Source organism: Pezoporus flaviventris, unplaced genomic scaffold (genome assembly GCF_033815535.1).
Source record: "Pezoporus flaviventris isolate CSIRO_AGI_PZ_B2104156 unplaced genomic scaffold, CSIRO_AGI_Pfla_v1 ptg000188l, whole genome shotgun sequence".
NCBI classification, from domain to species: Eukaryota; Metazoa; Chordata; class Aves; order Psittaciformes; family Psittacidae; genus Pezoporus; species Pezoporus flaviventris.
Window position 1 is genome coordinate 1,709,411 of NW_026892736.1, and position 567,421 is coordinate 2,276,831.

The following is a 567,421-nucleotide window of genomic DNA, read 5'->3' on the forward strand; positions in this document are numbered from 1 at the left end:
GTTTCAGTTTGAGCCCATCACCCCTTGTCTTGTCACTGCAGTTGCTGATGAAGAGGCGCTCTCCAGCATCCTTGTAGCCCCCTTCAGACACTGGAAGCTGCTCTGAGGTCTCCCACAGCTTCTCTTCTCCAGGCTGAACAGCCCCAGTGTTCTCAGCCTACCTCCATACACACATATATACACACACGACACATTTTAAAGTACAAGACCTACAGATCCTGTCAGGATCTAAAGTACACTTTTTCACCACCATCACAGTGCAGAAGGAACTGGCCTCAGCTGACCATCAGCTACAACGAGTGGTTCAGCTCCCTGTGCTCCAAGAATTGCTTGCACATTTATTTTCATCTCACATCCCTTATCCTGGCCCTACAGTCCCTGATGAAGAGCCCGTCTCCAGCATCCTTGTAGCCCTCTTCAGACACTGGAAGCTGCTCTGAGGTCTCCACACAGCTTCTCTTCTCCAGGCTGAACAGCCCCAATGTTCTCAGCCTGGCTCCATTTGATATGCAGATAGACTCCACACCATGTTGGAGTTATAAAGTAGGTATGCTTTATTCAGCGCTGAGGCGCATGGGGATTGCTCCTCCAAAAGCATGCGCCCCCTTCCTTTGCCACTCAGTTCGTTTATATTACACATAATGATTACCTAAACATGAGCTTGCTTCATGCCTAATACATATGCAAAACCTATTCCTGTCTAGTATTACAATTAGTTTTCTGGCATTCATACCATTGATGTGCTTGCGCAGTGCCTCCTGGTGGTGGTCGTTGGGGGGGGTCGTGAGGATGAAGGCCTGTAGTTCCTCTTCATCACAGTGACTAACCTCTTGTTTTCATGCAGACTCAATGGGGTTTCAGCTCCTATCCAAACCTCAGGTTGGGTACCAGCCAGTTTTATGTATCTTAAAGCAGAAACTTGTCAGGTTTGCAAATGTTGTTACTCTGGCTATCTTTTGTTCCTTTCCTTTTTATGGATACTGTTTAAACAAGAATGTCTTCGATGTTCATCACACAAGTTGGGAATCTTACCTACGACAGTTCTGCCTGGCGGCTGTAACTCCTACGGTTCTGCTTCAACATCCCAGCAACTTTGACTCCTATGGTTCTGCTTCACCAAGCGCAGCGACTGCTTAAGCAAGCAGGCACAATGTTAACCCTTTATTTCCCGGTATCACATCCAGGAGCCGCTCCAGCCCCTGAGCATCCTCGTGGCCTCCTCTGGACTTGTTCCAACAGCTCCATGTCCTTTTGATGTTGGGGACACCAGCACCGCAGCCCATCTCTGTTGAAGCCCCTGTGTATAGTTCACATGTTCTGTGTGTAAAGGTGTCTGTGGGCAAAGGTCCCTTACCCCCGGAGGTGTGATTTTAGTCTCACGATGACCCAAGTTCCCCTCAGGACTCAGTTACCTTGTGTTTCGCTGCGCTTTCCAAAGTCACTTCTGTGGTTTTGACCCTGGGTTTTGTTCCTAATCCTTCTGCACTTAGATTCACATTACATGTCAGGGCCTGCTTCCCTGTGAGGGTGCTGAGGCACAGGGTGCCCAGAGAAGCTGTGGCTGCCCCATCCCTGGCAGTGTTCAAGGCCAGGTTGGACACAGGGGCTTGGAGCAAGCTGCTCTAGTGGAAGGGGTCCCTGCCCGTGGCAGGGGTTGGAGCTGGAGGAGCTTTAAGGTCCCTTCATCCCTGTCCTGGGTTCAGCAGTAGCAGTCATTTTTCTCCTCCTTGGTAGCTGGTGCAGTGCAGTGTTTTGACTTTCGGCTCGGGAACAGAGCTGATAACAAGGATGTTTTGGTTTGGCCAAGGACTTTGTGAGCCTCATGCCCTGCCAGGGAGGAGGGGAAGCCGGGAGGAAGCAGAGACAGGACACCTGACCCAAACTGACCAAAGAGCTATTCCATACCACAGCACGTCATGCCCAGGATGGAACTGGGAGTTACCCAGGAGGGCTGGGAGGCTGCGGGGTTGGAGGAGGTATGGGTCAGTGCTTGGTCGGGCTTGGGGGGGGAGTTATCGGTCGGCTGGTGCTGAGGTGTTGTATTCTCTTCCCTTGTTATTTCCTTTATCATTGTTATCATTGGTGGCAGCAGTAGTGATTTGTGTTATACCTTAGTTACTAACCGGTTCTTATCTCAACCCGGGGGAGTTGCATTCTTTTCGATTCTCCTCTCCGTCCCTCCGGGAGCAGGGGGAGGGCAAGAAGTGGGGGGTGAGTGAACGAGTTACCTGACTGGGTTTAAACCACGACAAGCCCGAACCCTTCTGTCATGGCGGGCGCTGCTCCTCCTCCCGTGAGGAGACACCCCCCCCCCCACCCCGGGGCTCCCCTCACGGTCCCGCCGCGGACTCCATTTCCCATGCTGCCCCGCGCCCTCCCATTGGCTGTCCCAGCAGCCCCCCTCCAGCCCCTCCGCCCGGACTCCATTTCCCGTCGTGCCCCGCGGGAGCTGCGGTGGGTAGCAGCCAATCAGCGCGGCGCCGCCTCGAGGGGCGGGCCCGGCGGCGGGGGGAGGCCGTTTAAAGTGGCGCTTGCGGCGCGGGGAGGGGATGGCGGAGCCGGCCGATTATCCCCCGTTCCAGCTGGGCAAGCCGCGCTTCGAGCAGGTACCGCCGGCCTCGGAGGGAGCGGGGAAGGGCAGGGACCGGCGGCGGGAGGCGCTTCCCCGCAACCCCCGTGCGCGGCCTCGGGTCCCCGCACCCCCCATTCCCCCCCCCTCCCCTTCCCCCCCGGTGAGGGGAGACCCCCCGCTCCTCTGCCCCCGCCCTCCCCCGGGACTGTTTGCTGATTGGCTGATTCGCTCCCAGCCCCGCCTGCGATTGGGCCGCGTCGCTGTCACTCAGAGCCGCCGCCCCCCCTCCTCGCGGCGGCTCCCGCGGCGGGCGGTGATTGGCGCGTCCCGCCGTGCCCCTGTGGCGCTGAGGGAGTGGGGGGGTGAGCGTGGAGCGGTAGAGCCGCGGGTTCGAGCCCCGGGGCCGCCGCCAAGGGCAGCGGGGTTGGCGGGGTCCCGGGTACCAGCGCCCGGCGCGGCCTCATCCTTTCCCCCTACCCCGGAGCGGGGTGGCGAGCGCAAGGTTGCAGTGATGCGAGGAGCTGCCTACGGGTGGGAGCAGGGCTTCCAGCGCAGGGCCCTTTGGTAGGATAAAGCTAAGGGGTGAAGGAGCCAGCGCCGGTCTCGAGTTGTCCGTTTTGGCCGCCTTAGAACGGGCGGTGGGTGCCGAGGGTTCACCTGGCCCCCCCATGGGGTCTGTCCCATGGCGGGGCAGGAATGGCACCGCGTGGGGTGTTGGAGGTGAGGAGCGGTGGCTTGGGATGGCGTGTGAGGCTGGAGCATGGTGGGGAAGCTCTGTGGTTCACAGCGGCCGGGTGAGGAGATGCTGGTGCAGGGCTCAAAGGTGCTCGTCCCTGCTGCCACCTTCCACAGCCTCTTCATGAGCACTCTGAAGGGTTCCTGCCACCTGAGAGCTGACAAGGGCCACTCTTCATTCCCGTGGAAGCCATAGAGCATCCTTCTGCGGCTCCTGAGCTGGGCAGGATTCCTCAGGAGAGGAATGAGCCATTGGAACTGCAGGCTCAGGAGTGAGTCTGCTCATTAATATGTGTGTCTGTGACTACTGGGGCAGTCTCCAAGGAGACTCTTCCCACCATCCCGATGAAATCTGCACAGGACCACTCTTTGCCAACCATCTGACTCGCTAATTGCAGCTCTCCATTGACCAAAGCACCCATCTGGGTTGCTGGGAGTCCAGTTGCTGATCTCCCATAGGGGCCAGCTCTTTGCTCCTGCGTCTCCGTGCCTCTTTTCCCCCCTGCCTTCTCCCTGTATGGAAGGACACGGGACCTCCTTGGAGTGCCACAAGGAAGAGGTGACTCCCCCATGGCAAGAGCCTGCTCGGCTGCGTGAGCCGAGGGATGCTCAGGCTGGGGAGATGGAGCTTTTTAATAAGGAGATGAGGAGGAGGAGGAGACGCTACTCCCTTCTAGACACCACAGATGATTCGAGGCACACTTGGCAGCGAGTCAGGCACAGAATCGGTGCGTTCTGTTCATTAAGGAGCGACTGTCACTTGTAGCAACATTTAGAAGCCGTTTGGAGGGCTATGGCAGGATGTTAATGATGGGTTGTGTGTGTGTGTGAGAGAGAGAGAGCGAGCCCAGCCATCCCCTCCTCACTGCCACCCCTGGGAGATGAGCTCCGTGCGTTAACCCTCACCCTGCTGTGGAACCCATTGGCACAAGCACCCTTGGGACTGTCTCCTTTGGGAGTGCGCTGCCAGCGGTGTTGGGAATCATTCCCCTTCTCTTCTATAGTGGGTTTATTCCTTCCCTGTGCCACATCCCACTCTCATCACACAACCCAGCAGAGCTGAAGTTGTTCATCTCTAGGTCAGATGGTTATAGTTGTCCTGAGGTTGGTGAGGCACTGGAATAGGTTGGCCAAGGAAGTTGTGAATGCTCCATCCCTGGCAGTGTTCAAGGCCAGGTTGGACACAGGGGCTTGGAGCAAGCTGCTCTAGTGGAAGGGGTCCCTGCCAGTGGAAGGGGTCCCTGCCTGTGGCAGAGGTTGGAGCTGGAGGAGCTTTAAGGTCCCTTCAGCCCAAACCATTCCATGATTTCCCTCATCTTGACCTTACAGTTTGCCACCAAACTTCACTCCCCAGTTCTGGGGAGCAACGTGGGTGTGAGCCCAAGGCATCTGCAACCCTTGAACACCCTGATCCTTGTCTATCCATGCCTTTCCCGTTCTGTTCCATGGCTCATTGCAGCGGTTGATCTGTTTCTAGGATCTCACTGTTGGCTGATAAAGGATGCTTTGCTTGCCTTGGAAAGGATTAGCGACGCCGTTTAAATTCCAGCCATAGCCCCGTGTGATGCCAGCGCTTGTTTTCCGCTGGAGCCCTGGCTGGGAGCAGGTCTGGGGCTGTTTAAGGGGAGGTTGGACTGAAACTGGGGCTGGAAGTGATGCAGGGACCGAGTCCCTGCAGGGGGTAGGGGGGGGAAACAAGGAGAAGTTGTGTGCGAGGAACAAAACCCTTGGAGAGCAAACTGGGATCTGGTTCCGCGGAGCTCGGGGTCGTATCCTTCCCCTGGCACCACCTCGGGAGCGAGCTCATGAAATCCCCTTTTCCCTTCCCTTGTCTTGCAGTTGATTGGGGTTTTCTTGATCTCTGGGCAGTGAGTCCTGTCAAGTCACCTTGATTTGGGGTTTCTTTGCTGCAAAGAGCCTTTCTGGCAGTGGAAATAGGCTATTTTTAGGTGAAAGATGAAATGAGGGCTCTTAGGCTTCAGAATGTGTGAGAAGAGCTTAATTTCCTGATGAGTAGCTCTAATTTGTGAGCTCTACCTCGTTTGCCTTAAGGATTTCAGTGCTTCCTCTTCTGAAGCCGGAGCTCACTGTGTGTTCCCGGTGCTCTGGGGTCTTTGCCTGCAGCACAGGTATTTACCCTGGGTAAAATCGGTGCTTTTCTATCAGAGGAAACCTTAACAAGGCTCTAAATAAGCTGTGGGTGCTGCTGTTTGCTACCCAGGGGGGTTAAATGCCGGAGGGGGTTAAATTCTGATGCTTTTATTGGGGTCAGCCCTTTATAAAGTACTATGAGGTTGTCTTGGTTGGTGCAGGAGGGCTTCAAGCACAGATAAGAAGTGAGGTGACTCCTTCCCAGCTGAGGTTGAGGGTGTTCATCTCAACAAGCACAACTCATGGGCATGAAAAGGAGTCGCAGATCTTGGCTCCTTCACAGGAAGGATGTGGAAATAAAGGGGAATAAACCCAAACCAGCCCCCCCATAACCAGCTTCTCTCCATGCCCAGCTCAGTGAATGGTCCTGGAGGGCTCGGGAGGGTTCGTTCTGTTGGTCCCACACGCCGTTTCTCTCCCTGCATCATTAACAGTGTTGGTGGGGATGTGCTGCTTCAGGGCTTGACCTTGCAGAGGGTTTAAATGCTGGAACATCACACATGATCGTCTCAGAACTGGCTCACAAGGACCTTAGTGCTAACAGCTGTGATTCCCTGCTCTTCCTATGCTTTAATCTGGTGAGTTCAGAGCCCAGCCGAGGTTTGTTGCCCCTCTTCTCAAACCCACGCGTCCAAGATCACCCTTGCAGTAGCACACAGATAAAGATGTTGTTGATTAGATGCACCTCTCAGGAGCTTAATGCCTCGCAGCTTGCACACGGTGGTTGCTAAAAGCCCGGTTACAGGCAGCAGGAGGAACCAGAGCTGTGCTGCAATGGGAGCATAGACGTCTCTCCTCGTGCTGCTCGGTGTGAGGTTATGTTCCACTTTAAGGAAGGGAATGGAGCTCTTCTCTCCTAAAGAGGCATCACTGTCACAGAATCCCAGCCTGGTTTGGGTTGGAAGGGACCTTAAAGCTCCTCCAGCTCCAACCCCTGCCACGGGCAGGGACCCCTTCCACTAGAGCAGCTTGCTCCAAGCCCCTGTGTCCAACCTGGCCTTGAACACTGCCAGGGATGGGGCAGCCACAGCTTCTCTGGGCACCCTGGGCCAGCGCCTCAGCACCCTCCCAGGGAAGAGCTTCTGCCTAAGAGCTCATCTCAGTCTCCCCTCTGGCAGGTTCAAGCCATTCCCCTTGGCCTGTCCCTACATCCCTTGTCCCAAGCCCCTCTCCAGCTTTCCTGCAGCCCCTTTAGGCACTGGAGCTGCTCTCAGGTCTCCCCTTGAGGAGCCTTCTCTTGTCCAGGCTGCCCCAGCCCAGCTCTCTCAGCCTGGCTCCAGAGCAGAGCTGCTCCAGCCCTCGCAGCATCTCCATGGCCTCCTCTGGCCTCGCTCCAACAGCTTGGTTCACAAGTGCTCCAACTCTTGTCCATAGGCAGGTCCACCCCAGTCTGTACAAACACCTTGGGATGAGTTGCAATGTGCTAAGTGACATTTGCTCTCACCAGGCCCTGAGGATGTGCTGACCCTGTTTATCCCGCACGATCCATTGGATCCTGCAAGCGCATGCTTGGAGGTGAATTGCAGAGCAGGGGAGGGAATACAGACACCTTTGGGGCTGATGTTTATCTGCTAACTTCACAGAACCTGTCCCCAAAGCCATTCCTTTGCCTTCTTCCCTCTCTATCAGCCACCATGGGTTTCTAAACGGGGAGTTTGCCTCTTGTCCTACAGGATGCAAACCCCACCTAACACCAGTGAAAGGTTTCTGTGCCGCTTCCTGGCGCATTCCCCTTCATGCTCAGACCCGTCACTGCAGGTGCCTGAAGGTGCCGAGGTGCAGGAGCTGCTCCTGACTCCATGCTTTAAACATTCTTTGATGTTTAAAGTCAAGCTGAGAGCATCAAATGGAGTCCATGGCCTTAACCTAAGCTCGCCCTGGGCTGCAGCCTGTGTGCAGCTACACAGCTCTGCTGACTGGCCCAGTGCTCCACAGCTTGAATTCCCTTGCTTTGGGTTGGGTCAGCTTAAATCTCTTCCTAATTAATTTCAAGCTGACGTAAGCCTGAGGTTTTTAGCTAAAAAAGAAAAACCAACCCCAAATGTGCCTGCCTCTTGCTCCGGCTTTAATTAAATCCTGTTTGCAATCACACTGCAATTAAATTGGTGCAAGTTGTATCTCCTGTTCTTCCAGGGCCGCCCGCTGTTGAGGAATCGCACAGTTCCAGAGTGGTTTGGGTTGGAAGGGAGCTTAAAGCTCGTCCAGCTCCAACCCCTGCCACCACAGGGACCCCTTCCACTAGAGCAGCTTGCTCCAAGCCCCTGTGTCCAACCTGGCCTTGAACACTGCCAGGGATGGGGCAGCCACAGCTTCTCCATTCAACCCATTCCAGTGTCCCAGCACCCTCTCAGGGAAGAGCTTCCTGAGATCTCACCTGAATCTCCCCTCTTTAAAGTATCCTTTAGTTATCCTTTAAAGAGCCCTCACCCTCTTTAAGGTGCTTGCTAATGGTCACTTACCTGGCTCTCACTGCTCTTCTTTACACTTCTTGAGCCTTCAAGGAGTAGTTTCCTCCTAGTTGTTATCTGGGAATCAGCTGGATCTGGCATCTTTAATAGCTGGATCTGTGATGTGCAGCTCCCATCCTCACTCTGAGCTGCTGTGCCATGGAAGGGAATTGATATTCCCAGCCGCTTTGCAGGACTTCATCTTGCTGCAGGCTGGTGAGAAGTGGTCCCAAAATAGCTGCCATTAATCACAGGGAATTTGTGTTATTAGCTTTGCTCCCAGATAACTGTTTACTACAGCAGATGTTGCAGGGATCCAATGGTGGATAGTTGAGAGCTGAAGGTCAAACTTCTGGGTGTCTTGTAGGCTTCATCCCTGCATGAGGGTGATGGCGAGAGCTGGAAATGATCCTCTTGGAAAGGACCCATCCTGGAGCCTCACTTAAATCTGGGTCTGGGTGACTGCAGTGTGCTGCAGAGCTGCTGCTGTGCTGGTCACTGAATGGTGCCTGGCTCTTCCCGTGCCCCAGGGCTTGATCCTTTCATAGAATCTTGGAATCCCAGGTTGGAAGGGACCTCAGGGATCATCTGGTCCAAGATTTCCAGGCACAGCATGACCTAGACTGGATGTCCCAGCACCCTGTGCAGCCCAGTCTTAACAGCGTCCAACACTGGGGAGTCACCACTTCCCTGGGGAGATTATTCCGATGGTTGCTCTCAATGTGAAACATTTCCCTCTTGTGTCCAATGGGAATCTCCCCAGCAGTAACTTGTCCTTTCCATGGGACTCCTGGTCAAAAAGGGAGTCTCCATTGTCTTTGTAGCCACCCTTTAAATACTGGAACAATCTCATCCCATTCACTTGTCCCAACAACTGTTGGCTTGCTGGATGGATGCAGAGTTGGTGTGTCGAGTTCAAACCTTGTAGGGAGGTGGCAGTCCCTTGGTTTTCCCTTATTAAATGATAATGGGCATTGAATGATGGAGAAAGGATGGAGGATAAGGGTTGGATGGAGGATGAAGGGTTGGATGGAGGTATGGGAAAAGAAAGCAGTTCGTGCAAGATGTACAGCAGATAATCATCTAATCCCAGCCCGGTTTGTGTTGGAAGGGTCCTTAAAGCTCCTCCAGCTCCAACCCCTGCCACGGGCAGGGACCCCTTCCACTAGAGCAGCTTGCTCCAAGCCCCTGTGTCCAACCTGGCCTTGAGCACTGCCAGGGATGGGGCAGCCACAGCTTCTCTGGGCACCCTGTGCCAGCGCCTCAGCACCCTCCCAGGGAAGAGCTTCTGCCTAAGAGCTCATCTCAGTCTCCCCTCGGGCAGGTTCAAGCCATTCCCCTTGGCCTGGCCCTACAGGCCCTTAGCCAGAGTTGGACAAAGGAAAAACCATGGGTATCTTTGCTCCGGGGCTGGACAGTCATGGTAAATACTGCTACTTAGGTGGGCTGAGCAGTGAAATATGGGGTGATGCAGCCTAAAGAAGACAACCTTGCTCTTGATTTGAACTTGGTCTGATTTTAGGTGTCTTTTGGAGAGACCACAGCATAGGGAGCTGCTGTTGTGGAAAATGAGGTTCTCCCTCATCAGAGGTTAAAACACCCACAACAAATTGTATTTAAACTCTTACTCCTCTATTTTTAGGTCTGGTTTTTTATGGCACAGTGTATGGTACCATGAAAGGACTTTGAGATGTTGTAGATGTAGAGCTGGGGACTCCCACCATCCCACTCTGCCACTCACCTTGCCTCCATCTAGCTCTCCCTGTCCAGGACTGACCTCAGTTTGCCTCTTTTCCTCCGGCTTTTATGATCTCTGCCCGTGATGGGATGAAGCAGGATGGGGAAAATGCTTCTTTACCAATTAGAATGTTTTCTTCCCCAGTTGCTTCATTGACAAAGCTGCTCCCTTTAAAATCCAGGCCTGGACGTGGGATTGAAGGAGGTTCAATGCAGTGGCCTCGTTTGAAGAAACGTGGACTAACTTAATGCCTTGTCTTGTGCTGTCCCACAGTGGTGATGAGGGATGTTGAGCTGACCTGTGAGTGTGCTGAGGACACATGAAAGGTTAAATCACTGTTGTGGGACTGCAAACTCATCCTGTTTCTTGGAGTCTGGGACAGAGAGCAGGAAGATTCTGGCTTTGATCCCTGTGATGAAGATTGAGACTTAGGGTGACAACAGCTTTCTGTTGGAAGGGCTGGGATGTGGTTGAGCACCAGAATACCATTCATGGGAGGCTTTTAGAGGGGTTTTTCACTTCCAGGCAGCTCATCAGAGCAACAAGGAGAAGCACCTTTATGTGAGTGCATCTTAGAGAGCTCATGGTAGTGCAAAACCAAAGTGGAAACCAGAGGTGAGAAGCTGGGTCTTGTTGCCTGCTCTAGGGAAGGGAGGATGGGCTCAAACACAGGTCTCCCCACTCACACACTGCCCCGTTGTGCTGTGCTCTCCTTCAGACAGGCTGGAGAGGTGGGCAAGAGGAACCTTTAGAACAGCAAAGGCAAGTGCAGGGTCCTGCCCCTCTGGAGGAATAACCCCATGCACACACAGGCTAAGGGCTGACCTGCTGGGAAGCAGAGAGGGACCTGGTGGCCATGGAGTTGTCCATGGGCCAGCAGTGTGCCCAGGGTGGCCAACAGTGTCCTGGGCTGCGTGAGGAAGAGCATTGCATCAGGTTGAGGGAGATGATCCTCCCTCTCCTCAGCACTGGTGAACTGTGTCCACATCTGGGGTCCTCAGTACAGGGGAGACCTGGAGCTCCTGGAGCAAGTCCAGAGAAGGGCCTCTGGAATGATTCAGGGTCTGGAGCATCTCTCCTATGAGGAAAGGCTGAGGGAGCTGGGGCTGTTCAGGCTGGAGAAGGTTCAGTGGGAGCAATGTACAGAGGTATCTAAAGGGAGGATGGGGCCAGACTCTTCCTGGTGGTGGCAGGCAATAGGATGAGAGGTGGTGGAGGGGACCAGACTCTTCCTGGTGGTGCCAGGCGATAGGATGAGAGGTGATGGAGGGGACCAGACTCTTCCTGGTGGTGCCAGGTGATAGGATGAGAGGTGGTGGAGGGGACCAGACTCTTCCTGGTGGTGGCAGGCAATAGGATGAGAGGTGATGGAGGGGACCAGACTCTTCCTGGTGGTGCCAGGCGATAGGATGAGAGGTGATGGAATAAACTAAAACATAGGAAGTTCCACCTGAGCATGGGAAGAACTTCTTTACTGTGAGGATAAGTGACCATAGGAATAGGTTGCCCAGAGAGGTTTTGGAGTCTCCTTCCCTGGAGATGATCAAGAGTCATCTGGACACCATCCTGAGCAATGTGCTCTGGGTGGCCCTGCTGGAACAGGGATATTGAATGACCTTAAGGTCCTTTCCAACCCAAACACTTCTGTTGCCCTCAGTGCCATGGGTTAGAGGTGGACGTGGCAGTGCTGAGGTAATGGTTGGACTTGATGATCTTAAAGGTCTTTTCCAACCCACTTGATTCTATGATAGGACTCAGTGACCACCAATGGTCCCTTCCAGCCTCAACCCTTCTGTGTTCTCATTTAAGCCCCGTACTTAAACTGCTCTGAATTCCCTGTGCTGTTTGGCATTGAGCAAGCACAGAAGGATGGGCAGTGGGAGAGGGATGATGGAACGTGGGAGCTCGGGATAACGTGAGGAGGGCCCAAGTGACTCATGGCTTAGTCATGGCACTGCCTGCACCACTGGCAGCAGTCATGTGGAGGACAGTGGCATCTGCAGAGGGTTTTAGACTGAAAAGCAATGGAAGGCAGCAGAGCATCAAGCCCACAAAAGCTGGAAAGTACCAGAACTGGTGCTCATGAAACCGATGCTAATTAAAACCCACGGGGCTTCATTTCTGAAGCTGGTTTGTTCAACTGTGGGGTTTTCTTTGCTCTTTTTAGTGGAGAACATGGCAAAACAACAGCAGAGAGTTCTGTGAGGAGCTGAGCATGGGGTGTTGGAATGTGAGGTCCTGGGAGCTGCTGTTACAGAGGCAGTTCTGCCTGAAGAAGTAGGCAGCGTTATTGGTATTCCTCTTGATGGCTCAGTGGAGAAGAACCAGCATGTTTGATGAACTGATGCCAGGCTGTGATTAAATGCCATTCTCGCTGCTGTATGCATGTTCTGCTCCTTTATTTATAGCACATTTCTGCATTACGAACACAAAAGGGTTTGCTGCACGTGGCTGCAGAGCACCCAGGGCAAAGAGGGCTCAGTAGGAGAGAGTACGTGGAGGTCCATCCATGAGCAGTGTTCTTCCTGTATCCGCAATGGGCTGCAGGGGAGAAGCCATGGGAGGGATAGAGGAGCTGCTGGACCAGGCTGCCCTGGTCTGTTTGGCATTGCTGGTGTCCAGATGAGGGTTCAGGCTGTGGTGGGGCAGCGCTGGCACTTGGCCGACATCTGCGTCCAGGTGGAGGAATCCAGACTGGTGTCTGAGTGAGAGGTGGGATGGAGCAGCCCTGAGGAGGGCCTGGGGGTGTTGGTCAATGAGAAGCTCCCCATGACCCAGCTTCAGTGAGCGCTTGAGCCCAGAACCCTCCCGTGTGCTGGGTGCACCCCCAGAGCGTGAGCAGCAGCTCAGGGAGGGGATCCTGCCCCTCTGCTGTGCTCTGGGGAGACCCCCCCTGCAGTCCTGATCCAGCTCTGGGGCAGCAGCACAAGAGGGACGTGGAGCTGTTGGAGCGAGGCCAGAGGAGGCCATGGAGATGCTGCGAGGGCTGGAGCAGCTCTGCTCTGGAGCCAGGCTGAGAGAGCTGGGCTGGGGCAGCCTGGACAAGAGAAGGCTCCTGAAGGGGAGACCTGAGAGCAGCTCCAGTGCCTGAAGGGGCTGCAGGAAAGCTGGAGAGGGGCTTGGGACAAGGGATGTAGGGCCAGGCCAAGGGGAATGGCTTTAAACCATTTATTCCCTTGTTGGGACTTTAAGCTCTTCTTTTTAGGCCATTTGAAAATCTGATTTCAGAAACCTTTGTTCCAGTGGTGTACAGGTGGAGGGGTTTCTTCCCACCAGTCTTCCTCCCCCCAGATCAGGGACCCTGTGAGATGGGTGTTAGGGGGAATGAGGACAAGCAGCATGGGGACAGGCTTAAAGACATTGAAGGGTGGCAATCCTATTGACTTAGAGGTCTGGAGCTGTGCCTTGGGTTTTGTGGCCTCTGGCATCTCCCAAGAGCCCCATGGGGTAGCAGACAACATTGTATTTGGTGTGAAAAAGGAAAGGGTTTTAGCAGCTTGATAGTATCCCTTTATTATAATATCTATATTAGTACCCTGTTAGTAGCAACGCTGCTATTAGCAGGGTCCAAGGCATCATCTTTTCCTTTTTACTTCCTACCCCAAATTACAGCTGGGATGTACAGCTTCTATTGTACATCTTTTTCGTTGCTATTTAGGAGGAAATAAAACCTTTCTCTTCACTTGTTTCTAACTGAACACGTTTTGTTCTTTCCCTTGTTTTCCAGACTTCATTTTATGGCAGATTCAGGCACTTCTTGGACATCATCGATCCGCGCACCCTCTTTGTGACCGAGGTAATGTATATGCACCTTGTTGTCTGAAAGCCCTGTTTATTAGACAGGTTTAGATTGGAAACAATCTCTTCTGTGAAGAGCAGGAGTAATGAAGCCAGGTTTCCAGTGGATTTGTGTCTCACAGCTGATTGATTGCCCAACTGAGCTCTGTTCAATCCGTAGCCCAGACCTGCTTTAGATTAGACATCAGGGAATCCACACACCAGTCAGGCTCCCCTCTCCCTCCAGTAACCAGTGAGACCCTCCACTGGTTTCAGTCAGATTTGCCAGGGATTTAGTCTTCTTAGAAGGAAAATTCCTACAGTCTTTATGGAATAAAATGCAGGTGAGTAGATGAGGGAGTAAATAGTAATTCTCATGAAGGGAGAGGGTCCACACTGCAGTTTTTCTGTGCCTGTACTCAAGAAGACCTTATCTGAGTGAGGTGGTGTAGTTTTTCCTTAGTTATTACCCTGTTTGTAACAGGCTTTTGGGGTTTCTGGCCCATTTATGTTCTGTCCAGCTTTATTGCGTTTCCCTGCTCTCACAAAGCAGTTGTGGGGAATCCTTTAGAAGAAGTATTTCAACCGGTGATCTTCAGTTCTGCTGTTAGCCAGGAAACTCTGGATTTTGCTTCCAGTGAAGGGGAATTCCTTTTTCCTTTTCCTTTGCTGCATTTTATTTTGGTTCCTTTTGAGGTGGGGTTGTGTGAGATGAAAATAAATGTGCAAGCAATTCTTGGAGCACAGGGAGCTGAACCACTCGTTGTAGCTGATGGTCAGCTGAGGCCAGTTCCTTCTGCACTGTGATGGTGGTGAAAACGTGTACTTTAGATCCTGACAGGATCTGTAGGTCTTGTACTTTAAAATGTGTCGTGTGTGTATATATGTGTGTATGGAGACTGGCTGAGAACACTGGGGCTGTTCAGCCTGGAGAAGAGAAGCTGTGGGAGACCTCAGAGCAGCTTCCAGTGTCTGAAGGGGACTACAAGGGTGATGGGGATGGACTCTTCATTAGGGACTGTAGTGATAGGACAAGGGGTGATGGGTTCAAACTGAAACAGGGGAAGCTCGGGTTAGATGAAAGGCAGAAGCTCTTCCCTGTGAGGGTGCTGAGGCGCTGGCACAGGGTGCCCAGAGAAGCTGTGGCTGCCCCATCCCTGGCAGTGCTCAAGGCCAGGTTGGACACAGGGGCTTGGAGCAAGCTGCTCCAGTGGAAGGGGTCCCTGCCCATGGCAGGGGTTGGAACTGGAGGAGCTTTAAGGTCCCTTCCAACACAAACCCTTCCATGATAACTAAAAGCTGTTTGGTTTCCTTTGCTAATTGAGGTGGCAAATTAAAACTCCACGAAGGGTTTGATGAGGAAGCAGCAGTTTGTGGAGAGCTCCTTCCCTCTGACAGATGGCTGCATCTTCCAGGCCCGGGGTTCTCAGGGAACAAATAAATCACTGTTTGTCTTGGAGGAGCTCACTAGCAAATGGGGGAAAAAAAGCAAATAAATGAGTTTCTAATGAGAATGGAGGTTAATCCCATGCGTAATGTTATAATATGGGGGTTTTCTCCATCCTATTTTAATTGCTGTGTGTTACGTCATTACATCCTACTGGTGGCTGTATTTGGAGGAAGGATGAAGTGATCCCTCTGAGTGGGGGAAACCAGGCACAGTGATAGGGAGCATAACGAGCCTCAGTGACAGTCCTCTCTTAGTCATTCCTCTTTCAATAAGGCAAATCCTTAACACCATCAAAAACTTCCTTGTCTATTAAACGTTCTTGAGCATTAATATTCAAGGGCACATGTCCTTAGGGATACATCCTCATGTCCGTGACCATGGCAGGGGGTTGGAACTAGATGAGCTTTAAGGTCCTTTCCAACCCAAACCATTCCATGCTTACAGGGCAGAGGCAGTTGGAAGGCAGTTGCTCCAGTTTTATCTTTAGTGTAGGTATAATTATCTATATCAAGCTTACCTACTAATTTTACTTGCTTTCTGAGTGCATCTGATACTGAAAGAAGACATGGACCTCGTGTCATTGGTGCATGTCACCTCCGAAGAGGAGGTTTCCTCGTGTGCTAATTCATATCATAACTGGCTCCCGATGAAATCATCTTTGGCAGCAGCAAATGTGCAGCCTTCTCCCAATAAGCAGGAAAAGTGTCATCCCAGAGGACAAACCCAATGAGCCCTGTCACTGAGACCATGAGGAACCCCTCAGCGGATGTAATGCCTGTTTTCGAACAGCGTGAGCTTGAAATGATTGGGATAATGCTTTTAATTGCTCTGTAATTAAGATCCATTGGGAGAAGCAGTGTGGTCCAGCAGCTATTTTGATAAGCCTAATGTCTCCCATCTGACACGAGCCTGGCCAGACTGTTAATGCTCGTTGGGAAGCTCTTCATGGAGAAAGCTGTGGGGCTGCTAATAATTGAGAGCCAAAGTGGAATGAGGATTCAAGTGAGCTCAGAGGGGCCATGTGTTATCTGCTTCTGCTTCATCTCATTGTTCAAAGCCGAAGTCTGCAGAGCACGGAGCATCTTGCATTCCCATATTTGGGTTTAAAATGGAAGCAGGATTAGATGTATGTTATTTATATGAACGATACCTTCTTACTCAGCAGATTGTCTGTCTGTGTTTATTCAGTGTCACATCTGCTGGCTCTACTTGAACAAAAAGTTTCTGGCTCCTGTTGTCTGTCACTGTAGATCCAATACAATAGGGCCAGCTGGAGTCAAGTCTGCCGTATGTATCATCTATGGAGCAGCGAGACGAAATCAGGGATGGTTGAGTTGCTGATGGCAGAGCACAGCTGGATTTTGGTGCCCCACATTGCATTCGTGGTGCTGGTGGCCAGAAGACTCTTGCTTTGGTTCACATGCCAGTAAGTCATCATTGGTCTGAACCTGAAATCAGTGAAACTTGCAGTCGCAGAGTTGAGCATCACAGGGGTAACGCAGCCTTGCAACCCCAATACAAGCTCCATAAGAGCAGAGGGAGATGCCAACTGTCCCAGCGTGCCCTGTCCCATCAGTGGGTTTTCTCTTAAAAGCCTCGAGTGCAAAACTTGACTCTGTCTTTGTGTTGATTCTGTAACAGTAATGTTGTAGTGCTACTGGCATAATGACTGTTATTACGGTCTGTATGTGCACATATGGGTTTCTGGAGGCAGCTCGAAGCCATGTGTAGGCATCAGTTGGGATCCAAGAGAAGACAAGGCACAGATCTTTCAGACAGAAACAGTGTGCCCTTGAGCACGGAGGACAAGGTGGAAAATCAGTGCGAGAGTTCACGTGCTGGATGGAGGTGTCTGATGCTTGTACGTAGGGACAGTTGTCTGCAGTTGTCCTCCCGTCCCACCAGGGTGCCGGAGTGATGGCCGTGAGGGATTTGGGGTGGTGACAAAGGGTTCTTGGAGGTGGCCATCAGCTCGGTGTGATGTGGGGTAGGACAAGGGGGAGTGGCTTGAACCTGCCAGAGGAGAGGCTGGGATGAGCTCTTAGGCAGAAGCTCTTCCCTGGGAGGGTGCTGAGGCGCTGGCACAGGGTGCCCAGAGAAGCTGTGGCTGCCCCATCCCTGGCAGTGTTCAAGGCCAGGTTGGACCCAGGGGCTTGGAGCAAGGTGCTCTAGTGGAAGGGGTCCCTGCCCATGGCAGGGGTTGGAGCTGGAGGAGCTTTAAGGTCCCTTCCAACCCCAACAATTCCATGATTCTGTGATCTCTGGTCTTGTTCTTTATCCCCTTTCTTTGGCTGGCCAAACCAAACTCCTCTGAATACAATTCTTTAGCAACTCTTCCTACAAAGACTGAAATTCTCCATTCTGCTGACGTAGTCCCGCAAGCGTGCTCTAGGCAGTGACCTTCTGAGTCAATGCCTGGTGGCCCGGATGAGTGCAGAGCAGGTTACATCAGCTCTTTGAACTAAAACCTACAGGTTAGATCTAAGCTGCAGCATTCAAACTGAGTCAGGTGCTGTGTTTTGGCTGTAACCATAAAGCCCATGGTCATGGATCAGCGGTAGCCCTTTGCATGCTTCTCATGGGCTTAGTGAACTGAGCTGTGGTTCAAAAGCTGGGTGGTTTTGGGCCTACAATGGTACCAGAGAGGGACTTTTCATCAGGGACTATAGTGATAGAACAAGGGGTGATGTGTTCAAACTGAAACAGAGGGGATTTAGGTTTGATATAAGGTAGAAGTTCTCCCCTGTGAGGGTGCTGAGGTGCTGGAACAGGTTGCCCAAGGAAGTTGTGAATGCTCCATCCCTATCAGTGTTCAAGGCCAGGTTGGACAGAGCCTTGGGTGACATGGTCTAGTGTGAGCATCCCTGCCCATAGCAGGGGGTTGGAAGTGGATGAGCTTTAAGGTCCCTTCCAACCCAAACCATTCCATGATTCTGTATTTTCCAGCCGTGTTCAGCCCAAGGCAAGGATTGAACCCCTTTCCTAAGACCTGTTGTTGGTGGGTAGCATTTCCCAAGTGGACACGGCTTGAGCTGCTGTGGTGGAGCACCAAGGGTGGAAGTTTGTGCTTCTGAATCCCTGAGCATAGTAGATCCCTGGCACTGCTTCTGGGCTTAGGTTTGTAAGAACATCCTCCGGGTGCAGATGGTCTGTCTAGCACCCTATTATGAGAGCTGAGACCCCATCACCCACCACGAGAAGTGCTCTAGTTTTGATGAGAAGAGGGGTATGAAGGAAATGATATCTACGAGGGAAAGCTGTGGCTGCATCTTTTTTTTAGGTGATGCTGTAAAAACTCTGGTGACACTTCTTCCTACAGGCAGCAGGAGAGAAATCAAGCAGCAATAAATATTGAAACAGTAGCACAACCTTGCAGAGAGACATCTTTTCCCCTGTTAAAATGGAAATGAAGTGGAATCTTAGACATGAGCACTAGCGCAATAATGCCGCGTCGTGCTGAAAGCAAAGGAGGGGAGCTCTGGTTGGTGTTGGGAGCTGTAATTCCCTGTTCTTTTGGGCTTTTCCAGAAGGAAAACAAGGCACTTTTCCCTAAGGAATGTTGAGGCTGGGGGTTATCCACTAAAGCTACCTGCCTGCTTCCAAGCCATGTGAAAAGCATCTTCTTAATGCGATCCTTGCATTAACACTTTGCTTTCTGTGCCACTCTTTTGTCCACCTCGGGACCCATCGGCAGCGCTGGTTTAGGACTCCTTTCTTTGGGAAACTTCCCTTCTCTCCCCACGGAGCTGAAAGAGGAAATTCATGAAGACTGGGATTTTGAAAAGCAAAATCAGCCTTTTTTGTTTTCTGTTTGTTACCATACTCAACAAGATGGGATCTGGCCAGGGTTGTTATAGTAACTCCTAAGATTTCCTCAAGAGAAGGGGGAAAAAATAGAACACAGACCCATTCATCTCTTCCTTCCAGTTTTTCATTCAGAGCTACATGCTGTTCTGTGCAGATCATTTGCAAGGCACACAGTGGAGGTAATCTCAGTCACAAAACCACGAGGCCAGTAATGAGCACAAATGGCTCTCCAGAACGTTGGGCTGGCATTCCTGGCTTCTTTGCTAGCTTGGGAGGCAAGAAGGGATTGTCTTCCCTGGATCTGTTGTTCGGCCGTCCAGTTTTTCACCACAATATTATACCTGGTATGATATGTGTATATGATAGCCACACTATGTATGATATCCACAGTATCATACAATTATAGGTGTATATACATGTATCGTGCTGGGTAGTCCTAATAGGATGTTTTTAAGCAGCCACGAGGGCAAGGAGCTGCCAAGAGGAGCTTCAAGAGGCTCACGTCCTGTTGTGATCTTGTGTGATTGCTTTTTTGGCTGCACCTCGAATCCTGTGCTCAGCTCTGGGCCCCTCACTCCAAGAGAGACCTTGAGGTGCTGGAGCAGGGCCAGAGAAGGGCACTGGAGCTGGTGCAGGGCCTGGAGCCCAAGTGTGATGGGGAAGGGCTGAGGGAGCTGGGGGGTTCAGTGTGGAGAAGAGAAGGCTCAGGGGGGACCTGATGGCTCCCTACAAGTGCCTGAGAGGAGGATGGAGCCAGGAGGGGCTGGGCTCTGCTGCCAAGGAACAAGGGATGGGACAAGAGGAACCGGCCTCAAGCTGCCCCAGGGCAGGTTTAGATGGAGCTGAGGACCAATTCCTGCCCCAGAGGGTGCTCAGGCATTGGAACAGGCTGCCCAGGGCAGGGCTGCAGTCACCGTCCCTGCAAGTGCTCACACAGCGTGGAGCAGAGGCCTCAGTGCCATGGGTCAGTGGTGGCCTTGGCAGTGCTGGGAATGGTTGGACTGGGTGAGCTTAAAGGGCTTTTCCAGCCTGGGTGATTCTGTGATTCCTCACAGGTTGGGAATGCCCGAACCAGCCTAAAAATCCCCTTTGTTTCTCAGATCTGCAGTGCTTACAGCTTTCCAGTGATCAACTGGTCGTTCATGTAGCTGGTCATTGCAGCTACAGAGCCCTGAGGGTCTTGCCCAGAAGAGCATGGCCATGTGTCCGTGCCATTGGATTTCATCCCATGTGCCCATTTCTTAAGGTCAGCATTGCTTCTGTATGAGATCCTCAGCCCTTCTGGAGGAAACAGTGTGTCACCAGTGCTGCAGCACCATCCTCATTCATAACTCTTGCTTTTTGTCCAGTGTCAGGAAGACTTGGCTAAAGTAAGGACTCATTTCTCTGTCTGGGGTGTTTGATAGACGAGGAAAAGTATGGCCAGTGACTGGCCTTATCCATTGAAGTACTCAGAACAAGAATACTTGTGCTCCTAAACAGTGTAGGCTCCTTCCAGGAAACGATTCATGTATTCCCTCTATCACTTGCATATGATTTTTTATTAAGATAAGTTTAAATTTTAAGACAAATTTAGCATTTGTGTGCATAAGTGAAGGGGGCTTAGAGTTAAGACACTGATTTTTCTTGCCATGTAGATTCACAGAATGGTTTGGGATGGAAAGGACCTTCAAGCTCATGCAGCTCCAACCCCTGCCCCGGGCAGGGACCCCTTCCACTAGAGCAGCTTGCTCCAAGCTCCTGTGTCCAACCTGGCCTTGAACACTGCCAGGGATGGGGCAGCCACAGCTTCTCTGGGCACCCTGTGCCAGCGCCTCAGCACCCTCCCAGGGAAGAGCTTCTGCCTAAGAGCTCATCTCAGTCTCCCCTCGGCAGGTTCAAGCCATTCCCCTTGGGCTGTCCCTACATCCCTTGTCCCAAGCCCCTCTCCAGCTTTCCTGCAGCCCCTTCAGGCACTGGAGCTGCTCTCAGGTCTCCCCTTCAGGAGCCTTCTCTTGTCCAGGCTGCCCCAGCCCAGCTCTCTCAGCCTGGCTCCAGAGCAGAGCTGCTCCAGCCCTCGCAGCATCTCTGTGGTCTCCTCTGCACTCGTTCCAGCAGCTCCATGTTTTTACATTGGGGTCAGTGTACACGGGTCAGTCTGAGTCAAAGAGGGAGCAAGTTTCAGGCCAATACACCCAGAAACAGGGCAGAAACCAGAGCTATATCACTTGTTACGAGTGACATAGGATTGTGAGCTTTGGTTGGTACCGCTGACCTCAGCATCAGCACCCAACCCGAGCAAGCCCCATCTCTGAGCCCAGGCTGTGCCAAGACTGCAGTAGTTTGCAGGGGTCATTCCTATCTGCTGCTGAGCCCTGTGTGGTGGCTTTGTACAGACTCCACTTGTGCTCAGGAGGTGCTAATTGCTGCAAGAATAAAACCTATAAAATACCAGGGCTGGAAATAGCGTGGTGCTGCTGGTGTGAGCTGAGCCAGCGTCAAGGCAGTGGCTCCGCTCCCAACCCGCTCGCTCCGTGCAGGAATTGCCACTCTTCCATATGTCTGATGTGTTGAATGTTGTCAGGACAATAGTCATTCATTAATTGCTGCTTTCAGGTTGGCGTAAGTGCTGGCGCTTCCAAGGAAACAACAAAGTACTCTTTGATGTTGGCATGAAAGGCAGGGGGGAAAGTAGTTCCCCTGCCACCGATCCCATGGATGCGAGCTCCTAATGAGCTCGGGATGCTTTGCCTTGTATACAGGAGGGATGTGAGAGCAGAGCTGGCAGTGCCTCAACACGGTCACACTGCAAGCACAGGGTTTAGATGAGCCACCATCACGCTGGGGGTGATTTGAGACAAAATACTCTGTGTTTATGGGATGTCCTCCAGGATTAACACCAGCAAAGCTGCCACAACAGCAGAGCTAGTGCAGCGAATCAAACCAAAGCCGATGTTACTCATCTGGATGACAGATAACCCGCGGGAGGCTTTTGAACATGGTTAGCTGAGTGATTTGTTTGGCTTCAGATATTTGGGAGCCGTGATCTGGTGCTTCCTGCAGGCTTGGATAAGTGGATTTAACCCCCCTGAAGCTGCTGTTTGCATCCTGACTTCTTCCTCTTTATGTTAGGTTAATCTCTCTCTAATTTGTACCTCTCTACTTCTGCCCTGTGGTTTGTTTTAGTAATTTTTAATTGATTTCAAGAAATACATTTATCTCATGTAGAATGTATCATAGAATCAATAGAATCATAGAATAGTTAGGGTTGGAAAGGACCTTAAGATTATCCAGTTCCAACCCGCCTGCCATGGGCAGGGACACCTCACACTAAACCATGGCACCCAAGGCTCTGTCCAACCTGGACTTGAACAGCGCCAGGGATGGAGCATTCACAACCTCCCTGGGCAACCCATTCCAGTGCCTCACCACCCTCACAGGAAAGAATTTCCTCCTTAGATCCAATCTAAACCTCCCCTGTTTGTTTGAATCTGTTACCCCATGTCCTGTCACTGCAGTCCCTAATGAAGAGTCCCTCCCCAGCATCCCTATAGGCCCCCTTCAGATACTGGAAGGCTGCTATGAGGTCTCCACGACCTCACATGTGTGTATTTATGTGGCTTTAACCTGCCCGAGGGGAGACGGAGCTGAGCTCTTAGGCAGAAGCTCTTCCCTGTGAGGGTGCTGAGGCGCTGGCACAGGGTGCCCAGAGAAGCTGTGGCTGCCTCATCCCTGGCAGTGTTCGAGGCCAGGTTGGACACAGGGGCTTGGAGCAAGCTGCTCTAGTGGAAGGGGTCCCTGCCCATGGCAGGGGTTGGAGCTGGATGGGATTTAAGGTCCCTTCCAACACAAACCAGGCTGGGATTCTATAATATACACTCTATAGTATGTGTTATATATAATATAGTGTCTATCTACACACAATGTATGTATTGCTGGAAGTTATATCTAGTTCTTGAAAGCATTCTGCGTTCATAAGCTACTCTTCTACCCCAGAACACTTCTTTATGTTTCTATATATATGGATAACTGTTTTGGGAGTGCATTGATGATTTTGACAGGCTGGTAGCACGGCTCAATGCCCCTGTGATCCCTTGAACACATGGAATGCGTTCATTCTTCTATTTTATCACAATGTGAGGAAAATCTTGGTTTACTTGTGTATGTGTGCGACTTGGTGGTGCTAGCCCCATTCTAACTCTAACTGCAGCAACAACTGACGTTGGTGTTCTTAGAGAGGATGTCACCGGTTGTGAACCCCTGTCTGAATGAGTGAGGAACAGGCACTTTAAACAGTAAGACAGGTCAGTGGGACTCTGAGATCCATCTGAAGTGTGTGAAAATACCATGGGGCTTCAGATAAATTAACTTCAGTGTGCAGTTACAAAGGGTGCTGTTACACTGCCTTGCGAGCTGATGTATGGTAGCTCCAGTGGAGCTGCTCTTCATAGCATCCCAGACTGGTTTGGATTGGAAGGGACCTTAAAGCTCATCCAGTCCCAACCCGTGCCACGGGCAGGGACCCCTTCCACTAGAGCAGCTTGCTCCAAGCCCCTGGGTCCAACCTGGCCTTGAACACTGCCAGGGATGGGGCAGCCACAGCTTCTCTGGGCACCCTGTGCCAGCGCCTCAGCACCCTCCCAGGGAAGAATTATCTATTGCTCATCTTCATTGTTTTCTACCTTGAAGTGAGAACTTTCATCTCCAGGGTTTATCAGAGCTCTGGTACCACGCTGCAAACCCTCAGGTTTTTATGATGAGTTCCATAGATGCAATGCAAGGGGGAGGTTTTTCTCTTTTCTCTTTTATTTCTCCCTCTATAGCTCTCCTGCAGTTAGATACAGAACAGCAGGACTGTGCCAGCCAGCAAATCCACACATCCTTCTATATTTTATGGTTAAAAGGGCCCATCATAAGGTTTCCACTAAGGAACACCTAATTCTATGACTTAAATCCATTGCCCCAGTAAAACCATTCAGTGCAGGCCAGGCATTGCAGATGTGCTGCTCTTTCCTTTGCAGAGTCGCCTGAAGGAAGCTGTGCAGTTGTTGGAGGATTACAAACATGGGACTTTGCCCCCCGGAGTCACCAACAAGGAGGTAAGAGGAAAAAGCCTTTGTTAAACCCCTGCTTCTCTCTGTGCTGTAAAGCAGGGGAGGATGAGGTGACATTTCGGGCTGTGCCTGCATCACTGCAGGGCTTTTTGGATGCTTCTACTGGTAAAATCCCTTCTCTTCTATGCTTGGTCGATTGTTGACTTGTTCAGTGTTGCTTCTGGTCCCCTGCAGCTCAGCTGCCCATTTGTTATAGTGAATTTGGGTTGTTCTGAAGTTCCTGTGTTCTAAATGTTGCTGAGCAGCAGAGATAGCAAAGGGTTTCCCTACAGACCCACGGGTTTGCTCCTTTCAGCTGAAGGGAACCTTGCTGTCCTGCAGGTTCTGGTACCAGCAGCTGTGAGGCATCAGCCCCATCTCCTACTGTGTTCCCATTGGTTCTCGTTGCCATTTCTTGATGGAAATAAATGTTGTTTGGGCTGTGTATAACCCTCTGGAAGCCCTCGGGTTGTGGACTGTACCACTTGCAGTGGTACTTTTTGCTGCGTGGTGTTCCTGCCCTTGGGAAGCTGAAGGATGTTGTGGATACCCCACTGATGGGTAAAGTGTCACTTTTGGTAGCACTTGATTCTGCTTTGGGACAGAGGGGTGGGCTGGTGACATCTCCAAGGCCCTGTCAGTCCTGTTCCATGGACTTTTGTCTGGTATCTATCTATCTATGAACACAGAAAACTTGTGGAGGCAGAAATGACTGTTGCAGAGGCTGCTTTTTGAAACAAGGATCTTGACCTTCCTGTGGGCCTTACCTCAAACTCTACTCCTTATCTGACCACCTGACTTGATGGGGCTCTTTTGTGGTGTGTGGACATCCAAGAGACTTCAGTCCTGTCTTGTTTAATGTCATATAAAGAGCAGCCTGACTCGATTGTCAGGCTTGCCTCAGGAGATGAAAGAAGCAGCCGTGCCAAAGGACCAGTGTACCCCCTGCATAAGCAGTGATGGAGATGGTAGAGAGCTCTTCCCCCATGCCCTGTTGGTCAAAGAACCTCTTCTATTTTGTTCCACTGTTCAGGTGTGATAATTCCTTCTTAGGAAAGACAAGTAGAGCAGGTGAATGAACTGAAAGTGGCATTCAGTTCAGAAAGTGGCTGCTTGTGTGGTAGGTGCTGGGTTGGGCAAGAGGCATGGCTTCAACAAAGCATCAACATGAAATATCCCCTCCCTGCGTGGTGTGCAGTACGAGGCATTGCTCTCCCGGTCTTTTGATATCAGTGGATGCTTTCAACCCTAATCTGATGGTAAGCAAAAAGGAGCTGGGGTTGAGAGAAGAGCAGAGAATGCTGCAGCAGCAGTGACTCAGATCTCATCTGCCTCCAGGCAGATGTAACACAAGTCATTTGCTGTGGCAAACCACACAGACTTCTGACCTATATTTTGGGTTTGCATAGTGACACCCCCAGGATATAGCCAGAGTTCAGTCAGAGCTGCACTGAGAGAGCAAACCCAAGTGTTTTGTGCCTGGTTTCCCTTAGTCATGACCACGTGTGCAGGAGGTGAACTTTGTTATGCAAGCTGGAGGGTTCTGAGTGTGCAGGGAAGGTTTGGAGCAGAGGAGGGGAGAAGAAATAATAGAGTCAGACTGGTTTGTGTTGGAAGGGACCTTCAAGCTCCTCCAGCTCCAACCCCTGCCATGGGCAGGGACCCCTTCCACTAGAGCAGCTTGCTCCAAGCCCCTGTGTCCAACCTGGCCTTGAACACTGCCAGGGATGGGGCAGCCACAGCTTCTCTGGGCACCCTGTGCCAGCGCCTCAGCACCCTCCCAGGGAAGAGCTTCTGCCTAAGAGCTCATCTCAGTCTCCCCTCGGGCAGGTTCAAGCCATTCCCCTTGGCCTGTCCCTACAGGCCTGAACTTTCAGCTTTGCCAATGACCATTTCTACCCAAGAACTATAAAGTCCGGATGAGTTGCATGACAATGGGGTTTCATCTAATGCTAAGTCTGTGGTGACATCAGGCGTTGGGTACTTCTGGTGTTGATCAGCCAGATCCTCTCCTTTCCTTCCCCGAGAGGAAGACCTAACAGTAAATCTGATGGCAACAGGGCTGTGGTTGCTGTCTCTGCATGGGAAGCGTAGGGCTGGATCCTGCGCTCTGAGCATCCGTTGTTGCAGGAGCAGAGGGGAAGGCAGAGAATGTGGGGAGATCTGGGTACCTGGCAAGCTTGCCACTGCTGAATTAAATAGGAGTGTGCCAGATACATACAGCTCTAAGTGTCTCCTTAATCATTTTAAGAACATCCAATGTGCCAGCTGATGGCTTTGGGGAGGGGAGGCATCTCACTTGCATAGATGCCACCCCAAATTTCTACCGCTGAACCAAAGACACTTGGAGAACACAGTTTTTACTGTCCTCAAGCTAACTTTTACCATTTTAATGGCCCTTCCCTGCACCACTCTCTCCAGGATGGACTCTGCTACAAGGCATTGACAGTTTGCAGTTGTTCTAGTGCTAACTCAAGGAAGGGATTCACTGCAGCTCTGGAGAGGTGCCCACTTTGTGGCTCACGTGCATGGGTTGATGTTGGAATAAAAGGCTGAGGCGTCTGATGTTTGATGGAGCTGATAACTGAGTGTCACACACACCTCTGACGCACTGATGGAGATGCCACATGCTGGCAGGAGACCTGAGGATGAGAGGTAGTTTGATTTTTGACTGATCTTTTCCTTTCTTTTACCCCTCTTTGACTGTGAACAGAGTTAATCACCGCATGGCCACTGTGGGCAAGTGTCTGCTGGAGCAGTGCCTTGGCTCAGCTGATGTGGTGACACGATTGTATCTGAGAGAGGATAATTCGCTGCTCTTGCCCATCAGAAAGGCTGGGTAGAACTTGATGGGATTACTTAATGGCTTTGAGTGTTGGGATCTGCAGATCTGGCTGGCTCTGAAATCAAATGGGTCACAACAGGAAGCTAAAATGACCCAAAGAACTGATTTTGTAGTCACACAGTGGAATCCATGTTTCTTCTGGGTAGAATACAGTTCTGTAGAGAGGGGCTTTGGCCAAGGGCCTGTAGGGCCAGGCCAAGGGGAATGGCTTTAACCTGCCCGAGGGGAGACTGAGATGAGCTCTTAGGCAGAAGCTCTTCCCTGGGAGGGTGCTGAGGCGCTGGCCCAGGGTGCCCAGAGAAGCTGTGGCTGCCCCATCCCTGGCAGTGTTCAAGGGCAGGTTGGACACAGGGGCTTGGAGCAAGCTGCTCTAGTGGAAGGGGTCCCTGCCCGTGGCAGGCGTTGGAGCTGGAGGAGCTTTAAGCTCCCTTCCAACCCAAACCAGTCTGATTCTATAACGTTCAAGATAGAAGCACTCAACTTCATTGTCTTTGTTTCAAAGCAGATTCAGGTTTGGTTGCCAGAGCCACTTAGAGACGCAGTTGCTACCCATGTAACAGGTTCCTCAGGCACGGACTGGGTATGGCACGTGCGTAGAAGAGTTGCCTGAATGGTCTTTTAGGTTTCAGAATCCGACTCGAAACCACAAGCACCTTGGAAGCCTTTAAAACTAACAGTTTGGGTTAGAGTTTTAATGCATTAGCTTCCTAAGAACCCAACACTCCCCCCAGATATCAGCTTTGAGACAAGTTGTTTTGACAGAGTTGTTTCACTAATCTCCTGACTGATCCACTTTTGTGCCACAGCACATTTGACAGTGTTCAAACTCCCTTTCCCCCCCCCCTCCCTCATTCAGAAATTCATGGTTCTCCTGAAGGATGGCAGGCAGGAGCTGGAAGCATAACAGCAGCTCAGCACTATCCCTATCGCTTGCTGAAATGGCTTTGCCACATGAAAAATGGAAAATGTAAAAGCCTAAAGCTATGTAACGTCAAGTATCTCCTCCACACTTCTCTCTTTGACAGGGTTCTTGTTGAGCAAGTCTTTCTCTACTGCATTTTCCAAGCAGGTTTTACAGAATGAGCTGAGATGGGACAATTATGGACTATCTAAAGGAGTAAAAACAGAAGAGCCATCATCATCTCGAGAAAAACCACTCTGAAGAGCCCATAATTGTGCTTTGCTCCAGTTGCCTATGACCATCTCTAAGCCAGTTTCCAGAATAGACACTGCTTTGCTCTATTTCACTCTCTATGAGATGATTCATGGACACCAGTGCTGCCAACACCTACCTCTCTTCCAGGGCTCTCACACTCATCCAGTGGCTCTTGAACTGGAGTGATTTCACTGCTCAGGAAAATGTCCATTAACTCAAGGTGGTAAAAACCTATTTCTTGGGCATCATTAGCAAAAAGGAAGAATTGATCTCTTACCTGTCAATAGCAGCTAGACTGCTGATAGCTTTTGGTTGAGGGCAACAATAAGGTTTGTTCCTACATTAGAAAGATGCTTTAAAACCATGGGCTTTATCACAGATGTATTGTGTAGTCAGGAAACCAGAGGCCAAATAGCTGCTTGATGAGTATTTATCATATTAGAGCAAGCAAACATGCTCCAGTCTCCACTTCTTCCCCTTAGCTTATTTACCCACCTCTTCCTTTGAATATATAAGAGCCAGGCTTGGTTTTTATTAGCTCTGAAGTTGAGCGTTTCACATTCCCCTCATTAAAACCCCACCAACCAAAAACATTCTGTGGAGCAGCAATACCCCACAGTGTAATTAGGGCTCCTCTCTGACAGGCTCTTAGGATTTCATATTCTTTTCCTCTAAATAAGAAGATATTCTTGGTAATGCCACCAGTTGGGGTGTATTTCTGTTCTCCTGGTCGCTTGGGTTAGATAATTTGGCAGGATTAGAGAATATGATTGCAGAACAAACTCCTTGAAGGCCCTGGGGAGGTTTGGTCTCCTCAAGGAGTGTTTTAGACTCATAGAATCACAGAATGGTTTGGGTTGGAAGGGACCTTAAAGCGCATCCAGTTCCAACCTCTCCTGCCCTTCCAGTAGAGCAAGGTTGCTCCAAGCCCAGTCCAACCTGGCCTTGAACACTGCCAGGGATGGAGCATTCATCACTTCTTTTGGGTGGTTGTGCCTCTGTGCTAGGGGATTGAATTCCATAGAAATGTTGGATGGAAGAAACCGTGGTTTCTTTTAATGGTTTAGAAGTACAAAACGTTGCTGGGAAGGCTTCAAGAGAACGGGTGAGTTCAGTAAACTTCTGCTCTTTGGTTCTGTTTGGTGACCGCATCCATTGATGTCCTTCATTTGGCTCCCTCTGCAGAGGGTAAGAGCATCTGCACTGTGTCATCTGATGGGGTGTATCCCTGGTCCCAGAAAATAACAGGATCCTTGGAAGGGGAGGGAAGAAAAGGAGGTGTGTAGGATTCAGATTGATGGGAGAAACTCGTTCAGTTGTCATTTATGTTTTGGTGTTTAAAGGGTGGCTACAAAGAACATGGAGACTCCCTTTATGCAAGGAGTCCCATGGAAAAGATGAGGGGTGATGAGCACAAGTTGCTGCTGGGGAGATTCCCACTGGACACAAGAGGAAAAGGTTTCCCAATGAGAGCAACCACTGGAATAATCTCCCCAGGGAAGTGGTGACTCCCCCAACGCTGGACACTCTTAGGACTGGGCTGCACAGGGTGCTGGGCCATCCAGTGTAGGTCATGCTGTGCCTGGAAAGGCTGAACAAGATGATCCTTGAGGTCCCTTCCAACCTGGTGTTCTGGGATTTTAATGATTTATGTCTTGTGTTTTCCACCTCTGCAGCTCCTATTGTATTATTGCCTTCCTATAAGGATACCTTCATCTCCACAACACCTAAAGGGTACCTACCTAAAGCTGGAGAGGGGCTTTGGCCAAGGGCCTGTAGGGCCAGGCCAAGGGGAATGGCTTTAACCTGCCAGAGGGGAGACTGAGATGAGCTCTTAGGCAGAAGCTTTTCTGCTAGGGGCAGGGGGTTGGCAGTGGATGAGCTTTAAGGTCCCTTCCAACCCAAACCACTCTGGGATTCTTTGCACTTTGTGCTCCCCATTTAAGTGGTCTCTGGTTACATTTAAGCAACCTTTTCAGCTCACGTTCCTTACAGGTCACTCCATGGCAAGGGAGGGATGTGCCAACATGGCCACCTCTGCTCCAACCTGGTGGTTTCCACCGGTGGCTCCCAGGGTTGGCAGAATCCATCCCTTTACACGAAGCTCCGGTGGCTGGTGCGAGCTGCGAGTGGGTAGGTGAAAATGACACACACAAGTGCACTGGGAGCCAATTTGCAGCAGAAGGTATAGACTGTAACATATCCAATTCTAAACAGGGCAGGCAATTCCCCCAACTGCCTCCTGGAGGGAATCTCTGCTGGAGTAAAAAGGTTTCATTTGAGGGAATAGTTTCTCCTATAAAAACAAGGGCTGTAAAATATCAGCCTGATAAAGGAGGAAGAACCAGCTTGTTAAAAGCAGACGTTTCCCTTAGCTCAGGAGTGGCAGTGCTGAGGTTTAGCCTCAAACTAAAAGGCTGCACCAACTGCGGGGCATAATGATGTGGCTTTTGTCCTTTATCCTCAGGCTCCTTTCGCTAATTTGGAGGCTTACATCTGTGTCCTCTGTGTGTGTGAGTCCCTTTCCCAACCTGTCCAACAGACCAGCACAGATTGGAGGAACAGATTGATGCTGGCATGTCAGCAGTGGTAAAAGTTATGAGAAGCAGCACTCGGCGGCTATCAGCTACAGGGAGATTGAAAGCAATCCTGCTTTATGACACAGCTGCTTTCTACTGGGTGATTTTTGTGCTCAGTGCGGCAGAAAAGCCCTTTTAAAGGCTGGGGAACATGTGGACAACAGTGTTCATGCGCTAAGGATCTGCCTTGGAAGGACTGCAGCAAGGTAGCAGTTCTGGCATTGTTCCATTATGAACTTCAGGCTGCTCTTCCCTCCTAAATACCTTATTTCCTTTGCTAGAATTCCCTGCAGTACTGCCATACTTGAACTACACTGCTGGCATGCCCAGCAAAACATGCCCTGAATCATTTTAGCCTTGGAGATTGGGGTACAAATAGCTGCTGAGCTATCAGCTTAATATCACTGCCTAATACTGCTCCAAACATTGAACAGCAGTTGCCTGGGCTGATATTTGGTTCAATATTTGGAGCAATATCAGGCTGATGAGCAAGTTAGGATCTGCTCCTTGATTTGCCCCATATCTAGGTTCATATCAGTCTGTTCTAAAACCCTAGTGTCTGAAGCAGAAGTGGAATACAGTCTAAGGAATACAGTGATGAAGGTTTATTATCCTCTTCTCCCTCCCTTCTGTCCCTCGGTCCTCATCTCCGGCTGGCACCCCAGCTTCTCCGTATGGTCCTGCCAGCAGAGAGAGGTAAAGAGCCACAGAATAGCAGAAGTGTCTGAACAAGGACTCTGGAGAGTGAGTGATGCTTTTTCTGTGCAAGGTTTTTCATGAGCATGGGGCCAAGAAGAGGTTTAAAACCTCGGTTAAATAACTAAATGCAACCCTTGTACGTAAGCACCTACAGAGGTGACTCTGCCCTTCACTGTGCACCCACAAGGGAGATGGTACCTATTAAATTCATCATTCCCTGAACTTTATATATGAACTGGAACAAATTTGTTCTGTGCCCAGAATATTGCAAGGGGAAGTGTGATGCCATGGCAGCGTGAGCTGATCTGAGGCAGCACTGCCATGTCTCTGTCTCCTCTCCTCCCGGCCATGTGTTCCCACCTCCTTGCTGGCTTGCACTGGCACAGCTGGTTCAGAGAGCTGCTCTTAATAAAAACTGAGCCTCCCTTCCCCCCGCTCCCAAAATGCTCCAGTTTTGACTCAAACAGCTCCCTGGATTCCAAGCTATCTGCTCTATGTTGTCTGTACAACGTGGGGGATGGAGCGTGTGCTGAGGATGGGGATGCTGGGGCCATGAACGTACCCCAGCTTGAGCTGCTGAACAGGAGGTAAGTCAGTGATGGAGGTAGGAAATTAATCCAGGATTTGTAAAACTAATGCTAAACATCTTAATCTGTGGATTTTAAGGACACCAGGTATTTAGATCTTTGATCCATCCACCTTTGTCTACTGTAGGATCATTCAGGCAGGAGGGGACTTGAGGAGGTCATCTAGCCCCACACAGGTCCCTAGATGTACCCTTGGAAACCTGGCTGTTCATTTAGCTATATGTCTACTTATAGATGCATGTGAAGATGCATATATGATGCGTATAGATGAATATGTATTTATTAGGAAACAAGTAGGAGCAAGTCAGCTCTTTTACCTGGCTCTGTGCCCTTAGAAACTCCACCCTGAAAGCTTCCCCCTTTCATCATAAGGGGGTGGTTTGAGAAGGGGAAAAACCCCCTAAATTCCAAGTAAAGCCAAACGGAATGATCCATAGTGAGAGGGGAAAATGCAGCTTCTTGAAATTGTCCCTTGGAGACAGACATTTGCTATTCTCCAGCCAGCCCCTTCCTGCGAGCGTTGGCGGAGCATGAACCGCGGTGTGTCACTTGTGACTTCTCACTCTTCAGCCTTTCCAAATGCAGTTTTGGCAACTTGCTGTTTTGAAACTGTTTCATTTCTTCCCCATTAGTATCAGTGAAGTGAAAAGAGGCTCACCAGCTTAATGGGCATATATTTATTACTGTGTTCTTCCTTCAATCATGTTAGCAGCGGGAAGAGCCGCTCATGCTGTCCCAGACACAGCAGAGAACAATGACTCTATCAGAGTCTAAACAGCATCCCTTTTGGAGAATAATAGCTTTTCTTAACAGTGTTGATGAAGAGCGAAGAGGTCCATTTGCAGTAAACTGTAATTTTCCCCCCCCTCTGGTCTCTTGCAAGATGCGATAAAACGAAGGTATATCGGTTGTCCTGCTGCTTCCTTTCCTTGGCAAGAAAGTAGCTGCTCCAAGGGCTGAGCTTGGACCTTCTTTCTGCTGCTGAGATGGTCTAAGATGAGTTGAATGCTTTAGGTGTCATTTCCAGACTGTCAGAGGACAAAAGGCACCCAGGGAGCTAAGATAGGAGGTTAACACACCTTAAAGGAACCAGGTTAGATGGTACTGTTGATGCTCTTACTCAGTTACAAACTGGCTTTGCTTCATCCCATCATCTGAGGATTAAGAGTTTATCTAAGTCCCGTCTAGATTACAAATCAGATAAGATTTACAAGCTCTGGATGGCTAAAATAAGCTGGAACAAAGCTGGTCCTGAGCAACCTGGTTGGAGCAGCGAGCCTGGTTTCCTAAGGTGCTTTTAAACGATGCAATGGCATCTAAGTTCTTCACCTTTGATGCAAGTGATGCTTTTCAGCGAGTGCTTCTTATTCTGCTTAAGTCTTCCCAGTAGAGTGCTGTGAGGATTAATTAGTTAATGTTTATTGAGTGCTGCAAAGCTGCAAAGTGTTATTTAAGTGCAATCTTTTTTTATCAGTCGGGACTTGCTGCTGGTTCCACCTACACTTGGGTTCGTAGCTGTGCAAATCTGTGCATTGCACTGGAATGGCTTGTGCTTTACAATGCAGTTCCCAACGCCGAGGCACTTGTCTCACTGTGCTGCTGTGTGGGTATCTCAGCTGATGCTCTTCAACATGTGGATTTGTTTGAAGGTTTTATGGTCCTGCAGATGGGCAGCAGCTCGTGGTGCTCTGACTCAACAACGCTTAGGACCAGGAATGCGTTTTCCATTGGCATGCAGGGAAAGATGTGGCTTCTGGTGCCTCTTGTGCTGCCTTATTTCAGTGCTAGGTGCAGGGCAGAAAATGCGTGGAGACCCTTTGTGGTTTATCCCATGCGTTGGAGCATTTGAGCTTTATCACCTTAGAGTTGAAACCTTTTTAACATAAAGATTATTAGGAGTAGGGTTGTAAAAGGTTCATTGTTGGAGTTTCTGACTGAGGAGCAAGGGCAGACAATGGTTTGTGTGACCTTGTTGTCCATGTTTATTAGTAGAGCCAGACTCCATAGAATGAACCATAGAATGGCTTGGGTTAGAAGGGACCTTAAAGCTCATCCAGTTCCAACCCCCTGCCACAGGCAGGGCCACTTTCATTAGAGCAGGTTGCTCCAAGCCCCATCCACCACAGTCAGATTCCATATACATTAGCAGGTGGGATTAAGCACATCAGGCGACATTAAATGTGGAGTGGAAGGATTTGGGATTCCACCACTGTAGATCTCTAAACCTTGCTAAAAGCATTCAGCCCTAACCAAATGCTTTGGCTGGAGCTTGGGGTGTGCATTTGTCTCTATGTTAAGTATCACCTTTTGGGAAGCAGATCTGGGGACTGGAGCTGGAGAGAAGTGGGAGAAAGCCAAACAAAGCAGGAGTAATCACACTCCTGGTGGAGAGAGAAGCAGAACACATTGTAGCTCTGTTGGGCTGCACCTTGGCTTTGGCAATGGTGGTTACTGTTAGTGAAATACTAAGAATACTTCTTTGTTTTCGTGTGAGCTGCTGAGAGGTTCTGGGGTGGATCTTCATCCGTAACAGTGTAAACTTAACAACATTAAAGGATCTGAGAAGTGTAGTGAAATAACAGTGATGTAATATCAATGAGAAGCACTTCTTGTCTGGGATGGACCTCCTGTTTCAGTGGCGAGGCCATGGATGCCTGTTCTTCTCTAGCTGCTTTTGATGCAAACTCTTCTTTCTTGCCCAAAGTGCTGCAAGGAGCAGTTTCAGTGGGAAATGTCCCATGGTACTGCTGGGAAAAGGGATCATGTGAGTTTTCCAGTGTGTTTAACCTCATAATGGAGATGGATATGAGCTAACCCTGCTGATGGGATGTGGTGGAGCTGCTGCTCAGTGCTTCTGCTTCAAGCTGGTGGCCCTGAGGAAGGGCCAGATGTTTTCAGCTGGATTTGCAGAGCTGTTTGGAAGAGTTGTGATGCTTAAGTCTGGGATTCCTAAATGTTCTAACATAAAATCTTCAACCTTCATCAAATTCCTGTTGGAATCCAAAGAAACTGTATATTCGCAATCCGTGCCGAAAGCAGTGCGAGCTCTGGGTGCTTGATGCTTTGGGATGTTTTTACATCTTAACCCAAATCCAATTTGAGCCAAGGACAAGTGTCAGGTCTTGAACCTGGGAAAACACAATCCTGGAGTGCAGCAGAGAAGGACTTGGGGGTGTTGGTTGATGAGAAAATGAACATGAGCCGGCTGCAGTGTGCGCTCGCAGCCCAGAAAGCCAACTGTATCCTGGGCTGCATCCAAAGGAGCGTGACCAGCAGGTCGAAGGAGGTGATCCTGCCCCTCTGCTCTGCTCTTGTGAGACCTCACCTGGAGCATTGTGTGCAGTTCTGGGGTCCTCAACATAAAAAGGACATGGAACTGTTGGAACAAGTCCAGAGGAGGCCACGAGGATGCTCAGGGGCTGGAGCACCTCCTGTATGAAGACAGGCTGAGGAAGTTGGGGCTGTTCAGCCTGGAGAAGAGAAGGCTGCATGGAGACCTCAGAGCAGCCTTCCAGTATCTGAAGGGGGCCTATAGGGATGGTGGGGAGGGACTCTTCATTAGGGACTGTAGTGACAGGACAAGGGGTAACGGGTTCAAACTGAAACAGGGGAAGTTTAGATTGGATCTAAGGAGGAAATTCTTTCCTGTGAGGGTGGTGAGGCACTGGAATGGGTTGCCCAGGGAGGTTGTGAATGCTCCATCCCTGGTGGTGTTCAAGACCAGGTTGGATGATGCCTTGGGTGATATGATTTAGCGTAAGGTGTCCCTGCCCATAGCAGGGGGTTGGAACTGAATGATCTTAAGGTCCTTTCCAACCCCAACTATTCTATGATTCTATGGGATCTGCCGGGCTGGGAGCAGGTCTGTGGAAAGAGTCCTGGGGGACCAAGCTCAATGGAGTGAACAGTGTGCAGCTGCAGCAATGAAAACCAACAGGGTGTTGTGGAACATCAACAGGGGTGTCACCAACAGAGATAAAGATGTGGCTAAGGGAGCTAGACTGAAGTTAAAACTCACTCAGAATCGTCACTATCACTTGATGTGATGGGGGTTGGAACTGGATGATGTTAAGGTCCTTTCCAACCCTAACTATTCTATGATTCTATGATGCCAGATCCCTGCTGCTGCTCTGAAGTGCTCCTCAGTGAACTCTCCAAGCACAGTAAGTTACATCTTTGGAGTAAGGGCTGCTTTTTCCTTCCTGTTTTCCTCTGGTTTTGTATCATTTAAACAATTGGGGTTGTTGGAAAGTGCATCCGTTGGAGGCTCTCCCTCTGAATGGCCACAGACATGAAAACAGCTCTCGAGAATGAGCTTTGCTGCATCACACGTTCTGCTCCCAACACCCAATATTTGGAATTCAGCGTGGGATAGATAATCTGAGCTCTGCTTTAATAAACCTTGTGACTCCTGGGGTGTGAAACTACTGGCAGTTTCTGACAGGGTGCAAACTCCAGGCTGTTACCTTATTAAAAGCAAGGTTTTGCAGGTACAGGTAGAGTCTCAAAGGCTTAGAACCTCCCTGATGGGGTGGGAAGGGGAGGTGGAGATTTTAAGGTGCACCTCTGTCTATGCTTGACTGGATGGATGAAGTACTCATTCTTTGGAGTATTTCCTCTCCAGCATTGTCTATACAAGAGGAAACCTGCAAACTGTTGTGATGGTGCAAAGTCTGACACAGGTAGACCGCTTAGACTTTGCTAAAACTGGTGTGTTTTCTCTTATGCATAGAGCTTATATACTCTCCATTAGCTCTTTGGAACAGCTGTGTCTTGTCATTAATGTTTAATGTGTGGTTAATCAGGAAGGGATTTTCTCCATAGAGTTATTCCCTGACAGCGTTTAAGGCCAGGCTGGATGAGGCTTGGAGCAAGCTGCTCCAGTGGAAGGTGTCCCTGCCCGTGGCAGGGGTTGGAACTGGATGAGCTTTAAGGTCCCTTCCAACCGAAACCAGTCTGATTCTATGACTTAGTGACTCCTGACATGGCATATCCAGAGCACACCCCCATGGATTTAAGATCATTTCAGTGTCTACTACTATATTGTGTAAGAGACTCGGATCCTTTTGAATGTGCAGTTGAAGGAAGGATGCGTCAGAGCATCTACTTGAGATTCCCAGCATCAAATCTGCCTTTGTGTCCCCATTGACTGCAGGGAGGTGGTTGCTGGCAACACCTGGAAGTAGGTTGTGTGAATCTGTTGGTGCTCTCCTGACCATAAGCAGTGGAGGCCAGCTTAAGCAACGTATTAAATGCCCTGGATACAGCTAAGGCACTCATACAGGGGAGAGCTGGCCACGTGTTTTAGCAGCGTTGGAGCCTGCTATAAAAGAAGGGTGAGCAATTTGTTAACTTGGACTTCTAATCATGGTGAAACTTTGGGTAAAGGGGAAAAAATCCCACCTTTGATTCCACAAACCCAAAATCCTACTGTATTTAACAAGAGGGAGGTTATTGCTTTAAAGCTAACTGGTACCCTTTGTACTGTGTTTGCAGTGGCAGGTGTTAGCTAATGGATTGGGGCTGGGTAGATTCCTTAAATAAATACTTTTTTGGGAAAACTATCTCTAAGCTGCAATTCTGCTGCTAAATAAGGAGTGCTAATGAATGTCTTGTCAAGGAAAGATCCTATCTGTTCCCCCAAAGTTGCTCTAGTCTCCAGCTCTTTACTGCAGCTTTGGTTTGCTTTAGATGGTGGCGGTGTTTGATACCCTTGTTAAGTGTGGCATGGTTCTGTATATGAGTTCAGTTCCTGAGCCCAGGGTTTAGAAGCTCTCTGCTGGAGGTGGTGAATATCCCTTCCTTGAAAAATTGTAGGAAAAACCAGAATCCTGGGAAGGATGGATGGAAATCTCATTGGGGAGTGCAGCTTTCTGAAAGGATGGTGCTGGGAGCACTTGCAAATGGTCCTGGACCTGATTCCTCCATGACCAAAGGTAACAATCAGCCGTTGGAATAATCTCCTAGGGAAGGTGTGGATTCCCCAGCGCTGGACACTGTTAAGAATGGTCTGGACAGGGTGCTGGGCCATCTAGTCTAGGTCTTGCTTTGCCTGGACAGGTTGGAACAGATGATCCTTGAGGTCCAGTGCACTGGGATTCCAGGATTTATGGTATTTACTGTGAGGGTGCTGAGGTGCTGGCACAGGGTGCCCAGAGAAGCTGTGGCTGCCCCATCCCTGGCAGTGTTCAAGGCCAGGTTGGACACAGGGGCTTGGAGCAAGCTGCTCTAGTGGAAGGGGTCCCTGCCCGTGGCAGGGGTTGGAGCTAGATGAGATTTAAGGTCCTTTCCAACCCAAACCATTCAGTGATGACATCTCCATGAAGCAGGGCCCATTCTGTCCCAGTGAAAGGTTGCAATGGCTGCAGGCTGGAGAAACTTGTCCATTACTGCTTGCTAATGCTGCTGGGGGGATGGTGGAATGTGTTAACAGAGCTCCAATGCCCCTGTACTCTTGTCCTCTGGGATTCATTGGTGTAAATGCCTGTTTCTTGCACACAAATATGAATGGTGGCAAAAGCCCTTTGTAGCTCTGAGCCAGTAATCATAGGATCCCAGCCTGGTTTGGGTTGGAAGGGACCTTAAAGCTCCTGCAGCTCCAACCCCTGCCACGGGCAGGGACCCCTTCCACTAGAGCAGCTTGCTCCAAGCCCCTGTGTCCAACCTGGCCTTGAACACTGCCAGGGATGTGTATTATCCAGCAAAGCTGATGCAGAGGAAGATGATCTATTACAGGAGACCCACCCAGTACAGGCTCACTATATTTAGAGATCACAGACCTAAATCTACCATAAATCAGGCACGAATCTGGAGTCGTTCCATGTGCTCCAGTTGAAGATGCTTTGGATTCACTTGTGTGTAAATGGGATCAGCATCCAGCTGCTGCTCCAAGGTGGCCGGAGCGAGCGTGAATGAAATCCCCAGCAAAAGCAGAGCTTTGCTTTCAGAAGTGAGCCCCCCCAGCTGGCAAAGCCTCTCCAGAGCACTGGAGCTCCTGAGGGATGCTGCAGACAGAAAAGGAATTAGAGGATAAAGAAGTGAAAATGAGCTGGCAGGAGCGTTAGGTGACTCATCAGGTGCATCTTGCAAAGTCTCTTTCTGAGAAGTAATGAAATCCCATGTTCTAACAATATTTGCACTGCAGCAGGGAAATGCATAAATATTGGGCTCAATTAATGAAATGAGAGAATTTGACCAAAAAAAGCCATAGCGCTGGCTCAGAAACCAGCCCTCTTCCTATTTGCTGTACTGGGTCCTTGTAGCTGGAGAGGAAAAGCCTGTGTTTTCCTTTCCCATCCAAGATAGGCGAGACCTGGGCAGCCACATGGTTGCTTTGGGTAGTCACCTGCAGCTCCATGTCACCCCGTTGACTTCCATTGTCACCCCGTGGAAGTTCTTGAGCTGATGGGCAGTTGGATGCAGAAACCCCCTTGTAGGTATCTGCGCATGAGCCTCCGACCCTTTGGATTTCAGGACTGGGGAGGGTAGACACTTCTTTGCCAACCACAGACGTTGCACCTTTGTGTCCCCCAGTCCCTGGTTCTTAACTGTAGAATGGAGAATAATGGTTTTCCTTCAAAAGGAAGTTTTCCTTAGGGAAGAGCCCTGTGGATATGTGCATCAAGCCTGTGACATTTAGATACTCCAGTAATTGTACGTGGTGGAGTTCATCACAGAGCTTCAATTCTGGGGTGAGAGCTGGATTTGTGAGTGGAATACTGGGGTTGCTGTATCAGGGGGTGAATCAATGCCATTTATAGTAGAGCAATTACCGTATTCCAGCAGTATTTTAATGGGTTTATATTTGGGGAAGGTGCTAAACCTTGGGTGAGAAAGGCAGAACAGGGCTTAAATTATACCATAATGGTAATACCCTCAGCGAGTTTGCTGATGACACCAAGCTGTGTGGTGCAGTTGACGTGCTGGAGGAGAGGGATGGGATCCAGAGGTACCTGGACAGGCTGGAGAGGTGGGACCGTGTAAGCCTCATGGACTTCAACAGGGGCAAGTGCAAGGTCCTGCCCATAGGTTGGGGCGATCCCCAGCACAAACACAGGCTGGGGCGGAAGGGATGGAGCAGTTCTGGGGAGACCTTAGAGCAGCTCCAGTGCTTAAAGGGGCTGCAGGAAACCTGGAAGGGTGCTTGGGGCAAGGGCCTGTAGGGCCAGGCCAAGGGGAATGGCTTGAACCTGCCAGAGGGGAGGCTGAGATGAGCTCTTAGGCAGAAGCTTTTCCCTGTGAGGGTGCTGAGGCGCTGGCACAGGGTGCCCAGAGAAGCTGTGGCTGCCCCATCCCTGGCAGTGTTCAAGGCCAGGGTTGGACACAGGGGCTTGGAGCAAGCTGCTCTAGTGGAAGGGGTCCCTGCCCGTGGCAGGGGTTGGAATTGGATGAGCTTTAAGGTCCCTTCCAACCCAAACCACTCTGGGATTCTAATGATAACATCTTAAAGGTGGATGCCTGTGTTGCAGAGTATGCGCGTGGCACTGGTGTAGGGATTCTGGTGGGTAATCCTGAGCTCTCCAAGCAAAAAGAGCTATCGCTGCCTTTATCAGCAGCAAGAGCAGAACTCCCAGGTTACCCTACCCTTGCTTTGGCAGGGCTACAACTGTTGTTGGAATCATTTGTCTGGTTTCTGGCGTCCTCGATGCGAGAGGATGTTGACAAATTGGAAAGATGTTAAAGAGCCACGAGGGTGGTTTAGAGATTGGCAATGGTGCCTTGCCAGCAAACAGCCAGTCTCCTGGCTCGGGTGGATTCTGTACTTATTTTCCCTTCGATGCAGGTTAAAGGGTGGTTTTAACAGCTCCAAGTACCTGTGTGAGGAGCAAAAATAGATGGTGCTGGAGGCTGTCAGACAGAGGTGGAACACAAGCCGGTGCTGATGTTGAAGCCAGCTTTGAGCTGACGGAAAGGTTTTTCATAGCAAAAGCCATGATTTAGTGTGGTATTTCACAGGAGTCCTGGGGTTTCATCCGTCTCTGGAGTTTTAGATATCAAAATCAGGACTTTTATTTGTATTTTAGAGCTTATAATTTGCATTCGGGTGTAATTCATGGAGGAGAGCCCTCTGGCTTTATTAGGCAGGGGCAAACTATGGGTTTACATCTATGCCAAAGCACCTCCTGATGTTGTGCACCTCCTCATGAGTTCTACCTGCACCTCACATGGGATGTTGTTTCCTCCGTGCTCATAGATCTTCACTGCCTGAGCCAGATCTGGGGTGTTTTGATGCTGCCGAGTGGCACTCAGTAAATCACAGTAGGCGCTCATGAGAGTTTTAGCTGAGATTTTTCCTCTCGCCGAGCGCTTTGCTGTGCGTTTCCCTTGTGAAGCATGGAAACTCCTGGTGCTTTACTCTGAATCCAGGTTCGATGTGAAGAGACGCTCGTCGCCTTTCCCTGCAGGGCTTCCTTGCTCCACCTTTGTTCCCCAGCAAGCTTTGGTTTCCGCAGGAAGCTCGTCCAAGGAGAGGCTGTGCTAAATTTACCTTGAGAGCTCCGTGCGGCTGTTACCGAGATGATGCTCAGTTTGTAAAGCTCAGAGCAGGGCACGAAGTCTGTCTGCTACTCTTTATCACTCAATGTAAAAGGAACATGATCTCTGCCTGGCTGGTCAGACTGGCCAAACGCATGTGAAGGAGCTCAATGGGTCTCAAGGATCTTTAAGCGCATCCAGGAAGGATGCTGAAAACGGGTCTGTTTAAACGCAGTCATTCACTCACTACAACAGCTCAAAGATGAATATTTGGGGTTTCACTGCTTGGTTTTTATATGTAATACTCTCTTTTCTTTCCTTCTAGCTGTGGGGAGCTCAAAAAATCAAGCAGGTAATCCCCTTTTTATTCCTATCTGACAATTATTATCAACCCTTGCTGTTTTCTTTCCTCTTTGCTAAGCGTCGCTGTCCTCTTCTCCGCTATTGACTTTGCCAGTCGCTGTTTTGTCTTGCCACAGGAATGTAAATGCAGTGAACACTTGCCACCAAAGGCTCTGATTTTTTTCCCTCTTTGTATTTATATATTTTGATGTCTTCATTTTCTCCTTCCTGTCTAGTCAAGAGATTTCTTGTCTCCAGTCTTTTGAAAATAGTTTGACAGTTCCTTGGTAAGGTTTGGAACTGTGTCGTACCTCCCTCCTCTGCAATCCCAGATCACTTGGGGATGCTTTTTTTCCTCCCCAGCCACTTAGTGCCAGTGCAACCTCCTGTAAAATGAGGTGGAAAATGGTCCAAGTGACCTTGGTTGTCTGTTTGTTAGTAAAACATTTAGGATTTCCATGGATATTGGGCTGTCCACAGCCACCAGCGCTGCTTGAGGGGCTGTGGTCACACGTAAAGGTTAAGTTAACCAGGAAATACAAATCCTGTGGCACATGAGGGGGTTTTATTTGGGTGACCCTTATGGTGACACCCAGAGAGGACAGCACCTGTAGGGTTTTTATCCCACCTCTGATCCTGAAGCAGCATTTCAGCCTTCCTACAACGTACTCATGCAGATGCACCTGCAGATGGGGATGCTCCTCGGAGTGAATCCATCCATCACGGCAGAGCCACACCAGTCCTTATGGGGGTCTCCTGCACCTGTTTGCTTTCTGAGCATCATAAAGTGATTTACAACCAAGCAGGCAGCCCTGCCCTCCCCATCCTTCTGCCTCAGCGAGGGCTTTTCCTTTTGTAGAGCAGTGTTTTAGCCAGGACATTGAGCTGCACCTCAGTGGGGATGCTGAAAACAGGCAGGGGCAGGAAACAGGTTCCCCTTTTACCATCCTAAGTCTACATTTCTCCCCCTGGGGTTAAGGTGTAGCACTGGGGGACATTATGGTACCAAGAAAGAGCCATTTTCTGTATTTCAGGTTAAATGATGTTCTCTACATTATCAGCTTATACTCAGTCACTTGAGGAGCGGGACAAGCAGTGGTGGGAGGTTGGGTGGAGGCTCTTGAACAGTAACTCCCTTGGTTAAAAGCAAGGAGGGTGCTGAGTACTCGCTGGTGGAAGGTGCTGTTTGTAGAGGCCGAGCACTGCCTTTGCTGCTGTGCCTTCAGCCTGTCTCTCTGCTGTCTCTTTTCCAGGCCATCATCCATCCCGACACAAATGAGACCATCTTCATGCCTTTCCGAATGTCAGGTAGCGTATGTCCCAAACGGGCCAACATGGATATTACTGGGAATATGTACAAAATCCCTTCGTTTTTCCTCCTGTTTTTGAGTTACAGATGGTAAACGTTTAGATTAAGCTCAGAAAGGAATTCAAATGCCCCAATCCCTTTGCATCTGAGGAGAATTGGGATCCTAAATACCTATGGAAGATGTAGGGCTTCATATTTTCCTTTCCTTCAGAGGTTCTAATGTGAACTCAAGCATTTGGCATTTTTGAGGCATCCAACACTGTATTGGGCATGTTAATTCTGTAGTAAAGAGCAAAGCTTGATGCCCAATGACCAGTTTTTGGGTTTACTCTCCAGGAGAGAATGGGATGAGCCCTGTTTTACCATGTGCCAGTGGGAGCCAGGAAGTATCAGCTCCCCTGTGGCTTATTCCAGGTTGCTTAATGATGAAATCCTTGCCTGCTCCTTCCCACTTTGGGATGTCCCTTTGCCATGCACAGGTCCACAGCTACCCCTGCTGTGGCTTGAATAGCACCTCTCTTGAGGAGGAAGTTCAGCCTTGGCTTTTTCCCAAAGGATCTATTTAAATAAATAGGGCTTTTCCCATGTTTTTTGTGGGAGCATCTTCATCTGAATGCTGGGCATAGGAGGAATATAACAGGCTTGATGGGTTTTGCTCTCCAGTTCTTCGTGGAAGGGTGATGTTGAGGGTGAAGTGAAGGTGAGAAAAGCCAGGACCTGCAGTTTGCTGGTTCTGTATTTCTTTCTTTGTTTAATTATTCTTCCTCTCAGGTCTCTGCCCCTTTTCTGACTAAATTGGATCCATGAGGCTTAATTCAGGAATATCAAGACCTTCTAGTGGAAGTCATAGAGATGGATTATAATTAGCACAGAAATTGGCAGACTTAGCAGGGGAAAAATGTGAAGCATTTGATTTTTGTGGCACTCAATAGGATTTGGGGTAAAGGCTTATCTCTAATATAGAGCTTTAAGTTAGACCTGTGATTAAATAGTCCTTCTCTCTTCCACGATGCAACTACACTTTCTTCAGCTTACACCCTCTTGCTTCTTCTACTGACCTAGAAATAAATGAGCTCTCCTGGTACAAAATCACTCATGGAGAGATTGATAAAGCAGATGGTGAACGAGGAAGATCCCACCTCTGGTGGCATGGTCCTGCTCCTTAACTGGCATGGGCTCTGCAGCTTGTTAGGTGGCTTCATGAGCGGCTTTGGCATGCTGTAAGTGGTGGGACCAGGCTCAGCAAGAAGGGAAGGGGCATGGAAAGCTGGAGAGTGTTCTCCTGGGTTAGTGAGGGTAGGTTGTGGGAGGGTCTGATGAGCAACAGAGCTGGCACAAGGAAGGGAACAGATTGTGTGACTGAGCTTGGGAAGGGGGGCAGGATCTCCCCCTTCCCGTGGCAGCAAGCCACTAGGTCAGCTCAGATAGCAGCATCCAGCTCCTCCTGCTCCGGACCAGGAGCTCCTGGTCTGAGCTCTCATTCCTTTGCTTCTGATGATGTGGGGTTTTGCTGGCTGCTGAGCCCAGCTCAACAACAGGATGCCCTCTAAAGTGCCAATGCTGTGTACTGGAACAGACTGGGCTTACTGGAGTAAGCTTTAGGGTCTAGATGATACATGTTTCAGGGGAAGTCTTAGACCACAACCCAAGAGAAGCAGGTGGAGGATGGGAAGGAGATAAGGGAAAATCAGGAGTCTGCTCTAGGTGGTGCTTGGTGCATCAGTCCATGTCCCCATGGTGGTGAAGAGCTGGTGGAAGTGAATGCAGCCCATCATGCCAGGTTTGAATCATGGAATGGTTTGGGTTGGAAGGGACCTTAAAGCTTATCTAATTCCAACTCCCTGCCATGGGCAGGGACACCTTCCACTAGAGCAGCTTGCTCCAAGCCCCATCCAACCAGGCCTTGAGCACTGCCAGGGATGAGGCTTTGACTGCTACCCTGACCTGATCCGTGTCTTAGATAGGATGTTTTTCCATCCCAAAGCTATGTATTAAAATGAATGCATCTCTTTTTGTTTTTCATAGGTTACATTCCCTTTGGAACACCCATCGTAAGTATTATAACATCTCTCCCCATTTGGTTTGCAAGTACCAAGAAACACATCTTTTAGCACTCCACATGCCACCTACATGCTCCCACAAGGGTTTCCATTGCACGTTAGCAAGGTCTTCACCGTGTCAAACCTGCCCTATGCACATTGTGCTTGAGGTTACTCATCTCTTGAACGTCATTCACTCAGCCCCGTGCAGCATCTTCAGCTTCATCTTTCCCATCTGGGAAAAGGGAAGACCGAGATGAGCTCATTGCCTGCAAAATGCAACTTCTGCAACTCTCAGATTTCAGCTTTGGACACTTGTGTTTCTGTTTTGGGGTTTCATTTGCATGTTTTACGAGGCTCTTCCTGAACGTGATGAGCTGCAGCACGGCGAGGCCCGTGTCGTGCGCTCCCGTCTCGATTAATGACAACAGCCAGTGCTTTCCGTGGGGTTCCTGCTGAGGGTGCTTGGAGTTTGTACTTGTTCTTGTGGGATGTGTAAGCATTTGGGTGCTCTCGGTAGCGAGAGCCAGAAGGGAGATAATTCTGCCTGTCTGCTGAAACCTCAGCTCGTCTTCAGGAATGGGAATCATTAATTAATCCCTTTTATGAATGGGGAAACTGAGGCATGGAGTTTTGCCCTAAATCGCTCAAGGCTGGTGCCATGAAGTCCTCAGAGCCACCAGTTCTTGGCTCAGCTTCTTCAATCACGTGTATGAAGATGGTTGAAAGGAGCAAAAGGTGCTCAGTTTGACCTCCTGCACCCAGTGGGCTGTGGCACGGTCCTTGCTTAAAGGTGACAATCCCTGTGGACCGGCGATAGCGGGGTTGCCAGCATGTAAAAGCAGAACCTGTCACATCCATTACTCTGCTGTGGCAGGGAGAGGGCTTGGTGGGCACTTTGTATGGGGCATTTTCAAAGAAAAGGTTAAACAAAAATGAGTTAACGCTCAAGCTGACAATGAAATCGGCCCCAATCCAGAGCTGTCAGAGGAGCCGCGAGCTGTCAGATGAGCCCAATTTCACTCGCTCTAAAGGATAAACTGGAACCTCTTGTCATTTACAAAGAGGAGGAGAAAAAAAAAATCAAAAAAATCCCCATACCCAAACGTTTCAAATGTTAAAATTAAAATGTAACATTTATGCCAATCGATCTGTGAAATTTAGTGACAAAATTGGCAGCCTGCTCCAGCATAAAAACAGTTTGAGTCTTGCATTTCACATAGGGGGATGGGATTTCCTCAAGAGAGGCTCAACGTGCCTGCGGTGGGCTCTGCCTGTGTGAGCGTGGCTGTCCTCACCTCCGGTGTGACTGTCCCGGGGTTTGAGGGTCACTTAAACACTTGGCATAGATGGGATCAGAGAATGTATTACCAGGTTTACTGCCTCTCAGTCACTCCGTGATGCTGCCGATATACATCTTGGTCCGGGTTCTTTTCCTCCCCCTATAGCTAATGCAAACTAATTCAGTTTGGTTTAGCTCATTGTGAAAGAGATTAAGGTCTTGCTGGAGATAATTGTTTCTTTTCTGGCCAAAGCACCTACTCCCCTGACACATCAAATCTTGTGGCTGTTTCTCCTTCCCCCAAGTTGCAATCGTTTGCTTTTCGTTTTAGCTTCCATCCTTTCCATGCTCAAGCTCCTGGTTCGATCATGGGATCACTTGCAGAGTGAGGACAGCATGGGGGATAGGTCAGCGTAGGGAGATTCTGTGTTTGCCCACAGAGATTCCAGCCCAGGAGGGAGCAAATCTATCCGCTCCCATTATAGAACCAGAGACTGGTTTAGCTTAGAAGGGTCCTTTAAAGCACATCCAGTTCCACCCCCTTGCCACGAGCAGGGACCCCTTCCACTAGAGCAGCTTGCTCCAAGCCCCTGTGTCCAACCTGGCCTTGAGCACTGCCAGGGATCATCTCCCTTTGCTGTAGGGGTAAGATGTGCAAGGCAGCTGCTGGACTCTGGGTTTGTGTTTCATCCCAGGGATGGAAGGCTTTAAGGAAGAAGATTTATCTGCATGTAGGGAATTCAGCCTAAAATGAGCAGTGAAGATGGAACCAAAGCTGTGCTGGTGTTCCCAGCTGCCACCCACCTCTTTAAGCACCTTATTTTCCTCCATTATATATGGAGGGGTCTTGTTGAGGTTTCAAAGTCCATAGAGAAGACCTTGGTGTTAATATGGGGATGCAGACTTGGGCCTTGCAAGAGGAGACCCCATAACACAAACAGAGCCCACAGATGCCCAAGCAGTGGCTTTAGCCCCATCTTTGCTGCCACGAAAGCCCCTTCACACCTGATAGGCAATTAAACGTTATAGCTGGTACTTTTCTAAGTGTTTAAAAGCTTTTTGCCTATTTTGTTTTCCTTCTTAGTTATTTTTTCCCCCTGACAGTAATTAAAAGTGAAATTGTACATTTCTTGACAGACTCTTGCACATATGGAGAGTTTGCATTTAAACGTGCCTCTTTCAGTCATACACATTTTGGGTGCTCTTCTTTATTTATTTATTTTCCCTCTTCTATTTCCCTCGGCGCTCAGCTTCAGCTGACAATGCAAGTGCCTGCCTGGAGTCTTCCCTTTCTCCTCCAGAGCCTCATTAGCCTGGTGGCTTCAGGGCTAGAAGCCAGTCCTCGGGTGAGGAAGTGCGTCGCCTCTTGAATTCATTTGGCTAAGACCAGCGCTGGAGTAATTAATGGCAAGAGCCCCATATTGAATGGAAGTGGTAAATTAGTGTAACTTGCACAGGTTGGCGCTCAGCCAGTGTACAAAGTAGCTGTAACTTCACGAGAGGCTGGAGGAGGAAAAGCTGGAGGAGGAGGAGGAGAAGGGAACGAAGATGGAAATGAAAGCAGGCCTCCCAACCCTATTACCCTTTTGTTTGTTGTTATTTCTCTCTTCTGTCCTTAAGCGTAGAGGTTGCCTCCTCTTCAACTGATGCTGCTGCAGATGTGGGGAGATGGCGTTAGCTTATCCCTCCTTGCAGCAGGCTCTCAGTGCTCCAAGCAGGGATGCTTGTTCTCTTCTTAGCAATAAACTTCACGAAAATGGTACAAAGGACAGTCTGAGAGTGGGAATGAACTCACAGCCTTCTTGTCCAGATGCCTCGGGGGTGTTTTAGTTCACATCAGTGTCCTGACAATAAATGTGTTTGGAATTAGGAGTTAGTTGTTCAGCCTTTATACTCATAACAAAGAGCAGAGATGATTTTGCAACAAGAAGGATGTCTTCTTTGGAGACTCTTAGACATCCTGCTCATTGCAGCATGGTTGGACTAGGTGACCTTTGAAGGTCCCTTCCAACCCAAGCCACGCTATGAGTGAAGGTGCAGGAGGAGAGGACATGACAATGATGTTAGGAAGTATCTCACCTTACCCGTTTCTTGGGGTTGGACTAGATCACCTTCGAGGGTCTTTTCCAACCCAAACTATTCTGTGGCTCTTACCCAAGAGCTCATCTTCCTGTCTATGTTTTGGGGGTTTATTGTTGGGAGTCACCATGCTTCGCATCCTTTTCCTCTTGCTCAGTTTCTTCTGTTGAGTACAACACATCCATAATTCTCTCTCAAAACAAAATCCAGGCTCCCAAACAGGAGCACAAGTGCTTCCAGGTGTCACTCCTGCCTTCAGGTGTTCCAATCGGATTCCATTCTCGTGCTTGAAAGAGCAAATGTGGCAAAGGAAAATAAGAACGACCCCGCTTTTACTGCCAATAGCAACAACTTTGAGCTCTTGCATTCAAGCAGCGTTGATGTTCTCCTCCAGAAATACCTGGAATAAAGAAGTGATTATTTTAATTCATTTTAATGAATTTTAATGAATTAATCTTTGGGCATTCTCTGCTGCCAGACTCTTTCCAAGGTGGCTTGCAAGCAACAAATAGGAAGCAAAGCTTTCATGGGCAGCTCCATTGCCCAGTTTCACCACTGGAAAGCTGAGAGACAACAGGCAGAAGGGAAGTTCAATAACTATAATGCAGTAAAGCTATAAATGAAGGTCATTTAGTCAAGGCATCAGAAATAAGCTTGCTCTTTGCATGCCGAGAAAAGCATCAAGAGCAAACCAACAATGCATTTACTAATGACCCAATCTCTTCTCCTGCAGGTTGTTGGTCTCCTCTTGCCCAACCAGACGCTGGCATCCACTGTGTTTTGGCAGGTAATGTCCAAATGGATGGAGAATGGGATGGAATGGAAAGAAGCAGTTGAATTTTGTCTAGGTACATGTGGCTATTCTGCGGTGGCAGTGCTTTAGTTAATGCGGAGGTGATGTGGCTGGATATAATTAGGGAAAGGTTTGGTAGGTCTAGAAGAGACTATAAGCAAACTATTGGGTCTGCTTTCCAGTTTGTGCCATTGCAAAGGAGATGAAAAATACTCTGGGATCACAAAATCAGCTTTTTGGGCCCATTTTGTATAGGTGTAAATCACAGAATCCCAGACTAGTTTGGGTTGGAAGAGACCTTAAAGCTCCTCCAGCTCCAACCCCTGCCACAGGCAGGGACACCTCCCAGTAGAGCAGCTTGCTCCAAGCCCCATCCAGCCTGGCCTGGCTGTCTCTGTGTAGGGAGCTGTGGGTGTTGCTTCCCATTAAAATTCTGGGAATTAAGAGTAAGTGGGGGAAGCGTGCACGTGAATGAGTTCCATCCATAGTAAACATGCCAGTGAAGTATCATTTCAGCAGTAACTGAAATGCAAGAACAAGTTCTTTTCAGGCTTATTTTTAGTTGTGAATGTCTTTTTATTGTCTACAGTGTAAGTGATGATAGAGAATTATGCAGTTAAGAAATATCAAAGCAGAATGGGATCTGCTTAGTATGTTAGAAAGACTGCAGGACCAAGAATATGTTGGTACGTGCCAGTAACTTGTGGTTTGGTGTGTTTAGCTGTAACTTGTGCCATGTGGCATCACCTGCTGTGGGAGTAGGATGGTGGCTGGAGACATCTACGCTCATTCATGTTTGTGAAGGCAACTTGTCTCCTCTGCCTTTAGAATGACAAACCCAGACTGGTTTGGGTTGAAGGGAGCTTAAAGCTCATCCAGTTCCAACCCTTCCACTAGAGCAGCTTGCTCCAAGCCCCTGAGTCCAGCCTGGCCTTGAACACTGCCAGGGATGGGGCAGCCACAGCTTCTCTGGGCACCCTGTGCCAGCGCCTCAGCACCCTGAGAGGAGTGGAACTGATGAGCTTGAAGGTCCCTTCCATCCCAAACCAGTCTGAGTCTATGAATTGGCTGCCAGGCTTAATGCTACCTCTTAACAGCAGTATGGATTTGGTGCTGATGAAAACAAAGAGCAACTGAGATGTGTGGAGGTAGATTGGGCCAGGAGAAGAGCTGTTTGTCAAGCAAAGAGGGAAGCAAAGCTGCCCTCTGGTCTCTGGATGCCTTGGGCTTTCTGTCCCTCCCTTTGAGGGGCATTAAATCAGATGCAGGTTATACAGGAGCCTTTACAAAGAGGTGGCAAATTGTGAGCAGGCCCAAGAGGACAGTTTTCCATCGACATTCCCACCTTTAATAGATACTTTTCGCTTTACTGCTGTGAAGTTATGTTTATGCCTGTCTCCTGTTTCCTCCTCAGTGGTTGAATCAGAGCCACAATGCCTGCGTCAACTATGCAAACCGCAATGCGACCAAGGTGAGGAGCCCCAGCGTCTGTGGTGTGCATGGTGTGTTAGCTCTGGTTTAACACAGCAACAGAAGTCTTGTCCCTCCGCTGTTAATAGATGCTCTGGAGTTAACCCACTGATGGGTTTATAGATTGGCCATTCTCCTGTATAGGCTTCCATGTCAAACCTCAGCTGTAAATGGTATGAGGATCCCAAAATCACTCAAAGCGCATCAGTAACACTAAATGGCTTTGAGCTGAACCAGTATCTAGTTCTAACTGGTGTGAAGTGGCTGCATTTGATATGGAAATGAGCACAAAGCAAAGCTGTATCTGGGTTTTTTGGGTAGCAAAAGGCAGCTCCATGATCACCCTGGTGTCTCCTGAGGACTTTATGTGTGCCAGCAGCAGCGGTGCTGCGAAAGTGGTGGGGCTGTTCCTCCTCCCTCCCATTGCTTTATCATTCATTACAAGCTCAAGACAGGAAGCTGAGCTGGAAACCATCCAGCTCATTGAGATAACATTTCAACCACAGCTATTTCATGTGGAGAGTTTGGGGCTCATCACTAGTGTATAAGAATAACTCATTTTGTACCATTTGCTGAATTCCATTCACATCCTTCCTTTGAGCTCCAATTAATATTATCATTTTCTGATGCCAATTAATTTCCCAGTCCCTTTAACCTTGCTCACGAGGCTCCAATTTGCCTTTCTTTTGCCGCTGCTACATGACAGACCATGTGTCACAGAACAATATGACAGAGATGAAACCTGTCTCTGCTTCCAAACAAACACAATGAAAACAGCCCCCAAAAAGCAGAGCTGCAGTTTAATAACCAGGAGTTTGTTTAGTGACAATATGTTTTGTTTTCTCTTTCCAAAGCCTTCTCCGACGTCCAAGTTCATCCAGGGCTACTTGGGAGCTGTCGTAAGCGCTGTCTCGATAGCAGTGGGTAACGCTTTATATCTCTCTATTTCACTGCTAACTGCTCCTTTACAGTGGTTTTGAGAGGTTTGTTTGAATTGCCAAGCATGTTTGTCTTATAATTGACAGAATCTGGTCTATATAACCAGAAAATACTGGAACTGTGAGGTGGTTCCGTCCATGCATGCTCCAGCTTCCCAACAGAAGGAGATTTCCACTGGTGATGGCTTCCCACACTGTGGCTTTGATGCTGGGTGAACTCAGATCATCCACTAGTGCATTAACCAGGGGGGGGAATTAGCCTGGTCCAAGCTAAAAGAGGGACTTTAACATGCTGAACAAAGGCAGGCTTTGAGAGATGTTCTTCTGATGGGTCATCACCTTCCACTGAAAGAACCAAGGCACTCACAATGACCTGCGGATGGCCTTCAAGCTGGAAACAGTGTTTGGGTCATAGCTGAAGTCACCTCTAAGGGAGAAACTTTAAACAGTGCTAAACCCATGGTCTCGTGGGGCACTCAACAGGCTTCTAGTACTCAGGCTCCCCAGAAGCACGAGTTGGCATCTGTAGCAGGGTCAGTAATTCCCAAGGGGATGGGTACATTTCTCAGGAGCAACTTATGGAAGTTCTTTCCTACAGTGGGTTTTCAAATAAGCCTCTGAACTGTCTGGTTGTACCTTTCCTGCTGGGACATTAAAGATCCCACAGCATTTGTGGTTGTTTTCCTCTGGCTGAGACATTTTTCCTTTATCCCAAGCCACAGACATCCTTTTCCAGGTGTTTTTTCTGCAAACAGACTTTACTACGGGAAGAGGTCAGCCTTCAGGGGACTGACTCAGTGGACCATAGTGGTAGGACAAGGGGGAGTGGGTTCAAACTGAAACAGGGGAGATTTAGGTTGGATATGAAGAAGTTCTTCCCTGTGAGGGTGCTGAGGAGCTGGCACAGGGTGCCCAGAGAAGCTGTGGCTGCCCCATCCCTGGCAGTGTTCAAGGCCAGGTTGGACACAGGGGCTTGGAGCAAGCTGCTCTAGTGGAAGGGGTCCCTGCCCGTGGCAGGGGTTGGAGCTGGAGGAGCTTGCAGGTCCCTTCAACCCAAACCATTCTATGGTGGTTCTATGGTTCTCAGCCTGCTCACTGTGCTGTTTGTACCCAGGTTCCCCAATTCACATTCAGGAAGGTGCTACGTGGGCTTTACAAGGTAAAATGTCTGTCTAGAGCAGACTGGGGATCACTAAGGGAACTATGGAAGCGAGAGCTTCTGGCCGTGAGTGGTTTGACACACCATGGCCACAGTGGACAGCAGGGAGCCTGCAGAAGGCTTATCTCTGTTCTCGTGCAGGCAGCTTTGCAAAGGGCATGGAGTTGGAGAAGCACCCTGAGGTTTTGAGTGGAAGCTGTCCATTTATTGGATGCACATCTCCTTGACAGCGGTGCATCCCCTGGCTTGGCGCACTCACTGATTGCTGTGCTGCTCCCCTTTATCACTTGTATTACCCCTTCACTGCAGACCAAAGCAGCCTTGTGCTGGTGTGAGCTCCCACCCTTCATAACCCCATGAAGATGTGTTCACAACAGCTCCAGCTTCTGCAGCTAAAGTACAATGTGAGGCCCCATCTCACCCACATCAACCCTCTGTCCACTCTTCCTGGTGTAGCATGGGAAGGCCTTCTCAGTCCTTAGCTCAGGTATTTCCACCTTGTGAATCAGTAAAGCAAAGCTCGCCAGCTTGATGTGCTGCTGCTGCTCACAACCTGCCTTCCAACCCCCAGTGCAGCTGCAGCAAAGGGCTGATGTCTGGTTCCATGTTGTTGGCATGAATGCTCCTCTCCATTCTGGCAGCAGGGGCAGGTAGAGGGCAGGACACATGGAGAAGTGGTGTTGGGAGAGGTTTGTCACCCCGAGAAGCTGACAGGCTTTGGTAAGGAAACCACTTGGGCAGTGGGAGGTGATGTCCGTGTTGGGACAGTTGATGCAGGTGTTGGAAAGCTCTGGTTCCTCCTAGGCTGGCTGCAAAGGAGGTGAAGCAGAGATAAATTCATAGTGCAGAAGTGTCCCCATCAGTGGTACTGTGAGAACCATTCTCTGAAGCATGTGAAAAGCTACACCAAGGCACCTGGGCAACCTGATGTAGCTGAAGGTGTCCCTGCTCAGTGCAGGGGGTTGGATTAGGTGAGCTTTGAAGGTCGCTGTCAACCCAAACCATTCTATGACTTGTAGATCAAAGTAATTACAGCAAAGCAGCAGTGACCTGCTGTTACTGCAGGGTGGCTGTCACCACTGGTGGCTTTAGGTGGCTTACAGTCATCTGACAGCAGATCAGCCCTTTGTCCCATGATAGTTTATATCTCCATTAGTTGTACTGTCTCCTCCGTGGTGGTGAAGCAGGTGGTGGTCTGTACAGAACAATGAGCTTGGAGTAAGCACAGAAGTAAGGGATGCTGGGACTCATCTGTTCTCCTAATTTGTAGGTGCATCTCCAGCAGGAGCCCCAGGGCCTGGTTATCTTGCACACCTTGGCTGTCCATCACTGCAGAGCTTTTAAAACACTTCAAGGAAAGGTGTTCTGTACAACAGGATTCCAGGCTTGTGCAAGAGGAAACCTTCCTTCGGTGCTGTGGTTGCCAGAGGGGGTTTCTACCTTCCTATTAAAGTGCTACAATGGCCCCACCAGGCTGGGCTTCCACTGGGATGCCCTTGGCACGTAATAGCAGGGTTTTGTAGCTGAGGTTCTCTGAGGGTCAGAGTATTGTTAGGGGGAGGCAGGAGCTTTCCTTAGATCTATTGATGTAGTCGGGAGAGTGAGGAAGAGAAGCAGCCTTCATGGATTCTTCCTGCTTCCTGATATAGGAATGGAAGTCTTCTTCCAAGTGAAGCATGTAGGGTGTAAAAATGAGATGTGCAACTGATGTCCCTATACTGTGTCCCCACAGACAAGCTGCTGGGGACACAACTATGTGTGATACAGCTTTGTGTCCTGATAATCCATTGCAGCACTTCCTGCCTGCTCCATTCCCAATGCAGAACAGCCTGGAGAAAATCCTGCAGATCAGGGAGTGATTTCTAGATTGTAAATACCTGGATTCAGATCCAGCATCTCCTCGAGTGCTCTGTGCTTTGTATTTTAAATGATGATGACAAATAACACCGAAACAGCCCCTGGGTTCATTACCTTGGGTTGGAAGGTCTCAGCCCTCATTAAGTGATCTCTGCTGTCAGTTAGCAACAAATCACCTCCCAGTGTGAGCCTATTAGGACCAGATGACCTGAAAACAAGTGCCACTGCCTCCAGTGGTCTGCTGAGACCTGCTATTAATTAAACTGAGCCCCTTCCACCTTTGCAGTTGGCAATGATGCAGGTAGAAGGCTCATGACTGACACAGGGGTTGACTTGTGATAGTGTTTCCCATCGCCTTCACCCTCCGTGGCTTTATCTAACAGAGAGGGACAAACCAGTGACTTGCTCATGCGCAGAGAAGAGCAGATTTTGGCTTTGGGCTTCTTGCAGTTAAACTGAAAGTCTTGGAAAGCTTTGCAGGTAACTGGGTTCTTTTCCCATGGTAGAGAGACGGAGGAATCGCTGTCGGAGAGAGGTGATGCTTCTCTCTTAGCTCCAGTGCTGCACCTGGGATCCGGATTCACAGCCCTTCAGGATGAGGATTTGGAGGAATCAATGCTCTTTTTTTTCAATGGTTTTCAAGATTTCAATATTTTTCCCCAGTATTGTCCCTCACTCCAAGAGAGACCTTGAGGTGCTGGAGCGGGGCCAGAGAAGGGCACTGGAGCTGGTGCAGGGCCTGGAGCACAAGTGTGATGGGGAAGGGCTGAGGGACCTGGGGGGTTCAGTGTGGAGAAGAGAAGGCTCAGGGGGGACCTGATGGCTCCCTACAAGTGCCTGACAGGAGGATGGAGCCAGGAGGGGCTGGGCTCTGCTCCCAAGGAACAAGGGATGGGACAAGAGGAAACGGCCTCAAGCTGCCCCAGGGCAGGTTTAGATGGAGCTGAGGAACAATTCCTGCCCCAGAGGGTGCTCAAGCATTGGAACAGGCTGCCCAGGGCAGGGCTGCAGGCACCGGCCCTGCAAGTGTTCACACAGCGTGGAGCAGAGGCCTCAGTGCCATGGGGCAGTGGTGGCCTTGGCAGTGCTGGGAATGGTTGGACTGGGTGAGCTTAAAGGGCTTTACCAGCCTATTTGAGTCTATGACTCCCCCTACTCCCAACCCAACCCACAGCCTAGCTCCAGGCAAGGAAAGACATGGCAGGTCCAGAATTTTCTCTCTCCTCCTGTGCAGTACTTGGGTGTAGCCATCACTTGAAGTCAGGTTAGAAGAGACATCACAAAGGGATAATGGTGGGACTGGATGTGGGGAATGACCTGAAAAGATGGAGCTCTTCCATCTCTAACTTCTTACGCCAGGTTGGATGAGGCTTGGAGCAAGCTGCTCTAGTGGGGGTGTCCCTACCTGTGGCAGGGGCTGGAACTGGATGAGCTTTAAGGCCCCTTCCAACCCAAACCATTCTATGACTCTATGTCCTCCTTGTTGTGGCAGACAGTATGTTTAGAGGAGTCTGATTACCACTCAGTAACCTAGATTTCTCTTTCTCCTTCTGTGATTGTAGCTTATTTTTAGCATATTCTCCATCCACCAACCTCCTTCCTGTCTTTTCTTTGGATTCCTCTCATTTTACTGCTTTTCTGAGCAGTAATTGTTATTTTTTAACATTTTTTTTCATACAGTTGAGTGGATTCCTGGAACTGGGCTCTCTTTGCTGATACCTGGCTGCTGTGCATGATGATGGATGAAGTGTAGTTAATATCAGCTGATTTTCCTAAGTGAGGCAAACAAAGGCAGAGAGTGGTAAAAGGACATGAGAAAGATCAAGTGTCTGAAATGTTAGGGTTTGGGTTTTTTTCCCCAATATCCTAGCACCAAGAGTTATGTTGATTGGAGGGATTGGAAACCCTTTCCAGCAGATGCGCAAAGACACAAACGTTCTAATTTGATCATGCTTCTAAAAGGATAAGAAAGCAACATAACCAAGACCAATCTCATTGTTAATAACTGGTTTTACGTATGTTATAAACAGGTTTCTTAATGTCAGATCCCAACTCAATTTGCTCCTGTGCTGCTGATCCCTTTTGTTCTGAACCAGCTCTTTATAGAAGAAGTTTTGGGTTGGAAGGGACCTTAAAGCTCCTCCAGTCCCAATCCCTTCCATGGGCAGGGACCCCTTCCACTAGAGCAGCTTGCTCCAAGCCCCTGTGTCCAACCTGGCCTTGAACACTGCCAGGGATGGGGCAGCCCCAGCTTCTCTGGGCACCCTGTGCCAGCACCTCAGCATTGTCACAGAGAAGATACTATGTCAGTGCTATGGACTTAGACCATAACTTCAGTTTGAGAACAGAGAGGTTCTTGGGGCTGCAATTAAATGCATGCAAATGAAACCAGATCCAGACAAGGGCCGTGATCAGCTGCTGTCTGGTTTACGGGGGGTCACTGGTGCTGAGACCTGCAGGCTGGAGACTGCTGGAGCCCGTGGTGGCGAGTCGTTGGGTTTCTCCGTACATTCTCCTTGAAGCATCTCACAGCAGTGGTGTTACTGCCATTGCTTTCTGTAGTCCTTGCATCAGGGCTTTGTACAGCAGGTTTTTAATGCCCACCTGCGGTTCTGCCAAGCCCAGCTCCAAATCCTGCTCCTTGTGATCCCTGTGGAGACTCTCCAAGGGCTTCCTCTCTTCTGCCAGTATCATTTGGCCACGTTTGACATCTCCCAGTAAGCAGTGCATTGTCGCTCAGCTTGGTGCTCTGGTCATTAGCTCATTGTCCATCTGTTGACCACTGTGTGTACCTTGGAGGTGCCATATACATCGGTACTGCTGGCATTACCCTCTTCAGTTGGCAGGATGGGCTCTAATTAGAGCACAGCAAGCCTGGCAGGCATTCAGAGTGTGGTTTACATGTAGAGGTGCATGTAGCTTGCCCAGGAATCCTCTTATTGTGACCACCAAGGCACGATGGCACTGAGCTTCCCCCTTGTATTAGGCCTTTGATTCCCCTGATGGAAGGAGAAGCAAAACCACATGTGAGATCAAGTACCTCTGCAGTGGAGGGATGGTGTGGTGACGTTTACCCCAATTATAGAAGCTCTCTCCATCCCCTTGCCAATATACCAGGGTTTGGAACTTCTAACCAGGCTTTTATTAAGTGCAACTTCGGGATTGATGGTCTTGTCAGTACAGAGGCAAATAAATACGTTGTTCTCACTTAGCAACCTGAGCTAAATTCTGACAAAAGTAGGTGTTTTGTCTTCTTTTGTATAAGAGGGAGCTGTAATGACATGTAACCATGACTCCCAGCCACGCTCTGTGTTCGCTATCGACTTACACGCTTAAAATGCACCTGCTCAAGACTTGAATGTAACCTTGGGCTTAAAAAAATCAGGTGATTAATGCCATTAATAACTTTGGTGCTAGCAGCTACTAATGACTCACCCTGGAGCCACTGCTGCTCGAGGTGTGCAGGAGGGGGTTTGAAGCAGCTCTTGGACAGAGCTTTGGGTGAGATGGTTTAGTGTGGGGTGTCCCTGCCCATGGCAAGGGGGTTGGAACTGGATGAGCTTAAGGTGCTTTCCAACCCTGACTATTCTGTGATTCTATCATTCTGTGATTCACAGGCAGAGCCAGGCCTTTTCATTTTAAAGGTAGCCCCATGCTTCCTGGCCCTAAATCCTGACCCTGGACAAGGCAGTGGAGGAAGGGAGCTGATGCCAGTGTGATTTGCTGATGCTCTTTCTTTGCTGTGTGGAGTGTGCATGGTGCTTTCACAGACTGTGAAAATGTATGGAGTTAGACTGGAGTGTGTGTAAGCCCAAACCAGGTTAAAGCTTCCGAGAATCATAGAAACATAGAATAGAATGGTTTGGACTGGGAGGAGCCTTAAAGCTCCTCCAGCTCCAACCCCTGCCACAGGCAGGGACCCCTTCCACTGGAGCAGCTTGCTCCAAGCCCCTGTGTCCAACCTGGCCTTGAACACTGCCAGGGATGGGGCAGCCACAGCTTCTCTGGGCACCCTGTGCCAGCGCCTCAGCACCCTCCCAGGGAAGAGCTTCTGCCTAAGAGCTCATCTCAGTCTCCCCTCTGGCAGGTTAAAGCCATTCCCCTTGGCCTGTCCCTACATCCCTTGTCCCAAGCCCCTCTCCAGCTTTCCTGCAGCCCCTTCAGGCACTGGAGCTGCTCTCAGGTCTCCCCTTCAGGAGCCTTCTCTTGTCCAGGCTGCCCCAGCCCAGCTCTCTCAGCCTGGCTCCAGAGCAGCATCTTCAAATCACGCCTCTCTGATGCAGGTGTCAGTCATCCTGGGGCAACTTCCTTCTGCACAGAAGCCCTGGAGATGTTATTTCCAAGAACATGCAGCTTTCGGGGGAGCTCTGTGATTGCTGTAGGGCATCTGCAGAGCTTCTGAGCTCTGGAAGCGCTGTGATTTGTCTCAGAGGCGTTGGGCGGTGTTCCCGCAGGGTTCACAGATGATCGTTCGTGCAGGATCTCAGCTGGGGTTGGAGCTGCCTGAGCACAGAGGTTACACACAAGTCACAACTCCTCGACTTTATATTTAGCTGTATCGGAGAAAGGAAGTTGAGCGGGAGTCTCATCAGCAAAGCCCAGTGTGGGTCTGGGAGATCAGATCAAAGCTGAGGCTGCTCCTGGACAAACGCACATGGCATCAATGATGCTTTTAAGCCGGCTGGATTTCCCCCACCCCAAAAAGTTTCCATTTTGAGGAGTCAAAACGTGCCTTGTCTTGAAAATATCCCTTATAACCCAAACCACTCCCACAGCCACACAGGATTTCAGCAGAGAGATCTTATTGTTTGTCCCCTTCACCTGAGAGGTGAAGTCTGCTCAAGCCTAACGTTAGTGCTGTAAAACAGTGTTAGTGTTGTAAGGGTTGTGTTGCAGCTGGCTTTGGGAATCCCTGGCCTTGCATCCTGACAGCCAGAGCTCAGTGACCTGGATCGCTGATGCCACTGGGGACATGGAGCTGTTGGAGTGAGGCCAGAGGAGGCCATGGAGATGCTGCGAGGGCTGGAGCAGCTCTGCTCTGGAGCCAGGCTGAGAGAGCTGGGCTGGGGCAGCCTGGACAAGAGAAGGCTCCTGAAAGGGAGACCTGAGAGCAGCTCCAGTGCCTAAAGGGGCTGCAGGAAAGCTGGAGAGGGGCTTGGGACAAGGGATGTAGGGACAGGCCAAGGGGAATGGCTTTAACCTGCCAGAGGGGAGACTGAGATGAGCTCTTAGGCAGAAGCTCTTCCCTGTGAGGGTGCTGAGGCGCTGGCACAGGGTGCCCAGAGAAGCTGTGGCTGCCCCATCCCTGGCAGTGTTCAAGGCCAGGTTGGACACAGGGGCTTGGAGCAAGCTGCTCCAGTGGAAGGGGTCCTTGCCCGTGGCAGGGGTTGGAGCTGGATGGGATTTAAGTTCCCTTCCAACCCAAAACAGGCTGGGATTCTATGATTAAAAAAAGCTTGGGAGTATCCAACTGAAGCTGGGAGAATCTTAAGAGCTTCTTTTAGATAAATTAGAGTTGGACTGGCTCATTACACTTACAAAATTGATGTGTAATGAAACGCCAGGATCTTGATGTTTCCCCCGTTCCCTGTTCAGGAAGGACAGGAGCTCCTTGGACCAATTGTTCAGTCTCATCTGTGTGCAACCCGGGGCGGGGAGAGCATCCTCAGAGCAACCCACTCTGTTGGTACCACCAGCCAGGGGCTGTTGCTCCTTCCCTGCTCCTACTGCACACTCCCCTCACACACACACACACACACACACACCCCCACACACCATTTTTCACTCCCCTCTCTAGGTGGAGGTGCCCCTGTGGATTTCTCTAATCCCAGCTCCTTCTTCCTGATAATTGTTTGTGAGGCGTGTGGAGCCGCGGCATTGACAGCCTGTGAATGTGGTGTGATGCCTGTAATCAGGTTGTGAGGCAGCACAGGAGGCCACCCACTGCCCTCAGCACTGTCGGCCACTTAGGGCGGTCAAGAAACACTGAGAGGCTGGAGGCAGTCGGTGCAAAGTAGGGCGAGGGGTGGCAAGGGGATGGAGCAGGGCTGGGCCCTGCCTCGGAGGTGAGCTGTTGTAGGGAGACAGGAGGAGAACTGGAGGAGCTGGTGATAAACTTGTGTTTGGTGCTGGAAGGTTTTAAACGAGGTGGTGCCTGGCTCTAGGAGCTGTGCTTCCAGTATCCAGTGCTCCCAGTATCCCAAGGGAGCCGACAAGAATGCTGAGAGGGTCTCTTCGCTGGGGACTGTAGTGATACAAGGACAAGGAGTGATGGGTTTAAACTTAAATAGGGAAGATTTAGGTTGGATATAAGGAAAAAGCTCTTCCCTGGGAGGGTGCTGAGGCGCTGGCACAGGGTGCCCAGAGAAGCTGTGGCTGCCCCATCCCTGGCAGTGTTCAAGGCCAGGTTGGATGCAGGGGCTTGGAGCAAGCTGCTCTAGTGGAAGATGTCCCTGCCCGTGGTAGGGGTTGGAACTGGCTGAGCTTTAAGCTCCCTTCCAACCCAAACTATTCAGCATTAATTCTCTCTTTTCCTGCTCATACCTCTCCTGCAGTCTTGCTTCTTTTTCCACATGACACCATTTTCTTCCATTGAAGCATCCAACTGTGGGGCTGCTGTGGTCATCCCTTCTTCAGTCATCTCCGGGGTCACTCAGGTTTCCTCTTTTCCTTTCTCTTGCTCCTCTCTATCTTCCTTCTCCATTTGGATTGTTAATGCTTTCCCTTCCCTTATACTCCTCCATTCTGTTCTCCTTGACTTGGTAGAGCTCCAGTTGGTAATCAGCCCAGTTTTCCATCCCTCTGCCTCCATCTTCACCCCTCAGCCCTAATGAATTGATTTTTTTCCTTCCTTCTCCTAATGCTCTTTTCTACACTTCAGCTGGATGGGACTCATCAGATCCAATTAGTGCTCTAATTCAGCAATCTGGTGATTTGAGGGCTGAAGGAGAAGCTTCTTTGGAACCAGTCCCTACTTCCAAGTTGGCTTTCTAGGTCAGTTGGAGCAGCCAACTCCAACTGCAGCGGTCAGGGATTGTCCCGATGCTGATGGAAGCTGGGAAAGCTGAATCCCTTAAATCAGCGGAGGTCTTGCCAACACAGTTAATGAAGCCTAGAGAGCTGCTCAGCAATGTTTATGGGGTGTCATAGGATCCCAGCCTGGTTTGGGTTTGAAGGGAACTTTAAGCTCCTCCAGCTCCAACCCCTGCCCTGGGCAGGGACCCCTTCCACTAGAGCAGCTTGCTCCAAGCCCCTGTGTCCAACCTGGCCTTGAACACTGCCAGGGATGGGGCAGCCACAGCTTCTCTGGGCACCCTGTGCCAGCGCCTCAGCACCCTCCCAGGGAAGAGCTTCTGCCTAAGAGCTCATCTCAGTCTCCCCTCAGGCAGGTTCAAGCCATTCCCCTTGGCCTGTCCCTACATCCCTTGTCCCAAGCCCCTCTCCAGCTTTCCTGCAGCCCCTTCAGGCACTGGAGCTGCTCTCAGGTCTTCCCTTGAGGAGCCTTCTCTTGTCCAGGCTGCCCCAGCCCAGCTCTCTCAGCCTGGCTCCAGAGCAGAGCTGCTCCAGCCCTCGCAGCATCTCCATGGCCTCCTCAGCACTTGTTGCAGCCAACATTCCCCTTGCTTGCTGCACTCCAGATACTCCTTTATTTCATAAAAATTCCCTCTCCAAATTAATTGAAAGCGCTTCTTGAATTCCTGATGTATTTACTGCTCTAAAACTGGGTTAAGATGTGGAGGGATGAAGATGTAGATGGTAAAGGTAGACCTGGGTCATTCCCAGCTTCAGGCATTGAAAACCATTCAATTGGCTTCAAGATAATCAGAAAGGAAAAACAAAAATAAAGAGGGACTTATTTCAGAAATTCCTGTGATTTGATATTCCTGTCTTGGTGGATACTTTGAGTCAAGCAAGAAAAGAAGAGGACGCAGAAACCTGGGTTCAATATTACGCAGTTGCTCTTTTGACAGTGTCTGGTTTGGTTTCCACATCACAAACTCTCCTTTTGCTGAGATCATGTTGTTGATGCTGGAAACAAAACCAGGAGGAAAATATATAACAGGAATTCCTGGCATTTGCAGAAGAGGGATGGAGGAAGTGCTGCCAGAGGCGTAGTAGAGCCCTGAGTGAGGTTACTCTCCTGTTCTCAGTGTTCTGTCCCAGTTTCGTGTTGCGGGATGTTAGCAGCCCTTGTGGTGTGATGTCTCCTGGTGTCCAGCTTCCCCTGCCTTGTTGGGAAGCTCCATCAGCTGCATGGAGGGAGTACTCTGGAAGAAGAAACCTCAGATAAATAGGCAGTCTGGATTTGTCCCTTAGTCTGGATCTCAATACGGGAACGTCCCAAACCTGTACTGCGCTGAAACCGCTTGTCTTGGCTGCGTTGAGACATGACCAGTGTAGGTGTCTTCACCTGAGCTGCATCCCTGGACTGCTTTGATAGTCAGCAGGGATAAATGGGCACTTCTGGAGACGTTTTATGTGAGCACCCATAAGTGTCCATCTTGGAGAATAAAAACCCTCAAAAAAGCTCATTTCTCTGCACGGGGCCACAAAGGAAGTCTGTAGGATGAGAGGAAGCAGCCTTAAGTTCTGCCAGGGAATGTTTAGGTTAGATATGAGGAAAAACTTCCTCACAGAAAGGGTTGTCAGGCATTGGAGCAGGCTGCCCAGGGCAGTGGTGGAGTCACCATCCCTGCAGGTGTTTAGAAGATGGGTAGACGTGGTGCTTAGGGACATGGTTTAGTGGTGGCTTCGGCAGTCATGGGCTCAGTGATCACAATGGTCTTTTCCAAGCTAAACAATTCCATGATTCTGTGTTTCTACCACGTTGGGTGTGATGAATCCCACCTGCCTCTGTTACGTGTTTCTACCAGTGTGGTAGATCCCAGCTCTGTGACTCAGGCTGTAGGCAGGGTGATGATAATAATACTTCTGTGGTTGTTTTCTTAGGGATGATTTTGCCTCTATAATGAGCATGCATTGGCCAGCCTTTAGGAATGAAACTCATGAAGCTGTCCTTGGTGGCCCTTTTGCTTATGGTGCTCTGAAGTGGAGGAGAACCTGCTCGTTGTTGGATGCTCCCCTTGCCCTGTTTACCCTCATCCCGCTTTGTGACCTGCGGGAAAGAGTTCACAGATTGGTTCAAGCAATTTCCAAACTGTACAAAACAAACCCTCATTAGCTCCCTAAATCTGCTCCTGGTGTTGGGAATTTGGGAGATTGGATTGAAACCTGCAGCAACATTTAATTTCATATTCACAGCGGGGTGGTTGCTGTAAGTGGAGGAGCCAGTTCATCTGCAGCACCAAATTGAATCTGAAAGTAAAATGCTTTTATTACCACTCGTCTCACAGCAGGGTCTCTCCCAGCTTCATCTTTGCTGTTGCAGAAGCTGCTGCTCTTCCACTTCATGGTCAAATCCTTCCATTAAACCTTCAAGCCGAGGCTGCAAACCCAACAATATTTGTCATCTGCGCAGATGAATTCTATCCAGGCTATAAATACCCAAATCCATGGGGCAGTACCAGCAAAGCCAGGCTCATGATTGTCTTACCTTTAGTCTTAAAGTCACCATTTGAGAGCGCTTTGTACTTTCTGGAAGCATTCAGATTTTGCAGATATGCATCCCAGCACTTGGAAAATGTAAAAAGAAATACTAGAAATCAATCATTTTTGAGGGGGAAGAAGATTAAGACAAAGCCTTCATCTTTACCCAGCTTCAGAACCACCACTGTGCTTTCGTTTGGGCTCGCCCATACAGTCATAGTGGCCAAGGAGAGGAGGAAGGATCCTGCTTGGGGTCTTGGTGAAAGCCTCCTGGGGCTTTGGAAATGCTCCATGGGTTTTGCAAACCAGCGTTCTGCTTATGCAGGGCTTACCCAGCAGTTGTGCTTCTCAACATCATCCTCTCAGCCTCCAAAAAGACGAGATGCGCTGCGGCTGCATGTATAATGTAGCAGCCTGCAAAATATGTTCTCCCCTGCTTTCCTTTTCTTCTTTTTCCTTTCTTTTCCCTTTTTTTAAGACCCCAAATCACTGTTTGTTGGCAGGTTTTTGGCTTTGGCTGATTCTTTTTCTTATTTTTTTAAAATTTTTCTGCATTTTTGGCTGAAAACTGTCCCATTTTCAGCCTGAAATAATCCCCACTTGGGGGCTGTTGGGATTTTGTTTGCGCATTTGGATGAGGAAGAGAAAATATTGTGAGGGAGAGTAATTTGAAGACATTAAAGTCATTCCCTGTGAAGAGGTTTGTTTAGTTAATAACCCCAGCTCTGCCTGAAACCAGTTTTGCTGGGAATTCTCTGACTATCATTACTATCCAACCACGCTGAGGCTGACGAGGCAGCGACTCTCCTCTGTGCCGCTTCTATGAACATAACGCAATGACTTAAATCCCTGCAAAGCTGGGGAGAGCTCTGCATTATTCAAGTGGTGGAGGAGGCAACAAGAAATGATCCATGGCTATAATAAACTGCCTGCTGGCTCTTTGTCTCTAGTAATAGCTCTTTTAGAGCCCAAGTGTTTGCACTGGAGTGAGGTGGTGGGCTTTACACAGACCCTGGGAGGAGGAACGAGTTGTGTTGGGCAAGCCACCACCTTTGGCCTTTGGCCTAGCTTGATGAGGTCTTCCAACCCCAGATATTTTGTGGTGGATGGGGAAAATGCCAGTGAACTGGGTAAAAATGCAGCTAGGGGTATTTCCAGGGGGACTGAATGGGGTTACAGTGATTTCTAGCTCGTCTTTTAGCTGGAAGGGGTTTAAACCCAATGGTTGGGTTCAACCCTTTATTTAAGCCAAATGGCTGAATTCAACCCTTTATCTAAATCCAGCAGTTGGGTTAAACCCTTCATGTAATCCCAGTGGTTGGGTTGAACCTTTCCAATGGTTGAGTTCAACCCTTCATTTAAGCCCAACATTGGGTTCAACCCTTCTTTTAAATCCAATGGTTGAGTTCAACCCTTCATTTAAGCCCAGCATTGGGTTCAACCCTTCTTTTAAATCCAATGGTTGAGTTCAACCCTTCATTTAAGCCCAGCATTGGGTTCAACTCTTCATTTAAATCCAATGATTGAGTTCAACCCTTCATTTAAGCCGAGCATTGGGTTCAGCTCTTCATTTAAATCCAATGATTGAATTCAACCCTTCATTTAAGCCCAACAGTTGGGTTCAATCCTTCCGATGGTTGAGTTCAATCCTTCATTTAAGCACAACAGTTGGGTTCAACCCTTCATTAAGCCCAACAGTTGAGTTCTACCTTTCACTTAAGCCCAACAGTTGGGTTCAACCCAGCCCAGTTAAACCCTGCGGTGTGTGGAGGGTTTAGTTCTCACATGCTTCTGCATGGGGAGAGACCTCAATGTGTCCCCTTGAAGAGCTCTGCTGCTGTCTGCAAACTGTGGCATCTGGCCTGCTCCCTGTAGCTAAACGTTTCTGCTTCTCTGTTTTGTTTCTCTTCTGTTCAAAGGTGGGCCTTAATGTTCTGGTTCAGAGAGCAAACAAGTTTACCCCCGCCACTCGTCTCTTGATCCAGAGGTTTGTGCCATTCCCTGCTGTCGGTAAGAAATGACGCCTTTTCTCTATACTCAAAGTGTTGGCTGTAAACCTAGTGGTAGCTAAAGGACACCTAACTCCATCCTTCCTGCTTTATGCCACCATAAAGCTGAGGTCCCTGAGTTGGTGCAGACAGCAACAGGCTGGTGCAAAGCAGCGTTTTGGCAGGAGAATGATGCAAAGCTGCTGGTGGAGGCAGCTCATGAGGCTTTCTCAAGCTGCACTTTCCACTCGCAAGCAGTTTACAAACTGATCAGTGTTGACTGGTCCTCGATCATCCAAATTCAAGAGGATTTAATCTGCAAGAGCTGGTTTGAATCATGTCAAATCAAACCTTGAAACAAGCAGTAGCGTTAGGGGTTTTTACAATACAAATGCAATGAAATGCTCCTCCTCTGAATATACAGATTTCTAGGAGCTGCTGATCAAAAAAAGACTGAAGTGTGTGAAGAATTAAGGCTGCTGCTGCCTTATTGCAGCACAAAATAAACCCTTCTGTGTTTTAGCAGCAAACTGCTCCATGTTGGAGGGAGGGGACATGCTGGACTCATCCTTTGCTGAAGCCTGTAGTTAGAATGTTAGATTAGTTCAGGCTTGATATAAGGAAGAAGTTCTTTGCCTTGAGGCTGGTGGGACACTGGAACAGGTTGCCCAAAGGAGTGGTAAATGCTCCATCCCTGGCAGTGTTCAAGGCCAGGTTGGACAGAGCCTTGAGGGGCAAGGTCTATTGTGAGTTATTGTGGCTACGAAGAAATCACCAGTGGAGTTAGGGTGATTTTTTAATGTATTTGTTTATAAAGATGGTGCAAAAATGGTCCAAGCATGGAGGAAATCAGTGATCAGAGGGGTTTTGCTCCCTGTTGCAGGTCGCTTTTCAACTGTGTTAATGCAAAACTTCCCTTTAAGCTTTCTCCTTTGCAAGGGCCATATCCTCAGAGCTTTGCTTGAGGATGCTGAGCGTCTTCACCTACCTGCTGCTCTCAGTTTCACTGGTCTTTTTACTCCTTGTATTATGGAGAGCTGGTTGCTCTGACCCTCCAACCTTCAGTTCCTGCATTGCTGGGGTTTTTCCCCTTTTCTGCCTGAAAAACAGCCTCTTGCCCTGCCTGCAGAGGAGGAGGTGATGGGGATTGTGGTCAGTGATTGCGCTTGATCTTGTTTCTGAGCACGTTGCTTGCACATCTATGGATGTTATTATTGCTTTCCCAAAGCTTCCTTGGAATATCTCTTTAGAAGCTTTTGGCTTTCTTATGATTTCTATAACCAGAAGGGCACTAGAGGTGAGCACAAGACTGGGTTTGAGTCACAGGTGCATGTGGGAAGCCTTTGCCACAGGGTTGATCTACTTCCATCCCAAGGTGCAAGGAGAAAGAGGTTCTGCTTGTGGCGGCATTGATTGAGGACCCGTAATTAATTTGTTTAGCCTGTAATTAATTCTCTGGTGCTTATTTTATTTGTGTACTCTCATGCTTCATTATGTGCCAGGACATCAGGAATCCTCCCACTAATTGCTGCTGTGGGGTTTTGAAAGCTGCGAGTTACTGGTTTGCAGACCTGGACAAACTGTTTAATTAGGATGCATCTTCCCATTGCTTTTGACCCACCAGCTCCCTGCATAAGGGCAGAATCTCACTTTCTCTACTTGAAAAAGCTGGTGTAAAGCTCTCGCTCCACAACCATTAAGCCCTGGTTCCTCCTTGCATCCCTCTCACTGGGCTGAGCTCAGTGGATAGAAGCTGGAGAATTGGAGGAATGCATCAAAGCTTTGTGGTCTCCATCCAGCTGGGTCAAGACAGGCTGAGAACATTGGGGCTGTTCAGGCTGGAGAAGAGAAGCTGCGTGGGGACCTCAGAGCAGCTTCCAGCATCTGAAGGGTGCTGCAAGGATGCTGGAGAGGGACTCTTCATCAGGGACTGCAGTGATAGGACAAGGGGTGATGGGTTCAAACTGAAGCAGGGGAAGTTCAGGTTAGAGATAAGGCAGAAGCTCTTCCCTGTGAGGGTGCTGAGGCGCTGGCACAGGGTGCCCAGAGAAGCTGTGGCTGCCCCATCCCTGGCAGTGTTCAAGGCCAGGTTGGCCACAGGGGCTTGGAGCAAGCTGCTCTAGTGGAAGGGGTCCCTGCCCGTGGCAGGGGTTGGAGCTGGAGGAGCTTTAAGGTTGCTTCCACCACAAACTGGTCTGGGATTCTATAAACCCTAATCACATGCAGTGAGTTGGAGAAGCCTCCAGCTGTGGTAGAAGCAGCAGATCTGCACACCCCATCATGAGTCTCACGTGAGCCTTGTTCTGATGCATCCTGCCTCGGCCAGAGCATCTCTGCTGGCATGGTTTCATGTGTTCAGTCTTGACTGATAGCTAGAAGGATGCATCATGTGAGTGCTAAAGAAGAGAAATGAGAAAGGAGGGGGGCTAAACTCCCTTTAAATGAGCTGCCTGCTTGCTTTTGCATCCAGGATGAAGGAGCTGGAGGGTTGGTAACACAGATATTTTGATAGATGGGAAGAGTGGTCTGGTAGTTCGAATATTAAAGAGAGAGACAGAGTGTGCGTGTGTGTATGTTCCTCTTCTTCTCGAGTGTAAGGAGCATTTGTCACCACAAATCAGCCTTGATTGCCGCGAGCTGCGATGCTATAGGGCTCACCCACCCACCACCCTCAAAAAATTAGACATTTGTTATATGACATGAATTGAGATTAATTAGTGAATATTAACCCATCAAGCAGTGCAGAAGCACATTTTTGGAAGCCGTGGTACTTGCAGCAACAGTGGGTTTGTATTAGTTCTGGTTGGAAAGTTTGCAACAAAATGTGCTGGGGAGGGGAGGGGGGTGATGCAGGAAGATGCCAGTTTATCCAAACTTCAAGTTTTATAGGAATTAGCAGCTTTGCTATGGAAAAAGGAAGCAGTGCCTCAGGCCCGGAGAGGAGCTGAACCTGGGAAAGGTGTTTCACATCTCCAACTCATTTCTCAAGGAGGAGAATTTGGGATCATCTTGAGAAGGGTAGAGAAGCCACAGGCTGGGTGAGGAGGGGGGGGTGTCTCAGGAAGGGCCCAGCTCTGCTCGCACCTCTGCAGGGCTGAGATGTGGGAAATGCCACTTGGGAAGCAGATCCACCCCCCCCGGTTTGTGTTATAATTCAGATCAATATTGTTAAAGCAAAGAAACAGGTCTCCAAATTAAGCCCACAGAGGTATTTTTCCCCTAAAACATGAAATAAGGACAAATAGTCAGCAGGACCCTCACTAATGGGATATGTGTCCATGGAACCAACCCAACCGTGTCCTATTTGATTAAAACCCCTAAGTTTGTCCCTTGAAGAGCTCAGATCTAAGTTCACCTTCGTTGCTGAGTGGAATCCCTTGCAATGTATTTCCAGCATACCTGCTAAAACCCGTTATTTAAGGAGAGTTTATCTGCTGGCTTAGGATAGGGAGTTAAAACCAGCTTTGGGATGCACCATAAGACAAGGCAGCTGTCAACCAGCAGTCAACTGGCAGCCCAGGGCAAGGACCTGTTTGACTTAGTAGATTGATGTGATGGGTGAAGGATCCCTATGGAGGGTGGGAGCTTGTGCGAACACCAGCCTCTGGAACTGGTGTTTCTTCGCATCAATACATTTCTGACTGTGGCAGCGGACCCCTTTGCGAGGAAAAGGAAATGCTCTTGGTTATTATTCTCTTCTTGGGAATCACATCTTAGTCTTGGTGTAAAAGTGGCTCCTTGACTTGCAGAAACTCCTCGGCAGATTGAGGCAGGCGAAGCTGAAGGGCTGTCGCGGCGAGCAGAAGCCTGCCATTTGGTATTGACCAGGCCCGCGCTGCTAATCATCCTGCTTTTCTCATCCCCAGCGAGTGCCAATATCTGCAATGTTGTCCTGATGAGGCACACGGAGCTGGAAGAAGGAATTGATGTTTTGGACAGTAATGGAAACATTGTCGGGTCTTCCAGGATTGCTGCAAAACACGTATGTACCTGTGAGCTTCCTGGTGGGCGCTTGGGGGAGCACGGACACAACTGGCTTTCAGGCTTAACAAATCCCACAGCCATAGGAGCGGATGGCTTGGAAGAGCTGCAAATAGAAGAGATTTAGATGCTAGGAAAGGATTCTTCCCTGTGAGGGTGCTGAGGCGCTGGCACAGGGTGCCCAGAGGAGCTGTGGCTGCCCCATCCCTGGCAGTGTTCAAGGCCAGGTTGGACCCAGGGGCTTGGAGCAAGCTGCTCTAGTGGAAGGGGTCCCTGCCCGTGGCAGGGGTTGGAGCTGGAGGTGCTTCAAGGTCCCTTCAACCCAAAGCAGTCTGGGATGATATGATATGATATGATATGAGAACGACACATCAAAACTCAATGCCTGCATTGTACCCACACGTGCAGTTGTGTAGTTGCCAAACAGAGTGTGCCAGTGGACACAGGCTTATGTCAGGCTGGCAAATTCAGCTCACCCTGATGGTTTGGAAGGGTGCAGATTGACATCAGGAAGATCCTGTACTACCCCGCTGCTTTCACAGCCTTAGGATTTCTTTGTGGAAACATGTAAGCTGTTGATGTTGAATACGAAGTGAAGATAACTTACACCTTTTTCTAAATGAGGAAGACTTCATTTTGGAGCTGAGTAGCTTTTTAACCCTCGCCGTGTCAAAACTGCATGAACAAAGCTTTGGGAGGGTAGCCAGATGTTGTTATCCCCATCCTAACACCTGGTCTGGTTTCCCCTGTAACCCTCTACGCTGCCATCTGCCTGCAATCATCCCCTTTTCTTCCATCCTCACATAGTTTTGTCTTCTGAGCATCATCTGATTGTCTGAGACATGTTGTTTCCAAGTGGGCTTTAATCTGAAATGTAAAGCATGTACCAAAGCACACGCCCAGGCAGAGGAGTTAATAATATAATGCTTGGCATTTCTCTCGCTCCTTCTGTCCAAGGCTCTTAAGGCTCTTCATAGACAGCAATTAATGTACAGATTTACAGTCCTCGGCGAGAAATGGGAGATCTCTAATATCTCTCCATATTGTTGTTTAACAGGGAGATTAAAACAATCTGTTGAAGGGCTTGGAGATACTTACTTGAGCCAGTTTTCCCCACTTCCAGTAACTGGCTTCAGGACCCAAGCTTTCCCCTCTCCATCCTAATGGTTGAGAGGAAGAAAACAACATGGAAAAGAAGTAGTCAAAGTGCAGGTTCTATAAATGGGGTTTAGGTGGAGTTTAAACATCAAATATGGGACTTCTGAGAAGTTCTGCCCAGCTGCCATCTAATCCCAAAGCTTCTTCCTAAATAGCTTAGTATTGGGGTTTGTAATGTAAAATTTGGCCTCAGTGAATACATCTGTGCCTCTCTGAGACCTAATCCTAGACTGGAAGGACTGAGTGCTCCCAAGCCTGGCTGTACTGCATGATCTTCAGCATTTTCATCCAAAATCCACAGTGTCCTCTGCCTGGGTCTGCCAAAGCCCCGTGCGTGGTTGCAGAGCTTGGAGCATCCCAGTTGGGTGCTGGCAAAGGTGGTTGGAAGATGGAAATGAAGACACAGTGGTGGTCCTGCACCTTGCTAGAGTGACCATGATCTTCTCTCGGACTCATTTCAGGGTAACTTATATGTATCAGGCTGCTCTGTTTGCTGCTTCTTGGTGTATCTATCTCACTAGGAAGAAAGCACCGGTGGATGGACAACCATAGCTCCACAGCTGGGTGTCTTCTTGGGAGAAGAGAGGACTATGTGTTACAATGCTTCCTAATAAACCCCCAGTGATTAAAAAGCAGCAGCAAATCTTGGAGCAGAGAATAGGGTGCTGTGGTCCCCCAGCACGTCACTGAAATTAAATCTCAGTCGAGGGAGGAGCTGAATATCACACCTCACAGCATCTTCCAGGCAGCTGTTTTGCCTCTCCAGGCAGCACTAACATGGTTGTGTAGAAATATCATAGGATCCCAGCCTGGTTTGGGTTGAAGGCACCTTAAAGCTCATTCAGTTCCAACCCCTACCACAAGCAGGGACCCCTTCCACTGGAGCAGCTTGCTCCAAGCCCCTGTGTCCAACCTGGCCTTGAACACTGCCAGGGATGGGGCAGACACAGCTCCTCTGGGCACCCTGTGCCAGCGCCTCAGCACCCTCCCAGGGAAGAGCTTCTGCCTCAGAGCTCATCTCAGTCCCTCAGTTTAAAATCATTCTGTGGGATAAGATGGGATGTTTGAGCATTTTGGTCACATAAACTGAAATCAGGGAAGCTCTTGAGCGTCTGTTTATTCCACTGCATTTGTGGAATGGGCTCCAGCCTCTTGTTTCTATCAACAGAGCAAAAAGAGGTTGTATCCCAATAGCTGATAGCACCATTGAAAGCATGTGTTGGTGCATTCATTCACATCAACACAGGACATCCCAGCCAAAGCGTTTCTGTGTCCACGTCTTGCTTGCTCAGCCCAGGTACATCCTGAGATGGGTTTTAAGTGTCTTGGCTTTGTTTGTTTGTTTTCCTGTTTCAGGCACTGCTAGAAACAGCCCTGACCAGAGTGGTTCTGCCAATGCCTATACTGGTTCTACCTCCAATTATAATGTCCATACTGGAAAAGTAAGTGTGGGGTAATACAAAGAGGGGTTTTTTCAATGGGAAGGGAGAAAAGAGCCACAGTTGATGTTATGCATTGATATTTCTAAGCATCAAAGACTATATTTTGCTTATTAAAATGTTTGTGTTTCATCATTTTTGACCATTTTGGAAGTGTTATAGTGATGCTGTTATTTGAAAGCATCTTTCTGAGTCCCCATCAGCTTGCATAACCCTATTCCATAGGGTCAGGGTGAGCCAAAACTCCCTGAATTCAGTGGAAAAGTATCCCTAAGTTTTCAGTCCTCTCCTTAGCAAACATTAGAGCTGCCACATGGGGTGACACTAAAGGGTCTTGGCTTGTGTTCAGCCAGATAGGGAGTGTAGGGACTTGCTGACCGTGCACCACATCCAGACCCCCTTGGCCACCTTTGGACTTGCTTAGGCCTTATTTGAACTCCTGTGGCTCGGACTTCCTCAGAAGAATATATCATAGAATCACATATAACAACGTGGTTTGGGTTGGAAAAGACCTTAAGATAGATCACCCAGTTCCAACCCCCTGCCATGGGCAGGGGCACCTTCCGCTGGAGCAGGTTGCTCAGTACTAGGAGAGTGGACAGGAAAGGGCAGGGTTATTATTTCATATCCAGTTATCTCCTATCAGAGTTCTTAATAGGAAACCCCCCAAACTGCTCTGTCCATTGGCCAGTCTCCCACCTTCCTTTCCAGCACCACTTCTTTCTCCTCTGCCCAGAGATGCTCTGAGCCTCTTTGGATCTATTGGATGCCTGTGGCTCTTTTAGGACACCCATCAGCAGCTCAGTCGGCATGAATGATCCATGAGGTGGGGATCACCTTTGCCAGCCTCTGGAGACTGATTAGTGCATTGAAAGATGGGGATGCTAAAGGGCTTGCTACCTTTGTCCTGACAGCCAAGCTGGAAGCACCCTCTAAACAAAGCTGTTGGTAATGGCTGCTCTAAAGCACTCCACTGACAATGTAAATAGCAATTAGTAGGGTTAGGGATTGACCCATAACTTTTTTAGCCTTGTTTATCCTTGTAGAAACACCCCTGGGCAATTTTCTCTCCTGAAGGGAAGGGTTGGAGCTGCTTCTATAAAGTTGGGCACCGATTTTTAGCATCTGCATTTAAATATATAGATACAGTGTGGTATCCATCCAGCACCTAAGTGTCAGTTCCTCCCATGGCCTGGATGTGGGGAGAAACAGGGCATCAAACTCTGTCTTGGGAGCTCTAAAGTAAGTTCTTTCAGCTCTTTGGAGCTAAAACACACTGTTTTCCCTCTCTTTTCCAAAGGGACTGTGGTGGTTCCTTGCAGCAGGGCACAGTCTTGGTAACACCTTCTGCTGTCTGGAGATGGCTGCTGTTGACACACAAGGAGCAGGGATAGATTCCAACCTGGCCTTGAGCACTGCCAGGGATGGGGCAGCCACAGCTTCTCTGGGCACCCTGTGCCAGCACCTCAGCACCCTCCCAGGGAAGAGCTTCTGCCTAAGAGCTCATCTCAGTCTCCCCTCGGGCAGGTTCAAGCCATTCCCCTTGGCCTGTCCTTACAGGCCCTTGTCCCAAGCCCCTGTCCAGGTTTCCTGGAGCCCCTTTAGGCACTGGAGCTGCTCTAAGGTCTCCCTTTGGATTTCTGGAGGCCTGTGAGTGAGAAACAGCAGGGATAGGGAGTGGGGTGTAGTTTGGCCATGCAGCTGAAGCTGGTGGTACCGCTGTAGGACATGAAAGCATCCATCTGATGCGAAAAGCATCCCTTTCCATAGCTGAAGGATTCTCAGTCCGGGTCTCAACTCATGTATCTTTTAAAGTGGTTACTGGAGGGCACAGGCAGGGGTGAAACCTCATTTTGGGAGAAAAACTTGGAGCATTTGGTGAAAAGTTTAACTTTTTTTTTAGTTCAGTAGAATTCGAGTTAGCCCAGGGTGTTTTTCATGGGAGTCATAGCAAGGAATGCATTATCAACTTATTTATAGACATCCTTACAGTGTCTATAATGAGAAAGACGAGAGTGACGGCTTATTATTTGGAGATCTGGAATCAGAAGTGGCAATCTGGATCCTCTCCTAAGTCATTCCCACTTGGGGATGTGGGGAAGGAGGAGAGCGATTCTCCTGCCTTGCGCTGAGGCCGGGGTGGCTGTGGGTGCCAGCGCTGCACTCGGGGTGTGTGTGTGTGTGTGGGGAATTGCACTGCACCAGGAGCACCCTCCCTGCTCCCAGCAGCGGTTTTCCCACCCGTGGATAACTCCTTCCCTAGGGGAAAAGTTTATTTTAAGTGGCCAGTTCCTGGTCGCCGTCTTTCCACTTGGATCCAGGTCTTTCCTCGCTCTCAGCCATCTCTCCATCTGCATGTTTTAACTCCCCCAGCTGCCTCTCTCGTCTCTTGTGCCATTTTTTTTTCAGCTCTCTTGGCTTCCCTCGTCTCTTTGCCTGCTGTGTATTTTAACTCCCAGGGCCGCCTTCTCTGCTCTCCAAGGAATTCAATGTTACCTCCCACTGCTGAGCTCCATTCTTTCCCCATGTTTCATGCATTTCCTGCTGCTTGGACGCTCTGTTGAAGCAGCTAACATATAGAATCCATGTTTATTTTGAGCCCGCATATGCCATGCAGGGAACACGGTGTCAGTTATTTTGTGCAGATGTATTCTCATTGAGGTTTTATAAATAATATCCCTGTTGGCAACTTTAATATGGAGAAATATTGGTTTTGCATCGTCTATGAGACGAAGACGATGCCTCTATGGGATGTAGCTGACTTTGGAGCAGACAATGGAAACTTCATTAGTTTCTGCCATATCACAGGGATATGGGGATGGCTACATCCACTGCATGAAGACCTCAGCAACCTGGTCTAGTTGAAGATGTTCCTGCTCATTACAGGGGGGTTGGCCTAGATGAGCTTTGAAGGTCCCTTCCAACCCAAACCATTCTATGACTCTAAGTTGGACTTCTTGTCCCTCAGACTTTTGCCTTCATTTGGATGCTTCTGTGAATCCTTTTGTCTGGTGGTTATGGTGAAATCTGGGGTATGGGGCTGGTGTCTCCCAGCCATCATCCAAGATTTCTCCAGCAGTCTTTGTCCAGCTTCCAACTCCTTGCATCATTGAGCCCGTCTATGTGTCAGCCATCCAGGTCTATGTGTAAGTGTAATTTCAGGTTCCCCTGTAGGCTGAGCTCTGTGGTGGGAGAGCCCAAACCCAATGGTACTTGATCCATGTGGTCTGCATAAGTGATGGACAAGTAGTGATGAGCAGTATCTGCTGTGGGCACATTGAGCTAATGGCAGTGGAGACTGAAGAACATAAGCTCTTCTTATCTCCTCATCCTAAAGTTTCTTCTCTGCCTCCCAGTACGAGCAGCCTCAAGGGGTCTGAAGCACAGCAGAAGGTCTGATGATGGGCTCCAACAGCTCATGTATATCAGGCTAGATGAGGCCCTAGAGCTGACTGTGTGGTGCTATGGAGGACAGATAAACCTGGAACTATTGACAATGGGCAAGAAAGAAGAGGGGAGCAGAATAGTTGTGCCCAGAAAAGAGGAGTGTTTCTACTCTTTCTTCATGTCCGTAGCATCCTGGTCTTGTAGCAGAGCTGCCCCAGCATGTCAGCATCCTCATGCAGCAGTTGTTTTCGGGGCTGTTTTCCTGTAAAACTCATAAAATCGGGATGCTCCCAGGCTGGATCAACCATTACAGAGCTGCTCTGGCTTGGCTAAGTCAGTCTAACCATGACCAAAGGATAAACCAGCGCTCAGCCCGTGGCTTTGTGGTACTGGAAGGCTGTTTCCTTCCGCTTAAACCATGGTTTCCACTGCGGAAAGGGGCATAGGGAAGAGGCCCTCCTGGACCTCCTTTTCCTGGGGATATTTCCCTTCTCCAGAGCATTTCCCACAGGTGCTTCTCCCGCTTGGAAGCGCAAAGTGCCTCCGTCCGGCTGAAGCCTCGCTGAGGTTTGTTTAAACTCAAGCAGCTGCCAGCAGCGACACCTTAAACTGCTGTGGCTGTTTCCAGAGTAAACATTGAAACTGCTTCTTTAATGGTGTCAATCAAGCACTGAAATCCCCCCAACCACGCTCGCTTCGCAGCTGCTGTGTCCTCTGGAGGGGGCACTGGGGCTATAGCAAAGAGCGGGAGATGCTCCTTGGTGAGGACAAGCTGGCCGGGGCAGCAAACAGAGCTGCTGGTTGCTGGAAGAGCTCAGGATTCCCAAATTGACCCAAAATAAGTGGGAAAAGCTCAAAGAGACCCTCTGCAGAGAGCAGAGGGACCTGAGGGGCTCTCTGAAGAAGTGGGATATGGGGTGGGACAACCCCGAAGTTTGTTTGCACATCAGAGAGGGGTTTTGAAGGCACTGAGTTGCTCGGGATGCTTCGGGGCACCCCAAGCTTCATCTCCATCACTTTTCCTTACCCCGCCAGCATCGTCTTGCAATGTATGTATTAGCTTTGAACCTGTTTATAGCAAACACTACAGAAACCCCACAGAATCTGTCAGCTGGGAGACTTTGGTTAACTCCTGTCAGATTGAGTTTAGCATCTGACACCTCTTTCTAGACAAATACAGCTCTGGTTCACTGAACCCGATAACTCCTTTTGAGTGTGGCAACTGACTTCCATATGGAATAAATTACAGCACCTCTTGAAAAACGCCAGAGGCAGCTGCCAAATTATGCAAAATTGAAGCCACTAATGAACAATGTGATGAAAGTTGAATGAAGGTGTATTTACAAGCTCTACAACACACTGTCTCCGAGGAGCAGATGTACTGTCTGTACAAGTATGTGTTGTGTGGATATACCTACGTACATGCACACTCATGCATATGGAAATGTTATCCCGAAGGTCTAGCTGGTTTAGGTGTATCCCATAACAGGAAGTCTTCCATAGCATTAGTGAGCCACAGGCTTCCCAGTGTGTTGCTGCCTGTTTAATGTCTGTTAGGCACATTTTGTGAGGGTAAATTGCAGAAGGAATGGCCATAAAGGGGCTTTTGAAGGGGTAAAGAAACAAACCTTTAGGAAAAAGAGCTAAAAAGAGAGAGGAAGGAGAAAGCTGGGCCAGGCTGAGAGAGCTGGGCTGGGGCAGCCTGGACAAGAGAAGGCTCCTGAAGGGGAGACCTGAGAGCAGCTCCAGTGCCTGAAGGGGCTGCAGGAAAGCTGGAGAGGGGCTTGGGACAAGGGCCTGTAGGGACAGGCCAAGGGGAATGGCTTGAACCTGCCAGAGGGGAGACTGAGATGAGCTCTTAGGCAGAAGCTCTTCCCTGGGAGGGTGCTGAGGCGCTGGCACAGGGTGCCCAGAGAAGCTGTGGCTGCCCCATCCGTGGCAGTGTTCGAGGCCAGGTTGGACACAGGGGCTTGGAGCAAGCTGCTCTAGTGGAAGGGGTCCCTGCCCGTGGCAGGGGTTGGAGCTGGAGGAGCTTTAAGGTCCCTTCCAACACAAACAGGCTGGGATTAGATGAAGTATTGCAAAAATGCATGTTCTTTGCCATCCAAAGGCTGATGCATAAACATGGATCACTTACATGAGGAGACCACTAAGATCACTTACAGTAAGCAGACCACTGGTGCCAGAAATTTGGCTTCTAAAACTGGGAAGGATGAAACATCTGTATTATTGTCTTCCTGCAGATTCCCATTATGAGACCTTCTCTGGGTGCCAACTCTTCAGTCTTGTGTTGGTGCTTCAATCTGAGCACCAAGGTTTCATTCTCTAGGGCTTGGCCAGTCCTGTCCTGTGTACATGGGGACAGTCCGTAAGTTCATATGAGTCCATGTTCTCATATGAAAGTAGCTTCAAGTACTTCTGCAGAATTACTGGTAGGGGAAGATGGTGTTTGCTCTTGTGAATAAAGCTGTCTGGTTTAGATGCCAACAGCAAAGTTGGGCTGTTGGGGGGAATCTAAAGGTCCGGATCTCCACCTCCCTGGTCCAACCCTTTGTCAGAGCACCCAGGACAGCATTGTAGACTAATTCACTCTTCAGCAAATGGATATTAATGTTATTTATCTTTAATCTCCCAGAAAACTCTGCAATGAAACCCTTTGCAGACCTCTAATCATTCACTTCCAACGGGGGGCTTGATTGGGTTTTGATTGCAGCTGACAGCTAACAAAAGGCAGCATCCAATATTTAACGTCGTGTTCTTCTGCACAGGGAGAGCGAAGGCGCGAGGGCCAGAAGCAAACTGGACCTTTTGGCTAATTATGAATCATTTATTCTGAACCACACAAAATCCAGGCTCTGAAGCCCAATTAAGACATTACACCACATGTGTTAATTAATCCCCTCTCCTCTTTAAATCAAGCCATAACTCTTCTTAATTAAGAGCTTGGCCATTGTTATTTGAACTGGCCTGAGTCTGAAGCACTCCTGGAAATCACACCTGGGGGCTGAACCTGGGATCAGTTTAAATTGGTTGAGGTTTGCCTTGGGTGATTATAAGGTCCCCAACAGGGCGGTAATTAAAGAGGGTGCAGCTTCCAAATTAAGATGTCAGGGGTGGTATAAGCAGTGACACTTTGGTTCTAAACTGTGCTCTAGGGGTGGATGCTGGTCATAGGATTTGCCCAGCGAGGGCTCTCATGGCTCACAACAGCTTAAGCAGGGGAATAAATCAGTTCCGAGAGTTACCCGTCAGCATCCCAGGGGCTGGTGATCACAGCTTATTGATGGCAATTCCCAAATGTTGCGTTTGTTAAAGAGCACAGAGCAAGGTAACCTGCTTGCCTGACTCAGACAAAATCCTTGTGGACTTCTGCAGGAGGCTTTTGGGTTAGAACATGCTCTGTGCAAAGCAGCTGAATACTGGAGAACAGAAGCTTGGCTTTCACAGCACAAATGGGTAGGATCAACTCCGTCTTGAGAGCTTATTAATGAGGAGCTGGGGTATTGGAGGAGTTAAGGCTCTGGATCTTGTTTCCCTTCCCCACTTCCCCCAAAGCTTCTCAAGATGAAGACAGCTTTCAGCAAGCATTGCTAGCGAAGGGTGAGGAGTCTGAATGTTCAGACACACAGACACCGTGCAGCAGGGTAACAAGTTCCCACACATCAGCTGCTCCGTTAGAATCCATCAGGTGCATGTTTGTAGCCTGCAGTAAACGTGGAGTAGAAGGGGGCTGAGGTAATCTGGGGAGAGGTGCCTGCAGCACCACGTGTGCCAGAGCAGGCTGGTGGCTTGCCCTGGTGTGGGGAGGGCTCCTCGGCTTGGCTTTGGTGGGCACCTTGTGAAAGGTGCATGCTGCATTAGGAATGCGTTTCTGCATCCCTGGTGATGGTAACCACAGTGATGTTTAGCGGTTGGTGTAATCTGATTGTGTTTTCTGTGGGCCAAAAGGGAGCTCCTGTGCTACCATCCCAGTGGAAACTAGCAGATCTTGGCCCGTTTTTGATGGCAGGACACTGTGAAGTATCAGTATCCTTGAGATCGGAATCGTAGAATCCCAGCCTGGTTTGGGTTGGAAGGAGCTTAAAGCTCCTCCAGCTCCAACCCCTGCCACGGGCAGGGACCCCTTCCACTAGAGCAGCTTGCTCCAAGCCCCTGTGTCCAACCTGGCCTTGAACACTGCCAGGGATGGGGCAGCCACAGCTTCTCTGGGCACCCTGTGCCAGCGCCTCAGCACCCTCCCAGGGAAGAGCTTCTGCCTAAGAGCTCAGCTCAGTCTCCCCTCTGGCAGGTTCAAGCCATTCCCCTTGGCCTGCCCCTACATCCCTTGTCCCAAGCCCCTCTCCAGCTTTCCTGCAGCCCCTTCAGGCACTGGAGCTGCTCTCAGGTCTCCCCTTCAGGAGCCTTCTCTTGTCCAGGCTGCCCCAGCCCAGCTCTCTCAGCCTGGCTCCAGAGCAGAGCTGCTCCAGCCCTCGCAGCATCTCCATGGCCTCCTCTGGCCTCGCTCCAACAGCTCCACGTCCCTCTTGTGCTGCTGCCCCAGAGCTGGATCAGGACTGCAGGGGGGGTCTCCCCAGAGCACAGCAGAGGGGCAGGATCCCCTCCCTGAGCTGCTGCTCACGCTCTGGGGGTGCACCCAGCACACGGGGGGGTTCTGGGCTCAAGCGCTCACTGAAGCTGGGTCAGTGTTGGGCTTGGCACCCAACGTACCCAAGTGAGGATGGGGAGGGATGCACGCTGGGACTAAGGCCTTTGCTGATGACCCAGCACCAAGTCTGCTGGCTGTACATCACTAATATAAACTGAATATTCAAACCAAACTCACTATCAAGGTGTTGATTTCTGTTCCCAGCTGCTTCAGTTTGGTAGAGGAAAGTTGGCTGACGGGGTCCTTTTGGTGTAAACGGCTTCAGAACAAACCCATTACATGTTTCTCCTTAACTGTGGGAGGTTTTTTTATCCTGGGATATACTTAACATGCCACCTAAGTCAGCTAAATGTTGTCCCTGTCATTTGGTGTTAATGGCATCAGAAGGATCACTAATGGGTCATTATCAGAACCTAACCTTGCAGGTATCTGAAAGTGTTTGCTCTTAGCAACTCATAAATATCTCCTGGGGACAGCAGTGTTAAAACATCCTTATCACTGACTCCACAGAGCTTTGATTTTTAACAAATTAAGGTATTGTCAAGTTTGCTACCTTATTACCCCATTAACAGAGCTGTGTGCCTGTTCAGTACTGCTGCTGGTAGGGCCACAAAGTCCACATTATCTCTCCAGAACTTCATTTCCTTCTGTTCACTCAGTGTAGTCTCCAAAGCCTTAATGCAGGTGACACCTGCGTGTGGCAAGATCACCTTCTGTGCCATTTACTCGAGGTCGAGATGGTTTGAAATGGGGGAAGCGTGTGCGAAACGATCCTGATTTAATGTAGGTTGGCGTGGGCTGTGGAGCCCCAGCGGATTTAAAAGCTCCATATGCAGGACTCAGGATCTTTTGTGGGTGAACTCGTTGCTGACCTACTGAGAAGGAACCTAGACCAGTTAGAGAGAGTGACACCAGGGGGCCTGGTGACCACCGGTGTCCATTGATGATGGCATGCCCTCATCTGGTCTATGAAATGGTCTAATGCAGCCTTTCCTTTGCAGAACATCACTCCTGAGGTCCCGTCCCCGGATGATTCTCCCGGTCCAAAGCCTTGTGTGCCTCGCGGCCTTTGGCCTGGCCCTCCCCTTGGCCATCAGTCTCTTCCCACAGATGTCTGAGGTCAGTAGAGTCTGGTCACTGCAGTGGGATATCTCAGGGGGGCTCAGCAATGCCACTGTGTGTTTGCCTCCTTGGATAATAGTCCCATTCCTATCAGGACTCCTCTGTGTTTGGATGAAGTTGGTTGCTGTCTTCTTTGCTTGAACAAGCACGGATTCACTTGGCAAGTGATGGTTATGTTAGTCCCTCCTGTTAGCACATTATGTGGACTAATATCACACAGCTTTTCCATGCCTTTAACCAGCGTTTGGACCATGTGGTGGGATGTACCTTCCAAGCAAACAGAGGAGGAAGTGAACAGAGTTTGTTCCACCCAGCAAATACACCTTTCACAGACAAGGGATGGTCATGGGTGATTCTCTGATCCTTCTTCCTTCCATTGCATCCACTGTTCTCCCACAAGGGTGACCTGCTCCAGGCCTCTCCCACATGGAGAACAAATCAAAACACGAGGGATCGGGGAGCAAAGAGGTTGCAATAAGGTGGAGGCTTTAAACATATGAAGATCATGTCCTGCCTGCTTGATCGCCAGTGTAGCACAGTGGGTATCCTGTCCCCCTTTAGTGATGCCCAGGTCAGAGCTGATCAGATCACAAGTGAAGGGATGTTGTTTTTTCTGATGGGTGACTCTGAGTCTCCAGCTGGGTTCATCCTGTCTTGTCTGGGGACAGGAGCTCAGTCAGAGCTGAGCTCCATGGGAGAGAGCATGTTTCTGTTCACCCTCTCCCATCCCAGTGGCGTTTCCTCGGGGTTAACACAGTGAAAACAAGTCTTTGTCCATTAAGCAAAGAGCCTGGGATGTACATGTGATGTGGATGTGCTTTCCAGAGCTTCTTTTAGGGTTTCTGCCTTTTCCTCTACTAGCCTGGCTCTGGGAAGGCACAACCTGGGGGTGAACAGAGGCAACAGAAGGGAAATCTACCCAAGTTAGCTCAATACATTGCTAAGGGGCATTTGTTGTAAGCCATTCATTTTGACTGTTTGGAGCAGATAGATTTGCAGACTGTGTGTGTGTACCTTTACTGGGAGGGTCCCTATTATCAAGTGATAAAACCCCTATCAAACAGAGCAAAGGACTTTGCTGGAGTTCTGTCCGTGTCACCTCGAAGAGTTGATCAGTAATGGGTATGCCAGCCTCCACTGGGGAATTCATTTCACGGGTTTATCCATGACTTCTAGCCAGGGAATCTTGTTGTACACTTGTCTGCTAGACTGAAAAACCTGTTACAGATTTTCTGTTGTCCTTCTTAGCTATTTCCAGGCTGAGATAAAACTGTCCCTTCGTCTTCTCTTTAAGAGACGTAATATGTCTCAATCTTGGAGTCTCTTGCTAAAAGACGTGTTTTCTGAAGCTTTAATGATTCATATGGCTCTTCCTTAAACTTTTTCTAATTAGTCAACATCCTTTTTGGAGCCCTTCCATAAGAACCAGACACAGTATTCCAGTAAGAAGTTGCACAAGTACCAGTTGCAGGAGCAATGTGATTTGCCTGCTTGAATTCATACATCCACAGAAGCATGTTAGTCATTTTGGCGTGAGCTCAACCTTAGCTCCCTGTCCATCCGTGTTTTGCTGTGAGCCCAAGCTCTCCTCAAAGGTTTTAGTTATGAAAGACTGAGGAGTATTTGCAGGTCTCAAACCCGTTCAGGGTGCCTGGATTATGTCCAAAGTTTCTGTTGAAGGAGACCTGGGCATCGAGCATCGCTTGTAGAATGCTCTTATTCCAGGGAATGCTCCAGTTATTATGCTCCTATATCCAGGGAAAGGAGCTTCATTCAGCAGAAGGCTTTTCCTGGGAAATCTTCTTGCAAGATAATCAGGGAAGCAAGACCACGGGAGGTACAACCAACCTCATTTACCCCAGAGGGGCATTGCCACCATTCCCCCCCACATGGTGCCCCGTGCCATAAGCACACACACTCTTTGTGCCCAGAGGGAATTCTGTGTTTGACCATAATATGATGCTCATTAACTTCTGTTCCACAGCACCATGTGGTCCAGAGGTCTCAGTGACCTGGGCTCTTAATTCCTTACCACTTTCCCAGACTTGGTGTCATCTCAAGCCTTAAGCAGCCATCACTGGGTATTTTCTCCCTTCTTACTGCTGATGTGTTGAGCCAAACCAAACCATTCATTCAACATAGACAGGAAACTCACCCTGCAATTCTCTTTTGGAATTCAGCATTTTGTCCACTTCCAATGTTTTCTGTAGGCATCGCTTCTCTGAAATAGGAAGTGTGTGCTAAGGAAATCAGTGGGAATTATAGTTGTAGTACCAGAGTCTGAATTATTCAGAGTTCAGCACTTTGGGCTCTAGAAGAGTAGTAATTTGTTGCCTTAGTTTGTCTAAAACTGAAGCTCGCGAGGTCTTTTGGACTTTATATTTTAGCTTGATGGGTACCACGTAATTGATAATGTCTAGTATGTGATACCATAGCATGAAGAATTGTGTCGCTGCTAAGAGCTGAATGAATTCTAGCCCACGAGGAAAATGAAGGTCTGCCTTCCTTCAGAAGGATATTCAAATTGCAGGCATCAGGCACTGCTGAAACCACCCAGCATCACTTGAGAATGACCTTCTCCAGCAGATGAAATGCTATCTGCAGTGTAAACATGACTCAGTGCTGATTAGTAGATCAAACAGAATGAGGCTCCCTGCCCACGCCTCGTGTCAATGAAGAGAAACCAGTACAGCTGGTGGTGGAGCTCATAACCTACTGGGATCTCAGCTCTGCTCAACTGGAGGTAGCTCCACCTGCACAGCTGGACCTCACATCTGTCAATGCCAAGGACTCCAGAGCAGCCAGGTGTGAGCAGATTTCCAGTGGTTTTTGTGTTCATTACTTGCAGTATGTTTGCAAGGCCAGGTTGGACACAGGGGCTTGGAGCAAGCTGCTCTAGTGGAAGGGGTCCCTGCCCATGGCAGGGGTTGGAACTGGGTGAGCTTTAAGCTCCCTTCCAACCCAAACCAGGCTGGGATTCTGGGATAACTGTGTGAGTGTGTGCATAAAGAGCATAAAGAGATCCTGCAAAATCTCATTGCTGGTGACTGTGGAGATGCTGAAGTGAGCAGAGCAAGTGATTTCTCTGAAACAATCTCTCCAGAGCCATTTCTTCACATTCTTGGATAGGAAATCTGAGTTTCCTTGCAAAGAGCATTTCTCAAAATGTGTGACTTCTTGGTTGCTCATCACTGGTCCATGAATTTAGCTAAGTTCATAGACTAGAGGGGAGTTTTGAATTAGATCTAAGGCAGAAGCTCTTCCCCATGAGGGTGCTGAGGCGCTGGCACAGGGTGCCCAGAGAAGCTGTGGCTGCCCCATCCCTGGCAGTGCTCAAGGCCAGGTTGGACACAGGGGCTTGGAGCAAGCTGCTCTAGTGGAAGGGGTCCCTGCCCGTGGCAGGGGTTGGAGCTGGGTGAGCTTTAAGCTCCCTTCCAACCCAAACCACTCTGTGATTCTATGACTCTATGACCTGGAGCGTTGGAACATTGATCACTCTATGCACATACATGTGTATCTCTGCATGCATGTGTGTATTTGCTTTCTCTCATAAACACAGTATGTGAAGCAGCTATGAACATGACACGTCTAAGATGATGCTGTTATAATGAGCGCTACCCAGGGAGTAAATTATTAACAACAAGATGTAATAGGCGTGTTCTGTTCCAAAAATATGAGTATGGTCTGAGCAGCAGCCCTTTCAGGAATTGTAAATGAGCCAAATTCTGCCCTTAATCACACATTCACAGTCCTTTTTCTTTAGTCAGAGAGCAAACACAGAGAGCTGATGTGTTATTAAGCACTTGTTTTAGCATGGGAGCTTGACTGGCCGCCTTTGATCCACTCTTCTAAAGGGGCTTAAACTTACAATTAGTTTTCAAGCAGAACTGAAGCCCTGTGTGTTAGATAAATGCAGCCACCTTATCACATCAGCTGTAGCTGCTTCACACTTATACTTGGTTTAAAGTAATGCAAGAGAAACTGGAATTTGGCTCTGGTTCTATGTAGAAACACCAATTACAGGTAAATGAAAATTGTGGAGCTGGACAACCTTCATGTACTGGGAAGGTGAATGCATCCAGAGCTTCTCTTGGGTTGGTATTTAGTGTAGCTAAGACCTCGATGTTGTAAGGATGCAATCTGTACATTCTCTTCATCAAGGAGTGATGTAGGACAAAGAGTAATGGGTTCAAACTTAAACAGGGGAGATTTAGGTTCAGTCTTAGGCAGAAGCTCTTCCCTGTGAGGGTGCTGAGGCACTGGCACAGGGTGCCCAGAGAAGCTGTGGCTGCCCCATCCCTGGCAGTGTTCAAGGCCAGGTTGGACACAGGGGCTTGGAGCAAGCTGCTCCAGTGGAAGGGGCCCCTGCCTGTGGCAGGGGTTGGAGCTGGAGGAGCTTTAAGGTCCCTTCCAACCCAAACTGGTCTGGAATTCCATGAATCCATTTCGATAACTGCAACAGTGCAACAGTATTACAGCTTCTTGCTAGATGTTATGGTTTTGAAGATCACCTTATGGGAATAAAACCCTAGTGTCAGCCAGGAAGAGATGGGTCCTTGCAACTAAACACGCTTAAGATGCTGAGAAATACACTTTTAAGCCCAATATAGTGTTAACTCCAGTACCTAAATGCATCAATATGCATTAAGTCATTCACTGCTGTTAAGTTTAGGAGAAACATCTAGTTAATGCATTTAGCCCACAACCTCCAACTGCCTCCCATGCCCCCCGGGGAATCTCTTTTCTAACCGCCTATCCTACAGCATCCCCACTGACAACTCCTACTCAGCTATGCACTGCCAATAGAAACAGCTGTGACAGTTCCAAACTGAAAATGGGACTTGTGCAAATGAAATTCAGTGTAGCTGCAGAAGAAAGAACCATGGGGTTGCTCCACTCCTTTTTCCACCCTTTGGTCTCTGCTCATCCACATCATTCATCTCTTCAGCATCCAAAAGGATGCTCTTGGACTTCCAGGGTGCCACAAAGCCACTGGAACTTGCCTCATCCCATGCCCTATGTGCTGGTTGGGCTGATAAAGAAGGATAAACCCAGGTGAGAAATGGAGCTGAAGCAAGAGCTGATGGCAGAGAAACCCTTCCACTTGCTGTAATCCACATGCCCTCCCTATGGGTTAAGTTTAAAGGGCTTTGGTTGCTGGTTAGGGCAACCCAAGCCATCTTCCGGAATGAGGCTGGTTTCAGCTGAAAGCCTTTTCTTCCAAATAATCTTCCTTTTGGATCTCCAGGACAAGGGGAATAAACAGCCTAAAATCCAAGGCTGAGCTATTGTTTTCCAATCTGTTTTAGCCTTCATCTTGTTGGCAGGCTGCTTTAGAAAAGCAAAAGGTTAATGAGCCAATGTGCAGTGGGATTATTGCAGTAAAGATGACAGTGAACCAGTAATTACTAATTAGATGCAGTTTAACAGGAGGAACAAGTGAAATCTCCTCTTCACCAACTGTCAATAATTAGCAGATTTGGTGAGGTTGAAATGTGTCCACAGTTAAAAGGCTGATTTTTTAATGAAATGGCACTTGACAAAAGAGCTGTATGGAGGTCACAGCCATAGCCCTCGAGACGCTTCCCTATACCATACTTAGGAGGGAAATCAGATGCAAGACAGCAGGGGGTCCCCATGAAACCATTTCTCCCTTGGGATTGCATTGCACAAGGAAAGGGGGAGGGGAGCAGGAGGGATTCTCTGCAGTAATTTTGTCCAACTTGGATGAGAAGCAAAGGAAAGGATTCGCCAGCTGCCATGGGGAAAAATGTTTGGGAAGTGAGAAGTTGGGTGGTATTTCTTTGCTTCTGAGCAAGGGTTTCTTGAGCTGAGCCCGCTGGTCAAAGCCTACCCTTGGGATGGAGGTTGGTCCTGGAAGGAGTGGCACAAGGTCCTTAAGGACTGCAGGTGGTATGTGTCTCCCAAAGACGACAGTAGATTCAAGCTGTGCCCTGGAGGTTTGGTTTCACACTGACACGCAGGCAATGCTCCGTCGTTGACTAGCGAAGCATTTAGAGGTTCATCTGAGGTTCCTCTCCTATGTACTGCTCTAGTTTCTCTGCTAGCAAAGTAACTGATTGTAACTTGACATAAGCAAGAGTATCTTCATTTTCCACATCAACTTAAAAGGGAAAGGTGATGGGTGTGAGCTTCTTTAGGCCTGGTTGGATGGGGCTTGGAGCAACCTGGTCCAGTGGAAGGTATCCCTGCCCATGGCAGGGGGTTGGAACTGGATGAGCTTTAAGGTCCTTTCCAACCCAAACTACTCTGTGATTCTATGGTTCTTTAATGCCCATGAAACTTTTTACTTGAGCAGAAACCCCTGGGATTTACATGGTACTGAGTGGTTGGATGTTGCTGTGGTTCAGGTAGGGCTGGAGAGAAGACCTGGGGTATTTGGAAATGTGTTGAGCCCTATTCTGGCCTTCAGATGAAGGATGGTGCTTAGCAAGGTTTGTATCTGGTGTTCTTTGGTAAGGATGGACTCATTCCTGTCAGAGGCTGGAGGACAAATGAGTGGCTCCTTCCGGAGTATAGTCCTGCACCTGGAAGAGTAAAGTGATGGGAGAAGAGGTGATATTTGGGGAACAGAATGATAGTGCCATGACTACACACAGGCTGGATGTGGTTGTACAAAACTCGAATGTAAGTTGCTAATCCATGGTTTATAAGGAATAATAACCTAAGGAAATCATAAACCACATCTATACTTCTAAACCCAACAGGATGTGAGTACGAGCTGGGTCACTGGCCCATGGTGTTCATGCTGGTTGATTGTCTGCATCCTCCCTGGATCAGTTTTGGCTTCCCAGCTAATGCTGGTGGGACCCAGGGACTGCTTCCAATGAATAAAGCCTCCCTCTCTGGGGGAAGAGTTCGACCATATGGATGCAGGTTGTGCCATACCAGTTGTCCCTAAGCCCAAGACCGGATTCTGGCTCATGTTGTTACACACAGCAACAGCTCTGCCTCTACTCAGGGAGTTGTGGTGTGATAATTTTGGTCTGGGACCTCTCTATGTGAACTTGATTTATGATTTAGAGGTCTAATCTGAGCTGAGTTTTGACATCAGAGGCCCAATGTAATCTTGCATTACAGGAGAGTCAATGCATGGTAAATGCCCCGTCCGTGGCAGTGTTCAAAGCCAAACTGGACAGAGTCTTGGGCAACATGGTCTAGTATGAGCCCATGGCAGGGGGCTGGAAGTGGATGATCTCAAGGTCCTTTCCAACCCATCCCAATCTTTATCATCCTGCACCATGACAGGACCATGCCTCTACTGAGCAGTGGAGAGGCAAAGATCTCTTTAGCCTTTGCTTCAAGTGTCTGAGACTGTTGGACACAAAATGAAGGGTGAAGAGTACATCTGTCCTACATGGAGCCCACTCTTGCTGACATCCTGGGCCTGGACCTGAGGCCTGGAGACTGAAGTGTGTGTCACCAGCTCTTTTTGTGACAAATCCTTCCCTGCTCCAAATCAAACCACAGCCTTGGCCACGAATCTTCATGAAGCCACCAGAGCAGCTCAGAGCACAGTGGGACCAGTGCCTAGCGCTCAATTCTGCTGTCTCAGTAGCACAAGCAGAGAGATGGGACCTTTCTCATGCAGCGCAGCAGGAGTCCTCACCTGTACATCTCAAGATGGTGACCATGCAATGTGCTGAGCGGGGCAAGCTGGCCTGAGGCTGCTTGCTAAGGGATGAGCCATGAACTTGAACGTGACTCTGGGCTAAACAGCCCATTTTGGGACAGGTTTCCATCTCCCATGCCTTCAGACAGGAGTGCTTTCGCCATTTGCTTCCCTGGTGTCCCCCTTCCTTCCCTGCTCTCACCAGCACTCTCTGAGAGCATGGAGCAGAAGAGAAGATGAAGTGTTCAGGCTTAGCCCTCCCTTTGCAGGTTTTCCTTTACCTGCCCCAGCTGCCAGGGCAGGGTTTGCAGATCCTTGTTTTCCAAGGAGCCAGGTTCTTCTGGCTGGAGCAGCCTGCTCTAGTGGAAGGTGTCCCTGCTCATGGCAGGAGGCTGGAGCTGGATGAGCTTTCAGGTCCCTTCCAACCCAAACCAGTCTATCTTGCTATGATTTTGGGATGTTTTTTACCCATGTATGTCCCAGAATTGACTTGCTCCACAGTGGGCTGGGGTTGGGGCGTCTCAGTCACTTCTTCTGTGAACAAACATCCTTCTTTCCAAGAGGAAGAGGAAGGATCAGGTCTTCAGGAGCATCAGCTCCACCATCCCTCTTCACAAGCCCCCAGGCAACATTGGAGGGGGTGTAGGTTTACAACTGCTCAGCCTGTTTGCACCTCACGGTGTAATTATTAGGCTCAATGACATCTCGTCTGGGGCAGGTCACGAGTGAGCAGTGCTCTGATTGATTTGGAGCCCGGCTCTTTGTTCTCACCTTCCCTGTCCCAGAGGCTTTGATTTGTGACCCAGCTGCTGTTTGAAGTCAGCTCCTGAGAGTGGCCCTTTGTTTCCCAACCGGCGCTCACCAGAGAGCCAAAGGTGCTGAAAACCTCACAGGATCTGGCCCTAAAATCCTAACCTGGCCCAGCAGAGCTTGTTCTTGCTGGCACCAAACTGTTATTTGTGGTCATTCGTGGGGGGGTGGGAGAAAGGAACCCTTTGTGCTGCCCAGGGGCTTCAGCGCGGCGTCAGACAGGATCTGGTTTCATGTTTATATCTCTGTCCCTGGGATACAGGTTCAAGTATGTAAACTATCCATCCTGCAAGCACAGGCTCCTGCAGGTGTGTGGGTGCTGGTGGGCATAGAAAAACATTCCTGACACCATCTCTTTTGAGGAGGCTTCACCTTCCTGATGGCTATAAGCCATTAGGAGTCAAAAGAAAGAGCTGACATCCGACAACTCCGGATAAACAGCTAAACATTAACCCTTAAAGTGGCCCGAAAAACACACTTAAAAGGCACTTTGTGGAAAGAAGCCATTTTTTTTCCAGGCCTGTTAATTGCTGTCTTTCTTCAGGACACCTTTCAGCAGCACCTACTGTAAACAGAGCCGCTCATCCCAAAGCACTTCACCCAAGGATTCCTTCCCTGCTCCAGGAGATGGACATCCCCGTCTCCTCCTGCCCTGTGCAGTCCTCCTGTGGGCCCTTGGTTTTGCTGGTTTATACTTTATTCGATTCAGGACCTTTCCTCTCTTTCTGCCAGCCCACCCTAAAGACTCAGTGCTCTTTCTACCCCGAAAACTCAGTCCTCTTGGTCACCAACAGCCTCTTTATTTGGTGCACTTGGGTTCATCCCCAGATCTTCCATGGCTGTTGCCTGTCTTTGCCTATCTCTTGCTGCACAGGCTTGGATAGGTCCTTTCCTGTGTGTTTGGAGAGGGTTCTTTAAGCTCAGCTGAAGCAACGGTACCTCAGACTGCTCCAAGTGAGACATACAGGATACAAGCAAAGGAAGGTGGCCGGTTGTCCAGACTTGCCTGCCATAAGGATGCTTGCTTACTGCAGAGAATGCCTTATTAATCCCATTTCCCAAGCACAAGTATATATATAAACATCTGCAATTGCTTTTTAAATCATTTAGATCCAGCAGCCTGTTTCTAGTGAGGCTGTTGGTCCTTCACAGAAGGAAATGTGGTGGAGGTTGGGATCCTGAGGAACTTCCTTAGCTTCTTTAAAGCAACAAGGACACCCCTAAATCCCACAATACCAATGCAAAACCGTCATCCTCTTCCTTCTTAAGAGCAGGATGTTTGATGTTCTCACCAAACAGCAACAAATGCTCTCTTCCTCGACAGAACTGCTTGAGGGTTTCTTACCAGAATGGATCTAATGGCTCATTTTCATCAAGAGGGAAACTTGCCACATTCATGATGTTCACACTCAAGAGTAGCAGAGACAACTTCAAGTCTCTGTAAATGCTTTGCATCCCAATGAGGAGCAGTGAACCCAACTAAACTGTGCAAGTTTGGGGTTCTCAGTCATATTTTAAGTAGGCTGATGACTCCCACCCATCCATTGGCTTGAATGTTCCCCAAAGAATGTCTACACTATGTCCTGTGAGGCTTCTTTCAGTGTGCGCTCACAGCCCAGAAACCAACCGTATCCTGGGCTGCATCCAAAGGAGCGTGACCAGCAGGTCCAAGGAGGTGATCCTGCCCCTCTGCTCTGCTCTTCTGAGACCTCACCTGGAGCATTGTGTGCAGTTCTGGGGTCCTCAACATAAAAAGGACATGGAACTGTTGGAACAAGTCCAGAGGAGGCCACGAGGATGCTCAGGGGCTGGAGCACCTCCTGTATGAAGACAGGCTGAGGAAGTTGGGGCTGTTCAGCCTGGAGAAGGGAAGGCTGCGTGGAGACCTCAGAGCAGCTTCCAGTATCTGAAGGGGGTTAAAGGGATGCTGGAACTGGAAGGTTAGAGCTGGTATCTCACTGATGGACTGGTTTGGGGCAGTGAATGGATATGGGGGGCAGAGTACAGGAGCGAAACGTGGCTGTTGAGCTGCTCTGCTGCAAGACAGGCAGGAACACGCTGAGCAGCTGGAGCTACCTTGCAGCCTTGTTGTTATATATTGTTATCCCACCTCCTGACACTGTTGTCATCAGTCACTTCCAGAGCACTGGAAACAAATGTGCTGCTGGGCAAGGGGAGCTCATTGCCATGGGGCAGTTGTGCTCAGCTCCAGCCTGGTTGAACACTAGCGTATAATGCAGGATGAGCTCTTAGGCAGAAGCTCTTCCCTGTGAGGGTGCTGAGGCACTGGCATAGGGTGCCCAGAGAAGCTGTGGCTGCCCCATCCCTGGCAGTGTTCAAGGCCAGGTTGGACACAGGGGCTTGGAGCAAGCTGCTCTAGTGGAAGGGGTCCACTAGAAGGGGTTGGAGCTGGAGGAGCTTTAAGGTCCCTTCCAACACAAACCATTCTATGATTCTATGATCAGGTCCAACTGTTAATTTAGCGCTGCCAAGTCTTCCAGTGAAGTGGTGGACATGACTCTCCCATAAGTAACCCATAAATCCTACAAACTCTTCTGCTCTGCTTCAGGGCAGAGACAGTTGTTCCCATTTAAGGTGAGGGCAGTAACATCTTGAGCTTCGTAGCTATCTGTCTTAGAAGCACTTGCACATCTCCATCCAAACATCTGTTGAGCATGAGGAATATTCCTACGCGTCTCTATACAGAAGCCTGATGGCACCCAAGGTGCTGCTGACACTTCGCCTGTCGTGCTTTGCTAACAGCAGTGACGTGTTCAGGGGACGGTGCAGAGGTGTCAGCAGATGTGATAGAGTGAGAATAGCTTGTGGCACTAACAGTGTCACTGACATACTTTATATCTTACAGATGTCATAGCAGGGTACGTGTGGTGCCACCATCAGACCCTTTCCGGCCTGCTCTGAGAAGAACCTCTTGTTTTCTGCCCAGGCAGCTGAAGGTGGGTGCTGGTGGTCGGAGCATCCATGGCATGCAGACTCCAGGCTGTGTAGATGTGCTGTGTGGATGCACAACCTTCACGGTCCTCTTCTTGCAGCGTGCACAGGCTCTGCTCACCAGCTTCTTCAGCCCAGCCCCGGCTGGAAAAGCCCATCTGCTCTGCTCCTTGCAGTGTGATGCTGGGGGGAATCCCAGGCTCTTAGGGAATGGCAGTCCCTGGTGCAGTTGCATACCTTGGCGTGCCAGACAAAAGGAGGTGGTCAAAGCAGGATGGTGAGAAGGCCACCAGCAGGTGCACAGCTCTTTGATCCCTGCATTCCGGGGGGATCCATCCCTCCCTTCTTGAGCTGACCCCGAAGTTGGCATTTCTTTGGGAAGGTGGATGTGTGAAAACCATCAGTGGGCTTCCACCAAGCCATGGGGCTCTTGCATCCCAGGTAGGGCCAGATTCGGACATGGTGCCACCAGTGATGGGTGGAGGGACACCCGACTGCTGGGCTGTGAGTGGCTTCTTAGGCTCTGGTTATGTTTTGCTAACACCTTACTCAGCATCGGAGGTGGAAATGGAGTTGAATAACTCATTTCCATGCTCTTGAGAAAACATTTTGACTAGATATGATGTTTTTTCTTATGGAAACAGAACATTCATTTAAAAGAGGGGGTCTGTAAGACTTGAGGGAAACAGAAAATGAGGAGAAGTGGACAGGTCAACTCTAAAGCTCAATTTTTATTTAGTTTGAAGGGAAACCTAATCAAATTGAGGTTGATCTCAAAGTCATTTCCCCCCAGCTTTGTGATTTGGCCAGCAAACTGAGTATCAGTTATTTATGAAGTTATTTGTTACCATGTACGTTAGTCATGAGAGCATCTCTCAACCAGTGTGTCCAGTTTTGGGGTACATAGTTTTTTTAACTACATAGAAAAACTGGGAAGTGGTCAGAGAAGAGCTTTAACACCAATAGCTCAAACAGTAACCTACCTCGTAGAGAAGAAGCAGGAGTTCTGTCTGTATTGGAACAAGCTTCCCAGGGAAGTGATGGAATCCCTGGGAGTGTTCACACACCGTGTAGATGAGGCTCTCAGTGCCATGGGTTAGTGGTGGCCTTGGCAGTGCTGGGGAACGGTTGGACTCTATGGTCTTAAAGGTCTTTTCCAACCTGGTTGATTCTGTGATTCTATGAACTGTAACAAAGGAGATTTAAGAATCTTTGAAGCCTTTCATGGGACGAAACTTTCTGGCAGGAGCGAGCTCCTGATGCAGCAGGTCAATAAGTGCAAAGCTGTAAGTCTGAACTTAGACTAATGTGAGCCACGGAGGTGGCTGATGCCCTTTGAAGCAGGATACTGAGAGGTCTTGTGGCTCCACTCTTGCTTGGACTCTTTAAGCAGAGGCTGGGTATGTTGTGAAGAACGTCTCCTGTGATTTGGTTTGGGGTGACATGGGGCATTTCCTGTATTCTCTCACCTTCAGTTGGCCATAGGTCTGTAGCATTTCCACGAGACAATCCTTAGCCAGCACCATTTCCTCATCTCGTTCCTTAATGAGTGGATCCATGGAGAGCACTTGAAATTCTGATGTCTGGGAAAAGCTTTGGAAAGGGTTTATCTGAATGGAGGAGGAAAAAGCCCTTGATGTCTTTAGCTCATTCAGTTTATATTTCCCAGTTTTGGAAAACCTTATGAAACGAAGCACAGGTTCAGTCTGTGATTTTGGTCCCATCAGCATGGGTTTAGCTACTGTCAATTGAAAGAAGAAAGGAAGGTCTGAGATATCTGAAAGAACATTTAGGCAGTCTTACCATGGGACCAAGATCATTGAAAACCCAATCAAGATGGGGTTTGACCCCAAGAAAGTATCTTAAAATAGATTTAATGAGGTTCCTCTTCTTGGTAGAGTTGCATTGGGTGGCCACAGGTTGAAGGCAAAAGGAAGCCTCCATAGGACTGTATAGAGCTGCTTTCATGCCATGGTTGCATCAAGTTACAGGCAGAGGTGCCTGGTGACCATGGCATGGTTGATGAGCAGTAGCTCATCTATCCAAGGAAAACCGTGGTCTTTCTTCACTGAGGACACCGAGGACAGAGCAGAACCTGTTCATGGTGCTGGATGTGCCCATCTCCATCTATGTGTGCACAGTGGTCACCACCATAGAAGCAACAGCTGCTGGTCCTTCATGTCTTCTCTAACCAGGGATGTCCCAGTTGACTGGAAGTAGGTAAATGTGACAAGAAGGGCTGGAAGGAGGATGCAGGGAAGTACAGGCCTGTCAGCCAGACTTTGGGAAGGTTGTGGAGATCATCTTGAGTGCATGCAGCATGTATACAGGACACAAAAGTGGTCAAGCTCAGTCAGCATGGGTTTATGAAAGGCAAGTCCTGCTTAACTAACCCAATGTCCTTCTGGGATGAGGTGACCCATTTAGTGGCTGAGGGAAGGGCTGTGCATGTTGTCCACCTGGGCTTCTGTAAAGCCTTTGACACTGTTTCCCATAGCACTCTGTGGGACAAACTGGTTGCTCATGGCTTGGATGGGTATGCTCTTCACTGAGTAGAAAACTGGATGGCTGAGCCCAAAGAGTGATGGTGAATGGACCAGTTGGTGGCCTGTCCCAGCTGGTGCTCCCAGGGCTTAGTATTGGGGCCAGTTCTGTTTAATATCCTTATGATTGACCTGGATGAAGGGATTGAGAGCACCCTCAGTGAGTGTGCAGATGACACCAAGATGGGCAGGAGTATTGATCTGCTTTGAGGATAGGAAGGCTCTGCAGAGGGATCTGGACAGGCTGGATTGATGGGCCAAGGCCAGTGGTGTGAGGTTCAACAAGTCAAAGTGCTGGGTCCTGCATTGGGTCTATAACAACCCCCTGCAACATTCCAGGTTTGAGGAAGAGTGGCTGGAAACTGCTCATGGAAGAGGAGCTGGGGGTGCTGATTGATGGAGCTGAACGTGAGCAGCTCATGCCCAGGCAGCCAGGAAGCCCCCAGCATCCTGGCCTGGATCAGCACCAGTGCGGCAGCAGGGCCAGGGCAGGGATTGTGCCCCTGTACTGGGCACTGGTGAGGCTGCACCTCAAATCCTGTGCTCAGCTCTGGGCCCCTCACTACAGGAGAGACCTTGAGGTGCTGGAGCAGGGCCAGAGAAGGGAATGGAGCTGGTGCAGGGCCTGGAGCACAGGGGTGATGGGGAAGGGCTGAGGGACCTGGGGGGTTCAGTGTGGAGAAGAGAAGGCTCAGGGGGGACCTGATGGCTCCCTACAAGTGCCTGACAGGAGGATGGAGCCAGGAGGGGCTGGGCTCTGCTCCCAAGGAACAAGGGATGGGACAAGAGGAACCGGCCTCAAGCTGCCCCAGGGCAGGTTTAGATGGAGCTGAGGAACAATTCCTGCCCCAGAGGGTGCTCAAGCATTGGAACAGGCTGCCCAGGGCAGGGCTGCAGGCACCGTCCATAGAGATGTTTAAAAGACATGGCACTTAGAGATGTGGTTTAGTGTTGGATTTGTCACTTCTGGGTTAACGGTTGGACTTGATCATCTTGAAGGTCTTTTCCAACCTAAACGATTCCATGATTCTACAGTGCCGTTTATTAACCACAGTCCTTGTTACAGCTCACTGAGCTTCATCAGTGCTCCATTAGCTTGGCACTGCCCTCAGCCATTGCCCTGCTCTCGAATGGCCCAGGAGAAGATGCCAGAGGGCTGCTGGAAGGGCCGGGAGAGCTGAACCGGGGCCACCATCACATCCCCCTTGCTGGCACGGCCGAGGCAGCAGCAGAAGATGCGGTGACCAGCCTGGTCCTCCCTTCCCCCACCTCCCAGTACAGCATCCGTCAGTCCTCATGACCCTCCCCCTCCCAAAATTGGCTGCTTTCTCCCTTCTTCTCCCCCCCTCTCCCTTTTTTTGGCTGAGTGATGAGCTGTATGCCAAATCCATCTGCTCCTGTCTCCCCTAGCTGCCTTCCATATCGTTGCAGGATCCCTGGCAGCGTGCCTAGACCTATCTCTCTCCCTGCACTCTTCGGAGCACATTCCTTTCTACACCTTTTCCCGAGCTGGGATAGAAATGAGTATCAACCCCAAACAAAAAGCATCTGCTTTCTGCCTGCTTCTGCTTCACCGGACGCGCCTGTACGCTACACCCGTGTCAGCAGCGAATGCAAAACACACACACAGAGCCCCCCACCTCGTCACCCCGCATCCAACACGGGCTGACGGAACTTTGGGAGCCGGGAGCCTGCCTCACACCCTCTCCCTCTCCATCTCCGCAGCACCAGCTGTGACCACCGCACCATTTGTTCCTCCAGCCCACGCCAGCACTCGGAGCCAGTTCTTTATCACCCCAATTAGCCTTGTCTGTGCTGATGAGAGGAGAGAGGCTTCCACTGCAAGGCAGGGATGGGGGGAAGAGAGCTGGCGCGCGGTGGGCACGGCGAGAGGCGAGTCCCTTTGCGGTGGCTTTGTTCCCCAGGAGGGATAGATTTCACCGGGTCAGGATTGCCACTCAGGAGCCAGCGCTGTTGCCCTGCCTGCATCACCTGGGGGATGCTGGTTTATAAACAGTTGCTTCAGTAAGGTCAGGGGACACCGTTTCTTGCTTCAGGCACTTGGCTGGGTGCTAGAGGGAAGAGGAGCATCCTCAGCCCGTGTCGGCTCTCAGGTGTTGTGATGGGCTGGAGGAGTTTGGAGATGCACCTCGGCCTTGTCCCCAGTGAGGATCTCCCTGCATCTGTAGCAAAGCTTCTGGTAGCTTCACAGAGGGATGAAGTAATTCCCCCTACTCCCTCTGCCTCATTCTATCCTGACATCCATACATGCAGTTGTGTCAGGATACAGAGTGGTCATTACTGCTTGAAAGCCCGGGGTTCTTCCCCAAACAAGCCTCCAGCAGCACTCTCTTGGAGCAATACTTTTACACCTTGGTGTCCTCAGTGCTGTTGTGAGCTTGTGTCCCTCCTGGACTTCTCTGGATTCATTGCTGAAGGCCCTTTTCCAGTAGGCACTTCAGTGCTGTCATTCCAGAGCAAGGAGTGAGATCATCCTTTGCCCCAGTGCAGGTAGATCTACCTTACCAGGAGGAAGAGCATGGACACAATTCAAACCAAGTCCCATGGTGGGCAGTCAGTTTGAAAGGACAAAGTCATCCCATGTGGCATTCTACCCCAACAGGGTAGAACCTATTCCTCAGAGCACCCTCCACGGAAAGCATTCCCCGTTAGAGGGGTTCCAGCATGGCCATGACCAGGAAGGACCCTCCTGTGGGGTCTTCTTTGAAGCTGAGACACAAGAAACCGGACAAGAAACTCCAGATGTGTTTCACAGGGCCTCCAGATGTGCTTCACAGTGCCATGTCCAGTGGGCAAGCAGGTCCAGGATATTGGAGGGCCAGAATAGCAGCCTCCACCAAGACAGGTGGAATTACCCCTTCCAACAAAAAGCCCTGAGGGATCCAAAGGCTGAAGTGGTGCACAGTAAGGTTGTGTCTTAAAGTTGTCTTAATATCTGGAGCCCAGCACCCTAATGCTTCTCCTTGCTCTTCTGCACTTAATTTCCCAATGGGAAGAGTAAGTTACTTGTACCTCCGTCCTTGGTGCAATTGCACCCCTTGAAGCTCCTGTAGCTGAGGCTCTAGAGCAGGTTTTAATGTCTGTTTTATTCAAGTTAACCAGAAAGACATCTCCAGAGGTTGCTCCAGTGAAACCGGTCACATCCCAGCAAATAATGTTTCACATCATCCCAGGCTGCAGAAAGGGGCTTAGGTGAGTTCGGGGATATGCAGCTCCAGAGCAATGTCTATGACCAATGGTATCTTCTTTCAAGATCTTCAGAGGAGTCCCTGACCCTGTGTCCATCTTGCATTAGGCATTCATTCCCTTGACCTTCTGCTCAGACACCAGAATCTGTCTCTGAACTCACACCTCAATCCTGTCCCTCCTAAAGCCATCCCATCCAACAGCCTTGTGTGCAGCCTTGCTATGAATGAAGAGCGCTGCCATGCAGGGAAAGGAGGCTGTTTTCCTCCTGGACCCATGGGAGGAAGCTGGAAGGACTTACCAGCAGTTATCTCATCTGTCTCCTTCCATCAAGACAAGCTCAATTCTGCTTAAACTATTCTTGATGGGTTTCATCTAATCTGTGCTGAAAACTTCCCACCACAGAGACACCACACCTTCCCCAAGCATTTGGTTGCAATACTTTGCTCCTTCCCACTAGGATACTCTTCCTGCTGTTCAGCTTGGATCCTACTCGATGCTTTTTGAATGGTGTCCCAAGAGACCGTGAACGAAACAGTTCTCCTTTCTTCCGTGCTGTATCCTCTTGCACACACAAATACCACCACATCTCCCTTGGACTCCTCTCTTCTAGACTCAGCACATCCAAGTCCTCACTGTTACCCCGTGGATCTTGCTTTCGGACCATGAATGTGGGGTCCACCAGGGCAGATGTGACTTTCCTCCTTTGCCTTTGCAGCAACCACCTCTCCAGCCCCTGGTGGAGAGGGGTGGGCTGTGGTGGCTCTCCATTAGCTCCCTATGGAGGCTTCCCCGTAGTAGCTTGGGATTTGCCCTCTCCAAGCTGCCCCACGTCCCCAAGCCCTACCAGCACCACCATGGATGCTCAGGGTCAAATAACCCAATTCCAGGTCATTTTAAAGCACTTCCCACCTCGATATTCTCATGCCAATGGCGAAACCACCCCAGCCCCAACACCTCGGAGCTTTTCTTCCCATCCCTGGGAGAAAAAGAAGAAAACAATAGGAAGAAAAGCTGCGTCAGAGCCAGGCAGATCCGACTTAATCCTCCCTCAAAATGGATCCTGTCGGTGAGAAGAGCCTCTCCTGCACCTTCGCTGGGTGCTCTCCCCGGCACAATGCTTCACTTTGTGTTTCAGCACAGAAAGAAATGGTGAAGTTGCTAATAATGGCACGAAAAGAAAATATGCTACATCTGTTATGGATAGCAGTACAAAATTAGCTGATCACACCTCTGACACCCAAGATGTCTTCACTTAAAATACTCGTTGGCTTACTTTACATAATTTGCTGATTATATTTAAAAGAAATACAATTTTGCAATTACTGTTCTTTCTGGTGTGCTATCTATGCATCATTTTCTTTTTATGTTTATATATTTCTCCTTCATTAGTGCAGTCTGAAGGGTGATTAGATCCCTTCAAACATTTTACAGAGGTTAAACGTTGATTAAGATTTAATTATTACTGTAAATAGCTTGGAATGACATATGGTGCAAAAACCTGACATATGTGCATTTGAATAAATGAAGTGCTATTTCCCATGATGCTCCAGTAGCTGTTTAACAGCTTTGCTGAAGGGTTATGTTGCACCTCATGTTAAGATTGCTTTGATGTTATATTTTGTTGGGTTTTTGCAGCTGAAAGCTAAGAACAGTTTTTCCAGTTTTTAAAAACATTGAATATTTTAAATACCTAAATTGTTTTGCACAAATTTTTGCTAATTTGTCTAACTAGGTTAAACATTTTCAAAAGCATCTCGATTTTAACGTGGGTTCCTAGCATTGTGTCAGCGACAGCAGCAAGTCAACCTATAGGATTCCTCAAAGGCTGGTCTTGCAAGGTGCCCTGTCCCGCTTGGGAGCGGGATCTTTGCTTGCTGTGGGAAATGGGAGCATCCCGGATCGCTCGCGGGGATGCAGAGGTTTGGAGGGATTCAGAGCTTCTTGTGAAGCCAGCGAAAGGGAAAATACAGGAAAAGGCTGGAGATCTTATGGAGACAGAGGAAGAGGTGGGTGGATTTTAGCACTGATCCCTCCGTGTTGGAGGAAGTAGAGCCCTGGTCCAGGAGCTGGATGAGGGAGCGCTGTCCCCTTGTGCCACCACGCAGCCCTTGGCTGGTCCCTATGGATGCAAACAGCTTTGGGGACTGGGTTCCTTCTAGCACCATGCTGCGGGAAAGGAAGAGATATCTCCTGGAAAATGATGGGTGGGATATGTTTGATTTGCAGAGACACTCTATAATTCATGGAATATTATAGCAAGGCAGCGAGCGGGCATCATTTCATGTAATATAAGTCACTCCAAACAGGGTTGTGTTGAGACTTGAGCAGAGTGAAGCACATTAAAATGACACGGAAAAGGCATGATCGACATGGTATTATTTGCATATCATACCTCTCCACATGAATTTACTGATCCATTGAGCTCCTGCTGCAGCACAGCGATTCTGATCTTGTCTCCTCTTTGGTTTCACAGATCGAGACATCTCATCTGGAGCCAGAAATCGCAATGGCCACCACCAGTAAGACTGTAGTCTACAATAAAGGACTGTAAGTGGAAGCAGACCATCTCAGCCCAGAAGATACGGGGAGGGAAAGGGGGAAACTTGCGATCCCAACTGGGGCAAAGAAAGCACCAACAAGCTAAAACAAATCCTAGAGCTCAGCGATAGTAATGTCTTACTGCTCCCGGCCAACCGGGAGTAAATTAACACTTGCAGAGAGCTGACACCTCACACCAGTCTAAAAGGTTAATATTAAAAGTTTCACGTTAGCAACAGGAGCAGCAACAACAAAACTTCACAGTCAAACACTTTAGAGAAGTAGCTGAAGAAGACTCTCAGAACTCACTAGCACTGCACGGAGGGGTGTTTAACGGCGTGTTTACGTGGTTATACCTAACTACATGACTGCTACTAACTTCGCCCAGCAACTTTTGTGTTCTCCACACTAATGCTGCACAGAAATAGTTCCATAGACAGCAACGGGTGCAGGAATGTGAAGCTCTTGATAGGGTGCTCGATAAGGGTCCTGTATTGATTCCGTGCTGATCCTGCCCCTGTGATCATGAGCAAAAGTAATCTTCCATGGTTCAACGTGCAATGCTCCGTTAGCACAGCGAGGGTCACAGCTTGTGCGCCTTCCATCTCTCCATCTTCTGCAGGTGGTCCTGGTGGCATCCTGACTTTTATTGCGCTCCCAAGGCCTGGTGTCACAGTAGCCTAAAGCTGGGCATGTCCACAATGCCTTCTGTTTAGGCTCCAAGATACTGGAAAGCCAATGGGCCCATACATTGAGTAGGAGAGGATCTTATAGCCATAAATGTGATCAATCTGCTCTTTTCCTTTGCACAGATATGAAGGATGGGCTTGGTCCCACCTAACGTAGATCCTCTAAAGTAAGGCTTTTATTCTAAGCTAATTGGCTGAGCCACACTTGGCTAAGCTACTTGTCTGAGGACAGAATGTGCTTCTCCTTCTTCTCTTCTCTTCTCTTCTCTTCTCTTCTCTTCTCTTCTCTTCTCTTCTCTTCTCTTCTCTTCTCTTCTCTTCTTCTCTTCTCTTCTCCTCCTCTCCTCTCCTCTCCTCCCCTCCCCTCCCCTCTCCCCTCCTCTCCCCTCCTCTCCTCTCCTCTTCCTCTCCTCTTCCTCTCCTCTTCCCTTTACCCTTCTTCTTCCTCTTCATCTTCCCTTTACCCTTCCTCTTCCTCTTCATCTTCCCTTTACCCTTCCTCTTCCTCTTTCTCTTTTTGTTCCTCTTCCTCTCCTTTCTTCTCCCATAATTTGGCTTTCTGGTATCTTGCACCCAAGAGTAAACCCTGAGTGACTCCCTGAGGACCAGAGGAGTTAATGCAGATTTTGGACACCATCACCAGCAGAAGACCATACGAATAGTGAGATCTGCCTCTAGGACCATTGTAGAGATGGAGTCATGGGGATGATGGGCACGACCAACACACAGGCTGGTGGCATCCTTCAAATGCCAACTTATTGAGGGTTTGGGGGGGGTGGGGGGAGAAAGGGAAACCAAATCACGACTGACATGGAATGTATTAGAAGGATTTATTGCAATGCTTGGAATCAGGAGGCCTGAGCCCACTCCTGCTGGAGTCAGACCCATAGGAACCGGAGTCCCCAGTGGTGGGGTCAGCTCAGGAAGACTGATTCTGTCCCTGCCCTGGTGTGGATCAGAAATAATTGCACAAAACAAACCCGTATTTGAGGATTTACACACCAGCATGCAGGGGAGGAGAGGCCGTCCCCGGGCTCTCCATAGCTGCTGCTGCTGGGCCAGCTCCCGCTCCCTGACCCTGGTGGAAACACAGAATGGGCCCAGTTTCACTCAGGGGCTATTCTGAATTTACACGAGGGTAAGGAACAGCTGGATTTTGACCCATTAGAGTTCTAATGCACTAGATGAGATGAATGTATGCTCCGGAGGAAGCGAGGTCACTCCATCTGCTCCAGTTGGGATTTGGAGATGCTGCAGGGAGGTGGCATCTGTCCTAGGGACATTTCCATGGGCATCTGTCCTACAGGCAGCAGAGTGCAGTATCGGGGCCCTGGAAGCAGGGAAAAAGAGGAAGAAAAGCCTCCAACCCCAGAAAGGGGAGCAGGGATGCTGTCAATCCCCAAAGAGCAGCCTGCCAGTGGGATGGACAGCAGCAAGGCTTCGGAGATCTAGCTGGGATGAGCTGAGTGCCTGAAAAAGGGCTCTTTGCATTGCTGCAGGGTGTGGGAGGAGGTAAGGGCTGCTGTCGGATGCTGGGGGTGCAGGTACCCCATTGCACACACATCCACATGTGCGTGCCGCAGGGAAAACGCTACTCTGAGCCCGAAACTTCAGCTTCTGGTTCCCTGCGCCCGCACAAGTTGGGAGCCAAGCTGCATGGCATGGCACGGAGGCACAACTTGCCTTCTTCTTCCTCCTCCTGAATGGAAATGCGAGGCTGACAGAGAAACAGCCTCTTGTGTTGACAGGGAGATGCCTCCTGGCTCCGGTGTCTGTCTGGGTGGATCATTTCCCCTTCTCCGGTGTGTTTTGTCACTGCCTGAGCCATTCTGCTGCAAAGCTTGTTCATCCCAGGCTGGTTTTTTGGGGGGGAAGTGGTGGAAACTGTGCTTTGGAGAGGAGGAGCAAGGAGGGAAACAGGGATTTGGTTTTGCATTGTATCGTGGATCAGAGCTTTCAGAACGTGAGCTCCGGCTACCTGCGGGGCCCGCAGATGGAGAAGGGAATTTGCGGTGGAGGAAGCAAATCAGTGCTTTGCTTGCTGGATTTCTTTAGGAGGCACCCAAGGAAAAACATGGCTCGAGCAAGTTCTGCCGCAAGAAAGAGCCGATTCCTAATGTTCTCCATGATGGGAAGCGTGTATGGATGCGTTCCCTGCACGCACATCACCCACACAGGTTGTTAATTAGCAGGGGATGCTCATCATGTTAATTGAGTGATGCTCAGTGAGGACTGCGTTGCTTTGGGGGAGAACAGACTGAAGTCTTCTTGCTGTGGATCCTAAGGGCCTGATCCTGCTCCAGGGGGTGAGGACCAGCTTGAGGGATGTCAGAGGAACCAGGCTTGGCTCAAAAGCAGCTGCGCAGGCGAACGAGTGACAATCAAATGGGATAAATGAGTCTGGATTTATCCCCTGCCATCAAACTTGTTTCTGTTCACATGTCATGGAAATGGGTCTCAGTCAACTCAGTGGTTTGTATGGAGAAAGGAATAGCATCCCAGGTCCTGAGCCAGGCGCGTGCCGGTGTCTGCCCTGGGAGCTGGAACAGGCAGCCCATCCTGGCCTCTGGGAGCCTGGGGGCAACATTTGCTCTCAAATGTTGTCTAAATGTGCCTCCAAATGTGTGGCTCCTGCCCCAAACACTAGGAAAAGGGTCCTCCTTGGAGCTGGGAAGGGAGAGCCACCACCTCATGGGGTCCAGTTCCCTTGCCTAACCTCTTCTGAAAGCATCTGCAGGTCTTGTGTAGTGAGGTAGTGCTTGTATTAGTGATACTCGTGGGGATGGAGACCAAGAACATCTCCCAAACCCATGTGTGTCCCCTTCCTCTGGACATCCAGGGTGGTGCAGACCCATCTTTGCTGCCCTTTTCCTTGCTGTCCCCTGCCTTGATGGCAAGCAGGATATATTTGAGGAGTACGTTTTGGTGGCCCTATGGTCCCAAACTCTTGAGGAACACAAGGCTATAGTGTCCCCGTGCTGGGACACTGATGAGGTTCAGCCTTTGAGCCACCACCATCCCACCACATGCAGGTGGGATGTTTGAGATGCGTCTTCCTTTCAAAGCAACACAAAAGCACAAACCTGGCCCTTATGGATCTTAACAGATGTTTCACTCCCAAAGCAGCTTAAGGTTGGGCTCCCTCATGCAAAGGTCCCACCACCATCTCGGCACGCTTGCTGCCATCCATGGTAGGACCTCCAGCCAACCCCAAAATACCACGTTCCACTCTTCCTCCAGCATTGGGAACGAAATGCATGGAGCTGGGGAAGCGGCAGCACATTAATGCTGTTTATTAGGACAGCAAATTGTGCCAGAAAAGACTACACACAACAGCTAATGATAACATGATGCACATCCACTAATAGCTAATTAATCTCTTCGACTTGCCTAATGTACAAAGAGGAGCCTTCAGTTTGCGAGAACAACCCAGCCATTTGCATCTCTGATTCCCTATAATTGGGGAAGTGGAAGGAACGGGGAGCGAAAACCCCACCACACTCATCAAGTTGTTCACCTCGGCAGATAATAATAATGAGACGATCATCTCCTGTAGTATTTAATTAGAAATGTCGCCGTTAATTGATTTCTTGGATATGTTAATTAAGAAATAATGAGGACCAGGTTGCAGCTAAAGGTGCCAGCGAGAAGTTTTGAGGCCCTTCTGGAAGATGCTTCTGTTGGCTGCTCCCTGAGCTGGCCAGGGGACAACCCCAGGCTTGTGTCATATCCTCAACCCACCTTTCAGCTTGGGCACAGCTCAGCTCCTTCCAGTTCTGCTTGTTGCTCATCTCTCTGCTCTACATCCCTGTGCATGGCCAGGTCCTGGTGGGATGCCCAGCAGGTCACCTCGTGCCAGTGGTTCTATCCATTGGGATGACTCTTCCACCTTGGGACAAGCGATGCTGGTAGATCTCAAGGTTATACCAGTGCCATGTAGCCAAATGATGTTGATGTCCCCTCTGCTTCAATTGGCTCCTCTTGAAAGGCTGTGATGGAGATCTAGAGCCTGGGGTGTCCTTCAGAAGAGGGGGTGGGGACTCTGGAGTGCTGTGGTGAGATCCTGATAGCCTTTGAGCCAAGGCTTTTAGGGCATGGATAAGCTCATTGGGAAGCTGGCTTGGCTCTGCGAGCATTCCTGGTGTTGGGTGTGCAGGTGATGGAGGCTTGAAGTGGTCCTGCTGGTGGTAGATACCCCCAGCCCCAGGCATCACCCTGGGTCGCTTTAGGAAACATCCATCCACTTTTGGCTTTTCCCCCCCTTTTTTTATGGCTTATTTTGCACCCAGCATCCTCAGCTGCCCCTCCTCATGCAGACCCTGATCCGAACGCACCTTAGAACGGCGATAACGGCAAATCCCTTGGGATGCCAGCTCCGGCACGTCTTCCAGCGGTCCCTCCATGGGACCTCCATGGGTGGAGGCACCTCCGCCCCCACCCTGGGCACCCACTGGCTCTTTTTAACCTTCCCGATCGAGTCCCGACCGCCACACTTCGTGTAACACTCGGATCCGTCCGGAATAAACGCGTTTCAAGAGCCGGTGGTGGTGGTGGTGTCCCGTTGCGTCATGGGGAGGGTGTCGGGATTTGAAGGGGGTCATGAAGAGATGAGGGGTTTATGGGCTGGTTGGACGGGGGGGAAGCTGCTGGGGATGGGCTTTTCCTCGGAGCATGGGGAGGGGGCTTTCCCAACAGCAGGAATGACCACTTATTTGTGTGAGTGTATATGGGTACTATATAATATTATATATAATTATAGTCTATTATATATAATAAAATATATAATGTGAATATATACATATATAATGTGTATATGTAATATATATAATATACAATGCACATAAGATACATACTACAATCTAGAAGATGTAAATATATCTTACAATATGAACTTATATGTATTTCCATATAACAATATATAATTCTATATTACAAACTATAGCCTACATTATAAAATGCATTATAACTTTAGGAAATTCATTATATATACTATATTATATATAGTATAAATACATTATAAAATATAATATATACACACATTATATACACCTATATAAATGTATCTATTGTGTGCATGTATATATAAGTGTGTATACATAGTATATCCTATATAATTATTATATTTATATGTATATATTATTTATATTATATATGTATAGTTGCAGAGGTCCCTGCTCATTGCAGGGTGCTGGAATTAGATGGCATTTGAAGGTCCTTTCCAAACCAAACCGTTCTATGAACCTTTGATTCTGTAACACATATATATATGTTCTATAATGCATAGGATCTACAACACATATATATATGACTCTCTATATGATTCTCTATATGTATTTGATTCTATACCACATATGTACATAAACCCACAAATAATCATTATATATATTTTATATATTATATATAATATAATATATAATATGCATATATATAATAAATATATAACCATTATATGTATATAATCATATATATAATGATTGTAAGAGTCCTTTCCCTCAAACCCCAGCAACACATGGAAGGACACCCAACCTTCATCCCCCAAGCCCCCCCCCCCGACCCAAGTCCCTCATTGCTGGGGTCCTGGCGTGCCCGGAACTGAGGGGTCCTTTCAACCACCCTGGGGGTATCCCTGCCTGGGGTGGGATATTCCCGGCCAGCAGCGCTGTGTGGAACCTCTCCCGACATCCAATCCCCATTGCAGCTGTGAAGCTGCCGCATACCTCTCATACCTGCGGCCACCCGCAGTGGGACTCCTGAGGGAGACCCCCCCTGTCCTGCCACCCCCTTCATCCCTCCAGCATCCACCACCATGGGGCCACCACGGCTCCATCGCTCCTGTGGGACACCAGGCCAGGTTGGAGCAAGCTGCTCTAGTGGAAGGTGTCCCTGTCCATGGCGAGGGGTTGGAGCTGGATGAGCTTTGAGGTTCCTTCCAACCCAAACGATGCCATGAGTCTAATTCTATGACACATCCCTCCACAGTGACACCCGGTTGTGTCCCCCCAACAAGAAGGACACCAGCACCCCCATGGCTTTTCAGTGATGAGAGAGGGGGGACTTGTCCCCCACCTCCATCCACCAAGGCAACCAGACACGTTTCCAGCACGTTGCTCTTTATTACCACGCAGTAACACACACTACAGCTGCTGACTACCTACGACAGGGAACGCACGCACACAGGCACCGAAAGAAAAGAATAAATTAAACCAAAACTGTGTCAAATGAAATTAAAAAAAAAAAAAAAAAAAAAACAAAAAACAACGGGGGGGGGGGGGGGGGAAGGGGAGAGGGGAAGGAAATCAAAGTGAAAAAGGAAACTGAAACGGGTTCACATTGAGCATCTCGGTAGGACGTTTGGATTTGATCTCATGGCTGACGGACGCCTTCCAGCACGGAGGAGGATGCGCGGTCGCGTCCCGGGGCCGCGGTCCCTGCAGCCTCCTCTTCCTCCTCGGCTCGGCGGTGGGAGCTTCCCAAGAGGCACCTCCAAGGGATGCCCCGGGCAGCGGCACTGGGGGGGGGGGGGACGGGGACGGGGACGGGGACGGGGTGTGGGTCCCCGGCCGGGCCAGGGGTCCCCAAGGAAAGGCATCGGGTGGCGGCGGCGGTGGCTTCGGAGCACGACGTCCCTAGAGTCCGTTTGGTGATGCCACCCGTGTGCCCCCGTCCTCCCCCGGGTTCCTCTCCATGGTGGCTGCACCAGGAGCCTGTCCCTGCCTTAGTCGTTGGAGGTGACGTCGATGTCTTCTCCGCTCGACTGCTTGGTGGCGAGGCGCCATCGGTTGATGTGGTGGGAACCTTTCTTCTTCTGGTCCGAGTCCGGTCCTTCCTCCTCCAGCTTCTGCCGTTTGTATTTCGTCCGCCTGTTCTGGAACCACACTTTCACCTGGGGGACAAGGAGAGGGGCGCTTGTGGGGGTCTTGGCGACCAGGCAGCAAGGCCTCATCTCCTCGAGGACCAGCACAATGAAGGTGGCAACCCTGCCTTGCCTCAGTTTCCCCTCTGCCCATGGCAGGGTGGGATGGGGGGGGACGAACGTGTTGGGTTGCAGGATGCAGGATGCTGCCACATCCCAGCCTCAGAGGAACCCAAGGGAAGGTCGCTCAGTCGCACCTGAGCCATGGGGTCAGCAGATAAACAGGGCCCTTCTTACAGCTTAACCCTAACCCTAACCCTGTGCCCATCACCCTGGTGTCTGGGCTGCACCCTGATCAGCGCAAGCACAGTGGGAGCTGCTAAACCCATCCCCGTTGCTCTTGGTCACTGGTGTTGGCTGGCTACTGCTGCAATGAGGCCGTGGGACACACAAAGCCGTCCCCATGCCACCAGCCAGGAGCTGTGTCCCAGGGCAGGGTGGCTCCATTAGCCAGGGAGCTAATTACGGATAATGAATTATAATTACAATTAGAAGCAATCCATTTACTACATTTAGGTTTCAGGAAACCTTTTCCACCATGATGGTGGCTGGATGCTGTCCCTGGGGTCTCCATCCTTGGAGATAACACCCTCCTTCCCTGCCCAAGGCCCCAGCATCCCACTCCAATGGGATCTCTGGTGGAAGTATGGCCCACAGCGGGGGCTGGACATGTCAGCATGGACATGGTGATGAGTTTGGGATGCTGAAAGCACCCACGTGGTGGGTGGTGTGAGATGCTGCGGGCACCCATGTGGCTGGAAGTACAGGATGCTGTGGCCAGGGATGCAGGATGCTGCGGCCAGGGATGCGGGATGATGTGGCCAGGGATGCGGGATGATGTGGCCAGGGATGCGGGATGCTGCAGCCAGGGATGCGGGATGCTGCAGCCAGGGAGGCGGGATGATGCGGCCAGGCTGTGAGATGCTGCAGCGGGATGCCAGAGGTAGCAGTGAGGGATTCTGCAGCCAGGAATGAGGGATGCTGCGCCTGGGGATGTGGGATACTGCAGCCAGGGATTCAGGATGCTGCAGATGGGATGTGGGATGCTGCAGTAAGGGATGCAGGGATACCAGGGGTAGCAGTGTGGGATGCTGCAGGCAGGAATAAGTGATGCTACATGCAGTGGTGAAGGATAGTATAGCAAGGTATGGTGCAGGCAGGGATGCCGCAGATGGGATGCAGGATGCTGCAGGCAGCAGCCCTACCTGCTGCAGCCGGGAATGAGGGATGCTATATGCAGTGGTGCAGAATACTATAGCCAGGGATGCAGGATGCTGCAGACAACGCAGGTTGCCACAGGCAGGATGCTGCAGTAGTGGTGCAGGATGCTACCCAGCTCCTTGGTCCTGCAGGACATGAGGTGCAGGACACTGGATGTGGGATACTGGATTCAGGACATGGGATGCAGGACACAAAGTGCAGGAGATGGAGTATTAGACACAGGATGCAGGGGACGCAGGACATGGGACGCAGGACATGGGATGCAGGACACAAGGTGCAGGACACGGGATGCAGGACAGGGGATACAGGACATGTGGTGCAGGACATGGGATGCAGGACACACACGGGATGTAGAACATGGGATTCAGGACACGGGATGGGATTCAAGACACTGGGTGCAGGACACGGGATGCAGGACATGGGATGTAGAACATGGGATGCAGGACATGGGATGCAGGACATGGAATGGGATGCAGAACATGGGATGGGATGCAGGACACTGGATGCAGGACATGGGATGCAGGACACAGGATGCAGGACACAGAATGGGATGCAGGACATGGGATGGGATGCAGGACATGGGATGGGATGCAGGACACGGGATGAGATACGGCACACGGGATGGGATGCAGAACATGGGATACAGGACACAGGATGGAATGCAGGACACGGGATGGGATGCAGGACATAGAATGGGATGCAGAACACGGGATGGGATGCAGGACACGGGATGGGATGCAGGACACGGGATGGGTTACAGGACACGGGATGGGATGCAGGACACGGGATGGGTTACAGGACACGGGATGGGATGCAGGACACGGGATGGGATGCAGGACATGGGATGGGTTACAGGACATGGGATGGGATGCAGGACATGGGATGGGATGCAGGACATAGAATGGGATGCAAAACACGGGATGGGATGCAGGACACGGGGTGGGATGCAGGACACGGGATGGGTCACAGGACACGGGATGGGATGCAGGACATGGGATGGGATGCAGGACATGGGATGGGATGCAGGACACGGGATGGGATGCAGGACACGGGATGGGATGCAGAACATGGGATACAGGACACAGGATGGGATGCAGGACATGGGATGGGATACGGGACAGGGGACGGGATGCGGGACAGGGGACGGGATGCAGGACACGGGATGGGATGCAGGACACGGGACGGGATGCAGGACATGGGATGGGATGCAGGACACGGGACGGGATACAGGACACGGGATGGGATGCAGGACACAGGATGGGATGCAGAACACGGGATGGGATGCAGGACACGGGATGGGATGCAGGACACGGGATGGGATGCAGGACACGGGATGGGATACAGGACACGGGATGGGATGCAGAACACGGGATGGGATGCAGGACACGGGATGGGATGCAGGACGCGGGATGGGATGCAGGACGCGGGATGGGATGCAGGACACGGGATGGGATGCAGGACACGGGATGGGATGCAGGACACGGGATGGGATGCAGGACACGGGATGGGATGCAGGACACGGGATGGGATGCAGGACACGGGATGGGATGCAGGACACGGGATGGGATGCAGGACACTAGGTGCCGCTGCTCGGCCAGCGCTGCCAGCCCAGGCTGCAGCATTTAGCCCCTGGCAGGGGATGTGGCGCCCGCAGCTCCTCCAGCAGCGCTGCAGCCCCTCATCCCGCGGGAACATCACCGCTTTCCCCCTTCTCCTGCAGCATCACCCTCAGGCAAAGCTTCCCTCCTGCTCTGGAGCTGCTGGCAGCGAGGCTGAGGCCGGTATTCCCACCTCAGACCGCATCCCACCGGCACCACGCAGAGGAGCCCTGCACTTCCAGGCGTGCCCAGTCTATGGAAACAGCGGCTTTATGGCCCCGGCGTATGTTATAACCTGGACTCCAACCATTTGCTTTCCTTGCTTTGGGGCATTTCTGGAACAATGCTGAGCTGGTGCCTTTCATTCAGCAACCGCAAAGCACTTTGTAAACTTTAATTAAAGCTCGGAGCCCTCTGGGAGCAGGGAAGTTGCCTTATCCCTAAATTATAGAACGGGAAACTAAGGCATAAAGCAATTAAGATGCTTGAGTGAGGCTCTGTGGCAAGCAGGGGTGGAGGGGGGAAGCGGTTCAGCTTGGAGAACGCAGCCCGGTACGGCTGTATCCTGCAGGATGAGGCTCTCCTGTGATTCCCAGCTGCAGGAATGGGGATGTTCCCAGGCTGGACGGGCTCCCTGACCCCTTCAATGCCGCATCCCTCTCTCCAACAGGCCAGAAGCCACAATGAGAGAAGTGTGAGAACCTCACAGTGGGCAACATAGGGATAAGCTGCCCCCTACGATGCCTCATCCCAACTCCAAGAGTAATTGGTTTAAACCCCCATTCCTGGGGTTTTATCCCTTCCCAAACTCTTGCTGCATTAACCATTGTCATGCCGGGTGTTTGTGCATCCAGGCAGTGGGATGCTCCTGGGGTCCTGCCTCCAGGGTCGCTGCATCCCCATGCTCCTGCTTCAGGATGGGAACGGTCCCTGGCTGGCTCCTGCATCCCAGTCCTGCCCCTATACACGGCTCCCACCACGGGTTTGCTGCACATGAGCTGTGCTTCCACCCCTGAATCCACCCTTCAATCCACCGGGAAATGATGCTCTGCTTCAGGGACACGGACAGCACCCAGAGAATCGGCTCTGGCTAAAAGGTGCCATTGCCATCCCCAAGCTGGGGACAACAAAACCATGGTGGCTTCATGCACCCATACCCTAGATGATGGCCCAAACCCTGCCAAAGCCTGAGAGCATGGGTTTGAGCCTGGATGGTAACCGGAAGACATCAGCCTCACCATCACCTGCATCCAGACACGGTGACACCACTTGTGCTGTGCTGTCACCCGGATGTGCCATCACCTCCAAGGGCAGTGCTGCTCCTCAAGCTGAACCCTCAACACTGAACCCTCCCCAGCACCTGCAGCCCCAGCTGGGACTGTTCTAAAAGCACCCCATAACTTTTAAGAGCTTGGTTTTGGGGATGGTCCTTAATGGGGCACCACTGCCAGCCCCAGGCCTTGTCATGTGGGTGCTCTCTGGCTGTATCTGGGATGTGCATCTTTCTCCTCTGTGATTCCCAGGTATTCACTTAGTTAATTATTACTGCTGCAGCCAGGGCTGCTTCGCCTCCATCTCTGCACACACAGCGCTGGGAGGGAATATTGGGATCCACGGTGCCTCCAGAATAACCCCAAACCTCCCGCTGGCAGGACCCAAGGAGAGGCCTTAGCTTTGGGAAGGCAGATTTGAGACCCGGAGCAGGGTTTGCATCTTGTGCTGCCCGAGGATGGAGAGGTTCTGCTGGGAGATGTGGGCTGTGTCATGCACAATTAACTCAGGGAAGTCATTTCCCAGCCCAGCATGCTCCCAGGGGGAGGTGAAGTGACCTGATGCCACCAGCGATGGGCACAACGGTGCAACCACTCGTGCTGTCCAGCCTGGTACCCCCACATCCTCCCTGTTCGCCACCTACCCAGCACACGCATCCCGTTCCCGTCGCACCAGCCCTAGTGCATCCCTGAACCTCCTTGCACCACCCAGCTCACACATTCCATGTCCCACATTGCCATCCCATCACACCCATCTCCTCCCATGGCTGCTCTTGCAGAGGTCACCCCACATTCCTGGCCCTACACACGCTCCAGCCTCATCCCATTTTCTGTGTTTGCTTTGGGACCATGAGCTGCCGCTGCTTCCCCCCCCAGTGCCTTTATTTCTGTCATTCCATGGGCCTGTCTCAGCCCAGACTAATGCAGCTGCTTGGCAGGAGGAAGGATGGGAAGGGGTTAAACACCTCCACCCTTCCCCACCCTATATCCCAAGGCATTTCCTGATGCTGGGCAGGTACCTGTACCCTTTTCACCTTCCCCCTGGGCTGCTCCAGGTGTTGCTCCCCGGCTGGGGGACCTGGAGTGGGCAAAGCTCCCTTTTCCAGTGGGAAAAGCAGTTGGGAAATAGGACCAGGCCGAGCCATCACCGGCAGCTCCTTATGGAAGCAGCTAAATCCACTGAAAAACAACCCAAGGCACCCACCCGCGGGTTGGGATGTGGGGCTGAGCATCTGTATAGGGTGAAAGCACGCCTGTGTCACCAGTCATACAGGAGATGTGTGCCATGGAAAAGGGGCTGGTTTTTAATGGGAGCCTTGCGTGTGCATAGGATTCCTCACTGGATTCAGTGTAATAATAATACTGCTAATAATAATTAATAAGCATAGAATAGAATAGAATAATAGAATTATGGAATGGTTTGGGATGGAAAGGACCTTAAGATCCTGGGAAGGGACATCTTTCACTAGACCAGGTAGCTCAAAGTATAATAATAATAGTAATAATTGTTATAATGGCAATAATAATGGTAACAATAATAATAGTAGTAATAATAATAATAATAGTAATCATAATAATCCTGCTTTTGGAACAGTCACCAGCCAGGTTGACTCTTCCACTCTCCTGTGCTTTGATGCTCATCCTGTATCCCATCCCTTTGCACATTGGGGTTATTTCCCTCCAAATAATTAAAAGATTCATAAAAAAAGACTATTTTCCTAAAGCCCAAGGGGAAAATCTGGTCCCTGCCAGCCCACAGACCCCCCTGCAAACCGCTGCTGCCAATCCCAGCCCTTTCCCAGCTCGTTCTCTGCCTGGAGCCATGCGGAAAGGAAGGACGAACGACCCCACTCGCTCCCTGCCCTGCGCCCGGCGCCTGCAATGGGAACAGCATCCTAGAGAACCCCGCGCAGCGCAGCAAAACATCCATTCCATCTATATCTATAATGCCTCTTCCCATTGCCAGATCTCCGCGTGGATTTAGGGACGGATGCCTCCGCTTTTTCCCCTAATAAACTGCATTATCGCTCTGCGGCTCGGGGCAGCGCGGAGCTGAGCTCCCCTCCGGGCATCCCGCCGCTGCCCTTTCCGCCCAGACAAGTCTCTGTTTGTTCTTTGACCTCTGGGTTTTGTTGTTTGGGCTCTTTTTGTCCCTGCTTTTCACAGCGTTTTCAGCCCGGAGAGGTGACAGAAAGGAAAGGAGCGGAGCTGGAGGGTCCCTATGGACGCACCCTGCGAGCCGCGGGGCCGGGGGTCGGGATGCTCTGATTTTACTGCTTATTTCTATGAGGATACAAACAGCTTTGGGAGGATCCTGTGGGCTCAGGGCACCGTCCCTGCATCCATCCCTGCGCATTCCCACAGTTTCCTCCCGGGAACTTGGGAGGTTTTCGCTTGGCAGAGCCCGGTGAGGATGAGCCAGGCAGGGACCGGGAACACCCACAGCTCCGGCTTGGTTTTCCAATTAAAATAAAGGATAGAAACGAAATTAATTCGGGAATAGGCCCAACTTCCTAACGGGAATTTAGAGAAAACTTTCTCCATAGACTCAGATACTGAATATTACGGGAAACTGGACTCTCACCGGGAACATTTGGGAATAGCCGCTCACCAGGACACCGTGCTTGGACACACACAGAGATGCTCAGCCCCGGCTCCCCCGTTTTCCCCCAGCACCGTATGATCTCTATTTCCTTTTATCCCTACAATTTTCCCCGGTCTCATCCAATCTAAATCCCTGTGGAATGGCTTTTGTAAAAGCAGAGATAAAGGAAATATTATTTCCTTCGCCTTTCCTGACTTCCGCAGGGTTGAAGCTCAGAACCAAGGAGCATTTTTGCAGCTCCCCAGGGAAGGGGATCCCGGTGCGGCTCCTTTTTTAAACTCGGGTTTGAAAACCGGATCTTCCTCTCGAGGAAAACACCCCCAGCAAGCAAGAAATAGCCCTGGAAAACCGCTCCGGAGAGCGGCGTAACACGAGCCCGGCATTCCCAGCCGGGAACGACGGCAACAACCGAAGGAACGCTGCGCCACAAAGATAAAATCACCCAAATCGGCACGGATCAGCCACTGTTTCCTGGGTAAAAACAGGTGGAATTCTGTAGAGTACAGCCAGAGCCCTGAGCATGTTTAGTGCTGTATCTGCTGCCTAATGCTGAGCTGCTCCCGCAGGCAAATGGATGGATGGATGGATGGATGGATGGATGGATGGATGGATGGATGGATGGACAGTGGGGCTGATGGCTGTGGGTTGGTGGCTACCTGGGGTCCATGGGTCTGGAGGTATTTGGATCTGGGGTCACCGGGTTTGGGGATCCCCGAGTCTGGGAGTAAATAGGTTTTGGGGTACCTGGGTCTGGGGGTGGCTGAGTCTGGGGTTACTGGGTCTGGGGGTACCTGGGTCTGAGGGTACCTGGGTTTGGGGGTACCTGGGTCTCGGAGAGGCTGAGGCTGCTGGCCAGCTGCTTGCGTTCGGCACCCACCACGTAGTGGTTCTTCTCGAAGGCCCGTTCCAGCCGCAGGAGCTGCGACGGCGAGAAGGCGGTTCGGATGCGCTTGGGCTTCCGGGCGAAGGGGCCGTGGAGGAGCAGGCTCTCCTGGGACACTTCGCTCCCTGGGGATAGTGAGAGGAATCAGGGGCCTGCACTGGAAGCCCCAGCACACCCAGAGCCCCTTCCATGGGCCCGGGGCTTACAGGAAGGACAGACACGGGGTACCCAGGAGTGCAGCTTGGTCCCAGTGAGCACGGCGGTGCCTTGGCCATGCTGCTCTGGGTCCCATGGTGGGGCTGGACATGGGACAACGGGAGGAGAAGGGGAAAGGAGGGAAGGAAAGAGAGAAGGGCTGGGAAAAAGCAGGTAGAAAAAGAAGATAAATAAAGAGGAGAAAGATGGGCGATGAAAGTGGCAGGGGGAAAAAGGAGGCAGAAAGGAAGAAGTGAGAAAGAAAGAAAAAGAAAAGGAAGAAACTAAAATAAGGCAGAAAGACGAGGATGAAAACAAGGAGTGAAAGGGAGAAGGGAAGAAAGAGAGAAGGAAAGTGGGAAAGGAAGAACGAAAAGGAAACGAAAGAGAGAAAGAAGCGGAGAGAGAGATGGAGAGAAAAAAGAGAGAAAGAAACGAAGAGATAAAGAGGGAAGGAAAGAAAGTGTTAGAAAGAAAAGAAAGACGTCATAAATGAAGGGAAAGAGAGAAATAAATAAAAAAGGGAAATAGAAGAAGGCGAAATGAACGAAATAAAATAGATTAAAAAAAAATACCGAAAAGAGAGAAATGAACGGAAGGAAAGAGAAATAAACGAAGGGAAGGGAAACCCGCGAGAGGCCGGCAGCGGGGCTCGGCGGAGGGGCCGAGCTCAGCACCGGGGAGGCAGCGCCGGGAGCCGGGCCGGGATCGGGATCGTATCGGGCCGGTGCCCCGGGCTCTGCCGGCAGCGGCCGTGATCCCCGGCGGAGCCGCCGGAGCCCGGAGCGACGCGAGGGGTTGGTGCCGAGCAGATAACCCTGATCTGGGCTCCTCCGGGACAACCGGGACCTCCGGGCATCACGGCAGGGAGAGCGGGGACAGGAGGAAAGGGAAAGGGAAAGGGAAAGGGAAAGGGAAAGGAAAGGAAAGGAAAGGAAAGGAAAGGAAAGGAAAGGAAAGGAAAGGAAAGGAAAGGAAAGGAAAGGAAAATGGAACAAAATACAGACTGAGAAAGGGGAAAAAAAAGAATACAAGAAACGGAGAGGCAGAAAAGGAGAGGAAGAGAAGAAAGAGGAAGGCGATGGAGGGAGTCGGAGGAAAGAAAGAAGAAGAAAGAAGGAAAGAATCCGAAGGAGCAGCGAGCAACGCGTTAAAATCAAACGAAATCCCGCCGAGAATCCCGGAGCCGCCGCGATCCATCCCCTCCGTTCCCGAGCGGGAGAAGCCCCAACTCCCGGCTCCGCCAGCCTCGGGGCCGCGCAGGAGCCCGCAGCGCCGGTCCCGTCCCCGGGAACCCCGCGGGGCCTGGCCGGGACCTCGCTCCGAGCCCCGGCACCAGCGAGCAAAGGCATCGAGCACCGGGAGCGCAAAGGCATCGAGCACCGGTGTGCGAACCCCCGCAGCCCCGCACGGCCGCCGCAGCAACAGGTTCTGCCCCCGGTTCTCCCTCGCCCCGCCGTGAACGGGCCCCGCTGCGGTGCCCGCCGCTCACCTTGGAAGCGGTGCCCGAAGAAGCGGTTCCGCAGCACCCAGGGGTAGAAGTTGAGCGGGTCGCGGTGCTGCGGCCCGAAGAAGGAGTGAGGCGGCGGCAGCGCCGAGCCCCCGAGCTGGTGGGGCCCGACGGGCAGCGCCGGGTGCCCCACGGCCTCGGGGAAGACGAGTTCGGCGCTACCGTACAGGGCCCGGCCGGCGGCGGCGGCACCGGGGAAGCCGGGGGTGAAAGCGGCGGCGTCGGCAGCGGCGGGGCCGGGGTAGGCGAGGGCGGCGGGGCGCGGGGGGTCCCCGGGGCCGAGCGGGGTGTCCTTGCCCACCAGGGACTCGATGGTGAAGCAGCGCTTCGCGGACGGCTGGAACATGGTGTGAGCCGGGATGGGGCGGGAGGGGGGGGGTGTGGGATGGGGAAAGGGGAGGGGGGGCCGGAGCGGGGCTGTTCCTTCGGGTGTGTGTGTGTGTGTGTGTGTGTGTGTGTGTGTGTGCAAGAAACCTCCCCCCGGCCCTGCACACCCGCACACACACACCCGCACCCGCCCCGCGGGTTCCCACGCACCCGCAAGCCCCGGGCAGCCGCTACAAATACAGCCGGTACCTGGCGGGGCCCGGCGGAGGGGGCGGCCTCACCTGCCCGGACCGGGGCCGGGACCGGGGATGGAGATGGGGCCGGGCGGGGAGGGAAGGGGAGGGCAGGACAGGACAGGACGGGCAGGGGAGGGAAGGGGAGGGCAGGACGGGCAGGGGCAGGCAGCAGGAGGTAGGGGAGGGTAGGACAGGCAGGAGGAGGCAGGGGAGGGCAAGAGGAACGTAGGGGAGGGCAGGGGGACGTAGGGGAGGGCAGGACAGGCAGGGGAGGAAAGGGAGAGGCAGGACAGGCAGGGGAGGGCAGGAGGAGGCAGAGAGCGCCCGAAAAACTGGACTGGAGCCGCTCCCGCAGCCGTGCCGCGAAGTTGTGGAGAGGGGCTGCGGCTGCGGGGCGGCTCCTTCCTGCTTCTTGGAGGAATAATAAATATTTAAAATTGTAATAAATTTTAAAAAATCTTTTTTCTTTAAAAAAAAACACATCTTTTTCCGTTTTGTTTTTTTTTTTTCCCTTTTCCCCGTTGTTTTTTTTTTTTTTCGCTTTTTAAACCTAATAAAATAACCCCACACCCGGGGCGCCCGTTGGTAACCCCGCGGCTCGGAGCTGCCGGCAGGGGCACACAGACACACACAGCCAGACATTGCACACAACCCCCCCCCCCGCGCAAACTCCGCTCCCCTCCGCGTAACGCCAACCCCTCCCCAAAGGCAGGACCTTCTCCACCCCCCCCCCCCCGGACAAAATCCCTCTCTTCCCACGGGTCCGATCCTGGGAATAATGAATGGAATTGGTTTAACACCCCCCTCCCCCCAATAACCCCCGTTTTGGGGTGTTTCCTGGGCGGCGCGGGGGTTCCGCGGGGCGCGCAGCCCTGCGCGGGCCCGTCCCGAGTTCGCTCCGCAGTTTGGCGCTGCTCGGGGTCCCGCCAGCCCGCCCAAAGCGGGGGGAAAGTCGATTTTCCACTTGGCTGGATTGAAATACCCAGCGCGGAGCATTCCCCTCCCGCGGAGAGGGGAGCGCTGCTGCGAGGCCCGCGGGCTTTGCGCGGACTTTGCGCGGACTTTGCGCGGACCCGCTGCCCGCAGGAGGATGCGGGGAAAGAGCTGGGAAGGAGGGAGGAGAGAAAAATTGCATGAAACCCGCAGAAATTAAAGCCGAAACCGGGAGCGAGCGCCTCGGCAAAACGCGTTTATTTTGATAGCCCGAAAGGAGGAAAAACAGAAACCTGAATTTGAAATCTATTTTTCTATTCAAAAATGGAAATAAAGAAGCGGGGTTGGGTCAAGCTGCTTCTGGAGAGGGCAGAGCAAAGCGGAGCTCACCCGCGGAAGGATGGGGATAAGGAAGGAGAAGGGGAAAGGGAAAGGAAAGATGGGAAAGGGAAGGAAAGGGAAGGGAAGCGGAATGCGGGGAGAGCCCTCGGCTCGGACGCGGGAGCTGTGCCCGGCTCCGGACCATTGGTGTGATTTAATTGAAATCAATGTAATACAATTTCATCCCGCTCCATTCCCGGTCTGTTTCCCCTCCCGATGCGCAGGGCCCGCGGGTCGTTCCGTGCCGATCCCGCTGGATTTCAGCATCTCCTGCGGGGGGATAATGAAAGAGGCGGCCGGGGACCGGCTGCTCGGCATCTCCTCAGGAGCCTTATTTTTGGGGAAGCCGCTTTGGAGCGAGGGATAAATCTCCCTATTGGGAAAACTATAAACCTTTACGCTGGTTTTCCATTTTTTCCTATTCATCCCGGGGGATTTCAGCCCTGGCTCCATGTCCAGGCGAGCTCCATGGATGCTCTGAAAGGAGCTACACTGAAAACCGGCCGAGAAACCCAAATTTATCTCTACGTTTCTTCTCCCCCCCACCCCAGGCCTCCAGCACCATTCAGGCAGGATCTTTATCTCCCGTTGGAATAAAACACGGGCCCCCAAGTGGGTGCCTTGCTTCAGCCCCAGGATTATTAAGAGGAAAACTTTAGCTCCAGCATCGCTGGGAGGAGGTGATCCGGGAGCTGCTGCCTTCCCGCTGGATTTCTGGCCAGGAGGAGCTCTGGGTGGAGGAGAAAGGCATTTTCCTTTATAACGAAAGAGCGACTGAGCCTGCTGGAGCAGTGGAGGGACACAGGCAGCAGCAGCACTGGGCAGGCAGCACTGGCCTCAGGGGTGCTGCACCGGGATCAGGGGGTGCTGCTGGGGGAAAAAGGGAGATTTGCTGCCTGTGAACACACAGCAGTGAGGGCTTTCCCAGGAGAAAACGAAAGAGGGATGAAGGAGAGGGAGAGGGGGACAGGACAGGCACCAAAAACTGGCTTTGGGGATGGGGGTAGAGGGTCAGTGTGGGGATGTGTGGGGATGGGCAGAGGGACTGTGGGTGCAGCCCCATTCATCAGCATCCTAGTTGGGCTCAATTCAGTGTCTGAGCTCAAATCACTGCCTGGCCTCAAGTCACTGCCTGAGCTCAAATCACTGCCTGGACTCAAGATACCTGCCTGGACTTAAATCAATGCCTGGGCTCAAATCAATGCCTGGGCTCAAATCAATGTCTGGGCTCAAATCCCTGCCTAGGCTCAAACCTCTGCCTGGACTCAGATCCCTCCCTGCACCGGTCTCTCCTGCAGCAGGAGCAGGCAGGCTCTGATGGGGCTGGATCCTGCACACCACCGGCAGGTGCTGTCCGTCCTCCCTCTCGTTAATCTGTAACACATCAGCTTCCAGCATCAAAGGGCAGAATGTGGAAAATCAGGCCCTGGGCCTCGGAGCGTGGCCATGGGCGCAGCGAGCCGGGATGTTAAAAGTTGACCAGACTTCAAAGTGCTGGATCATTTCCTCCCAACCTCTCCCACCTGCTCTTCCCATGGGCACAGCTCCTTCCCCTGCTTGGATTTCTTCTCATCAACCTTCAAGTGTGGTCCCAAAGTGAATGGGGCTGTATTTTGGGTTAGGGGTCTAAGGTCTGGAGCCTGCCTGTCCTGGGCTGCTCCCCCTTTCCTGCTTCACTGGCTTTTGTTCTTTATTGTTTCACTGGGTTCAGGGATATTCTGGATTGGGATAAGCTGTCCCTGCACGTCCTGTGGGCTTCAGCAGGTTATTCATCCCACCTTCCTCAGCCACCCATCAGTGGGTGGATGGATGGATGGATGGATGGATGGATGGATGGATGGGAACAGTGGGGATGCTGGTAGATACGTACATCGACATGAATGGATGGCAGAAATCCACAGTCTATGGAGTCAGGCTGATACTGAGAAAGGACCCCACCACTGAGCCAGGGAACGGGAAGCTACCCAGATCCCATTGCAGTGGGCTGGAAGAGCACGGAAAGATGCTGCTGGCTCTCACCCACCTACTCAGTGGTCACACTGGCTTTTCCATGGGGGCCCTGCATAGACGAGGGCTCTGGTGTGGTGGGTCCTGGTGGGCTCCCAACATACTCAGAGGTGGGAGATCTTGCAGGCCATTCCATGTGGACACAGCTGTGGTTTCTGTGGTTGCAGGCATGTGTCGTTAGTTGAGAGTGATGTGCAGAGGTTGGGCACTTGGGGACCATTGCCCAGACCTTGTCCCTGACCCTGGGGACCCCATGTCCCCTGTTTGCCCACAGGTGAGTGGGGCAATGAAGTGGTTCACCCACACCAGGGCCCACGGAGAGCAGCATCATTGAAACACAGGGGGTTTGGGCAGCTTCTGCATCTCCTGCTTGTGACACGGCTGATGCCACAGGGACCGGCTCTATGGGTCCCATGGCCAGGAGCTCTGTGCTTTAGCACTGTGATTCCTGGGAATGCTTTTGAGGGTTTACACCACTGGGAGCCCTCAGTAGAGCTCAGTGGTGGTGGTTGGGTTGAGCCAGCTTTCCCCACTGCTTTTGGGGGTGAAGACTGGTCTCCCAGCTAATGTCCCACCACGTACCTCTCCCCAGCGCTGTCAGATGTCACCTTAGGAATGCTTTGCCGTGCCCAGCAGGGGCATCGCTGCAGCAAAGCCATCTTTCCAGGAGAGCTCGGGGTATTTCAACACAGGAAATTACACTTCCAGCCCCAGGAAGGGTTTGGGTGCTCCCTTGCATGGCACCAGAGCGTGACCCCACATCAGACCCCCCCCGGGGCTCACACTGGCTTTGCTCCAGCAGAGAGGAAATCAAGATCCCCCTGCAAGATTACAGTGTTTAGGGGCAAAGGAGCCATGGGGAGGGGTGCCATCCCCGCTCGGATGCTAAGAGTCCCCCCTAAGCCCTGTGGGGATCACCCTGCATTGTATTAGGGGAGATCAGCAGACTTGGCTCCCCCTCACCCCCACAACATACCATTAAATGGCACCGAGACAGTGTATGAGCCTCTTACATATGTTGCTTATAGACGCCAAACTTATTAACACAATAAAACTGCTGCTAAGAAGCTTTCCTGCCTCTTTTTTCCCGCGGGGAGAGCATCAGTGTTGGAAGCACCTAAACCGCCTCGTATGGAAACATCCGGGGTTGCTTTTCATATGGCACCCAGGAAAATAAATACATGACTCAGCAGGATCCCCCTTCCAGTGCTCCCTGGAGGGCAGGGAGATGGGGATACCCCAGAGAGGGGGGGTTAAAGCCAAGTCTTGGGGGGGAAGCATCGCATCCCATCCAATGCCTGGCTCCGAGGTGATGTGTGTTGGGGTGCTGCCGGGGCTTGTGGGGTGCTGGTGGTCTCCTCCAATGCACAACGTTCCGAATGGATGAATCCTCCTTCTGCTTCTCTTTGGAAGTGGTCGGAGGGGGGACCCTGCCTGAGTCATGTGCTTGTTTGCCTGGGTGCCATATGAAAGGCAACCCCGGGTGTTTCCATACGAAGCAGCTTAGGTGCTTCCAACACTGACATCCTCCCGGAGAAAAATAGGCAGGAAAGCTTCTTAGCAGCAGTTTTATTGTGTTAATAAGTTTGGCGTCTATAAGCAACATATGTAAATGACTGATATACTGTCTTGATGCCATTTAACATTATGTTGCGGAGGTGAGCGGGAGCCAAGTCTGCAGCATCAAGACTAATACGTGAGGAGCTGCCAATTCCGGTGGGATCCTTCCTTCTTTTATTCCCCCCTTTGTAATTCCATTTAAACAACCCAACAATCTCCCCGTGCCAAGATAATGACTCGGACCCTTCCATCTCCGTCGCTGCTTCGTGGGGAATGGGTAAATATTGTGTTCGTTCAGCTCGTTGACCTCAGTGCTGGGATGGAAAGCCCCAGCTTGGTTGGTATTCCTGTCCCTGTCGCTGTGGATAAGGAGAGGGGATAGGGAAAAGGGACGGCGAGGAAGGAGCAGAGCCGCTGCCAAACGCAGCCCCGGCTGTCGGTAGAGGAGGTGCCAGTGTCTCCACGGTTCCCCCTTCCCCAGTGAGGGGAAAAAACCCAGAAAACGAGGGGAAAAAAAAAAGAATTCCATCTAAAATCCGTGAGTTTCTGCCTCTTGCAAGTAATTTTCAGTTAATTTATGTTGAATCAATGGTTCCTTGCAGTCATATGGATGGCACGCTCCCAGCCATTATTAGTGTAAACAGATTTGTGAGCAGTATATTTAGCTGTTCCATATTGCTTTTAGGAAATGTGCACATTTCAATGGCGTATACTTAGAGAGGGCCATACCCTGCCACCGCTCTGCAGGTGGGGATGTGCTGTACGGAGGCTCCTGGCCTCCTCTTCCTCGCCCGAGAGGAAGCCTTCAGCTGGCACAAGGGCCTTCAGCTGCCCTTTGAGGCGGGGGGGGCTGTCAGCTCCTGCCTGCATTTCATCTGCTAAAAACCCCCTGGATAAATGGGGGCTGCTGGTGGGGATGGATGCCTGAGGCTATGCTCATCCCTGCAGGTCACAGAGCCCGTATCCAGCTCACGAGGATGGCGATGCAGGTGTTTGCAGCAGGGCAGGTCCCTTGGCATGGGTGCCCAGCATCGTTTTGATGCTTCAAGGCACCCACCTGTTCCCTGGAGCTCTGTGCAGCCTCATCAGCCTGCAAGTGGGATGAGCTGAGCCAGGGCTCGAGCATCATTGGGGTGAATCCCCATGGGATGGGCCTCCTGTGCTGTTTGGGATGGGCACCATCCAGGGACCCCACTGGCACATCTATTCATGGTCCACGCTGGGATGGAGGTGGCACATCCACCCATGGACCACACTGGGATGCAAGTGGCACATCCATTTATGGTCCATGCTGGGATGCATGTGGCACATCCACCCATTGACCATGTAGGGATGCAGGTGGCACATCCACCCATGGACCATGTAGGGATGCATGTGGCACATCCACCCATGGACCATGTAGGGATGCAGGTGGCACATCCACCCATGGACCACACTGGGATGCAGATGTCGCATCCAACAGCGGTGCCATGGTTACATGACACATCTCTGCCATGCTGGGATGGATCTGGACCGGTCCCCCCCAAGCCTGAGCAGTTGATTTAAGGGAAGTTGTGCTTCAGGGAAGTGCCAATCCCAAGAGTTCTGGGGCCAGGATGTAAAACAGGCTAAAAAAGCACTCCCCACATTTCAACAGAAGGGGTGCAAAAGCCCAGCCCAACCACGAAGCAGCCCTCCAAATCCTGCGGGCTGGATTCTGCCGCTCAGCATCCTTCTGCTCCTCCTATTCTCTATGCCATTGAGGAGGCTGCCCAGCAGCGAGCAGGATGAGTCCCTTCCCCATCTCCCCACCGGCTTCGCACCGCTCACACACCTCACCCAGCCCCAAAATAACCCCGAAGCACCAGATCCAGAACCCGCTGATGGTTCACACGTGCCGGGATGGCACGAAACGTGGGTGCAGCCCCTCTGCCAAAGGAACTGGGGCAGGAACGAGCCCTGGGGGGCTTTTGCTATTTTGATTTCCCTGCCGTATTGCCTGCGTGCCTGAAATAGCAGCCGGGAGCGGGCTGGCACGGGCGGCGCGGAGCATCGCCAGCATCCAGCGGGAAGGGATTTGGGCAACGTCTCACCATGGCTACCCGGGATAGGGAGAAGTATGTGGGCTCCAGGGGGGAGGGTGCCGGCCCCTTTCATGCAGGAGAAAGCCACGACATCAGGGCTCTGCTCTTGGATGTCACCGTCTCCCCCCCGCCAGCGTGAAAAATCAATTAGGAAGAATTAGCGACGTGTCAAGGGGGGTGAAGGGGGGGCCCCATCCTGCACGGAGCACCACGGGGTCACCCAGGGCAGGTGGCAGTGTCACCGCTCCCTTGGCCATCCCTACGATGCCCCGGCACCCAACCCCAATCCCAGGGGGGCTGATTTCCACACCAGGGGCTCGTTTGTGCTTCATTCCACCCCAGTGCTTCCTGCCTCAGTTTCCCCATCCCTGCCATGCGGCTTGCCTGGACCGCAGCCCCCAAGCCCTGCAGCATCGCTGGATGGACACCCCATCGGAGCCCATCCCCGTGGCTCCGAGACTGGAAGCAGCTCATTGAGAGCATAACTTGCCCCGTGTTGCTGCTTTTCCCACCTCTTTCTGCGTGTGTGTGTGTATATATAAATAAGAAGGGGAGGGGGGGGGGAGGAAAATCCCAAACTCTGATTAAAATCCCCTTTTTTTATTCACCTGCCCATCTTTCCTGTCTCCGTCTCCCATTCTATCCAAACTCATAATTAATCGCTCAAGGCAAAAGTAATGAATGTTAATTGGCCATCTGTACAAAGACTAATTAAAATCTACCATGCTGGGGATTAAAACATACCTATAGCAACTGCCTGAATTGAGAATTAGACAGAGGAGAGATTGAGAAAACAGCTGAAAGGCTTGTGCAAAACGCACTCGCGCTTAGGTGTGAGATGAGCTGCAGCTCGGAGATCTGAGATGCTTTATTATTAAATTAAGGAAGAAAAAGGGGGGGGAAAGAGAGAAGAAGAAGGGGGGGAGGAGAGGAAAAACTTGTGATGGGAGATGGTTTAATGGGAAGAAAGGCCGCCGGAGATTTCAAAGCGGAGTGACCCCCAACATTTGGGGTTTGGTTTAGATGAGGATAATGCCGCCCGCTCCCCTCCCCACTGCAGGAGATAGTCTGTGGCCTTTTCAGCTTTTTAAGGGGTTTGGATGTGAAGAAAACACGTCAGGAAGTGGGAAACTGCTGGTTGGAAGAGGGGAAAGAAGCATTGGAGCTGGATGGAGCAAGCTGCTCTAGTGGAAGGTGGCCCTGCCCGTGGCAGTGGGGTGGAACTGGAGGAGCCTTAAGGGCCCTTCCAGCCCAAACCATTCCATGATGATCCCCTGACTATGAAGAGCTGGGGATGGAACTCTTGGCACTGGGCATCACTGCCTGGATGGGTATCCAGTGGGATCTGCATCCCGCTCTGGCCCGGAGCTGCAGCGCGCCCTCGGCTGCCCCGCTCCCTTCTTTGTCCTAAATCCAAGGCTTTTCAGGCCGGCCGCCTCTTTGTTGTGGGGAGGGTTTAGAAATAGCACAACATGAATAAGCCAGTGCTAATTATTCCCGGGGCTGCTCCTCCTCCTCCTCACTGCGTCCCCAGCCCTCATCAAACACCTCCTGACCTTCCCTGTGCTGCACATGAGGAGCCAGCGTGGATCCTGGATCCATCCCACCCGGCTGAGGTGGCCCCTCCAGCACTGGAGGTGGCAGGAGGTGCCTGGGGACGGAGGGCACCCTGAGGGATGCTGGCTGGAGGGTGATGAGGAGGCTGGACCCTGCCTCCAAACAGGCTCCCCAGGCTCAGGGCAGCTCCGGCACACGTGGAAGTGTAAAATTACATCAATTTTTAATTCAAAAGCAAAGGGAAAAGGGGGTTTTCCTCCAGCCCAAGATTGGGGGGTGTGTGTGTGGGTGATCAATCAGGCATCCCCAACCTGCAGCTCCACCACCTTGTGTCCCCAAGAAGCTGCAGACCAGGACCGTCCCAGACTATAGAATCACAGACTGGTTTGGGTTGGAAGGGACCTTAAAGCTCATCCAGTTCCAACCCTTTGCCATGGGCAGGGACACCTCACACTAGACCGTGTCTCCCAAGGCTCTGTCCAACCTGGCCTTGAACACCACCAAGAATAAACTACCCCATGCACCACCTCTGACACCACCAACCAGCCCATTTTATCACCCCAGATCCCCCATGCTCCATTGCAGGACTGCATCCCTGTATCCTTGCGATGCCGGGGAGCACCAAATCCTCCGAGCATCCTTCCCCGGCGGGGGGGGTGGGTGGGTGGTGTTTGGGGTTCAAGGCAGGGATGCGGGGAGGAGGATGAGCATCCCCCCTCCCGGGAGCGTGCTGGTGCTTCGCAGCCTTGCTGGGAGCGCCCGGCTCTGCTCTTGTTTTCCCAGATCCCGCTGTGTTTACTCCCAACACGGGTGACCGCTGTGGCCCTATTACGGGAGCGGCTGACAGCTCGGCTGACAAGTGTGCTCGCAGCAGGAATGTGAATGCGGATCCCGGCCTCGCCGCGGTGCCTCGGCGGCAGCTTCGCCCGCACTGTGACATCCCTATGGAAGGAGATGCTCTGGGTTTCCCATAGGGTGCGGTGTGGCGAGCGGTGGGCGCAGCGTGGCTTGATCCTGGCCTAAACCGGCAAGAGCCTCCCAGCATCGTAATGGGAAGGACAGGGATCCGCTGGGATTGTTCAGTGCTTGGGAAGGGCTGAGCACTCAGCACGGGAGGGTTTCAGGGCTGGATGGAGGATGATGGGCTGCGACCACGGCACAGGATGGGCTGTGGAAGAGGAAGATGGATGCGCTGATCTGAACAGGATGAAGGAAAGGGAGCAGGGAAAGGCAGTGTTGGGACCCAAATCCCAAGGGAGACATGGAAGCAGCTCAGGCACAGCCTGGCTCCAGCTCACTGCTTGATATATGGGGAAGGTGGTTTGAGATGCACCCGGCTGCATCCCACATGGGCCGGCAGCAAGCATGACAAAGCCTGGTGCATAGGAAAACAGGGAAAACCTCCTCTTTCTGGGTGCTCTTTCCCATTGGAGTGGAGGTGGCTGCTGCTCTGCAGGGTCCAGTGCAATCACGGGTGAATTCAGTGGGTACAGGGCAGCATTAGAAGCAATGATGAAGCTGGGGACCCAGCCCATCCCAGTGATTCCAGCTCTGTCCTTGCTGGAGAACGATGGTTTAATTAATCCCAGATCATTTCTGCAGTGTCCCCCCATTAACCTCCATAGCAGCCTAAATAATAACTCATTAAAGGCATTTGAAGCTGGCAGGAACAGGACAGTTTACCAGCAAACCCTCTGCTCTTTGGCTCTAAACTGGGTTAATCTGTTATCTCTCCTTGCAGGGTCCCTCATTACTCATTAAATACCTGTTCCAGGCCAGCTTGGAGCTGTTCCTTCTCCTTTCCTAGTCCTAAAGCCACCAAAACCAGGGAACGATGTAGAGAGGAGATGAGCAAGAGTAGGTCAATGGGCTAAGAGTGGGGAATGCAGAGTTGCAGGCAGGAGGATCCCCATTCAGAGATGGGGAGAAGAACCATGCCAGCTCAGCAGAAAGACGTTTGCTGTTCTACCCCACTCAGGCTCCACGGACATCCACCAAATCCCAGCCATGGCCCTGAGAAGCGGCTGCAAAGCTCCTGACCTGTCTCATAGAGAAGCAGGAGGCTCCAGGGTGCCTGGTTGTGCGTCTAGGAGAGACGCACCAGGGTCAGGTTCATCTGCAGACCCAGGCACAGCTACAGGTTGGGCAGAGAAGTGACCCAGAGCAGCCTGAGGAGCAGAGCTTGGGGATGTTGGGAGAAGCTCCCCATGACCCAGCTTCAGTGAGCGCTTGAGCCCAGAACCCCCCCGTGTGCTGGGTGCACCCCCAGAGCGGGAGCAGCAGCTCAGGGAGGGGATCCTGCCCCTCGGCTGTGCTCTGGGGAGACCCCCCTGCAGTCCTGATCCAGCTCTGGGGCAGCAGCACAAGAGGGACGTGGAGCTGTTGGAGCGAGGCCAGAGGAGGCCATGGAGATGCTGCGAGGGCTGGAGCAGCTCTGCTCTGGAGCCAGGCTGAGAGAGCTGGGCTGGGGCAGCCTGGACAAGAGAAGGCTCCTGAAGGGGAGACCTGAGAGCAGCTCCAGTGCCTGAAGGGGCTGCAGGAAAGCTGGAGAGGGGCTTGGGACAAGGGATGTAGGGACAGGCCAAGGGGAATGGCTTGAACCTGCCAGAGGGGAGACTGAGATGAGCTCTTAGGCAGAAGCTCTTCCCTGGGAGGGTGCTGAGGCGCTGGCACAGGGTGCCCAGAGAAGCTGTGGCTGCCCCATCCCTGGCAGTGCTCAAGGCCAGGTTGGACACAGGGGCTTGGAGCAAGCTGCTCTAGTGGAAGGGGTCCCTGCCCGTGGCAGGGGTTGGAGCTGGAGGAGCTTTAAACTCCCTTCAACCCAAACCAGGCTGTGACTCCAGGATTCTATGTGCCTGTCTCTGGGTGTCTCCATGGGCACCTCGGGAGGCTCTGCACACAGGACGGGAGCAGCTCCGTCACCTTTGTCCTCACGGCCGGAGGCAGCAGCTTGTTTGCGAGCAAGGAGCTCGCTGGGCACTCGATGTCCTGGCCAAAAGGGCCGTGCTCAGCATTTCTGGCCCCTGGATGGGACAATAAAGGTCATCATCTCCCCTCTGCTCAGAAGCCTTTCATAAGGGGCAGAGCAACCTGGCTGCAGCCTCCTGCCCTGCTGAGCCGGGGGCAGCGCAGGGCAGGGGCTGAGATTTGGGAGGTCGTGGGGTGCACGATGCTTTTAATTTGGGAGGCTTTGGGGAGGATTTAGCCGGCTCATTCTCACCACGGTGACAAGGACCTGGTCACACACATGGAAACAGAACCCCAGCGCTGACTTCGGCTCCTTTCATAACTCCGTTCCCCATGGCACAAAGGGCACAGTGTTTCCCCAGGAATGAGGAATGGGTTAGAACTGGTCCCATAGGGACGTGGTGCTGGAGGTTGGGCCGTGTCACCCCTGAGCATCGCACTGGCACTTCTATTCCTGCCCCAAACTGCTACTGAGGCCATCACAGGGGTTTTCCTGGAGTGTTTTATAGGGATATCAAGCAGGGAGATGGTTTATAGGCACCTGCACGGCTCGTGCTCCAGCTTGGTGTCCCTATTTACCAGGAGACACCTGACCTCTCCAGCACCCATCCACTACAGAAAACTGCAAGGCAATGGATTTGCTTGTAAATATATGAGCTCGGAGCAAAAAGGTGGGCATAGAGGGATGGGATGTCCCATAGAGCCCTTGCAGCCCCACACTGGGAGAGTGGGGCTGAAGAGCCTTTCCTGGCGCTGTCACAAGCCCCAGGGCTTTGCTCCAGGGATGGGAATGGAAGGAAAAAGGAAATAGGGTGGAGAAGGGATAAAATGCCCTATGCAGCACCCTGTAGGAAGCAGGTGAGGGGCAGCCCCACTTGGAGGGACACCCCATGGCAGGCAGGATTTGGGGCTTCAGAAGCCCAACTTTACCCCCATCAGGGATAACGTGGGTGCTATGTGGGATGGAGGAGGTGATCGATCCTTTCGGGGTGATCCCTTTCTGCCACAGAGCTCCTCCTTAGCCCATGGGACAGCACTGCCCGAATACTGGGGCGCCCCATAGGGCCGGGTGTGTTGTTCCCATCGGATCCACTTTGGGGGGTGAGCTGGGAGCTCCTGACTGTAATGAGGAGAGCTCAAACCTTGGGTTTGAAATACTCCCATTCCCCCTTGCTGAGCCTCTGGCACGGTCCCAGCGGCTCCAGGACGTGGAGATTCAGCTAAAGCCAAGTGAGTGGCGGCAGGGACCTGGGATCAGACGGTGCAGAGGCAGGAGGGGAGCCCCAGCTTGTGCCCCGCTCCATCCCCACCGAGCGGTTCCAGAAGCTCCGATGCCCCCATCCTCAGGGCCCCGCGCACGGCCGGGCTCCGTTACCCGGTCTCGGTACGCCCTCAGCTGGTCACAGAAAGTGCTAGGAAAGGGAAGGAAAAGATTCCGCCTCGTTTTCCCCATTGCATCTCACAGCACCCATGGGTGCGCAGACGTTGGCTGGACCCACGGGGCATGGGAACTGGGCCAGCAACCTGGGTAGGAGGGTGCTGGTACCTAGGGGATGGTGGTTGCCAGGGATACCAGCATCCCCCGGGTACCAGGGGAGACAGAAAAGGGAGCGAAAAGTGGCCCAGTTCCAAACATGAGACGGACGTGGAGCTGCTGGGTCAGGTTCAGAGGAGGCCATGGAGATGCTGCGAGGGCTGGAGCAGCTCTGCTCTGGAGCCAGGCTGAGAGAGCTGGGCTGGGGCAGCCTGGACAAGAGAAGGCTCCTCAAGGGGAGACCTGAGAGCAGCTCCAGTGCCTGAAGGGGCTGCAGGAAAGCTGGAGAGGGGCTTGGGACAAGGGATGGAGGGACAGGCCAAGTCCCTTCCAACACAAACCATTCTATTAATCAATCCAGTGTTTCACTAATGGTTTTATTTCATTAACATTGTGTGCAGCCTGACCTAAACACCTCGCTGTTGAAAGTCAGCATTCCCTGCCTTCTAGCCTGTCTTGGGGGAGAGGTTTGGGTTGGAGAAGTACCTGGTTTCAAGTGGTAAGTCTGTAATACTACAACCCCTCATGCAGATGCTCCAAGGACACATGTGGTTGCTGATACATCACCCGCAGCTACTGGAGGGTGATGAGATCTCAAGCAAACCCCAAAATAATCCTTGTTACCTTCATTTCCATGTGTCTTACCCTGAAGAACCCACCTGCATCTCCCACCCAGCTGGCACCAAATGGTCCCCATGCCCTGCATCCCCCACCTCCTCCTGCAATACAGGGCTCCTACCTCCAGCCCAGCCTCATTGTCCAAGCTCCTACAAGGGCAGTACATGAGACCCCAGCTCTGAGCCCTGAGGTTATGCTTTTATCGAAAGCCAGATTCCCAAGACGGGATGGGACAAGGCCATAGGGATTCAGGGTGAGGAGATGGGGGAATTTAGGTCCACCCAGGTTACACAGGCCATAAGAAACACCACCAAGCATCAGACTGCAGAAGAACAACCCCATTGTCAGTGCTGGGAGCAGCAGAGGGGGCTTTGCTAATAATGAGTTTCACAAGCACAGAGGGAAGATGAAACCACTCAGACAAGCTGGAGAGCAGTGTTTGTTGAGCTTGACAGGATTAAGTTAACACAGCATTAATGAAAGAGCTCAGAGATGGAGGAACAGGACTCCAAGAGGGCACGCTGGGGCTTTGTCAGTGCTTAACCCAGGATCTCCCCTCCCATCCTCCCAAACCCCACTTTTAATGATACACAAGACCCACAACAGACACGAAACTTTTAATGACTGCAGATCCAGATGGATGAAATGGGAAACGCAGGGATGAGGCACTGCACTGGGGAGGAGGTTGTTGGCATTAAGTATAGAGGGATGCAGGGGATGCCACCGGGCTTCAGTGCAGCTCTCCTGCAGCAACACACACTGCAGATCTATGGGCAGAGCTATTTGCTTTCGATGGGCAAACCTCCCAAGTGCCTCCTGGAACCCCCTGGAAAATGATGGTGAAACTCCCCAAATAATCAAAAGAACAACCCAGGAGGGGCTGAAACCCAGATCCAGGCAAACAGGAGCATGGGATGAAGTCAGGGCTGTGCCTCAGGTGTACTCTAACCTGTACTGTGCTTGGGCACAGGTCTAGGGAAGCTGGTGACCCCACCAGCCCCCCCCAGATTCACATCTCATCCACAGGCAGCTCCCTCTCCTGGCCATCAACTGCCTTTGGGCACAACAACCCCCCAGGGACAGGCTTTGCTCCATGTCTTAAGGCACAGAACTCACCCAGAGACCATCCCAGGACTGCAGGAGGGTCTGGACAAGGCACTGCTGAGACAGGGAATGAAGTCAGGGCTCTGGGAATGGCTCTTTTGCTCTTTGGTGACTTGCTCAGCTGCTGAGCACACAGCTCTTGAGGGGCAACAGGGACAGACATGGGGACACTCAGCTCTAACCCTACTGTTGGCTTCTTTGAGACCACCTTGGTGGCTTTCTGACCTGGCCTCATGTGCCTTGGTACCTCCTTGGCTCGCACACACTCCTGTGCAGGAGAGCTTTAACCCTTGGAAAAAGCACCTCTGGTCTCCCATTCCCAGCAGTTGAGAACCCCCTCCTTCTGCTCGTGGGTACCCAGGAGGGCTCCACAGCTACAGCAAAGCAGTGACTGCTCCTCAATCCCACTGGGGCACTTGGGGTATTTTAGGGCACCAAGAGGTCTTCTCTTGAAAGCTGCAGAGCACCCAGGACTCAAACAAGGTCACCAAGGTGATCATGAACATGCAGATGCTGCAAGGGCTGGAGCAGCTCTGCTCTGGAGCCAGGCTGAGAGAGCTGGGCTGGGGCAGCCTGGACAAGAGAAGGCTCCTGAAGGGGAGACCTGAGAGCAGCTCCAGTGCCTGAAGGGGCTGCAGGAAAGCTGGAGGGGGGCTTGGGACAAGGGATGCAGGGACAAAACGCTCTGTGATTCTACAACCAAACACAAGGCTCATCAGAGAGCAAAGCAGGAAGCAAAGGCGGAGGTGAGAGGAACTCAGATGTCATAGAAATCCACATGGGCACCAGAGGGGAAGGTGTCCTCCTCCAGGAGAGTCACCAGCTTCTGGGCTGACACGGTGCAGTCTATCAGCTTCCTGCTCTCCTGCAGGCTTTGGAAATGCTGCCGCATCGCAGGGTCTCCAGTCTTAGTCCGGGCCAAGAGCTGCATGTCCGTGTCCAGGGGACCTGGGGAAAGAGCAACCAAAACCACATCCCAGGAGGAGAAAGCAAAACCTGGGGCTCATTTTTCCCTCTGTACCTGGCTTAGCTGCAGGAATCTTATCCACAAAGGCAGGAGCAAATGAATGACTGAGCACCCTCCTCACCTGGGGCATAGTTGAGCACACGGATATCCGGCTCCTCCAGTGCCAGCACTTGGAACATCATGTCCCGGGAAGCCTTCCCACTGCAGTACAGGGCCCAGCTCTTGAAGGGCTTCAGGGCACAGAGTGAGGAGATGTTCACCACGGTCCTGCTGGAGCCAGGCCTCTTCCCAAAGGCTTGCAGGGCATGGGAGGTGAGGCAAAGCGCCGAGGTGACGTTGAAGGCAAAGTAGCTGTTGATCTCACCCGGGTCAGTGAGATCCAGGAAGGATTTGGAGATGTCTCCCAGGGAGCCTAGGAAAGAAGGACACAGGAGTTAAGAGAAGCCTTCCAATATCTGAAGGGGGTCTAAAAGGATGCTGGAGAGGGACTCTTCATCAGGGACTGTTGTGATAGGACGAGGGGTGACGGGTGCAAACAAACAGGGGAAGCTCAGGTTAGAGATAAGGCAGAAGTTCTTTACTGTGAGGGTGGTGAGGCACTGGAATGGGTTGCCCAGGGAAGTGGTGAATGCTCCATCCTTGGCAGTGTTCAGGACCAGGCTGGACAGAGCCTTGGGCAATGTGGTGTAGGGTGAGGTACCCCTGCCCATGTCAAAGGGCTGGAACTGGATGATCTTAAGGTCCTTTCCAACCCAAGCCATTCTATGACTCTACAAGCAGCAAAGCACTGTGGTCCCGGCAACGAACCATCCCTGCTCGGCACCCCTAGCTCATTAATGTAACACAATAACGGGATCCAGGCAGGATGAAATCCCTCCTGCTCCTTCCCTTTTTTGCCTGCTCACCGGCACCCAAAGCACCGATCAAGCCTCGCTGTAGGACCGAGGGCGCGCCCGCCAGGGCTGAGCCCCGCTGCCGCGGGGAGGGGAGGGGAGGGGATGGCTGCCAACCCGGAAGGGAGGAAAGGGACGAGGGTTCCCGTCGTTACCGGCGTTGTTGATGAGGAGCAGGCGGCCGGGCGGCCCCGAGGGCAGCACCTCCCGCAGCGCGGCCGTCGCCTGCCGCAGCCCCTGCTCGCAGCCCAGGTCGGCGGCCACGCACTCCACCCGCAGCCCCGCGGCGCTGCCCCGCAGCTCGGCCGCCAGCTCGGCCAGCGGCGCCGCCGAGCGCGCCAGCAGCAGCAGCACCGAGCCCGAGCCCAAGCGCGGAGCCAGCAACCGCGCCAGGCTGCGGCCGAAGCCGCGGGAAGCGCCCGTCAGAACGCAGGAGACCGGGCCCCAGCGCCCGGGACCCGGACCCGGACCCGGACCCGGACCCGGACCCGGACCCGGACCCGATCCCGATCCCGATCCCGATCCCGATCCCGGACCCGGACCCGGACCCGATCCCGATCCCGATCCCGATCCCGATCCCGATCCCGATCCCGATCCCGATCCCGACCCCGGCTCCATCCCTGCCCAGGGCGGAGGAGGCGCGGCAAAACACCGCACCACGTGACCCGCCCCATTCATGCCCTCTGCTCACCCGCAGCTTTGTGATTGGGCTCTCCGACAGCGGCGGCACCGCCGCCAGCTCCGATTGGTCAGCGCTGTCGCCTGGGTCAGATGACGAACATACGATGGGTGGGCGTGGTCAGAGTGGCGCGTCGGTCAGCGGGTACCCGGAGGGGCAGCAGCGGATTGGGATGGGGATGGGGATCGGGATTGGGATCTGGATAGGGATGGGGATAGGGATCGGGATAGGGATGGGGATTGGGTTTGGGATAGGGATGGGGATAGGGATCAGGATCAGGATAGGGATGGGGATACGGATCAGGATTGGGATCAGGATAGGGATGGGGATAGGGATCGGGATAGGGATGGGGATAGGGATCAGGACTGGGATTGGGATTGGGATCGGGATAGGGATTGGGATAGGGATCAGGATTGCGATCAGGATAGGGATTGGGATCGGGATTGGGATCAGGATTGGGATGGGGATCGGGATAGGGATCAGGATTGGGATCAGGATAGGGATTGGGATCAGGATTGGGATGGGGATCGGGGTAGGGATCAGGATTGGGATGGGGATAGGGATCGGGATTGGGATCAGAATTGGGATCGGGATAGGGATTGGGATCAGGATCGGGATAGGGATTGGGATCAGGATGGGGATAGGGATCAGTATTGGGATCGGAACCAGGACACCAGGGAGAGCCGCACCCTCCCTGGCCAATGTGTGGCTGCACTAGGATTTCTCTCCAATATTTATTTTTTAATGCATTATTTTCACTAAAGCTGTGGCTGCCCCATCCCTGGCAGTGTTCAAGGCCAGGCTGGACACAGGGGCTTGGAGCAAGCTGCTCTAGTGGAAGGGGTCCCTGCCCGTGGCAGGGGTTGGGACTGGATGAGCTTTAAGGTCCCTTCCAACACAAACAATGCTGGGATTATAGAATATATTACATTATATAGAAAATTACTACATTTTTTCCCCCTCCACTTACAAGTGTCAAGTTTTGCCCCTGGATAAGCACAATCCTGGAGTGCAGCACAAGCTGGGATCTGCCTGGCTGGGAGCACCTCTGTGGAAAGGGACCTGCGGGTCCTGGGGGACACAAGCTCAATAAGAATGAACAGTGGGTGGCTGCAGCAATGAAAGCCAACAGGGTGCTGGGGAACATCAGCAAGGGCATCACCAGCAGAGATGAAGACGTCATTGTCCCGCTCTGCTCAGCACTGGTCAGGCCACACCTGGAATACCGGGTTCAGTTTTGGCCCCGCTGTACAAAAAGCTGTGGATGGGCTGGAGAGGGTCCAGAGAAGGGGCATGGAGATGATCCAAGGAATGGGAAGCGTGTGAGGAAAGGCTGAGAGAGCTGGGATTGTTCAACCTGGAGAGAAGGTGGCTCAGGGAGACCTTGTCACCATGGTCCAGTGTTTAAAGGGCGGCTGCAAAGAACATGGAGACTCCCTTTGGACAAGGAATCCCATAGAAAACACAAGGGGTGATGGGCACAAGTTACTGCTGGGGAGATTCCAGCTGGACAGAAGAGGAAAAGGTTTCCCAATGAGGGCAAGCAGCCATTGGAATAATCTCACCAGGGAGGTGGGGACTCCCCAGCGTTGGTCACTGTTAAGATTGGGCTGCACAGGGTGCTGGGCCATCCAGTCTAGGTCATGCTGTGCCTGGGGAGGTTGGACCAGATGATCTCGAGGTTCCTTCCAAGCTAGTTTTCCATGATTCTATGATTCTATGGAATCCCCATGTTCGCACCTCCCCAGCCCTGGCACTGTGCTGCCTGATGCCACTCCATCATTCCTCTTGGAGAAAGCTTTTGTGCAGCTTTTCCCTCTTCAATCAGTAGTTCTGACACTGAGCACTGCGTGTTTATCATGTAGCGGATGATCCATCTAATCCCAAAGACTCCTAAAAGCCTTTTTAAGTTACGAATACCTTTGTGCATCAAGACACACACAGCTTACAAAGAGGGTTTTGCCAAGGGATACCTGGTTTGTGTGGAATTAGCTTCCAGCTGGGCTTGGTTTCCCAGCTGTTAAATCCCCAGGACAGATGGTCCCTGCGGTGCCTAAGAGGTAACAAAGTGGAGCCTCGCTCCATTAAGCAGCTGTAGGCTGGGCTGAAACCCTCCAGCGCTCTAATAAAGCATTAAAAATTCATGGTATGGCAGCAACCCAAGAGTGATATTTGTTTTGCTAAAGCAAATCTTACACGTTCAGCAAAATGAAGATCATCAGCAAAAAAATAAGGCAGCAAATGCGTATTTTCTTCACAAGTAGCTTCTTGATGGCAGAACTTGCTTTAGTGACTGCCAGTTCCCCCTTTCCCATTCTGGCAGCTCCGGTTTCCTGCATCCATCATGGTCTTGCCCCAGTTCCCAGCCTGCCACCGCATCCTGTCCCATGTAGCTGTGCTCAACACAGAGCTGGGCTGGGGGGAAAAGGCCAACGTTTTGCAGGCCTTTCCTTCCTATAAACCATTGATTCCACCTGACCTGCTACCTGGCTTCACCAAAGGGTGCAGAAGATCATTATAGGATCCCAGACTGGTTTGGGTTGAAGGGACCTTAAAGCTCATCCAGTTCCAACCCCTGCCACAGGCAGGGACCCCTTCCACTAGAGCAGCTTGCTCCAAGCCCCTGTGTCCAACCTGGCCTTGAACACTGCCAGGGATGGGGCAGCCACAGCTTCTCTGGGCACCCTGTGCCAGCGCCTCAGCACCCTCCCAGGGAAGAGCTTCTGCCTAAGAGCTCATCTCAGTCTCCCCTCGGGCAGGTTCAAGCCATTCCCCTTGGCCTGTCCCTACATCCCTTGTCCCAAGCCCCTCTCCAGCTTTCCTGCAGCCCCTTCAGGCACTGGAGCTGCTCTCAGGTCTCCCCTTCAGGAGCCTTCTCTTGTCCGGGCTGCCCCAGCCCAGCTCTCTCAGCCTGGCTCCAGCCCCATCCCTGGCAGTGTTCAAGGCCAGGTTGGACACAGGGGCTTGGAGCAAGCTGCTCCAGTGGAAGCTGTCCCTGCCCATGGTAGGTTGGAGCTGGATGAACTTTAAGCTCCCTTCAACACAAACCAGTCTGGGATTCTATGATTTGGATTCATTACTTCTCTCACCACCAGTTCCTGGGGGATGTCCTGCTGCTGTAGTTGCTGTTCTGGCTCAGTCACATCATTTACCAATGCCAGACCCCGTGTTCTTTTGGTGTGGGTGGCTACCTCAACCTTGGGCCGGAAGACTTGTTATCTGTGACCTCTTCCTTTGCTTCATCAGCACCGGTAGCATCACTTCTTTCATCGCTGCACCCACGTATTTGCTTTGCTTTGCAGCAAAATCCCATCCCTGTCACTGATGAGGAACTTGCATCTTGGTGTAAATCTACTCCATTTTGTAAAGCCAGGTCGAGCTGCAGGGGCGGATGTGGAAGGGGGCAAAAGGAGCATAAGGACATCAGCATCCTCCATCCTGCCAGGGCAAATTCCACCCAATGGGTGCTGTAAAACTCCACAGCCACCCCCAACTGACCAAGAAGAGAGGCTGGGACACAAGCTACAAGAGCAAATATTTATTCATATGGGGACATGAGGTGTCCCAGCCAAATTGAAGCACCCTGGTGGGGTTTTACGTGGTGTTCTTGCACCCTTCCAGCATCCGGGTTCAACGTGATTTGACTCACCACTAATACACACGCACACCTTGGTTATTAAGCATAGTAAATACAAAACCACTACAGTTTTGCAGCGTTTTTCCTGCCTTTCTGGTGTTCCAGACGTGCCTGGAGTCAGTCTTGCTGCAGTTCCTCATCTACGACACCAGATGATGCTGGGAGGGTTTCAAAGCCGGGTCAGAGAGGCTGGGATGCTGCCTTATCTCATTGTCCTGGGTATCCTTTAGCCCTCATGGTCAGCTCGAAGCTTCCAAGAAGCAAAGTCCTTATTTCCAGGGCCAAGCTGTCCTTTGGTTTGTTTTACGTAAGCATGAACAATGCCAAAGTCTCCAGTAGAATTCCACTACCACACCAGAGTGTATAATGTGAGCTAATGCATATAGATAATGCAAGCTAATGCACTTTCGTGCTATAAAGACTGGTTGACATAACAGAGAAAAACGTTTGCATAACCCAGGTGAGCTGTGGAATATCCCCCTTAGATCAGCTCCTTTCAACCCCTGGGCTGCTTTTTAAGCCAGTCACTGTGAGGATGTGTTGAATGCCACTTTCTGCCACAAAGGGCATTATCTGTGTTGTTTGAGATTGTTAGTATTAATAGCATTGCTAAAACTGTATTGTCCAAGATGAATTCCTGCTGCCTGATGGACACAGTGTGTGGTGGAGACCCTCTGTAAGCAGCGTGGTGATGCTCAGGGTGATATCCAGAGCTCTCCCTATGTAGCTGTGGAAGTTAACCTGTGTTCTTTCACCAGATGCTCTCCATCTCCCATGACAGCCCCTTGCTTTTTTCCACTGGATTTCAACTCAATACAATCATGCTTGAGAGTGGCTATTTCACTTCTCTTGGAGAACACTCAATCCTAAGCATCACTCAGCAACTCCAAGGCTTGCTGCAGTCTCATGCTCTGTGTCTTCAGGGACAGAAAGGTACCAGCACCTTTGTTATCCTTCCTCCAAGCACCTTGAAGTGCTGCTGCCAGAGCACCTCAGGGAGAAAAGGAGATGGTTTGCCATAAGGGTAGGGAACGTAGCATCAGGAATAACAGCCAGATCCATAGGACTGCATGGGTAGTTCACATAGAGAAATTCTCCCTATAGAAGAAAGACTCGAGAAGTGGCAACTGCTAGCTGAGCAGAGAGGCTGTATTGGAACAGGGCAGGGAGCACAGTACAATTTAATGCAATCACTAGGAGCCAGTGCATTTTGGTTGGACTGCCCTGGAGCTCTCTCAAGAGGATATGTTTTAAAGCAGAAATGGTTGCTGTTGGCTGGGGATTTGAATAGTACATCAAGAGATACAGTATGAAAGCATCTAATGCACGGGAGAAGGAAGGGGAAGGGCTGTACATAGCAGAAAGGGCATCACTGCGTTTTCAGAAGTGATTTAATGTGGGCTGGGAAGGTGACAGAGCTTGGAAAGGCCTGGAAGGCGACCTGCTGTACAGATGTGACTGTGCTGCAAGAACACCTTCCCTAGCTCATAGGATCCCAAAGTGGTTTGGGTTGAAGGGAACTTAAAGCTCATCCAGCTCCAACCCCTGCCACGGGCAGGGACCCCTTCCACTAGAGCAGCTTGCTCCAAGCCCCTGGGTCCAACCTGGCCTTGAGCACTGCCAGGGATGGGGCAGCCACAGCTTCTCTGGGCACCCTGTGCCAGAGCCTCAGCACCCTCCCAGGGAAGAGCTTCTGCCTAAGAGCTCATCTCAGTCTCCCCTCGGGCAGGTTCAAGCCATTCCCCTTGGCCTGTCCCTACATCCCTTGTCCCAAGCCCCTCTCCAGCTTTCCTGCAGCCCCTTCAGGCACTGGAGCTGCTCTCAGGTCTCCCCTTCAGGAGCCTTCTCTTGTCCAGGCTGCCCCAGCCCAGCTCTCTCAGCCTGGCTCCAGAGCAGAGCTGCTCCAGCCCTCGCAGCATCTCCATGGCCTCCTCTGGCCTCGCTCCAACAGCTCCACGTCCCTCTTGTGCTGCTGCCCCAGAGCTGGATCAGCGCTGCAGGGGGGGTTGTCCTCAGAGTTAATAAAGGGCTTTGCCTGAGTGGCATTGGGTGAATGCAGGGGGAAGCCACGTGTGACTGCTGGAGCTGGTCCAGGGAGGATTTTTCCCTGAGGAATATGAGCATCACCTCATCCCTGGGTGAGCATGCATGGGAGGGAGGATGAGCAGCCTGGCACAGACCCTCCTGGGGCCGAAGGAGCTGCTCAGCCAGGGTCTTGGTGTGGACAACAAGGTGCAGGCACTTCTTCCATGCTGCAGGCAGCTCTTCACCTTCACCATGGGACTGGGGCTTCCCTCGCAGCTCAGGCTGCAGCTGGGAGTACCAGCACTAGGTGTCAGGGGCATTTAAACTCCGGAGGGAGCCGAGGTCAGACCCTGAGCCCCGGGACCCCGGAGGACAGCGTGGGGTCTGGGGGCTCGGCTCCATGAACCATCAGTGCTGCACGCCAGCAAAGAAGTGCCAGGGCAGAAACGTTTCTCTTGCTGGTGCTGATGTCAAACATCAACTGGTGTATTCCCAGAAGTGCCCAAGTTACCCATCATTTATGATGGCACGCACTGGGTTCATCTGGAGAAGTCACCCAAGCCACGCTGTCGCTCCGGCGTGGATGCTGTTGGCACCGTTTTATGGTGCATGTGTGTTTGCAATGCTCCCAGCACCTTCTGATGGGTATAACAGGAGCGCCACAAACCCAGAAGAAAGCAGGAGGGCTTCCAGAGGGGAAAACCCACCCCACACGCTGCAGGCATGGTGGGAATGCATGGAGCTGGTACTTTGGAGCAGCCCTAACGCTGCCAGGGCTCACACGTGTTGGAGAGGAAGTGCTAAATTCCCTCTGCATGGCCTGTTAACAATAGCTTTCAGGAAGAGCCCTGGGTATTTCTGCTTGCTCTTACCACCCAAGAAGGGCAGGGCTCGAAGTCACACAAGGTGGCCTTGGCTGGGGCTGTCATTGCTGTGAGTACCCACAGGCTGCTGGAAGGGATGCCTGTGTTTTCGCTCCTGAGCTCTGCTTGTTGTTTTGGCTGCCCCAAAGGCCACCCCAGCTGTGGGATTCATCATGTTCAGCAGCTAATGGTGTGACCTCCTGAGGACGAGATGCCTCGGGTGCCTGCAGATGTCTTGCTCCGTACAGTGGGGTTGCTATCCGGCCGGGGTCCATGGCAGCAAGGATAATGAGGATGGGCCGAGTGGCACAGTGGGGACCTCACTCCTGCTGCTATCCGCGATGAGAAGGGGAACACACAGAGAGGAAATTGCCCTTGATAGGGGTTAGGAGGGAGGCTCTCCTTGCTGTTCATAAATGATGATCCCATCTGCTCGCTGTCACCATGAGCCAGGCAGCACCGAGCTGTGGCAGAGAGAGCTTAGCGCTTGCAATGGTGCTAACCACTTCCTGATGTCTGTGGAATAGAAATATATCATGCCCCCTCCAGCTTAAGGGTGAATGTGTTTGCCCTTCTGCTTCTAAACAAAGAGAGGGAAACCAGCCCTTTCCTTCTCTGCCAGCATGAGCTTCCCAGGTTCAGCTGAACAGCCCAGAGCTAAGGAGCCGATGGGGATCCATCACTTTGGTCTTCACATCCTGTCTGGCTCCCCCGTGCCACGTGTGTTTTGGCATGACTTTGGATATCCCAGTAGAGCTCGCCTAAAGAGCTCCACACCAGAAATACCACCAGAGATTCCCCATCCCTGTATTTGGTTAAACCAGAAACTCGGCTCTGAAAATGCTCCACAAAGGCTGAAAGACGGATGAAATCCACCCGTTTCACTCTGTCCAAGCTACTAATTTCCTGTATTTAGACAAAAAAGGTATAATAAAATGCACGAGAAAACAAAGAGTCATGAGTAGAAGCATCGAGGTCTATCCCAAGCAGGTAACCTCAGATAAGCACAGAGTCTAGGGCTGGAAAACATGGATTTATCCATGTATCTATGTTGGGGAAGACGGGATTCCTTTGTGCTTACTGATATGTGCAGATGGGTGCACCTGGGGGCAATAAGCCACGCAGAGCCAGGTCTAGATGAGGGAACCTCCATGAGAGCAGCATGACCACAGCAGTGCTGCTGTATGGGGTCTCTGGCAAGCCAGGCCGGCTGCTGGGGCTGCTGTGGGTGGCATCAGAGTGTGTGGGATAGCAGCGGTCAGTGCAGAGGGAGCTGTGGCCCTGCTCAGAAGCAGCAACTGCTGACAGCACTTCTTCCACCCTCCATACAGCCAGGAGCAGCCAGCCCGGCCCCCCTGCAGCTCCTCACTTCCTCTGCATCTCCATCCCAGCTCCAGTCCTGCCCTTTATCCTGCACAAAGGGCAGCGAATTCCTGAGCTTTGCCCCCCTGGAACGGCCAAGATTGCGTTTCGTAGGCTTACAGGGGATGCTTTGAGTTGGCACCGCATGGAAAAATGGGGAAAGGGGCTGAGGGAGGAGGGATGAATGAAATGCAGGCACCTCTCTGGGCGATGGAGGTTGATTTATTCCCTTAGGGTTGAAGCGGAGGGTGCTAAAGGTCAGCCTTTAAGACGGAAAGCAGGCTGCTGCACACCCAGAGCAAACAGAAGCGGGTGATTTGTGTGCTTAGTCAGCACCCGGGGCGTTCTTGTTGCTTTAGAAATACCACGTTCCTCTCCTCGTCCAGCTTTAAGCTGTTGGGCAGGAGAAAGCAAATGCTGAGGCTGGGAGCGGGGTTATGGCTTAAGGAGTTTGGTGAAGGCAGAAGCGAGGAGCAGGAAGAGGCTGGGGATGAAGGAGGAGAATGTGGAAGCAACCACAGGGGCTCCAGTCCTTACCCCAGGAGGTTGCTTCAGATTCCCCCATGTCCCTGCAGGAGGTTGGTGTTCCAGGTCAGGAGCATCTGGCCTCGCTTGTTCCTTCCTTTCCACGTTTAATCCCTGGATCTGTGTGACAATGCCCTTGTTTCACTGGGAAATGTTGTCTGAATGACACCGCAGAGCCCAAATGTAAGAGCAGCGCTGGCAGCGCGCCTGCCTGCTGTTACTTGAGCATAGGTGCGGTCAGAGGAGTGTGGAGGCAACGGGAAGGGAAGAAGCAGCAGGGAGAAAAGAGTTCAGTAAAGTAAGGCCATGACATGAGGAAGCACAATGAGCACCATAGGAAAGAGCTTTTTGAGGAGAAAAGAAACTCTCTTCTCCAGGCTTGTTCAGAAGAGGAGAGAAGGCTCCTGAAGGGGAGACCTTAGAGCAGCTCCAGTGCCTGAAGGGGCTGCAGGAAAGCTGGAGAGGGGCTTGGGACAAGGGCCTGTAGGGCCAGGCCAAGGGGAATGGCTTTAAACTGACAGAGGGGAGACTGAGAAGAGCTCTTAGGCAGAAGCTCTTCCCTGTGAGGGTGCTGAGGCGCTGGCACAGGGTGCCCAGAGAAGCTGTGGCTGCCCCATCCCTGGCAGTGTTCAAGGCCAGGTTGGACACAGGGGCTTGGAGCAAGCTGCTCTAGTGGAAGGGGTCCCTGCCCGTGGCAGGGGTTGGAGCTGGAGGAGCTTTAAGCTCCCTTCCAACCCAAACCAGGCTGGGATCCCATAATCCTATGAAATTCTGATGGTATCGCTCCAGTGAAATGGCAGAATTACAATCATTCCTCAATTTGGGAAGATCCTGGGTGCCACAGTGATCTGTAGACAGTGATGACGACTTTTGGACCAGCAGCCTCAGGTAACCTGTGTAAGAGGCTGTGCAAAGGCTGCTCAAGGTTTCCAACCTGTTACAATGATCTCTTTAGGAAGTTTTAGAACACAAGGGAAGTTCTGGAGGACTGGAAAACACCCAAGGAGAGGTCAATAACGAAAAGGGAGAGTGTTTAAAGCTCCATCAGGCTTTTATCAGTCCCACAAAAACAATTCTATAGAACTTCATTAGCAGGACATTAAGGGAACATCAGAGTTAATGTCGCCAACGGTTTTCAGGGCAATAGACTCTGTCAGGCAAACTCAGTATGGTTTTTCAATGCGATTATGAGCTGGTAACAGACGTGTTTGACACATTTGTGTTGGCTCTGCATGATGATATGATTAATAAACGCCAACAATAGAAATCCAGCATGTTTATGTCAGTGACTGGCAAGAATAAATAAACTCCTTGAGGACAGGCTTGCAAATGGTACAAAGTTTGTGGGGCAGCAAACAATAAGGGCATGTCCCAGGCTGCTCTGCAAGCCAGACGCAAGCCATGAATATTCATGGGATGGTGAGCAAATGCCATGTGTCCAGGGACAAAGAATGTGCCTTTTCTTACAGAATGGAAAGGTTTATCCCAGGTGGCAGTGACCTGAAAGGAATTGAAGGTGATGGTGAGTAATTGGCTGAACATCAGCCTCAGCGTGACCCTGTGGCCAACAGCTAATGGTACCCGCGATGGCACCGACACAACGTTGAGGAGGAGCAGATGGATCATGCTCTCTTTGTGTTTCTGACAAGAGCCACCGCTCCATCCACTTCTGGCACCCACAGGTTAAGGAAAACCTTGAAATATGGTGATTTTTGCCCCCCAGAAAGCTTAAATGAGGAAATTACTGGGAAATGTGCCCTCGAGTGAAAGGCTGCAAGAGCTCAATGTGCTCATCTGGTCAAAGAAGAGGTTGGGTGATCCCAAAACACAGGACCAGATGAGAACACCAAAGACTTGATAACAGACTTTTAACTCTACCAGGCAAGGGTAAAAAGAGATCTACGGCTGGAACTGGGTGATCTTTAATGTCCTTTCCAACCCAAACCATTCTATGCTCTGTGCTTCATTCTGTCATTAAAACCATTACGGATTGGTACCAGCTGCTCACTCTTTGAATACTGTTGTTTAACCCTGCTTTTAAAGCTCAGTGAAAACCACACAGTAGTTGCTACCTACTTCAGGAGCACTGGCTCAGTCCCCAACAGCACAAACTCTAACTTGAACAAAACCATAATCTTAGCTGCTAACAGTGGTAGGCGGTGGTACCTATAGATTTTACACCAGAGCTGGGTATGTAACACGCACCAACCAGTACATTCTACATTCCCCATAGCCACAGGTAGCTCATCTCAATGGTCTGAGGCACAAAACATGTTTAAATCACTCCTTGCAGCACCCGGCAAAGGCAGGCACAAAATGCACAGTGCTTCCCCCCGATACAGCTCCGGCCCCATCCGAGCAAAGGCAGCATCAGGCTGCGGGGCTTGGAAACCACCCGGCTGTTTTATCCCCTTTCCTTCCACCACTGATGTGTCTCTTTGCTTCTCAGTCCTCCTAAAGCTTCTACCACGTCTCCATGGTGACTGCAGTGTCAACACGTCCGAAGTGACATCCATCGCACTGCACCCTGCTTGGCAACCGTAGGCTGATGTGCAAGAGCTGGTGTACTACACGTGAAGCTCCCACCAGGCTCTCCTTGCCCCTCCTGTGCTGTTCCAGTTGTGGTGCGTTTGGGGAATTCTTTTATCCCATTTAATTTAGTGATGATACAGGGGTATCCAGGCCAGCAGCATCCAACCTTAGCGAGAGAAGCCAGAGGTGCTCATAAAATAAGCGTAGTTTATTTATACCTCTGAAGATAAAACAACAAAGGCAAACGCAGGAGCCCTCAGTGGCCTGCATAGCCTGCCCTTGGTCCTGCTTTCCATCCCCACCGTGCCCCTGGCAGAGCATGGAATTCCTGTGCAAGGACGGCTCCGCTGCACCTGATAACGCGTGCCTGGGAACGGGATGCTTGCAGCGTCGCTCTCGCAACACAAAGTCATCGCAGTAACAAAGAGCTGCTTCCAAAGGAGGGAGCTGCAGCCTTAAACCTTGAGGAGACCTTGACATCCACGGAGGTTTCTGGGGGCTCCTGGTGTTTTCTGGAGGAAGCTCTGCTGTGTCCTGGGGTGAAGATGCCTCTTGGGTTGTGCAGCTTTTGGATGGGACGCTGCAGCTCAGGAGCTGGTGGGACGTTTCAGGATCAAGCTGGAAGGGGTTTGGTGTCAGCGGGGAGCTTTCTTTGGGACCACAGTCAATGGCAGCTTTTCAGGATGGGGGTGACATCCTTTATGGAGCTGAGGGACAGGATGGGGCAGGGGGAGCTGAGCTTCATCCCTCACAAGATAAGGGAACGCCTCTGCTCGAGGCTGTGATCCCTCAAAGGGGGTGTTGCTGCTATGGGGCTGTGTCCCTTCACGGGGCACATGAGGTCCTTGCCCCGGGGCTGCATCTCCTTAAAGGGGACACAGGGATGCTGCCATAGGGCTGTGCCCCAGAGGGAGGTGTCATGGACAAGGGGCTATCCCCCCTCCTGGCGGGTGCCACCGCCTTGGAGGCTGAGTCTCCCCATGGTCGGTTTCATGGCCATGGGGCTGCGCCCCTTCATAGGGGAGGACGCAGGATCCGGCCATGGGGCTGCGCCCCTTCATAGGGATGACGCAGGATCTGGCCATGGGGCTGTGCCCCTTCATAGGGATGACGCAGGATCTGGCCATGGGGCTGCGCCCCTTCATAGGGGAGGACGCAGGATCCGGCCATGGGGCTGCGCCCCTTCATAGGGGAGGACGCAGGATCCGGCCATGGGGCTGCGCCCCTTCATAGGGGAGGACGCAGGATCCGGCCATGGGGCTGCGCCCCTTCACAGGGGAGGATGACGGATACACGATCCGGCCATGGGGCTGCGCCCCTTCATAGGGGAGGACGCAGGATCCGGCCATGGGGCTGTGCCCCCCCCGGGAGTTACCAGAGGCATGGGGCTGTGCCCCCTCGGGAGGGACGCTGCTGCGTGACGGCTGCACCTCCCCACGGTGGATGTCACGGCCATGGCGCTCCGTCCCGTTACGGGACACACGCGGATCCTGCCCCGGGGCTGTGTCCGCTCAGAGGGGATGCTGCTGCCATGGTGTCTGCCTCTCCCCACGCTGCGCGGCGTGGCCATGGCTCTGCGTCCCTCAACGCGAGAAGGCCACAGAGGTCCCTGCCATGGGGCTGCGCCTCCCCATGATGGGTGCCACGGGCAGGGGGCTCTGCCCCTCACGGCTCACGCACGGCTCCGGCCATGGGGCCGCGTCCCCGCCTCGCCCCGCTCTGCCCCCTCCGCCTGCCCGGGGCCGCTGACACCGCCCCGGGCGGCCGCTCCCCGCCCCTCGGTGCGGGCTCTGGCAGCGCCGGCGCAGGCCGCGGCTCCCCCCCCCCGGCCCGGCCCGCACTACATTTCCCGGCGTGCCCGGCCCGCACGGAGCCGAGCGGAGCAGCGCGGGCGGCCCCGGCGCCGCCGCTGCCGCTGCCCGGGGCGGGAGAGGGCAGGTGTGGCCGGCACGGCGCAGCCCCATGGAGCGGGGGAAGATGGCGGAGCTGGAGAGCCTGGAGACGGCGGCGGAGCATGAGCGGATCCTGCGGGAGATCGAGAGCACCGACACGGCCTGCATCGGCCCCACGCTCAGGTGCGGGGAGGGGAGGGGAGGCTCGGGCAGAGCTCTCTTGCCGCTCCCCCATAGAACACGGAGGGGGAAATGAGGGCGGTTTAATGAGGGCTGTATTGAACACCCGTCCCTGCGGAGCGCCCGCAGCCCCCGGCCCGCCCCTGCCCGGCTCCCGGGGGCTGGAAGCTGCCGCCCTTGGCCTGGGTCGCTGCGGGGCCGGTTCGCGGTGCCCCTCGGTGCTGGTGCGGGAGGGGAAGGAGGGCGTTTTCCAGCCCTTAACGCTTCGTCTGGCCACGCTATCATTGCAGCCCATCGCCTGCCCCTCGGGGTCTTGTCAGTCTCGCAAATACCGGGGTTGGTTGTGAAGCTGCGGGTATGGGGACTGTTATCATCCTGACGCTGATCTGAGTTAATGCCTCTGTTTGCTTAATGGAGCCTTTGTTCTCCTATTAAGCGTCTATTTCCCAGTGGTTCGTGCAGTATCCTTCAGCTGGGAGAACCGGCTGCTTCATCAGTGTTAAGTGCCGAGCTTCTGCCCCAGAGCGCAGAGGGATGGAGCTGCTGCCCAAGAGCGCTGCCCCTTCCCTTTCCCTTCCCCTTCGGCTCCTTTCAGCGTGCCTGGGTTTGGTGTCTCAGCCTTTTTAGGTGTTTCTTTGTGATGCTGGTTAGGGTTTTGCTGCACACATCCACTTCAGGATGGCTTTCCTGCTGCTTCTGTGTAAGTGAAGCCTGTGCCTCATGAGCAGTCACCTCATTTCTTACCAAATGGGATGTTTTAGGTACGTTATGCACAGCTATCTACAAGCAGTGCTCATGCTTGAGCAACCTGCTCCAGTGGAAGGTGTCCCTGCCTGTGGCAGGGGTTGGAACTGGATGAGCTTTGAGGTCCCTTCCAACCCAAACCAGTCTGTGATTCTGATGCTGTGATCTAAGACATGGTCCTGCTAGCCAGACTCTGTGCTGTGCCTGTACAGCGATGCTACATAATGACTTTGGCAAAGTGAGACACCTCATCCCTCCTTGCCCCTCTTTAAAGTAAAGCAGAAGCTCTCCAAAGAGCTTTATATCAAAACCAGTGTGTGTTACTCTGGGTGCTGAGCACATGTGTGTATGTTATCCACTGGAAGGTTGCTGATAGAAATGGGTTGGGGATATTTACAGTTCATGGGAGCTAAATTTATTGGGCTGTGAGTGGGGAAAGGTGGAGTTGTGGTACTTGGCTTCAGAATCTAAATACCTGCATTATTGCAGGCTTAAAACCTGGTGCTAAGCTTTGTCACTCGGTCCTTTGGCAGTGCTGTTGCTTTCGCCTTCCTCTCTCAGCTGCTCTGCATCAGCCTAGGAGCTGCTCAACTGGAAATCTCAGTACCAGGTGGGATTGTTTCCCTATAAACAGCCCTGGAGAGCTCCATTCCCACCTCATCCGCTGCAGCCCTTTGGCTTCTTTTCAATAGCCAGGTTTTACAAAGTCATGGTTTGAAATGACTCGCATGGCTTTAAAAAGCAGTGTGTTGAAGCTGTTTGACTCACATGGATACTGCAGTGAAAGGGAAAGCTTTTCCTCTGTGGAACAACGGAGCACTGGATTTATCTTGCTATGGGGTTGCCCATTTCTTTAGGTTTTTTGACTTCTTGCAGTTTTCTTTCCGGAGTTCTCCTGTGAAAGCTTTAAAGGTAAATTGAATGAGAATGGGATTTATTAAAACTGAAACAACTGGTTCCAATGTCTGGGAACTGCCAGGATGAAGAGTGTGGGTGGTGTTTTTTCCATTTCATAGAACAGAGTGCAGTTGATCTTGTTCCTTAGTATTAAGGTTAAATGAGGAGCTTGACTTAATGTCTATCTGCATACCCACGTTAATGACAGTTTGAGGCTGAGAAAGGGTTGTGCTTGGCTATCGGTGAATGGCACATCATCAGGAGTGTTATTATTGATACAAGCATAAGCAATACCTGCTCCAAGCACTTTCAGAGTTGAAACTAGCCCAGCTCAGGGGAAACACGATGTGCTGGAAAAGAGGATGAAGGAAACTTCATAAAAGGGTGACTCACTTGTTATAGGCATCATGGAAGAAGTGTGTCTCCAGGAGCCAGGGGCTGGCTTCCCTTCGAGGAGCAGCAGTCCCAAAGCGTGGTTCACAAACAGGCAGGGCTGTGGGCCCCTGCTGCCAGCCCGGGTTTGTTCACAGAATCACACTTTTATCAGTTCCTGACCTGGCAGAGTGAGATATTCCAGCTCCGTGGTGCCCTGGTGCAGTGCTCAAGGCTGACTTAGCGCAGAGAAGCTGTGGCTGCCCCATTCCTGGCAGCGTTTAAGGCCAGGTTGGATGGGGCTTGGAGCAAGCTGCTCTAGTGGAAGGTGTCCCTGCCCATGGCAGGGTTGGAGCTGGAGGAGCTTTAAGGTCCCTTCCAACCTGACCCAGTCTGGGATTCTATGAATTGCTATTATCAGAGGGCGATGGAGGGGTTAAGATGTTAAACTTAAGGTCCAGCTCATTCATCTGTCTGGGTGGGTTTGTGTTCCACCCATCAGGGAGAGCGTTTTCTTCTAGACAAATAGCAAGTGTAGTAATTCTTGCCCTGGGGCAGGGGAAGGCCGAGATGCCTTCTTCAAGTCCCGATTTTCTTCTGCTCTGTTCTTGCTGTGATTCTGGGAGTCAGCAGCTGGGACTCCATTGTGCTGGGTGCTGAGCAGATGTGGGATGAAGCCTGGCCCTCCTCATGGAAAGGAATTTCATCCTAAATATAAAATAGGAGATGAGGGTGTGTGAGGAAGTGTTGCAACAGCCTCTATCGGTGTGATGAGCTGTGCTGGTCTCATGTCCTGCTATGCTTGTGGCTCCAGTGCCAGCCCAGTCTCTTATGTTCTCTGTTGTATCTACCGGGGAATGTCGCTGTGTTTGAAGGACACTGAACAAGTTAAGTGAGTCTTTGTGGGGATCCCCTTGAGTCTGCGATGCTCCTGGAATCAAAATAATCCACTTCAGGATGTCTTTCCTGCTATTCAGCCTCTCCTAATTATATCCATTGCTCCGAATTCCACTTCCTTCTGCTGTTCTAATTCCTCTTTTTCCTCTTGTGTTACACTGCTTGGTTTTGCAGAGTATTTTTGGCTCTCCTCTCTCTATCTAGGCTTCTAAGAATCGCTTAATTCTGCAGGATCAGGTAACGTCCTAGGGGAAGAGAAAACCTCTTTCTTGTGCAAAACCACCTCTTGGCTGAGCTGTGACACCCGAGTGCTCTGGTTTTTATTGCAGCTGGTTGACTGATCCAGTTTGTTGCTGTTTGAGGAACTTTCTGCCCACTTCAACTCCTCTTCAGTGATGGGAAGCTAGTGATACTCTAACGGTGGCCACTGTAAGTGAGGATGGATGGGTTAGAAACCGCAGAGGATGCATTCATCCTGTGCAGTCTCTGACCAAGGATACTCTTGGAGATAAGGGTGATCCCTCACCCAGCGTTTGCTGAGCACTGAAATAACATGAATATATGTCACTTTGGCTATGTAGAGATTGCTTTATTGCCTGGCTGAGGCTGGTTTACTTTCTTCTGTGATTCGCTTTTCTCCCTTTAACTTCTTCCCTAGCTCTCTGTATAGAATATCCCACGTTTTGTGCTCTACTCCTTGATAACCGATGATTGACTCAAAGTGGCGCAGAATAAAGGAGAAGCAGTGAGGTTATCTTGTGTGAAACCCCATCAATGTGGGCTGTATAACTACAGCCACTTCTCCCTGTGCTCAGCCTGTCATCGAAGGATGAATCTGTGTCATTACCCGAGTTGCTGTTCATTTAGAAGCAGTTCTTGCTTTTGGTTGGGGATGTTTTGCTGTCCTTTCCCATGCAGCATCCTTTAACACGGGGTGTCTTCTCGCCGTTAAAATACCAGCTTCTATTTTCAAGTCGCTTCTTAGTAATCCTGCTTTGGTTTTACAGCTCGAGGCCTGTCGCTCTTGAAAACCCTCTTCCTGCTCTCAAGCTGCATTTGCAGCCTTTTGAAGTCACTGAAGGGTTTTTAAGCAGCATTTGATAAGCTGAAAACTGTAACTCCATCAGTCTGGCCACACAGATGTAGTTACAGGATTCCTGTGCCTCCTCACCACTTCAGATGCAGATACAATTACGCTGATACTGGAGTAGTCTCCTGCTGCATGCTGAGATTGGAGAAGCTCTCATTCCCTCAGTGTTTTAATGGGAATTACTGCTTAATGCCGAGTTGTTTTCTCAGGAGCACTGCATCGTGCTCCCCGTTGCTGCATCTGTACCTTCGTGCCTGGCTCTCCTGTGGTGCGAGTTGCTGGGAAGCATCAAGGTTTCCAAGTGCTTGTTCTCTGTGGCTGCCTGGTTTCATGGTTGTCCTGCCAGCTTTTGTGTCATCTGTGCATTATATCATCAGGCTTTTTGGTTTTTCCTTCTCTTTCTTTGGTACCTATCTGCTTTCTGGATTGTTCCTTAGTCCCAACCAGTTATGCTGGGAATTACCTGTGCCCCTTTAGAAATGTGGTATCTCAGCAATTAATCACCCTGTGCTTTTATATGCAATTATATATTTAATAGGAGTTTAATATCTTCTAATTCTGTGTGTTCAGAGAGATTACAATGTTGTTTGACCCAAGAATGAAATTTAAGCCCATTTAATGGGGTAGGGTTTCTACTAAGCAGCTCTTGACCGAGATTAAAGCAGGACTTGTAATTAAGCTCTGTTCCCTAAATCCTTTATCAACTCTTCCATGGCTGTGTCTGGGATTAGTGTTGCTCTGGCTGACCTGGAACCCTTTACTGGCAGTGTGTCCTGCTCACCCCCTGCCCATAATGTCCCCCATGCCCAGGTTCATCTTGGACAGTGGAGCCAGAGGTCCTCAACTGCCTTTAGTTATGTTTTTAAGGATTCTTGGTCTTCTGGCTTAAATGCTTGCCAAACACTGTTCTCATTTGGGACTAATGGGTATAACTAAGCTCATCTCCCATAGGGACATCACCCTTCTTGGTACCTTTAGGCTCTGGCTGAAGGGATGTGTTTGGCTGATGGGGGTGGCATTGAGAGACCTGAGCTTGGATGTGTGGGAGCCAGAGGTGCCCTTGCTGCAGCCCAGCTTGCTGATATCACTGAGTGCTACCTCAAGTCCAGGCTGAAGCAGTGAGACAGTGCAAACAACAGCAGCTTGTCTGAGGTCCTGACTCCTGAACTGGTACTAATGACCTGGAAGGGGATGTTCTCTGGTTTGTTTTCTTCTATAGCTTCAAATGGAGCTGAGCTAAAACTGTTACAGCCCTGTTCCTGTGTCCTTCAGGTTTCTGGTGCTGAACAGGGAAAACAGGCTTTGCTTTTAGACATTTTAGACTTATGGATGGGGTCCAGCAAGTGCTGGGGCTCTTGTTTAGCCCCTCTGAGCTCCCCAGTGTCTCCTAGGCTGAAAGTTGTGGCATTGGTACAAGCCCTCCTGGCTGGAAAACAGATCTGGATGGAAAAATAAGACAGCTAGAGAATGTTTTGCTCTAATACAGCTCTGTTTCAATGTGTTTTGCTGTGTGGTGGCACAATTGCTGTTTCCATCCCAGAGGAGAGGCTGCGTGGGGATGGGAATGAGGCATTCAGTGGTGGCAGAAGTTAAGGTTGGATCTTGCAGGGTTTATAAAGGCTCAAAGAGGTTGTCCAAGCAGGCACTAACCTGCTCTGTGGTTCCTGGTCCATCGTCACAGGCACTGATATGGGCTTGGCCAGGCTGCCTGCAGTGACATGCACATTGCTGCTCATGGCTGGGGCTATGGGCTGTGTTTTGCTGGGCCAGAATTGGCTTAAGCAGTTTCCCATCTTCCATTTGCTCTTCCCAAGCGTTGGGGTGGCACAGCACTCATGTGGGTGCTGGAACACATCCCTCCCCTTTCCCACCTGGTTCGAGTTATGTTTTTGCACTGAATCATCTCACCCCAGCTTCATCCTGGGCTCATTTTGTGGCTTCCCAGTGTCTAGACTGGCACAAGGGATTTGGTGGCAGGATACTGGGTCTGGGGGCCAGCTGTGCTATTAGACATCTAACGTCCTTGAAGTCGGATGTGTCCTTCTGCCATGAGCTGCCTGCAGTTCCTTCACCTGGTAGAAGACTGTTTTACTGGGTTGGCGTGTGTAACTGGTTAATGGTGGGTCAGATGAGCATGGAAACCATGACCCAGTAAGGAGCAGGAGCAGCAGTTTGAGCCGTCTGGGTTGGGTGTGAAAAGCGAAGCCTGTCCAAGCTGGTCCTAATCTCTGTTCCAGCGGGTGAGATGAGGATAATGGTCTGTGTTACAGATGTGAAGCGAGGAGTAATGACAGGCATCTGGCTTCACATATTCCCTGTTTGTGTTTTGGAGTGGAGGAATGAAGGCGGCACGGTGTCCTCATCGCCCTAGGGACTGCCTTTACTGGTGTAGGGGGCCCTGACTGCTGTGGCTTGTCCTTCAGCTGAGCCTGCCTTGGGTGAGGAGAGGGGAAGGAGACCCTGAATGGGCTTTGGGATGAAGTGAGCCTTTTGTTGTACATGCTGGGCTGGTTAAGAAGTGCCTCCCCAAGGTCTTGGGCACAATAAGAATTGAAGAGCATATGAAAATCACACACAGTATCTGCAGATCCCCTGAGGCTGGGTATGGCGAGAACCTCATGTAACAGAGCTGAAACCACCCTGAGCTGTTCAGACTCTTCACCCTTCAGCCATGCCATGCATCACCGTGGCTCCACGAGTTCCATCTCTGCAAGCCCCATCCCTTGCTTTACATACAGCAATTCATGGGAAATGCCAATTGCCAGCAAAGCAACCCGGTGAAGAAGTAGCATAGAGTGTCTAGACACTAACTGTTGGCCACAGAGCTTGCTCAGGAAGCTGCTTGTAACAACTGTGAATTGTCTGCTCATAAAAGCCTCGCAGGATCTTTTGAAGCATCTTTCAGCCCATTCTCCTGCCACCCAGACAAGGAAATCTCCTGAAGATGAGCCTGGGTCTCTGTTCATATGTACATAATTAAGTGGCTTTTAAAAGCCAGTTCATTGCAGCGCTGCTTGAATTGGATTAACATTCCCTTCTGGTCGGGCTGATGCTGCTCAGCTCCAGGTTTTCTGCTGGGGAGGAGGAAGTATCAGCAGCTCCTGGGAAATAATCAGGTATTGGTGTTAATGGTGTGTCAGGAGATGGACTGCTCTGGTTTCACGTGCGGAGCATCAGGGATCTCTGCCTGAAGGTATGATGTACTGAATGAGCTCAGCTTTATGGATGCTTGCTTGTCTGCAGCACCTTAGCACTGCAGACAGCTTTGAGATGGTGAGTCCTTATCCTTGATACAAGCCTTCTTATTTCAGCCTGCACCTGAAGGGAGCAGCTTGCAAGACTGTACTGCTCAATTATTTATACCTCGGATGTGCTTGGTCTTTCTCGCAGAAGCACATTCCTTTCTGGAATTGAATGAATCACTGTGAAAGGACAGATGATCAAATGCCTCTTCCTGTTCTGTGGGATGTGGTCTCGTGTCTGGGCTCTCAGCAGCTCCCTGAATTTATATTCCTGCTTATCCTCCTGGCACCTCATCTGCGGTAGCGTTGAGGTAGTGAGTAAAAATGGGATATTTCCCTTGAATTTTAGGGAAAGGCTGCTCAGTTCCTCAGTCCTGGTGTCTTGCGGAGTGGTCACGCTGTATGAGTGAGCAGTATCTCATGTGGAGCTGCAGCTGAGCTCATCTTTAGAGCTCTTCTCTGCCCTGTCTGTGATGGGGTGCAGAAGAGTAGCAGCTTGGGAGTTTGGTTGATGACCCCTTTGTAGGCAGTCCTGTGGCATTGAAGTCTACCCAGACAGTCCTTTTGGTTCTGCTCTTTCTGATTCTGCTTTTATTGGTTTAAAGGGTTTTTCTGGTCCTTTTTCTAAAAAGGAATTAAAAATGGTTTAGTCATGGCTATGGAAGTGCAATAACACTGCTTGACTCTTCTTCCCAAAGGAGAGCAAACGCAACCTTTGAGAAGGGCCTGAAAGGACTGGGGTTGCTTAACCCAGAGAAGACAAGATGGGCACACAATTCATCTTCATGTGAAGAATAGACTGTTGAGAAGATGAAGAAAAGCTCTTCTTTCATGGCTCTGTGCAGGCTGGGATGTGGGCTACAATTGCAGCAGCAGGGATTCGGGATAGATGCGAGGGAGTGCTTTCTACCTAATAGCTGAGGAAATCATGGAAGCGTTTGTACTGGTCACATCAAAAGCTTCTCTTCTTCATCGTCCCATCTTTGACAGTAATGAGGAGTGGGTGCTTAGTAAGTGAGATCCAGAGCGAATAGAGACTGGAAGCACTTTGGAGACTTTCAGCACAGTTTATAGAGCTCTATTCAAGAGCTTCCCCTGGATCTTTTCTCCATGACTCTCCTGTCAACATTTTGCTGTGCTCTCACATTTTACAGTGATGAGTTCTGCTGTTTAGCTGCCCCTTGTGTATTCCTTTAAGGTTTCAAATTGGTTTTCTTTGTTAGGAGAAGGTCTGGGCTGTCACAAAGGATTACAAGAAATAGTTAAGTCCTGTTTTTTCTTGCCTTCCAAACGGAAGGTTCTTAATCAATTCATTCCTTTCTCCCGGTAAAGCTCTTTTGAATTGCTTATTATCCCCGTTGCTTTTCTTGGTATCTTTTCTCATGCAACTATCACCTTTCTGCGATGCTGCTGGAAAGATCAGAGCTGCGCATCGTGATTGAGATGCAGATTCACATCTTGAGGTGGGTGAAGCAGCGCAGTGATGTTCTCTGCTTTGCTTTCTCTTCCTTTTCTTGCAGCCTCTGTGGTCTGAGCCCACACTTGGGACACTTTAGCCACAATACTGCTGGTGTCTCTTCCTCGGTGGTGGTAGTTAATCTGGAGCCCTTTGGTGTGTTATAAAGGGCTTGTCCCTTGTTCCTCCCCTTGGAGTGTCCTGCTTGCGCTGCTGACACTGGGCTTTGTCATTTTGTCACCTGATACTCGGTGTTGTGAGATCCTTTGCAGCTTTTTGCTTTGGAGTTAAGCCAGGTGAATAGTTCTGTGTCCTCTGCAAAGTGTCATTGTGATGTTCAGCCCCTTCTGCAAGCACTGTGAAACACGCTGGCCTAGAGAAACATCACGTTTTTCCCTTTGAATTTTAATGATGCTGTTAACACTTGAGTGTCTGAGGCTGACCAGATCCCCCTTGTTACCAAGCGTGGCTCCTTCAAAGCATGCTAGTGAATCAGAAGTGTGAATGCCACCCAAGGAAGCTGTTGTCTCCTTTGCTGTGTTGTTTTACATGTTAGCTGACTGTTTCATAAGGAGGACTTCTGCTTTGCCCAGTCACGGTCAGTGTCCTGTAGCTTGCAGGATTCTTCATGTGCTGCAGAAGCCACTAGACAGTTGGATCATGTTTTCCATCTTCCACTTCAGTGTTAGTGATAAGTTATTGCTGACCTGTGGCCTGGCAGTTATATATGCCAGTTTTATTGTTCTGGAGTAAATACAGCGGGTCATTTCATTGACCTTCTCTAAGCATAGCATCCCAGCCTGGTTTGGGTTGGAAGGGAGCTTAAAGCTCCTCCAGCTCCAACCCCTGCCACGGGCAGGGACCCCTTCCACTAGAGCAGCTTGCTCCAAGCCCCTGTGTCCAGCCTGGCCTTGAACACTGCCAGGGATGGGGCAGCCACAGCTTCTCTGGGCACCCTGTGCCAGCGCCTCAGCACCCTCCCAGGGAAGAGCTTCTGCCTAAGAGCTCATCTCAGTCTCCCCTCGGGCAGGTTCAAGCCATTCCCCTTGGCCTGGCCCTACATCCCTTGTCCCAAGCCCCTCTCCAGCTTTCCTGCAGCCCCTTCAGGCACTGGAGCTGCTCTCAGGTCTCCCCTTCAGGAGCCTTCTCTTGTCCAGGCTGCCCCAGCCCAGCTCTCTCAGCCTGGCTCCAGAGCAGAGCTGCTCCAGCCCTAGCAGCATCTTCTGTTGACTCCTCAGACTGCATCAGCAATGGAATTTTTGCGGTAGAAACTCCTCAGTTGCATCCATGGGATGCAGCAAAACATTTTTCCAGCCGTTCCATAGTAGAAATTTCCTGATAAAGCTTCCCCTCCCTTGTTTGACCTGACAGTTTCCTGGTGTTTCTTTCTTCTGATGTTTGAAGCAGCTACTAGTTTTGCATGCATCAACTAATGAGCCTTTCACATGCCTCTTTTTGCATGGATTATTTGGCACGTGTGCTTAGCTTACTTAAAGATCTTTAATTTTCCAGAGGTGGAAAACTTCTCTCTTATTCCTTGGAAGTCTTATCCTGCGGTTTGACCGTGGTGCCTGAGGGGGGATGTACGTGAATGCTTCAAGCCTTTCTTCATAGTTAGTATACCGCTGCCTTGGAGCACATCATATGTCTTTTAAGCAGTTTTGGTGCCACCCACAAGCATTTAATACTTTGAGCTGTTCCTTTGTAATGTCCCTTATGGGTAGGGAAGAAATGAAGATGCAAACTGGTTTTCTGTGTAATGATAGGTGATGGTAACCGTTTTCTCCCTGCTCCCACAAAGGTGCTTGGTTTGGGTGTTTCACCCTGACTGTTGCAGAGAACCCATTGTAGATACTGAGCACCTCCAAGGGTTGGAGCAGAAGCACTTCTGCCTACAAGAAACCTGGAGAGGGGCTTTGGCCAAGGGCCTGTAGGGACAGTCCAAGGGGAATGGCTTGAACCTGCCAGAGGGGAGACTGAGATGAGCTCTTAGGCAGAAGCTCTTCCCTGTGAGGGTGCTGAGGCGCTGGCACAGGGTGCCCAGAGAAGCTGTGGCTGCCCCATCCCTGGCAGTGTTCAAGGCCAGGTTGGACACAGGGGCTTGGAGCAAGCTGCTCCAGTGGAAGGGGTCCCTGCCTGTGGCAGGGGTTGGAGCTGGAGGAGCTTTAAGCTCCCTTCCAACCCAAACCATTCCACTATTCTGTGGTACCCATCATAAACTCGGATGGTAGTTTTGGTGGGTCAGTATCTCTGTTTTCCTGCTGGAATTCCTCTTATTCCCCTTCTGCAGATCAACTGCCTCACATGTGTGACACTCATGGCATTCCTGGTCAGCGTGTCCAGGCTTCTGGGTGAGTTCATCCCACTCTCACTGGGATTGAGGAGCCGCTAGGACTGGCTCCTGTTGAGAGCATGCTGCCACCAGTGTGGTTCCTTCAGCCTGGCTTTGTCTGCTCTCCTTCATCAGCCCTTGTGCAGTCAGCAGGCTGTGGGCTGGGTTAGCTCTTGTGCAGGATGCTGTCCTTGTTCCGCCTCCAGCACCATAGCTTAAGTGCTGTAGTTCCATGAAATAACTGAAAATAGGAGTCAAGGCTTCTTGATTTCCTGTGGCCACACCTTAGGCAGTAACATCCTCAGATAGAGTCTTTAGATGCAATTTTGGGCCATTGTAAAGAATTGTTTCTTGGTAATCCCCAGCCTGTTTTCCAGATGCCCTCTGTCCTGTACCAGTGCGGATGTGCAGTGTGCCTGTCTGCTGGAATTCCTCTCTGTGCTTCCAGATCTGTTCTGGGTTTGAAAATCAGTGTATGGATAATTCTCTCGGCTGCTGCGTTTGCCTTAGGGCTGATGGTTTGCTTGGCCAGGACACACACACGCTGACTTGTGCTCTTTCAGTCGCTTAGATATGAAGGAGCTGAGTAGCATTAGCTGGAGCAGAGCATCAGGAGCAAATCCTGCTGCTTCTCAGCCATAGCTCTTAGGAAAACTGAGGATTCATCTTCAGTTTTAGTCCTAGTCCTGCTTCTTGGGGTGGACTTGATGCCTTTGGGATATTAAACTTCAGGCAACAGTTATTGAAAGGTCCAAATCTGCAAAGGTGAATGCTTTCTTCCCTACATCTCTGGTACTTAAGGCTCTTGCCTAGCACCCTGTTACCTGGCTTTGTTTAACAGCTTGCTTCTGGCCTGAGCGTACAGTGGGTTGTGAACGTGTTGGTGTCACTGAGCACATGAGCTAAGGGGAGAGGCTTTAAGGGCGACCTGACCTGTCTGCCCCATTCCTGGTGTCAGAGCAGGGCTGTCAGAGCTGATTGCCCGCTCTGGGTGTGGTGATGTGTCCCGCACAATAGATAGTGATGCGAGCACACGTGTCCTTGCATGCGCCGGCTGGGGGAGGAAGAAGCTTGAGGATGTGCCCTTGGGTGTATGAATAGATGAGGATTTAGCTCAATGGTGTGTGATGAGCGTGAGAGTCTTGGACTCATCAGCTGCTGTCCCGGTGAAAGGAAGTGTTTCTTGTGTTCACAAAACCCCGGAAATGACGTAGACTCATCAGAGTGGTTTGCATTGGAAGGGACCTTAAAGCTCATCCAGCTCCAAGCCCTGCCACGGGCAGGGACCCCTTCCACTAGAGCAGATTGGTGTGCAGGGGACCCAAGCTCCCTCAGGTGTCCCCATTGTTGCTGCTGTGCTCTGTTCTTGATGCCAGGAAGGCGAGGATGCTGGCAGAGCTGCAGTAACCTCTGCACCGCTCCCCCTGCACCAGCCCGCTCATGATTCATGTGTGTCCCAGAGGAGATTCAATTTTCCATCCCAGCACTGAAATAACTCTTTGCCTCCCTTTCTGTGACAAATCAAGCTTCAAACTTGATGGCCGCATCAAAAGGAGCATGACCAGAGGTCGAAGGAGGTGATCCTGCCCCTCTACTCTGCTCTTGTGAGACCTCACCTGGAGCATTGTGTGCAGTTCTGGTGTCCTCAACATAAAAAGGACATGGAACTGTTGGAACAAGTCCAAAGGAGGCCACGAGGATGATCAGGGACTGGAGCACCTCCTGTATGAAGACAGGCTGAGGAAGTTGGGGATGTTCAGCCTGGAGAAGAGAAGGCTGCGTGGAGACCTCAGAGCAGCTTCCAGTATCTGAAGGGGGCCTATAGGGATGCTGGGGAGGGACTCTTCATTAGGGACTGCAGTGACAGGACAAGGGGTAACGGGTTCAAACTTAAACAGGGGAAGTTTAGATTGGATCTAAGGAGGAAATTCTTTCCTGTGAGGGTGGTGAGGCACTGGAATGGGTTGCCCAGGGAGGTTGTGAATGCTCCATCCCTGGCAGTGTTGAAGGCCAGGTTGGACAGAGCCTTGGGTGCCATGGTTTAGTGTGAGGTGTCCCTGCCCCTGGCAGGGGGGTTGGAACTGGATGATCTTAAGGTCCTTTCCAACCCTAACGATTCTATGATTCTGTGATCATCAAGGAAATTAAACGCCTCTCCCAAACGACGAGCTCGCTGCTGTCTCCCTGTGCAGAACCTTCTCTGGGTGTTGGGGCTGAGGATGCTGACACAGTAGAGCCAGGTGTGTGGCTCTGACTGAGGCTTAACTATGGACTTGCTTGGAGTCTCAGGCTCACAAGAGTGAGCAAACAAAATCTGCTCCTTAAAATCCATCAGTGACATTAAGAGCTTTGCCAGGCCTTTCATAAAAGGCTCACTGGGAAGCCAGTCTTGTTGGGTTTTTGTTTCCCCTCTGTGGCCGTCCAAGAGGAACAGAAAGGGAAAAGATGAGCGTGAGGAGTGTGTTTTCCCCTCTGCTGAGTACCGAAGAGCTCAAAAGTAAGATAAGCTGCTGGAAGGGCACCTGCAGGAAAGCTGGAGAGGGGCTTGGGACAAGGGCCTGTAGGGCCAGGCCGAGGGGAATGGCTTGAACCTGCCCGAGGGGAGACTGAGATGAGCTCTTAGGCAGAAGCTCTTCCCTGGGAGGGTGCTGAGGCGCTGGCACAGGGTGCCCAGAGAAGCTGTGGCTGCCCCATCCCTGGCAGTGTTCAAGGCCAGGTTGGACCCAGGGGCTTGGGGCAAGCTGCCCCAGTGGAAGGGGTCCCTGCCCATGGCACAGGTTGGGACTGGGTGAGCTTTAAGCTCCCTTCCAACCCAAACCAGGCTGGGATTCTATGAAAGAAAACAGTGGAGGCTAAAGCCACGCAGTGATGGTCACCTTTGTGATTCCTCCTCTGAACTGGTAGCACAACATGGAACATTGTGGTCCTGGTAGGATATTTGTTTTCCTGTTGCCCTGCAAGCTGGAAATGCTGCAGCCTGGCTCCGAAATGTGTATTTCCTTGGCCCCAAAAGATGGGGCCGTTTCTGTTCTGGACCAGCCAAGCTGGGAATGGGAGTTTTCCAATTTGTCAAGCCCTTGTGGGCTTTGCTGCAGCTTTGGGTTTACCTCCCGGTCCCTGGGAATCTGTGTGGCACCTTCCAGTGACCAAAAATGAACGCTGCAGTGATGGAGACCCTGAGCGGTGGAGTCGATGAGCCAGGGTAAAAATCAAGTGATAAATAACTGATATAAATGGCTTGTTTTTTGTAAGCTGAAGCAGGTTTGGGGCCACGCAGTGCTAACAGGTGGATGGCTTCTGTGTGTCATAGGCTGGTTTGGGTTGGAAGGGACCTTAAAGCTCCTCCACTTCCAACCCCTTGTTATGAGCAGGGACACCTTCCACTAGAGCAGCTTGCTGCCAGCAAAACCACCATGTATTAAATCAACAACTTCTTTCTGTATGCTCCTATATGTGTCCTGTTGTTTGCTTCTTGGTTCGGGAGCAGCGACTAAAAAGGAACATCTTTTGTTGGTACCGTGCCATGAATTGTTGCGTGCCAGACGAACTGAACTGAACTGCGCTTTCTTTGGGAGGGAGCTCCAAAATAGGTGCTGGAAGGGAACTTGAGGGATGACACATCCACTGATTGCAGTAAAACATGTCAGGGGTGTTGGTGGTTTTGCTCAAGCCTCCAATACTATTGTGTGTCTTCAGGGGAGTTAACTCTTTTGCCACAAATAGTTGCAATAGGAAAAACCCCACCAAGTCTTTTATTATCAGCTTATGGCCCTGCTGGCTATTTAGTTGTTTGCACTTTGTGCATTCGCTTTGTCTTTGTATTTTTTAAATATATGGAAGTCTGAAGTTAATAACAAAATAATCCCTCTTGGGAAGCACAATCTCCTTTCATTCCTCTCCAATCCTCCCCAGTTCTGTGCAAAATAACCTTGAAATGAAGTGTGTGTTGTTAGTTTCCTTAAACCCATCTGCCTGTGGGAGATACAGCTAAGGTCAGACTCTGGCTTTCTAGCAACTAGATCCAAAGCACTGTGAAATAAGGTACGAGGTTGTAAGATATAAGGCTAGATACAAGGCAGAAGCTCTTCCCTGTGAGGATGCTGAGGCACAGGGTGCCCAGAGAAGCTGTGGCTGCCCCATCCCTGGCAGTGCTCAAGGCCAGGTTGGACACAGGGGCTTGGAGCAAGCTGCTCCAGTGGAAGGGGTCCCTGCCCGTGGCAGGGGATGGAACTGGAGGAGCTTTAAGGTCCCTTTCAACAGAAACCACTTTGAGATTCTCTGAAGTGCCTGCAGCTGGATGTGGAGTTGATCTTTGTTTGCACTTCAGGCTCATGTCTTTAGGTTGGGGTCCTTGGCTGGATCTCTGCAGCTCATCCAGGACGAGGTTTTGGTCATGCAGGTTAAAAGCATAAACCCAGGGTTTTTTTTTTTGCTTATTTTTAGTGCTGATGCTCAGATTTGGTTCTGCTGCAGAAGTGTAACGTGTAGGATGCTCTGTTAGTCTGAGCTTAACTAATCCTGATTGGGCTGGTTAGGCAGTGCTTTCATTTTCATTGGAAACTACGAGTAATAATAATAAATGACAAGGGCAAAATATGAGGGGCATGGGTGCTTAAGTGCCTGCTATGGAATCTCAGAGTGGTTTGGGATGGAAGGGAGCTTAAAGCTCCTCCAGCTCCAACCCCTGCCATGGGCAGGGACCCCTTCCACTAGAGCAGTTTGCTCCAAGCCCCTGTGTCCAACCTGGCCCTGAGCACTGCCAGGGATGGGGCAGCCACAGCTTCTCCCTGACTGTACTAAAAGCCCTCAGTCTTTAAGGTGTAATAATAAACCCATATTTAGTTACACTCGTGGCTAAAACTGCTATGCAGAGGCTGCGAGTAGTGGCAAGGATAGAAAAATAAGTGGAAGCTGGAAATAAAAGCAGGAAGCACGAGCTGGGATTCAACCTGGCGCAACCCCAGTGATGCTTATTTGATGAATAACTTGCCTTTGAGTTCTGGCAGCATATACACAACTAAAGCTCCTTGTCAAGAGGAGAATACAATCCAAACCGGAGCCCTGATGGGAACAGAGCACTTGAAAGGTGCTGCCAGGGGTGATTTGTTGTAGTGAGCCAGTTGCTTTTGTGTTTGCACCCTCTGTAGCTTGTGATACACAGTGGGTTTAAGGGTGAGGGATGTACCTGCTGCTCTGCTTGCAGCTTCTGTGCTGCAGGGCTTGGCACACTCAGATCTTCAGCTTGCTTTCCATGGGCAGAGAGGAGAAGGGAAGTCAATACTGGAAGATGGGATGGGATAGGAGAGCTCCAGGGAGAGGAAACCACCTCTAGAGTTTGAGATTGCCTGAGCGTCTCATACACTCACTGAATGTTGTGATGCTTCCCCCTAAAATGTGCTGTAAATTGTCCAGTGGTGCTTGTGAGTCTTCCCTGAGAAGATGCTTCATTCGAGCTCTACATCCCAGCTCAGCCTCAATGAGGGAGGTTGTGCGGGCACCGAGACTGCCTGGCAGGGGGTTTCTCTGCCTTCTAAAGCAGCCAAGCTGCTGAAGCAAGCTGAAGCTGCTGCTCAGATTGAATTGCCCCCAGCTTTGTTTGTTTTATGTGCGTTTGCTCAAGTCCACATGCATAAATTCCAACAAACGTGCTGTGCTGAAAGGCTCTGAGGGAGTTTCTTCACGTTGGAGTGGAATACACTTGACTGAATTAGCAGGGGGGAGAGGGGAACGCTGCTTTCTGTGTCTTAGACTAGCAGTAGGTTTAGTTACAACGATGGAAGGAGCAGTCCTGCAAAGGCCACTTCAAAACCCAGGGTGCTTATGTCCTCCTGCATAACCTATGTGACACATAGGAGTGATTTAATAGGTCTTTCTCCATGCCTGAAGCCTGTGACTTGGTCTTCTGCGGGACCATCCCCTTCCACAGGGATGGCAACTGCAGCTCTCTGAATGAACTGACAGATGCAGCGCTCTTCCCTCTGCCAGCAGTGTGAGTATCCCTGTTTTCTGATCTATTCCTTGGGAGAACTAGCTTAATCCAGGAAGAGGCACGGGACTGTGAGGTGTCTGAAAGCATTTCTTCAGCTGTGCCATGTAGAGGTATTTTTCTTCAGTCCTCTGTGAAGGTTTGACCTTGGCATCCCTGCAGTCTGCTTGGGAAAGAGAAACACAGCCAGGCACTGCCCCATCCCTGGCAGTGCTCAAGGCCAGGTTGGACACAGGGGCTTGGTGCAAGCTGCTCTAGTGGAAGGGGTCCCTGCCCGTGGCAGGGGCTGGAGCTGGAGGAGCTTTAAGCTCCCTTCCAACCCAAACGAGCCTGGGATTCTATGACTGTGCTGCTGCTGCTCCAGCCTGGCCCCATGGGGGTGAAGACCCAAAGGCTGTCCCAGGGGGGCTGATAACACAGTTTCCATCAATCCCTGCTGAAATCACTGGCAATTAGCATGGCCAGCAAGGGGGTTTTGTGACCTGACCATCTGCACACTGGAGACTGGAAATGCAATAAACCCCTTGACAGCACTCTTGCACATCAGAAATAGGAGCTGGTTCATAACAGAAAACCACTTCTCTCCTGTTTTCTGTTGAGCTGGTGCCCAGGGGTGACTTTTGCCACTAAAACTGATGTTTTTTCATTGTTCCTTTTCTCCTTGGCTCCACATGCTGTGTGTCTGCATGGATGGGATGTTTTGCATCCAGTCCTTCAGCTGACGGTGCGCAGTGTGCTCCGTGTTCCTGTTTTCCAGCAGGAAAACATCACTATTGGCAAAGCTTTAGTGATTTTTTTCCATGTGTTTGCTCAGACAAGGTATAATAAAGGAGCAATTTGTTTATTTTCAGTGCCTGATCAGCCAGGAGTTTTGGGAGAAGCCAGCTCCTGGGTAGGGAGAGATGATCCAAACAGATGAATTCCCATCCAGAAGCTGAAAAATGCCATGAAAACAACAGGGACGTGACGTTGGCAGAGACGCAGAGTTAAAATGTGCTGTGTTAAGGGTAATTGCGTTTTGGAATGGTTTCTCTCAAAGATGAAGTTTTAAATGTAAGATCTGGGGTCTGCTTGCCCACCATTTGGCAGCAGGGAATGCAGTAGGTGTGCTTCTGGCGCTGGCACGCTGGTCTGAGTGTTCCTTCTGGCAGGGCTGGTTATTATTGCTCCGTTATTTGTGGCTTTCAGGAGGCGTCATTGAAATTGAGCAAGGAGAAAGGATAAAGAGGTTCTGCAGGGGAGATGTCACAGGGACGTTGGTGTGAGGTCATAGAATCATAACAGAATCCCAGCCTGGTTTGGGTTGGAAGGGAGCTTAAAGCTCCTCCAGCTCCAACCCAAGCCATGGGCAGGGACCCCTTCCACTAGAGCAGCTTGCTCCAAGCCCCTGTGTCCAACCTGGCCTTGAACACTGCCAGGGATGGGGCAGCCACAGCTTCTCTGGGCACCCTGTGCCAGCGCCTCAGCACCCTCCCAGGGAAGAGCTTCTGCCTAAGAGCTCATCTCAGTCTCCCCTCGGGCAGGTTCAAGCCATTCCCCTTGGCCTGTCCCTACATCCCTTGTCCCAAGCCCCTCTCCAGCTTTCCTGCAGCCCCTTCAGGCACTGGAGCTGCTCTGAGGTCTCCCCTTCAGGAGCCTTCTCTTGTCCAGGCTGCCCCAGCCCAGCTCTCTCAGCCTGGCTCCAGAGCAGAGCTGCTCCAGCCCTCGCAGCATCTCCATGGCCTCCTCTGGCCTTGCTCCAGCAGCTCCCTGTCCATCTTTGGACTCTTCACTCACACAGACTCTTGTATCTCTCTGTTCTGGGACTTTTTTTGTGCTTTCAGGCATTGTAAATCAGGTGTATTTGCATCTTTACAATAATGAGGCATTCCAAGCATTTCCCTCTTCCTGGTGAGTTGTTTCCTCTTCTGTCAAGAGGATTTGGACACAAGCGGAACTGCTTGGTTCTGGCATCGTGACTCACGGCTTCCCTCTGCTATCAGCCTACAGATTGTATTTGGTACAACCGGATTGTTAAATCTCTGTGACAAGCCCTTCATGGGAATACTTCTCCTTGAATTCCATTTCCTGGACAATGTCAGTCCAGAGAAGGGCACTGGAGGTGGTGCAGGGCCTGGAGCCCAAGTATGATGGGGAAGGGCTGAGGGAGCTGGGGGGTTCAGTGTGGAGAAGAGAAGGCTCAGGGGGGACCTGATGGCTCCCTACAAGTGCCTGAGAGGAGGATGGAGCCAGGAGGGGCTGGGCTCTGCTCCCAAGGAACAAGGGATGGGACAAGAGGAACCGGCCTCAAGCTGCCCCAGGGCAGGTTTAGATGGAGCTGAGGAACAATTCCTGCCCCAGAGGGTGCTCAGGCATTGGAACAGGCTGCCCAGGGCAGGGCTGCAGGCACTGTTCCTGCAAGTGGAGATGAGGCCTCAGTGCCATGGGTTAGGGGCAGTGGTGGCTTTGGCAGTGCTGGGGTAAAGGTTGGACTTGATGGATCTTAAAGGCTTTTTCCCACCTAAACACTTCTGTGACTCCAAAGACCCCGCAGTGCTGATCCATTGGGTTAACCCATAGCTCATTGTCCTGTTACTTGTCTATTGGACCCCAAGTTTTACACCAGCTCCTTGTTTTGTGCTTTCCAGCTGTTACATATAAACCTCATACCTCCACATATGCATATGTTCTGGCCTTTGGCTACAGGTGCCGTGCAATCTGACCCTTCTCTTGCCTCCAGAGATATCCCTTTCCCATGGGGCATCTCAGTAGCCTGGCTCTTGCTCCGCAGTCCCCCCGTGCCTGTTTTGAGGCTGGAGCAGAAGCTGAAGCCTGGTTTTCGCTTCCCACTGCTCTTTAATGAGCTCTTGGCGTGCTTTTCCCTGCATCCCCTTCATGTGGGGGGGTATTTTTAGAGCAGCTCCTGCTCAGAGCAGCTATACAGCCGTGGCAAGGTAATGCCTCCGTCGGGAGCTTCGCTGTCTGAACGAGCTCAAAAGAGCCATTCCCAAGGGATGGGTGGAGGAGCACACGAGTGTGAGCGGCCAGCTCCATGTGACTGCTCCACTGACCTGTGCCTCATTCACTTGTGTGCTTGGGAACTGCGTGAGGAAAGGTTATATGGGGAGCCAGATGGTTCTTTGGCTTTTATTCCACTCCCCCGTCCCAGCTGGGATGGGGAAGAGGGGTTGGGAAAGCTGGGGGGTGATTTAGGGACCTGATTGAGGTTTGGAGATGGACAAAACCGGGAGCTCCTGAGTTTTGGTGCTGGGTGCCTCATGTGTATGCACTATAGCATCTCTCCGTGAGCCATGCTGGGGTTGCACACCCACCCCATGGCACGGGGAGCGTCAGTGTAGCTGGACTCCATCCTTCCTTACTTAGGATCACATTGGATGGTTTTCTCTTGATGTTCCTCACCAGGGCTTCATTCCAAACCTAGATTCTTCTGTAAAGGCAGGAGCTGTCTTAATCTGTCCTTGACTAGCATTAAACTCAACTAAGCCATGATTTAAAGCTTTGAAACATGCCTTAAATTCATAGATCTTGGATCTTAGGCAAACCATGTTTCATGGCTTAAGCGCATAGATCTTAGACTTTAACTAAACCTTTCAAGCCTTACATTCATAGATCTTAGACTTTAACTAAACCGTGTTTTATGCCTTAAATCCATAGATCTTAGATCTAAACTAAACCATGCCTTGAATTCCTAGATCTTAGCACTGCAAAGTGCCTGTTTCGCTGCCTTTCCCCCGTGCATGGGATGGGTGAGGGGAGCAAGTCCCTCTCCAAAAGGTGGGACTCATAAATAGTTGATTGTCCTGATCTAATCAGGAGCCCTATTTTTACACATCCTGTGCTCTGTGTGTCTGGGTTTTTTTGGTGTGGTTTGGCTGGAACCAGCACGCTCTGGTGTTTTTCCCCTTGCCCGCTTCCCAAACAGGAAAAGTCAGGGCTTTATTTTTTCCTCTGAAGGAAGACATCGCAACTGCCCCCGTATTTTGACAAGCCAAAGGTGTAAGTATATGGGAGATAGGATTTGGCTCTTTAATCTTCACACAAGGACAAGGCTTAAAGAAATCTCTTTCCTGGGATGTGGTTCACGAAGCTCCCTCGGTGCTGGTTGCTGTCTGCTGCATCCTTTGCCCTGTGTATGCTTGGAGGGGAAGTGGCTTTGCAAGCTGAGCTTTGTGGGGAGAACACCCTGGGATAATCCATTGCCTTTGTGGGGTGATGTGCATGTGGTGAGCTGCCCTTCCATTGGGATACTGCGGGGTAATCAAAAGGGAAACCACTCGCTCGAAGCGCTGGGTGCACCCCCAGAGTGTGAGCAGCAGCTCAGGGAGGGGATCCTGCCCCTCTGCTGTGCTCTGGGGAGACCCCCCCTGCAGTCCTGATCCAGCTCTGGGGCAACAGCACAAGAGGGACGTGGAGCTGTTGGAGCGAGGCCAGAGGAGGCCATGGAGATGCTGCGAGGGCTGGAGCAGCTCTGCTCTGGAGCCAGGCTGAGAGAGCTGGGCTGGGGCAGCCTGGACAAGAGAAGGCTCCTCAAGGGGAGACCTGAGAGCAGCTCCAGTGCCTGAAGGGGCTGCAGGAAAGCTGGAGAGGGGCTTGGGACAAGGGATGTAGGGACAGGCCAAGGGGAATGGCTTGAACCTGCCCGGGGGGAGACTGAGATGAGCTCTTAGGCAGAAGCTCTTCCCTGGGAGGGTGCTGAGGCGCTGGCACAGGGTGCCCAGAGAAGCTGTGGCTGCCCCATCCCTGGCAGTGTTCAAGGCCAGGTTGGACACAGGGGCTTGGAGCAGGCTGCTCTAGTGGAAGGGGTCCCTGCCCGTGGCAGGGGTTGGAGCTGGATGGGATTCAAGGTCCCTTCCAACCCAAACCAGGCTGGACTTGAAAAGCTCCATGAACTGCATGGAAGGGATGCAGCTGGAGAGGACGTCACCTCTTCTACTCCAGCACCCCTCACCTTCTGCTTTCCCTGGCTAAAACCATAGTAGAGTTACAAACCGATGTAAATCCCACTGAGGAACCATTCTGTGTGCACCCGTTGGAGCTGGATTAGGCGTTTGTGGATGTAGTAACTTCACAGGGATTGTTCTGGCTTTGGGAATTGCCGGGCCGCTCCGTGTGTTTATGCAGGAGATTGATGGCCACGATAGCCCCTCCTGGCCTGGAAACGCCTGGCCTGTGTGATAACAAGCAGCTCCCCAACCCTGGGGCTGAAGAAGAGATTTAAGAGCCCAGCATTGCACGTGGGCCATTGGGTACAGCGCCTTGCTGGGGGCAAAGCACCCTGAAAAATAGCTCCGCTTCGTGCCTGCGTGTCTTTGTTTTCTACATGTGGTTTCTTTTTCTTCCCTGTTAATTTTCCCTTTGGGGACCCCGAGGTCCTTTGAAGCAGATTGGCTCCAGGCCTGAGACATTACATGTTGCCTTTTTAAAATTCCTTTTGCACTATCAGTTGGACACAGCATCCTTTGCTTCCTGTCCTAAATAACTGCAGAGAGCCGCTTTGTTCTGCCTTAGCGATTAGCTGTGCTTTGAGCAGCACACGGAGCTGAAGGCTGGACACTCTCTAGGAAGCCTGGAGAGGTGTCTCCATCGTTTGGGGCTCTTTAAAATGAACTTAATAATGAGGAGCTGCTAGCAGTTTGGGAGAGCTTGGTGGGTTTGAGATCTGGACTCTTGGGTCTGTGCAGGCTCAGAGCAGTGATGTGCAAGGGATGCTTCTACATCCGTGCTGCTTGTGATGCTCTATAAAGCGTGAGTGGTTGCAGGCCCCTGCTTAAGGAGCACTGAGGAAAGGGAGCCTGAGCCTAGGAGCTCTCTGGGACCAGGAGGGATGAGGTTATAAGCCGTGACTGCAGAGAGGAAGGTGGAAGAATGACTCTCGGCTTGGATTAAGGCACCTAAATGAGACCTTCATTTGGAAGTGTCACAGGAGCAGCCCTGAAAGAGGTTCCTACTTTTGGTCAGGCAAATAGTCCAGTCAGAAGCTCACCACCAGCCTCATGGGGAAGGACTGCCTGAGAGCTCATCTGAATCCCCTCTCTTTCGGCTTAAAGCCATTAATGATGTCTTGGGCTCTCCTGTTTCCCTGACGTTACTGGTTTGCCTCGAGGTCTCTCCTTTGTGGTCAGCAAAGGTGGATTTTCTCCAGGCTGTTCTTTGTTCACCAGGCCTTCCAAATCCATGGTAACACTTGTCTCAGCCCTGGGGAAGAGGGAAGCTCGTGGGGCTCTGGACGTGCTGCTGTGTAGCACGTGGTGCTGCTCGATTCAGCAGGACCATGGGCTTGATGCTCTCCTGACCAAGGGCTTAGCATTGGTTTGGTAGTGCCATTCAAGGCAGGAGAGGAGCGGTGTGTTGTGCCTTTCTCAGCCTCCCAGTGGAACGATCTGAGCAGCATCGCTTTCACAGACAATATTAGTCTTGTTTTAAGGGTGAATTGATTTATCTACTTGGCCCTTTGCACAATACAGCTCATAAAGTCCTCAACCAAGGCTCTGACCTTCGCTTGAGCCCCAGTACAGCTTCCAGTTGAGATGAGGCCTCTTTATAAGAGCTGCTGTGATGGAAAGTTTGTCTTTCTCGATTCTTTATTACTAGTGGATTATTCTTACGGCTTGCAACATCCTGCCTTCTTCCAAATGGGAATTTGCCTAGATTTGATTCCTGGGTGGACCAAGTCCTGCTGCTGAAAGCACTCCCATTAAGTAATATTAGTGATTTAATAGTAAATAATGGTAACAGATCGAGTTGCTTTATACACTAAGTCCTTTATTATTCTCTTGAAGCCAAACAGATGGCATTTGTTAGGTCACTGGGAGAGCAGTTTATCTTAGATCAGTATTTCCAGTTTCCTCTATCATGTGTCCACAAACAGCCAGGCAAAGTGTGGTGCCTCCCGGTAGCATCACTTCGTAGCAGTGGGTGGTTTGGGGATGAGTTTGTCTCTTGGAGATGTTGTGGTTCACCACAAGCTGTCCTCCCTGGGGGGCTGTGGTAGAAGGAATGTGCTGAGAGACTCGGGTGGACAAGTGATGATAAAACACTAACAGCATCGATAACCTCATGAAGTTCATCAGGGCCAAATGTAAGGTCCTGCACATGGGTCAGGGCAACCCCTGGTATCAGAACAGATTGGGGGATAAGGGATTGAGAGCAGCCCTGAAGAGCAGCACTTGGGGGTGTTGGGTGAGAAGAAGCTCCCCATGACCCAGCTTCAGTGAGCGCTTGAGCCCAGAACCCCCCCATGTGCTGGCTGCACCCCCAGAGCGTGAGCAGCAGCTCAGGGAAGGGATCCTGCCCCTCTGCTGTGCTCTGGGGAGACCCCCCCTGCAGTCCTGATCCAGCTCTGGGGCAGCAGCACAAGAGGGACGTGGAGCTGTTGGAGCGAGGCCAGAGGAGGCCGTGGAGATGCTGCGAGGGCTGGAGCAGCTCTGCTCTGGAGCCAGGCTGAGAGAGCTGGGCTGGGGCAGCCTGGACAAGAGAAGGCTCCTGAAGGGGAGACCTGAGAGCAGCTCCAGTGCCTGAAGGGGCTGCAGGAAAGCTGGAGAGGGGCTTGGGACAAGGGATGTAGGGACAGGCCAAGGGGAATGGCTTGAACCTGCCCGAGGGGAGACTGAGATGAGCTCTTAGGCAGAAGCTCTTCCCTGGGAGGGTGCTGAGGCGCTGGCACAGGGTGCCCAGAGAAGCTGTGGCTGCCCCATCCCTGGCAGTGTTCAAGGCCAGGTTGGACACAGGGGCTTGGAGCAAGCTGCTCTAGTGGAAGGGGTCCCTGCCCGTGGCAGGGGTTGGAGCTGGAGGAGCTTTAAGGTCCCTTCCAACCCAATCCAGTCTGGGATCCTCTGTGATGCTGTTTTCACTGTGTAATGTTTTCTATAAGAAACACCAGTGTGCTGGATTTTCATGAGGTTTTTGTAATTCCTTATTTCTAACTTGTTCTGAGCAGTAAAAGCCACCGGTGTTCCCGATTCCTCCATGAGCACACCCTGCTAAAGCAAAGCCTTAGCGCTGTTGTTGAGCATCACTCAAGCATCACTCTGTAGAACAGTCTCCAGTGCGGTGAAGCTCATTTGTCCTCGTGGCTTTTTGTTTTGGCTTGAACAAGGCAGTTGGATTTCCCTGCCTGCTCTGGATGTGAATGTCTGCAGTGGTCTTGGTCCAGTGCTGAGAACAAGCTCGCTTTGTGTTCTTGGTTTTGACTTTCAGCATGGCCTTTTAACTACGATCTCCTGCAGCTCTCATGGTGAAGCCTGTCCAGTAACAGCAGAGAGAAATGAGAGGTCAAATCCTCCTGCATGCATTTGAGCTGCTGCTTCTTAGGAGGTTTTCTAACCAAGTAGTAGCTGCTTGGTTTGGGGTACTTGGCACAGGTAGGGATGTTCTGCAGGTGTTTTCTGAAACGTGCTCTGGTTTTAAAGTGGTAAAACCTGCTTTTTTTTTTTTATTTTATAATACCTTTGATTTTTCCCCATTTTGTAGCCAGTTCAGGGTACTCGTTCATCAAAATGGCTTTAACCTGCAGAGGCGAGACTGAGATGAGATCTGAGGCAGAAGCTCTTCCCTGTGAGGGTGCTGAGGCGCTGCCAGCCCCAGCTGCTCTCCATCAATCCAAGGGGTGACAAGGTAAATCCACAATCCAGTTAAAGTTACCCAGAGTTAATCAAGAGTCATGCACAAATGCCAAGATCCTGGATTACCCAAAGCTTCATCCAGCAGCCCTGGGATGCTGCATAAGGACCACAGGACCGCAGCCTATGGAGGAGGACAAGTCTTCCCCTCGCTGGGAACTAGAACTGAGCTTTGCCCTGCTACAGCCAGCCTGGGTTATCCTCCCATTGCCTGCTGTGGGGAACTGAACCAGTTATTGCTTTTCTTGTACATCCCCCTTAGTTAGATACAAATTTCACCCCCAGCTCTCAGCAAAACAAGTCCATTACAAGAACCTGTGGGGGCCACATCACCATTCATTACTGCTTTCCCCAGAGCAGCTCAATTTTCCTAGAAACATCGAATCCCAGCCTGCTTTGGGTTGGAAGGGACCTTAAAGCTTATCCAGTTCCAACCCCTGCCACGGGCAGGGACCCCTTCCACTGGAGCATCTTGCTCCAAGCCCCTGTGTCCAACCTGGCCTTGAACACTGCCAGGGATGGGGCAGCCACAGCTTCTCTTGTGGATTGTGCTGCAAGGCCAAGTGTGTCTTGTGAGGGTGGTGAGTACCAACTGTGTGCCTGCACTCATGAGAAGGGTCTTCTGAGATAACAGAGCAGTGTTATCTGGGATCTAGTAGTGTCCATGTTCGAACCAGTCTTCTTCAAGCTTAGCCATCACTCCGGGCTCCCATGGTGAGTAACTCGTGCTCCTCTTTGTTAGTGTGATGGCTTGTCACTGGGTGATGATGGTGGATTTGTGGTGTGTTTCCTTAGAGGAGCAGAGTTGCTGGTTTAGTTTTGGGATGACCTAACCTATAAAGACCATGAAAAAGGCTGAGCTCATAGCCTGTGCTCCGAGCACTGTGATCTCTTTTGCTGCCCCGTTTGGATGCAGGAATATCACAGTCTAGGAGACTAGCTGGTTTCTTGTGTTCTTATGCAAAGCCTTGGTTATAAGATGAGCCTTTTTCTTTAGGATTAAGACCATGTCCTCCCTGACTCCTCTGTATCTGGTCATATGAAACTATAGGATTTTCTCTGGTGCCATCCTGTGGCAAGATGCAGCATTGTGGCTTGAAGGGATTCACAGGACGAGCTGAGGCTGCAATTAGGAAAGACGACTTTACTCAAGGGCACACCGAGATTACTTGGGATATGCCTTGTGTGGGAAGGGTAGGACATGAGGTATCGGGAACAATCTGACTTTGTGGAAGAGAGATGCTGTGGAGGGTCTGATAGTTTCTTTCTCTTTCCTTTTCATTCCGGGCCTTCTCATTAATCTCATGCACTATGTTAGTCAAGTGTTTGTATGTACATGGCTCACGTCAGTTGCTCTTAAGCAGCCTCTGAACATTTAACTTGATTCTTTCCTTCAGCTTTGAAGAAGCTGGTTGGTGAGCAGTGAGTAGAGGGGCCTCGGTAGCACAGGCTGAACGTGGCCTTTCTTTCACAGCAGTGCTGAGGATGGAGGACATGACCAAGTATATTGGATTGTATAAAGGACATCCCAGATTCTGTACCTCTTGCTCTTTCTGCTCCATGAAATTCCTTTGATGTATAAAAACACTGCTGGAAGCAGGAGAACCCATTTATTGCTCTTTCTCTTCTGTTGCCAAAACCTGCACCATGTATTGAGCTGTGGGCAGGGGAGGGATGAAGTCAGGGTTTGCAGGGGAGACTTCCCACGAGGTGAATTTGGGTTTGCTGCCTCTGGTGAAGAACAAAAGCGATGTTTTGTCATCCTGGCTTTCTAATTAGAATCTGTGGGCTTGCTGTAAAGCAGAGTTTTTGGTTGTTGAGAGGGTTCCTAGCCAAATACTTGGTTTAGTAAGGCTCTCTGCTTCATCCTTCCTCTATTTCTTATGGCTCTAGTGAGCTGAAACGGATGCACAGTTATTCTGTTGCTGCAGGTTGCAACCTAAAAAGTGAGGACTTGTGTGTGTCAGGCCTTGATGGTATTTTATTGATTGCTGGAGTGAAACCTGGTAGCATGAAAGGCGTTTTGCAAGTGGCAGTGTGATGCTGATGCTCAGGTCAGACCTGGCCTGGGGATGGTTCCCATGCACCGGTACATCAGGTCCTGCAGTGCAGACCTCCGGCCTGGCTGATCACGGGGTATGGCTTGAAAACACATAGATACGAACACCACACTTTGTGTGCTGAATCCTGAGGATGGTGGCTTTCCAGGATAGGGTTAGCAATAGTTAATACTCTGAAAAATCTTCTTTTCTGAAGCCTGAGCTGTGGAAATGGCTGAGCTGTTTTCATAGGTGTAAAATAAGCTTCAAAAGGGGAGAGAGAATGACCTGGCAGCAGATACTCGATGTATAAGGCTTCAGCCTCCCCAGAATACTCTGTGTGTATATATAGCACAGACCCAGGTAAGAGTACAGAGATGGTCCAGAAGTCACCCAGAGCGACCAGCAGAAGGTCCTTCAGGAAAGTATAACTCTGTCCTGTTCCTTGTTACTCAGATACATGCTCTCCTGCTTCGAATACTTGAGAGATTTGGATCTTGCCAAGCCAGAGCTGTGCCATTTGAGTCAGTGTTTGCTATCTGTGGATTAGAAGCAAAGAGCCTGTACCAAAGGGATGCTCAGCAGCTGTGGGATGAGTAGGGTCATTAATCTGTGCAGTTATGCAGTCCTGGTGATAAGGATTTATGTGTACAGTGAGCTTTTTGGCTGGCAAGTGGGATTCTTTGTGTGGGTTACTTGGAAGCCATAGTCCCCCAAAAGGTGGTGGACAGGCCAGTAACTACTCCTTGGCTCTGTGGTCCTCCCTGCCAGTCTGGATGCCCTTTCTCCTATGCAGAGAGAAGTTTAAAGCAGTCAGTGTCAGCACTTGACCTCATCTGGTTGTTTCATAGTAACCTGATTAGCCATAATCTGCTCAGTGCTTGAACTGCACATTGGTGTGATCCTGCACTGGGCCAGGTTTGATGTTCCCCTTGCCTACGAGTATTCCCTCTGCTGAACCCATGTGCTTTGTGCCTCCATCCCTGACAGCGGTTGTGGGTGTGCTGGCCTGGGCAGCCAGGGACTTGGTAGAGGCACACTCCTTTTGGCTGTTTATGCCTGTCACGCTGGCTGAGGAGGATGATCAGTAAAGACTTGATCCATTGCTAAATAGGATTTGTCATGGAATCCCAGCATGGTTTGTGTTGGAAGGGGCTTTAGAGCTCATCCAGTTCCACAGGCAGGGACCCCTTCCACTGGAGCAGCTTGCTCCAAGCCCCTGGGTCCAACCTGCCCTTGAACACTGCCAGGGATGGGGCAGCCACAGCTTCTCTGGGCACCCTGTGCCAGCGCCTCAGCACCCTCCCAGGGAAGAGCTTCTGCCTAAGAGCTCATCTCAGTCTCCCCTCGGGCAGGTTCAAGCCATTCCCCTTGGCCTGTCCCTACATCCCTTGTCCCAAGCCCCTCTCCAGCTTTCCTGTAGCCCCTTTTAGGCACTGGGAGCTGCTATTTCTTATACAGATACATATATCTCTTTCAAAAGATTTCTCAGTTTGTTTTGTGAGTACTTGATGCTCTACAAGTTGTGTGCTACATCCCAAGATGATTCATCCGGCCTGGGATCTTGCTCATGCCTGTCCTCTTGAATTCCCTCCTGCCCCTCGTGTGCCATATAATGTGCTATTCTGTGAGCGACCCTTGATGTACCAGAGCAACCTCGATCTGCCTAAATCCTTTAATAGTAACCTCCCAAAAGAAAATACTAAGGGTTTCCAATGACATTAGAAAGACAAAAGGAGGAGGGGGAAGCCAAGTTTAATTAGGGCAAAAACTGGGATAACTGACTTTAAATAGATTAAGGCAAGTAAGAAAGAAATCAAGCTGGATGAAGTAAAGTTCACAAGCGCTGGGTTATAGGGTGCCTTGTAGAAGGCAGCAGTGAGGTTGGGTCAAGGACTTTCTATTTCTCTCTAGTGTAGTAGTTAATGCTGCTCCGTCCCCTGGTCCCTGGGAAGCCTTCTCCAGTCCTCTGGTGTCTGCCTGCTGCAGGAATCCAGCTCTGCTCTGCTCTGCCTTGCCAAGCTGCTGAATCATGGATTCCGGAATCCTGGAATCCCAGGTTGGAAGGGACCTCAGGGATCATCTGGTCCAACCTTTCCAGGCAAAGCATGACCCGGAGTGGATGGCCCAGCACCCTGTGCAGCCCAATCTTAACAGTGGCCAATGTTGGGGAATCACCACTTCCCTGGGGAGATTATTCCAATGGTTGTTCTCATTGAGAAACCTTTTCCTCTTGTGTCCAATGGGAATCTCCCCAGCAGCAACTTGTGCCCATCACCCCTTGTCCTTTCCATGGGACTCCTTGTCATAAAGGGAGTCTCCATGTTCTTTGCAGCCGCCCTTTAAACACTGGACCATGGTGACAAGGTCTCCCTGAGCCACCTTCTCTCCAGGTTGAACAATCCCAGCTCTCTCAGCCTTTCCTCACACGCTTCCCATTCCTTGGATCATCTCCGTGCCCCTTCTCTGGACCCTCTCCAGCCCATCCACAGCTTTTTGTACAGCGGGGCCAAAACTGAACCCGGTATTCCAGGTGTGGCCTGACCAGCGCTGAGCAGAGCGGGACAATGACGTCTTCATCTCTGCTGGTGATGCCCTTGCTGATGTTCCCCAGCACCCTGTTGGCTTTCATTGCTGCAGCCACCCACTGTTCATTCTTATTGAGCTTGTGTCCCCCAGGACCCGCAGGTCCCTTTCCACAGAGGTGCTCCCAGCCAGGCAGGAAATCTTCATAAAGCAGTGTGGAGATCTACTGTATTAAAGGCAGGTCCTAGGATGGGCAGTGTTGGTATTCTTCATTAACAGCCTGCCTTGGGGACCCTGTTTGGGTATTGGAGAGTGTCTTCTGTCCTAGTTCTTAGCTTATGGATGCAGAGCTGTGACAGCAGGAGCAATCCAGCCTGATCGAACAAGTGTCATGGTCCCTTTGCCCATCTCTGAGTGAACGACACCCTGGCAGTAACAACCCCTTTTGGTCCTTGTTTCCATTTAGATGGTACAAAACTGTGTTTGCCCAACGTGTAGATGGCATTTAAGAGGTTCCCATCAGCAGAATCTCCTGCTGGTATGCTAAACCTGTGCTTTTAAGGTTCTCCTAAGGAGATGCTCGTACCTCCTCCAGAAGTACTGAACACAGGAGGGGAAAAACAGTCTTAGAGCCTCTTTATACAGGGACCAAGTACCACTTAGGGCTTGCTGTGCTTGGAAACGACTTCGTTCTTTGTGAATGATAGTATATTGATAGTAACTTGTGCTTAGCTCAGTGAGAAGCCCAGACAAGCACATACTTCACTATTTCGCTGTGATTTGGTTTCTAAAATGACAGCAATGTTATTTCCCTCCAAGTCAGAGGAGCAGCTTATCTCTGTGTGTGACTGAGAGCTCCCTTCTCCGGCAGCTATGCAGCACTGCTGCTGCTGGAGCTTGCCCTGCTCCTCGCTGCTTGCTTCATGATAAAATCCTCTCTCTTTACTTGCAGGGATGTAACAAGTTTGATCGATGCTGTCAGGTCGCTGGTATGTTTAAAAGCACAGGGCGAACAGTTGTATCACTGCAAAACCAACTTACTGTCTTGCTTGGATGTTTGCACATGAATATTGAGTCATTTCTCTGTTTTTTTCCCTGTGCTTTCATGCTGTCACTGTAGTAAGTAAAGTAATGAAGAACTGGATCTATAAACCATGTGCTGTAAAGCAGAAATGCTGCTTGAGTTTTCTACCCAAACCTCTTGGTTAAAGTTGTAAATTGTCTTTGACCATAAGCATAGCATCCCAGCCTGGTTTGGGTTGGAAGGGAGCTTAAAGCTGATCCAGCTCCAACCTCTGCCGCGGGCAGGGACCCCTTCCACTGGAGCAGCTTGCTCCAAGCCCCTGTGTCCAACCTGGCCTTGAACACTGCCAGGGATGGGGCAGCCACAGCTTCTCTGGGCACCCTGTGCCAGCGCCTCAGCACCCTCCCAGGGAAGAGCTTCTGCCTAAGAGCTCATCTCGGTCTCCCCTCTGGCAGGTTAAAGCCATTCCCCTTGGCCTGGCCCTACAGGCCCTTGTCCCAAGCCCCTCTCCAGCTTTCCTGCAGCCCCTTCAGGCACTGGAGCTGCTCTAAGGTCTCCCCTTGAGGAGCCTTCTCCTGACCTCATAGCAGCCTTCTAGTATCTGAAGGGGGGCTATAGGGATGCTGGGGAGGGACTCTTCATTAGGGACTGCAGTGACAGGACAAGGGGTAACGGGTTCAAACTGAAACAGGGGAAGTTTAGATTGGATCTAAGGAGGAAATTCTTTCCTGTGAGGGTGGTGAGGCACTGGAATGGGTTGCCCAGGGAGGTTGTGAATGCTCCATCCCTGGCAGTGTTCAAGGCCAGGTTGGACGAGGCCTTGGGTGATATGGTTTAGCATGAGGTGTCCCTGCCTATGGCAAGGGGGTTGGAAATAGATGATCTTAAGGTCCTTTCCAACCCTTTCTATGATTCTATGGCAAGGGGAATGGCTTTAACCTGCCAGAGGGGAGACTGAGATAGGACACAAAGAAGTTCTTCCCTGTGAGGGTGCTGGGACATTGGAGGGGGTTGAATGGAGAAGCTGTGGCTGCCCCATCCCTGGCAGTGCTCAAGGCCAGGTTGGACACAGGGGCTTGGAGCAAGCTGCTCTAGTGGAAGGGGTCCCTGCCCGTGGCGAGGTTGGGGCTGGAGGAGCTTTAAGGTCTCTTCCCACCCAAACCAGTCTGGGATTGTATGATTACAGGGAGAAGGAATTCCTATGGGAGGTGCAGGATACTGGATGGCAGAAGCAGTCAGGGATGGACTATTTGTGTTTGCTGTCCTCTCCCACTGAGGGCCTTGCACAGCTCAGTTGTGCAGTACTTGCTGTGGTGGATGGATGCAGCAGCCTGTGCTGCTCACGTTCTTTATCCATTATTTGTGCTTAGTGCTGGCATGCTCCCTCTCTTGTTTTGGGGGTTGGAATACCTGATCTCAATGTCTGTGCTTCTGAAGTGGGTCAGTGGAGCGCTGCCCATCTTCATGGTGAAGTTAAAGCTCCCTTTGGGTTCGCCTTGCTCCTGGGGCAATGCCTGCTGCCTGGAAGCACTCTGGTTTCTGGCACAACTAGGGCTTGTTGTGTGGCCTTAGGCATTTAATTCTTCTGTGCCTTCCAAGTTGTCAAACACACACGATGCTTGTCTGCAAAGGGAAACTGAGGCAGGATGGTGTCTGTAAGATCCCAGCAGCTTCTGATAGGAGAAGCATTTGAGGGTTGCCTTAAGCTGTTGTTTTTAAGTATACCTGATTCAAGGACTCTTCTGCAGATCCCAAATTAAACAGAAAGGGTTTGGGATACCCTTGGTAATGTTACACTGCCAGGGATACTTTGGATGCCCCTTTGCAAGCAGGGACCAAAGCTCCCAGGCTGCCGTCCTCATCTTCATCCCAACGATGCCAAGTCAAAGGATGAGCTGAGCTTATTCAGCCCGGAGGCTGTTTCCAGATTGCTTTTGGTAACTCTGCTCCTTAGGTTTCACTTCTCTGAGCAAACTTCCCTCGTGCTCACTCTGGGTCTCTGGCTTCAGCTCTTCCGAACCCCGCTGCACTTGGAGCCGGGAGCACGCATCAGTGTGGCACACTTGGCTCCAGCATCCCTGCGTGCAGAGTTCAGCTTGAGGCCTTCCAGATCCTGAAGCTGGCCTTGCTTTAGCCGCTTTCGTGCTGAAAAAGGGGGATTACGCCTTTGACATCGCTGTGTTTCGGGGTAAGCTCAACCTCGGTGCAGTTCAGGCATCGCAACACAGGGTGGCGGTGCCACTTAAAGCTCTGCTGGCCCGAAGGCTGGGAGAATGCCGGGGTTGTGGTTCGCTGTGTTCAGCGCTGCGTCCCTTGGTGGCTCTGAGTTACGTTACTGTGCGTGTGTCCTCCTTCCGAAGCCCTCTCTGTAAGCCACAAAGCACTCAGTTATCATTTGTGGAAGGGCTGGTGAAGCTTGGACATAGCAGTTACCCCATGGGCATCCCATGAGCAGATCATCCAGCTCCAGTCCCTGCCACAGGCAGGGACCCCTTTCCGCTAGAGCAGGATGCTCCAAGCCCCTGTGTCCAACCTGGCCTTGAACACTACCCAGGATTTAACCATCCATAGTGGTTAAATCACCCCCATCCTTGGCACACGGGACTTCACCTTCTCAACTCTTTTAATCCCTGTGTTCTATCTTCCTTGTCACTTACATCTGGTTTCTGGGTCCTCCTGGCTGAACATTGGCTTGGTGAGGACTTCAGCACACTGTAGTGCTATGGCCATACCTTTGCACAGTGCTACCTCTTAGGAACGTGTGCTCCTCTGGGGGGAGCTTGTTTTAAGCCAAGCTCAGCCCCAACATCGGTCTCACTTCCCCAGTTTCCCTGTGTGTTCCAGTCTCCCTCTGGTTTTCCGTTGTCTTGGGTTTGTCTCTGTAATGCAGAGCTGTTGTGACTCTTAAACTGCATTGCCCTAATAATCGTTTTAGGGGAGGCACAGGTTCAGGAGCAGAATGTTCCTTGGTGTCTCCTCTTTTTAGTCTGTATTCCCTTGTCACTGGGGAGAGCCTTTGGGCACTTCTGGGTCATCTCTGCTGCTGCTCAGCTTTGAGAAGGTCAGTTCTGGTGTTGGCAGAGGTCTCTTCCTTCCAGTTCTTGGCTCATGCTGTTGTTCTGTTTAGTGTCTGGTGCATGAAGCTCTCATCAGCACATCCTGCATGGGATTTGCTTTCTTTGTGCTGCTTTATGATAAATGGGAGCACCTAAGAGAACTTGGAGCGTGCTCCTGCATGACTGTTCTGCCCCTTCCCTGTGGCCTTTTCAGAGGGTGTCCTCTGTAGCTCAGGTGCCAGTTGACTTGCAGGTCTCTGCTTGGGGCTAAGCAGTCTCCTCCCCTATAGAAACATCCCATATCCTGCAGCAGTCCCAAAGGGAAGCGTGTCAGGAGAGCAGCTCTCCATCCCAGCACTTGCAGGCTCAGAGGACTGCCTGTGTCTGGATCATTTATCAGTCTGTGAGCAGACAAGCTGGAGGAGCAGGAGCGGTGCCTGCAGGATCTCTCCTCAAGCAAGGCTGGATCTATCTTGTGGAAGGCAGCGAGCCCGTGAAAATCCACATGGCAAAAGAGCTGCCGACACATCCTGCTCCCACTGCTCGTGGTGGTCACTTGAAGTAATCCTCTGGGAGCCCTTAGATAGGGTAGGTTGGAAAACTGCCCCCCCCCCCCCCCCCGAGCCATACAGCACATCAACAGGATGTCTGGCAAGAAAAAACACGTTATAGGATGGTGTCTGTGCAGCATTTAGGAAGCTGGGTTGGTTTCTTGTCATCTTTTTGTTCTTTAAGTGAATTAGAACATGTTGTTAGCAAGTTATTTGGGATTCTGTTACCCAGCTCTGTGTAGCTCTTCCTTTGTGCTGGAATTGCAAAGCTTTTCTGTAACGAAGGTCAAATGAGTGTACGAAGTACAGAGGGTGAAGACATGATTCAATCCTGAGCTTTCTGCTAGGGAAATGCTTATCAATGGCATGATGAAAAATCACTTCCCAGTGTCTGAATGTCTTCTGATGTTTTGTTGTACTAATCTGTTATAGCTGAGGCATGAAGAAGTGAACTACATGCCAGAATAAGCACGACCGCATCTCATTGCTCCTTGTTGCTGTTGCTTCCAAGTGTTTAAAAGGCAGTAATATTGGCTCCTTCCTCCCGAGCTGGAGAAGGGATGACCTGCCTAGATCCATGAACCATAGTTGTGTGTGTGAAGAAGCTGGAGGAAGCCTCGTGTTTGTGACAGCCTCAAATGTGGGCAAGTTTTGAGGTTATCTCCCTACCATCACGGGAGGTGGAGGTGCCAGCATAGGTTCTGTTGCCATCCCATTGCCCCACTTAGGTGGTGCATCTTTTACTGACCTTTTTGCAAGATATTAGAATACTGGAGATAATGTCCCATTGCTTTAGGTACCCAAAGAGGTACCTAAGCTAAAACTGGTCATGATGACCCTGGGTTCCCTCTCTAAGGGTGCTGGGATTTAGCTGCCTTTGTAATGTGTTGGGCAGAGAGATGGGAGTCTCAAAGGCATGTGTGAAGGCAGATGGCCTGGTAGATCTGAAGAGACTGTAGATGAACAAAAAGATGAAGTTTATGCCTTGACAGTGGAGGATTTACATGGACATATAAATATGCCGTTCATAGGATGAGGTTGTCGATGCCTCCACCTCCTGAAACAATGAAATCCATCAACCACGGGAGAGGAACCGGTAGGTTGATGAGGCTTAAGATGAAGGGCTTTGGCCAAGGGCCTGTAGGGCCAGGCCAAGGGGAATGGCTTGAACCTGCCAGAGGGAAGATGGAGATAGGACACAAAGAAGTTCTTCCCCGTGAGGGTGCTGGGACATTGGAAGGGGTTGAATGGAGAAGCTGTGGCTGCCCCATCCCTGGCAGTGCTCAAGGCCAGGTTGGACACAGGGGCTTGGAGCAAGCTGCTCTAGTGGAAGGGGTCCCTGCCCGTGGCAGGGGTTGGAGCTGGAGGAGCTTGAAGCTCCCTTCCAACACAAACCAGGCTGGGATTCTATGGTCTAGTAAGTAAATTGCCTCTTACTTTCCCTTACTAAGCTTAAGTGAGGAGATCTTTCAGTGTCCTGACACATCCACAGCCCTTTCTCTTGTCTGGGCTCTTTTCCAGTTGTATTTTTGACGGGGGTTTTCATATCCAGTGCTTCGGTGTTGGTATTTTCTTCGCATTTGAGTTTCCAAATAAAGGTAACCCACATAGTCCTGGTTTCAGGTCCTTTGATTTCCCCCTTTAAAACTCAGTGCTTCACTAACGGTCGCAGTGCGGATCAACCCAAGACTCAATCAGAGCTTTCTGTCTCTTGTTGGACATCACATGTTTTATTTATGTCTGCTCCATTACTCTGTGTGTCCTGTGCCTGTCGTGAAGGGTTAGACGTGCTGGAACACCATTGGAGGCGCAGCAGAAGGGAGATTAGAACATTTGTGGTGGCTTTACATCCGCATCCTCCAATTCTTGTGGGTTGGTGTCTGCCCCCTTATTTCGACACTTTTCCTCCCACTAGTACATATGGTGGCAACGTTCAGAACCGTCCTGCGAAGTCAGTGTGACGAGGGTGTATCATTAGGCTTGATCCTGTCTTTAAGCAGCCTTGTTTACAGGCATCGTAAAGATGATTCATCTCCCTCTTAATGCTAACCAGCTTGGATGGGCCGAAATCTATCTCGCTTGGTTCTAGCGAGCATTCCTATCCTACACATGGTGCGAATCAAGTGTCCTTCCAACTTGAAAGAGCTTTGAGAGAGTAGGGCCTGCTGACGCATCGCTTTTGTCCTTGGGGGAATTGTTTCCATTGTGCTCACAGAAAGAGGAGGGAGGTTGAAAGCTCTGCTCGTGGCCAGTTCGCTCCATAACTTGCCTCGGTTGGGGGGCATTCGTGTTTGTTGGAGCTCTGCTGGCTTTGGGTTGCTCCTTACGTTTCCTGGCTCTTCTGGAGGCTAATTTGTTCAAGCTTGAAGTTCTTCATGCCTTTTATCATCTGCAGTTCGTTCTTTAATAGGGGCATTATAACCAAGTTGTTCCGTTATATTTGCAATTAGCGTAATTATTCCTTTCCTTCAGGATCCCGTCTGGCACAGAATAGCTGCATTCCACCCCGGAGATTGCTGTGGCTTTATGGTGGCTCTATTTATCCAGTAATGTATAGCCTAGAAGTGCTTTGTTGTCATAAGTGTACGCTTAAGAAGGCTTCAGAGTATTTTACAACTCAAGACCTGACCTTGTGCAAATGGAGGAAGTGGGGATTTGTCTGTGGCCATCGGTGAAAGCTGAGTTGGGTTCTTGGAAATCCTTGTACAAACCTGGGAGGATTTAGTACATGGGGTCAGAGACACCGTTTCGTTCAGCTTCAGGGCCTGGTTCAGCGTTGGTGGTTTCCAAAGAGCTTCATCTGGTTGGACCCATAGAAAATGGGGCTGCAGGGGCTCTTTGGGCTCCTCAACCCTCTCCCTGGCTGAGGAGGTGCTTGGTCCGTGCAGCAGCAAATGCATCTACGCTGGTCCTGCTTGATGGTTTTCTAACGTATCCTTGGGAATGATCAGTTTAAAGAGGTTCCATAACATGTCTTGGAGAGCCCTTTTGGGTTGCTGCCACTCTTACACTTAGAAAACATCATCTGATGTTTAGCCTCATTCTCCTGGGCAATTTAAGCCCATTACTATTTTTCCCTCTCTTCAGCAGACACGTATGCATGTATGGGATGCATACATCCCAAATGCTCTTGCCTTGTCATCCAGCTTTCCTCCCTGAGGGTGTTGCTGTGTCTGGCCCTTCAGATGAGTTTGCAAAGCAGGCATCCATAGTTAGAAGGAGGATGTGCTTTCAGTTACAGCACTGCAGTTCAGTAGTGAGCAGCACTTTGGGGGCTGAGGTTGAGGTTTGTTGGCAAGGAGGGATTTACTCATCCGAAACTCAGCATTAGAGACCCAAACCTCAACCGTGGATGAGCTGGGACAAGAGGCTTAAGGCAGGTTTAGTGTCTCTCTTTTATGGAGGTCTTTTGGTCTTGTTGAGTGGGTCCAGATCAGCTATCTGTGGGCTTTGTAGCAGGTACATGAGCTCGCAAGACCTACAGATGTGCTCTGAGCTTCTGCATCTGGATTGTGTCCTTAGAGCTGGTCCTGAGCTGCTGTTTTCCCTTCAGCTACTTCCCTCCTGGACTAAAACACAATCTGTAACATACCTTTCTGGGGAAGCTTTAGTGACGCTGAACTGAGTATTCATTGTCACTTTTCCTGTGCATCACTGTTATGTCTGGTTTTTGACTGCGTGGATCCTGGGGATGTGGTGGAATATCTCCGTGCAATAATGGAAAGCTACAAGAGTAGATGCAATAAAATGTGATAAAACTGAGAGTGAAGAATCCATTTATCTTTTGGAGAAGCCCTTTCAAGTCAAATTGACTTCTGAGCGTCTCCTACAGAACCCCTCTGCTCTTTGGCACGTGTAGCTGTGGGTTTGTGACCTGAGTCTTCTCAACTGAACAAAAGGGCTTCTCATTCTTCAACTAACCCACACAGGGAGCAACGCAGCCACAGAAACAGAGGTACCTTGTGCTGCATGTGATGCTCTTGTGTGGCCTCCAGCTGCATCTCTAAAAGGCTCATTGCAGGTCCTTTGCCAGGTCAACCTGCCCTAGGCAGGTATCTCGAAGGGTGCCAGGCATCTATATTTAGCCAACTGAAGCCTAACCTGAGGCTTGCATGTGAGTTTAGAAAGCAATTATTAGGCTGTAAATGAGAACGAGCTGCTTGAGCTGTGCTGATGGGAGAAACTGGGTCAGCAAGATGCCAAGTCCCTGTTGCATTGGGTTTCCTTCTGGAGGCACGTGCGTGACTGCTCCTAATATCTGGTTTGGTTCAATTGGTCAAAGTAATAAGAAGGTTTAAAAGTAGTTTTCCTCTTCCTGGGGTGCTGGAGAGGGCTGAAGCTGGAAGTGGAGGTGGCAGAAGGCAGCTTTCCAGCGCTGTGTGCAGAGCACAAATCTGTGTGCTGCTGAAAGTCAGGAACTTCTGCACACGATGACTTGGCAGCAGGGAGCTGCATTGTGCCATCGCCTTCAACTTTGGCCTGTGAGGGAGACCTCGAGTTGACCTCGGAACTGAACAGTGCTCTTCTGCAAGAGGAAAGGAGCTGGAAGCTGCTGTGCACCGTGTGCTGCCAGGCAGGGACGTCGGTGCCAAGTGCTGGTTTCTGTGCACTGAACTGCCTGGAGGTGAGCATAGAATTCCAGTGTGGTTTGGGATGGAAAGGACCTTCAAGCTCCTCCAGCTCCAACCCCTGCCACGGGCAGGGACCCCTTCCACTAGAGCAGCTTGCTCCAAGCCCCTGTGTCCAACCTGGCCTTGAACACTGCCAGGGATGGGGCAGCCACAGCTTCTCTGGGCACCCTGTGCCAGCGCCTCAGCACCCTCCCAGGGAAGAGCTTCTGCCTAAGAGCTCATCTCTGTCTCCTCTCGGGCAGGTTAAAGCCATTCCCCTTGGCCTGTCCCTACATCCCTTGTCCCAAGCCCCTCTCCAGCTTTCCTGCAGCCCCTTCAGGCACTGGAGCTGCTCTCAGGTCTCCCCTTCAGGAGCCTTCTCTTGTCCAGGCTGCCCCAGCCCAGCTCTCTCAGCCTGGCTCCAGAGCAGAGCTGCTCCAGCCCTCGCAGCATCTCCATGGCCTCCTCTGGCCTCGTTCCAACAGCTCCACATCCCTCTTGTGCTGCTGCCCCAGAGCTGGATCAGGGCTGCAGGGGGGGTCTCCCCAGAGCACAGCAGAGGGGCAGGATCCCCTCCCTGAGCTGCTGCTCACGCTCTAGGGGTGCACCCAGCACACAGGGGGGTTCTGGGCTGGAGCCATAGAGGCAGTGAAGCCACTGCTTTCGTCTTCCAACACCATGCAGAAGCAACACTAAGCCCATGGGTAGTGCTGGTTGCTGATGCTGTCCCTGTCCTCCCACCAGGCTGTGGGTCTGCTGGCTTTGCATGTGGAAGTTATCAATCACAGCAGTGTCAATTCTAACGTGCTTTGTGTGGTTTCCTAATGCGGCGCTTCTAATCTCATGCATGTCTTAAGTATTCATTGCGCCTCTGTTGGATGTTATGACAATATTGCTTCACACAGAAAGGAGGGTCCAGGAGTGAAAGCCAAGAATGCACCAAAAAAGCAACCAGCTTGTTTAAACAATGCTTTAAGAGGACAAAATGAACTTTGTTCCTAGGGAAAAGCACTTTCATGGGACAGTAACACAGCAAGGATCTGATAATCTCACCTGCTTTTATGGATGTGATGGCTAAAATCTTAATTCTGTAGAGTGTACAAAACCAATTCTCTGTTATCAGCAATTTGATTTGCGGCTGCTTTGGGATGGTGCCTTCCTTCTTCATTGGCAAGTGTTCATTTCCTCCTCTTCCTTGTGCTGCTATAGGCTACTAGCAGAGCAGCTTCCATGGCTCCTTGTTCCGTGCATCTTCAGCAGCCCTTTGTCTTCAAATCAAAACCCAGCCTCTTCATAGCCTGATGAATGAGGGGCTGTGGCTGGTGTGGAGTCTGTGTGTTTTCTTGCCTCCCCTCTGATCCCATTGCACTTGTGCTGCTGGTTTTGACCTTTGCTTGGACCCCAGCCATGCACTTGCCTTTACTGACCGTCCTCCTCCTTGGCTTCTGGAAGCACTTCCAGTTCCTCAAGGTCTTTGACTGCTGCTTGTGACTCCTTCACTTCGGTGTCACCAGCCCGTTTCCAAAGCACTGCTTGCATTCTAGCTTCTAATTCCCCAATAAAGCCGCTGAGGAAAACCAGGCCCAGAACAAGGGCACGGGGAAGCCCTGTTGAAAAGCTCCTTCAGTCATTGACAAGTAACATGGGTTTGGAGCAGCGTATGCGTGTGGTTTATGGGAATGGTGTGTGCAGCGTTGCTCCTTGTGACAATACCCACCAGGGTCACACCAGGACAGGGCTGAAATCAAGGTGTTCTCAGCTAAGAAACAAGGGTCAGCCAAATAACAAAGTACAGTGATGCTCTGCAGAAGGGAATTCGTTTGCAGCTCCAGGACCTTGTGATAATGGGATATTGCTGGTGTTTTTGCTGAGTTTTACAGTGATTGGAATGATTCCTGTTGGAAACTGAGGGCATGGTGGTGGGGTCAGACTTCTGTGCAAGAGGTGTGGGGCTAAGTTAAAGTTTAGACAGGCTGAGAGAGCTGGGCTGGGGCAGCCTGGACAAGAGAAGGCTCCTGAAGGGGAGACCTGAGAGCAGCTCCAGTGCCTAAAGAGACTCCAGGAAAGCTGGAGAGGGGCTTGGGACAAGGGATGTAGGGACAGGCCAAGGGGAATGGCTTGAACCTGCCGGAGGGGTGATGGAGATAGGACACAAAGGAGTTCTTCCCCATGAAGGTGCTGGGACATTGGAAGGGGTTGAATGGAGAAGCTGTGGCTGCCCCATCCTTGGCAGTGTTCAAGGCCAGGTTGGACACAGGGGCTTGGAGCAAGCTGCCCTAGTGGAAGGGGTCCCTGCCCGTGGCAGGGGTTGGAGCTGGAGGAGCTTTAAGCTCCCTTCCCACCCAAACCAGGCTGGGATGCTATGAAAAGCACCCATGGGAATGCTTTCTGAAGTAAAGTAATGAAAATAATCAGGAGTCAATGTTTTATAGTTGTCCAAAATGGAAAAAAAAGTTGCTTGTTTTTCTCCATCTTTCTGCTGTAGATATCATCACCATGTGGGAGATGGGACAAAGCTGAATGGACTCACACCTGTTTACCATAACGAAAGCAAAGAGCACGTTCTACACTTGCTCTTCCACTGAGATAAGTCCAGGTGTAACCCAGCCAGTAAATGGGGTGTCTTTGGAGTCCAGCTTGCTAACACCCTGTGTACACAGGTGGCCTTGGTGAAGCCAAGGCTGGAAGCTCTTTGCTCTGGCCGTTGGATGGTAAGCAGGTACCCGTCTATGCCAGCTTGCTTTGCCCTTTTCTCCATGGAGCTCTCGCACCACTCTTGGATTATTCTATGTGTCTTTTGCTTGCGTTGCTCGGGAGTTAATTTGTTGATTACAAAAGTCAGAAGAAGATTAAACAAACTGCTAATGCTTTTATGTAGCTTAATGAGAAGAAAATGTTTCTGAGGCATTAAAACCACTACAGAAGTTTAAAGGGGGGGGTGTAGAAAAAAGGAAATACAAGTCCATAACAGAGTCAGGAATTTGTTCCACTGATTAATTGAAACCAGGAGCACGTCCCTTCTGTTCCAGTGTCCCCAGAATGTCCTCCTGCATTGTTCCAGATCGCTTTCATTTCGCCTCCCAGAGCATTCCCTCCTCTCTGCTTCCCGCTGGATTGAGTTAGGTGATTCCCGAGTGCCCAGCCTGCAGGCAGCTCGCCTTGGGGGTCAGGTTGTGGGGTCAGACACGTGGCTTGGCCTCCCTCGAGGCTGACAGAGGGCTCGTGTTAACCGGTTGAGGATGGGACACAGTGAGCGCATGCACAAAGAGCTCCTCAGTGTTTGCTAGCGTTAATTTAGATGTCTGCAGTGCATCTAAGCTCCTCTGATGTGTTTTCAGCATTTATGTCATAGAATCCCAGGCTGGTTTGGGATGGAAAAGACTTTCAAGCTCCTCCAGCTCCAACCCCTGCCACAGGCAGGGCCCCCTTCCACTGGAGCAGCTTGCTCCAAGCCCCTGTGTCCAACCTGGCCTTGAACACTGCCAGGGATGGGGCAGCCACAGCTTCTCTGGGCACCCTGTGCCAGCACCTCAGCACCCTCCCAGGGAAGAGCTTCTGCCTCAGAGCTCATCTCAGTCTCCCCTCGGGCAGGTTCAAGCCATTCCCCTTGGCCTGTCCCTACAGGCCCTTGTCCCAAGCCCCTCTCCAGCTTTCCTGCAGCCCCTTCAGGCACTGGAGCTGCTCTCAGGTCTCCCCTTCAGGAGCCTTCTCTTGTCCAGGCTGCCCCAGCCCAGCTCTCTCAGCCTGGCTCCAGAGCAGAGCTGCTCCAGCCCTCGCAGCATCTCCGTGGCCTCCTCTGGACTTGTTGCAACACTATGTGGATATGGTGTATGGATGCAGTAGATGGTATCTGGTATAGGACCTGCCAGTCTGAGAACAGCCACGTGGAACACCTGAAGAGTGGTTGACCTCTGCTTTTCCCCCAGTTTTTGCTCTTATGGGTGTTTAAGTGATGGAGAATGCATTGGAGTATCCAGCTCAACGTGGCTGAGTACAGCACAGTGAGGCTTTGCAGTGTAGGGAGAGGATGAAGGTGTGAATGGTTCTCCATCATGATGTTCTTCTGCATGGGCTGCTGCTTGGGAAATGGAAAAGGCACCAGAGCATCCAGCTGTGCCACACATCCACATCTGCAGCATCCCCTTTAGTTAATGCTTTGGCTGCTTGACATGGGCCAGGTTTGGTTGCCCCTATTTTGGGGACTGCACTTTGCAACGACACAAGGCGCAGATGGGAACTCCTGATGCGTTCGCCTCCTTTGGCTTTCCTGGAAAGATTTTTCCAGTTGACCTTTTGGAATCAAACCCGGAGTGGATTTTTAGTGCCTGCAGAGGCTGTGGAACCGAACGATGCAATCCAAGAACTTTTCCAAGGCATCCTCAATGGTTTTGTTTAGCGAGTGTGCTTCAGAAATGTAAACCAGACCGGTGTGGCACTGAGCGAAGTTTTCAAGCCCGGAGTTACAGCCTACAGAGCTATAAGATAAGTACATGCAGGACACACCACTCCTCCTCAGCCTGTTTCAATCAGAAGGCTTTTTGTGGGGGAGGCTATTACTAAAGCTATCTGACAAGCAATGTTTTATAGCAAAGGCAGAAGAGAAGCTGCCTCAAGGATCATTTTCTATAGCATTGTCCCAGTGCTTTGTTATTTACAGCCAAGAGCCTGAATAGGCCAAACCACTTCTAATTGTGATTTTTGTTTTCCTTCCTTTATGTGTTCATTGTGTGCTGTTGTGACTATTAATGGCCATTAATCTATGTCTAAGATTCATTTCTTTCTAGAAATGCTTTTGCATCATCTTGTAGTGTCTGATCAAGTCGCTTCAGGACAGGTATGGAAGATGCAGATTGGGCTGTAATCAGTGTTTGAAATAGGAGAGATGTTACTAAGAGCAGGGTGTATGTGCAGAAGAAATGAGGTGGAGGGGAGCAGCTGAAGAGACCTGGAGACCCGGAGCAAGGCAGTGGCAATCCTGAAGGCTTGGTAGGGAAGAAGTGGGAAGTGTGATGTCCCAGATGGGGTAATGTGAAGGATGTAATGAAGGTGCTCAGTTGAGTGCATCAGGTGAGAACCAGAGCTGGGCTTGAGAAAGCTGGCTGTAACTAGGTAGGTAACAGCACACTTACATCAAGGGTATGGCATCACAGGGATGGTCTGCAGCTTGGGCAGCTGAAGCAGCAGCTCAGGAAGTTGGATGCCTACCAGAGCCAGGGAACTGAAGGTGACGATGGTGGACTTTGGGACTTGGGTCTTGATGTGGTTGCAGGGGTGAGATTTGTTCTTGCAATCAGAGTCCTGCACACTTATTGTAAACCACTTATGATGGTGTTCAATACGGAGTAAGAACTTGACATCCCCTTACTTTGGAGTTGCCATCCTTCAGCTTTGGAGTGTACTGCAGTTTGGTTTAGGATGGGCTGGGCTGTTGCCCACTTGCATGTGTTTTATAGGGAGGGCAGAAGTGAAGGATGCTCGTTCTCCTGTGGAGGGAGGGTTGTGGACGAACAGGAGAGCTCAATGGGGAAGATGAGGGTGCTGAGGCGCTGGCACAGGGTGCCCAGAGAAGCTGTGGCTGCCCCATCCCTGGCAGTGTTCAAGGCCAGGTTGGACACAGGGGCTTGGAGCAAGCTGCTCTAGTGGAAGGGGTCCCTGCCCGTGGCAGGGGCTTGGAACTGGAGGAGCTCTAAGGTCACTTCCATCCTGAACCAGGCTGGGATTCTATGGTACAGAGTTTGTTCAAATCCAAGCTTAGAGCTGACCCCTGAGATGCTGGGGTTTCATTGCTTCCTGTCACCTGCTCTTTTTGCTTTACCCTCCAGTTTGGCTAAATAAAAATGCAATAGAAGGTTTTCAGTCACCAGACCTTTATGTCTCACTGTGGCCACCTCCAGAGGAAACTTTGCCCGGAGTTGTGACTAATTGTGTGTTTCATTTTCGCCCTTGATAGATGCTTCTGTAAACGCAAAGAGCACTAGATGGCACTCTGCCTCCAGCATCCCTGTTCTGCCAACAGAACTCCGTTAAGCTGTAAGGAGCAGCCACGAATATCCATGAGGTTTCAGGAGGTTCTATCCCTTTCACCTTTAGCACCAACCGGCTTCTGTCTTGGAATAAAGAAGGGAATAGGGTCAACTTTGCAGGCTTCTAATCTTGGTGACTGTTATTTTACATTGAGTTTTAAGCAGGTTCATAAAGTTTGGGCATTTTTGTTTTGCTGTTGAGAGAGCTTACTGAAACTGTGCAACTGAAATTGTGCAACTGAAATTGTGAAGGCAGGTATTAAAGGGTGATATTTAAGTGTTTTTTTTCCCCCAGCTTTTAGCCCTGTCAGGGTATTTTTATTACTAAGAGACCTTTGTGAGTTGCAGAGGTGGGATCCTCCGAAGTGACTTGTGAGCACAGATCGCTCCAAAGGATCACATCACTTTCTGCAGTCAGAAGGATTTAATGTATCATAGAATCTTAGTGGTTTGGGTTGGACACTGCCAGGGATGGGGCAGCCACAGCTTCTCTGGGCACCCTGTGCCAGCGCCTCAGCACCCTCCCAGGGAAGAGCTTCTGCCTAAGAGCTCATCTCAGTCTCCCCTCTGGCAGGTTCAAGCCATTCCCCTTGTCCTGTCCCTACAGGCCCTTGTCCCAAGCCCCTCTCCAGCTTTCCTGCAGCCCCTGGAGCTGCTCTCAGGTCTCCCCTTCATAAGCCTTCTCTTCTCCAGCAGCTGGGTGCTGTTTCAGCTGCAGGAATTGCTGCCTTGCACATCTCACTCAAGAGCAGTGTTGACCTTTCCTCTGCCCTTATGTGTTTTAGGCTCTGCTTTCAGCAGGCAGTGACCCCAAGAACCCTTTTGCTGCTTCTAGTTCAACTGTGGCTGTGTTGGTCTTGCAGCCGAAGAGCTAACTGTGCTGTCAACATTGGGAACTGTGCCGTCAATATTGGGAGTGGGAAGGGGAATGGGTTTTGGTAGCTGTAAACCTGATACTTTTCCATTATAGCTTTTACTCTTGAGGGCTAAAGAACATCCAGGAGGAGCACTCTGCATTGTAGCATATGGTAGCAAATTGTGACCAGAGGTGGCTGAGCTCAAAGACAGAGCACAAAGACTTTGTTTTAGATCATTTGGTGCTGGGTTGGCCGTGTTGGGGTCTCTGAGGGAACACGAAGCTGGTGTTTGGCAGGTGGAAAAAGAAGGGCTGGAATAGGAAGATACTCAACCGTGAGTTTGGTGCCTTGTGTGTGTGAATAAACAGCAGAACTATCCCTTTATCACAGGAGATTTTCTGAAGCTCATTGTGTGAGCAATGACTAACAAATATTGCAACATTGACCCATCATTGTCGCCTTCTCTTTAGGTCTGTCTATGATGGAGAGGAACACGGTCGCTTTATGGAGAAGCTGGAGGCACGGATCAGGAACCACGATCGTGAGATTGAGAAGATGTGCAACTTCCATTACCAGGGCTTTGTGGACTCCATCACAGAGCTGCTGAAGGTTAGAGGAGAGGCTCAGAAACTGAAGGTAAGAGAAAGCCATCCAGATGTGGTCCTGGTGGAGCAGAGGGCTTGTTTTCAGGCAAAGAAACTCCAACCTCAGTGTGCCGACTGCTGCTTTTCATGCGTGTATTTATTCACTTCAAGCTGTCTCTGGCATTTCCAAGCAGGCTTTTGGCTTTACACACAGAGCTCTCCATCCCACAGCCAGCCACATGCTCACAGAAGAACCTTCCTGGGGGGATATCCTGACACCAGAAGCACCCGTGTTATGACAGTGGCATTTTCCATGGCAAGGATTCATCCAGCGGTCGACTGTAGGATGAGGCCATTGAAAATACCATCAAAAAGCCTTTATTTATTTATTTTTAAGCTATTGTTCCTAGCCAAGAATTCCACATTGTTTGTTTGCAGAGGCTTGTTGCTGTTTCCCATTCTCCAAACAGCTACTTTGTTGGTGGTGCACTGTGAAGTCCATCTCTGTACCCTCAGGATCTCTCTTGATTTCTATTACTATACGATCTATAAAACAGCACATGGGGAAAACATACACAGAAACATATTTCCCAAATCCTGAGCCTTCTTTGTAAGGGTTTCCTCAGGGAATCATCCCTGGGTGCAGTGGTGAGAGTGGGTTTTGTTCCAGCTATTCATGCTCTGTTTGATCTGGGTCTTTCTCGCAGTAGCGCTGGTCTTTGAACATACGTGCAACCAGCAGTAAAATAAATGCCCTCCCTGTTGCATCTCCAGTGTGTATCTTCAGTCCTGTGCTTTTAGCTTTGGGGCATTGCCTGTAATATCAGGCTGTAGAAATATCAGTGTTCATTGTTTGATGAGTGCACGTGGTAAATGTGAGCTGGGTGCTTTGTCTTCTGCCATTCACGGGTAACACAGCTGCCCTCTGTGCAGGAGTGATGGGTTTCAGGTGGCTCCAAGTGAACTAAAACCTTGAGAAAAGAAGGCTCAGGGAGACCTTGTCACCGTGTTCCTATATTTAAAAGGTGGCTACAAAGACAGCGGGGACTCCCTTTTGGTGAGGAGTCCCATGGGAAAGATGAGGGGTGATGGGCACAAGTTACTGCTGGGGAGATTCCAACTGGGCACAAGAGGAAAAGGTTTCACACTGAGAGCAAGCAGCCATTGGAATAATCTCCCCAGGGAAGCGGTGACTCCCCAGTGTTGGACGCTGTTAGATTGGGCTGCACAGGGTGCTGGGACATCCAGTCTAGGCCATGCTGTGCCTGGAAAGGTTGGACCAGATGATCCCTGGGGTCATTCCAACCTGGCATTCTATGACTGATTCTGTGATTAAAATCTACTCAGAGCTGTGTTGCTAAACTTTCTGTCCTGCTTTTGTGCCCTGTGAAGGGGTAACATTGAATTGGGAACTTTATGCTCTTGATCAGCAGAGGAGCTCCTTGCAATGAATCGCTGCACTGCACAGCAGTGTGTTGTTTTCAAGGGATGCTGGGGCACTGGTTAATAACCTGTCTGTGGATGAAAAAGAAATGAATTGCAAATGCGCCAGATAGGCTCTCAAAGAGGCACCTCCTTAATTTGGATGATATTTCTTAGAATCCCAGCCTGGTTTGTGTTGGAAGGGCTCTTAAAGCTCATCCAGTCCCAACCCCTGCCACGGGCAGGGACCCCTTCCATTAGAGCAGCTTGCTCCAAGCCCCTGTGTCCAACCTGGCCTTGAACACTGCCAAGGATGGGGCAGCCACAGCTTCTCTGGGCACCCTGTTCCATTTCTTCCTTATAACTAATCTAAATCTGCCCTCTCTCAGATTAAGCTCATTCCCCTTTGTTCTACACCTGTACACCCCTGTAGTAAGACCCTCTTCAGCTTTTTATAGGCCTCCTTAAGGTATTGAACATCTACAGTCGGATACCTCAACAACATCCTAGGAACATTTATAACCTTATTATGTCGTTTATAACCTTAATGACATCTGCACTGCAGTAAGAGCAGGAGCTGTCCTTAAATTCACAGTACGTGACTAAGGGAATCTGCAGCCTAAATTCTTGTCGGGTTGTTTTAGATGTGCTCCATCACATGTATAAAGGATTTAGGAAGGAGCTGCTGTGCTCTTCATCCTCAGTATAGTATAGCCAGGGAGGCAAACATCCCACCCTTGGCAGAATCAGCACTAGATGGGTTTCAGACAGAGGGATGGAGTCAGCACCAGGGTCATGGTGGTGTCCTTCAGCTCCATTCCCAGGATTCCTCTCCAGCTCCCTTTGCTTCTCTCTCTCATCACTCTGACACTCTCTAAATGGTAGCAGAGTGATGTTCCTGCTCCATAGCACATGTTCCATACGCAGATGAATGAACTAACGACTTGAGCATCCTTTAAGCCCCTGTGTGATCCCAGTGTCTCGTACCTCACATGTGCTCACCTGTTGTCTGTCCCCCCTTGCTGTGCGTCTGTCTTAGATTATAAACCCTCCTTGTCTGAAAAGCTTCAGCGTGTCTACAGAGAGTCTATACAAATAATCATCTATTTTATTACAATATATACATGTAGGCCTTAGACCAAACCAAAACACAACTCCCTGCCCCCTGAAAACTCCTAGTGTGCAAGGGCAGAATATATCCTTACTCCTTGCTTTAAGTGGGATTGATATGTAATTTTAATAGAAGACTACTACAGCCCTGGCATTATTTTAGGAGCAGTTTTAAATTAGCCTACACAGATTCCTTTTTCCTGGTGGGATTTTCAGGATAGAAGCAAATAAAATAATCCTTGGAAGAGATGCTGGGCTCCTGCTTGTAAAAGCTCAATGCATCATAAAGGAAATGAGCAGTTTTTGCACAGGGCAATCAGCCAGGAAAGCTGAAGCTACTGCTGAAGAGGGAGCAATGTGATGCAGATGCTGTTGAGAAACTGCGAGAGGGGGAGATCATGGGATGACTCCTCTTCTTTGCAGCATGGTAAGCTTAAAAAGCAGCATGGCCAGTGTTAAAACCAAAGGAAGCCTGTGAGGCTGGATGGCTCTGCTTGTTGGAGCTACACAAACATTTCAGTGTGAGACCTCATGTTGCAGTTCAGACCAGTGTGGGAAATCAGTGTGGCCCAGTTTCTTTCAGTAGTCAGTAGGGAGCAAGTTGGATCCTCAATCAGTTTAATCCCAGACTGATTTGGATTGGAAGGGACCTTAAAGCTCATCCAGTCCCAACCCCTGCCACGGGCAGGGACGCCTTCCACTAGAGCAGCTTGCCAGGGATGGGCAGCCACAGCTTCTCTGGGCTCAAGCACACGCTGAAGCCCAGTCATGGGGAGCTTCTCCTCAGGGCTGCTCCGTCCCATCTCCTTCACCCTGTATTTGTGCTTGGGGTTGCCCCAAAGCACGTGCAGGACCTTGCATTTGGCCTTGTTGAACTTCATGAGGTTCACATGGGCTCAGCTCTCAAACCTGTGAAGTCTTATATGTAAATACCAGGCTCCCTTTCTATCTCAGCTGCTTGCTTTGTGGTGTGCTCCAAAAGGAAAGAGAGAGCTGTTTTCATCTCAGTCTGCCCTGAAGCTTGTCCTGCTTTGCTCAGCTGTTGCTCTGCTCCACGTACCCTCCACATTGCGTTGGGGGTTCAAACTGAAACAGGCGAAGTTTAGATTGGATCTAAGGAAGAAGCTCTTTCCTGTGAGGGTGGTGAGGCACTGGAATGGGTTGCCCAGGGAGGTTGTGAATGCTCCATCCCTGGTGGTGTTCAAGACCAGGTTGGACAGAGCCTTGGGTGCCATGGTTTAGTGTGAGGTGTCCCTGCCCATGGCAGGGGGGTTGGAACTGGATGATCTTAAGGTCCTTTCCAACCCTAACTATTCTATGATTCTACGGTCTTACAGAGACAAGCCTGGAAATGACTATATACAACTTGAGTAGCTGTGACAATAAGTATTCTATGTTAAGAAAGGAGTTTCATGGCATGTTAGCCTTGAACTGAGGGAGGCACCTGAACTCTGCTGGTGTTTACCTTCACAACTGGCTGCTCTTGCTGTGGTCCTTAATGTGGGCATGTTTACTTGGAAGCTTGTGTAATCTTCTGTGGCTATCCCAGCTGGGCTGTAGAAGATGCTGTCTCTGTTCTCTGTTCTCTGTTCTCCTGTCTGAACATGAATGAGGATTCAGCAGAAAACCCAAAGTCATCTTTCTGTTTGTTGTCTAAATGACGTGTAAGGTGCTTATTTTGTATCCTGAGGAGGCTAAAATGACCTTTGTTCTCGTGTGAGTCTTCATTGAGTCAGACTGATGTCTGGAGCCACAAAGGGGTCAACTGCTGCGATCTTGCTAGTCCAGGGAACCTCCAGGTTTGCAGACTGGGAAGTTATTGAACTGTGAGCCCCAGCTTGATGGGATAATACAGGAAGATGCTTTAGTAAAGAATTCAAAGCCATTTTTTTATATTGGCTGCATAAAAGTAACCTTTTTGTACCAGCCAGGAGGAGGGATCCAGTGGGAAATGCATCTGAAGATCTAAAGGAAAATACATGAACTTTATAGATGAAGCCCACATTGAAGAATTCTTTTCTTGCTGTGATAACAGGGAGTTAAAACCCAATTGACACGTATTTGATGTTGAGGAGGGGGAAATATAACTCCTTTACCACTCAGGTAAAACAGCTTTTAAAGTGATGCCCCATCCCCAGCAGTGTTCAAGGCCAGGTTGGACCCAGGGGCTTGGAGCAAGCTGCTCTAGTGGAAGGGGTCCCTGCCTGTGCAAGGGGGTGGAACTGGAGGAGCTTTAAGGTCCCTTCCAAACCAGTCTGGGTTTCTATGAGAACCCACATGAACATCTGCTACAGGATTGGATCCATTAAGACTACAGCATTTTGAGGCTCATGTGCAACACCATGAACCTCTGTTGCCTTTTAACTTTCTCTAGTGGCAGGGAAGAAAATCCATGGTATTTGCTGTGTGGCTGCTGGCACCCTTGTGTGCCAGAATGGCCATGACTGTTAAATTTGGCTAAAGAATACTTTTATGCCATACAAAAGAAGACTGTGTGAAAAGTGATGCTGTTTATGTACAGTTTATTTGTGAAGAACATGGTCCTGATTTTCATGCAGATGTGCTCTGTCTTTTTCCCCTGATATTCCCGCAGAATCAAGTGACAGACACCAACAGGAAGCTGCAGAACGAAGGAAAAGAAGTAAGTTCAGTCATTCATTCTGTCTGGTTTTTGCTTTTCCGTTATCTGGCTGTGCTTGTTAGTGGGAAATGACAGTCTCCGTAAGTGCTCAGCACTAACTGATAACGTAGGTGGCACTGGTATTAAAACGTGCATTGATTCTCTTTACTGTATTTTGCTTTGCTGCCTGAAAGTTGAGTTGTGTCGGAGTGCTGGGAAGCGATTTTTCCCTTTTACTGCTTCTGGATTGCAAGCTTAGTGGAAGGCACAGCCTGGGAAGCAGGGGGAATGTAAAGCAACAGTAATCCTATATTGTGGGCTTGATCCTGCAGCCCTGGGGGGTGTCATTGGGATTGCTCATAGCGTCCAAGGAAGCGTGGCCAGCAGGTCGAGGGGATTCTTCCCCACCCGCAGTCCTGATCCAGCTCTGGGGCAACAACACCAGAGGGATGTGGAGCTGTTGGAGCGAGGCCAGAGGAGGCCATGGAGATGCTGCGAGGGCTGGAGCAGCTCTGCTCTGGAGCCAGGCTGAGAGAGCTGGGCTGGGGCAGCCTGGACAAGAGAAGGCTCCTGAAAGGGAGACCTGAGAGCAGCTCCAGTGCCTAAAGGGGCTGCAGGAAAGCTGGAGAGGGGCTTGGGACAAGGGCCTGTAGGGCCAGGCCAAGGGGAATGGCTTGAACCTGCCAGAGGGGAGACTGAGGTAAGATCTTCAGAAGAAGGTCCCTTCCTGCCCAAACCACTCTGTTTCTGTGCATATGAGCTGGAGAGCCTGGCTCCTGCTTCCCAAAGCAGTGCAGCAGCAATTAAAGTCAGGGTGGCTTTTAACTGCATGAACAGAGGCATCGAGGCATGGGGAAAGGAAATGATTGAGCATCTTGTGGATGCCCTGTGCCTTTGTCTACATTCATTCTTCTGCCCCTTCATCATAAGAGAGCATGAACGGACTGGGGGCACTTTAGAGCTGAGTGTGCTTAAGGCAGTGATGCTTCAGGTTTTCCAAGTGCTTAAGACAGAGATGTGTGAGGACTCCCAGGGATGGCCCTTCTCCTGTCTTTTGCATTCCTCCTGAGAATTGCATCATTTACTATACAAAGTTCTTCTTCCTGCAGCTTTTCTGTTTCATTTCCTCGCTGCTTTCCCAGACACCCTGACTTGGTTTTGCTCCTGGCACATGCAGGCAGCTGCCTTGATTTGAAAAGCAAACAAGAAAATCCCCATCCTGGACTGCATCAGAGCAATTATTCTAATGAAGATTAAAGACAAGAATGCCCTTTGGGGAGGAGGTGATGCAGTTTCAATCCTGAATCAAATAAACTTACCTCCTTGAATGGAGGATTCACCTCCAAGAGTACAAGAGCCTGGGATTTCAGAAGGACTTTCAATCTCAGCCTGGTACTTGGGAGATAAAAGGATGCTCTGGAGGACAAATCCATGACTTGTCCCTTTGAAAAGAAGAAAGTAGAGTGTTTTTTGTTGTATGCAGTGGCTGCTCCATGTTTGTCCTTGCCCACACGCACAGGTTTTTCTGTTGGAGGCTGAGCATTTAAAAAATCCATGTTAGTTTGGGATGGTCAGAAGCCCCTTGGGAGCGTGTCGCCACATCCTGTCTTTGGGAAGAACTAGAAAAGAGAAGCGTGGAGAGGGAGTAGGGAAGAGATGAATAAAATGGGAAGGGGAAATAAGTTTTTGGAATCCAGAGGATGTGCTATGAGGCTGGTATTTTGTTGCCTTTGGTTTTGCTTCTTGCTTGCTTGAAACGAAGGGAATGCTGCTGGTACTTGTTGAGCCTCGGCTCCTATTCCAGTAGCGCTCTGCAGCCTCGCTGAGCGCCCGGTTATCACAGTGGGGTTTTTTATCAACCTATGGCGTATGGCTGGGACAAGTGCAGTTTATATCCTCTCTCCTCCATCTCTTCACTGCTCTAAGTGAAACTTGTCTCTTTTTCCCTTCCCCAAGTTGATCGTAGCAATGGAAGAGCTGAAGCAATGCCGGTTACAGCAGCGGAATATTTCAGCGACGGTTGATAAGCTCACGCTGTGTCTTCCCGGTGAGGAATCTCAAGTTGCTCTTCATTTTCGTCAGTAATTCACATCCCTGTGCTTGTGTCTCAACGCGTGTGTGTTTTTTCCTTCTCGTTCCAGTCCTGGAGATGTACAGCAAACTGCGAGAGCAAATGAAATCTAAAAGGTAAATGCTGTGTGGAGTGGTGTCTGTGGTGGAAGAGTTGGAAAGCACCCGCTGGGTGCTGGATAGATGGAAGATATCCTGTGTATTTATAGGATATAGATACCTCTAAAGAGTCTTATATTCTTGAAATATAGGACTTCAAAATCAGCTTTTTCAGGTTAGTTTGTTTGATTTCTGGGTGGAATCTTCCCGCTCCTGCTCAGCCTCCTGTGTTACAGCCTAGAACTGGCATTGCAGCAGGGCTCTCATCTTGATTGTAGGCTTTTCAATGAAGGTGGCTATGCACTTTTTCATGGAAGCTGGATGTTGTGATGCATTCCATCAGTGTTTGACGTGGCATTTAGGTGTAATTAACTGGGTTTCAGTCTGTGAACGTCATAACCCAAAACCTGATATGATCCGAGTGAACGGAAGGCAGCCACCTGGGAAATGTGGCTCAGGGTGGGAGAAGTTGGTGGGAAGGTCTGTGGTGTATTTGGTGGTAGAAATAACTGCTCAGGAGAGTGCGTGAGCTACGTGGACTTTGTGTCTCAGGAAATGTAGGTCTTTGACAGGCTGAGAGAGCTGGGCTGGTTCAGCCTGGAGAGGAGAAGGTTTCTTAAGGGAAGACCTTAGGGCAGCTCCAGTGCCTAAAGGGGCTGCAGGAAAGCTGGAGAGGGGCTTGGGACAAGGGATGTAGGGCCAGGCCAAGGGGAATGGCTTTAACCTGCCAGAGGGGAGACTGAGATGAGCTCTTAGGCAGAAGCTCTTCCCTGTGAGGGTGCTGAGGCGCTGGCACAGGGTGCCCAGAGAAGCTGTGGCTGCCCCATCCCTGGCAGTGTTCAAGGCCGAGTTGGACACAGGGGCTTGGAGCAAGCTGCTCCAGTGGAAGGGGTCCCTGCGGTGGCAGAGGTTGGAACTGGATGAGTTTTAAGGTTCCTTTTGTCACATAGCACTCTGTGACTCTATGATTCCCACCCTGCATCTGTTGTGATGCTGAAGGATTCAACCATGGGTTGGGATATTTGCATGGCTGGGATGCCGGGGTGTGGTTTATTTAAGCACTGTGGGACTTTGGAGGCTCATTGTAGCCTTGGGGGGGGGGGGGGGGGGGGCAAAGAGCAGCTGCTGTCAGGAGCTAGGCTGGAAACCCAGCAGGCTGCAGGGGAATGGCACGCGGGGAGAGCGGTGGGATGCGATGGCTGATGGTTTCTGCCATCCATCATGGGAGCAAGACAGAAGAAACCAGATGTTTCCAACAAGGCGATAACTAATTGGATGGGCGTATTTGTACACTTCCCCCTCCTGCTCTGCTCATCCCTGTGCTCCTTGGACCCAGCAGCCTTGGGTCCAGATGAGCGTTAACTCCTGAAGGCTGGGCTGGCTGGAGGAGTCGCAGGGAGCTTGTTCAGCTCACTCGGGATGGCTCAGCGCAGACTAGGGCAGCGTGTGGTTCATCCAAGTGTTTTTCCTCTGTTAAGAGGAACAGCGAGGGGCTTATCTGTTGACAGATGTGGGGTGGGGAGCTGGAGCTGATCACAGCGCTGTGAACTTCTGAAGGCAATCCACATGCTGCTCCGTTCCCTCGCTCTGGAAAGTGTTTCCAGGGCCTGCTTCTAAGAATTGAATCATTTTTTTGCCTTCCCCTCTCTTTGGATTGGTTCATTTTGAAACAAATAGAAGCTGAAAGCCACATTTAAGGAAAATCTGAATCCCTGCCTTCTTTTCTTCTTTCTTTGTCTGTATTTGATGGCTTCATTCACCAAACACAGCACAATATCATTAAGTACTTTTGTAGCTGCACCCGGTATCACTTACATATCAGCTCATGATGGCCAGCAAGGGGCTGGTTACGAGCCCGAGTCTTGGGGTTTGGGTACACAGTCTCAGAGGAGTAATAGGGTCTGGATTTGGGGTGAAGACACTCAGCTTCCCGAGGCAGACAAAATGAGTTATGTGCTGTTTGCTGTAGGGTGTTTATAAAGCCAGTGCAGGCCTTTGCCCAGTGCAGAATCCGTGACCATGAGCTGGAGATGGAGCTGGGGAAGGAAGCCCGGTCTGAACCCGGAGGAGTAACTCTGCAATCAGCAGAGAGAAGAGATGGAGAGAGATGCTTTGTCTCTCATTGTCCAGACTTTAAGGAAGGAGCAGAAAGAGCTTTTCTCCAACAGCTGAAGCTTGTTGGCAAGTGATGAGGAAAAACCCTCTTGGTTCTGCAGGACTCTGGTGGGATCAGACTTTTTTACCCCAGCTCACTTCTATCCATACAGTCTCCAAGCAGTAAGGAAGGAGAATGCTTCATCCTGTGTGTAACAGGGTGTAGCTCGAGTAGAGCTCTGCCACCCAAGCAGAGCCTAGGTATTTCCACGGGGAAAAAACCCAAGAGCCATCCTGTTTCATAGGTGCAGCGTCCTTGGGGCACAGAGCTGGCACAAACGTGGCTCTTCTGGGTGGCTGGTAATAGGCATCACGGCATCAGGGCATGGTTTGGGTGGGAATGGACCTTAAAGCTCCTCCAGCTCCAACCCCTGCCACGAGCAGGGACCCCTTCCACTAGAGAAGCTTGCTCCAAGCCCCTGTGTCCAACCTGGCCCTGAACACTGCCAGGGATGGGGCAGCCACAGCTTCTCTGGGCACCCTGTGCCAGCGCCTCAGCACCCTCCCAGGGAAGAGCTTCTGCCTCAGAGCTCATCTCAGTCTCCCCTTTGGCAGAGCTCATGGCTCTCCTGGCGGGACCAGTGTGGGGTCTTCCTGGGGTCCCCCTCTGAGCCATTGTTCCTCTGTGCTCCTCCATGTGCTCGTCCATGAGGTTTTTCCTCACATAACCTGACCATACTGCATGTGGTTGGCAGCTTTTCCTTCACTCTGTAACATGGAGCCCCAGCTGGCTTTGCTGTGGGTGAAAGCTGCTGCTGGGCTCAGGTGATGCTGGTTGCTTGTTACCCAGCTGGTCCTCATTTGCCCATCAGAGCTCTGGTAAGGAGCTGCTGTGCATTTGTGTTCTTCTGTCTCTCTGTTTCCAGAAGAAGATGGTGTTTTTGTGGTTAGCCCCCTTGATCTTAAGGTCTGTGTTCTTTGAGGAGAGCTGAGATTCTTGGATATAGCAAATGACTGGAAGGGATGCAAATGTTTTGGAGGGGAAACGGGATGGAAATAGCCGTTCTTCCTTCCACATCTGCCTTGCTTGCTCTCCCCAGGCACTACCCTGCGCTCAAGACCCTGGAGCACCTCGAGCACACCTACCTGCCCCAAGTGAGCCACTACCGCTTCTGCAAGATCATGGTGGATAATATCCCAAAGCTGCGGGAAGAGATCAAGGAAGTTTCCATGTCAGACCTCAAGGATTTCCTGGAGAGTATCCGTAAGCACTCGGACAAGATAGGAGAGACGGCCATGAAACAGGTAGGACTTGTGCGTGCGCACGTGATGGAGGCGTTCTGGGGAGGGGAGATCATAGTAAACTCAGTTCTTCTTTTCCAATCCCAAGGCACTAAACTTAGTTTTAAATATTGAAGTGATTTTGTTATAGGTGAAGCCACAATTCTTCATTCCGTGGTTGCTACTAGAGGTTTTATCTCCTGATCTATATACTGTTGAAAAACGATGGACCATTTCTGTTGCCTTCTCCCACCTGTATTTTGCTGCTGAATCCCGGTGCTCCAGAGCCTGGGATGCGCAATCAGGCTGTGCAGCTCATCAGGATAGGGGCATTTGTGCTGCTGTGTCTGGAGCACCTGGAGACACCAGTGTTGGTTTCCCAGGTGCAGGGTAAAGCAACAGGAGTTCATGCACTGATATCAACTTGATTGCTTTTGCATCTTCAACTGGTTTTCAAGTACTGGGTGAACTTCCCTTATGGCTTGCTTTGCATTTTGCCTAGCAGTTGGGGTCTGTAAAAGGTGACCCTGATGGAACTGAACATTCCCGTGCATGTATTAAACCAGAATTGCCTTTTCCCACTCTTTAATATTCTAGATTTGAATTTCAATGGAGTTTTTCTTGTCACAGCCAGGAGATTGCTCACAGAGGCTCTTAAGCAGAACGTTGCTACTTTGAAATTCAGATCCACTGGTAGTGAAATGTTACCTCTCATGAGCAGTAAACTGCCTGCTCTGATAGTGATGCATGGATTGGACTTGTTGAGTTATGGGAAGGACTCTTGATGTGGTTTCTCACAAGGTGATGAGCTTGTGCTGTTGGGTTTATGGTTCGAGGTAGAGGCAAGTTGAGTTTTAAACACTATCCTTCCTGTAAGATGGTGTGGCTTGAGGATTGCTATTAATTGATTTAATTTCCAGTATATCCCATGCTTTACTGTCTTTTCTCAGCTTCTCTGTAGTGTTTTAAGACAAACCAAGCTTTTGCAGTGTGCAGTAGAGCTGTGGGGAGATGCCATTCTGCATCTGGGAGTTCAGTACAGTGTTTTGTTCATTGTTGTGTTGGATCAAACAAGTGTTTCTGAATCTGCAGAAACCACGTTGTGACCTGTGCATCCCATTGTAGAGCCAGACATCCATGGTGGATATGTCTGTGATGGCTGCAGGCATGTTGTGCTGAGTTTCTCCAATACAATAGCTTCTACAACAGCACCTGTTCACAAAACCCACTCCATTTTGTTCATTATTGGCAGCCCAACCTTCTCAAGAGTCTTCCTTGGTTCTTGTGGCTGGAAGGGAGCAGGAGTTTCCTTTGCCTTTTATTGCCCAGTACATTACTAAACAAATAACTTCTTTATACCCACTTAAGGATATTTACCAGTTAGATATAAGAGGATGTAGATGCGGTGTCCTCCTCTTACAGTTTCCAGTCTTGTCATCATGCTGCTGGGATGAAACCTCCCAACATCTTGGCTGGGATTAGACATTAGGTGGAAACTCTTCCTTGTGAGGGTGCTGAGGCGCTGGCACAGGGTGCCCAGAGAAGCTGTGGCTGCCCCATCCCTGGCAGTGTTCAAGGCCAGGTTGGACACAGGGGCTTGGAGCAAGCTGCTCCAGTGGAAGGGGTCCCTGCCTGTGTCAGGGGTTGGAGCTGGAGGAGCTTTAAGGTCCCTTCCGACCCGTTCTACAATTCTATGATCCTGTGCATTTTCTGCTGCAAGGTGCAGGGTCTAGAAGGGGTTTCCTTCCCCCTTTGTGGGGACAGAGTTATCTCCGCCGGTGGACTCGATAACTTTCCATCAATGTGGATGTACTGTTCCCATACAACCTAGGGAGGAAGGTCACCTTGCCACTTCCAGTTGCAAAAGCCGCTTTGGAAGTGCTGCTGGAATTTGAGCAGCGTTGTAGGTTTATTCCTGCCCAAAGCATCTCGAGCTGCTGTACACTGAGGAGCTGAAGCTTTCGGAGCCTCCCGTTGCGTGGGGTCACTCCACGTCGCTGTGCAGACAGTCTTGCATGGCTGGGTCTTTTTCTCCTCAGTGTGTTGGCCGTGATTGATAGTTGCTCTGGAACAGAGCGGAGCTGGCAGGAGGCCTGGGAGAGTCAGGGAACTGCGATTGGCAGCTGAATACATTCGGTTTAAATTAGCATCATATAAATTCTTCTCAAATTGTTTGATTTCACCAGCGGGAATGGCAGAGGGGCTGATACAATGGGGAAAGGAAATCATGTTTTTGTAACGTTGCAAATCTGAGGCCGATGATGACAAGAGCTGAAAATTTCATTTTGTGATAATCAGAAGGATCTGTCTCGGAGCTGTGCTTGTGTTTCTGGCCAGCAGTCAAGGATGCAGGGAGCTCGCCGGCCCCTCTCCGGGACAGGAAGGCTGCGGTGGGATGAAGTCAAGTGAGATGGTCCCAGGGTCAGCCGGACCTGAGGCATCTCACAGCACACAGGGAGACCTTACAGCGTCCTAGCAGGAATGATGAGCTCCCATTGACTCCTTTCTGACTTTTATTACCTATGGTTCTGGGGGAAAATCCTGCGTTCCAAATATCGGTCTGAATTGCGCAGATAAAAGTAGCTCTGTGCGTTTGAACTCCTCTTGGACTTTGGCCCTGTGAACCTGCGTGTGTGTTTTGGTTCTGGTGGTGTTTCTTTTTAAAGAGCTCGATCCTGGCCTTGCCAGGAATGAATTACATCTTATTAACACTTGCTGATATCCGGTATGTGGTTTTATTATCTAGCTTAATGGCTGAAATATGTGCGGCATGTGGAGGAGGTCACTTAGGATGGTGCCTCAGAAGCATCCAGGGTAAGCGCAGTTAATGCTGCTCCACAGGGGTCCAAGAATAACCCTTCCAAAAGCCATTATCGGATCAAGTTTGTCAGGATGGCCAAAATACTCAGCGTGCCTTTTGCAGAGATGGAGGCAGACCAGCTTTTGGGGCTATTTTAGCATCGCTTGGATGCGCTGTCAAAGCTGATGTTTAATCCGTGGTGATCCAGGACGAGTTTGAATGGGTTGATGTTTCAGCTCTGCCTTTTTTACGCGGGGATGTTTGCTCTTCTCACTGACACATGTTGGTGTCTGTGCCATTTCTGAGTATAATGAAAGGTTTGTATAAAGAATAGTTTCCCACAGCAGCAGGAAATCAGCTTGGTTACATGAGTACACTGAAAGAACAAGGCAAAATGTTGCACGATGATGTGCACAATAGAATCATAGAATGGTCTGGGGTGGAAGGGACCTTCAAAGGACATCTAGTTCTGACTCCCCTGCAATGAGCAGGGAAATGCCCCTCTGAGTTTGGTAGGAGTGCAGTTCTGCCCATCAGCTGGAGAAGATGAAGCACTTCAGGGCATGGGTTAGCAGCAGCTCCGTAGACAACCGCATCTTTCAAAATGAGATCTAGGGTTTGAAAGGTTTCTCTTGCTTCAGTTCTGTCCCTGCAGGTCAGAGCTGAGTGAGAACTACTCATGTGTGGAGTGTCACATCCCACATGTGGTCTCTCCTTGTTCAGCGTGGCCTCTCATGCCTGCAAATAGCTCGGGCAGGGATGCCAAAATAGCATGTGGGTATGTGCAGCTACCACTCTATTCTCCAGCATAGAAGTTTTTGGTAGCACAGGATCAGGCCTTAGAAAGAAAAGATCTTGTGGATGAGAAGTAGAGGAGGAGATTTGTTGTATTCCTCCCCCAGTTACTTGGTCTGGAGATGGTGGCTGCTAACAGACATTCCCTGGGACCACGGGGGTGCATGTGGCATGGATACAGGCCATGCTAAGGCTGTTGAGCACCCAGCTGTGTGCCTCAATATTTTAGGTATGTCTGTATTTAAAGGTAATTCTGACCTGGAGTTCTCTGGATTCATGATGATTGGTTGGAGGATGCAAGTGTCTTTGTGTAGTTTTCTCTGTGCTACTGGTTTGGTCTTAAAACTGTAACCAAATCTCTACGTGCATTTTTACTGGGATTAGAGAGAAGTGGCTACACGTTGATGAATCCTGAGTGTCCATTAGTTGGTTTTAAAGTCGTGTTGAATACACTGGTGTTGTAATAAAAACGTCATTGTGTAGGGTGGTTTTTTTAGGCTCAATTGAAATGCCCCATCCCTGGCAGTGTTCAAGGCCAGGCTGGATGGGGCTTGGAGCAAGCTGCTCTAGTGGAAGGTGTCCCTGCCCGTGGCAGGGGTTGGAGCTGGGGGAGCTTTAAGGTCCCTTCCAACACCAACCAGGCTGGGATGTTATGATTCCATCTTTATAAAAGCTGGCCCACATGCAAGCTGCCCTGTCTGCTTCTCTGCACAATGGCCGTGTTAACAACTGGATGCTCTTGCCTTGCCAGCACATGGAGCCCATCTCCTTTGCTCGCTTCAATCCACAGCTTCAAACCCTTCCCTTGGTTCTTGGATCCTAGGATGGCGTTTGCAAGTGTTCTGCCCAGCAGTGCTGGCTTTGTGCCTCTGCCTGTGGTGTTCATCCTGTTGATCTCTTTCAGGATGTCTCTAAAAAGATGATGGTAGTGATGGGATTATGTGGGCGATGGATAGAGCGGTTGTGATTCCTGGCCTGGGAGGCCAGCGGGTGGTTATGCCACAGCTTCAGGCTGATGATACGTGCTCCAGAAGCACATGAGGAATGTGGAATGTGTTAGGGAGTTAGCAGATTTAACGTGGGCAAAGGGGAGGGAATGAAGGAATGAGGGGTGCGGAAAGCAATTGAGAGCTTGACCTGCAGCTGTTGTACATCATGGCGAGCACACCTTGGCCATGCAGTATGGTTTTAGTGGTGATGCCCATCCGAAAGCAGAGGGTGAGGCTGGTTCCTGTGCCCTGCACTGGGGAAGGACCAGATCCCTGAGGCTGAGCCTGCTGTGGCACCTGCTCCTCACGCTCTCCTGTTGCAGGTGGCTCCGACTGAGCTGTGAGAACATGTGGATGTTGTGCCAGGCAGCTGATTGGGAACGATGGGGATAAGTAGAGAAGTGGCATGTGGTGATTGCAGCCCTCTTGGGAAACCCTGTCCCCTCCCTGTGCTCTGTTTTAAATGCAGCCACAGGGCCCCCACCCCAGGCCACAAGAGCAAGCAGTTCCCTGCACATCAGTGGACAAGGGGACGTTCTGTCAGCCTCCAGATGCTGCCCAGTGGCCTTTTGATGGCCCAGTTGATGTAGTTTAAACTGCACTTTGGGCAGTGTTCTTAATTATCCCTATCCCTGCCGTTCTCCAGCTTTATGTAATCTTCTGCAGCGCATATGGAAATTGTTTGGGCTTTGTATGGATATTTTAGAGCAAATTACATTTTACTGCCTTTCCCTGGGTGTGCCGTGCAGGGAATGGCCTTCTGCTGGGTGTCGGTACTCCGGCAGCCCTCGAGACTCACTAGAGGTCAAGGGAGCCCTGTGTGAGACTCAGTCTCCTTTGCCACGTGGGCTGGATCTGCCCGAGCCAAGTCTGGGCTCACGTGGAGGGTTTGGAAGATCCCTGCATCCGCTTGCTCCGTGGGGGCCGGCTTTTATCGGCATGCCCCAGGACTTGCAAAGCACCCTTGGAGCTGAGCTTCCTGCTGGTTTAAGTGGTGTCTCTTATTCCAAAGGGTTTCTGTAACAAGCACAAACAGTAAAAATCGTGTTGTTTATTAAAAGCAAGGGAATTTTATAGTCTGGGATGCAGGCAGGAGAGCCTCTTGGGAAGGTCAGTCTGGTGGCTGGGTATGCAGCGGCTGTTTACACAACAGATGGGGATAAGGGGATGGTGTTTTCCCCTCCTGGGCAGGTTTGTAAAGCAGAAACGTATTCTCTAGTAAAATTCAGTAACGAGACCTTCTTAATCTTTGATACTGCTGCTTGTCTACTTGTTATATTAAAGTCTTATGGAAGGAAATAAGTCTTCTGGGGCTGTTTAGATTGGAACTGTGATGGCCAGCTATGGTCTCAGCTTGCAGGAAACCAGGCTGAGTGAAGGGGGATGCTGTGGTCCAGTGGAGGAACGATGAATGTTCTCTGGTTATTGAAGGGAGGTGTCACTGTTGGACCTGTGGGAGCTCTGAAATGCCTTCAAGTGCCTTGATAAAAATGTTTATTGTCAGAAGCTTATAATGTGTTTGCATCTATCCTCTTCCCTTCTATGAATCATAGAAGCAGCAAGGTTGGAAAAGACCTTTAAGATCAAGTCCAACCATTAAAAAATGAAAGAGGTGGATAAATAGCCGTGACTTCAGTTGGTCACTTACCCCCAGCATCCTTTGCTTAACCTCTTTGAAAGCTGACTTGAGAAAGCTGGTAAAAAGACTTAAAATTCCAGACAAATCTTTAATAACTCACTACTTTTTCATTAAGACTTGGCCCTGAGAACTGTTTCCTTACCAGAGTGCCGAGCATCATCTCGATGGTGACTGGATGAATCACTTGACACTTGCTGTTTAATTTGGAAGCTTTTTCATAGAATCCCAGCCTGGTTTGGGTTGGAAGGGAGCTTAAAGCTCCTCCAGCTCCAACCCCTGCCACAGGCAGGGACCCCTTCCACTGGAGCAGCTTGCTCCAAGCCCCTGTGTCCAACCTGGCCTTGAACACTGCCAGGGATGGGGCAGCCGCAGCTTCTCTGGGCACCCTGTGCCAGCGCCTCAGCACCCTCGCAGGGAAGAATTTTTCCCTAATTTCTAATATTTCCCAATATCTACATTCTAAATTCATTTTTGAGACAAATCCTGGGGAATTGTCTGCATTTTTTAACTCAGTCCACCCACTCTTGACTCAATGGCGAATTGTGATAGGTTTTGAAGATGAGATGTGAGATATCCCAGTGCTGTTTAGCCAGAGACAGTGGGATGGCTTTGTACATGGGTTCCTCACCGTCTTGTCCTCAGCTTCGCCTATTCAGGCTGGAGCTTACCTGTAGGAACCGAAGTGGTACCCAGTGAGTTCTCTTACGGCTGTAGGATGCTCTGCAGCTTGCAGAAGGGATAAAAGCCAGGGAAAGAAGAAGGAGGAGGCGATGTGAATGATCTTGAGAACTGGAAACACTTGTTGAAGTGCCTTCTGAAGCGAATTGTCAAGCCAGGAGCTTGAGGTTAAATGTGATCCCTCAGCTTCCCAGCGGCCGTGGGAATGGAGCGGTCGTGGCAGCCGGACAAGTCTGGGTTTAACATCTTGGGTCGGGGTGGACGGGGCAGCCACTTGATGGGAAAAGCAGATGGAGGCATCACTGAGGACGTCTGTAGGTGGACTGGAGGCCAGCAGCGCGTCTGGGCCACGCTGGGGAGGTGGTGATAGGGCTATGTGCAGATGTAAGCATGTTTCTGTTCCCCAGTGCACGTTGTTTGAGGTCTTTGTACTTCCTCGTGCTTTAACTCCCCTTCTTCCCACATCACATAATTCGAGTGCAAATGTGCTTATTATCGTAAAAGCTTTTTAGTCTAACGTTTCCTGGCTTTTGGGGGAAGGTTTCTCTGTTTATTCAGGAGGAATTCTGTGCCTTTAAGTCTACATTGAAAATTTATACCCCATAGGAACTTTATTAATAACTGGGTATTCCTCTGAATTCTTTTTATGACCTCAAAAATGAAACTGCTAAATCATAGGCCCTTTTTTATTTCAGCATATGGATGACTAATGGCCACAGGGACTGTGGTATCCCCAGTAGCAGATCCAGCATGTTCTGTGGACATGGCTGCAACGTAAAAGCAAAAGTTTAACTACAGGGCAGTCACATCCTGGACTAACTTTTTGTGTGGTTGCCTTTTAGTCCCTTAGAAACACTTGCAATGCAGAGATGCTTCTTGAAATAAATACTTTATCTTCTAATTGTGATAGGCTGGATAGTCCTCAAGATGTTAGGAAGCCGGGCAGTGCCCAGTTGAGGCATGAGCACCCTTTGCTCCTTCTTTTAAGCCGTCACTAATTGCTGTTTCACTTCTTGGAGCTGGGAAAAGAGGTGCTGTTAAACCTCTCATTTTCCCTGCTCTTGCTTGTAGTGGTTTTCATTATGGAGCCTGTGAAGTTGCTTCGAGGAAGGTGGTGCCCAGTGCTCCGGTCTCCTGCGGACACGGCAGCTTTGGAGGTGAGACAGTGTGGATAGACCTCAGACTAATAAACCGGGCTGCGTGCTGGCTTTGGCGGATCCCATGTGGGAAAGGATGTGGAGGAGGACGGGGGTCTGGACAGGATGGTTGTGGCAGGAGAGGTGCTGGAAATAAGGGTTGCTCAGAAAGTGCTGGGAATTGCTCCCATCAGGATGCTGCTGCCTGCGATGATAAATTCCTCAGTTTTCATTAGGATGTCTCGGGCTTGTTGTAATGTAGCTGCTAATAAACCTTCCAAATTAACTGATTTTCCCTTGTTTTTCCTTATAAAAATTCCTGGAGTGGTTTTGGTAACGGATTCTTGTGCTGCACATGGGGTGGTTTGAGCTCTCTGTGTGAACGCTCTCACTCTGCGCCTGGCTGTGTATGCGTGGAAGGAGAAGCTGAGGAGGTTTTGAGAGCCTGGGTGCTCCTGGTGTGACACAGTCACGTAAAAGTCTTCACATTCCTTCACCTGAAGGTGTGAAAAAGCGGTTTGTGGATGTGACAAAGCAGGAATGCTGCTGTGAAAATGGCACCAGTGCTTTGGTCAAGGCCAGGTTGGATGGGGCTTGGAGCAAGCTGCTCTAGTGGAAGGTGTCCCTGCCTGTGGCAGGGGGTTGGAACAGGAATGAGCTTTAAGGTCCCTTCCAACACAAACCATTCTATGGTGGTGATATGCAGTGTCCACCTATATCGTGCATTAGCCAGTCAAAAATATATGTGGTGGAGGAATGCTACAATGAGATCAGGAACAAACTTATTCGGGATCACAATAAATAGAATAAGAAGCTAAAGGATGAGGAAACACCAAGTGAGAAAACTCCATGTTGTGTCAGAAAGCCAACAGCTATTATGATTAAGTGATGCAGAACCCCAGCTCTTCTCCATTGGTGTACAGTTCTAAGAGGATGCTCACAAGTTCATTACAATTAGCTGTATTACAATCACTGCTTCATCACTCCACAGATGATCAAGCAGTGAAATACAGCAGCAGTGAAACACAGCAGCAGTACCCAGTAGTTTGTATATACGAGAAAGGGATGCAAGCATGAGCTCTTATCAAACAAGTTTTCATGTCATCAATGCACTTACACCTACTTTACAGTTATATAGATATAAGGCAGAAGCTCTTCCCTGGGAGGGTGTTGAGGCGCTGGCACAGGGTGCCCAGAGAAGCTGTGGCTGCCTCATCCCTGGCAGTGCTCAAGGCCAGGTTGGACACAGGGGCTTGGAGCAAGCTGCTCCAGTGGAAGGGGTCCCTGCCCGTGGCAGGGGTTGGAGCTGGGTGAGCTTTAAGGTCCCTCCCAACCCAAACCATTCTATGTAATACCAGCCGTTGCTTCTCAGCTGATGGGCTGTGACCTGCTTACAAACGATGGGGAAGGGAATGGCGCATAGGAAATGCTGTGGGGTCACCTGGGAGCTGTGGGCTCGGGGTTGCTAAAGAGGTGAAAATGGGTTGGTGTGAGTTGGGCTGTGGTTTTTTTCCCAGTGGAGGTACAACGGCTCAGTCGGAGGGAGAGGAGCACCGAGCTGGGCCGTGCTGCGTGCCCTTTGCATGACACTCCTGTACAAATTGCAAACGGGTGTATGCAGGAATCACCAAGTGAAATCCTTCAGCAACCCAAGACTCCTGATTCCTTTTAGTTTAAACACAGAGTTCTGCTGACAGGCTCAGGTTATTTAAGCCTCTCGACATATTCTTCTAATTCGCATATATAGCAAATTTAGAACAGCTTTCATTTGTGGGTAAGAGTGCACTTAAGTTACTCCAGGACAGCTCGGCTTTGTTTCTCTTCTCTGTCTCCTTTTAGAGTTGGACAGGTTCCTCTGGGGGACAGGGAAGGGATGTCTCGGGCACACCGATGTGTTTGTTTGACTTTAGGAGTCTGTGTGCTGCAATCCGAGCGTGCTTCGTCACCGCAAGCAGAGAGTCTGATGCTGGCGCTGCTGAAGTCTTCCAAGGGCTTCATTTTTGTGAGAAACCAAAATCCCTCTAGGGTAAGAGGGGAAAACCCTCTGCAGCAGGAGGAGTTGCAGTCTGTAATGGGTTGGGTGCTATAGCCCTGCAGGATGGAAGTTTGTTCTATGAGGAAAAGCTCTCTATGACCTGGCAGCATGCACTTGAGTTCAGAACCCTCCATGTGCTGGGCTGTTTTCTCTCTAGATGCATTGACCCTGATAGGAAGTGTTTGGATGTGGCTGCCATGGAGAGTCGAAACTGCTGCATCCATCTGTCCTTATGTTCCAGTTCTGTTGAAATCCTGATCTGTGCTAACAGTTCTTGTATTTCCTCATCATTACTGTCTCCTTAGCACTTTGGTGGTGGTAGCTGGGCGAGATAGGTGTGTGCCTTTGGTCCCTGTTATACAAAAAAGACTTGGAGAGCTGAAGAGTGTCCAGAGAAGGGTAACAAAGATGGTCAAAGACTGGGCAGCATGTTAGGAAAGGCTGAGAGAGCTGGGACTGTTCAGGCTGGAGAAGAGAAGGCTCAGGGAGACCTTGTCACCATGGTCCAATGTTTAAAGGGTGGCTCCAAAGAAGATGGAGACTCCCTTTTGACCAGGAGCCCCATGGGAAAGACAAGGGGTGATGGACACAAGTTACTGCTGGGGAGATTCCAGCTGGACACAGGGGGGAAGATGTTTCACATTGAGAGCAACCATTGAAATAATCTCCCCAGGGAAGCGATGGATTCTCCAGTGTTGGGCACTGTTAAGACTGGGCTGCACAGGGTGCTGGGACATCGGGTCTGGGTGATGCTCTGAGAAAGGTTGGACCAGCTGATCCTTGAGGTCCCTCCCAACTTGATGTTCTATGTTTCAATGCCATCCATCGCTTGGTGGGCAGCAGCACTGCTACGGGGAGGCTTGGGGGGCAGTGGGGGAAGCCTGGGGGTTGGAGGTAAGGAGCTCCAGGCTCTGATGGGGCTGGAAGGATGCTGCCGGTTACGAGGTGCAAACAATTTCATCTCTCTCCACCTTCCAGGGGGCCCTGGTGGATGCGGATGCTCCTTTGCATTTTCAACCTTCTTTCTCTTTTCCACCCCTCTTAACGCTGTTTGTAGTTCCTCTAAGCCATAAAACAAGCGCCCTGGGAGTTCTCCTTCTAAGCAGACAGCAGTATAAACAAACACCCCATCCCGTTCTCCTGGCGCTCCAGCCTTGAGGAGTCTTGTTTTCAGCTCTGACCCCACAACCTTTCCTCTGGTTGGCAGCGTGCTGGCGTTGACAGTTGCAGTGGTTCAGCCAGAGTTGAAAGATAATTGCTGGAGGAGCAGCGGCCGGGATGGTATGTGTTATTCGGCAGGACCCCCTTGAGGCGAAGCTTTGAATCTGGTGCGCATTTCAAAGCATGTGTTAAACTTGATGTGATACTGATTAAAACGGAGGGCTTCGGGGTGAATTGGCAGGGCCCCGCCTTTGCATCTGCCAAATGACAGGCAAAGAAATGTCTTGCTGCAGCAGAGGGCTCCAGTAGTTGTCTCAGCAGAATCAGGCCCTGAAAGGGGGGGAAGCCTTCTTGGGGTGTCCTTCCTCTGTGGTGCTTATAGGTCCTGTGTGAGTGCTGTGCTCAGATGGTATTTTCATTGAGCCTTTCTATTTCCAAACCCATATGGAAATAATACTGCTTCCCCCTCCCTTCAGCCATGTCCTTCAACTTTGTGTTTCCAAGGAGCAGATGTAAAAGAGTGAGGGAATAAATGAAGGCAGGTACCGTCAGACCCTGGGATGCAGCAGCATTGGGCGATGGAGTTTGCTCCGGCACTACCATGGTTCCGTATCTTCAGTGAGGACGTGGTTTGCTGTATCACTGATGCACAGATAAAATACCAACTATCTTAGTAGTGATTGCTCCAGAATCTTCCTCTGAGATGCACAAAAGGTTAGTTTGGAGATGACACCGTTATGCGGTGTTCATTCGGATTGAGCTCTCCTGCGCTTTAGCTGCAGAATTGGAAGGAAAATGTAGGTCTTGATGTGTTCCTGCTGTCTCACACATCCTTTTCGTAGGCCCAGCACAACCTGGGTAGCTCCTGCTGTCTCAAGCTTGCAAAACTCAGTAATTAGCAAAGAAAAACCCACTCGGAAATGGGGATGGATGGATGGATGGATGGATGGATGGGAGCAGCCTGGTACCTTTATAACATAAGCTTGGTGTGCTTCATGAATTTTCTCTGGCTCCTCAAGCTGCAAGTGTGGTAGAGGGTGAGGAACCTTCCTGTGCCTCAGGCAAATTTTGGGAATGGTTTTAAGAAGCAGTTCTTGGGGGTATGGAGGAGAAGATACTGGGAAAATGAAGAGGAGAAGCTGTTAAACGTAGCACCCAAGAGGTGGTTCTCGTGTCAATAGGTTTAGGTCAGCATCTGCTGCTGTATGCAAAGACTTAGAACAAAGATGTGCATGTAGATGTCATTGCTTAAACCGTTTCCCTATAATCTGAGGGGGATTTGGCTCCCATCAACCTCACGTGCTGTTGTGTGCAGGTAAAACCGGTTTGTTTTCCAGCTGCTTTTCCACTTGTGCACTGATTTATGTACATCCCGCGCCAGCTTTCTCCTTGGTTTGCCCACTAAAAATAAACAGCTTTCCCCTTGGAGTATCTTCTGCTCCAGAGTTTTTAGTTTATAAGCTTCCAATAGCTTTTTTGAAGCTGTTTCCCTTTGGCTTTGGGCATCAGTGTTTCCAGTCAATGACAGAAACACTTTCCAGTAAGAGCAAACACCGAGGGTTTGGGGTTTGCTGGGTATTGGCAGTGTTTCCAGTGCCTGGTCCTTGGGTCTTCCGGGGGATTGCAGCTTTGGGACATCTTATTTGTCATGACTTGGAGTAAGTGTGTCCTCCTCCTTTAGAAGAACACTACCAAGAAGGCCCAGACGACAGAAAGGAAGGGAATCTATAGTGAAAAGCAGTTTTTAGCACAGGAGCTGTGTAAGATGAGCTGTGTGAACACCAGCTGATGTGGCACATGAAGCGGAACCGTATTTCTTCCTCAAGTAACTTGTACCCCCTCTTGTCAGCTTTCCCATTGCCAGCCTGTACAATCCTTTCCGTGGCTGTGGCTGTGAATGTTCACGTCTTCTGGTTTCTTCTTGTTCTCAGGAGCTTTGCCTTCATTCCAACGGAATTCCCATCAGCTTTTCGCTGTCTTTTTCAGCTGGTTTTGCCTCATCCCAGCCTCTTACTTCTTTCTGGCTGTGTTTCATTTAAACTTGCAAAGTTTGTTGCTGTCTTGTCTTTTTCACTAGCGAAAATGTGATGAATTTGGTGTTAGTGCAAGTGTGACAGCCTGGAAAAGGATTATGTGAATTTCATGGAATCATCATAGGATCCCAGCCTGGTTTGTGTTGGAAGAGACCTTAAAGCTCCTCCAGCTCCATCCCCTGCCACGGCCAGGGACCCCTTCCACTAGAGCAGCTTGCTCCAAGCCCCTGTGTCCAACCTGGCCTTGAACACTGCCGGGGATAGGGCAGCATTCTTGTTGGTCCTCTATGTATTGAAGGCTGCTCTCAGGTCTCCATATAAAGGTTTCTCTCTGCATTTTCCATCTCGTTGTTTTAGTTGATTTTATTCTGTGGTGTCTGTGGCTGGAGAGGGCTGAGACCTGTCTCTGAACCTGCTGTGGTCTGCCCAACCTCATGGGTGTATTTCTCTTCTGTCAGTGAGGGCTGTTTTGTCTCCAGGTATTTTGTGGTTGACTCCAGCTGAGAACTCTCTGTGCCCCCAGTGGTAACTTAATTTGATGCTGCCTTGTCCTCAGCAGTCCCCTTCCATCTTCCACCGTAGCAGATGTTGCATAAAGAAAGAAAATAACAACAAAGCTCATGAGGTTTGGTTCAAGTTAGGTTGTGACCTGCTGGCCACAAGGACTTTCCTTGCCCTGCATGCTGGGCACAGGAGTTGTGTCTCCTCCCTGCCCTTCCTGGCTTCAGCGTGGGTGTGTATGGGCATGCAGGAATCTTATGGATCATCTCCAGGTTCCTGCTCAGTGTGTTTGGGTTGGCAGAAGTCACCCATGACCCGTTTGCAAGGTCAGGGACTGGGGGTGTGGAGAGGTTATTGCATGGCAGCCGCGTCAGGAAAAGTGATGGCTGACCTTGGGTTAACTTGGTGATGTTACTTGGGTTACTTGGTGAACCTCATGATCCAAAAGCCAGATCCGTACCTCCATGATGCTCTAAGTGAGTTGTGTTTCCATTTTCTCATACCTCTGTCAATGAAACATTGAGCATCTGGTGGGTTGAGGCGTGTTTAACAGCTACTAGTAAATGTGTGACCACCTGAGAGCCCTCTGTGGGAGCTCTGAGGAGCATCCTCCTCCTGCTGCTGCTCCCCACCAACCTCTCCTGTGAACTTACCAGAAGTCCTTTGGCAGAGTAAAAGCCATGGATGCTTTTTGTTACTTGAAGTATTTTCCTTATAAAATGCTGGCAAGGGGTAGTGACATCAGTGGATCATTGAAATATTAATGAGCAGATTTGTAGGGAAAAGGAATTCATGTCCCCTAGATCAAAGAAATTTGTTGTATATTAATTTGATGTATTTACAAGTTCCAGTGCTTTCTAAATGTCTTCTTCTGGTGCCGTTTCTGTTAGCAATGAACGTGAATGGTTTTAATAACCTTTTATTTGCAACAAAGCTGGCAGAAATGTTTTGTGCTTTACTTCAGGGTTGGTGGCATTGCCTTCAAGCTGTCTCTGGCCTCAGAGGTTGACTTAACCCCTTAGTCTCCGAGGGTCGTGCACATGTAACATGTAGGAGCACTTGGCGCAGGCTGCATGAAATCTGGTTTAGTTCTTTAGAGCCCAATATTTGACATGCAATTAAAAGGCTACAAGCTTTGCTAGCTCTCATAAAGCTCTTTTGCAAGTGTGGCTGTTCAAGTCCAGCTTTATAAGCCACCTGTGCACGCTTTTATATTTTAAATAGGGATGCTGGCCCTGTAAATGTGCCTTTTTAAACTTGAATGCTTCAGATGTTATTGAAGTGTCTTTACAGGTCTCTGCTGTTGTTGCAGCTGCAGCTTTGATAGGTTGTAGTTGCAGCTACTGCAGATCTAATGGTGCGGGAGCTGGTGTGGGGGGTACGTGCGCACACACGTGGCAATCAGTGCGTGGTCTGATATTCCCAAGGAGGCATCTACAGGGTGTTAAGGGCAAGCAGCCATTCCCTGAGCTTCAGGGACTCAAATCTAGAGGGTTGGTGCAGCCTTTAACCTTCAACTGGTTTAGTTTTTGATCTCTTGTAGCTTGGAACAAAGCAAAACCAAACCTCGTGCTGCTGCAGACCCTTTATTGCAATGAAACTTCAACTAAGATGAGACCTTAACTGGGGAGACTGAGATGAGCTCTTAGGCAGAAGCTCTTCCCTGGGAGGGTGCTGAGGCGCTGGCACAGGGTGCCCAGAGAAGCTGTGGCTGCCCCATCCCTGGCAGTGCTCAAGGCCAGGTTGGACACAGGGGCTTGGAGCAAGCTGCTCTAGTGGAAGGGGTCCCTGCCTGTGGCAGGGGTTGGAGCTGGAGGAGCTTTAAGGTCCCTTCCAACCCGGACCACTCTGTGATTCTATGAATCAAATCCATGGTTTCATTAATGATTTCATTGATGTTCCCTGCAGCAGGACAAATGCACCTCGCTATTTAAACCCAGCATTCCAGGGAGTGTATGGATGTAGCTGCAGAAGGCTCCCTGTGGTGCTCCATGCAGGATTGATGCCCTGCTTCGTGCTGCTGGGATGAAGTGAAGTACCATGACCTTCATCTGTTCAAGGGTGAATGGTGGCAAACTCTGGGCATCAGCTTGTTCACGGCACTGGGTGTCACACATGGCCATCCCATGAGCTTTGCGTGCTGAGCCTCAGATGGGGAGATCCTTGCATGATATCATTGTCCTGGAATGCAAACTCATCTGATCCAGTGAGACTTGGATCCGCTCTTCCATGAGCACAGACAGTAAAAATGGGTCTCTGGCAGAGGGATGATGGGATTTATTGTGAGTGCACATGGCCCAGGTCTGGTTCTTGCTCCCCTGTTTTATGGAAACCTCTAAAATGTGAGAGCACAACCAGGTGTCCCGAGGCATTTGGTCTTAATTCTGAGACTTGCTGTGGGACTATGGCCAAGGGCTGGAGTCAGTACTGGAGGCAGCCTCCTAAGCGTTGTCTCCATTGTATGAAGCCCAGATAATGGTGTTCTGCATTGTTCTGGTTCCATCCCTCTGTAGCACTTTGCACTGGTCTGCAAAGATCTGCCCTGGCCTTGGAGTCTCTTTGAGGTATAACTCTATGCTGTCCTTTGTAGGGCATGCAAATGGAGGGTTGGAACTGGATGAGCTTTCAGGCCCCTTCCAACCCAAACTATTCTATGATTCTTTAAATAAGGGCATGACTTGTTTGCTGTTGTGGCTGATTCAAGTTTGTCTTTTATCGTGGTGGCTCCTGGCACAAAGTGCTTGTGGGGCTTTAATATCTAAGCTACAACTCCCCAGTTCGTTTCATATATGCTAAGTACCTTATTGTTGGGGTGCTTGTCCTCAGAACTACAGATTTTGGGTGTCAGAATCCCAGCCTGGTTTGGGTTGGAAGGGACCTTAAAGCCCATCCAGCTCCAACCCCTGCCACGGGCAGGGACCCCTTCCACTAGAGCAGCTTGCTCCAAGCCCCTGTGTCCAACCTGGCCTTGAGCACTGCCAGGGATGGAGCCACGTCCTCTTCTCTTCCCACACCAGTAATAAACCCCCCCTTGTGTGATGTGGCTTTTAAATACTAATGATTTCCTCTTAGTTGAAGGCTTTACGTACTGAATATCCACCAGGCTGGGGAAAATGAGCTTTTCTGCCTTATAAAGCCTTGGGAACAGTCGTTGCTGATGGAGATGTTGACAGACCCCCTTGCTCGGCGGTCTGCATGGTGCCACTGGAATGAAATGTCAGTAGTGTGTGTGCATGGGTGGGACAGCTTGTGTACAGCTGAGCCTTTATCACAAACAAGTCTTTGGGAACGTTGGGTGAGTTTCATCCCCCCCCCCGTTTTTATTTGCTTTTCTCCCTTTTAAGCCAAATTCTTGTCATTTACTGCTTCCTGGACCCAATGGTTTCTGATCGAGTTAAAAAATAATAATAAAGAAAATACCCTGTGTAGATTAGGCTGCTGAAACGCCTTCAAGGCGTTGTTCAGAGGTCTATGTTCTTTCTTTGCCGAGAGAAAGTGAGTGCTTTAATGTCTTCCATATTTCACAAATCTCTCTGGCTCGGATGCAGAGGGCTGTGGCATTTGAAGACGGGTTTTGCTGCTTTTAGGGAGAGACTGATGGAAATGTTGGCAGATGTGGCTGTGCTTCCGCCTCTGAAGGTAAGTGTAGTGTGTGCGAAGGGCGCAGCGTCAGAGGCTTCAGACCTTAGAGATGCAGAATGTGCTGTAGATGAGTCGTGTTCTGGAGGCTGTGTTTGGGGGAATGGGGTTAAGCATCACAGAGTGGTTTGGATTGGAAGGGACCTTAAAGCTCCTCCAGCTCCAACCCCTGCCACGGGCAGGGACCCCTTCCACTGGAGCAGCTTGCTCCAAGCCCCTGTGTCCAACCTGGCCTTGAACACTGCCAGGGATGGGGCAGCCACAGCTTCTCTGGGCACCCTGTGCCAGCGCCTCAGCACCCTCCTAGGGAAGAGCTTCTGCCTAAGAGCTCAGCTCAGTCTCCCCTCTGGCAGGTTCAAGCCATTCCCCTTGGCCTTCTCCAGAGTGTGTTTGTTTGCATGGCACAGACGTTATTTGCAGTACGTGTTGCCACTGAAAGCACAGGAATGATCTAAATGAGAAATATTCAATTTTTAGTCTTTAGGCTTGAGTCAGTGCTGTGATTTTTTTTTTTTTTTTTTTATTTTTCCCCAAGTTTCATGGAACTTCCATTCCATTAACAAAACAAAAATACCTTGGTTTTAACTGGTGCTGCTTTATGGGATAACAGAAGAAGAATGTGGGGAAAGGCAGCGTGCAGGGGTATGGCTGGGACTGAGGCTCAACTGGTGAGATGTAACAGCAGCTTTGGGAGGGGTGGCTGTGATAACTGCCCTGTGTGGGTTTCATGTTCTAGGTAGCTCTCTCTGTGTTTGTCAGTGTGTGTGTGCACAAGTTCAGCCTTGCACCATCGAGTAGGTGGGCAGGGGATGGGAGAAGGGAGGAATTACACAGCTTATTTCCCATCCTGACATTGGACTGGATCCTAGAGAAAGTCCCTTTGAAGTGAAGGAATCCCTTTTGGGCTCGTTTGCCTTTAATGGGAACATGAGGGCATGGCATGACTCTGGGTTGCTCTTCCCCCCAAGGGATCCCCTCAGTTATTAATGCTCCTAATGAAGAAGTGTGGGATTTCCATCAATCCTAATGCCCTGATAACACTTCCTTTCTTTGCAGCCTGAAAGCCTCTGGGTAAGCAGTTCCACCTGACTTCAATACAGAAATACAGGAATTACCAGAGCTAGAGAAGGAGCCCATCTGAGCTCATGGTCTTGGTGTCAGTGATGGGCTTTGGGGTTGCTCTCACCGGAGGTGCTTTGACCTTGTGCCTGTGCTGACAATAAACAGTTTGACAGATGAGCTTTGCCCCCAAACCCATGTCTTTAGCAAAGCAAGTAAACAATGTTCTCACCATAGATGAGGACATGCTGCTTTAGGACTTAGAGTCTATGTAGAGCATGAATGAGGATCCAGCGTGAGAGCTGCTGCAAAAGCATATGGGGTGGGTTTATCTTGGGAGTGATGTGAGATGTGCTGATCATACCCAATTCTTCAGGCTCTCAGAGGCAGTTTGGTGCAGGTAGCCAGATGCTGACTGCTCTTGACTTCTGATCCCGTAAAACCTTGATCAAACAGCTGGAAACAATTGAAAGAGAAGTCCATGTTCTTCTGTTTAGCGAGACAAAGCCTATTGTGTGCTGGAGCAGGGCATGAAGGATGGTTTCTGCTGCACTGAGGGACAAAGGGCTGAGTGCTGCAGCTGAAAAATTACTTTCCCAGACAAAAGGAATTGGACCAAATGTGATGGACAAGTGGAAATTGTGCTCTGGGATGCAGGGGATGGGGGGTTGATGTTTTCCTGACATCTGCATCTGGAGTGGGCAGAGTCCTGCATCCAGCTCTGGGGCAGCAGCACAAGAGGGACATGGAGCTGCTGGAGCGAGGCCAGAGGAAGCCATGGAGATGCTGCGAGGGCTGGAGCAGCTCTGCTCTGGAGCCAGGCTGAGAGAGCTGGGCTGGGGCAGCCTGGACAAGAGAAGGCTCCTGAAGGGGAGACCTGAGAGCAGCTCCAGTGCCTGAAGGGGCTGCAGGAAAGCTGGAGAGGGGCTTGGGACAAGGGATGTAGGGACAGGCCAAGGGGAATGGCTTGAACCTGCCCGAGGGGAGACTGAGATGAGTTCTTGGGCAGAAGCTTTTCCCTGTGAGGGTGCTGAGGCGCTGGCACAGGGTGCCCAGAGAATGAGATGAGCTCTTAAGGCCCCTTCCCACCCAAACCAGTCTGGGATGATGATAATATGGGTGTGTGTGGACCCATCCATGTAACCTTCTGAGTTCACTTGTAGCACAAGGTGCTGATTTTGGGGCATGCAGGGGAGGTTTTGTGTGGCTTCACGTCCGATGACCTCTCCCAGGAGGTCCCTGTTTAGCTTTGGGAATCCCGTTCTTCCCAGCCTCGGGGCTTGTCCCAGCCATGGGATTTTTTTGCTTCCGAGCCCATTTGAGGCTTAAAGCATGAAAACAACCATTTCACCACAAATTTTCATGTCAGTGAGCTTTAACTCGGGGCTGGTACGAGATTGTGCTGCTGGGACTGTGCTGTGGAAGGGATCACGGAGAGAAGCAGAGCAGGAGGTTGCCACCGTGTGTTATTAGCTTGGCGTGTGCACGCTCTTGTTTTGGAAGGGCAGAGTTAAGACTTGCAGCATTTTTGCTCTCTTGCTCTGGCTTTGCTAGTCCCAGGGTTTGACAGGCTGATCTGAGGCTTTAGCTCTTGGAAACCACTTCAATGGGTCCTGGGAGCTATAAAGTTTATCTAAGTCGGGGCCCAGGGAACTCTCCAACTTGAGCAATCAATCCCGTATGTACGTTTCACTGGAGATGGAGGACTGAACCCAACTATATATATTCTTCTTTAACTCGTTTTTAAATCACTGTTCCTTTTAAGTTAAGGGCGTAGTGAAGGAGGCTGGGAATGCAGAGCCTTGAGACCTGAACGTGGAGGCAGACATGGGCGTTTTATTCTAGGCATGATAGGAGGATATCTGCTCTGGAGCCAGGCTGAGAGAGCTGGGCTGGGGCAGCCAGGACAAGAGAAGGCTCCTGAAGGGGAGACCTGAGAGCAGCTCCAGTGCCTGAAGGGGCTGCAGGAAAGCTGGAGAGGGGCTTGGGACAAGGGATGTAGGGCCAGGCCAAGGGGAATGGCTTGAACCTGCCAGAGGGGAGACTGAGCTGAGCTCTTAGGCAGAAGCTCTTCCCTGTGAGGGTGCTGAGGCGCTGGCACAGGGTGCCCAGAGAAGCTGTGGCTGCCCCATCCCTGGCAGTCATTTTGGATATGGCAAAACAGGGCAGCAGCCAGGTCAGATCCAGATCAGGCCAGAGGGTCTCTTAATTGCAGCTTCCAGTGGTCATAAGCTTCGCATTAAGATAAGCTGCAGAGGCTGGTGTTAGTTGGATTGCAATAACACTTCTCATCCTGCTTGTTCGGAGCTGTTGACTGCAGGGGCAGCATGGAGTGCCAAGGGGAGGGGAGGTCTTGCTGTTAAACACTTGCTGCCTACATGACTAAGAAAGTGTGAAAGCCGGGAGCGCATCTGCTTGGGAAGCAGACTTCTGGAACAGGACTTTTGCAATAAAAGGGCTTTTGTGTCTCTGGAGCCACTTGTGTGGCTGTTGCATGGGAATTGGCCACATTTAGATTCTTCGAAGGCTGAATTACCAAGGTTTAATGGTGCTGGGTGCCCAAGGAGAGTCTTCACGAGTGCTGTAACTGAAGCAGAAGGCTGCAGAAGATGTTCGTGTTATAAGTTATTAGATTGGGTTATGTATTAGATGCTGGAGAGCCTGTGGGCAGAAACCTCTGTGGTGATGCTGCCGTGGTGGCTGGGGCTCATCCTGCCTCCTGACTCATCCTGGGGCTCATCCTCTCCTCCTGGCACCAAAATCCATGGGACTAAAAGGCCCAGCTCAGATAGTCCCCAAATTCCTCATTTATTGTGTTTTCATCTCAACTAATTTCATTAGAGACTCATGCTTAATGCCTGAAGTAGGTGGTTTAATATCCCTTTACACATCTCGTGTCTCTCCCTGCGCTCTCCGTTGCTGTAATTCATCATTCCCAGTTTTCTGAAGAGCCTGGAGGCTCCACTGCTTTCTCCTTTAGATGGTGAAGAGGGGAAAAAAAGCTTTATAGGATCGTTTTTATGCAGTAAGTCTCCAATTGAGGTTACTGTTTGGTAAGGGGCAGCCTTTTGTAGTGCCTGGATAAATCCGTTCCAGGACCGTGAGCAGGCGTGCTTGTATTAGCGTGTTAATTTCTTATATTGGGAGCGTTCTGATCCATGGAAAAACAAACTAATGAAAGGGGTTTTTAATTCCTGGTTTTTTTTTTTTCCCCTCTTTCTCTCTTGCCTTAAATTAGAAACATTCACTTTTGGAAAAGAAAAAAAAAATGGTGAAGTTAAAGGCAAAATGATGGCATTTATTATCTTGAATTTCCATGACCAGTTAATTTGGACTGCGTGTGGGTGGCTCCATAATTCTTCTGTTTCCGAAACCTTCCCGAGGAATTCTTTGTTACTGCAACGAGACAGACGCCCAGTGTGGAAAGTTGAACTGGTCAAATCCCAAATCCCCTCCTGGTGCCGGGTGCCGCGGCGCCTGCGGGACGGCAGATACCAGCGTTGCCTGATGGGCTTCTCATTTCCACCGTGCTCATCCGCATCTGCTCATCCTCCCGACTGCCTCACGGAGGAAGGGAAAGGCGTGTGCTGGGGACGGGGCTTCTGCGGGGTTGAGGCTTCTGTTGGATGCGTTTGTGACTGTGGAGGGCATCTCTGTAGGTGCTGGTGGAAAAAGCACCTGCAGGAACCTGCAGAGGTGCCTCCTGCTGATCCATGCAAAGCTATTTTGAATCACTTTTGGCTGTCAGCAACCAAAATTGCTTGGATTTTCCAGACTTATTTCTCTTTCTCTTGGTAATCTGTTTTAGCTTTGTATTCCAAAGATAAAGGTGTCTTTTCACAGCCCAGAAACCACCTGTGTCTTGGGCTTCATCCCCAGCAGCAGGAGCTGGGCTGGGGCAGCCTGGACAAGAGAAGGCTCCTGAAGGGGAGACCTGAGAGCAGCTCCAGTGCCTGAAGGGGCTGCAGGAAAGCTGGAGAGGGGCTTGGGACAAGGGCCTGTAGGGCCAGGCCAAGGAGAATGGCTTGAACCTGCCCGAGGGGAGAATGAGATGAGCTCTTAGGCAGAAGCTCTTCCCTGGGAGGGTGCTGAGGCGCTGGCACAGGGTGCCCAGAGAAGCTGTGGCTGCCCCATCCCTGGCAGTGTTCAAGGCCAGGTTGGACACAGGGGCTTGGAGCAAGCTGCTCTAGTGGAAGGGGTCCCTGCCCGCGGCAGGGGTTGGAGCTGGAGGAACTTTAAGGTCCCTTCCAACCCAAACTAGGCTGGGATGCTATGATTCTGAAGCCTTTCAGAGCCCTAAGGCAGCATGAGGGATTGCTTTACTCATTGTCAATCTGTGGTCCACCCTGGAGCGCGCCAGGGTAATGCCTCGTGCCACAGGAGGCACAGTCCAGAACAAAGCTTTTGGGGAGGGCAAGAGGTGAAGAAGTGGGGACTTCATATCAGGCAGCAGCAATAAAGTCATGGTAGTTGGCACCAGGCTGGAGACCCGCGTCCCCCAGCCACCCAGGCAGCATCTCGCTAGCACGATCTGGCTGGGGGCTGGCAGCACCCTGTAACCCCATTCAGAGGCAGCTTTAAGCCATTTAATTGCCTTATCCTTCAGTCCAGGGCTGGAGTGGGGGGAGCAAACGACATCCTCTATTTGGGTTTTCATTCTGGTTCAAGGAACAGCGTTCCTCCTTCTGCGCGGCGCTTTTGAAAGCGGAGGCTTTTAGGAGTTTAACGTTATGAATACCTTGGGCTCAGTGGCATATGCAGAACAAATGTGAATCAAACACACAAATAATTCCTTCAAGAATTGTATTTCTTGATGTGGTAGCGCAGTACTCCACTGTTTACAATAGAGAGTTAAGTGGGATTTTGGGTTTGCTGGGAAGTTGACAGCTTGCGGTCCGGAGCAAAATTTCTGCCTTTTGTGGGATGAAAGAAGAAAAGCTGATGTTCTTGAAATGGTTATTTATAAATGATTTGAAAGTTTGTTCCCTTTCCAGGCAGGGGAGAGCCTGCCAGGATTGTGGTTACTGCGATGGTGAAGTTGGGGATGTGAAGAAAAAAGAATCACAGGAGTCTGTTTGCATTAGAATAACAAGATAAAGAACCTCGCGGGGGGACTCAAATGAGATGCAGTTGGGAACAGATTTCCCTCGCTCCCTTTCTCACGGGTAGGATGTTGGGAATCTCGAGCCGAGTCTCTGAGCAGAGGAATCACTGGAAGAGCAGAGACTGCTGGAGATGCAGAGTTCTCTACAGCATTGGGATGGGGATGGGAGATGCCAGTGGGATAAAGCTGTGGAAACAGCCAGTTTTGGTTCTTTTGTGCTGCCATCAGGCTGTTTTGCAGGCTCAGTTCTGCACCAGCCCGTGCTGTTTCCTCTCCCATCCTTTCCTTGGTTTCCCTTTGGTGTTTCCTTGCTGGCTTCCAGCCCGCTTGGCCATGCTTTGGGGTGGTGGCTGTGAACTCCCAGTGCCGGCATTACAGGGCTAGGGATGAAATCTGTGCCCCAAAGGAGATGATGGTAAATAATGGGGTTTCGTTTCTCATTATTCTGTGTCTGAGGCTTTTGCCATAGTGCGAATTTGGTGGGGAAACAGGGCTGCTGAGCAGTGGTTGCTGCCCTCTTCATAACGTGAGGTGTAGGGAAGAATGGGCACTGTAGGAAATGAGAGGATGCTGCTGTGTTATCCAGAATAGGTCCCTGGTGCCCCATGCGTCCCCTTCCCAACTCAGCCATGGTAAACCCCATCCTGCTCTGGGACGGGTGAAGTTAACCCCACTTCCTGCTCATGATGCAATATAGATGAATAAAAGTCCGGGTTATCTATGAGGGTATTAGTAGGGAACAACCAATAATAACATATTTGGAGGTCTTCTCATGGAGTAATCCCTGAGGAAAGGGAGTGGGTGGGTTGTGGAGCAGTTTATTGGCAAGGAGTGACTTTACAGCAGCAGCGTTTTGCTTTGGTCCAGCTGTGGAAGGAGTCGGTGACCTGCTCCAGATGTTCACATTGCAAGAGACCAATCTGAAGGTGAATTCCTTGTTGTGTTTACTACGCACCATGTGCTAATCCTTCAAGGTGCTGTGGTTTGTGTTGGTAACGCTGTCAGCAGAGGGCTGGAGCCTGCAGAATGGGAACACGCTCCCTCTGTGGCAGATCCTTGCCCAAGATAGCGTGGAGAGCAGTGAGATCCCATACCCCAGGCAGAGTTTTGACCAGGTCTTGGAGCATGTGGAAAGAGAGGTTGTCCAAGTGTTAGGACTTGGCAGAGAGGTCATGGTGTTGGATTGCTGCCCGTGGTGCTTTTCAGCTCTCAAGTGTTGGTAATTACGCTCTCATAGAGGGTGGCAGGATTACTCTTCTTACAGGTCTCTCTTGAAAGGCTCACGTGGGTTTCAGCAATAATTTATTGAAGTATGTAAAGGGTTTTGCACCTTGTTTTCAAAATGAAGGCATATCTGCTCCTCACTCCTCTGGTGCACATCAGCCATCAATGGCATATGGCCCCAGAAATGATCTTCCCTCCATGGCCCCATGCTGGTGGGCTGGAGTCTCATTAGCTTGGTGAAGTGAAGGGGATGTGCCTCCATCCTTTGGTATTGTAGAGTGGGTGCTGTCACCCTTGCTGGAAGGTTCCTCTCTACCCTGCTCAGAGTGGACTGAATCAAGTTTGTTTTCTGGTGCTGATCAGGGGTTAGTAGGACACTAAAACTGCCTGAAGCAGCAAAGTGCCAACTCCAGCCCCATTTGACTGTTTCTGTGATGTTTGTTGCTTGGCTTCGGAGCGTATGTGTTTTCCCAGATTTATTTTGTTACCATCCTCGAGACTTGTATAAAATACACTAAAATGAGGAAAACCCAACCTGAACAGAGGAGGAAGGGTTTAGATTTGGGTCCTGTGTGTGCCACTGCCCTCTCCTGGGGAGTGCTTTGCTCCTCAGCAGCACACTGGGCTTGCTCCAGTCTCACTCAGATCACTGCTGAATACTGGGATATTTAACCAGGAGCTCGTTATTGTGGAGTTTCCTCTCCCTGAACTGCCTTGATCTCCATGGGGAATGTGACCTGTGCCAAGAGGACTTCACAGTGGCAGGCACAGTGGAGCATCACTGCTATCTCCTCCTCTGCTTTGCTTCTCTCAGCAAGGTTAGGTCTGGTGTCCCCTTACCTGCTCTCCCCAGGGTTGCTGGAGCTTTGCTGGGATTAGGTGGCTCCTCTCCTCTGCCCCTTCCTCTTGGTGGGGGCAGAGTGGCCATGGTGGAGAGGATGGAGAGCAGCACAGGACAGGGCTCCAGCACTGTACGGAGGAGCAGGGTTACACGCCTTGATGCCTGCTTGCGCTTTGAGGTGATGGCATCCAAGAGCATTGTCTGTATTTGGACCTGTGCCTCATCCGAGCATCCCTGTGGCTTGTCTGAACCAACACTGGAGTCCCCCCGTTGCTTGGAGCAGGAGGAACTCCCCCATGTCCTTGCTGCTGTGTGCACCTCTCATGGGCGCACTGAGGGGCGGGCAGCGTGACTTCCAAGTGGCACGGGTTGGTTTTGAGTTGTGCAAGCAAGCAGCAGTGTCGGATGCCAACTATTTGTTTACTTCTCTTAAGATCTAACCTAATGAGTTTGTTTACAAGGGCTTCACATAGCCCAGAAGGAACCCATTTGGCTCTTTGGAGAGCATCATCTCGCAAACCATTGCTTGTACAACGCAATGACCCGGGTAGCTTTTGCACCCTGCTTTCTTTCTTAACTCAAACCCCCATAACCTTAATCTTCCAGCCCCAAAGAATAATTGTATTGTCTCATCATTTGTTGTTGATTCTCTGTTAAATTCTCGTGGGGTGTTTCAAGTGTGTAATTTGTGGTGATGCTCTGTGTTGTGGTGGACCTCGTAAGGCATTAACAGTGCGTGTGTGGTCACCGAGGAGGTGAACAACCTGCAGGAGAAGGGGTCAGCAGCCTGGGCAAGGCTTGGAGAAAAGAGCTTTGTGGAGGTTCAAGGGCAAAGAGCAGCTGGGAACAGAGGTTGTGGTGTTGTCTTTTGAATGCTGAAGTGTGTAAGTGAATTAAAGCCCTGCTCCTTGTGATGATGTCTGTTGTTGTATTGTGGGATAATGAGGATGAAAATACCCCCTAGCTGCTGTTTGTACAAGGATGTAAGCTGCATCCCTTATTTAAGAAATAAGGGCATGAGGGTTGTGCTGCTTGTAAAATCATAGCTATCACTCACACAGTTCCTGATCAGTACCTGACTGTGGCTTCAGCAGAAGCTGTAAACCTCCTTCTAAGAGTTGGGTATAGGATAAACCTTGTGGATGCTGGGAGGGTTTTAAGCCCCGATGTTCTCCCATCTCCAGAATTGAACTCCCCGGTCATCCCCATGGATCTGAAATCCCTTTAAATTCTTAGGCTTGGTTTGATTTGATGGAAATCTCTGCAATGGGTCCCTTGTGGTTCTGTTGTTAACATTTGTTTTGACACAGGGTGCCCAGAGGAGCTGTGCCTGCCCCATCCCTGGCAGTGTTCAAGGCCAGGCTGGACACAGGGGCTTGGAGCAAGCTGCTCTAGTGGGAGGTGTCCCTGCCCGTGGCTGGAGCTGGATGAGCTTTAAGGTCCTTTCCAACCCAAACCACTCTGTGATTCCATTTGTAAAGACTCTGAAGCCTCCCGGCCTAATGAAGAACTGTCCTTGAGCTATGGGAGTTGAGGAGTTACTTAACTCCTGCTGTGTTAACATCTGTGCCCGTCCTGCACTGGGACAGGTCTTGGTAGGGTGCCTTGGTCACTTCAATTCTTCAACTACCCAGGCCCAAACATTGCCAGTGTTGTTAATCCATGGCACAAGAGGGTACCCATCCTTTAGGGTCTCAGTCCTCTCACTGGCCAAGCAATGCTATTTGCACAGCCTCTACTACAGCTGCTGGCAGAGGGAGGCTTGGGCATATAGATGCAGTACCCCTTCTTCTTCCTCTGGACCTAGGGCTGCCACTGTCCTCCTCGGGAGTGTCAGCACAGAGTTGTGGCCCATGGGTCTCCATTGGGGATCTACTCTTCGCTGACCCTAATTTGTACAGGTGCATTGAAGTAGGTTAGCAATGGTCTTACGATCTATGGCTTGCAGGAGAGTGTTACTGCAGGTTATCCATCTGCCGTTAGACAGTGAGTGTGCTGAGACTGTGTGGTACATGGTGGACAGGGCTGGACTGCACAGGACCTTGTATAGGGGACCAAAGGCTGTTGTGATAGGGCTGGCAGCTGCTTGGTATTGCACTCGTGTAGACTTGGGGTCCTACCACAATCCTCGCGTAGTCTGTTGCTGCTTTGTCAGACTGTGTGCATAGGGAGGAGACTCCACCTCCAAACCCTGCTCACACTGGGTCCAACACGGTTGGAAGTCCCATGTTGATGGTGTTTTGAAAGAGGGTGATGTGGGATGCTGAAACCCTCCTGCCTGTTGTTGATTTGCACTCTGTTTATCCCCGTCGGTGGCTTTGCAACATCTCATCATCCCGCTAAGCTGTCTGACCCTTTACTTCTCCCTTGTTCCAGTCCTCCTGGGAGGAAGCTGCAAAGCCAATCCTTTGCCTTTTCTATCGTGTTGCTTCACTGATCACTGTTTATTTCTCTTCTTTATTGGTTTGTTAATGTTTGCCTATTGCAGCTGCCTCTTAAATGAAGAAAGCTTCTTTAAGCCTTTAAGTTCCTAATTGGGAGGCAGAGTTGAGCTGCTATAAACTGTTGTTGGGGGGGTGGAGCTGGCTGGTGTCCCATCAGTAGGGCAAAATGTGACTTGAGAAGAAGTTATGGAGAGAGACTTCCCTGGTATTCGTGAGACGAGAGCATTGGTTTTATGGTGTGACTTAGGCGATGTGAGAATAGAGACGAGGATTCACCACTGGCTCTTGTGGTGAATAACCCTCTTACGGGGTTATAAACCAGAAAGCATTCCTCGAGCCTGGGAGAAAAAAAGCTGTTGTCTGGGTTACTGTGGTCTGTGCTGGTTCAGCAGGGGCGGAGGTGGGAGAAGGTGCCTGTTTGAAGCGCACCTTTGAAGAGCCTTCCATCAGGAAGCAGCTGCTGACGGGCAGGAGCAGGACAGCCGCTCTCCTGGGGAGCTGGATTTAGTTTCAGACAGAGCAGCGCAAAGTGGGAAGTGGATGGAGAGGGTGGAGGTGGTGATGTTGAGCTGGGTTAGCAGCATGGACACCCCTTGGCTGCTCCACATCCTTTTTTAGGAGCTGATGTGTGTTTCTGGTTTTAATCATTGCTCCCATTGCATAACTGTAAATGTTTTCCTGGTTGGATGTCTATTAAAATCATAAAGTGCAGAGAAAGACCTGGTGCAGCAGGCTGTGCGCAGAGCACAGACCTACGTCCAGCGTTCACTTAAACCCTATGTATTTATAGGTATCGTTCTTCAGTCATTCTGGGCTCCCGTGTTCCCAGCAAGGTTTGCCAAGGAGAAACAAGGAGAGGTGGCAGACAGGGGAATGAGTTTGTATTTAGGAAGGGAAAGGTCAAGAAATGACTGTGGAAAGGAGGCCAGAACAGAAGAAACCACGGCGGGGCGAAGTAAAAGAAGAGAGTGGGAAGGCTGCCCTATGTTTTTAGGGAGCTCTTGCCAAACCCCACTGTCTGTATCTCTCTTGGCTCCCAACAAAGGTATCTTGTGTTAGGAATGAGAAACATCAACGCTGTCGTTATGTTTGTCTTGGAAAAGCAGGCCAAGAAAGGTTTGGGACTGTACCTTGTGTCTTGCACCCTGCTGTGTGCGATGACTTGTAGTAGCTCAGACCTTTTACCTCCAGCTTGGAAAGCAACTTCATCTCCTGCTCTCCTGGGAATTTTGACCATCTTCTTCTATTCCTTGTATTTTCCTTCTCTTCGCACCCCTTGCTTCTTGTGTCTTACACCTTTAAACATTCTTACTGTAGTTTTGCAGCAAGAATTGAATTTCTTGGCATCTGCATTAGAACCTCCTTGGAGCAGGACCAGGCAGCTGTTAATATTTGCAGCAGACAAGGCTGTGGTACTTGCTGCAGGATTCTCTGCAGCGTTTTCTGTTCTTCCCTTTCATGACCAGACTTTGCACTGGAGCAGATGCAGGATGCTCGCGCCGTGGTGATGGTGGTGGTACCCTTTGGCAGAGCAAAGTGGTTTCTTAGCATCATTAACTACGTCTGCAGTAGGACCACAGTCTCTGAGTGCTTTTGTAGAGGATCAGCCCAGCTCTGGAGCTGCAGAACCTCTTTAGAGTTTGGACTGTGGGCTTGAAACTGGGCTTTTCTGAGCAGAGAGCCACTGAAGGTGGTGAGACCATGGAGGCCATCCTGAGGATGAGACTTGGCAACCTGGCTTGGTGCCACAGGAGGGATATCCAACTGCTCTTTGGTTCCTAACCTGCAATATCCGTGGCCTCGTAATCTTGCTGAGGGAGATCTGTGGCTTGAGCATTTATTGGGAACCTGGTGTGTGGGTGATGACAGCTGCAGGGGATTATATTGGAGGGACTTGGGAATGTTAAACCAGCTTCGACTAAAATACGTGTGGCCAGAGCAAAGGCCCTTGCGTTCGCCTTCAGCCTCGTTGCTCAGCGTTTACCCTTTCTAGTATTCCAAAAGGATTAAAAAAAGAAGCTGTTCATTTAATTTCTTTCCTTTGAAGAGCCAAAACCAGCAGTGTAAACCCAGACACATGTCAGGGGCCTTGCCCCCCTCTAGGAAAGACGTGGTTGCTGACATTTTCCGTTGGGTTGCTGCTGTTGACCTAGCTAACCCCAAACGGGAGCACAATTAGCAAATGAACCTCAGGACGTGTTAGACACATGTGTCCTACCGGTGGGGAAATGCAAGTGCTATTGGGAAGAGAGCTGGGGAGAGGTTGTTCTTTCCCGTGGTGGGCAGGCTGGCAGTGATAAGCTGTCAGGAGGCACATGGAAGGTTTGCCTTCAAGTGGTGCCGAGTGCTTTGCATGAGTGCTTTGGTGTTTCCTGTCCTCATGTAACTTCGTATTGACCTTCCTGTGTGAACCCTAGGAACAAGTCCAGAGGAGGCCACGAGGATGATCAGGGGCTGGAGCACCTCCTGTATGAAGACAGGCTGAGAAAGTTGGGGCTGTTCAGCCTGGAGAAGAGAAGCTGTGTGGAGACCTCAGAGCAGCTTCCAGTATCTGAAGGGGGCCTATAGGGATGGTGGGGAGGGACTCTTCATTAGGGACTGTAGTGACAGGACAAGGGATAACGGGTTCAAACGGAAACAGGGGAAGTTTAGATTGGATCTAAGGAGGAAATTGTTTCCTGTGAGGGTGCTGAGGCACTGGAATGGGTTGCCCAGGGAGGTTGTGAATGCTCCATCCCTGGCAGTGTTCAAGGCCAGGCTGGACAGAGCCTTGGGTGCCATGGTTTAGTGTGAGGTGTCCCTGCCCCTGGCAGGGGGGTTGGAACTGGATGATCTTAAGGTCCTTTCCAACCCTAACTATTCTGTGATTCTATGATCTTCTCCATGGATATTGCAGCCGTTGCGAGTGTCCTGATGCACACTATTGGCTGCATCCCTGGATCTGTGCAAGTGGAGCTGTGGAGGACAGGATGGATGAGCAGGACATCGTGGTCTGTATCAGCACCAGTGTGGCAGCAGGGCCAGGGCAGGGATTGTGCCCCTGCACTGAGGCCACACCTCGAATCCTGTGTTCAGCTCTGGGCCCCTCACTCCAAGAGAGACCTTGAGGTGCTGGAGCAGGGCCAGAGAAGGGCACTGGAGCTGGTGCAGGGCCTGGAGCACAGGGGTGATGGGGAAGGGCTGAGGGAGCTGGGGGGTTCAGTGTGGAGAAGAGAAGGCTCAGGGGGGACCTGATGGCTCCCTACAAGTGCCTGAGAGGAGGATGGAGCCAGGAGGGGCTGGGCTCTGCTCCCAAGGAACAAGGGATGGGACAAGAGGAACCGGCCTCAAGCTGCCCCAGGGCAGGTTTAGATGGAGCTGAGGAACAATTCCTGCCCCAGAGGGTGCTCAGGCATTGGAACAGGATGCCCAGGGCAGCTGTGTGTGTCTAGGGATATTCTGTAGGTGCTTGTACTCGATATAGAAGTTGTTTGCTTTTTCCTGTTTTGGGAGTTTAAACATGATAGGGGAATGGAAAAAAACCTACTTATGACTATGGAATTGCAAACAGGAATAACTGGGGAGGAATAATTTTAGTAATTGCTGGTCTTATGGAATGATGATAAGGCTGTTGTAATGCAAAACGCTTTCTGAGATGTCTTGGAGAAAGGAAATGCGTAAGGGTCTTCTCCTCTTCCTGACGTGTAACTGGGAGCGTAGGTCTGTGTGTGCCTGAGCCAAATTCTGAGCCTCCCAGTGAAATTAATTATATTAATCTTGCAAATCTGAAGGCAGAACTTGTGCCTATGCTGAAGGTAGGATTTCACTGTCACCAGGAGGCTTTTATACCAAGTCCAACCTTTCCAGCGTTCCTCACAGTGAGCAATGGTGGGACCCTTAAGCTGTGGTGATGCTCTTGGAGAAGGCTGCTTTTGTCCTAATGGTTTTCTTCAGGGCTTTATTGTTTGCTGGTGCCTCATAGAATCCCAGCCTGGTCTGGGTTGGAAGGGAGCTTAAAGCTCATCCAGTCCCAACCCCTGCCATGGGCAGGGACCCCTTCCACTAGAGCAGCTTGCTCCAAGCCCCTATGTCCAACCTGGCCTTGAACACTGCCAGGGATGGGGCAGCCACAGCTTCTCTGGGCACCCTGTGCCAGCGCCTCAGCACCCTCCCAGGGAAGAGCTTCTGCCTAATGTCAGATCTAAACCTATGGGAGGTGACACCATTGGCCTGCAGATGTTAGAAAGCTCGAATGCAAGGGAATGGATTACAAGTAATTGAATGTTCATCTCGGGTCAGCTCAACCTTTGCAGAATTCGCTTTTAGAGAATAAATATCTCTAAATCCCCTCCAGTTTCTGAAGAGGAATCGCCACTGTCCAAACTTCAAATGAACGTCTGAATCATGCGGGATAAACTGGGAATAATTCAGCTGAACAAATAATGCTTCTCTATAAACTGGAGCGCAATAACATGCAGAGGATTGGAAAAACATGCCAGGGACCAAGAAAAATACCATTGCATCCATATTAATATTTCATTTTCAGTTGGAAGGGAAGCCATAAGTCTCTATTAAACTCCATTTCAAACCTTTATATTCTTTTAAATGCCTCGATACAGCAAACTTGACCATTTAGGAAAGGCTTCTCCATGCTGAAGTCACCTTTAGGGGAAATTAAGCACATGCTTAAAGAGCCGAGTTCACTCCAAAGCGCATTGCTGATTCCGAGTTCCAGCATCCCAAATTGCTTGCTGGAAAATAGCTGAAATTTGGCATTAAGTTGAAATTTAGTTTTAGAGAACATTGAAGAGCAGAACAAGTATTTCCACTGTGTGCTTGAAATATGGAAGAGTATTGGTTTATAGAGGTTTTATTGCATTGTCTGCAGCCTGAGAAAACCCAGAGCAGCGAAATCGCGACTGAGCAGCATTGATGGAGCTTGCTGGCACTTGGATCCTTATAATTCCTCGTGTCAGTCGGAGCATAATATATAGAGTGCACACAGTGTGAGTTTCAAAACAAGGTCCCTCGCAGCTTTAAATCATTGTTTGAAATAAGAAAAGAAAATAAAACCAGCTTTCTTCCATCTCCCGTACTGGTTGTCCCCGGGCGGGCAGTGGGGATTTAGTGGTTTGGGGTGTGCTACGGAGCTCTTGCTCTGTGCTCCTTGCCCAAGATTGAAGTATCCCAGTTTCCCAAGTGGGTTTTACCCACTTAAAGAGAGACAACTTTGTAATAGGGACGTGTTTACAGGAACCCTGTGTGGGTTCTAATTGGAGGGCTCTAATTCGGGCTGTCAGAAGATGCGAAGCGTCAACGATGGCGACCAAGATGGGAGCAGCGAGAGCCTGGAGGTGCCCTGCTTGCAAGTGGAAATAGGGCAGAACTGAGAAGCTTCACGGGAAGCGAAAGAGACGTCTGGGTATTTGGGATGTGTTTAGGGATTGATGGTTTTCATTGTGCCAGCTCCCTAGGTCTGCTTGCAGGAGCCCGCTGGCAGCGTGGGGGGCAGAGGCAGATCCCTGGGATGCTGGCAGTGGGTGAGCCTCCTGCTGCCTGAAATTCCCTCTGAGTTTTCTTCGCTGGTGGCTGACAGCCCCAGTGTCCGTGCTGCCGAGATGTGTGTGGAGGGGCAGTTCAAACCCATTGATTCCTGGCTGGTTGAGCGGCAGGGGAATGGGAGCGGGGGGTCTGGCTGCTGACAGGGACCATAATGAGATCCGGGGTCACCGGTCCTGCTCCTGCCGTTCCAACGGGCTCATCGAGGGGGGATCCTATCAAGGCAGCACGCTGGATCAGCCCGGGGGATGGCCCCATATGGTGCACACTGCTCTTTAGCAGTGAGTTTGGGTTTTGGAGCAGTGTCAGGGCTTAGTGTTGCCTCTGCCTTTGACCCGAGGTGATGGAGGAAAATCTGCTGCAGGGGAAAGAGATAAAGTCAGGGCTGTTCCCCATCACTCTGGATCAAGTGGGGTGCCCAGGATCGAGCCCAGAGCTCAAGCACGCAGGCAGTGCCCAGGGCTGTGTGCACTGGGAGAAAGCATCTCTCCAGACTGCACTGAAAGGAGCATCTTTATGTATTTATGGTGCCACACACAGACCAGCAAAGAGCCTTTTCCAGGCACTGCTGAGGGCTTGGTTTTCTGCAGCTGTCTTAAAAAACCCCTATAGCTGTCTCTTAATCTTTATTCAATGGAAATGTGCAAGCTAAGATCCAGAGTTCATGATACCAACACCAAATGCCAGGGTTTTGCTCACTGTTCCCCCAGTCTCTGCTGCCCTGGCTATGATAATAACAGAAGGACATGGAGCTGTTGGAACAACAGAAAACGGAGGAGGCTGTGAAGATAATAAGGGGATTGGAGCACCTCACAGGCTGAGAACATTGGGGCTGTTCAGCCTGGAGAAGAGAAGCTGCATGGAGACCTCAGAGCAGCTTCCAGTGTCTGAAGGGGGCTACAAGGATGCTGGGGAGGGACTCTTCATCAGGGACTGCAGTGATAGGACAAGGGGTGGTGGGTTCAAACTGAGACAGGGGAAGTTGAGGTTAGGTAGAAGGTGGAAGTTCTTCCCTATGGGGGTGCAGCTGGATACCCCAGTCAGTCCACATGGATCTGAAATCCTTTTAAGTTCTTGACTCTGTTTTAATTGATGGAAGTATCTGCAACGGGTCACTTGTTGTGGTTCTATTGTTTAACGTTTGTTTTGGCACGGGGTGCCCAGAGAAGCTGTGGCTGCCCCATCCCTGGCAGTGTTCAAGGCCAGGTTGGACACAGGGGCTTGGAGCAAGCTGCTCTAGTGGAAGGGGTCCCTGCCCGTGGCAGGCGTTGGAGCTGGAGGAGCTTGAAGGTCCCTTCCAACCTAGACCAGTCGGGGGTTCTGTGATCTTTCTCATGGAGTGATGGGCAGCTTGGGCGGATGGGCTTTATCTTCCTAAAGACTTCAGGAGAGATTTGCCCAGCCTGAGTTTATCCACAAAGCTCCCAGTTACAAACTAAAAGACTAAAAAAGACCGGAGGTTGCAGTGGGTTAAAGAGATGGCTCAAAGCTGGGGGACACAACCATTGCAGGGGGCAGGAGTTTCACTCTGCTGCCTCTCTGATTTTGCCACCCTCAGCTTGTTGGTTTTTATCGGGGTTGCAAACAGACCCAGGCAAAGTGAAGTTCTCATAGACCTCAGAGCAGCCTTCCAGTATCTGAAGGGGGCCTATAGGGAGGCTGGGGAGGGACTCTTCTTTAGAGACTGTAGTGACAGGACAAGGGGTAACGGGTTAAAACTGAAACAGGGGAAGTTTAGATTGGATCTAAGGAGGAAATTCTTTCCTGTGAGGGCGGTGAGGCACTGGAATGGGTTGCCCAGGGAGGTTGTGAATGCTCCATCCCTGGCAGTGTTCAAGGCCAGGTTGGACAGAGCCTTGGGTGCCATGGTTTAGTGTGAGGTGTCCCTGCCCATGGCAGGGGGTTGGAACTGGATGATCTTCAGGTCTTTTCCAACCCTAACCGTTCTATGATTCCAGAAGTCAGTGAGCAATGTGAGCGTACTCATTTGTGTGTGCCGGGGAAGGAGCTTTCCTGCTCTGCAGCTCGTGCTTTCTGCAGGGTTCTGGAGCTGTCGCTCGCTCTCACGTGAAGCAGCTGCTGGGAACGCGGCGCTGCGAAGCTGCCGTCCAACTTCGACATCAGATTGCAATAAATTTTTATTCCTTCTCCTGTTTCTCACTTCTGAAGTTGGGAACGAACCCAACTTCGTATAAATTATGTTGCTAAAGGAGACTTCACTTCCTACTTCGCTATTTATAGATGGCTCTTTCTGCGTGCATATGGATTGCAGCTTTATTTTCTCATCCTCAGTAGCTTCTGTTTGATCTCACGGCTGCTCCTTGTGCATCTTCAAGGAACGCTGCTGAATAATTTATCTGTTCAAGACTCTGCAGGGAAGTTTGAAATGATTGCTGGAGTACCTTGCACTCCCATGTGTGTGGTGCTTCAGAAGGTCAGCTCTGGGTCTGTGGGAAGGACTGATGCTACCTGGTTTTGTTGTTCAAAGGATGTTAAAAACCTATCATGGAAGGGTGGGAATAGTCCCAGTACTAATGGAGCCAACTGGGGTTGTTGATTTTGGACCTTAAGGAATGTTTTGCTGTGCTGGTTTGAGACCTCTGTAGGAAATCCCTGTTATCCTCAGTGCATTTCACCCTTGTGTCCATTGGTAGAGGTTGACATTTTGTCAGTCCTTGATTTTCCAGCTAACCAAAAGAAAACCCAGGCAAATCTGGTTTGCATGCCTGCAGCTGTAGCAATGCATTCTGAGTGCCCTCACTGACAAATGCCAGCTCAGAAGAGCAGCAAAATCATTCAGGGCTTATCTTGGTCCACAGAAGATGCCATGGGGAGAGAACATCATATTTGGTGGTGTTCGTTTTGGGTAACTCTTGTCCTGCTTGTGACAAATTGCATGGTGTTTTGGTATTTGTACACAAGGAGGGGTCAGGATGTCCAGAGGGAAACTCTTCTGCAGTGAATGAAGCTCTAGCCCCTATTTATCTGGAATTTGCCCTTTGCAGCTTCGGTCCCAGAGTAAATGAGCTGTGGCCTTGCCATAGACTGAGTGTCTTTGGACCACACTTGGGGTGGGATGAATTCAAGCCTGATGTTGCAGAAGAAATAACCTCTCCCTGGGGCCAGGGGCAGGAGCTGGCCTTGTTGGCCATTTGATCTTTTTGCTGACATCTGGAAGAAGCGTGGAACATCTTGGATCCCTTCCTAGAGCGCAGCTACGTGTCCAGCCAAAGGGTCGAGCCTGCAGTTCCCCATTAGCGTGCTCGAGAAGGTTTGTGAAATGCTTCCCTACCCACCAGTGTTATTATCACCTCTCAGGCATTACAGCTTCATGCTTCTTGGTTTCACCCAAGCTGAACTCTTGCAGGAGGGATTGGTTTGAGTCCTGTGTTCAGGGAGGTCTCCTGATGCTTGTCGTGTCAGTGCAGGGATGGCTTTATGGTTAGAAGCTTTTCTGGGTTATTATTATGTCTTTTAAAGACAACAGATAACCTCTGTCAGCAGTTACATGATCAGCTTCCAGGGTGTATTTGGAAGATGGTCCTTCCTTTGTGAAAACACCATCAGAACCTGTTCTTGGGAGCGCTGACAGGCACAGAGCGAGGAATCCATATCTCTGATGCCATCCAGCATAGACCTGGGCGTTCAGACGTTCATCGTGTGTGCACAAATTGATGTAAAATTGCCCTAACTATGATACCATTTTTTTTGGCAGAAGCCTTATGTATATCTCAATGCCAAGGGCAAAATACTCATAGTATCACAGTATGCTAGAGATTGGAAGGGACCTCAAAAGATCATCTAGTCCAATCCCCCTGCTGGAGCAGGAACACCTAGATAATGTTACACAGGAATGTGTCCAGGCGGGTTTTGAATGTCTCCAGGGAAGGAGACTCCACAACCTCCCTGGGCAGCCTGTTCCAGTGTTCCATCACCCTCACTGAGAAGAAGTTTCTTCTCAAGTTTAAGTGGAACCTCTTGTGTTCCAGTTTGTACCCATTACCCCTTGTCCTATCATTGTTTGCCACTGAGTAGAGCCTGGCTCCATCCTTGTGACACTCCCCCTTTATATATTTATAGACACTTACAAGGTCACCCCTCAGTCTCCTCTTCTCCAAACTATAGAGACCCAGCTCCCTCAGTCTTTCCTCATAAGGGAGATGCTCCGCTCCCTTAATCATCTTCGTTGCCCTGCGCTGGACTCTCTCCAGCAGCTCCCTGTCCTTCTTGAACTGAGGGGCCCAGAACTGGACACAATACTCCAGATGCGGTCTCACCAGGGCAGAGTAGAGGGGAAGGAGGACCTCTCTCGACCTACTAACCACCGCCCTTCTAATACACCCCAGGATGCCATTGGCCTTCTTGGCCACAAGGGCACAGTGTTGGCTCATGGTCATCTTGTCATCCACTAGGACCCTCTCCCCTACTCACCCTGGAGTATCTTGCTTTGGATTTCTGCATTTAAGGAAAGATGCTGTGTTGGACAGTAACCCAGTGAAAAAGCTTGAGGTTTTATTTCTTCAGATAAGGCACCTGAGGGAGAAAGTTGTTTGTAGAATCAAAGACTAGTTTGGATTGGAAGGGACCTTCAAAGGTCATCTAGTCCAAGCCCCCTGCAACGAGCAGGGACACCTTCAACTATGGCCAGAACCAAGAACACAGTGATGTCTTGTGTAGGTCAGAAGTGACCCTCAGAGGTTTGGTTTCTTTCATTAAGAGACTTTACTAATGTGGTGCAGTAGGTTGTTACTGCTTTTCTTCTGTGTGTCTGGTATGAACGCTGTGGTTGGGAGAAGCGGATGAACTGTAACTCAAAGGGAGCTGCGTTAGTTCGTTCCCCATCAGTGATGTATGGGTTTCATATGGCCTTCAGGCTGCTGGCAGTAGGAGGTGATGATGCTCTGACTTCATTAACAGAGGTTATGTTCTCAGAGATGGGAGCTGTGCTTTGCTGAGGAGCCCCTGTGTGTGTGCAGACATGGGGATCTTTGGGGGGGGGGGTTGAAGTGTGTCCTTCTAAAGTGGTTCTCTGTGAGCTCTTTTGCTTCTCTAATTTCCTCATCGCTCCCTCCAAGATAGAGCGCATCTCTGAGAAGGGGGATAAAAAGTTGAGTGGTTTGATCTAAAACTGAAACATTTTGCAAAGCCTAATTAACCAAACCCATGATTATTATGTAAACCTCTGTCCCAGGCCTTCAAACGACTTCTGAAACACCAGCTTTGCTTGAGAGCCGTGCCTAATCACCCCTTGAAAGAAGCAGGGAGCAACGGGTGTTGAAAGGCAATGGTTGGAGCTTGGCGAGGGAGCCCAGCGACCACAAGTGTTGAAATTTGCACGGAACACGAGGAGGGCTTTGATCAAAACACAGCCCAAATTTCCACAGCTTGGGACTCGACCAAGAGCGCTAAGCTAGCAACAGGGAAAGGAGGTTTTGGAGAGACTTCAGAGGTTACAACAGCAGCGTGGCAGCCTGTAATCTCAATAGAAAGCTGGCTCGATGGTAATTAACAACATAGCAATGTAATCCACGTCAGGACAATCCCTTCCCTCTCCTCCTGAGAACCTCTGGGCTCTTTGGGTCCTTTAGTTTCTTCCAGACTGCGTCATGCATTGAACACGGAAGAAGAGGTTGAGGTGCAGCCAAGGGAGCATGGAAAGGATTTTGGCCTGAGCTTTCCGGATGGAAGACCATGACATACTCCTCGTGTTCTCCATGAAGGACAGTGTGAACACAGAGCTGCAGGGCTTGAAAGAAATACCATTTTTAGGTGTCCTGCGCTTGTTTGAAGCAGGCTTGGCACACGAGTCAAGGTTTGTTGTCATTTGGTGAGAGCTGATGAAGCAAGTAATAGTGTATGTCGTAGCTGCAGCAGATGGGTAGAAGTGGGTATGTAAGTGTGGTGATCCAGTCTTGGGTATGATTTATCAGGCTTTTCAGTTCAGAGTGGCTCGTTGAGGAGTAATGCCCCTCACTCCAGTTGGGTGATCTGCAGCAGGATTTCCGAGCTGTCAGCAAGTCTTTCTGGACTCTCCATCCCTTTGATCTGCTGTTACCTTTACAGTTGATGTTAAATCATGGAATGAGATTGAGGGGGATGTTAGTAGGATTGGCAGCAGGTGAACATTGGAAAAATAAGGGGTGGCTAAAGAAATACCAGTCTATGTGTGAGGTTGGGCCAGGGCACATGAAGGTACCTTCCACTAGAGCAGCTTGCTCCAAGCCCCTGTGTCCAACCTGGCCTTGAGCACTGCCAGGGATGGGGCAGCCACAGCTTCTCTGGGCACCCTGTGCCAGCGCCTCAGCACCCTCCCAGGGAAGAGCTTCTGCCTAAGAGCTCATCTCAGTCTCCCCTCTGGCAGGTTCAAGCCATTCCCCTTGGCCTGTCCCTACAGGCCCTTGTCCCAAGCCCCTCTCCAGCTTTCCTGCAGCCCCTTTAGGCACTGGTCTCCGCAGGGCTGCTCCATCCCATCTCCCCCAGCCTGTTTGTGCTTGGGATTTCCCTGACCCAGGAAATACTTGGTTTGAGCAGGTTGTAGAATTTTTTTCTCCCCTTCAATGTTTTAGTATTTTTGGGGGTGTGAAAAGCCCTGCTGAGAATGGACCTTCAAATTTCTGATGCAGACATCCAGCTTTTCAGGCTCTAACCCTTTAATGCTTCATTTAGATGGACTTGGGTATAGCGGTCCTGCTGTGCCCACTGAGTCAAGAGAAGCATATACTGTGCAAGCAGTAAATTATCCACGTGAGCTTTCTGAGCAGCTGCAGAGAGGAACATCTAATGAATAATGAAGCAATTATCTTGACAGCTAAGTCCAACTCAGAACAATAACACGTTCCCAGTTACTGTGTGGTAGGCAGATGGTAACGCAGCCTGCTATTAAGGGCTTGGCTTGCCACTCTTGAGGTTACTGGCAGGTAATCAGTATGTTTTTCCCATTTGGAGGTTTGGATGTTGGTGTTCTGGGAATTAGGCCCACAGGGATGTCCAGTAGATGTTTCATTGTGAATGGAAGGCTTCTTTTTTTTTTCATTCTTGCTAGGACATATATCTTGCTGTTGCCAAATATCAAGATGCAAATAGAAATATATGTGCTCTGGGGTCTGTTTGGTAACGCATGGGAAGCTAAACCAGGCAGGAAGCTTTCCAGAGCTTAATGTAGACACTCGTGATTTGGTAGAACATGCTGTGCTGGTAACCTCATTGCTGTCTTCCAGTGTTGCTGCTGGTTTTGGTCACCTCCCCCTGTGCACCAGCTAGCCAGGCTGATAGATGTTGACAGGAGTGATCTGTGCTGGGTTCGATAGGTAGGTCTGATGTGCCAAGGCTCTGCGTGGTCCAAAACCAGAAGTAATGAGTTGCTGATGGTGAATGAGGTCTTGTCATAGAATCCCAGCCTGGTTTGTGTTGGAAGGGACCTTAAAGCTTCTCCAGCTCCAACCCCTGCCACTGGCAGGGACCCCTTCCACTAGAGCAGCTTGCTCCAAGCCCCTGTGTCCAACCTGGCCTTGAGCACTGCCAGGGATGGGGCAGCCACAGCTTCTCTGGGCACCCTCCAAATACAGAGAGGAGGTGTTTATGTAACCCAGAAGTCTGAGAACCTGTCTCTAGGCCACTGAAGACCTGTGGATGCTTATGGGTTCAATTTGTGTCTTCCTAAATTCCCCTCTAAATGTTTGCTCTCTGCCTGGCAGCATTGGTGGTGTAGTGAGGGTAGGACACAAGTGAGGGCAAGAAGCAGCCTGAGGAAATGCTGAACTTCACAACTGTGGAAGGAGGAGTTCCTCCCATCAGGTTCAGAAGCTTTTTCTATGGCTGGTATAAAACATAGAACAGTTTGGGTTGGAAGGGACCTCCAAAGGTCACCTAGATTCCATTAATGTCTGTAGAAATACAGGATCTCCAGGCATTGGAGGCATCCCTCTGAAATCCTAAAGGTCAGGCGAAAATGAAGACACATTCACTTGCTCTTGAGCACCCATCCTGAAGACCCACAGTGGTCAGATGGCCCTGGCTGTGGGTCACAGTGAAGAATGTGCTTTGTTTCCATGGCATCCCTTTGTTTCCATGGCATCCCTTTGTTTCCATGGCATCCCTTTGTTTCCATGGCATCCCTTTGTTTGAGCCCTTGGACCAAGGGGTGCAGGTGTCCAGGGAAGGTTTGTTGTGGAGATGAAAGAAGCCCTTGCAGAGAGGGAAGCTCCCACCAGAGTCCATGCTTAATATGGACTTTTCCATGCTCTTACTGGAGGTTTTATTTATTGGCTCTGAGGTTGCAGCTCCTGATGGTTGTGTAGAGCAGGGAATGAGGATCATTAGCAGGAAACTGTTATGTGGCCTTCAGCAAAACTGCTCTCCCTCCCTGGCTGGTTGTGGTGCAGATCTCGGAAGGAGACCTCATTCCTCACTGTGGCTGAAGGAGAGGATTTGCAGAGTAAGTCTTTTCCCATACAGAGGGTTGGGCACTGGTGTGTGCTGAAGGGGTTGGTGTGTGGTAGCTGCCTCAAGCAGACATGACTCAGGGGCCCTTCTGGACCTCCAGTGTGCCGGGCTGACTCTTTCTAGTGAACCATGGTAAGTATAACTGTGTTTTTTGTCTAACACGTGGCACAGGGCACACTCAGTGCTACCATGAGACAGCTGCAAAATGCTTGACCAAAAACGTGATGCTTAACTGTGGGGGGCTTTTGCAAGTTTAGAAACGTCTCATAGAACACCAGGTTGTGAGGGACCTCAAGGATCATCTGGTCCAACCTTTCTAGGCAAAGCATGACCTAGACTGGATGTCCCAGCCCAGTTCATTCTGCCTTGCACATCTGCTCTGATTCTTCCAGCACCTTTTCAGGTATGAGGATGCCTTCAGCCTCCTCTTGCTGCCCTCCTTGGTGGTGCCTCCTCTCTCAGGCTTTGGAAATACAATCGTGTTGTCCTGTAGGTGATGGAATTGGGGTCCTGTGTATGTGTGAACCCCACCAGCAAGCAGAGGTGATGTGGCGATGCTTTTCAAGGCACTGGTTCTTGGCATGTTCAGTATCTTGGAGGAGTACCAAGAGTTAAAAACCCTGATCTGCCTGTGGGGTCTGTTTCTGATGAATATCTGAGTTATTTTGAGGAATGAAGTTCTTGATGTATCAGTTGTATGTCACTAATATCAGCAATTGCAAGTCAGAAGTCTGGTCTAGAAGGTGATGCTTGTGTCTTACAACTTCTTCTTAGTTGGAATTTTGTAGGCTTTTTTTTAGACCCTCTTAGCATGGGGTCATCTTGTCTCTTTCTTACACCACCCTTAAAAAAACCCAACCATTCCCAACACTCCAAAAAGCTTCATTTGAAATACATTCCTGCACTGTTGTGATTAGAAATGACTTGATTTCTAGGCATCTGTTTTACTGTCACAACCAGTGTTAGACTGAGGTAGGAATTCCTGATTTTGTCTAACAGGATTTCTTCTTATTTCTTCGTAATTTTTATCTATGTATTTGTTAGTTTTAGGTGATAACTTCTAAGTTTGCTGCCACTTCTTACTGAAACTGGTGGTAGAAAAAATAATCTCCTTGCCATCTGAATAGGAGGAGGAGTAATACAAGAGGATGTAGAAATCAAATGGAATAATAGCTTTGAAGCCCATCCAGGATCCAAAGAAGAGTCAGTTTCTCTGAAGATGTGGAAAGTTACATTTTGGTTGGAAACCTTGGGAAAAAGCAATGGGGAAGTGTTGTTTATCAGAAGTGCTGACTGAATGTGAACTTCAGGCCAGGTCGCTGGATAGATGCTGTGTGGTAGCTCCTGAAGCTCGTGTGGTGGGATCAGTAGTGGAATTGAGTCGGAGGCTTTGCTTTAGCCTGGTTTTGATGGGGTCTCTGTATCATGCACATATGTGGGAATGTGAATGTGGTTGGTGATGTGTGGACTGGCTTCTCAACACATGACTGGGAAGGATCACGCTGGCTTAACATGAAGCAGAGGTGTGAGGTTTGGTGATGCCTCTGAAACTGGAGATAGGGAAAGAGAGAAAATGAGCAGGGAAAACAAAAGCTGATTCCTTATTCACCTTTTTTAACCTGTGAGCAGTTTTTCAAAGATTATTGATTAGATGCAGTTATATTTTATGGTTAATCCTTTCTTTAATGATAGATGCAGACTTGTCCAGTTGCCATGGTCCCGTTGGTCTGGAATGTCTTGAGGCTGAATAAGATCTTTAAGCTTGCTTCCTTCTGTTGGGTTTAGTTTTGGCATTGTTTGTTACTGCTGCCTCTTCTCTATCACAGTATAGGATTGCTTGGTTCACCTTCAGCTCATTTTCCCCTTATTAAATGGTTTACTGTGATGGCTGAATATTTCATAGCAGTGAAGAACCAGGAAACTCATCCTTGTGCAGAGGAATGTGGGGTGGATTTTAAGCCCTTCTGGTCATTCATGGCTCTTAAATGTCTTGCTTGTTATTGCCTTTCATCAGTGAATCTCTTTACAGCCAGGCATTGTCCTCCCAGCAGCTCTGAAGAGCATGGCAGATAAGTTGATATGAGTTGCTGAAGGGCACAGTGGGGTGGTTTTACAGATACACTAAGGAAGGGGTGGAAGTTACGGAGAGAAATGCTTTTGGAGTCCTTTTGGAGACACCTCTGCGTATGTAGGGTATCTGGGTAGGATGGAGTCAAAGAAAGATCTTTGACGTGCAGTCAATTCCAACAGACCTCAGGATGCCCTAAAGGAATGAGCTTTCTTATGGTCAGAATCCATAGGGGAACAGAAGGACCTGTTTTTTCCTCTGTCAAATTAAAGCAGAGGAGGACACTTCTGCTTGGAGTGTTATCTTTTATCATGGAAACAGAATAAAATATTTAGTCTTTTGACCTGTCCTCTCCAGATGCTGCGTCTTCCAGGGCATAGAATAGCACAGTTCAGGCAAAAACTACAAGCAAGAAATGTATGAGCTTTACTGAACATCCTCATGACAAGTGTTAATGTAACTTGACCTGCAGAGCATCACTTTGTGCAACGCAGTATTTGTCCTAATATTGCTGGAGTTATTAATGGTTTTGTTGTACAAAGGTGTGACAGTTTGAACCTTCATCAGGGTGAGGGGTAGGAAACTGGATTTGCATGCACGGCTTGAGAAACTCAATACCTTTGATTTATGAAAGGAGAGGGTTTGCGACCTCTGCTTCTCTGGATGTTTGTTAGGAAGCACTGATAGGAGCTACTGTTTTAGTATAAGCAGCCAAAGATTTGCCAAGATAGAATCCCAGTCTGACTGGGTTGGAAGGGACCTTAAAGCTGATCCCAGCCCCCTGCCACGGGCAGGAACACCTTCCACTAGAGCAGCTTGCTCCAAGCCCCATCCAACCTGGTCTTTAACACTGCCAGGGATGGAGCATAAAGATGCAATGGCAAAGGTCGAAGCTAGGCAGAGGCATGGAGGTAGTGAGCTCCTGGAACAATCCATTGGGATTTGTGGTGGACATTGCATCATCCCTGGCAAACCTTTGCAATCAGAACAACTTGTTTTCCCTAAAAGCTTTGTGTTCAGGTCAACCACAACTACTGGCCTTAGAGTAGGTATTAGTGGCCGACTCCTTGTCTGCAGTTCTTCATTATATCAGCCTACCTGACTGCTGTGATCTCTTAAAGCTTTATGACCATAGGACTAATAGATTCCTGCTTCATGTTTTTCTTCTTGTGGCAAAGACCAAATTAAAGAGGCAAAAGAAGAGTTTAAAGTTGAGCACGGCTCCGGCAGCCAAAGGTTTTGGTGTTCTGATTGTGACTCTGATAACTCTCGTTGTGTGGCCTTGGGCAAGTTATTAATCCACATGTTCTTCAGTTTGCCAGTTTGTCTGACCCGGATGACTTCCCTCACCTCACAGGGATGACGTGTTTTTAACATGCTGTTAATGTAAACATGGAATAATTACAAGCTTTTTATGGCCATTTTGTGTATGACAAAGGAGAATGGGTGTATTTAGAGTAGATGCCCATTTTCCAGACCTACTGCATTTAATCCCTGGGAGGTGTTTTGACTCTTCAAAAGAGGATTTTTCTTGACTTGGGGCCACCACTGTGGTACTCTGTCCCGCCAAGTTCAATGTTCTTCTGGGGAGAATAAAATGTGTTTATGGATTTTGATGAAACTTGGGAATTCTTGGGTTGTTACATTTGCTGTGTTACGGGAAAATGGATCAAGTTCTGACTCATGGAGGAGAACAGCGCTCTACACACCGTGTTTGGTTTACTAGCAAAGTATTCCTTTGGTTGTCTTTGGCATGTATTTATTCTTGTCACGTTATTGCTGTTGCCTGGTCTCAGGTGGTGCCATTAAGGATGAGACCTGGCCTTGGTGCCCCTCTCTGAGGTTGCATTCTTTGTTACTGTGCATCAAAAGGAGCGTGACCAGCAGGTCGAAGGAGGTGATTCTGCCCCTTTGTTCTGCTCTCGTGAGACCTCCCCCTTGCAGCACTGTGTGCAGTTCTGGTGTCCTTAACATGAGAAGGGTATGGAGCTGTTGGAGCAAGTCCAGAGGTGGCCATGAGGATGATCAGGGGCTGGAGCAGCTCCCATATGGAGACAGGCTGAGAACATTGAGGCTGTTCAGCCTGGAGAAGAGAAGCTGCGTGGAGACCTCAGAGCAGCTTCCAGTGTCTGAAGGGGGCTACAAGGGTGCTGGAGAGGAACTCTTCATTAGGGACTGTAGTGATAGGACAAGGGGTGATGGGTTCAAACTGAAACAGGGGAAGTTCAGGTTAGATGTGAGGAAGAATCTCTTCCCTGGGCACTTGGGTTGTGCTCTGCTCCCATCTCTCATGGTGGCCGCTCCTTCAGCTTTCACTGTTGTCTTGGATCCCAGGCAGATACTTCACCTTTCCGTCCCCTCTAAACCTCTCAGTCTTCCCTGGATGCGTCCCCTTGTCCATCCTTCAGTGTCTCAGTTGTGGATTTAATTTCCCTTAAAATTCCCTTGACGTTTGTTGGCTTCAGTGGTGCAAACACCTCAGTTTATTGTCATTGGCAGGTTTCTGTGCCGTTTCATTTCACTCTTCATGAATGTTTCTTGCCTGCCTGGTCTCTCTCCTTGCTTTGTTGTTCTTTCCTCCTTTTTTAACGTTTGTCCCCTTCGTTTCCTAAAGGATTGCAGATACAATCAGTGGAAAATAATTGCCAGGATATTCTTCAGCCTTCTGCTCTCTCCAGATATGAAGGTACTTCGCACTTGATCAATCTGTTCGCTTAACCCCCCTCTGATAACAACATGAACCTAATTTCTAGTCTACCTTTGGCTTTCTTTGAAATACTCAGGTTGTTGGCGGCACTAAACCGCAAACTGCCTGAGTACTTACAGTTCACTAACCTTGAAGGAATCATGTTAGAATCATGGAATGGTTTGGGTTGAAGGGACCTTAAAGCTCCTCCAGCTCCGACCCCTGCCACGGGCAGGGACCCCTTCCACTAGAGCAGCTTGCTCCAAGCCCCTGTGTCCAACCTGGCCTTGAACACTCCACATTTTCCAGTCTGGTCATCAGCTGGGGTCTGAAACCAGAGCAATTTTTCCACCCATCTGTTTGAATCTGGACATCAGAACTAAATTCAGTGTATTAGAAATCATGCCCTATGCTTGTACATCTAAATTGTACTATCTCCTGAGCTAAACATGGTTTGCTGTTCTGCCTGCTGCTTCACTGTGTAGAAGTGCAAGTGGATAAGTGCTTTGCATGTCTGTGGGATGATCTCCCATAGCAGTGCAGAATAAGATACTATTGAACAATTTGTTTTCCAGTTCTGCGTTTCCACAGGAAAAAAATATCCCTTCCTTTTGCTAAAGAAACAATCCATCCTTAATGTGCTTTTAAAAGAAATCACTGATAAACTCAACCAGCCCTTGATTTCTTCCTCTGCTCTCTTCCTTCCCCTATCATCCCTCTACACATCCTAACACCAGCTTTTTGTTTCTCAGCTGGAGCTCTTCTCTTGATTCCATTTGTCATGTTCCCTTTTTCTTTTCTTCCTTATTGCCCCCTTAACTTCCGTCTGAGCCAGGTTGCCTTTTAACTAGCGTGGCCGCCCTTTTCAGTTGTGGCATTGTGGCTTTTGGAGCATCTAGTTAAAATGTTCTTAACCAATTTTCAATTAGGCTTCACGTTTTTCTGATTACGTTCTTTTTCCCCACTGATCTGGCTCATAATTGTTTTCAGCTTGATGAAACCGGCCCTTTTAAAAGTGTATGTGTCTGTATGTGTGTACATATACATGTGTGTACTGCTGGTAGCGCTGTTTCAGTCCTAATTTAGTTGGGTTTTGTGTGCGTGTACAGGTGTGATCAAGTCACAGTGACTTCCCTCAACCCCCAAATGTGGGATAAAACATGGAGATTGGTTAAGAACTCTTTCCAAATGGGCACTAGCACAGGCGATACTGATTTTGGGGCTTATTGTTTAGCAGATGGTGCTTCTGTAGTGAAGGGGCATCATCTCCGGACCTTTTTGATGTGTGAACACCCAAGTCCTGACCTTGTGCTGTGTTACATCCCAAAGGTTAGTGTCCTGTTAAGCTCGAGAGTGATTTGAAAAGGTTCATGTTGCCTTCATGCTGGCTTTGGATGTGCTGTGTTCCACTTCAGCTTGAGTTTCCAGGTGAGACAGGAGAAGGCTTAAAACTTAAACAGGGGAAGTTTAGATTGGATCTAAGGAGGAAGTTCTTTACTGTGAGGGTGGTGAGGCACTGGAATGGGTTGCCCAGGGAGGCTGTGAATGCTCCATCCCTGGCAGTGTTCAAGGCCAGGTTGGATGAAGCCTTGGGTGAGATGGTTTAGTGTGAGGTGTCCCTTCCCATGGCAGGGGGGTTGGAACTGGATGATCTTCAGGTCCTTTCCAACCCTAACTATTCTGTGATTCTGTTGATTCTAAGACAGCATTGCCTTGTCTGTGCTCTGCAAAGCTTGTGGAGCCTGTAGTGGGAAGTTGGAAATTCCATATGAATGAACTGGAAAAGTGGAGGACAGCTTAAGGTACAGTGGAAGATCAAGGCAACATAACTGTAGGCTGGTCCCAGTCCAGTTAGAGTCACTTGGAGATCTTTCCTGTAACCTTCACATCCACATGACCCCAAACTGGGTGACAGTTGTGGTGGAGTGAGCTGGAGAGGCCTGCAAGGGTGGAAGTGGGGCAGGGAAACCATATGGGAGAACCTACATGTAACAGCCACCCATGAGAGAAGAACCTGAACCTCTCTTCCACCAGCACAGCCCTAGTGAGATGTCCTGCACCAGGCCAGCATCTCTCCAGGGATGTGCACTACACATGTGTTTAGATTAGATATAAAGAAGCTCTTCCCTGTGAGGGTGCTGAGGCGCTGGCCCAGGGTGCCCAGAGAAGCTGTGGCTGCCCCATCCCTGGCAGTGCTCAAGGCCAGGTTGGACCCAGGGGCTTGGAGCAAGCTGCTCTAGTGGAAGGGGTCCCTGCCCGTGGAACTGGAGGAGCTTTAAGGTGCCTTCCAACCCAAATGAGTCTATGATCCTGTGAACTCTTGGTTGGATCAGCCCTGCAGCGTCAGGGATGCATTTGGAAGCTGGGATGGGAGGGACTGTCCCAGATTACCCCCCAGCTGACCTTTTCCTTGAGTTGGATGGAAATGATCAGCGCCGCGAATGTAAATGATCAGCAGTTGGGCTCCATCTGCAGCTGGTTAATTACCCCTTCACACAATATGTTGTTAGGGGTCATCTGGTTCCAGTTTCACCATAAGCAGAAGTAAATGTTGAGAACATACTTTTGTACATCCAGTTTCACTTGTTGTGGATACTTGCCATACTTTGCAACCCACATCTTTGGGTTTTCGAGGAGGGCTTTTTGGCCAGAGAACCCAGCGACCAGTTGAGATTTTGGATTTTTTCACTTTAAAAAGTGCCCTGGAGGTTGCATTGTAGGGGCTTTTCCTTATGCAAAACATAAAAGTGCTGGTTTTTAAAGAATCATAACCATCTTTTTCATTAAAATCAGCCGGAGTCCCAATAAACAACCGACTCCGACGTTTTCCCAAATGTTTGCTGTGATGCTGTTTCTATTTTTAATTATTTCTTGAAAAAAGTGTCTTTTCTTAAACGTTTCTTGGCTTATAACTTAAAGAAGTGACCAAGTAAGTCATTAGAAATGTCTATGTATAGAGCTCTTTATTGAAACATGATTAAAACCTACTGTACATGCGAGTGCAAGGCTACTTCTGTAGCAGCATCTGATGATTTCTGCCATTTGGCTTATGGTGAGAACTTCTTATTTCATTACCAACTCTTCTTAAAGACTCTTCCAGCCTGTTTATGCGTTTGGTTGGTATCAGTTGAGAGCTGTGCATATAGAGAGAGATGCTGAAAACACTGTGAGGTAGCAATGAGGCACAGAAATGCTGGTTCCTGGGCACTGGGGCAGGGTTTCCACCCCACAGCAGCCTTTGGTATTGTCATTTTTAGACCTTATTCCGAGTTCTATGCCTTTTTTTGGTACCTGGTATGAGATTTATTTGCTGATACCAAAAATAAACCCAACAACCCGCAGCTGAAGAGCAACAAACCCAAGTTTTGCATCAAACGTTGTTGTACTGTCCCTGCCCATGGCAGGGGGTGGAACTAAGATGGTCTTTAGGGTCCCTTCCGAGCTAAGCCGTTCTGTGATTCTGTATGTGTTTTATACAAAACAAGAAAAGATGGCTTTGTGAAATACTTAGGGTTAAAATTTGTGGATTTGAATGGAGTTGAAGAATGTTGGAAGATATTCTGGCACTGCTGCTGTAAAATGCCAAGTGTCTGATGAAAATACTACTGCACAGAAAGAACCTGGTGCTGTGAGAAAGCCATGGTGATGCGGAACCTCTCCCTGCTGCAAAGAAAAATGGGGTGGGAAGAGGAAATTTAGGGTTTAGCCCTGTTTGTTCTGCTTTAACCTTCTCCACCAGTCACTGCTGAGTCTGATCAGCTCGGGGTACGAGCCATGAGCCCTGTTGCAGTCAACCTAGCTGCTGGGGCAGGCAGGTTGCATGGTTAGATGTCCACTTTTGCCAGAGGCATGGGCTGTAGAGGTTGAATAGGAGGACTTGTCGATGGGGGTCTGTCAAAGAGAGCAGCTGAGCTTATGGATTTGTTCATTTTCCTTGTCTATGAACAGCAAAACCCATCTCAGAGCTGCGGGCAAATAAGAGTTGTGCTTCTCGATGCACAAAGCTTCTGTCACACGCGGGTTTCGCATGGTTCAAATCATCCTGTGCAACCAAGCAAGGAGTTGCTGTGCTTCTGGGTTTTGGCAAGGCAAAGTGGAGTGTGCCCAAGCCCGAGGAATGTGTGGGGCTGGTGCCCAGTATTGGAGTTTCATTGACATCTTCACCATAGAAAATTGCTCTTTCTCCTCCAAAGGAAAGGAAAGAGGGGAAAGAAAACTTGTTGGAGTAGCTTCTGTGTTGCTTAAAGCCTGTTGTGCTTCTAGTGAACGATCCAAGCCATGAGCGCTGATGGGATAAATCCACACAATGACTTTGCTTTTCATCTCTTCCAGGGTTATTTGTGTTGTGGGACTTGTTTGAGAGCGATACAATGCGCCTGCTTTGCATGAGCCCCTGGGACGTGCAGCTGGTGCAGGGTGTGCAGATAAGGATGTGAGGCTTGTGCTTGGGGTTAACGTGTTTTCATGTTTCTTGAGGGAAGTATATGATACGGTCTGAGTCCTCAGGTGGATGCAGTGTATTTCAACTTGCATTTAGGTCTCTTTGCTTAACTTAGTTAATATTTGTCTGTAAAATATTAAATTATTATTAAATAGTTAATATTTGTCTGTAATTATCAACAAAGACTACTCTGTGAATAGATGAGGCTCAGGCATAATCAGTTTTGGGTTTCTGCTGAGGACCCCCTTTATGGTAGGAGATTTCTTGGGTTGGTTCAAACACGCTATGGATAACTTCCTATGCTTCCTAAATGGATAACTTCCTATGCTTCCTAACACCCAATCTTAGTTGTAGCCAGTACATCTGTAGGAATCTGTGGTCTTCCTGGTGCCTTCCGACCTCTTGAGCTTAGCTGGAGGATCTTCAACAATGAGGTGCCACCTGTACCCATTGCTTTAGACAGGCCGAGCTGCCTGTGCCTATAAATGGGTGGAAGGAATTTTGCCCTTGTCCTCTCTGTCAAAAAGGCAATTGCTTTTCTTGGGTGATCCTGCTCAGCAGCATTATCTTCCTCCTGGCTTTCTAAGGCCTGGGCACTGAGCGTATTCACTAGACCTCCCACTAGGATGGCTGTTGTGTCAGAGCCACTAAAATGCCTTTCTTGGTGGGTCCATTCAGAAGATGAATGGTTTTCTGAAGTCTCTGTGAGCATTAGTTTGGTGACTTCTTAAACTCTGAACTGCCTTCTTTCCCTTTTGCTTTATTGTTTTCTTCTAAAGCCTTTACAGCGGGCAGTCTTGAGATCTCTTTTGCTGAAAGGACTTGGGAGGAACCTGAGATGGGCTTTTATGTTGAGATTGGTATCTCTTTCAACCCATCTTCATGACTTGGGGCTGTTTTTGATCGCGTTTTGCTGAGGAGACTGAACAATTTTGGAGGAGCACCGTGATGATCAGTGTCCACATTTGTGCTGTTGACATCTGTAGAGGAGAAGCATCCATCAAGAGAGCTAGAATTCGTCATTGTTTCATGAGAAAGGGCAGTAGCATTGTTGAAGCCCGATGGGAACCCTTTGGTACTAAGCGCCTCCAGGGATAAATGCAAATTTATGCTGCCTTTTCAGACAGACATAGCCCAGAAGTCCCTTTTAAATCAGAAGATGGAAAGATTGTTTTATCTTTAGTAACTCTTTCCAGAAGACCTGCAAGGCTTGTACATGAGCCACAACTTTTCTATAGCTGGGGTTTGCATCCATAGTCACTTGTTTTCTATGGCTTTGTGGTGGAGATGGAGAGTTGGTCTTAAGATGTGGATACTAGGATCCTTTAGTCGGCAGATTGGGCATTTTGAATAGCAGTTGCCACCTTTTCTGGAGGGAAGGAGGGATGAAAAGAGTTTTGTGTTGCTATTGAGAAAGCATATTGGTTCCAGATATGGTGGCTTCAGCATTGCAGGAAAACAAGCTTGCTTTATGGCAGAAGCAAACTGGGGGGGGATTGCTTCATTGGTCATCCCATGAAAGGTTGGCTTGGGGCATGGGAATGGCTTGAAGTCATAGACCAGATATAATGCCCCCACCCCATCTTCCTTCTCGTCCTTCAAGATCTGTTCTTAATACAGGCCCACAGAAGTTGTTTACCAAAGTGTCTCGTGGTTTGTGTTCAACAGAGGATGCTGCCCTGTAGAGTCCTAATATCCTGTCAAACTTGTGTTTCTGTTTGACCACAGTTAGGCACATATCAGTACTGACATTTCCCTGTGAAGAGGGTAAGGCCATGTTGACCTTTGTATCCTCATAAATAAGGACATTTCCCAATGTACCACGATACCCAAGTACTCACAAAGCCATCCTCTCCAGAACATGACATTCCAGGATCTACGTGGACATGAAGTTGACCATCTTTGTGTGGGGACTCCTAAAGTCCTGGGATGAATGGATGGTGTTTGGGCATTCCTCCTCAAGGAGACTGCTGTTGCATCCATCGCCCTCCTTCTGGCATTCACCTACCTGTCGAGCTACTCCTTTACTCAGCATTGCTTAGGTCTTCCAAATGCTCAGCTTTCAGGAAAAAAATTTCCATGTTTTCACAGTCCTTGGATTGCTTCCTTAGCTCTGGCTCATAGAATTATGGAACCTTTTGGGTTGAAGGGACCTTAAAGCTCCTCCAGCTCCAACCCCTGCCACGGGCAGGGACCCCTTCCACTAGAGCAGCTTGCTCCAAGCCCCTGTGTCCAACCTGGCCTTGAGCACTGCCAGGGATGGGGCAGCCACAGCTTCTCTGGGCACCCTGTGCCAGCGCCTCAGCACCCTCCCAGGGAAGAGCTTCTGCCTAAGAGCTCATCTCAGTCTCCCCTCTGGCAGGTTCAAGCCATTCCCCTTGGACTGTCCCTACAGGCCCTTGGTCCAAGCCCCTCTCTGGGTTTCCCGCATCCCCTTTAGGCACTGGAAGCTGCTCTAAGGTCTCCCCAGAGCCTTCTCCAGGCTGAACAAGCTTGTCCATCCCTCCTGAAGAAGACCCTTGTCTTTTCTTCCCTTGTAGCACTCATTGCTCACACTGGTGGTCTCCTTGTCTTCCTGTTCCTGGCTTTCTCTGCAATCTTCTGGACCAGCCTGTTGATGTGTGGTGTGTGGGCTCACTTAGCACCACGTAAACTTTCCAGTTGTTCACAGCATCCCTCTTGAAGTAGCTCAGTTCTCTCTCTGTCTTAGACCACGCAGTAGCCCTGGTCAGTGCAACGTGCTTTAAATTGGGCTGTTGCTGTTACCCTGGAGGAGAGTTTATTGATAACTTCCCACAGTAGCACCTCATAAGCACGAGGGCTCTCGTTTTTACCTTCTGTTTCACATTTAGCATGCTGGAAGAGGAATTTCCTCCCCCCGTTAGGAGAGCAGCCAACTTCCTTTTCGCACGTTGCGTTGCAGCATCTCCCAAGGTTATTTTTAAAGCCTTGTTCTACTCCAGCTCTTGGCTGGCAGGAGGTGATCGCTGACTCCAGGCTGGGCAGTGCAGGAGCTGTGATCAAGGGGCTGATATCTTGCCCAAGGTCCAGCAAGTCCCAGTGGCTGCTTGGAAGAAGGCTTAGCATCAGCCTTCCATGTCCCTTGGGATCAGCGAGGAGCCAGTGTCCTGCCACAGATCCTTTTATCTATCCAGTTTGTTGCAGAAGTTTAATCCCCTTTTATATTTGATGGTGGTTTTTACCTTGAGAACCTTCAGTAGCATCTTTGCATAGTTGATCATCACACAGCCAAGACCAACACTTCTGAATGGCTGAAGGATGTGGAGAAGTTAGCACTAGGTAACATCCGCAGTCTGATAATTAAGTCTTCAGCTCGAGTTGTGTTTTCGGTCCTCTAACAGCATAAGGTGAGGGTACGCAGCAGCGTGGATCAGCAGTTGGGACCAGGGTTAGGTGGGCTGATGCTGTGTCGCATGGATTTGTCTGTTCTGTTACCTTCATCAAGCTTATTAATGCATCTGGCCGTTAGAGTTCAAACTTGTGTGTGCAAGCCAGAGACATTGTGTTAAAGGTTTAGAAACTATTTTGTCCAAAACTTTGAGTTTCTTCTTTAGAATCTTCTTCTCCTCCTTCATGCTTTGGGGTTCTTTGTGCTTTGGGGTTCTTTGTGCTTTGGGGTTCTTTGTGCTTTGGGGTTCTTTGTGCTTTGGGGTTCTTCTTTCTAATTATATGACCTCCCAGTTGCAAATAAATTGGCCAGTATTATTTTTCAGATGAGGCTTGTTTCTTCTCTTCCTTCTTCTCATCCCCACCAGCTAAAGAGATACAGAATCCCAGTGTGGTTTGTGTTGGAAGGGAGCTTAAAGCTCCTCCAGCTCCAACCCCTGCCACAGGCAGGGACCCCTTCCACTGGAGCAGCTTGCTCCAAGCCCCTGTGTCCAACCTGGCCTTGAACACTGCCAGGGATGGGGCAGCCACAGCTTCTCTGGGCACCCTGTGCCAGCGCCTCAGCACCCTCCCAGGGAAGAGCTTCTGCCTAAGAGCTCATCTCAGTCTCCCCTCTGGCAGGTTCAAGCCATTCCCCTTGGCCTGTCCCTACATCCCTTGTCCCAAGCCCCTCTCCAGCTTTCCTGCAGCCCCTTTAGGCACTGGAGCTGCCCTAAGGTCTCCCCTTCAGGAGCCTTCTCTTGTCCAGGCTGAACATGCTTTCTTCCTTAATAGGTCTACTTGAAAGGCTACCTAAGGTGTATGTTTCAAGTTAAGGAAGAAAGGATCGGCAGACAAATTACCCGTCTTTGAGGGCATGTTTCTGTAGCGTATTGCAGGCTTTAATAATGTGTTCTTGAAAACATCCCTGGAAAAAGGAAAAGGATCAGACATTTTACTAGCTGCACGCTAAGTTAACTGTGGGTTGAGCAGCCCTTCAATTAGCTAAGCAGCAACTAAAGTCAGTGTCTGTGTCCTTCAATGACTTGGACGGAGTTGGAGTCTTTCACTTAATCATTTATAACTCATTGCAGTCGTTCTACAAAGTCAACGCGAATCTTTGGAGAGTGCTTATACGAAGCAAGAAATTAGTAGCATATTTTGGCTGTTTTGCACATTGCAACTGTGCTCAGACCTACTTATTTTCATTAGTTCATCATTGTAAGCCTGCTTCAGGAGCTGAAAATCAAGCTGTGTTAGAGCTGAACTGAGTGGTTCATAGAAATGCATCACGGAGGATGGCCAATTTTTACTTTACTTTTCCTTATGTTCTGCTGTGTGGAGAATCTGTGATTTAGCTCACAAAGTGGTTTAAACATGTACAGGAGGAGGTATGTGTAAACTCTGTAGTGCAAGACTGGCAAAGGTATTGAGGCTTCCAGTGTACCTCTGAAGCACCCAGCGCATAGAATCCCAGAGGAGTTTGAGTTGGAAAGGACCTTAAAGCTCCTCCGGTTCCAACCCGCTGCCGTTTGCAGGGACACCTTCCACTAGACCAGGTTGTTCAAATCTCCTTAAATGAGAAGTTGTTTGGCAAACAGAGAACGGGATTTGAATTCAGTTGTGGATCTGGCCCTTAAATGACCTGCAAGGCTTTAGGATGAAGTTGTGTGTAATATTTCTTCAGTCATTTCTATTGAAGTATCTCCAAAGCGTTTTAAGAGCAGCACTAGTAAGAGTTTGGGAGATGGGAGGATCTCTCTTTTCCACTTCATTTGGAAAGGGAAGAAAAGGCACTTTGGAATTTATTTGAGGGATGAGGAGGTTCCAGGTCCCTGAAGATTTTCTGATTATTTGCAGCAGCAAATCTTTGGGGCTGTTCTTACATGGGCTCCACCAGTCCCTGTGCTAGGGAGAAAATAAAGGTTCTTTTTAGGTGTGATTCCTCCTTTCATCCATCCCTGGAAGCTCTGGGCAACGTGCCCATCTCCAACATTACTAGATGTGGGTGAGGAGCAGGGCAGAGAGGTTTCTTTTTGGGTGTTTTTGGGGGGGAGTTGCCTGCAGTTCTGTCTCCCATCATTTTTCTTGCTCAACTGTCCCCAGATTGCCTAAAATAATTCCTGTTTTGTGGTTCGGTGATGAATGTGACAGGCTGCCCTGTTCCAAGGGAACAAATAACTCTGTAAGAATACCCAGGAGTGCAGAAAAGTGTTCTCTTTTCTTTCAGTAAGAAATGACATTTAGAAGATTAAACATGACTTAGAAATTGAGTCCAGCTCAGGTTCTTTGCTTGCCTTTGTGCAAAGCTCTAACCAGTGGCTTAAGGGTTGGTTCCTGCTTTTGGAGGATGTGGTTGTAGCTCAGATGTTGCACATGAATCCGTTTGCCCATCCTGTCATGTGAAAAATACATGTAAATCCTGGATCTGTAAAGAAAAGGCAAACCTATTGAGCTAGAAATCAGTTGTGCGCTTAGATGTTACTTAAAGCCACATCAAAAACTCGTGGTCCAGGGACTGCTGTTGTTGTTGAAGATGTAGCTATACATATCCCAATGGATGTGTTGTCATCCTCTGCCATCCCGACCAGTCCCGTGTGTGGACCACGTCCTAAGGTGAGGAATGCTCCCCGGGTGACTGCCATGAAGTCTTTAAAGGAGAGCAATGTCCAAGTCAGCCATGAGCTGAAGCACATCTGAGCCTGCTTCACTGGCTGCTCCGGTGCCTGCATAGAACCTCAGACTGGTTGGGGTTGGAAGGGACCTTAAAGCTCATCCAGTCCCAAACACCCCTGCCGTGAGCAGGGACACCTTCCACCAGAGCAGGTTGATCCAAGCCCCTGGCCTTGAACACTTGTTGGACTCTTCCCTATTGCTGTTGTAGCTGCTGGTCAGCAACCTCAGTTGGGTTTGCATTGGCATAAAACTTCACTGACACTAGAAGAAAACAATAATGGCTGATTGTGTTGACTTCTAATGACTTTTTTCTTAATCTGATGTGTTCCTCATGATACAAAGTTATGTTTTATTTCCTAACCTTGTCCCTCATGGAGTTATCTCCCTACTCTTAAGCGTGGTTTGAGGCAGTACCAGTGCCTCGCTCGAGCACTCTGGGGGGTCACGTTCCCACCTTGTGAAAAGCAGGTGCAAACCCTATTAACTCCAGATGGAGGCACAGCAGCTGAAACCCCATTGAATTGTGTTCTTCAGCTCCCTTTACCAACCTCATATTGGAGGTAGACAAAAACATACTCTAAAAATATGTATTTTTATCCCTAGTTATTGGCAGCAGTTACCTGCAAAACAGGGATGGGTCAATTCAGCTGCGTGTTACTGAGCTATGACCAGTGATGCCACACATGTGCCAGTTGGTGGTGTCTAATGGAAGACCTCCCAGCTCAGTGGGGAGGTCCTTTATTCTTTTAAAAGGTATATAAATCAAAATTGGAAAGGGCTGGAGGGGAGGTGTGAGATTTTTCTGGCATTTTCTTACTTGAGAGTTATGTTTTTTATCCTTAATAGATTTATAATATGCAGGTTCCTTTATTTGTTTCTATAAAATTAACTAGTAAATGTAAAATGGAAAAAAGCTACTAATAGGAACCAGCCCATCTTTGCCAACACTGTGTGGAAGGTAGACAAGGGCATTTTTCCCTCTGCCAGGTTTCATGCCGGGGTGCCACATGTTGGAGGGTTATTAAACTTTTACTAACGCGCAGTCGGAGGAATGCTCCCTTTCTGACTGCCCTTTTTCTTGGTACAAGCTGCTGTTCATTTTGGTCTTTGAAAAATGTGATGGTAACGGTGAAGTCTGTGAGTTTTACATGTGGGCAAGCAGGGCCTGGCTGTGTCGGAAGGAGGGCACCTGGCCCCATGGCCAGGAGAAAGGTTGGTGAACTGGTAGGTAGAATCATAGACTAGTTAGGGTTGGAAAGGACCTGAAGATCATCCAGTTCCAACCCTCCTGCCATGGGCAGGGACAATGGGCAGGTAGCACTATTGGCTCTTCCTCTGCTACATCACCCTGGATAAACTTCTCATCATTTCAGTCCTGCAGATCCTGTTACTGCCAATGGGACTTCTGTCACTTTGATTTTTATTTGTCACTATTTCTTGAGGAAGGGTTTCTTTACAACATCCATAAAGCAATGCTGGCATTGCTACGGAGGGATGGACCCTTTGGTGTGTGGATGAAACCTCCACCTAAATGCTGAGCTCTTCCTGGCTGTTCATGTTACGTTAGGCATCCTTTGCCTTAATTCCTTCTTGAAAGCAGGTTGTTGGGAAGCGTGATGAAATGAAACGGGTGCGTTCTGTAGTGGTCAGAGAGGGATTGAAGTGCAAAAGAGCTTTGTGGAAGCTTATGGGTGCTTGAGGGATTAAAGCTTGTATGTGCAGAGATGGTTGTGTCCTCCTCCAGATAATTCAAATGCGTGCTGCCCTCCCTCTCCTCTTTTTTCTCATTGTCATTTTTCTTGCTATTGCTTCCATGCTGTTGGGAGTGTGGCAGTGGTGAAATAGCCTGAAATGTCAGTCTTTAAATCAACAGAAAGGGCTTGATGAGGGTAAGAAATGATGCTCTGGAAACTGGGCGTCTTCTTTTTCATCTTGAATAGTCTTTAGAGCTGTATTTGAAGGGGGAGAAGCAGAATTAGGGCTTTGGAAAAGTGCCTCCAGGTTGGGCTCCTCTTGTGGACCACATGCTGCTCCGAAGGAAGTTTGTCACCAAAGAGAACTGCTGATTTATAACCCCCTACCATGACTTCAGTGAATTCAGCTCACATTCAACAGAAAGTCCTTTTCCAGAGCTGTGTCTGCAGGCAGGATGGGCTCATGTCACACATCACATCTTTGACAGGTACTTCGGTCAGAAATGTCAATCCAGACTAGTGGATTATTCTAACCCTTGCTAAGGTACCCTAATGAAAGCAACCTCCTTGGAAAGTACCTAACTCTTGTGAATGCTGTTCATGTCAATTTAGTATCACCTCATCTTCCATTTAGGATCCTTGCATAGGGAATTCAGAGCGAAAATTACTGGAAAACTGCTAAACATGCATCTCTGAAGGTGGCTAGATCCGAAACCCCACTGCTGGCCTTAGACAAGTGATGTCACTGTGTTGTAATCCTCAGAATCAGAGAGTGATTGGGTTTGGAAGGGAGTTTAAAGCTCCTCCAGCTCCAACCCCTGCCACGGGCAGGGACACCTTCCACTGGAGCAGCTTGCTCCAAGCCCCTGTGTCCAACCTGCCCTTGAACACTGCCAGGGATGGGGCAGCCACAGCTTCTCTGGGCACCCTGTGCCAGCGCCTCAGCACCCTCCCAGGGAAGAGCTTCTGCCTCAGAGCTCATCTCAGTCTCCCCTCAGGCAGGTTCAAGCCATTCCCCTTGGCCTGTCCCTACAGGCCCTTGCAAATAATGATTGGAGTGGGAACACAGGTTTCCAAGGTATTTTGTTATGGTCACTTACTGTATCAAAGTTCTAAGTGATCGCTTCTGTGCAGCCACAGTCCTACCACAGCTCCTCTTTTGCTCTGTATTGTGCGGATAGTGAATGATAGCAATGTAAAGACACCATGCAGTATTAAAACATTTATTCTGTGGAACATGCAGTTAATTGTTTAAATGCTTTCTGTCAGATCGTGCTTTCTGAATTTATAAAAGTTCATGAAATAAGCCATGATGCGAACAAAAGGAGCATGTTTGTATTTAGCGAATGGCAGGGCTGAGCTTTTTCGTCTCTTGCTTTTTAGTTGGGATGTTGGGGATGAGCATGTTTTGACCAAGAGGGGCAGGCTTCAAATAACCAAAAACCAAGGGATGTTATTGAGGCCAGTGAGTCTGGAAGAGCTGATGGCTCTGGGCATTGGTGTGGCTGCATATATTGTCTTTTGTGAAGCGAGACGTAGAAAGCTCTAACAGCCTTCTGCCTTCTAGCTCCAGTTGACTTCTTGGTTAAGATGGAAATATGTATTGAGGTCAAAGACTTAATATACAGGGTTTTGTTGGGCCAAACCCGATGTGTCTCCTTAGCAAACTGGTCGGGTCATGCAAGCAACATCGATGCCGTTTAGCCAATGACTTGTAAATTACATTGAACTGTAAAATAGATGGGATTCAGCCTCCTGTCTGATGAAATCTTATTTGTGTCTCATACTCATCCCTCTGTCAGCACTACAGAAAACTGTACCTATAGGAGTGAGATCCTGGCTCTATGAAGGTAATAGTAGAGCTTTCTTCGGGATTACTGAGGCCAGGATTGTCACTGTGTGGATTGAGGCCATGTAGACGCCGGTCAAGTTGAGCCTGGCAGCCTCTTGAGTGGTTGAAGAATAGGTAGATTGTAGGGAAGAGGGCAGGGAGGTAAGAAAAGGAAAGTTAAGAGGATGTATCACACCTTCAGGTCTCTATTTCTGGCTGAGAAGTTCTCTGCAGTTTCCCCATTAGCCTTTAGAGGGCAGATCGTGTCCAGTAAATAGATTTAGGGACTTGCCTGAGTTTTCTGGTTGTGAATTCTAAAAGTTTGGAGACCCTGAATATGATTTTTTTTCCTCTTAAATGTGTAATTTTAATTCTGCAATAACTTGTGGTGCTTGCAAGGGTAAATGTCATGGCAATTTACAGAAGCGAGATGAGCTCAAGTTTTGATTTATCTTTGTATTTACACTCTAGTTTCAGTCCCAGAAGATGTGAGGAAAGCGCAGTGTTATTTATCGATGTGGAGAGAAAAATCATGGGAACATAGTGTGGTAGAGGAGAATTATGCAATATGTGGACTGAATTAATTTGTATGTTAAAAAAGACCACCAAAAAAATCATTTTGAGTGTCGAGTGTGGGTTTTGGAGAGTAATACTGTGTGATGAATGTGTAATTTCATTCTTCTCTGCTGTAATCTCGTCTCTAAGGCCTCAAGCCTCATGCCCAGCAGTTTTATCCTTGGGAAACAACTGCTTAGAAGAAGCCTGTTTATCAATAGAATATTCCAGAGGAATCTGTGTGAAAAGAGGGAAGCCAAATGAAATTCAAGCTTTTCTGTAAAGCCACTTTCAGGGAAGCTTTTCATATGGAGATTAAATACCCCTTGTAGTCAACATGCTTGGAGAAGCAGTGGCTAGTTGGTTCTCCCATTAATTAAAACCAGAAATAGCAAAATAATGTTCTGCTTTCTTCTGCTGCTACCCTAAAGCTCATGGATCATGGAGAAAATGATGATCCTTGAAGAAGTTCTTAACAAGAAAAGCTGGTCTTTGTGGCTCAGCCCTTTTGGCATCTGCTCTGCGGGCTTCTCGTCAAGAAAACCATAGGGGTTATTCCGAAACAGGATGAAATAGTCTTTGTTTCATGAAGGATTTCTCTCTGTATTTTTTAATTCATTTTTAATCTTCTGAAGGTGGAGGTACTGCTATCTGTGTTCCCCAAGAGATATCAACTAGATAGAAGAGGTTGCTATATATGTTAGGATTCAGTCTTTAACTGCCAGGATCCTTGCCCCTGTTATATAGCATTGGTGGGTAAGGGAGGAGCAAGCTGGATTTGTGTAAAGCATTTGACACTGTTCTGCATGAGATCCTTTTTTCTGAAGGGGAGAGACATGGATTTGATGGGTGGACCACTCAGTGGACAAGGAATTGGCTGGATGGTTGCATGCAAAGAGCTGGGGTCAATGGCTTGAGGTCCAAGTAGACACCAGTGACAAGTGGTGTTCCTTAGGGGCTGGTCCTGGGACTGGTGCTGTTTAGCATCTCTGTTGGTGACATGGACAGTGGGATTGAGCACCCTCAGCAGTTTGCCAGTAACACCAAGCTGTGTGGTGTAGTTGACACGATGAACGGAAGGGATGGGATCCAGAGGGACCTGGACGGGCTGGAGAGGTGGAACCACGTGAAGCTCATGGAGTTCAACAAGGCCAAGTGCAAGGTCCTACACATAGGTCAGGGCAGTCCCAAACACAGACACAGGCCGGAGGAGACTGGGTTGGGCAGCCCTGAGGAGAAGGACCCCAGAAGGCCAACCGTGTCCTGGGGTGCCTCACCAGCAGCATGACCAGGAGGTTGGGGTAGGGATGCCTGTGGGTGCATCTTGGAACAGATGAGTCTTTGGTGCCGATGTGTTGGATGACATTACTTTGAGCCATTGCCAAGGGTGTATTAGTACAGATTCTGTATCACGGAAGAAGGTTGGAAGAGAAGATCTGTGCCCTTGCTTGAATTGGTGGAAGGCTGCCCACTGCTTTGATGCAGTTGAGGACCAGCTGTGGAACCATTTATCTGAGGTTACTGCAAGTACGGTCAAGGATGGTTTCTGACTGCAGCCCCTAAGGTTATCTGCTCTGCAGATCTCCCCAGATCTGAGTCAAAAGAATTACAAGCTGCCTTGTGGAAAAGCCAAAAATATGTTTTCTCCAAGACTCACCATTCAGGGCTTTCTCCTTGTATTTAGATGAGTGTCGGTGTGGTCCAGGGTAATCAGGACCATCTCAGATAGGTGCTTTGAGTGTTGCTGGTTTCTCAGAATCTTGAAAAAGCCCCAAACCAGACCCGATAAATGGAAACAAAAGCCGAATCTTGAAAGGAAACTTATCTCCAAAATGCGTGACAAGGCCCAGAGAGAGGGTGTGTGAAACAGCAGCTTGGGAACTCCCACAGAGAGTGCAATATAAGGGTTTAACCTGAGGCTGGGCTGTGAGGGTTAACACTTTTCACTGAATAACAGTGCAGCAAGGTCAGTAAGCGTGGAGCAGAGACCCAAGCACTGAGAAGCAGTAGTCTTTGTTTGGTGTCTTCTGGCTGTATGAGCAACCCTTCCACTGGTGTAATACTTGACACATAAAATGGGGTTATTAGGCAGTGTGTTCCGTGGTATATAAGGGGCTTGAAATGTCCTGCACCCCCTAGACAGGGGGTTGTTCATAATGGTTGGACTTGATGATCTTAAAGGTCTTTCCCAACCTAGTTGGTTCTATGACAGTGCAAAGTTAAAATGAGAGTTCAACCACTTGGGAATGTCAGAATCATTTGCCTTACTATGGTTTACAGGAGTGTGTGAGCATTGTTGGATGTGGGGCCGTGATATCTCCAAGGTGAAGCAGGAGTTGTAAGCGCGCTCTAATTGTTTTTCCAGAATTACCCGTGGATCAAACTGTGAAAAGCTTCACAGTAAAACACACCTTCAGCCTTTTGTGAGATCTAATCCATGACTTTTTACCCTGAATTGCCATAGGTGAGATAGTTGCAGCTTCCTTGGGCAAGGTCGGAGGTGTACGACAACTACTGGAGAGTTGCCCAAGATGATGTAAGGAGAGGTGAGGGTTGGCATGCTGTCACTTGCTGCTGGAGCTGCCTCCAGGCTTTGATTATCGAGCTTGGCATGTTCCCATGTTAGAGGTGATGGCACTGGGGGTTGGAGACATCTTTGAGTGCTTTCAGATGGAGGAGACCATTTCCTTGGTGCTACGTTGGCTGCTTGCCGCAAGCGCCAGTGCTTTGCTGTGGTCCTCTTTAATGGGAGCACGGAGTAGGGCATAGCATATCCTTAAGTCAAAGCCTGTCCCTTTACTTCTTCCCTCCCTGCTCCATCTGCATTCTCTTCTCTTCTGACGTTGGTCTCTGGGAAAACAAGGCTTTTGTCTGGATTTTTCCTTTTTAATAGTTTCAGTGAATGAAACACCCCTGTTACCTCCATCATGCCCTGATTGTCGGAGAGCGTGTTGAAACAAACCTGCTCAGAAAATAATTACTGTTCCCTGGTGCCGGAGTACTTAAAGCTGAGGCTTGGTCCTGCACGGTTGTGTGCACCTGAGTCATTCTGGGATGGGGAGGGTGAGAGTTGGACCCTGTCATGTGTGACTGGTTTTGGTTGTGATTGCCTCGCTGCTTTCCCTCTCTCTTACTCTGCAGGGTTTGGTTCAGGTGCAGTGAGGCCAACGAAAGGTTAAACCAAAGTGTGGGAGTGCTTTGAGTCATAGAGAATCACAGAATGGTTTGGGTTGGAAGGGACCTTCAAGCTCATCCAGCTCCAGCCCGCTGCCATGGGCAGGGACCCCTTCCACTAGAGCAGCTTGCTCCAAGCCCTGTCTAACCTTGGCTCTTAGGCAAGAGATGCCTCCTTGATGCTGTATGAAAATGCAGCGTTAAACCCCCCTGATATCAGAGGGTGGTTTATAGTATTGCCATGTAGCAGGGGAGTTCCTACAAAGGCACTCAGTATTTAAAAAGGAATTGTAAATTGTTGGTTAAAGTTAATCAAAGAATATTCATCCACTTGCTCCACAGTGAGCAAGAGTAACTGATTTATCTCAGCCCAGCTCACGAAGTGCTTGGGACTGATTAAACAAAGACCCAAGCTGTGGAGTTGTCAGGGCCGTGTGGTCTTTAATGTGTTTGCAATACCTCATCCAACAGCCGTCCTCCTCCTGCTTTTAGTCCTCTTATCTAATTTTCGGCTTCTCTACTCCGTGTAAATGTGATAAATAAGCGTTGTAATCGCATAACTGAGCTACTTTTGATGCCTGCCTCCAGATATCTTGTTCTTGAGACCCCACCGCAGTTTAAGTCAACACTTTGCTCCATAAAGGACTTCTTAAAAAACGGCTTTTGGTCTTTTATTGTACAGCTGACCTGGAGGACTTGGTTGCCCAAGTCTTTTTATCAATGCTAATGTGATAAACCTCTTTTTACAGCTCCTAAGAAAGGAGGGTCTTGCTCATTCCTCTCTCCAAGTACTGTGCTGCAGGAGCTTCCCCAAAGAACAGTTGTGGTTTAAATAGGTTTTGTATAAAATGCTGAAGGAACCAAGTTACTCTTGACAATGAACTCTAAGGATATAAATAATGCTGACCTGTGGGTAGGGAAAAGGAGCAGGAGCGTGGAGATGGGGATAAATCACTGGGTGAAAGCAAAAACAAAGGGAGAATGACGTGTTCCCCATCGCACGCTTGATGCCAAAAACCCCTGTTGGAGCCGAATTGATATTTGGGAATATCAGTATCATGGGCTGGATTTTAGCACCGGGTGGGCTGAGGTTGGAAGAGTCGTTTTCAGGGGAGAAGTGGGAGGTGAAAGCAAAGCGTGTGCAGGGTGTTGGGGAGCACGGACTTGTCGAATGCTGCGTTTCTCAACTTCACTTTTTCTAATGACCAGGAGTTAAGCAAAATCACATTTTGGGCCTCGTTTCCTGTGCTGATGGTGAACTTTGTCAGACGAACCTCCGACAAATTGGTTTCTCTGATAACCAGTTAACACCGAGCGAGCAGAGAGGCAGAAACTCTTATCATCTTGACAAGTGACGGGCGCCCTTGCTAAAACTCAAACCAGGAGCTGTGTCAGTGTGTTGAGTTTACACCTTGCAATAATAATCCCTGCTTTTATCTGATCGGAGGGGGATTTTGTAACTTTGGAATGGGTCTTTGGAAGGGAGCCAGCCCCACTGTCGTTTGTTATTAACTCTCTTTTTTTTTTCCCCTTCCCCTGTAGCCAGTCTGCTTTTTCTTGTCATAATGCTGCAGGAATATGTATCCCATTGCTAGGGATATTGGGAAACGGTATTTTAAAGGTCTGTGTCTCAGCCCATTAGAAGGGCCTATAAAACAATCGCAGCAGCAAACGTGCAGTTAACTAATCAAAACCACTGAAGCAAACCACAGCACTGCTTCATTCCCTTTAAATCATAAAAACCCCCTCTTCTTTTTGCCTGTGCCTTATCTACTGTCTCATCAGGAAAGAGCTGATGAGATTCCTCTCAAAAGTTAATAGTGTCAGGTCATTGGTGGGTGGAGGTGACGGGAGGTAAGACACGCTCACGCGTTGGCAAACCAAGGCAGAAAACAAGGTGAAGTTATAAAAACCCAATAAAAAGCTATTTGAGTTTTAAAGGAGCTTGTTCCCCGTGTAGGTGGTGTAACAGCTTTCCCTTACGGTGGGCATGGCCTCTGTACGCAGAGCCTGGAGGAGTCCACGACCTGCTCTGCTGCTCTGTGTCATTCCGCAGCTTAGCTATGCAGGTTGGGGTTGAAGGTTTGGGGCCATGTTTGCAAGTCAGGATGCTTTGGGTTTGACAAAAAAATCCAACTACTGCTTGTCGCTGGTGTTTTAAATCAGTGCGTTTCTCATGCAGAGCATTGGGTCTGCGTGCTGGGTCAGCTGGGTTGGCCTGGTTGAGTTTCGATGGTTGGTGAAGGTGGAGTTGCCTCGCCAAAGGTTGAAGCAGCCATTTCGAGACTCACAGAATCCCAGCCTGGTTTGTATTGGAAGGGAGCTTAAAGCTCCTCCAGCCCCAACCCCTGCCACGGGCAGGGACCCCTTCCACTGGAGCAGCTTGCTCCAAGCCCCTGTGTCCAACCTGGCCTTGAACACTGCCAGGGATGGGGCAGCCACAGCTTCTCTGGGCACCCTGCGCCAGCGCCTCAGCACCCTCCCAGGGAAGAGCTTCTGCCTAAGAGCTCATCTCAGTCTCCCCTGGGGCAGGTTAAAGCCATTCCCCTTGGCCTGTCCCTACAGGCCCTTGTCTCAAGCCCCTCTCCAGCTTTCCTGCAGCCCTTTTAGGCACTGAGTGCCTTGAGTCTTCGTATTGAGGACTTGTATTTAGGACTCTTGTAGGGCAGGCTTGAAGGGAAAATCCCCAAAGCCATGTCCTGCAAGGTTGAGTAGTGTACTCGTAATGAAAAGGAAGCAGATGGCTGCGGAGAGAAACCTTGTAATGGAGCTACAAGTGTTTTTCCCCCCTTGTTCCTTTGATTCTCTGTTTCTCAAGGAACAACAGCCAAAAGGATCAGTTCTTCTCGTCGCATTCGGATAACAAAGCCCACTGAGCTTTCCATAGTGGAGATGGTCTCCTAGGCTGCCTGATGGGCAACCTCAGCCCAGTTAAAGCAGCAAACATAGGTCACTGACCTGAACCTGAACTTGAACATGGAAAGCTGCCGTTGCTGCTAAGATCAAGCAGCCTGGAAACAGCGTTGCTGTCGGGGCAGCTGGGATTGCTGCCGTGTCAGAGCACGGTGGGGTGTTCCTGTAGAGCCAGGAGGCTGCCAGGCTGCTCTGCTGCTCACGGGGATGCTGAAAGTAGCTGTGCTGGGAGGGAGTTTCAGCTCCATGAACCGAATGCTTTGTGTGTTATTGCTGAACGTAATGTTAGCTGCGACCAGACGTTCGCTTTCTTACCTTCTGTTTTTTTATCGGTGCATTAAGCCCAGAGCCAAGAGATTGATAGCCTTGTATAATAGGGGCAATTTTACAGAATAAGACCAAAATGCACTTGCTTTCATGTAAACCACACCAAAAGGTAAGGGGATTTTTCTTTATTATGACTTGATTTTTGTCCCTCGAGGCCTTTTTGCCTCCCCTGTAGCCCCAGGTCCCTCCGTTTTCAGAGGGCACGCCGCAGTGTCGCCTGGGCTTTGATGTGGTTTCTAAAGTGTGCCTCTTCATTGGGCTCCCTACAGATGCCTTGATGTGAAACAGAACATTAAAATCCAAATGTGCCTGCTCTGCAGGTCATTTTTCATCCTTTATGGGCGACGTCAACTCCATTGCAGAGCTGTTCTGCTGCACCCCCAGCTCGGGAAGGTGAGGGTAACGACGTGGGGGTAGGAGAGGGGAGTTCCTTGGCGGTTAAGCCCAAGTTTCTCCTTAGTTGCTTCCTTTGGGCCTCTCCCCAGCTCTCTCTTTCTCTCAAGGTGAAACTGAAACCTCGGTGACTTCACCCAAGCCTGCTGAATTTAAAGAAAACTTGATATTTCTCACTTATAGGTCACTTCAGTCCAGATTGTTTCCTGCCAAGAGAGGGGGTAGGGGGAATGCCCTCCTCTAAATGGAAAAGCAATTACTATTTCTTCTGGCGTGTACGTTGTGTCGTTCCAGCGTAACACCTAAGTTATGGGCTCAGCTCCCGACTCCTCGGGCTCCCCGATGGATAGCGATGGGCTGTGCCCATCGTGCAGGAGGTGGGGTTACGTGCTGTGATGTGCGCCAGCCTGCTGGAAGGGAATGAGCATCCACTGGCTTAATCTGAGGCCGTTTGTTGGTCTTGAAGGTAGAAATCCCTGGAAAAGCCCTTCTAGGTTAGAGCTGCTCCCCCTGTCCCTTCCCAAATTCTTAAGGTAAAAATCGCGCTTGGTGGGCTGGAAAGCATTAGTGCCATTGGGAGCATCTCTGTGGCTGCTGCTGGTGGGTCTTTGGGAAATATTTTGGGAATCATTGGGAATTTGTGGACATACTTTTTTCCCTTTTTTCTTTTTCCCAGTAGGGTCTCAGATTTTTAGTTCAGGTCAGAATTCTTCCCTTGATAAACTGTAGTGTATTTGCATTAAAAGTATGAAAATTGGCTATAAACTAGAAGGGAGATTGAGGTGAGCTCTTAGGCAGAAGCTCTTCCCTGGGAGGGTGCTGAGGCGCTGGCACAGGGTGCCCAGAGAAGCTGTGGCTGCCCCATCCCTGGCAGTGTTCAAGGCCAGGTTGGACACAGGGGCTTGGAGCAAGCTGCTCCAGTGGAAGGGGTCCCTGCCCATGGCAGGGGTTGGAGCTGGAGGAGCTTTAAGGTCCCTTCCAACACAAACCAGGCTGTGACTCTATGAAGATGTAGTGTTGGAATTTGGGTGTTGAGCTCCTTGGCCTAGAGCGATGGCTTTTTCTAGAAGGACAGATTTTCTTGACTTTTGGGTTTTCTCAGTAGCAGTATTTATCAGGTCTTATCAATATTTGATTGGGATTTTATCAATCTTGACATCTGCTCAGTACATATCACCTACGACTGTGCTTCTGTTGTGAGCACAGCTGGAGCTGAAGGAAGACATTAATACCTCTTGTTTGTAAAGGGATGGGGGACCGATGTGATGTGCCTTCTCAGAACATGTCCACCAGCTCCTCTGGGGAGACCAGTTCTGTGTTCAGCCTAAAATGCTGAATATCACATGCTTCAGGCTTCGGCAGTGAAGTTCAGAGCTGGCGGCAGCATCCTTCAGCTTGTCAGGCCAGTTTTTCCCTCTCCCATGACCACTCTTCTCGCTATGGTCTTGCTACACCCTGTTTAATGTTCTGTTTCAAGCACAATGTTTGATCCAAAAGTTTGCATTTTCCCATTCTTTGATTTCTTCCCTTTCTGGAAGAAAAAAGATTACATAAATCTGAGAGGTTTTATTGAGGACACTGGGCTTGCTTTTGGTGTAATTTTCAGTGTTACAACTTCATTACGCTTCAGTTGAGTAACTTATGTCATAAATGGGTGTATCTGAGAGTGGAATCGAGCCTCGAACCTCTTTGTTGTGTGTGCTTCAGAAGGACCAAAGGCTCACCCCCCTTTTTGAAGTCCTAATTCTCTTTCTATGATGTCGCAATGTCTTTCTATAGAGTTGTGCTTCTGAAGTTTGAGATTCCTAATGCAAAAACATCCCACTCCCCCCCCCCCCCCATTTCTTCAAGTATTGACATTGTTAGCGGACCTTATCCTCAGCAGTGCTCACACAGCCCTTTTCCTGGGGCTTTGTTGCAGAAATCCCTCTTGTTGAGACTCATCTCTTAAGAGATCTTGTAAATAAGCTTGCTTGGTAGTCCCCTTCTTCTGCCATTCCTTCCCGTGTAGGAACGCTTGTGGTGAGCATCAAGGATACTACTGCTTTCCAACCACTAGAGGTCAAGATTGTGCTATGGCACCGCGCAGGGCTGCCCCATGTAAGGTTTAGCTCCAGTTCTGGTGCATCCATGTCCAATCTGAGCTAATATATGTGTAATTTTATTATTAATTGCTATGTTCATTAACTAAGATGAGGCTGGTTGAGTGTTTATGGTGTAAAGAGCACTTTGCCTTACGCAAAGGTAGGATTTTACCTGGTTGGGATATCTGTGCTGTGCTTGGCTTTTAATGTTCTTCAGCTCTAGAAACTACACAAGTGATCTGTCTCTGATGGGGTCTTTCTTCCCAAGGAGGGATTCAAAAGGGAGTTGAGCTGAAAGACCCCTGTCAAAATAAAACTTGCTCATAACTTGTTTTTGTGTGATATTCGTGCTTTTAAGTGTTGAAAAGGACTTAGTTTTGAAGGTTTGCACTCCAGATACAGAGCTTTCTGATTTCTGCAGTTCAGGTAGCAAAAGTAATCATTAAGATGATTTATTTTTAGTAGGTTCTGCTCATTTTAATTCTCCATTGTTTTCCTGGCAGGGTTGGTTTCACTGACAACCGTACCTACAGTGCATTTCCAGTGTTCCTTCTTCCTTCTAAAGCCAGGCTGTCACGTTAGCGAGGGGCAGGGGATGGTCCTTTTTGCCACCTTGTTTGTCTCCTGTTACAGGGGTGGAATAAAATACCTGGTGCAGGTTTGACTTGGGCTGTAGAAATAGAGTTTATGTTAATAACTAATATATATATATGGATATATATAAAACACATTCCTTTTTTAGAAGAACCCTACCCTGTAAAATAACACTTTCAGAAAGACATCTGGATGAGTTCCAGGCACCTTTCTTCTTATATATAAAAAATATATAGAAAAATACGTGAGGAATCCTATAAACCTGCGTGTATACATCCATATAAATTCAGGTTCACAGCGTGTTTAGTTTCTAGTTACACCAGAGCATGAGCCCACATGTGCAGACCCAGCACAGCCTTTGGCTTGGCCTTTTTCCCCTTGTTTTGGCCACCATCAGGCACTTGTGGCTGCATGGCTCTCTGTGCCGTCCTCCCTCCTTGCCCTTCCCCATCAGTTGGAAGTTATCTTGGTCAACTCTCATGAACAATTGGGGTGAAACCACTTTTTCTATCAAGTATTAGGGTCCGTAACAGTGATAAAGCCAGGCGAGTTTCTGCAGCTGAGCACATGCGTTGACCTCTGCTGCAAATGAACTTCCAAGCCCCAGGAGCAGATATCAAGAGTGACTGGAGGGAGCTCCAGTGGTTCCATGGGTTTCCCTCCCTGAATCCCGCCGCTGCTCCTGGCGAGTGAATTTTTGTTCCATACCTTTTACAGCTCATTCTGTACATCAGCAACGTCCAATTAAACTCTCCTGGGGTACCACAAAAATGCTTTCAGGAACCTCTGGGGTCCAGATGTGGAATGTTTTGTGCTGACATGGGTTGAAAAGAGGAACAAATCCAACGGTTAAGTACGTCCTTTAATTTAGCCTGTGACAGTCACCACATGGCCTATGGGCTAATATTTCTGCATCTGTGCTGTAAATAGATCAATATGGCAGTATGATGGGTTTGGCATTTTGATTTGTGAAGAGTCAGAATATTGTTTGTATTGTTGCATAATCCCTGGAATGGTTTTGAAAGGAATCTTCTGCTGCTTTGGAGTATCTGGGTTAGGGAAAACATACCGTTTCGAAGTTGCATTTAGTGTGTGGTTTATTTTGTCTCATTTGTTCTATTTCGTGACTGATTGCATCTTCAGGCTGAAAACCAGTATAAAATAAGGGGATGCCACTATAAAAGGTGAAATCTGCTTCTTTTTTCTAGGCACAGCAGCAACGAAACCTGGACAATATTGTATCACAGCATCCGAGGATAAGTGGGGGGAAGAAGTCCAAGAAAGAAGCCTGCGCAAGCTCAGAACTGGAGGTAAAAAACACTAGCCCCATGTCTGAGCAAGATTCGGGTATCCTGGATGTTGAAGATGAGGATGAGGATGAAGAGGTAACTGTATAACATCAAATCCAGGAGACTGGGCAGTTTGGGGGTGAACGGTAGCGTCTCAAACAGTGTTTGCATCTCGTCTTTCCTGTTGCTATTAAGCATGTCATAAAGATGCAGAACAGCCTGTAGGACGTGGGGTGTGATCCAGTATTGGATTATTTTACCCCATTGTCCCTGTTCTTGTTAGCAAGCTCAGCAGAGGGGTTGAGTGTTGGATAAGAACTGAACAGCCCATGTCTTCTGTCCCCCAGCACAGGGGTTGCTTACTTGGGCAGCAGTTTAGTATCCATCCTTCATTTAGGAAAAGATAAATTCACAGAATCCCAGCCTGGTTTGTGTTGCAAGGGACCTTAAAGCTCCTCCAGCTCCAACCCCTGCCACGGGCAGGGACCCCTTCCACTGGAGCAGCTTGCTCCAAGCCCCTGTGTCCAACCTGGCCTTGAACACTGCCAGGGATGGGGCAGCCACAGCTTCTCTGGGCACCCTGTGCCAGCGCCTCAGCACCCTCCCAGGGAAGAGCTTCTGCCTAAGAGCTCATCTCAGTCTCCCCTGGGGCAGGTTCAAGCCATTCCCCTTGGCCTGTCCCTACATCCCTTGTCCCAAGCCCCTCTCCAGCTTTCCTGCAGCCCCTTTAGGCACTGGAGCTGCTCTCAGGTCTCCCCTTGAGGAGCCTTCTCTTGTCCAGGCTGCCCCAGCCCAGCTCTCTCAGCCTGGCTCCAGAGCAGAGCTGCTCCAGCCCTCACAGCATCTCCATGGCCTCCTCTGGACTTGCCTCACATGTCAAGAGACTGGTATTTTTAGCTACCCTGGTAACTGAGTTAGGTGATATTTGTTGCCTTGAACTTGCCAGCCCATAACCAGCCAGGCAAGTAGATAAAAACCAAGTTTCTGACATTTAAAATAGTGCAGGTTGCTCAGGTGGCTCTGTGCTCATGTCCTGCCTTCTCCCCTGCCATTCACTTCTCTCCTCTTCATCTCTCTTTTGCTTCTACAGCAGCATGAGGGGATCACTGATTCCTTCACCAGGACCAAGCTGCAGGGTGCAACCCCAAAGCCCATGCACTCCACTGAAGCATCTGTGTGGGCTGTTTATTCCTGCAGCAGAATGGAATTAGAGACAAGTTATAAAGAAAAATGAATGGAAAGAGCACTTTTTTTGTAAAAAGACATTGATTTGAATAGATTAATTTTGATATTTTCCTGTTAAAAACTAAAAATATGGTTCTTGGGGGATTGGAACTAGATGATCTTAAGGTCCTTTCCAACCCTAACAATTCTATGATTCTATGATTCTTAAGTAGTTCTTGTTCTTTCTTGCTTCCAGAATCTCTCCCTTGCTGTGGAGTGGATTCTGGCAAAACTGTGTGGTGGTGTGAAATGAAACCACACTTGTTGGGTAGGCAAAATTTTGAGTAGAATTAGGAATTAGAATGGAGTTTCAATTAGAAGTGAAAGGTGTGAGGAAAAGTTGAAGGAGATATTAAGGACGGAAGAACTTGAAGACATTTAGAATAGAACAGTTGGGAGTTGTGTTCATCGCAGTGGTGTAACTCATCTCCATGCAGGTGAAATCCCACCTTGTGCTGTGTTTAAAGCCAGGCTGGTAGTAAATGGATGGACTTCCCGTAGGGATCGGGTTGTCGCAGAGGCTGTGGTGGGGCTGGAGGGACTGATGGGGCCGGGGTGGTGGCTGCTGTCCGTGGTGATGAAACCGAGCTCAGAGGGGGCAGCACCGCAGGAGCCCCCAGCTGCCTGGCCTGTCTGTGTGGAGCCTCATTGCCAGTTCCTCTGCTTCTTCTTCCCCTATTGGCTTAGGCAGGGAAGGACAGGGTTTGGGTTCCTAGAAAGCCTGGGCTGCACCAAGAGAAGTGTGACCAGCAGATCAAAATAGGTGATTCTACCCCTCTGCTCTCGAGACCCTGCTTGCAGTACTGTGTGCGGTTCCTTCCACTGGAGCAGCTTGCTCCAAGCCCGTGTCCAACCTGGCCTTGAACACTGCCAGGGATGGGGCAGCCACAGCTTCTCTGGGCACCCTGTGCCAGCGCCTCAGCACCCTCGCAGGGTGGTGAACTTCTCATAAGAACTTCTGCCTAAGATCTAATCTAAATAGAAGGAAGAGGTGTCCCACTGTAGAACGAAGTCTGTAGACAAGTAAAGAGATGATCGTGAAGCATCTTGAGATTGTAGTGGTAGCTTTTGCTCTTGACCGGTCACAGCCGATAAAGCCAACCAGAAACTGCAGGTTTCTGTTTGGAAGACAACCAATGAAGACTCGTTGAATATGGAAATGGAAGAAGGAAAGGTACCTTGCACCAAATCCTGCTCGGAATTGAAAACGGGATGTTCCTAGGTATTTCTCATTAAGTTTAGGTAGGAGAGCTGCTGATCCTGGTGCACAGGCTGGAAAAAAACAGAGTAATACATATTTTTTCCTCTAGGAAATATCTGGGGCCCTTCAGCAGGCTGTGTTGTCCTCTACCTATGCTGGATGAACTGTTCTGGAAATCCTATGCTTTCTCACCACATGGAGCAATCCCTTCCTCACTGCAGCAAAATTAATGGGATAAGCTTTGAAAGGGAAGAAAGAACATACTGTTCTTTGCTCATCCTGTTGCATGTAGCTCATTCCCTTGGAGTAGCACGAGAGAGAGCTCTGCCAGCTGCATTCAAGGGTACAAATATGGGATGTGGTTCTCCGCTCCATTAGCATTCTCCAGTTTGGAGACATTATGGTCCAGACTTAAGTGTAGATGCCTCACTGAGGTGGAAGCTCCCATTGTAATCAGAGTGAGGGAGTGGGCACAGCTGTAACTGGGCTGGGAAAAGGCTCAAATTCAGTTTTCATGAATGTCAAGCTGCAGAAGGAGAATTTGCATTTCACAGTGAGTAGCTCCACAGTCTGCTCAATTTGTGCCAGCTGTTCCCTTTGTAGTAAAAAGCATCCAGCAAACTACAAAGCTCATGCAGCTTCTTCTCATTTTCAGTGACTTTTCTCTTGGATCTGGTGGAATACAGCAGGACAAATTTGCCTGCGTCGTGCCTCATTTCTTCTTGTCCCCAAAAAAGGCTGCTCAGGTGGCTGTGAAGTGGTTGGGCTGAATTGGACTCCCTGGTGCTCCACTGTGAGAGTGGGAAAGTTCTCAGGAAGGACATTGCACTTTGGAGTAATGGCTGTTGAATTGTCTTTGAAGAACAAATCAAGGACTTCCAGATGGTTTTCTATCTGGAGAAGGAGTTTGGCACTCAGGAAGGACTTCAGCAGGTGTGAGGTGTAGCCATAATTCATCATGCTTCTGGCTGTAGGAATAAGTTGTGCTTCTCCAAGTGAGTGTAACAGATTTCTTACAAAGGTTTGGGAGCTGGAGCAGGCACCCCAGAGTGCTCTTCTGGCTTTCCCTGGTAAGTGACTCTGTTAGATGCTGTCAACCTCCACCTTTTTGCTTGCTTCCCACCACTATTACACAAGAAGCATCTTGGACCCGGAGAAAAACCTCTCCATTTCCAGACAAAGCTGTCTGCCTGTTGTCTGTAACGGGAGCCAGAGTGAGATCAGTGAGTCTACAGGACCATGTGGCCACTCCCAGTGTTAGTCTTGTGAGCATCTTCATCACCATACAAATACATCCATTTTATTACCCCTTAGGTTAAGCCATTGGGCATGCTGGGGCAGTCGAAGGATGATCACACAAGACATAGGAGATTGACAGCACAGTTTGTTCTGTACCTCTGTTCAGCATGAGAAGTATCCAAGATGGGATTTGCTGAATCATAGAATAGTTTGGGTTGGAAGAGACCTTAAAGCTCATCCAGTTCCAGCCTGCTGCCAGGGGCTGGGGCAACTTCCACTAGGCCAGGTTTGGCTTGTTCAGCCTGGAGAAGAGGAGGCTCCAGGGAGACCTCAGAGCAGCTCCAGTGCCTAAAGGGGCTGCAGGAAAGCTGGAGAGGGGCTTGGGACAAGGGCCTGTAGGGCCAGGCCAAGGGGAATGGCTTGAACCTGCCCGAGGGGAGACTGAGATGAGCTCTTAGGCAGAAGCTCTTCCCTGGGAGGGTGCTGAGGCGCTGGCACAGGGTGCCCAGAGAAGCTGTGGCTGCCCCATCCCTGGCAGTGCTCAAGGCCAGGTTGGACACAGGGGCTTGGAGCAAGTGGAAAGGGTCCCTGCCCGTGGCAGGGGTTGGAGCTGGAGGAGCTTTAAGGTCTTTTCCAACCCAAAACATTCTATGAATCTATGATTAGTCCTTTTGTAGGGCTGTGGCTTTATTTGGAATAGATGGTCGGTTCTTTTCCTTAGAATATATTATAGGTTTATGCCCTGCATAAAATCCTAGCACAGGTTTTGGGTGCATGTCTTTCTGTTTGCAAAAGCTTTCTTATGGCCCAGCACTCCACGTCTGATAGTGTTCTGCTGAGATTGGCAATTCTAAAGCTGTTAATGTCTCGGAGACGTTAACTGCAGAATAGTCCAGCCTGTTTCTTTGTGAGTGTGTGTGTGGGCTTAAAAGTTTTCGGAGAAGATCAGAGACTGAAAATGTTGCAGTCTGCTTTGAAAGAATTTCTCTGGGGGAGTAAAGTCTGGTCTTGGCAATATCCTGATTTCACAAATCTTTATCAGAAATATTTCTCTATGGGCCCTGTTCAGCCAGTGCCCCAAATCCAAGAGGAGCAAAACCGTTTGATCCTGAATTCAAATTCATAGGAAAACATCGTCTGCTTTGATCATGCTCTGAAGGGATGACAGATCTCTCCTCCCTTTGAAAAACATAGGGTGGATTCGGGTCCATCCCGTCCAGCTTCCCCACGCTGAAGGTGGTTGCTGGAGGATGCCTGGGTCGAGCGAGCACTGATACTTCCCCGTCTGCTTTAGTGATCTCCAGCAGTTTTGCAATCAGGAATTCCTGAGCTGGAGAGAAATTGTACTTAATGCTAGAGGAATACAGCAAGGCAGAATCATGAACTAGCTGATACCTGGATTTGGGAGCTATTTAGGGAGCGTTAGAAGGCCTTAGAGACTGCAAATGGAAAATAAATGGCCAGGAAGGCGTGATAAAATTGGCATTAACCCAATAAAACTGCTGCCTAGTGTTTGCAAGTGTCAAATACGGTCTTGTAGAAGGTAAAGCAAGAAATGTTAGTGAGGGCGGTGAGCTGTGTTTCCCAGATGCTTGCTTTTGGTTCATAGCCTCATAGGATAGTTTGGGTTGGAAGGGAGTTTTCAAAGCTCATCTTATCCAGCTCCTTTGCAATGAGCAGGGACATCTTCAGTTAGATTGGGTTGCCCAGGTCCACATCCAGCTGTGTAACCCTTCTGTTGGTGAACAGTAGGTTCAGTGTGAAGAGGGGCACCAGGCAATGCCAGCCCTGTCCCTCTCTTGGAAACCTTCCTCCTTCCTGGTGAGCCGGCCTTGCCATCTACCAGAGCTCTCAGTTCATGGAGCTCCAAGAGATGGGCATCCCCCTGTGTCAGTGATCGAGAGCTCGTTGCGAGGGATGGAAGGAAATCCAGTGAGATGGATGAGCTGTGCCCAGAGAACATTCTTTGCTGCCTTGTTCCCAATGAGCTGGCTGCTTCCTAGCATCCTAGAATAGATTCCCTTCCCTGCACCACCAGGTTGGGGGGCTTGAAAAGATGCGATGTGGGACGGGATGCTCTGTCTGTCTCCATGGCTTACTTCATCATTTCAGCTCTAACCAAGAACCTCTGTAGTGCTGAGGACTGGGTTTCTTTGCATGGAGGAGGTTCTTTAACAACTCTGGTTCCGCATTATACAAGAGGCTATTCAACAAAATCCCCTGTATTCCCTTTCCAGCCCATAACTTCTGTACTCCCCTGCTTGAAGCCGTTGTTTTAGATGAGGACCACTCGCCCCAGGCGCTTTGGGCAGTGTTAGTTTAGGATTGCATCAAACTAGAAACTTCTCTCTCCTTCATCCTACCTCCTTTTTAGAAGAAATGCCTCTTAAGCATAATTAAAAATGTATAAAATAAACATGTTTCCTCGGCCTGTCCATTGGTCCCTTTCATCTTTCTCCCCTTTTTTCCACCACATGTCAACAGAACACTCCCCTCCACTTTGGATTTTGGGGGAGAAGGATAGTTGCCTTAGCTTTATGCCTTGGCCAACAAGCTTAATACTGTGTTGGCTTGAATATATCCAAAGGACACAAGCTTCTTGTATGCAAATTTCTTCTCTGATCTTTCCTCTCTTCCTCCCTCCCTCCATCCCACCCTTCAGAAATGCACTTCCTTCTCCCTGTGCGAGGCTCCCTGTGTTGTTGAAAGGTGGTGGAGTCTGTGTGGCGCCTGAGTTTTTTAAGAACAAAATAAGAAATAGAAATGGGGCTTTCAAAGATATCAAAGTAGAAATCTGAAGAATAAGAGCTTGGCTTTTTCTGTTTTTCCCCTTTGGTTCAGAAGTACCAGGACAGTTTGTGCCAGGATGCTGGCATTTGTATTTAAACCTATGGTCAAAGTTAAATCTCTGCTGAGCTGGCTAACAGAGGGCTAAACACAATATTATCTGGGATTTTCCTACTTTGAGAATCTTCAAGAAAATTAAATATATTCAAAAACAGATAGATATAAATAGTCAATCTGCTTGTTACATACCTGAAATCTTTATGTCCCTCTGAACCTGCATTGAAGTTGCACTTATCTGTAGGTGATATGTTAGAGTTCTGCATTAGAACTTCTCTAGATGCGTTCTGCATGTTTCACACTGATCTCCTGCTCTCTTTTAGGTACCTGGAGCCCAGGACCTGGTGGACTTCTCCCCGGTGTACCGATGTCTGCACATATACTCTGTCCTGGTAAGTAACTGCTGCCCGTGACACTGGGGCTGACACTGGGCTGTGGTTTAAGGATAATGTTGGGGTGCTGCCTATTTCATCAATGCTGCTGCAAGGAGGTGGTTACAAAGCATTTATCAGTGTTTCACCTAGTTAGGAGGTGCATTAGCTGAAGTAGGAAAGAGGCCAGTGATGGATGGATTTGGGTAAAACCCACACAGTTCCTTCATGCAGGCCACAGAGAAATGAAGGGATATTTTCTCCAACTGTTGAAGACCCTGGGTTGTAATATTCACTGTGTAATACTCACAGAGGAAGGGACCTTAAAGCTCCTCCAGCTCCAACCCCTGCCACGGGCAGGGACCCCTTCCACTAGAGCAGCTTGCTCCAAGCCCCTGTGTCCAACCTGGCCTTGAACACTGCCAGGGATGGGGCAGCCACAGCTTATCTGGGCACCCTGTGCCAGCGCCTCAGCACCCTCCCAGGGAAGAGCTTCTGCCTCAGAGCTCATCTCAGTCTCCCCTCGGGCAGGTTCAAGCCATTCCCCTTGGCCTGGCCCTACATCCCTTGTCCCAAGCCCCTCTCCAGCTTTCCTGCAGCCCCTTCAGGCACTGGAGCTGCTCTCGGGTCTCCCCTTGAGGAGCCTTCTCTTGTCCAGGCTGCCCCAGCCCAGCTCTCTCAGCCTGGCTCCAGAGCAGAGCTGCTCCAGCCCTCGCAGCATCTCCATGGCCTTGCTCCAACAGCTTCATGTCCTTCTTAATTCAGGGAATACGTATTTCTTAGTCATACAGTTTTACTCCAAGAACTCTTCTTCAGGCACAGTAGCTTCAGTGCAAATGGAGGAGTTGCAGGGGGCTGATTGGTGTTAATGTTTTATTTGCTGTGCTCAGGAGAACTTCTCTCTCTTCAAACAGTGTCAGGAGCAGTTTTGCTGCTGTCCCACCAAACCCACCATTTTCTGCATCACTCCCAGTTTCCCTAACAGGCTTTGTGCGCACTGAAGAACATGGCTAAAAGTGAAGCTGTTCTGTGGTGGTGGTTGGTTATTGGCTAAACAGTGTTACTTTGAGCAGTGTCATGGTCTTGAGAGCTTTTCAGGTGAGCTCCCATTAGGCTGCTCCATGAGGTATGTTTCTCCTAGGTTATGAGTACATAAGGCATTGCTTTTCTTATGTATAACAAGGGCAGTTAAGATACCCCTTGTGTCCTACCCTTCAACTTCTAATTTCTGGGATGCCTCCAGACATCATATGAGCCTTGCATCTGCAGACCCAGTGAACCTATGATGTTTGCACCCGTTCTTTAACATCCTTTGGAGGGAAGTAGCTTTCGGGGGGCTCTTCTCCTGCGGTTGAGCAATCTGAAGCGCAGGCAGCAGATGAAAGGAGCACTCTGTTCACAGCTTTCCTCCCTTTCCACGGCGGAGCCAGGCTTGAGAGGGAATTGTTTTCAATGCACTTCTAAAGCCAGTTTCTAGCAATACACACAAATGAGCTTGCAAAAGGAAAAGAATTGTCATGAAAAGCATTTATGTAAAATCTTTCTTTTTTGTGCCCTCATCTGTTAATAATTAGGCAATTTGGCTACCCTGCCATGATATTTTATTGGCATGACAAAGTTAACCTACCCAAAATGTGTTACTGTGTTTATGTTGGATAAAAACCTCCTCCTCAGGCCCAGCACTGGGAGCCCGGTTCAGGGAGTTGCTAATTGAAGATTACAACTGGTCTGAAATGCATTCTGGATTTCCAAGTGTCACTTTATTTGGAGGAACTTCAGTGAAGAAGATGGATAACGAAAACAGGATTAGGAATCCTGTTTGTGTGGCTTATGTGCATTTGTTTAATGCACTGGTGTTTGTTTAATTGTGTATTCATGCATAAAGCTGTTGCAAAAAGAATGAAGGGCTTTTGCTGGTGGGTATCACAGTTCTGCCTGTTTGAAATGGTCTCATTTCTTCACTGGGACCTTGTTGTTGTCTGGTTGCTTTACTTTTTAATCTCAAGTAGCACTTGGTATTAGGGAAATGCTACTGCTACTAGACAGATTTAATGGCCAGTGTTCTGTGATGGATCTCGGTTGGGATTGTCTTCTGCTAGAGGTGGGAATAGTGCAGTGGGCTTGGTGATGCTCAGGCTAAACCTCGCGCAGGGGTTTCATGCCGGTGGGTTAGCATCCTCTGTCCCCATCCTGAGCTGAGATCATTCAGTCCTTGTCCCCTTACTCCTCTATTTCAGCCCAAAGCCCTTGTAATGAGTTAAAACAGACAGCAGAGCTCTAAAGAAGGTGTTTTGGTGAGAAAAGAGCAAGAGAGAAAGGTAACTATCCGTTGTAAAGGCTCCTGAAAAGAAAACTGCCCTTTTGCTGACCTGTGATTGAATCCTGCTCTGGCTTTCTAGGCCCAACTTGAGTTGAACAATGTCAAGAGATCCAGCGAGCGTCGAAGGAAACGGCCACATCAGTGTCAGACGGAAGGATCATAATGTAATAGTTCCCCAAAACTCCTAATATTTGTCATTGACAATAGCGTTATCTGAACGCTTGGCCTGCAGTTAAAAAGGCCCACGTTGAATAAACATTGAGATATTTATTATTGGGAGTGAAATCGACCTTCCAGTCACCTCGGTTTTATGGCCGCGCTGCTTAGAAATTCCCAAAGGATTATTTGAAAAATCCTACTCCTATCTGCCAGCCTTATCAGCAGGGCAGGAGTTCACATATTGTAACGGGAGGTCAGGCTGCGGTCATGGTCTTAGAGAGGGGGCCAGGCACCTGTAAATCCTTCCTTCGGCAACCAAGGCGAAGTACAATATCAAGCAGGCAAGGAGGCTTTTCCAGGAAACGCTGAACTTTCTCAGGAAGGGCAGAGGAGGGGGAAAGAAAGTGAAGGAAGGTCGAGCGGGGGTTAATTGAGCGTTGGACCTTGGCGCGGTGGCGGCTCCGGGGAGGACAGGCTCTGGTGGGATGCTTTATGGGACTATTCATCCGCGGGTCCTTTTCTTGTGAGAAACGGGCCGGGCGACGGAGCCTTGAGGAAGAAATGGGCGTAGGGGAGGCTTTGAGTGTGTGCAGATCGCAAACAGAACAGCACAAGAGTGTGTTTGTGTGTTGTGCTTGCAGTTGTAGGCGCACCGAACCCTGCCGTGCGCTCTTGCTCTTTGCTCTCATGACTGGGTTTTTTTCCCCAAGTGATGCCTTTACCCTGCCTGTGTGCACCAGGTACACTCTGAATTGTGTGGACAAAGGCTTTCAGATGACAGGCTGGGTTTCTAGTGGGTGCTGATTGGTAACCACTGCACAACCTTAGTGTCTTGATGGAATCCCTGTAATATTAGACACTCGTGTGCTGTCCGTTTCCTAGGAAAATCATAAATCAGACTAGCTGGAATCATGGATTGTGGTGGTTCTTCAGGTGACAGGAGCATCATACAGAAGAGTTAAGGCAGGGGGAGCCGGGACACATGAGTCTTGGGGCCTGTATCCTTGGTCAGTTGGCCAAAGTCTGTCTAGTTTTAGCTGATCGTAGACTAGACCCAGCTCAGTTTCTGCTCATCAGCAGTGTGCTATTTAAGGACATTCACCTGCAGCGTGGTTAGGCTGTTGGTATCAGGTATTATCTTTTCTTTAATAGAGCAGTTTGTTGAAGATGGTAATGTTATTATTATATAAAGAAGAAACAGGAATATTTCAGTGAAGTGATTCTGCCATTGACGTTTTTATCTTTTATGTTGTCTTTGACCCAAGTCTGTGTAATGCTTGAGCTGCTTTGATCGATCTCCAAAATAAATTAGGAAAGGTGAGGTTTGGGCCAGCTGGTTTATCTGCTGGAGCATCTGAACAGCTGTTGGGTGCCTTGTATTTCAAGGCCAAGACATGGAATTGCTTTGCTTTACATAACACAAAATGAAAAGCCGTTTTTTTGTTTCATGTTTCCCGTAAGCCGTAGCAAAGCAGAAAGCAAAGAGTGAACCAAGAGGAGAAAGGAATTTAAAGTAAATAAATGGGCCAAAAAAAAGCAGTGGTTTGCACACAGGGTGCTCCCAAGAAGTTGTCTCAAAGGCAGCTGATGGTGATTTAAGTCACTTTAAGCTCCTGCTCCAGCCAGTGCTGTTGCCTGCTAGGGTTTGCCTTTGCTAGGTGGGTTTCTTTAGCTTTATGCTAATTGCTTACCAATTACTTTGAGGTTCTTAACATGTTCGTGAAGACACTGGTATTGACACTCCCAGCTCTTTGATCCGAGCTACAAAGGGGTCATTTTAGGGTAAAGAACAAGTGTCCAAAAAAAGAAGAGAACAAGAGAACAGATTCTGGTGTAAATACAGGCTCAAAACTGCGGCTGCCTCCGAGCTGATGAAGGATTTCTGGAGAATCCCAGGGCTGGATAATTTAGATAAATAGCAGTTGACAGGTATTTACTATAAATTTGTCGTATCTCGCCACTGACGTTTTTATCTGCTGTAGTGCTTCTACCCCGAGCCTCTCTGACCCGAACGCTGCTTTGATGCGTAAAATACATTAGGAAAGGTAAAAAAATATAACAAAACAACCCCCACTTTACTAAAAATAATCGATAAAATGTCTTTAAATTGCTATATTAAAATGCAGGTGTTGTGTATGGACTGTATCCACTTGGTATGTTTTTGCTTGCCTGTTTTAGTGAAGAATATAATGTTTTATCAAGGCCAGGCTGGACACAGGGGCTTGGAGCAAGCTGCTCTAATGGAAGGTGTCCCTGCCCGTGGCAGGGGTTGGAGCTGGATGGGCTTTAAGGTCCCTTCCAACCTGAAGCATTCTATGAGTCTGTATCTCTTAGCTGTGTGGAGCCAGCACGGGTTTGGGAGGAGAAACAAGGGTTTATTTTTGCTTCCCATTGAAATGGCTACGTTCTGGTGGAGGGGGATTCATCAGCTCAGGGACTCAAGGTGAACTCGGGGGCTGAGGAAGGGAAACACCACTTTTGTATCTCCAACGCCGAGCAGATTTCATTTGAAGTGGGAGATGCCGCAAATCCGGCGGCAGATCATGGGTCTCCTCCCAACCCTCGACTTAAATCATGTTTTCTTTTATGAACTCCTCTTAGAAGTGTGCTAGTGATTGTGCTGCTGCATTCATCCTCCTTTTTCTGCCTGCATTCATCCTCCCTTTTCTGCCTTTGTGGGCTAATGCATTGGCAGGGCTGCTTGCTCATCTGCTTGCCCACGGTGGCGGTGCCGCAGCCGGTTGGTCCTGCCCCATCCCCACCTCTCCGGGGGGGACGCTTCAGCATCCCCACCAAAATATTTGTTCTTTGGTAACTGGGGCAAAACCATTGAAGTTCTTCTTTTAAGGGATGAGAAAGCCTCTTATAGGAACCACAATTCAAATAATAAGAGCTACCCAACCCTGTCTTTCATATGAAAACGTCTCTTTTTTTTCTCTCTTTGTAACGCTGGTTGTTTCTTTTATTTGATACTGCAACACAAACCCTGCCATGGAAAGTCTGTGGTTTACTTCTGTTTTGGAGATCGGGGTTGTAACGTTTTCCCTCGGTGTCCTTGGGAACTTTAAAACCCTTTTCTTTAGGGGGGGGTGTGTTTGTGTGGGGGGGAAGCAGTGGAAAAAACCTCCCTTCTCGAAGCCTCTGGTAACTCCTTGTTCATCTCAGACACTTTGCAGATTGTCCCATCGTTGTGTCCTGGCATATCTCACTGTCTGCTGACTTGGCTGACCCAGTGGTGCCTGGTGGAGTTAGATAGCTATAAACACAGCACTGAGATCATAGGGAAAGGCTGAGGGTGAGACACTTTGTGCACTGGATTGATAAGGACACAGGAAAAGCCATTAGAGTGAACTGGTGTCAGTGACCTGTGATAACCATTCTGTACTACGTGCTAATGGACCCTGGGTAGTGTGTCTGTCTGTAGTGGCAATAGATTTAACTTTTGTAATTGTCATATTGCTCTTTTAACCCTGTGACCTTATTACCCATGAGAAAACCACTTGGCTTTGATCAAAGAAGCAGCAAAGAAATCAGTGTTCATTCTAAGCTGGCTAGATATGATCACAGGCAGCCTTGATTCTTAAAATATTCAGCTTGGAAAACAGACATGTTAGGGAGGAGGGGGGGGGGGGAATAAAGGGAGGTTTACTACAATAGCCCGGATGCAGACTTCTTGTCACCTGAGGTTAGGAACAGCAGCCGTGCTTTCCCAGGGCTTTGCGAAGCTCTGCCCGGTCACTTACCCACTGAAAATGTACTGATGTTTCACACCGAGCCCTGATTTCATGGAATCACAGAATGGTTTGGGTTAAAGGGAGCTTAAAGCTCCTCCAGCTCCAAACCCTGCCACGGGCAGGGACCCCTTCCACTAGAGCAGCTTGCTCCAAGCCCCTGGGTCCAACCTGGCCTTGAACACTGCCAGGGATGGGGCAGCCACAGCTTCCCTGGGCACCCTGTGCCAGCGCCTCAGCACCCTCACAGGGAACAGCTTCTGCCTAATGTTTTTCCTAATGATTTTCCTAATAATTTCTTCTGCTCAAACACCTGAAATAAATAAATGGTGAACATTTGCCCATGCGGCATCTTCATTCTTCCAACTCCCTGTGCTCAATCCCATCCCACTCCCAGTGGTTAACTCTGTTAATCCTGACCATGCTATGCTGCATCTGTCAGTATTCCATCAAATCATTCAGGATGGATACGACCTTTGGAGGTCTCTGGTCCAACCTCCTGCTGAAAGTTGGGGCAGCCCTGACATCAAACCAGGTTGCTCAGCCTTTCTCCAGTCTGGTCCTGAAAACCTCCAAGTACTAAGACTGCAAAACCTCTCAGGACAACTTGTTCTGCTCCGTGCCCTCCTTGTAGGTGTTGAAGGTGGTTGTTAGGTCCCCCTGAAGCAGGCTCTCCTCCGGGCTCCATCAGCCTCCAGCTGTGGGGCCCAACCATCTTGGTGGCCTCCATTGAACTTGCTCTGGTTTATCAGTGTCTTTCCTGGATTTGGGAGGCCCAAAACTGGATGCAGGGTGTAGTCTTCAGGAGTGCTGTGTAGAAGGGGAAAATCACTTCCCTCCATCTACTGGCTTTGCTCCTGTTCATACAGCCCAGGAGGCTGTTGGCTGCCTCTGCTGCCAGGGCAGGCGGCTGGCCCGTGTTCAGCTTGCTGTCTGCCAAGGCTCTTGGTCCTTCTCCATAGAGCTGCTCCCCAGACAGTCAGTCCCCAGTCTGTGTTGTTGCAAGAGGTTCTTCCTTCCCAGGTGCAGGACTTGGCATTCTCCTTATGTACTTTCATCAGGTTCCTCTCAGCCTGTTCCTCCGGCATGCTGGGACCCCCTGCGTGGTGGCCCTGCTCTTGACTGTGTTGACTTTTCCCCCTTGTTTAGTGTCGCTGCAAAGCACTTCAGAAGATGCTCTGTTGCCTCCTCTAAGTCACCGATGCAGATGTTAAGCAGGACAGGTCCCAGAACAGACCCTGTTACGGTTCCCCACTAGTCACCAGGTAGTGTACAACTGATTAATCCAGACCCTTTCGACCTGATCACCCTATTTAACCATCTGGCTGGTCACTCATCCAGACTGAGACACCTGAATGCAGGAATCTTGTGGAAAAGCACGGCAAAAGCCTGCCTATGGTCTGTGGCACCCACTGCTTTCCCTTCATCCACAAATCCTGTCGTGCTCTCAAGCAATTGGATCATTGCCATAACTTCTCCTTGTTAAATCCATGCTGATTGTCCCAGTCCCCTTCTCCTTCACATTCCTGTGTCCCGGGAGGACTCAGCTCATCACTTCCCCAGGGACCGAGGGGAGGTTGAGCGTGCTGTAGTTCCTCAGATCATCTTTTCAGCCTTTATTGCAACATTTGCCTTCTTATACTGCCTTTTTTAATGGCATTTTAACTACTCCAGGGCCTTTGCTTTCAAGATGAGCGCTGATTTTGTTGTGAGATGCTCACCATGCGTGGTGCAGAATACAGGTCAGCTGCAGGACCCTAAACGCCAGCACCACTGTTTGTATTGTCGAAGTGTGGGAAGGCTCTTCCTCAGATCTGCTCTTTCCGGGCATTGGGGCTCAGGAGGGTCCCAGGAGTGTTTGGAAAATGCCTCAGCTACCCCAGAGAGCTTTGTGGTGGTGTCCAGAAGTGGCGGTATCTCAGAAATAACAAGTGATAGGGGCGGAAGTGCACTGATTTGCAAAGAATTTCCCTGAAGATCATTGAGTTTTGTACCATAAAACTCAGGTTAACAGAAAGGGAGGTCTCTGACATTCCCACTCTTTTCTCATCCTCAGGATAATTTAGACTTTGACCCAACCCTCCAGTCGGGGCTGAAATTCAAGTTCTGTCAGGGGTCTCAGAGCCATATTCAGCTGAGTTTTGACAATCCCCAAGGATGGAGAGTGCGCTGCCTTTCTGAGTCCCTTCTCCAGTGTTTGACCACCCTTATTCTGTTATTTACCCCTGTTTAAATGAATTTGAATTCACCTTTTTGCATTTTGTCTCTTCCCTCTCCTTTTGCTGTGCATCTCCAAGGGGAGCCTGGCTCCATCTACACTGTAACCCTGTATTAGATGTGCTTCCTCACTCTTCTTCCTCACCTTTCCCCATGTATTGTGTGATGCAGCTCTCTCATTTACTTTGGTGGCCACTCCTGGCTTGGCTTCAGTGTGTTGTACACCAGTAACTCTTTTGCCTAACACTTTTAAAGCCTTTTTTGTAGCAGTTGCATCACTGGATCACTGGGCTGATGCTGATATTTAGTATTTAGGTTATACCAGATTGAATAGGGCTTGGAGCAACCTGCTCTAGTGGAAGGTGTCCCTGCCTGTGGCAGGGGGTTGGATAAGCTTTAAGGTCCCTTTAAATCCAAACCATTCTGTGGTTCTGTGATTTAGGGCTTATTTCTGCTCCTAGAGCTAAATAAATGGCACTCTCAGTGCCAGTTCATAGTGACAGGTGAAAGAGTGCAAGAAAACCCTAGACCCAAATTTGGCTCTGGTGAATTTATTCCATTTTTCTTGGCTATTCCCAAGCTTGGAGTGAGAGCAGAGTCCAAGGGACCCCTCTCAGAAGTGAAGAGTCTTGCATTTGAGAAGTCTTGCCTCGGTGGCATTGCCTCCAGGCTCCATGTGTGGAAATCACTGGAAATCAGAAGCGTTAGGATACTCATGGATGCAAAGGGGTGAGAATATTCTGTCCCTGTCTCACCTTGTGCTGTTGAGTATTTGAGTCCCTTCAGACTGGACCTCAACAGGGTATAAATAAGATGCAGACTCTCTAAGACTGCTAAGAAAGAGGCATTAGGAAGATCCCTCTGCACGAGGTCTGTTGAGCTCTGCGTGTTAGTCGAGCTCCGTATTCTATGCATAAATTAACCCCGGGGGAATTATCATGTGCTGAGCAGAAACTTCATCTTTTATTTGCTTGTTATTTAAAGAGGAGAGCGTGTTTGGTGGGGGGGGGAGGAGGGGGCTGTAAAATAATAACCCCCATGTTTTATGCCTCTTGGAAAATGGCTTGGTGCACAGCTGCTGTTGCTGTTTTCCTGCTCTGGATGTTGTTTCTCATCTTAAAGGTCTGTAGGCACTGGATCTGGGAAATGATTGCCATCCTGTTTTCAATAAACCCCCCGTTTTTTATGAAGGGTCTCGGGCCGGCTGGACATTAATCCTCAACCTGTTTACAAATGCTTGCGCAGGAAAGGGTGAGCGGTGTTCAGGACGTTGCTTGTGACGCAGATAACCCCCTGTTTCAGTCCTTTGTTCAGGAAAAGGGGGAAACAAGGCAGCTGGTGGACAATGACCAAGCGCTGCCTTCGCATTCCAGGAGCGCGGTGTGGGAAGATGAGGAGCTCCATGCAAAAAAAGTGGCTTCAGCTCCGAGATGAGCAGGCAGCAGAGTTGTGTTTTGGGAAGGGTGATGGCAAAGCTCCGATTCAGGGGGGGTTGCTAACTGCTGTGTACAAAAGCAGGGATATGGGTGACATGTTCACAAGGTGAGTGTTGTCCTCAGGGAGGTTTTCCATTGCTCTGCTCACCCGAGTTGCTCGGAATGAGAGGCTTGGCTTCCGAATCCCACTCCGGGATCCCCTTCAACGAGAGGTTTGGCTTCTGAAAGGTGCCTCATCTCTTTTAGAATTTAAAGCTTGTACTTTGAGATCCTGGTGACTGATCATAGAATCGTAGAATAGTTATCTTCTAGTTTCTTCACTTTGTGGAGACTTAATCGTTAATCATAGAACCATAGAACAGTTAGGGTTGGAAAGGACCTTAAGATTATCCAGTTCCAGCCCTGTTGCCATGGGCAGGGACACCTCACACTAAACCATAGCACCCAAATATCACCTACTCACAGACACTGAAGAACACACAAGAGCTGCTATGAGAGCAGGGACTTGCCTCTTGCCTTTAAATCTTCTCTCCTGGCTTTAGAACCTCCAGCTTGTCTTGCTTTGGCTGTGGGTGTTGTCCTTGGAATCCTTCAGGGTAAAAAACTTGATAGGAATAGCACAGTCTAAAAAGTTGGTCCTGTTCCTTCTTGTATGAAATATCAGCTACAGGACATGCATGCTATATAGCAAACTCTTTGTTGCAGTAATAGCTTGGATATAGAATCATAGAATGATTTGGGTTGGAAGGGAGCTTAAAGCTCCTCCAGCTCCAACCCCTGCCACAGGCAGGGACCCCTTCCACTAGAGCAGCTTGCTCCAAGCCCCTGTGTCCAACCTGGCCTTGAACACTGCCAGGGATGGGGCAGCCACAGCTTCTCTGGGCACCCTCTGCCAGCGCCTCAGCACCCTCTCACAGTGAGAATTTCTTCCCTATATCCAATCTAAATCACCCCTAGTCCTGTCACTGCAGCCCCTGATGAAGAGTCCCTCTCCATCATCCTTGTAGGCACATCACATCACGGGAGTCTGTTGGCCTCCTTTGCTACAATGGCACAGCGCTCATGGTCAGCTTGGTGTCCACCAGAACCCCAGGTCCTTTCCTGCCAGGCTGCTTCCCAACTGGTCACCCCCATTGTGTGCTGGTGCTTGGGGCTATTCCTCCCCAGGGGCAGGACTTGACCTTCATGTGGTTCTTGCTGGGCCATTCCCCAGCTGGCCAAGGTCCCTCTGAATGGCAGCCCAACCCTCAGGTCTGTCCGTTGCTCCTTCCAGTGTTGTCATCTTCATTTTGAGAGATTAGGGGAATCAAAGGCAGGTTTCACCTAACAGAGCCCCATAGGTGATGGGTGGGCGGAAGGAGAACTCTTGTTCTGTTGGAACTGGATGATCTTTAAGGTCCCTTCCAACCCAAACCATTCTATAATTCAAATGAGCTGAGTGCTGGAGCTTATGTCTCTGTGTCACAGCTATTTCACTGCCTGCTTACTTTGGCTTCTTGACTTAACCATCTTCTATAAACTCGTATTTCTTAATACATGTTGGTTTAGGTGGGCAGAGTTGAGAGCTGGTCAAACCAGAGGTCATGCTGGTCCACTTCTGGTTGGGAGTGGGCTGTGCAGCATCCCGAGTGCTTGTTTGAATTCAGTTTGTATGGCTTATTGCCTTAAAAGGGGGCAGAAAAACAGTAAAATGGGCAAATGGGCTGCTAGGACACGATTTCTTCCCCAGCATGGAGAGTGTAGCTAATACTGGATGTGCTGCTCCTTGGTGGCACTTGGAACAGGAGGGCTGTTCATTAGTGTATCCTGGATTTATTTCTCTGTGTTCCCTGCTCATTCCCCACGTTCTGTGTTGGAAAAGCCTTAAAAAAACAAATACACAAATGTAATTTTCCAACCCAAACCTTTTATAGCAGAGTTTTAGGAGCGAGCTGCATTGTCCTGCTTGACTGTGGTGTGCAGGATGGATGCTTTTTGCTCCTTCCCGAGTGTGTGCTTGGATTCAGGGTAGGAGAGGGTGGATTCAGGGAGGGGGAGAATGAAGAGCTTTGAACTCAAATCATCGAGCAGTACAGCACCATCTCCTTATGGAAATGTCCCAGTTTAAGGACTTTTCCCCCTCTGTTTGTCTCCAGTTAATGCAAACCCCTGTCTGTGAGTGATCATTAGCTCTCTGCTAGGAGAATTACAGCTTCAAACACATAGTTTTAAGCAGGCTGTAAGAAATGGGTGGGATTTGTCGCAGATTGTGTTCGTTCAGGTACATTTTGCCTCCTCTCTTTCCACCTTCCTCATCCCTTTCCTCCTTTGCCTCCCGTTGGACACATCCTTCATCTTCCTCAAGGACTCGTTCTGCGTTCTTCTTAAATTGAAGGAATTTTTTTCCCCTTAATTGATGGGAGCCATGACAAGGCTGATTAGCTGTTGGGGACGCATCCTTCCTTGCAAAGCTTGTGACCAATTTCCACCACTTCCTTCCTTCCTCAATGGAGAGTGAGCTTTCTTCTTATGAGCAGTTGCTTCCCTGAGGTTTTATGTGCAGTGGCCTTGCATGGAAGACTCTGTGGGCTTGTCCTGAATGTATTTTTTTTCCCTGGCAGCTCATTCATTATAAAGTTTTAATGACCTTTAAATATATTATGAAAGGAGCACGTGGTTAGAAGCCATCTCTGCTCGTTGTTACCCTGGGAAGCGCTGTGCTGCTCTTTGCAAAGAGGGTGGGTTTGAATGCAAGCAGAGGAGAAAGGCACGTCCCGGAGTGCTTAACCTTGCAGGTCACCTGGAACGGGAGGAGATGGCCAAAAATGCAACCTGAAAATGTTTAGCTGCTGCTGTTCATAATGAGGAAATACCTGTCTACATCATCGCTTTGTAACCCTTCAGAAGTATGGCTTAAAAAGGAGAGGGGGGAGAGGTTGGAGAGGGAGCTGCGCCGCCGCCTATTCCAGAATGAGAAACACAGGGTACTTGTTCAGTCAATTCAGTTTAGGTCAGATGTAGTTATGAAAAACAGATGATTGCTGGTGATCAAGCTGTACTTTGACAAATATCCCATTGTTTGAGCGTGCAGTGATTTCTTCAGAGCGTTCCCCCGGTGCGGGGCTTGGAGATTGCCTTCCTCCAGCTTGGAGCCTGTTCGATAGTGTGGGGATGGGTGCTCCAAACCCAAGGGCTTGGCTTCAATAAGAGGATGGATTGCACAGAAGGGAGGGCTTGGTGCAAAATGTGTGAAGCTTCCACTCTAGTTCCTAAAATGAGCTCGCTTTGGGCTTTTAAAGGTGCTTGGAAGGGTGCTTCCTATGTACATGTTGTGTTCTGCGTGGCACGGTAAAGGTTTATTTGGGAGTTGACATGCCCAGAGAGGTGGTGAATGTACCATCCCTGGAGACATTCAAGGCCAGGCTGGATGTAATCCTGAGCAACCTGATGTAGTTGAAGATGTCCCTGCTCATTGCAGGGGGTTGGAAGGTCCCTTCCAACCCAAACTCTTCTATGATTTGGGGGATGCTGCTGTTTGAGAGATCCTTACTATTAGTGTATCTTAGCCCTGTATCACTTTGAATTATTGTGTACTCTGTGATTTCCTGTAGAAAATAATCACTTAATTTTATCTGTGGGGTAAGGGACCTGTTATTTGTGTTTCAGAGACAGGGCAAGTTGAAGCCAAGATAAATGTATGTGTCCACATGTGAGTGACCCATCGAAAGGGTGAGCCCTGCTCTGATGCTTGTTGGGTCTTGTGCTCTTCTGCGTTGCAGTGAAGTGATGATGTTTGATGGAATTGCTCTGCAAGGTGGCTCTCAATCTGGAATGTTTAAACATCTTATATTTTGCAAGTATTTTAAACTTTCTAAGGTGGAGAAGCAACATGGACTCTGGTTTTATGGGCAATATGAAGGCAGTGAAGTGCCCAAGCAACGTTTAATCCTCATTAGGATCTTTGGTCAGAAATCAGTATCCCTTTGGTCAGGAAACTGTTGGCTTCTGGGATGCAAGGGGCTAATTCTGGGTAGCCTCAGACGACTTGGGAGCTTTCATTTCTGTGCCTTGTGGCACATTGCACCACCTAAAAGATTCAGTCTTAACTACAAAACCCCAGACACTCATTGCTGTTGCCTCAAGTTGGTTTATGACCTAACATAAGCCAGCTTGAGTCCGTGGGGATCTTGGGAGGTGGATGGGGTTGATCGGTGTGTGAGCAGGTGGATCGGAGGCTCAGGATGTATGTGCAGACAGCTGGGAAGTCTAAAAGCAGAAGTGGGGTTGATAGAGAAAAGCCTTTTCATGGTAGGTCTCTCATGTATCTGTCCTCAGAGCAGTTAGAGGAAATATTCCATTAAGTCGCTGAGAAGAGTGAAGGGCTCCATTTGTGTATGGTCCTGGTCATTGCCATAGCTTTTAGAAACATACACTGTTACTTGATGTATTTTGTCATCTGCAAACAAAATCCAAGCTATTAAAGCTATGGAAAAACAGTTTGAGTTTGACTTGTATCGGTGTCGCTGGTCTTTGGGGTCTGAACGTGCATTGGGTCTTCTGTTGCGCTGCTGCCATTCACAGATAAACTTCTGACTATTAATCCCAGGAGAAGATTAGGCTTTCCAACAAACCTGAATTTGTGCATGTTCCTTTCTCCTCCTTTCGGAGCAGCATTAACTCTGAGGAACTGTGAAAGCTCGAGCTGTCATCTCGGAGAAGTTTAATGTCCTTCTCGCCTTTTACAGCTCCGCGTGCTCTGTGCTTCACTTCATTTGTCAGGCACGGCAGCTCCACGTTTGGAGTCCTCCTTCTTACTGCTTGTTAGAAAGTAAAAATTGTAGGATCAGAAAAGGGCCCCAAGGGAAGTATTTAGAAGTATTTGAGTCTGTCTTTATGCTCCTTCTGGATGCACGTATCTCGCTTTAGTATCGAGAATCGATTTGCTAGATACAAAAGCAGGGGTTTAAAAGGCTGTTCAATGTGTTCAGTGCTTATACAGTGTGTTCAGTGCTTATACGAGCAAACCAAGTCTCTTCATCTAGGGTGATGTGATGTTAAATCGTATGTTGGACTGGGGCAGAAGTCTTTTGCTTGGTCTAGGTCAAGGGAAAACTGCGATACCTAATCCTGGCTAAACAGAACAGCAAAACAAATGATACTTGGGTAGCAGAGACTGAAAACCTCACACTCCTTTTGTTAAATGAACCCAGCAGCGCTAAACCGATGACTGAGCAGTAGCAAATGCACTAAATATTTCAACCGATACTAAATGGAAAAGAAAACACATTTCTGGTTAACATTTAAACCTATTAAAATGTGATTGAAGTGGAATTCGCATCTTGGATTGCTCGGAAGATTTACTGTGGCTGCTTGTCTGCCACGTTAGGAGAACTTGCATCACCCTGAAAATCCCTGCGTTTCCCTACAGTTCCTGTGTTTAGTTCATGCAGCTTTATAGCCTCTTGCAGACGTTTTCCTTGCCACCATGTAGGAGCTCAGCCTGAGTGGTTGAGGAAATGATGATTAATGATAAATAAGAGCACAGTCATGAATAATGATAAATATAAGGCTAAAGAAGAGCTCAATATTAATGATAAATAATGATGAATGATAAATAAGAGCACAATTGTAGATTCATAGAATCATTCGGGTTGGAAGGAACCTTGAAAACTCATCTAGTCCAGTGAGCAGGGACAACAATGCAAGGCTAGAATTAATGTAGTCAATGGTAAATACGTTTTGGAATGTCACATTAAAGGGACACTGGATCCGGGTGAACTCTTAGCAGCAGACTCCTCCTGTTGCTGCATGTTCCTTGCACTCGTAAGGGTGAGGAGCATTTCGTTCCAACCCACCAGCAGTGCTTTGGTGTGCCGGAGAGTGTTGCATTTCCTCACAGAGCTTCTGTCCTAGTTCTTGCCCAACAAACTGCTTTGTCTCAAGAAACCGAAGGGTCAGGGAATCTGTTGCTGTATTTGAAACCTCAAGTTTCTAGTTGATAACTTTGATCAAGCCTGGGAAGAGGGGCATGTCTTCGCCTCCTCATCCTCTTCTCTGGCTGCTGTGTGCTCTGCTTCCAGAGTGATGAACATACAAGGGAGAAATGCCCTTATTCCTGGAAGGTTGTCCTTAACTTTTGCAGACGTTAAGTTCTTAACAGGGAAATAAACATGAAAGAGGAGATTTCTGTCCCTTCTGCCCTTGCAAAGCCCCCTGAAGCCTGTGATGCTGTAAGAAAGGCGAAATGGGTTGTGAAGGCAAGATCTCAACACGAGTGGGCTTGAAACCAGGCTTGTGATGTTGCTATAAGAATTACTTGGATGAAAGCATCCATCTGTTCTGTGTCCAGATGGATGTTCCCTCTGTCTTCTTCAATGGAGTCATTGCAGGGTTTGAGCATGGGGCATCAGTTCTTCATCCGATCGTCTCTTCTGCTTGCGTTTGGGAAGGGATGAGGTTTTGGGTGGCTGTAATTCCTTCCAGAACTGCATTTTGCAGCCTGACGGAGCCCTGCAAAGGCTCTGCTGGCTGCAGAAATAAACTTTATTGGTGGGAGAGGGAGATCCGTTGCGCAGATAGAGCCGAGTTGTTGATGCCTTTTTGTCCTGCAGTTTTTAGATGTTTTCTGTGTGCTCCATCCAGGCTTTGAAGATAAGAGCACCCAAGCCCCAGTTCTCTGTGGTTAGCCACGATGTGGGGGAGGCTTTGGGTGTGCTGATGGCCTGTGCTGCCATGGCAGCCCCTGGATTTGGGGCTTGGTTGCAGTTTTTTGGTGTCTTTTAGCTCCTCTCAGCTGCCCAACGCAAGTCACTTCTTCCAGCTTTGTCATGCAGGCTGGATTCTTCTAAGAGAGAATATGGAATTATAAACACTCTTTTCATCATCATAAAATCAGAATGGTTTGGATTTAAAGGGATCTCAAAGCTCCTCCAGCTCCAACCCCTGCCACAGGCAGGGACCCCTTCCACTGGAGCAGCTTGCTCCAAGCCCCTGTGTCCAACCTGGCCTTGAGCACTGCCAGGGATGGGGCAGCCACAGCTTCTCTGGGCACCCTGTGCCAGCGCCTCAGCACCCTCCCAGGGAAGAGCTTCTGCCTAAGAGCTCATCTCAGTCTCCCCTCGGGCAGGTTCAAGCCATTCCCCTTGGCCTGTCCCTGCATCCCTTGTCCCAAGCCCCTCTCCAGCTTTCCTGCACCCGTTCAGGCACTGGAGCTGCTCTCAGGTCTCCCCTTGAGGAGCCTTCTCTTGTCCAGGCTGCCCCAGCCCAGCTCTCTCAGCCTGGCTCCAGAGCAGAGCTGCTCCAGCCCTCGCAGCATCTCCATGGCCTCCTCTGGCCTCGCTCCAACAGCTCCACGTCCCTCTTGTGCTGCTGCCCCAGAGCTGGATCAGGACTGCAGGGGGGGTCTCCCCAGAGCACAGCAGAGGGGCAGGATCCCCTCCCTGAGCTGTTGCTCACGCTCTGGGGGTGCAGCCAGCACACAGGGGCTTCATTTCCCTGGTTTTTAAAGACTTACAGTCTCTTCTGATCTCTAACCTCTGTTTTCTCCGAAACCTTGACACCAGGTCATACAGACATTGGTAGTTTACACGGGCACAGGAAGCTATTGGCCAAATTTATGGGGGAAAATATCCATAGGGAGTATTAAATAATAAGATCTGTATTGTGGCTCAGGGCATCCCAGTGCTCTGACTTGGTGGAGGCTGAGAAACGATGCTAGGGAACTGCATTATGTGTTCACCCTGTTCCTGTGTTATTCTTCAGTCCCATTAGGGCTGGTGCTGGCTGTTGCTGGAGTCAGGGCGCTGTGCCCAGGCACCGCCTGCTCGGCATTGGCACATACGGATTAGGACAACCGGTTGTTCCTGAGGTTAAATTCAGGTTTTACTGGGTGATCTCCAACAGCCTCCTGACCCCGTGCAGGCAGGACATGGGGTGGCTCCTGACACCTCTTGTGATACTGGATGGGTGACCTCGCGTCTTCTGTCTTGCCAAGGGTTTGAGACACATTAAATTGTCTGATCTTTTATTTTCTATTGCTTTTTTATACATCAGAATGTCTGGTTTCTTCCAGTTACACCAGTGTACAATCCCAGACTGGTTTGTGTCCGAAGGGACTGTAAAGCTTCTCCAGCTCCAGCCCCTGCCATGGGCACGGACCCCTTCCACTAGAGCAGCTTGCTCCAAGCCCCTGTGTCCAACCTGGCCTTGAACATGAATGCAGTGAAATAACTCATGGCAGTATTTGTTTCCTGGACTGAACAACTGAAGGACATTTTATTCTCATGTTGTGCTTGTTTTCTGCAGCTACAAGATTTAGAAATACTTATTTCTTTTCAATATAGGTCTTTAGTTCAGCCTCTGAGCTTGAGCTGAAACATCTGAGCCTCTGGTCAAACAGATACCGAGAGCAGAGCTAGCACCAGAAATGGCTCGTCTGGGATTCTGAGGAGGAGTAGAGATGAGTTTAGGTTGGATATAAGGAGGAAGTTCTTCACTGTGAGGGTGGTGAGGCACTGGAATGGGTTGCCCAGGGAAGCTGTGAATGCTCCATCCCTGGCAGTGTTCAAGGCCAGGTTGGACAGAGCCTTGGGTGCCATGGTTTAGTGTGAGGTGTCCCTGCCCATGGCAGGGGGGTTGGAACTGAATGATCTTAAGGTCCTTTCCAACCTTGACCATTCTGATTCTATGAGACCTATCCAGCTGTTTCACCAAGCTAAAGAGGCAATTGTACGCAGCAGTTTTAATCGCTCTGGGCTTTCTTTTTATCCTTCAAGTCTTCAGTTCTTTGATTTTTCATCACATTGCCAGTGATGGTTTTCTCTCTTGTCATTCATGCCTTTTGGCTGCAGGAAGATGGGAACTCCGATTGTGGCCAAAGCAAAGAATTGGTTTTCTGCTGCTGGTCTCCACCTTCCTGCAGTTGCTTTGATTCCTTGGAGAGGAAGGGGAAAATGGTGGGGTTTTTCTGTCCTCTAAGGCACCAGCTAGCTGTGGGGGCATGGACTGGTGAGCACCAGGATCTGGTTCTCTGTCTCTGAATTCTGAGGTCTTAAACTGAGATGAGTTTGAGTGGTTTTCTCCTCTCTACATTACAGGAGCCATAAAAATTTCATATTTCTTACCAAAGTGGGATTTTCTCCTGTTGGGAAAACTGGAGCATCTATAAAGGGTTGATGTGGGAAGAATCATTGAATAGTCTGGGTTGGAAGGGACCTTCAAAGCTCGTCTAGTCCAACTTCCCTGCAGTGAGCAGGGACATTGTGAGCTAGATCAGGTTGTCCAGAACCACTTCCAGCCTGGCCCGGAATGTCTCCAGGGATGGTGCATCCACCACCTCTCTGTGCAAGAAGCTGGCTCCTGGTCTAGACAGAATGAGGTGATGCTCATCTCCAGACTCCTCTTCCATTGGGTTCAGCTCTGTCTCTGCAAGCTGCCATTCTTCTTGGCGTGGAAACTCCTCTTGCTAGCGTGGCCCTGCTGTTTGTCATCCCAGGTCAGAGGCCGGGAAAAGCAATAGTCAATTAAAGGTTTATTAGATGTAGCTCATAATGCTCTGAAAGGAGCCAGCCAAGCGAAGGCCACTAATAAAGGCCCTTTGTGAAGGTATTTAATAAGTTAACACTGTGCTGTGGCAGGGAGGAGATTACAAAAGCCAGGCTCGTTAATCAGTGTATTTACCCTCTACAAACACCCTGGCCATGCAGCTCCCTAATCTTTACCCACCGGATCTGATGGGAAGTGTATGGGGACGGGAAGTGCCTCCGTGGGTCATGCCTGGGCCACGACACCGAGGACACGCCAAGACAAACATGGGTTGTGATGGTCACTGCTCTCATCACCAGAGCTCCATGTGAAGCAGGGATGGTCCTTCGTGCAGGTACCCATCATGAGTATGGGATGATGCTGGAGGAGTGGGATTCTCATCATCCCAACCCTGCTCATGTCAGGTATCCTTATTTTCCTAACCCCTTGTCCCCCAGGCTGGATGTGCTGCCAGGCTCCGACATTAGAGGGCATCTCCTCCTCAGGCTTCCTTATTTCTTCTTTTTGGTGTGTTTTGTTTTAGTGCAGCTTAATCTATCGGGCTGTCTTTAAAAAAGCAAATAGAGCATTTGACCTGCTGTGCAAATTAGCCATATGGTGAAGTGTAATATCCCGCTGACCCTCATTACCGTGCAGTATGAAAAGCTCTCCCCTTTTCACATGCAAGCATATTAAAGTGGCCTTTTCAGCATTTTCTTCCATATAAAACTGTCTTCACTCCTGTGGCCAAGCAGTTAAAAGGGAACTCCAGCTGCAGGCAGGAGGCTGAAATTAAAGGCTTTACCCTTGTCTAAATGGAAAATAGATATTGCTTCCTATAGACAGGGCTGGGGAACAATGCTCTGCTGCTGGCTCCGGCAGTGGGACTGGGGGTAATGGCCTTATTTGCTGGGAGGAAGGAGCCCGGCTCCTTTGAGAGAGGAGGTGTTGGGCATCTACCTTGGAGGAAGGGGGGCAAAAGGAGGAAATCTTACCTATTTTCCTCTATAGTTAACTATTTCCTGGCCAAGGCAGTGGGAAGCAGTGAGAAGCTGTGCCAGGACCCGCTGCATGCTGCAGGACCCCAGGCTTTCCCTAGGACAAGCAGCAGCTCTTGGGCGTTAGAGCTAAAGAAAAGCCTTGTGCATCTTCACTTTGGTACCTTCATCAACTCCGGTGCATTGGTGCTCACTTGTTCCTTGTTCACCTGGGCTCCCAGCGCCCTGCCTGAAGGGATCAGGAGGGTATTTTATTGTGAGGGTGCTGAGGCGCTGGCACAGGGTGCCCAGAGAAGCTGTGGCTGCCCCATCCCTGGCAGTGTTCAAGGCCAGGTTGGACACAGGGGCTTGGAGCAAGCTGCTCTAGGGGAAGGGGTCCCTGCCCATGGCAGGGGATTGGGACTGGGCAACTGGGTGAGCTTTAAGGTCCCTTCAACACAAACCAGTCTGGGATTTCCCATCCATCTTCTTCATCTCTGCTGATGGAGGTGGCCTAGGTAGCAATGCCAGCATCTGCTACCACGTCAGGCTAGGTGATGGAGCAGGAATCTCCATCTGTTATCTGTTGGACCCAGGCTTCGTAATTTGCTTTCTGGTTGCTTTTGTTTTATAAATTTTTTTGTTGCTTTCAAACTTTGGTTTAAATTAATTTATCAGACCAATGTTTGGAGAGATGAAAAGAAGCACTAGAGCTCCTATAGACCCTTCTAGGTTGGCTTTCTGTTCCGGTGGCTCTCGATAGTTTTTGGTTAGAGTTTCTTTCAACTGATTATAAGAGATTCTTTCAACTGATTATAACTGATTATAAGAGATTCTTTCAAGTGATTATAAGTTGTAAGCTTGGTACTACATGATCTCTGGAGCACTCCTTTCCTTTGGGATGGCCTTTGGTCATGCTGCTTGGCCTTCTTTCGTTTTCCTAGGTCTCAATTTTGTTCTGTGCTCTTCAGTACAAGTCCTTTAAGTCAGGCAGTTCCTATCAGTGCACTGTTGTTGGATGCAAGCACTTAAGCACCTAAACCACAGAATTCACTTTGAAACTTGGGATTTAATAACTTAAAGAAATGGGTTATGGTCTTTCCTCTGGTACAGGTTGGAGTCAGGGCTGGATGGGGCAGAGATCAAATCCTTCCTAAGCTGGGCTGAGCTTGTAGGAAGGAGATAGCTCCATGTGTGTGCCCATGGACCTTTTATTTGTGGGATGCACAGTGTAGTGAGATACTGGCAGCACAAAAATCAGTCTAACTGGGATGGTAAATCACAGAATCACAGAATGGTTTGGGTTAGAAGGGACCTTCAACCCCCTGCCATGGGCAGGGACCCCTTCCACTCGAGCAGCTTGCTCCAAGCCCCTGTGTCCAACCTGGCCTTGAACACTGCCAGGGATGGAGGGAGACACAGGGATGGGGAAGACGTTCCTGGCCAGGACAAGGTGGTGCTGTGAATGTTCTCTGCTTACCTGTGCTCTATCAGCCATAGAGGACACGTTGAGATGAGCGTGGCCGCTTGGGAGCATGCCCAGCGCTGCAGACCTTAGAGGGAGAGGCTCCCCTCCAAAGCAGAGCTTGCGATGCTGCTGCTCTCTCTTCCCCCCACGCAGTTTTGTGGTTGGCTTTGGCTGTGTTTGGTATCGAGGTGGTGTTTACAGTCAACAAGAGGTTCCAGGGCGCTGAGCAAGAGCCGCCTTTTTGATCCTGATTCAGCAAAGCACTTCTGGGCTCCGTGCTGAGCACCTGCACCCTGTGCCCCCCCAGTGTTACTTGGGAATATTTACCTTGTACAAGTTAAGCATCTGCTTAAGAGTTGGGCTTCTTTGTGTTTCATTGGTGGCTACTGGTGTCCTCTTGTCTTGAGGCATCTTCAGGGCATGTTAAGCTTATTTTCTAAGCTCCTTTTCTTGCAACCTGTTTCTAAGCAGAACGCAGGCTCCTGTTGGTTCCTTTAAGTCCTGGGCAGTCATCTCTCCTTAGAACAGGCTGCCTCTTTTAGGTAATTTGGGGGTTAAAAAGTGGTTCTCTGTAGGATTTTAGAGCTTCTGTGCTGCTTTCGCAATGCAGGTCCCATCCAAACTGCTGCTCTAAGCTGCCGAGCTGTCAGGGCAGGGGGTGGAAGTGTGGGTCTGGTTTCGGGTATGCCCCTGAAGCTCTGGGGTTACAGAGGGGACTAGAAGTGGGATCCAGGTTTGAGCGAGCGTCTCTTTGGTGTTGATATGATTCCAAGTGTTGTTTGGCTCTTGCAGGCAAATCAAAATGAAACACTATCTGTAGGGGCCATTTGAGCCAGGTGAGGGGTGACACATCCCAGCACTGCTGCTCAGTGACCTGGGGGGAAAGGAATAGGCTGTTTCTTGTTGAAATGAGGCTGAGATTGGCTAAACTGTGACTATAACCCCCTGAAATGGGACCTCTGGCCCTTCCTACTCATAGAACCTGACATGGGAAATGGCTGGGGATCAGGACATTTGGAGACCAGGCTGGGAAATGAGCATGTGTAAAATACCTGGAGGCTTCAAACTCGGTGTAGGCTCTTTGTAGAGTGTGTTTCTCACAGGATAGGATCATCTCAGGAGGTCTCTGGTCCAACCTTCTGCTTGGAGCAAGTTGGCTGTGAGACCAGACCAGGTTTCTCAGGGCTTTATACAGCCTGGTCTTGAAAGCCTCCATGGATGGAGACTATAAAACACCTTTGGGGCACTCCTTCCACTGCCTGACTGTTCTTGCTGTGAATAAGTTTTTCATTGCAACCAGTGCAAATGTCTCTCTTGCATTTGTACCTTTCTTCTCTTGCTGTGCATCATTGTGAAGTCAGCCTGGCTCCATCTTCTCAGTGATCTTGTCTTAGATATTAGGGTTAGTTCTCCACATCTTTTTGGTTGCTTTTCCCTTGCAAGAATGCACTGCTGGTTCATGTTCAGCTTGTTGTCTACCAAAACTTATGGTCTCTATCCACAGAGGTGCTCCCAAAGCTGTGGTCCTTGGTCTGTGTTGTTGCAAGGGGTTCAGGGGTTCTTCCTTTTCATGTGACAGGCTGAGAAAGTTGGGGCTGTTCAGCCTGGAGAAGAGAAGGCTGCGTGGAGACCTCAGAGCAGCTTCCAGTATCTGAAGGGGGCTATAGGGATGCTGGGGAGGGACTCTTCATTAGGGACTGTAGTGACAGGACAAGGGGTAACGGGTTCAAACTGAAACAGGGGAAGTTTAGATTGGATCTAAGGAGGAAATTCTTTCCTGTGAGGGTGGTGAGGCACTGGAATGGGTTGCCCAGGGAGGTTGTGAATGCTCCATCCCTGGCAGTGTTCAAGGCCAGGTTGGACAGAGCCTTGGGTGCCATGGTTTAGCATGAGGTGTCCCTGCCCCTGGCAGGGGGGTTGGAACTGGATGATCTTCAGGTCCTTTCCAACCCTAACAATTCTATGATTCTATGTGATATTTGGTATCTGCCCTTATTGAATTTCATCATGTTCGTGTTGTCCCATTCATGGAGCCTGCCAAGACCCCTCCAGTTGGTGGCTTTGCCTGCAAGTGTTTTGACTTTTCCCCAAATTTGGGCTCATTTCAAAGTGGATGAAACCACATCCATCCCCTCTTCCAGGTCATTGACAACCACGTTAAGCGAGGCGGGTCCGAGAACCCCTGCTGTCGTTCTCCACTTGTTATGGGCCTCCATGTACAGCATGACCCAAAACCCTCTGAAGCCAACGAGGAGCAGATGTTCCAGGTACCAACCAGGTACCCACCGAGTTGATCAACAGTCCACTTAAGTGCAGTGGTTTGGATTTTGGGAATTCCACAGTTAATTCTCCATGAGGAGGAAGAACCATTTGAAGGCAAACTTTGCTGGATAGTTGAATACTGATCTGGTTCTTGGGTACAAGAAGACAGATGAAGACAGGCTGAGAGAGCTGCGCTGGTTCAGCCTGGAGAAGAGAAGGCTCCAGGAAGACCTTAGAGCAGCTCCAGTGCCTAAAGGGACTATAGGAAAGCTGGAGAGGGGCTTTGGACAAGAGCCTGTAGGGACAGGACAAACCACTCTGGGATTGCCTGGTTTTTAGTAAATGCACTAATGATGTTGCAAGTACAAAGCGTTTGGGATGGCTCAGCCAATAGTGTCCCCATGGGAGTGGTGGGTTACTGATGGCATGTTACCCAGTTGTGTGCAGCTGGTAAATTACCATTGCAGGAAGAAGACGGGGTGTATTTCTGCTGCCAGGTAAGCAGAAATTTAGTAGTCCAGACTAGTCATCTACATGTTCTGCATGCAGAATTCCCGTTTTCCTGGGCATTTTGAGCACAACAGCAGGATGAGGCTTACAGTAAGTTTCCCCCGATGTCATTCCCACGTAGATTGGCTCTCAGCTCTCTGCTGCTCCTGAATTTGGAAACTTTGGGGTTTTTTTTCAGCTGCTGTTTTTGCATTCTGTTTTCCCTTCTGTGACGCTCATCCATGAGCTTAATTGTCTGCCTTTCATTGCCAAGTCTGGGAACCCCTGAAGCTCCCTGGAGAAGGAAAGCTCTGCCCAGTAGTTTTAAAAAGATGAGGCATTACTGAGGGTTTTTCCTGGACAATGACTGCAGTAAATGTCTTGTTTGGAAACGTGGCTTTGGGTTCTTCCTGCTCCTTAAAGAGATTGAGAATTGGGTAAAACCTCCCTAGGAAAGGGACCTCCCTCTCCTCTCCCCACCACGACTGCTTGATTTCCACATGTCTTATGGGTTGAGCCCGCAAGAAACCCAGAAGGAGCAAGGATGCTGCCTCTGTAATGAGATGTATTAGCAGCATCTTGCTTCTGCAGAAGGTCAGTGGTGGGTTTGGAAGTCCATGAGAGGTTGTGGCTGGGAATTGCTCCTCAGTAGTCTTTCTCAAGTGGTTCTTGTTCTCAGACATGCCATGTGCTGCTTGAGATGTGCATCAACATCATGGGTTTAGATGAAACAAAACACCTTGCAGGTGCAAGGCATCTTTTTAGGCTAAAATGGCTGCTTTTAGGAGAAAGGAAAGAAAGAAGTTGGACTGTTTCTCACCAAGGGGACACGGAGATTCACACCTCACTGTGCTTTGCTGGCTGATACAGGAGGCTGAGCCTGGACAGCCTGCTTAGCTCAGTGATGCCCGTAAAGCCACTTCTGCTACCTCATGTGCAGCATTTAGGTGCCAAAATACTGTGTTTGAAAACTGGAGGTAAGGATGGGGTTGGTTGAATGTGAAGAACCACCAGGTGTAGGGGTGGGAAAGAGGAACAGGTTTGAAGTATAAATACTGCATGGTGTTTCAAATGAGTAGTCTCTAAAACAGTGGGTCTTTTGGTCTGTTCTGGGTGCTTTTTTTGGTTTATTTCTATTTGTCTGTTTTCTGCTTTTGGGATTTTTTTACCCAGAGTTAAAAAATAGAGCACAGAGTGAGTGACATTATCTGAAGATCTGATAAATTGAATAGTCTTAGATAGGGTCAGATGTGATGAGCAGTGCGGTCTAAGCTAAAACTGCCACCAAAAGGAAGAAAGACTTCCCATTGTAGGGAGAATATAATACATGAGTGATGAAAAGGTCTAGGGAGGTGGTGGAGAAATGCACTCGAGAGGAAAGGGTGAAGTTGTGCCCCAGAAAAACGTGGATAGTGCCAAGAGAGATGTTCTTGGGAGCAGTTGTTTTTCATTGGAGTAGCTTAGAGTTCCTAATTCCTGGAAGAGCCAAGAAAGGCTTGAGAAAAGAAATACAGGGAACAGTGTGCTGGGAAGGAGATGATTTTGGTCAAATTGTCAGGTCTCTAGGCCATAAATTTTAGGGAAACTGTGAAAATGTGAATATGGTTTTTTGTTTTTGGGGAGTGGTTTCCAAGGTCACTGCTGTTCCTTTTCTTCTGCTACAGTTGAAGCCGTTTGTTGGGCTGGACCAAGGAGGACCTGGTATCCAAAACCACCTAAGCACACACTGTGAGGCTCAATGTGGAGAGGAGGGTTTATAGTGAATCCTTTGTGTGGTAGCTCCAGCCCAGCTCAGGTCACTCCTGCTTCTTGTGTCTGTGGAAAACGTATTTTTCCTCTGAAAGTGTAAGCCAAAATAGTTTGATTTTCAGAGAACATTATGGTGTTGGTTCAGATGCTTCATCTTCCTCAAAGGCATCAGTGAAACAGGGGTAGAAGCCTGGCTTGTGGTTTGCCCTCAGTGGCGAAGGAGCTGTGCAAGGTTAATGAGTAGCTTCACCTTCAGATCTCAGTGATGCTCCCAGAGGCCGAGTTGCTCTCATGGTCAGGATGGAGGTGATGAGGAGGGTTTTGTGCCACTTGCGTAGGTTTTGAGAGGTGAGGCACAGCATGATTTAATACGTATCTGAAGTGTGGCCACATCAGTGGCAAGGTGGGAATGGGACAAGCTGTTCTGTTGTGGCTCTCCTGTGGCATCCCCAAAATGGAGAGGAAGTGGGTGACAGCAGCATCCTGAGAAGCACCAGCTCCCAGGGCTGGAAGAGGAGCTCCATGGGAGCTCAGAACTCCATGGTTTATGTCTTCTGAAGGGGGCTAAGTCCTTAGCTTGATAAAAACCTGTAATAATCCTCCCTGTTCTGGGTCTGACTTGTAGGTCACCGATTTCTGGCTCATGGGCCATGGGAACAGGTTTTGGGAGCATTAAGAAGACATCTGAAGATAGGCTGAGAAAGTTGGGGCTGTTCAGCCTGGAGAAGAGAAGGCTGCATGGAGACCTCATAGCAGCCTTCCAGTGTCTGAAGGGGGCCTGTAGGGATGCTGGGGATGGGCCATTCTTAGGGACTGTAGTGACAGGACAAGGGGTAACGGGTTCAAACTAAAACAGGGGAAATTTAAATTGGATCTAAGGAGGAAATTGTTTCCTGTGAGGATGCTAAGGCACTGGAATGGGTTGCCCAGGGAGGTTGTGAATGCTCCATCCCTGGTGGTGTTCAAGGCCAGGTTGGACGAGGCCTTGGGTGCCATGGTTTAGTGTGAGGTGTCCCTGCCCATGGCAGGGGGGGGTGGAACTGGATGATCTTAAGGTCCTTTCCAACCCTAACTATTCTATGATTCTGTGAAATGCTGGTTCCCAAATAGTTTGTGCTTCTGAAAAGCTTTCTTCAAGTTCAGATTATTTGTAGGCTCAAACTTGATTGCAGGAAAAGGCTTGGATTTACACCCATTCAGATTTGTCCCTTGCCAAGGGGATTTGGACCATGGATGGTTGGATGTATGTGCCCAGCATGTGTCAGGAGCTCCTCATCCAACACATCCTCATACTCGGTTACAATAAAAAGGGGAATTCAGAGACAAAATCCACACCATAAATCCGCCAAATCCTCGCAATGCATGTGCATGGTGGCAAGAAGGTGTTTTGATGCATTATAGCTCCTTTGGGAAGGGCAGCACTGGTGGGAATGCTGAGATTTCCCTTAAGCCTTGAGCTCCGTCTTGTAGAAGTCAAGGAGCAAGTCAGGCCACAGCTCCTCAAGGGTTCATTGCAGACATTTCATAAGCATCTTAAGGCAGCCCGGTTGTGTAATGCCATGGTAGCTGCTAGATCTTTAAATTAGCACCAGGTTTGCCTTTCAATTCCTTTATTTTTTGTAGCAGGGAAGGCTGACGCCCGGTGCCTCGCTCAGGTGATATTTGTTGTTGTGTGTTGTTTGTTCTCTGCCTTCAGAATGAGATCTTTTGTTTTACTGTCTCGGAGCAGTTCAAAGCAAGACCCTGTCCCTTCTCTGAAGTGTTTAGAACCCAATTTCAGACATAAAACACCACGGGTGTGGAGGAGGGAGGAACAGGCAGGGATGAAACGACAAGGTTTTCCATAGCCTAGGGGACCGGGGCGGTAGGCGGACATCTGAAAGCTTCAGCACGTCGATGGCATTTGAGGATCCTCATGGGTTTGCTGCCTGGGTGGTGATGCTCAGATGTAGCCTGGCTTGGTAAAACAACCACCTACAGATGGAGCTCCTGCAGGAGCAGCTCAGGTCCCTGCTGCAGCGCCCAGCATGGGTGGTGATGCCCGTGGAGGGCAGAAGCTCAGGAATCTGTTTTATTTTTCCCAGCTATATAGACTGGACTCAGAAATTGCTTTAAGGTGAAGGATGCTGTGCTCTGGGGAGACCCCCCCTGCAGCCCTGATCCAGCTCTGGGGCAGCAGCACAAGAGGGACGTGGAGCTGTTGGAGCGAGGCCAGAGGAGGCCATGGAGATGCTGCGAGGGCTGGAGCAGCTCTGCTCTGGAGCCAGGCTGAGAGAGCTGGGCTGGGGCAGCCTGGACAAGAGAAGGCTCCTGAAGGGGAGACCTGAGAGCAGCTCCAGTGCCTGAAGGGGCTGCAGGAAAGCTGGAGAGGGGCTTGGGACAAGGGCCTGGAGGGCCAGGCCAAGGGGAATGGCTTGAACCTGCCAGAGGGGAGACTGAGATGAGCTCTTAGGCAGAAGCTCTTCCCTGTGAGGGTGCTGAGGCGCTGGCACAGGGTGCCCAGAGAAGCTGTGGCTGCCCCATCCCTGGCAGTGTTCAAGGCCAGGTTGGACCCAGGGGCTTGGAGCAAGCTGCTCTAGTGGAAGGGGTCCCTGCCTGTGGCAGGGGCTGGAAGTGGTGGAGCTTTAAGGTCCCTTCCAACCCATACCAAAGCTCTCAATGATTCTGTGATTCTACGACTCTCTGACACATGCAAACACATTTTGCTGAAATTCCCCAACGTTTGTGGCTTTGCATCATTCTGCACCCATGAATCAGTGGAACAATTTCTGGCACTGTTTGTGCCCTGCTGCTTTTTGCTCACACTAGAAATTGGTTGTTTCAGTGCCCCAGGGTTAAGTAACTCTGACATTTGTCTGTGTCATGGTCCGGCAAAGAAGCTGGTTGCGCATCTCTATACACCACATCTGCACAGTGATACTGGAGAAGAGGTATAGAAGAGTTCATCAGATACTATTATACTTGAACAGCTGTATTTTGGATTAGTGTTTTCAGTAGAAGTCTTTATCTTCTGGTATCTGGGTGGCATTTTGCAGGAGCGTTGTGCAGATACATTGGAGGAGTATGAGATTTGCGTCTGAAGCACAGCGTATCGCAAGTCAGCAGTAGATCCAGTACATCACAAGTTTGTAGTTAATGCAAACCATTGTAACAACTTCAGTGAATCATTCCTGTTTTCCAGGGTGCCCGAGAAACCTTTGAGAGCTACTACAGGAAACAGAGAAGAAAACAAGCCAGATTGGTCCTGCAGCCTCCTTCGAACATGGTACGATGCTCTCCTACTCACAGCGCCCAAACTTGCTGTGCCGAGCAGCAGAGCAGAGCGTTAGCTATCTCTGGGTGTGCTGTTGCTGGTGGGATGGTCTCTAATTCATTTCCAGTTGCTCTTGGCCATCTTTGGTTTAATCTTTGCTCGCTTCTTCTTTGTTGCAGCACGAAACGTTAGACGGCTACAGGAAGTATTTTAATCAAATTGTAGGGTAGGTGTTCTTTTTATACCTGTCCTTGCTAAATACGTGTGTGCTGTGTTGTTGAGGAGCCCAAAAAGAAGGAGAGGAGGGAATGTTGATGTCCTTCAGGGCCTTTAAACAGAGCCAAAACCAGGGTGGGGAAAGACAGTTTGGGCTTTTAGAGTGTATTTTATAGCACCCATGAGCTTTGCTGTGTCACCAGTGGGAGCGTGGAGGAACCTGCCAGCTCTTGTACCAGCGAGGTCATTGCTGGGGATTTGAGGCTAAATAACCTCTGTGGACTATGTGCATCTACTTGCCCCACTAATGAGGTGAATGGGCCTCTGCCTTAATTATTCTTTCATATTGGATAATTATTCTTTGATTATTTTCCTGGTAAAGGAAGGTGATTCTCAAACCTCTGGTCCTATGAGCTTCTTCGTGTTGTGCTCAGATTTGACCAGAGTCTTGAAAAGCAGCTGAGCTGTCAGAGGAGGCGACCTAAGTCCATTAATCTAGCAGAGATAGGGGATGATGTTGAAATATCTTCAGCTAACACTAATAATTTCAACATCTGATTACACCCATCACAAGTGCAATGTGTGCTCCTCACCCAGCTCCATGCTTCTGGGCTGAATTTCCCCATCAAAACCCAGCTTGGAGATCTTATCCATTGCTGTTTAAAATGTCCAGTGCCACGCTCACTCCCTGGAAAATCCAGTTTCTTTTTGGCCAGGCTGTTTGATAACTGGAGATTGGAGTGAACTGACTGCCTTGAAATAGTCGTGAGCCTGTGGGGTATCCTGCTGCGAGAGGGTATTTTCCGTACGCTTAAAGTCGTTTTCCCTGTGGATAGAGCATTCTTCCCTGCAGTTAACCACTTGTAATGTGCTTGCTGCTGACTGGAGCAGGGTTTAATCAGTGGTTCTTGTTGAAATAACGGGGTGGGGAACTTAGAAAGGGGAAATTCTGCCTTTGTATACACACAGTGGCATTACAAGGAGCAACTGTGGTGTGGGTCACTTATATAATACAGTGATAAACATCATAAAATCAAACATCGTAAAACCAAACATCATAAAATGTTGGGATGTTAAAAATAGGTGGATAAAGTGTTTAGCATTAACCATATTAAATGCACTTACTGCAAATCTGAGCTTGCTCTGGGGATTTGTGGATGTGCAAACGCTGTATATCCCTCGCCTCCAGCGTTTGAACATCTCTTTGGATGTCTCCGAACCTGGGACTTCTGATAACAGTGCCATTTTCTCCTCCCTGCTAGGTTTTTTGTAGTTGAAGATCACATCTTGCATACAACGCAGGGCTTGGTAAATAGAGCCTATATTGATGAGCTGTGGGAGATGGCGTTATCAAAAACTATTGCAGCTCTAAGAACACATTCAGTAAGTAAAAGCCTCGGGTGGCTCAGCTGTTGCTTGAGTATGACTTGACATGCTGGACATACTGGCTTTTACAGTGGGATTCTTTGTTGTGCCTCTTTTCCAAAGATCCTGTTTAAAATAACAGTGTGAAGAACGCTGCTGTTTCATAGAATCCCAGCCTGGTTTGTGGTCAAGGGACCTTAAAGCTCCTCCAGCTCCAACCCCTGCCACGGGCAGGGACCCCTTCCACTAGAGCAGCTTGCTCCAAGCCCCTGTGTCCAACCTGGCCTTGAACACTGCCAGGGATGGGGCAGCCACAGCTTCTCTGGGCACCCTGTGCCAGCGCCTCAGCACCCTCCCAGGGAAGAGCTTCTGCCTGAGAGCTCATCTCAATCTCCCCTCTGGCAGGTTCAAGCCATTCCCCTTGGCCTGGCCCTACATCCCTTGTCCCAAGCTCCTCTCCAGCTTTCCTGCAGCCCCTTCAGGCACTGGAGCTGCTCTCAGGTCTCCCCTTCAGGAGCCTTCTCTTGTCCAGGCTGCCCCAGCCCAGCTCTCTCAGCCTGGCTCCAGAGCAGAGCTGCTCCAGCCCTCGCAGCATCTCCATGGCCTCCTCTGGCCTCGCTCCAACAGCTCCACGTCCCTCTTGTGCTGCTGCCCCAGAGCTGGATCAGGGCTGCAGGGGGGGTCTCCCCAGAGCACAGCAGAGGGGCAGGATCCCCTCCCTGAGCTGCTGCTCTCACTCTGGGGGTGCAGCCCAGCACACGGGGAGGTTCTGGGCTCAAGTGCTCACTGAAGCTGGGTCATGGGGAGCTTTCCCCTTGTCTCTGTCCTTTTTTGCCTCTCGATGCTCTGCATTTCCCTGCACCAAACTCTCAATGTTTTGGGTGACTGGAAAGAAAGAAGGCAGTGCTTTGATTTTTTTCCTGTTCTTTGGCTGATCACTTTTGGGAAGCACCAGCAGAGGGAGTCGGATTGTGCTGGAAAACTGGGGGAAAAAAGTCTCTATTTGGCTCACTGAAGTACAACTCTTAAAGTTCATGGCAGCGAATGGGCTGCTATCAAATCCTTTGTGTGTCAAAGACAATAAATAGACTTTATATGTTCTAATACTGAAAGAAGTTTGGGAAGATTGCTGATCACTTTGATATTTCTCTGCTTGAGCAAAACTTCCAAAGCCAGTTGCAACAACGACACAGTTTTTTGCCCCATTTTGTATGAGCTGAGGTAATGTTGCACTGGTTCAGCTGGGAGCACTGGGATTTCCTGAAAACCCTATTGGTTAATGGGATGAAAAAATTCCAAATGACCATAAAAGCAAAAGCATTCATGACTGTGCACAAGTCCACTTTCAAATTGTCAGGCCATGTTGTCCAGGAAAAGGAAAGTAATAAATCCCTGAGATCCCACTGCTGCTCGGGGATGGCAGTGCCATCTGATAGCGAAAGGATGCTGCAGAGTTGTGTTGGTGCAGATCTGCGCCTGCTGTGGTGCAGCATGCGCGTGGTGGTACCCAAGTGATAAAGATGTCATAAAATCATACACTGGTTTGGGGTGGAAGGGACCATGAAGCTCCTCCAGCTCCAACCCCTGCCATGGGCAGGGACTTCTTCCACTAGAGCAGCTTGCTCCAAGCCCCTGTGTCCAGCCTGGCCTTGAACACTGCCAGGGATGGGGCAGCCACAGCTTCTCTGGGCACCCTGTGCCAGCGCCTCAGCACCCTCACAGGGAAGAGCTTCTGCCTAAGAGCTCAGCTCAGTCTCCCCTCTGGCAGAGCTGGATCAGGATTGCAGGGAGGGCTCTCCCCAGAGCACAGCAGAGGGGGAGAATCCCCTCCCTTGCCCCGTATGCAGCCCAGGAGGGTGTCCCTCTGTGTGGAGACACAAAATGCTGCTTGCTCCAAACCCCACTGAGTTTTGCATTTAGGTGCCCATGACTTTATCTTGGTCACCTTCTGGAAGTGTTGCTGGCGAGCTGCTTGTCTTTCCCTGCTGCACAGGTAGGGGTTGTCCGGGTTACAGACCAGGTTGTTGGGATGAGGGACCACAGGGGCTTCCCAGGGTGCTCCGGCTCCATCCAGCACAGCAGTTGTGCTGACTGGAAAGCTGCCTCATAGAGTCATAGAATCGTTAGGGTTGGAAAGGACCTTAAGATCATCCAGGTGCACCCCCCCTGCCAGGGGCAGGGACACCTCACACTAAACCATGGCACCCAAGGCTCTGTCCAACCTGGCCTTAAACACTGCCAGGGATGGAGCATTCACAGCTTCCCTGGGCAACCCATTCCAGTGCCTCACCACCCTTACAGGAAAGAATTTCCTCCTTATATCCAATCTAAACCTCCCCTGTTTCAGTTTGAACCCATCACCCCTTGTCCTGTCACTGCAGTCCCTAATGAAGAGTCCCTCCCCAGCATCCCTATAGCCCCCCTTCCGATACTGGAAGGCTGCTAAGAGGTCTCCTTCCATTTAAGCTTCTCTGTTACAAAAGGGGATAAACACAGTGATGTACACCCTGCTAGGTTCTAAACCTGTGTTTATTTTCTTTTTAAGTGGGGTTTTCTGCAAGGTGAGAGTCACGAGAACAAGCCAGCTCCAAACACGGTGGTTTTCAGTCTTGCCAGCTTTGTTGCCGTGACAAGTTGTTTTAAGTGATGCCAAACCTAATGCATGAAATGGCTGCCAGGAGAGGGGGTTTTCAGTAATCATGAAATCATAGAATGGTTTGGATTGGAAGGGACCTTAAAGGTCATCCAGTTCCAACCCCCTGCCACGGGCAGGGATTGTTGCAGTATCATGGTCATCACTTTTATCTCTAAGCGCTGCTCCTGCATAGGGCAGTGCCGTTGAGACTTGAGGGAAGGCTCTCACACTGGTCAGCCTGCTTCAGTTCTTCCCATTCAGCCAAACATATCCCTGGCTTTTCTCCCCTCCTGCAGCCAGGGACATCTTTTATCACTTCTGATAGCTTTAGGGTGTTATCTTTCTTTCTGACTTTCTTTTTTGGACAGTGAGGTGGAAAATGTGTCTCTTCTGCTCTTTCACGTTGATTAATGGAGTCATTCCTCCTCGACTTTCCATGAGCTTTAAATCTGTTTCTCTTTCCAGCTTATGATCCCTGATTCTATATTTGGTTAGACTTAGTCTGAAACCTTACGTATTTCAGCATAGAGAGGATGTCTGCTGTGTCCAGAGAGCCCACGAAGCCTGTGGGTAACATGGGGTGGCTTTGGGAGGACGATGAGCGCTATTGCTACACCGGGTTGTATCTTTAGGGCTTTGAGGAGTGTCCTGGCCCGCAGTAAATACTTGTGTTGTAGCTCTGAGCATTAGTATCTCGGAAATACAGGCAGACAGAGTGGTTTTCCTCAGCCTGAACCACTTAGCATTGAAGCCTTCACATGGGGCTTGGGGATGCCTTGCTGCGATGCTTCATTGCCACCAGACACAACACAGTAAATATTAAATGAGAGGCGCTGCTGGCGTCCTGGTATGACAGCGTGCTGATTTGCTTCATCTCCTCTCGCTTCCCCAGCAGCTCCTGGGTAATCTTAGAGACACTTCAGGTATCTCTAGAGCAACCCCAATCCTTATTCATCCTGGAGAGCCTCAAGAGCGGTGTGTTATGAGGAGAGATACCCTTATCAGCATGCCTTCCCTTGCCCTGTGCAGCCTTAGGGCATGGGCTGGAGGATAAAAGCTGCTGATCATAAGACTGCATGGCCTCTGGGTTTATCATCACTGCAGTGATAATACAGGAGGGCTGAGGGCAATATTTTTCCTGCAGTTCAAACCGTGTTGTTATTTCTCCCCTTCTTTGCAGTCCTACTGCTCGGACCCGAGCCTGGTGTTAGACTTGAAGAACCTCATCGTCCTCTTTGCAGATACTCTGCAGGTACGTGGCTGTTGGTAACCACTCTTGGTCTTGCTCAGTGTTGTGCCGATCATAGATGGTGCAGTCAGAGGGGTTCAGTGCCTGATGAGGGCTTGCTGTGGTGGCCTGGCTTCTTTCTTGACATTGTGGTGCCTGATGGACAGCCTGGTTCTCCCTGCACAGGAGGTGGCCAGCCCATAGGCAAGGACCAAGCCTTGACCACCTTGCTAAGTCCTGGTGCCTCTTGCCCCCACACAGACCCATAACCCTTGGTGCTACCACCTCGCCTAAATCCCTTCTGCAGCACCATTCATCTCTGTGGTGGTGGTAGGGGAGAATTTCTCTCTATTGAACAGAGAAACTAATATTCAACTGCCTGCTTGTGACTTTTCTTACATGAAGTTGCTCTCTTGCATGACCCACTGCAGGGATACGGCTTCCCAGTGAACCAGCTCTTTGACATGCTGTTAGAGATCCAAGACCAGTATAGTGAAACCCTGCTGAAGAAATGGTCAGGAGTTTTCAGGTAAGAAGCTCTTTAAGGAAACTCACAAAGATGTAACTTCCAGAGCGGTTTTGACTCATAAATAAAGGAGAGATGAGCAACCTGACCAGCAGGTCGAAGGAGGTGATCCTGCCCCTCTACTCTGCTCTTGTGAGCCCTCACTTGGAGCATTGTGTGCAGTTCTGGTGTCCTCAACATAAAAAGGACATGGAACTGTTGGAACAAGTCCAGAGGAGGCCACGAGGATGCTCAGGGGCTGGAGCACCTCCTGTATGAAGACAGGCTGAGGAAGTTGGGGCTGTTCAGCCTGGAGAAGAGAAGCTGCGTGGAGACCTCATAGCAGCCTTGCAGTGTCTGAAGGGGGACTATAGGGATGCTGGGGAGGGACTCTTCACTGGGGACTATAGTGATAGGACAAGGGGTAACGGGTTCAAACTGAAACAGGGGAAGTTTAGATTGGATCTAAGGAGGAAATTCTTTCCTGTGAGGGTGGTGAGGCACTGGAATGGGTTGCCCAGGGAGGCTGTGAATGCTCCATCCCTGGCAGTGTTCAAGGCCAGGTTGGACAGAGCCTTGGGTGCCATGGTTTAGTGTGAGGTGTCCCTGCCCATAGCAGGGGGTTGGAACTGGGTGATCTTAAGGTCCCTTCCAACCCTAACCATTCTATGATTCTATGAACCTGCTCTAGTGGAAGGGGTCCCTGCCTGTGGCAGGGGTTGGAACTGGAGGAGCTTTAAGGTCCCTTCCAACCCAAACCATTTGATGGTATGATTTGATTAGTAGCAAGCTCATGCTTAAATTTTGGGGCCTGGGCTCTCCTTGGACCAGGGGGAGATAATTTAAAGACAGTTGTGAGGATCCTGTGTGTGGTGAGATCTGTGCAATAACTCGGTGTAGACCAGAGGTTTTACATCCCAGAGGGATAAGGACAGTCAATAGATGGAAGGATGCAAAAAGCTGGTGTTGCAGCAGCATTTCTGTGCCCTCACTGCAGCACTGAGCTGTGTGTGTCCTGGGACATTGGTGGCATATCCCTGTGCTGCTGGTGTGGGCATGTCCATGAGCTGAGCATTTGCCCAGTGGTAGGATATCATCTATTTATTATCCAGGATCCCATGCTGTGCTCTGCAGCCACCAGCTCATCCTGTGCTGGTCCTCTAGGACCTCCCAGGAGGATTAAGGCATCTCAGAGCATGGAGCATTGGGAGGAGGTGCTAGAAGGTTGTTAAAGGACTGGTAGCTCAGCATCCACGTGTCTTGATTCAGGCAGGACTGAAGCTCACCTGGGTTTTATCAGGGGCTGCTGCTGAAGCTCCAGTCTGGAGTAAAATCACCATTAAGCTCTGGTTATGGCTTTACACAGGCTGAAGACAGCAAAGTAGGAGCTGTCAATGAGTTTGGCTGCAGCAAAGATGATTTCAACAGTCACAAACACGGGGGGAAGCTTAGACTCAGGGGATTGCGTCTTACACTGGGACCTGCTTCTTCAGAGCTTCCCAGCTGAGCAGTAAACCTGCAGAGCTGTGGCCGGTCTGTCGTCACAGGGCTGCCTTTGTAACTTTTCTTTTCTTCCCTTAGAAATATACTTGATTCAGATAACTACAGCCCCATCCCAGTGACGAATGAAGAAGTTTATAAGAAAATAGTTGGACAGTTCCCGTTCCAGGATGCAGAACTTGAAAAGGTAACCTTGAAACGGGGAACGTGGTACGGTGGGGCCGCGGGTGCAGGAAAACCCCTCACTCTTGTAGCTGGCATTGGGACCTGCGAACGAAAGCATCCCAAAATCCCCAACCAAACCCAAAACCTCAAGCTCCAAACCAAATAAACAAGAAAAAAAAGCCCTAACAAGGGAAAAGAACAACACACTTTCTAGATGATGTATTTCTGGTGCTGGTGAGGGAAGTGCGTACAGTGATACCTCGTTGATTTTGTTTTCGGCTCACAGTGTGCTATTACAGCTGCAGTGGACAAGAAACTGGAAATATCTGCTTCCATTGGTATTTTATTCCCAGTTTAGGAGCTGTTGTTGGTCTTTGGTTGCTTTACTCTTATAGTAAAAAAAAAAAAAGGCCAACAAAATGGTATATCTTGGCTTTTGTAGCAGCGTGTGCTTGCAAAACCTAAGTCTCGCCAGATCTGACCTAGCCAGTGTCCCTTAAAAGCCTGCTTGGCCTTCTGCTGCACATCTGGCAGCCAGCGAGCTCCAAGCCTGGTGAACTTCATTAGGACTGGGAGGCTTTTTGATCCAAGTCAGGTATTTAGATTTCAGGAGGTCTGTGTCCTTCCCCCAGAGCTATATCAGGGGCTCCAGCTTCTCACTATTCCGCTCCGCGCCTCCCGGCCCTGTGAGTAAAAGCTGGTTGGAAAAGGCTTTGTGTAGAACATCTGTTTCCTCTTGGCTTTTGGTGGTGTAAGCAAGTGCTCACCTTAGGCAGCAAGCGTGGGAGGTGACCAAGCCAAACACCGCGTGCACGGTGGGAGATAGAAGTCAATTTGTTCTCCGATGGGGATTTTTCATACGAGTTAGGAGAAGGAAGGAGGGTCCTGGTGGGCTGCCTGCTCCCTCCTAGCTGCAAGTCTCCTTCCAGCCCTGTTTTAGCCTCCAAATCCCTTCTGCACCCATGTGCCGTTTGTAAGTGATTATCTGGTCTTTCACTTGGCTGAAATGTTTATGTAATATACAATAAATGCTGGCTTGTTGTTTCATGGCTGGACTTAGCTAAACACTAGAATTGATTTGTTGCTTGGAACACATTGCTGGAAAGCACTCGTCACTCCTGTTCAGTGTCTGCGCCTCGACTTGAATCCTCTCCTGTCTTTTACAGCAGCCGTTTCCAAAGAAGTTCCCCTTTTCTGAGTTTGTGCCTAAAGTTTACAGTCAGATTAAGGAATTCATCTACGCCTGCCTCAAGTTTTCGGAAGACCTTCACCTGAGGTAGGAGATGAGTGTGGTAGGGGTTGGAATACAGAGGTTTTGCCTGCACTGGAGCATCCCTGGCAGTGTTCAAGGCCAGGTTGAAAGGAGCAACCTGGTTTAGTGGAAGGGTTGGAACTGGATGAGCTTTAAGGTCCTTTCCAACCCAAACCAGTCTGGGATTTTGTGATCTCAAAAGGTCTAAAATATGAATTCTTTCCCTCAACCCTTCATGCTGCTTTATTTGGACACCTTGTCCAGGCTGGAGGGGCTGGTGGTCTCCTTGCAGTGGTACATGTACCCTTCATGTACAAAGGGATGGCCAAGACTTCAAAAATAGCTGCCTCATGTAGGGAAAGATAGCCCAGGACTACGCTGTAACTGTTCCTGATTGAGTTGTACTAAATAGATGAATCTGTTATCTTAAGAAAGCTAGTGATGTCCCCTTGTCATTGGGTCAGTGCCTGGTCTAACATCTGCAACTCCCTGGATGTCCCTTAAGAAGCCCATGGCCAGGAAAAGCCCTTGAGGTTTTCATTCACCCTGCTTTAGGGGCTTTGCTTTTCTTGTTTCCCGTGGGAGTTTCTATGCAAATAACCTGATTATTTATTCTTTTCCTGAAAGCTTACAAAATATTCCTTGTTTTTACCCTCCTTCCTCCATCCCAAGTTGCCGTGATGCTGGTTTTGCCTGTGTGTTTGTGTGTGAGATTGGAAAACAGCTATATGTGCCAGCAGCTGCAAGCTGGTGCTTTCTTTTTGCACCCAGTGGTGTCTGCAACTTGGTAGAGATACATAAATACAGATAAATAAATAAAGGTGTATGTGTGTATATATATATATATAAAGGTATATATAAAAGTATGTATAAAGGTATATAAATAAAGGGATATAAATGAGTAACAAGCTTTTTACTGGCAGGAGGGATCCTTCTTCCCTTCTGTTCACAGCACTGTACTAGTGAGAGGTTGGACTGTGGCTGGCATTTATCTTCCTTGCCAGCTTCATGCCCTCACTATGGCCTGACACTGGGCATTGCCCCAGTGTATTGTGAAGGCAGGGCAGTGTTGTGGGGACTGGCCTCCACAGGGCTCTTCAGGGTTTGAATTCTCATCCTCTGTGCGAGGGGTAGGAATATGGGGAGGCATTTTCTCTCCATCTTCTGCTGGAGGCCGCGGTCGCTCACTGGTTGATGTGGAAGCCCAGGAGGTTTCTCCCCCCGCCCCATTTCATCTCAGCCTTTCACCAGTGGCAGGTTGTTCTCTTTGGTGGCTCCCAGGGCTCTTAACCCGGGGGTCACCATGAAACATCTCGGTTTCTCAAGCCGACAGCACGGTCCTGTTTCACACGGATGCTGGTTTCACCCAGCCCCTCCGTTGGCACTTCCCTCGTGAGCTCTGTGCTCTTCACCATTACGGAGATGATTGGGTTTGTCAGGGAAGGGAAGGAAAATGTCCCCTTGGGTCCCTCCTCGGGGTCCCCTTGGATATGTTATTAAAATTCCTTTCGACATTGGATTTTCCAGCCCTTTTTGAGGGCAGCGTTGCGCTGGGGGAAGGGAGCCCAGCTCTTGGCTTTTCTAGGCAAACATTTGGAATATTTCTCCGCAAACCCCTGTTGACACTTTCTTCATTTCACCCTGACAGCTTGAATTAGTTTTTATTAGGAAGCTTGGCTACAAAGCCGGCAGCAAGTTTTCTTTCTCTTCTCTTTCTTTTTCTTCTTTGGTTGTCATTTACCTTGCACCCTGGAGTGATTGGGGTCAGCCTGTCAGTCATGGAGGGCCTGAAGGTCATGACTACTGCTATGGGATACGGGACATCAGCTGTCACTAACCCAGGCAGTTCCTTTAAATACTCTGCAGTCTTTTCCTGCAGAGCAGAGCCTATGGCAGAAAATGCAGCTTGTGTTTTATTCTCTTTCTCTAATTGCTTCTTTTAAACCAGCTCCTTGTATTTGTTGGACGGGAACGTTCTCCTTTATGTTGATCTGCTTGCGAAAGTTGCTTTGCTTATTGAGGAAAATTTGGAGCTTGGTGTGCAGTTATAGGGGCTGCACGTTTTCTGACTCCATTAATTTGATTAGGAGAAGGGAAACCTGTATATTTTCATCAGTTTTGCCTTTGTTAAGAAGCGTGGACTCAAATTCATCAAGGAGATGCCTTTTAAAAGTATCCGCTCACTGGAAGACTTCCAAACTTCCACGGCAGTGACGTTTCCCATTTGAAAGACAGGGAATATCTTTGGAAAACAGTGGGGGGAAGGATGAGATGCCAGCTTGAATATATCAGGACTTTGGTTGGTCGGTCTGGGGGATTTGTTCAAACAAAGCACCAGTCCTGGAAGAACTTGGGAAAGAACGTAATGTAAGTGCATAAAGTTATCAAAAATAAAATGGAATTAAAAGATCACAGGCTTGAATAACTACAGCAAGTAGTTACTGGTTTGGAAGTATTGATTTGGAAATCAGCTGTAGGAGACAGGAGGTAAATGTAGTTTCTTTGGTGTAGTTGGTGGTACTGCTTTGGTGTTAGTAGTGCTCTGTGGTTAGAGACTATGTGCGTAGGCTCAATAACAACCACACCACTACCAGCTCCTACCAGTTTGAAGCTGACGGATCAAATTGGCATCAAACATACACCGTGAGCAGCCCAAATGGACTGTATTTGTGGGTTTTGTTTTCTTCTTGATGCGTACGGAGAATGGAGGTCGGACCTGGCTCGTGAACCAAGGCTCAGCTCATACTCAGGAGTCAGCATCAGACACCTTACTGGTACCATCACCCTTTGCTAAGTGGCCCTGGTGGTCTGGGCACTGCATCCTGTACTCCTTAGAATCATAGAATAGGTAGGGTTGGAAAGGACCTTTAAGATCACCCAGTTCCACCCCCCCTGCCATGGGCAGGGACACCTCACACTAAACCACGGCACCCAAGGCTCTGTCCAACCTGGCCTTGAACACTGCCAGGGATGGAGCATTCGGAACCTCCCTGGGCAACCCATTCCAGTGCCTCAGCACCCTTACAGTAAAGAACTTCTTCCTTATATCCAATCTAAACTTCCCCTGTTTAAGTTTGAACCCATTACCCCTTGTCCTGTCACTACAGTCCCTAATGAAGAGTCCCTCCCCACCATCCCTATAGGCCCCCTTCAGATACTGGAAGCTGCTCTGAGGTCTCCACACAGCCTTCTCTTCTCCAGGCTCTTCAAGCTGCTTCTTGGTTCATAGTTTCAGCTGTGAGGGTGCTGGGCAAGGTAGGGGCTAACACCCATTGCCCCTGTGGCCACCCTGACTCACTGGGTCATGGAGAGCTTCTCCTCTGAAAGCTCAGTCTGAAGTGCTTTGGAGAAGTAAAAGCAGCCATCAGCACTGGCTGTGGTGTCGGGCAGAGGCAGCATCCTGCTCCTGCCAAGAGTGTGACTGTCTTGGAGCGTACACGCAGCCAGGCAGTAACTGGCTTGTTTAATTTTGATGCCCTGATGACAGGGTGATGTTTGAATGACAAAGAGCAAGCTCTTCCAGCACTACCTGTGTGGCTGCTGCGTTGGTTCAGTGGGAAAACTCACGTCATGTCCACAGTCCCATGGTTTTCATCTCTGCTTTCTTGGTTTCAGTCGATGCTGGAAGCTCCAGCTGCCAGCTCTGCTTCCAGTCTTGGCCGTTCTGCATCCCCACCTTCCTTGGGGACAGGCTGTGGATTGCATTCCAGGATTTCCCAGGGATAATCCCAAAAGGGGCATGGTGCTTGTACAACGATACAGCTTTGTGTGTAATTTCCTGCCTGTACAGCTATTTCTTGACCCCCTTTGAGTGTGGGTCCAGCCCTTTTTGCTCCTCAGCTCCATTCACCAAGTCCCATGCATTACCCCCTGTATCACCCCTTTGCTTTGAATCTCCTTGAGTGTCTTTTTTACCATCTGTGGATCATCACAGGGTTAGATTTTATGGGACTTGCTATATATAACCATGCTGTTGTCTGGTGGAGGGGACTGGGAACAATCTGGTTCTTCCTGGGGGGTGATGGAGGGCAGGGGGGTGCATACACATTGGGTTTCTTTTGGTGTTTTCTTTAAGTAAAACCTTGTTTGAGAGCCCTACCCATAGCATAAAGACCAGGAAAATTCATTGGCTGGTTTCTTCTTCCCTCCCATTTTTGTTCATGTTCTATACATTAGAAAAACCCAAACACATCACCTTGGGCCGCACATCAAAACCCTGCGAGAAGGAACCATCTGGGACATGAAGTGAGCTAGCCTGGGTTATTGCTGGCACAGGATGTGCTTCCCTGCTAAGCAGGAGGGAAATAAACTCAGAGGCATCAGGAGTGGTGATCTAGAAGAGATCCCCACTAAGACTTTGGCTGATGAGATTGAATTTGAGTTATCAGGAACCTGGGTCCTGCTAACCTACTGGCCCTGCTCCACTTGCATCCAACTGGGAAGGAGAACGGTGGTCAACCCTTGGCAGGCTTGTAGCTCACAAAAGCAGACTTCTAAACAGCAGGGAGAAGGAAGTATTAGAAGAACCTGTTGGGGAGCAGAGTGTGGGGAGCTGCTGTGTGCATGGGGAGTTGTGCAGCTGGGTTTTCCTTGGGAAAGCTGCAGCAAGACACGGATTTCTTGGTCTGGCAGAAGTACAGGCATGACTTTGCTCCGAGATGTGAGCGGGGAGCAATATTTGCTGCTTCTCCTGGGAGTTTTGGGGATTTGAGTGCAATCCTCATGCAGCAGAACAAAGAACTTCAAAAGTTGGGTTGATTGAAGGCTGGGCAGCGCGTGGGGAGGATGAGCGTGTCCAGAAGGCTGCTATGGCCGCAGTTATTGCAGTTGGAGAAGGTTTAGTCTTCTTTACCCAAAGGTCCAAGGCTTGGCACAGTGCATCTGCTCTAGGGTTAAATAGGCACAGAAATCTGGAGGGTCGAGCTGGACCAGGGCTGGCAGCACCCATCCCTGCAACCAACAGGCACCCCAGTACCAGCACCCACTACCCTCTGCCCTTCACACTGGTAGGGGGGGGAGCTGCAAGTTTTGCTTTTGTTTCTCATGTCAATCCCTGCTTTGTAATTTGGGCCATTTGTCAGGTAAAACAGGAGAAAGGAGTAAAAGGTCACGGGATTGATTTACCACGAGCCTGAAAGTTAATAACACTGCTCAGCCTTCCAGTTGGGAATTTTCTTTGCCCTCAGCTGCCTGTCACTGCGCTGCTGGAGATAAAGCCCCGTGGTGTCAGGGCTAATGCAGGGCCAATGACAGATCAAAGGAGCCTGTGCTGGGATGGGTTTCCAAAGCCTCCTTCGGTAAGGAGAGGTGGCACCTTGCTGATGCGCACGTGGAGGAGCAGCAGAAAGCCAAACCCCTAAAGTTCAGCAGTGTTGTGGTTGCAGCCAGCTGGCAAAGAGCATCAGTGTGTTGCTAGAGCTTCCAGTGTGATTTGTCATCGAATCCCAGACTGGTTTGAGTTGGAAGAGACCTTAAAGCTCCTCCAGCTCCAACCCCTGCCCCAGGCAGGGACCCCTTCCACTAGAGCAGCTTGCTCCAAGCCCCTGTGTCCAACCTGGCCTTGAACACTGCCAGGGATGGGGCAGCCACAGCTTCTCTGGGCACCCTGTGCCAGCGCCTCAGCACCCTCCCAGGGAAGAGCTTCTGCCTAAGAGCTCATCTCAGTCTCCCCTGGGGCAGGTTCAAGCCGTTCCCCTTGGCCTGGCCCTACATCCCTTGTCCCAAGCCCCTCTCCAGCTTTCCTGCAGCCCCTTTAGGCACTGGAGCTGCTCTAAGGTCTCCCTGGAGCCTTCTTTTACTTAAAATGCTGTGAGAAGGTAATGGGGGGGTGGGTGCATTTTGAGGGGGTTAATTTCCTTTTTCCCCCCACTTACATCTTTCATCCCTTTCCCCTTGTGTACCGAATGTGCAGACCTCCACCATTGTATGCTGGGTGGTGGCTTGGCTGTGTGGGTTAATGCTGATTCTACAGGCAAGCTGTGCTGGACCAGTCCCTTTAAGGGGCTGAGTGATGTAGATTTAGCTCATTTTAGCCCCTCTTCCTTATGGAACCATAGACAAAAAGACCCGAAGTGTTGACGTTTTGGTATATATTAGTATGTCAGTGCATGCAAGCATCGTGAGTAAGGCCGAAGAGGGTTGGGAAGGCGATTGGGTGATGAGGGCTCAAGAGTTTCTCCGTTCACGGAGCATTTTGCAAACCTCTTTGAATTCCACTTTCCAGCTCCACGGAAGTCGATGACATGATCAGAAAATCCACAAACCTGCTGCTGACCCGAACCCTGAGCAACTGTTTGCAGAACGTCATCAAGAGGAAGAACGTTGGGCTGACGGAGGTAGGACCTGGCTTTGAGGTGGGCCGGGTGTCAGAAAGGGGGTTCGGTCCTCAGGACTCCTTACAGCACCTTTAGAGGTGCTGCTGTGGAGCCTTCTGCTGCAGTATTTGGTTGGGAGGCAACAGTGGAACCACACAGCGTTGCTGTGCAAAGCAAGAGCACTTTGTATTGTGGGAAAGCTGTGCTGTTGCTGTTGGCATTACCCATCTTCTAAATTAATGGGTCATTATCCATGTGAATTAAAGTCAGAGGACATCAAGGAGCGCGCGGGAAGAGCCAAGTGGGAAGTGGGACAGGTCCCCACCTATAGGTGATGTTTGGAGGCAGATTCAGCACGTTGCTGCAGTGCAAACTCTGTATTGGTATTTTCTTTTCACAACTGATACTTTTTTGTGTGCAAAGTCAGGTTTCTGCAAGGCTTACTGCATGTAAGTCCTGGCTGTTGGGGAATGTGTGTGGTACCCAGGGTGGTTTAATACCTTAGTGGGACCTCTGTGTGCTGTTATTAAACAAGTAGATGTTAATACAGCTGCAATTGTTTAATGGACTGTGCTGTAGAAATGTGTCCTGCTCTCTGGACACTAAATACCCTGTGGAGGTGAGCTTAGGAGAGTTCAGTGCATTTACAGTGGTATGTATTTACACGTGATGCTTCCTCAGCCCTTTATCTCACTCTCTGGAATCTCTCTGCTCCCCGGGGGCAAATTCCTCTTCCCTCCTGCTCCTCCCAGGGCTCCCTCCACAGAGGAATGCAACATTATCCCTGCATGTCCATCCCCCAGATGATCCTTTTAACTGCTGTTGCAGTGTGATTGAATGTAGGAAGGGCAAACCAAGTGCCACAGTCCCCTTGCAGCTTCTGCCCAGTTTAGATGGTGTCGATGGCATCTTCCGTGATGAGGGAAGGTGATGCCTTTCTTTGGGCTGAGAGTGGCTTCTTCAGGTGCTTTAGAGCTGAAGAGGATTTTTGCTAGGAAAGCTTATGTAGCATGACCCAAGTTTCAAGTAAAAGGTTTAATATGGCTGGTGGTCAATCTCTGGATGTCATATTTTCATCTTCTTATTCCTTACCACTTGCCAAGGTACCGCCAGCTCTCTCCTGGGGTTGCCTGTGCCACCATTGTATTTCTAATTTGGTTGAAGGAAACCCACTTGGGGCATCTTCATCCCCTCCTGCCTCTTTTCTTTGTGCAGCCATTGACCTGTTTGTCCATAGGGAAGCACATGGTGGTGCTCTTCTGAGTTGCTCAGATCTTCTCCTCTTAAGACGTTGGTGTGACTGTGGAGCACAGGAATTAAATCCCAGGTTGTATGAGCATAGTCCTGGTGTCAGAAGTGGTTGCAGAAGATATTTAAGTGCCTTTTGACTGTCACTTCCCAGATTTAGTTTCTGTACAAAGCAACACCATCCATATCTGAGTTTTCCAGTGTGGTTTTCCAAGCAGTGGACAAGGTAATACAAGGCTGTGCACTGGCCTTCCTGGTCTGTTGTCCCCTGAATTAGTTTTCATTGCTGTTTTTTGTGGGCTAACTCTTAGATGTGGAGGTTGAAGTTTGCTACCAAGTTTGTTACCAAGTCTGCTCCAAGTGACCCTGGTGTTTCGAATAACCCTGACATCTCTCAACAAAAAAGAGGGAAAAGATGCTCCTGTTTTAATCACTTGAATACCCCAATGAGAAGGTCTTGCCCAAATGAATTCAAGAGAAGATCACAACTTGAAGGAGGCAGAGAGTTATCAGGAAAGCCCATAGCAAGTGGTGGAAGAGAATCAGAGCAATCAGGGCCTTCAAACGTGATAGCGATCTGGACAACTAAATTGTGATGATCAATGAAGAGATTTAGGAGAGATTTCACACAGTTGGAAATACCCAGTATTTAATTAGCTTTATAGGAGAGCATATCGTGGTCACCATGTCAGAGCTATCTGACACAGGGAAACGCTTGTTTGAAGGCAAAAACTGAGAACAAAACTAATCCAAGGAATTCAGAAATGAGAAGCCCTCTCAGCTATCTGTGTAATACATTTAATGGAACAAGTACAAAACAAGAGGAGTTCAAATAGATCATAATTTCATTTATTAATGACAAAATCTGATGGAAATCAAAGAAATGTTAGCTGGAAGGGACCTCTGGAGGTATCTAGCTTGGTATGGAAGTGGGGTCATTGCTCACTTGAAGCATGTCAGCTGTGGCTTTTCCTACCCAGCTTTTAATGCTTCCCATACAGAGGTCCCACAGCTTCTAAGGACACCCTCTTCCAGTTCTGCACTCCCTTTGTAATGACTCTTTTCCTTCCTAGTATCCAAGCTGAACCTCCCAGACCGTCACCATTGCCTTTCTCATGCCATCTGGCACATGCAAGAGTTGGGTGCTGTAACCTGTGTGGCGTTGCTTCAGTATTTCTGTGCCTGCAGCACTCGAATTGCTGGTTAATCCATCTCATTCAGAGCGTTTGTGAGCGTTTCAAAACCCTTTCTGTAGAGAGGTGTCTGCAGCCTGCCACCCTGTACTTCAGCAATCAGATTATAGCAATCTGGAGCATTATAATGCTTTCAGTGTCTGTAAGAGAACTGTTTTGGCCGGGATAGCTGAGCTAGGTGTTGTGTAGAAAGGCTTTGTTAGAGCTGATGTTGCACCTTGAAAACATTCACAGGAGCCTGCTTGGGAGAAAGGTATCTGCTTAAGGGATGAATGGTGCTTCCAAGTGAGCGGTCCTCAAGTGGAAGCCCGGATTGGTTTGCTCTGGATTGTAAATGCCTGGTGACATCTGCCTGTAAATGTTGACTGACTTCAGCAGAGGTTTTTACACTGTAGTTACCTTTAATGGCCTGAAATAGCGCCATGGGAAGGCAGACGAGATGACAGCAGTAAGGAAATGGCAACTAAGGGTGGGTATGATAACTGAGAAGACACCAGGGTGAGACCTGATGCTCACCCTCCCCAAAGGAAAACCTAGTTGTTTCTTTGTTAAATGCCTCGCTATGAGCTTGGTTGGTGTCACTCAAGATACAGGTTACTTGGGGTTCAGCAGCAGCTGGAACACTTGTGATTTGACATGGCATTAAGTTTCTGATGTTCTTAAAGGAGGAAAGCTTTTGAGCATGTGGAAAAGCTTAGTGTATTTGTACAGCAGCAGCTTTTCGTGCCAGAAGGAGGTTGTGAATGCTCCATCCCTGGCAGTGTTCAAGGCCAGGTTGGACGAGGCCTTGGGTGCCATGGTTTAGTGTGAGGTGTCCCTGCCCATGGCAGGGGGGTTGGAACTGGGTGATCTTAAAGGTCCTTTCCAACCCTAACTGTTCTATGATTTCATATTGGCATCCATCAAGCTGGCACGTCTATATTGGCGTCAGGAGCACAACGATTGAGCATCTCTTTTGCCTTTGCAGCTTGTACAGATTATTATAAATACGACCCATTTGGAGAAATCCTGCAAGTTCCTAGAGGAATTCATAACCAATATCACTAATGTGCTTCCAGAAACTGTCCACACCACGAAACTCTACGGGACCACAACCTTCAAGGTGAGAAGGCTTGGTAGATCCACCCTGAGAGCTGATGTTTGGTTGGAGAGTATCTGCTTGCAGAGCACGTGTGGGGATGAGTGGATGTAGGGAGCTAAGCTGAGCTGAGAGGTAGTTTTGTCATATCCTGGGCAGCTGGTGCCACCAGATTAGGTTTTGGGTTTGGTCTTTGGAGCATCACGGGGATGCTGGAGGAGGGACTCTTCATCATGGGCTGTAGTGATAGGACAAGGGGTCATGGGTTTAAACCTAAATAGGGAAGATTTAGGGAGTATGTAAGGCAGAAGCTCTTCCCTGGGAGGGTGCTGAGGCACTGGCACAGGGTGCCCAGAGAAGCTGTGGCTGTCCCATCCCTGGCAGTGTTCAAGGCCAGGTTGGACACAGGGGCTTGGAGCAAGCTGCTCCAGTGGAAGGGGTCCCTGCCTGGGGCAGGGGTTGGAGCTGGAGGAGCTTTAAGGTCCCTTCCAACCCAAACCACACTGTGATTCTGTTCTGTGATTCTATAATTGAGTCAACTGGGGGGTGTTCGGGTTGTGTCTTGTGGAGAGCAGGAGACGGGAACAGTGCTGAGGATTTGAGTAACAATAGGGAACAAGTTAGGTGGGGTTTGCCCTTAGGATAACTCAGCAGTGACTAAGGCCCCATGTCTCCAGGGAAGTCCATTCTGTTTTCTTTTGGCATCACCTAACTATTTGGCCTAAGGATAAGTTTTCCTATTCTTATTCAGGCAGGCTGTCCTGTACTGCAAACCTACCCAGAATTTGGTGGGTCTCAGCCTGTTTTCATATGAGACATTCCTTCTCCATCTGTCTCTTTCATCCGCACTAGATGTGTCCTCCTGGTCCCTGGGTTGGATCAGAGGCACACCAGCTTGATCTTGCCTCCCACTAACCTGGTCTCAGCTAACCTGAGGCTGTAGTGGCCATGTAGGTACCTACAGATGCTCTGTGTTGTGCTGCCTTTGGAGACTGGGCCGATGTCCTGTTGCGTGTGGAGGCTTGTTGTTACTGAGACTCCGTTCCATGGAGTGTTGTCTTGTTGCCCAGGACGCCCGCCATGCTGCTGAGGAGGAGATTTACACCAACCTGAACCAGAAGATAGACCAGTTCTTGCAGCTGGCAGACTACGATTGGATGGCCATGGAGCCGGGCAGCAAGGCCAGCGACTACCTTATAGACCTCATTGGCTTTCTACGCAGCACGTTTGCGGTGTTCACCCACCTCCCGGTAAGTCACCTCCACCAGTTTGCTTTCATTTTACAGCTGAGGGACATCTGATGGTGCTGTTGAAACTCGTGGTTGCTCAAGCTCTATGGAGTGGGATGAAAATGGGGCCTTGGACCGTCAGGTGTTGTGAAATAACAAGTTATAGGAGGGTAGACTGAGGTGAGCTCTTAGGCAGAAGCTCTTCCCTGGGAGGGTGCTGAGGCGCTGGCACAGGGTGCCCAGAGAAGCTGTGGCTGCCCCATCCCTGGCAGTGTTCAAGGCCAGGTTGGACACAGGGGCTTGGAGCAAGCTGCTCTAGTGGAAGGGGTCCCTGCCCGTGGCAGGGGTTGGAGCTGGAGGAGCTTTAAGGTCCTTTCCAACCCAAACCAGTCTATGATCCTGTGAAACCTATGTGTTACCAGAAGCTGGTCTTCAGTGGGAGTCTCTCCAGGTATTTTCAAGTCTGCTTACACAGTCCACCATGTAGAAGAAGGACCATAATTCACCAGCCACCTCTATCTTAGATACGTTAACTCAGATTAATGGATGTTCAAGATCCTTTTCAAGACATGCCAGTGTATGGGTGTCTATTACTTGAATTGCAGATACACTTCCAAATGTTTGTCAGGTCACTGGATGCCTTACATCAGAATGTTGCTCTTTGGAAAGCAGCATATGTTTCTTTCTTTTCTCTGCTGTCTAAAATAGGCCTGTGTTTATGCTGTTATTGCGATCAGAAATGTATTTTATGTTGCTTTATTGCACTTGGCTGAGGAGTGTCCCATTGAATAGGAAAAAAATATAACCATCAGGGAGTTCCATTTTTTGCTCAAAGAGCTTTTTTTCCCCCTTTTAAATAGGATTTGTTGGGAGCTGTCTGGATATATACTTCCAGAGTATCTTCAGTTGTCAGGTATTTTGTAACAGCAAATCCACTGAACACTATATTTGTCCTAAAAGCAACTTCAGATCTTTCTTCCTTCCTTGACTGTTATTTATTTGGTGTTACTGGGTGCCCAGGGCTATAGTGCACCAGCACGCACTGGGCATCTCTCATGAGCTTGGATATAAACAGGAAAGAAGACTAGTAATACACAATGGTGGTTTTCTTCACTGCATTCTGATGGTTTATACCACTGTGATTGCTCTACTGGAAGGATGTTCCAGCTCTTCAGAGCAGTTTTAGGAGGTGTTACAGCCCCAGAGCTGTGCAGCCCTCTGTATAGCTCATGTTTTTATCATGGTTTGAGCTGGAAGGGACCTTAAAGCTCCTCCAGCTCCAACCCCTGCCACGGGCAGGGACCCCTTCCACTAGAGCAGCTTGCTCCAAGCCCCTGTGTCCAACCTGGCCTTGAACACTGCCAGGGATGGGGCAGCCACAGCTTCTCTGGGCACCCTGTGCCAGCGCCTCTCCCAGGGAAGAGCTTCTGCCTAAGAGCTCATCTCAGTCTCCCCTCGGGCAGGTTCAAGCCATTCACCCTGGTCCTGTCTCTCCATGTCTCATATGGCTGCCTCTGTCAGGAAGATTTGGTAGCAATATGGAAATGAGGATTTGTTTGCTATGGATGAAGAAGCCACCAAGAGAGAAATGAAAGGGTTTTCCTGGTGCTCTACAGCCAGAGTTGGTGAGGGGAAGGTGCTTATTTGGCTCTGGTGTCACTAGAACAAACTGCTAAATAAAATGCAGCTCCTGTGCAGGGAGGTTGGAAGGGCTTTCATCCATCTTCTTGCTCAGGACAGGTTTATTGCCAAAATGTCCCTTCTGTTGGCAGCCCTGAGCAGTGTGGCTGGTGCCCTCTGGATCAGGAGGTGCTTGGAAATGGCTGGATTCTTCAACTGCTGGATTTCTCCTTAAGAAAGGAGGTGTAGCTCCATTCTACAATTAGATGTCCATTCTACAATTAGATGTCCATTCTACAAGTAGGTGTAGACCAAGTCTAGAAACCATACTAGGACTACTCATGCAATCAAGTAATGGAATTTGACAGGGAGATTGGTCTCTGCACCAGAGCATGAAGCATGGCTAGCAGGAGAGATGAGGATGGGGAGAGATGCCCACAGTGATTTATGAGATGGACCTGGAGCGATTTATCTTCCTTAAGTATTAATGTGTCCTTTCTGAGTGAGTCAGGATTGTTTTGGAGGCTGGGAGGACAGCTGATTGGTCTGAAAAGAACCAAGACAGATTGAAGCAGCCTTTTTTCTTCCAGAACTGGATTAGGAAGGACCCAGCCCAGGGGAAGGCTGTTTGTATTTGCGGTGGAGCACCTTATCTTCAAAGCATTGTAGGACACTGATCCTCCTGATAGCCTCAGGAGATAGGGGAGGCAAGTCAATCAGGTGCTGCAATCTGGTTTGTGAAGCTGTAGATCTGGTGCAATGGTTTGTAGGAGATGTAGGTCTGGGGGTTTTATGTGTATTTGAGTTTCCTCCTTTAAGGAGTGCTCTGAAGATGCTGTCACTGAACATTGCTGATGGGTCCCTGCGTACCCTTGCAGGCAGTGGTGTGTGAGAGCGAGTCAGGAAGAATCAGGCTGCATCTAAAAGGTGCTCAACTCCTTTGGTGTCTCTGCTGGTTTGTTCTTGTAGGGGTCAAGGGCCTTTTTCCAGTGGCTTGATAGAAACAGATTAAAATGTCTGCACTTGGCTAAACGAGGTAGGAGATAAGGTGTGGAGAAGCCCATGTCTAGAGCAATACAGGAAAATGATGATGTTTGTGAAAGCACCAAAACTGCTGGATGAGCTTTATTGGTGAAAGGAAAGAGTGAAAGGGGTTCATGAGGGAAAGGAACTATCTCCAGAAATGGTGATATCTATAAGAGGATGTTGCTGGATTGCTGGTAGTGCTATTCCTATACTGCTGGTTCAGATCTGGCCCAAATCATTAGCTCTGTAGCCTTATGATCCAAAAGAAGATGCTGCCCTGTTTAAAATGAGATTGCAGCCTGGTCCAGCTATAAAATGTAGAATTTCCAGACTGCCAGTAGCTCAGAAAGGAAAGCAAGTAACTGTGCACCGTCCTTGGATGGGGAATCCTTGGAGCATCTTCTCATTACTGGAGGTGGACTCAGCGCAACACCATATGCCTTTCTGTTCTCATGTCCTTTGCTGGCTTGGGAATTCCCTGTCTTCCAGAGGTGATAACTGGGTACGTTTGTGTTGAATTTGCACAATTTTAAGAGTGAAAAGCGTTCTCCTAGTGTTGGAACTTGTTTTTTAGAGGCAGAGTGGCAGGCTCAGGAGATGACTAAGTGGCAGGAGCCAAGCTACTCACCTGCCTTTTGTCACAGCAGCAATTACACCAAGAAAAAACCTTCACCTGGTGATCAAAGAAACTCGGCCCGGGCTTGTCTGCTGTTGCTGTGCTAAAATTACACCAACAAAAAGTGCTGTCCTGTAATAGGATGGAGCTGAAAGTCCTGAGCCTGCAAAAATGCAGGCGGCTGCTTAACATGAAGGGTGTGAGTAATCCCATTGTCTCGGATGGGGCTCCTTGTCTGCAGGAAACTTTTCTGGGGTCAAGGCTCCAGCTTGCTGCAAGGCAGGTCAGATGGCCTTGAGAGGTCCGGTTGACTCAAGTCAGTGTTTTGGAGAGGGGGTGAAGAGGAGCAGAGATGCTGAGCGAGCTGAAAGGTGACTCTGAGCCAAGATTTGGGCATTAGGTTTTGTGTTTCCCTTTTTGGATACAGGAGGTGGAATTTGACCTGTATTTACTGGGGGGAATCCCAGAACGGTTGAAGTTTGGAAAGGACCTTTGGAAGCCATAGGATCCTAGCATGGTTTGGGTTGGAAGGGACTTTTAAAGGTGAGCTAGTCCAGTCTACACTGCCATGAGTAGCATGTCTGTTCCACTAGAACAGATTGCTCCAAGCCCTGTCCAACCAGACACTGAGCACAGCCAAAGATAGGGCATCTACCAGCCCTCTGAGCAGCGGGGTCAACTGGTCCGACCCATGGAAGAATAACCCAGCACAAAGCTAGTCCTGGCTGGTGGAGTGCCATGGTCTCCACTTTCTGTAGTGTTCAAGCAGGAATTGCAATCCCTATTTTTTCCTTTAGAGCATCAGAGTAGACATTGTGGGAGCTGGTGGAAACCACTCGATATTAGGAATCCCTGGAATCAAGTTGCTTTTTGCAGCTTTGCCTTGGGTTGTTGAGCCCCCATCTGTGAAGGGCATGCTGGTGGGTACGGCGTGTGCCTGTGGGGGGCAAGGAGAAGTTCATGGTGAAGTTAATGGGGTTTTGGTGCATGCCACTGCTGCATGGAATTTTCATGGTGGTTTAGAGCCACAGTTTGAAAATGCTCCACAAAGTGCCCCAAATGTCCCCAAAGACATAAAACGCTGGTGGGAATCAAAGCATAATGAGCATTTGGCTTCGAGGCTGCCCTCTTCCTGCATTAACCAGGGAGGGTTGGTTACTGCTGCCGCTGATCTTATTAATAAGGGATGCTCGGGCCTCCTTTAAAAGAAAATACTTTTTATTTTTTAAAGGAAAAAAATACTTTAGGGAGAAAAAAAAAAGTATTTTAGGAAAAAAAAAAAGGTGGTTTCTGCTTTTCAGCAAGTAAAGGGCCTCCAAAAATGAACATTTCCAGCGTAATACTTTTAGAAGAATGACTGAAAAAGCCTTTTGTCTTTGATGGCTGCTTGTTGTTTTTATTTCTTGTTAGACAAGTTAATGTAAATCGCATTGACAGGGCTACTCCAAACACACTGATTTGTTGACATTAAGCTTCTCGGAGATGGAGGGTTGTGTCAACACCTACAGTGAACTGTCAGGTTAACAAAGCAAGGATGTTTTCTTGGGGGAGGGGAGCAGGGCTGGGGGAAAAGGGGGGTGTTTTGTTTTTATTTTAGGTTTCCTTTAATCCTCTGTTAGTCTTGTATCTTGATAACCTCCTTTGGAGGTAATCAGGGCAGGTCAAGAGGTGATGCTGACCCGGGAAAGGGAAGCAATCTTTCAGCGATCGAGCAGACTCTAACCTCTGCCGTCTTTGAGCGGTTCAGTGTGAACTCTCTGCAAAAGGGGTTTGGGGTTGTTTTTTGGGGCTTTTTTTTTCTTCCTTTTGTGCTTATTTTTTGCCAGATGGCAGGCAGAGATTTCAGCTGGAGCCACGCGAACGCTGCGGCTGCTCTGCCTGCAACGGTTGTGCCTTATTCACCGTGTTGGCATCTCCTCCCTGCTGCAGATGAATACTCGAGCCCCAGCATCTCTTGCTTTGGTTGAAAGAGCTTTCAACGTGTTTTATTTTTCTTTTAAAGGGAACAATTGCCTATTTTTTTTAATTTAAAAAGCCAAATCCCTCTCTAATATTTTCAAAGGCACTGTGCATGGAAGTAAAATGCCTTGAACTTTGCACCAGTCGCAACCTTGACCATGTTGGGAGGGACCCAAGTGGAAAATAACCATCACAAAGACATTGTATAAGCACCAAAGACACTGTCTTTAGATTTGCACAGGTCCTGTGTGTGTACTTAGATAACATGCCCATGCACTCAGAAGAGCTGAGGAATTTTGCCTTGAGCTGGTCCCTGCTGTTACTCACTAGGGTTTGACATCCATCATCTCCATCTTACAGGTGGGAAAGCTGAGGGACGTGGATGTTGACTTGCAGAACATGTTTAGTGGCAGTAAAACTTGTCCTGTGGTACTTTCATTTCCTCCTCATCCTCTGTCGACTGGGTTCAAAGAGCCCTTATTTTGCTTTACTAATACTCAGCTAACTGTCAAGCAGCTGGTCCTTGGTTAAAGCATTGATGGGTTGGTTGTAGGCACCTCTGGGTGGTGACCAATGTGACTCTCTGCCTTTCTTGCTATTGCTTTGCTCTCTTCTGCATTTGACTTTAAACATCCTGTGTTGTCCTCTGTAGGGGGATGTAGATGTCCACTCTACAATGTCGGTGAGTACAAGACTGCGTGTCGCACGCGTTTGGTCTGCTCTGCTCTGCTCGCACCTCAGATGTGAAGAGGGTGAGTTGAACCAGAAAAGGTCCTTAGTCATGGAAGGGAGGAAAGGAAAAGGCTGAGTAGAAGTTTAAATCAATGGGATAAATAAAAGAGCTGGGAAAAGGGTTCCCTTCCGGAGGGGTCACCTGCAAGCACGCTGTTGCAGTAGCATTGCTAAATTGCTGCTTTTAGAGCACGTGGCATTTAACTGCCTCCTTTTATCCCCCATGCATCTCTAAATGTGTGGGGAATTAGGGGAAATGCATGTTATTAGGGAAAGCTTGATGGGATCTTCAACCTCTGCTTGAAAGAGGAAAGCTCTTCCTAAAGTCCCCCCTCACTCCCTGTATTCTGTTAGACAAATCCCCCATGGGGTTTCAACCTGATGATCCTCCTGGTCTGAGTGCTCCGACCTGGGTCTTGGACTGCTAAGTTCCCTCCAGCTAGAGGGGTAGAATAGTGTTTTATACAGAAAACAGTGTGGGTGCTTGAATGTTCCTATTTGGATTAGGGCAATTAGCACAAAGAAAGTGATGGAGACCTCTCGGACCTGCCTTCTGGTTCAACGAACCCCTCTGGTTGTCATCATTCCTGCTTGTTTCATGTGCGGGAGAAGCAGCAGCAGCATTTCCACAGATAGACTGCAAACAAAGTGCTCTCGAGCTACCTTGTTTCCTCCATTCCCATGTCTGCAAGCCAAGGCACGTGTGAGCAAAGTGTGCCTTGTTTTATGTTGGTGCAGCCCTGCTCGATGCGGTTATGAGATGCGGCCAGCGCGGAGGTGTCGCCTCTACCCCAGCTTCTGCTTTTCCACCTTTAACCCCTGCTCTCCGTTTTAATGCTGAGCTGCCATGGTAGTATTGATATTTCATGCCACGGTTGGATGCTTGTACCCCTTTTCCTGGAAACTGAGCATAGCTAAGCCTTGACTGTTTGCAGGCTTTAAGCACCTGGGGGTTTCTAAGTCAACATCGAGGTCTCAAATCAACGCCAGCTTCTGGAAAGAAAGAGCCTTGTTAAAGCAATTTGAGGCCAGCTTCCATCAAAGCCGTGGCTCGGCTGCTGGCAGGGCTGCGGGAGCTGCCCGCGCTGTTGGGAAGCAGGCTGGGATGCTTTGGGCATCCCCCTGCTTCCGCGGGCTTCCAGGAGCGGTGTTGAATGTCGAGCATCCTACGTGGTGTCCTTAGGGCGTACCCTAAGAGAGACAGATGCAAGAAGTGGTATTGCCTCTGGCTTTTCAACCATTTAGAAGCCAGATGTATTTATTTCTTTAATTGAATCCAGTGCCTAGACAGCTATGGAGTCAGCTTCCTACGGAGAGGGGTGCATTAGTTTCATTAAGGTAAATCAATGAAAAATAATACCTGGAGGTCCCCTGGAAAGGGTCAGGGATGGAGTAATCCCTTTATATGGTGGGACTTTGCTTGCCTGCTCTTAGTTGCTTTTGTTCTTAACTGCAACAGATTCTAGTTTTCCTTTTAACCCTTCTAATTTTCTGTTCTCTAGGTAGCTGGTGTGAATTGGTGGAAATAAATCACTAATCTGTCTAAAAGAGAGTGACGAATAAAAATCTGATTGCACAAAATAGCAAGACAAAGGAGTGATTGTAACAGAATTTAAACTGTCTGGTGGGAAGCAGTTGTGGCTAATCCTGGGAGTTTCTTGGTGTAGATACAGGCACGTAAAATCAAGGCGAGTTGCCTGGGATGCAGAGACGGAGAGGGCATGGGAAGCATCCCAAATCCTCCCTGTATGGTCCTCAGGGAGCTTGTGAGAGATGATGTGAGTCTCATAGGAGGGTTGCACAGAGCAGCTTGTCCTGAAGCTTGGGCAAAATGCTCTTAAAAGAGGTGTTTTGGTGGGGAGAAGATGGGCTGGTGGCTGTGTGGTCCCTTGCTGCGGTCTGTTGGTTGGGCATTGTTTTCCTGGGTCTTCTCAAGTGTCTCCAAAATCCCAGATACTTACCAAAATGAAGGGCTAGAAACAGGAGCTAATGGTTGCTTTAAAACAAGGAGCAAAGCATTCAAATGCAGTGGATTTGGCTTTGTTGGCTGGGGAGAAGGTTGACCTCTGATTAACCCGGGGGCCCTAGTTAACTCGAATCTGGGTAAGCCAGGTTATCTTGTAATTACATGGTTTCTTGTCTGCTTTCAGCACTTTGAAAGTTAATTGAAACTAAAATGCCCAGTCCCATAAATCCTTTAAACCAGGGTGTGCATGCTTCCCTAGGTAGTGCTTCCCTTTGCGTAGTCACGTTGGCATGGTTGGCTTTGATCTTTATTTTACAAACTTAAGATTTATAAAGCTATTTTGTGCTCACTTTTGCATGCACGTGCATACAGACGTGTAGTACAGGGGATTCGGCAGCCAAAAATGCATCCTCTGTGTAAGGAATCCAAATGTGCCTGCTTCCTGCACCTGAGCAGCAGCCTCTACCTTCCAAAAACCCTAACAGAAGTTGAAAGATGAGTTGGTTTGGGGTATTTTTATCCCCTTTAGTTTAATTTAAGTAAAACAATAGACTGCAATTTTATGCTTTCCTGTTCTTTTATCCACTGGTGACCTGAAACCTTGTCAGGTTCTTCTTAAGTTGTGAACATGTGAAGGAACGTTGATGAATGCATCTGCATCCAAAGCCCCCAGCTATCTTCCTATCCATGGGAGTAGACCCACCTGCCCTAGAGGAGCCCACCCTTCATGTGCAATGTCCTTTGGGGTCCCTGTGCAGTGGTCACTTGAATTGAGGTTGCATGGAGAAGGGTTGGGAGTTCATTCTCATCATTCAGAGCTGGGAGCCGCATGAGCGCTGTTGAATGTTGTTGGTGTGGTTGAAGTGGCTCTAATTAAGGGCATGGCGTTGCGTGACCATCGTGGGGGTGCCTCTACAGAGAGATATGTGGATCTTGCAGCCTAAGTTGGATATAATGGCAAGGGAGAGCACCAAAAGCATTTAGAAGTGCAGATCCTCATGGATTTCTTATGATGGCCATGATCTTTCATCATTGTATGAAGGGCAATACATAAGGAGAGCCCAATGGGTTAATTATAACCCAAGGTAACTGTAATTCTATGGCATTGACCATCCGTCTTTTTCTTCTCTCTATTTTTAAACTATATAACAACTAAATATTGAAACCAGTCGTTCAATGTAGGGTTTGGTTTGGGGGAAAATATAAAACAAGCTGCAGTTTTGTATGTAGGTTGTGTTGGTCACTCAGGAATCAGCTCTGCTTGGAAAATAAGAGTATCTCCTGAATCGGGCGTTGGTGGCTCATGAAGTGGAAACGGAGTGGGTGGGTTTTGGTTTTTAGTCTTGTCTTTTGTTTTGAAGTCATCCTTTTCCCAGTCTGTTCAACATCTGGGCCTTAAGTCATGTATGAGTTGCGTTTCCAACTGGCGGCCGTACGTCACAGCAACGTGCCGACCCTTGCCTGAGCATCCCAGCAAGCAGGAATCTGCGTAAACAGGGAATCTGGAGCATCCCTGTGTGTGCAAAGGGTTGAGAAACCCTTGGTGTCAGTGTGTCGGGGCGCCGCTGCTGTGCTCCAAGCCTTGAGATCTTTCCCCTTTTATTTATAACATCCAATTAGAATGATGAAACTATATAGCAAAGATGAAGCAATTCCATTAACTTTCTTTAAGTCTTCCCACTGCCATAGTTGGCAGATGCTCTTCCCTGATAAATCAGCAGAAAGAAGCATGGCTCTAGTACTTCATACGTTAGGGAAGAATATATAAAAGATCTGTATTTAATCAACTTTTTGTTTCCAAAATGGCAGCTGCTTTGTATTTAATGGAAAAATCAGGCTCTTCCCAATGGAAAGAATGTTATTCCCAAAGCGAATATGAAAGAAAATAAAAGCCACAAAAGAGGAGGATGAAATATGTCATTTATATACTTTTTTCTTCTTGTTCATTCTGGTTGTGGAGCCACACGCTCCCATCATGGTCAGGGCATGGCTCTGGTTTGTGTCAAGTAACTTGGAGAGTCCCAGCCCATGGACACAGGGATCAGGAGAGAGCCTCACCCCGTGTTAGGAGGCAGAAATAGGACTGAGAAAAACTGAGGCTACTTCGTGCTTCTTGTGTACACAAAGACTTGTTAGAGCAGGTTATTTATGGATGTAATTCCTTTGCGGGCTGAGATGTTCCACTGTGGAGCACCGTGTTTTTTTCCTTGACACCTCTTCTTGAAGGTCTTGGTGTCTTCTTCAGAGGTGAATGATCTTAGAATGAAATTAGATATAAGGAAGAAATTCTTTACTGTGAGAGTGGTGAGGCACTGGAACAGATTGCCTAAGAACGCTGTGGCTGCCCCATCCCTGGCAGTGTTCAAGGCCAGGTTGGACACAGGGGCTTGGAGCAAGCTGCTCTAGTGGAAGGGGTCCCTGCCCATGGCAGGGGTTGGAGCTGGAGGAGTTTTAAGCTCCCTTCCAACCCAAACCAGCCTGGGACTCTGTTATTCTGTCTTTGTGGAGACCAAAGTAGTGAGCATGGGAGGAGGAGAAGATTGAGGAGCGCCAGTGATGATCAAGGATGATCAGGGGTTTGGAGCATCATTCTTATGAGGAGAGATTGCAGGAGCTGAGCCTAATTAGTCCAGAGAAGAGCGGACTAAAGGGGATCTCATCAATGCAGATCAGAATCTCAAAGGCAGGTGCCAGGTGGATGGTACCAGTCTCTTTTCAGTGGTGCTCAGTGACAGGATGAGGAGCAATGGCCATAAACTAAAACACAAGAAATTTCACCTCATCGTGAGGAACAACCTCTTTACATTGAGGATGGCAGAGCATTAGAACAGGCTGCCCAGAGAGGTTGTCAGTCTCCCTCTTTGGAGACATTCAAAACCAGCCTGGGCATGTTCCTATGTAACCTGCTTTGGGTTGGATTGGATCTCTAGGGGTTCCTTCTAACCTTGATGATTCTGTGATCAAGCCAGGGCTTTGATCAAACAAGGTCCAAGCCCACCCAGTGGGTCCATGGGTGGCCATCTCCTCTTTGGGGTTTCAGTGCATCTACAGCACCATCCTTTCTCAGTGTGCTGCTCATGTTTGCTCTGAAATGCACTGAAATGAAGATTTCAGCTGGGGGGGGGAAGGCTGCCAAACTGCCACCGTGGCAAGTTGGAAGCCCAGCGTCTGTTCAGTTCGGTCAATGGTGCAACTCCTGCTGCTGAGCCAGGGATGTTGAGCCACGTTGTGGAGATACCTTCTGGGGGAAGGAGAAGCGGTTTGAGCTGTCATGACGTGCTCTGTCCATGTATTTTGGGTTTTGCGTGGGTTCTGGCAGCTGTTTCCCTTCTGGCCCCGGCACCTCCCTGTCTCCTGATGCCGCAAGAAGCCGGCGCAGGAATTTGCAGCGCCGAGTATTTAGAGAGTGGGTAAATGGGGCTTTTTTATCATGTATTCCTTAAAAAAGAGCATCATGTATAGAATGACAGTATCATGGAAATGGATAGAAAGCAGCAGCAAGCAGCAGGCATGGAACGGGAGTTTGATGCTAAACCTCCATCCTGGTGGGAAAGTTGAGATAAGACGGTTACGTGATTAATGGGTGTCTACAGTTAAATCAAGTGGCTAACAAGAATAAAGCGGGTATTTCCCAAAGCGTGAAGCTGTTGCACACCTCACAGTGTCCCGCATCCAATGTGAAGGTCCTTGAGCAGATCTCCGGAGCATCTCGGAGACCAGCCGGCAGCTGGATGCTCCAGCTGCTCATTGTGGGTGAATCAGGCTCTGCACACAACTCATTCCATGCTATAGACACTTAAAAAGTGGTTAATTAAAAATACCCTGCCACGCATTTGGATGGTTTGCAAGGAAAAAAGGCACAGATCTTGGAATCTGTGTTTCCTGGGGGGGGGTTGCATATGTGTGTATGCAAGAAAAAAACCTCAAACAGCAGCTTCCCAGCTTTGCTGCAAACTCATGAGCTTCTGCAATAGACCTCTGCCTGGTTATGTGCTTCCATAAGGCTTCAAAGAAACTGGCCTGTGCCCAGTGTAGCTTCTGCATCCCGTGGTACTTCCCTTCTCCACCCCCTGCCCTTCCTTCTATTTGTTTTCTTACTTAAGAAATGGGTGAAGTTGCTTGTGGATTCTGACAGCACAGTCAAAGTGAGGGAAAAATCTTGTGTTCCTGTGCATGCTCTCACCCTAGATCCTCTCGTGTGGTTACAAACCTTTCAGTTGTGCTTTGGCTTCTGCTTGTAAGTGAGTAGGTGCAAATCAAGCTCCTCTTGAAGTGTGGGAGCAAGCCTAAAGGAGGCCACGAGGATGATCTGGAGCACCTCCTGTATGGAGACAGGCTGAGAACATTGGGGCTGTTCAGCATGGAGAAGAGAAGGCTGCGTGGAGACCTCAGAGCAGCTTTCAGTGTGTGAAGGAGGCTACAGGGATGGTGGGGAGGGACTCTTCATTAGGGACTGTAGTGATAGGACAAGGGGTGATGGGTTCAAACTGAAACAGGGGAAGTTCAGGTTAGAGATAAAGAAGAAGTTCTTCCCTGGGAGGGTGCTGAGGCGCTGGCACAGGGTGCCCAGAGAAGCTGTGGCTGCCCCATCCCTGGCAGTGTTCAAGGCCAGGTTGGACACAGGGGCTTGGAGCAAGCTGCTCTAGTGGAAGGGGTCCCTGCCTGTGGCAGGGGGTTCTAACTGGAGGAGCTTTAAGGTCCTTTCAAATGAAAACCATTCTGTGCAGGAAAAACCTGGCCAGGGAGCTGGTTATTGCACAAATTAAGTGTCATTTGGTTAAAGACCGAAAAACCTTAAAGCAAATTAAATAAGGTTATTTGGAAAAAAGCCAAGCCCTTTCAGATCTGTCTGTTGGAGCTGGTTGTGACTGTCAGTGATTTCTGCTGCTGACAGCCTGGAGTCTCCCACCAGCTTCAGCCAAAATAGCCTCCAGCTGTTGACCTTGGGCATCTTCAACACAGCCAAACTGTTTCGGTTTTCCCTCTTTTAGTGGAATGTGAGAGGTTTTGTATCAGGCTGCAGTGGCTGCTGTAACTGCCTGGTTTATTTTGTGTGTGGTGAGGATAATTGCTGTATTTGCTTCCCCCCCCCCCTTTTCTTTTTCCTTTGACTGGTTGTCTCTAAGCTTCTGGTGGGAGTTCAGCTTTGCCATGTGTTTGTCTTGCTGCCGTATCTGTGACAGCCTGTTTTCCCTTTAATGCTCAAAATAGAAGAGAAGTGGTAAATGTTTACTTCAGAAAATGACACCCCGTCGGTTTGGTTAAATACCTCTGGAAGGCAGCCACTCAGACACGGGCTTGTGCTCAGCTTTCGTGTGAGTTTGAAACCAGTCCTGCTCCAGTCAGGGGATGGTTGGAGCAACTGCTCTTTTAGCGCTTCGGATGCCACCAGCTTTCCAGGTGAGTGGGTCTTTGCACGGCACAGATTGCACTCAAGTTCTGTTCGTTGGCACTGCTTTAAGGTACTGCTCTCCGTAGGTTTGCTCTGGTGATATTTCAGTGGTGGAAGGCTGTCTCTTCAAACTGTTGTGTGATAGAATCATAGAATCAACCAGGTTGGAAAAGCCCTTTAAGCTCATCCAGTCCAAGCATTCCCCATCACTGCCAAGGCCACCACTACCCCATGGCACTGAGGCCTCGTCTCCACGCTGTGTGAACACTTGCAGGGCCGGTGCCTGCAGCCCTGCCCTGGGCAGCCTGTTCCAATGCCTGAGCACCCTCTGGGGCAGGAATTGTTCCTCAGCTCCATCTAAACCTGCCCTGGGGCAGCTTGAGGCCGGTTCCTCTTGTCCCATCCCTTGTTCCTTGGGAGCAGAGCCCAGCCCCTCCTGGCTCCATCCTCCTGTCAGGCACTTGTAGAGAGGCGATAGAGGGGTGGTCAAAGTCATCAGAAGTCCAAAATCCCACTTTTACTCAGATAAGGCTACGAGAGTATCTCAGAGGTGACAGTCTGTTTAGATATGGTGATTTGCTAATGGCACTGAAGCTTCTTCCATAGATGACTACAGCTTGCCCTGCTCCCAGCCTCAGTAATCAGTTATAGAGGGGAGGGGAGCAAGGCCTGCAGCTCATCCTGCACAGGGCATCACTCCTTCTTCTAAACCAGAAGCTGTCATTTATTTGGTCACTTCTGGCATGGCAGATCCTGAGGAAAAAGAGGCCCTTCTTATTCCTGGTTAACCACGGATGGCTCTCCAGTTCGCTGGAGTAGCAGGATGGATTTTGTAGCTGTTGGAAGGGAAGCTGTTGACACAAAGGCAATGCCATCATTCCAGTAGGTCCCAGCCATGCATTGAGTCCGAAATGCCTTCCTCAGAGTAATGTGTGTGCAGTCGTTGCCTCTCCTTTTCATTGGGAAACCTTTAACCTTTAACTGCCAAGTAATATGAAGACCTGATGAGGGTCCAAAGCTGAGAGCATCCCTTTCCCCAACAGGCATTGCTCTGTGGTCAGGAGCCCTGAACCACAGGCATTGCTCATCGCTGACCTTCTCTTGTTGACTGGAAGGTTTCTTCTTCTTTTCCTTGGCAAATTCCAAAACCACCTGAATGTCAACTTGTAGCTTGGTGCCAGTCTCCAAGTCCATTAAGTCAACACACTGGCTTCAGTGTTGAGCTCCTGGGATGACTTCATGGAGCCAGAGATCGAATATGGAGCTTGACAGTGGCTGAAATCAATAAGTGACCATTAACGTTTGCACATCAGTCACCCCTCATGACTCACGTGGGCTACTTCTAATGCAGAGTGACAGGGCTGAGCCCGTAGCACGTTGCCTGCTGGAAACCCAGGAGCTGGTCTGCTCTCATCCTCTTTCCATAGTACTAATGATTTTGGGAGGAAAAAGTGATTTCTTCTTAATAAGGGTACTGCAAAGCCAAGTAAATAGGATTAATAATTAAGAGTTGCTCTCTTGATACCTATTCTGAAGTTAATACTTTTAGGGGTGGATTTGATTTCCTGGGATGTGTGGTGTTGTCTCACAGTATAACACTTGATGAGTCTCATCATACCCTGGATAAAGACACTGTGTTGATTCTTCTTTTATATTAAACATAAAACTTCTTAGAAAAATGAAGTTTTCTTTGTGCAGTGATTTGACGCTTGTGCTTTTGTGTTTTAACTCCATGTGGATGCTTCCCTTCTTGTGCCTTAATCTGGTCTTGGTTTAAGTGCAGTCCTCCAGATCATCTCTCTTTTAAACACTAGGGCAGGTGTTTTCTCTGCTTTCCATCAAGCTCCTCAGTGCTCCAAGGCCACTAAAAAGGGGACATCGGTTTAGGAGGCTGCCCTGCCCTTGTCCCTCCACTTGGGTCCGTGTGATCCCATCCTGTGGATGTGTAGGTTACAAACTTTGGTTTTGGACCACACTCCCTGTTCCATTGCTACTCCACCCCATCAGAGGTTCACCCATAGAGGCTGGTATGGCCAAGTTGGTCATTGATGGCAGCTGACCTCCTGCCTTCAGAGGGGGCATCTTTGGAGACCACCCTCCATGGAGTGACATTGATGCACCAGCTATAGGCTTGGTCAGCTCAGGTCTTCTTGATCCATTTTGCTCAGGGCTCCCACTTGTTGTTCCTGGAACACTTTGTTCTGGATAAAGTCACTTTAATTTCCAAGATACTGAGTGCAGATCCAAAGGTTTTTTAAGCAAAAGATCCCCAATCCAAAACAACAGCAAAAAAAAAAACCCCAAACCTTCACAAAACCACTTTGTCAAGATTGAAAATGGATTTCTGGGCAATTAATGAGTGGTTTATTTGTTTTTCAAGTAAAACTCTTAAATCCAGCAAAGTACTCATTGTACACTTGTTTTGACTGTTTGGGAAGTGTTAATGTATCTGGGTTAATGGTTTGGGGTTTTTTACCATCTTCAGTGACTGCAGAGCAATGGTTCTTAAGAAAAGGCAATAAAATATGCATCAGGATGGTGTTAAGAACCTGGATGGCATGGAAGAGCCAGGGAACTCAGGAGTTAGCAGAGTTGGTTTTGTGGTGTTGCCCATGTTTTAGTGAGCTTTGGAGCTCCAGTGCTGCTGGCAGCAAGGACAGTTGAGAAACATCCAGGGTGGGAGATTAAGTCATGGGATCTGTAGGGTCTGATGTCTTCATCCGTGCCTACACAGAAAGCATGGATGCTGGAATTAACCTCAGTATTGCGTTATTGAATTGGAGCAAATTCAGTGTTATTGGGACAACTTGTGGTGTTTATAGGAAAGTGGTCATTTAATATTGAGGAATTCTGATTTTTTGGCTCACTTTTCTGTTGTCTGGAGTCCATGGATTTGCACGTCTAAATACATTCAATCACATCAATCCCAGGGCTTCTTGCAGATTAAGAAGAAATCCTGTCGGTAGCACAAAACTAATTGGAAACTGAGACCATTTGAAACCCGTCAGGCCTTGTTTTCCATGGAAGTGTCACATTAACTCTTTGGTGAGTTGGTGGAAGCATTCCCAGTGCTACAACAGGACTTTTGTTTGCATTTCAGTGACCACATCGCACCTCATTTTGACCAAGCGCAAAGCAGGTTCCTCCTTCACGAAGCCAGAAGTGCTTCTGCAGGGTGGTGGGATGGTGCCCCTTGGACCAGGGTCTCTTTGGGACCCCCCAGTTGGTGGCTGTTGCTGCTTCATGCCATCACCATGGCTTTGGCAGTGGTAGGTGTGTGCTGAGGAGCCCCCTTTCTCATCGCCAGTGGCAGCGTATTCCTGATTGCACGTGAAGATTAATGGGTATTTATTTTAACAACCATTCCGTTGCAGTAGCTTTTAATGAGTCCTTTGATAGCAAGTTCCTTAATTAACAAGGCAGCTTTTCAGCGTTTCCTTTCCCTAATTGTTAACATATTTGCTGTTTTCAACCAAAATGTGCTACCGTGAGCAGTGCCGGCTCCGGAGCCTCTGTGCTGACCTTCCCCATGGTGGCTGCTCGTCCCCTGGGAAACCAGAGGCTTCCATCTGCTGTCCAAGGATGAAATACAATGCAAAGAGATGATTTTGTAGCTGAGCCCCTCAAGTGTGATTGACTTGGTGGGTCCATGGTGATGCGCTCTGGTAGGTGCCCCTTAGTTGTGCCTTTGGGAGAGCTTTAGAGATTCGGCTCTGCCTTTTCACTGGCTGGCATGGCCTCAGTGAACCTCTCTAGATGTCCCACTTGTGTGTCCAGAGGAAGTCTTGGAACAAGGAAGGCAGCATTGCCTTGGTAGGTGTCATGGAAGCCTCAACTGCAAACTCCAGCTGAAAAGGGAACCATAGAATGGTTTGGGTTGGAAGGGACCTTCAAACTGAAGTTCCAACAGTCCCAACCCCACCTTCCACTAGAGGAAGTTGCTCCAAGCCTTTGTGTTGGGGACACCAGGGCTAAACACAGTACTCCTGGTGGGGGTCTCCCCAGGGTGCAGCAGAGGGGGAGAATCCCCTCCCTCGACCTGCTGGCCATGTTTCTTTCAAACGGTTGCATCAAAGGCCATGGACTTCAGGCATTCATTGCCAGAAATACGGTTGTAAACCGGTTTGAGCCCCAAAACAAAACACCGTGGCTTTTGCTCTAATAATGTATTTAGAATTGCTTCACTTTACTGAAATTGGACCAAGCTGGAGCCTGGTGGCGTTGGCTGGGCAGACGCTTGAGTGTCTTGGCCACTGAGCTCTGTGAACTTCTACCCATGATCCTTGTTCTTCCCGATGCAAATCCAGTTTATCCTTAATGAGGTTTGCAAAGGTCTTAAATAAATGACTGATGCTATAGAGGTGTTGCTGGAATCGCTTTGTGAGATCTTAAGCTCCTCCGTTTTCTGTCAGGTTGGTAAATGAGCTGTTGGTGACTTGAAAGTGTTTTCTGCCTTCTTGCAGGCAGCTCAGGTCATGGCTTCCTTCCTCCCCCTTTGCCTTCCTCTCCAAATCTCAACTTGCACTTTAGGTAACAGTGTTCCTGAGCTGGAGGGACCACAGTGTTCGAGCAGGTAAAGCACTTCTGGAGTCCGGGCGGGGACTGAGCTGGTTTGGAGCCACAGGGGGTGGAATCAGGATGTAACTGTGATTTCCCAGTGCGCTGGCAAGGGAAGAACCTTTGGGAGTGCCACTGGTTCCACTTTGTGCTCTCAAAAATCATCAGCATGAGGTCTGAGCCGTCCCAGCTGAGGCGGCTCCTCTGAACCTCAGGGTTGTCTAGGAGCAGCCCATTGAAGGGTTGACACCTCGGAGGCGTCCTGCTCTGTCTCCATGCCAAGGCGCATGTCCTGACACCGCTGCTGTGGGTGGTGCAGTTAATGATTGCGGGAGGAGGTGAAGCTGGTGGAAAACACATCCATCATGGGCTCCTCTCCGCGTGTCGGTGCGCTGAGCTGGGGCTCTGCATCCCAGCACTGCAGGAAAGCTGAGAAATGAACCGAGGGGAGAATAAATAACGCTATGGACTGAACCACAATCATCAATAAGCGCCAAAGAACCAAGGTGGGCACCTTGTGGTCTGAGGATGTACTTGATACCTGCCAGCGCGCAGCCCGAACCGTCCCAAGTGTGAATACAAACAACCTTCTTCACTTGCAGCAGCAGCTTATTATGCTGATATATCAGTGTCTTGGTGCTGGCTTTTCTCCTTGTCAGCAGCAGCTCCTTATCAAGCACTGTATTTGTAGGGAAGTTGTGTAAAATTGATGTTTGGAAGCTGCTGTAAGTGGGTATCTGTTGTGCTGAGTGTAGGGGTGAGGCAGGAAAGGTTTAGGTCAGTCTTATTTATAAGGCTAGGTTTGGGCTTATTTATAAGGCTATGTTCAGTCTTATTTATGAGAATGAAAAGCGTGCATTCTGGAAGGGTTTTAAATCTTGGTGCCCAGGGAGTGAGATGCTGGTCATCCCTGGTGGTACCTTCTTTTCTCCAGCCAGGCATTTAGCACAGTTATTTAAAGTCCTGTGGCATCTCCAAGCCCTCTGATAGTAAATATGAGGTGAAAATGGATTAATGCTTAAAAAATGGGAAAAAAGACCTGAATATACTTTTGACTTTCATCCAGTAGTGTAGGATCCAACCAGTCAGGCATCTGGATGTTCTTAAACCTATGACGAAAGACTGAGTCTTTTTTAGAGCAGAATGGGGTTTAGGTGTTTAGACCTTAAGAATAATGGAAATTAAAAGTCAGGTTCTCATCTGGCATGATGAAGATTCAGCTTCAGGGTTTTCAAAGACACGGTGCACATTTGCACGTGAAAGAAGTCTCGGTTGTGGCCAAATCCTGTGTGGAAAGGAAGGAGGAAGGAAAGGTGAGCCAGAAGCTGCTCCTGGTTGGATGCCCTTTACAATCTCTGCAACGAGTTGTGGTAGAAAATGCTTGCAAAGGATGTTCTAAAGTACCACTTACACCCTGCTTTCGTGGTGGAGACTCAACAGAGCTGTTGTGCTGTCAAGCCCTGATGATTAAATTACTTTCTCCATCCCGTCTTCCTCAGGTTCACCTTATTGACTTGACATTTCAGCTCAATTATTTGCTCTTCTTCACACCCTCCTGGTGCCACTTGTCATTCGCTCTCTATTCAGGCCAGACTGGCTGGCCAGAGGAATGCATGCAGGGTGTTTGCTATGGCTATTGCAGGTGGAGGTAACCCTTTAGGTTCCTCTGCATATGGTGATCTGGCCCTTGCTGGATGTGCAGGAAGGATGTTCCTCTTAAATTTCTGTCAGTGGGGCAGAAAACCTTCCTGGGGTTGGCTTCCCTCTGGGGTGAGCATCTCCAAGGCTTCTCCAAGGGTTGCAGCCCTCTGTGCAAGCTCTTCCTGATGTGCAAGCGTGAGCTACTTCTTGGGATGTTCCCATGCTCTTCCAAGATGTAAGGAGCTTTCTCCCTGATGCTCAGCATGGGTGAGGGTCCCAGGACATAGCTGCAGAGTTTCTCTTTCTCTGCTTCCATCTGGGACTTTGCTTTGAAAATAGCAAATATGTTAACACCCCCAGAGTGTGAGCACCAGGTCCAGGGAGGGGATCCTGCCCCTCTGCTGTGCTCTGGGGAGATCCCCCCTGCAGTCCTGATCCAGCTCTGGGGCAGCAGCACAAGAGGGACGTGGAGCTGTTGGAGCGAGGCCAGAGGAGGCCATGGAGATGCTGCAAGGGCTGGAGCAGCTCTGCTCTGGAGCCAGGCTGAGAGAGCTGGGCTGGGGCAGCCTGGACAAGAGAAGGCTCCTGAAGGGGAGACCTGAGAGCAGCTCCAGTGCCTGAAGGGGCTGCAGGAAAGCTGGAGAGAGGCTTGGGACAAGGGATGTAGGGACAGGCCAAGGGGAATGGCTTGAACCTGCCCGAGGGGAGACTGAGATGAGCTCTTAGGCAGAAGCTCTTCCCTGGGAGGGTGCTGAGGCGCTGGCACAGGGTGCCCAGAGAAGCTGTGGCTGCCCCATCCCTGGCAGTGCTCAAGGCCAGGTTGGACACAGGGGCTTGGAGCAAGCTGCTCTAGTGGAAGGGGTCCCTGCCTGTGGCAGGGGTTGGAGCTGGATGAGCTTTAAGGTCCCTTCCAACCCAAACCAGGCTGGGATTCTATGAAAACTACTTGGTCTTAGCAAAATCTCAGGTGTCTGTTGGAAGTAATGAAGAAAAATCACAGTCAGGTAGCAACGTGCTTCCCACTGCGGTTGGGGATGAGGAATTGGCACGAGCAGTGTTTTAAATAACCAAATGTGTCAGAAGGTGCCCAAGTAAATGATGAAAAGCAAAAATAACCCTATGGCTCTGCTAAACTTTATGGTTGCCATGTTTCATCTTGATTTTAGCAAAGATGTTTGTTTGGAGGTGAGTAATGAATGCTCCTGGAGCCTGGGAGCGGCTGTGAGCAGCGGAGATGAAGTACCCTGCCCCGAAATGCATGGGTCTGCTCTTTTTGTTTTAAATAAGAAATGCTTTTTTTCCCCTCCTGCTGAAGATGAATGTGGCCTGAAGATCCAAAACAACTTTGCAAAGCTGGTAAAAACCCTTCCCAGCACATACATCAAACATCTACAATGCGGGGATAAAACACTGGCACACATTGCCCAGGGAGGTGGTGGATGCGCCATCCCTGGGGATATTCAAGGTCTGGCTGGATGTGGTTCTAGGCAGCCTGATCTAGGGGAAGATGCCCTTGCTCATTGCAGGGGTTGGACTGGATGAGCTTTGAAGGTCCCTTCCAGCCCAGACTGTTCTGTGATTCTGTGCTTGGCTTATTTGTCCTTGCTGCAGTGATGAGACTTGTGATGCTCAGCTTGGAGCACTGTGTAACCCCCTCGCTGTAATCCCAGTCTAAATACAGTTTGTGAAGTGAGCTCTCCCAAGCCACTCCTTGTTTTCAAGAAGGCATGTTAAAGCCTTTTGTGTGCATCTGAACACATAATCTCCTGCAGAAGCTGTTTTCAGGTAGCACCATTATCCAGAAATACAGGATATATATGCAAGCATCAAATCATTCCCTGCAGCATCAGCTGGTAGGTTTGTATGAGTCTGTGCTCTTGTGCCAAAGGATTTCCCCATGTTTATGGCTTTAATACATGTTGCAGACCTGTGCCAATCTTACCTGCCAAATTTTACCTACCCTAATCTTACCTGCCGTCCATTTTGGATGGCACACAGCAAGACTAGAGGAATGAGTGGTTGGAAATAGGTTGAAAAATAGATGTCCCCATGTGTTCAGTGCCCCTAAATGATGCTTGCGGTTACATCACTGGGAGTTGGCTCTTCTAACCCCTGAGACTTGCTGCCGTGATGCAAAATTAAGTCAGTGAGAATAGAAGAAACCTCTTTTGTAGGTGCTGTGAGGGATGGTCTGAGTTTGTTTAATGGCTTTAGTGGTCCTTTGGGTTTTCTGAAGTGCTTCACTAAACACAGTGTGCTTGCTCCTCTGGAGGACCAGATTTCTACAGGGCAGAGCATCATCCTCTGGCCGTCCTGGGATGGGCCAGTCAGCACCTCTTGGAAGGGTCTGTCCCCTCATGGTGTCTCAAGAATCTATAAGTCTTTATGGAGGACCTCAGTTCTCCATCAGCTTCCCTCTCTTCTTGTAGCAGCTCTCCTGGTTGCTGATGGTTTAACCAGGTCAGGGTGTAGATACCTGAGCCTGCTTATGGCCTTTCACAGGAGATAGAGCTTTCTGAGGACCCACCTCCTTTTTTCCTGTGTCACAGCCTATCTCTACCCCCACCATCATTCCTTTTCTCAATATGACTCTTCTTAAAACATCCTCAGTCCTTAGGGGCATCCTGGGCTTCCTACCTGACAGTTCAGTTGTGTCAATGCAGGGCTGAAATTGAAAACCAGCTGTTTCAGAGTTCATAGTTCAGAAATTCAAGCATTTAAATTAAGTCATCTGTCCTGATTACTCTTTTCTTGCCTTGCAGTGGTTTCTCAATAGGGAAATGGAAGGCTTACCTGGGGTAAATCTTCTTGCTGCAAACTGTCCCTGTGGTTTATGGCTTGAGATTTCAGTTATTCCCAAAAATGGAAGATGCCCATCATGGCTAAGAGAAAATGTGTCAGAAATTGTTAGCTGACGCTGTTCTGAAATTCCTTTATATCTGAAACTCAGCACTTTGCATACTTCCATTATCGATGTGAGCGTTTTGAGGGATTTAAGTAGTTTCTGCCTGTGTGGCAGCCTCAGCTGCGGCTTGCTCCCTGTCAGTCCGCTGTTTAATTGCCTCCTACTAGGGATAGACTGGGAGAAGGCTCCAAGGTCTCCCCTTGAGGAGCCTTCTCTTGTCCAGGCTGCCCCAGCCCAGCTCTCTCAGCCTGGCTCCAGAGCAGAGCTGCTCCAGCCCTCGCAGCATCTCCATGGCCTCCTCTGGCCTCGCTCCAACAGCTCCACGTCCCTCTTGTGCTGCTGCCCCAGAGCTGGATCAGGACTGCAGGGGGGGTCTCCCCAGAGCACAGCAGAGGGGCAGGATCCCCTCCCTGAGCTGCTGCTCACGCTCTGGGGGTGCACCCCAGCACATGGGGGGGGTTCTGGGCTCAAGCGCTCACTGAAGCTGGGTCATGGGGAGCTTCTCCTCACCCAACACCCCCAAGTCCTTCTCAAGGCTGCAAACCACATTCCCTGTGATGCAGGCGGGTGCAGGATGCATCCAGGTTCTTGAGGTTATTCCCCACTACCCAGACCATTGGAGCAATCCTTTCCATGTCAATACAAATGACTTCTTCAGTCACCTCCTTGCTGTGATGCTTCCTTCTCCTTAGTCCCTGTTGGCATCTGGAAGGTGCCACTTGGTGCTGGAAGGGCTGAACAGTATCCTCATACTGGTGTCACTGTTGTCACAGCAGTGTGGCCCCAGCTCTCTCCTCCCTTGTAGGCAAGGCTAAACCTTGAACTATGAGCCTCTGCTGTTGGAAAGTGAATTTGAAACTCCTGTATGGAATATATGTGGACGCTGGTTCAGTTGTAGACTGGAGTTTTGAATTGCCATCAGCACTGTTTTGATCTCTCAACAAGGTTACTTCAGGCGATCTATGTGGGATGTTGAATAAACCCATGGTGTGTTGTCTTGCTTATGTTAGGATGCGATAACGAGAGATGCCTAGAGCTCTAAACACCAGGGTTCTCCTGTATTTGAGCTACTCCTTGGCACTCTAGGCACAAGGTCTAATCCTACTAGTAGCAATGGAAGATGATTCCCTTTAAGGACGGTGATTGCAAGAGTGAAGGTTCCATAGCAGATGGGGCGTGTGGAAGGTGTTGGACTGGTATATCCTGGTCTGGAGGAGTTCCTCCTGTCCATCGTGCTTGATGGCTTTAATACAAGCGTCTCTTTGCTCCGCAGGGGAAGGTGGCACAGACGGCGTGCATGTCGGCGTGCAAGCACCTCTCCACCTCGCTGATGCAGCTGCTGCTGGAGGCCGAAGTGCGGCAGCTGACCCTGGGCGCCCTGCAGCAGTTCAACCTGGACGTGGAGGAGTGCGAACGTAAGATACCCAAAGCATCTCCTTTTCCTTATTCCACTTTGCTCATGTGTGTGTGTGTGTCAGGACCCAAGCCCCAGGGCTCTTAGCGATGCCAAGTATTTGGGGCTGGTGAACCTCTGCAAAGGTCTCTGGTACTGTGCACAGTGACACTTGGTGATGTCTTCGGGACAGAGTAGCCCCGTCAATTCTAAGAGATGAAAGCTTTACTCTTGCTTTTTCTCTGTAACACAGCCTTCATGCTTGTATAGAATAGAATCATAGACTCAACCAGGTTGGAAAATACCTTTAAGATCATCAAGTCCGACCTTTATCCCAGCACTGCCAAGGCCACCACTGACCCATGTCACTGAGGGCCTTGGTTTTGAACACTTGCAGGGACAGTGACTCCAGCACTGCCCTGGGCAGCCTGTATCAATGCCTGAGCACCCTTTTGTTGAAGAAGCTTTTCCTAGTATCCAACCTTAACTTCCCCTGGCACAGCTTGAGGCCAGAAGAACATTTCCAGACCATCCCTGCTTTTTGAGATGGAGCATTATAAAAGTAGGAATGGGTGAAACATGCGGAGGACTAACAAAAATCCCCTTTGCTTATGCCTCTTTCTGAAAACAGTGATTGGGCTTCTGTTCCTAAGAAGTTCTGGTCCTCTCCTGACCTCAGCTGTTTGTCTTCTCTGTCTGCTGCAGGGAATTCTTACAGAATCATAGAACCATAGAATAGTTTGGGCTGGAAAGGACCTTAAGCTCATCCAGTTCCAACCCCTTGCCATGGGCAGAGACACCTCACACTAAACCATGGCACCCAAGGCTCTGTCCAGCCTGCACTTGGACACCGCCAGGAATGGAGAAATTCTTTCTCAAAGCAAACTCTTATTGCAAACTTACTGTTATGGAGATGTCTTGTGCTAAAATGACTACATCCTTTCAGAGGTGTGCATGGAGCATTGTGGTGCCAGCACCACGGCTTTGCTCTCAGCCCTGCTCTTTTCTGCTCATCTATCTTGCACCTGAATTAGCTCTGGAATCCGAAGATTTCCCTCAAGTCGCTTTTTATCCTCCTCAATAAAAGGGCTAAAAACATACAGGATGAACCTGACGACTAGTTTAATAATTAAGCTAAAGCAAGGTGAACACATTTCTGCACAGGAACCTCTCTCCCTATGAGTAGGATGGATTTGCTATTGGCATTAATGTTAGGATGGAATAGTGACCACAGCTATGGAAAACACAGAACTCGACAGAGTTGATGAAGAGTTCATAAAATCCTTGATAAATTATTTTGGAGGAAGTGGTGGTTTTTTTTCCCCAAATATCTGCCTTTCTCTCAGTTGAGCTGCAGCTCGGGATGTATCTTGCCTAAATAGCAGTGAGTTTGCTTTTCCTGTCTCTGATAACCTGGTCTCCTGGAAGGTGTCCCTGCCCATCGCAGGGGTTGGAACCTGATAATCTTAAGGTCCTTTCCAACCCAAACCATTGATTCTGTGATTCTGTAACTCAGTGAAATCAGTTGTGTTGGTTTCTTCATCATCTGTCACTTAACAATCTCAAAAGATATTCTTCCACTCTTTATAAAAGGTGTTACTGGTTGTGTTTTAGTTCAGCTGCACCCATCAAGAGTGAGATGAACTTTATACCTGAGAGAGGTCACTCAGTAAGGATTTTGGTGTTTGCAAGAAGTATATTTAAATTTTTCATGGCTTTTGCCAGTTTCCAGCACTCAGCTGAATAGCCTGGGAGAAGGTTCCCTGTTTAATCATAGAATTCCAGGCTGGTTTATGTTGGAAGGGACCTTAAAGCTCATCCAGTTCCAGCCCCATGCCATGGGCAGGGACACCTTCCACTAGAGCAGCTTGCTCCTCAATGCATCACATCCAAAAGCTGCAGCTATACCCTATGTTGCAGCACAAGCAGTGCCTTATTTTACTGTCAGCAACACCTTCATCCCTAAATTCTTGCTGTCTAATTTGTGTCCCATCAACGTGTTGGGGCTGCAGCAGTCACAGCTGTGTTCCCAGTCAGTGTCCAGAGGGCCAGGCGATGTTCCTGAGGATAATGGGAAGCATTTGTCATTAATAATAGCTTCCTTCTTTTTCTTTTGGCTGCCAATAGCCTTGCAACCCTGCAGTTTTCTGCCCCATCCGTTAACGTGGGTCACTAAGCAGCATCTCTTCCCTGAAAGCCCTTGATGGACAAGTAAAAGGGATGGCATTTAATATCAGGTTTAAAAGCATGGTTCCTTAAATTCCAAGTGTTTTGTGAGACAAAACCAGGAGCACTCAGACACTCAAGAGCAGGTGACGCCAACCTGAGCATTGGGCAGGCGACCTGCTCCCCCCACAGCCCCTTCCCAAGGTGCCGTCACAGGCAGGGAATGGAGATGGATGCCGGTGCTGTAGCCTTCCTATCCATCACTGTCAGCCCCTAGATCAGGAAGCCCAGACACAGTCTTTTACTTCCCTTTTTGGCAACAAAACCACGTTCCCTCATCCCTGTGGGTTTCTCTGGTGGCTTTGCTGACACTAGGAATAATTGGAGGTCTATTTTACAGAAGCAGTGCATAAAGATTTTTTGTTTTAGGAAAAGCCAATCCCAAGAGTGAACTGGTGTAGTCACAAAATATTCCCATTTTTGAGGTTTTTATTTAGTTTTTTGTGTATTTGTTTTTTTTTATCCTTCACCTGAAAGCCTAGGTATGCATCTCGGCATCCTTATTGTACCAGTTGCATATTCAATTTTATGTCTTTGCCTCCAGCCCTTTTTCTCTCCCCAGGCACCAGAGCCTTCCCTACTTTAGCAGCTTTATCATCAACTGATTGTGTTAAAATAGGATTTTATAGCTGGTTAGAGCACTTCTAGTGAGGTCTGATGTGGGAACAGGGCTTCAGAGTTTCAATCTTGGAGTTTATTAGGCTTTTCTTTTAATCTCTTGTGAATGCCAAAGGTGTAAGCTGGTTCAGAGAGTGGTGAGGCAAATATACAAATTAATTAATTTGTATATTAAGCATGGTTTGAGGGTGATGCAGATATGAAGATAGGCTGAGGAAGTTGGGGCTGTTCAGCCTGGAGAAGAGAAGCTGCGTGGAGACCTCAGAGCAGCTTCCAGTATCTGAAGGGGGCCTATAGGGATGCTGGGGAGACACTATTCATTACACCTAATAGGACAAGGTGTAACAGGTTAAAACTTAAAACAGGAAGTTTAGATTGGATCTAAGGAGGAAATTCTTTCCTGTGAGGGTGCTGAGGCACTGGAATGGGTTGCCCAGGGAAGCTGTGAATGCTCCATCCCTGGCAGTGTTCAAGACCAGGTTGGACGAAGCCTTGGGTGCCATAGTTTGGTGTGAGGTGTCCCTGCCCCTGGCAGGGGGGTTGGAACTGGATGATCTTAAGGTCCTTTCCAACCCTCCCCGTTCTATGATTCTATGATTACCCCAGTGGTAAGACCAAGGGGCTTGAAGAGATGCAAGGCCCTGGTCCTGTCCAGGGAGGTGGATAGCCTCTTGTTTTGTCCCAGCCAAAACCTGTTTCCCAAGATGCATATTAGAGGCCTGAAAGTCTTTTTATGCAGCTTTACAGCAGCATGTGTGTGTGTGGATGGCACGGCTGGCATCCAGGGAAGGGCAAAAGTCATTTTTAAATGGCCTGTTGTTGGCCAGGTATTAGTTGTAACTCTCATTCTTATTGCTTGGCTCCACATAGCTCTTTTTTATGCAGTCAAGAGAGATTCTCTTACCTCCTTTTTAAACCTGAAGTGAAATAAGGCATCGAGGTTAAATGAACTGCCCAGCAAGACACAGTGGGACACATCTAATTATGTCTCAATTTAGGAAGGAATTCTGGCTCCAGCCCAGAAAACCAGCTTGAAAAGAGGAAAAAAAACAGCTCTAGAGAGGAAAAAACCACCCTACCACAAATATTGCTGTGAACCTGTAAATAGAGGGGGTGATGCTTTTTTCAGACCAGGCATTTGCTTTATGAAATGAGTTTGCTGTCTTCCAGAATCCATCTGTAACCCAAGATATAACAGCACATGGAACGTGCTTTTTGTAATTGCTACGTGCCTTGTAACCCAGTTCCCTGCCCTGCTCATTTTGGGGACCCCCTGGTGCTGGTTTATAGATCATTTTTCCGTATCTCCTGTACCTCAGAGGTAGTGGGAATCGAGTGTAACAACCCAGATTTGGAGATTACAACTGAAAAGGCAACAAAAAAGGGGGCTGCTCTCGCTCCTACAAAAGCATTTCCCATCTCTGTAACCGGTTCCAGCAGTGGTTGAGGCAGATTGTTTTTACAATCCTTAGATCATAAAATAAGCAGCTCCCTAATCTCCAAAGTCTTTTAACCGCTGCTTTATGAGAAATTAAAAGCACTATAAAAATTATATTTCAAATTGCATTCAACTCCCCATTTTCAGTCAGAGCGCTCCTGGGGGCAGGCGGGAGGAAACCCAGATGCCTGCGCCGTTTGAGGGGTCCTCCATCCCAGCACACAAGCGTGCCAAAATGTGCTGATACAGGTCCTGGCACAGCTGTTTCCACCTCCCTCTTGGCCACGTTATCTGGCTCTGAGGACTTTCCACGTGGAAATCCAGTTATTTTGTGTAGGATGCTGGGGTTTGCCCTCCACACTGGAGGGGTCCTCTCCCTTGAGGACAGGCTGGGCTTCACACCCTGTGAAGGGTTGCCTGATGCTCTTCCAACCTGCATCCCACTGGGAATTAGCATGCTCAACACTAGAGGTGAGCAAAGAGGTTTTGAGGACAAACCCCCCTGATTTTAGGATGTTGCATTGTGGGCTTGCTGATATCCATCCTGCCACAATGCATTAGCAAAAGCTTGTGTTTTGGAGGAGAAAAGGGGATGTTGCACTGAACAAAGGGAAGGGGTTAAGCAGATCACATCAGGAGAGAAAAGTCCACGCCACCGATGCTGATCTCTCGATGCACCTCCAGTGCCATGATCAGTTTTGAGTCCCTCGCTCCAAGGCAGAAATTGAGTTGCTGGAGCATGTCCAGAGAAGGGCAACAAAGCTCCAGTGAAGGGTCTGGAGCACAAGTGTGATGAGGGCCATGCTTTATTGTGTGTGTCAGGAGCAAACACAGCTCCTTGCCTCACGTTTCCTCCTTAGGGCTGGCTTGGGGTCATGCATTGATGCTGCATCCTGGGACATCACAACCTGGATTGGGGCTGAGCAGCAAGAAAACCAGCAGTTCTGCCAAAAGGGTGCTGAGCTTCGAGAGTGTGAGGGTGTGTTTAGTGTAGAGGTCCATGGCTGAACCAGATCATGGATTTTGGCACCTTAGAAAGCTGCTGCCTATTGACTGAAGTGCTGTTAGGGTCCTGGACTGTCCCATATGTAAGGTTCAGCACAGTTTGTGTGAGCTGCCCGTGTGGATGGCTTGAAAGACCCTTTACACCGTGAAGCAAGCAAGTCCTGATGCCTTGCACAAGCACATAGTTCAGTGCATCCCTGGGAGCTGTCAGACCCCTTCATTGCCTGGTGCTTGTTGCTCATGGTGGCTGTGACCTGCACTGTCCCTCAGAGGACAAAAGGAGAGTGTTGCTTCCTTCCACCTCTTCACCTGTCAAAACTCAGCCCTCGCTGGGGGCTGTTCCCCATTTCATTAGGAAACATAACTTTGTGTTTTCCTGCTGTTAAAGTGGAGCGGGGTGATGCGTATTAACAGCAGAGCTGTCTTCCGGCCCTGCTGTACGTGCTTTCTGAAATGGGAAGGGTAAATTATTGCTGCACCGAGTGACGGAGGGCATGGAAGTGGGAGCCTCTGGTCCATGGCTGTGCCACGTTCCTCTGCTTCAATTTATTCACCCTCATTTCTCCCTGAATTTGTTCCCCTGGGTGTAGCATTAACTTATTTAGTGCTGCATTCATTTACCTCAGCTGACCTTTAGCAGAGGTTGCAAAGAAAGCAATGCCTGGTCACTTAGTGTGTATAAATGTGCACGGGGAAGTGTATGACTCCCTGTCCATGAGGCACCAAAACCATGCCCTTTGTGTCTGGGTGCTGATGGGAAGTATCTGGACAAGGCTCTCTACTTAAGCGGTCCTTGCAAGTCAGACTTGAGCAAATCCTGGAGTTTGTGTGATGTCAGAGATAAATGAGCTTCCCTCCAGCCTTTTTACTTTGTCCTTGAACTTAGACCTCCTGCTTGCCTCTGCTATCTCTAACCATCACCTGATCTTTTGCCCTATGTTCTCCCTTCATCTGTCACCTTGTCTCCTTCAGCATTTCAGCTTCAGTATTTCTCTCTCTGTTTTCCTTCTCTTCTGTCTACTTTGTAAGCCTGTTGCTAATCCTATCTCAGCCTCACCTCTCCTCTTGTCTCCAACTTCTGCTTTCTGCTGCAATATTATGAATATCCTCCACCTCCAACACCTTCCCATGTTCTCCTTTGTTACCAAGATACCCACTGCCATCTATTTACCCATCTTTACAGTCCTTTGTAACCATAATAAAAGATACCTTTGTCCACACCTAATTCTGTTTAAGCACTTTTAAGAGTACGGTTCCTCAGCTCTGCACCCAGTTTCCCTTCCCCACCATCAAGGGCACATGCTGTTGATGTTTGTCAACCTTTGCAGCTTGAATAAGCTAATAGTGAGATGTGCACATTCCACTTTTCCTAGTACTTGTATTTTAGTGGAGTGAAGTTCTCACTTCGTATCTACTAAGATACACACACTGTACCGCTTGGGTTATGGTTTGGGAACCTATATAGATGTGTAACGTGGTTCTGTAACCCTGTCCTGCAGATTGGCAGGGACCAGATTTCTTGCTGCACATCTCATGCAATTTCTTAAGCGCTTCCTTTTCTTCTGCTTGAGAACATCTAGTGGTCCATCACTGAGGAACTCCTCTCTGGGGCTGTGAATGCTCCTCAGCCCTGTCAGCAGACCATCACCTCCCCTGGCACCACTCATTTAGATGCAATAACAGGACTCCAGGCTCAACTTTGTTCCATCAGAGGAACAAATGATGGAGAGGAGTAGAATTTTATTTAATCTGACCCAGTTCAGTGTATTTTGGGGAATTCCTCCCTCTCCCCACAGCTCTCTGGCACTCCCCAGATGGGAATGAGCTTTGATCATTTGGCCTGTAATAGGGAACAGCTCCAAAGCAGGGCTGCGTGGGAATGGTGTGGGTGACATATAAGCTCAATATGGAGATTGGGACCATCTCGCTGTTCCTCCTGCTTCAATTTCTATTTATTGTTTCTCCCTTTTTTTCCCCTGGTGAGCTTCTCCAGCATCCATGCAGAGATTTGTTATTCAGCTTGAGTATCCTCTGGGCAAGGTGCAAGATGTCCTGTCACTTGGCTTTTCTAAGATAGGTTTCCAAGGTTTTGTCCAAGGAAGATGACTTTGAGACCTATGTTCTTTCATGAGGAAGAATGAGATGGTGTTTCCCCAAATGCAAAATCATGTTCATGGTGATGCAACCACAAGCAGGTTGCCCGGGTTGCCTTCAACAGGAGCTGCTGTAACCTCGATCCCTCAGGTCTGCAGTCATGAACTCTGGTGGTTTCATGTTGTTCAGTACCCTCAGAATGATGTTTTTGAGGAATGAAGTCACCGGCTGGGTTCGTTTTAACCTCACAATATGGGTAAGACTCCGTCCCCATGTGCTTAGCCTTGTACAAAAAGAGATTCCCCCGTTCTGTGTAATTAATTTACAGTGAATGTCTCTTTTCTGGTGTGCGTTTGAACTCTTTCTTCTTTGTTCATTGTAAAGGGCTTAACGGTTCCTGTTCCTTGATTCTTTCATTGGTGAAATGTTTTGGAAGAGAGGGTAGAGTCCCCTTCTGACCTGCCCTGGGTGGCCCAAGCCTGTAGACCTTGCAAAGACATTACTTTTTTGGCCTGAACACAAGTCTCTCAAACCTTTAGCCTGGCTAAATGCTTTGTACAAACAGGCGCATACTGATCTGCTCTATTCTCTTGTGATTTTCTGCTCAAGGGGCTGTACTGTAGGTGGCTTGCTGTGTTTGCTGCTTGCCTTGGTAGTGGAGACGGTGCAATAAACGAATCCGACAGTACTGAGGCCAACACTGTGCTTGGTCGTTCCAAGGAAACGATCCTGAAATCTGGTTGAAGAGATTAAAACCAAGAAGAACTGCCTGTGTCTTTCCTCTAAAGCTCCGTTCTCTTCTTTGTTTCTTTTTTCTTCTGTAAGACTTTGTTCATTCTTCCTTCCAAAGAAGTTTGTGGCATTGGTATGTAAACTGTGACCTGCGATTACAGAAGGTACGGCTGCTTTTACAACAACCATGGGGTGAAGCATTGCATTCATTCCTCCTCGGGCTCCTAACAGCCAAGGGCTGGAGCAGCTTTCTTCTGAGCCGTGTTCTTGATCTCATTTCATTTCTTCCGTAATACAAATAATATGATCTCACGCGTCATTTCACTTCTTGGAGGTCAAGTGCACTGTTAATGCAGTGGAGGTTCCAATCCATTCTTTTGATGGGAGTTAGGGTTCAAGCAAATGTTGGTTCAAGGCGCTACCGTTGTTGTAATGTGCGGTGTTAAAGGGCAGCATCACTCCATAACTCTCCCAGCCTTCCTCCCACATGGTTCCTCAGTAAGAGACAGCTAAAGGTGAGCTGCTAACGAGCAACCTTGTCTTGGGATGAAATCTGTCTTGGGTCGTTCACGAGCAGTTGACAGTGGTGATAAATTCAGGAGGCTTGTGAAAACATTCGAAACCCAGTCACCAGCATTTTCTCCTGAGGATGTGAAATTCATGCTTTTGGGAAGACCTTGAATTCCACAACTCCGTGTGTGCTTCTAAATAGATTCCTAGCAGCTGCGAAGCCCTTACTCCAAAATAGAAGTTTTCTTTCACTGCAGTCTTTTCAGGGTTTCTGTTTTCCAGTGTTCCTCCAAATATAAGCAGTAATATGACACGACCCCATCCTTAGAGCTTAGTTTGTTGGGTACCTCAACCCGGGGATGTCTGAGACACAGAGCTGCCCAGGGCAGTTTCACCTCTTGAGAGGATGCTCAGACACTGTTTCTCACATCTAAATGTTTTTAGCTTCTCAGGTATGTGCTTTTCCAGAGCTGGGGGCGTTTTAGGATTGATGTGGCTTTTGGGATAATTTTTCCAGATGAGACAGTGGGGTGTAGAGCAAATGTGTAAAGATGATTTATCCCTTTGCAGATCAGTGTCAGAAAGCTCATGTTAGTCCTCCCTTGCGCGTGTGCTGGCTCAGGCAAGCTGCAGTCAAATTTTATAGCAACCCTACATTAAAATGCCTTTACAGCTAGAATTAATTAAAGCAGTTTTTGAGGGTTAAATATAACCTCACTTTGGACTATTTGCAGCCTGAATATTGCAGCGTTGGGCAGTGGAAGTGGCTGGAAGCTGAGCAGCTCCTACCTTTGTCCACTCCCTGTGCAGAAGAGGCAAAGTCTATAAGCACAACCATGGATGGTTCCTTCTGGGTTTGATTCGTGCTTTTCCAAGTCCAAAACATTTCTAATCTAAATCTAAAATCCAAACGTGAACAATCAAGTACATAGTTTCTCTTTCTTATTTTTTATTACATGTTTCTATTAATAATATTGGCCGAAAGAAATGATTTTACAGCCCTATTTGCTATTGTCCTGCAGCAGTTATCACTTGACTGATCACTGCAAAGATGAGCGATGGTTTCAATCTTAGAGCTCTCCTGGCACCTGGAAATATTAAAAAGCAAAGCCATGGATGTCTGGAAACTGGCTTCTGTGCCCCTGGAGGTACCGGTGTCTGTATTGAAGGATGTTCTCCATCCCGAGATTTTAATGGAAGGTGGAACAAGAAACCTGATAAATAACCCTTCTTTGGTTTCCACAAATAAGGCAGTTGAGGAACAGGGCTGAATTCCTGTGTCTAATTCATTAGTCTATTCTCGTTAGAGCCATAGGGGCTGCTCACAGGACTGGGCTGCTCTAGGAGGCCTTTAAGAATGGGATTGCAGTGATGTGTTTTCCTTGGTTTGTGGCATCTGCTTGAAAATGAGATGACTTTTGGAAAGAGACGCATTGAAGGAGAAGACCAGCTAGCATGATGTGACCGTGCTTAGCATTTAAGGACAGCACAGATCCTTTAGTACCTCTGTGTAGTCATGGAGACAGAAGGCAAAATCTACCTTCCTTACTGCTTAGGCCTCAGCTTTGTGGAGCTGCAAGAGCTGGTTTGAGGGCTCCTGTATGGTAAAAAACAGAACAGTTCGGCATTAATGTGCTATATTTAAGTTAAAAACCCTGTACCTTGGTGTATTTTTTCCCTCTTTCCTTCTTTTTTTGCCCTTAAACATGGTTGAATCTCAAGACAATATTTTGTTTCAGCGTGCACCAATCTTCAGTGTTTGCAGGAGCAATAAAACTCAGAAGGCATAAGCTCCCTTTTGAGAATATGAAGATGAATGTGTTGAATGTTTCATAGTGTTGAATTGTGGCTTCACAAATTAGGTCCCTCCGGTTGCATGGAGAGCAGGGATAAAGCCACTACTTCTGTAACTAAAGAGGGTGAAAATTAGGCAACGTTGGGCAAACCAACCCCAGGAGCATCATCAAAAGAGACACTTGAATATGTGCAGTCATTGGCTTCATGAGTGCTACCAAGTAAAAGCTATTAAATGGCGTGAAGAGCTGAGGTTCTCTAATGTAGAATCATGCAAGATTCATTCTTTAATTTGAAGAAGTTCCTTACTGTGAAGGTGGTGAGGCACTGGAACAGCTGTGGCTGCCCCATCCCTGTCAGTGTTCAAGGCCACGTTGGATGGGGCTTGGAGCAAGCTGCTCCAGTGGAAGGTGTCCCTGCCCAGTGCTGGGGGTTGGAACTGGAGGAGCTTTAAGGTCCCTTCCAACCCAAACCATTCTGTGATTCTAAGTCCCCCTCAGTGGTTTTAGACTTGGTTTAAATAATGGCTTAGAAGAGAAACAAACGTCTTTACTATGAAACTTTGGCCAGATTACACTGGAAGGAGGGAAATGTGGCCTTGGAAATATTCTCTTGGCTTTGGAAACCAATGGTATTCAGTTGTCAGATGTCTTCATCCAACAGAAATAAATATGCAGCAGAACGGCCGCGATTCTTCCTATCTGGGGTGACCGTGCTGGGGCAAGAAGCACACCCCAGCAGATAATGCACAGATCGGCTGCCGAGTAATTAATGACAGGGCTGGGCATATTTTTTTGATGAATGCTTATGGGGCCTGGTGACAGGCGTGAAATTAGAAAATTCCTTCAGCGCCCTAAAATATAAATAGCTTTCGGAACTGAAAAGAGTTTCACAGCTGAAGATTTTATTGTGTGGAGAGGAAAAACTTTTCCACCCCCATCCCCCCTTTTCTTCTCGGCGAGTTGTTTGTCCGTTCACAAAACAAATACTCTGAAGCCCAGTACGGCTCATGGGAATAAATTTCAGGTCGAATTAGTACAGTTTCCTTGCTGTCAGGACGGTGGAATTAATGGTGTTTTGATGACACGAATTTTGAAGGGCGAACAAAGACGCTGAAGGGAGGGAGACATGACTCCTTAGAAGCGCGGTCCTCCTCTCCCCCAGCCTCTCTTGTCTTCCCTGTCATCCGTCTGCCAATCTCCCTGTCCATGGTTAGTTAAAGGCGCTTTTTATCCTCTTTTCTTTCCCACAGAGTTTGCCAGATCCGGCCCAGTGCCTGGGTTCCAAGGGGACACACTGCAGTTGGCCTTCATCGACTTGAGACAAGTAAGTCTTTGTGTTTTTGTTTTTTGTTTTTCTTTTAAGATGTGTGACTGAAGACCATCAGGTCTTAAGGAAAAGGAGAGGAGGGGAAACGGCGTCAGTGATTTACGCCAGAGACCTATATTTCCCCCCTCCTCCTCCTCCTGCCTACACTCGAAGCCACCTCCTTATTGAGCTCTCCTGGAGATGATGGAGGTGAAAAGGGCTGGTGGTACGGGGGTGAGAAAGACTGACCCTGGCCGATGGGATCCATTGTGCTCCCGGTGGCTTCTGCCGACGCAGCTAAAAGATAACTGGGCGACTCTCGCAGCTGACGCCAAGCAGGTGGTGCTGACAGAGAGAGCAGTGATGCAGAGACCGCCCGCCTCGAGGACCTTTGTTCACAGATAATGCCCACAGAGGCGTTTTGCGAGGGCGAAGGAATTTGCATTTGGGCTTGTGTGGGGAGGCTGTGCCTGTGTGTGCATCCGTTGGTGTCCGTCTTTGGCTCGGCAACGTCCCCCCCTTCCCCGGTCCCCTCTTCCGCAGATGGTCCCCAGCCATGAATGACAAAGTGGCTGTTGGGGAAGATGATTGGGGAAGGCTTCACCCATCGGTGCCCACCTCTTGAGGGGGCCCCGTTAGAGCCAAGTTGACCATAGCAGGTACAGAGGCATTTGTGGGGCTTGGCAAGCCAATTTAGGGAAAAGGGCCATTCTAGTGAAAGTCATTTGTTTGGGGTAGAAATGGGCATTATTGATACATTAGGCTGGGGGGGAAAGTGAGGTGGTCCTGTCATCTCTTGGCACTGAAGATGGATGGGTTGGATAGAAAGTCTGAATGAAGTAAGACTCAATGACTGATGCTTCTCTCCTATTAAAACAATCTTTTTTTGTCTGTTAAACCCCCCTGGCTTTGTCCCTCCTGCCATCATGATGCAGTGCCTCTTGTTTCCAGGGTTGACGTAGTTTGCATTCTGAAAACTTTCGGGTGCCGAGGGTATTTCTTCCATCTGCATAATCTCTTGTATCGATGATCTCCTTACCACTGGGACTCTGATTCATGCTGGAGCTGCTTTTAACCCGTAAGGGTTTGAGAACTTCTCTGAATCCAATTGATGTGCAGGGAGCAATCTGTCATCCCATGACACTTCTGCAGAGCAGCAATAAGTTTAATAGCATCGAGATGCCACAAGTTTGCTTTTAGGACTAGGACCTGCCAGCAACTGCCAAATTAGTTTGCAAAATGGTCAAAATAGCTACATGGGAAAGGTGTGTGTTACCACTGCTCTGCGTTGACACTTTTATCTTCATTAGCTTCTTGGCACTTTATTGACCGCAGTGTGCAACGCGCTTGCAACCTTCTGGGTAGAAGGAAATGTGGAGGCTTTGGTCCTTGTCCAAGCAGGAAAACATGAATACAGGGATTTTGAAGAGGAAAGCTGTGGCTGTTTGAAGAATGAAATGCCTTAAAAATACTCGGGGAGGTTCAGCTGCTCTGAGCCAGTGCATTAGCAGTGAAATGTTTGTATGGTTTATAAGGGCAAAATGCAGCCAGATGAATTCAGCTTGGGTGAGGAGAAAGCTTAACGGTAGCCCTCAGTTCTTCCTCTTCTTCTGATGGTCTTCTTTGTCCATGGCATTTTCTTCTGGGAAGGTAGTCCTGGCTTTTTTCCTTGCATTTAAAAATAATATTGCGAGGAGAAAGGGGAGATGCTCTGGCCTGTTGGGTTTCAGGTGAGGACAGAGCGTCTTAGATCTTCTGGATAACAGGGATGCTTGTTGATGCCAAGTATTGTACAGATAATTGACAGCACCTCATTGCTTCGTGTAGAGAAGAACCCACCTATCACTGGCTTATTGAGCTTACAATAATGTGCAAAGATGAGATAGTTCCCACCTCACTTGCTCCTGTTGCTAACCTAATCCCATGATATGTAACATGTCACCAGACTCCATCTGCGTGAAGCTGTTCCACTGCTTCCACCACTGTGGTGCTTCTTGTAGGATGGCAGCTCCATCTGCAAGGCCTCGGAGCAGGGGATGGCTGGAAGGGTGGATGGATGAAGGTCTTTAATTTAGTTCTCCAACTTGTTTTTAATTTGTTCTTTCTGGACATTGCGTTCTTTCTCTTTTAAGCTGCTAAATGTTAACACAATATTGACTTAAAGCTGAGAGTAGGGAAAAAGGTGCCACCCTGAAGTGTTTGTGTTCCTGGCTGGTTTCTTTCTCTTTGGGAGGGACTGTGAGCATAGATCATGCAGGGGTGTTTCCAACCTGAAATCCAGACACTCTCCAAATGTTAAAAGTAATTTCAGGTTTATATTTCAGGTAGGTTTATACTTACCTTGGAGCTGCTCTGTCAACTAGTGTGGCTTTGCGCAGCTTGGTTATGTAGGGAAGAAAAATGACTGCGCAAGAAATGCACCAAGTAAGGAGATGAAAGAGATTTCCCCCTCCCTTCCCAGTGTATTTCAGTGCGAGCTGTTACAGAGCAATTGCAGATGGGAGACAGTTTTCAAAGTGATGTGGGATAATTAAGGGCATGACCAAAATTAATTCTTAGTACAATAAAATAGGAAATGGTAGAAAACCGTAGTGATTGGTTTGTGCCTTGGATACAGATCCTTGTGCTAGAAAATAAGCCCTATAAAAATGTTGTTGTCAGGAGCATCAGAGTTCCTCCTTGTTCAGTGCAGCAGATTAAAGGGTAAAATCCCTCTCTGCGTTGGAAGCCTGATTTTTCACCTTGTGCTCAGGGAAACTGGAGCAATTCCATCACTGTGTGGTAAAGAGGAAAAGAGCTATAGAATCCTAGAATGGTTTGAGCTGGGAGGGACCTTAAAGCTCATCCAGTGCCAACCCCTGACATAGGCAGGGATACCTTCCACTGGAGCAGCTTGCTCCAAGCCCCTGTGTCCAACCTGGCCTTGAACACTGCCAGGGATGGGGCAGCCACAGCTTCTCTGGGCACCCTGTGCCAGCGCCTCAGCACCCTCCCAGGGAAGAGCTTCTGCCTAAGAGCTCACCTCAGTCTCCCCTCGGGCAGGTTCAAGCCATTCCCCCTTGTCCTATCACTACATGCACATGAGTCAAGCCCAGGGAATCAAAATTGCTATTCTGAGCAGACAGTGATTTTAAAAGAGGTCTTTTCTTCTCATCCTGGGACAATTCTAACTCCATAAATACCTTTAATGAAGTGATAAAGTCAGCCAAGTCGCATCTCAAATCCTTCTGTAAGAGCCCTTTTATAACAAGGGTCTGAAAGCAATACTCAAATATATAAGGCTTTACGAGGAAGCAACAGTTATTTTTTCCCCTTAAAGTTTAAACTTTGCTGTTACACCCTGTGCTGTATGTTAGAAATCTGAAATAGATTTAGTTCCATAAATAACCTTGCTAAAATATGAAAGGTGCCTAAATAATACAGTCTTCTGCATCTTTCTTTCCAAAGTGACTTAGGCACTTCTGTCCAAACACTGTTGAATGTCCAAATACCACTGAAGATCTCCAGGAGATTTCAAATCAACCCCAACGTTGCGCATGCAATAAGTCCCCTGTTCTCTCCGCAGCTTCTGGCCAGCTGGAAATGTTTTAGCTTTTCATTTTCATGGGTTTATTATACGAAAGTGAGCTGGAGAGGAAGGTTTTATGTTTGTCTGTGAAGTCGCTGCACTCCACAGCCATGCTGATCTCTCCTCAAAGCCAGATCGACACTCGTGGCCGCCCGCCAAGGAAAATCTGTCTCCAGCACTCGAAGAATTCCACTCTGGGCTCTAGCAAGGGAAGGCGCTCGATGGATTTGAGCTCCTCACTTTAGGCCTCTCCATCTGTCCAGTGATGTATAAACACTGTGTGTTGAATTCCCTCTGCAAGTGCTAAGTAGAGGGAGATGCAGGGAAAGGCAGGAGGGTCTTGTTGGAGACATGTGGATGTGCATGGAATGGGGACAGGGAGGTTCCACTCTTCTGCCCCATCATTCTTCTGCTTTACGTTATGGTTGTGACTTGACAGTGGTTATGAATTTGAGCATCGGCTCTTCAAACCCCGTCAGTGAGGTTAAGACAGGCAAGTGCTGTCATTAGTTGTGGAACAGCTCTTCTGCCTACTGCTTGTCCAATAGCAAACACTTTGTGTGTCTTTTTGCTGTGTTCAAAACCCAGTTGTGGTTATTGTGGGTTTGTGTTGGATGCTGGCCATCTGCGGAATGAGAAGGTCTTCCTCTGATGCATTAATTTTTTCCTATTACCTCCGATAGAGATGCTTAATAAAACAGTGTTCCCCTCAGGAACGCAGTTCCCTTAAATCCCTGCCCTGTTCTTCCCTTCATATGGGAAGAATCCTATCTCTTCTGCGTTGTTTGCATCATTACTGGAGGGTGTTTTTTAATTCACTTAGAAGATGAAATACAAAGTTAGGCAGGAACTTTTAGCCATGTGGAACGTGCAGTTGTTCTATCTTTGTGTCCATCTTAATTTCCCTCAATGACTTCTGAACCTTCTGGCCATGTTTGGTTGGTGGGCGTCAAAGGTGTAGCAGCCCTACATGTTTTTCTGCACACATGAGCCAAGATAAAGAAGCTGCAGCGTGAACTCATCCTTTAGATTCAACCTTGAGAGAGATGCATGGGGACATCTGGATTTCTTGGTTCTGTGCTTGGTTTTAAGGAGCTACCTGCTCAGGGAGCAGCATCTTACGAGGTTATGTTGATGGATACAGTAATGCTGGCAGTTGTGGATATCCAGCTTAGCTTCTTATCATAACATCACATGATAAATAAGGTTTTTGAATCTCCCTCTGATTTGATTGTTGGCTGCTTTAAAGGTGCTTGGTGGCTTGGACTTGTGCGAGGTGAGAGGTGTAACCCTGTCTCATTGCTACCATGCAGTCCAGTGCTTCCATACCCAGCCCCAGGCGTGGTGGCCAAGGGGAATCCTTGCAAAAGTGGGCTGAAGAGCCAAGGCCTCATGGGTCTGTGCCTTGATGTGACACTGCAAAGCTCTGGCCACCCCTCTACTCTGTTACCTGAGGCAGTTGGATGGTAGGAAGGTGAAGACAATCCCTCCAGGAGTTTTGAGACAGCATCCAGGTATGTTCCCACGAGGCAGGAAACCCTGGGTTGCTTTTTTAACTTGTTTTTGTATTTGCAGGTAAATGTCATTTCACTGACCTGCAAAGTCTAATAAGGTAGTGTGAAAACAAGACATTGGGTGAGCCTCGGAGCCTGTCTTGAGCCTGCTGAGAGAGGGAATGCCAAGGCCATGAGTGTGCAGTGGCATGGAGAGAGGCTCGTTAGATGTGAAACTGGTTTGGCTTATTTTTCCCTGCTTGTTTTGCTGGTAGATGCAACAGAAGTTGAAAATCATATTAGAGGGACAGTCAATTAAGGTAACTATCTCAGTGAGATGTCTCCTCTTCACATGTATTTGCTTGTGTCTTTGAAGCACAGGTTTCTGTTGTGAGAGAAGTTGCAGACAGAGTAGGTGCCGCGTTAATCATTGGATGCAGTAAGGCAGAGATGAAGAGGTGACTCACGGGTTTCAGCTCATCTACTTCCTTGCCAGTTGCTATTTTCCATCTCCAGTATGTCTGTAGATTGCCGTCCTCTGGCCCACTACGTTGACCATGTTTGTCCTCACTGCTTGGCTGCTTCTCCCCAGTGCCTGTTACTCTGCTTTGGCCAAAGGCTGCAGCATAGGGGATCTATAGAATAGTTTTTTTGAGAGGCACTCTTGTATGTTTTGCTTTCTGGTCATCTTTAGAATAATAGAATCATAGAATTAACTGGGTAGTGAAAGACAACTTTAAGATCATCAAGTCCAACTGCTCCCCAGCAGTGCCAAGGCCACCACTAACCCATTGCACTGAGGGCCTCGTCTACACGGTGACTCCAGCCCTGCCGTGGGCAGCCTGTTCCAATGCCTGAGCACCCTTTGGGGAAGGAATTGATCCTCAGCTCCATCTAACCCTCCTCGGGTGCAGCTTGAGGCTGTTTCCTCTTGTCCTATTGCTTTTTACCTGGGAGCAGAGACCAGCCCCCTCCTGGCTCCATCCTCCTTTCAGGTAGTGTCTAATGCCTTTTGCAAGGGGGCTTTTACCATTACATTTTACATCTCAACTTACATCCTCTTCTCTCCTTCTAACTGCATCCCTTTACTTCTGCGTTTAACCTGGTCTCTGTCCTTGCTTAATAGGGCTTGCTTTAATTATTTAACCATTGCTACGTGGCCTCTGCCACATTCTCCTCTCCAGCTCAGTGATCTGAAGCCCTTTGCTGGCTCTGGAGAGCAGTCCTGCCTGCCCTGCCTGCAGCTGCCTCCCAAGTGGTGTCAAGTGAAATGCTGGATTCTATTAATCTTTCATTGCCACTGCCATCTTCCCGTGTGCTAAGGAAACAAGAGGTGTGAAGACACATGTTCCAGTTGCAGCCTTAATTCTTAATTTCCCAGCAATGATGGGTTTGAGCTAGTTTTATCATTATCCTTAAATACAGGGTTTTGCTGTTAAGATTGTATCTCCAGGCTGTTAATTACTTTTTGTTGCTCCTTCCTTCCACTGATCAGTATCTTTAGGATAATATATCTACCATTATTAATCATGTTCATTATGGTAGTGCCTACAGGCCAACTAATAACTGCCCATTTTACTGGGTCTTGTGCAAACCTGAAGAGTCTAAACAGATGATGGAGACCATAAAAGGCAGGCCAAATTACACATTGCAGCCAATTAAATGGTATTTTGTTTCCTAACACCCGTGAATGTGATAGGTGCTTTTTTAGTCATCCAGAAGCCACAGCCACATCAGCTTCCCAGAAGTGGAGGTATTATCACCTTCATCCTCTGTCACACCTCTCTACTTCCAGAGACCCAAATGATGCTTGTTTTTCTAAACTCCAGATTGCCTGGGGAAACCAATTTCGAAGTCTGGTGTTAATTTATGGTGGACCTCAGTGGTGTTGAGGCCACTCCAGCATCATGCTGAGCTTCCTCTCAAAAGTTATCTGCATGGGGTAACACAAAAATGTTGTCTGTTAACAAAGACTTGTCCATTAGTTTTCCCTCTCAAGAAATGCCCGGATTTGTTTTCTAAGTCCATGTTTGGAATGAAATTACCTTTGGAAATGTTTGCTGTAATGACTTGGTGGAAGGTAACAGTTTGTGTCACCTTACAGATTTATTAGGACCCATTTAAAACCTTGCGAATTTTGTGTACTTGTAGGAGTTGTAGAATCACAGAATGGTTTGGGTTGGAAGGGAGCTTAAAGCTCCTCCAGCTCCAACCCCTGCCATGGGCAGGGACCCCTTCCACTAGAGCAGCTTGCTCCAAGCCCCTGTGTCCAACCTGGCCTTGAACACTGCCAGGGATGGGGCAGCCACAGCTTCTCTGGGCACCCTGTGCTAGGACCTCACAGTGTCACAACCTCACAGTCGTGTACTCTTTGGAAGGTGGAGCTGGCCATACCCTTCAGTTCAGGTTAGAAACCTGCTGTGGTGAGGACATGGTCCCTGTTTCATCTCTGAACAAGGTGTGGCCATGGTTTTCAACATCCGGAGATCACTTGAGGATGTGGGACCTATTTCCACGTCACACCTTGTGCTTCAAATGCCCTTTTGATGTCCATTAGTAAAGGGATTTAGTTGTCTCTGTGCAGCTGTCTCCCACCCATGTCTCCCTATGAAACTGGAAGAGTTCAGAAGTAGAAAGATGAGATGGTGGGAATGACTTAAAACCACCCAACCAAAATTAACAAACAAACCCCTGCAGATGTTTAATGAGGGGCCTTTTTTGCCTTATTTCATGCTCTTAATATCACTTAATCCTTCTGCCTTGATGTTAACACCATCCATTTACCCCCTGTTGGTAACATCAGAACAAGGTGCTTTCTGTTCTCTGGAAACCATTTGGACTTTGATTAAAAGCCGTCTCAGAGCAGTTATGTCACATCTAAGAAGCAGCAAGAAATGGTTTGGGAGCTGTGTTGGAACATCCTAATGTCAGGCTGAAATCCAGCGGTGTCCTGTGCCTCTTGTGATGCTCAGCCTGCCCAAAGTCCTCATCAGGAAAGGTGCCCATGTCGCAGACCCATCTTGGGTGACAGAGAGAAGCGTTTTTGCTCCTCTCTGATGCATCTTTATGCAGATGCCCATGGAGATGTGCTCAGACAGGGATTGTCGGGCAGGAATCCCCTGGGCTGCGGCTAACCCGGAGCACCAGGAAGGACATTCCAGGGTCTTGGCCAAACCACTGTGTTTCTTGCTTGTTAGGCTCAGGGTACGTTTTTGGGTTGTTTTTTTTCTAGTGCCCAAAACCCAGCAGTATTTTGTAAGGGCACATGAAGTCATTTATTTGTTTTTAAATCAGTGTTAACTCTGACTCACAAAGGCAGGATGCTTCAAAGTTGGTGCTGAAAATCCAAGCTGCTGCTCGCTGTGCTCTGCAGAAAGGGGACAGGGAGAGGGCAAGACACAAAGGCATGAGCTCAAAGGAGATTTAGAGCCTTAACTCTGATTTTTCTTGCTTTGGTGGGTTTAATCTAGTCTAAGTGTTACTTTAAACACAGCCTTTTGTAGTTCAATTATAGTAAAATCACATTGATCCCTAATCCGTTCAGCCACTCAGAGTCCATCACTCTTGATCCAGGAAGGATGTATTGGTGTAGTGAGGAATTAAAAGTGCCTGGATGCTCCCTAGAGCCTTCAAACAACAAAAACATCAAGAGTGCAAACATATTCTGTTAGCACTTCTCTTACGCAGAGCGCGCTGCCTGGGTTTCTTTCGTTAGGGCATGGCAGTGGGAATTGTGGAGTCTGTCGACACTTTACAGGCTGGAACAATAAATCCAAGCAAACAATCAAATCCTCTTTCACTGGGAGATGTTTCTGGGGGCTCGACAAAGGAAATAAAGGGAGGAAATGTGGAATTGGAACGCGAAAAGCAGATTTTTCTACCTTGTGGCTGGGTTTTTTGTTCCTGGAGACGGCACTTAAACAGTGCCCTGAGGTTGTGTAGATGGTGACATCTGAAGATGGTGGGGTGGGAGATACTGGTTCTCACCTTAACCTGTGCTTTAGGCTGACCCTTGGGGTTTGCTTGGGAATGACTGGGCTTTTCCTGCTGTTGCCAGCGCCAGGTCTGGGGTTTGGTCCCGTGCACCCCATGTCGCTGTGTCCATCTGCTGAAGTTAGCACAGACATTACATTCTTCTTTCCAAGGCCGAGAGCGATTCAGTATAACATTATGCAATCGCTCATTATTCCTTCATCTTGTTTTCATGTATATTTTATGGTAAAACAGGCAGTGCAGCCACTCAGCTGGGACTCCATGGAGAACCTCAGCAAAAGGAGACCTTGCACTGGAATGGGAACACGTTTCCTTTGGGTTCTGTTCCTCCAAGACTCAACTGTTGACCCTGCCTCCTCCTGAGCACTCTCAGCTGTGGCTGCTCGTGGTCCATCCACCCTGGAGCAGGTTGCTATTGCTTCAGGCATCTGCCATGGGACACGAACAGCAGGAGCTGGTCCATGCTGGTGGGGGATCTCCTCCCTATGGTGCACTGTAATTGCAGGAGGCTCTGAAACAGCCATCCAACCGGGAAAACAGACACCACTGGAGCTCTAAGGCCCATTTTCACCCTTAACCTGCTGATTGAGGCAGGATTGATGCGGAATAGAGAGGGCCAGAGGTGGTTGCCCTTCACCTCAACATCCCCGCCTGTGAAACCAAATCCGCTCCGGTGATCTGTGCGTGCCTGAGAGCTGTCACTCTTGAGCTACTGAAGAAGAGCCGTCCATAAAGAAGCCTTTATGGAGCTGCCCCTCATGACATCCTACCTTCACCTTGTGCAGTGTGGGGTTTTTGGTTTCCCCCGAGAGCTCCTTTGCTGCTGTGAAAGGGAGGAGTCGCTTGACTCAGCTGCTGGGTCTCCCTGGAACGCATCAGCTGGACCTTGGTGGGTGGTAAAGTCAGTTTAGCAGAGCAGTACTGTCTTTGAAGCCATAGGGAAACAGTATCCTGATGCATCCGGGTAATTCTTCTCCTTGGAATATCTCAAGTGCAGATGGATTGCTGGATTGTCGTTTCAGAGCAACGAAACTTTAGCTCTTGGAAAGCCTGTTCATCCCCTCTAGTCCATTCTCGTAAGACCCTCCCTTCCCCAGTCCTGATCCAGCTCTGGGGCAGCAGCACAAGAGGGACGTGGAGCTGTTGGAGCGAGGCCAGAGGAGGCCATGAAGATGCTGCGAGGGCTGGAGCAGCTCTGCTCTGGAGCCAGGCTGAGAGAGCTGGGCTGGGGCAGCCTGGACAAGAGAAGGCTCCTCAAGGGGAGACCTGAGAGCAGCTCCAGTGCCTGAAGGGGCTGCAGGAAAGCTGGAGAGGGGCTTGGGACAAGGGATGTAGGGACAGGCCAAGGGGAATGGCTTGAACCTGCCCGAGGGGAGACTGAGATGAGCTCTTAGGCAGAAGCTCTTCCCTGGGAGGGTGCTGAGGCGCTGGCACAGGGTGCCCAGAGAAGCTGTGGCTGCCCCATCCCTGGCAGTGTTCAAGGGCAGGTTGGACACAGGGGCTTGGAGCAAGCTGCTCCAGTGGAAGGGGTCCCTGCCTGTGGCAGGGGTTGAAGCTGGAGGAGCTTTAAGGTCCTCTGCAGCCCAAACCATTCCATGATTCTGTGTTTTGCCAGTGAAGCAGTCAGCTTTCTGACACAAGGCACAAATCCACTAGTGGCGTGATGAACATCTGGGGCAGATATGCAAGACAGGACCACTGGTGCTTTCATCCATCAAGGTGACTTGAATCGCAAGGTGGTTGTTTAAGAAGCTCAGGTGCCCTGTATCCTTCAGGATGAGCTGTTAGTTGCCTCTGGTCCCAGAGCAGTCTGTTATCAGACTGTCCCATTGATTTTTTCCATTTGATTTTAAGAGTTCACATATTGATTAGCATTTATGTAGTGTCATACACGTGGATTAAGAGGTTAATAAATGAGATGAGGTTTGTGAGGAAAGGCAGGCGCTGATGTGTAAGAGCTCTGTGAAGGAAAGAAGGCAGAGGAGAGGCAACTTGACCTCTTCATGCTTCAAGGTGAGGAGCAGGTGCAGGAACAACAGCAGGACTGGAGCTTTAGGAGAAACCAGCAGAGAAGAGAAGTGTCCTCCAAATAAGCTGAAAGTCTGGATGTCAGGATTGTGTTTTAAGATGACTTCTGTGTTATGTTTCAGCCAGTGATTCCTTCGTGAAGCTCAGTCACTTGCGGTGAAGGTACTGCACATCCTGCACAAAAGCTTCGGTCCTTCACAGTTGTCATTTTTATTGATGAATTGACAGCAAGGTGGCACTATATAGCAAGGAACATTTACACTGTGATTTATTTCAGCTTTTCTATTAGTCGAGTCCCCCCTTCCCATGATAAAAACATTAATTTGCATTCCCATAGGTTCTGCTGATTCCAGGGCACGGGTGTTTTTCTTTGAACACAACACAGTAGTTGTTGCTGTTAGATGTATAAACGGGTTCTTTTCTATCTGGAGAGGACGCAGATTGATCTGGTGATAATGGGAAGTTCTGTGCTCTTTTTCTAAATCAGTGCTTCAGTGTTAAAGTGCAGTTTTCCTCTGGAATAGGAGGGATGTGGTAGAGATGTCCAAATGTGGATGGCTTCTGCTGTCGTATAATCTCAGAGGTATCCTAGATGTACACAAGAGACAGGTAGAATAGGACATGGGCATTCAAGAGACTCGCGTATTGCTGGAGAAGCAGCTGGTTAATGCCTTTACGTGCCTAAAATGGCACTAGATACCTCTTTTTAGGACCTGAGCTGCTCTGTGTGGCTGATAGCTGGTTTATTAGATGTCTGTCAGCATCTGCTGTAGTGACAAAACTAAGCTTTGAGGTAGGAGCTCTGCCTCTACTAGAAGTAATGGAAGATGAAGTGGGTTTTGTTCTAGCCCATGGCTGGTTGTGTTCCAGGTGTATGTGCTAATGCAGTTTCAGTTCCTATCCTTAAATGCACCTGTGCAGTTTCAGGGAGCCAGGGGTTGGAACATGGTCTCCAAAAGGCAGTTCTTCTGGAGGATGAGAGGAGACGGCCTAAAGGTGCCCCAGGGGAGGTTTAGGTTGGATATTAGGAACAATTCCTTCCCCAGAAGGGTGCTCAGACATTGGAACAGGCTGCCCAGGGCATGGGTGGAGTCACTGTTCCTGAAGGGATTTGAAAGATGTGTAGATGTAACGCTTAGGGGTATAGTTTAGTGGTGGCCTTGGCAGTGTTGGGTTAACGGTTGGATTTGATGATCTTAAGGGTGTTTTCCAACCTAAATGATTCTATGGTTCTTTACACCCAGTGTTAAAAGTGAATAAAGCAGAAGTATCCTCAGTTGACTTTCTAGCTTTAGGTTGACTTTGCATTCCTGCCCATTACTAAAACGAACACTTAATCCTAGAAACATAACAAACTTCACCAAAGCATCACAGATTTAACAAGCCTCAGAAATCTGGTGTGTAATTTTGACTAAGTATTAGAGGAAGTGCCCTTATTATTGCTTATTTTATGTGTATCCAAACCAGCGTGTGACCTCCGCGTTGGTATGTGAGATCAGCAGAGTGCTAAGAGGGCTCTGTGTGCTACGATACGTAGAGGGGAGGAAGGGAGCAATTAGGCTAATGGTCCTTAATTAATAAAGATTGAGGTGGTCTGACCACCAGCACCGAAGAATGGCAGTTTTCTGCTGTGGGGTTTGTTGGATGATCTGGCTGAAGGTGAAACCAGTCAAACATATACACGGATTTTGCATCTGGACCTAAGAGCAGGTATGATGAGTGAACAAAGTGAGGACAGGCTCCTTTTGGACTAGGAAGACCTCCTGAGCTTTCAGGACTGTCCAGGCAATACAGAGGAGAGAAAACAAGAGCGAGAGGAACAGCACATGTGTGTGTGTGGCAGAGGAAATGGCCCACCAAGGAGTTTCTGCTTTGCAGGAGCATGTGTTGATTGTGCTCTGTAACAGTTCATAGAATCACAGAATAGTTAGGGTTGGAAAGGACCTGAAGCTCATCCAGTTCCACCCCCCTGCCATGGGCAGGGACACCTCACACTAAACCATGGCACCCAAGGCTCTGTCCAACCTGGCCTTGAACACTGCCAGGGATGGAGCATTCACAACCTCCCTGGGCAACCCATTCCAGTGCCTCACCAGTTCACAGTGCATCACTTGTTGCTTCACCTGAGATGAGGTGAGGTCAAGTGGCTGAACTCCGTTTTGCAGGCTCGACCCTTTCTCCAATAGGAGGGATTGATGTATCTCCAAGGGCTATTGAGGTGCCAGCTGAGATGAGCTTTCCTCTGGAAATGGTTGTGGCATCCCTATGGCTTCTGACAGGTCTAAGCAGAAAATGTGTGCCTTGCTTGGCTTAGTTAAGGTTAAGCAATGGAAGAACCATGAAGTTTTCTCCTCCACCTCCCACTCTCTTTGAATTGCTAATGGCAAGATGCAAGCATCTTTCAGACCACACATCTACAAAGCCTGTTGCAGGATCCGCTTCCAGTGCTCACAGAGATGGTGGCTGATGCCCCTTTTGTCGAAACCTTATGTGTTTTTTGTAATGGTTTTGAACCTCTTTCTCTTCTGCACTGAAGGGCAGAAAAGTCTGTTTGCTTCCCACAGTGGGGTGGTTTCCACCACGGGCTACATCTTATTGTGCTTACAGGCAGGTCAACCCCAGAAGTAGAGGAAGAGAGGTGGGGGGAAAGCATATGACTCCAGACAGTGTTTATTATATTTAACTGTAATCTGTTCATGTAGTGCCTGTTATTACTGGATGCTTGAACGCATTCTTGGGCACCGTGTCTGCATCAGTGGGGCTGTTTTGAGATGCCAGACAGGTTTCTGCTGCAAAGACCCATCACCAGCTTAGTGTGTTTTCACATGGTTCTCTTGGCTAATCTCTTGCTCTTTCTAATAAATCTAACAAGCCACATGAAATACGGGATTTATTCAGGTCATGTGCTCATGCATATGAATCTCTCCAGCTGGCTTCTCCTCCATTCATCTAAACTCCCCTGCTCTATCTGCTAGAGGCAGGTCCCTGGGGGATGTATTTTCCTGTAACAGCTAGCTGGCGTCGAGTCTCACGGGTCGATACTGTGCATGCTTTCAGCGTTTAAATTACCACTATGGTCTGTTGGTCTTGGCTTAGGCAAAAGAATCCCGGTGATGAAATGACACTTGATCTGGAGTTCACCAGATAGTGTAAACAAGCACATTAGTTGGACCGGATAGGCATGATAATTGCGGAGCGAGGCTGGTGCTTGAATGGATCCATTAAAGTCGGCTTCAGGGAGCTGCATCATCCTTTTAGATTGCTGCAGAGAAAGGAGTGAAATACTAGCCATGGCTGGAAGGTCTTGCTGCAGAACATGAAGCACCAAGTGTATTCTTAACTCTTCGTTGTTGAGCTTATACCACTTGCTTGCTGCGATTCAGGGTGCTGGATCACCTGGGAATCCTCTTTGTGCTTTGTGCTAGGAGAGCTGTGGTTAAATGGGGTTGTGTCGCTGTTGCTCTTGAGCACGCTTGAGAAAATGGGTAGAGTTTTATGTCTTCCTGTTCCAGGCCTCAAGTCCCTCATTGATCCCACCACAGAGAAGCAGCATCCACCTTCTTCATTCTCCAGTGCAGTTATGACTTTGCGTAGGACCAGAGTGAACTTTTAAGTTGCTTTAAGAATTTGCATGCTTTGGAGCCAAGTGAGTTCCAGGAATGCTGGAATTTAAAGGGGAGATCCCTGTGAAAAGCATCACATGGTGTGAGTTAGGAAAGGTCTGGCAGAGGAGTGGTGGGGAGATCCTGGTGTTTGTTCCCTGATATTCTCTCACATGGGTTGAGAAGCAGCTCGGTCATGGGGAATAAGGTTTTTAGGAGATGTTGGAGGTACTTTGACTGAAGTCTGAAAATCCAGCTGTAGGAATACATCCACAGTGGTAAGAGCTGTGGACTGTCTCTGACATACAACAAAATAAAGAAGTACTGTAGTACTAGATGTTAGCTGGCCCAACTTTGCTGACCCAACTTGTGCTTACTGGGTAGTCTACTGGGATGGAGACGGTTAGATTCTGTGAGTCACTTCATCTTGCTTGAGCAAATCCTGAGTTCATTAAATAGGATAATTTAGCTGTGTGACTCTATTCTTGTCATTTTTGATTCATCACTCAGCTGTGGTGCTTGGGCAGTCAAAGTTTGGGCTGTGGCTTGGTTTGATCAGACATAGAGGCTGCAGAGCTTTTGTTTCTGGTGCGTGGTTGGGAGTTTCGTGTCTTTTGGGATGAGACCTCTTGTGAGCAGATTGTTTAATGTCTGTGATCTTTTGTATAGCTTCCCATGAAGTGTCTGGTTCTGTCTCCCTGGTTGGGTGCTGGGCTGGGTGGAGCTGGGAGTTCCTGATGTTGGAAATTCAGGTTGTCCTGGGTGGATGCATGTGTCTTTGAATTTTATTTAAAGTATGGGTATGTTTTGAAGCGTGGGCTGGAGCGCCCTGATCTGCTGAATATCATTTAAACAGCAACAACAAAAAAAGTCTGTCTTTTGTATTAAATGGTGTCAAAGAGACAGACGGAGAAGGAGCAATAGGTGTGTACCACGCAGAGATTCACTTGGCGTCTCCCCATCCTCCTGTTCACAGCAGTCACATCTGCCCAAGTGGAAGGGTAAATACTCCTCCGATCTAATCACGTTAAATGTTCCAGAGTGTAATACCTTAATTTGGTTGCTGACATGAGGGCTGATGGGGAAATGATGTGGTAATCAGGAATGACAGCGATGGCAGATAGGAATCTTTTGTTTCAAAGATTAAGCGAACCCGAGGAGATGAGGAGATCGTCTTGTCGGGTGTGCCCCGTAACCAGAAATAGTCCTCACACGCTGACTCAGAGCACAAAGCCACGCATGAAAGTCGAATCTGTCTACAAATGGCTTGGCTTGTTCTCATCTAAACCTGTTATCGGCCTCTGGAAGATCCAGTTCAAGGTTAGAGGCATCTACGGTTCGACTCTGTGATCTTAAAGGTCTTTTCCAACCTAACTGATTCAATGTGGTGTTCAGCTGTGAGTACACTTTAAAGAAAAATAGACCAAAAATGTATAATGCATCTTTTCTTCTTTTTTTTTGGTGGCACTTTGAAACCAAAGTGTACAAAGCCTGTTACTGCTCTGCTCCTCTTAAAATCTGCTCCTCTTTAAAGTCTGGAGAGGGGAGGGAATCCTCCCTGGAATGCACACCCTATGCAGAGCTGCTTTTCCAAAGTGTTTGAAAACAATCTCTTCTGCAGGAGTAGGAGCTAATTTGAACAGCCAGTTCTGTCCCTGAGATGTACATTACAGGATGCCAGAGGAAAATAGCAGCCTGGAATTTGCTTCGTGTTTGAGGTTAGTTTGAAAGGAGCCCGGCACTTTTATTGAGGCTGGTTTTATATAGCAGCTCGCAGTGGAAACAGTTTGTCTTTTATATTTTTAGGTTAAGGGATTTCTTTCAGGTCAGCTTGAGTTCACCCAATTTTCTCTTCTGCTTTGATGGAGGTAGGCATTAGTATTTGAAGTGACTGGGGTCCAGACTTGCTGTACAACCTCTTGGGCACATTATTCTCTATGCTTGTGGAAGCAGGTTGATGAAATAAACGTGCACGTGTGACTTCCCAGTTTGTGGGAAAATGCTGCTTCCATTTTATCCCCTTAAACTGGTGAACTTTTCCGTGGGCATCACCTGATTTCCCAGGCCCTCATTACCTTGAAGAGTAACGTTGCTCACAGACTTAATTGCAAGTGGTGTAATTTAGGGCATTTGATTTTCCTCTGCCTTTCAGCCGCTTGCAGCTTTCCCCAAAGGGCTCTTAACAGAAGGCAGAGGAAGCCTCCAACACAGATTTCTCTCTAGTAGTATTTTTCCTATAGATTATCCCTTAATACACATGATGAGAATATTCTGCTCTCGTAAAGAGATAGTGCAGCATGTGTGGGGCTGTATCCATAAATATATATATGAAGTTACAAAGTTTTCCAAGAGGAAAAGGTGATGTAATGGACTGTGGAAATAATATTTTTTTCTTATTCTTTCTCTCATCTGATCACACTTATGATATAAATAGTGGAAAAAGGCACAAACCCATTGAAATGTAAACCACTCCAGTAAAGCTCCCCCATCGCTGCGTGCTGGGTTCAGGCAGCATCCATCGGTGGTTTCCAGCACATTAACAGCAACGTGTGGAGCCATCTGTCATGGCTTGGAGGTGTCAAACCGATTCAGCAGTTCATTAGGCAAGGCTGGAGGAAAAAATAGCCTAGAAAATCAGCATATAGACAGGAGAAGGGAGACTGAAGAGCTGGAGGAAGCATGGTCCATGCAGTGCTATAATAGCCTGAGTCATTTGCCATTGCACCCCGTTGTGGGGTCAGGGGCAGATCATTTGCTACCTCTGGAATGAGGTTTGGATTTGCCCCCAGTAGGTTAAGGCATAGTCAACAGCAGCACCAGTGCTTTGATGGGTAGCATCTGGCTTCTCCAAAACCACCCTTGGATGTCCCAGCACCATGCTTGGGAGGTACCATCCTGGTGGACACATCTCAGCTTGGGTTAGGTTCAAACAAGAGCTCCAGATAATGGCGTTTGGTGTCTTCAGTGCTGAGTTTGAGTTTTATATGGTTTGTTCTCCAGCAGGATGACTTGTAGGAGCAAACTCCTGATTTGGTGCATCTGTAAGGCAGGTCTGCTCCTTGAAAACCTGCATTCAGCCCTCCTTCATGGAGGTGTTTGCATGAAGCGTTTGTGAGCCTGAGCTGTTTGCCATCCCTGGCCTCCTACAGAATAGCTGGGTTGCTTCCTCCAGCATGCTTATTCTGCCCAGCATGCAGGTTCTGCTCTTTAGTTTTACACCTTTTCATTCCCTATTGGAAGCTGAGCATTTCCTTGCTGATGGTGGGTACAGCTTCTCAAGCAGGTACATGCAGGACATTGGTTTTAGGGCAGTTGAGGCTCTATCTTCATCTCCTGCACTGTTGTTAAGCCCTTTTTAAACAAATCCAACTCTGGGTAATGCCAGCTTTTTGCTTCTGTTTGGTACTTGCATTGTCTTAATGAATTTCTTCCCTTCTGCTATGTTCAAAGACCGACTTCTGTATCTCCATAGGAGATCACTGTTGCCACAGGGATTGCAGAGGCAGCAATGTGAACTAGGGATGTTTTGATTTAATTGTCTCTTTTCTCCTCCTCAACCTGTCCATTTGTAGGTCTGTGTCTCGGCTCCGATGCTTTGCTTTAACACTTGACTGCATTCGAGCATCCATCAGTTAGTTTGAAGGGAAACCATGCTCTGCACAGTTGAGATGTACTTGTTTGACTCAGATTATTGACTGACATGACATTGATTGGCTTTATTTCTAAATGGGTATCACACAGATGTTGCACCAACCTCCCAATTTACTGTACAAGCTGTGTTTTGTTTGGAACATGAGATTTCAATCAGGGAATACCTTTCTGTGCACTTGGAAGCTCTGCAGCAAGTCCAACCATTGTAAAATGTGTGGGAATAATGTCATTTATTGCTTTCCCTGAAGTAGTTTAGCCTGAATACAAGTTGCAGATGTTACCCCCAAGCGAGATATGGACAAGGAAGGGGAAAGAGATTCCTGCATGGGTTTTGTTTCTTGACACCTCAAGTGTGGTGAAGAGCAAAGGGAAACTTTGATTTCTCCTGCTCCTGTGGGGTGTGGGGATTCCCACCCATCCCAGCTGGAGGACAGGGCTCAGAGTGATGGGATATTCACGTTCCAGGTCTGAACAAAGCAGTGCAATGAGTTAATGCAGAAATCCAATCTTGAATTAAAGCTTTGGCGTTGCTGATGTCCCACTAAGGCCAATTTGAAGGACACATGCAAAGCGTTTGCACAACTCTTCTACAAGACAAAACTGTTCAGATACAAAGCCAAGGTTTGGAAACCTCATTTCTATTTGCAGAGTTTACTTAATTTGGCGTGGTTTTCCTTTAAATAAGCCCTTGAATTCTCTCTTAATCAGAATCCAAGACCTCCTCCGGTAGTGGAAGGTACGTGAGACAGCAGCAAGGGCATTGCAGCCCCAGGCAGGAGCAGTGTGTTCCCTTATAGCTGTTTTGTGTGGAACAGATGGAAACGCAGGATTCTTCAGAAATATCTTTAGAAATGGATTTCCGAAGGTTTTCTCGTTTTCAGTGTCCTGGGGGAGCCTGGCTGCGGTGATAGCAACATTGATGGTAGACTTTGAGGCTTTGCTTAAAGATGGAGAGCTTGAATAGGCAACCAAGTTGGGTATTTTTCACATGAAGCCAATGGCAAGTTTGCTGAAGTGTTGGGCAGGATTTGGCCCTTACAGAGTAATTATATTCTTGGTGGCTTCTCACAGCTATGGATAGCTACACTATGGGGAAAGTTGCCATGCCAGTTGGGAGTGCTGGTATATTCTCCCCATTCTAGGCAGATTCTGGTGCCTTTCTGCCTGCAGGCAGATATCTTGATATATGTATTAGCTCTTGTTTTGTCTTTTTTAATACGTTGTTCTTCACTGAGATCTCCATTCTCTACTCAGTGCTTCTCATGCCCATCTCCTTCCCTCCCGTTTGTAATCCTTGCTGTTTCCTGAAAACAAGCAAGGAAGCAGATTCAAACATTCAATGACCTATCTAAAATAACCCTTTGGAAAAAGGGTATTCCAGAACATGACTGTATAGTGCAGAATAAGTGTAGAAAAGACCTTTGGGTGTCTCTGATTCAACCTAGTACCTAGAGCAGGATTCACTCCAAAGCCAGACCAGGTTGCTCCGGACCTTGTTCAGAGAATTTCTAACCTATTTGTATCCTTTCCAACCTCTTTTCCCACAAAGGAGTATTTAGATTTTATCTCGTTTGCCACTGTGAAGTCTCTGGTTGCAACCTGTGCTTCTTGTCCTGTTGGTGGTCACTTTAAGAAGGCTCCGTAGCTGCCTTTTAGGTTGGTAGGTACCAAAATTCAACCTCATAACCCACAGCTTTTATTTTGGGACCAGTGTAGTCCTGAAAATATAAATACTTTTCTTTCTTTATTTTAAAATGAAACTAGTGGAAAGTTGAAAAAAAATAAAGAATTACTTTATGGGAGGAAACCACCTGCCCAGATGCCACAGAAGAAAGGGGTTTGTCTGCTTTTTGCTCTCTGGGTCATTTTGAAGGTTTGTGTTGGCTTTGATTTAAGAAGATCTGGGAGAACTTTGCAGCCCTGCAACTGGGCAACCTTTTCCTTCATGCCTGAGCATTCATAGAATCATAGAGTCACAGACAGGTTGGGATTGGAAGGGACCTAAAAGCTCCTCCAGCTCCAACCCCTGCCACGGGCAGGGACCCCTTCCACTAGAGCAGCTTGCTCCAAGCCCCTGTGTCCAACCTGGCCTTGAACACTGCCAGGGATGGGGCATTGCTGTGTTTCAGGGGGAGCCTCCACCCGGTTTAGAGTTCCCAAACCTCCAAAGTAAATGATCAGTGTTTGTGATAATTACTTCTTTAAAGCAGAGGCTGCCCATCTCCCAGCATCCCATCACTCCTCTTCCTCGGAGCTTCCCGAAACGCTGAACTCAGCCCCGGCAGCCCCGCTGGGATGGAAACTGAATCACAGAGCAGGAAAGTCCCGCTGTTTGACTCACAGGAGTCGTTCACATGAGCAGAGCCCTGGCCCAAAGGCTTTGCCAAAGCCACTAATAGAATTCAGGTTTCTTGGGTCGGGGATGGAGTTGATGGGGACTGGTGGGGAGCGGTGCACCAGGGCTGCAGCTCTGCACCCCATTCTGGCCAGAGTCCTTGTGCTTCAGTTTCCTCCTCTCTTCCATGAAAAGCTTTGGTATATGTGGATATTGAGAAAAAGCCAAATAGTAATGCAAAAAGAAAAGAGGGGTTTTTTCCTTTCTTGCAGGGAAACTGTCTTCTTGCAAACTCCTATGGGACTGGAGCTCCTCTTTTAAAACACACTTTAAACATTAGGATGAAAGAGGGTCATTTTAGCTGTTTATGGTCAACAACTAGCAGTCAGGCTTGTCCCCAAAGTGTGATAGGTGGTTTGCAAAGAGTAGCAAAGACACGATTATTGCTTCTGTCAGCCCAGTCTAAATGGAAAACACGCAGACGGTGGCTGGAGGCAGGAGCTGACAATGAGCTGAGTGATCGACCCTGAAACTCAGCACGGATCTTGTCAATGCCATCGCTTGTAGTTGGATTTTTAGTCATATATTTTTCCACTGTCTATTCAAGCAGCATTTTGTGTTTCAAGTTATTGAAGCAGTTTGTGGGTAGCACTGCAGCTAATGAGCCGGCTGCATCCAGCGCTGCAGAAACGTGTCAAGACACTTAAGTACAACCAACTCCAGCTCCCTCCTCTCAAAATTCATGGGAGCTCTGTGCATGGATGATGGTACAGACTGTAGCAGCTCTAATAACCTACAAATGAGATTTTGTTTTTAAAGTAGATTATGCTAAGAGGAGATTTTATTTATTCTTTTGGTAAGTGATAGGGTTGCAATTGGATCTTTTGATGAAATCAGCTTTTTTAGGGGGTGGGGAAGTATTTGGATACAGCAACCTGGCTCTTGCGCAGGGGCTTAAATCTGTCTTCCATCAATGAGGCTGGAAATCACCATGTATGTGATGGCGTTTAGTTTCTTGAGCATGTTTGTGCCTTAGGAGCAACTGCTGCCTGTAGAAAGGCTCCTGTGGAGCTCAGAGCCCTGATCTCTCGGTCTGCCACAGCATCTCGACAGGCTGCCCAAGGAAGAATGCCCCATCCCTGGCAGTGTTGAAGGCCAGGCTGGCCAGGGCTTGGAGCAGCCTGCTCTAGTGTGGAAGGTGTCCCCGCCCGTGGCAGAGGGTTGGAACTGGATGATCTTAAGGTCCTTTCCAACCCAAACTATTCTATGATTCTATGATCTCATCCCTGGGATTCAAGTCCCTGGAGCAGGATGAGCTGCATGGGGAGCTGGAGATGCTGAGCACTGACCAGCCATCAGCACAAGGAGAAAAGCTGGATCTGGGAGGTCGGCGATGCTCCCAGCATCCTTCCTCCACCTCTCACGGCTCACTTAACAACAAGATGTTGAGGCTCCACACTCGCTGCTGGCCACCGTCTTGGCTTGAAAATAGAATGAGCAAACTCACGGTAGCATGCTGTTTTTAAAAGTAAAGGGCAGCCTGACCGGGCTGCCTTCCAGAGGAATGAACAGCCTTGGAAATTAGATGTTGAAAGCACATGAAAAATGGTTGATGGGTTGGAGTATTTGTTTTGAAGATAACGTATCCCACCCTGCGTCCTCCTGCTTTACTCTGGTTTTGCTCTCCCGAGGCTCTAGCCGTGAAGAGCTTTACTGTGCCTGCAGAACTTATGTAATGCACACATTCATCCTCCCGTCGGCTGCAGCCTTTAACAACATGTTTGGGTCAGTTTTACAGTTGTTATAGTGGCATAACAAAATTTGTCAGGACCATATTGAATTATGTTTTCCCCATCACTTTTCACCCTGTGAAGGTGCAAACAGCGGCTCTGCAAAGAGATTACATTAAGAGCAGTTTTCTTCTGGTAGAAATGATCATGAAGCTTAAATTTGCTTCAATAGCATCTTAACAAAGTCTGGTAACATGATAAAAGGCAGCTTGCTTACTTCAGCCTTTAAAGTTACAAGCCTTTGCCTTAGAAGTCAATGACTAAAAGCAGGCTTTTGTTATTCTTATGCTTTTGGTGGCCTTGATGCCCTTGTTTACCCCTAGTTTCAGCACCCAGGGAGCTACAACCTGAATCATGAATGTGTTTTCAAAGGCATGGATACTAATGTGAGCTGCAGGAGCTGCTTTGTGTATGTCTTTACCATGTATTTACTGGGGGAAAAAAAGCTTAAGGAAAGAAGTGTAGTAGAAGCAGAGAATGTGAATTTGCTGTGTTGAGTGGCAGTGAAGAAAACTCTTAGTCTTCGCCACCATTTGAGGTCTCGGTGGTGCTCTGCCAACACCTCTTAGCTTGACCATGTCTCTAAGGGGGTTAAATGCATACACCTTCACTAAAGTCATCCAGTTATATACGATCGAGCAGCGTTCCCAGGGGATCAAAGCTATGTATCATCAATTTTGTTTCAGCGAAGACGGTTTTACTTGACACCTAATCAAATGATATTTACTTGCTGCCGCTTCGACTCCGAACTGTCATCTCATAGTTGTGTGATTTTTCATGAGTGCGGTGCCAGCAGAGTTGAGGAGACTGTGGTTTGGTTATAGCTTTAGGCTAAACTAAGCCAGATGTTACGGCCTTTATTTGAAGTCATTAGTTCTTCACCAGTCGGGCCGTGCGCATTCCTTTCATTGCTGGAGCGCTTTGCTTTTCTGAGAATATCGCCTTCTGCAGGGATTCCTGGTCATTGTTAATAAATTACTTCTGGGCATTTCAGGAAAAATTAAGTAAAGATGTAATTTACAGAAAACAAACAACACCCTGGCTTCATTCCCACCGTGAATGAAGAGCCAGGAGATCCACAGCCACCCTAGAACACGCAGGAGATCCAAAGAGCAGAAGAGATGTTGGAGGAACCTTCTTTAACCTTGTTTCCAAGAGTTTGTTCCAGGGGTAATTGGAAGGAGGGGAATTTCTGTAGATACTTTTGGGATTTGGGAGGCTCTAGGTTTGGCTTTGCCAGTTGATGTTGATGATATTGGGCAATGTGTGTCCTTGACTTTTCCACAGCTGTCGAATGGGCGTTTTCAACCTAATTTGGGACTTGAGGCTTCAGTCAAGTTTGTAAGTTGGTTTCTAGTTCATACTAGAAAGGCAATAGAGAACTCCATAGTACAGTGATAGTAAAATACCATAATGAGGCCAGTTGTTGCCAACCAGTAGATTTTAATTTCATTACAATCATAAAAATATTAAGGAACGTTTTTTTTTTCTCCTTTGAGCAAAGAACTGCAAGGTTCAGTGGTGCTCCAAACTTGCCGTAATTGCTTAAGAACATTGCTTAAGCAGCTCATTGTTTTCTTCCATAGGAGTTACGCTTCTGACATTGAAAATCCAGAACATGAAGTGTCTTCACTGATTCTTACTGTCATTATTATTATTATCATCATCATCATATATTGCAGTTCAAGCTGTCTCTGGAAATAGAAGCTGTCGCCTGAGATGCTGCCCTGTTGGGCTCAGAATATTGTTGGAAATGCAATGAGTTAAAAATTGCTGCCTTTTCATATGACTCTGGTTTGTCTTAGGGCTGCAATTCTCAGAAGTCAGTTTTAATTGTTGAATAATCTCCATGACATTTGTGATGAGTGACAATACAATTACGGTGGTGGAACTGCACCGCTAAGGAATTTGGCTGGAGAACTTACCTGTGTTTCCCACAGCTGAAACCTTACCTCATTTAACTAGTATTTGGTTGTCTGGTTAAGTTTAAGCCAAGAAGAAGGAGTTGAGCAACAGTTCTGGTTTGGGTGGATGAAGCAAAGGCTGGAATTTGCAGCAGGTTGGTCATTTCATCCGCGGCAGGGGGTTGAACTGGATGATCTTTAAGGTCCTTTTCAACCCGAACCGTTCTTATGATTCTATGACATCCCTGTTTTGAATTAGGTTTTCCAAATAAGGAGTGACCCATGATGCCAAAAGCATGATCCATAATCCTATGTTACATGCGTCCATGGCAAAACGGAAGGTCGGTTCCTCCTTTTAAAATGGCCAAGATAAATTTCTGTCTAAAGAGAAATGTGTTCCAAATGGTTTAAAACATCTTTCTGGGGTGGGTTTGTTCTATTCAGTCAAGACCAGAGCTGCTTGGTTAGTCATACACTGAGTTGGTGGTGCGAGTGCTCCATCACACAAGTTCAGAGTGAGGATATACTCCTATGCCGTAAAATCCTAAGGACCACTAAGCTGGGTTTAAGCACTGAGAAGATCTACGAGCCTTGTCCCCTGGCAATATAAGAGCTGTTCCCAGTGATAAATTTTGCCTGGTAGGGTACTGAATATGTGAAGCAATTATTGTTTCTATCCCAGCTTTCATTCAGAAGTGTCTCAGATCATTAAAAGCACAAATTAAACTTCCAGACATCCCTGCCTAAGAGGAGGGGAAGCATTGTGCTGGTTTTACAGTCTAGATCACATGGAGATGCTGTTGTAGGGACGTAGAGCTCCTCAGTCTCAATTGCTGCCACCCAGATCTTGGTCCATGCTGGCACACTGCACTCTGTAACTACAGTTTGCAAGTATAAATGGGTTTTACAAGGGCCTGTAGGGACAGGCCAAGGGGAATGGCTTTAACCTGCCAGAGGGGAGACCGAGATGAGCTCTTGGGCGGAAGCTCTTCCCTGTGAGGGTGCTGAGGCGCTGGCACAGGATGCCCAGAGAAGCTGTGGCTGCCCCATCCCTGGCAGTGTTCAAGGCCAGGTTGGACCCAGGGGCTTGGAGCAAGCTGCTCTAGTGGAAGGGGTCCCTGCCCGTGGCACAGGTTGGGACTGAGTGAGCTTTAAGCTCCCTTCCATTTCTATCATTTTACACACTAAATATGGTGCAAATTAAGGTTTCTCTTCACCCAAAACGACGAGTAAAGCCACTACTGAGTCAGAGGCTTGCTTTCAAGCTTGTGCATTACATCTGCAGCTTTGCCCGACTGGGATGTTGGACGCGGATTTAAGCCTTGGAGTTGAGGTGTGAGGCCATGCTTTGTTGGCAGGCTGGAGCTGTAACCTGATTAATCTGAACAGGTAAAAAGTAACACAATCCATCAGCAGCACAACTGGCAGCGCAGCCCGGCGAGTAGTGAATTTTTCATCAGGGGGCCCTTAGAGAGGAGGTGTATGTTACTGAGGGTGGTAGAAAGAAGAGAAACCTATCCAGGCTTTCATCCGGAGGGATATTGCCTAACCAGTGAGGAATCCTTTCATCAATAAATTATGAGAAGAATGGGAAAGTTTCGAAAGATCAGCCTGTTAACGTGCTCTCATCCGGCAAATTTAAGGAACATTATATTTTGGCCTGGGATGCCTTGCAGGAATCAAGAGGCGATAGCGTGCAGCCATGCAGACCGAGGAAGGTGAGACCCTGTTGCGTGTGTTGGAGCTGGGACGGGCACCGAGCATCCATCAGCGGAGAGGAGGCAAATGTGGTGTGACCGCTAAGCCCCGGTATTGAATAACGGGAGGAAAAACCAAGCAGGCGCCCTTTTGTTCCTCCACCTGGCTGCCATCCACGCCATGGATCCTCCCTTGGAAGGGTGGCCGTGGCGGAGCAGACATCTGGTCGGCTCTCTGACAGCTTCTGCTTGGCGCCGGTGGGGATCTCCATCCCTTCACATGTGTAGCGAGCCCCGGCCCCACTGCTCCGAGGAACAGGCGCCGCTTTATCCATCCGGAGTGACCAAAACACGTTTGGAGAAGGCAGGGCTTGAAGTTCTCGTTTCAGCACAATTTGAAATGCTCATGTCTTTAATTTATCGTAACCTCTGTTTGACTCGGGGCTCGGTGAATAACAAAAGCTACTTTTAGCACCATTACGGGAAGATGACAGCGCGCTCCGCGGGTAGCGGAGGAGACGTTGAGCAAAACCCTTTGCTCCCTGGTGACACGATCTCCTTGCCCAGGTAGTACTCAGGGAGAGGAGGTGGGGACTGCAGTGGAGTAAAGGAGCTCCTTGATTGCACCTACACATCGCCGTCCTTCGTTGCACGTAACGATGGAGCTGTGCTCCCTCCCTTATGTAAGCTGGCACGCAAACAAGAACTAAGTTATAACAGAAAACAAAAGAATTCAGAGCCGTGATCAGGCTCCCGCCGTGTTTACGGGGTGGAAACTTACCCAGAAATGTAGTTTTCCAAATGCCTCTTACTGTCAAAAGGGTTTTTTTTTTGTTGCTGGCTTTGCACTGATTCGGAGTGAGCAGCTCTGCACCAGCGAGATGCCTGCTGATCCTGACAATTGGGCAGATTATTTTCATGTCAATGAAAGGGGCTGTTTCTGCAGGGCGATGAGTGGGGTGCAAACCAGAACTGGAATTTACAGTGTATTTGCTACCATCCTGCCTTAATTTCCTCATTTTTACTATGTGCAAAGATTTCTTCAAGTCTAACCTCAAGCATGTTGTCTTCTCTAGTAGGCAGCTCAGAGCAGCAACATGGGGAACCTTGGCTCTAGAAGTTTAGGGTGCCCTATGTTACCCCCACACCGGATGCTAAATGGGAGTTTGACCTCCTTAGATCCCACTAACTACCTCTTCATGAGTTTCCAGAGCTTGTTCTTCTACAGATGTGCATCATGGTACCCAGCAAAGTCTCTCTAGGGAGAGTTACTGCAGAGTAGCTGCTGGAGAAAATGTCCCAACAAAGGAGATTTCTTGTGACCCATCTATCTTAATGTCACAAATAATGAGTTTTCATATGGCCAAGTTGGCTTCCCCCGTGAAAGAGAAAATTCCAGGTCTTTTTCTGCAGAATCTGCTCCAGGTTTGGATATTGGCAAAGAATGGATGGCTTGGAGGCTTGCTAATAAATAACATTTTTCCAAAGCAATTAGCTCTTGGTGCACAGCAAGATGCTGGATTACAACCTGGAGGAACTGGTGTTGCCAGCTTGGAGTAGCTCAGGATCATTGTGGAGGACAAGAGACAGGAGGAATTGAAGTTCTTTAGTATTTTGACTGGCAGGTTTTGCCTTATTTTGTTCCTTATCATTGCAACCACAGTAATCGATGCTACAGGAATTAGTGATTAATAGCCCAGTGTCCCTTCTCACATGAACGTAAATGCTTCTACCATATGTTAGCAGCTTTTAGTAATCTCTTGGTTAAATAAGTCTGGACTCCAGAAAGAATTTGTCTTTCAGAGGCATCCCAAATCTCCTCACAGCCCTGAATCAGAATGTTCAGGTGGTAAAACCTTCCATATAAATAAATCCACTTTTTGCCCCTTTTTCTTTGTTCTGTGTTTCAAGTGAGAACATCCAAGTACCTGCCGTAGAGTTGTGTCTGGGAATGCGTCCATGGGGACCATCCACTGACAAGGCGTTTTGATACCAGATCTCTGAATGGTGGGATATGTGGTCTCCAAGTCCATCGCATAAGACGTTTTGGTATCAGGTCTCTGAATGTTGGGATTTATGGTTTCTCGGTGTTGTGGCCATCCAGTTTCTTATGAATGCAGGTAGACAGGGCTTTTTTCATGACTTTTGAGTGACCCACTGACTTGGTTTGCTGCCTTTTCCTTGGGAATATCATTTAAGCCTCTTTATCCACCTTGGAGGATGATGAGAAACCATAATAATGTGTAACAAAGTCCTCCAAAAAGCTAGACTAGACAGAATGAGTTTTATCCTGATCTCATAGAGGGTATAAAGCCACAGTTGTTTTCCTCCATGTTGGAAGGGGTCACCTCCTTCAGAGAAGCAGCTGGTTTTTTGTTGTTGTAGGTCTTATGGGGCTGAATCAATACAGGACAAGTTTATGAGGGTCCTTGTGTGTTTAGTGTAATGTATTGGCAAAACTTGGACCTGCAAGGTTTAGCAGCCGCACAAGGATGTAAAGTCAAAGGCAACACCAACAGCACGCCTTTGGTGCTGTCCTTCTGGATCAGGAGTTTAACAGGATCAGAAAACCTATGGACACGTTGAGGCGAAGGAAAAGAGGAAGCCAGAGATCCCTTATCGAAACAAATCCTGCCTTGAAGGTACTTCCAACTGTTAGGAGCGGAGCCAAGCTCGTCTTCGGTGCTTCGCTGCCAAAATCCCCGCAAGGACTTATCTGATGAGCGAGGAAACGGAGCGGCCCCCAGTCCTCCCAGCACAGCGGGGTGTCTCCAAGGGAAGGCTGGGCTCACACCTGCCTGGAGGAGAGGAGAAGCCAAAACCAGACGCCAGCATATTTTGGCGGAGGTGAAGAATAAATCCCCACCTCTGCGGGGCGGCTGCGTCTCGAGCGGTACCAGACGCCTTGCGCACCAGCTGAGTGTTTAAGCTTGCCTTGTAGGTGTGCTTTTGGGAATATCAAACATCGGTTCAGAAAAGCCTTTGTGGTGGTAATTCCTGGAGCATCCAAGGGTTATTTCTGCATGGTGGGCTTCTCCTTAGAGCGCTGTAAACCTCTTCTCTGCATTCAGCAGAGAAAGTGTCACTAAAACTGCTTAAGTCAGACTGAAAGAGAAGGTGTTATCCCAAGGTAGCATATGGTAATCTGCAAGCGAAGGCTCGGAATGATGCATTTCTTCCCAGTCTCAGTGGTACCACGGTGTCCGTATTGGGTAGCATGTCCTGAAAAGGGCAAGGGGAGAATTAGCATCATTTCTGGCAGTGCAGTTGTTTCCGTAGATTGCCGATGAGGATAAGAGGAAGCAAGATGTGAGAGCACAGAGAGATTGGCTTGGAAAATAACTCTCCAAGTTGGGAGAATACCTCCAAAGGCACACCCCCATCTGCCCCAAAAGCCCTGAGCCCGTGAGCAGCTCTGCCCAACGAGCAACCAAAAAGCTTGGGAAGGTTTCTTTTATTTAACTGTATTTCCTGAGATTACCTAAGTCAACCTGACTCTGGGTTACCACTTGTGCACAAAGCAGGGTTATAGGCTCAGGGTGAGCTGTGGGCTGGAAGTGGTGATGAGCACCTTGAGACAGGAGTTTCTATGTGCTTCAGGCAGCCAAGAAGAACAACAGCATCCTGGCCTGTGTCAGCAGTAGTGTTGCCAGCAGGACCAAGGCAGTGGTGAGGCCATACTTCAAATCCTGTGTTCAGCTCTGGGCCCCTCACTACAAGAGAGACATTGAGGTGCTGGAGCGGGGCCAGAGAAGGGCACTGGAGCTGGTGCAGGGCCTGGAGCACAAGTGTGATGGGGAAGGGCTGAGGGACCTGGGGGGTTCAGTGTGGAGAAGAGAAGGCTCAGGGGGGACCTGATGGCTCCCTACAAGTGCCTGAGAGGAGGATGGAGCCAGGAGGGGCTGGGCTCTGCTCCCAAGGAACAAGGGATGGGACAAGAGGAACTGGCCTCAAGCTGCCCCAGGGCAGGTTTAGATGGAGCTGAGGAACAATTCCTGCCCCAGAGAGTGCTCAGGCATTGGAACAGGCTGCCCAGGGCAGGGCTGCAGGCACCGTCCCTGCAAGTGTTCACACTGCGTGGAGACGAGGCCTCAGTGCCATGGGGTAGTGGTGGCCTTGGCAGTGCTGGGGTAAAGGTTGGACTGGGTGAGCTTAAAGGGCTTTTCCAACCTTGCTGATTCTATGATTCCATGACTCTGACCTCAGCGTGAAGATGCACAGCGGTGCCGAGATGATAAGAGCCAGATTGCTGAACTGGGAGAGAGAAGAAACTAGCACTTGTGTGTTGAACATCACACTTACGGGAGCAAATCCCTTATTGAAGCAGGGAGCGACTGCAGGCAGGGATGCTCTTGCAGCAGGCAGGATCACCCGGGGGGTTTCATGCTGCCTGCAGTCTCAGCAGGGATTTGGTGTATTTTTTCACACCTCTTAACAAACTGTGTGTTCCAGTGCAGAAAAACCGCACACAACCTTACATCCACCCTTGTGCTCAGATTGTGACTGATAATAAGAACAGGTATTACTCACCAGATCTTATCAAGACTTTCCGTATCCTAAAGGGCCTCATGCGGGCTTGAGATGCCATCACCTGAACTGTGGCTGCAGATTCAGTCTTAGCACTATTTAATTTTGATGAACACTACTTGCTTGTTTGGAGATGTCAGCTCTTTGGCACATGCCTTGGCCATCATCTCACTACTTTGCCTTTTGGAGTCTGCCCACAAAAAAAAAAAAACAATGAATTAAAAAATCATAAAAGATAGAAGTAGGAAGAGTGCATAACAAAGTGGGTTGTGCTTGCTCGCATCCGCTCTCAATTGCTTTGGGATCTGATCAGATCAGGTTCCTTCATACCTCAAACCAACCTAGAGGTTTTTGACAGCTTGAGAGCACTCAATGAGCTTTATCAGGCAGAGATTTTCAGATGAAGTCTGGGCTCCACAGTGGTGTGATGTCAGCAACCAGAATAATCAGTGCTTCTGCTGCTGCCAGCTCTTGAGGTTTTCTTATTTGATATGGTAAATGGTGATAGGACCCTTCTGTCTTTGCTGTAATAAAGTGGGGAGAATAATCCTGACTGTAACACTGCATGAACTGTTGATCTTGGGTCTACCTGTTTAACAGGTAGAGCTTTAAAAGGGTCTAAAAGCTGTTCTCCAGCAAGGTCTTGGTGAGGAGAATGAGACTTGGTTTGGTTCTCCTGGTATTGCTCATGCATCTTCTGGTTGAGTAAAGAGAGCTCCTATGGAAGATGCGAGTTATTGTGCTCAGTGCGTAGTTGGAAGGAGCCATGGTTGGCTGGAGTTTAGGTTAGTTAAACTGGGATTATGTTGTTATTACCAACTTCCACCCAAGGAGAGATACATGAGCCAGCCATGTGCCCTGTGCCGCAGCAGAAAATGCAACTGCTCTCTAGGAAATTGGGAAGAATATGAGAAATACTCTCCTAGGAAAGCTAGGGATGTCTTACTGTCTGCTGAGGGATAGGCAAAGCTTTGCTTTAGCAAGGACTGGGACTGGAGTGTGTCATTGAACAGTGCAGCTGACCTTAAATGAGTGAATATTAGCTATTAGTTAAGAACAAAAGAAGTCAATTTTGCCAGTAGTACAGTGTTTTTCACTATATATGTCACCATCCAAAGGTGAGGCACTGCTGAGCTTCCAGAGGAGAGGCAATAAGGATGATGGGCACAAAGTCCTCCAGGGTTTTTGGGTTAAGCCTTAGGCTTGGCTTTTCCTTACTGCATTTCTCTCGCTGCACTTCATGGTCTTGCAAATGGGTGAGCAAAGAGCGAGATCAGCCGAACGTGTTCCTTGTGTTTTCTTTAATAAGGCTACAAACCCATCCAAATTCCCCTTCATCTCTTCAGGGAATGGAAGGCTTTTTCTTTTTCTTTTTCTTTTTTTTTTCCTATGACTGTCATTCCCAACTGGATGTATTATTTAAAACAAAATATATATCAGAAAATCAATTCCGACCAGTGCCTCTTCATGCCGAGAGTGCTTCCATTAATATCAGATGGGAAACTCAGTCCAAATACTGAAAGTGGATATAGTTTGCATTTGAAGGAGGGTTTTGTGTATGAAACTGAGAAACGCTTCCCAGTCTGACACCGGTGATTGATTGCAGTTCTGCTAAAGATTAGCCAGACGTTTTAAGCACCGCAATTATTCATGTTTTCATAGTGAGATGCTATATTTAAACTGTGTCTAACAACGTATGTACACTGGGTTATGCTGCTGCACAGGCCCCGCTCCTGCACGGGGAAGGAGAATGCAGTTTTATTTCATTTTTCCACATAGGTTTTGTGCCATGTGTGCTCCTGAACGGAGCTCACCCCATGCACACATGATGTCGATTAGAGCTGTGCCACCCATGGTACCATCACCTTTGCAAGAGCAGGGGGTGAGGGATTTCCAGTGAGGAGAAAGGGGACCTGGAGGGGTCCAGGCATTGTAGAGTGCAGCTTCTGCCCAGGGTTCTCATCCCTTGCTGCAAGGCAAAGTGCTCCTAGTCACAACAACAATCCCTAGGACCTAATTGGGATGTCTGGAACCAGTGGCTCAGTGTTGTTAAAGCATTTTGGTATCAATGGGTGGAAAGAGGCTGTAGAAAAAAAATGGCTTGGTTTTGTTCCTTTCCAGCTGTAGGTAATAGGGGGAATCCAAGGCAGGAGCTGGTTATGGCATTATGGTGATTTCTGGTGATTTCTATGGGTGGTTGAAGGGACAATAGTGTGACTTCCTTAGCCACCAATTCAGAAAACCAGCTAAGGCAACCTTGTCTCTGTGCAGTTGTGCTTTTGAGTGGTGCGTCTCAGGAGGAGGTACCTGGTCTCTTCTCCCAAGGAACAAGTGACAGGACAAGAGGAAATGGTGTCAAGCTGTGCCAGAGGAGGTTTACATGGATATTAGGAAGAATTTCTTCACCAAAAGGGTGGTCAGGCATTGGAACAGGCTGTCCAGGGAAGTGGTGGAGTCACCACTGAACCACTTCATGGTTCAGTAACCACGTAGTGACATGGGTTAGTGGTGGCCTTGGCAGTGCTGGGCTAACACTTGTACTTGATGACCTTAAAGGTCTTTTCCAACCTTGTTGATTGTGTGATTCTATGATGTTGAGCAGCACTTCACACAGAGATCTTCACCCACATCCCCATCTCAGTTTCCACCTGAAAAAAGCAAGAACACCTCGCAAACCTCAGAATTGCCCCACTTTAAAATGCTTTCAGATGTTTTGTTTGAGCAGCACTGTCTCAGTACCTAGTGATGCTCCCAATAAGCTCTGGGACTCTGGGTCGTGGGGTCTGGTTTGCTTGAAGGCTTGTCCCAGAGATTTTGTAGGTGAAAGTGATGGGTTTGATTCTCTGGATGACTTCTGAGGGGTCCAGGAGAGGTAACTCAGACAGACAAGCTTCTTGCCAGTAAACTTCAATTCGTTATTCAGGAGCCTGTATCTCTCTGTGCTGAATTTGGAGAAAGCTCAGCAGATCAAAAAGAGGTTGAGACCCCCTGGCTCAGGGAGAGAGGATGGGAATTGCCAGAAAACCTGGTGGAAAACCCGACCTTATGATGTGTTTCATTTTAGGAAGGATGGATGACAGCGGGTTCACTGCTGCGAGGTACTGGCTTGGAGATCGATCAGAGCATTTATCATCCACCGCCCATTTAGATTTGTGGCTTATGGCGGAGCTTTGAGTCCGCATTGAAATTCCTACTCTTTCCACTAAAGGATAGTGTTTACCACTTTTCCATTACATTCTAGTGCCTTGAAAATGCAGAAGACAAATGAAACCTGCAAAATAGATGATGATGGTGGTGGTAAATGTACATGGCTAACGTGAGGCATGGTGGTGGCTGATGTGACCGGCTCTGTAAGGGTTAATTTGGCATGCTCCTGCTCTGCAGTTCAGTGATGGAGTTGATGGTGTAATTGAGTACAGGTGATTTTTATATTTTTTGCATGGATATATGTATTGTTTTTATTCCATTTTGAGATGATTTATAACATTGGGGCGTTTCAACTAGTTAGACTGTAGCAAAAGTCTGGCTTCACTTGCACTCACCTCCCATATGTTACGGTATTAAAACCCACTGCGTTCTAAGGGTACTACATAGATTTCTCCCCCAAACCTAATACTCTGCAGACAAGAAGCCACCAAAACAACTGTCAGGTGTCTCAGAGCCTTGAACTCCTGCTGCAGGTTATTGATCGGGTGGAGCTGGAAAAGCTGATGGCAAAGGGGAGCATGGAGAGTAAGAGCAGCTCAGGCCTATTAATGTTAGTGAGCTGCAAAGGTCTTTAAGCCACGGTGATGCACTTGGCATCATGCAGGTGTCCTTCGTTGACCAAACTCCTGGTCCATGTTATTATCCTCAGCTATAGGGGTCATCTTGTGCTGTTACATTTGCCTTCCCTGGAAAAAAGAGGGGAAGGAGTGTAAAAAGATTGGGGGGGGGGGGTGAGAAAAAATGGGGAGGAAAAGGAAGGGGAATGAAGGAAAAAGAAGACAAAAAATAGGAGAAGGGAAAAGTAATTATTAAAAGGAGAAAGAAAAACGGAGAAAAGGAAAAAAAGAGGAAAAATAAAAAGGGAGGGGAAAGCAAAAGGAAGGGGAAAGGAAAAATGAAGCAGATGTGGCAGTGAAAAAAGAAAAGGGACAAGAAGAAAAAAGGACAACAGAAAAAAAAAACAAACAAAAAAGGAAGAAAAGGGGGGAAAGGAGCAAAAATGAATGAAGGGAAAAAAGGAAAAAAAAAAGAAATGCAGCATAATCTAGCAGTAAAGGGGTGGGGGTGGGGAATAAAGGCATGTAAAGGAAGAAAAGAAAAAAGGGACAAAGGAATGAAAGATAAAATGGGGAGAAAAAGGAAGAAAAAAGGAAGGAATGCAGCATAATGTAGTGGTGTCCTCCAGCAGCCCCAGGCTCAAGCCTGCTGTGAGCGTGCAAACCCTGGTGTTGCTCGCCATTCACTTTGGCTTGTCACAAGGCATCTCTTGGAATGGGGTGCATGGATATTTTGGAGCCCGTCACGCCAGGCTGTTGGTCTGTTGGCCATTTATTCCCCTTCTTGAAAAGGAGCTTTGAGCCTGAGCCTACCTTGATGCCATTGTGCAGCTCCTGATTAATAATTCCCTTTTTAAGTAGGGTTTGTGATTTATGGTTACAGGTAACAGGATCAGGATTGCCAAGCGGTTGGCTTTACTATGCTTCCTAAAATCAATGTATCCTCTCCTTACTGGCATCACTAAAGCCCAAAATCCTCCCTGGAAGGCTTGAATGTGGACAGCAGGATGACAAACTTAATTCCAGCCTTGCCAGCTGGGATTTACTTGTGGAGGGGCTAATTCCATTGCAGCTCCTGCAGATTTGGTCCTTGAGGCCGTGATTCAAGAGCACCACCTTGAACTCCTTGAATTGCCAAGCTTAAGAGATGATGCTTGGCATCCTTTTGCCAGTGGTACCCAAGGCAGTGCATCAAACACAATCCCTATATTCTTTCCAATAAATCACTGTATTCCATTCAAAGCTGAACCAGGACCTGCAGCTGAAGGTGGTATCTCATGCAGCGCTGCCTGCAGCCAGTGTAACCCTGCCCTTCAAGCGAGCTGCCAGAAAGAAACTTCAGCTCCACGTGTTGCTTTGGCTCTGCAAAGAGGACAAGTGTAATTTATGGTGCTGAGAGCCACCATTGTCAGGATTTCAAAGTGCAGCATATGTTAGGCTTGGAAAGTTGTTTTTGTTCTTGCAATTAAAGCACCACATCAATATCCGACAGATGAGGTGCTCCAGGCTCGCTGAGTTATGGCCATGGCTTGCAGGAATCAGTCTAGCAGGCATTAATATACTGGTTTTTTCTATGCTAGGATTTATATTTCTTGGTTTCTTAAAGCTACTGTGCAGTCGTGTTTAAGGTTAAGGTTTAGTTCTGGGCAACCTGCTAAGAAATGTGAATTGTTACCATGAACTCTATATGGCCTTTCAGCTTTGTTGACAGAAATTTAGTCCTTATAGACAAAAGGGAGGAAAAAAAAATAGCAAATTAAGCAGGTGAGGTCATTTGGAGTTGAAAGGAGCCTGTGTTGGGAATGAAGCTGTGATGGGCTCAAAGAAAAGGGGAAAGAATGATATTTAGAGCAGTGAAAATAAGACTTAAAACTAAGTGCACGCAGGTGAGACCCTCCAGGGTCTGGCTGTGTTGGCCTGGCTCATTTTTGCTGGTTGAGATATGGGGCTAGCTTGTTATCCCTGCTGGTGTTGCCTCTTTTGTGCCAGCATGGGGAGAACGTGTGGTCTGGATGCCAGGGCAGGCAGCGAGTGAGGTGCTGTGAGCTAGTAGCACTGCCCATTAGATACCAGTGCTCCCCCCAGTGCAAAGTTGAACTCATAGAATCCCAGGCTGGTTTGTGTTGGAAGGGACCTCAGAGCATCTCCAGTTCCAACCCCTGCCACGGGCAGGGACCCCTTCCACTGGAGCAGCTTGCTCCAAGCCCCTGTGTCCAACCTGGCCTTGAACACTGCCAGGGATGGGGCAGCCACAGCTTCTCTGGGCACCCTGTGCCAGCGCCTCAGCACCCTCCCAGGGAAGGACTTCTTAATGTCCTGATGCGTGGTCTCGGTGTTTGCTGTCTCAGAGCATTCCTGGCACCCTTTGATGTGACTACCAAGAAGGTGCAGGGAAGAAAGATCTCCCTCATCCCCTGCTTTAGGAGGGTGATTTGTGGCCTGAAGCAGGTGGTTGGTAACCCTTTAGAAACCATCTAGTTTGCATTTCCATGACACATCGCATCGAGCTGTGGTTTGTGCAGTGTCACACGGGTGCGTTATGTCCATAGAGCCAATGAGAACGGGAAGATCTATTCATGTAAAATAAAGTCATAAAAGCTCCATGCTGAAAAGTCACCACTTTTTATGTATTGTAAAATATTCCATAAAACTAAAGCAGGGTTTAAGTGATTTGATCCAAGCCCTGTAAACTTCAGTTGGGGGCTGTAGTGATAAACTGCTGAGGATCCTGAGATCCTGCGGTTTGTCATTAAAAATCCATGGATGAAAAAGCGCTTCCATGCTGTATTTCAACTCCTTATCTCTGCCATAGGAGAGTGCTGAGGTTTGGAGTGAAATCTCCCTGGGAACTGATTCTTAAATAGGAATTTTCCCCATATTTTTTGAGTGCTGTGGGTGTGTTTATGGGTGAAGCAGGCAAGTGTTGAGATCCCTGTGGTCAGGTTGGGATACTCAGGTACGTGGTGATTTCCCATAACTCTCCATCCAGGTTTCCCTGTGGACACCTGGCCAGCAAAAGCTCATAAAACCACCCCCTACTGCTGGCTGCATAGACGATGGTGGGAATGCTTGGTGTGAACTAAGGATGTGCCTTCTCCATGCTCCTGCATCCATCGCTTCCCCAGGTCCATCTTGTAGGGTTTCCTTAGCAGGAGTTGGGACCCAGATCTTCATATCTTTATATGCCTGTGGACACATGGTGCAAATGTTTATTGCTTTTCTGTTAGGTTTGCATGGCAAAAGAAGTTTCCACAGCCCTGTTGTAACCCAGCATCTCCATCTGCCTCACTCTGTTTGGGATTGATGGTAGAGAAGAATACTTGAGTTTTCCTTCAAGTTCATTTTGCACTACATCAAGTAGCTGGTGGAGACCTTGTTTTGTATGGAAAGAGACCGTGGGGCAGCCACAGCTTCTCTGGGCACCCTGTGCCAGCGCCTCAGCACCCTCCCAGGCAAGAGCTTCTGCCTAAGAGCTCATCTCAGTCTCCCCTCGGGCAGGTTAAAGCCATTCCCCTTGGCCTGTCCCTACAGGCCCTTGTCCAAAGCCCCTCTCTAGGTTTCTTCTTGGCCCCCTTAATGTATTGAAAGACTTGCTGCTCCTTGCAGTTCCCAAAGCTTTACTGCTGTTGATCATTAGTTGGTTTTAATTTGAGCATGTCATTCCGTGGTCCTCCTTGGGGTGGATCTATTTATCCTCTTCATAGCTGGGGTCTTTCTTCATCTCTGTGTCCCTGATGCTGTCCCCTGGCTGCTTGTTGGTGCATCCCCATCTCTTTCGCATCGCTGTCTCCAAATGGAATGTGTGACATCAGCTGAGGAAGCTGCAGGAATGATTCCCATGAGTCTTGCAGGCCTTTTGCTCAGTGCTGACAACTCGCTTTTAATTTATGGGTCATTACAATCGTGAGAGAGGCTCTTCCTGCAGGCTGTATGTGAGCCTGGCTGGGTACCTGTGCAACCTCCCTCTCCAGCATCTCAAAATGTGCTTTTCTCCTTACTTTGCTGAGTTAAAGAAGAGCAAAGTCCAGTCTCTTCCAGACAAGGGTTTGCCTGTATTCACACCCTGTACTTGCTGTAGGGACTGATGCTCCTTGGCCAACACTTCCAAAACTGGCACCGTGTTGAAGCAAAATCCTGCCTTGAACTAGCTGAATTAAACCCCAAACATTTCCCTGGCTTCTTTGGGGACCTTTTAAGCAAAGAGATAGATGTGCATGATGCAGTGCTGGCTGCACCTCACTTCAGCTGCTGTATAATCCCAGGGAATTCTTTCCAAGGTTGCTGGATTAACAGTGCCAGAGGGGTCGAATGGATTGCAGGATGTCTGAGAACATCACATTCCCCGCATGCAGGGAAGATTTTGGGGTCTTATTAAAGAGATAAAGATTTTAGGCAGTCCCCCTTTTGCACAGAGCTGTGGGATATATCCCTGTCCTTGCTCTTTATTGTTTGCAACAGCCAAGCAGGACAGGGCACATCCTTCTCTTTTCCAGGTTCAAAATTCCATGGCTTTGGCTCTCCTGCTGGTTTTGGCCCGTGTTGGTTCCAGTTTGTTTGACGCTTCTCTCTTCCCCCATCCCTCCATCCTCATCTTCCCGCTCCACTCGAGCCTCTTCAAGCTGCTGCCGCTCTTCTGAGCCCCCAGAGAGAGAAATAAATTGTGCAGAAACAAATTCCCTGCATATGAATTCCCCTTGGAAACCCGCCTGCCTGGTTTATAATTAATGCTGCTATTGTTCTCCTCCTTTTTTGTATATTTAGATGGCCTTTTTGTTTAAAGTTGATTACTTGCTGCTCCTTTGAGCATCTCTCAGGGGAGGGAAATGGATGATAGTTCAACAGTGGATCAGCCACAATATGTGCTAAATAAACAGACTTGCTAAAAACACCATAAAGGCCCCTTTGTCCTGTCGGATAGCAAAAGGAGAAGGGGAAAAGATCTCCCAGAAGTGTAACTTATCTGTGGGATCCCCTATTGCTAATATTGTACCGGGAAGTGTCCTAAATTAAACACTTCCACCCTTCATCAGTCACCTAAAATGTCACCTCGGCATTAAAGGTCTAGCAGATGGTATCATCTTAAGTATTCCCAGTAGCAGCCAAGCCTGTGCTGGGCAAGGTCTCTGTGTTCAACCATGTTAACACACCGTGCAAGAGCTTATGTCAAGGAGCAGAGTAATAGGTTGCCCATGGCTATCGATTAAATGACAGTTTTCCCTCCTCACAAGATTGATCTTGGCTTTGGGTTTAGCAGGCCCCAGCCCCGGCTGCAAGTTTGTCAGTTATCTAATTTTAATGATCAAGTTTCCATTTCTTCTGGGAAAGTAATTTATATTTCAGAGGCTTTGGAGAGAGAAGGAAAAAAGGGAATATGTGAACATCCAGCGACGCGGGGGAAAGGCTGAGCGACCTTCAGGCATCCTGGATGTGTTCCTGATAGGAGGTGGCTAGAAAGTTAATTCAGATAGTGATTTGGGGGGGGGTGGGATTGAGGAGATCAGCAGTGTTTGAACCCCCGGGTGATCTGGACCACACAGAGCACATCACGTGAACTTGAGTCATGAAGCTGGTTTGCAGCCTAGGTGCCCTGCAACCTCCCCAGCACCACTGGGAAGTTCCACCAGCACATGGAGCTTCTCAAACTTAAACAGGGAAGATTTAGGTTAGATATAAGGAAGAAATTCTTTACTGTGGCAGTGGTGAGGCACTAGAGCAGTTTGCCAAAGGAGGTTGTGGCTGCCCCATCCTTGGCAGCGTTCAAGGCCAGGTTGGATGGGGCTTGGAGTAATTTGCTGTAGTGGAAGGTGTCCCTGCCCGTGGCAGGGGTTGGAAGTGGATGAGCTTTAAGGTCCCTTCCAACCCAAACCAGGCTGGGCTTCTATGGGGCTGGTTATACTTTAATTTCTCCTTGACCTTCCTGCTTGAGCAGAAACGTGTCATGAAGCTGTTCCCTAGAGGCAGTGACCTGGGTTCAGCCCTGCTGTTGGCTCCCAGTGTAAGCAACGTGCTCAGATAGACGCAGTGGTGTCATATGGTGGCATGTCCATCGGGGAAGCTCTTTGAAGCTTATCAACCTGAAGGACTCAGCCTGCTGAGAAGCAATCTTGATTTATTATTAACGACTGGGTAAAACAAGATCATGAATGACTGCAAAACTCTTGCATCCAGTCGCACACATGATTATTTGCTGCTGCTTTTCGGAACTGAAGTTCACCGCTGGGTTAATTGCTTTTGGTCTGTAGTTATCTCCGGAACATCCTATCAATGTCATATGATCAATAAATAAACTCGGAAGAAAATTTAAGACATCTGTATGGACCAAAATATTGGGTATGAAATCATAGCAAAAAGTGCTTGGCAAAAGAGGCCATTAGAAGCAAGATTAGTTTTCATAAACAACAGCATGGTGTGTTTTGAAATGCTTGCTTAGCCTGCAAAAACGGAAGGAGGCCAAGGGAGTCAAGATGAGGAGGGAACCGTTGACTAGAGCTGCAGTGAAGCATCCCAGGGCACATCAGGGTGCCTTTAGCACAAGTGGAAATTCATGGCAAAGGAGGAGCTGAGCTCGTGCCACAGGCTCATGAGGTTTGAACCTTCTTCTCCAACAGTCTGTGGATTAAATGCAGGATTTAAATGTGGGGTAAAGACCTGGGCTGATTCAGCCTGGACAAGAGAAGGCTCCTGAGGGGGAGACCTTAGAGCAGCTCCAGTGCCTAAAGGGGCTGCAGGAAAGCTGGAGAGGGGCTTGGGACAAGGGCCTGGAGGGCCAGGCCAAGGGGAATGGCTTGAACCTGCCCGAGGGGAGACTGAGATGAGCTCTTAGGCAGAAGCTCTTCCCTGTGAGGGTGCTGAGGCGCTGGCACAGGGTGCCCAGAGAAGCTGTGGCTGCCCCATCCCTGGCAGTGTTCAAGGCCAGGTTGGACCCAGGGGCTTGGAGCAAGCTGCTCTAGTGGAAGGGGTCCCTGCCCGTGGCAGGGGTTGGAGCTGGAGGAGCTTTGAGATCCCTTCCAACACAAACCAGGCTGGGATTCTGTGTTTTATGCCCTGGGAGTAGGGCATCACCCAAAGCAGCATCACCAGCAGAGTGGAAGAGAGGTCATTGCTTTTCTTTTCCATCTCTGTTCTTCTTGCAGGCTTCTTGGTCCTGAAGGGTATTTCTTTGCGAGGAAAACCCTTGTCTTAATCTCCTCTCTAACCGAGTTATCAATTCCGTTTACTTAATGGCACGTGGAAACACCGCAAGCAAGTTGTCAATGCAGAGAGGCAGCTTTGAGTTGTAATGCAGAACAGAAGGAGAGAGTGTCATAGGCAGAGATTAGTGGCTGAGGCCCTGCAAAACCAGAAAGAATGGTGAGACTTTCCTTGGTGGTGAGAGGATGAATGAGCTGAACACCAGTAGAAAGAAAAAATGAAGAGAGAGAAACCCACTCAGAACTGCTTTTTCTTTTGTCCAACCAAGTGAGAACAAGGTAATGAAGGTAAAGACTCTTTCACTGGAAGGGATGGGAGCTTGAATCCGGACAAAGTTGGCTTTTTATTTTTTTAACAAATAGCAGTTTGCTGCCACGGTAAATCAAAGCTGACATGGCTGAATTTAAAACACTGCCTAACTCTTCCAAAGGGGAATTCAGAAAGGAACATGGGAGGGAAAAGGAGGCTTTCTATGGTAAGGCAAAAATGTGCTTTCCTCCCAGGTGTGCTGGTTTTTCTGTTTCTTTCTTTCTTAAAGCATCCAGAGCTTGAAGGATTTGGGTGAGAACACTGAAAATGATAACTGTATCTTAGCATCATCTTAGTGTGCTTTGTGCTGGGTAAAAATACCTTTAATGTTTGGGGTCTCCGTGCAGGTAATAGCAGTGCCGTGAGCGTGCGGTTTCTTCCCCATTGGGATGCAGTCCCTTGTGCCCTCTGCATAACTCCCATTGAAAGTGATACACAGCATTTCCAAGATGCTGGGAGAACAATTAATAAATTGCATTGAATAGAATTACATGAGCCCTGCAGCAGAAAAATGGATTACTTACGGCCCCGCCAGCCACCCTCCCACGGCCGTAACCTCGGAGGAGCACTCACTTTACAGTTCACGCCGCAGCGAGGTCAGATCCAGTGTTGAAACGGGATGAAGGACCAAAGGCAGTCCTGAAATAATGTTAGGCTGAGTGAACCCTGATAACAATCAAGGAAACTCAGAGCTCAGACCCTGAAACTCTTACAGTGGAGTCAGTGTGTGCCAGGGGACCGTGTCTCTGAGGTGTTCACCTCGAGATGCTGGGGAATAATAAGGTTAAATGAGATGATTGTTATTTATTTTGGGAAGATTAAGGATGGATTTTGGCCCTACGCCTTGGGAAATGCGTTGAATTCATAGCCAGGAGCGTCTCTCAGCCACAGCTGTCCATCTTTACACTGATGGTGATTTTTTATCTTACCTCCTTTATTAAGCTCCTTAACTTCAGATGGGTGGAAATGGGTGGATGTAGCTGCCTATGGATAAACTTTGTGTTTTATGATGTGGTTTATGACCTTATGGTTACAGCTGTTCTCTTGATCACGGTGCAGTGTCGGTAGCTAAAGATTCACCCTCCTCCATCTCCACCTTTGCTTCTTTGCCCTCTTCTATCAGGAATTTGCCTTTGCATTTGTTATTGCTTAGCCCAGGTGCACCCAGTTGTACCTATTTCCTCCAGCCTTGAAGGTATGAATCAACTGAGAAAAAAAGATGGAATATAATGACAGTCCTAGAGGATGTGATGGAGGGGTGATGGTTAAAGTTGGGGTGCTCAAATTGTATTAATTGTTAGGATAGCCCCTCTGGGAATACAGGAGACACATTATTTGATACGCTTAAATGCTCTTTTCTGGAGAAGCAGCCCTGTGTTCAGAGGGGACACCAGAAGAGCTGGATTTCTCCCTGTCTGGACTCCCCTAAGGAAACGTAGGTGTGATAGCTCATACATAGATCAGCCTCGCAATAATAAACACCGTAAATAGCAGGTGAGCTGTTAGTGCAGAGGAGGATGCTTGAAGGAGCAACTTGTTCCCAGCTTGGGACACTAGCTGAGATCATGGTAGGTGCTTTCCAGGCTTGTGTTGCTGATCATGGACTTCCTTCATGATGACATTTAATGATAGATGTTCAAGATTCGGATGGAAATAGCATTCCCCCCCCCATCCCCAGCTTCAGACACTGCACACTCAGTCCAATGGGTTAACCGGTGCTTTTGAGGAATTTAGTAACTCCTAAAAACACCCCTGCTTTTCTGGGACTTTCCTGACGTGTCTCTGAGTGTGGCAGTGGATTTCTGGAGGCCAAGACTAGCGCTTGGAAGGTATTCCCACAGAAAATTGCAAAACTAAATCAACTCTGCATGCTGGTAGCTCTATTGTGATGAAATGCGTTGAACCAGAAAGTTCAGTGTTCTTGGAGGCTTTTCTTGTGGTCAGTGCCAGAGATTTCTGATTAATAAGGAAAACAGCACGGCTTCCTGCCTCTGAGGTGCTGGGACTAAGAAAATTAAGCAATAGGGATGAGGAAAAGCCTGAAGCCGGAGGACATAATGGTAGCAAAAGGAAGGAGAATAAGATGTAAAAGTGTGTATCCCTGAGAAATAGTAGGGAGAAAAGTGGTTTGAAAAAGGCAGTGGGAGCCTTCTCGGAGAAGAGTTTGATTTGATGCCCACTCGAAGATGTGCAGTTGATCTGCCAAGCATCTTTTCCAACCCTGATAAATATCTGAACCAGGGGAAACACTGCTCTCCTGGGAATGGCATCATTAGGAAGGCTGGTTTTGGCAGCTTACACTTGTTTGGATTCTCTAGTGTCTAATAGGACTTGAGCATTTTTCTTGTATGGTCTTGTCTTCTTTAGCTGGCCATCTGCTTTGGGTAAATAGGGAAGGTAATTGTCCTGAGGAGTTGTGGAGTCTACATCTCTGGAGATACCTAAAACTCAACTGATGATCATAGAATCCCAGAGTGGTTTGGGTTGGAAGGGGCCTTAAACCTCATCCAGTTCCAACCCCTGCCACGGGCAGGGACCCCTTCCACTAGAGCAGCTTGCTCCAAGCCCCTGTGTCCAACCTGGCCTTGAACACTGCCAGGGATGGGGCAGCCACAGCTTCTCTGGGCAACCTGTTCCAATGCTTTACCATCATTCTGAGCAAGTCACTCCAGCTCCCATGCCTTGAGCAGGAGCCAAGTGGTCTTCAGAGATCCCTCCAGCCCCAGATACTCTGTGGTTCTCCATGTTCTTCATGAAAATGGTTCAAAGCTGCAGCAGGGGAGCTTTAGACCAGACAGTAGGAAGCATTTCTGTATAGAAGGTGGCCAAACATTGGGGCAGCCTTCCTAGAGAGGTGATTGATGCCCCAAGCATGTTGGTATTGAGGAGGTGTTTGATGAGTTCTGAAGTGGTCAGGCAGTTGGACTAGATGATCATTTTAGGTCCCTTTCAATTGAAATAGAGTGTTCTATGTTGACAGGTGTGAAGTCGCTACTAACCAGTTTGTGTTTTAGGGAGGGCTTTAAGGATTGACTCTCATAAGTCTTAAATTGAATGAAGAATAACCGTGTAAGCCTCTTTTGCTTGAGGAGCCCATCCGTAAAGGAAGAAGTTGGAAAGGTGAAAGTGGAAAGCAGAGTGGCTTATCCAACAGATCCACGTTTCATGTGTCGTCAGCAGGAGAGTGAATCCTGGGGTCAGCACTTGGGGGATGAGAGGAAGAGGCTGAGAAGAGCGTGGTGGATACACAAGCAGCCAATGCCCCAAGCTCTGAGTCATGGAGGGGGTTTATTAACTTGAGCAAGAACAAAGTTGTACCCAAAGGCATTTTGATGTTGTGCAGACATCTACATAAGGATATCTATGTTTTCTGACCGTCCTGTGTCCCTGCCAACTAAATCCGATCGCCCTCAGCTCGAGTACTTTTTCTCTTTATAAATGTAGTTCGATAATGAAATAGAAACACATGGCTTGGGTGGTTTTTTCCTCCCAAATACCATGTTAATTTAAAAAAGGCCTTTTTCATTAGACATTATATACACAAGGGCTACAGATTACAAATGCAGAAAATTAAATTGTAAACTCTACAGTGAGGCCTTGGGGGGGAACAGTAATGAGAGATGTGAGCCCTCCCCTTTGCCCAGCCTCCAGCGGGATGCTCACATGGAGGCAGGCTGGGGAAGACGAAGTCCCTTCAAACTCCAGAAACCACAAAGGATGGGTCAGATCCTTATTGCCTTTAAATTATACTCAGAACTCCAGGCTCGCTCCGTTTCGCAGCGTTAAATGAGTTTTGTGCGTAGATTTGAGATGAATTGGGCATTTTGCTTTGGTTTTTTTTCTTCTTTGCTGCTGCTTCCAAGTAAGTTATTGCAAAAAATAAAATAGGCAGTTCATCCCATTTCTGATCCTAGATCTGAATTAATATTAATTATTGCAATAAATCTGTCTCATTGAATCCCTTCAGTGGCTGAAGTCCGTGATTGTGGCTGTGGCAGCAGCAGCATCCTCCTCAGTTCTCTTAATAAAATATTTGCTGCTTCATTAAGCCCCCAGGGAGCTGCATGTGGTTCCTCTCCCATTACATGTGGTGTGCACCCGTTCTCCCAGCACACACTCTATAATCTTCCCTCATCTCCTTTTTTCTTAAAATCCTGAGCTGGAAATGCTTCTGTGCCCTTCATTTCTTGCACTCTCCTGCAGTTGTAGCTTCTTACACTGTCTCTCCATCCTGAACCTGTTCTTTTTCTATTTTGTGGTGCCTCTTGGCAAGAAGGATGCTGAATTATGTGTAGGATTGCCTGGGACATGCATACCTCAGCTCTGGAGCCAGGCTGGGAGAGCTGGGCTGGGGCAGCCTGGACAAGAGAAGGCTCCTGAAGGGGAGACCTGAGAGCAGCTCCAGTGCCTAAAGGGGCTGCAGGAAAGCTGGAGAGGGGCTTGGGACAAGGGATGTAGGGACAGGCCAAGGGGAATGGCTTGAACCTGCCCGAGGGGAGACTGAGATGAGCTCTTAGGCAGAAGCTCTTCCCTGGGAGGGTGCTGAGGCGCTGGCACAGGGTGCCCAGAGAAGCTGTGGCTGCCCCATCCCTGGCAGTGTTCAAGGGCAGGTTGGACACAGGGGCTTGGAGCAAGCTGCTCCAGTGGAAGGGGTCCCTGCCCGTGGCAGGGGTTGGAGCTGGATGGGATTTAATGTCCCTTCAACCCAAACCAGTCTGGGATTCTATGACTCTGTAATATGATACAATGTCTTATCATATAATCCTATATCTAGTCTAATGCTTTCCAAAGGAAATGAAGACCCAGACAATCAGTGCCTGTGAGTTTTGCCCATGTATTTCCCCCTCTGCTCCTCCCAGCACTTTCTGAACTCATCAAAAGAGTTCAGAAAATTTCATAAAGTGTGGAGGGTTATTAAATTACTTCAAGTTTCATGGAAATAGGATGAGAGGGAAGTCCAGCAAGTGCTCTCCCTACAGAGGGACTGCACTGAGAGCTCACGCTTTGTTACACCCAGAGAATCCAGCGGGAAGGGGGTTTTATAGATGGGATGAGGTTCAAGCAGGGTCGGCCCATCCTTGTATGAAAGTCAGTCAATCACACACATGAATTTATGTAAAGCCACGCTTGCTGAATGTGCTGCTCACTGAAACACTTGTTAGGAGTTAGGCCATGGTCTTTTCTATAAGCCCCTGGCTGACTCTGAAAATGACTTGATACTTAATTCCCCCGTGGTCTAATTAAATTTTATTTGTTAAAGGAGCTGCTGGTTTTCAGCATCTCTGAAGCAAAGTCTGGGCTTTATTTGCTCATTTTTACCTCCTGGAGCGTTTTAGGGCTTAGCTCACCCACAAGAGCATCATCCCCGTGTATGATAACGAGTGTGCCGCGGTATTTCCTGTGGCTTCTTTATACTCTTTGCAAATCCATTTATGCCCCTTCTCCTGTGCAGGGTCTTCACCACCAAAGGGTTTTGCAGGGGGGGGTGCACAGGCACCTCATCAAAGTCTGCAGAAAGCTGGTTTTTTTTGTTCCTTCCCTTTTTGGTTATTTCTTATGTCTGTAGAGGGTGAGGAAGCTGCGCTGCCCTGCATGGAGCAGCCGTGACCATGAGGTCATTTCAGGTGAGGTGAAGAGCTGCTGCTGGAGCCCTTCTGGAGGCTCCCTCCTGGAGCAGGTTGGACACTCACCATGATATTTAACCTTGTACACATCTGTGGTGCAGGAGGAGGAGCATATCAAAAGCTTGGGGTTCTCTGGGCTCCTAAAAGCAGCGCTGGTTTCCCTCTTGCCCATCACATCGTCTTTTCACTTCTGCTTTAGGCATTAGATCAAGCCATTGAGCAGGCAGGTGATTAATAACCCATGTGATTTCCATCCCTGCGATTACAGAGTGGTTTGGGTTGGAAGGGACCTTAAAGCTGGTCCGGTTCCAACCCCCTGCCACAGGCAGGGACACCATCCACTAGAGCAGCGTGCTCTAGGCCATGTCCTGTTTCTTTCTAAACTGTCTCAATTCACACGATTGGGGTTTTATCCATTTGATTTTTACTAAACTCAGTGGTCCTGTACATCCATTGTACGATCCACTCTTTAAACATGCTTGCTTTCAAGCAGAATGGGGTTTCCTAGAGGCTTTGCTGCCTCCTCTGCGCCTGGGTGAGGGTGTAGGTGTGCAGAGGTGTTCCTCGTCTGTCGATGGAGTACAGCGATATGCAGAAGGTCATGCACCCACAGCCTAAATAAGTGATGAGACGTCATGAAAAATTCGTATTTGAACACAAGGAAAGCCATGGGCTTGCTTGGCTTTTATTTATTTTTAATTTTTCCTTTCTTTTTGGATGCACTGCCTGACTTATTCATGCTTCTGTCTGGGGGGGGGGGGGGGCTTCAGAAATGAAGCCCTTTTTAAAGAGAAAAGAATATCAGACACAGCTGGTGGTTCAGAGAGGAAAATCACGAAGCAAGAGGAAGGAGTGTGGGAGAAAGCATTAAGGCAAGAATGAAAAATGAGGCTCGGAGAGAGGCTTGTTAGCAGCAAAGAGATGAGCAGCAGCATATAAACAGGGATTTCATTGCAGAGTTTTGACTTTGCCTGAAGGTTTCAGGGGTTCAAGAAGCGCTGAACAGCAAAATCCTCCTCTCCTGGGGTTGTGCCTCTCGGTTGTCTCTGCTGGATCTGCTGTAGGTGAGGGTGAACGGTGTTAGGGGTGGAATCCTGCTCTTCATGTATGATTTACAGCAAACCTCTGGGGAGACAGCAACTGCCGACTCCGGGCTGGTTCTCCAAAACTATGAAGTTCACCAAAGGGTGAGAGCAATCCTGCTGAGTGGAAACTGTAGTATCGCTGGCAATTGGAAATGAAACCCTGCATGTGATTGCCTCCGGGGATGTACGAGTAATTCTATCCCATATGGATCAAGAGATGGGAAGAGGTTGGGTGTAGAGACAGCCAGGCAGACTCTGCTTTCTGACTGTACATTTTCAGGTTAAGAGGCCTCTCTGCCTCTTGCCGTTGCAGTGTGCTTGTATCCCTTTTGTCTGAATTTATTGATGCTCATTGCCTTTGATAGGGTCACTGAGGAATCCTCTGGCTTTGATGAACACCTTGTTAGTGATTTATTTCCCTCCCATAATAACACTGTCCTTCCCTTTCCTTTCCTACATCCCTTTTCCTATTGCCACTCAGTGCTTTAACTGTGTGGTGCTTTCTGCCGTGGGTGCAACTGGTGTGGTTGCAGGTGGATGTGGATGTTTCTGCTGGAAATAAGCATCTCCTGAAGGAGTTGGGTGGAAGATGCTGAGGACACCAGCTTCAGCCCCTGAGAACAGCACACAAACCCAGTTACTTTCATTACTTTCATACCTTCCCTTCATTAGTACCCAGTTGCAGGATTTCTTTCCTTCTGGACCCAAAGCTTTGCAGTTCTTGGGAAGTATTAAAATACCCTGTTCACCCACAAAATGAGCCTTCACTTGCAGATGTCTGGGCCTGCCAGTGGGAAACCTTGTGATGGTATTTGCTTAGGAGATGAGCTGTCTTAATGCTGTCACCCTCTGCTCGGTGGCTTGGACCTGTCCTCAGGATGACATACAGCTCTTGCAAGGTTTCTCCTGTTGAGGAAGAAGTAGAGTGGTTTAGTGTTGATTTGGGGGGATAAAAAGTGTTTTGAATACCTGATTTAAGTGATTATGAGATACATGATTGTGGTAAATGGCTAATGCGCCAGTGCTGCTTTGCTAATGTTTTTTCTGTTCAAACTTGACTGGAGGACGAAGTATCTCAAAAACCATCTTCTGCCCTTCCAGTGCTGCTTCCTGAATGCTGAAGGGGCTGGGACTGCTCTTATCTTGCGATACCAGATCAAGAGATTGGCAGGGACAGCATTATTGCCACCACAAGTTCCTCTTCTGAGCGGTGACCCTCAGAATGCTGAGAGTTTAAAGTCCAGTTCTGAGTCTTCTAAGCCCAGGTTTTGCCATCTCAATAACGTGAGAGAGTGCCTTGGGCTGCTAGATGGAAAGTGTGTGCAAGATTCATGATTCTTTGATGGTTTTGCCGTGCACCACCTCAGCTCCCAGCTCCGCTCTGGCTTTTTTATTTCTTTAAATAATTTCTTCCCCTTTTTTTTTTTTTTTTTTTTTAGCTAACAATGACCTCAGCTGTTTGTTTAAGGAGTTCATAACCCCACAGAAACGTTACGGCAACCGAAAGGAAGCTTGCAAGAAGCCCTTTGGTTGGGAGCCTCTGGCGTCGATCTGCTGGGCTTCTGCTTTATGTTCCTATCAAACAATAATCAAATTAAGGGGAAAGAAGAAAGCAAACAGTTTGGTGTAAATAGAGACAAATCCGTGTTGGTTTATCCTTCCTCAGTGTTGAGCACAGGAAAGGGTGAGCAGACGGCTTGGCCTGGCTGCCTGTTCCTGCAAAGAGGTGAATGAGGCAGCAAAACGGTGAAGGAAATGCGGGTACCTGCAGGTAAACCCTGGAGTAACACGTCCTGGTCTTGTATTGTGCCAACGCCTTTGTTTTGGGCTGAAATTGCCCAGGAAAAAGGATGCTGGGCTTAAAAGCAAGGCTGCTAAGGCTGGACTTAGAGCTGAGGCATGTTTACCTTATGCTTGAGTGTGCCAATGTCGTGTAAGCTGGACCATTCTTGAGGGTCTTACTGGTTTGGAGGAGTTTCATCACCTGTGGGCATGCTGAGTTAATGGCTCTGTCAGACCTGGAACCAGAAGTCTGGTGATGGAATGTGGATGGCAGTTCCCTGAGCAGATTCCCATGGAAGAGGGGTGCAACTAGATGAGCTTTAAGGTCCTTACCAACCCAGCCCAGTCTGTGTTTCTATGTTGTGGGTTCTGTGTATAAGGTTTTATCTGCTCTGGCAAATCCCCCTTCACTTCTACATGAAATCTATCGTGTCTCTTTTTTATTGCTATTATTTTTATGTTGTCTTCTCTTTTCCCCTTTTTTCCTTGTTTCCCTGTTTCTGTTTTTACTTTTCCCTTTTGTTTTTTCTTAGGGTTTTTTTCTTTTTTTTTTCCATTTGCCTTTTTCCTCTTTTTTTTTTCCTTTTTTCTTTCCTTTTTTTTCAATTTTTTTTTTCTTTTTTTTCTTCCTCTTCTTTTTCCTCTTTTTCTTTTTCCCTTTTTTGTTTTTAGCTTTTATTATTTTTTGTTTAATTTTCCTTTTTTTCTTGTTTTCTCTTTTGCTTTTTCCCTTTTACCTCCCTCTCTTTCATTCCCCTCCCATCCCCACTCCTGTTTGGTTTGGTTTGACTGGGGGGGGGGGGGGGGGGGCAGGTGTATTGGTGTATTCTCCCCATATTTACTCCAAATCTCCTGAGCAGTTTTCTCCTGGCACCTTAAAAATTCCCTAGAGTTTGGAAAGAAAGAGCTGCCTTTGGGGATGCTGGTGATCACTGGGACTGGCCACTGCAGGACTGGGGGAGCATCAGCTCCGGGCATCACACTGTTCAACCTCTCCTTAAACAGGACAGCACCTTTCAGGATCCCATCTCAGCACCCCAAACCCTCCCTTCGCAGCCCTACCAGTGCTTAAAGAGCATATTTAACCCCAAAAGGGATTTCCTGCTGTTTTCTCTCCCTTCACAAACCCTCATGCTGTGTCCCCATCACCACCCCAGCCACGAGCATCAAATTCCCTGCTCCACTGGGACCTTGCCGTCATCTATTGCCTTTTTTCCCCACAAATTGCTCTATAACAGGGTGATAACTCTGCGTGCACATCATAAAACATCTCTTCCCAGGATTTACCCCCTATGTCGATGCTAAGGGGATTTCTCAGCCTCGCCTTTCCCTCCTAACCCGGCTCTTGGCATCCGAAATCTGCCTTTGTTTATACCTTTCCAAGGCTGTGACAATAAGTGCAAGGCCATCCAGAGGTTAGTGTGACACCACGTAAGGAAAAGCCTTTGCTTTTGTTTTCAGATTCCTCTGAAGGTTGTGGGTTTTTTTATCTACAACAAATAGCCATAAATCCTGCTGGGTCTCCCTGTGCCCAAGGCTGCAGCACGAGCCCGGCGGATGCAATAGCAGGATGAAATGCTGCTTCAGCTGGGATCTCTCCTGATGCTCAGCCTTTTCATCCCAACATATTTAGTTACAGGAAAGCGTGCCTTGCAAGGTTTTGGAGGTTTAATTTATTGGAAGCTGGAGTTTGATCACCCTGGGTATTTTCAGGATGCCTAAAGCAAGTGTTGAATGTCCCTGCCCTTGGTAGTGGAACTGGATGAGTTTGAGGTCCCTTCCAACACAAACTGTTCTGTGATTCTGTGATTTATGTCCTGGGACATAAAAAGTCTGGGGTCCAGAGTATGCAAACCCTCAAAAAACATCAGCTCACCTATCACCATCAACTGGAGTCCAGTGATTTCATGGCCTCGCTGTGTAAAATCTGCCTTAGATGCTAAGAGGGGCGATGAGCCATCCCAAATGGAAGTTTGGTGGTGTCCACTCAACCAAAAAAGGGATTTTTTTACTGTGTGGTGGAAAATATAATGTGAAATAATGGACTTTAATCTTTATATTTTCCATAGTAATCGATTAGAAGCCACAGAAATACAATTTTCTTTATTTTCCTGAAGTTGGGAATTACCAAATTCACTGATTTCTAACCTTCTGCAAAGTTATTTCATTTCAGTGTTTGCTTTTAGCCAAGTGTTTCCTACCAGTCTTGTCTTCACAGCTGGTTTAAATATCCACTTGCTTGTGCGTCCACCTCTCTGTAGAATATTCTAAATGGCTCTTGCTGTTTTCCAAACACTATTTGAGACTCTGGAAATATAAATCTCATGACCTTATAAAAATAGTTCTAATCAACCACCCAAATTGCTGGGTTATTTGATGGACTAAATTAGTTTTGCAGGTGATGCTGCTAGATACAGGGAATGACTGTGCTTTCAGGGGGGTATCTCTGGAAGCTGTGTGTTTGCAAAGCTGAGCAAACCTTCTCGGGGGAGCTGGCAATGTCCGAGGTCATCTCCTCCATCTCGTCATTCCTGCCCTTGCCATCCTCTGCCTTGGGCAGAGACCCCAGTGTCACCACCGTCTTCAGCAGTGATGCTGGATCCATCTTCTCTGGGCAGGCCCCTGTGAGCTGTGCTGGAGCAAGTCTTCTCCACACCTCGAATCCTGTGGTCAGTCCTGGCCCCCTCACTACAGGAGAGACACTGAGGTGCTGGAGCAGGGCCAGAGAAGGGCACTGGAGCTGGTGCAGGGCCTGGAGCACAGGGGTGGTGGGCAAGGGCTGAGGGACCTGGGGGGTTCAGTGTGGAGAAGAGAAGGCTCAGGGGGGACCTGATGGCTCCCTACAAGTGCCTGAGAGGAGGATGGAGCCAGGAGGGGCTGGTCTTGCATCACTTAAGCTCCCCCTTTGCTGTCTGCCGGGGCGAGGATGTTTCTCTGGGTGAGGACCAAACCCATGACAAGTAAAGGATGGGAAGCATGAAACCACATCTTGGTGCTCCCATTGCCCACCCTTCCCAAATCCCCATCTCCTTTTGTGTTCCTTGAACCATCCAAGATGGGTTCCCCTGTGCAAAGGTTTTATCTTTTCTATTTGTTCCCTGTGTGCCACCCCATCGAGGGAGATGCTGCCTGGTGGCTTTCTTGTTCATCTTGAGTTGAAGAACTTCATGCCACCTCCAAATGATGCTGCTTACCTCCTCATCTGCTGCTCCTAATGGATATTAAATAGCTCTATAATTAGGAAAGTGGCATGTTTCAAGCTTCATAAGCAGAAAAGGCCATTCATCCAGCAAAGCAGCAGCAGAGCCAACGCTGGAGCTGCGTGGTCCTTGCTCTGAGCTTGGACCACCCGCAGGTACCACAGCTGCCCTCCCGCATCTTGCAGGTGTTTGAACCCTTGAAAGCAAGCAAGCCTGCTCTTTTTGTTTCCTACAGAAAAAAGAACCCACCCCAAAGAAGTAGTTCCAGGTCTCAGCCTGCCTCCTGCAAAGCCAGGCAAGGGCACTGCAGTGTGTTTTCTGTTTACAGTAGAGCTTAAAGAAATAAGCATCAGTTACATAGGGGGAAAAATGAGAACACAGTCAAATTGGACCCCAGGGCAAGGCTCGCCGAGAACAATAGATCTGCTAAACAAAACCACCGAGGGTAAGGAGGAAGTTATCATGAAAAGCAGGGGATATATTAGTTTAGTTTAGAGTGGGTTGGGGTTTGTTTTTTCTCGCGAAGAAAGGAAGGTATTTCAAGCACTTGAACTTGAGCGTCTCTGTTTCGCCGCCCAGACGGTCTCCTCTCGACCGGCCGAGTGACCTCTGCCAGCGGATGCTGAGCTCTCCCTTTCCCTCCGTGTCAGCTGGGAGATGAAGAGGCGGCTGCCTCTGCCTCCCGTCGCGCCTGCGTCTTGGAAATAAATGGGAGCGCGGCGACGGGCTGCGGCGCGCTGCGTGAAGAGGGCAGCCAGAGTTTAGGAGGCCGTGGCCTGACAAAGGTTTCCTGCTGGGTGAAGGGAGCCACCAGACCCGATATCGCACCTTGTTGCTCTTTTCTTTTTGCTCTTTCTTGGTTTTGGGTTTTTTTTTTGAGCAGAAAGACATATAAACCCACCACGGGTTATCGCTGCTCACAGCGGGCACGCAGAGCCCCTTGTTCCTATGGGAATCATAGAGTCGTAAACCACGTTGGAAAAGACCTTTAAGATGATCAAATCCATCAAGGGCACCACTAACCCACGGCACTGAGGGCCTCGTCTACACCATGTGTGAACATCTGCGGGGACGGTGACTGCAGCCCTGCCCTGGGCAGCTTGTTCTAATGCCTGAGCACCCTTTGGGGCAGGAATTGTTCCTCAGCTCCTATCTAAACATCCCCTGGTGCAGCTTGAGGCCGTTTCACCTTGTCCCATCCCTTGTTCTTGGGAGCAGAGCCCCCCACCTCCTCACTCCACCCTCCTGTCGGGCAGTTGTAGAGAGCTGCCACAGAGCCCCTACACAACTCATTGCATGCTCCAGCGCAGAGAACAACACTGCCTCCCTCCTATTCCCTCCTATAGCTGCTTCTCCATCTCCTGCATGTGCCGGCGCGCTCCAGGCTGGTTCCCAGCAGCTCCCGGCCTTTCCACCGCTCCCCCTGCCCAAGGAGGACGGGAGGAAGCGCGCCGATAATGCTCATTAAATTTATAGCGGCGTCGCGCTGCACTGTTTAATCAAGGTTACGTGACTGTGTGCTGCCGCGCAGGGTACAAGTTCAGCGCAAGGTGAATCTTGTCTGAGATAATCTGAAAGTTCACTCGGAGGTGAAGGCAGCCGCAGCTTCTCGTAGACCAGTTGGGGTTAGCAAGAGGTCACCTCCTTTTTCTTTTCCTCTTTTTTGTGTGTGTGTGTGTGTGTGTAAACCCCTTTTTTAATGGGTAAACAAAAGGAAAAATGCAACTTTGCAGAGGACTTGGCATCAGCTGAGGAACAGGAAGAGTAACTGTGGCGTGCTGGCCCTGTGCTGCGGTTTGGTACCCGGGCTGCAGCGCTCGGGGAGGGTGATGCCAGCACGTTTAGGGACAGCGGGAGCAGTTCAGTTCCACTCGCGTGGCTTTCTTGCACTGTGGCAAGGAGGGGACCCTGAGAGCTGGGCTCAAAAAGGCTTCGCTGGTTTGCTTATCTGTACTGGTGGGACCCCCCCCCAGTGAGGAGAACACTCAGTGCCCCTCACCAGGGTGTCTGGGCATCACGTCCTGGCTGCTGGTGGCGCCAAGTGGGGCTGTATTTAGCTGAAAATTGGGCTCAGTCGTTTTCTGGGCAGACCCTGGTCACTGCAGGTATCTGAATTTGCAGATGAGGAGCATTAACCCCTTTTGTCCCAAAAGCTTTCTGTCTGCAAATCCCTGCTCCACCAAGTAATTGGGAACATTTTCTACTAGAACGGAGGCATCTAAAGTAATTTTTCCCCTCTGATACTATAGGATCGATGAAGGAGTGATTTGTCTATAGGTTTATTTGGAGCACTGCTGCTTTTCTCCCCTCTCAACCCACTTTCCTGTGTTTAGGGGGTTTTGTGTTTCTTTTCTGTGCTCTTCTTAACTCTTCACCTCTTGTACTAAAGCATCCTGATCTGCCATTGAGATACTGGGATTTTCCATGTTATTTCTTCCTATTTTCTTCAGAGCTCCTGATTTTGGAGTGAGGGTCAGGCAGGCTAAGTCAGGTAAATGCACCAGGCTGTGTACACCCACACCGCAGCAGCAGAGAAGGTATTTCTGTATACAGAGGGTACCTGAATGCACAATGCTATCACCCCACCACAGAGCAGAAGGTCTTTTCCCATCAGCAAATCCACCTTTTCCTCCCCATAATAGCTTCAAAAATGCTTCTAATTACCTACAAGCTGAGTATTTCCCGAGCTTTGCAGTCCAAATTCAGCCCAGGTAACCTCAGATACTGACCCCAAGCATTTAGCCAGGCTCCATCCTTACTAAGCTGAGCAATGGGTGCACCGTCTGGCTGTGGCCACTGAAGATCTGAGCCGGAGAGGCTACCAAGGGGATGCTTCTAAAGGAGACATCTTTGCTTGGGGAATGAATCCCCCTTTGTGATGGTTAAATGGAAACGCAAAGTGTTATTCAATAGCGGTCCCTGGAGAAGGCTCTTCCGAGGCTCTTTCATTTCTTTTGGCTGCTGCCCAGTATTGTCTCTTTGTCTTATTGTAGGATCTGGAGGGTAGAAATACGGTCGTCTTCTCTGGAAAAGCACCATGCAAACTTGTGAACCTGCGTGGAGAATTTGATGAGTCTAAATAATCATTTTCATGAGTGCAAATTGGCTACTAAATCCAGCAGGGCAGAGTTGCCTCTTGTTCTTTTGGCCATTCATAGAATCCCCCATCTGGGCGGTTATCACCAGAACCAACTGATTTTTGTTCACAAACATTGAAATCCCTGTGGTTTCGGACCAAATCATTTTCATGCCTTGCTGGGTTTTCTTTTTCCAAGCAGCACTGCATAGTGTTTTGTGATGGCTGGAGAAACTTGGGATTTCCCTAGAATTCAACGTAGCCTTCTCTGCGGGCAAGCCTCCAGTGAATGACTAAAGCCACAATCCTGCACCATCAAAGTCAGCAGGAGTGTGAACAAAGTGGGTAGGGACTTTCCAGCCATCTTCAAGACTGTCATAGAATCATAGAAACATAGAATAGTTTGGGTTGGAAAGGACCTGAAAGCTCATCCAGTTCCAATCCCCTGCCATGGGCAGGGACACCTTCCACTAGAGCAACTTGCTCAAGACCCTGTCACCGTAACACGCTGTGCTAATCCTCGGCGTCTCCACCCTCGCTGTTGGGCTGCTTTGCATCATGTCTCTTGAAGCTCAACAACCTTCTGTGGCTCCTTCATGTGGTTTCGTGTCGCAGGCTGGGAGGAGAAGGTGGATTCCTCAAAGCCGTATTTTACCTGAAAGGGAGGTTTTTCGCTGTAAGCGCGGAAATGAGCTGCAATCAGAAACAACATTTTCTCAGGTAAAGCTGTTAAAGATTTTAATGAGACCCTTGGAGTGAATATCTTCTGAGACAGTAGAAAAGTCAACCCGTGTAATTACAGCATTACTTCAAAGCAGGTGAAAAGCCAGGAGTTTTCCTCGTAATAAACGATGAACGGTTGCAGATGGGAAACCAGAAGAACTTTCTGAGCACACAGCACAGGCAAAAACCTTTCTGGAGGCCTTCCCCTGGAAATCTGATGTAAGAAATACAATTGCCTATAAACAGGCAATAATGCAAATCTGAAAATAATCCAAACTGAACAAATTAGGGCTGTGTAGGTCTCAAGCCTTTCTCCATTACACACTGTCCTATCCGCCATAAATGTTTCCAGATTCTTCTCATGCTTTTTTCCAAGAACTGTTTCACTTTTGCAGAGATAAGTAAACAGAAAACAAAGAGAAGGAAGATAAAGTTTCTGCCTTAACTCACAAAATCAATCCAGTTAAAATGTGAGATGAGGAACTTGGAATCAGTTCTCCTCCCTCCAGCATGAGTGTTCAGGAGGAAGGATAACCCCTGATGGAACATCTGCCCAGGAGACCTGGAGGGGTCACTTGAGCTTTGGCTTCTTGTGCCTTATAGAGAGGTCCAAGCAGGCTGGACAGCATTCTGGGATCTGCAGTGACTCCTAGATGTCCATCCCTCTCTTGCAGACAGGTCTGGTAAGCAGCTAAAATAAGACTAACCTTCCCTGTGCCCTGTGTGTGTTGATCCATTGGCATGTGCAACATCAGGTTACTGCGGGTGTTACCCAACCCCTCATGCAAAGTACACTCAATACCTAGAGCAAATCTTAGTTTCCAGTGAAATCAGTGACAAATCTACTCCTGCTTTCACTTAGGCCACAATTTTACCCTCTCTGTCTTTCACAAGTGAACTAACAAACGTGATGTTCCAATTCCTGGTGCCTTTTCTTCTTAGAAACCCACATCTCTTCATGGGTTAGAGTATTTCTTTCTCTTTCAGTATTAATTTCCCACAAGGCGTAATTGAAACCTCACCAAAATAAATTATTTTGAATGTACTTGTCTGTGGCTGCTGATGCTGGAAACTCTTTGGGCTTTTGTGCTCTGTAACTATTACCCGTTGGCTGGTAGTAGGGGCTGCTCGACCAGGGATGGGGATGTGCTGTGGGCAAGCTTAGGCATGGGCAAACTGGTTTGAATTCAGTTGTCTCTTGTGCTTTTATGGAGCAGGACCAGGTCTTACCTGGGTGTTTTCTGGTGCCACTAGAAGCGTCTTGTCCCTTTGTACAGATGGGTTTAGGTGGGAGGATAGAAGACCCCAAGTGCTGCATTCCTCTGATCCTCTTATCACCTTTATCAAAGGAGCTGTGGAGTTAAATCAATGAAATGACCTTTTTAAAGGCCTCAGTACGTTGGTAAGCTGATGGTGTGATCGCTTGCAAGCTGAAGCATGGTTGGTTTGTAGAAGGTCAAAGGCTGATCATTCTTCACGCTGCTTGCAACAAAGACTGGGGAAGAGGAGCATCAGCCTCCAGCTGGGAAACCACCAAACCCAACTTATAATTAACACTTCTGTGCACCCTGGCATCCAAGGGATGTAAAGCTCATCATGAAAGCTTGACCATAACAGTGTGGCATTGCTGTCCCTTCCACATTGATCTGAACCTCCCCCAAAACCAAGGAAGATCTCACGCACCCACTGTTGGCACCATCTAGACCCAGGCCAGGCTCCTCCAGATGCCTGGCTGTCTCCTGCTTTAAGTCACAGCAAGTTACCTCTAATTCCCTTAGCTTGGTTGGATGTGAGAAATCCGGGATAATTGCCTTTGACTTTGTTGAAACAGGTCGCAGGGTTTGCCAGCTAATGGTCTTGAGTCGTCTTTCCCTTTTCATCCGTCGGTGTTTGTGTGTATGCTTATGCTGATGGTGTTTGTTTTGGGGTTCCTTAATAGCAGGTGGTGCTTTGCAGAAGGCTTGTCGGGCAGTAACACCTCATAGCCCAGCTCTGGCCAGCCCCAGCGTGGTCCCTGAGCACTACAGAGTCAACAGCTCTTAGTAGAGAGGAGTCTGTCTCCTGCTGTACATGTGCTTAGAGGAAGAAGAACTAAAAGGGTAGTTAACAGCTGCAGAGACACGAGGATTCCCTGATTTAGGCTTTTATCAGAGGGAAGATTCAGTTCTTTAAAGGATGTTTCCCACCAGCCCTCACACCATCTGGTTTCTGGTGGATCTGGTGACGCTATGATGGTGTTGGCAGAGGAAAGTCCTTTTCAAACCATTTTGATGCTCTCTCTTGTCATTGTGAGTAAATATGCTGGGTAAAAGGGAAGGGCTGTTTGGTTCTGGGATAGAATAGTGGAACCATAGAACAGCCCAGGTTAGAAGGGATTGAAAGATCATTTGGTCCAGTCTTTTGTGGTAAGGAAAGCCTAGCGGAGATGGTCTGGCACCCTGTTCCATCGCATCCATTCCATCACCTCCAGCACTGGGGACTCCACCACATCCCCAGGGAAGTTGTTCCAGTGGATGGTTGTTCTCACTGTGAGAAATTTCTTTCTTGTATTGAGATGAAACCTCTCCTGTGGCAACATGGAGACATTACTGCTAGTAATGTCTCCAATGTCTTGTAATGACTGCTACTGCTGAACCCAGGACACTTCCCCATGTGGCTCCTTGTAAAGAGAAAGCCTTCATCCTCCATGTAGCTACTCTTTAAGTATTGGAATACTGTGATGGGGGTCTTCACTTCTCCAGGAAGAGACTAGGCCTTGAAGGAGAGTGAGGGTCTTCATGATGGGGTTGTTTCTCCTTTACCATCTGTGGTTGGACTATAGGGTGACTTCGTGTCTTGGAGCAGCTCCAGCTGTGAACAGTTGCTCTTTGCTTTTAATTTGGATGAGTTTTGCTTCCTGCTTCAGTGGCTGCAACATCATGTCACGTGTGGTGGAGGTTCTATCTCAGGAAGCTCTTCCCTCTGCTGACAGGGGATGATCACACTATTCCAGTAGAATTGTCCATGAGTTTGGAGCATTTGGTGTGTCTCTAGTGGCGGTTTCCTGCAGGTCTTAAGTGTTTGGGTGCAACTCCCTGTTTGTGGATGGTCAGAGTGATGCTGCATCAGTTCAGAAGAGGGAAAAGTTAAAAACAGGAGAGCCAGGTATTGCATGAAGTCAGGGTTATCAGGAATTTTCATCTGCTCTGCAATAACACTTGCCCTTCGTGTCTCAGGCTTGAGGAGAGGAGGAGAGGTCCTTGGGGCTGAAGGAACCCCACATCTAAAGTTATCCCTGCAGCATCCTATGAGATAGGACAGGGGGGTTTTGCACGTGTTTATTTTCATCTTAGGAAACATGAGTCTCCCTTTCCTGCTGTCTTTGTTATCTGTAGGCACCATAGGCCAGCTCCTGGGTTTGTGCAGAGCCTGCTGTGATGCTGGTATAAGCGTGGAAATACTGGTGCTTTCCTTGATCTTGTTCCAGGGTGCTGGCGGAGCTCGCTAACTGTGTTTAGAATCCCTTTGGGTTCACATTACATTATTTCTGGCTTGGCTGAAAGAACTTTGTCCAGATCCAATGCTGTTGTCTCATGTCAGACAGAACGTAGTGTCCCGGTTCCTTTGCATCTGGAGGGAAAAGCTTGGGAAGTCATTGCTATGTCCCTCCAGCGTGCAATGAGGTTGCACCATCATTTCCCTGTACGTGATGTCAGGGGTGTGAAAACATGAGATTTGAGGAGTCGGAGATGGTGATGTTAGAAGGGAGTGAGGTGGTTTTCGAGGTAGAACTGGGGGGAATGGGGAAAAGGTGTTTCTCAGCCCCTGCCAAGAGGAGCCTGAAGCAGGACTGGGAACTGGTTCCCAGTTTAATTCTTTTTTCCCAGCGTTGCCATCTCTTGAATCCCCATTTGAGTTAAAGTTCATGTCTATGTATAAAAGCATAGGGTTTGGGGTATCTTTCTGTAGCATATTCAAACCATTCTCCATTTTTTCATTTTTGTTACTATATGTGTGAACCTCTGCTCTGGAGACAGGCCAAGGGTGCAGGGGTTTTCAGCCTGGACAGGGAAAGGCTCCAGGAGACCATAGAGCAGCTCCAGTGCCTGAAGGGGCTGCAGGAAAGCTGGAGAGGGGCTTGGGACAAGGGCCTGTAGGGCCAGGCCAAGGGGAATGGCTTGAACCTGCCCGAGGGGAGACTGAGATGAGCTCCTAGGCAGAAGCTCTTCCCTGGGAGGGTGCTGAGGCGCTGGCACAGGGTGCCCAGAGAAGCTGTGGCTGCCCCATCCCTGGCAGTGTTCAAGGCCAGGTTGGACACAGGGGCTTGGAGCAAGCTGCTCCAGTGGAAGGGGTTGGAGCTGGAGGAGCTTTAAGGTTCCTTCACCACAAACCAGGCTGGGGTTCTGTGATTAATGCATGAGTTGTGATGTAAATTACTGTTAGTTTCTAAGAACTCCAGAGAACCTCTCCCCACTCCTGCAGCAAGATGCTTCTCCCACCCTGGGAAGCTGCAGGGTCGCAGCCCTGCACAGCACACACAGCACGTCTGCAGCTTCTGAGCTTATTCCACTTTCACATCATCACGCTAAAAGCTGCTCTTTTTTTTTTCCTCTCCCTCTTCTTTTCCTTTCCCCCCAGTGTATATGCTGTCGAGTTTGATTTATAGCCTTGAAAAGGAGACTCCAGTTTGAGGAATTAATGGTATTTGCATATTTTATTTGGAAACTCCCCTGGCAGACCCGCTGCAGCCCAGCGCCGCGGTGCAGGCGGGTTTTTCCTTTCTCTTCCCCCCCCCCAGTCATTCACATTTAGCAGCAGAGGTGAAAAGTTTAAACAGTAAAACCAATAAAACCACATTTATGTGACAGATAAATCGCTTCGAGGCAGCTTGCTCTGAGCCATCGGGCTTCCTCCTCGCAAGACCTCTTCTCCTCTGGTACATGACCTGCGGCGGAGCCCTGGGAGCGCCGGCGATGCCCTGTGCCACACGGCAGCCAGGGGCAAAGGTGCTGGCCCCGGCTATCCTCAGACCTGCCTCGCCAGCAAGATGGATGTGAGCAAGCAGTTGTAAAATACACAGGCTATCCATCACTGTCGTGAGCTGGCCGGGGGGAGTCTGGGTCTCCCAGTGCCTGGGGAAGGTCCAGCCCAGGTTGGGAGCACATTTAGGATGGGGCTTATTTAGAATCACAAGATCATTTAGGTTGGAAAAGACCTTTGAGGTCATCGAGCCCAGCTGTTGATCCAGCACTGCCAAGGCCACCACTAAACCATGTCGCTAGGGGCCACATCTACACCTCTTTTAAATACCTCCAGGGCCGGTGCCTGCAGCCCTGCCCTGGGCAGCCTGTTCCAATGCCTGAGCACCCTCTGGGGCAGGAATTGGTCCTCAGCTCCATCTAAACCTGCCCTGGGGCAGCTTGAGGCCGGTTCCTCTTGTCCCATCCCTTGTTCCTTGGGAGCAGAGCCCAGCCCCTCCTGGCTCCATCCTCCTGTCAGGCACTTGTAGGGAGCCATCAGGTCCCCCCTGAGCCTTCTCTTCTCCACACTGAACCCCCCAGGTCCCTCAGCCCTTCCCCATCACACTTGTGCTCCAGGCCCTGCACCAGCTCCAGTGCCCTTCTCTGGCCCCGCTCCAGCACCTCAAGGTCTCTCTTGGAGTGAGGGCCCCAGAGCTGAGCACAGGATTCGAGGTGCAGCCTCACCAGTGCCCAGTGCAGGGACACAATCCCTGCCCTGGCCCTGCTGCCGCACTGATGCTGATCCAGGCCAGGATGCTGATGCCTTCTTGGCTGCCTGGGCACAAGCTGCTCATGTTCAGCTGGCTCTTGACCAACACCCCCATATCGCTGGGTTTCTCTCAGATGTGATTATTGTACTCTTGCAGCCAGGAATGCAACTGGAGCTACATGAATGGCTTGATGGATGAGAGTAAAATCATAGAATCCCAGACTGGTTTGTGTTGGAAGGGACCTTAAAGCTCCTCCAGCTCCAACCCCTGCCATGGGCAGGGACTTCTTCCACTAGAGCAGCTTGCTCCAAGCCCCTGTGTCCAACCTGGCCTTGTACATTCCCGTGTGCAGAAGAGCTGCATTGCTTCAACCTGGCTGAGCTGAACCGAATTGGAGCTCAGCTGTAGGAAGGCTGTGGGATGGGGATGGCTGTTGGCCTAAGAACCGTTCACTTTTCACCTTGCCCTGGTGAGAATGGCAAGCATTGGCTCAGGCTCCCAAGCTGGAGGGCAAGGGCTGAGCTGTTCATCCAAGTTCTTCTTAAACAGCTCCCCATGCTGCATTAGCCACGCTCTTCTGAAAGACATTCATGGGAGGTTTCTCTAGGCCCTTTCCTTATTCATCTGCTGAGCCTTCCCCAAGCCAGTGCTGTCCCCCTCAGCCTCCTTTATGACACCTCCCAGTGCTTTTAATTCCACCTCCCCCTAACCTACTTCTAATCTTCCCCTTTGCATTTGCTTCTTCCTTAGTCCCTTATTCCTGGGGCTTTATTTCTACTCCCTATGAATGGCTACCTGGCCCTTCCATGGCCCGGCCATGCACTTTCTGTGCAGTAACTCGTGCTGCTTTGTTTATGGGTTGCTAGAGGCACGTTCATCCCTCCAGGGCCACCAGCAAAAGGACTTTGGTGCGTTGGGGGGGATCCGCTTTAGCCTGTTCAACCATGCAACTTGCCCCAGCAGCCAGCAAAGCCCCATAGAAGAGTTTGGGCCCCGCTGTGCTGTCTGAAAAGAGCCTGTGAAATCATATTTAAGGTTGTCTCTTGAAGGTGCCCATTGGAAAAACCTCCCGCCAATGATGTTCAGCTCGGGTTTGTAGTTAACACAATGGACCCGCCATACAAAGCCGCTCAGGACCGCAGGCTGGAAAAGCCCTCTTAGGTCCCGGCTAATCCGTCCCCCCCGCCAGCCCATGGGATTGTTCCTGACAGCTTCTTTTCTTTGCCCTGACCTACATAGTCAAAAAGAATCTTGTTGCACATTTTTGTTTTGTACCTTGAGGTCTTGGAGGAGCTAAATCCCCTTCTTGGCGGGGCAGGATGTGTTGTTAAACAGTGCTGGAGCTTCCAGGAAAACCATGGAGACGCGGGTACAATGAGCCCTCTATGGTCCCCGCTTGGCTGCGGGATGGTCCTTCTCCGGGCTTCAGTGGTGGGTGCTGGGAGCGATGAAGATGTCCACATGCTTGGCAGCCTGTCCTGCAATAGAGAGGTCACAGCAGCTCTCCAAGGCAGAAGGTTGGAGCAGGGGGGGAATGCAGCCGCTCTTAATTAACCTGTTTTAGATGATGGAGAAGCAGGCTGCATCCCATGCATCTTCAGCTGTGCTCTCAGGGGCGATGGAGAGGCCAGTCCTCTTAGGGGTAAGGAGGTCCTCGTGTGGGAAAGACATAGAATCATAGAACAGTTTCGGCTGGAAGGGGCCTTTAAAGCTCATTTAGTGCAGCCCCCTGCAGGGAGCAGGGACTTCTTCAACGTGAGAGCTCCTGTTTGGGTTTTAAGGAAAACAAAGATGCAAAAGGTGGGGTGGAGGAGGATGTACAGGAAACCTGGGCTGTAGCTTGTTTGTCCCTCAACTGGATCCGCTGAGAGTGATGGGGCACTCAGGGAGTCCTTTGTGGAGGTGAAAGACTTCAGGTGTGGAGCACGGGCTGTGATGGAGGGGTGAATTAATCCTTCCCCTACTGCCAGGGGCTGGTGGTTTCTCTTACAAACGTCTGGAAACCACCTGGGATTCCTGGTCTCTGGTAGCTGTGTTCAAACCACTGAGCTCCTGAATGGGTCCCAAACCTCCTTAGGGAGCTCTCATCATTGTTAGAGCTGCTTACAAAGCACTTGAAAGCTGTTGAAGTGGACCAAGCCTGATGAGAAATCCTTGTGGCATGGTTCAGATGGTGCTGGAGGCCATTTGGGGCCAGAAGAAATTTTCAATGACTTTAACCCCAAAATTGCCCTCCTGCTGTAGCTGAGAGCATCAGGATGTCTTTGCCACCCATCTCCTTGGGGTATCTTGGTCCTCCTATCCTCTGTACTGATAGTTCACCCCAAAAATAGAGATAAAGTGGCAGGGGTGCACTATAGCTAAATTAATACAGCCATACATAAATTGACATTAAATAGTAATAAATTAATGATTAAATAAGAATATGTTAATAGATAGATATTAGCAGATAGTATTAAATGAATTAATAAAGACTAAAACCCATTTGTTGTGGTTAATTCATCCTGTCCAGGGTCAGCTTTTAGCTCAACCATCCGCTCTTTGACCAGCTTTATAAATCTTCCATCTGTGTGTTTTTTCTGCTCCAGCTCTTGGATCTGTTCATCCAGTGGGACTGGTCGACGTATTTGGCTGACTACGGGCAACCCACGTGCAAGTATCTTCGTGTGAACCCAACGACAGCCCTTGTCCTGCTGGAAAAGTGAGTGCGGGTCTGGATAACCGGGATAATCTTAGCCCCATCTTGCTTTGAGCAAGTGTGGATTTTGGCAGCGTGTTCCATCGTGGTGCTGCAGGGAGCAAAGGTTTCACCTCTGGGTGGACAACGGGAACTCGACTAGAAACATGCTGGTTTATCCCACTAACCAGAATTCCAGGGTTTGGATTGAAATGTGTTGACTTCCTGTGAGGTGGCTGGTGCCACTCCTGTGAGCCAGCAGCAAGGAGGGAAAGTCCATGAGTTCACTGCAGACCCAAAGAGGAGGATTTGTTCCAGGATTGTTCAGCCTGGAGAAGAGAAGGCTCCAGAGAAACCTTAGAGCAGCTCCAGTGCCTAAAGGGGCTGCAGGAAAGCTGGAGAGGGGCTTGGGACAAGGGCCTGTAGGGCCAGGCCAAGGGGAATGGCTTGAACCTGCCCGAGGGGAGACTGAGATGAGCTCTTAGGCAGAAGCTCTTCCCTGGGAGGGTGCTGAGGCGCTGGCACAGGGTGCCCAGAGAAGCTGTGGCTGCCCCATCCCTGGCAGTGCTCAAGGCCAGGTTGGACACAGGGGCTTGGAGCAAGCTGCTCCAGTGGAAGGGGTCCCTGCCTGTGGCAGGGGTTGGAGCTGGAGGAGCTTTAAGGTCCCTTCAGCACAAACCATTCCATGACTGTATGATTTGCTTCACTTGTAACCCCTCTAGCAGGTGGGAGAGAAGTGCCAGCAGTCACCTGGTAGGAGGTAGCCCAGATAACCCTTTCTTTGGTGGACTTTCAGGCTCTCATTGGGAGCACCAGCCGCCCTTGGAGTGCTTCCCAGTTTTGGAGGTGCATCTGTAGTAGTTATGATCCATGTAACTGAGCCACCTCCTCTTGCAGAGGTGAATAAGTAATTTCACAGCAACTTATGACATCTAGATATTACCACTATGGTACAGAGGGCCTGAACTACAGTAGTTGCTGTGTGTAAAGCACTTCTGTACATCATAACGTTGGTTTTATATATGTATTTATGTGTTGTGTAATATCCTGTGTTGTTCACAACATATTCACAACTCAACATCCATAATGCAAAAGCTTGAGATATACTCAGAGCTGCCAGTAAAATGGTAACATAAAGAGCTATCAAAAATCAGAGAACTTGGACATGAAGCAGTTAGAAGAGCCAGGGAATGGGAAGCAGGCAGTGAGCTGGGTGATGTGGCAGTTTGTGGGGTGGCACTAGGACAGCAGGAGGGCAGCTGCATGCTCCTGGCCATTTTTCCCAGGCATTATTTAAGCATGCAGCACCCATGCATTGGTGTTAAAAAGCCACAAACCCCAGTTTGGCTTGCCAGCCTTCTCCCCAAAAGGGATCTCATTTGAAGGTATTCCATTTGCTTCCCAGAGTTACCCACCAGGTTAGCACTTGCATCTCCTGCATCCTTGTGGCGTGCCATCACCGGCACAGCATCATTGCCTGCATACTCTGCCCTCTCCCTGCTTGGGCTTTAGGCCCTTTGGGGAATCTTCTGTGCATCATCCACCAGCTCCAGCACCCCAGACACTGTGCATTGACCCAGCCATAGCTTCAGGCACATCCACCTGAGCCTTCCCCATCCCTCTCCATAGCAGCCAAGCTTTGCCCACGAGGCGATGTGAAATGCTGATCCACTGGTTCATTTTGTAACCTGTTTTCATCATTATCTCTTTTCCTAATCACACATCTCCCATAGGATATCACGAGTGTAAGTATGCTGCTTGCTTGGGCTTTTACCCTCACCTTGCAGTGACTTTATTGTTTGATTTAAATGGAGCACTAAATGATCTAAATGCAAGCTGTCTTTGGAACGGTTCTCACCGGTAACTTTATCGTCTCAAATGCACTAATTAGAGCTAAAAGAGGAGCTTTTACTCCATTGCTTTTTTTCCCTTATAGATTAATTTAAACAAAGCTTGGCTTTATTGAAGGTGGTGTTTGTTGACAGGGGTGGGGACAGCACTGAGCTCTCTCTTTTTCCCTTCCTCTTAATCCTTGCGCTAATACATACAGACCATGTTACAGACCCAGGCTTGGTTGTCCCAGGGCACTGCAGGAACACACTTAAAGAAATTAAAGTCTCAATTCTCCAAAGAGCTGCTCAAAAGCATTGCACCCTCTTTCCAACCTGATAGTCTTGGTGTCTGGATGCACCACTTGATTAGGGTGCTTCCTATAGCTAAATGCTGGGAAAGAAATAGGCTGGTGTCTCTGAAAACCTTTAATACCAACCACATTGCATTGGCTCAGTGTCATCTGCAGGGTGGTGATGGCAGGACCAGAACTGGTGTGGTCTCCTCAAGCACATCTGCAAGCTCAGCTTTCCACAGGGATGCAGCAGCTCCCAATGCTGCCAGGTCCCTGGCATAGCACAGCCCAGATTCTGCAGGACTGTGTGTCCTGTAGGCAACTTAATTCATTAATAATACTTAATAGCTTAGTACCTCTCCCTTCATGCTCTCTCTGAAGATACCAGCAGCTCCTGTCCCTCCCAGACACTCATCTCCACTTAAGCAGGCCCACCTATGTGAGTTTGTTAGGGGATCAGTGCTCCAACCATAATGCTTTTTCTTCCTGATCCAGCAGCTTTATCCATGCAGAGCCTTTCTAATAATTCAAAGAAGGTTTTCTTACATACAACACGTGTTACTTCAAAAACATTTCATGGACCTGAACAGATCCCATGGGATCAGAGATGGGTCTGAGGATGCCCAGGATGAGAGAAAGGGCTCTTATGGCAGAGGATGCTCTGCTGTGAATTCCCCATGCATTACCTGGGGGTAACTGCAGCGGGCAGTGATGGAGAGCAATGGGTACAGCACTGGGTGGAGGTTTCTGAAGGTACAAGTTTACTCTCAGCACCTCTGATGTCCCCGTGTGTGCTGTGAAGTAGAAGCAGAGCTCTCAACCCTCCTGGTAAAGTGATCTGAGACCTGCTGGAGCTGTACAGCACTGCCTAAGGTGTCCCATGGGAGGATGGTTATGTCCAAAATTGAGGGTACTGGGACACCTGTATCCTGTGAGACTCAAAGACACTGCTTTCCATTGGAGCATCGCTCCCTGGTTCTTGCAGAGGAGCAGCCGGAAACCTGCGTTGCTTAAAAAAGTAGAGAAATTAAAATAGTACTTACTTTGGTGAATAAAAGTGCTCCAAGCTATCTTGTTACTGTTGGGAAGGCAGCTTGGTTGTAATCCTGTGTCTTTGGGCACTTACAACTTTAGCAAATTAGCCTTTCGGATGAAGTTGTTATCCTTGTTTCCCGTTCCAAGCTGGATGTTTTTGGGAACATTTCAGATTCCCTTTGGCCTTTTTTTTATGAAGATTGAAGCATGAAAAAACTTAATTTGTTTTTTTGTTTAAATTGGTTAAGTAAGTTTCAAGAAGTTTGCTTTTGCTCCGTTAACTGAAAACCCCCTGGTTTGATGAAGTGCCAACTTCCCAGGACTATCAGCGCCGTGTCCCAGTCACTTTAATGCTTCATTTAGATCCCCAAAGCTGAAAACTCAGGCTGACGTGACTCGTCCAAAGCCATCAGCTTCTGCCAGATCTGATTTACCAAGAAAATCATTTACAAATTAGGGTATTATACAAGAGCGGTGCCGGCTGGGAACCAGCAGGTTGGATATTAGGAGCCTGATACCTTCAACTGTTGAAGGATTGACCGTTGTGGGGTGATTTCCCTTCCCAGCACGTGCCCTGTCTGCATAAAGCTCATGCTTGCAGCGTGCACTGAGACCTGCCCCCCCCCCAGATATGCATCTGTGAACACAAGCATGCATGAACCCCCAGCTTTGCATGGCAGAGGGGGATGGAGCTGCAGCAGCTTCATCTTCAGGTCCCATCCTACCCCCTGCTCTTCTTCTCTCTGGCTTTTTGGAGGCCCTGCGGAGAGCAGGGCGCTGATTCACGTATTAAATGTCCCATCCCTGGCAGTGCTCAAGGCCAGGTTGGACACAGGGGCTTGGAGCAAGCTGCTCTAGTGGGAGGGGTCCCTGCCTGTGGCAGGGGTTGGAGCTGGAGGAGCTTTAAGGTCCCTTCCAACCCAAAGCAGGCTGGGATGCTATGATTCTGTAAAATGTGATTTAAAAAATATAAATCTCAAGAAGATTTTTAAATTGAGGAAACCTGTGCTGGATCCCTTCCTTTAAAATAAATTATATTCTGTAACACTGTATAATATTTTCAGTTCACAACTCCAAACCTTTCCAGCTGCCCCAAAACCTACATCTCCTGGCCGCATGCAATGCATCGTGTCAAATAAGAAGCCTTAATGCTGTGGATCCAATGCTAATTTTTTAATTTCCCATAATATTCCAGTGTTATAATTTCCCATTTCAGAATGTGACATGGGGATCTAGCAAAGAGAAATACAAGTGAGACATTGAGGTGCTGGAGCAGGGCCAGAGAAGGGCAGCGGAGCTGGTGCAGGGCCTGGAGCACAGGGGTGATGGGGAAGGGCTGAGGGACCTGGGGGGTTCAGTGTGGAGAAGAGAAGGCTCAGGGGGGACCTGATGGCTCCCTACAAGTGCCTGAGAGGAGGATGGAGCCAGGAGGGGCTGGGCTCTGCTCCCAAGGAACAAGGGATGGGACAAGAGGAACCGGCCTCAAGCTGCCCCAGGGCAGGTTTAGATGGAGCTGAGGAACAATTCCTGCCCCAGAGGGTGCTCAGGCATTGGAACAGGCTGCCCAGGGCAGGGCTGCAGGCACCGTCCCTGCAAGTGTTCACACAGCAGGAGCAGAGGCCACAGGTGGAGCAGAGGCCTCAGTGCCATGGGGCAGTGGTGGCCTTGGCAGTGCTGGGTTAATGGTTGGACTGGATCTTAAAGGTCTTTTCCAACCTGGTTGATTCCATGATTCTGTGAAAGACTGGAAGGGGAGGGGAGGACAAGAGGCTTTAGGGTTTCATGAAATTTAGCCTTAGAAGTAGACCCAATGGTGACACTGGTAGGGATCTGTGGGGTTTAAAGCATAAATACAAAGCCTGCACGTGGCTTGGTATGCCCATGTTTCTACGAATACATGAGAAAAGTTGGGGCAGAGCCTGTGGGTGCAGTCACCTCCTCTCTCTGTCAGTGCTCTGTGGGCACTGTACATGGAATTCCTTCGTGGGGCTTGGGTGCGACGTTGAGCAGCTCTTCCTGTGCCATCCATAACGTGTTTCTGCTCTATGCAGGATGAAGGACACGAGCAGAAAAAACAACGTTTTTGCCCAGTTTCGGAAAAACGAGAGGGACAAGCAGAAGCTGATCGACACCGTGGCCAAGCAGCTGCGCAGCCTCATCAACAGCCATCACTCGTGAGGGACTTGGGGACCTCCTGCCCACGCCGGTCCCTGCACCGCAGCCTTCCACATGCCTGGACTTGGGATTCTTGTTCAAAGAGAATATATGTATTTTTTTATTCACCTGTATAGTATTGATGAAACCCACCCTTGATGACAAAATGTTCCTTGTTAAACAATCCCGGGGCAGACAGGCAGCACTGCTCGTGGAGGTGGTGTCAGGAGTCTCCTGTTATAAACTCCTATTTTCAGGGGTTTATAAAGTGATGGTAAATCCTGAAGCCTGAGAGGCAAGTTCACACCCAGACTGTTTTCCTTTTTTTTTTTTTATAGAAGCCAAATTGAAAGAACCATTCTGACTTCCTTTTGTTAACTTATTCAGTTGCAGAACAAATGAAAACAAGAAATGTAGGGAGGAGTCGTGGTTTCAGGTTCTCCTCATGGGCTCCGGTAAAAGGAGCACGTTTAGAAAGAGGGTCACCCATTAGTGTGTCTTGCCAGCTTGTGTACTGGGTTTAGGGAAAGAGGCAAACTGATTTCCCAACTTCTCTCCTCTTTTTTTTTCCTCCAAGGGCTGGTTTCCACCTTATGCTACAGATTGCTGGAGCTGCAGCCCTCTCTGTAATAGGCATAGCCACCCCCTGAGCTCCACCTCTAGGACTTGCCAGTGTCTTTTGGACCTGCACTAAATGTAGAAAGGCTTTGAGATCTGCCTTCTTAATCAGATTTGGAAAGGGAGAGCCAGAAGGTAATCTGGCAGTGTGTCCTCCAGCACTGGTCTGGTGCTGCTCACATCCAGCACATTTGGGTTGCAGGAAAGGAGTGATGCTCAGCAGGGACCGTGCAAAGGCAGATGGGGCTCTCCCCATGTCCAGGGCACTCCATTCAGGGATTTTTTCCTCTCTTTGCACCTCTTTTTCATGCTGATGTCCTATCTTCCCTCTCCTCCTGACACAGTCCAATGGGGTGAAGACCCTCTGCTTCCCACAAGCACTCTGGTTTGTGCCATGCGAGGAGCAGTCCTGGAAACTCACCAGTGGCCAGGACACCAAGCAGGAACCTCTTGGAGGTCCCCAAAGCAGAGATGCAGCAGGAGATACCCCACGGAGCAGCATCACTCACTTCTCCCCAACTCAGAAGTGCCTATGGACAAAAACCCTCTCTGCTCTGAAGGTGCCCAAACGTCCTCCACTCAAATCAAGACAGCCTTTGAGGAGGATGGTATTGTTACCAACAGGACTTTAATCCCAGGGTTCAGGTTACAGAGAGAGGGGACTTTAGCCCTTATCTTCTCATTACCCTTTTGACTCTAATTACTGCAGGTGAAAGCTTATCCCGAGCCGGTTTTCCCACCTCCCAAATGATGTTAAAGGGAACTGAATCTTCCTGGTGGATGTCACAGCCCTGCAAGTGCTGCTTCAGCCAGGTGTGAGCTGTGCCTGTTTCCTACCCTTATTTGAAGGCAGTGGGTGCTCAGCCCTCAAACCTTTCTGGAAGTGGAGGGTTTTGCTTTCCTGACCTGTGGAACAAGGTTCCTTCTCCTTCCCCTCCCTCAGCACATAGTCCTGAAGTTATGGAGGGGCAGAACTTGTTCAAACATCCCTATATGGCATTTGGAGACGGCAGCAGCTCTTCCTTGGTGCATTCAGTCCCTTGCTGACCGCTTGCCCCTTTTGCTGTGTGTTTCTTACCTGGGGAGCAAGTCCAACACTCCAGTTCTGGATGCACAAAGGGGATGGTGCTTTATCTTCTCTCCTTGTTCCTCAGCAATACCTTTTTGTTGTTTTCTTTTTGATAAGGGTACGTGTTACTTAACCCTGGAAGTAAATGGGAACGTTGTCAGCAATGACCTTACGGAGCTGTTCTCCTGTCCCAGCAGTCTCCAGCCATGAGGAACAAGGGATTATTTTCATTAGTAAGAGGGAAGAATCAAACCTGGCCTTTTGGTTCCTTCTTTTTAGGGGGTGATCAGACTTTACTTTCTTCTTAACACCTCTTTGAAGTACATATAAGAAGGATGGAGGAAAAAAGAAGCAGCTGAAAGTTGGTGTTTGTATGGCCAGAAATGGAATCATCTTCATAGACACATCTACATATGACCCAGCAAAGGCTTTCAGGGGAGCAAGTGGAATAAACTCAGTCCATTCCCTGCTGGCAACCTCTTTCCTGCTCTCCAAAATGCTGGACCAGAGCATGAACCAGCCTGTGGGCTTGACCTATGAGTCCCAGAGCATCCCAGCTCAAGCTTGGCACCCCAAATTCCACACAACCAAGAAGGAAATATTGCCTGGCTTTTCAGACTCCGATGGAAAAGGAAACTCTTCCTTGCCAAATTGCTGGGGGAAGGAAGGAGACAGGTTCTTATGGTCGTGGCAGCAATAGGAGAGCTCTGAGCCCTTCAACCAAGACTTGTCCCACAGGCTGCAGGACCATGGGGCACTTCTGTTCCTCCTCCCCATCCCACAGTGCCACCATGGGAGAGACATGGGGACAAGAGTGTGAAGGAGGTGCAAAAGCAGGTGGAATCGGCTGGTTCAAGCACCAGCCCTGAGCTACCCAGAGCACGGAGACCAAACCAAAATCCCAGCTATCCGATGGTGACAGTACCAGTGGAAGCTTCAACCCACAGGGCACTTCAGTTAAGGGCTGTTAGACAGTAACAAGCACTTTAAAATCCTTCAGAATCAAGCTGCTATGGATGCTGGCATCACTGAGCATCAGCATGACGGCTAAGGCACTCTGGCATTCCCAGGTGTTATTAGTGGGAGGATAGACTGTCAATCACAGGTTTCAATCCCTTTTGTCAGCTGCTGCCTTTGCTGACAGTTGAGGCAGGGGCTTTGCAGCCTGGGTGGTTTTTCTCTCCTCTGTATTATGTGTGGGATGAAGAGAAGAGGGCAAGCATCACCTCTGGTCCCTGAAACACAGCAAAGGGGCTTTGTGCTGCCACTTCCTTGAAACTCCATTCTTTCCCCCCAAAGGTTGACCCCTATATTGCATTGCACAAGGTAATGCAATAGGTAATGGTATAAGGTAATGCAATAGGTAATGGTATAAGGTAATGCACAAAACCCCAAAGCATAAAAACCCCAAAGCAGCCGAGTCTCAGGGCAAGACCTTTTTTCAGATGCTACAGACATCCCCCAGCCTTCCCCAGCCCACATCTGGGCTCCCTGTCCCGTCCCCATCAAGCTTGAGTTGAAAGAGGAGCGACCCAGCATTGCCATGCCTGACGGGGATGGATTTCCTTTCAGCTCTGCTTGGAGAGGCCGGGGTTGGGATCCTGCAAACCGGCTTCTGGCGCTCAGGACTTGCTGCTGGGAAAGTCAAACTCGGCCAAGGGAGACGTTCAGCGAGTTTCTGATTTCGGGAGGTCAAGCGCCTAACCGCAAGTCACAGCCCGGGATGAAAAATGGCATTTTGGTGCTCTGGTCCTCATTAACTTTTTGTTCCGAGAGATGCAGTTCCATCCCTTCAAAATAAAATTAATCTTTTAAACAGATTGCTGCAAAAGCCCTGGAAGACGTTTCAAATCCCCTCTAAATCTCTTACTAATGATTGGTATCCTCCGATACGGATGGTATTGCTTATGAGGGGAAGGTTGTTCCTATAAATTTGTAAGGGGGGTAAGAAACAGAGGCAGAACCCGCTGCTATGATTGAAGATTTCCAGCCCCCAAACCCAATAATGCTGCTATTAACACCTCCTGTACATACTTTGAACCTTCCTTAGGGTTTTTGTATGCATTGGCTGTAGAAAAGATTGGTTTCTCCCCTACCTTTTCCCCGACCCAGCAAACATAGCTCAGCACCAGTGGGGAAAAAAAGAAGGAAATAACACAAGAAGACCAGTTTTGGCTTCCTGAGGAGTATCTGTACGTCTTACCTTCTTTATAAGTCTTCAGGGGTTGGGAATAATGTTACAGGTCTCTAAAGTGCTAATGTGCAGCCCAAACTGGACCTATCCACGAGGGGAATGGCCTCTGTTAGACACCAATGTGTGAGAGAGAGAGGAGGAGATATTGTCTGGGCTTTGTTTTATTTTGCTTCATTTCATGTCATTTTTATTCCTAGGGCTGGAGTTCAAGTCAGATGCTCTTGGCAATTTTGCACTTTGTTCTACATCCAACCACAGCTCCAGGCTCTGATGGGGATAGGGAGGGAGAAACTGGCTGATGCTTTGTTCGAGGGGCTGGTTTGTTTTTTCTTTCCTTCAAAATCGGCTCCTTTTGTGCTGCTATGAGAAAGGGATGTTTGGGCAGAAGGCGTTGGTGTTTGCACGCTGGCCCCACACTGGTTGCAAGATGCTGGGAGGCAGAGATGGAGCCACGGCCACGCTGATGGCATCGGCTGCTGTTGGCACCTCCTGCATTGAAGTTGGTTTTAGGGTAAAATGAATTACCCAGTCCCAAAGTATGATGATGGGAAGTGGCAGGTGAGGGAGGTTTGTGGTAGGTGTCCCTTCAGCATCCCTTCAAACTGGTGTTCAAACCCCAGGCAGAGAAATCTTTGCCCTTGGTTGCTTCCTACCTCTCCACCACACCTCCGTTTTCTTTTCCCTTTCATTCTGGGTTCGGTTTGGTGCTCTTTTGTACCATCAGGTGGTTTGGAGCATCAAATCCATGCCCCAGCGGGATGCTGTGGGGCTGCTGGGGTCTCTGTGCCCCATTTCCTGTGGCTCCATGGTGCCCACAGACCCCATGTGTGTCCCCACCAGCGCAACTCATGTCGATCATGCTGATGGGAAGCTCGATGGGAGCACGGCTCACAGATAAATCTCATTGCAAATGACTTCAAGATGGGCCTGTCTCTGCTGTCAACTGAGTGTGTTGGAGGGGAGCAACCCAAATACAGTGCTCTGGGTGGGATTCACCCTGAAAACACCGGATGGAGAGGGGAGAGCTCAGCACTGACCTGGGGAATGGTTGGTTAACTTCCCTCCAAAGCTCCTGCTCTGCTCTCAAGCCCCTCTCTTGCTGAGGGAGTTTTAACCAGAGCAAGCATCCATCCCACCCACAGCTCCTCCAGTTGGGGAGCATCACCCCAAAACCCCAACAGGCAGCTCAGCGTCGGGCTCCCGCAACCCAGTTTGCACTGAGTTGCATTCCGCCTTGGCGCATCCCTCTGGTTTCACTTTGACACGACAACACTCCCATCCCCATCCCTCCCACTCCACTGGCTGCTTGTGTTGCCTTTTCTCGGTTGGTTTTTTTTCTGGGGGGAAAAGGACGTGATTTTGTAAACTAATGTGGTGAAAACAGCTTTTTTTGCACAAGTCGTTGCACAATAAGGGGAAAATTTAGTAAATTAGGTTTAACTTTAAAGGGAACTTTGGTTTTTTTTTTTCCTTAAAACTCACTAGCAGAGCTACTGAATAAAAGAAGAAAGAAAAGAGATGGACTGATGAAAACATGGACTGCATGGTTTACAGGTTAAATTGCGTTAGAAATTAGCATGTTGATTTTGACTGTACATTTATCCCATTGTAACTTCTATTAAACAATACAGCATATAACTGTTTAAGTAAGTGCCTGTGCCTGTCTGCATCGCTGCCTTTGCCTTCGCCGTGGCAGACAAACACCCTAAACCCCATAAAAGACAAAGTTCAACACCTTTGTGGCGCAACCAGCGAAGACTTGCTGCTGGAACACCCAGATTTACCCATTGTCCCATGGGGAGATGACCCCTTGATGAGTGCTGGCTCCCACCCCATGTTGTGTTGCTCTTGGTGATCTAAAGCCAAGTTTTGCCTACTTTGGTGACTATTTTACTTGGTTTCTGCCATCAACAAGCGTGGTTAAACCCAAGGCTGGAGTTGAAGCAGCAGCTGCCTTGCTGTCATTGATTACATTGAGGTCTGTAGATGGGGAGAGTAATCCCAAATAGGAATTAAGGCTTTGGAGGGCAGCACAGAGGTACTAGGAGTAAATCAAGGCAAAGAGGGCGCTGCATTAGCTTTCTATGGGAAATCTTTCTCCCTGCTCCCATTCCTTATTCTCTTTCATGGTGTTTACCATCCTTTGCAACCCCATGGTTCTGTTAGCACGTTGGTTTGGCTTGTTTTCTGGCCCTAAACTGCGTTAGGATATTGGATTCCCCAAATACCTCCCAGCCCTGGCACTGAACGTGCAGTAGGCTTTGGTTTCTGTAAGATGCATACATCTTGGTGTATATGTAACTTGGTACCCCATGGCACCTTCATTGGGATGTTGAAATGATATAAAATCAACATGACACCTGCTAAGTCAAAACTGGCTCACTTGGGTGTCTTATCCCAAGCACAGGCACAGCACTGGGGCACCTCCGTGGGGCTGGGCAATGCTGAGCACAGCAGGATGGGGGAGAGCTTGGGGGTCCTGCCCCCTTGGTAGGGGTGATGGGGAGGTTTGGTGGAAGGGCTCAGGGAGATGATGTGGTTCCATGTGTAGGAGTGAAGGATTTAGGGAATGTTCCTGGGCTTGGAGACTCCCACCTGGAAAGCAGCAGCTGCGTAGGAGGGTCCTGGATGGATTGTATTCCATGAGTTACTCTAAAACCCCTTTTTAAGCTATTTATCCCTTTTGGTTTGCATCACGTTCAGGGACAGGGTATCCTGCTTGTTAATTCAGTGCAGTGGGGAGGAAAAGTGCTCCCTGGTGCTTGTTTCTAGCTAAACCTCTGCCAGGGGTGTCTGCACATGCACAGAAGAGGATAAAAGGAGGATGGGAACCTGCCCAATGGAATCTGTCCACCTCAGGATATTCTTGGGTACTATCTGATAATGGCAATCATGAACAGAGGGCAAAGTGCCATCTCCTCTGACAGCAGGTCCTGGTGGGATCCCAAAAGTGCACGGGGCAGCTCTGGGCAAAGTTAAGGACTTTAACATTAGACTTGTTCCCTTGGCGTGCTGTTTCAAGTGCCAAGGTGTGCTAAGAGCAGACAGGGTGTTCCAGGCTTCCAGGCTTAGCACTGTGCTACAAGGTATGTGCATCGCCGGGCAGGAAAGCCAGAGATGTTCTGCAGCATCCATGGTGCTGAGATGTGGTCCAGCACCACAGGGCTCTCGTGGGCAGAGATCTCCTCAGACCAAACAGCCAGTGGATCAGTGAGCTGCAGGCACAGGTATGTCTTGGGGCATGGGTTTAGGATCATAGAATCACAGAGTGGTTTGGGTTGGAAGGGAGCTTAAAGCTCCTCCAGCTCCAACCCCTGCCACGGGCAGGGACTCCTTCCACTGGAGCAGCTTGCTCCAAGCCCCTGTGTCCAGCCTGGCCTTGAACACTGCCAGGGATGGGGCAGCCACAGCTTCTCTGGGCACCCTGTGCCAGCGCCTCAGCACCCTCACAGGGAAGAGCTTCTGCCTAAGAGCTCATCTCAGTCTCTCCTCTGGCAGGTTCAAGCCATTCCCCTTGGCCTGTCCCTACATCCCTTGTCCCAAGCCCCTCTCCAGCTTTCCTGCAGCCCCTTCAGGCACTGGAGCTGCTCTCAGGTCTCCCCTTCAGGAGCCTTCTCTTCTCCAGGCTGCCCCAGCCCAGTTCTCTCAGCCTGGCTCCAGAGCAGAGCTGCTCCAGCCCTCGCAGCATCTCCATGGCCTCCTCTGGTCTCGCTCCAACAGCTCCACATCCTTATGTGCAGCATCCTTATGGGATACTGCAGTGCTGAGCGATGATACACACAAAACCAGGTGCTATAGTGTGGCAGGGCTCTGCCTGCACCTAAATCAGTGCCCAAAGCAGGGCCAAACCTCACCACAGCAGAGTGGCACCTCAGAACCCCTTGGCTGTCTCTGTGCCAACGCTCCCCAGGGACATGCCCAGGCATCTCTGATGAGGAGCAAGCTGGGACAGTGCAGCCAAAGGGGTGAGATGCAGCCCCACATCTCTGCTCACACCCTGGCCTGATGCCATGTCCCTGGGTAGATGCAGGGAGCTTGCCCTGAGCTCTTGGGTTGCTGCTGTGGGTTGTCCATGCCTTGTTTTCTCATCTTTCAAAGTTTGCCATTTTCATGTCTTCTGCAGGGCGCTGTTTCTGCACTGGGATCTAACCCCTCCATGCAGTGGTTTGTTGCCTTGTCTTCCTTGCACAGATGGGATGGAGGCCAATGGCAAGTCTGGTTGGGTTGTTGCCATCAGTATTGAGCTGTGGGGTCTGCAGGGCCTTAACATGCTTGGACCTAGAGGTGCTCCAGCCCTCTCCTGTGGGACAGGACCTCTGGAGGTCTCTAGGCCAGTCTCCTGCTCAAAGTGGGACAATTCCTAACACTAGATCAGGGTGACTGTGGCTTCATGGGATCAAGTCTTGCAAAACCTCCAAGGATGGGCATCCCCCACCTCTCCATGGCCTGTCTCAGGGCTGTATCACTCTCCCAGTGATGACCTTACTGTCCAAGCTGAACACAGTTCCCAGAGCATGGTTTGATGTGCTCGTAAGGACACTGTGGGCTTATGTTCATCCTGGTTGACACTGTCACTACTAGGACTGGTCCAACAGTTTCTCACCACTCAGTTCCCACTCTGTGACTCCTTTCTAGGGTGACACCATGAAGATCTGTACTGAGGGTGCTGACCATGCAGACTGATGACCATCCTGTACGTGTATGACGAGACAGCAAACCCACAGCTTGATGCAGTCACCTTCCAGTCCCAAGCCCTTATTGTGTCCCATGGCAGCTCCATTCCTGGGGCTGCTGAAGCTGACTTCCTTAAGGAGGAAAATCCCATGGGCTGGAGACAGGCTTATCTGACAACTTCACTTTCCTGCAACCTCAGCCAATCTCATCAAGGAAGGAGGTTAAGAGGTAAATCAAGGTGAAGGCAAGAAGGGACAGAGACAGGAGGAAATAAATGCTCAGGAATATCTGTTGAAAAGTATTTGTCTGGCCTGCCTCGAAGAAAATAAGGAGGAAAAAACCCTCCCTGCTTGTGGTTGCTTGTGGGTTTGGGATTCAACTCCTTGGGAAACAGCTACAGCAAATGCAAGAAGAAAGAAAACCTTGTTGGGTGATGGCTGAACCCTGAGTCTGGGTGGTGGCTGCAGGCAGGAGACTGCAGGAGAGCCAAAACCTTCCCAACCAAACCCACAATGGGTTGAACACCAGATAATGATGGCCCAGACATTCCCTTCTCTTCACTGGCTGCAAAGGTTGACTTAGGTCAGATGTAGGTCCCTGCAGACAAGAAGGGGAAGACTGCCCAAAGTGGGCTCACATCAGATCTTGAAGCCTCTGCCTTCTTGGAGGTATTGGGTTGATTCCATTAGGTCCTATGGTATTAAACTGGTACCAGTCATGTTTAAATCCCCTCTTTGAACAAGTGAGGAATTTGTTCCTGGATGCCTGTTGGGAAGCCATTCCAGCATCTCACTTCTCAGATACCTAAAAGTCTCTGTCCCATGTCCCATATCCCACCAGTGTTTGTTTGAGACCAGTTTGCACATGCTTTTACATCAGCTCTTGTTCAACTTTATTAGCTCTTTCACCCTCCTTGGTGCTGTCTCTTTTGATACGTGTAGAGAGAAATCAGCTGGGGTTTTCCCTGCTTAGGAGTCTAAAGACTCCCTGTCTCCATCTGTTTTCTGGTTGCCATTTCCCATCCATGTTCTCATCTCCCATCCATGGTTCCATCTGAGCCCTTCTGTCAACAGGGGGGACAAGTAGCTACCAAGACTAACACATACATGGGCATTAATGCTTCACTGTCTCACCTGGAAATGTCTCACTAGATACTGAACACCCTCTTTCAGTGCTAAGACAGAATTACTTTGTTGTAGGTCATGACTCTCTCATTCAGGTCTTTCTTCTCACTGGCCATTTAAGGTGAAGGCCTCTTTGCTTGATGCATTACCTTGCACATTGCTCTAACAGCTCTCACCCTCCTGCCTTCACTCTGCTCATCATGCTGTTCAGTTCATCCCAGTTGACATCACCACGATCCCATCAACGGTGATGTGGTTGCAGTGTGGAGGGTTTCTTCTGCCGTGGGTCAGAAACAGATCTGGCAGGATAGAGAAGACTGTGTGAGGCGGATGAGGTTATGGCCATCTTCAAGGAACTTCTTCCCACCCTTGAGAGCAGGGAAGAAGTAGGCAGATGGACAGTGGACCAGAAGGACCACCAAAGTTTGCAGGACTGAAGAGTTTAAAGCAAGAGTGGAGGAAGAAAGCTGCTAGAGACATCTGTCATCACATGCCCAGGAAGCACAGGTGAAGGAGGTTGTTAGAGCAGATAAACAAATATGAGAAGGGAGAGGAACAGATAGCCCAGAGATAGCACGACCCACGATAAGGGAGGGTGAGGGAGATGAAGCATCTAAGGAAGGGATTGCACCTCCCCTGGCAAGAAGACTGGATGGAATCCAAGAAGAATGAGCACAGAGCATTACGTACAAGGGAAGAAATGCGAGCAGGAAGACACAGGAGGTGGAGCAATCGAATTTGGGATGTGAAGCTGGGTCATGCACGGAGTAACACGGTGGCAGAGCAGTCACGATCATAGAATCAAATAGGTTGGAAAAGACCTTTAAGATCATCAAGTCCAACCATTCCCCAGCACTGTCAAAGCCACCACTAACCCGTGGCACTGAGGACCTCATCTCCATGGTTTGTGAACGCTTCCAGGGACAGTGACTCCACCACTTTCCTGGGAAGCCTGTTCTAATACGTGATGGTCAAGCCAGATGGCAGCTAGGGTTGTGGGAGCATTGTGGTGATGCTGTTTGATGGGGAAGAAGCAAGATAGGACTGCTTGGGGTAAAGAGGACTTTTCTCCTTTCCTCCTTGATGCTTCCTCAGTGTTTTGTCCCAACACACCTCACTGCATCTGATCCCCGGGTGGGACCGGGTTGGCATTCCTTCTGGTGACAGCCCCCTTCATCTTCACTCTGCACCATGATTATGAGGCCCACGTGGCTTCACAGCCCTGCTAATTGCATTCTGTGGGGCAGTAATTGAATGAAGGCTCACGAGAGCCATGGATCAAAGGCAGGCGCCCATCAATATCTGCCTGCCCCAGAATCCGATTAGCAGGGAGAAGGCATAAATCACGGCTGCCCCTCCCTGACCCAGCAATACTTAATGCAGGTACGGAGCCCGGGCCACTGGCAGGGAAATCTGATTTGCTCACGAAAGGTTAAGCAACGCAGTGGATGACAAATGGTTGCGATGCTGATGTCTCCTCGGCAGTCATTCATCTCCGCGCCACTCGCCCTGGGATGGAGGGGCTGCCTGAGCAGGCTTGGGGAGATGATTACTCAACGTCACCAAGACGTGTGAAGTGTTAAAGACCCCCCGGCGGGGCACGGGGCAGTCGTTTGTATTCATTACAGATGTCTGCTGGCTCTTCGAGGGGGGGCAGAGACACACGCTCCTCGCTTACGGTCCTTGGTGAAGTGGCAGGACCTGCTTTCGTCTGCCTTGGTGGCCCCAGGCACTTGTTGATCCAGGGCAAGGAACACCCGTCTGAGGAAGGCTGAGAACATCGGGGCTGTTCAGCATGGAGAAGAGAAGCTGCGTGGAGGGCTCAGAGCAGTTTGCAGTGTCTGAAGGGGGCTACAAGGATGATGGGGAGGGACTCTTCATTAGGGACTGGAGTGATAGGAAAAGTGGTGATGGGTTCAAACTGAAACAGGGGAAGTTCAGGTTGGAGATAGGGAGGAAGCTCTCCCCTGTGAGGGTGCTGAGGCGCTGGCACAGGGTGCCCAGAGAAGCTGTGGCTGCCCCATCCCTGGCAGTGTTCAAGGCCAGGTTGGACACAGGGCTTGGAGCAAGCTGCTCTAGTGGAAGGGGTCCCTGCCCGTGGCAGGGGGTTGGAGCTGGATGATCTTAAGGTCCTTTTCAGCTCAAACCACTCTGTGATTCTATGATCTGTTTCTCTTCCATCCACAGTCCTAGTAACAAAACTATCCCAGCAGGGCCAGACAGCCACTGACAGTAGGGAACAGGCCATGTGTAGACCTGGAAAGAACCTGAACTTGCATTGTTTTCATTACTCTCTCCTTTTAAAGCTGAAGCTGTGATGGCCCCAGGGCTGTGTGGAGTATAAGCGATGCTGTGTGGTTCGGTTGATACCCTGGAGGGAAGGAATGCCATCCAGAGGGACCTCGACACGCTTGTGAGGTGGGCTGATGCCAATCTCATGGAGTTTAACCATGCCAAGTGCAAGGTCCTACAGCTGGGTCGGAGCAATCCCAGGCACAGCTACAGGTTGGGCAGAGAAGAGATTCAGAGCAGCCCAAGGAGAAGGACTTGGGGGTGTTGGTGGATGAGAAAATGAACATGAGCCAGCTTCAGTGTGTGCTCACAGCCCAGAAAGCAACCGTGTCCTGGGCTGCATCCAAAGGAGCATGACCAGCAGGGCAAAGGAGGTGATCCTGCCCCTCTGCTCTGCTCTTGTGAGACCTCACCTGGAGCATTGTGTGCAGTTCTGGTATCCTCAACATAAAAAGGACATGGAACTGTTGGAACAAGTCCAGAGGAGGCCTCGAGGATGATCAGGGGCTGGAGCACCTCCTGTATGGAGACAGGCTGAGAAAGTTGGGGCTGTTCAGCCTGGAGAAGAGAAGGCTGCATGGAGACCTCATGGCAGCCTTCCAGTATCTGAAGGGGGGCTATAGGGATGGTGGGGAGGGACTCTTCATTAGGGACTGTAGTGACAGGACAAGGGGTAACGGGTTCAAACTGAAACAGGGGAAGTTTAGATTGGATATAGGGAGGAAATTCTTTCCTGTGAGGGTGGTGAGGCACTGGAATGGGTTGCCCAGGGAGGTTGTGAATGCTCCATCCCTGGCGATGTTCAAGGCCAGGTTGGATGAGGCCTTGGGTGCCATGGTTTAGTGTGAGGTGTCCCTGCCCATGGCAGGGGGGTTGGAACTGGATGATCTTGAGGTCCTTTCCAACCCTGACTATTCTATGATTCTGTCCAAGGAAGGATGGGCAGCAGCTTCTAAGCTGTCACGTTTGGACAGGTCTTCCCTATTTCCCTGCCTAATGCTCTTCCAGTTCTCCACAACATCGTGATTCTCAGGTGAATGTCCTTGATATTGCCCACCTGAGGATGGGCAATTGGCTCCACCAGTGAATGCTCCTCCCTTGGGATCCCCAACCCCACCTGAAGCTTCTCCTGCTCATTGCAGCACAGCTTTGGGGCTTTTTGAGGCAGTGAGATTTGCTTTATAAGGGAGAGATCAGTGAGAGCCCAATAGTTATTATCTGAATTTGCTAGTGGTGGTTACTAGGCACATTGGGCTGTAAAGAGGAAGACCCTGGCTGATGCTCCTCAGCCTTTCAGTCGTATCTGATATGACTGAAACTTTATCTTCATTGGGTCCTTCCCTGCCCTCAGCTCCATGGCTCATGAGAAGGCAGAAAACTATGTGAAAAGCCTGCAGCAGCTTCTGGCAGTGTGCATCTGGGCTGACTTGTGTTGGAATGTGGCTACAGGAGGCAGAAATCTGTAGTTTATCCGGTGCTTCTGGCCTTAGCATGACAGCTTGTGCTGTGAAATGCCTTCAGCTCTTATGTGTGCCTCTTCCTAGGTACAGACTGGGGTATGTCCACATATATCATCTGCTTGGAGGATGGGATATAAGGTAGCCTGCAGTCACTGTGGTTGGAAAAATGTGGGTTTGCATCAGCCTATTGACAGGAGGTGGAACAGAGCATGGGGCAACAACCTGAGGCTCTAGGCTAAGCATTCACTGTGTGTCTGTGATACTCAACCCCATGCTCCCTACCCCATCACAGTCTGTTGTGTCCCACTGAGAGATATCCTGCTCCAATCAGTCTTCTTTCCTCGCTATAGAAAGGCAATTGCTTGAGAGGTGCAAAACTTGGCTGGGGAGTTAAGCTTCCTTGGTGGGATTGGTTTGGAGTCTTGTTGCAAAACATGCCCAGCATGGGGGTGGAGAGAAGATTAAAGCCTCTTCAAACCTGGTATAAGGGTTCAGATCCCTTCATGGCTGAAGCAGCTGGGAATGTGTTGGTCATCTCAAAAGGGGTGGTGGAAGGAGGTATTTCAACAGGGATTTACAGGGAGGAGCAGATAGCACAGCTGGGCTTCATGCTACCTGTGAATGCTACATGCAGATAGCATGTACTGTCAGAAGGATGGGAGCCTTACCAGGTTAAGGGGTGAGTGCAGACAGAGGCAATGCGCAGCTCCAACATGTATTTTATTGCTAAGGGACAGGTCAAAAGTCCCCTGGAGCTGTGATGCAACTTGGAGCAAGCCTTTGGTGTGCAGGAGTGATGTGAGCAGCGTTGGTCAGGGTGCCCATAGCTCTCCACAGGAACCACCAGCTTCCCAAGGAAGCAATGGATCTGGCTCTGCACAAGTTTGACTTCCCACCTCCCTGAGCTATTTCATCTCACCAGTGGATCCAGCCACACGCTGTGCATTACTTTCTGCTTCAGACAGAACTCCCCCTTTCTCCATCATTGCTTGGGAGAAGACAACTCTGCTGTCAACATGGCAGAAGGGATGCAAAGCCAGCTCATCCCCAAGGGCAGACTGGGCTGCACGTTGCCTTCAGGATCTTGTTCTGGACATCTCAGCATCCAAAGCTTCACTGTGGTGCGTACAGAGGCAGAAAATCCCCGTTGTGGGATGATCCCACACATCCAGACCCCAGGAGGGGTGAAGTCGCAGCTTTCCTGCCTGGCTCCAGTGTTTCCTGACTTCAGGAGAGGTTTGTGAGCTTTGTTTGCAGGCTCCTGCGCACGTGTGGTGGCATGCAGGGGTAGATAGCATCTCTCTGGGGTTTGGCCCCAAGGTGCTGGAAGGAGTCCATGAGGGTGAAAACCCAGCCTGGTGTTGGACACTGAGCACAGTATACGTCAGGACTGGCCTTTTGGGGTTACCAGGGCAAGATTTCCCCACCACAGACTTCACCATAAGACCAATCCCTTCAGCCTAACACAGGAAAACATTTCACACCTGCTCGAGTGCTTTCAAGCCTCTGGGATGCTTTCCCGGGGTAGGGCTGCATGGAAAGCCCTGAGGCTGTGTCTATCCCAGCAAATTAAACAGTTCCCGGGTTCAGACACCAATTATCCTCCCTGTTAAATTATTAGCACTCACCCAAGTAATTCCCAGGCATGGCTCAGGAGTGTGCCTGGCCCTAGACCCTTCCCAATAGGCAGGTTGGATGCGGCCACCCTGTTTTGGCAGGCTGGGGAGGTCAGTTCAATGGGCAAAGACTTGTCCTTGGCCAGATGGCCTCGGAGCTGGAGGATGATCCCAAGCACGTCCGTTGTGTTGATGCAGATGTAACCTCAGTGCTTCTGCAGCTCAGACATGAGCAACCAGGCTCAGACCTACAGCTCCAGTCTTTATAGCTTGGACAGTTACCAACCATGCAGCCGTGAATACCTTGGTGATAGTAATTAATTCTAATTGCAGCCATTCATATTAATTTAGAGTAGCATCACTTTTAATTATTTTTCTTTATCCAAGATGCTTATTTTTGCTGATGAAGGGTCATGTCTGCAGCAGCTGATATTGTCACCGGGGGAGGCCTAATTCCTGACAGCAAAGACAAGAAGCCCTCATCTTTCCATCAACTGGTGGAGCACAGTTGGCTCTTCCCATGCTTCCCACCCACCAAAACCTGGGACCCAGCAGTGCGTGTATCAACTGGCACGGGAGAAATCTCCGTCGCCATCCGAGGCTGCCCGGGCTGTCTGCTCCTCCTCTTCCCATGCCATTGCTCATAAAACCCTCGTGCTTACACTGCACTTTGGATCTGCCTGTCTGCCGGGGAGGTGGGATGGGCGGGCGGGATTTGCATGCTGGAATTTCGCCGAGGAAGTTCCTCGCTGCAGAGGGGACTGAATTCTCCCTGGATTTTTGGCTTTTCTTCCTTGTTTTTTGGTTTATTGTACTTATGTTTGTTTTCCCACTCATCCAGTGGACAATCTTTTATGATTTCCCCCTCCAAGGACTACTAGAAAGCAGGTGAATGTGACGTGGGACATCCTTAACCCCAGAGTCACCCTGACCCTGTTCCCGTATAGATAAGTCGATGACTAAAGTATGTCTTGGGCTTTGAGACACACCTTAGTTGCTTGGCTTCCTTCTATATGTTTTTTTTAAGGCTGCTTTCCCCACCCCATTGGGAAAACTGCACCCAAGGAAAGCTGAGTGCATCTGCATCTGGGTAATGCTGTGCCCAGGTACCGCTGGGAAGAACTGATGCTCACAGAGAATCCATTTGCCCCATCAAAAAGAGATGGGAAAGGGAATGTGTGCGCTTGGTTCTGCTGGGCATGGCCCAAGCATGCAGCCTCCCTCTCCAGTTTGGTGCTGTTGGGACCTCTGAGCCCAAATCTGTGGGCTGCAGTGCTGGAAGGACACAGACTGGTTGGAGGCAGTCTGGTGTTGGGCTGCAAAGGAGACTGGAGGACTGGAAATCATGGCCAAGGAAGGAAGATCAAAAGGATTGCAGTTGTTTAGTTTAGGAAATCTATATAATAGTCTACAAATATGTAACAGGCTTCTGGAAAGAGGAAAGGAATGAACTGTTCTCCTTGTTCACCAGGAATGGAACAGGAGGTAATTGGCTTAAATTACATCCAGAGAGGTCGAAGTTAGGAGGAACATTCCTCTATGGTGAGGACAGGGATTTGTGTCGGGGGCTGTAGCGGCGCAGCGTCTCCATCCGTGGAGGTTTGAGAAGAGGGAGGACCAATGAGTTGGGAGTGGTTTGTGCTGAAGTGGATGCTGCATGGGAACCTCTGCATGGATCTGGAGTCAGCAATGGGCTGAATGCCATGACAGGAAAATGCATCTGGAGGGGTTTGAACTGTGCTCAGTGCTGTGGAGGAGGTAGCTCAGGTCTTCCCGGATTTGGGGTTGAGAGGTGTTGGGAGCTTCTGCCTTGTCAATAGTAAGGATGCAAGCTGCTTCATCAAAACGATCTGGTAACAGAGTGGTTTTAAACACTGCTTTAAGGTTTTCTTTCTTGTTTGTTCAAACCCAGATCGTGTCACTAATCTTGTGGCTAATTCAGCTGGGAACAGGCGTTCTTAAGGCAGTTGTGCCGCTGCAGACACAGCAGCATCCTCATCCCCTCTTCCCTTGAGTTGCCCACAACATGCGTTTTTCTTTGACAAAATTAGGAACTAAGCAGTTTACTGCACTGCTTATGAAATCTGGGGCTCCCTGAATGAGATTGCCCTTGGGATCCTTCCAGCCTTATCCCAGTAACATGAATGAGGGTTTTGCCTGTCCCCAGTAAGTGGGTTCCAGCTGAACACTGGGCAAGATTCAGCTTCCAAACTCTCTCACCTAAAAGCAGAGATGCAATTCAGCTGCAGATATGAGGCCAGTACCAGCTTTAGAGAGCTGGGGAGTGCTCCAGCTATCCTTCAAGGAGGATGCAACTCTCCCAGAGGTGCTGAGCTCTTATCATCGGCTCCATATGGACACCTTGGATACCCTGAGCACCTCAAACGCCACTTCGTACCTCTCTGTGGGCAACTGAAATTTGCCTTAACAATATAGTTTGTGTAGTCAGTGCAATGGGAAGCTGTCACCTGACCAAGAGTACGTTGGCATGAGCCAAAGACCACCATACACTGGGAAATATCCCAGAAAGTAGAATAAGGAGGCGTTTGCTCTTATCTGCTGAAAAGCCCATAGGTGGGGCCCCTAGTGACATGGTTTAGTCATGGCTCTGGCAGTGCTGGGTTAATGGTTGCACTTGATCATCTTCAAGGTCTTTTCCAACGCAGTTGATTCTGTGATTCTATGCACTGAGCGATGGCTAACATGGAAGCAGCTGAACCTTGTATGCATCTTTTCTGCAGCATTTAACAAAACAGTGAGATGCTCAAACCAGCTCCAGTCACAAGGGCAGATGAGCTGTAAGAAAAAGGAATTTGTTTGCCCTTTCCCATTCCTGGAGGCCCGTGGTGGGCCTTAGGAAGAAGCAGTATTTTCTGCAAGCATCTTCTCTGAGTGGAGTTGGACACGTTTTCAAGCGTGTGAACCTTCCTGTAGGTCCAGAATAGAGCACGCTTCAAGCCAGGTCCTGGCCGAGGATGACTGTGACTTAATGATGTCAGTTGGGCAATTAGGCAAGAGAGGTGGTTGTCGGGCAGAACAGTAGGTTAGGAAGGGCAGAGGTGGTATGGTTGTTAATCCCATAAAACAGAGAGAAAAGAGAGGCAATAACTGCCTGTAAAGCAGAAAAGCTGCTGTTGGGGAAGCCTGTAAAACGCTGTGAGAGCAGCACTGCTCTTCAATCCGTCATCTTTAGTGCCAGCAGTCACAAGCTCTGTTCTTGGGCTTTTTCTTTCCTGGGTGTGTTTGCTGGTGGTGAACAAGGCTGAGATACGAGTGGGGATGGTGAAGCAGAGGGGACTGTGGTGCTTCTCATGGTGGCCAGAGCAGGACCTGGTTCTCCTTTGGTCACACCAGGGCTAAAAGGGAAAGAATCGCCTCTTCCTCCACACTGTGTCACCTCTTGCTGGGGCTGGTGCCTGGTGAGTGACTTAGGACCAAGGTCTCTGTTCAGTGAATAAGTACTTGACTGACAGTACTTGGCTCCCAGGAGCATCCTTCATGGGAAGAGGTAGGAGAGCAACCAGTGAAAACTGTGACTGTGGGACATCCCTGAGCACAGCAGGAGGTTGCTCTGTTCCTCATAGTCCCACAAAGGTTCATGGAGGGCTTTGAAGGACGGGTTCTTTCTGCATATCCATGGTAGGCAACCTTGAGCAGGGCAGGGAGGGTGAAGTACCTCTCCCAAAGCAGAAGCAGGCCTCTAAGCACCTAATGCAACTAGGTAAAGTGGAGACTGGTGATGGGGGCTGAGCTTTCAGGCTAGGTAGCACCCCTTTGAGATATTCAAGCCAGATACCACCCATTTCATCTTCTGCCTAATTGGGTTCCCGTCCTCTTTCATCTGCTTCCACTGATGGGTATCTCATGACATTCATTTGCCTTTCCTTGCTGCCCACTCTTTTCCTGGAAGAAAGAGAAAAGGGGAATACCCCCACATCCCATTCTTCCTTTGGCTGAGGGCAGATGCTGAGTGGGACCCCACCACCCTGAGATGCTTCCAAGCCTGGTGGTGGGACGTGTGTGTGCGGGCAGGGAAGCCAGGGAAAGGAACAGGAGCTTTTTCTCTTCCCGGCGACGCCGACGTGGTGATCAGAGGAGCTGGCCAGAGTCCTAATGAAGATAAATGAATATCCCCTCTCCTCCGCTCCTCCAGCTTTTATTGATGGGCTGTGGGGTGAAAGGCGAGAGCCTGAATGTTCATTTAAGCAGACGTCACGAGTTTCTTTGGAGGGGAAGGTGTAAGAAAAACCGCCTTGTGCTTGAAAGTTACTCCAAGATGAGCACGCTCGGCTTTACAAGCCTTTCTCCATTCCTTCCCCATCCATCACTTCCCGGGACCCCTTTGTAAATGCAAATTGCACTTTGATAGAAATAATGCACTGAGCCTCTATTAGTGTCTGCGTAATGGAGAGGGCTATTTTAATGCAATCATTCTTAAAAGAAGCTCCTCTGGGCCTTAGTTTAGGCTGTGTATCAAAAACCAATCTGAAAACATGCTCCTCCCCTGCCCTCCGCTCCCTCCCGTCTCTGACTTTTCCAGGCGCTGGGATACTTCTTATTCGGGTTTTTTGGGGGATTCATGGAGCAGCCTTGGGGTTTGACATGTCAATGAGAGCTCAGGCAGACACCTCATCTGAGCTGGTCCCCAGGACAAGGCTTGGTGTTCCAGGCTGGGACATCTGGACCATGGGATGCTGAACATCGTGATGGTGACCAGGGGATGGTGATGGTGAACTTAATGGAGGGACAACCCACATCCTTCAGAGGTTGCCATCTGGGGAAGGTTCAGCTGTGATTTTTAGGGGGATGAGGTGCCTCATTCCCTGGAACTGCTTCTTCCCAGGCTCTCTTATGTGCTTTCTAGCAGGAGGAAGCTTCTTCAGTCCCAGCTATAAACATCTCATGTGTGAGATTTGCAGAGCAGCCCCTGGGATCCCTGATGTGTTTGTGCACTCGGCAAACTGATGTTCTCATGTCCTAGCCTGATCTCTCCCTCCCAGGGTGTGCAGCAGCAGCTCCAGCACTGAAATCAGTTTAAGCTGCTTTAAAAAGAGGGGAAAAAAGGAATGATTTAAGCCATTGAGATCCCTCTCCACACACGCACTTTGGGAGGTCAGGAAAAAAACCTGCTTTGAACTGTTTAAAAACAAATCTGAAGCATCATTCATCTTCATTAATGAGATATTTAACCAGTCCCTTTTAATAACTTCTTGATGCATATGCCAAATGAAAAAAAACCATATTTTTGTCTCATTTTCTGCTTAAGAAGCCATTATTTTGGTCTCATTTTCGGATTAAAAGGCCATTATGCTCCATGCCCCTTCTCTCCTTAACCCCTAAATCCTGCTTTTCGTACCCTGGTATCATCATCACGCTCCCTTGGACCAGCACAGGGTCCTCCGTGTGCACCACTGTGATTTGTGCTGCTGAGGGTCTCCTCACAAGTCAGGGGTAGGCGGTGACTTTTACCACTTCTCCTGGGTCTTCCACAGCACTGCTGTGCAGGATTGAATCTCTTGGAGAGGTTAATCCCGGTGGATCAGTCTGTCAGCCTCCTCCTACTGTTGGGGTATGAATTATACTGGATGCTGGAGTGGATTTTCTCCCATTGCTGGAAATCAAAGCAATTCAGTAGCATGAATTAGAAGCCCCTTCCCAAGGGATAGCTCCAAAAGTGTGGTCCTCCAGCACCTTCCCATGGGAGAGGAGCTATTTAGTGCTAGGCAGAAACATCAGAGCAAGCCACAGAGTGGTTCTTCTGAACTCTGGGGTGGGGACAACCACTTTTTGGGGGTCCCAACAAGAAAGATATGGGGAAAGAAAAGTCCTTTCATAGATCAGAGAAGCGGCATGGAGAACAAAGGGAGGAAACATAGAAAGCACAAGGGGGTATTTTCCTGTTTCTCGAAGAGCAGAAGAAGAGGAATGGGGAAGGCAGCATCGTTAAAGTGAAATCCCTGACTGGAATGACAAAAGGAAAAGAAATTAAAGCCAGATTTGTTCCCCTGGGCTGAAGGAAGGAGGATCCCTTTTAGTTTGTGCCTTCTTTCTTGTTTCCTTTAAAGACAGGAGATCAATTGCGGGGCTTAATGAGAACCGTCTAGTGTGAGAGGTAGACAATGAGAGATGGAGAAGGATGTCCCAGCATCCTGGAGATTTTACAGCAGTTTTGAGCATTGGGATCCATCCCTGGAAGCCACAACCCATCTCTGGGCTGTTGCATTGTGCATTGTGAGCATCGTGTAGTGCTAAGCCTGAGTGGGGACCACCGGTGGCAGTTCCCATCCATCATCCTTGCGTCCATGGGTCCATCATCCTTGCGTCCATGGGTCCATCATCCTTGTGTCCATGGGTCCATCCTCTGGTGCACACACAGTAAGAGTTGGTGATGCAGACACAAGGTGTTTGTGGCCAGTCGTGCCACATCCTTTGGGGCTGCCACAGTACTGATGGCACCTACAGACATGCTCCCCAGGAGCTGCATGTAGAGTTGTTGCCCATGATCCCTCATTAGGATCTTCCTCATCCTCCTCATTAGGAGGCTCCAATGTAGAAGCTCCAAGTGTAGGAAGCTTTAGGGCACTGAGTTCATGTTGTAGGTATTCTTGAGTGAGGAGTTTACCAAGAGCTAAGGAGGACTTGTTTGGATGCTACTGAGATGTCCCTTTGGAGAAAAAGGTGAGCTCCTCATGGGGAAACCTCTCTGGGAAAGTGTCCCATAGAGCATCTCAGCATTCCTGGAGACCTTCAAAGGAGATAGAGGATGCTCGCAGATACAAATAAACCTGCTCTTTGTGTGCTAAACTTATGCCAACACAGATACCCCATCTCTCCTAGGTTTAAACCCCATTGCTCATCAGAAGGCAAGGATGGGGATAAAATCCCTGCTCATTCCCCTCCTCATCCTAGGAATGCCCCCCCCTCCCTTTCCCGACTCCATGGGCTGAGCTGGAAGTGCTTGGACACATCCATACCTCTCCAGGAGGAGCAAAGCCTCTCAAATCGGTGCGGAGCCACCTCTTCGGAGGCCTCAGCATCTGGCCCTGGGGATGCATCCTGTTTCAGAGTGAATTATTCTCTCTGTCACTTGATAGGTGTCAAGCCCAGCACGATCCCTTGAGCTTCCGCCGGAGAGAGGGACCTTTCATGGGGCAGGTAAGGGGGACGGGGAGGAGGGGGGGCAGGTCTGTGCTAATAGCTCTGAACTTGGCTCAGGCCTCTTAATGGATGCAAATGAGCTTTTAGCTACTGGGTCAGTCTGCGGTGTTTTGTGCAAAGGTTTTGTGCTCTTCACGGTAACTGTTCACGTGGCCGGCTTGAATGGCAAGGGGCACGGCCGAGGCTGAAAGGATGAGCAGGAACCTTCTCATACCAAAATGTTAACAACTTCCTCCCCACGCTGCTTGCCAGCTCTGGAGATCTGATATGGTTCCATCCAGGGCTCAAAAAAAACCCTTTGCAAAGTGGTTTTTCTCTTCTGGGGCCTCATCACCTTGGATATTTAACACTCGTGGATGGATCTGCTCGCAAACAGGAGCAGAGGATGCAGAAGGGGGGCAATGCCACCCAGATATCCTGTACTAGGGTCCCCAGCTAGCCCAATGGGGCACCCCATGAAGCATCTCGCTATTGCTGAAGCTACTGATTTCTGTTCCCATCATAAATCCAGGCTATTATTTTCTGTATTAAGATGGGGTTTGCCACCTTAAAAAAAAAACACCTGAATGTAGATCACACTGGGTATGAATTTCTTTCCCTGGTTTTTAACTGGGAGCATGGATTGATTTTTGGGTTTTAAGGTAGTTTTCCTTAAATGAAAACTGATAGGAAAATCTCCTTGTAACTCAGTGATCCTAATGGTGGGCTAGAGAAACCATCAGTGAGTGTTTTAGTAGATGGAAAATATTCAGAGCCAGGATCACCCCACCTCATCCATGAGTGAAATACCAATTTATTCTGTTTTCTCTTAATCATAAGGTCACAGAAGCAGATTGGTGCTGTTGGAAACAGGATGAATCATATTTGATAGAAAATGAGCCATGTTGTTTTCAGCTTTTTGTTCCACACGTCCTTAAGAGAAATGGGAAACTTCTTCAAACTTCCCAACCCAAACTTCCCAAAGCTAGAAACACTAGTTGTGAAAAATGCTGGTTTCTTCCTCCTCCTCCTCGGTGTCTTTCCTCTCTCACAAACTTCCCTCTCATTTTCTAGTCAGAGAGAGGAAAGTTGTCCCTTCCTTATGCTTTGCTGGAAAAAAAGTGGTAAAATGAAAATGAATTCATTCTGATGAGGGAAAAAGAGCTAGTTTATGGCTTATTATTATTTATTATTAATATTTATTAATTATTATTATTATTGAAAAAATATTAAATATCAGTTGTGCCTAACTGGGATGCCAGCCTGGTGTTATCGCTCCCCTATCCTGCTTTCCACCTCTTGTCCCCAAGACTGGGTGATCTCCTTTGTCCCAGGAGCACCATCCTGCACCCATGTGCACCAGCTTTAGAGCAGGTTGCAAACCCAGGGGCCCTCAGTGGAGTTTCTACCTGAGGGTCCCCCTCTGTGCCATCAGCAGGTCCTTGGGTGCTTGACCCCAAAGATCACAGCAAAAGGGTGGCTCCATCCCAGAGCATCTTCCCTCTCTTTAAGGCTTCTTGGCCGGCAGGGCTGCAGGTGCTGCAGGCTGCGAGATGCAGGGTTAGCAGGGGGTTCCATCACTTAGTGTGCCCTAAATGCTGGTGCCCTGAACACTGGGTGCCCCTAACACCAGGTACATCCACCCTTAATATACCCTGAGTGCCCTGCTGCAGGCAAGCTCTGGAGCTGGCTGCTACCCTCAGCTATTTGAGCCAGAAGAAAAGACATTTAAAGAAGATATGGAGGGGAAAGGGGCTTTTTTGCTGGTCCTTTAGGAAAGAATCTCCTCGGGGAGAACCCAGTGTGTCTCTGGAGGGCACTCTATGCCCAGCACAAGCCGAGCCCTTCATTTCGGTGCTTGAGCAGACAATGAATCCCGCGCTGAACTTCCTCTCGTTTGAGGCTCGATGTGGTTTTCATTTGGGTCTTGTTTTGTTTTCTTTCTTTTCTTTTGCTCCCCTCCTTCTTCCCTATTTTTCCCAGCGGGATTGAATAAGTAGAGCAGGCAGGAGTGCATCGCCGTGGGTAGGTTAATGTGCGCGTCGGCTCCAGCCCTTAAAATCAGGAGCTGCTGTGTAAAAGCTGATGGTCTCTGCTCCTCTCTCCCCATGAATATTTTAAACTCTTTTTTCAAAGGATTTTGGATGAGTTTTGGAGAGGAAGCAGGAGCAGGGAGGGGAAAGGGAGCTGGTGAGAGGCTTTAGCATGGAGAGAAGGGTAAAAGTCCAGGATAATGGTATAAATCCCACCCCCCTTCGTGTACATACTCAGCGGGGAAAACCTGGTCTTAGAAAGAGTTTCCTGATCAAACTTTGAATTATTCCCACTCAGTGTGTCCTTGACGTTGCCTCCTCAGCAGTGTTTTGTATTAAAACCGCTGGGCTCTAAATAGTGTTTCAGCAGCATCTTCAAAATCTCATCTCCTGAAAACATATACGTGCACACATGTACCCCTCACTCCCTCCTTCCTTCCCTCCCTTCCTCCCTCCCAGCCGGTCCCTGTCTCGGATTACCCTGGCATTTTCTTTTGAGATGAACGGAGAAACTTCACCGTAGTTTATTTTCCTTCAGAGCAGGGTAAGATGTTTCTCGTTATGCCTTTTTAATTCTCTAAAAGGCCGCATGGCATGTAGAATAATAGGGGCTGTATTCTTGCAATGATGCAAAAATCCTTCGCAGCCCACCCTTTCGAGTAATTAGCTGCTGCTCGCAGAAGACCCAGGCAAGGGAAAAGCCAGATGGTTTTCCAACAGGGCTGAGATTTGGGAAGATGGTTTTGCTGGTAGCAGAATGAAAAATAAGGAAGTTTGTTAGGGAAAAAAAAAAAAAAAAGGAGAATAAATACCAGCCAGAGCTGGCGGGTTGGATATTCAGAAAGGCATTTAAATTAGATTTTTTTGGGCAATGTTTTGCAGAGCTACTATGTAAAAGGAGAGAAAATAGAAAAGCAAGGAGGTAATTTTAATAATAGACACTCAGGAAAAGAATCTCTTCTTGGAAAGAAATTTCAAACCAGGAGACATAAAGGAAAGACTCTGGGTACCTGAGATAATTCATAATATAGAGAAAATCTTGCCAGATTGGGGAGCAAATGAGTTGCATCCCTGCTCATCTAACCCAGCGAGGAGCTTAAATCTTCCTATTTTCAGAAGCAAGGGGAGAAAACATGCGAAGTGTTCCTAATGGAGCATAAAAAAAAAGCAACAGAAGCTCCAAACATTGTGTGCAGCCCCCAGGCAGGCTCCCATGGGAATGCCTGCCCGGGATTCGGGAAGCCCCAAAGGGCATCGAAGCGTTTGGCCACTGGGTTTTGGTTTTGCAGAAGGGATGGTGGGATGGGATGGACTGGGGGGAGGTAAAAGGGGCTGAAAGTGACTACAAAATGCTGTTGCCATGTGGAGTGACACCTGGGAGAAGAAAATTGAATGTGGATGGGGATAAAGCCGTGAGTGGGATAACCCCAAAGGGGTGGGATAACACCGAGAGACTGTATGGGTGATGCTGGAGCACCTTCCCAAGGGACCATCCAGAACTCAGCCCCTATCAGAGTTTGACAAAAAGGTGCTTATTGCTTTAAAAGCTTTAGAAGGTGTAAAAATAAAGGATTTGAGTGATCTTCTGTTTATTTTATTTGTGTATCTCTCCGTAGCCATCCTCTAATAACGCCTGAAGCGGGACCAAGCCGCGTCTCTTTTTCTTGGGAGAAGGCAGATGCATAGAAAGGGGAATATCAAAATGATCTCGTTTCTGTCTCTCTTCGGTCTCATATTGAACAAAGGACAGATGGGAACAAGAAAGGAAGAAAAAAATCTCACCTGTTCCCATCCAGTCTTCGGGAGATCGCAGTCATTATCTCGGCAGCTTCACGTTTCTAAAGGGGCTCCATTTTTCTTCTAAACACTGGCATCTTGTTAAAAACCACACGAGAACCCCCCCATCCGAGTCCCCCACAAACCAAATGCCTTTTTCTTGCCTTTCCCTACCCTCCCCACAGCCCCAGCTTTAACACCTGGGAAAGGAAAGTGGGAAGGGAACCCAACCAAAACACAAATAAAGGCCCCCCAAGCCTGGCTTTTCTCGATGGCGTTTCTCCATCTGACAAAAGCCTTTGGTTTTCTGTCATTCTTTTCATTTCCTTGATGGCTCCCCCAATTGTCAAAGCCTTCAAGAAAATGCACTTTAGCTCTTTGTCCCCAAATGTAATTTGATAAACTCTTTGCAGAAACATTCTGGTTTCGGAGGCTTTTCAAAAAGAAAAGAAAAAGACGGAAAAGAAAGAAGGAAAAAAAAAAAGAGTAGGAAGAAAATAGAAAAAAAAGAAGAAAAAAAAAGGAAAGGAGAAAAGTAGGAAGAAAAAAATATAGGAAAAAAAGGAAGAGAAAAAGTAGGAAGAAAATAGAAGAAAAAAAGAAGAATAAAAGGAAGGAAAAAAGCAGGAAGAAAATAGAAGAAAAAAGTAGGAAGAAAATAAAAGAAGAAAAATGAATAAATAAGGAAAAAAAAGAAGAAAGAAGAAAAGAAAAAGAAGAAAAGGGGGAAAGAGAAAGAGGAAAGGAGAGGGAGAAGGAGAAAGAAAAATAAAAAGAAAAGGAAAATAAGACCCCCTTGAGCTGCTCATACAAGGGGTGCAAGTGGGGGACACAATATTTGAGAGCCTATTTGAGTTTTTTTGAGTGGCAAAATCAGGCTTTTTGGCAGCAGCAGCAGCAGGACGATGGAGAAGAAGAAGGAGCGGGATGGAGGGGGCCCGGCCAGTGCTGCGGGTGGCAGCCGAGGGGATTTGGGGCAGCATGGAGGAAGCTTTACATTGTCATCGTCCCCTAATGCTGATGAATCCTCATGTTGAAACAGCAGCACCCTGTGGGCGGGGACCACCCCAGCTTTCACACTATAAAACACTCGGGGTTTCCCTGGAGTGGGGACCGCATCCCGGGATCTACGGCATCGGGGTGGCTCAAGTCAACTGGGATTCCAAGTTTGGTAAGTGGCAAAATAACACGGATTTAAGTCTTATTTCCTCCCCCCTCGGTGGGAGCTGGTGACTGAGCTGGGGGTCGAGTGCCAGGGAGCACCCAATCGCTCATGGAATATCTGCTCCCCCTCCCTCGCTCCCTTTGGGTTTTATGGAACCGCTTCTGCTCAAGGGGTTTGTTGTTGTTTTCTTTCATCTGAGGGGTGAAGAAACCAGTGATGACAACTCCAGAATTTCATTGCAGGGCTTTAAAGGAGCCGGGTTTGAAAATAAATGTAAAAGCTTTAAACCAAAACAAAGCTTTAAACCAGAACAGGGGGCCTAATTCCCAGGTGGGGAAGTGGTGGAACTCCGCTCCAAGCAGGGCAAGCTGCTGCCCCTGGAGGGAAAAATAAAGGGGGGGGGGGAGGGAAAATTAAAAAGGGAGGGGAGAGAGTAGGGAAACTGATCCAGAAGCAAAAAATTGAAATTGGAAATTTGGTTGCAAAAATTCTCTTGCAGATCTGGTTGGAAAAATGACGTTGCAAACTCGGTTGGAAACATTAAATATCAGATTTGTGTGGGTTGTTTTCCCACCCCCCCCGTTCCCATTAATAGCCTGGAAAGGTTTGTGGTTAAATGACAAAGGAGCAGGAGATGGGATTTCTTGGAAATGTAAAGCTTCCATATGTTGTGGGTGCCTGTGGAGGCGGCACAGCGTTCCCTGTGCCTCCCTCCTGTACAGGTAGTTGAGCGGTTAGATGGGATGTTGTGCTCCATCACAGCAAAGTCATCAAATCAGCTATAAAAGCAATGTGAAGGGAAAGAATATTAATGCCCACTAGAAATAAAGCACTTCCTACTAAAACCTGCTAACTTTTCTACTAAAACCCACTTTCTGACCTAAAAGAAGTAGGAATATTTGCATCAGGGAGTCCCAGCTCAATAGGGATATTCAGAGCAGTGAGTTAGCACGGAATCCCAGCTCAATAAAGTTTTTTAAATGGATTTGATATTTTTCAATCAAATTTGTAAATTCAAATAGCAATAATGTCACTAACTGTGCATGGTGTGAGGGCAGTGCTAAAACCAGTCTGTGAATGGTGATAATTGCACTTGGGTATTTCCAGTTCCTCCCAGTTGCCTGCCGGGTGGGTTTTGACTGTGATACAGACAGTTAAGAAAGGGATGGGATGTGAGTAAGCATTTCCCAGGAAGAGAAAGAAAAGGGAATTTCAGAAGCTACATTTTTCTAGGAGCTGCAGGGAGAGCATCACCCGCTCTGGGGATGCCAAATCCATTAAATCTAGGAAAGAAGGATGTTTGGTGCTCATAGAGAGGCATCAGTGAGCAGCAGAGGCCGGAGGGAGCTTCTCCTGCAGCAGGTTCCCTCTTTGCACTGAGTTTTCCTGCTTTTTCCTGGCATGGGAAGAAGCAGGAAAGTTCCTGATCCTGATTGGGCTGGGAAATTGGTCCTTATGGGGAAAGCAGGATGTGGCAGCCGGTAGCACTGAGCCCCAAAACCCGCTGCTGCTTTTGTGCTCAGCCGCATCCTGGGGCAATGAGTTCCTGATGGAAGCAGCATCCATGACTGGAGTGCTCCTTGGGATTTGTTGTATCAAACCTGTTGCCTGCTGGTGCCATCACCCTTCCCTTCCTCATGAATTATTGCTCCCCTGTTGCCTTCTCCACCCTGTTTGCAGTTTCACAGGCTTTTGGCTTTATTTGTGGATATTGATGAAATTATCCGAGATTAAGGTAAAAGTTGGGAGTAGCTGGACCTTGGAAAAGCAGTTCTTCTTCTGGATTCTCATGAGTTTATCTTCAGCAGGCAAAAGCCTGAAAGGAAAGAAACCCCTTAAAAAAAGCCCAAGCGTTTTTTAGGCTTTTCCTTATTTTTTAAGATTATCCTTGAATTTCTGCCAGCGGCAAAAGGAGCAGATTCTCATGGAATTATGTGCTGGTGGCTGATTTCTGCCCGTCTCCAGCCCTCAAAGGAGCATTCTCACACACTTGGAAAGCAGCAGGAGACATGTCAGGCTGTGAGCCCTGTTCACATGTGACACTGCTTTGGAGGGGCTGAGAGCATCTCAGGGATGATTTTTCCCTAGAGAAAGGGAGGAGGAGAACGAGGTGGACAAGGCCTCCCTTTCCACTGGGCCCATCCATGGCTGACCCCATGGTTTGGGGGTTCCCAGGGTGGTTTTGGTGGCAGGCACTGCTGTGGGAAGCTGCTGGTGGTGGATGTTAAGAGAGCAGGGCTGGTTCTTCCTGGACAAGAGAAGGCTCCTGAAGGGGAGACCTTAGAGCAGCTCCAGTGCCTGAAGAGGCTGCAGGAAAGCTGGAGAGGGGCTTGGGACAAGGGATGTAGGGCCAGGCCAAGGGGAATGGCTTGAACCTGCCCGAGGGGAGACTGAGATGAGCTCTTAGGCAGAAGCTCTTCCCCGGGAGGGTGCTGAGGCGCTGGCCCAGGGTGCCCAGAGAAGCTGTGGCTGCCCCATCCCTGGCAGTGTTCAAGGCCAGGTTGGACACAGGGGCTTGGAGCAAGCTGCTCCAGTGGAAGGGGTCCCTGCCCGTGGCAGGGGTTGGAGCTGGAGGAGCTTTAAGGTCCCTTCCAACACAAACCATCCTATGACCCTGTGTGCTTCTCCTGAATGTCTTTCCATGGCTCTCAGCCCCCAGGCCAGGTGTGATGCTGAGCCCAGCACTGTGCTGGTTATCACTGTCCCAGAAGATGTGTAATTTATGTGTCCTCCCTGCTCTATGCTGATCTAGGGCGACAAGGGGTGGGTGGCTGCTTGGGGACACCGTGGAGTGCGGCAGGAGGAGTTTTGGAAAGGTACTTTGGGAAGGTGCTTAGTAATGGTGTAAGGCTCTTTGGGAAGGTGCTTTTGGGAAGCACTTGGAGCAAGTGCTTTGGGAATGTGCTTTGGGAAGGTGTTTTGAGAAAGTGTTTTAGGAAGGAGCTTCGAGAAGATACTTTGCAAAGTTGTGTGGGAAGGGCCCTCGGGAACATGCTTTGGGAAGGTGTTTTGGGAAGGGGCTTCGGGAGGAAGCATCAGGAAGGTGTTTTACCAAGATGCTTTGGGAAGGGGATGTGGGAAGGGGCTTCAGGAAGGTGTTTTGGGGAGGAGCCTGCAGAAGACGCTTTGGGAAGGTGTTTTAGGTAGATATTTCAGGGATGAGCTTCGGGCCAAGCCCGGGGCGGGGTGGGGGGGGGGTCATCCTGCAGGAATGTGCGGGTGCGGATCGGTGCGGGGTAGCGCGGAGCTCCGCGGTCACCTGCGCTCCGGCGCCTGCAGTACCGCCGGCCGCCACTGGGTGGGGCGCCAGGGCAAAGAGTGAGCGGCGGCGGCGAGGGGGGGGCGCTGCCGGTGCGCTCCAGGGAGCGGGGCAGGGGGGGGGCTCCTGCACCGGGATGCACCGGGAACGGGGGGGAGCTCCCTGCACCGGAGGGAGCATCATGAGCCTGGGGGGGTCCCACCATAAGGGGGCATGGTGGGGGGGTCCCCCGGGAGGCACGGCAGTGAGCGGGGGTATAGGGTAAGGGGGGGTTCCCTCCACTGGGATGCACCGGTGGGGTGATGATGGTGGAAGCACCCCTCACTGGGATACGCGGGGATGCAGTGTGTGTGTGGAGGGGGGGGGGTCCCTGCGCTGGGATAGACTGGGAGCAGCGCCCACGGGGATGCACAGGGGAGAGGTGATGGGTGGGGAAGAGGAGGGGGTGGTTCCGTCCCGGGGCACCCAAGGAGGTGACTGGGGAGGAATGGCTGCACCCGCCCGGGGATGCTGCGGGGGGAATCCCGCACCCTGGGTCCAGCCCGCACAGGGAGATGCGGGAAAAGGGATCCAGGCCCGGCTGCCCCCGGGGTCACCCCGAAGTAAAGGGAAAGGAGGGGGAACCCCTTGGCTCCTCGGGAGCTGCAGTTTGGGGGGGGGGGGGATCAGTCTATCTCAGGGCTCTGCAGACTCAAGCCAGCTGGGGTGGCTGGAGGGGGGCGCGGGGCTGGTTGGGGTTGGGGAAGCAAAGGAGAAGGGGGGGAACTCAATGAACTTTTGTTTTCCCTGTAATCTGAAGCAAATGCTTTGCAAAACTGCCTGTGAGCAGGCAGCCGGATACCTGCCTCTGCCTCCATCGCGGGGGGGGGGGGGGGACGGGACAGGCTGGAAATGCACCCCTGGGGTCCCCCAGCCTGGATCTCTCCTGTCCTGGAGAGCACTGGTGAGGAAAAGAGAGAGGAGGCAGGCCAATCACCCCAATCCCCCAAATAATAGGGTGTGAGTGGCATCTAGCACCCCCTATAATAATGTGGGGGCAGAAAGTAAATCACTGTAATGGTCAGTGATCACCGGGAGCAAATAATTGCGGTAGGGATCAATGCAAGTAGGCAAATAATTGGGGAGGGTTCATTGCAAGGGGCAAATCATTGTGGGAGGGTAAATCACTGCAAGGAAGGAAGTAATGGGAGGGTAGCAAGGAGGGAAATGGGGTAAAGGAGTCAGAGTCGTCATTGGGATGGTGAAGTGTTGTAAGGAGCAAGTAATGAAGGGGGGGTGATCAGTAGAAAGAGTAAATTATTGGGGAGGGGGGGAGTCATTGTCTGGGGCAAATTGGGGGGTGTGTGAGGGTAAATAATTGCCTGGGGTGAATTATTGTGGGGGATAAATCACTGAAAGGGGATAAATGTGGTCATTGAAGGGGGATGGAACACTGAGGGTCATTCTTGGGAATCAAAGGGGAATCTCTAAGGGTTAAATACTGGAGGGGGTCATTGTAAGGGGGAAATCATTTTGGGGTAGATCTTGGGTGTGGGAATCATTGCAAGGGAGGAAGTCATTTGGGGTTAAATACTGGGGGGGGTTATCGTAAGGGAGAGTCATCAAGGGTTAAATATAATGTAAGGATCATAGCAAAGGGGGGTTCACTGGGGGTTAAATATTGGGGGGTGTCTCAAGGGGGAAATAATGAAGGGTTAAATATTGGAGGGAGCATCACAAGGGGGGGAATATGAAGAGTTAAATACAGGGGGGTCGTCGCTGGAGGGGGAATGATTATTAAGGATTAAATATTGGGGGTCCATAGCAAGAGTGGGGATCACCAAAGAGGAGTGGGAGTCATTGGGGGGGGGGGGATGATGGGAGGGTCACCCCTCATCATTAAGGGTTAAATATTGGGAGGTTGGGGGGAGGGTGATTTGGGTATGGGATTGCTTTGGGGAAGGGGGAGGTTGATTTGGGAAGGGGTTTGATTGAGGAACGGGAGGGTGATTTGGAGAAGTGGGGTTGATTTAGCTAGGGAGGACTTGGTTTGGGGAAGGGGGGGTTGATCTGGAGAGCGAGTGGGTTAGTTTGGGAAGGGGGAGACGTTGGAGAAGGGGGGTTGATTTGGGAAAGGGGGGTGAGCGCCGGCGCTGAGCCGCGCTTGTCTCTCCGCAGGCCGAAGGTACGGACGGCGGCGGTGGAAGAGGAGGAGGAGGAGGAGGATGAAGCCGCGGAGCGCGGCGTGACCGGGCTGCGGGCTGCGAGCCAGGGCTTCTCCTCGGCTCGGCTCGGCTCGGTTCAGCTCTGCTCTGCTCCGCTCGGTTCGGCTCGGCTCGACCCGCCTCCCCCCGGAGCCCTCGGCGTGCGGTGGGTGTGCGGGGGGGAGCAGCCGAGCTGGCGGCCAGCCCAGCCCCGGCTTCCCCGCCTCTATATAAACACCCGGGGACTTTCTCCGCCGCTCCTCAGTGCGAGGGGCCATGCCCGCCGCCCGCCTCCCGCACGGCCGGGGAAAGTCTGGGGCTGACACCGCGGCGTGCGGAGCCCCGCGCTCCCGTGTGTGCAGACAGGGACCCCCACCGGCCTGCCTCGCTCCCTGTGTGTAGATACATGTGTACAGCTACCTAGTTCTCGCAGCTCTCCAGGTCGTGGCTGAATTATTTTGTCATTTTTTTTTTCTTTTTTTAAGCTATTTTTCCAAACCTCGCTTATTTTCTTTGATTTTTGTTTTTGTTTTTAATCCGTGTTTTCCGCCCCCCTTCTGGTGTGTGTGGCTTTGCCTTGGAAGGGAGCAGGAGCCAGAGCATCTGCGCTTGGACTTTTTTGGGGGTCTTTTTTTCCCCCTTTTTCTTTTTTTCTTCAGGGTTTTTATTTTTTATTTGCTGCCCTCACCCCTTATTCGGGGTCTCTTTTTCTCATCTCTTCCCCCTTCCCTTTCTTTTTCTCCCTTTTTCATTTTCCCTTTTCCCCCTTTTCTTCTTTCCTTTTTATTTCCTCCTTTTTCTTACCTTTTTTCCTTCCTCCTTTTTTCCTTTTTGTTTTCCCTTTCCCCCTTCCCTTTTCCCCCTTTTCTTTTTCCTTTCCCCTTTTTCTTCTTCCCTTTTTTCCTTTCCCTCTCTTTTTCCTTTTCCCTCCTTTTTTCCCCCTTTCTTCCTCTATTTTCCTTTTTCTTCCCCCCTTTGCTACCCCTTTCCCTTTACCCTCCCCCCTCCCCGTTCCTTATTGCGGGGTGTGCTTTTGCGCCTGTGTCACTCCATCAAGTTTATCCCAACCAAGAGCAAACTTTTCGAGAGGGACCGAGGAGAAACTCCTTTTTGCCACCACCCCCTCTATTTCCCCCACCCCCCCCTTTTTCTCCCCGCTTTCCCCTGCTGTTTCCTGCCCTGCCAGCGGCCAGGGGGGCAGCGCCCCCCCCCCCCCCCCCCCGGGCCGGGACCCCCCAGGCAGCCCTCACCGTGCGCTCCGCGATCTCCCTCTTCCCGTGCGTGCGGGTGTGTGGGTGCGAGTGCGGTGCCTGTCAAGGGGCTGTTTCTCTCCCCACCCTCCTCCTCCTCCTTCTTCCAAATATGCTTTTTGCAAGTTTTGATCTCGTCTCGGCACTGGCTACCCTCGCGGCGTGCCTGGTGTCGCTGACTTTGCTGCTGGCCGTGTCCCAACAGCTGTGGCAGCTCCGCTGGGCTGCCACCCGCGACAAAACCTGCAAGCTACCAATCCCTAAAGGCTCCATGGGATTCCCTTTAATCGGAGAAACCTTCCACTGGCTCCTGCAGGTAAGGAGGATTCCCTTCCCTGCCTTCCCTTTCTCCCCTTTCCCCTTGGAAGGTGGGCTGGGACCGGCTTTAGTTCTTATTTTATAAGGCTTTTTTTTTCCTTCTTCTCCTCTCGATTGCATCATGCGGCGAGCCGGCGAGGTAGCAGGGGTTGGGGGGGTCATTGTGGGGGGACACCCCGGAGGAGCCTGTCCCGGAGCGGCCGCAGCTCTGCGCTCCCCGCTGGGGCTGCGGGGGAAGCCGGGGAGCAGCGAGGGAAGCCGAGGGGTCTCCCCCGTGCTGCCCCAAACCTCCTTTCCCCTTCCCTTCCCAGTTTAAATCCTTGCCAAAAGTAATGAATTATAATAACGCCGGGGGTAGGAGGGACCCCCGGCTGTCCCCGCGTCCCGTCCCCATCCCCGGGGCTGCTCCCTTCGGGTTCGCACCCGCCCGGCTCGGGTCCGGTGCTAGGGGAAGCCCGCGGAGGTAATCGGTAGATTAACCCGGGATTAACCTTGCTAAATGCTGAACAGCGGCGGGAGGAGCGGGATCCCCCTCGGACCGCGCGGCGAGAGGGCGATGGCCAAGGAACAAAAAAAAAAAAGAGAGAAATAACAAGAAAAGAGGCGGCGAGGGGTGCCCCGGGTTAGGGAGGGCGTGAGGGCCGGGCTGGGGGCACCCCGGGGGCTCGCAGCATCCCGGGAGGGAACCCCCGAGGGTTTCCCACCTCCTCCTCCTCCCAGTAAAGCAAACAGGAGCCTGGCGAGGATGCTCCCGCCGGCAAAGGTCGCGTTTCATTGACGGCACCGCCGAAGGGGACGGGCGGAACCCGAGGCCGCGAAGGGCAGCTCGGCCCCGGCTGCGAGGGCTGCGGTGTCCCGGTGTCCCTGTGTCCCGGTCCCCCGTCAACGGGGATGCCCCGGAGCGTCGGCCCCTCTCCCCACCGCCCCTTTCCCTCCCCGTGGCGCTGAAGGGGTTAACAGCCCGCTCTCAATAGGGCTTTATTTTTTAAAGAAATTTATCAGATTTTTACAGGGGGACCAGAAAAGGGTTCTCGCTTTTCCACACGCTCCGTCCAAACAGAATCCAGCGCTAAAAATACAAAAATTTTTTTTGTATAAATTGGACTCCATTCGAAACTTCTCCCACATAAAGGTCCTCTTTGTGCTGCCCCTGGAAATGGTGTACAAATAACTCTTTATTAATGCCACAAAAAGGACTTTAATTATATTTACGCAGATCAAGAAACAGGGTCACCTGAACATCTAACATTCACAACCGCGCTTTTGTTTCAAAATAAACACACGCGTTCCCCGCCCGGCACCGGGGCTCCAGCGCTCGCAGCTATTCTCCCAGCTCGGGATAGAGGGGGAGGGATTTGGGGGACCCCCCCCCCCCCTTAACCCTGCGGCTCCATCCAGCTCCTCGCCGATAAAAACCTCCCGGAGCATGTGGGAAAGTTATTAAAGGCTCTTTAAATCTGGAGATTTACTTAGGCAAATTGCAGCCTTTCGAGTAAATTCGGGCTGGGAGAATTGGAATAAGAAAAAAAGAAGAATAAGGGGGGAGGAAAGGAAAAGGGGGGGGCTAAGGGAAAATAAAAGGGAAAAAAGGGGAGGAGAAGGTTAAAAAGAGGGGGAAAAAGGGGGGGGGAGGTTTAGAAGTGCCAAGGGAGGTAAAGGTAGAAGTAAAAGGGAGGAGGAGGAAGGTGACGGAGGGCACCGACCCCTCCGGGAGGCGCGGGCAGCGTCGGGCGCCCCGTCGGAAGGAGCCGGGTGGCCGGCGGGTGGGATGTCCGGGTTATCCCGTGTCCCCCCCCATTCCCTTGCCCGGGATACCCCCAAACCTCCATCTGCGATCCCCCCATTACCTCCCTAAGCTTCACCCATAGCGATCCCCGTAACCCCTCCATCACCTCTCCCAGCTTCACCCGCGGGGATCCCCGCAACTCCCCTATTATCCCCTATGGGGATCCCCATATCCCCCCCTCCCATCACCCCTCCAAGCTCTACCCGTGGGGATCCCCACGCGCGTTTGCCCTGCGGTAACACCCCGTCCACGCGTGTTTCTTCCCCCTGGCATCCCCGCAGGGCTCCTGCTTCCAGTCTTCCCGTCGGGAGAAGTACGGGAACGTTTTCAAGACGCACTTGCTGGGGCGGCCGCTGGTGCGGGTGACGGGAGCGGAAAACGTGCGGAAGATCTTGATGGGGGAGCACCACCTGGTGAGCACCGAGTGGCCGCGCAGCACCCGCATGCTGCTGGGGCCCAACACCGTGGCCAACTCCATCGGCGACATCCACCGCCACAAGAGGAAGGTGAGGGGCGCCCACGAGTGACCGCGAACGAGGGATGGCGATGGGGAACACTCGTAGGGCACGGGGTCGCGCCTGGAGGGGGGGAACCCTTTCCCTTTATCCTCTCCATCCCATCCTCGCCTTTTCCCACCGCAGACCCCCCCTCCACGTGCGTGAGAGGTCCCGCGTGGGTCCGTTCCCCCCCAACCCCTTCCGTGTCCGCGCTCGATGCCTTTGAGGAATTTAAAAGGGCGATGATAGAATGGGGGGGGGTCACACATGGGGGGTGCACCGCAGGGTGGAGCTGAGGATGGAGGTGCTGCCCTCCCCTCCCTCCCCCATTAACCCCTCCACCATGCCCCCTGCAGCCGGTTACACGCGTTTTGGGGGCTGAGAAGTGAGCGAGGTCCCACAAGGCTCTTAAAAGGGCGATGAAACCGAAGGGGCGAAGGGGGGGGGGGGGGGGATAGGAATGAAGGGAGAGGTAACAAAGTTCGACCCCCCCATTTCCAGGCTCCGCTGATGGGGGTGCTGCGGGGTCCGTGTTTGTTGTGGGGGTAATCCCATGGTGCTGAGCGTTGTATTGGATTTTAGGGATATTGGGGCGCTGATGGGCAGGACTGAGCTGGTTGTAGGGATCTGAGATCCTCCTGGGCCTTTGCCTTGTCACTCGGTGCTCCTGGGGCCAGACTCTCCTTACAGCCCCCAGAGAAGCCCCCAGGGGGTTGTTGACTCCAAGCAGATGTGGGGGTCCATCCGCATGTGGCCCCGTCAGCAACGGTGGTGGCAGAGGTGACCAGGCTGGCGTGGCAGCAGGGACAATGGCTTTTGCATCCCATCCTTCATGGGACAGGCTCTTCCCAAGCTGTGTGGGGTCAGGCAGTGGATTTGGGGTGAAGGCAATGTTTCCCCCCATCGCTGTGGGGTGGAGATGGCATAGCTGGCACAGAGAGTGGCACCCAGCACCAAGAGGTGTTCTCTGTCTTTGCAATTACATCACCATTTGCTTGGGCTACTTCTTGTTTTATCCTTAAGAAATGAGATATTTTCCCCAACTTTGTTGTCAAAGAGAAAGGCCAGCAGTTCATGGGGCTCCCCCCATCATGGAGCATAATCTGTGGCAGGAGTGGGGTAGGGATGTGGGGAGCACTCTGCTTTCTTGCAGTGGGAGGAAGGCAGCATCTTTGGCTCCTATTTACTCCCTATTAAGTGAGGGTTAAGCAGCAGCAAGCAGTGATTTGAAGGTGCCTCAAAGCTCCTTTGCTGCTCCTTTTATCTTCTGCACAGCCAGAAAATATTTTGCTACTGCAAAGCAGGCAGCTGAAGGCCTTTGGTTGCCATTCCTTAATAAAACCACGGAATTCCGACCTCAGGAACAGGCACCGGGGGAGGTGAGGAGAGCGTGGGTGATGGGAACGGGGTCATGGAAAAGGGAGGCCTGACCTCTGTGGTATCCTGATGGACTTGTAATTTGTACCACAGCTCAGATGGGGAGTGCCAGCACTAGCAAAGGAGCAACACCAGCAGCGTAGAAAAGGAAGCGCTGCTTTTCCTTGATATTTATAGTTCTCAGTTTAGTGTTTTTTCCAAGTGGGAAATATACGTCCCACCCTAACCTGTGAATCCCAATGCTTTTGCATTTTTCTAACTCCAAAGGCTGGTCTGGATTTCCACTCTCCTCCTCCTCAAAACCTTTTTACCTTCCCAATTTTTGGCATCATACATCATCCTAAACTTGGCAAGGATTCTAATTCCTGCCTAAGGGATGTCTAAAAGCCTCCTGAGAACAGGTACTCAGACAAAACACCATGCCAGGATGAGCCTTGCTCCTGTTCACACACCTTCCCACCGCCTTGAGCCAGTTTACCTGTGAGCAAGCCCTTTCCCTGGATAAGCTGTGCAGGATGCAAAAGTAGCTCTTTATCTTTTAAGCTTTCTCTTTCACTGGTGTGAGGTTGGGTGCAGCTGGTTCCCTTCCCTTTGAAAGCAGGAGGTTATCCAATTCCTTCACCTGATCTCCTCTTAATTCCTGTTTTCATGGAGCTGAGCATCTTGTGCATCACACACCCTTGGGTGCTCCCTGGGCCTGGGAGCCCTTGTTTAAAAAGCAGTTAAGGAATTTGAAGAAGATCTTCCTGTGAATGCTTTTTTTTTTGTACCTTTTTAGTCAAAATATAGCTTTTTACTCAAAAGTTTCTTAATATTCAGATTTTTTTGAGACTATTTTGTTCTTACCCTTTTCCTCTTTGAAGTACACTAAGGTAGCACTTAGGGACATGCCTTAGTGATGGACTTGGCAGTGTTACAGTTGGACTCGATGACCTTAAAGATCTTTTCCAACCTGAATGATTCTATGCTTCTAGGCCTGTGCAAACCACCCCTTGCCCTGCACTGAGTTGCACATGCAGAGATAAGGAGAACCTGCTTCTAATGGGAAGAAAATAGATCATTTTGCTCTTGCTGAGATTACAGTGGCCAGATTAAAGCTTTTTCCAGGCCTGGTCCCCTCTACCAGCCAGTGTCTTTGGAGTTCATTAGCTTTTATTGTGTTAAATGATGTTGACTTTTAAGTCTCTCCACCCTGCTGGAAAGGTCCAAGGGGGAAGCAAAAGGTTTAAGATTGAAGCTTGCTCCTTCTAGGCAGTTCTTCCTCTTGGACACCCGGTCTGCACTTCCTCTTGACCTGCTGGGGAGCTGAGCAAAGGACTTGTTGGCAGAAGGCAACATTCTTCACAGAATTCACCTACTTTTGTAGTGAGGATGTAATAGAAATAGTAAAAGAACTGGAGCAGCTGAAAGTTCCATGTAGAGGAGCAGTAGTATTTCCTGGGAAACCTTTTAGGTTGTTGATAATTCAGTTTCAAGCATTGTGGGGCTTTCTGGAGCACCTCTCAAATGCTGTTTTCTACTTCATCTCTGAGCTTAAACCTTTGCTTGCTTGAGAACGTGGTTTCTCCTTCTCTGTCCTTGCCAGAAATTGTACAGAAGGTATAATGTCTCATGAAGCTGCTTGTGGCATAGGGTGGCAGCCAACACAAGGAAAGGTGGAGTGTGAAACCTCATGGGCTCACCCTCTGCTGCGACTCCAACCATTGGGGTCATCTATAGCTCTTACTCCGCAACAGGTCCTTGGTCATCAACTCCTGATCTTTCCAAAAGCCAGTGGAGTTGCATTTGCAACAGCACAGGCAGATAGTTCTACATGATTCCTAGGCAATGAAGGAATGGTCTACTCTTGATAGAACAGATTGCCACTGAGGTATGAAGATAAGCTTTGTCAAAGAGCTTTATAACCAACATGTTCTTGCACAGTGTTTCTGGTAGCTTGCCATTGAAATCAGCTGTTTTACTGGCCATGTGTTGTGAAGCTTTCCAAAGAGTTTTAGCTCTTCAGTGTAACTTCAAGACCAGCAAATTGTAGCTATCACCACTGGATCTGCTATAGGGCACTGACCATGATAGTGATGGGAGCGGAGACAGGTTGGACAACTCGGTCTCTGGAGTGCTTGGGTTTGTTATCTCTTGTTTCCCTATCTCAGCTTTTCTTTGGGATCTTGTATGGATTCAATATCCTCTTCTCCATCCCTGGGCTACCAGAAGCTTTAAGCTTGTAGGTTGAAGGACTCTGGGATGCTCAGGAGGAACCAAGCCATATTAACAAGCTGTGGTAGCTCTCTGTTTTCCCATCCCCTATTTATTAAAGCTCCCCTGCAGGAAGCTGTCAAAGGCAATATAAATTGGAGAAAACTTCCCCTTTTGGGAAATGACCTCTCCAATCATTAGTCAATTTTGTGCAGGGATGTGACCGCTCGTGAGGCAGGACGGAGGGTGAGAGCAGGGCTTGCCTGCGTCAGGATATCGCTTTATTGCCGATGTCATCAGCGTCGGCTCTGTCCTTGGCCCGAGATGAAGCTGGTCGATAAGAACATTTACAAGTAGTAAACAAAAGGAACCCAAAACTCCTCAACCGCCCTCCTGAGATAAATATCTCCTGAGAGGCTGTTACGGCTCTTGGGTCGTGGAGTTTATGTTGATGTCAGGGAAGGATCTGGGCCACCCGTGCTGCAGCTTGCTCCTCACAGCGGCGTTTTGGTCTCAGAATCACCTTGCAGGCTACTGGCAGGAGCAGGCACGTTGCTCTCACATCCAGCTGAGCATGGGCAGGTCTTTGCTCTTTTTGGTGGCAGATTCTTATCTCTTGCCATCAAGTGTAGGATGCACATCGTTCCCTTGGGGTCAGATATGACATATCTCAGGGAATGCCTGCTCTCCTTTGGTATCCCATTGGAAGGGGTGACTGAGGATGGTGCCTGGCTTCTTGCTTCACACTCTGATGCTTTCCCCATCCTGCTCTGGATTTGGTGCCACCTCTGCCATGCCCTGTCCCAGCCTGGCTGTTTACTCAATCCTTTTTACACCTCATCTTAGGTCTGTCCTTATAGACAACTTCAGTTCCCATTCCTACCCGTGAGCTCCAATTTCTACCCATGAAACCCCAGTGAAATCAGTGCATTTGCTCCAGATTTACCACATGTGTCTTCTGGAAGTGTCAGTATGACCTGTAATGAAGGGAAAGGAATTCTGCTCTTAGGCATGGTGATAGCATGTGCTCTGCTTTTATGGGATGTGAGGCCAGCAGGAAGCTGAACTATAGCAAGCAGAGAGGGAGGCAGCCCTGTGAGGGACCCCAGCATCTCAGTGGAGAAGGAAATGGGAATTGGAAACGGCCAGGATTCACAGCCCTTAGGTTTTAGGTTGAGACTGAGCAGCGCCCGGGGCCAGGAAGGAGTTTCCCTGTGCAGGATACGCGCTACGGTGCACGGGGAAGGTGGGACTCAGACTTTCCTCGGAAGCATCCAGCCTTGGCAGGAGACTGCTGGACTTGCCGGGCTCGCGCTCTGTTCCAGCATAGTAATCCCGAAATAGGCACAGCTGGCTTAAAAAAGGAAAAGAAAGAATAAAATAAAAGCAGTCCGTGGGCTGGGTAGACATCCTAGACCCGGAGACTCGGGGAGGAAGCAGACAGTGGTGCAGAGAAACGGCCTGTTTTGTCTCACTGTCCAAAACTACATCATTCATTAACACACCACAATTAATGTTCTGCCTCGGAGGCATACAAGTGTTGAGCTTATTAGCACCAAGTAGAAAGGTCTGAGGCTTTAATATAGTTTGCAAGAGGATTAAGAACACAAAAGGGGCCATAAATTTACAGCCAAATATAAACCAGCTGCTGTGGGCTGGACTGGGGGGGGGGGGGAGGAAGGGAGGGAAGGACAGGGATGGGGGAGAGGGGTGGGAGGAGGAAGGAGGGATGGGAGGAGGCGGGAATGTACCTTTCACGCTACAAAAAAAACCCAAATCAAGTTGTTAAGAGGGTTTTTAGTGGCTTTTTCTTTTCCTTTCTGCTTTTTTTTTTTTTTGCATTTAAACACAACCCAACCACCCTCCTCTGTGTGACTTGTAAATCCCATGGTGGAAAAGAAACCATTCCCTTCCATCCACCTCCCCAAATCATATCAGTTGCCTCAAGTGGGCTGGATTCCAGCTGCCATCAGAGCTGGCCTGGCTCCAGGCACTTCCCAGTGTGTCCGTGTCAGGCTGCTGCCCCTGTGAGCTTTAATCCATGGGCAAAAGCCACTGGAGCAGGAGAAAAAGCTTTCATTGATGGAGAAGGGTTCCTGCTCGCGGTCTTGGGGAGGAATTTGTCAGCTAGGTTGGCTCATTGACTTTAGACCAAGGAGCGCTGTCATCTACAGTGGTGTAAATCCAGGGTAATTCCAATGGATTAAAAGAAAAAGCCATGCAAAGCGCAGGCTGGGAGACAAATCTTATGTGCTTTTCATAGCACCTTCCACCCCAAAATGCCCTGCGAGGTCAGACCCTGCTTTGGGAAGCTGGGTTGTGTGGGAGCACGGTTACAGCCCAGGAACTGTACGATGGATAACCTGTGATCTGAACCTCTGTAGCACAGGCTTTTCTACCTTCCCATGTAATCTGGGATGGAAGTTGTTGGATGTGCCATAAGGCACAGAGATGATGAAAAGGACTGTTCCTGGAGAGGGACTCTTCAACAGGGACTGTAGTGATAGGACAAGGGGTGATGGGTTCAAGATTAAACAGGGGAGGTTTAGGTTAGATATAAGGAAGAAGTTCATTACTGTGAGGGTGCTGAGGCCCTGGCACAGGGTGCCCAGAGAAGCTGTGGCTGCCCCATCCCTGGCAGTGCTCAAGGCCAGGTTGGACACAGGGGCTTGGAGCAAGCTGCTTCAGTGGGAGGTGTCCCTGCCCGTGGCAGGGGTTGGGACTGGATGGGATTTAAGCTCCCTTCCAACCCAAACCATTCCATGGTTCTATAAACCCTTCCTTGGGCTGCGATGCTCTGTACTGGGTAGAACTCCAGACTGCAGCCCACAGCTCTGCATGGGTCCAGGCTCCACTTCTGAGTAGGAATGGGGGAAGCCAGGAGCTAATCCCAGAGATGTGGAGGAGCCTTTTAGACTCAGGATCCATCCTACGCTGTCTTTGTGTAGCTTTGGTTTTCCACTGCATCATACTCCATCCTTCCAAGCAGCTCAAGTAACCTGCTAAGTTGTGGTTTGTAATATCCCTCTCATCCCTCTGGGGACCGAGTGCTTTGTTTTGGATTAACGATGCTCTCCATTCCTTCTCAGCTGGCACTTCTACCACTAAATATATCTCCCTGTCAGCCAGCTTGCTCTTCAGCTTCCTCCTTAAATTCTGTGGAGTGCCCTTGGGTCATCTCAGCCCTTGTCATCTCCTCCCCGGGCTTAGTTTAAAGCTCAGAAGACGCCTCATTGGTAGTCTGCAGGAGCTCATGTGTTGAAAAGCAGGGACACCTCTGCACCCTCAGATGTGTGTTCATCCCCATATGATGCATGGAGCTCTCTCAGCACCTTACTCAGGATTTCAGGAGCAGAGCTGCTGGAGCAAATGCTTTTCAAGCATCTTTCCACATTGCTTTCCAAGACACCATACATGGTCAGCTATGTGTATTTATTTCACTTTAGGGATCGAGTGGGCTGCACTATGATGTGATTGTTTCCCTCTCATCCTCTCTGTGCATGCCCACCTTTGTGGGCTCCTCTCACACCTTGTGGAACACTCGGCAGAACCTGGGACTAAGTGTTCCCATGGCAGAGCTCTTCTGGTTTCTTTGCCATGTCTGGCTTTGTCTCTAATAGTGTCCATGCTCTGGGTTACTTAAACACATGGGATCCCTTCCTTTTGGTCTGCTCTTTGTGCTTCAGGAAGATGAGGGGGGCACAGCAAAAAGGGAGCTTTTCTCCTAATATTTCTCCTCCATTGATTCCACAGTGGTGGACAGGGCACAGTCCCTGCTGCCTGGGCAAGCTGCTTCTGCTTCTCTCCTCTTTAGCTCTGTGTAAGCTCTTCTCTCCACACCACACATAAAGGATTTAGTATGCTGTCCAAACCAAACGGGACAGCCCATCCCAGCTGGACCTGGCCCTGTGATGCTGATGAACGACAGCTCTGACCATGTGGCTGTGTGCCTGGTAGGTTTGCGGGATGCTCCTTCTCCATGGCTCTGGCCAAAGACATCAGCCACAGGCAGCAAGCTTGTGTCCTGTGGGACCTCTTCTCAGCCAGCTGATCCCACCTTTCTAACCCCCTCTGGCTGGACCCGGCTCCTATTTCTTTGCCACACCTATTCACTGATGTGATACCTTCTTTATCCCTGTGTTTGATTCCCTCCTTGAAGGGTGGTGACAACATGTAAGGTCGATTTTACTCTCCTCAGATGTACTGGTTCCTTGTGAATAAATGGAAAGAGAGCACTTGGAGCAGTGCTTCAAAGGGGGTATAGGCACAGAGATGCTGAAGAACTGTGTTTAGGTATTTGGACAGACTTGGAGCAACCTGCTCTAGTGGAAGGTGTCCCTGCCCCTGGCAGAGGGTTGGAACTGGATGAGCTTTAAGGTTCCTTCCAACCCAATCCAGTCTGGGATTCTATGATCCCTGTAAAATGGGCTAAGAACCCCAAATTGCTGAAATGGAACTGCTTGCATTTTGCTGCTGCTGATGTTGGCTTTTGAGACACAAGGCATTTTTGCACATGGGGTGCTGAGGCAGATATAGGGTGTTCTCCTTGTTCCTTGCTCTGCCCTCCAGCCTGTGCATCATTATTTTAGCCTGTTTGTTAAAGGGTTTCAGACGAAAAGTGAGGTCTCGCATGCCATGTGGAGGGTTTATAGGAGAGATGCTTGGATATGGAAATTTTTATGCTGTAGGGAAATGTGTGTGCTTGGGCTCGTTTTTGTTCTGAATACAAGTGAAAATATTAAATTTTGGAGTTTCTCACAACCCTAGCTGTAAAATAACCCCAAAACGTAGGCATACGGGCAACCCTGAAGTGTGCTTGATCGTCATAACGTGGCCTGAGGATGCTGAAACGATCTTCGCATTTTGTTCCAGCACATTTTTTGGCGAATCATTCCCATTTCAGTGTTACTGCCTTTTGCAAAGGCACTCCATTCCTCTTCTTCGGCTGGGCTGAGTTTGGAGACTCCAGCTACTGGATCCAGATTCCCTTTGGAGACAGGTTGCGGTGTTCATGGAGGTCTTGCACTTCTCCTTGAGAGAGATTGCTGCCTTTGTCTCCACACTCCCCACCTGCAGGCAGTGCTATGCTTTGATGGGCAAACCCAGCGTTGTTCATTTTGTGTGGCTGGGAGCTGGAACTCTTTTCCCTCTCAATGGGCCTGGATTCCTCCTGTGATGGAGTGTGGCAGGACACCATGGAGTGGTCCATGTGCTCCATTTTCCGATTACAGCATGGGGGGAAAAGGCATCAGCTCTTTGCTGCAAAGCCCTTTATAAACAGACAGTGGGATGTCAGGGCAGCAGTGGGGTTTTGTGGAGGTCCTCTCCTCTTTGTGGTGCCTTGCATAATGTTCACAACTGTTTTTGCTGTGTTTTCCCTTTGCTCACACTCCCAGTACTAAGACAGCCTCTTGCCCATGAGCCTTCTCATCCCATTCCAAAACCATCACAGTTTACAAGCCTGCTGGAGCGTGGCAGTGGGCTCCATGTCTGGCAGCCCTGTGCCTGATGCCAGAGAGAGGCAGACATCCATTATAATGTGACGACAGGACAGGGTTGGGACAAGCACTGCTTGGTCTTTTGAAATGGAGGAAGAAATAGTACGTCTCCAAGTACTATTTCTGCTTTGGATGATGCTTTGGATGGCCAAACCGCTGGTGAGTGCCAAACTGGTTGGTGAAAACATCTCCAAACTCATCGTGCCTTCGTTTGGTTGGGCCAGCAGCTCTGGCTGACATGGGCTGGATGAGATGCAGGTGTCTGATCCCAAAGCATAAGTTTTCCTTCTGGAAGGGAGGAAGGAAAAGCTCCGTTCCTTCTTTGCCATGCTGGTGTGATGGTTGGGAGCAGGAGAACTGCAGATCATGGATGGCAAAAGGCAGGGGCTGAAGCTGGTGCTTTTAGAGGCTTGGCCAGAACCAAGGAGGGGTAACATAGTGAGAAGCACTGTTCCTGCTAGCTTCTCATCACCCCAGCCACTAACTAAAGCCTTTGGTATGCATGAAAACACTGGATTGAAGCTCAGGACTATTCACCTGAATTTCCTCTCCTCTTGGGTGTAGTTTAAGGATTGGGCTGCAATATTCCCCAGCCAGTACGGGGTGGCAGTTCGCTGTCACATAGAGCTGGATCTCTGCAGGAGATCCTGGAGCTGAGACACTGAGAAGGAATTTTCTGCCTTAGGAAAGCCATAAACCTTTAAATATCCTGTTTCCACTGTGCGGTGGACTCGGAGGTTTCCAGACAGGCTCCCTGGGTGGTGGAGTCTCCCTGGGTGCGGGGTGAGTGTGTGTGTATGGGTGTAAATGAATGTCCTGAGGCAGAGCAAACCCCAGGACTTGGCTCTTATGGGACATATCAAAATGTGAAAAAGATGGGGTCTCTTCCCAGCATCCCCCAAAATCCTGGCCACTGCACTGGCCCTGTCACCAAGGCCACCTGGCCGGACCCCCACTGCGGCTGGGCTATGGCAGCTCGGTGTTAGCAAAGCCGAGCATTTTCTCATGGTTGATTTTGTCCCTCGGGAGCTCTGGAGCAACTTCTTATGCACCGATGCTCTTTGGCTTTGCCTTGCCTTGCTCCGTCGGGTGGCCGAGGCGTTCGTCTCGGCTTCACTAGAGGGCGCAGGAATTTTAGGCTAGAGCCGCGGAGGTTTGTCGGGGAAAGTTGGCTGCCTTTTCCTCCTTTTTAATCAACTGGAAAGATGCAGGGTTGAACTGGAGGTGACTGGAAGGGGATCCAGACTTGTGTCTGGCTGGGGAAGGATCTGCTGACATCTGGGATTAGGCGGCGTGGAGCACAGCGGCGGCGAGCGGACGGGACGGTGCAGTGTGGCTGGGATACGGAGATGTTGGATGGCCCCGTGGCCAGGAGCTGCAGGCTCCAGCAGACGTGGGGGGCATCTGGCTGGGGCCGGAGGAGCCTGAGAGGAAAAAGGACAGCTCAAAAAAGAGCAAACCTCCCCCAAATTCCCCCCCCCCCCCCCAGTGCTAAATGCTCATCCTTTTTCAGGCTGGGCAGGTGCTGTGTTGACATCCATAGGGCCTCAGTCTTCTCTTCCTGAGGGTCCTCTCCTGCGCACATCATTCCTTGGGACAGGGATTCTTCTCTTCAGAGTCTGCCTTGGTCTGCAGGGTGCAGGTCTGGGCCCTGGCTGGTTCTCTGCACCACTGCTGCAGTTTTGCACAGTAAGACCAGAGGCATTGCTTGGGCTGCTGTAGTTTCTGCAGGATGCAGGGGATTCCTGAGCACTTGGCCTGTGGGAGACACTTGGGCAGAGCTGGGGAGGACAGGGTTTCTGACAGAGGCCATCTCCATTGGGACGGTGTCTCCAAGGAGGGCTGCAGCCCCAGTGTTCTTTAGGCAGAAGCTGTCCCTTCATTGGCTCTGCTTTTGACTGGGAAACTGAGTCACGGGAAGTGTTTGTGGGAGGCAAAGTGGTTCACTGGGGGTTTCTTTACTTATCTCAACTGGATGGGAAACATTTGTGTCCCTTCACCAGCCCCACTCAGGAGATCCTGTCCCATGCTTCATGTCTTCCAGCCCTCCTCCAGCTACCACTGCATCAACGCCTGATGTCCTGCTCGTGTCCCCCAGGAGCCATCCTTTTCCCAGCTCCCTTCATACCTTCCCCAGGCAGCTGAGGAACTCAGCTTTAGCACCTCCAGCTTCTCTTTGCCAAGCGGCTGCTTTTTCACCCCCTCACACAGGCAGCTCTGCCCGAGCATCGCTGCCCTTTCCAGGCTTAAAAATAGCTTGTGAAGTGCAGGGAGGCGGCAGGAAGCAGCAGCCGCACCGTCTCGCGCCCTGGCCGTGATCTCGCCGCCCCGCTGTTCATTCATTCACTCATTCATTCATTCCTCCCTTCCCTTCATTCATGCCTCCGCTCTGCATTGCCATCCGGGGACCGCTGTCTGTCTGCAGGCGGATCTGTCTGTCGGTCGGACTGCATTTTCTTTCCCATGCCGTTTGCATGCTGGCGTTTCCATCGGGAGCCTCTGAGCTTGGCCCCACCGTGCGTTGTGTGATGAGTTTTACTCAGGGCTCAGCCCGGTGTATTATGAAGCGGCTCTTGTCGAGCCTCCTGCCTGGGGGCTGCGAGGGGACAGAGGTGTTATTTCACCAAACAAACTCCCAGTGAACGATGTGCATTAGCAATGAGGGGTCGCAGCCAGGAAAATATTACCTTTCCCTTTGAGTGCTGACTGCGGAGGAAATTCTCACATTTACAGCTCCAGCGAGCCCGGCGCTCATGGAAAGAGGGGGTGGCTTTGATTTCTCTCCTCTTTTGATAACTTTGCAGCCCCCCCACCATGCATTAAGCCCCCTTTGGGAACTGGCCACCGGTGGAGGCTACACCAGCTTGCAGCTCCCTACTTGGGAGCCTGTTTTGGTTCGATTTGCCCGGAGGCCTGGCATGCGGCGGTGCGTGCGTGCGTGCTGCATGCGGCTCCTCGTGTGTCTGTGTGTCTGTATGTGTGTGTGTAGGTTAATAAAATATAAACAAACAGCACTTTTTCCTCCGGTGCACTCTGGGAGGGATGCGGCCGGGGATGCTGAATGAAAGCGTGCGCTGTGGGCTGCGCCGGGGAGGGCTGAAGGGACATTCCTGGCATTGCTGAGCTCCTCATGCAACGTGGGCCCTGGCCCAAAACTGGAGTAAGGAGCCGTTAGCATCGGGGACCTGGGGAGGTCCACTCCTGCGCAGTGTTTACTCACAGAGCCTAAATTAATAGTATCTGCTGACATCAGGGTTTTTTCCCTGGTTTCCCAAGCAAATGAGCCGTGTGTGAGTGCAGCCTCTGCGTACGTGTGTGCTTCTCTTCCTCACTTGAACCCTTGTCTGGGCTCAGCTAGATTGCACAGAGACCCCAAAATACTTGCTTTACTTCATTTTTACACATATTAACAGAAGGGGGTTGATAAGTGGAAGAAGCCGCCAACCCTCCCCTTTGAGAGAAAAGCTTGTGTGTGTTTGCCTGAGTGCACAACCACGTTAGCCAGCAGAGAATCCCCATGGAAAAGATGTATTAGTAGTATCCAAGTCGTGGGGTGAATGTGACTGGGGGAGCCTTGAGACATGGAGCTGTGGGAAAGCAGGTTCCATCCGTCCCTCTGTGTGCAGGGTGAAGCGTTTCCTCCCATCTCGGCTTAGCACCGTGTTATTGCCCATCATTTGAGATGCACTGTCCCTGGAGACATTCAAGGCCAGGGTGGATGTGGTTCTGAGCAACCCGATTCTATGATTTGTGATGGTTGTAGTGGGCATCAGCTGATATTTCTCCATCAACCTTTTAGGCAGCTATTTTTGGGATTGGTGATTCTGGATGATGAATTCTGGATGATGACATCTGCTCTGCATAGGAGAGCTGTGGCATCCGTTTTGGTGGGCAGAGGCTGGTTACAACAGAAGGCAAAGGGTAGGGTGTTGGGACTGCATAGAAACATCTGCTTGCTCTCTTTTGTAGGTTTTCTCCAAAATCTTCAGCCATGAGGCACTGGAGAGCTATCTCCCCAAGATCCAGCTGGTGATCAAAGACACTCTTCGGGCCTGGAGCAGCAGCCCTGAGTCCATCAATGTCTACCACGAGGCTCAGAAGCTCACCTTCCGCATGGCCATCCGTGTCCTGCTGGGATTCCGCATCCCAGATGAGGAGCTCAACCGCCTCTTCGAGGTCTATCAGCAGTTCGTGGAGAATGTCTTCTCCTTGCCTGTGGATTTGCCCTTCAGCGGCTACAGGAGGGTAAGAGATTTGGGTCAAGTCCTCCACTTGCCGATAGCACCCACCTGAGATTAATGGGGTGATTGGTATAGAATCTCTCTATACATCTATATATGGAGTGGTTGCTATAGAATCTCCAACTCTATAGGCTGCCGGTGGGATGTCTTCTCACCCTCTGACCTCCAGAAGCAAGTCCATTTTGGGCTATAAAGTTTAATTTGGATGGAGTGGAGAGGAAGATCCATTCATAGGCTTTCAGGGTGCTAGGGATGGCAGTTCAGTGCAAGGGAGAAGGCAGTCAGGACTTGCCCAGGTTTAATGAGCAATTTCTCCTCACTTGTAGCTGGCAGTTTTGCTGCACTTATTTGTTTGTGGGACCTTTCTCCTGTTACTTTCCTCCTGTCCCCAGGGCAAAATAGGTCAGTGGAACTTTAGATTCCAAGAACTATTCCAGGTTTTTGATGAACGATGCAAAATGAAAATGTAACAAAAGACACTGACAAAAAGAAAATATATTCTTTTAATGGAGAATTTTGGCAACAGAAATCTGGGGTTTAAAATCTGTTTCTTGCGATTATCACTGCAAATTTTGTCCCTGTTATTTGACCACTGGAATGAGCCCATTTGCCACCCTGAAGCATCTGCAGCAGCAGGTTAACCCGGTGCAGCTGCACTCAGATAGGAATTGCTTTACTGAGTCCAGGTGATAAAATTGCTTGGGAAGCCCATTACGATCCTGGGAAGAGGATCCTTTTGGATGAATTGGCTTTCCTTTGAGAGACAATTTTCCCAGGGACTGCCACACATCCCAGGGTGAGCCAGAGGCCTGTGAACTGGTGCAGTACTGGGGCTCCCACATCAGACCTATCATTTGCACATAGGTGCTGATTACTCCTGCCTGTAATTTCGCCTACTTTGAGTTTACTCCTCCTGCCCAGGGGAACAACTTCAGCATCTTTATACGTCTCTTTAAGCATCTGCAATTGCAGTTGTATTACTTGGATATGTTGTCCTGAACATGTCTCAAGCTCCTGGGGATGCTGGGCTGGGGGTGGTGGTGCTTACATTGTGTCTTCCGTGGTCTGATGGCTTCCTGCTCCACAGGGCATCCGGGCACGTGAGACACTTCAGAAAGGGCTGGAGAAAGCCATCCAGGAGAAGCTGCAGAACACGCAGGGCAAGGACTACGCTGATGCACTGGACATCCTGATAGAGAGTGGCAAAGAACACGGCAAGGAGCTAACCATGCAGGAGCTGAAGGTAAAGAGCTTCCTCATGGTCACCTTTGGCTTGCTGTCCTCAGGGCCGGGGCTCCCTGAAGAGCAAAGCATGAGCTTCTGTAAGGAGGACTTTTTGGGGCCAACTTGAGATGACCAGTAAGAGCTGGGGGACCACAATGTGTTGTTGGAGCTGCAGATGGATCCTGGTCTGGTGGGTTGTGATGCCAACAAGCTAGTTGATGGGGCATTCTTATTTGCACATCACACTTCGTCCTTTCAAAAAAGCATTTCCAGGGAATACCAAAAGACCATGCAAGTTTTCTGGAGCTTTCAGGCTTTACCAGCTTCATCCCTTGACCATCCACTTTTACCGTGTCCTCTTTGCGGGGCATATGAGCCCTGGCAAGCTGTAATCTGCAGCAGGGTCATGGCATAACTTGTCCTTCATGTGCCAACCCCAGGGCTTTTTCTCCTGCCTGTATGCTCCTCAGCATCCTTCAAAACTCTGCAGAAAGCTGTGCATGGTGGGTATCCAAGACCTGTGCCTGGATATAGAGATACCTTGCAGTTAGACTTGACCAGGCTGGAGAGCTGTTGGGAAAAGAACTGCCCCATGGCACCCCGTGCGCCTGCCCCTTGATATGCCATAGCTGCTGTTCTGCCTATCTGCCTATCCCCCGTGTCTTAGCCTGGCTTTGCTCTTATCTTCCAGGATGGTACCCTGGAGCTCATCTTTGCCGCCTATGCCACCACTGCCAGCGCCAGCACCTCTCTGATCATGCAGCTCCTCAAACACCCCCGGGTCCTGGAGAAGCTGCGTGAGGAGTTGCGCAGCAAAGGCATCCTCCACAACGGCTGCATCTGCGAGGGCTCCCTGCGGCTCGACAACATCAGCAGCCTCCAATACCTGGACTGTGTCATCAAAGAGGTGCTTCGCCTCTTCACCCCCATCTCTGGGGGGTACCGGACAGTGCTGCAAACCTTTGAGCTGGATGTGAGTATTGCCGTGTCTCCAAGGTGTGGCTACACCGTGAGCTCCCCAAAACAGCCTTGTTGTTGCATGTTATTGCATATCTTGCTTGAGCGTGGCTTAGATGAGACCTCAGGGAGGATGAATTAGGTCCTGCTGGAGATGGGAGGTGGAACTGGTGTGGATTCAGAGCAGAGTGATGGGATCTGGCCCATGGCAGGGAAGGGATGCGCTTGAACTGTCAAAGAGGAGACAGGCGTGATGCTTCAAAGAGCAACTCGTGACAGGGTTTGACGCCAAAATCTGAGCTGGGGTGTGGCAAGGGAAAGGTTTACTGCAAAGGGCATCTCCAGGCTGCTGGCTGACAGGCAGATTACTCACCACGATGGCTGGAATTTCCTACTAGCAAAACAAAATCTTGAGACCTGCCTTGTTGCTGTAAATCCTATTAATGTAATGATTTGAGTCGGAAACCTTTTAAAATGCTCAGGGGATGCTAAATCCACCCAATTTCTCATCACCCAGGCCCTGACATGTGCACTGGGCGTTGGGCTGACAGGAGGCAGGATGTGAGCAAAGCCATGGGATGCTCTGGGGAGATGCTTCCCTCTCTGCTCGGCGGCAGTCAAGCACCAGGGGGCTCCTGGTAGGCAACTCCTGCCAGTGACCACAAAGCAAGTAAATAACAATGGATCATCCGGAGGGTCTCTGGGACAGAGACGGGAATAAACTCAGGATTACCATCTCCCAGGTCTTTGCTCTGCGCTTTCTGGTTTTCTTTTAAGTCTGCATCATGCTTGAGTAGTAAACCTAAAGAAAAAAGGGAAAAAGCAGACAAAGCAAAATGGTTTTATCTTGTCATCCTGCTCCCTCTCTCTTTACAGTAGAGTTGACTCTGGTTTTCTCTTCACCCCCTCCCTCTTCTCTGCAGGGTTTCCAAATCCCCAAAGGCTGGAGCGTGATGTACAGCATCCGGGACACCCACGACACTGCCCCCGTCTTCAAGGACGTGGATGTCTTCGACCCTGACCGCTTTGGTCAGGGTCGAAGTGAAGACAAGGACGGCAGGTTCCACTACCTCCCCTTCGGAGGAGGCGTACGGACCTGTCTGGGCAAGCACCTGGCCAAGCTCTTTCTCAAAGCATTGGCCATTGAGTTGGCCAGCACCAGCCGCTTTGAGCTTGCCACCAGGACTTTCCCCAAAATCACCCTGGTGCCCGTGGTCCACCCTGTTGATGGACTCAAGGTCAAGTTTTTCGGACTGGATTCCAACCAGAATGAGATCCTGACGGGGACAGATGCCATGCTGGGGGCAACTGTGTAAAGCCCACGCTGGTGGCACGAGGGACGGGCAGCCGGGGGATGGAGGGTTGGGATGGGGACAAGGGGACGAACAGGAGGGGAGGAGAGAGGGATGAGGAGCTTCTCCACGATGCTCACTTCGCAGAGCCTCCAGGTCGGGACTGCTTTCTCCACCGGTGAAGCTGCCAAAACCGTTTTGCTCTTCCCACGTGGAGCAGAGAAGATGTCACCGTGCATCTCCTTTGTTGGAAAGGAGTAAAGAGTTGCAAAACCCAAGGCGAGCTGGGATGTCTGACCATACACAGTATCTAAATATTATAAATATATATATATAAATATCTATAAAACACTTCTGCTGCCAGGAGGAGCGCTGCAAAGGCCCGGCTGCGGGAAAGGCTTTGGGAATCAGCCCACGATCAGAGGTCTGGCGTGCCTGGGTGGCTCTTGGGTGGCCTCTGATCTTTTTCTTTTAACAGTGTTAAATTAGCTGGTGATAACAGTGTTTTTGGGTTTTTTTTATTTGTGGCTTTGTTGGGTTTTCCCGTTTGTTTGGCTGTGTTTTTTGTTTTGGGGCATTGGAGGCTTTTCTTGGCAAGGGGGAGACAAGTGATGCCCATTCCCATCCCGTCTCCAGGGCAAGCGGGGAAGGTGGAGCTGCCGTTTGCCTCTGATATGGGACCTAAAAACCCTGTGGTGTCTTGTCTGGGCCTGAATGGATGGGGAGCCATCCCCCTGAGGCCTTGGACAAGTGCATATCTGCATTTGGGGCACTGGGTAAGGGAAGGGGTGTCCTTTTTGTTCTCGTTGAGTTTCCTGCTGCTGCTACACGGCCTGTGTGCACCCATTCCCTCCCCGCAGCCCCTCACCAGCCCCTTTCCCATGCAAAGGCATCCATTTTGGGGCATTTTGTGGTGCCTTTGTTCTCTTTCAAGGTGCAGGCACCAAACTGCATGGCCCTGCCGACCCACCGTGGCTCTGCAAGCACCACGGCACTGAGCAAAGCCACCCCACTCGGAGCTGCTCATTTCAGTGTGTCTTCTTCCACAGGAGGTATTTGCATTAAAGGTGATCTCTATAAATAAGCCAACATCTGCATTGTTTGTCTTCTGTTTGGGTTTTATTTGGCGATGGGAAGAGCTCAGCAGGAAGGAGAGTCAACAGTGGGCTCCTTGCAAGCTGTTGGCCCCATTCCACCACTAATCCAGGAGATGGACCATGCTCAAAGCTTCTCCAGCACAAGCAAACGGTCACCAAGGTATCTTGTATTTGGTTTGCTGGGTGGGTTTCTTTAATTTTCTTTACTTTATGCATGCAAGAAGCTTCTGGGTTGAGTGTGAGATGGGTGGCTTGTGTTGAAAACAGACATGGCCTTGCAGGTGGGTGCAGAACAAAAGTTCCCTAAGCACCCCAGCAGGCGTTTGGTGCAGACCAGAGCGAAGCACCAGGTTGGGAGATCCTCTATGACCTGAAGCATCCCTGCCCGTCCTGCCCCACTCCTCTCCCATCTGCTGCCCTCCGTGGTCGAAAGACCAACACAAGGAGCATGGTTGAAACCTCTCCTAACTGTGACAGGAAAAGATCTTGTGCTCAGGTAGGCAGCTTGGCTTACAGCTTTAAAGGTGTCCAGATAAGTCAAAGGGGTTGAAATAAGAAAGGGCGAAGGGGCAGATGTGGCTTACCAGGTTGCTTTGCAGGTTGTGCTTTTGATGAGTGGGTGCCTCTTTGGAAGGTCAAAGGAAGTGTGAAGCGAGTGATGGTGATGGCTGCCTTTGCCAGCCCATCGTCTGGTGGGGGCAAGGAGGAGGGAGGCAGTGTTTTAGCCAGGGGAAGCACTTGAGGTTGGATTGCCGTTAAGCCAAGCTGCCACAGACCCTCCAGGAGCATCCCAGTGGATGGTCCACTCACACCAGGGTGCACGGCTTGATTTTCAGGTTGGTTTAACCTCAAATTAAACTCCCAGACTTCTAGGAGATGCCATTCAGACCCAGATCTTGCCTTCTGGTTGATAAACAACGTGCCAAACCCTATAGCAGGGTCTCAGGAGTCTCTTTCTCTGCGCACGGTGTCCCTGAAGCAGAGGCTTAGTTACTTTGCCAGCCTGGAAATTTGGAGTGAAACACCACTAGCTCAGGCACTGTTGAGATTTCAGGTGTTTTCCTTGTCCCCGATGGAGAGAAAACTTTCCCGATGATAAAAGGAGCTTAATCACAATCAAAATCCCAAAGGGCAAAGAAGCAAAGGAGAACATAAACCTGGATACTGTGGGAAGGGGTAAGTGCCCCAGGGCCAGACATTTGGGAAGGGAAAGTGGCAAAGGAGGGTGCCCATGGTCTTTGTGGATGACAAGCACTTGTAGGACATGGGGACAGGGGCAGAAGGTGGAGGGTCTGCAGGGTGAAAACCCATCAGTGACCCGTCACTGCCTGCTCTCCGGGAGATCCCATTTCCATCTGAGACCTGTCAGAGGGGTGATAAAACTGTACTCAGGGGAAAGGAGGCTGAAAAAGGGGAAAAGCAGGAGAAGGGAATGGATGACAAGGATAAAAGGTCTGGTTAAAGCTCATGGGTGGCTTTGTGCTGCCCTGTGGTGAGCAAAATCTCTTTGGCAGAGCTCTCCATAATAGCTCGGTCCCATGTGTGCTTGTGGGAAGGGTTTCACTGGAATGATTTTAACTTCCAATGTGAAAAACAAAGTGAAAACCAAACATGCTTTTGAGTGAGTGGTTGATTGGAGAGCGGTAGTGTCAGATGCACACATCCATTATATATATATGCTTACATCATGTGTATATATAATGTTTGTGTGTGTATTTAATCTAGGCATAAGTAAGTCATGCTTTTGTGTTCTTTTTTCCATTCCTAACTAATATAACTTGACTAAAAAAGTTGCTGCAGTGGGTTTGCAGAATAAAGCACTTTGAATCTCAGAATTGTTTGATTTTTTTTTTCTTAGCACAGTCCAATTTGCTATAATATTATTTTATACACAAAATTTTGGGGTTTTTTTTTGGTCTGTCTTTATAAACTATTCTAAGTACTATTTTTGTTATAATTCAAAATAGATATTTAGTATAAAGTTTTGCTGTTAAATATTTGTTCTTTAGTAAAATATGATTTGTTTTTTCCCTCTTTATTGTAAACAGTGTCTGGAAATAAATATTAATATGTTTTATCACAGTTGTTTTTTTAATATTAAAAAAAAGAAAAAAGCACTTGTGGGGTTTTTCGTTATGAGATTGGTGCCGTGTGAACATGTGTTTCAGTCATGTGGTTTTTAATATGTATATAATATTCTGTGTCGCATATTAAAATGGATGTTGTGTATTTTGTGATCTTAAAAAAATAAATAAAATAATCCATGTGGCTATTTTATAGACTTCCATAATAAAATGAGTTGAATCTCCAAACTTTATTGTTTCATATCCATCTGCATCTCCTCTCAAAGGGCTTGTGGCCTCTTAGTTTGTGGTTTCAGGGTACCATCCTGGTCACCCTATGGGGTTTCTGCACCCATCTGGAGACCTATTGGTCTCCATGGCCAGGGTGAGGCCTTACTGGCTGTCACAGATTGAAATACAGGATATTCCACCTAGATATAAGAAGCAGCTTTTTTTTATAAGGAGGATAGCCAAAGATTGAACCAAGTTGCCCAGAGATGATGTGGCGTCTCCGTCCCTGGAGATACTTGACTCTGACTGGATGTGGTCCTGAGCAAGCAGAGCAAGGTGCACCTTCTCTTGAGGTTCATCCCACTTTGAGGGTCTGGTGAGCTCCTAAATACCCAGTTTCTGCCCAAACCTTTCACCTCTCCCCAGCAAGAGGCAGAGTTTGGACAAAACAAGCAGGAAGAAAAGGAAGGGTGCTTATTTCCCACTGTGTGTGTGCCCTGATGTCTGCTGCAGGCTCATTCAGAGCACAGGAGACCACCATGGCTTGAAGAGCGTACACCCAGCTACTGATTGCATTGAAAGTCTGGACAGTTGGACAGTGGGCAGAATGTAGGTGGTGGAGCAGCCAAGGCAGGACACACTTCCCAAGGGTAGCCCAGGTGGGAATGACCCTGCGGGCAACACCAGTGCTGCAGGTATGACGGGAGCAGAGAGGTGCCCCCAGCCCTCCCATCATCCCCCATTTGTGCTATTGAGACATTGACTGCTCCAGTCATGCGTTCCTCAGCAAACCTGGGTCCCAGAGTTTTCCGTGAGCTTTGAGCTTTTTAAACCCAGAAGGTTTTAGGAACTTCTGGCAGTGGGTGGTGGGATGAAGTGCTCTGCGTGAGATGTGGCAGGACAAGCTGCTGGTGGGAGTTCCAGCTGCACCCATCCCAGGGTGGAGATGGGGTGGGCTGGGAGTGCTTAGAGTAATTAGGCAATTACTGAAGTAATCAGCTTCAGTTTCTTTGCTCTTTGCCTCAAAAAGGAGAGCTCTGATAGCCCCTTGGCTGTGGTGGGAGCGTGGAGAACAGGATGTTGCTGTTCTGCGAACCTCTTCCTATGATCACATTCAAAGGCAAGTGAAGGCTGGAGGAATTAATATAGCTCTTTGCAGTTGGTTGGAAAATATGACCATGCAACCCAAGCCTGTGTCCCTTTGGTGTAACCAGAGGCTGTGAGGCTCCTTTCCCTCCCTTTAGTGCTTTGTGGTCACTCTCTTTTCCTAGTTGCTGCTCTGGATGTGTCCTGCCAACAGCGGTCCTGCCGTGTCTGTCCTGGCTGTCACTAAGAAACTACTGTGTGGTTGCACTCATCCATGGTCCTGTCCCCTTCCAGGCCTCTCCTTGAGCTGATGTGTCACCTCCTCGCCCTTCCTTTCCCTTCCAACCCGTGATGCCTTTATAATACCCCTCTGTCACCTATTTAATAGCTGGGGAGGTCATTTCCTTTTGGCCTTTTCTCTTTGGGATTTCTTCTTTTTCTCCCCTCCCTTTACTTCCATTAATTTATTTATTTTCAGTTTATGGCTCTTTAGCAAGAGCTGCACCACCCCTGGCGGGAGGCGATGTGGCTCCAGCAGGAGCTGTATTCGGGGTGGTCTCGCGGGAGCCGCTGGACGGCAGCGCGGGTCAGTCGGACTCCGTGTACTTTCCATTCGGCTCCGGCACCGAGGCTCACGTTACTCGCTTTGTTTTAACTTCAGCTGAACTCCTGGAAAGTTTCTTTTTAAAGGTTGCGTGTGAGAGCATAGAAAAGGTGTGTGAGTGTGTGTGTGTGTGTGTGTGTGCGTGTGCGTACATGGGCTTTGCTTTTCCCTTTTTCATCTTCTTTTTCCCCTGTCTGAGTGCAGCTTGGTAACTCCTGCAGAATGAAATGGGCTGCTGGAGTGGGTTTATGCCCCCTTGGTCTGGCTGAAGCGTGGCTTTAATCTGCAAAGATCAAGGTTCAGGCTGTTCTAAGGGGATGGTGAGGCAGTGATGAGCTAGAAGGAAGGGTGCTAAATGTTGAATTGTCACTAAAGTAATCGTAGGATCATAGAGTGGTTTAGATTTGAAGGACCTTAAAGCTCATCCAGTTCCAACCTCTGCCATGGGCAGGGACACCTTCCACTAGGGCAGCTTGCTCCAAACCCCTGTGTCCAACCTGGCCTTGAACACTGCCAGGGTTGAAGCATTCACAACCTCCCTGGGCAATCCATTCCAGTGCCTCACCACCCTCATAATAAAGAATTTCTTCCTTATGTCCAACCTAAATCTACCCTGTTTAAGTTATAACCCATTACTCCCTTGTCCTATTACTACAGTTCCTAATGAAGAGGAACATTTACAGGAATTGTTAAAAAAAGAAAGAGATGGGAGAAAGTGATGGAGTTCCAGTTGGTAAGGGTGGTTTCTTGGCATCATTTCCCCTCAGATAATTTTAGGAACCCAGCTCTGGTCCTAGCTGGCATTTAAGCACCATCAGTGTCATCTGCTGGTTCATGAATAGAATAGTGTATTTTAGTTGAAGAGGAACTACAGTGATCATCATGCCTGCTGGAGGATGCAGCTACAGCAGAGGCTTGGGGGTTGCTCATGGCTTCTTCTATGTTCCTCTTGTGCTGGAGGCTTCATACATCAGTTTTAGACTCTTGCAGTGCAATGGCAAAGCTTGTATGCTGCGTGGATCCAGTCCCCCTCTTGGTCTCTTGATAGAAAAAAGCAAAAACCCCCCAAAATAAATCCTATTGTATCTTCCCAAATATTATAATAATACATTATAGTGCTTGGATAGCCTTTATATTTAGATTATAGTGCCTGGATAGCCTTTATAAAGTGTCTAATTTATGCATTTAAAAATGATCAATTGTGACAGCAAGAAGGATCTAATGAGGCAAAAAGGCAAAGAGCTTTCTGGAAAATATTTCTTTCTGAAGGTCTCTCTCCTCACTTGCACAAGAGATTTCCAGTTTATCTCAGCTGGAAATTAAAAGTTTCTTTTACAACAGGTGATTATGCCTGAATCCTAATTTGCAGCATCTTCCAATTATTGATTTAACTGCTGATGTGTGATTTTGATGTGGCAAAATACAAATGATGGAAGTTAGCATGAAAAAAAGTGGCAAAGAGAGGATCAAGAAGCTTTGAGGATGTGCCTTAAGTCTCCCGTGGACCTGTGTGTGTTTTGTTGTACACAAGTAGCCTGCAGCATAGAGACCCCAAAATCAGGGACTGAAAAGTGGTTTTGACTAATGCATCCCTGCAAGACTTCACACATGTTCCCACTGGGTGCTATTGCCTTGATTGTGACTTTATCAGAATCAAGAGGTGGTCCTTCCACATTGGCTTGAGCTTGAGCTTCCCAGGGATGATGAGGATCAGGAAGGGCAGCCTGCAGCACTCAGGGTGAGAGCTCCATGATGGAGACCTTGGGAAAGGTCTCTGTCAGGGTTGGCTTTTCTCAGAGAGCTTCCCAAAGTCATCATTAGGTGACAGGAAATTAAATTAAGGTAATGTTGAACACAGCCTCGAATGTCATAATAATGTTAAGGATTCCAAATGTTAAAGTATTTTATGCAACAGCTTCAACAACCAATCCACTTACACTCAGATAATTCCTTTCTAATGGTCCAAGACCAGCATCCAGATGACCTTACCTGCGTCCTCCAGTTCATGCTACTACTTCATGTCCTCCTCCAGCACTCAGTCAAGTCAATGGTTGTCTTTCTTTTGACTGTGTTGGAAGCTGGGTCAGGCTTTTATAAGCTGTTTTTCAACATTATAAATATAGATGGAGTATATATGTATATTTGTTCCGAAGTATCGTGTTTGACCATTTGTTATGGCATGCACAGTTCCTCTTTCAGTTTAATGAACACAGTTTTATCTGGCATAACAGCTATGTTTAGTCTACATTCACATAAAGCTTTTCCTTTAACAACGTTTGTCTAATTATGACTACCAAGCTTCACTTGGCAAAGGTTGATTTTTGGACATGCTTGTGTGTGATGGTGGTATATTGCATTGAGCAACCCCAAAACCCCGCAGATGTGAGCTTCAGGTGCTTGTGAAATGTAAGAGCCGCTGTTGTGCCCACTGTATCATGTCCCTCCTTCTGACCATAGCTAGTAACATACATTAAGGGAAAGACTGAAGGAAATGAGGTAGGTGTAGACTGAACCTTTTTTTTCTGGTTAAACTTTAGGTTATGTGTATGGGCTGGTGAGGGAGGTCCTGGCCTGCTGGTGCACCAGAAGTTACGATCTGCCTAAGAGCTCATCTCGGTCTCCCCTTGGGCAGGTTCAAGCCATTCCCCTTGGCCTGGCCCTACATCCCTTGTCCCAAGCCCCTCTCCAGCTTTCCTGCAGCCCCTTCAGGCACTGGAGCTGCTCTCAGGTCTCCCCTTCAGGAGCCTTCTCTTCTCCAGGCTGAACCAGCCCAGCTCTCTCAGATGCTCTACATCAGCTTGATTGTCCTGCTCTGGAGCTCTCAAAGTAAATCTTTCTCTCTATGGTCTGGCTTGTAAAGCAGCCATCACGTCATGGAGCTGGACATTGCAGGAGCATTTCGCATCCTAGAAGCAACCATCCCAAAGCTCAGTCTCTGTCTGGTCTGAGTCACCGGCTTCATCTGCAGAAGTCAACTTAAATACAGAAGCCTGCAAGTACTGCAATCGCTTTTGCAGGAGTCTCATTAGGACAGATATTATTGCAGCTATTAATAAAGCAGAACATTTCCTCTGCTGGATATTAATCGCTGGGTGGATACACTCAACGAGGCAGTGAAGGGCCTCATGAACAAATCTGGACTGGATAAATGAATGCGTCCAATACTATTATAAAATTAACTAATGTTTGTTCACAGAAAGCTGGGAAAAATGGACGCAGGGAGACCACAGGACCATCCTGCTGTTAGAGCTGACCTGCTGGGTATGGTCAATATACAGGAAAAGCCCCTCGAGATCAATTCATTAAGGTTTACAGGACTTGAAATGTTGGACTTTTGAGTCACCCAGCAGTTTCAGCAAGTGTCTTGTTATCTGCTACTGCTGATAAGGCAGCTAGGAGGCCCCAAGGAGTAATTAATCAGTGAATCCTATGAGTCTGCCTTCCTCCCTACTGAAGTTCATAGAATCATAGAATCCCAGGGTGGTTTGGGTTGGAAAGGACCTGAACATCATCCCTTGTCCAAAGCTTCCCTCCAGCTTTCTTGGAGCCCCTTTAGGCACTGGAGCCGCTCTAAGGTCTCTCCTTAAGGAGCCTTCTCCTCTCCAGGCTGACCCAGCCCGGCTCTCTCAGCCTGTCAGACTTTCACAGTTTAGCTGTTCTCTCCTGGTGTTCCTGAGGCTGTCAGCTCCATCCTCAGTGGTGCCACCTCCTGAAACGCCCACTGATTTACCTCAAATAGCAGAGATCTGTGTTTTGGCTAAGCTGCAAATGCCCAGTAGTGAGGGGTTCTTCCTCTTAACTTGTTTTTGCTTTGCTCTGTATCCTGTTTGTGGGAAGAGGAAGAAGTCATTTTGAATCTCAAGTGTGTCCCCTGGGCCAGTTTCACTGGAGAGATAAACTGGGTTTTAGGGGGTGACTGGGTTATGAAGAAGGGTTTTGTTACCATTTGGGCAATGTCTGCTCCCGAAAGAACTGCTGTCACAGAAAACCAGGGAGATGGTTTTAATACGAGGTTTTATTAAATCGAGCAAGCATTACATGTGCAGGGGCACACTGGGGAAATGCGTCTCTGCCAGCTCTCACAAGCTCCTAGATCCATCAGGTTGATGACCAAGAAGGGACATTAGGTCATCCTGCCTCATCTCCTGCACATAGTCCTTATATTGCATCCTCTTACCTGTGTGTCGTGCCCTGCCGTGTGAACTCGGCACAAGCACGCCTTGCAGGAACACATCCCATCTTGAAGAAATCAAGACTCCACCGCTTCCCTCAGCGCTTCGTCTGCTTAATCACCCTCACTGTTTATTTCCACTTGTAATTTGTCTGGCTCTCAGCTATTAATTCCTGCTTTGCCTTTCACCACCAGGCTGAAGAGTCCTCTAGGACCCGAAGTTTGCTCCTTGTGAAGAGGCTTATGTGATGGCATCAAACCAGCGCTCAGTCTTTGCTTTTTGATAAGCTAAGAGGATTATTGAGCTGCTGAAGCTTCTTGATGCTCCAGCCTCTGAATCATTTCTCTGTGTGTTTTCCTCACAATCATTCACTACTGCATGATCCCTCTGAACTATGGGACACAAGCACTGCCTGGGTTTCCCCTATCCGTCTTGTCGGTGGAGAAATCACCAAGGAGAGCTCAAATATCTGTGCTCCTACATCACCCCCCATTTTCCCCTTTCTTTCACAGCTTTGTGGTGGGACCCATCACCAGGTAACTTGACCCATTTGGACCTGAAGTCTTTGATGGAGTGGCCGTTTTGGGGAGATGTGCCCAATGTCCCTGCGTTGTGAGGGGAGCTGTGGGAGCTGGGTAAAAAGACCTATTACTTGTATGAGCTCAGTTGCTAGAGCATCCCGTGGCCGTGAACCCATCTGGCAAAGCATCTCGTGCCCTTTTGGTGTGGGTCTCCTAATTGTGCCCTGCCTCTCACAGCTCAGAACAAGTCCATGAGCCAAGCAATGGCCCCAAGTCCTGCCCATGAACCTGGGGAATATTGTGGTGACCCAACGTTCCCTAAGTTGTTTGGGTTTTAGGAAAACAAACCTCTCAAGGGCATGTTAAAATAAGGTATTAGCGTGGCCACAAGGTCCCGGCTGCAGAGACTGGGAAACCCCAAGCTGAACTGTGGTTGTGTGGCTTTGAGCTTGCTCCTTTTGGTGTGTAAATGATGCTCCAGTCTTAAATGGCACGGTCACAGGCACAGTACTATTACTATGCTTTGTGGATCAAAGGGATGGTGTTCACTTCCCGGGCAGGTCTTTTATAACTGGTTTTCTTCTTGTTGTCCAAGAGCTGCTGTGGGTTGCTGCTTTTAGGTCAGCGTTTGGTCCCATCTCTGTCCACCTGATGCTCCATAAGTGACCCTGACCCATAAAGACTGCCCAAATTTGCATGAACTTCTCAGCACTGGAGCCAGCAGCATTTTGAGGAGGGGAAACTGAGGTGCAGTTGGCACCCCAGCATGTGCTGCAGTGGGTGATTGTAGATGTGACCCCAAGCTCAGGGCAGCTGCAGGTCCTGCTGCTCCTGTGGGCAGCCCAGTCCCCCTGGACGTGCAGGGATGCGCACGGGGCATTAGGGAACATGCCATGCAGAGGTTGCCAAACCCTCTCTGTACCCCCTGAAGTTTTGCGCAGGGACTTTCAGGGATGCTCCAGCACCCAGGAGGGAGCTGCACTGGAGATGTCAACAATGGGCAAGCAGCACAGCTCCCAGAGCTGTTCCTTCTCCATCCACATAGATGCAGCAAGAGGACACATGTCCCAGCACCCCTTTTGCTGGCAGAAGCGGGATGCCTGAAGGTCTTCCTAGAGCAGCACTTGCATATGACCCAGTCGAGAAGCTGTGCATGGAAATCTTTCACAGCAGACCTAGACAGTTGTGGGGCTGCTCACCCCTGTGCAAGGCTGGGAACCAAACCTCACCATGCTTCAGTGCTACAGAGATGCTTGGGAGCTGCTGGCATCCTTGGGAAGCTGTTTGTTAGCTCAGTGATCATGCTCTTGTGCAGCACAGCAGCCCTGTTGAGGATCTTTCCTCCTCTCCCACCCCCTGATTCCCTACCTGGGGCTTTGGTTGGGTGTATGGGGCTGTGTTTATCTGCTCCCAGCTGAGCACACAAGCCCTGACAAGCTGATACCCCTCATAGCTCTCAGCTCCTTCCTAGCTACTTGCCCTGCCTGTGGTTGTCTCGGATGCAGGAGATGCTGGTGATTCCTGCCTGGTCCTGTGGCCAGGTTGAAAGAGGGATGATTGCCATGGGTTGGTGTCCCTGGGGACCCCCTTATGTTGGGATTTGCTAAGGACCAGGGCAGACATTAAAGGTTTGTCTGGACAGGGTGCTGGGTTGTCTTGCCTAGGTCATGCTTTGACTGGAAAGGTTGGACCAGATGATCCTTAGGGTCCCATCCAACTTGATATTCTATGATTCAGAATTGGATTGAAGACTTTGCCTTCAATCCCTTTACCCAGTCTGCATCCTCCTCTCTCCTCCATTCCCACAGTGAAGGGACTTTGCCTTCTGCAGCTTCTCCTATCCCTGTGTACCTGCTTCCTCATTGCACAGCCATCCTGCTGCAGGGCTTTAGGCTCAGGGAAGGCTGCGCCAAAACCACCCCCTTCTGCCTTAGAGCCTTGCTTTAGGAGTTTATATGAGCTGAAATCCCAGTCAGAGGGGCTGGGGTTGGCAGGGAGCATGGCTATCCTTGTAGGCCCTTGAACTCAGTTCTCTGCCAGGGTTAATCATAGAACAGTTTGGGTTAGAAGGGACCTTCAAAGCTTATTTAGTCCAACCCCCTGCAATGAGCAGGGACATCTTCAACTACATCAGCTCTCTCAGAACCACATCCAGCCTGGCCTTGAACGTCTCCAGGGATGGTGCATTCCCCACTTCCCTGGAAATCCCTCCCTGCCTTTTCTTCCCCCTTGAGACAGAGGTTTCAGTGCTGTGCTCAGTGTGTCAGCCTCCCATGAATGGGTTGTCTCTTCGCTTTTCTTCCTTAGAAGCTGTTTGGCAGGGGCTGAGCAGCAAGTACCTGGGGTCTGGAGGGGAGAACTGCACCGAGCAGCAGGCATCTTGAGCTGATATACCCCGAGGCAATGACTAAAAGGGAATTTCATTGTTAACATCTGCTTTGGGAATGCTTGTGCTGGACTTGTGTGTCACAGTGACTGGAGCTTTGGGGTGATGTGGCAATGGGGGTCTGCAGGGAGAGGAGCCTGATCCTGGCTCAAGATGTAGCCACTTCCCCTCTCTGTAGCCCAGACGGATGAGAGAAGACAGACCACACTGCTGGTGCTGAGAACTATGAGCTCCCTTCATGCTTCACCAGTGCAGCTTGTGCTTGCATGAGCTTCCCTTTGCTGGCTGTGCTTTTGCACATGGATCTGCTCGGCGGTTTGGTGTGGGCATTAGTGTAGCTGTGCTGGGCTCTGTGGGAGCTGTGTCCTGGCACACCTTGCATGTCCCCAGGCTGGGTTTGAGGGGTATAAAGGCACTTTTGTCCCTGCCATGCCTAGTGTTTTGGGGTGAGGCTTTCCCTAGGTAGGGATGTGATGGAGGGGTGGCATTTTTATGATGCTTCTATGCGCTGCCTTTTGGCGTGGGTGCAAACCCGAGTGCAAGGGACCAGGGGCTGCCCAGCATGATTGCACATGTGGCTGAGGATGCGTGTTAGTAGCTGAGGGTGCTATTGAGAACACACATGTGCACGTGTTAAGGAGCACCTGAAGCTGAGCATGACTGTGCTCACGCTGCATGGTACGTCCGTGTGTCTGTGGAGTGTGCATAGACCTTTGGGGGGCTGCTGAATAGGACGTAGGGTACGTGCACCCTAATCCTGATTACACCCACCTACGAGCTGCTGGATCTGGATGCTGATGCTGGACGTCAGGCTGTCACTGGACGTTGGACTCAGACGCAGCACTTGGCTGTGCTCCCTTGCTGCCCTCTGCAGGCAACAGCCCCTCATCCATGGCTCCACCGAGCTCAGCCCATCCTGCAGTTGTAGAGAAACAGCCTTGGCCTGGCTTTTCCCATATCCTCGGATCCCAAAGTAACCATGTGGCATTGCAAACGCAGCCGGGCTCCGAGGGCAGCTGGAGCTGGCTGTGCCAAATGGCACCCAAAAGACTGGTCAGGGACCTCTCCAGCGGCTTTGGCTGCAGCCACTGCTGGAGCAGCACATAGGATGGAGAAATGGAAGTCAGCCCCAGGAGTCTTGCAAGCCAGCAACCACATAAAGGTGCTTGGCAGATGCTCTGCGTGCTGGGCTGTAGTGGGTAACTGTGGAAGGATGCTGGTGCTTGGGTGTATCAACCCAGGTACAAAGATGCTCTCCAATGGGAAGAGCTCATGTTAAAACTGTTGTCACTGTAATTGTCAATGTTTTCTTTCTATAGCTGCAGGCGGTTCGGGGGGTTGCTTTGGGAAGCTGCTTTTGCAATGCACAGACTGGGCATCCATTCTATGGCTGGGCCTGAAGCTTTCTCTTTCCTTCCCCTCTTTCTCTTCTGGGTAAATCAAGGATGCAGCACCTTTGCAGGAGCTGCCTCCTGCTCCTGTGCTGTAGGCCTGCATGATGCACCCTTACCCTTCTTCACAGTCTCTTCTGGCTGAGGATCCAGGGCTGGAAATTGGGCTGATCCAGAATACCTACCCTTCAATGTGATCCCAACCCAGGCTACAATGAGGATGTCTGTAAGCCTGTCTCTGACCTGGAACAGCAACGTGTCGGGAGCCTGGACCTCTAGCTCCAGGTATTTACTAGTGTGAGCTCCAGAAGCTGTGATCTGATGGGATCCAGAGGAGCCCCAAACAAAACTCCTTGGGCAGGCTGGGTTCTGCATGCACTGAGGAAATCAAACCATAAGAAAAGGAGGAAGAACTTGAAACCAGCCCAGTTCTGCAACACTTCATTTTTCAGGGGCAGGATTTCGATTTGGCATCTAATTAATCTCAAAACACAGAAATCGTGCTGTCTTGTGTTCAGCAGTGCCTTTTACCTGGGAACTTTGAAGCACCTTGTTAGGAAAAAGGGGCTTTGCAATTATCCTGAGTGTCCAGATGGAAAAACTGAGTTGGGCTATGCGATTTTGCCAAGCTTCCCCAGACAATCGATGGCAGAGGTGTGAATGAGGTGGTAAAGGCACTTTGCTGTTCACAGAAAATCCAAGTTCAAGGAAAAGAGCAAGGCAGCATCACTGCTGGGCTTTCCAGGAGCAAGCTTAGCTCCGTCCATGTTTCCAAAGCCTGTATTCAGCCTGACAATACGTGTTGCAAACCGTACAGCAGCTGAGTAACACAATAGTGAGTTAATTTGTGATTGCAAATAATGCTTGGGAGCCTTGATTGATGGTACCTTGTTCTGCCCACCAGATCCCACAGCCCTTTGTAATGAGAGCATAACCTTGGGAGCTGAAAGCACTTTTGGTCTCCAGCAGGATGAGAAGGTCCCACCTTGCAGGTTTGGGATCTTCCACCTTTCAGTACCTGGGGGTCCAGCGTTTGTTACTGGGCTTGCATGCACCAGACTTCCATATGGATGGTGCTTTTTTGTGGCTGAGTATCAAAGCTCTGCTCAGCAGGATGTGGAGCCTGCTCTGTACTAGTTTACACTGGCAGTGTGGGAGGTGGCAGGATTGCAGCCTGCCTTGGCTTCATGGCAAAGAGGCTAAACAGGAGGAGCAGATGGGTTACAATAAGGAGAAGCAGGATGGTGAATTGGTTTGCTGTTCTTGCACAGGCCAAGGACAGCAGAGAATATCTGGGTTTTAGACCATGGCTTAAGAAATTGAGTTCATGGGATGAGGGAAGCAGCTGGACCCTGTTTCATATTGCGTCAAGGTGACAAATAAGCAGGGCAGTGGACATCCTTATGGGGAGAGGGTTAGTGGATGTGGTTTGGTTCCCTGCCTTGTGTTCCTGTGTGTGCTGCCCTTAGTTTAGGGCAAGGGGTGGGCTATATTTGGGCACATGAGGCTTTATTTGAGGCTCCAAGCTGGTTGCTGAGGAAGCCTGCACCTCCCCACTTCTCAGGTCTAGCAAGTGCCTCTTTTCAGTCGATGTCTGTGTTTGAAGTCCCTCATTCCCTGTATTGTCTTGTAGTTACAATTAAGGCTTTGCAGTGCTCAGGCTGATGCCCGAGACTGGTGCTGTGAATGGCTGTCTCTGTGTGAGGGGTATTATAGAGCCCTGTTCTTACTAATGAAGGTCCTGTGACACTGAGCACCATAGTGAGATGGGGAATAAAATAAGGATCCCTCCAAAATGAATAATACCTCCACTTATAAAAGATAGGATAAAGGCTGCAGAAAGGAGGGACAGCACGAGAAATTATCTCATGGTGGCTGGATCTGAAACAGAGGATTTGGGATGAAGTATGGGCTTGACGTGAGCAGCAAAGGAGGGATCAGATGTGGTGAGAATCCTGCCCCATGGCTTACTGGTACCTTAGCACAGGTAAGAGGTCATTTGAGCTCTGGCAGCAGCTAAAGGGAGCGCCAATTGGAACCAGATGTCAGGAAGTGCGAGGCACCACAAACGTGTGGAAGGGCCTCCCAGCCATGGCGGTGGAGCCCCTAACACTGGGGTCATTCACGAAGCAATTAGTTGGCATCCCTGCGGTTTTGGCCTGTTAAAAACGGGAATCAACCTTCAGGAGCTAAGTGGGGCTGCGAGGAGCATTTCCCAGCGCGATGGGAAGTGCTGGCACCGAGAATTAGAGTGAGCTCTGGATGGCAGGCAATGGGAGGTGGGATGAATGGACCTACCGTTGACCGTGGAAAGACTCCTGTTGAGTTCAGAGGGCTTTGCCTCAGGCTGAGTGCCACAGCTTTGAAAGAAACAATAAAAAAGAAAGGAAAAGAGAGGCCAGGACCTCTCCCTCTCATCCAGCTTTCATGCTGATACATCCATTAGAGCTTCTGAGTCGTGTCTTCCCTGTTTTCTCATGGGGACCTATTGTCTGGTGGGTTGTCGGGGTGATAAGCCTAAGGTCATGATGGGTCCATAGGTGCTTCAGGTCTTTAAAACAGGTTTGTGAGACTTTGTTAAGCATATGTTGCAAATCTGCAATTTATGGTTGAAACAGGAATATCTGGGTGAGATTTTCTTGCCCGGTCTTTATAGGGGGTCAGACTGAATATACGTAGTTCTTTATGGTCCTATTGCTGTGGTAATGCACCCTGTTTTTCGCCTTTGTTGTGTCACAGTCCTCCAGTTTAAGTTGGCTTCACTCGGTATGGAAGGGGTCTGATGGCATGGAAAGCCTGTAAAGATGTGAAAAGACTCTCCTATTTACTCTCGTAAATGAACCTTAAAGAAAAAAACAGTTCTGAGGCTGAAATTTTGGCTTGTGCTTTCTTTCCCCCACCTTTTTCCCTTTTCTTTTTCCCTTATTTCCTGTATTCCCTTTCCACTATTTCTGCTCTCTAGAAAGCCCCCCCAAATCCCAGCAGACATCTTAAGCTAGACTGCTTTTGCTAGCTTAATGGTCAAATAGTTGTCTTCTTTTCTGTCTGTATATATACTGCATCCCTGTGACATAACTTCAATTTTTTCACACCCTTGATTTAAGCAGGAGGACAAAGGCTGAGGTTCAACATCATCCCATGTTGGCCATGGAGAAGCGTTCATGCAAGTGACTATTTGGAGAGTCACCAGCTCCAGCTGCTGAGCACTTGCCAGTAGACAGATAGTGCTGTGGATCAGGAGAAAGATGTCACATCCCCTGCTTGCTGATGTCTGAGAGCTGCTATGTTAAGGCTGTTTCAGGGTCTACAATGTCAATGGATGCTGCTTTACTGAGCTCAATAAGATACAGGATACACCCAGGGGGAGATGGTCTTCAATTGAGTTACAATTTATTAGTGTGGTTACAGAAGCTATTCTCTCAGGAACCATAATGCTGAGTAATATTACATGAGGAGATGATGGTATATTGCACATCACGGGAAGCCAGCTAATGGAGCAGCCAGAGCCTGGATCAGTCAGTTGTAAGCATTCTCACACAAAGAGGCCCTTTCTCACATTAAGTGTCCCTGATGCTTGACATACGGAAGCTGTGTGAGATTTGACACTGTGGCTAGTGGCTGCAAGGTGAATATTTAAAGCCAGATCAGACCCTTTCCCCCTCTCAGCTTTTACATACTCCTGGAGTGCATTGCAACCTCTGGATGTAACGTTCCCCTTTTACTGGCCAAGCAGGTTGGACTAGCACCTTGCTTAAAGACAGATGGAGGGAGGCAAGGGGGTACTTTACACTGCTTATTGCATTCGTCCTCCTGGGAAGTAGAGCTTTAATTCTTCTCGTAGTGTCTTTCCTTCCCCTAATGCAGGAGTATTGCAACCTTTCTTTGCTTGCTCGGAGCTGGAGGTCCCAGGAGATAGAGCAGAGTTCTGAGTTTCCTCTGCTTTGCTGTTTGGGCAGCGAGGCCAGCACACTCAGAATGAGAGCAAAATGCTACTGCAATGGGGGATTCCTGTCTCTGGTGCCTCTCTTGTGTGCAAGGGGCAATATGAAGGGCATGGGATGCTGTAGCACCTTGCCCAGTGTCAAAGAGAAAGAAAAGGGTTCACTCAGGCTAAAAAAGGAGCAGATTCACCCAGGTTTCCCCAGATGCTTCATGCTGCATGTGGATGGGTGTGCAGGAGCCAGAATGGTGGGCCTGGGGCCATAGCTGGGCCAGGGGACACCCTTTACTACCCTTGCTTCTTCCAAACCTCATCAAGCAAAGTAGTCCAAGGGGCTATGGCTTTATAACCACACACTTAATGGGATCGGAATGACTTACTAACTGTTCCTTTCTGAACAAAAATAACACCAAATCATTCTCTTTTCTTCCCCCCTCCCCTCCCAAGCCTCCTGACTTTAAAAGGATTTGTGACAAGCCATGAGCCTTGAGAAAATAAACCATGATGAATTCCCATCCACAGAGACAATTCTGAAGGTATGTGTCTCCTCCTCCCTGCTCACTGGAAAACCACAGTCTTGGCCAGGACTAGAAGAGGAGCCATTCATTCTAGCTTCATTTCCCAAATTGTATCACAAGGAATGGTCTCTGTCATTCTTAAATGAGCTCCATGGGGATTCTGCTTCCCTTCATGTGCCAGGTTAGCTCTGCAGAGCTTGCAGGGCTGGCCAGTGTTGTCAGCAAATGCGATGGGAGGGCAGGACACTGGGGCAAACACGTAATCAAGGAATGGCTGGGAAGAGGATGATAGCCTCATCAGTGGGCTAATCCCCTTCTGGAGATACCCAGCTCCTCCTAAACATTCCACTGTGGTTAGCCTGGGAGAGGGACTTTAAAGCAGAAGAGACTTTCCTAAACAGCTAGTGGGTTTTGTCTGCCATGTTTCATGTTTGCAGATGGATGTGTTTTGGTGGGGGGCTGGCATGGCTTTCGGATTTCAGTGAGGGCGTGTAGGGTGCAGAGCTCTCTCCATTTGCTGCTTGCCCCTCTGTGTGTGATCCAGACAAATCTCACTGACTCAGTGGTCACAAGTGTGGTAACCAACAAGGGTGAGAAGGGTTTCTGCTCCAGGCATCTCTGAGCTATCGGGGAGCAAAGCGGACAACTATCCACAGCCTTAAATCAGGGACTTGACCACAGTCTAGGTCCAGGGGAGAAGTTATCTCTGCTCAGTTCCTTGATGTATGTGATATTCCTGCCTGTGCCAGCCCAGCTGGTGCTTTGTAGGGAGCAGAGCCGTGCCTCCAGAAGATTCCTGCCCCCCAGAGCAGGAGGAGGAGAAGCACTGGGTGCTTAGAGGCTACGGGTTTCCCTCACACTGGTCCCCACAAGACATGACTTTGCTCCTCTGAGTGCACACGTGGAAAGATTTACACTGGGATATGCCACTGGGAGGGATGAGGTTAGCATGGGGCACTCTATGTACTACGTAAAACTGTGGGATGCCTGTAAAATAGTGGGGTTTGAGCTGGTTGGAAGAACAAGGTTTTGCATGCAGGAATCAGGTTGTTTTCTCTCTGTGCACCAGAAATCATCTGTTTGGTTGGTTTTCTTGAAAACATGGACAGAGAGGTGCAGGAAAATGCATATTAACAACGTGGCATTTTGTGTTTGTTGTCATGGTTTGTAATTGTTAAACTTGTGCTGATGTTCCTTCATTCTCCTTTTGCACTTCAGAGTTTTAATAGAATCTTGGTGAAAACCTGAGAGCAGAAATAGATTCCTTTGAGTAACCACACTCTTGGGGAAAAGGCAGTGGAGAAAGTCTGTTTTCAGCTCTTTCCTCCATTAAAAATTATCCATAATTCCATGTTACACTAATAAAGTCCTGGTGTTACCTCATATAGATGAGCAAAATGGTTCCTGATTCCCAACACCCCTCTCTGCCACAGGCTGGGCAAGCTTTCCTGCCTTTTCAGATGGAGCTGCCTCACCTCATTTAAATGGTCCCATAATCTACACATATTTTATGAGCAGGACCTGACACAGGTCTTTTCCTGCAGTTGTGTGCGTGCACATAGCAAACCTCACATAAGGAGGCCCTGTGCTATTCTAGCAAGGCTAAACGGGGAGGAAAGGACCATGCAGGCGTGAAGTTCACTGGGAAACCCTCTTGTAATGGGGTGGGGAGTGATGACACATCAAAAGGGATGGGGAGAAGCAAACCCTGTGATATCAAACACATGGCAAGATGAACCACCTACTGTTTAATGAGAGAATTAGGACACATGAATGTTTTTTCTCAGGCTACTTCAATCTGTTTCTAATCCTGGCCTAGGGAAGAGTGGATGAGAAGCAGGAGGCCAATATATATATATATATTAATGTTTCTCATCTTTAGTAAGTGTGTGTGTATTTATATTTACCGTAACTGCTCACAAAGACACGTTTGACACTGTTATTTCTGGTGTTCCTTGGCAGCAAGAGGCTTTTTACCACCAACCTATTGATACCACATGGTGGGTAAGAGTACCTCCTGTTCTCCCTCCCCTTTTTGCTCCAGTCTGAAAAGCACTGGGTTGTCTCAGCTTGGCAGAAAATAATGAAGAAAAAGGAAGCCAAGATATCAGTTCAGCTCCAGTTTCTCCTAAAATGTGGGTCCCTTGTTCCAACAAGGGTACGTGTGCATACGTGCTTGCTATAAAGTGTTCCCATGGCAAAGCTTTCACAGCACTCTATTTATTTTGCTGGGTTCTTGCTCAGGTCAACCACGATACTCTGAAACGTGGTGGTTTGGACTTGGAGATGGACCATGTGGTCTCCATTATGGGAGATCACTGCTTAAAAGCCAGCCTTGCCAAGGCAGACCAGAGCCTTTCATTATCTGACAGCTTTTCCCAAAGTTGGATTAATCTGGAGCTTTCTGGGAGAAGGGTCTTCCTGGTCAGTGTAGGTAATGCAGAAGTGCCTGTAGGATGGAGGATGGAAAACAAAATAGTTCCTTATTCCTCCAGTGCTGAAAATGGTCTATACTGTGATGGGGAGTTTTGCTGACAGAGGTTGCCTACTCAGAAGTCCTTACTTCTCTTGGGGAGTCACTGTAAGTAAAGAGAAGTCATGTTTGTGGGAGCCCACGGCACTTTGGAAAGTCTTTTATATGTGTCGTGGTCTACCAAGAAGGAGAAAAATGACTGCTACTGCTGAACCCAGGACATTATGGAAGACCCTTTCATCATGTGTTAAATAGGTTTACACAATGCCTTTTTCATCCTTAAGGACTGTTGTGAGAAGCACTGTCAATGTAGAGATCTGCTTTGGAAGATGAAATCTTGTCTACGAGATACAGCTAAGAGGTCTGTTGGAAGATGTTGCAGAGGACTTCATTGGGGAAATGTGCTGAATTTGTCAATGAAACCAAGATGCTGGACTGAGGCCCCTTCAGAGAAGATCCAGTAGATCTCTGCCTGGGGACTGGAAACCAGCCTGCAAAGTGCCACTGCTCATTGACCTCATGGTGAGCAAGATTTTGGGTGAGTGGTTGAGGTGGTGCAACAACAGCATCTTGGGGTGAGGAAGGAGAATTTGTCGCTGATGGCTGGGAGGGCAATAAGATGGGTTAGGGTCAAAGATGGTACAGGATAGATGTGGCCTTCCTAATTTAATATATATACATGTTTATCTATCTATATCTCCTTTTCTCCAGGTAGGCACATCCTTTTCCTCAACCTGTACTGCAAAGTGCTGGTGACTGAACATTTGAGGGGCTCTTGTGGGATGTCTGGTGCTCCTCTGGCTGGAGAAGGCAGATAGGGTAGGTTGAACTGGGGTAATTGTTTGTTACAAAGGATTTGGATTTGCTAAGATAGTTTTGAAACTGCTGTTTTCTGCCATAAATTCTATGGTGTTAAGGTCAGAAGTGGTTGCTGATGCCCTCAGAGAACTGGGTCTTCCACAGATAGATTCATCTCCTATGAAAATGACCTGCTTTTTGGAGATGCCATTCACTCTCCATTGATTCTTAAAGAAGCCAAATGTCCAGCCTGGGTTGTTTCCATCCTTTTAAACTGCTAAGTGTAAGTGGGGCAAATCTTACTCTTACTATCTTAATCCTTTTTAATTAAATTGAGCTCTCAAGGTTTTCCACCAAGGCATTTTCTCTTGCTCTCAGATAATTTTGGTGTCTTTTTCCTTGGCTCTATTCAGATTTTAAACATCCCATCTACAGTATGTGTTGCAAAATGTACACAGAGTACTTCAGCATCTGTCTTGTCTGAGGTTTCTGCAGACATAGAAACTCTTCCTTTTTCTATTCACCATCACCTTTTAGGGAAATCAAGTTGACTTTCTTGCCCATTCTAACATCCAAGTTTGTGTCAAAAAATCTCTGTCCTTCAGGTCTTTGCTCTGTGGGTATGGTGGATGCTCCTTGTCATCTGCATGTACCATTGCATTTTGCTACCTAAAATATATATTTGAGCTGAAGCATTCCAGAAGCTTGATAGTCTTGATGGAGCCGAGTGCCCTGCCCTCATTACTTACCACTTGGCCAGCTTCTGTAACCTAAACAGCTTACATCAGCTGCAAGTAATATACTTTCATGCAAGCTGATGACAATGTTGACTACCTCTGGGCAAGGCAGTAGGTCCTGACAGCCATCTGATGCTTTCTCACTGAATAACACCTCCCAGCTTCTACAAGCTAACCAGTCCCCATCTATTGAATGTATGCTTTATTCCTATAGTGTAGCAAAAACTTTTCAAACAGAAGGTTGTGCAATGTGAAGTCATGCACCACATGAAAGTTTGTGTTATGCGTGTGAGAGACTCTTTGATGAGCAAAACTCATAATTTTGTCAGAAAATGAGATCAGGCTAATTTCCCATGAAAAATGTTGACTGACACTTGTTGTAAATGTAATTATTTTGTAAGGTGGAGTGGTGTCACCTGGCCGGATTTTAACCAAATAGCAGTTTGCTGTCTGATCCAAACTACCTGCCAAGGTTCGTTCGGCAGTCAACAGAGGGAGATCAGCCCTCCAGCAGCTGAATCATCTAATCTATGTTAGACATCTGTCTTGCAGTAGGATGATTGCTGTTTGGAAGTGCCTGCCTGTCTCCATTGACTGAAGAAAGGGAGCAAGGATTAATTTTGAGCTAGCCTGTGTATAGCTACCTGAGTGAAATCACTTCTCCTGTTAAAATATTGGCACAGCTTTACCATGCCTTTCTCCAAATGTTGGGAAATGCACTTTTCCCCTTCAGGACTCTCATGACTCATAGTCTAGGGAGTTTTAGGTAAGTCATAGGATGAATCCTCAAGACACAAATCCCAGATCCCCTCCCTGCCCCTTCTCTTTATCCAGAAAGATGGTTAGGCTTTGGCTAAGATGTTTATGGTGCAGCCAGACTAGACTGCTCCCATTTGCCAGCTAGCCACAGGCTTTCAGCCTTGAGGTCTATGCATCATCCCAGTTGTAAATGAAAGTCTTGTGTTTCCCCCAGCAAATGTGTTGGAAACAAGTTGTAAATTTGAGAGAAAGTTGCATGGGGTGTGGATGGAAGCACACGTGTCATGCCTTGACCCTGCCTTGTGGGGAAGAAGGCATGGCCAGACTGGGCTGGATGATCAGAGCTGGTGTAAGCACTCCTGTGAGTTGTACCAGCATAAAAGAGCCACTGAGGGTTGGAGGGCTCTTTTGTCAGCAAAGCTGGGCCAGGAAACATTGACCTGCTGCAGGCTCTTAAAGATGGACTAGATGTGGTCGCTGGGCACTGAGGTCTCATTGCAGGTGTGAAGGAATCAGAGATCAATCTATGTTTGGGTAAATAGAATGGCTTCTTAGCAGCTCCTGCCAGGCAGCTATGCACTGTTTTATTGTGTCATAGCACTCTTTGAAGGCTCCAGCTGGGATAAGGAGGGACCCATTGCTTCATGCACCCAATGAGTCCCTAGAAATAGAAGCAGAAGACATGAACAGAAGGTGGCCAAAGGGGAGGGGAAGGAATTAGCAAGGATTATTTCCCCCCAGACAGAAAAGGAGCAATATTATCCTTGCAGCATCCTTAAGCCAGCTGTTAGTGAGATCCGTATCACCCTTGATAGTGCAGTTTTTGCCCCAGTGAGGACCAGGATTACAGCCTGAGCTGCCAGACCTGCTGGTGTGGGGTGACAGTGGTTTCACATGGTGTACCAGTTACTGCAGCATCTACATTCACAAGGAATGGTAAGTGTGTGGGTTGTCAGTGAAAACATATGCATTTAGAATTCCTTTTTAATCCTGGTTATCCCTGGATTCCTCCATTTTCAGTGTGCATCACTTCAAGGAGACTAGAATAGTGCTGGAAGTGCAGGAATGTACAACTGCAACAACCAAGTGCTGAAACCAGCCAAGGATTTAGAAGCTATTAATTACAAATAAAACAAATGAGGGCATCTCATGACCTGCTAATTTGTAAGTGGAGAAAGAAAAGCAGAATAAATCAAATTGTTGTTTGCAGGAAATTGTTGACTTTGCTCTAATAATAAATACGACTAAGAAGAAATGGTAATGCTCTGCCAAGGCAAAAAATGTGTGTGTCTGCATGTGAGGGTAATTGTTCTCCTGTTAAACGCTTTAAATGAGGGAAGCTGAAAGGATTACAGATATCTCATGTTTCATCCTTTAAGCTCTTTGTTCATTTCTGCATTTCATTGATTCTGTGGAGGACAGTTTGCTGTAATGTGGCTAATCACTGGTGCTCCTTTGTTGCCTTTAATAGATGGGTTCCTTTTTAAGAATCAGTTTCTCTTCTAAGAAGAACAATTCCTGTTATTGATTTAGGGAAGTGGAAACATCTTTTTTAGTTGTATTGAGTTTATTTTGACTTCTTTCCCCATCTAGCATGTGGATCAGCTTCTGCAGCTGCAGTGATGGGCAGCAAAAGGGACTCACGTTAAGACACTTGTGAATAAGAGAGGGAGATTTAAATACACATCAGTATTCTCTTCTCTCCCACCCCCCACCCCGAGCAAGTCGTGCACCACAACATGGAGCTGGAAAGTCACTAAATGTGCTGTGCTCTGAGGACCTATAAGGAGTTTCTATGCCATCTTTCTTCATAGTCCAGGACTGGCTATCAAGTGTTTTAGCATTTCAGATATTTACATTCCAGACACTGTCCCTTGTGGGACCAGCAGAATCATCCTAAGCAGGGAGGAAGTGTGGATTTGGAACCATACCCAGACTCAGTAATGTAAGTCTTCCTCTCTAATGGGCTGAACCAAGATCTCTGATCTCAGACATCCCAAAAGACTTCAGCTGGAGCCCATGTGTCCAGGACAAAGCATTTCATGACAGATGAAGGCCAACTGGATAAGGTCCAGGGGACAGCAGCGAGAATGATCAGAGGTCCAGAAAACGTGACCTTCAAGGAAGAACTGAAAGAGTTGGGGTTGTTTAGTCTAGGGGAGATATGGCTGCAGAGAGATCTGTTGTGAGACTGTGAGTATGTAAAAGGGTAGTGTGAAAAGGAAGAGAAGAACCTGCTCCTTGAGTCCACTGCAAAAGATCAAGCAACATGTTTTCATCTCAACTGGGATCAAGACATGTGGGTTGGACAGGAGGAGAGGGTTTTCAAGGGCGAGGTTAGATATGTTAAGCAAACGTGTTTTGGTAGAACTAATCCTATGCAGAAGAAAGGATAAGATGTGGAAAGATCTCTTTTAGTTCTGTATTTTTGTAGCTACTGGAAGTTGTTTGGATTCTGATCCTGATTTTGCTGCTTTGATGTGTGCCCTCATAGGTGTGATGATTCTTTATGATGGGGGTACAGAACTGATGGACAGGGGTAGGGCAGTTGATGTCATCCACCTGGACTTGTGCAAAGCGTTCAACACTGTCCCACACGACATCCTTGTCTCTAAATTGGAGAGACATCAATTTGATGGATGGACCACTCGGTGGATAAGGAACTGGCTGGGTGGCCACACACAAAGAGTTGTGGTCAATGGCTCAATGTCCGGCTGGAGACCAGTAACGAGTGGTGTCCCTCAGGGATCGGGGTTGGGACCGGTCTTGTTCAACATCTTTGTCGCTGACATGGACAGTGGGATTGAGTGCGCCCTCAGCAAGTTTGCCGATGACACCGAGCTGTGTGGTTCAGTTGATACCCTGGAGGGAAGGAATGCCATCCAGAGGGACCTCGACACACTTGTGAGGTGGGCTGATGCCAACTTCATGGAGTTGAACCATGCCAAGTGCAAGGTCCTACACCTGGGTTGGAGCAATCCCAGGCACAGCTACAGTTTGGGCAGAGAAGAGATTCAGAGCAGCCCAAGGAGAAGGACTTGGGGGTGCTGGTCAATGAGAAAATGAACATGAGCCGGCTGCAGTGTGCGCTCGCAGCCCAGAAACCAACCGTATCCTGGGCTGCATCAAAAGGAGCGTGACCAGCAGGGCGAAGGAGGTGATCCTGCCCCTCTGCTCTGCTCTTGTGAGACCTCACCTGGAGCATTGTGTGCAGTTCTGGGGTCCTCAACATAAAAAGGACATGGAACTGTTGGAACAAGTCCAGAGGAGGCCTCGAGGATGATCAGGGACTGGAGCACCTCCTGTATGAAGACAGGCTGAGAAAGTTGGGGCTGTTCAGCCTGGAGAAGAGAAGGCTGCGTGGAGACCTCAGAGCAGCTTCCAGTATCTGAAGGGGGTTACAGGGATGCTGGGGAGGGACTCTTCATTAGGGACTGTAGTGACAGGACAAGGGGTAACGGGTTCAAACTTAAACAGGGGAAGTTTAGATTGGATATAAGGAAGAAGGTCTTTCCTGTGAGGGTGGTGAGGCACTGGAATGGGTTGCCCAGGGAGGTTGTGAATGCTCCATCCCTGGCAGTGTTCAAGACCAGGTTGGACAGAGCCTTGGGTGCCATGGTTTAGTGTGAGATGTCCCTGCCCATGGCAGGGGGGTTGGAACTAAATGATCTTGAGGTCACAGTATCACAGTATGCTAGAGATTGGAAGGGACCTCAAAAGATTGTCTAGTCCAATCCCCCTGCCAGAGCAGGAACACCTAGATAATGTTACACAGGAATGTATCCAACCCTAACTATTCTATGATTCTATGTGAGCATGGGGTGCAACTTTGGTTTGAAAACCCCCAAAAGATGATCAGAAATGGTCAGGTGAAGGAATCCTATGCAGGGCAGGTGCTATCCTGTGCAAAACAAGAAGAACAAACATAGATGTTTGTTCTTCTTGCTGGGAGTCTGGAAGGTACACCCACAGATAGGCCTGTGTATGTAAAATAGAAGAATGTATGAGATAATACATCCCTCTGGTGAGCGAAAAGTCCTTCCCTCTGTGCTTCTTATCATCTTTTTTCATAGTTTTGGGTAGACACATTGCAGGAAGCTGGTGTTTGGGGATGTTTCCGAATCTAATCCCTAAAATCCTCCTGTACTCAGCATTTGTTAAACTTCACCTAGAGAATATGCCCAGTTTCAGGGTCCTCCCAGTAAAGGAAAAGTATTAATAAACTGGACTGAGTTCTCTGAAGGCCACCAGGATGGCGGGGGCCTGGAGCACAGGGAGAGGATGACACAATGGGGTTTGTTCATCCTTGGAGGTTTTCAGGATCAGACTGGATAAAAGCCCTGAGCAACCTGGTCCAGTCTTGCAGCTGATACTGCTTTGAGCAAGAGGATGGACCAGAGGCCTCTGGAAAGGTCCCTTCCAACCTAGATTATTCCAGGAACAAAATTCACTGTCTGCATATGTCAAAAGCCAGTGCTACTACTGAAGCCAATGAGGCTAAGTGTCTGCTGCCAAGAGGCAACAAAAGCATCGCGCTGCATTCTTGGTGCCAGTACTTCTACCTTAATTATCCCCACAATTTCATATTAATTTTTATGCAGATGAAAAACACGTCTAAATGTCCTCAGATGGCTCTATGAAACCACTGCTCCTCACCTCGTGTGCTCTCAACCTTTTTCTCCCTTTGCTGGCAGAAAGAAATCAGCCATGAGCTCCAATGCAGATTGCCCTCACCAGGAGGGATCATACAAAGATCCTCAAGTGAAAATGGACTGAACTGTGCTTGGACTTAGATCAGTGTGGTGCAAGTGAAAAATGTATGAACTCGGGCACTATACTGCTGTAACGTGGCTATTGACCTCTTGGATGCTACTTGTTACCCTATCAAGGTACTCCATAGTCCATTCTGAGTGCACCAGTCTGCATCAGCACTATGTTCCCCTGTCTCTGTGCTGTCCTCCATGTTCTGGGCTGCTTAAGCTTACTTTATTCCAAGTTAGTAAGGAAGGATCGTGGTTGTTGCTGCTGCTGAGCATCATGTTGGCGTGTTTCACTTTTGCTCCAGCTCCTCCTCAGTGTTCTCTTTTTTTTTTTTTTTTTTTGGGGGGGGGTGTCTGTTTTGATTTGGGTTATTTTTGGAGTTTTGATGTTGGGTTCTTTGGCTGGTTTTGTTTTGCTTTTATGTCATCAGAGACGTAGCAGGCCCTTGGCTCTCATTTTTAGGTCATAAATAACTTTTATGGCCAGTTTGAAGCGCAGGCCAGTCCAACAAGTGTGATAATCCACTGTGTATCACAGGTTTTACAGCCTCAGTGATAATAAAGATCTGTGGTTCTATTTCCACAGTTTGTCAGGAGTCTGGAATAGGTCTGCGTCCAGACTCTGAGCACAGCACATGAAAGTTCTGTTAGCATAAACTCCTGACAGTGCTCTCCAGGCCAGTTACCCACCCTTATACCTTGACTTATTCTTGACTAAACTGAAAGAGGGTATGTTTAGATTATAGATTAGGAATAAGCTCTTCCCTGTGAGGGTGCTGAGGCGCTGGCACAGGGTGCCCAGAGAAGCTGTGGCTGCCCCATCCCTGGCAGTGCTCAAGGCCAGGTTGGACACAGGGGCTTGGAGCAAGCTGCTCCAGTGGAAGGGGTCCCTGCCCGTGGCAGGGGATGGAGCTGGGTGACCTTTAAGGTCCCTTCTAACCCAAACTACCCTGGGATTCTATGACATTCCCCCATTTTCAGGTGCCTGGATGAGAAGGAACAATGTGAGCAACTCTTCTTGGAGACCCTCACAGTGGGGCTACTCCCAGCCATGAAGAACAAGCCTTCCAGTATCTGAAGGGGGCCTAAAGGGATGCTGGGAAGGGACCCTTCATTAGGGACTGTAGTGACAGGACAAGGGGTAACGGGTTAAAGCTTAAACAGGGGAAGTTTAGATTGGATCTAAGGAGGAAATTCTTTCCTGTGAGGGTGGTGAGGCACTGGAATGGGTTGCCCAGGGAGGTTGTGAATGCTCCATCCCTGGCAGTGTTCAAGGCCAGGCTGGACAGAGCCTTGGGTGATATGGTTTAGTGTGAGGTGTCCCTGCCCCTGGCAGAGGGGTTGGAACTGGATGATCTTCAGGTCCTTTCCAACCCTAATTATGCTATGATTCTATGATTCTATTAATGCCTACTCCACGCCTGGATTTTTTCGGATTTGGGCAAAAAGCCTGTTTTGTGCTGAGCACCTTCCCATGGTGCACACATGCTCAGCATAACATGATGTACTTCTTGCAGGGAGCGCCCTGCCTAGATCTAGTCTGTCTCTAGTCAAAGGATTATCCCCAACAGACTGTGTTTTAGTCCATTTTTAAATGTCTTAAAGAGCAGGGCTTCCACCACAATCCCCGGGGAGGATGCTCCACAAGCCAGTAGATTAGATCTCACTGTTAAGAATGTTTCCCCTGATATTCAGAATTCATTTTCCATTTCTTAATCCCATCTTGTGATTCCTGGTTATTCCCCTGTTGGGCTAACCTAAACAATTCCTCCCCCTCCCCGACATTTATGCCTGTCACTAGTCAGCAGACAGCTGTCCTCCTTTGCTGTCCTCCGGCCAAACTATGCATATTCAGCTCCTTCATTTTTTTCCTCATAAGTCAATCCTTCCAGTCACTTAATCATCCGTGTTGTCCCACTTTGACTTCTCTCCAGCTTGAAGTATTCCAGTACTGCAGAGGTACCCAGGAGCAAATCAAGTCCCCAGTGTCCTCAGCCCAAGGACGAGGTTGACATAGAGAAACTTGTTTATGAGAAAATCCCTACAGCAACATCTTTGTCATGGGGTGGAAACAGGGTTTTGGTGCTATCCCTGAGACCTGGCTGGAGAAAAGCTGCCAAATCCATTCAAATATTCCATTGAGTTCGGGCACTGGCAACAGCAGAGGAGCGATGTCCTGCTGCGTTTTCATTCACTTTGTTGTAATCTGCTGTGCTGGTGTTGGAGAGACACAAGGAGAAAGGGTTGGCCTAAGGAAACAGAGATAAATGCACCAAAACACCTTGCTATCAAGTGCCACAGCCTGTCCGTGCCAAAGTCATGTCATGCCAGAGAAAAAGCCAAGAGTACCTCTTCTATTTCCCTTCGGCCCTTTATTCTAAGCATCAAGAAAAGGAAGTTGCTTTCTGTTTGCCATCTGTCCTAAGCCAAGGCTGATGCTTACCTTGGGTTTTTGGGGTATTGATAATGCAGACCAGAAAAAGAATACCATTCTCCAACCTTTCTTTAAGATGTGGGAAGAAATAGCTTAGGAAGAACAGGCTGGTAGCACACGTAAATGGTCCTGGGTTACTGCAAATCTTTTGTCTCTGCGTAGGACAAATTAAACATCAAGGAGTTATGGATGATTATAATTGAAGAGCCTGGCTTGCTCCTTTCTGGAGTCCCTCACACTCTTCATGCTCTCTCCAATGGAAAGAAAAGTGGTGATTTAACCAGTTCTCACTGAAGCAGGGGTCAGGGCTCGTTTGAAGCTCTGGATTCCTCCCAAGATAGCAGTAATGTCTCAGTCTTAATTAGAGCCCAAGGTGCCATCAGGTTATGAGGCGATGTTGTGGTGATGAAGCTATTGCCTTTGCCTGTGGCATAAAACTAAGCCCCACACTGCTTATTCACATCCAAGATGCTCTGCCATGATTAAAATTCATTATAGTGTCGGCGTCTGTTATTTGTAGAGAGCATCGTCTGCCGCCGTAGACAAGAGAGAGCTCCAGATGATGGAAGATTTAATGACATTGGGAGGAAAAATGTCTGTGCCATCAAAACTAGACAGGTCAGGAGGAGGAAGGGTATATTTTTTTCTCATTTTAATGATAAGGAACAGAACTGTTAGGCTGGAGAGGAAAGTGTTCTCTGCTTACTCTGCTGGATCAGGTTTTCTCAGGAGCTCAGTCCCGCTTCTGTAATGCCACAAGTTGTAGAATGCTTCAGATTTTGCCCAGACACAAGGCTATGCCTGAAGTCAAATTGCTTGGAATAGCAGGGGATGCTTTTAACACGCAATCATCCTTCCCGCACACCGCTGTGAGTGAACAGAGGCTTGAAGCCTTGACCATCCTGATGTAGCTTAATGGCTAAACTGTGTTTTCCTGCATCAATCTTGTGCTTATTTCATACAAATACTGAGCAGTGAATGGCTTTAAATGGATTTAAATCATGGTGAGCTTACTGTAGCTTGAAGCATTTTGTACCCAAACTGCAGATTACTGTAGGTCAACCCATCAGAAAATTCCTCTTCAGATTTAGAACACAACCTCTAATTTTGCTCCTTCAGCCTATTTTAAAAATAGGAAAACAACAGCCTCTTTTAAAAATAGGAAAGCAAACACTTTACTAAAAACATCAGCTTGCTTTTTCGTCTTTTTTTTCCATTTTATTTTGCAGGCCCTGACTCAGCAAGGCATTTCTTCTTTGTGCGTATCTTATGCCTCGTGTGGCACATCCCATCTCTATTTTGATCCTCTCATGCCTCCAAGGAGTTGCTCCTGGGTAAAGACCAGTTAGTGCAAACTTGGTCCTTGTGAAATGCTGAGCATGCAGGATTAAGGAAGAGGGAAGCTTGGATGAAAATTAGCTAAATGACAGTGGGAAAAACCTGTGTCGTGGTTTAACCCCAGCCAGAAACCGAGCCCTATGCAGCCACTTGCTCACACACCTCCAGTGGGATGGCGGAGAGAATGGGAAAGGTAGAAGTGAGAAAACTCGTGGGCTGGGATAAAGACAGTTTAACAGGTAAAGCAAAAGCTGTCCACACAAGCAAAGCAAATCAAGGAATGCATTCAGCACTTCCCATCTCAGGCAGGTGTTCAGCCATCTCCAGGACAGCAAGGCTCTATCATGAGTGACAGTGACCCCATCACTTCCACTGTCAACACCTTCTTCCTTCTATCCTCTAGTTTATATGCTGAACATCATGCCATATGGTCTTGAATCTCTCTTGGGTCATGGCTGTGTCTCCTGCCAACTCCTTGTGCACCCTCAGCCTCCTCTCTGGTGGGCTGAGGAGCAGAAAAGAACTTGGTTCTGTGTAAGCACTGCTCAGCGGTAATGAAAACACCCCTGTGCTATCAACACTGGTTTCACCACCAATCCAAAATACTCTATCCCAGTCAAAACCAGCACAACTTGAAATTCCCTTGCTACTGAGGACATAACTGATAAGCAGAAGGCAGTGAGTTAACATTAGATCCCTGTGGCAGATGTTGCTGCCAAAAGAAGAAAGCCTTGGTGCTCATCCAGGTGGGTGAGCACAATTTCATGTGTTGTATCCAAGCCTGTGTTGTTCACCTCCCATCCACTGAAGCAGAGCAGAAGTATTTGAGCTCCTGTGGGACCCCTTGCTAATTGTGACAGAGCAAGGAGTGCTAATGAGTAAAAATGGGTGTTTTTTTCTTTAGTTCATGCAAAGAAACTTAGCCTCTTTCTTGCACAGACACATGCGCTGTTGACCACTTGCAGGCAAGGTATGGGATTAGCTGGACATTAGATCTAACCCTAAGCATGGATTTGTAGAGGGAATCTGCTCCAGCTGTGCAGGGAAGCCCTGCTCATCCTGTTCTCCTAGAGTAGGACTCAAGCAATGTGTTGAGCAGCCTGGTCTAGTGGAAGGTGTCCCTGCCCATAGCAGGGGATTGGAACTGGATGATCTTTAGGGTCCCTTCAAACCCTAACTAGTCTGTGTGTGTCTTTGGGTTCTGCATGAGAATGTGATACACTCTATGGGTGCACGTTAAGCATCTTCTAAAGCCAAAATCCCACACGCTTTGTAGTATGACTATTAAAGTCCCCATTCCTCTTAGCATTTATGGCAAGTCTTGTTACGTACCAGGTGCTTTCTGAACGCTCCAGGAAATTTCCAGAGCTCCAGATGCCTCATTGCCCACCTCAGATAACCAGTGTCCAAGTCACTTGCTACACTGAATTGCAGGGTGATGTCAATGGTTCTTCATACTCCCACTATGCTTTACACCTTGTTGAGGCAAATTGCACAAGAAAACACAAGCAGTGCCAAAAAATGCCTTCTAAGAGTCAGGGGTTGCTTTGCTTCCTGGGTTTGTACCACAGGCTACTGTGGATACTCCGAGATGTAAATAGGGTTTAAACAGTACATAACAGCTACACTCCTGAAACATGTGAGCCACTGACATGTAAAGTTTACTTACTGCTTTAGGCTGCTTTATTCTCTCCCCCCCTTTCTCCTATGCTAAATGGCACTGTAATAGTGTTTCGAGCTAAAAGCATGGGAAAGTCCGAAACCTTCTCTGCATTCCCACTAAAACACCAGCATTTCCCACAAATTGGAGATTTCCCTCCCTCCTCCCCAAATTTTCTCTTCGTTTTTTTTTGCACTGGGTAGGAACTGTGAGATTCAGGGAGACTGAACAGGAATTGGGCTGGAAAGGAAAGGGAGTGGGGAAGGGGGGGAAGCAGGGGGAAGGCAAATGGAAAAAAATACACCACAGTAGTAGCCACAGAATTCTTCTCTGCTCCAGCTTCTCCTTTGAACTGGATACGCCACCCCCCCTCTTTAATAAGGAACAAATTTTCAGTGCTCTATGGGAAAGTTTGAAGGCAACATATTTCTGACAGGTCACTGTCAGTTCACACTAAAGAGCTTTTTGCCTTTCTTCCTTTCCATCTTTCTTTCTTTTTCTCCTTTCTCTTTCTTAGGACAGAAGTGGTGCCTGCAATGCCCTAGCTCAGATGGTGACAGGCACGTTGCTGTGGGTAGAGGCATGCAGGACACTTGGGGTTAATGATGTCCTGCTGATGCCACTTGTAGCTCACGGGTGACAAGCTTGTCCCTTGCTTGGCCACGGCAGAGCTTTGGCACACAGTGGGAGCTGAGGAATTTGGAGCTGGGTTTGACCTGTGCCCGGCCTCTGAGCTCCAGTGCCAGCTCTGGTACAACTGGAAATTGCTCTGGTGATGCATTGAGTGACAGGGTGATTGCCCAGGGGCAAACCGCAGAAAGATCTTGGACGTTCCTGGACAGCTCAGCGCTAAATCTGTTCTTCTCATAAAATTGCAAATAATAGCAAAGATTTGGGGAGGAGAGTAGCGGGACTGTAGCAGCCTTCCTAAAGGGGAGCCGACAAGAAAGCTGGAGAGGGGTTTGGGACAAGGGCCTATAGGGGTAGGACAAGGGGAATGGATTTAACCTGCCCGAGGGGAGACTGAGATGAGCTCTTAGGCAGAAGCTCTTTGCTGTGAGGGTGCTGAGGCGCTGGCACAGGGTGCCCAGAGAAGCTGTGGCTGCCCCATCCCTGGCAGTGCTCAAGGCCAGGTTGGACACAGGGGCTTGGAGCAAGTTGCTCCAGTGGAAGGGGTCCCTGCCCGTGGCAGGGGTTGGAGCTGGAGGAGCTTTAAGGTCTCTTCCACCCAAACCAGTCTGCGATGCTATGATGTACATATCTCAGAATAGCTGACAAAAAGCTGGAGGCTCCCTCATACTGATGGAACTTCCTTCCTGCTGATGGACCTGCACCTTCAGGGGTCCAAGATGCTCCTGCTCAGTCCTCTCTGACAGAGACACAGTCCCTATGCTTAGCTGCACATGAAGCTTCAGACACCCTGCTCATCTGGAGGCCCAGTGCAGCATGCTGAAGTAAAGCATTGCATTGACCTCGTTGGAGAAAACTGTTGACATCCAGCCAGTTTCCTCCACAGCCTGGCTGAGGGTGTTCAAGCTCTGGTTCCTTGCCCAAACATAATGATAGTCTGGCTTGAGGCAGCACTTGCAATGCCCGATGCTGGATTTCTGGAGGAGAAAAGCTGGTACAGACAGGGCTGCTCTGGGAGCAGGCAGAGGAGATGCATTTTAGGGGAAGTCAGCGAAATAGGGCAATCCTTTTTTCCCAGTCTGTGATGAAGTTAGGGTGGCTGCTGGGTTGAAGCAAGAGGTGCTCTCCTCCGTTTCCTTCCCTCTTCTTCCCTGCAGTAGTGACATTTAGTGGTTCTCCCAAGCTCTGTCTCCTCTCTCCCCCTCCTTTCTGCCATTCCTCTTCTTGCAGGAGCAATCCATGGGGTTTGTTTTACCCCAGTGCCATCTCTACCCACTATGTCCCATGCTGGCTGAGATGATGCTCAGCCAAAGTCCCCTTGCATGTTGTGTCCTCCCCACCAGCAGCAGCTGAGCCCCAGCTTTGCTGGCTCCCCCCCAGAGCAACCAAAGGGTTAATAACTAACAACAGCAGTCAATAAGCTGCATTGCTGCTGCTGGCTGATGTCTTACACAGATTGTCTCACACAGGCTTTGGTTGCACCCCAGCTTTGAATGACACTCGGAAGCTCAGCAGAAGCTGAGGAGGGGGCTACGGTGGAATGAGGCCCTTGAAGGGCAATTTTAGGCAAAGGTAATTGGCTTCATATGTCTCACAGGCCACTTCTGAGATCTCAAAGCAAGGTCAAGGGTGCTTGAGGCAGAGACGAGTGGCTGTTCTTGCTAACATTCATTTCCCAGTGGTATGTCAACAGCTTGTTACACAGCCGGGCTGACGACTGTTAGAGATTGGGATGGGTGACTCATTGCATTTGCTTTAATATCCATTTTTATATAGTATCGTGGTGCGGTGGCTTGACTAATTGGCATAAATCTCTTCCCAGGAGCGGAACACATCAGCGATGGGCTGAGGAGGAAAATAGAAAAGCCTTTTAAAATGAGATTTGGCCAGTGGTGTCCCATGGGAGGGACAACCTTCACTTTTGGCTGTTCTTTGGGGTTTCTGCTCATCCTGCTGGGTGGATTCTGGCTTGTCAAAATGCCCCTTTTTTAACTAGCTGAGGTCTTAGGCTTTTCTTAACATACTCTCCTCTAATGCTCATTGCACTGCCCTGCAGATGCTCCTATGAATGGAACTAGCCCTGGCCTGCAAATGCCAGGGCTGCCATCCACGTGTTCAGGCAAAACTTCACAACAGATGAAGGTACCCGAGTTTCTACCCTGTCGCTGCAGAGCTGGGCAGCTCTGGGGAATACTGGCCACTTGTTCTATCAGCCAAGTACATGGTGAGATCTTTAGGAAATCTTGTGATTCGCTGCAATGGAGGATTTGGGTGAAAGAGAGGGAAGCTGGATGAAGGCATTTGGATAAATTCAAATCATTAAAATTACTTTCTAGCTATATTTCCATTCCGGGGGTTCAAAGCAGATCCAGGACCTGTGTTTGACGATGTATATCTTCTGCTGGGGATGACTGGTGTGTTCTAGGCCGTATCTGTAACTGGGATTACTTTTATGCTTTTCTTGGCCTAAATGTTGCTGATTTCCCCTCATTCCTTTGTGGAAGACTGTCCATGCTTTGGATCGGTACCTTTGCTGGTGCTCCATTAACTGTTCCCTTTTGCACACCTAAAATGCCCCGCTGAAGGGAAGGAGATGAAAATAAACCTGCTTTGCTGAAGGGAGATCATACAGGGCATGATAGGTCAGCTGTAGGATGTTGTGTTAAGTACTCCTACCCTCCCACTAAAGGGTGAGATCTGTGGGAATTTTCAGCATTTAAAGGTGACCCTCTTGGTCCCTGTCAGGTTACTGAGGGTGCCAGAAGAAGGTGTCATGATTTCTGGCTTAGCCGAAGGAGGATGCCCAGATACCACATCATAAGTAGAAACCCCTAATAGAGAGCTCTGACACCAAGACTTCTGATGAAAGTTGTAGCTTCCGCTCAAAGAGGACCCAGGACACTGACCTGCCTGAAGGGGGGGACCCACTTAGAATCACAGAATGGTTGAGTTGGAAGGGACCTTAAAGCTCCTCCAGCTCCAACCCCTGCCACGGGCAGGGACCCCTTCCCCTAGAGCAGCTTGCTCCAAGCCCCTGTGTCCAACCTGGCCTTGAACACTGCCAGGGATGGGGCAGCCACAGCTTCTCTGGGCACCCTGTGCCAGCGCCTCAGCACCCTCACGGGGAAGAGCTTCTGCCTAAGAGCTCATCTCAGTCTCCCCTCTGGCAGGTTAAAGCCATTCCCCTTGGCCTGGCCCTATTTGCTCTTACAAAAAACAAGAGGAGAAGGGTGGGGAAGAGCATGAGGAGGACATCTGTGTCACCTCCTCTAAGCCATGTTAGACAACAGATTTGCACTGGGTGAAGTATTTTCCTCAGTGTCTTTTTCTCTCCAATCCCTGAGTTAGATAGATGACTAACTCAATCCAATGCTTCAACTTGTAACTTGGGGCAGACATCACTGGAAGAAGAATGCATAAGGAGAAGAAAAGCTCTATGAGGCAGTGTCATTGCCTGAATCAAAAAGCAGGTTGCCATATTAAAGCTAGAAGCCAGGTTCCCTTATTCCTTGTTCAGTGTCCTATGCACTAGATTACACTGCTCCCCTTGTTGACTCCTTGGTGTAACTCGGTGAAGCCAATGGAGTCTTGCTCTCCTGCTCCTTCCTTTCCCTCTAGGCATGAATCAGAGTCCAAGCCCTTGGCTCCAGGATGCATCCGTGACGATGAGGTAAGTTTCCAGTCTTAGGCACTGACAGAGACGAGCTGGGAAGAATTTGTCTCTATGTGGCTGGAGAATGACTGTGTCCTCCCATAAGGGAGCAAAACTGGAAGCCAGAAAAAGGATTGCCTCTTGGCAGCGGCGCGCAAGTTCAGCATTACAGTAGCAAAAGGTCAGGATGCAGTGCAAAAGCGGCTAATCCTGCCACAGCCAGGGAAAGGCTTTACATGGGATGTCCCTCTCCTTTTCTCAGGAGAAAAGACTTGCAGAACACCCCGGTGGAAGAAGCCAGAAGTGGGAGATTCTTGGCATTATCTCGAAACCCCTCGAGGGAATCCTATCAAAGCAGGGAGCTGGTTAGAGCCTCCTGCTGTTACAAATACCATCTAAGCAACCTCGGGCTGACCTTCGTTGGTCAGTGACACTTTCTTTCTCAGAAACCCACAGTCCTAAAAAAGAAGGAGCCGCTTTTCCTCTCCCCCCCCTTCCATCACCCTCTCCCGGTTGAGCACCGAGCCAGAAATGACAAACAATCTCTTGACCTTCCAAGAAAACAAGGCAGAGCCACCTAGCGCGGAACAATAGGGAATGATGAAGACACAGCCACAATAGCTGGCTGTGGTTAACCTCAGAGGCTGCAGTCAAACCCAAGGAAATTACAGAAAACCCTTAAACAAATACAATGGCCACGACTGTTTTCTCCCCAGGGGACCCATAAATAGAAGCTAGTGCTCCCGGGGAGGGAGGAGGGTGGCCACTGTTTGTTCTTCTGTGGTTCAGTGTAGGTTAAAGTGGAGATTAGGCTACGAAATCGAAGGCAGCGAGAAAGCAGGCAGTAATGGATCTTGGCACTGATTCTTACATGAGCTGCATAAATCCAGAGCAGAAAAATGCTGCACTCCTGCAAGGTTCTGCAAGGCTTGCATGGGCTTGCTTGATCCTCTGTGAGTGTGGATTCAATTCACCTTGAGCCAAGGGTCAGTGACTCTTAAGGTTTTTCTATCTCCATTCCTTTCATTTCAGAGCTGAAACTTAGGTGATGCCTAAACAGGGCCATGGTGTGAAGTGAATACTCTGTATGGGAGTATCAGGATGTTGTGGTTCTGTGTGCTTCCAGTGGTCTCTCTGTTTCTCTATATATTATGAGACCTGGGTCCTCACAGGACATCTGGATGATACTTGTAGTGCTGATAACAGAAAGCAGTATAGCTACAAGAAAGGTCAAGGCTGGAGCTGACATCAGATGGATCCATCTCCTTTATTTCCAAAAGTTATGGATGCTGCTACCCAGGAAGCTCTGAGCATCTTTTATAGAGAAAGTGTTTTATAGAGACTGCAATTGCAGTCAGTGACACCTTTCCTTCTGCCCAACCTGCAGCACTATTTAGTATCACTGGTTATTGTTGCTGTGAATTGTTCTATTTATAAGAAAAGGAGGATGCAACAGAAGTTACCTATGCCTTTTTGCAGTGCAGAGATGTGGTTAATCATCTCACTGGGGTCATAATAGGAAACTGGCCAGAGCAACGTGGAGCTCAATGCATCTCTGAGCTCTCACTTTAGCCTGAATGTAGTCAGTTCAGCTATTCTGCACAGGGAAACTGTCGTTTTAAAGAGCCTGGATGCACAGAAGGAAAAGAGTGGCCCAACAAGTGGTTCCTTAAACAGAAGATGGTTGTTGGAGGAGAGAAAGACAGACTATGCACCTTAGGCACTGCCATCAAGTTATCTCAAGCTGTGATTGCCTGTTGGCTGTGGCCCAGCCCCACGAACCTTGGCCACCCTCCTCCAGTGCAAGCAGTTACCAAGGCAGTAACAACCCTTACTTCTGCTCCTTGCAAGCCTGAATTCTACAAGGCAAATTCCTCTGCATTGAGTGGTGTAGAACTGCATGGGCAGGTCCTAGCCGGCTTTTGCTGAGCTTTCTGCTTTCAGATCTCCCTTCCTAGAAGGTGTATGTCAAACCCAGAAGAGGTGAGAATTGCTCGTCAGCTTTAGCTGGGAGTTGGGAAGAGCTCAGGTACAATTAATTACTTAATGTGGGAAATGATCAGCTTTTCTTTAAAAGAAATTTAAGAAGCTAGCAGCTGCCTAGGGCTTTTTGAGCCTGGGAGATGTGAGGCAGAGGTGTTGTGATGGCAGCAGCTGAAGGTAGGAGCTGAGGTTTTGTGCTTGTTTTTTTACCCCACAATGTGAAGGATTAGGAAAATGAGTAACTTGTTCTTGTCTTTTCTCTTGAGAAAGTTGAAATATTTGCCATAAGTTGCACTACTTTCTTTGATATGGTGTAAGCTACAAATTTGAACCCTGGGAAACTTGGGTTCTCAGTGGCTTTGGGATCTGGACCTGGTCCCTTTTGTTTCTTGTAAAAGAAACTTGAAATAGTCCTGATGACCTTTTTGAGTGTTTTCCTGGAAAATACTGATTTGCTGAAAGAAGGACTTCTTTGTGGGCATCCTGCTGATGAATTAGTACCACCTAGAGGGAGGTATTTGGTCCAGGATGAAGCTGGTTCTTATGGTCAGATTAGCAAGCGTTTGGCATACTAGTCATTAGGGTTCATCTTCCATGTGTGATTCATGTAGTGCAGAAGGTTACAATTGCTCTCATATCTCATGTGAGCTCTCTAATAACTGACCTATTTGTCCTTCCTTCCTGTCCCCATATTTATGAAAAACTTCCAAAGGACATATAATAGTGGGATAATGTAATCTTCAAGTCATGGACAAGGAAAACATTTCCTGCTTAACTAAGCTTTGTAAATAATTCTGCTTGGCTTCATGCTTTCTCTCTGGTTAATCTTAGTTCTGAATCATCTAGGGGAGGAACTAACTAATGTTTGGCCTGGGATCTCCAAGGCCACATTAATCTGGATGAGTGATGTAAAGTTCAGCTCTCTGATTCACCCATTGTTCACAAGGTCATGATTAAGCCTTGCAAATGTCACTTATCTTGAGGTCCCTCTGGAGGTGAATCATGATCTCTTGTCCAAAGACAGATTTTGCTAAGGAGCAAGTAGCAAACACCTTTGGTTTTCCATAACAAAATGCACAGCTTAAGCAAAAGCATCTGTAGTGAGGTGACTCCATGGCACTTGGCTGATATCCCACTGCTGATCCATCCCTGATCCTCAAGGTGGGTCATGATTTCAGGACAAGCTGTAGCTCTGCAGCAAAGTAAAAGAGCCTCCAGAATCCATTAGGAAAAGTTTAGGCTTGTTTCTGTGTCCATTGTGGACCTCTGTCAATATTGAAGAGATGCTTCATCAATCAAACATAAGTGACTTCTTCACCTCTTGCCATGACTGGGGTATTAAGTGTACACTACAAACATACACTATGCATACAACAATTACACAATGTGTAACTGTTGCTGTAGACACTTGACAGTGTGAAGCAGGGAATGAAGCTAGCTGGAGATCTCCAGTGAGGCTTGGGAAAGCTGGAAATGTGATGGTGTGAGAGGGGGAAGGTTGTGGAATATCTTAGGAGGGTTCTGAAAAAGCTGATGAATGCCTGTAGATGCGCTGAGGGTTGAGGGGAGGATGTATTTTGGGTAATGGAAAAACCACACCAGAGTCTAATGGGCGTTAATACTCTAGTTAGGGGACCCTTTAACCACCTAGATTCTTGTCAACCCATGTATCTACTGCCAAAACCCTTCAGCTTTTGTCCTGTGCCTCTTGGAAGTGGTGGGATGTGCAGGCAATTACATTGTTCAGTACCTGGAAGCCCTAGGCCTAAGAAGGAAGATGGGCGCCTGAAGGTTTGTGTCAATAAGCTGGCTGGCCACAAGGATTTATCCCACTACAGCTGGTGCTTTAAGGCCAGAAAAAGGAATTTCCTTGGGATAGCCAAAGACTTTCAGCTTTCCCAGGTTAATGTGGGGGATGATGCAGTGGATTGGTGTTCCCAAGAATCCACTTGTCTTTAGGGACCTGAGAAGTGTTCTCCACTTTCTAGAGGGCTTTTGGCACTGTTGGGGCATTCAAGAGAAGACTTACTGGGAAGTAAGCGGCTTTTGTAGTATCAGTCTTGGATAAAGGAAATCCTGTTTTGTTTCCCTTTAAGCCTAAAGTTCAGGAAAGATGTTTTTATCCCCTTTATCTGCTTAGAGAAAGTCTCTTCTGAGACACTTTATAGTCTGTGTGTACATGAATATAATGGGCCCTGAGCTCAGCCAGAACTTGGGTGAAGCAGAAGCCCTAATCCACAGAAAAGAGAGTCCAGGAAAGGTACCCAAGCCAGTATAATAAAACCAGGCTGCTGTCTGAGTCTGTGCATGGCACCACGTCTTCCTACCTCTGGCTTCTTGGATGGTAAATGCTGGAATAAGTGTGAACATGACGCTGAATGCCTGAAGCACTTATAAATGCCCAGGCTGCTGCAGGTAGAAGTGTTTATGGCTGTGGGAGATATTTATGGCTCTATTACATCCTCTGTTATTTTGGCCTCATTGACTTCTTACAAAATCTTTAATGAAGGTTTATATTTTATACTTTCCCTCCTGGCTTGTGCTTGCTTGTAAGGAAGTGTGATGGCAGCAGGTGAAGGTCCTGCAAAGTAAGCCTGGGAAATGCTTGTGGTGGCAGGATGGTGTATCAGCAGAGCAGAGGGCTTCTGATTCTCAGCCTTGTTTCTTAGGAAGCCCTAATTTTCCTCTGCAGTCAGATGCAGATGCATGTTCCTACCCTGAGCCGGCTGCGTGCCAGCCCATAACCTGTAGCTCAAGCTCAGTGCCATGTGGATCTCCATCCTGCCTTTGGGTGAGTGTGACTTTGTGGCTTCAGACCCGACTGACTCGGGGAAAGGATGGAATTAGTGTTTGCACCAGGATGTGAATGCTGGCTCACTTGATGTTGTTGTCTAAGTTGATGCCATATATATCTGCCTATTTATATGTATTTATCTCTATCCAGCCCACACCAGCTGGCAAGTACTGCCAGTCCCATCATCCTGAGAAGGCTGGCTGACTTTTCTCCATGTATGAAAACATGGACTTGGTCTTTCCAGAGCATTTTATTTAACTTGCCAGGAATTCCTGGGGATACTCTGTAGCTACAGTAAGTTTGGAAGAAGCCCTCTTTGAGGAAGGAGGGGGATGCAGTTTGTATGAGTTACATGAGCTCTAGTTGTCATCCTTGGTGTTGTCTTTACACATATCTGACCAAATCCAGCAAAGCATGTGATGGAAATAATGCTTTAAATAAACCTAAGACAACCCCAACGCAGTGGAAAAACTACAATGTGCTGCAGAGTGTAGTTTTGACTGTAGTGGTCCTATGGCTTTGGTTCTCCTTAACAGGACAGGCATTCCCTCGTAGCAAAGGTCTCGGGCTGGGACTCTGAGGTAGTTATGCTCAATTCCTCCCTGTCCTTCCTGTGTTTAGTTTTTCCCACTTACACAAACAAGAGGTCTGGTGTCCCTTCCTACTTCCAGGTAGTAGATGCTCTGAGCGTGAATCCATTCAGGCCATCCCAGTACTAGGTGTGAAAGATGCCTGAGGTCACTTGGAGACAAGAAGACATAAGGAATACATCTCTCTAGGTTTATTAAAGCTGTTGTCATCTCCTCTGGGTCCAGGACTAGCCTCTATCAATCACAGACGTGGCTTGGCCTTTGGACCTCAGGGCTTTATTTTATTTGCTACTGCTGCAGAAAGGCACATCCATAGGCAAAACTTCCCGGGAACCATTGGCCCCATTCTCCTGCTCCGTGGTGGGAACAGGACAAACCCTTTCAGGAGGTGACAAAGTGCAGAGGCACGTGCATCGCGGGCCAGAGGGCTCTGCGAGCTGCCTCTTGGCTCATTCACGATGACATGAACTCTTCTCAATTTGTAAACTGCAGGAGGGTCAAAAGTTGAAGAGCTTTTCTCTTTTGTTTGCCACCTACATCGCCCTGTTCGGAGGAGAGCTTGCGGGAATCCTCCCTGGAGGTGCACACCAGGAAAGACAGGCTGCATTGTTCTGGCTCCCGACTCAAAACCAACACAGCTGACATGCATTGCTGCATGGTTCACCAGCTCTGAAAGGAAGGGAAGAAGCTGGTGACTTAATCCTTCCAGCGCCTGCCTTTCATCCTTTAGAAGAGCCGGATATTTTTGCCTCTTGTCATGGTTGTAGGCAAACTGAGTGCAGAGGTTCCTTTTGGAGGGTGCAGCCCCACACCTACAAAACTGATAGCCAAAGGGCATGTCTATCCTGCTGGTGTAGGCAGACCTGAACTGCCTCCTCTCTTGCGTGAGCTTCGAGTTAGGAGCATGGGGTGTGCAGTGCTGGGTCTGGATGTGGCCTGGCTGTGTTAGCCTGGCTTTGTGCTTTACAATCCCTGCTGAATCCCTGAGATGCTTTACCTGAGGTTAGCAGAATCTGGCTAAAAGCTTAACAGGTTTTGGGTGAGTCCACATGGACCAAGTCCATCATCAAATGGACTTAGAATCATAGAATAGTTCGGGTTGGAAGGGACCTTCAAAGGTCATCTAATCCAACCCCCTCGCAATGAGACATCTTCAACTAGGCAGGGGCAGGGACATCTTCAAATAGATCAGGTTGCTTAGAGGTGTGGGGCCTGTTTAGGCTGTTATTTCTGTAATAGGAAGGAACAAAAAGCTTGGAGATCTGATGCAGAAAGCAAGTAGCTTTGCAGAAGGCACACTGGCTCCAGAATTTTGGCATAAAGTTGAGCAGCGCTGCGTTGCTCTTCAGTGCTTTCCTAGACATCAGAAGCACTGTGTATCCTGAAGTGAGACCTGAGGCAGGGTTGGCTGTTACCCTGCCCTGTCCTTCCACCAGCAGAAACATCAGCTGCACCCTTCTGTGGACAAGGATGCCCACAAGCACAGGCTGGTCTCAACCCGTGCTCCTGTAACGGCACGCTCGGAGCCAGAGCCTCCACCCTCCTGTCCGGCCGTTGTCACCCAATGAGACGTGCAGGGCTGTGGACTCTTCCTCCGGGCAAGGATTACCCAGACTAAGGAGTGTTTCTCCTCATTCTGAATCTGTTTTATCACGTCCCAGTCCTGGCTGTAACTTCAAGCAGCTCAGCCTTCCTCTGCTAGAGGGAGGTGTGACTTTTAGTGGCTGCTGTTTTCTCTGGAGGCACTTGGAGGTTTTAATGAAGATGCTGTGAATCCCCTGAAAAGACACTTCACAGCCTGACCAAAGCTTCTCTTTACCCTTTGCAGACTTCCAAAACTATGCTAAAAATGTGGAGTGTCAGCACCACCTACGTTCCCATCATTTCCTGACGCTGTCTGTGCAGTGCAAGCTACTGGGATGTAGCTCCCAGGTGAAGGTATCTCAATTTCTCCTGTAGGAAATGGAAGGCAGGTGTGTTTAAGTTTGGTTTTTGACCTTAAGCATTTTAACTGATTAAAGTAAAACTTCAGAGCTGTACTATTTGGGGGGGGGCACTTCAGACTCAGATGTGGACAACCCCAAAGTAGGCATGGACAGTGTTTTTCATCAGAAGTTACCAGTTCAGCGCCTTTTGTGTTTCTTTTTACCTTTCTGCACCTTTATCTTAGGGAAAATACTGCCTTTCCCCCCACCTTGGCTTTTTTCTTTCATCTTCTGTTACCTTGCAGCATCTCCCAAGTACTCAGTGGTTTGGTAATTGTGCTAACGGCCTTGGTGGCTTCATAGCATTTATCTTTTCTCGCACAACTAAGGAACTGCATTTTGCAAGCGTCTCCTTGGCTGTTTTATCTCAAGCCAGCTTCCTAATTTCACTTCTAAATTAGACACTCTTGCTTGGTAGAGGGGGTATTTTTTCAAAGAAGCTTATGTAAACTCTTTCGAGGCTGTGTTAATTGTATTTACTTCGGTAATTAATGGGCTCACTCCGGTTTTGAATGATTCCTGCCCTGCTAGTAAATGCTTTGCATTCCTTTTAGCCACTTCTCTGCTGATGAACAAGAAAGTGAAATGACTTCATGTTTGTGAAAATTTCTTCCTGTCAACTTTATCCCTTTTTTTTTTCTTCATTTGGGAAAAGCTGGAGGTCTTTGAGAGGGCTTCTGTGAAACCAAACGCATCCCTTCACATTCCTGGCATATTTCCTTTCCAAGATTTAGGGTATTATGTCTACATAAAGTCACCTACTTCACAGGTGGATTTTAGGAGTCGTATAAAGGGCTAACTTGTTCATTCTGCAAATACTTCTGTAATAACCTCACTTGTTATCCTCTGTCAATCTGGTCTTTACTGCGGAGACAACAGAGCACTCGCAGGATGCTGCAGAGCACGCTTCTTAATCCTGATCTGGTGTTGACCGTCATTCCAACCTTGGGCAAAGCAATTGTCCACTTGGCCTCTCTGCTGTTTGTTTCTTGACTGTTTAGATGCTAAGAAGTCCATTGACGATGCTGGGAGAGTCTTTTCCTGAGCAGTGGGGGTTGGAACTAGATGATCTTAAGGTCCTTTCCACCCTTAACTATTGTATGCTTCTTTGTTACAGAGTACTTTCCTGGAGAAATGTGTAGGCTTTGTCAGTGAAACCAAAATAGTGAGCTAGGCTGAGATCCCTTCTGTTCCATGATTCTATGAATTAATGGCAGCAATATGACCTGAGGATTTTATCAGCATCCAGTATCCTGAGTTCATGTACTTTGAGAATGGATAGTAAAAAACTTCACTGACTTTTACACTTGGAATCTGCTCTTTTCCACTATTTAGGGTTTTTTACTTGGAGCTCATGGATCACAGCTTTGCTTTATATCCTCAAAGGAAGCTATTATTGCTGTGATTGGACCCAAAATGTGTGGGGAGATACCTACTTGGCAACTGGTAGACAGTTGAAATTCTTTAGTTTGACTGGGCCAGGAAATAAAAGGGAAAACTTGTTTAAATTAACCCAAAGTGTGATCTACAAGGTTCCAAATATTTTGGTTCAATCTGAAACAAAACTTTAAAGCTCCATTTCAGATTCCCTGAGCAAATGCAATGCAGACTCTCCACCCCAGCTGCCACATAGTCAGGTAAACAATAAAGAGTAGCTGTTTCCACTTTCATGGCTTTATAACTAAGGAACCATTCTGTTTGTGGGAGAAAAGTGATTTTCCCCACATCCTAAGAAATTAGACTACAGGCAGTATGGAAACTTCTAATTTTGTGAGTTTTTCCCCAGAAAATGTATCTGGCCCAATGGTTTTGAATGGACTTCCTAAATAATACACTGCTTGTGGAAAAATTCACCACACTGGAAGGCAGATCCCACTTTTCTGTCACTAGCACAGTAGCAGAAGGAGGAGTCGGTAGGTTGTAGTGAGGTGGGGGTCAGTCTCTTCTGATAAGGCAAGGGGAAATGGCCTCAAGCTGCACCAGAGGAGGTTTAGATGGAGATGAAGAACAGTTCTTTCCCCAGAGGGTGGTCAGGCCTTGGAATAGGCTTCCCAGGGCAGTGCTGGAGTTGCCATCCATGGAGGTGTTCAAAAGACGTGTGGATGTCGTGCTCAGGGACATGGGTTTAGTGGTGGCCTGGGCAGTCCTGGGGTAACAGTTGGTTTTGATGATCTTAGAGGTCTTTTCCAACCAAGTTGATTCTATGATTCTATTAATGGTCTAATCAAATAGATCCATTTCTTAGACATATGGGGAGCTGGACCCGGAAACACCTATTCTCTAACCAGTTGACTTGTGGGTAACTATTGCTTGTGCTTCTTTGTCAGTGCTCATCTTGCTAGACTTGGATGAGAGCTTGACCTTGGTCACCTATCAGTGGGTCTTGCAGGGAAAAGGCTTTCTGAACTTCCTACTTACCTACTCATCACCAAGGCATATCTCAATGGCTCAGATGGGGAATCTTATCTGGTCGGATCTTCTGGGAGTAACGCTATGGCGTAGGCAGGGGTGAGAATGTCCCCCACACGCCTGCTGCTGGAGCCAAGTTGGAGTATGAATTTGGCGTGGCAAAATCTGAATGGTGCTCATTTTTGTTGGGACTTGTAGAGAGGCTGTTCGGGCTGAACTGGAATCCCATCCCAGGCTCCCCGTGCTGGCTGCCAAGATTTGCCATCGTAAACAAGTTGCACAACCTAAGACGCTTTTGGTAGGTAAGTGGGATTCCTGTTGTCCTTTATGTCGCTATTACTTTGAGGTGCTGATCCTGTTATTCTCTCTGCACAAGAGACATACTAAGGCTGTTTCTTGTGTTAATATTAAATATTCCAGAAGAAAAGCTCTGTAAAGATGTGAAAAGTTCAAGTATTGCCTCATCTGAGCAATTTCCTTCCAAATCAAGGGCTGTGCAAGAGTAGCCAGTTTTAGGTATTTAGATATGGTTGCTCATAAAAGGTGGGGAATGGGGGGAGGAGGATGAGGAAGAAAGGATCACAGAATGGAACCTGCTTTTGCAAAAGTAGCTCGAGTGAGCTGCCAGGTTTCTGACTCATTCTCCTCATTGGATTTAGGCTGCAGTGGTGCAGGTTTCTGCAGTTCCTGCAGATGCACTGGGAGTAGTGTGGGAATTGGGTGCCTATAGAGAGTTTGCACAGCACCAGGACAAGCTGTCTCTTTGTCACCAACTTAAACCTTTCCCACCACAAATAAATTCTGCCTCTTGCTTCAAGATTTTCCCTTACCTGGTCCATGAGCTCTTCAGGACTGCTTCCAGCAGCAAGGGGTAGCTGCATATGCTGTGCTCACCCAGGGGACTACTCAGGGCATGCATTTGCTATGGCCTTCTCTCAGCCACTGCTTTTCAGTCATGTATGTTTAAGATAAACACCAAATTAGAGATGAATTAATTTGTATACCAAACACTGGTATATAAATTAATAGGAATCTGCCTCACCATGAGCCAGATATGGTTGGGGCAAACATGTGAATTGGCAATAGTTGTAATTCAGAATTGCTTTGTTTGCATGGTATGGGCTTATGTAGAGAGGTCTCATGTCTGACCTGGACGGACGTGAGCAGAGACCCCTCCAGATCCCCTCAACAAGACCTCCCAGACCAGGCAGCCTGGTAGTCCAGGTGCTGAGCCATAACACTCTGTGCAGACACGCTTTGTCCTGCATACCTAAGAGCAACCCCAAGCCTTTCTTTCACCCCCAGGGCTTGACTAAACTCTTCAAAACCAATCTCTGTAATTCATGGCATAGCAATATGGTGCTGTGGTATCTCTCTCAGCTCGATAAAGCAACCCCTTTCACCTTCAATGCTTGCAAAGCACACAGCAACTGTTCTGGTTCTTTCACTGGCTGTCAGCAGTTCTCTGCCATTCTGGAGGTGGTAAGACTTGAAGTGCCCCATCACAGTGCAAACTAAGACAAATTTTCACCTTATTATGGTCCTTTCCTCCCTCACTGTTGGCTATTTAACAGGGGAGACCCCAGAATAAGTGTATTCAGGATACTAACTGATGAGCAGCCAGTGCAGCCTTTGGTCATAGCACCATAGAGTCACAGACTGGTTTGACTTGGAAGAGACCCTTAAAGCTCCTCCAGCTCCAACTCCAACCCCTGCCACGGGCAGGGACATGTTCCACTAGACCAGGTTGTTCCAAGCCTGATAGCAGCAAAAGCAAACAATTGAGACTCCTTCTATAGGAGAACCAACAGAGAAGAGGTTGGATTCCAGGAGATAGGCTTGGATGGAGCTGCAGAGCCATCCTCTGCCTCCCAAAAGGCTCTGCGAGCTACAGCTCTCTGCCTCACGGTGCCTCCAAAGCTAGATGAGAGGCAGCCCTTCATAAATAAGCTGTCTCACGCAAAGAGATCTTTTCCCTCTTTCCCACCTCTTGCTGAGAGTGAAATATTTAGTGATGAATTCCAGCAGCATAAATCTCGGCTCAATAACTCCAAAATCTCTTGCTGCAGTTGCTTGCCAGTTGCCCGGGCTCCAGCCCTGGAACGGGTCTCAGCTGTGAATTTCCTGCCTTCAGCTGCAGGATTCTGAGAGAATTCTTCATGGCACAGGGACAAACACACCATGACCTGATTTATGGGTTGAGGGTCTGTTTCTGCCCTCCACGATCGGGCAGGAAAATGAATAGGAGTTAGTGTGAACTGGTGGGAGTTTGCATGTGTCCAGAATGTCTGTGTGGTGATGGCCAAAATTCCTGAACAGCCAAAGTGAGATCAAGTCGCCTCCAGCAAGCCCCCATCGGTGTGAAGATACGCTGTGTGCGGGAACACCATCGTCTGAGGACACAATTCCTGGCTCCTAACCTGCTGGATTTTCTCCTCCCTTTCCCTCCAGTGTGGAGCCATATAGGCAAAAGCAATAAAACTCCATCAAGCGCTGCCAGATGTAAGGACAGCACCTCTGGCTTAGGAAATACCTGAGCAGCAGATAACTGGAGTCTGGAGAAGTGTTTTGGGATGGGATCTTTGCATATCTGTGTGTGTCTTACTACTTTATGCTTTACCTGTTGCTGGAAACTAGCAAAGAGAAGTGAATGTGGGGTCATACCACAGTCTTCACTGAAGGTACAGAATTTGGGAGACTAGATTCCCTATGGCTGATAGAGAAGGGAAGGTCAAAGGATAGGCTTGCTCTAGAAGCCTGGGGAGACTTGGCACTTATTTGGAAGCTTAGGGTTGTTTGGGAATACCCTTCACTCATCACCAACATGCCTACATACATGAAAGGAGATGTATCTGTGCATCAGCAGGTGGAACATCCCCCTGGGAGGTCATAATCTTCTTGCTAGATATTGCTACTAAGCAATGGTCCAACGGTCTTCAAGAAACCTGGAGGACTGTCATGAACTGATTCCTGCTGCTTCAATTCCTTGCGAATCAGCTCAGTTGGTTTCTTTGCTTTCAGTGGATTTCTATTTCTTGGGTTATCTACTTCCCAGAGCTCTGGGGGGTGCCAAGCTGGGCTCCTTCATGTTGCTTCCCAACTATACATACTACAGGCTTTTCTTCCTGGTCCCAGGCTTTCCAGCATGGTTCCTGAGCAGCCCATATCAAACATTTCCTTAGTTGAGAAGTTCTTTCTTTTACTTTCTTCAGGTCACACTGTGTCTTTTCCTGAACTGGGTCTACTGGCACTGGATCCAGCTTTTCCCTATAAGGAGCCAGTAGGCTCACTCCAGCTGTTCCTACTAGAGCTCTGCAAATCACTCATTCATTGAGTTGGCCCATGAAGCCGAGTGCTGACAATATTCAGGGTAAAATGGAAGCATCTCTGTTCAAGCTTCATCTGCCTAAAGTCAAGTAATCTGGCCTCAAAGTTACACTTTCAAGCAGAGGCATTTCTGGAGGGGGAAGAAAATTGAAGTAAAAGAAAAGGCTAAATGAAACGCTGCTTCCTTGAAATGTTTTCAGGCTTTTGGTGGAAACTATTCACTGAGTTTGCAAATAGTTTTGGTAGGCCCAAAACCCAGAGGTTTTTTTCAGTGAATAAAATATTCATCCAAAAATCTCCTGTGCTGCGTCAGTCCCTGCAGAATCCACTGCCCGGTGTTGTCCATGGGTCAAACCCAAGCAAGGGGTGTCTGCCCAGTTCCTCTGCCTGTGCAGACACAGTCTATCCCAGGAAAGCTGTGGAAATGCTTGGTTTAATCATTCTTCTCAGTCACATTTGAACCCAATCCCTTGCCAGCCTGAATACTTCAGCTACTAATACTTGCTCAATGAATAGCTGAAATGTCCAGAGCAGACAACCTTTAAATGCAGAGCCCTCTATTGTGGTTTTCTTCTGTGGCAGAATGAATTTCCTTCACTTTTGCCTGGGCTGTCTCTAGAAACCCCATAATAATCATGTTATTATCTCTTACTAACTGCTAAGGAATGTTGATGTAGGAAAGACCTGTGCTTTCGAGGCAGGTTAGACAGATTATAAACCTTTATTTCCTTTTTCTGATCATTTGGCCTTAATTCATCCACTCTTTGTTTGGCCTCCAGATGACTTCTGGGTTTGTTACGTACGTCTGGGCCATGCTTTTTTATGGATGAAGTCACACACCTCAGCTACTCTGGGCTGTTCTAGTTAAGAGTCATTCTTAAAACTCAGGGCATATCCGTGGTCATGGAGTGTGCATGAGGGGAGTGGAGCATGTCTGATCCCTAAATCCCATTTTTCTGGGTTGTGTTTTGTTCATCAGTGAGGTGTCTTCGGGTTTTGATAACTTTAACTTCCATGTGGTGACATTTGTCTGTTTTCCTTGGAAAGTATCTCATGGTCACTTTGGAAAGAGGTGGTATTTTGGAGGCTGGAGCAGAATGTTCTCTGGATGGCTCACAGCCCCTCTGTGCTTGGCACTGGACCCTCCTTTGGCAAAACACTGTCTCCAAACATGCCAAGCCACGTTTCTTTTAAGGACTACCAGCCCCATCCCAGAATAAACTCTCTTCACCCTGTGATCATCCCTTCCCTTTGAGCAGCACCTTCCTTGGGTCACTTCTAAAACACAATGCAGTTGGGGCTTGTGGCACTGAGTGGGGCTACAGGTCTGATAGAAATGCAATTGCTGCTATTTGATCTAGCATTGCAAACCCCAACTCAACTGGGCTTGCAGCTGACAGTGGTCTGGGAGCAGTAGCTGGTCCTTACATGGTACCCACTGCATATCTCCTTCATGTACCCATCTGGTCCTTAAAACCCTTTGATGAGGTGGAGGCGTTTAGCTGGTCTCAAATCCAACCTGAAGAAGGTTTGGGAGCTGACTCACCACGCGTGCTCTGCCATCCGCAGGATCCGGAGTCATCCTGGCAGGGCTTCAGGGCTGAAGGAGTGAAAACGTTTCAAGTGGGACAGAGGAGGGAGAGGACTGGAGCTGTCTTCCCTCCTCCTCTGCATGCAAGTGCCTTCTGATTCCAGGCCAGGCAAGCCTGGAGCTTTTTTCCTTTTATGTGGATTCCCATAGAAAGGGAATTCCAAGGAAGGTGAGAAGCAATTTTGTTTGTTTGTTAAGAGGTCAAACAAGCAGTTTGAAGCCTGTTAGTGATGCGTTCACACCACCTTAACCTGTTGCCGTAAGCACCTTGCTGTTACAGGGATATAGTTTTGTGAGGAATAGTGATGAGGCTTTGTCAGCAAGCACACGATGAACCCAGACAGAGTCACGATCTGCTCTGAGTGTCGATACACGAGGTATGTGACTTCAAGACCAGAGCTTCCTTGTGTCTGGCCAGCTTGGAAGGGGGCCAGGGGGATCTCGATTTACATCCATTTATTCAAACTTGGCCATGGCTCATCACTCCTTAACTTGCTTGAGGTGAAACTAATTCTGTCAAGCTTCAGGGTAATTATTGCACAGGCTTCAGAAGGAATTGGCCCTTCATTAAAAGGAGATTCGTGGAGAGCTTTGAACAATCTGTTTAATTTTGAAGAATGTTGGGTTTCTTTTACTGTCTTTTTCACCTTTTGGTTTTTATCCCTCTGTTTTCCTCTCTCTGTAGTTTCTTTTATTTCCAAAGTTAGAATGAGATGAGGAAGAGGTGACCAAACTGCCTTGTTTTCCGTTCTTAGTCTCACAGAAGAAATGAATGAAATAAAAATGTACTGTCAGGACAAAACTGTTGTTTAGTGGGAGCATTTTGTTTGGGGAATAATGGCTTTCAAAAAGCATTAGCTACCACTGTTCTGTATCTTGCACCATGTGGGACAGGTGGAGTCTGTAGGAGACTGTGCATAGCTCCAACCTCTCTAAGGACATTCACTGGCAAAACCTGCTTTGCAATTGCCCCTGAAAGACTTGACCCATCCACAGCTCCAGCATCTCTTATTAGTACGTTTTAGTCCAGACAGTGGCAAGGGACCCTCTTCCTTTCCTTCTGTGTACTTGCAACAGGACTTTCTCACAGTTCCTGTTGTTGCAATGCCCGAGGAAGGATCTGCTCCCCAAACGCAATGCTAAAGGGCAGGTAAACCTGTGACAAAGCATGTAACTGTCCTTAGGCTTTGTAACAGGATGGCTGTGTTCCCTCTACCCCTTATGTTTGGACAATTGGCATTTGTTTCCAGTAGGGACAACTCTAGGGAAGCTAGCAAGCTGAGTCATACTAATCATCTGCAATTTGGGTGTTCTGAGTGTGTATGAACAGCTGGACTCCAAATCCCTTTAGACTATTTTAAGAGTTGAAGGTCACTGGCATGTCTTTAGGAAGGTAATTTCCCCTAACTTCTAGTAAGGGCCTGAAGTTTTAACTGTGACCTCCATGTTACTGAAACCCACCACATGTGTGTGTTTCTTCTTTACCTCTTCCTGCAATGGTTGCATGAAGAACCACCGGTCTCATGACAAATGATCTGGTTTATTTCCTTCAGAAACAGTCCTGCCTAAAGAAGGGAAAACTCCTTTGATTTGAAATCCTTTATCTTGACGTGTCTCTTCTCTTGAAGTTGGTCACCTACTCATTGCCTTTTATTAGCTCCCTGCCTCTCAATATAAAGCATCCTGTGCATAAATATTGTTCATACCCCCTCCAGTCCCTTGGAACTTGGTTTTCAAATGAGTCTGAAATCTGCCAGTGACACCCTAATGAACATAAACGGTTCCAAAAACCTTAATTTTCTTAAATCCTAAAGATTCTTAAAATCTGCCAAAGCAGGATGAAAAGAAAATTGTGACCTTCCCTTTGAAACCTATATTTGGAGGCAGTTGCTCCTGCCTCAGATATTAGGAGCAAAAAAATATCCCAACCATCATCCCAATCCATAAATCAGAGAGGATTTAGTTGGAGAATAAACTCTATTTTGGGTGGGAGTTTAATTTTCTATGGAAAAACTATAATGTTAGCCAAAGAAAATCCTCTATAAAATATGGCACTGGTTTTCTTCAGGCTCCTATTTTCTCCTTGGGGTGAGGCATTTCGCCAGGTCATCTTCCATAATGCATCGCTTAGCGAGGGGTAGAGGCATGGTACAAATTCCTGGTTGTTGAGCACTGACAGATGTAACCTGGTATGAACTTCCCCTTTGCTATATGAGGTAGACAGAAGTCTGGTTTCTGGTGTATTTTTTTTCTTTTTTTTTAAAAAAAAAAAAAGCTCTTTTTTTTAAGCTTTCATAGTCATAAGGTACATGATTTCACATATAGAAAGGGAAGGAAACCTGATCGCTCCTATCCAGGGTAAACAACTTTCTCCTCACTATCTAAAAGAGAGAAAAATCTTTTCAGCTCTTTCCTTCTGAAAGCCAGGCTGCTTCTTTGGGTGCCCACATAGCAACTAAAACATCTGTTCTTTATGTGACTGGATCTGAAAACGGTGGGTGAGTTTGCTAGATGGAAGTGAAATGAAAGAAAGTAGGTTGTGTCCCTGCTCTCAACCCCTCCTGGCAACCTCCGTGCATTCAAAACCCACAGGCTGAAACCCATGTTTGTAACTTATCCTTTTCTGAGCTATTTTAGTAGCTAACGTTATTAGTGTTAGGATAATTAGAGGCATTCCAGCTCGGTAATGGATTCCATTCTGGGAGACATGAGTTTGCTTAGCCCTGGGCTTCAGTCAGCTAGAGTTTCCCAAATTGAATGGAAGCTGAAGATCCAAACTTCCTTGGGGTGAAGAATTTTATTTGTGTTCCAAAGCCTTGTCTATCCTAATTTCCCTTCAGGATTTCCAGTGTTTCTGACGCTCACACGGCCTTTGAGTTTGTAGCACCACTGTGGACCTGCTGTCCTGTAGCCCTTCTTGGTAAGACATTGACCTTTGCAGGTGACCATGATGTCGGTCAACAGGATGATCTTAACTAGAGAACCCATAATTTCCCATAGCAGGAATGAGAGGAACTGGTGATGTCCTGAAGCAAAAAGGAGTCTGATGGGGGCAAAACAGGGCTGTGGTCTGCTCCCTCCTGCCTTGGTGGTGGGCTGATTCAATCTGATCCCAACAAAGCCTCACCTTCTGGGAGGCTTATAAGCAGAGGGGGCTCCGATGGTTTTAATTAGCATCATTTTGTCCAGGTAAAGCTTCCCTCCAGTTCACGCTGGTGGGGTCTCTATGGGTGCTGTTACCCCTCACAAGTAGAGGCGTAACACTGAAGGCGTTGAATTTAGGATAGTCTTCTGGTGCTGGGGTTTGTGTGCATCCCTTGGGAACGCAGCAGGGCTGCTAGCGCTGCAGTCTCCCAGCTGGAGCCAGCTCCACCAGCTTGGAGGGAGAGATTTTTTAGTTCCCAGCTCACAGCACTGCCAAGCAGAAGGTAAAGTCATGAGAAGGATGGGAGGGGGTAAGCAGGGTGGGAGGGAGCTCTGTCTCTAACCAATTCCACCTGTTCCTGTGCACACAGACTTGCTCTAATTTCTGGCCATCTGTATTTTTACTTTACGCTCTGCCTCAAAGTCTCCTCCAAAAGGCTTTTTAAATTACTTTCCCAGCCTCCTCCTTGCAGAGGGAGCAGCTGATTAGTGGCTCCCCCTATTTAATTTTCCTATCTGGACTAATTATTTCTCTTGATGGTCTATTTATCAGGCTGGTTTCCCTTCTGGGCTGTTCTGCTCTGTGATGCTTTTCCAAAGAGGGGAGGAAGGGTAAATAAAAACCAGACAAGCAAAGTAGATGCAACTCCATCTACGTTGTTTCTTATTAAAATGAATACTAAATCCTTGGGCCACCCCTCTCCTCAAAGGAGCCCATCTTCCCCTTAGTTTCAGTGCTTTCTTATCCCTTTGTTAGCCGTTCTCTGTGTTTCCACATAGCTGGGACTTCTGTACAGTGTTACCTGCCCTGCATTCCAGTGCTCTATAAGATCTTGGGTCTGCTGAAATATTTGGTCTCACAGACTTATGTCACACTCCTGTTGTGTTCTTTGAGCCTCAAGCCCACCAGGAATATGAGGTCTCAAAACAAAGCAGGGTCCCTACTGTGGGCTTCCTACTTGGAGAGTAAGGCATTGTTCAGAAACTCACTGGATGCTTCCGTATCTCCCTTCCCTTCTGTATCTAGGGACTGAACTACACAAGCAGCCTTTTCTTCCCTTAACAAGTCTGTAACTCTACAGATACATGTACCCAAAGTGGAACATTTTGCACCCAGTGACTGAGAAATGGACCAGGGACATGGCAGTCGGATTTAACACACTGGTTGTGTTTGAGAAGAATGGTATCTAAAAATGGGTCTCTTGCTTACTAGTGAGTCTGATGTCTGAACAGAGCCAAGATATCAAGGGGTTTTTCTGCGTAGTGAAGAGCCAGACTCATGGAGAAGGCTACTGAATGAAAGTCCTGTAGGCCATAGGTTCCTCTGGCTGGTAACATGGAACTCTATGTCTTAGTAAAGTAAAAGCCTTCTTCTGTCTTAATAATATCTACTAACTTCACAGATCCTTGAAGTCCAGTTTGTAAATGGCAGCATTTTTTTCATGTGTCACCTTCACTGTCAGGATGAGGACTCTGAGGCTGTGAATTGCCCTGGCTGTTAGGGACCAGTTTGCATCATCCCCAGTGTGGTCAGGCAGCGAGCACTTGTACTTGAAGAGAAGCAGACACTGTCCAGATTGGGTAGGTCTACACAGCACAAGCTCCTTGTGCTTCATAGAGTGAGAATGGGTATCACAAGCAGCACAGGCTGAGTGAACAGTAATCTCCATGTGAGATGCCTTTAGAGACCATCTTCCTTCAGATGGTTTTCCTAGCACACTCCATAGACACTTTAGGGCAAGGGTTGGGGTAAAAAGATTAATTTCTCAGGCAATATTCAAACATATAAGCAAGGACTCCTTATCCAAAGTGCTCTGTCACCCATTAGATGCACTACACTGTCTCAGGACCCTCCCGGGGGGAAATGCCTTCCAGTCCCTCCAGTGAGCAATGATGCAGCTTTGCTTTCCCCTAGAGCAGGTCCATGCTGGGTGAAGCTGAAGGTCCCTAGAAGTAAAGCTAGAACACATGATTCTGTGAAGTACCTTTTCCTAAAGTACGTATGTTTACGCTGTGCACTTCAGGAAGTGCTCATGTGGAACAGGTTATTTTAGTTCTAGTAGCCTCAGATTATGGGCTGTCCAACCCCAGTGTTTGTATTGATTTGCTTTGTCAAGGGAAGTGGAACTGGGATCTCCTGAAGGGTCAGTCTTAACGCAGCCATTGGGTCAGTCCTGTGTATTGGAGCAGAGAGTCCCAGAGATCAGAGCTGAGCTCAGCTCTTGTAATTTTGGTTCATTTTACTTCATGAGCAGATTTGTGCAGTACATTTTTTCTTAAATCTGTTCAAAGGCAAATGCCTCAGGACTGCAGAATTTTGGCATCCCTTGTTGGACTTCCTTTATAATGCATCATAGGGACCATGCGTATAAATGCCTAGTTCTGCTGTCAATGACCTGGGCAAATGAATGCCATAGATTATAAATTGCTATTGCTCTTATACTTTAGTCTTCTTAACAACGTAATTTGTCAGTGTTTTAATAATTTCTCCTTTCCTGACATGCTGGAGAGGAAACATATTTTCTACTTCTAGTTTACAATATATGGAAAACCTGATGGTTTTATAAAGTTGTGTTATACTTCTTGGTGGTTAGCAGGCTCACTCATCTTAATTTCTTTTTGTTTGAAGGTCCAGAAGGCCAGTAACTCCTGTCACTTGTCTCTCATGCTCTATCAAGACAGAGTGACTACAGCAATGGCACACTAGCAAACACAGTGGCAATACGATCAGCTTCATCTCTCTTCCTAACTGATGTACCATTTGGTTTTGGTTTTAAATTACTGCAGCTAATAGCAATAAGGAAAAGGAGATAGTTTCTTGTGCTGCCTGTAGTTAGACTAGGGAATGTCCTTTGTTGGGATGCTGTAGATGCTTAAAGTTTACTTGGGTTCATAAATCAGCTGGACAAATGCAAGGCAGAGACGTTCACAAAGGATGCCTCCATCCTTGGAGGTGTTCAAGAGTCAAACGTGCAAGTCCTGAATGACCTGATTCGATTAGACATGCTTTGAGCAGGAATGGGACCAAGTGACCTGAAGACACCCTCAGGAGTGTCCTGTTATAAGATACTGGAAAAGTATTCTAGAGATTATTGCCTCAAGACTGACCCTGTTTTTAAAGGTTTTCCTCCCTAATTCCTTAGCTCTTGACTAGTGTCAGAGACAGGGTACAGGGTGAAAGAGTCCCTTGGTGGACTCAGATTGGGTTTTATCTTTTTAGTATTCTGGAATTGTACATCACAAATGTTGCTGGTTGTCAAAAAGCTTGTTCCATTAAATTTATAAGCAGGACAATTTATTTAAACCAGACTTCTTTTGTATAATTAAGCATGTATATTTAAGCACACACACTGCAACATTGTTCCTTTGAGTTTTCTTTTATCTTTTTATTACTGTCTTTGGGGCAATATGTGAAGATCCTTGTCTTTTTCCAGAGCTAAGGCAGCCAAACTCAGTTCCCATTGAACTAAAGAAATGGCTACTTGTGTTTCCTGAAGTTTGTCTATGTTTTCGGTTTCCCAACAGTACCTCACTTTTGAGTTCCCTCTTTGGAAAGGTGGGCCAAGCTGGCAGTGAGTGGCTTTACGTTTTATCTGGGGTGTGAAAAATCACCCTCAGATAATTTGTCTTAGCTCTAAATGTACTGATTTTATGGCCATGGTAATCTCTGCTTAGAACAATGTCCGGCTTCCAGAACAGTCCTGTTGAACAGGACTGAAGAAGGTCTATAACCTTCTTTTGAGAAGTGGATGTTTGCACTGCTGGGTGATGAAGAAAGGGGCTGTTAGAGATGAGTCGAGTGACAATGTATGGGGAAGTTCAGCTCTGAATACCAGAATATCTGCTCTGTTTCTTTTTTCTGTTTCCCAATCAGACTGGAAAACGGTAGGGCTTGAAAGGATGTTGCCTGATGTGTGCAGCCAGCTCTTCAGCCACAAGGTAACTTCTCTTTTCAGCCTGCAAAGGAATGCCAAACTGGCACTTGGCCTGGTCATTAAAGACATTAGAAATTAGGATTCATAGACTCATAGAACAGTTCAGGTTGGAAAGCACATCTGGAGGTCATCTAGCCCAAACCCTTGCCCAAACCAGGCCTAATAGATCAGGTTGCTCAGGGGCTTTTCCAATTGAGTCTTGAGCACTTTCAAAGGTGGAGTTGGCCCCATTTCTATGAAAGTATTCCAACATTTGACCTGTCATGGTAAAATGAAAGAAGTCGTTAAATATAATCGGGGCTTCCAACGTTTTAACATGCGCCCATAGCCTTTTGTCCTGTCACTGTGAACCTCCGAGAAGAGTCTGCTTAGTGTAACCTATGATAAGGTAGTTGTTAGGAGCGGTCAGGTCTTGCCTGTCCCTTCCCTTCTTAAAGCTGTCCATAGAACCACAGAGTAAAGAATTTCTTCCTTATATCCACCCTCTAAATCTACCCTCTTTAAGCTTAAAACCATTACCCCTTGTCCTATCACAACAGGCTCTGGTAAAAAGTCTTGCTCCATCTTTCTTCTAAGTCCCCTTTAAGTACTGGAAGGCTGCAATAAGGTATCCCAGAACCAGAGCTGGTTCTCACAGCCTTTCCTGACAGGGCAAGTGTTCCTGAACTCCAACCATCCTGGGACTTCCACTGGCTTCTCTCCATGATGTCTGTGTCTTTCTTACCCTGGACATGGTTCTCCACCCATGGTCTCACAAGTGCCAGATGGAAGGGAAGGGTTATGTCCTTGGACCTGCTGCCTTAGTCTCACTAATCCAGCCCAGGATGCAAATTCCACTGGAATTCACACCAAATGGATTTGGCTTCAACGAATAAATGTTCTGTTTACAAGAATTTAAGGAACAAACTGTTCGGGTAGGCAGTTTTCTCATCGATAATCCCTGCTGTAACATGAACATAACGTGAGATTCAGTGATTCTTGAGGCAGCTTTAACTCTGCTTCAGATTCTTTGGAAAATCAAGAGACCTCTCTCCTTTTTCCTCACTCTGTGAGCAGTAATGCTCTTTTTGCTTGTCTATGGAGATTTTGAGTGTGTAGAGCTGCACTGTAAGACATGGAATCCTACTTCAACCTGGGGAATCCACAATGCAAATGTAACTGAAGACATGGGTAAAATGATTTCCACTGGGATGCCTCTGGCTGTTGCATGTGGTACATTAGTGTGACACATGAAGACATGGCTGCCCTAACAGAGCCTGAAAGCATGGATTCACAATCACATAGTGTGAATTAGCCTGAATCTTCCTGGAAAAATAGTCATTTTTTTTTTGTTTAGCCATAAAAAAGAAAAAAAAATATAAATCCAACAACCTCTTTTGTTCCGGAAACCTCTGGGCATATTAAGCGAAACCAGACACTTGAGGGTGGGGGTGCTGGGGGAGAGAGGCATACAGGAAAGCAATCAAACCCTACTAGAGGAATTTCTCCTTTCTGGAAGAACATAAACCAGTAACAGAATGTAAACAGCCCGCCATATGTAACTTGTAAATCAGAAGTAAAAGGAACGAGCTCCCAGCAGGCCATTGTGAAGGGTTGGCTGTTGAGTCCTTTTATTTTTGTTCTTCTTGTTTGATTTCATTTTGAATTTGTCATTCTTTTCTCTCCTCTTCCTGCTCCCCCAAGATGAACCACAAGCCGAACTCTTCAAGCCTGGCCTCCTAAGTGGTGCCTGAAATAGTCACAGCGTATTAATTTAGCAGAGGCTGAAGCACAGGGTTTAACGAGGGCTTACAATGGCTCCTCCTGAAATCATGCCAGCAGCATTAGTTGGTTGGGACAAGGCTGAATTCTCTTCCCCAAACTAATCAGTCACCTGTGCTAGTGGATGTATGAGCTGGGAAGTTTATTTCTTGTTTATTTAGTCTATAAGGACTGGCACTGTTGGAAAGGAGAAAGATAGCTCTTTCTAAAGACTCTTGGGAGTATAAGTTCTGCAGCTTGACAACACCTTCAGTCTTTAACAAATATAAAGCAGCTCTAATTAGAATCACAGAATCCTAGAATGGTTTGTGTTGGAAAGGACCTTAAAGCTCATCCAATTCCAGCCCTCTGCCCGAGTCAAGGACACCTTCCACTAGAAGACTTTGGAAGACCTCCTTTCCCCCCAAATCCCTTTTCTAACTAAGGAGAGAAAACAAATAGGCACAGGGTTTTTAAAAGCAAGTCAAAGTCTGATAGAGTAATCCATCGAGCTATGGGTCTTGTGGAGCAAAGTGGACTCCATGGGACTGAAGAGCCCAAGTTTAATGCCCTTCACCAAAATATCCACCTGTTTCTTCTCTATTTGCAACCACATCAACCTTATGCAGCCTGGATGTGTGCTTGGAGCTGAGACCTGGGAGGCAGGATGGGTTTGGCTGTGAAAGATGGATCTAACCAAGATAACGTGTTTTGTCCTACAGTATATTTCTGTGTTTTTCCAAAGGACAGAAAACAGGAAATTTCCAGAAAAACTTATTTTCTTATTTCTTCATCTTTTATGTTGCGCAATATCATATATACCTTTTGTTTCTAACACCTGTGCCTTGATCTCGGAGTACATCTGCGTTTGTAAGATGGGCTCTGATCTCTGAGCATAAAGCAAATTAATGGTAATGAAATAAGAGCAAAGTTTTGACTTTTTAATGCCTACAAAGAGCAAGCCGAGTCTATAAACACAATGTCCTGAAGACAAAGGCTACAAGAGATAACTTCTTTTTACTTTTCTCCTGTGTTTAAATGAACAAAGCCCTCTCATTGTTTGTTGTTGTGAAATGGGGCGAATGAAGAGGCAAACCAGCCTCTGGAACATTTAGGGACTTCACCTCATATCCATTTCAAAGACACCTGCCTGTAGCTGAGCTTGCAAGTAAAGTTTAGCCAGGGAACATGGTTCATTTGCATGATTTCATCTCTTCCCCTAAAATATGGGCATTTGTAGTAATTTGTTATAGTAGTGATGAGCACTGATGCTTTCCGGTACCAGCCGCTGCGCTGTCAGTGACATGGTTGCAGCTTTGGAAATCCCCCCACCCACTGCTGTGTGTTTAGGATCACTGCCTGCTCAAGGCAATTCTGAAACTTCAAGCAGACTTGTAAAGACTTTCTCAGAGCCTTGTCTGCCCTTATCATGACATGAACATCATGTTTCTGGCAAGACGGCGCATGGGATTAAAGGTGGGATGGGAAGCAGGATGGTGAAGGGCTCATCAGACCCATCTCGTTTAAAGCTAGAAAGGTCATTTACCTCATGGGCTGCTGGAGGTAGCAGACTGTGACAGGCTGCAGATGAAATCTAAGAGCATGTTTATGCTGCTCTCCCCCTCCAAGCTAGCTGTTTGAATGGCAGGGTTGAAAGAAATCGGGCATCTTCCTAGCTCATCTGAAAGATGGAGCCACTGGGGATGGCTTCAGATTCTGTGGGAGCAGCACTGTTCTTGCCCAGTGCTGTTGGGACTGAGCAGGATTAAAAGACTGATGTTTTTGAGGTTTAAATGAACAGAAGCTGAGGGGCTGAAGCCCAGTTGGGACAGTATTGTCCAATGGAGATATGCAACAGCTTTTCCTCTCCATCTTTCTCTTATGGACCACATCCTGTAAGAGATCATCTCTTGGATGATGATTGATAGCAGTGATGAGGGACTGCGTGCATATCAAATACCTATACCAGGGCCTGCAACAAACCCAGAGAGGGATTAAATGCTTAGACAGTGTTGAGATTCAAACCATGGGGCCCTGCCTTTATCACTTGGGTCTTTGGTGCTGCCATGTGCTTAACAGCACATGGAAGCACAGGGAGCAGGAAGAGGTAGGCAGTGGGGCTAAACCAGTACTGCTGCCTGTGAAGACCAGTATGTGCATCTTCAGGACAAGGCACAACACTCCCCAGGCTCCAACAGCTCTGCTGAAGAACACCTAATTAAGATCAGAGCAGTTGTGACACCACAGCTACGCTGAGGTTAGAGTTGATGAGTCCTACCCAGGGGGAAAATCAGAACGAATGCTGTTATTGCTCTGGCCCTTACTGTTGAGATGTGTTTTGCAAATCTTGTGGGAAATATCTGCTTCTGCTGACATTTCTGCTTTACTGGTGCCTGTTCTTTCCCTAGTGTCAGCGTGGGGATAGTGTCCTCTTGGCACAAAAGCAAATCTGATTCGGAAAGGTTTGTGCTGGAGAAGTTAGAAAACGGAAGAGGAAAGTTGTGGTTCAACTAAACGTCACAAATGTGAACGATATGGGGTATTTTAGCAAGTCATTTAAGGTCTGTAATATTAAAAAGAAACTATTATCCATTTTTAGCTTAAAAACATTATTAGAACTATTTGCTTGAACTAAACTGTTTTGTTTAAGAAATATGGTATTTTTTAATTTTTTTGTTAAATGGGAGGCTAAAGCAATATAATCACATCAATTTTCTTAAATGATTTGAACTTGACAAGCTATTTCAATAAAATTGAATCAGCTGCTTTTAGCCAAAAGTTGAGCTGAAATGTATGACCTGACCCTAACAAGAAGCGTTATGAAAGTTCAGACCTAATTCAAAGAAGCTTGTCCAGTACATGTGAGCAGTGGGGAGAGGACTCTGTGTAAGAGGTGGTGTGGAAACGCATGTTTCCTTCTTGGGTGTTATTCATGTGGATACTGCATAACCCATTACTCAGACAAACATTTTTCAGTCCACTGGGGTCTGTCCGTGATCCTATGATTATCTAGAGGAAAATATAAAGTTCCTGGTAAAGCCTTTCAGATGGTGCAATCCTGGCAGAGAGGTCAAGTATGGACAGGACAGTTATACGAGGTGATTGTGATGACTTGGTAGAAACATCTTCTCTTGATTGTGTTAAGGCAGCCAAGGGCAAGTTTACACTTTGAAAGAGCTTACGAAAGGAGACAACGTCTTGGAAGGCAACAGCTCTGGGAAAGCTTGGGATTAACAGCAGATAATAAACTGCGTGTATACAAGTTACTGTAAAGAGCAGGAAATTGGTCAACAACCCGCTACGCCTGTGGTGGCTGGACAATGGACGAGGACAAAGAATGTGGCAAAGGATGCCTGAGGTGAACTGGAGGGTGAGCTTGTGAACTGGGGGACACTTAAGTCCCAGGACAGACTGCGGGTGGGGTGGGGAATCTCCATCCTGAAGGACTGTGATATCTTGCAGGGAAAAATGGGCAAGCAAGAGGTCAGCTGAGTATTCCCGGATCCTCTGGGCTTGGAGCCGGCTGGCTTTGCCTTCTGAGAACTTCCTGGCTTGGATGTCTTTTCTTGTCCCTGTGGAAATAAGGGGTGTTTGTGGGTGTCATTGCCTGAAAACCAGTTTAGCCAACTGAAGTGTTACAGTAAAATTTGTCAAAGATGTTGGGAATACCATAAGATTAATACTCTCATTGGAAAAATGAGTTTTCTGCAGTATCTTTATTTTTTAAGAAACTTTTTTTGGATGCTCAAAATATCCAGGTATTCTTTTTCCCCCCCACTACATTCTTTGAACGTTGAAATACTCTTTGCTTTCTCTTCCTTTCCCGAAGATAATAAACCTTTTGAGCTATGTTTATAGGAGAAAAGTAGATACGCATGGCATTGTTTTCCGGTGGTGAAATCTGTGTCTGCGCTATTGGGCTCTCGCATCCTTTGTAACAGGGTGGCTGCATCCCAGCTGCATATTGGGGACGGTCCCTTGCTCAGGCTGGCTCCTGTTCAGATGTTGTTCACAAAAGCATCATTTGACCTGGCCTAAAACTGCGCCTGAGACCACTGTATGAGCATAATGGTATAGATAGTGGTGTTTCTATGCCTGAAAAAGCTCCTAACACTGTTTGCAGATGTAGCCTTTGTATATTAGCAGGACCTAATACTCTCTGGTAAGACACAACTGCTGTGATAAATAGTGATTGAGGTGAAGCAAAGTCAAAGGATGCAGAGAATTGTGCCATGGTGAGTGACAGGACCTGTCTTCTGTTTCCTGATATGTTCATTCAGGCACTGGAGTTACAACAGGGTGGGGGAAAAGCAACCACTCTCTATTCTCAGTATTGACACAGATGTATTTCTTAGTCATGAACTGGCAGAGGCAATATAAGCATGCGTCTCTTCTAGAGGAAAAACTACCAGTTTTGTGGGTTTTCTTTGTCTCTTGGGTCAGCCCTTTGGCTGCTCTGAATCAGAACTGTTGCCAGTGCCAGGAAATTATGCTAGTTTCTACCAATTGGGATTCTGGCCAAGGATGTGCAGTTGCCCCGGTTCACTTGTGCTGTGGAGTGCTGGTAAGGAGCAGCGTTGAGGATGTATTTCAACTGCTATAGGTGTTATAAAATAAAGAATCAAATATTGACTCATGGTGTCTTCTCTCTGGAGCCTCCAGACTCTGATTTCATATAGAGATAGTGGGGAAAAAGTGATCTTGCAGTTTAGGTAAGATATTTTTATATGTCTTTAGAAGAGCAAGTAGGGATAGGTCAAAGGGTGACAGGTTTAAATAGACAGAGGGGAGATTTAGATTAACTGTAGGGAAGAAGCAATAGGGAAGAAACAACACCCTGTGAGGGTGCTGAGGCACTGGCACAGGGTGCCCAGAGAAGCTGTGGCTGCCCCATCCCTGGCAGTGTTCAAGGCCAGGTTGGACACAGGGGCTTGGAGCAAGCTGCTCTAGTGGAAGGTGTCCCTGCCCATGGCAGGGGTTGGAACTGGAGGAGCTTTAAGGTCCTTTCCAGTCCAAACTATTCCATGTTTCTATGACACACAGAAAAAGGTCATGTTCAAAGGATGTAGTACTGGTGACTATAATAGAACTTGCAGCTTCTCTCCACTCTCTGTAGTAGGGTTCAAGCCTGTTATCTTATACCTAGTAGGAGATCTGAACACAAACTTGCCTCATTTCCTAGTGAGGACATGTCCAGTACTGTTCCATGAGTTGCTACCAGCCTGTCCTCTTTGTCTCAGCAGAACAGCCATCTCCTCTCCTTTAAGACAGCCATGTGGGCTGGGGAGGGAACCTCTTGAAGGAAATGGGGTTTCTTCAGCTCCACCTTTTTGGTGCATCAGGGTTTTGTTTATCCCCAGAGAACTAACCTGGAGCCCTCATTGTTACTGAGGAAGCACCTGGATCTACAGGACTTGTAGGAATATCACTTGTGTTGACAGCACTGTGACTTACTAATGTTTCTTTAGGGTGCTGGTACCTGATTCTGTACAACCGAGATCAGTGAGAAGTGCAGGCAACAGGCTCAGGCCCTTGAAGTATATGAATGTCACAGGAATGAGTCCAAAAGAAAGCCCTAAAATAGATGACTAGATCATTTCTGACAGTTAATGACCTACTAGAAGATCTGAGAGCTTAAGGGCTCTTCATCTAGGAACTCATTAAATGCCAGACCCATTAGCTGTCATTACTGCTCTTACTATTTTTGGATATGTAGAAATATTCAGAAAAACAAAGACTTTTCTGAAGTGCTGTTGAAGTTGGAGCTGTAACTGCACGCTGCTGTCTGTGCACTGAAGGTAATCAAGGTCTCACTTGCATCAGGACCAACAGGTTTGTCCCGAGAAGCTTCAGTGGGATGTATTCTGACTGGATGCTGATCTGAGAGGATCATTCAGTCCTAGTGTTGGATTTGTGTCCTAGGGCACAAACAAAACCATAGCAGGACGTCTATTTTCAACATTCCTCCAGTTTAGACCTCTAATTCTGAGCTGCAGTTGTGGGCCATGAAACCTCTAATCTATTTTCATCGAGATTTCGCATATTTTCACGAAAAAGGTATACAACTCTTAATTTCTTCTGCAGATGAGACGTGCAGACCAAGGATATTTTCCTTTGCCTCTGATAGTAAAGATTAAGGAAAGAACATTGGTATTTGGAATCACAATAATTAAGCTCTAACTTTCCTATTCTGTATGTAATTTTCATACCATTACAAATACTCAGATTTCAGGTATGCAGTACCATAAGAGGCACAACACTCACAACTACTTTTCCTCAATAGGAGCATAGGTATTAAGCTGTTATAGTGTCTGCAGGGTTTTGCTTGCCCATGTTAACACAGCAGTTTCAAAAGGACTCTACTCTGAATCTCTTCTGCCATCGCTGACACGTTGATGTAAGTAAGTGTGCTTGACTCAAAGGTGTTACATTAACGTGAAACCAAAGTGACCTGGGAATGAGATGGAGTTGCTTTGGTTTCCCAAGCAAGGGAAACCAAGGCAGGTGAGTGCAAGGCCATTGGCAGGCTTTCGTGGTCTAGGGCAATTTACTGCTGGTTAAATGGCTAATGGGGGTGAAAGCTGGGACCCTGTTTCAATTACATTTATGATGGAGGAAAAGTGCTGCTCGCCAGTGGCAGGAGATCCTTTCCAGACCTACATTCCCAAAGCAGGAGAATTTCCCTGTTCTCTATGGAGCTATGCCAGGATGGAAATGGTAAATTCAGGCTCTGGGACCTGTGCTTTGTAACCATGACACCCTTCCCTCAAGGGTGCCATTGTCTTAGGCATGCAGCAACCTTTGGAGAGAAAACATCTAGTGATGGAGAAGGGCTGTGACAGAAGGTTTTTGTTCTGATCACCCCAGCTGATGATCTGCTCTGCTCAGCTCAGAGATAGGCAGTGATAAATTTGTGCTTTGATGGATCTCTACACGTCCAAGCATTGAATTCAGAAATAGCATTGACATTTTGCCTCGTAGCTCAGTATGGCCATATTGGGCCTCCATGTAAATACACACCCTTTCATTTGGGGAAATGACATTTTCAAGGTCATACAGCAGAGCTGAGAACAGACCCTAGCCTCTGGCTCCCACCTCAAAGGGTTGGCTATCAGAAATGGCTTATGAGATGATTCCCTACTTCTTCATGAACCTGGTCTGACTCATATGCACCAAGCAGACACAACTTCCTTGGTCCTGTTCTCACAGCAAGAACTGTTGCCTTTGGCCTTGGTTCAATAAGGCTTCTAGGTACTAAAGTGCCGTAACAATCAGCAGGAATTTAAGGCCCATATGCCTTTTTTTGAGCTGGGTTTCTCTCTGTTCTGAGAAGCTGGAGCTAATATGGCTGGTGGGAGGCTCTGATGGTTTGGAGATGCTGGGTTTTCTGGTTAAAAGATCAGAGTATCTATCTGTGGTGTCTACCAGCTGGTTAACCAGGCAGCCAAACAGACTCAATCAAATAGCTGTGGCTTTTCCTACTTGGTGCAATGCTGGGTCATTGAAACAAACTTCATTTTATCTTTCTTTCCCATGTAGCTTCTGAGATATGAAACTGATTTTACTAGTTATAGGGATGGATCTGGCTCTGCTTAATCAGTAGATCTTCCCTTCTTTTTTTGTTGGTCACTATCTTATGGGAGTTTGCTCTTAGTCTGACAGAGTGATGGATGAACCAGGCAAGGTCCATGCGGTTTCACACACTGCTCCTGGCACAGAGAGATCTGATACCAACGTGCGGGATGGCACACTGGATGTGAAGCCCGTGTGATCCACCTTACCTTTCTCAAAGCTTCATTTCATGCCAGCAGGAAACAAACAGTGGGTTTTTGGCAGGTAGCTCAATGGCAGGTACATCCCTGTCCACTGATGGAACAGCATCCTGACACCGAAACAAGTTTGCTGTGTGATGTGACCTTTCAGAAAAGGGAATTCAGATTTGTATTTCAAGATAGAATAGTTTGGGTTGGAAAGGACATTAAGATCATCTAGTTCCAATGCCCTGCCATGGGCAGGGACACCTTGCACTAAAGCGTGTCGCTCAGGGCTCTTTTCAACCCAGCCTTGAACACCACCAGGGATGGAGCATTCACAGCTTCCTTGGGCAGCCCATTCCAGTGCCTCGGCTGAGTTTTGTATAGAAAACTTGCCACAGATTAAATTATGAGAAAGCACTAATCATTTATATTCTCCCCCCACTCTAAAACAGAGGGCTGCTTTTTTTGCTTCATCCAGCAATGCAAATAACGAAGGCTCAAAGGCGTCTTTCCTGTGCTGGCAGAGGGATGGTTCAGGGAACACGAGCAATGAAAAGGAATAGGTGAAGTGTCTGTAACAGTGGGAAGCAGCAGGAGCTGCTGTGCCCCAAGCAGAGGATTGGAAACCTGCCCATCTCTGACTAATATACACACAGTTATTTATTCCTCCCCAGAACCAGGACCTCCCCTAGGAGCTGCTACAGATAAGATTTGCAGGAATGCTTCTTGATAACTTTGCCTTGCCACCAAGCAGCCCTTGCCAGCACTGCAAAGTGCACCTCATGTAGCACTTGGCTCAGGCTTCTTCTGGGCCCCTTGTGTTTCCCTGTTATAATTAACATTTTTTTCCTTTTTTTTTTTTAACTCTGTTTTAAATGCAAAGTGCCTGAAATACATGAGGACCGTGTTGCAACCCGCTGGAGAGTTGATTTTGCAGCATATTGTGAGGTGTTTGCAAGGGTTGGACGGCTGCAGAGGATGGAGAGTGCCAAATCTGAGATAGACTAATTTGTACAGTGCACAAGGAGCAAAACACCCTTACAGCTGCGCCTGGGTTTCACCTCAGAGGACAGAGGTTCATCCCACAGAGAGGCAAGAATAAGATAATGTATGTGGTAGAGATGACCAGAAGACCATGACCAGGCACAAACTGGTTTTCTAAGCCATTGATGGTTTGGATGCTCCTAGTGGGTATCTAGAGCTGGCAGGGACCTCAAGGGGCTGTCCAAGACTGCAGCCTGAGCTAGTGCTCAGCTGGCAGAGGTGGACATCCCAACCAGCCCAGCTGAAGCAGCATGTGCAGGCTGAGAAGCTGGATGAATCAGCCTCCACCATGCCCCTCCTTCCTCTTTCTCTGGGTGGCTCTTCCAAACCTGCCTTTAGGGTCTCGGTGTGGGGCAGATCCCCCCTGAGGGACTTGTGGAAGAAGAGCTATTTCCAAAAGTAGCCAAGGGATGTAGGAGCCTGATAACCCTCAGTTCCTGCTGTCAACATTGCTTGTGCTGGAGCAGGGTGAGGAGCAGGCAGGGCTGTTCCCTGTTTTGGCAACTGTCCCTCTTCTCTCTGGGCATGGCCCTTGCCTCTTGCATCTCTTATCTCATGTGTGTTTTATTTCCCCACATGGAGTACAGCTGGGGCAGGAGCTTTATAAGCAGGAAAGCATTTCCCCTCCCTTAGCATGGCTCAGGAAAGGGGGGAGGGAGAAGGGAGGCGATTTTGTGGCTGACAGACCAAGGGGATCCAACGTGCCAAGCTACATCTGTGGTTCCTGAGAAATCAATTAGCAAAGGGAGGGGAGGGGTGGTTGGCAAACCACACAGCTGAAAGGAAAACATCCCAGAAATGAGGCCGAGGGATGCTCTGAAGCAGCGGCGCTGCTGGAAGTTGTGAGCGATTGGCTTTGTTTGGTAGCGGGTGCGTGTGAGAGGGAGATGCTCACCAAAAGTTTAATCAAGACCTGGTAGGGAAAGCTGGCCTAGGATCTGGGAAGCAGGCTGCTAATAAAAGAGACTGAGAGACCGCACTCATCCTGTGCTGAACAATATCACCCATTATCTGTGGTGTGCAGTGGCAGAGGAGGAGATGCACATTTGGCATCACCGCAGCATTCTGTGAACTCCATTAGTTAGAGCATTTGGGCTTTTTTTGTCAGACTTCAGTTCCCTCCCTACAAGTCTGGAAGACTTGAACTGCTCTGTCCTAGTATTTAGAATCATAGAATCCTGGAATGGTTTGGATTTGAAAGGAATTTAAGATAAGCCAGTTCCAATCCCCTGCCACGGGCAGGGACCCCTTCCAGTGGAGCAGCTTGCTCCAAGCCCCTGTGTCCAACCTGGCCTTGAACACTGCCAGGGATGGGGCAGCCACAGCTTCTCTGGGCACCCTGTGCCAGTGCCTCAGCACCCTCACAGGGAAGAGCTTCTTCCTTATATCTAACCAGACCTTTCCCTGTTTCAGTTTGAACCCATCACCCCTTGTCCTGTCACTACAGCCCCTGATGAAGAGTCCCTCTCCAGCATCCTTGTAGCCCCCTTCAGATACTGGAAGCTGCTCTGAGGTCTCCACACAGCTTCTCTTCTCCAGGCTGAACAGCCCCAACGTTCTCAGCCTGTCTCCTGTGGGAAGTTCTCCAACCCCTGATCATCCTCATGGCCTCCTCTGGACATGCTCCAACAGCTCCATGTTCTTATGTTGAGAACATCAGAACTGAATGTGTCCTTGCATGTGGCAGGGGGTTGGAACTAGGTGGTCTTTGAGGTCCCTCCCAACCCAACCCATTCTATGATTCTATGACTAGTGCTCTGAAGGAGATGTGATGACCCCCAATACCAGCAGCCTACTCCAAGACCAACTTGAAGGAACAATAGTTCTGAGCCTGGTGCCCAATGAGTGGACTGCACTGCTGGGGGGTGGCATGTATGAGCCTTAGCAAAAGGGAACTGAATCCCTGTTTCCTACACCCATGGCAAATGCTAAAACCATGGGTTTTCCTTTTTCTCCCTTTTCTGTCTTTCAGACCTGTGCCATTGGGATGAGAGATTACACCACCTTTGGGGGTAAGATCCGAGGCATAGGGTGGTCTGTGGTTGTGTGTTACACAAAGCACCTGCAGCTCCGGTGAGGAGGGAGACTTGGAATGAAGCCCCAGGCTCCTGGGCTGGGGGATGTTCCCTGACAAGAACTTGGATTACCTTGTGCTTGGTGGGGAGGTTTGAGCCCCCATTTCAAGCTTGACAATTGGGAAACCAGACCCTCAGAGTTGAGCACTGTAATGCTTGGGAGACTTCCATTAATAAACTTGTAGGGATGGTAGCCGTGTGTACAGCGGTGTCCCCACACCTTTATCTGCGTAGTTTCTCTCAAAAGGAAACATCTCTGTGATTTCCTTCCTGTTGCAAATACCCAACTTGTGGTTTCATCTGCTCTGCTTGTTCTCACTTGGTCTCTGTCTTATTAAACCCCTCCAGAACCTTTACTAGGTACTAGTATGGTTCCTGCGAGATGAACCTGCTGAGAAGGGAGAACCAAGCCAACACACAGTGGGGCAGAAGAAGGGGGAAAGTTTGTGCACGTGTCTGAGAGTGGGAGAAGACTTGGGAACAAGAGCTGCCGATGCTGTGATAGTGTCCCTGTGTGAGACTGAGCTCTTCTGTGGGTGTGAGAAAGGAATAGTTGGAAGTGAGCATGTGTGGGTGTGAGGTGTGTGTGAGAGTGTGCATGCATTTCCATCCCCACACCTTGAAAATCTTTCTGGAGCCCTGCAGTGTTCAAACAGGCCCCTGTTCCTGAAGTAATCAGCCCATATTGAAAAGTCACCAAGTCTGGGGACAGCTGGAAGGGATGGGATTCTTAGCCGGGCCTTGCGATGTGTTAAAAGCAGCTCATGCTGGGTGATGCAGCTGTGTTGGCTGCAGTGAGGTATGCTAAGGTCAG

At 49.1% G+C, this 567,421-nt stretch overlaps 5 protein-coding genes and 2 long non-coding RNA genes across 19 annotated transcripts; 4 read left to right on the forward strand and 3 right to left on the reverse strand.

Moving 5' to 3' along the window:
- The first annotated feature begins 2,483 nt into the window (after positions 1-2,483).
- On the forward strand, positions 2,484-101,545 carry SFXN5 (sideroflexin 5). Of its 3 annotated transcripts, XM_061440983.1 has the most exons (14): positions 2,484-2,606; positions 13,371-13,439; positions 23,678-23,755; positions 41,415-41,441; positions 42,685-42,739; positions 44,766-44,791; positions 48,874-48,927; positions 50,348-50,404; positions 51,258-51,323; positions 65,823-65,913; positions 69,758-69,873; positions 72,387-72,472; positions 81,503-81,620; positions 101,245-101,545. In XM_061440983.1, the coding sequence occupies exons 1-14, from the start codon at positions 2,550-2,552 to the stop codon at positions 101,320-101,322; spliced, it is 978 nt and encodes a 325-aa protein (XP_061296967.1). In that variant the 5' UTR covers positions 2,484-2,549; the 3' UTR covers positions 101,323-101,545. The 3 variants fall into 3 exon arrangements, with proteins under 3 accessions (XP_061296967.1, XP_061296968.1, XP_061296969.1); XM_061440984.1 differs by lacking the exon at positions 41,415-41,441; XM_061440985.1 differs by lacking the exon at positions 23,678-23,755.
- Positions 101,546-108,104: 6,559 nt separating this feature from the next.
- On the reverse strand, positions 108,105-118,763 carry EMX1 (empty spiracles homeobox 1). 2 transcript variants are annotated; one of them, XM_061440988.1, is made up of 3 exons: positions 118,177-118,763; positions 116,430-116,614; positions 108,105-108,881 (listed from the first exon to the last, which is right to left on the reverse strand). In XM_061440988.1, the coding sequence occupies exons 1-3, from the start codon at positions 118,538-118,540 to the stop codon at positions 108,714-108,716; spliced, it is 717 nt and encodes a 238-aa protein (XP_061296972.1). In that variant the 5' UTR covers positions 118,541-118,763; the 3' UTR covers positions 108,105-108,713. The 2 variants fall into 2 exon arrangements, with proteins under 2 accessions (XP_061296972.1, XP_061296973.1); XM_061440989.1 differs by lacking the exon at positions 108,105-108,881 and adding an exon at positions 114,630-115,452.
- Positions 118,764-133,280: 14,517 nt separating this feature from the next.
- On the reverse strand, positions 133,281-137,203 carry SPR (sepiapterin reductase). Its single transcript, XM_061440949.1, has 5 exons — positions 137,122-137,203; positions 136,033-136,103; positions 135,497-135,872; positions 134,570-134,860; positions 133,281-134,429 (listed from the first exon to the last, which is right to left on the reverse strand). Exons 1-5 carry the CDS (start codon positions 137,201-137,203, stop codon positions 134,239-134,241), a joined length of 1,011 nt encoding a protein of 336 aa, XP_061296933.1. The 3' UTR covers positions 133,281-134,238.
- An 11,686-nt stretch (positions 137,204-148,889) lies between these two features.
- Positions 148,890-441,878, forward strand: EXOC6B (exocyst complex component 6B). 10 transcript variants are annotated; one of them, XR_009741213.1, is made up of 23 exons: positions 148,890-149,039; positions 195,827-195,992; positions 201,066-201,113; positions 203,049-203,139; positions 203,234-203,279; positions 206,456-206,660; positions 278,726-278,902; positions 285,638-285,706; positions 315,176-315,259; positions 315,427-315,473; positions 316,726-316,846; positions 320,644-320,715; positions 321,123-321,220; positions 322,778-322,883; positions 324,028-324,137; positions 330,337-330,448; positions 333,836-333,970; positions 335,017-335,196; positions 341,049-341,078; positions 358,863-359,004; positions 370,652-370,725; positions 414,054-414,127; positions 436,348-436,426. XR_009741213.1 is itself a non-coding variant. In XM_061440962.1 (23 exons), the coding sequence occupies exons 1-23, from the start codon at positions 148,927-148,929 to the stop codon at positions 441,772-441,774; spliced, it is 2,466 nt and encodes an 821-aa protein (XP_061296946.1). In that variant the 5' UTR covers positions 148,890-148,926; the 3' UTR covers positions 441,775-441,878. The 10 variants fall into 10 exon arrangements, 9 of the variants coding, with proteins under 9 accessions (XP_061296946.1, XP_061296947.1, XP_061296950.1 ...); XM_061440962.1 differs by lacking the exon at positions 414,054-414,127 and adding an exon at positions 441,648-441,878 and having other exon boundaries at positions 436,348-436,460; XM_061440963.1 differs by lacking the exon at positions 414,054-414,127 and adding an exon at positions 441,648-441,878 and having other exon boundaries at positions 324,031-324,137; positions 436,348-436,460.
- A 22,956-nt stretch (positions 441,879-464,834) lies between these two features.
- Positions 464,835-467,845, reverse strand: LOC133262134 (uncharacterized). The gene is made up of 3 exons (XR_009741217.1): positions 467,750-467,845; positions 466,448-466,713; positions 464,835-465,044 (listed from the first exon to the last, which is right to left on the reverse strand). It is a non-coding gene; the product is annotated as an uncharacterized LOC133262134 (long non-coding RNA).
- Positions 467,846-475,367: 7,522 nt separating this feature from the next.
- On the forward strand, positions 475,368-498,197 carry LOC133262111 (cytochrome P450 26B1). Its single transcript, XM_061441046.1, has 6 exons — positions 475,368-475,916; positions 477,986-478,210; positions 491,239-491,514; positions 492,598-492,753; positions 493,426-493,707; positions 494,615-498,197. Exons 1-6 carry the CDS (start codon positions 475,713-475,715, stop codon positions 495,005-495,007), a joined length of 1,536 nt encoding a protein of 511 aa, XP_061297030.1. The 5' UTR covers positions 475,368-475,712; the 3' UTR covers positions 495,008-498,197.
- A 36,144-nt stretch (positions 498,198-534,341) lies between these two features.
- LOC133262145 (uncharacterized) lies at positions 534,342-559,599 on the forward strand. The gene is made up of 3 exons (XR_009741219.1): positions 534,342-534,393; positions 558,140-558,282; positions 558,881-559,599. It is a non-coding gene; the product is annotated as an uncharacterized LOC133262145 (long non-coding RNA).
- Positions 559,600-567,421: the final 7,822 nt, after the last annotated feature.

Bases quoted from the DNA above. Each gene is read 5' to 3' on its own strand.
- SFXN5 (XM_061440983.1), top strand. From the start codon at position 2,550: ATGGCGGAGCCGGCCGATTATCCCCCGTTCCAGCTGGGCAAGCCGCGC. The intron at 42,740-44,765 runs GTAGCGTATGTC...TGTTTTTCATAG, and splicing joins CATGCCTTTCCGAATGTCAG to GTTACATTCCCTTTGGAACA. The intron at 69,874-72,386 runs GTATGTACCTGT...TTCCTGTTTCAG, and splicing joins CCAGGATTGCTGCAAAACAC to GCACTGCTAGAAACAGCCCT.
- EMX1 (XM_061440988.1), bottom strand. From the start codon at position 118,540: ATGTTCCAGCCGTCCGCGAAGCGCTGCTTCACCATCGAGTCCCTGGTG. The intron at 116,615-118,176 runs GTGAGCGGCGGG...CACTATCCCCAG, and splicing joins CTTCGGGCACCGCTTCCAAG to GGAGCGAAGTGTCCCAGGAG. The intron at 108,882-116,429 runs GTACCCCCAAAC...CTTGTCCCCCAG, and splicing joins TCAGCCTCTCCGAGACCCAG to GTGAAAGTGTGGTTCCAGAA.
- SPR (XM_061440949.1), bottom strand. From the start codon at position 137,203: ATGACGTCTTCATCTCTGCTGGTGATGCCCTTGCTGATGTTCCCCAGC. The intron at 134,861-135,496 runs GTAACGACGGGA...CTTCTTTCCTAG, and splicing joins GCTCCTCATCAACAACGCCG to GCTCCCTGGGAGACATCTCC. The intron at 134,430-134,569 runs GTGAGGAGGGTG...CTCTTTCCCCAG, and splicing joins TGTGCTCAACTATGCCCCAG to GTCCCCTGGACACGGACATG.
- EXOC6B (XM_061440962.1), top strand. From the start codon at position 148,927: ATGGAGCGGGGGAAGATGGCGGAGCTGGAGAGCCTGGAGACGGCGGCG. The intron at 203,140-203,233 runs GTGAGGAATCTC...TTCTCGTTCCAG, and splicing joins GCTCACGCTGTGTCTTCCCG to TCCTGGAGATGTACAGCAAA. The intron at 333,971-335,016 runs GTGAGAAGGCTT...CTTGTTGCCCAG, and splicing joins ACGGGACCACAACCTTCAAG to GACGCCCGCCATGCTGCTGA.
- LOC133262111 (XM_061441046.1), top strand. From the start codon at position 475,713: ATGCTTTTTGCAAGTTTTGATCTCGTCTCGGCACTGGCTACCCTCGCG. The intron at 491,515-492,597 runs GTAAGAGATTTG...CCTGCTCCACAG, and splicing joins CCTTCAGCGGCTACAGGAGG to GGCATCCGGGCACGTGAGAC. The intron at 492,754-493,425 runs GTAAAGAGCTTC...CTTATCTTCCAG, and splicing joins TAACCATGCAGGAGCTGAAG to GATGGTACCCTGGAGCTCAT.